The 576,716-nt window shown below is 41.0% G+C and overlaps 6 protein-coding genes and 3 pseudogenes across 20 annotated transcripts; 8 read left to right on the plus strand and 1 right to left on the minus strand.

The window, feature by feature from the left end:
* The first annotated feature begins 11,364 nt into the window (after positions 1-11,364).
* On the plus strand, positions 11,365-14,661 carry LOC143643269 (olfactory receptor 6M1-like). Its single transcript, XM_077112018.1, has one exon. The coding sequence runs from the start codon at positions 11,629-11,631 to the stop codon at positions 12,574-12,576; it is 948 nt and encodes a 315-aa protein (XP_076968133.1). The 5' UTR covers positions 11,365-11,628; the 3' UTR covers positions 12,577-14,661.
* Positions 14,662-44,577: 29,916 nt separating this feature from the next.
* LOC143643270 (olfactory receptor 6M1) lies at positions 44,578-45,519 on the plus strand. The gene has a single exon (XM_077112019.1). It carries the CDS (start codon positions 44,578-44,580, stop codon positions 45,517-45,519), a length of 942 nt encoding a protein of 313 aa, XP_076968134.1.
* An 80,536-nt stretch (positions 45,520-126,055) lies between these two features.
* On the plus strand, positions 126,056-127,029 carry OR6X1 (olfactory receptor family 6 subfamily X member 1). Its single transcript, XM_077114691.1, is given in 1 exon segment — positions 126,056-127,029. A coding segment is annotated over 1 exon segment (933 nt). The 5' UTR covers positions 126,056-126,096.
* An 8,162-nt stretch (positions 127,030-135,191) lies between these two features.
* On the plus strand, positions 135,192-156,201 carry ZNF202 (zinc finger protein 202). 5 transcript variants are annotated; one of them, XM_077112606.1, is made up of 9 exons: positions 135,192-135,306; positions 136,555-136,672; positions 145,371-145,583; positions 146,207-146,701; positions 147,359-147,557; positions 147,923-148,011; positions 148,681-148,810; positions 149,356-149,475; positions 150,019-156,199. In XM_077112606.1, the coding sequence occupies exons 4-9, from the start codon at positions 146,300-146,302 to the stop codon at positions 151,008-151,010; spliced, it is 1,932 nt and encodes a 643-aa protein (XP_076968721.1). In that variant the 5' UTR covers positions 135,192-135,306; positions 136,555-136,672; positions 145,371-145,583; positions 146,207-146,299; the 3' UTR covers positions 151,011-156,199. The 5 variants fall into 5 exon arrangements, with proteins under 5 accessions (XP_076968721.1, XP_076968722.1, XP_076968723.1 ...); XM_077112607.1 differs by lacking the exon at positions 136,555-136,672 and having other exon boundaries at positions 135,195-135,306; XM_077112605.1 differs by lacking the exon at positions 135,192-135,306 and having other exon boundaries at positions 135,794-136,672.
* A 27,406-nt stretch (positions 156,202-183,607) lies between these two features.
* Positions 183,608-184,342, plus strand: LOC143643271 (large ribosomal subunit protein bL9m pseudogene; annotated as a pseudogene).
* Positions 184,343-194,150: 9,808 nt separating this feature from the next.
* Positions 194,151-241,310, plus strand: LOC143645034 (heterogeneous nuclear ribonucleoprotein Q-like; annotated as a pseudogene).
* On the plus strand, positions 240,645-265,469 carry SCN3B (sodium voltage-gated channel beta subunit 3). 5 transcript variants are annotated; one of them, XM_077112612.1, is made up of 7 exons: positions 240,645-240,706; positions 241,119-241,840; positions 252,278-252,441; positions 254,791-255,016; positions 258,719-258,857; positions 260,858-260,943; positions 262,690-265,469. In XM_077112612.1, the coding sequence occupies exons 2-6, from the start codon at positions 241,786-241,788 to the stop codon at positions 260,919-260,921; spliced, it is 648 nt and encodes a 215-aa protein (XP_076968727.1). In that variant the 5' UTR covers positions 240,645-240,706; positions 241,119-241,785; the 3' UTR covers positions 260,922-260,943; positions 262,690-265,469. The 5 variants fall into 5 exon arrangements, with proteins under 5 accessions (XP_076968727.1, XP_076968728.1, XP_076968726.1 ...); XM_077112613.1 differs by lacking the exon at positions 240,645-240,706 and having other exon boundaries at positions 240,903-241,439; positions 241,761-241,840; XM_077112611.1 differs by lacking the exon at positions 240,645-240,706 and having other exon boundaries at positions 240,903-241,840; positions 261,320-265,469.
* Positions 265,470-266,363: 894 nt separating this feature from the next.
* Positions 266,364-452,262, minus strand: GRAMD1B (GRAM domain containing 1B). Of its 7 annotated transcripts, none has more exons than XM_077112619.1 (20): positions 451,875-452,262; positions 393,510-393,587; positions 311,648-311,858; positions 304,954-304,974; positions 296,183-296,267; positions 295,509-295,612; positions 294,630-294,725; positions 293,338-293,418; positions 291,606-291,721; positions 289,437-289,593; positions 288,056-288,245; positions 286,354-286,497; positions 285,188-285,306; positions 284,887-285,029; positions 281,969-282,072; positions 280,576-280,779; positions 279,312-279,402; positions 275,541-275,648; positions 275,142-275,259; positions 266,364-271,342 (listed from the first exon to the last, which is right to left on the minus strand). In XM_077112619.1, exons 2-20 carry the CDS (start codon positions 393,521-393,523, stop codon positions 271,253-271,255), a joined length of 2,196 nt encoding a protein of 731 aa, XP_076968734.1. In that variant the 5' UTR covers positions 393,524-393,587; positions 451,875-452,262; the 3' UTR covers positions 266,364-271,252. The 7 variants fall into 7 exon arrangements, with proteins under 7 accessions (XP_076968734.1, XP_076968731.1, XP_076968733.1 ...); XM_077112616.1 differs by lacking the exon at positions 451,875-452,262 and adding an exon at positions 440,482-441,067; XM_077112618.1 differs by lacking the exons at positions 393,510-393,587; positions 451,875-452,262 and adding an exon at positions 356,290-356,867.
* A 121,619-nt stretch (positions 452,263-573,881) lies between these two features.
* The window catches only part of LOC143645035 (glutamine synthetase pseudogene), a 5,295-nt pseudogene continuing 2,460 nt past the window's right edge, over positions 573,882-576,716 (plus strand).

Below are 576,716 nucleotides of genomic sequence, written 5' to 3' on the forward strand. Positions count from 1 at the left end.
ACAAAATTCTTTGATGCACAAATGTGTTTAATTTTGCAAGTTCCCATTTATACATTTCTTTCTTCAATGCTCATGCTTTGGGTGTAAGATCTAGGAAACTGCCTCCTGTTACAAGTTTTATCAGATATTTCCCTGTATTTTCTTCTAAAAGTTTTACGGTCTCAGCTCTTACGTTTAGTTCTTCGATTCATTTTGAGTGAATTTTTATATAAGGTGTGAGATGTGGGTCCTCTTTCATTCTTTGGCCTATTGATATCCAGTTCTCCAATAACCATTTATTGAAGAGGCTGCTCAGTCACAAGTGGTTTGGTTTGACTATCTTATCGAATATCAACTGTCCATAGATGAGAAGGTCTATATCTGAATACTATATTCTATTCCACTGGTCAGTATATCTATCTTTATGCCAGTACCATGCTGTTTTGATCATGTGCTTTGTAATACGCTTTAAAGTCAGATAGTGTGAGACCTCCCACTTCATTTTTCTTTCTCAAGATATTTTTAATTATTTGGGGCTCCCTGTCCCTGCTTTCTGCAAAGTAAGTTTTGGGATTTTAATAGGTATTGCAAGGAATCTATGAATCAGTTTGGGTAGAAATGACCTTTTAACTTTATTTAGTCTTCAAATGCATGAACACAGTACGCCCTTCCATTTATTTAGGTCTTCCATGATTTTCTTTAGCAATTTCTTGCAGTTTTGTGTGAAAAGGTATTTTGTGTCCATAGTTAAATTTATTCCTAAATATTTTATTCTTTTGGTTGCTATGATAAATGGAATTTTTTTTTCTTGATTTCCTCCTCAGATTGCTCATTACTAGTGTACAGAAACACTACTGATTTTTGGGTGTTGATCTTGGACCCTGCCACTTTGCTGTACTCATTTATTAGCTCTAGGAGTTTTGCTGTAGATTTTTGGGGATTTTTGACATATAGTATCATGTCATCTGCAAACAGTGAGAGTTTTACTCCTTCCTTTCCAATTTGGAACCCTTTATTTGTTTTTATTGTCTAATTGCTCTGGCTTGAACTTCCAGCACAATACTGAATAACAGTGGTGACAGTGGGCATCCTTGTCTTGTTCCTGATTAGAGGGAAAGCTTTCTGGCTTTCCCCATTGAGGATGATGTTACCTTGGATTTTTCATATAGTCCCTTTATCATGTTGAAGAACTTTCCTTCTGTTCCTATCCTTTGAAGTGTTTTCATCAAGGAAGGATGTTAAAGTTCATCAAATGACATTTCTACATCAATCGAGATAATCATGTGTGTTTTCCACTTTCACTTATTAATGTGGTGGGTTAAATTAATTGACTTCCTTGTGTTGAACCAGATTTGCATCCCTGGAATAAATCCCACTTTGTCGTTGTGTATCATTATTTTAATGTGCTGCTCAATTCAATTTGCACGCATTTTGTTGAGGGGTTTTCTGTCTGTATTCCTTAAAGAGATTGGTCTGTAATATTCTTTGATTGTACTATCTTAGTGTGGTTTTGGTATTAGGGTGACGTGGGCTTCATAGAATGAGTTAGGTGGATTTCCCTCCTCTTCTCTTTTGTTGAAAGAGTTTGAACAGGATTGACACTAATTCCTTCTTGAATGCTTGGTGTGAAGCCATCCTGTTCTGGATTTTTCTTTTGGGAAGTTTCTTCATGACTGATTCAATCTTACTTGTGATGGTTTGTCGAGTTGTCTATTTCTTCTAGGGTCAATGTTGGCTGTTCATGCTTTTCTAGGAAGTTGTCCATTTCACCTACGCTGTCTAGTTTATTAGCATATAGCTGCTCATTGCATCCTCTCATTGCCCCTTTTATTTCTATGGGGCCAGTGGTCATGTCCCTTCTTCCGTTCCTCATTTTATTTGCATCCTCTTTCTTTTTTGTCAGCCTAACTAAGGGTCCATCAATTTTACTGCTTTTCTCCAAGGACCAACTTCTGCTTCTGTTGATTTTCTCTGTTGTTTTCATACTCTCAATTTCATATATTTTTGCTCAAATCTTTGTTATTTCTTTCCTTTTGTTTGCTTTGGGGTTCTTTCTCTAGTTCTAGGTGAAGAGTTAGTTCCTCAATTTTTGCTCTTCTTTTCAATATAAGCATTTAGGGCAACAAATTTCCCTCTCAGCACTGCCTTTGCTGCATCCCATCAATTTTGATATGTTGTATTTTCATTTTCATTTGCCTCGAGATATATACTGATTTCTCTTGTAATTTCTTCCTTGACTTGCTTGATGCTTAAGAGTATATTTTTTGGCCTCCATATATTTGTGAATTTTCTGTCCCTCTGCCTGTTATTGATTTCCAACCTCATTCTATTATGATTTGTGAAAGAGTTTTTATAATTTTAATCTTTTAAAATTTATTGAAACTAGCTTTGTGGCCCCTGAGCAATTGAGAAAAATGTGTATCCTGCTGTTTTGACGTGTAATATTTTGTAAATGTCTGCCAAGTCGAGTTCATTTATCATATTCAAAATATTTGTTTCCCTGTAGATCCTCTAGATGTTGTATCCATTGATGGGGATGGGGAATTTATGTACTCCAGTTATTATTGTAAAGGTGTCTACTACTCACTTCAGTGTTGTCAGTGCTTGACTCATATTTTGGAGGACGCTGGCTCAGTGCATGAATATTTATGATTGTTATGTCTTCTTGTTGAATTTTCCCATTCCTTGACTCTTGACCACATATCACCCTGACTTCTGCTTCCATCATCACTTCATCTCATAGGCCTCCCTATTTTAAGGGATTTTGTGGTAACACTCCTTCTACCTGGAAAACTCAGGATCACCTTCCCAACTCAACATCCTTACTTCAATCAGTTCTCCAAAGCCCTTTTGCTGTGAAAGATGACATTTTCACAGGTTCCGGGGATTGGCACATGGATCTTTGGGGGCTCATTATTCTGTCTATCACAAGGGCCTACTGCTGATGCTTTCCTTCTAATCTAAATATACCATTATCTTTATATATTGCTAAATTCAATTTGCTAATATCTTTGTTACACGTCACTACAGCAATTACACAGGGCCAATTAATTGAAAGGTCCCTTGAGGTACATCACATGAGGCTTCAATAAAGGTAAAGGAAGTGGTACAGCAGGGTACAGAAGTTGCATCAGGGATTCAAGACTTCCAGGCATAGTTCCCAGGGCTAATAACAAATTGCTTTTACACTTCTCTCTCCATCCTTTATAACACTTACAGAGCAGAAAAAGCAGAAGGATCAATGTAAAACACTAATCATTTAATCATTCAGAAGCATAGATATTGTGTTAAAGAAATTTCAGCTTACCAACCATTCCAAAACAAATATGTTTGTATTTGTACACAAGCTTGTCAAGTCCTTCACTGCTTTCCACGATTGAAATGTGAAATTATTAAAGATGCCAATAGTTTGTTTCAATGTGACAACTGTTTATTAACTAAATCTAGTCATTTCTCTGGTGCATCAGCTTTCACTGGAAAAAGGTTGGGGAAGGGGCTATTCAATCTCCCAATACTTTTGAATATCAATATCATTATACTCTTGATTTCCCTGAATTCCACAGTGATCTCCCATACTGCACTTTTAAAAATATATTATTTCCACCTGATTAGAGAACTTCTCTGTTGGAACACTGTTCTGACAAAACCCATGGCTTCATAGGTATTTCAGGTCTCAAAATAATTTTAATTCTTTCTATAAAAAGAAGTTCAACAAGAGTCAACAAGAAATTTCAACAAAAAGCCACAGTTGCTTATCAAAGAAAGTATACCTCAGATAATTTTCTAGTGCAAAATTGAAGCCATCATCTCTAGGTGACAGTCATGGGCCTTTGAAAACTTCAGTCAACATACGTGTGCACCGTTGACACTTTTAATATCATTTGAGCATGGAAGGGCAAAAACAAATTTAAAAATACATAAGGCTTAATTCTCCTTGTTGGACATAAGGTAAGAGGCTTCCTACTTCTTCCCATCTTTTAATATTTACTGTGGAGAATCTGAATTACAAGGTCTGACTTTGTCCTTTTGAAATGTAATCAAGGACAAGTTTAAACCTACCCCTAGTCATAAGAGATGAGACAGATCTTGAGAATGTTCATGTAAGGGGTTGTATCTGGTTAGCCACAGAAAAAGGGATAAGCCTTCGTTCTTTCTTTGCAACCTCTTGCAGATTGCCAGTGATGTATCCCATTCTGGTTTACTGCTTGTTCCATGATAAAACTGTTCTTCCTTCTCTTCTACCCTTGAGAAGTTTTCTGGGTTGGGAGAAGATAGAAGAGGAGCCCAAGGAGCTTCAGAGTTAAGTGCTAAAGGCATGAAAGGGCAGGGTTCTTTGAAGTTACAATACAACCTGCTGTGGTTTACAGCCCTATTCAAATTCATCTTCCTTTCTGATTTACTTTGTTAAGAGAGATTAATATAATTTTTGGATGTAGACTAACACAGTTCTCGATGTTTAATTCTCAGATGTGATTTCCCTAGAAACCAAACAACCCATCAATCTATTTTGCCTCTTCTTTCATTTTGGAGTTGGAGAAACAATTACTTAATTTAGTAGTTGTTTGAAGAATACCTCTAGTGGCTCCAACCCAACTATACCTAAGAATTTCATTGTTTTTTGCACAGCTCTGAATTTCAGCTAGTTTAATTAGCCACCCACATTCATATGATTAACCAACACTTGCAATTCAGTGTTAACTTGATATTCAAATCAAGAGATCAACATTGTGTCTTTAATATAATGAAAAAAGAAACAGTCCTTCTCAACTGAATCATATCTAAGAGACTGTTCAGAAAATGAAAAGGCAAACCACAGATTAGGAGAAAACATTTGCAAAGCATATATCTGATAAGTGACTTGAAGATGAAATATATTTTCAAAACCTTTACAATTCAATAAAACAAACAACCTGATATATTTTAATGGTGAAAGATTGAACAGACAATTCACCAGAGAAGATATACATACCTAAAATAAACAAATGAAATGATCCTCAATATATTTTCCATTACAGAAATTCAAACTAAAAACAAGTTTACAGGATTGCACTATACACACATTTTAATGTCTAAAAGTTTAAAAGCTGATAATACCAAGTGTTGACAAGGATGTGGAGTGATGGCAACAGTAATTCTTTGAAGGTAGGAATGCAAAATGGTACAGACACTTTGGAAAACAGTTTCACAGTTCTTATATACTTAAACATATGCTTATCACACAATATAGCCGTCCCATTTCTAGAAATTCACCCAAAGATAAGTGAAAATAAATAGCCATATAAAAATGTGAATTCAAATAGCAACAAAGGTTAAAATAAATTTGAGTCGGTTGAAATAGTAGTGGTCAATGAGAGGGAGGGCTAAGGGGTATTGTATGTATGAATTTTTTCTTTTCTCTTTCTTTTGCTGGAGTGACACAAATGTTAAAAAAAATGATCATGGTGATGAATACACAACTATGTGATGATAATGTGAGCCACTGATTGAACACCAAGTATGGAATATTTGTGTGTGTTTTTAAGTTTTTATGTTTGTTAAGTTTTTACAATAAAAATATTTTTAAAAATAATACATTTAGTTGATAAAAAAAAATGTTCATAGCAGCTTTATTCTTAATAGCCAAATATTGAAAAGAACTTAAGTATCCATCAACTGTTGAATGGATGCACAAACTATGGTATATTCATATAACAGATAATGCTCAACAATGCAGAAGAATCTATTGATCAATTAAACAGTTGGATAAATCTCAAAAGCATCAGATTAAGTGAATGAAGCCAGACACACCAAACTGCATGCTATTAGAAAACATGTAAAATTCTAAAAAGTATAAAATTCTAGTGACGGGAAACATTTCAGCGGTTGTTAGAGGCTGGAACGGGGAGGAGAGGGCATTTACTGTAAAGAAACACAAACATTTTAAATAATGGAAAGATTTTAAACTATTGCTGTTGTGGTAGTGGTGATGGGTATACAACTATAGATATTTGTCACACCTCACTGAATAATATACCTAAAAGTTCCTTGTATGTAATCATATTTCAATTAAATGCATTTTAAAACATCAATATATACATATATGTGAAAATAATCTGTTTGAAGATCAATTTGAAACTTACTTCAATACCTTATGAGCATTTCAAAAATACTTTCTTAAAAGTTTTCCAAGTTACCGGTTCCCTGGAGTTAACGCAGGTCTCAAAGTTTTTCTTTAAATAAACAAACTAGAATACCCAAGAGAGTCTCCCAAGAGTCCTTAACTTTGTAACTGTCATTAGTTACTTCAATTCTAACATTCTTTGGTTGCAATAGTAATAATTAAACTTTTTATGCCTAGTCCCATGAGTCATTTTAACCCAAATCTCTAAAGATGAACAAAAAATATTAAATATAACAGTTCATCCAATTGTAATTCATGTAATGCAGGACAGGTAATAGTTTTTGGAGGAAGGAAATAAGGTAGATGTATATAATTCAAGTCACTATATTCCTGGTGAGTGAATAGGAGTTGCTAAACAATCAGGTCCATAAGGTGGATGAGATGTGCCAAGAAAGAGTAAATTTAACATCACTGCATGACAACTTGGAGACAGTGGAGAATGTTTTTAAGATTGGCTGGCTCATAGGCCCTTTAAATTCTCTACTAACCCAAGATGCTATGATTTTGAATAGTTCTCAGTTTCTGGATGACCCACAGAAGAAATAGGAATTGGCTCCATAGATAGGAAATTACATCCCTATCATTGACAAAAACAGGTAAGAGTTGGAAAAGTTTCAGTCATTTTTGCTAGAGACTTAAAATAAAAGTCAGAGAAAAAATAGAAGTAAGAAGACTTGGGCTTAATTCATTTCTCTCTGACTTCCTGAGTCATCACTAAACGTAACCGTTCTTGGCAAAATCATGGTTCAGAATATATGCATACCTCTCAAAACACAGAGGAAATTTTTGAAGATACAGTGGATGTACAAGATAAAATATTAAAAGATAACATAACACGAGCTTAGTGTAAGTTTAGACTTACACTTTTTCTATGGCATTGGAAAAAAGAACGAGAAATAATCAGACATAAAAAGACAGATGATCATTCGAGGAAAGGACAGAGTGCTTAAGAAAATATTGACTAACCATTTGGCATGGTTTAAAAAAGGGGATTCAGTATCATATGGGGTACAGTCTCAGACTTACACTGAGAGAGATTTATACAAAATTTAAAATTGAAGCAATAAAAGAATAGAACAATGAATGGGATGCAGTAGAAAAAAAATACCTGAAGTTCTATTTTCTTATTTGAATGAGGAAAGCACCCACTGTTCTGCAAATCAGCATGTTGTAAGTATCCTTTATTATGTACATATATATTATGTAATTATCCAAAGATGTTAAACAGGCTGTGAGTCTCACTGAATTTGTTTACATGTATGTTTTATAACTTGAAGTGATATTATTGTTTGGTCAAAATTTTAATGAGAGCAGATGTCATGTGTTATAGCTTTACCATAAGTACGTAATTGAGGGTTTTTATTATACTTCAGTTACAATTAATCTTTTTTACATCCTACTGATTTTGATCCCATTAGATAGCAGCAACAATCTCTAATTATTGTTTCTTTCTCCCTCAAGTCCTCCGTTTCTGTTCATCCTTCTTCAACCCATTGTTCTTAACACACATTTAATGAGCACAAACCTCTGTGACAGGCACTCCTGGAAATGTGAAGCTGCTGTTATGACCATCGCCATTTTAGAGATGAGAAAGCCAAGCCTCAGGGAGCTTAAGAGTCTCATGGAAAATCACAAAGCCAGAGGTGGCCATGCCAGAAATACAACACAGGATTCCTCATATCAATACTCGCTCTACTTATTCCCTCGTGCTACATTTTCCTGACTGAATCTTGCATCTAGAAATGTGCAATTTTATGTAATTTTCTAAGGATCCACAGAAATGATCATGAAGACAAATGCCAGAAAACTGAGAGCCTTAATTTGGCAAGTTTGCAAATAAATTGTTACATAAAGATGGTTATGATCCGGAACTTTTCCTCCTGGACAGTTCCTGAAATCCCTGATAATCTAGAAAAGGCAAATGCAAAGCCAGTTTTCTTTCACTATCATGAAGTTTCATATCATAAGACTCCACAGGGGAGGACAATGCCACACTTTAGTTCTTTCCAGAGGAATATATCTGACCTAAAATGTAGCAGATTAGAAAGCTCTCAATGCCACTTTTTCCCATAGTTCTACAATCCTTATGACAATCATGGCAAACAACCACTTGATTAGTTGTTTGACCATCTCAAATTTTTGTAGTTAAAAAGTGGTATAGGGCAGTGCGACAGTGGCTCAGTAGAAAGAAGAATTCTTGCTTGCCGTGCCAGAGACCTGGGTTCGATTCCTGGTGCTTGCTCATGCTAAAAAAAATGGCATATATCTTCTGAAACTCCCAAGTTTCTAAGTTTTACAGTAACAACGGGGAGTCCAAGTCTTATCAGAGCCATAAAAGTACTATATGGGCAAAAAGGGAAATATTATGGATGTTTTACAATAGTTGACCAGATAAACAGAAGGCAGTGGGATCAAAAGAGGCAGTCGTATGGGAATCTGCATTACTCTGCCTTAAGAGATTTACCAACCCCTGGCGTGATCAGTAAGAAAGGAATGGAGGGGGAAAATAAAAGGGAGCTCCAGAATGTTTCTACATGTCTACATGGTGTACTTTATTCTATTTTTATATTTGACCTCAGTAATCTTTTTTGTGCTTTTTTATTGTATATTATAGCATATATACTAAGCAAAGAAAGAAAAAACCAATAGCTTTCAGAGCACTCTTCAACAAGCAGTTACAGGACAGATCCCAGAGTTTGTCATGGGGTACCATACAGTCCTCTCAGATTTCTCGTTCTAGCTGCTCCAGAATATAGGTAGACTTCAGTAATCTTAATATATGTCCATGTAGATAGGATTATGCCTTTTTCTGCAGTAATGAATAGTGTGGAAGTTTATTATCTTAGAAGAAGCAGAGGGCAGAGAGAACATTAGATTATTTGTGGTGGAAAGAGTTTTGACTTGTGTCAAAATCCTATTTCAATTGCTAAGTCCCCTTGGAGCCCTTTGATAACTGAAAAGAAAATAATCATCCTCCCTTGTCATAACTTTGGAAGATAACTAGAAGAAATGGAATAAAGCACCTTTCTATTGTAAATGTTCTCTTTGACCTACATGTTCCTAGCTTCTAATCCTGTGATCCTCTCAGCTCTAAACTCTGAAAAATCTGATCTATACTAGGCATATTCATCTTTGGATTAATTGCCCAAAATTACTCATATACCAAATAACAACTAGAGAAAAGTTTTGAAACACATCAAGAGAAATTAAGAACAGGTTCTGATAGAAGTCTGTGTTTAATATATAAAATATAGGCTACAAAGCTAACCACTGCTTAATCTTGGGACAACTGCCACCCCATATTTAATGGAGCTCCTCCAATTCTGATTCATTCATTCATTTAATAAAAGAGTACCTATTATGTTCAAACAACAGGGTATTAAGCAGATAGGTTACCTGCATTCATGGCAAAGATTAAGTAGAGTATTTTAGATACCATCTACCTGTATGCACTATTTTCCACTACTATTAAAAAAACCATGCTTGTGAATAAAAAGTATTTGCAAAGTCCATTCAGAGAATGTGAGAAAGGGAGAAAATTCAACTTTTTCAAGTTGAATTCTTGATATTCTCACAAGCAGTGCAGACAACCAAAGCTATTGGCTGAGCCCCCAATCTTGGGGTTACTTATATGAGACTTAACCCCTCAAGGGATAGGTCAAGCCTACTTAAAATTAGGTTGAAGAGTCACCCCCAAGAAAACCTCTTTTGTTGCTCAGGTGTGGCCTTTCTGTCCAGCCAACACAACAAGTAAATGCACCATCCTCCCCTTGTCTATGTGGGACATGACTCCCAGGGGTGTGGACCTTCCTGGCAATGTGGGACAGAAATCCTAGAATGAGCTGAGACTCAGCATCAAGGGATTGAGAAAACCCCCAGAATAGCTGAGACGCAGCATCAGGGGATTGAGAAAACCTTTTCGACCAAAAGGGGAAAGAGTGAAATGAGACAAAATAAAGTGTCAATGGCTAAGAAATTCCAAACAGAGTCAAGAAGTTATGCTGGAGGTTATTCTTATGCATTAAATAGATATCACCTTGTTAGTCAAAATGTCCTGGAGAGGCTGGAGGGAACTGCCTGAAAATGTGGAGCTGTGTTCCAGCAGCCATGTTTCTTGAAGATGATTGTATAATGATATAGCTTTCACAATGTGACCGTGTGATTGTGAAAACCTTGTGTCTGATGCTCCTTTTATCTTCCTTATCACAGACAAGTAAAGCATATGGAATAAAAATAAATAATAGGGGGAACAAATGTTAAAATAAATTTAGATTGAAATGCTAGTGATCAATGAAAGGGAGGGGTAAGGGGTATGGTATGGATGAATCTTTTTCTGTTTTTTTTAATCTCTTTTTCTGAATAGATGCAAACGTTCCAAGAAATGTACATGATGATGAATATGCAACTATGAGATGGTATTGGGAATTACTGATTATATATGTAGAATGGAATGATCAAAAGTTAAGAATGTTTGCGTTTGTTTGGTGTTTTTTGGTATTTTTTTAAAAATTAATTAAAAAAAAAAAACTCTGCTCTCCAAAGAAGTGAAAAGAATATAAAGCGTAAGAGAACATTTGAGAATCAATTGTGGGAAGAAGTAGGGAGAAGGATTGATATTTTCCTGGATGCTGCCATAGATATAACATTGCAAGGAGCAAAGAGGAAACATGCTGACCATTTTCCTAAATACTTTTTTCACAAATATAGAAAATACACTATACAAATTATGAACCATATATCTTGGAATCTACTTGTTCTGTACTAGTGTAGACATCGAACTTCTATCATTATTGAAGATAAAAACAAAAAAAATCGAAGTGGCCTTACAGAGACATCCATTATTATTACTATATCAAAATGGCTTGTGTCCCACTAGACATTGCAAATGATACTCAACACATAGTACCAATGATAGAGGTGACTATACAAGTTGCCTTTCATTTGACAGTGTCCTGGCTAGTTTTCAAAGTGTCTGCTATTTGATTCAAAAAATAACTTAAAAGCTAAAATAACTTTGGTTAATTTTTATTAACGTTTCCTTTTCCCCTTTATTTAGTTAACTAAAATTAGATTTATTAACATTTAATTCCCAGTTAACTCTGTCTCTCAAGCATAGCCTTAGCTGGGGAGAAAGTAGAGCAGAGAAGTAAAAGAGAGAAGAAAAGGGGAGTTGTATAAAAGAGAGTAAAATCACGAAGGAGTACAGATTGAAGGGACCATGGGAACAATTTCATCAGACAATATTTGAAACGCGAGAATACTGACGTTGGAAGAAGAAACGCAATTGTGCGATCTATCCCGTGTTCCACATTTATCAGGGTCAGAGGCAGGACTAGAACAAATCACTCTTGATTCTTCACAAAAAGCTTCTTCTAATTTTACCCTTACGACAGATATTGAGAGGTGGAAGTTTATTTTAGCTGGCTTTCTTCTCTTCAAATTTTATTATTTTTTTCTAGAGTCATGTGGCCCAGTAAGCGCTGTGGGCAATGGATATGCCAAATCAGACCACGGTGACTGAATTCATCCTGACGGCTTTCCCCATTCTCCGGAAGCTTCAGATCTCCCTCTTCGTGGTTCTCTTGTTTACTTACCTGCTTACTCTCCTCGGAAATATTGTTATTATTTCCCTAATATGGACTGACCGTCGCCTCCAAACCCCAATGTACTTCTTCCTCAGTAATTTGTCGTTTTTGGACATTTTATACACTACCTCGGTCACCCCAAAGCTGTTAGCCTGCCTTTTAGAGGAGAGGAAGACCATATCCTTTGCCGGCTGCATCACCCAAACATACTTCTTCTTTTTCCTGGGGACTGTGGAGTTTATCCTCTTGGCCGTAATGTCCTTTGATCGCTATGTAGCCATCTGCAACCCCCTGCGCTACCACATCATCATGAACAGCAGAGCGTGCCTCTTGCAGGTTCTGGGCTGCTGGGTGGGCGCCTTCCTGTCCGTGCTGAGTCCCACATTGGTGGTGTCCAGGCTGCCCTTCTGTTATAAGGAAATCAGTCACTTCTTCTGTGACATCGCCCCCCTGCTGCAGGTGGCCTGCATAGACACGCATTTCATAGAGATGATCAACTTCCTCTTATCCTCCCTTGTCCTCCTGACCTCGCTGGGACTCACCACTGTGTCTTACTCCTACATCATTTCTACCATACTGCGCATCCCATCAGCCCAAGGGCGTCAGAAGGCCTTTTCCACCTGTGCTTCCCACATCACCGTTGTCTCCATCGCCTACGGGAGCAACATCTTCATGTATGTGAGGCCCAGCCAGAGCCGTTCTCTGGATTTTGACAAGGTGACGGCTGTCCTTACCACGATGGTGACCCCCCTGCTGAACCCATTTATTTATAGTCTAAGGAATGAAAAAGTCAAGGAAGTCTTGAGAGAAGCAATCAGTAGCATGGGGTCCTTATTGCACAAAAGAACTTGAAACTTGAACAAAGTTTGTTTGCTCAGAATGATTTTCTTTAACTCTTCAACTCTGTGGAGAAAGACATTCTAAACACCAAGACATGGTGGAAAATTATGACTCGGGCTAGGGCCAAGTCAGAGGGGAAGCATGGTAGTCAAGGTGCAGAGGAGGCAATGCAGCCATGGAGGAAATGACAGCATTTTCTGAACTCTATAGCTCACCGCCTCATACACAGCATCTGAAACATTAATGAAAAAGTCCTGAACCAAAGTCAGAAAACGAACTTTAACCTGGTTCCATCACTTTTTTTTTTTAATCAAGTGACACAGCCTATCTGAACCTCAGTTTTCTCTCTGTAAAATCAGGAAAATAGTTTGTGCGTTCTCTTTCTCACTTAGTTATGGTAGAATTCATCAAGATAGACTAAGAAACCACTTGTAATTAGGAAAAGACACTTAATATTGGGTTTTTTTTGAAATATTAAAAGATGTTTGGCTTCATCCCTGTCAGCTGAATTCCATAGATAATAATAATAATGAAAACAGTGACAAGGAAGTAGAGTAATATAACTCCACTTCTGGACAATACACTTAAATATATACAGATGTATAGCCTTTAGTCCACTTAACAATCTTGAGAATCTGGTACTGCTATCTCCATTCTAAAGAAGAGGAAACCAAGGTTCTCAGAAGTTAAGCAACTTGTCCTAAACTCCACCACTGGATAAATTTAGAGTTTAAGAGCTCCAATCTCCTTTAACACTTCCCTATATCAGCACATATGGAAAAAGAAGAAACTGAAGAGGGGAAGTAGAAGTGTACCAGGATGTTATATACTTTTTCTAAAATAAGAAGTCTTTCTATCTACCCTAAACTGCCTCACAGACCAGCAGATCAGGGATGCCTGGCAATGGGATGCAGTCAGAACAGATTGTGAGAGGTAAATGATTTGAAGGAAACCAGTTATTACTCAGAAGCCATAACCGACCATGAGTCTAAACTCACCACACAGGCAACTGATCAATAGGCCATCCTATACAGGAGAATAAGTGTCTTAGGATGCATTTGGTTAGGAATAAAAACATAAACAGAAAACCAATCATGCTGCCTTAAGATGTACACTTATATTAATAATCAGGCATGCCACATGAAACCACAGAAGAGAGGAAAAAGCCAGATCTGATAAGGGTCTAGAAGCAGAAACTAGAAATACATAAGGAACTAAGGCAGACAGGCACTCTCCTCCCCTCTAAACCAATGATTCCTCTTTCTCTCTCTGGGGCCATGTCCAGATTTACCAACTCCTCTCCCCCCAAATGCCTGTCCCACCAAATAATTTGAAGTTCTCAGGGTGCTTCAGAACCTTCCAAATATTTTATCTCATAAAGTTATGTTTTCTCTGACAAGAATGCTTTCCTCCAGCACGTATGATATTCTTCCCTAACACTCCCCTCGGAACTGTTGATTTTCTCAGCTGCCGACTATGAACTCCATGAAGGCAAACATTTTTCCTAATTCATTTCTGTATCGTAGGTGTGGAATATCAAATTAGTTACATTTAACAAACATTTTCCCAATCATCCTTTCAATAAATGTTTAACACCTAAATGTACCAGGCACTCTTCCTGTCACTGGGGATTCAACAATGAATCTAGTCCATTCTTCACATTTGGGCTTATGTTCTAGTGGATGAGAGGGGCAATGTAAATAAATAAAGCAGAAATTATCAGGTAGTGATTAGTGTTAGGCACAGAGAACTGAGCTAGGGTGAAGTGACAAAGTAAGTTATGGCAACTTTAGAGTCGAGAAAATATCTTTAAAAGAATAATACTTATGTTGAGATTTAGTAACAAGAAAGCTATAGGAAGATCAGGATGAGTAATCAAAGACATACAAAATGAAGCAACAGCTAAAGCAAAACTCCTTCAAAGGAAATGAGTTTGTCATTGTCAAAGAGGGAAAAAGTAATACAATGTGACTAAGGGTCAAGAGTAAGATGGCCTGAAAGTGACACAAAATGAGATCACTGAATTTGCAGAAGCAGTTCATACAGGGATTTGTAGAGTCAGATAAGGAGTTTATATTTTACTCTAAATGCCCTGGAGAGCCATCGGAGGGTTTTATGTTGAAAAGTGGTACAATCCTATTTATATTTGTAAAAAGCATTCTGGCTTCCTTTTGGGGAGTAGAATACAGGGAGAAGAGAATGAAAGCTGGGAGAACTCTTAAGAGGCATAGCAGATGTCCAAGCTAGATTTAACGGTGGGTTGGACCAGAGGAAGGAGATGATATAATTCAGAACATGTTTAGACTATAAAATATTATGACATATGTACCCAGCCACATCCAAATGTCTCCTAGAATCAAAGTAATCCATGGTTATACTGCACTCTAAATGAAGAAGATAGGAAAATCCTGGAAACAAGTTAATTTAACTAACTATATTAACTTGTAGCTGATAGCCAAGAGCAAAGTGTCCTACTGTTAATATAAAGAACCAAGGAAGGGCGGGCCATGTTGGCTCAGTGGCAGAGTTCTCGCCTGCCATGCCGGAGACCTAGATCCAAAGAGGAGACCACTGCCTGCTCATGCAAAATAATAAAATAAAAATAAGCAAGGAAGGGGTTCACTCCATAGACGATAAAATAAGTAATTTGCACTAGCCTTCCCACTGAAGATATCTAAAATAGCTGATTTTAGCACACATATGTGGGCAAATAGAACCAGCAGACAAAAAATTGAAGCATCAAAATTAACCAGGCCGAAATAATATATTTATATAAAATCCATCATCCAATTCAAGAAAATATATCCAATTCAAGTTCATATGGAACATAAAAAATGTTACATATATCACAACAAAATAATGAAATTTCAAAAAAAATAATTAAACCGCCTTCTTAGAATAAAGTGAGTAGGTTAGAAAGCTCCAGTTTAAATCGTTTTCTAAACTCATTTGTGTGGAAATTTATGTGGGCTTTCCCAAAAAATCATGGATTAAAGAGAAATTCATAATGGACATTATAAATATTTAGAACTAAAATCAACAGAGGAGAAATTATGGATTTCAGCTAAAGCTTTATTTCAAAGTAAATTTAGATACACTTACTGAAGAGAAAAGAAATATAAAATTAAGCTAAGAATCCAAAAGAAGATGCTATAAATGTAACAGTTTCATAACGTAAAGGAAATAATTATAAAGAGCAGAAATGACTAAAAGGATTAACAAATTCAAACAATGGTCTTCAAAACATCCAATAAAAAATAAACTATATTTAGAAAACAAAAAGATAATATATTATCATAGAAAAAGAAGTAACAATGAGGCGGAGGTTTTTAAACCATAAGAAAATATAATGAATAACTTCACTTAAAAAAATGAAGAATTTAGATGAACTAGATAGTGACTTAGAAACACATTAAATCTTACTTAAAAATAAAAAGAAAGGATAAATTTATTTAAATGAGTCATTTAAAGAAAGTGAGTTGATAATCAACTTACCCCACACTGAAACCACTAGCTACAGGTAATTTTACATATGAGTTTTCCAAATTTTAAAGAACCAGATAAACATTACAGCAAAGGTTTCTGCAAAGTGAGAAATAGCTATCCAACTTTCATTGTGTTTATAAAAAGACTGAACATTTTATTTCATATTATGAGCCATATTCATTTTCTATGGCTACTGTATGAGATTACCACAAACTTCATGGGTTAAAACAACATCAATTCACTATGTTAACAGTTCTGGAGATCAAACATCTAAAATGGATCAGCAAGGCTGTATTCTTTTTGACTCTAGAGGAAAGTCCAGCGTCCAGAGGTTGTCCATATTCCATGAAACTTTGTAAAAATATTTTATATTGTGATATCTTCATACAAATACAGTCTATCGAATGTATGTAATCAATGGCTCACAATATAATCACACAGTTGTGTATTCATCACCATGATCATTGTTAGAACGTTTGTACCCCTCCAGAAAAAGAAATAAAAGGAAACCTGAAAAAACTCATATGTCCTATACCCCCTTAACACTCCCTCTCATGGACCACTAGTATTTCAATCTACCTATATCTTTTACCCCTTATCCCCCCTCACACATTATTTATTTATTTTTGTCCTAATTGCTTTACTCATTTGTCCATTCCCTGGATAAAGGAGGCATCAGACATAAGATTTTCACAATCACACGCTCACATTGTAAAAGCTGTATAGCTATACAATCACCTTCAAATATCAAGACTACCAGAATACAGTTCAACAGTTTCAAGTACTTCACTCTAGACACTCCAATACGCCATAAACTAAAAAGGGGTATCTATACAAGGCATAAGAATAATCTCTAGGAAGACCCGTCAGCTGTATTTGAAATCTCTGAGCCACTGAAACATTGTTTTGCCTCATTTCCTTCTTCCCTTTTTTGGTCAATCTCATGATGCCTGCTGCAGGCTCATCCCTGGGAGTCATGTCCTATGTAACCACGGAGGTTTTTATACCTGGACGTCACGTCCTATGTAATGTGTAATTGACTTAGAGACAGAGGCCTCATCTGAGCAACAAAAGAGGTTTTATGGGGGTAAGTCTTAGGGATACTTATAAGTCAGCTTAGCTTTTCTTCTGCAGGAATAAATTTAATATGGGGTGAGCTCCAAGATCAAGGGCTCAGACTATTGAATTCATTTTCCCGCTGCTTAGAAGAATATCAGGAATTTCCCAGATGGGGAGTTTTAAATTTTCCTACATTCTCCCCAGTCCTCCAAGGTGACTTTGCAAGTATTTTTTTATTCATTACCCAAATTATTCTCTGATGTATCAGGGAATCACACCACTCTGTACAAACCAACAAGATCTCACACCCTATTCAAGATTCCATGTACTTATGGTGTTCAAATACATTGACCATACAAGATAAATTAGATAATGTGCTACACAAAAACATAAATTTCACACCAAATAAACATCTCTCCCTTTAGTCTCACATAGAAGCTGAACTTTTAAAATATAGAACATTTCATACTTTACCCTGTATTCTGATTTATGTTAGCCCTATCCAGATCAGCTCCATTCATATATCGGGTAACTCTGATCACTTTTTCAACTTTTTAAATACTTCCTTTATGGGTTACTGCTGACTTTCATACCTTCAGTGCTCTAACTCTGAGTCTCAGATGTCACATAAATACCCAAAGTTTCAAGGAATGACCAGGTTATACACAAATAGCTCAGTATCTCAAATTTTAGAAGTAACAGTAACACCTCCAGATAGATGTGACTGCTGTAAGAGCTTAAACTCTAGGAACCTTTACAATAGGCCCCAACCTGATAACCCATGCTCTCAACTTCAATTCTCTGAGTTTGTATATTATAGTTAGTCCATATGAGTGAGGCATGATAATATTTGTCTTTTTGTCCCTCACATTACATTCAACATACTGTCCTCAAGGTTCAGCCACCTAGTGTGGTAGTTAGATTCAGTTGTCAACTTGGCCAGGTGAAGGCACCTAGTTCTGTTGCTGTGGACATGAGCCATGGTAGGTGAATCTCATCTGTTGCTAATTACATCTGCAGTCGGCTAGGAGGCGTGTCTGCTGCAATGAATGATGTTTGACTTAATTGACTGGTGCTTAAATGGGAGAGCACAACATAACACAGCCCAACCAGCTCAGCATACCTCATCTCAGCACTCGAAGCTCAGCCCAGGCCTTTTCACATGCAGAAAGAAATCACCCTGGGGAAAGTTGTTGTAACCCAGAGGCCTGGAGAGATGGCCAGCAGAGACCATCCTGTGCCTTCCCACGTAAGGAAGAACCTCAGTTGAAAGTTAGCTGCCTTTCCTTTGAACAACTAACAAAATAAATCCCCTTTTATTAAAAGCCAGTCTGTTTCTGGTGTGTTGCATTCCAGCAGCTAGCAAACTAGAACACCTAGTAACATGACTCACAACTTCATTCTTTCTTGCAGTCTCTCAGTAGCCCATTGTATATATACACCACAGTTCCCCCTTCCGTTTCTCAGTTGTTGTACCCTTAGGCCACCCCATCCACTGCGAATCATGAACACTGCTTCCATAAACACCAGTGTCCAATTGTCCATTCATGTCCCCACTCTCAGTTCCTCCAAGTATACACCTAGCAATGGGGTTGCAGGATCATATGGCAACCCCACCACTAGCCTCCTGTGGAATAACCATACTGACCTCTAGAGGGGCTGCACCTCTCAGCTTACCTACCAAAAGTGAATTGGTTCATCTCTTTCTCCACATGTTCTTCAGCACTTGTTTCTCTCTGTTCATTTATTAACAGTTCTATTCAGTCATCATAGACTCCAACCTAAGTAAAAAATCAATGGTTCCTGGTATGATCACATAGCTATGCCTTTGCCACCACAAACTATATGAAGACGTTTCCTTTTCTTCTTCAAGAATCTCATACCATTCCCCCATATCCCCAGCTTGTTGACATTTAATTTGGGCATAATGTCTTTCTTGCATTCAGTGGAAGCATATTACAATGTTACTGCTGATGATAGGCAATAGTTTGTATTGACTGTATTTATTCCTGTAAATAGCATACCATTTTCAACATCTTGTGATGTTGACATTCATTTGTCCTCCCTCATGCAAAAACATTCCTATAATTGTACATGTAATCACCATCACTGTCACTCTACGCAGTCCTAAGTTTTATGTCTCAGTCTTTATCCTCTGTCATTCCTTCTAGTGTCATATGTGCCCACAGCCCTTCTACCTCAACTGTACTCATATTCAGCTGTATTCAGTGTACTTATTTTATTGTGCTACCATTAGATACTATTATGCTAATAGTATCTAATGGTAGCACATTTGTTAATTTTTACAATCAGTCCTGTTGCACATTGTGTACTCCTACAGCATTAAATGTGCAACCTCTGTCCTCTTTCTATCTCCTGACAACCTGTGTTCTTAACTTTAATGCTCAAAGCTCACTCATTAATGTTAGTTCATATTAGTGAGACCATACAGTATTTGTCCTTTTGTTTCTGGCTAATTTCACTCAGCATAATGTCTTCATGGTTCATCCATACTGTTACATGCTTCATGAATTCATTTTGTCTTACAGCTGCATAATACTCAATTGTATGTATATACCACAGCTTGTTTAGCCACTCATCCATTGTTGGACATTTGGGCTGTTTCCATCTCCTAGCAATTGGAAATAATGCTGCTATAAACATTGGTGTGCAAATGTCCATTTGTGTCCTTGCCATCAGTTCCTCTTACTATATAACTAGTAATGGTATTGCTGGATCACATGGCAATTGTATACTTAGCTTCCTGAGGAACTGCCAAACTGCCTTCCAGAGTGGTCGTACCATTTTACATCCCCACTAACAGTGGATAAATGTGTCTCTTTCACCCCATCTTCTCCAGGATTTGTCATTTTCTGTCTTTTTTTAATAATGGCCATTCTAGTGGGTGTCATATGATGTCTCATTGCAGTTTTGATTTGCATTTCCCTAATAGTCAGTGAAGTTGAGCATCTTTTCATGTGCCTTTTAGCCATTTGTATTTCCTCTTCTGAGAAGTGAACAGATGTTCATGTCTTTTGCCCATTTTTTTAATTGGGTTGTTTGTCTTTTTGTTGTTGAATTGAGGAATCTCTTTATATGTTCTGGTTACTAGACTCTTATCTGATAAGTGGTTTCCAAATGTTGTCTCTCATTGCATAGGCTGTCTTTTTACTTTCCTGACAAAATTCTTTGATGCACAAAAGTGTTTAATTTTGCAAGTTTCCATTTATAAATTTCTTTCTTCAATGCTCATGCTTTGGGTGTTAGATCTAGGAAACCGCCTCCTATTACAAGTTTTATCAGATATTTTTCTGTATTTTCTTCTAAAAGTTTTATGGTCTCAGCTCTTACGTTTAGGTCTTTGATTCATTTTGAGTGAATTTTTGTATAAGGTGTGAGATGTGGGTCCTCTTTCATTCTTTGGCCTATTGATATCCAGTTCTCCAATAACCATTTATTGAAGAGGCTGCTCACTCCCAAGTGGTTTGGTTTGACTATCTTATTGAATATCAACTGTCCCTAGATGAAAGGTCTATATCTGAACACTATATTCTATTCCACTGGTCAGTATATCTATCTTTATGCCAGTACCATGCTGTTTTGACCATGTGCTTTGTAATACGCTTTAAAGTCAGATAGTGTGAGACCTCCCACTTCATTTTTCTTTCTTGAGATATTTTTAACTATTTGGGGCTCCCTGTCCCTGCTTTCTGCAAAGTAAGATTTGGGATTTTAATAGGTATTGCAAGGAATCTATGAATCAGTTTGGGTAGAAATGACCTTTTAACTTTATTCAGTTTTCAAATCCATGAATACAGTATGCCCTTCCATTTATTTAGTTCTTCCATGATTTTTTTTAGCAATTTCTTGCAGTTTTGTGTGAAAAGGTCTTTTATGTCCATAGTTAAATTTATTCCTAAATATTTTATTCTTTTGGTTGCTATGATAAATAGAATTTTTTTTCTTGATTTCCTCCTCAGATTGCTCATTACTAGTGTACAGAAACACTACTGATTTTGGGGTGCTGATTTTGGACCCTGCAACTTTGTTCTACTCATTTAGTAGCTCTAGTAGTTTTGCTGTAGATTTTTTGGGATTTTTGACATATAGTATCATGTCATCTGCAAACAGTGAGAGTTTTACTCCTTCCTTTCCAATCTGGAAGCCTTTTATTTATTTATTTATTTATTTATTTTATTAATTTAAAAAATTAATAAACAAAACATTTAGAAATCATTCCATCTACATATATAATCAGCAATTCTTAATATCATCACATAGTTGCATATTCATCATTTCTTAGTACATTTGCATCGATTTAGAAAAAGAAATAAAAAGACAACGGAAAAAGAAATAAAATGATAAGAGAAAAAAAAACTATACATACCATACCCCTTACCCCTCGCTTTCATTTACCACTATTTCAAACTGAATTTATTTTAACATTTGTTCCCCCTATTATTTATTTTTATTCCATACGTTCTACTCTTCTGTTGATATAGTAGCTAAAAGGAGCATCAGACATAAGGTTTTCACATTCACAGAGTCTCATTGTGAAAGCTATATCATTGTTCAATCATCATCAAGAAACATGGCTACTGGAACACAGCACTACATTTTCAGGCAATTCCCTCCAGCCTCTCCACTACATCTTGAACAACAAGGTGATATCTACTTAATGCGTAAGAATAACCTCCAGGATAACCTCTCAACTCTGTTTGGAATCTCTCAGCCATTGACACTTTGTCTCATTTTACTCTTTCCCCTTTTGATCAAGAAGCTTCTCTCAGTCTCCACCAGATTTGAAGAGACAGAAGAAAGAATAAGGAATATAGATGACAGGATAACTGACTTTGAAGACTCAAAACAGCAAATGGCAAAAAAAGGTGGAAAAAATTGAATTGAATCTCAGTGAAATGATAGACATAACAAAGAGTACCAATATAGCAAGTATTGGAGTCCCAGAAGGAAAAGTGAGGATTTAAGGGCTAGGAAGAGCAGTTGAGGATATTATGGGGGAAAACTTCCCAACTCTCATAAAGGACATAAATATACAAGTCAAAGAAGCCCAATGAACACCAAAAAGAATAAATCCAATTAAGCCCTCCCCAAGACACATACTAATCAGTCTGTCAAATGTAGAACAGAAGCAGAAAATCCTGAAAGCAGCAAGAGAAAAACAATCTACTACATACAAGGGAAATCAAATCGACTGAGTTCAGACTACTCAACTAGCACTCTGGAGGCAAGAAGGCAGTGGTGTGATATATTCAAGATCCTGAAAGAGAAGGACTTCCAGCCAAGAATTCTGTACCCAGCCAAATTGTCCTTAAAAACTGAGGGAGAGATTAAAGTTTTCACAGAAAAAGAAGTCTGAAAGAATTTGTCACCAAGAGACCAGCCCTACAAGAAATACTAAATGGAATTCTACCGCCGAAAAGAAAAAACAAAACAGGAGAGGGAGATCTGGAGGAGGGCACAGAATTGAAGAGTACCACTAAGGGTAATTTAAATAATACAAAGAGAAAGAGGGAAAAGAATACATAGATATAACAAATAAAATGACAAAGATAAGATGGTGGATTCAAGAAATGCCTTTTCAGTAATAACTTTGAATGTTAATGAACTAAACTTAACAATTAAAAGATACAGATTGGCAGAATGGATTAAGAAACATAATCCAGCTATATGCTGCTTACAAGAGACTCATTTTAGACACAAGGATAGAAATAGATTGAAAGTGAAAGGATGGAAAAAGATTTTCCACACTAGTAACTAAAAGAAAGTAGGAGTAGCTATACTAATTCAGACAAAATAGACTTTAAATGTAAAGACAGCATAAGAGACAAAAAAGGACACTATATACAAATTACAGGGTCAATTCACCAAGAACATATAACAATCATAAATATTTAGGCTTCCAATCAAGGAGCTCCAAAGTACATGAGACAGACATTGGCAAAACTGAAGGGAGCGATAAATGTTTCAACAATAATAGTAGGAGACGTCAATACACCACTCTCCTCTATAGATAGAACAACCAGACAGAAGATCAACAAGGAAATATAGAAGTTACATAACTTGATAAATGAATTAGACCTAACAGACATATATAAGTCATTGCACCCCAAAGCACAAGGATATACATTCTTCTCTAGTGCTCATGGAACATTCTCCAGGAAACATCATATGCTGGAGCACAAAACAATTCTTTATAAATTTTAAAACATTGAAATTATTCAAAGTACTTTCTCTGATCACAATGGGATGAAGCTGGATTTCAATAACCACCAAAGAATGAAAACATTCACAAATATATGGAGATTAAATAGCACACTCTTAAACAACCAGTGGGTCAAAGAAGAAATTGCTAGAGAAATCAGTAGCTATCTGGAGATTAATGAAAATGAGAAGACAACTACAGAATTTATGGGATGTGGCAAAGGCTGTGCTGCAAGGGAAATTTATTGCCATAAAGATATGAATAGGCATTTACAGATGGCTCAAAAGCAACATAAAGAGATGCTCATTTTCATTGGCTATAAGGGAAATGCAGATCAAGACTGCAATGCCACCTCACACTATAAGAATGGCTGCTGTTAAACAAACAGGAAACTATAAATGTTGGAGAGAATGTTGAGAAACTGGGACAATTATGCACTGCTAATGGGAATGTATAATGGTGCAGCCACTCTGGAAGACTGTTTGGTGGTTCCTTAGGAAACTAAATATCAAGCTGTCTTATGACCCAGCAACAGCACTGCTTAGATTTTACCCAGAAGACCTGAAAGCAATGACACAGACATTTCACACCAATGTTTATAGCAGCATTATTCACAATTGCCAAAAGATGGAAACAAACCAAATGCCCATCAACAGATGAGTGGATCAACAAAATGTGGTATATACATACGAAGAAATATTATGCAGCAATTACACAAAATGACATCCTGAAGCACATGACAAGATGAATGAGCCTTAAGGACATAATGCTGAGTGAAATTAGTCAGACCCAAAAGGATGGATACTGTATGATTTAACTTATATGACCAGCAGAAAGGTATAATCAGAAGCTTATAATACAGAATATAGGGGACTTAGAGACACATAGAAGCTAGACATGGGTGAACCGTAAGCTAATGAGGTTGAACTCCAACATAAGAGAATAGACAGGAATGATGGTGGTTCTCTAGTGGGTCTATAAGTAATATTACCATAATGGAGATGAACAAGATTGAAAGGGGTTGTATAGACCTACATGACCCACCGATTAACACTAGAAATATGAATTAGTTCTTGCAAGAATTACTTCAAAGATATGATTCTTGTACATAGAGTGTTTAAGACTGGGGTACAGGGGTAAAACTGCTATTGCATGTTATGAGTTATGTTCAGAAAGAAACCATCAACACTACCACAGCAACAGCAGAGGTAAGTAATGGGGGAGGGATGAGTTAAGAAGAGCTTTAGATTTCCTATTTGGCAAGGGTGTGTTTATTGGTTTACTTTCTCTTAGGAACAATGAAATTATCTAAAATTGAGAATGCTGATAGACTGTAGACTTTGGGTTGTCTACATGATGCCCGATAAATGCAGTGGGCTAAAGGATACACTGACTGAGAAGTAAATTGGCGAGTGATGTTGCATACTTATGAATGAAGGGTGTGCTGTTACTAGAAGGAACAAAGTCGTGAGGCATGCAAAGATGTGAATGAACATGTGGGACATTTTTGTGAGGCAAAATGACCCAGAAACAAAAGAACAACAATGGTATGGTCACCTTTAGAAAATGCTTATAAGCAAACAGGGGCTTAGATTGTAAGCTTTTAGAGCAGACACATTAAGTCCAGAGTGGCAATTATTATTTCTGGATTTTGAGAGGCTGTTTTATATATAACCTGATATTCAGAGATAAGAATGAAGCCAAACAGGTTGGGGTTGAAGTAATTTAGAACATAGGGGTAAGGAACATAGCGTCCATACTTTAGAACCACACATACTCCTTGAGACAGTGGAAGATAGGTTCATTTGATCTGGAACTGAAATTTTCTGTAGTGCATAATCTAATTCAACCTGACTGTAGCTCATTTGAATAACTGAAATACAGGGAGCACAGAATAAGAAAGAGGTCCTGTAATCCTGTAAAGATTACTGTAACACCTGGATTCATCCTAGAGTATATTAAGCAGATAATCAAAAAGTACTGGCAAAGTCCCCTGAGGGATGGGAGAAAGACTATGAAACTATTAAACCTTACCATCAGGGAATCCCTTGGTACTGTGTCAAATTTTAGGGACAACCAAATCAATAGGACATGCCCTCGATTATGAGGCTTACTCTTATGAAGCTTATGTAAGTAGCAGAGAAGCTTAGACTACCTATAGGCATGCCTAAGAGTTATTTCTCGAGGATCTTTTTTGTTGCTCAGATGTGGCCTCAGTCTCTCTAAACCCAACTCTGCAAGTGAAATCATTGCCCTCCCCTCTACATGGGACATGACATTCAGGGGTGAAAGTCTCCCTGGTGATGTGGGAGATGACTCCCAGGGAGGAATCCAGACCCGGCACTGTGGGATCAAAAATTCCATCCTGACCAAAAAGGGAAAAAAAGTGTAATGAATAAAGTATCAATGGCAGAGAGAGTTCAAATAGAGTCAAGAGGCTACTCTGGAGGTTGCTCTTACACAAGCTTCAAGTTAGACTTTGTTACCTATCATAACCTGCCAACCCCCAACCAGGACCATTCCAGCCAATCCTAAAGAACACCTAGGTCAATATAAGAGATTCCACAAGGGTTCCATGCACTGGAGTAACTTTCCAGAAACCTACAACCTGCAGATGGTTCCCTGGTCCAGATAAGTCCTGAATCCTAAATCAGCCTGTCCAGAACATCAGATAATTCCATCTCCCTACCCCATATTAGTGACAGATGCTTCCAATATGAAAAATTTAGTATTGCCATAGCCCAAACACCCCTAAAGAGAGGGATGGAAAGATCAAAGGTGATGGTGGAGTTATACAGAGAAGAAAGAATTTAACAAATGAATATGAATACTGAATCATTAGATTGATATCTCTTTTAGTCTCCAGTATTTTAGAGCAGCTAGAAGTAAAAGCCTACAATTGTGAAACTGTATCCCATGCCAAACTCTGAAATATGTTCTACAACTAATTGTGGTGCTGTGCTTTGAAATTTATGGCTTTTTTTGTATATATGTTATTTTTCAGAAAAAAGTCAATTGTGATGATAAAAAAGTATTTAAGCCCTCTAGCCTCCTATATTCTGGAGCAGCTAGAAGGAAAAATATAAGAGGATTATATGGTAGCCCATGACAAATTCTGGGATCTGCCCTGTGACTGCTTGTTGAAGAGTGCTTTGAAAACTATTGCTTTTTTATTTCTTTGATTTGTATATATGTTATACCACACGATAAAAAAATTTTTTTTAAAAATACATGGCTTTTCTAGGGTACATAAATCCTTTCAAAACAGCACAGTGGGGAAGCAGAATGGTGCAGCCCCTTTGCAGGGCAATGTGATGCCTCTATGGGAGGCTAAGTATAGGGCTGACATATGATCCTGCAACCCCATTATTTGGTCTATACTTGAAGAACTGAAAGCAGGGATATGAATAGACATTTACACATTGGAGTTTATGGTGGCATTATACACAATTTGCAATGGATAGAGGTGGCCTAGGGGTGCATCATCAGATGAATGGAGAGCAAACTGTGCTGTACACATACAATGGAATGTTGAGTGGCTGCAAGAAGGAATGAAGTTGTTAGGCATGCAACTAGGTGAGCGAACCTTGAGGACATTATGTTGAATGAAATAAATCAGAAATGAAAGAAAAATACTAAGTCCTTACTAATATAAACTAACTAGAATGAGAAAACTGGGAATTGAATTCCAGAGCATAGGGTAGCAGGGGATAGAATACGGGCAGAGATTGGGTAATTGATGATTGAGGAGTACAGAATGTTCAATAAGGCTTATTGTAAAGGTTCCTAGATTGTAAGCTCCTACAGCAGTTACATCTATTCCTGAGTTTTATCTGTTATTTCTAAATTTTGAGATACTGAGCTTTGTGTTTAATCCGGTAGTTCCCTGGAACTTTGGGTATCTGTGTGACACCTGAGACTCAGTCAGAGTTCTGCAGGACTGCAAGTCAGCATTACTCCATACAGCAACTGTTAAAGAAGCTGAAAAAAAGATCAGACTTCAATTAGAGATGAATGAAATGGACCTGGTTAGTATTAAGGTAAATCAGAATACAGCATAATGGATGATATTGACTGTAATTTAAAACTCCAACTTCTGTGTGAGACCAAAGGAAGAGATGTTCATCTGATAAAAAATTTACATTTTTCTATGACACACTAATTTAATCTGTAAGGGCAGTTTATTTAAACATAATTACATGAAACCCAGAATAGGGAATGAGATCTTGTTATTTTGTATAGGTGAATGTAATTCCCTGATACAACCCAGAGAATTTTGGACAGAAACTTAAAATGTATTTGAAAAGGCCCCTTGAGGGTCTTGGGAAAAATGTGCAAATTTTAAACCTCCTCCCTTGGGAACTCCTGATACTCTCACATGCACTAGGGACTCCCAATTTAATAAGTCAAGCCCTTGAACTTGGGGTCTGCCCTTATAAAATGTATTCCTGCAAGGGAGAAGTTAAGCCTATTTATAATTATGCTTCAGAGTCCCACCCAAAGAACCTCTTTTGTAGTTCAGATGTGGCTTCTCTCTCAGAGAACTCTGCAAATAAACTCACTATACAAGGGGACATGACTATGTGGGGTGACTCCCAAAGGTAAGTCTCCCTGGTAAAATGGGACATGACTCCCAGTGATGAGCCTGGCTCTGGCATCATGATATTGGTAATGACCAAAAGGGGTAAATAAATGAAAAAAAAAGTAATAAAGTTTCAATGGCTAAGAGATTTCAAATGGAGTCAAGAGATCATTCTGGAGGTTACTTTTATGCAAGATTTAGCCAGATATTTCAAACAACCACAGAATGCCATTCCTCAACCAACATATTCCTGAAAACCAGAGGGCATGCCCTGGGTTCTATCTAAGTTTCTATAAAATTTTTTCTTAGTAAGTTTATTTTCTCAGAAATTTAAAGCCTCCAGATTGAGCCTAGGCTAGATATAGAATGTAACCCAGAGTTTCCAATCTCTCCAAGAACAACAACCACATTCATTCCTCTACCCCAGAAGGTCAGTGCTCCTTTACAGCATGAAAAAGTTAAAATGGTCTAGCCCAGGGATCCCTGAAGAGTGATAGAAAGATCAAATGAGAGGAAGGACAGGTAACTGAGAAATTAGGATTTAACAAATGACCGCGACTACTGACTCATTATGTACATTTGTTTTTGGAGTCTAGCATTTTATAATAGCCATAAGGAAATACCTGAAGTTGTTGAACTTAATCCAGTAGTCTTGATATTTGAAAATGGTTTATATATGTATACACATCAATATACACTGTCTTAATTAACCTACCTCTATTGTAAGTTTTAAAATTGGGTAGATTACAATACTAGTGCTCAATAAGAGTAAGGGGTAATAAGTATGGGATGTATGGGGTTTTTCTTTTTTCTTTAATTTCTTCTTCTGGAGTAATGCAAATGTTCTAAAAATGATCACGATGCTGAATAAACAACTAAGTGATGATAATGTGAACCACTGATTGTATACTTTGGATGTTTGGTATGGAGTGTAAAGATATCTCAATAAAAATACTTTTTGAAAAAGACCTTATGCTGAGTGAAAGAAACCAGACACAAAATACTACATATTGTGCAATTTCACCTAGAGAAAATGTAAATATAATATAATCTATATGGACAGAATTACATTGGTGGTTATGCAGGACTGGAGAAGGATAGAGGGATTGAGAATTGACTACTAAGGGGTATGAGATTTTTCTTTTTCGAATAATGAAAATGTTCAAAAATTGTGGTGATGAGTACACAGCTCTGTGATTATACTAAATTTCATTGATCGTACACTTTGAATGGACTGTATGGTATGTGAATATAGTTTAATAAAACTTCTTTTAAAAAGTTATTGTGAAGAAAGCTGAGCTCAGAGTGTCATCAACATGGCAACATAAAAGCTACTGAAAACCTCTCCCCAGAGATTCAATAACAAAAAGGACAATTCTCACTTGTTCAGAATTCTGGAGGAAGGCAAACACTGAACCAAAGGGAAAGATTTTTTCTCTCTCTTTGGTAGGAAATTTCCATTACAGACCAACCAGTCTTCACCCCTCTCCCTCACTCAATCCCACAAAGCTTGGGAAGAGCCCAGTGGCAGCTGCCAGGATCCATCCCTGGGTGGATCCATCCACCCTCTGCCCATCCAACTGGGGCAGAGACTATGAAATCTTTCATAATGATGAGACAAGTCCCCACATATATCCAGATACAGAAAGAGAAGCCCATACGAACCCACACAGGACAAGCCACCAGGGAGGACAGAATACAAAAGGGTAGCAAAGAAGAGCTTCCAAATGGAAGATAAGGAAGGTGTTTTAGTTTGATAAATGCTGCCAGAATGTACCATACCACAAATGGAATTTCCTTTTAAAAAGGGAATTTATTAAGTTGCAAATTTACAATTCTAAGGCCTTAACAATGTCCAAATTAAGGCACAAACTAAGGCACCAATAAGAGGTTACCTTCACTCAAGAAAAACCAATGTCTGTCACATGGGAAGATACATGGCTGGCATCTACTGGTCATTGTTCCTGGATCCATTGCTTCTAGCTTCTGATGCCGATGATTTTCTAAGCATCTATTGGCCTTCACTTAGCTTGTCCAGGACACAACTCGTAGTTCCAGCTTGCTCAGCATTTCATGGGAAGGCACATCACAATTGAGTGGGTCAATCTCTATGGAAACAATCTATTTGTTTCCATACAATATTGAGTTTTTTCCATACAATATTCCAACAATATTGAATCAGGATTAATGGACAAGGCTTTTCTGGGGTACCCAATAGTTTCAAACTAGCACATGAGGGAACCTCAAAAATTTTCCCCCAAAGCAGCAAATAACCATGCAGAAACTGTTCAAATCAAGTGTTTGGTGATGTGGGGCACAGGGGAGATCATTTCAAGGCCCAGGTCAGTGAGAGATGAAGAGTCTGAGAAAATGCAGAGACTGTGTTTCCAGTTGTGGGTCTGGTGCCCATCCCCCACCCCTTGGGTAAACAGCAGCAAGGGGCCAGATTTTCCCCTGAGGGGTGGTTTCAGACTGGGGTGGCTGTGGGAGGCCTCCAACCCAAACACAGAGGGGCACTCAGCTTCACACTCAGCCACATTTTGGCCAGTGAAGTCGGGGCACAGGTACCCTGCGGTTTCAGCCCTGCCTGGTCAGAAAATGCTGGGCTCTGGGAGGTAGATGGCTTCTAAGGACAATTAAGTCACCAAAAAACATCACATTCTGGCCTGCCAGGGAAAAAAGCAGTACTTTTCAGAGCCTCTCCAAACCCTATCCTGGGCATATCGGAGCTGGTCTACACCCTCTGCACAGGTACCCAGCCCTGTTCTGTCTAAAAACTACTGATAACACAACTGTCAAAGCAGTGGCCTACAAACCCAGGTAACAACTAAATCCTAGACAAGAGAGAGAAATCAACCCTCAGAATAAACTCATCAAGATAATAAGATAACCAGATATCGGCAAAAAATCACAAGGTATACCAAAATTCAAGGAGAAATGGCCCAATTGAAGTAATAGATCAAAGAGCCAGAGATACAGAATCTGGAACAACTAATCAAAGATATACAAATCAATTAAAAGAAATGAAGGAAAATGTGTGTAAAGAAATAAATGATATTAAGAAGACACTAAAAGAGCATAAGCAGAATTTGAAAAGAATACATAGAAAATAACAGACAATGTGAAAATAGAAAAAACAGGTTCAAATCAAATGAACCCCCTCTAGAATTCATTATCTTCCTACTGAAATATTCTTTTATTAATTGTAAGTTTCTAACTTATTATTCTTTCTCCCTAAAATCACTTAAACTGGAAGTTTGATTTCAACTAATCAGTAACTTCTAAAGGAGGTATGGCCTTAATCCTTTTCTTTTTTCTAAAAATGCCCACAATACACCGAATGTCAATCAATCAGCAATTATTTTTGCATGTATCTGTTATACTTAGGAAACTGAGCCAAGTACAGAATATTATAAACAACACATAAACACATGAAAAGTTAAATAATGTCCATAAGCACTAGAAGTATAGTGAGAAATATATGTCAATTAGCAAATAGTACCAAGAAAGATACAACATCAAGTTCAGTGCAGAGAATCAGCTCTGTTACTTGGAGTGGACTGGGAAGTCTTTGTGGAAGATGTGAGTCTCGATTTGAGCCTTAAAAAAAAGGAGAAGTTGGAAAATCAGAGAAACTAATTGAAGACCTTTTGTGAATAAAACTGATGTGAATAAGGGCAACAAACTGAACATTGCCAATGAAGTTTCTTAAAGGAAAGCCTCATTATCTGATACCAGGACCAACCAGTGGTAAAATTAATAAATAGAAAGAGTTTATCTGATGACTAAGGATTGACTTCCTCTCTTTTTGATACTTCCCTGAGGAAGGTTTCTGGTGTCAAGGACTAACTATATAATTTGAAGGATCTCATGTTAAATGAAAATGAAGAATTCCTGGTGAGGAGAGAACTGAATCTCCACTTTACATGGTCCCATGATCTGAGCCCATAGTCTGAACCTGTAGGAAAAGAGTGACCCCCAAGGGATAGCAACCTCCTCACTGGGATATGTTAGGTAACTGGACCAGGTGAGAGGCCCCACCAAATTGTCCCAAATACACATGCCATGGCTCGGCCACTGCCTTGGCCACTGCTTTCCCTGTGAGACACCACAGGGAATGTATTACACCCTGATCCTCCTACACACATGTTCAGACCCCATGGCAGGACTTGTGCTTGCCCAATCCACACCACTGGGTTGCTGCCTGGGCAGAGGGCAGCAGCTGTCATAGGCAGGGTTGTAGAGGGAAAAGCTGGGTGGGACCAGGGGACCCTAGAGGTGAATGAGAAGATACACATGTTCCATTGTCCCACTGAACATTATTTACAAAGCACAAATTCAAAGATAAAATTACTAAGAATTTCAAGATGGCATTACAGAACACTAAACCCCAAGCACAGTAAACTTCTAGGGCAGGGCCCTGTGTGGCTGCACAGGTTACCAGGTTACCTTGCGGATAATCCTCACTGGCCTGCTTTCTCTATACTTCATCCCATTTTACAAAACTTTGTCTAATCCCTACCAAAATCTACATTACGGATCACTTTCTAAACAAGCCCAAAACACTCACCATACTAATCATTTACAAGCATGGGTCACCACATGTGCTTAAGCTGTGTTTACTACTATGATTCAAGCATGTCTGAGCGTGTCTGTAGAACTGGGGAGAGAAATTTGCAAAGTGTCTTAATGCAAGGGAATAAGGAAACTCCAAAGAAAAAAAAATTCCCAAGGAATTCACGTTGGATCCAGCAGTGATGCAACAAGCCCAAGGAAAAGGATTGTAAGATTTCTTGTCAGCAAGTGCATGGCAAAGCACTTGGCTGCAGCTTCTCAGACATCAAAGCCCCTTCCCTCAGTAGAGATGGTTTATTCTTGTGCAAGCAGGAGTCACCCTTGAGGATTCCAACAATTAGTTGGGAGACATGTTGAAATGAGCTGAAATTTCAACAAGTTCACTGATAGTTAGCAAGGCAGAGAAATAATATTTTTGATGGCGATTAATTTCATCCCTTGAGTTAGTGTGTCTAGGAATTGTTCTAGTTAATCTATTTGCAATTTAATAAGAGCCCTTTGCATGTAAAACTTTCCTAACACAAAGGGGTACCCACTGTAGGAACATGAGGGATTACTGTATCTTGGAGAGAATGATCAGTTTTAAAGTAAACCTTTATGTTTCATCAAATTACAGCAAAGAAGTGGCCACCAATTTCAGAAATGACATTCTATGACACAAAAGACACTCATCCTGCAGGGTGCAAATTCTCTATTTTGTAGACACAGAGGAAACTAGATGAGTATCAGACAAGAGTACTAAATGATCAAGTTGAACTATCTATGACACTTTTTCAACAACAGCACAAATTATTTCTGGTTATTTCTTACTCCTCCAGAGAGAGCCGGGACACTGAATCTCTCAGCCTTATTGTTCATATCCTGTAACCCTGTAAGAAAAAAAACTTTTGACCAATTAAGAGACAATATGCAAAATCAAATCCTTTTCATATATCAGCATGTAGTTCAATTTGCAAACCAGAATAATAATCTTAACTATCTCTGTGATAGTTTATGTAACGTTAAGAATTTTCTCATTTTTACCCCTCCCCTTGTATTTAACCTACTAGGACAAAAGGTTAGCATCATATTTGGAACAAAAAGCCCTTAAGAAAATTGAATATTTCCCAAACCTACTGAAAACTCCACTGCTTTTCAGGTACTTCAATCATACCCTTCCATTATTTGTGCATGGCTTAATATCTAGACCATTTTATATTTTCCAAGATAATTTTTTATTCAGCTACACTTGAAAGAATTCTAGAATTTCCCTCGTTTCAGTTGTTCAAAGAAGAGAACTGGAGGCAAAATAAGTTTCTGAGAGTGGGAAAGAGCTTGAACACAGATGTAAGAGTCACGATTCATGAGTCTAGAGATAGGTCAGGGAACCATCTGGCATAATTCTAGGAAATGACATCAGCCTAGCTCATCTAAATAGCCTTCCTGTGCCCAGAGGAGCATCTGGAAACACACTTGAAGTTCACAGAGGCTAGTTTGTGAACAGTTCTAAGGAATGATGGCAAACCCTGGCGCCATTCACCCATGAAACTATATCTCAAGTTTCCTACAGCAGAAATAAGACATTTCTGTGTTATTCTATAACTCTCTATGGAGAAGAAAAGCATTTTTCAAGCAATTACCTAAATAATATAATTACCCCTGGACAGGAGATAGGAGATCTGCGTGCCTTTGCCAGTTCTGCCATTACTTGCCTGGGTGACAACTAAAAGAACTCATTTCTCTTTGATTCCTTATCTAAAATGAGTATAATAAAACTTGTTCTATCAATATCACTGCTAGAGCATAAAATGAAAGGAATTTAAAAGCACTTTGAAATATAAAAAGTGCACCGATGTTGCTTTTTGTTGTCACAAAGTCAGAATTCCTTATTGGCAATAACAAACTACCCATTTGCTGAGAATAATTAGCAAAGGTAGATACAATATTTTTAAAATACATTTGAAGGCATCAGAGAGCTACCACAACAGTGGAGAGTTGAGGGGCCAGAATCTCAGAGAAAACAGAAGTGCAACAATGCTTTGGTCATTTAATATGGCAACAGGAAATTTTTCTAAACACAATTTGAAACCATGAAGTTCGGTGGGGGGGGGGGGGGGGGGTCGGGATTTTTGCTGACATTTTCCAAATTTTTATTTAGAAAAGTGCCAGAGAAGTAAAACGAATATCCAAATACCTTTCATCTAGATTCACAAATAAGCATTTTGTCATATTTGCTTGGTCAAGCAGTTTTACCTTACAGTCAGCTCTCGAGAAGTATGACTCCTGAGACTCCCGTGAAGTATGAAACGTGCCTTGCTCAGATCAAGAAACACAGCACAGATCAGATGCATCCTCAGTCTTTAGGTTCACTGAGAAACCTGTGGGAGTCTCTATGACTGAGGATTGTCAACTTTCTAAAAGGTCTTCTAATAAAGAAACGAGGAAGATTATGAATTATGCTTATGTAAGCTCAGTTAATAAAATGCAAGTAAACTTAGGAAACGTTAACATTTACTTCCATTTACTGGTGTCCAAAATAAAAGAAAAATACTGTTTTCCATATTTGTATATATCATTCATTCGTTCAATGGGGCATTGCTACCAAGCCTACCAAAATAAAAAGGGTATAAGAGAACACTATGAACATAATCATAATCATCCTTTAAATCTTTACTTTTCAGTTACATGATCAAAGAGGATTTATCCCAGGAATGCAAAAGTTGTTCAACATAAGAAAATCAGTCATTGTAATATACCACACTAATAGAATGAAGGAAAATAAAACAATATAATCACCTCAATTGATGCAGAAAATTCACTTGACAAAAACCAACACGTTCACAATAAAAGCACTCAACAAACTAGGAACAGAAGGAAACTTCCTCAACATGATAAAAAGGCATATATGAAAACATAGGTAGAATCATATTCAATGGTGAAAAACTAAACTTCTTCCCCCATTAGGTTAGGAATAAGATAAGGATGCCCACGGTCACCAACCCTATCCAAAAATTTACTGGAAATTCTAGCCAGATAAATCACATAGCAAAAGAAATAAAAGACATCAATATAGGGAAGGAAGAAATGAAAATATCTTTATTCTCAGATGATGTGTTACTGTAAGCGAAAATCCTAAAAAATCCACACACAAAAAACACAAAAACTATTAGAGCTAATAAATTCAGCAAAGCTGTAGGGAACAGGTGCAAAACTTACCTGTATTTCTACACACTAGCAATAAACAACCCAAAAAATGAATAAACAAAACAATTCCATTTTCGATAGCATCAAAAATAATAAGGTACAATAGCAATGATCGTGGTGATGAATACACAACTATGTGATGACATTGTGAGTCACTGATTGTATACCATGTTATAGAATGTTTGTATGTCAAGAAAGTATGTTTGTAAGGTTTATAATAAAAATATATATTTTAAAGTACAATAGCAGCATCAGAAAAAAAATTAAACAAGTCCAACCGGGAGGATCTTTTCTCCCATAAAAAATGCACAGATGTCATAAATTTTTAAAAATTTGTATGCAAGTACAAGTTTACATGTTCATTTAATATAATTGGGAGGTCTGTGAACTTCCGGTTAAGAATCTCATTTCTAGATAGAAATTTATTTTTTTAGGTTGCCTATCACAACTCAATTACAAATCCAACAGCAGTCCATGTGAGAGAAGATTTTCAGGGGAAAAAATTAAAGTATTTTAAGAAATACACTAAATATAGTGATTTCTGTCCTTTTAATCACTAATCCTTAGTGAGTTCATAAGCGTTAGTCACAGTCAAGAGCTGACTTCAAACTCCATACTCTTAATTACTACATGATATTGTTTCCCTTTGTTGTAAGAACTGTAATAAAGCTATTGTGGGGAGTATCTCTCACAGATACAGATATAAAATCAGAGTTGAGAGGAACTTTAGAGAGCATTCTGCTCAAATGTTTCATTTAATAGGTGAGAAAACTGAGGCCTGTATGTAGTAGAATTTTAAAGGTCCGTGTTGAATTTTCAAGATCCAGGTAGAACCAGAACCTGTCATTCTGCTTGCCAATTTAATATTATCCCCACTATGGCATCCAGCCTCCCATTTAGTAAACATTTATTAAACACCCATTAAATAATAGGGGATGGTATCTACAAATATAATATAAACATGTTGGTGAGGATGTGAAGAAATTGGAACACTTGTAGACTGTTGGTAGGATTGTAAAATAGTGCAGCCACTGTGAAAAACATTTGGTGATTTCTTGGAAAGTTAAACATAGAATTATCATTTGACCCAGCAGTATCACTTCTAGGTATATAGTCAAAAAAGGACTGAAAACAGGAACTCAGATATTTGTACACCTATGTTCACAGCAGCATTATTCATAATAGCCAAAAGTGGGAGCAACCCAAGTATTCCTCAGTGGATGAATGGATAAACAAAGGGTGAAATACACATACTATGGAATAAAGTCATTTTTTAATGGCTTTTAAAGCCATTAAAAAGAATGAAGTTCCAATGCTAGTGATCAATGAAAGAGAGTGATAAGGGGTATAGAAAAAATTAGGGGAAACAAAGGCTAAAATATATCAGGTAGATGGAAATACTAGCAATCAATGAGAGGAAGGGTTAAGGGGTATGGTATGTAAGAGTTTTTTTCTTTTTATTTCTTTTTCTGAATTGATGCAAATGTTCTAAGAAATGATCATGGTGATGAATATCCAACTATGTGATCATATTGTGAGTTATTGATTGTATATCAGAAATGGAATGATCATATGGTAAGAATATTCATGTTTGTATGTTGTTATTTTGAAACAAATTTTATTAATTTAAAAAAAAGGAATGAAGTTCTGATGCAAGCTACAACATGGATGAACCTTGAAGACATCATGTCAAGTGAAAGAAGGACAAATATTGTATGATCTCATATATGCAAAATACCTAGAATAAGCAGCTTCATGGAGACAGAAAGTAAATTACAGGTTGCCAGGGGACACAGCAAGGGGCGAATGGGTAATTATTGCTTCATGTGTGCAAAGTCTCTGTTTGAGATGATGAAGAAATTTAGGTAATAGATGTTGGTGATCAACACAATGTTGTAAACATAATTTTACCACGGAATGGTAAAAAAGTGGTCAAAATGGGAAATTTTGATATATATATATAAATATATGTGTGTGTGTGTGTGTGTGTGTGTGTGTGTGTGTGTGTTGCTACAATAAAAAGTTTTAAAAAGAGAGAATCACAGTAATCTTCATGAGACACCAAGAATATTGATGGAGTTAGAAGAGAGAAAATTAAGGGAAAAGCTAATGTTTTTTTTTTTTGCTAAAGTAAACTTATTCATTATAAAATAACACCCTTGGCTTACCAGTAGATGAAAAGATTTGGTCTGAACTCCAGACATTTTATGCACACTATGTACAGTATGGCTCCAAAAAACAAACTGTTTTCTTGTTGTAAATTGCTAAGAATAGGGGATTTATTTTGGGGTTTTGTGGCTGGAGTATTTAAAGTGTTGAGCATGGAGAAGACAAATATTTAATACTACTTAAAGGCAATAATGTGATGCCATTTTATCCAATTTATCATTATTCCAGTTGATCATTTCTTATGCCTTCTCATTCCAAAATTCCCTTTAAATTGTTCCTCCATTTAGACAACTTATGGATATTTCATCTCCCACTCTTCATCCACACACACACACACACACACCACACACACCACACACACACACACACACACACATGAGCTAAAGATAAGTATTGCATTAAACCAAACTAACTGATTGAATAAAGTCTATTTTAAAATGTTGCTCACTTCTTGTTTCTTTGTTAACTTCATTTTTTGAGGTTCTCTTTCCACTGAAAAGACCTTTCATTTTCATTCCCTCCTTCTCTCCTTTCCTCCTTCATATGCCCCCCTCTCCCTCCTCTCTCTCCATTCTTATTCTTATTAGCTGTTTGTATTTTATGATGTGATGGTCTTCTAAGACTATTTTCACTTATTCAAAAACTGAAAGCAAGACCCAAAAGCATCAAACTGTTTCCAAGCAATTTAATTGTGTCCAGAACAAAACTCAAGAATTGTTGTAGGAATACAAAAATACTCTGTATCCAACAAGGCAAATTTCACAATGTCTCACATCCAATCAAAAAATTAGCAGGCATGCAAAGAAGCAGAAAACTACAATCCACAATTCACAGAAAATTCAATCAAAGACATAGAAATGGCAAATATGAATTACTAGACACAGACTTTAGAACAGTTAATTTATCTGTATTCCTTTTGCTCAAGGTGTTAAAGCGAAGATTGGATGTTTTAAGTAGACATGAAAATTACTGTGTGAGATGAAAACGGCACTGGATGGCAGATTAGAGACCGCAGAAGCAAAGCTTATTGAATTTGAAGACATAGCAATAGAAACGATATGAAATAAAACAGAAAAAAAAAGTCTGGAAAAAAAATGAACAGCGCATCAATGAAATATGAGATAATTTCAAGCAGATAAATATACATGCACTTGGAATGGCTGAAATGGGGAGAGGGAACTGAAAAACAATTGAAGAAATAACAACTGAGAACATTCCAAATGTGATGAAAATCATACACCCAAATATCCAGGAAACTCAACAATCCCTGAGCACAAGAAACATGAAAAAATATTACAAAAAATCCATTTGATCAAATTGCTGAAAACCAGTACTAATGAGAAAATTTTAAAAGCAGCCAGAGGAAAAAGATACATTATATTCAGAAAAATGAAGATAAAGCAACAGAACATTGTCTTTCAGAAACAGTGTAAACCAGAAGATGATGAAGCAATATTTCACATATTAAAAGAAATAACTGTCAGCTTAGAATTACCCAGTTGAAAATATATTTTAAATAAAGGCAAAATAAAGAAATTTTCAGATATAGAGAATAAATGTTTTCAGTTCCTAATATATGTATGTTTGATTATAAAGTTTATACAGATTTTATTCATTTATTCGTTCATTTATATCAAGGCAGAAAGACAGATAATAAGAAAATGGAGTTATCCATAGGCTGGAGATCTGGATGAGGCCAAGTGTATAGGAACAAAAAGCTGCAGATTTGAGAGACGGTGGTTCAAAATCGATATTCTGGAGTTTGCTATTTCAGAAGCTGAGCAATTTCATGTGATTTCAAAATCCAGGTTACAATAATGAAGTAGATGATTTACAAGGAATGCAAGCATTAGTCACTGTAATTAAGATTAGGAAATTCAAATTTTAGGGTCTTTTAATAAGCTGCTCACATAGGTATTGAGGTTGCCCAGAATGACAGCAATTCTTAGGGTGATGTAGAAGTCCACACACCAATGAAAAAGTATTTATTAAATGCTATCGCCAAATATTTTCATGTTTTCAACTTCAGTTAAAAAAAAAATTCCCCCATCATTGTCTTACTTGAACACTCCATGGCCATCATTTACTTCTTTCTTGAAACTCTGGTAGACCATAAATGGCAAAACAAATAGAAATTACATGATTGTATAATATAAGCCTCAGAGGAGTCTTACCAGTAAATGGAAAAATAGCAATTTGAAAGCAGAAATTTGGAGGAAAGTAACAATAGTAGCAACAATAATGAGTCACTCCCTCCTACCAGGTACCCCGAGCGACTGAGTACACGGAAAGGAGGCTGCATGTTCTGACCTGAAGAGCTTCACTGGTATCAGGGTTCTCAAATGAAAGATTCTGTTAAGGTAAAAAGATATGGAGATTTTAGTTGAGGAGAATATTTAAAGGTATTTGTATTGAAAAAATATATATTAAAGAATACAGTGGAAATTGATGACAAGTATGCAGCTGTGGGAGAGAAGTCAGGAAAATGGAAGAAGAGAGGATGTACTAGGCTGAGTTCAGTACGTGGGCTTACATTTTTGGACAGGAACAGGACAAGGATGAAAAATGTAATAGAATTTACTATGATATTTTCATCTGGAACTTTTAAAAAAACATATTTCTATGCCTATATATAGACAGAGGCCCTAAGTAGTGTTTGAAACTCAAGAAAATTCATTGCTGGAAAATATTTCCTGTTGTATCAATAACTTAGGGAGGATTAAAAGTTTTCCATGCCCTAACTCACTTGCAAATTTTTCAAAAGTATTATTTTCCTGTTAAATGGATAAAGGAAAATACCTCAGGGAAATTCCCAAACAGCCCCTACCAGGTCTACCTGGCATCTTCTACCATAAAACTTTTAAATTGTGCTTAGATAGTTCAGAACCAACATTCTTTTATAACGATATTAATTAACCTCTCCCAAACATTTCCCCAAGGGCAATTCTTATCTAAACCTCTCAGGCAAATAAGCCCATGAAAAAACATAGCTCATACACTTAGAAAAAAAAATTGATACAGGAAAGGAAGCTTTACTTTACAGAGAAAGGGAAAGAGGTAAACTTTTTTATTTTAATTAAGTCATCTTTAATCTGGTGAAAGATTTAGGGTATTAAGTACCATTTGCATGTGCCTCAGTGGAAGGAAAAATATACTAATAACCACGAACGTGGAATGATATACCTAGCACGGCACTGTTCCTAGCTCCCTTCACCGGACCACCACTTGGTAGGGAAGCTGTCAAGATTCAGCATCAGAGAGGACTGGATGAGCTAGTTGTATGAAGTATGAGATTTCATATTTAAATATATATATAACACGTCCTAACTAATTAAAATGATTAATCGAGAATTTACCAAGGAGGCAAAAAATACCCAGCATGGGGGGTGGGGATGGGGAGAGAGAATTTCTGATGATTGAAAAGCAGAGATTTTCAAGGATAGATTTCTTAAATGAGAGCCAGGGGATTTATATTCTAATCTGTTTGTGACTGATTTATTTGTGCAACTTTTTCCAGCCACTTACCATAACTACCAGGTTCTCTATCTGCAAAAACAGGCTCTAGAATTCACATTGAACTAAATATCACCAGGATGCTGTGGGAGCAAAAAAGATCCCTAGATGTAGAGGTGTTTGAAAGTGTGTCAGGGTAAAAAAAAAAAAAAAAAAAAAAAAGTTGCTAGTATTGGGTCTGTAACTTAATACATTAATAGGTATTTGAAAGTTACAGAGACTGAGTTTTTCTTTCTAGAGAAGAGCTTTCCATTCAGCCAGGTGCAGAAGCAAGATATAGACTTGCTGATCACTGAAGACCTCCAAGCAATGACTAGATGGTTATGTCCTGATTTGAAGCTCCATATTGGAGTTAGATTAGGTTCAATGACCTACTAAGTTTATCTCTGAGAGATATTTCAATGAACTGAAAAAGGAATAGAATTGGCAATAAAATAAATTCAAAGTACAATGTTTGGAATTAATTCATGCATATATAATAAATTTTGAGCCTCTTAATATGCCTGCGCATACAAAAACATGTATGGAGAATTTTATATCACCTTGTACATAAGTGAAATGTAAGTATATGCTTTCATTTATGCTTTATTTATTAATAACATGCCACTTTTTAAAAATTTGTTTCTCTGTGGATAGTCTTTCTTATCTGCCAATATTCTTAGTGGGGTCAGATACCAATCTAGAGGGTTTCTGTTTATGTGTGCATTAAAATTATTCCTCATTTATATGTGGAACTTTTCCTAATTTATTGTAATTTATTCAGATAAGAAACAATTAGATCTAATTGTCCTATTCCTTTAAGTCTTCTCACATCTACTCTAAATGCAGACATATTATTTTAGCAAGAAACTGATAGGTATTGTCATGCATTTAATTAAATTTTTAATCTTCACAGCAATTCATTATAAATGTTATAATTATCACCATTTTTCAGAGATGAAGAACTGTATCCAGTATACAGAGCCAGAAGTGGCAAAAACTGGTATGGGAACCCAAATTTTCTATCTCACATTATTCAAATTAATACCTGAATCTTAAAATGTGAAATATCATTTATCTGTTGAAAGAAATACCTCATGGAAATAATAATACAAAACACACACACACACAAAACAGACAGAAGAATATCTCATACAGGAAGCTCATATGCAATTTCATATGTGATTATATTGGTATATGCATCCATGATTGGCTATTTCAATGCAGTAATTTAGAAAATGATTTAGGAGTTTATTGGAGAATGAAAAATGAATCTTAGAAATGAGAAAGGAAGTTGAAAAGTAACGGATAGTAGGAATATAAGATAATGAATGGACCTTATAAAATGTCCAGCCCAATATTCTCATTTTTCATATGAAACAATTGAATTCAAAAACACAAAAGCTTTAAAAAAAAAAAAAAAAACAAGAGAGAGAGAGAGAGAGCTCGGCAATTTATTTCCATTGAGGTATCAGCTACTGAACACCAGCTATGATCTAGAACTATGGCCTTAAGAAAATAATAATAAAACAATGAAAGAGATCTGTAAGTGATTTTACATTATCAACTTCTCTAGTAAGACAAAGTCTAGTATTTTAAGCCCAAACCTTCCCTGGATTTTTATATTGAGATAGAAATAGTGAGAATAATCATCCCATCGGAAAATAGCAGGATTCTACGGAATTAATATAACAATTGCATTAAGATTTATGTGCAAGAATATTCATTCAATCATTATCTACACAAACAAATGTATACCACTTAACCTTCCAACACTATGCAACACGCTAAATAAATCAGGGTCCATCAACAGAATCAAGCACTATATACCCTCAAAAATGACTGTGTAGATGTCTAGTAATTGACATGGAAAGATAATAATAGATTATGTTTTAAGTTAGTCACACAAAATTATGTTAGCATTGTTTATTTTAGATACATATGTATGTGATTTGAGCTCTCAAAACAGCCTGGAAACACACCAAAATGTTGTCACTATATTTCTAAGAGGTCAGATTACAGATTATTAATTTATTTTTTGCATTTGCATTTTCTAATTCTTTCCACTGAAAATGTATTTCTTATAATAGATAAAAAAAAACATTGAATAAAAATAAAATAGGAGGGCAAACATTTTTATCTTAGAAAGCAGATGAAAGGAGGTGGGAAAGAAAAATGAGGCAGCCATGATCAGTAGCAAAGAGGAAAGAGCTGCTAATTTATTTATTAAGGAGGAGCTAAGCGAAATCTAGACAAAGAAAGGTCAGAGTTGAAGAACAGGTAGTTTTAACCTGAAATGTGAAAATCTTCTCATATACTGGGAAAAAGCTCAAACTGGATGATCTTGAATTAAGGTTTTATGATTTCAAATGATCAAGTAAATTAAATGACTAAGCTGAATTATCTCTACTTTATCTTCTTGTGTGTAATTTGTACCTCCCTGATTTTATCACACTGTATAAAATAGCACGTCCTCTCAAACGATCTGCCAGTTGTATGATGTATATATTGCTTGCTTCAAAGAACTTGTAGGAAGAGGTTTTGGACAAAAGGGAACAATCTAAAGACAAGATTCCCATTACTCCTTTTTGAAATACCATCTAACATTCTTACCAGCAAACACGAGCTGTCTGCCCTTTCAGACATCCTTAGGCTGTTTCCACAGACCTCTAATGGCAGAAAAGGGAAACACTTTAAAAACTGGGAGACACTGGAAATCATAAATTCAGGGGAAAATAAACCAACCTATATCTCATGGCAGGTCACTAATGTCAATCTCCACAGTGAAAGAAATTTGTTGCTATAAAAAGGGCAAGCAAGTTTTTAAAGGGTTCCCATCTCAGTGATTGTAAATTTCGAAGTAATACAAAGAGTTCTAGTTAAGGTGTGAATCAGTACTTCTGTACATTTTTAACTGGGGAAATGAAGCAAGCCAAAGGGATTGAAAAGAAGAAAATGTCATTTAATGAGAAGGAAGAGAGTGCTATGATCAGAAGGAGACTTTAAGTTTTTATCCAGTCCTAGCCTATCATTTTACAGGAAAGGTTGTGTCCAAATGATATTTTGACCCTCCCAAGGTTGCACAGAGATAGTTTTCAGATAGAGAATTGGATCCCATGACTCATCTCCCATGATAAAGTGCTCTCTGAAATATGTTTTCAATGGATCCTTATAAAATTACTAAGTGCGATTTTTCTTTCTCTTGTTTCCTTAGGAAGATTCTGCCCATCACATAGCAATGGCCATGGGAAATTGGAGCACAGTAACTGAGTTCACTTTGATTGCTTTCCCAGCTATGCTGGAGCTTCGGATATTCCTTTTTGTGGTGCTCTTGCTGACTTACACGTTAACAGCAACAGGAAATATTATCATAATTTCCCTAATATGGATCTATAATCATCTCCAAACCCCAATGTACTTTTTCCTCAGTAACTTGTCCTTCCTGGATATTTTATACACCACTGTCATTACCCCAAAGTTGTTGACCTGCCTCCTAGGAGAGGATAAGACCATATCCTTTGCCGGCTGCATCACCCAAACATATTTCTACTTCTTCCTGGGGACAGTAGAGTTTATCCTCTTGGCCGTAATGTCCTTTGACCGCTACGTGGCCATCTGTAACCCCCTGCGCTACAGCGTCATCATGAACAACAGAGCTTGCCTCGTGTTGATTCTGGGCTGCTGGGTGGGCGCCTTCCTGTCCGTGTTGGTGCCAACTATTGTAGTGACAAGGCTGCCTTACTGTAACAAAGAAGTTAATCATTTTTTCTGTGACATTGCCCCTCTTCTACAGGTGGCCTGCATAGACACTCGCCTCATTGAGAAGATAAACTTTCTCCTATCTGCTCTTGTCATTCTGAGCTCCCTGGCATTCACTACTGGGTCCTACATCTTCATCATTTCTACCATCCTCCTCATCCCCTCAGCCCAAGGCCGCCACAAAGCCTTTTCTACCTGTGCTTCTCACATCACTGTCGTCTCCATTGCCTATGGAAGCAACATCTTTGTGTACGTGAGACCCAATCAGAACTATTCATTGGATTTTGACAAGATAGCAGCTGTCCTTATTACAGTGGTGACCCCTCTACTGAACCCTTTTATTTATAGCTTGAGGAATGAAAAGGTAAAAGAAGTGTTGCGAGAGACAATGAACAGAATCATGTCCTTGATACTCAGGAGAACTTGACATTCAGTCTTTAATACATTGTAAAACATTTATCTTCAGCGCATTCATTCTGTGTGAATGTAGAAGCAAGGTGGTGTTCCAGAAACTTTGGACTATGTCAAAGGGGCGAACAATGTCAGTGCTAAACTGAAAAAAAAAAAAATCTACTTATGTCTGGGGGAAAATATCTAATCCATGAACTATCTTGTATATTCATAATTTAAAACCAGGAAAAGGCATACAACTGGGATTCACAAGTCCCCATATCTAATCCTGGCTAAGTCAGTCTATTTGCCACCTGAATTTGACCCTGTCACAACTTATCTGAGCCTCAAGGTCTTCATCTCCTAGTGAAATAATAGATAATAAAATAACACTGCTTGTAGTGAGATATATTAAGTTAGGAAACTTTCAAAGTCCTACAGTACGTCTTATTACGTGCTCTTGGATGTTTCAGGAGATTTGATTTGCATACCTATTAGACAGATCAAGTAAATAACATGTGGAGAATGAAGGAAAAAGAAGTATGACTCAATAATATTAAGCTTCAGGTTACAGTCCTGGGTAGGAAGTGGGGATATTTGATGTGAAAATGAAAATAAGAGGGAAAGTTAGTAGTGGACCTATTGAAACAGAGTTTCTTGTGAGACATCCAATTACAAAGTGGCAGTTGTATAGTTACTTGAAACTTGAGAAAGAGAAAGGAACTGCAGAGATAGTTAAGGGAATCATCAAATGTATTAGGGATAATTAAAGCCAATAAGTGGCTGAGATCACCAGGAAAGAAAATTCTAGCAGATTGAGACAACTATCAAATTAGACTAAGGATGGGTGTTTAAAGATAGAACAACCAGAAGGGTATGATACTATGAAGCAGCATGAAAGAAAAGGGTGAAAATGTTTCAAGTAGCATGGTAAAGGATGGAAGTACTTGTGGTCTTTAGTGGCAACCGATCATGAATAACATTAGTAAAAAATTCATAAAAACGTGGGGGTAAAATCCAAAATACAGTAGTTGGAAGAATATGAAAATGCAAAGATACAGAGGAAATAAATATAGAAAACACTTTGAAGAAGGTTGGCTAAGAATATGAAGCAGTGTTGCGATATAACAATATAGATAAGAGGTTATTTCTAATCGATGTGTCTGCTCTTTTGAAAACAGATTGGAGGAAGACAGTAACATGGATGAGCGGAAACTACAGTAAGGAAGGAAATGATCAATACAATGGGTCCCCGGGATGGTCAAAGGTGATAACATCAAGAGCATTAGTGGAAGGATAGTCCTTGAGAGAAGTTTTTATTACAAGGAGTAAATAGGAATGGATCAATCCAGAAGTGGAAACTTCCAAGGTAATAATAGGTGCAAATTGTCACAGCCCTTCTGATGAATGACGAGAAGTGAATCTTAAGAATATTTGAAGGCTTGGCACCAGACTTAGGGTAGAAAATGACCAAAGAAAAATATAAATCTTAATAATGTATGCATAGTATATTAAAGAATTGAGTCTATCACCGAGTAATAAAGCACATAAGTGTATGCAGGTCAAAGTCATTCATTCATTCATTCACTCACCAAATATTTCTTGAGTGCCAGCTATGTACCAGTGAAGACAATAGACAAAATCTTTGTCTTCAATGAGCTTAAATTCTAGTAGGGGGATAAATAAAATAAGTAAAATAATAGAGAAATTAGATAAAAATGACAAAGTGACAAAAATAATGCAGAAAAAATACATCAGAAAAGGGGGATACAGTGTTTCAGGTTTGGAGGTTAATAAGATAGTCAGGAAGCCTCTGTAAAGGAGCAAAGATTTGAAAAAGATGAGAATGTGAGCCACAAGGACATCCGAGAAAAGAGGATTCCATACAAATACAACAAGCCACCTCCAGCTGCAGCAAGAGGGAGGAAGTGAGCCCTTACACTGCAGCAAGCAGCCACTGAGGGCAGGGGGCACCTGAGAGCCTCTGCTTTCAGAAGCCAAGGATCAGAGATAGTAAATAAGTCCATCAGTGTGCTGCACTAAAACCAAGAGCTAAAAGCAGCTACAAGACTATATTAATCCCATACTGCTAAGGAATTGGCAATTAGACATGGCCACTTAGAAGCAACAAACACCAGCTATATGTAAGAAAATGCATTCTTAAGTAAAACCATGCATGATTTACCAGTAGTATTATTTTGTTTGGTTTGGTTACAATGAATTCCTCTAGCAACAAGTTAAAGACCTTTGTTCATATGTTTTTAAACAAGAAACATCTGAAATAGGAGACAAAAGCACACAGTTTATGATGTTTGCATTGCTTCAGACAGTGACACTTAAAATCTAGTTTCCAGATCAACAGCATTAGCATCACCTGGAAAATGTTAGAAATGAAAATTCCCAGGCACCACCCCAGACCTACTGACTTGAAATAATGGAGGTGAAGCCCAGATATCTGTCCTAACAAGCCATCCAAGTAATTCTGATGCAAGCAAAAATTTGAGACCATGAGCTAGTAAGGCCGCCAGTTACAGAGACACCTGTATCATAGCCGGGTACCAAGTAGTCTTGATTAAATATTTTCATGATACTTAACTTACAATGTACTTGATATCTGATTTAAGATAATCAGATGGCAAACTATCATTGAAACAATCCTTTTTCTATCTACTTATTAACTGATATCAATTGACTGAATTAGTTAGTGAAAAGGAGTTTGTTCCTGTCTATAGAGATGTAGATTGCAGGAATACTAAAGAGAGCTGCTGGCATACCTTGTCTTCTATAAGACTGGGCACCTTGCAATGAAATAAGACTTTGCAAAATAAAACATCATAACAGTCGTACTAAAAGTCAGATTTGTCAGTCCTTTCCCCAGGTACCAAAATCTTTTGTGATCTTCTGTCTGGCTTTTTCTGGCTCTGAAAAAAGTACTTCATTTACCTATATGCTTTAATTTCCACTGTATACCTTCTGATCAGTTTTCCTCAGAAATCATTATTCAGCCAGGTATTTATTCATAAAGGTATGTTGCATAAACTTGAGACAATATAGTGTTAGGAAATTAATCTCTCTGTACCTCAGCATACATAAAGCTTGTTAGCAGTTTTTAAAGGGAGAGGTAAATTCTGCTATTGTTATTTGGAGGTAGAGCACAGGATGAAGTGTTTCAGAATAATCTTTGATAAGATAGCGGATCACTAGACAAACAAAGTGAGGTCTAGGTAAGGCATTTTGGGTAGATGGAAATATACATGAAAAACTAGAGGAATAAATGGATTGAAACACATCAAGTATAAAAAAAAGCCTATGATAGGGGACTTCTGGGAAGATGGCCGAATAGAGTAGCTCAAGACTGGCCTTGCTTCACAGAAAAGTCAGAGAAGGGACAGGATGGTGACTGAGGTGGCAATTCGGGAGTGCAACTGACCTGGGAGAGCCTTCTGCACCACGTGGGGCAGCCCTGGTTGCCGAGGCGGAGGAACGGAGATACAGATTGCTAGAGCCTTGCGCAAAGGCGTGAAGCCCGTGGAAGTGCACGGACAGGAACTGGCGACTAGGAAATAAGCCAGGCTGCATTCCTCAGGTGCACTACCCTCACCAGCGCAGCCCCATAACCGGCAACTCACCCCACACCCCACACATCTGAACTCCATCACCTGCTCCCATTCCCTGCTCTCCAGGCACCCCCACCCCACCAGCCCCCAGTGCGCATACCTGCCCCACATCGCCACCCCAAGTGCAACCCAACCCACCTCTTCTACACCCCTCCTGAGCACTATTTCCCCTCCCTGTTCCCTGTAGGCTGTTGCCAGCACATAAAGGTTGTGGGCACTAACCTACATACCCAGGATACACCTGGCCCCTTGCCCATAGTGTTGCACGACCTCACCCCACCCCCTGCCCGAGCTATGAGCATCAGTTTATGGCACTCCTAGCCCACACATGCACATGGCCCACAATCACATCATTCAGTTCTGAGAACTGAACTTTACAGCATCCTAGAACAGCACATGCTCACAGCCCTTAGTCATACTTTCCCTCTGAGAAAGTGCCGACCTGCACAGCTGGGTCACATCTGTCCCCAATCTATGAAGACATAATGCTGACCTGCTGCCACAGCTCTATGCATGTGCACAAAGGGCCCCATGCCTTAGACCAGTGCACACCAGGGTTATGCTCCTAGACCCATGCACCCTCACAGCTACATCCTCCCAGGCTGCTGGGTACCCATGTTCACAAGCATCAGCATAGCATCCTCAACCTGTGCCTATACCTGCTCTCAAACAAATCATCACACTGAGTGCCCCATCCACACCATGCTCCCTGCTGTACAACCAACTCACAAACACAAGGCCTTAGACTACTGAAAGAAATCAACTCCCAAATCAAATCAATCAAGCTATTTACATGCCATGGAGACAGCAGAAGATCCTTAAGCATATCAAAATGCAGTCAGATATAGCCCTGCCTAATGACCAAATTAAAACACCAGAAGAGACATAGACATTGGAATGACCAATCAAAGATGTTCATACAACTCTACTTAATAAAATAAGTGGGATAACAAATTACATAAAGGAGCTCAAGAAGACAGTAGAGGAGCATAAAGAGGAATTTGAAAGAATAAATAGAATAATAGTGGATATTACAGAGAGTAAAGACTCTGTTAACCAAATAAAAACATAGAGGCACACAACACCAGATTTGAAGAGACAGAAGAAAGAACAAGGGATATAGAGGACATGATAACTGACTTCAAAAACTGAAAACAGCAAATGGCAACAAAGCTGGGGAAAAATGAATTGGAACTCAAGGAAATGAAAGACAAAACAAAGTGCACAAATATAAGAATCATTGGTGTCCCAGAAGGAGAAGAGAGGAGTAAATGGCTAGGAAGAGTAGCTGAGGATATAATGGGGGAAAACTTCCCAATCCTCATAAAGGACATAAACATACAGGTCAAAGAACCTCAACGAACTCCAAACAGAATAAATCCAAATAGGCCTTCCCCAAGGCACATACTAATCAGTCTGTCAAATGTTTAACAGAAGCAGAAAATCCTGAAAGTGGCAAAAGAAAAACAATCTACTACATACAAAGCAAACCACATAAGACTGAGTTCAGACTACTCAACTAGCACCATGGAGATGAGAAGGCAGTGGTATGATATATTGAAGATCCTGAAAGAGAGAATTCCAGCCAAGAATTCTGTACCCAGCAAAACTGTCCTTCAAAACTGAGGGAGAGATTAAAGTTTTCACAGACAAAGAAGTCCTGAAAGAATTTGTTAACAAGACACTGCCCCTACAATAAATACTAAAAGGAGTTCTGCCAGGAGGAGGAGCCAAGATGGCAGCTTACTGAGATGTGGGATTTAGCTCATCCTCCAGAGCAGCTAATAAATAGCCAGAAACAGTACAGAACAACTGTTTGGACCATGTCAGTGACCGGACACACAGTGTACCCCAGTCTGGACCAGTTGGACCAGCTGTGAGCCCACCCAGAAGCGTAAGTTCCCCAAGCTGCAGCAGCTGGCACCCCTTCCCCACAGGCTGCTTCCCAGAGGGGAAAGGAAAGAGACTTTACTAGCAGCAGCGGCTGAGCACAACCAAACACTAATTGTGGAATTAACTAACAATGGAATTAATTAGTCAATAATTCTGACTATGAAAAATAGGCCCCCAGCTCAGCTGAACCTTGAGTAAAAACGGAGGTCACTGGTCTTTGCCTGGTGCAGAGGAGGCAGGGCTGAGAGAAAAAGAAAAAAGAAAAAAAAAAAAAACAGGATTTTTTGGATCTGAAATGGTCTGGGCCCTGCAGGAAAGGAGGGGGCACATAGAACCTGGAGATACACAGAGCAATGTACCAACTTAAGCTCTTGATTAGCAAACCTGAGGAATGGGGTCCTGCTCTGAAAAGGATTTTTCTTTTTCTCTTTTGTGGCTGTGTTTCTATGGATTGATTACTCTTTGGATACAGCTGCAAGGCTTCTCAGGCTCTACTGCCCAAGGTATAGGCAGAAATGGGGTTGTTTGAGAGCTTGTCTGGAGACTGTGCCTTCCCCAGGGGAGGGGTGAGGCCCAGCTCAGGTGAAATCCCTCCCTTAAGGAATTCAGACCACAGGGTCTGAAAAAGGGAAGCGACTAAAGCCAGCCTACAACCTCTCCTCTGTCTTCACCATGCCCCCAGCAGGGAGAGTCTGCTGAAGTTAAAGGTACTGCATCACCTTAAATGGTGGGACCTGCAGGCAGAAAAGCACCACATACTGGGCAGGGTAGGAAAAATGCAGAGTCTAGAGACTACAAAGGAGAACCTTTCAATCTGCTGGGTCTCACCCTCATGGAAAACTGATGCAGGTGACTCTTTCCTCCTGAGAGGAGATGAGCTTGGTCTGGGAAAATCTGACTGGGGTCTATAATACCTAAGTAGACCTCCTAAGTGGCAGGGGAAAGGCACTATACAGACAGGGCAAGAAACAAAAAAAAAGAACTGAAAAATTCTGATTTATTAAACAAAACCTAAGCTAGAGGACTGGAATAATCTGAACTGAATGTCCCAGAGAACAGACAGACAACAAAGTCATCCAGCAAGAAAATCCTAGGGAAAAAAGAAGTGAAAACAATCTCCAGAATAAACTAATTAAGGTAATTAAATGCCCAGATGCCAGCAAAAAATAATGAATCATACTAGGAAAACTTAAGAAAGGGCCCAGTCAAAGGAACATATCAATAATTCAAATGAGATACAGGAGTTGAAACAATTAATTCAGAATGTTGGAACAGACATGGAAAACCTCATCAAAAATCAAATAAACAATTTGAGGGAGGATAGAAAGAGGGCAAGGAATGAACAAAAAGAAGAAATCGAAAATCTGAAAAAACAATCACAGAAATTATGGGAATGAAAGGCACAATAGAGGAGATGAAGAAAACAATGGAATTTACAATATCAGATTTCAAGAGACCAATGATAGGATTAGTGAACTGGAGGATGGGTCATCTGAAATCTGAAAAGAAAAAGAAAATATAGGGAAAAGAATGGGAAAACATGAGCAGGGACTCAGGGAACTGAACGACAAAATGAAACACACGAATATACATGTTGTGGGTGTCCCAGAAGGAGAAAAGAAGGGAAAAGGAGGAGAAGAACTAATGGAGGAAATTATCACTGAAAAGTTCCCAACTCTTATGAAAGACTTAAATTTTCAGATCTAAGAAGAGCAGTGTACCCCAAAGAGAATAGATCCAAATAGATGTACTCCAAGACACTTATTAATCAGAATATCAGATATCAAAGAGAAAGAGAGACTCTTCAAAGCAGCAAGAGAAAAACAATCCATCACATACAAGGGAAGCCCAATAAGACTATGCATAGATTCCTCAGAAGAAACCATGGAGGCAAGAAGACAGTGGAATGATATATTTAAGACAGTAAATGAGAAAAACTGCCAGCCAAGAATTCTATATCCAGCAAAACTGTCCTTCAAAAATGAGGGTGAAATTAAAACATTCACAGACAAAAATTCACTTAGACAATTTGTGACCAAGAGACTGGTTCTGCAAGAAATACTAAGAGGAGCACTAGAGACAGATAAGAAAAGACAGGAGAGAGAGGTATGGAGAAGAGTATAGAAATGAAGACTATCAGTAAAGGTAAAAAGAAGAAAAATGAGATATGACATGTAAAATCCAAAGGCAAAATGGTAGAAAAAAGTAGTGCCCATACAGTAATAACACTAAATGTTAATGGATTAAACTCCCCAATCAAAAGACATAGACTGGCAGAATGGATTAAAGAACAGGACCCAAATATATGCTGTCTACAGGAAACACATCTTAGACCCACGGATAAACATAGGTTGAAAGTGAAAGGTTGGGAAAAGATATTCCACACAAATAACAATCATAAAAGAGCAGGAGTGGCTCTACTAATATCCAACAAATTAGACTTCAAATGTAAAACAGTTAAAAGAGACAAAGAAGGACACTATGTATTAATAAAAGGAACAATTCAACAAGAAGACATGACACTCATAAATATTTATGCACCAAGCCAGAATGCTCCAAAATACATGAGGCAAACACTGCAAACGCTGAAAAGGGAAATAGACATGTCTACCATAATAGTTGGAGACTTCAATTCCCCACTCTCATCAATGGACAGAACATCCAGACAGAGGATCAATAAATAAACAGAGAATTTGAATATTACAATAAATGAGCTAGACTTAACAGACATAAGTAGAACATTACACCCCACAACAGCAGGATACACCTTTTACACAAGTGCTCATGGATCATTCTCAAGAATAGACCATATGTTGGGTCACAAAGCAAGTCTCAATAAATTTAAAAAGATTGAAATCATACAAAACACTTTCTCAGATCATAAGGGAATGAAGTTGGAAATCAATAATAGGCAGAGCGCCAGAAAATTCACAAATTTGTGGAGGCTCAACAACACACTCTTAAACAACGAGTGGGTCAAGGAAGAAATTACAAGAGAAATCAGTAAATATCTTGAGGCAAATGAAAATGAAAACACAACATATCAAAACTTATGGCAGCAAAGGCAGTGCTAAGAGGGAAATTTATTGCCCTAAATGCCTATATCAAAAAATAAGAAAGAGCAAAAATCTAGGAATTAACTGTCCACTTGGAAGAACTACAGAAAGAACAGCAAGTTAACCCCAAAGCAAGCAAAAGGAAAGAAATAATGAAGATTAGAGCAGAAACAAATGAAACTGAGAACATGAAAACAATTGAGAAAATCAACAAAACCAGAAGTTGGTTCTTTGAGAAAATCAATAAGATTGACGGACCCTTAGTGAAGTTAACAAAAAGAAGAAGTGAGAGGATGCAAATAAATAAAATAAGAAATGAAACAAGAGACATAACCACTGACCCCACAGAAATAAAGGAAGTAATGAGCGGATACTATGAACAACCTTATGCTAATAAATATGGCAATGTAGATGAAATGGACAACTTCCTAGAAAGGCATGAACAACCAACACTGACTCAAGAAGAAACAGCCAACCTCAACAAACCAAACAAGTACAGAAATTTAATCAGTCATTAAGAAGCTCCCCAAAAAGAAAAGTCCAGGACCAGATGGCTTCACATGTGAATTCTACCAAACATTCAAGAATTAGTACCAATCCTGCTCAAACTCTTCAAAAAAATTGAAGAGGAGGGAAAGCTACCTAACTCCTTATACAAAGCCAACATCACCCTCATACCAAAGCCAGACAAAGATATTGCAGTAAAAGAAAACTACAGGCCAATCTCTCTAATGAATATAGATGCAAAAATCCTCAACAAAATTCTTGCAAATCGAATCCAGCAGCACATTAAAAAAAATTATACACCATGACCAAGCAGGATTCATCCCAGGTATGCATGGATAGTTCGACATAAGGAAACAATTAATGTAATACACCATATCAGCAAATCAAAGCAGAAAAACCACATGATCATGTCAATTAATGAAGAAAAGGCATTTGACAATATTCAACATCCTTTCTTGTTGAAACACTTCAAAGGATAGGAATAGAAGGGAACTTCCTCAACATAATAATGGGAATATATGAAAAGCTCACAGCTAACATCATCCTCAATGAGGAAAAACTGAAAACTTTCCCTTAATATCAGGAACAAGACAAGGATGTCCACTATCATCATTGTTATTCAACATTGTGTTGGAAGTTCTAGCCAGAGCAATTAGACAAGAGAAAGAAATACAAGGCATCAAAATTGGAAAGGAAGAAGCAAAACTCTCACTGTTTGCAGACAATATGTCAAAAACCCTGAAAAATCTATGGCAAAACTACTAGAGCTAATAAATGAGTACAGCAAAGTGCCAGGTTACAAGATCAACATTCAAAAATCCGTAGTGTTTCTGTACAGTAGTAGTGAACAATCTGAGGGGAAAAGCAAGAAAAAAAATTCCACTTACAATTGCAACCAAAAGAATAAAATATTTGGGAATAAACTTAACTGAAGATACAAGAGACCTATACAAAGAAAACTATAAGAAATTGTCAAAGATATCACAGAAGACCTAAATAAATGGAAAAGCATACTGTGTTCATGGATTGGAAGACTAGCTATAATTAAGATATCAATTCTACCTAAACTGGTTTACAGATTCAATGCAACACCAATTAAAATACCAAAAACTTACTTTTCTGAAATAGAAAAACCAATAACCAAATTGATCTGGAGGGGCAAGGGGCCCCAAATAGCTAAAAATATCCTGAGAAAGAAAAATGAAATTGGAGGCCTCACGCTACTTCACTTTAAGGTGTATTATGAAGCTACAGTGCTCAAAAACAGCATGGTACTGGCATAAAGATAGAAATACGGACCAATGGAATTGAATAGAGTGTTCAGATATAGACCCTCTCATCTATGGACAATTGATCTTTGATAAGGCAGTCATGCCAACTCACCTGGGACAGAACAGTCTCTTCAATAAATGGTGCCTAGAGAACTGGATATCCATATGCAAAAGAATGAAAGAGGATCCATATCTCACACCTTATACAAAAATTAACTCAAAATGGATCAGAGACTTAAGCATTAGATCTAAGATCATAAAACTATTAGAAGAAAATGTAGGGAACTATCTTATAAATCTTATACTAGGAGGTGGTTTCCTAGGCCGTACACCCAAAGCATGACCATTGAAGAAAGAAAGAAAGAAAGAAATGGGAATGCCTCAAAATTAAACACTTCTGCACATTAAAGAACTTCGTCAAGAAAGTAAAAAGACAGCCTACACAATGGAAGACAATATTTGGAAACGATATATTCATAAAGGTGTAGTATCCAGAATATATAAAGAGATTGTTCAACTCAACCACAAAAAGACACACAACCCAATTACAAAATGGGCAAAAGACTTGAACAAACACTTCTCAGAAGAGGAAATACAACTGGCCAAAAAGTACATGAAGAGATGCTCAACTTCCCTGGCCATTAGAGAAATGTAAATGAAAACCACAATAAGTTATCATCTCACACCCACCAGAATGGCCATTATCAATAAAGCAGAAAATGACAAGTGCTGGGGAGGATGTGGAGAAAGAGGCACACTTATCCATTGTTGGTGGGAATGTCGAATGGTACAACCTCTGTAGAAGGCAGTTTGGTGGTTCCTCAAAAAGCTAAATATAGAATTGCCATATGACCTGGCAATATGATTGCTAGGTATCTAATCAGAGGACATGAGGGCAAGGACACAAGCGGACAGTTGCACACCAATATTTAGAGCAGCGTTATTTACAATTGCCAAGAGATGGAAATAGCCAAAATGTCCATCAACAGATGAGTGGCTAAACAAACTGTGGTATATACATACGATGGAATATTATGCAGCTGTAAGACAGAATAAAGTTATGAAGTATGTAACAACATGGAGGGACCTCAAGGACATTATGCTGAGTGACATTAGCCAGAAACAAAAGGACAAATACTGTATGCTATCACTGATATGAACTGACATTAGTGAATAAACTTGGAGAATTTCATTGGTAACAGAGACCATCAGCAGACAGAAATAGGGTAACATAATGGGTAACTGAAGCTGAAGGGATACAGATTGTGCAACAGGACTGATTGTAAAAACTCAGAAATGGATAGCATAATACTACCTAATTGTAATACAATTATGTTAAAACACTGAGTGAAGCTGAACGTGAGAATGATAGAGGGAGGAGGGCTGGGGGCACAGCCTGAATTCAGAAATCAGAAAGAAAGATGGACAATAAAGACTGAGACGGTATAATCTAGGAATGCCCGGAGTGTATAATGATAGTGACTAAATGTACAAATTTAAAAAATTGTTTTTGCATGAGGGAAGGACATAGGAATGTCATTACTGCAGGGTGTTGAAAATTGATAGTAATTAAAGTTTTAAAATTTTAACTTATGAGTGAGATTAAAGGAAAAAAATGTTTATTTGTTACAAAACTTATACTTTGACTAGTGCATTTCCTAATATAACTTATGTAGACAGCTTACTTGAATGCCATAAGTACATGGAACCTTGAGTAGGGCATGAGATTTTGTTGGTTTGTCCAGAGTGATACCCCAATAAATCACAGAGTGATCTGAACAGTGAATAAAAAAGTATTTGCAAAGTCCACTTTGGGGAGTGGTGAGAAAGGGAGAAAATTCAAGTTCCCCAAGTTGAATTTTTGATATTCTCACAAGCAGTGCAGACAACCAAAGCTATAGGCTGAACCCCTAATCTTGGAGTTTATTCATATGAAATTTAATCCCACAAAGGATAGGTCAAGCCTACTTGAAATTAGGCCTAAGAGTCACCCCCAAGAGAACCTCTTTTGTTGCTCAGATGTGGCCTCTCTCTCCAGCCAATACAACAAGCATACTCATCACACTTCCTCATCTATATGGGACATGACTCCCAGGCGTGTGGACCTCCTTGGCAACGTGGGACAGAAATCCTAGAATGAGCTGAGACTCAACATCAAGGGATTGAGAAAACCCTTAGAAGGAGCTGAGACTCAGCATTGAGGAATTGAGAAAACCTTCTCGACCAAAAGGGGGAAGAGTGAAATGAGACAAAATAAAGTGTCGATGGCTGAGAGATTCCATACAGAGTCTAGAGGTTGTCCTGGAGGTTATTCTTATGCATTAAATAGATTTCACGTTGTTAGTCAAGATGTAATGGAGAGGCTGGAGGGAACTGTCTGAAAATGTGGAGCTGTGTTCCAGTAGCCATGTTTATTGAAGATGATTGCATAATGATATAGCTTTCACAATGTGACTGTGTGATTGTGAAAATCTTGTGTCTGATGTTCCTTTTATCTACCTTATCAACAGACGAGTAAAACATATGGAATAAAAATAAATAATAGGGGGAACAAATGTTAAAAAAAAAAACTTAGATTGAAATGCTAGTTATCAATGAAAGGTAAGGTAAGGGGTATGGTGTTTATGAATTTTTTTTCTGTTTTCTTTTTATTTCTTATTCTGAATTGATGCAAATGTTCTAAGAAATGATCATGATGATGAATATACAACTATGTGATGATATTGTGAATTACTGATTATATATGTAGAATGGAATGATCATATGTTAAGAATGTTTGTGTTTCTTTCTCGTCATATTTTTTTTTAAGTTTAAAAATTAATTTAAAAAATTTTAAAAAAGGAATCTGCCAGCTGAAAAACAAAGATAGAAGAGTGAGGTCTGGAGGAGGGCACAGAAGTGAAACATAACAATAGGGGTACTTTAAATAACACAAACAGAAAGAGGGAAAAGAATATATAGATATGACAAATACAATTACAAAGATAAGATGGTAATTCAAGAAACACCTTTTCAGTAATAACTTTGAATGTTAATGGACTAAACTTAACAATTAAAAGATACAGATTGGCAGACTGGATTAAAAAACATAATCCAGCTATATGCTGCTTACAAGACAGTCATCTTAGACACAAGAATACAAATAGATTGAAAGTGAAAAGATGGAAAAAGATTTTCCACACAAGTTGTAACCAAAAGAAAGCAGGAGTAGTATACTAATATCGGATAAGATCAACTTTAAATGTAAAGACATCATAAGAGACATAGAAGGACAATATATACTAATTAAAGGGTCAATTCACCAAGAAAATATAGCAATCATGAATGTTTATGCTCCCAATCAAGGAGATCCAAGGTACATGAGACAAACATTGGCAAAACTGAAGGGCACAGTAGACGTTTCAACAATAATCATAGGAGACTTCAATACACCACTCTCCGCTATAGATGAAACAACCAGACAGAAGATCAACAAGGAAATAGAGAAGTTAAATAACTTGATAACAAGGAAATAGAGAAGTTAAATAACTTGATAACAAGGAAATAGAGAAGTTAAATAACTTGATAAATGAATTAGACCTAACAGACATATATAGGTCATTGCAAACCCAAAGCACAAGGATGTACATTCTTCCCTAGGGTTCATGGAACATTCTCCAGGATATATCATATGCTGGAGCACAAAACAGGTCTTTATGAATTTAAAAACACTGAAATTATTCGAAGCACTTTCTCTGATCACAAATGATGGAGATGGATCTCAATAACCACCAAAGAATGAGAACATTCACAAATATATGGAGATTAAATAACACGCTCTTAACAAATCTCTGGGTCAAAGAAGAAATTGCTACAGAAATCAGTAGCTATCTGGAGATTAATGAAAATGAGAACACAACTTATCAGAACTTAAAGGATGCAGAAAAGGCTGTGCTGAGAGGGAAATTTATCTCCCTAAATGCCTATATTAAAAAGCATGAAAGAGCAAAAAACAAAGACTTAACAGCACACCTGGAAGAACTTGAGAAAGAACAGAAAACTAACCCCAAAGCAAATAGAAGAAGAGAAATAACAAAGATTAAAGCAGAGATAAATGAATGGGAAAACAAAAGAACAATAGAAAGCATCAATAAAGTCAAAATTTGTCCTTTGAGAAAATCAATAAAATTGATGGGACACTAGCAAGACTGACAAAGGGGAAAGGAGAGAGAATGCAAGTAAATAAAATCAGTAATGAGAAGGGATGCATTAACAAACACCCTGAAGAAATTATAAGAGGATACTATGAACAACTATACACCAACAAACTAGGCAACTTAGATGAAATGGACAAATTCCTGGAGAAGCAAAAACAAGCTGCTCTGACTCAGGAAGAAAGAGAAGATCTCAACAAACTAATCACAAGTAAAGAGATACAAGCAGTCATTAAAAATTTTCCTACAAAGAAAAGCCCAGGATCAGAGGGCTTCCCAGGGGAATTTCATCAAATATTCCAAAAAAGAACTAAAACCAATCCTGCTCAAACTTTTCCAAATAATTGAGGAAAAAGGAACTCTACCTAACTCATTTTATGAAGTTAATATCATTTTAATACCAAAAACGGGTAAAGATGCTATAAGAAAGGAAAACCACAGGCAAATCTCTCTAATGAACATAGATACAAAAATTCTTTATAAAATATTACCAAATTGAATCCAACAACACATTAAAAGAATTATGTGATTTCTAAATGTTATGTTAGTTAATTTTTTTAATTAATAAAAAATAAATAAATAAATAAAATTTTAAAAGAATTATACACCATGACCAAGTGGAGTTTATACCAGGAATGTAAGGATGGATCAACACAAGAACATCAATTAATGTACTACAGGACATTAACAAATCAAAAGGGGAAAACCACATGATCATGTCAATTGATGATGAAAAATCATTCGACAAAATTCAGCATCCTTTTCTGAAAAAACATTCCAAAAGATAGGAATGAAAGGTAACTACCTCAATATGATAAAGGGAATATATGAAAAGCCAATAGCCAGCATCATACTCAACAGAAAAAGACTGAAAGCTTTCCCCCTAAGATGAGGAACAAGACAAGGATGCCCACTGTCACAACTATTATTCAACACTGGGTCAGAAATTCTAGCTAGAGCAATCAGGCAGGACAAAGAAATAAAAGGCATCCAAATTGTAAAGGAAGAAGTAACTCTCATTATTTGCAGATGATATGATGCTATACTTGGAAGATCCTGAGAAATCTAAAGCAAAGCTACTTGAACTAATAGACAAATTCAGCAAGGTGGTGGGATATAAAATTAATGTGCAAAAATCAGTAACATTTCTACATGCAAGCAAGGAGCTAGCTGAGGAGTCAGTTAAGAAAAAAATTCCATTCAAAATAGCAACTAAAAGAATCAAGTACTTAGGAATGAATTTAACTAGGGATATAAAGGACTTGTACACAGAAAACTACATAACATTGCTAAAAGCAATCAAAGGAGATCTAAATAAGTGGAAATCATTCCCTGCTCATGGATAAGAAAGCTAAATATAGTTAAGATGTCAATTCTCCCCAAATTGATATACAGATTCAACATAGTACCAATCAAAATTCCAACAACCTTCTTTGAAGATTTGGAAAAGCTAATTACCAAATTCATCTGGAAGGGAAAGAGAGCCCAAATAGCTGAAAGCATCCTAAAAAAGAAGAATGAAGTGGGAGGATTAACACTCCCTGACTTTAAAATCTATTATAAAACCACAGTGGTCAAAGCAGCATGGTACTGCCACAAAGATAAAAGCATTGACCAATGGAATCAGAACAAGAGTGAAGAAATAGACCACTAAATCTATGGTCAACAGATTTTTGATAAGGTTCCCAAATCCTCTAAACTAAGACAAGATAGTCTTTTCAATAGTTGGGCATGGAAGAACTGGATATCAATAACCAAAAGAATGAAAGAGGAACCCTATTTTACACACTATGCAAAAATTAACTCAAAGTGGATCAAACGCCAAAATATAAGAACTAGTATCATAAAGCATCTAGAAGAAAATAAAGGGAAACATCTTCAAGACCTAGTAATAGGAGGTTGATTCTTAAACTTTACACCCAAAGCACAAGCAACAAAAGAAAAAATAGATAAATGGGAACTCCTCAAAATCAAGTGCTTCTGTACTTCAAAATACGTTGTCAAAAGTTGAAGAGGCAGCCAACTCAATGGGAGAAAATATTTGGAAATCACATATCAGACAAAAGTTTGATTTCCTGAACATACAAAGAAATCATACAACTCAACAAAAGAACAAACAACCCAATTATAAAATGGGTTAAAGCTATGAATATGTACTTTCCTGAAGAGCAAACACAGATGGCTCAAAAGCACATGAAGAGATGTTTATTTTCATTGGCTATAAGGGAAATGCAGATCAAGACTACAATGAAATACCACCTCACACCTCTAAGAATGGTTGCTATTAAACAAACAGGAAACTATAAATGCTGGAGAGAATGTGAAGAAACTTGGACATTTATGCAGTGTTGGTGGGAATGTATAATGGTGCAGCCACTATGGAATACTGTTTGGTGTTTCCATAGGAAACTAAATATCAAATTGCCCTATGTCCCAGCAATAGCACTACTTGGTATATACCCAGAAGAGCTGAAAGCAATGACACAAACAGATGTTTTCACACCAATGTTTAAAGCAGCATTATTCACTATTGCCAAAAGATGGAAACAAACCAAATGCCCATCAACTGACGAGTGGATCAACAAAATGTGGTATATACATGTGATGGAATATCATGCAGCAGTAAGACAAAATGAGGTTCTAAAACACACGACAAGATGGATGAGCCTTGAGGGCATAATACTGAGTGAAATTAGCCAGACCCAAAAGTATAGATACCATATGATTCCACTTTTCTGACCAGCATAAAGGTAAAAGCAAAGGCTTATAATAATTAGGGGACTTAGAGATACATAGAAGCTAGAGATGGGTGAAATGTAAGCTAATGAGGTTGAACTCCAACGTAAGGGAATAGATAGGCCTGGAGGTGGTTCTCTATTGGGTTTATAGATAACATTACCATGTTGAAGATCAACAAGATTGAAAGGGGTTGTATAGACCTATGTGTCCCACTGATTAACACTAGAAATATGAATTAGTTCTTGCAAGAATTACTTCAAAGGTATGATTCTTGTACAAAGAGTGTTTAAGTCCAGGGTACAGGAGGAAAACTGTTATTGCATGCTATGAGCTATGTTCAAAAGGAAACCATCAGCACTACCACAGCAACAGCAGAGGTAAATAATGGGGGGAGGGACAAGAGTTAAGAGGAAGTTTCGATTTTCTATTTGGCAAGGATGTGTTTACTGGTTTTCTTTCTCCTGGGATCAATGAAATTATCTAAACTTGAGAATGTTGATGAACTGTGGATTTTGGGTCATCTACACGATGCCCAATAAATGCAACTGGCTGAAGGATGCACTGATGGAGAAGTACATTGGCGAACGATGTTGTATACTTATGAACGAAGGGTGTGCTGCTACAAAAAGGAACAAAATCATGAGGTATGCGATGATGTGAATGAACACATGGGACATTTGGTGAGACAAAAAAAGCTGGAAACAAAAGAACAACAATGGTATGGTGCCCTTTAGAAAATGCTTATAAGAAAACAGGGGCCTAGATTGTAAGCTTTTAGAGCAGACACATTAAGTCCAGAGTGGATTATTTCTGAATTTTGAGAGACTGTTTTATATATATAACCTGATATTTAGAGATAAGAATGAAGCTGAACATGTTGGGGTTAAAGTAACTCAGAACATAGAAGTAACAAAGACAGTGTCTATATTTTAGAACCACACATACTCTTTAAGACCAATGAAAGAAAGTTTTATTTGGTCTGTAACTGAAATTTTCTGTAGTGCATAATCCAATTCAACCTCTGTATAGCTCATTTGAACAACTGAAACATAGGGAGCACAAAATAAGAAAGAGGCCATTTAATCTTGTATAGATTATTGTAATGGCTGGATACATCCTAGAGTATATTAAGCAGATAATCAAAAAGTATTGGCGGGCGGGCCGCGGTGGCTCAGCGGGCAAGAGTGCTTGCCTGCCATGCCGGAGGACCCCGGTTCGATTCCCGGCCCCAGCCCATGTAAAAAAACAAACAAACAAAACAAAATATAATAAAAACAAGAAAATGTTTAAAGATGTTTCCCTTTCTTCCTCCCTTCCTTCCTTCCATCCTTCCTTCCTTCTCTCTGTCTTTCCTTCCCTTCCTCCCTCTCTCTTTAAAAAAAAAAAAAAAAAAAAAAAAAAAAAAAGTATTGGCAAAGTCCAGTATGGAACTACTAAACCTTACCATCAGGGAATCTCCTGGTACTGTGTCAAACTTTAGGGAAACCCAAATCAATAGACCATGCCCTCAATCATGAGGCTTACTTTTGTGAAGCTTATGTAGGAAGTGGAGAAGTTTAGACTACCCATAGGCATGCCTAAGAGTTACTTCTGGAGTACCTCTTTTGTTGCTCAGATGTGGCCTCAGTCTCTCTAAGCCCAACTCTGCAAGTGAAATCATCACGTCCCCACTACATGGGACATGAAATCCAGGGGTGAAAGTTTCCCTGGTGATATGGGAGATGATTCCCCAGGATGAATCCAGACCTGGCACTGTGGGATCAACAATTCCATCCTGACCAAAAGGGGTAAAGAAGTGTAATTAGTAAAATATCAGTGGCAGGGAGAGTTCAAATAGAGTCAAGAGGCTACTCTGGAGGTTGCTCTTACACAAGCTTCAGTTAGACTTTGCTACCTTTCATAACCTTTAAACTCCCAACCACGACCAATCCAGCCACTCTGAAAGAACACCTAGGACAATATATAAGATTCCATGAGGATTCCATGCACTAGAGTAATTTTCTAGAAACCTACAACCTGCAGATGGGTCCCCGGTCCAGATAAGTCCTGAAACCTAGCCTATCCTCTCCAGAACATCAGATAGTTCCATCTCCCTACCCCATATTAGTGACAGACCATTCCAATATGAAAAATTTACTATTGCCATAGCCCAAACACTCCTAAAGAGAGGGATGAAAAAGATCAAAAGTGATGGTGGAGCTATACAGAGAAGATAGGATTTAACAAATGAATATGAATGCTGAATCATTAAATTGGTATCTCTTTTGGTCTCTGGTATTTAGAGCAGCTAGAAGTAAAAACCTAAAATCGTGAAGTTGTAACCCATGTCAACCTCTGAAATATGTTCTACAACTAATTGTGGTGCTGTGCTTTGAAATTTATAGCTTTTTTATACATGTTATTTTTCACAAAAAAAATTAAGGAAGGAAAAAAGTTGATTGTGATGATAAAAAAATATTTAAGCCCTCTAGCCTCCTATATTCTGGAGCAGCTAGAAGGAAAAATCTGAGAGGATCATATGGTAGCCCATGACAAACTCTGGGATCTGTCCTGTAACCACTTCTTGAAGAGTACTTTGAAAACTATTGCTATTTTATTTCTTGGCTTTGTTTATGTTATATTATGCAATTAAAAAGTTAAAAACAAAAAAATAAACTATGATAAAATTTTAAAAATACAAACAACCAAAAACTTCATTGTTGTCTTTGGAAGTTGGTAGCATATCAGCACATCTCTCTACAAACTGATAAGGCAAAAATTAAGCATTTATCCAACTCTTCCTGTTATGGGCAATATTTTAAGTTTAACAAATAAATAATGAGGTATAACTAATTCGTGAGACTTTTTGTATTGTGATTTAAACAAACCAACTATTTAAAAAAAGGCATTTTTGAGAATTGTGGATATTGAACACAATTCTTCATAATAAGGAATTATCAATTTTATTTGGTGTGACAATGGCATTATGTTGGGAAAATGAATTCTTTTAAAGCTGTTCTTATCCAAAAGAGTTACATATTGCAAGCATCTTTCAGTGAAATACATCTGAATTTGCTTTCAATACTCTGGCTAAGAAAAAGAAAATTAAACTGGATATATTGGTAGATGAACAAGAATACCAGAAGATTTATGACTGCTGAAGGTGATTGATGAATACATGAGGTTCTTGGTACAAATTCTATTACTTCTGAGTTTACTTAAAATTTTATATAAGTAGTTTGTTTTTTCAAGTTCAATACAAAATGCCATAGTGTATTAGGGAAATGCAAGAATTGGTTATTTGAATTGGAGGTAAAAGTTAATTTCAGAGGCTGGGTAAAACTAAGATGGAGAATATAAAACAGTATAGCATACTAAGGAATTTGGACTCTAAATTCTACTGAAAGGCATTAAATGGGAAAGTAATGATATAATCTATTGATCATAGTTGCTTTGTCAATAGATTAGTAACTATTAGTTACTATTAGTAACTAAATGTCTTTTTTTTTCTGGATTCTTCCTCTTTTACATATCACCTAAAATTCTACTATCTTTTTAAAGATAGATTTGTTCTATCTATCTTTTTTTGTTTAAATAAAAAAAGGCCCACACAATTTCTCACTGTTAGTATTTGCAGAAAATGAGTGCTGCATTATTGGATTTCCTAACATTGATAAATTCCTTTCAAGTCTCACAGTAGTGTTGTAATGATTAACAGTGATTATTCCTAAATGGAATTTATTATAAAAATACTCTCAGATGGTAGTCATTATCATCATAACCATCCTCTTGGTCCTACACTTCCATGACTTTAGAAATATTTTTTTCTGCGTGTGTGTGTATGTGTGTGTATTATGGGCATTATTTTATTTTTTGCTGATGGGTCATTCCAACAATTATTCTTGGAGAGAGTTGGCCACGATGATACCATATCCTAAATGCATTAGAAAAAGATCTTTCTAGGAAATGTTTTTTGCCTAAAATGCAATATACATGATCTATAAATAAAATTCCCAGGGAATATTCTAAATCTTCTACTCTTTCTCTTATATGTAGGATTATTTGTAGGATGTGTGACTCAATTATTCCTTGATCTCACCAATCTGTAGACACACAGGAGATCATTATAAAATTCCAAATTTCACTGGCTGTTGCCCCTGCCACCCATACACATGCCACAGATTCTTGGTCTAAGTGTAATTATTATGAAGCATTTCTCGGAATACCCAAGGGAGTTCCAAATATACTTATGAATTGTAGTTTAATATTATTTGGCTCTGACTGCCCTTTGCTGATTACACTGTCTTTGAAGCCATTCAAGGGCAGAATTTCCTTGAGTAAAAAAGTGGGTGTCCATGATAAAAGAGGTGTTGATCCCAAAACAGCAGACATATAGATGCTAGATATGGTGTTCTGTTCCCTGTTATTCCTGCTCTAGGGACACTAAGCTGTATCCCAAGCAGAAGCTAGGAGAATCCCCATTGTCCATGCTTTACCACCTGAGCACTAATGTTAAGTTGGTTTATGACCCATGTCTCAGACCCTTGTGGAGGGTCCTTTCAGTTTCTTCACGTAGCCTCTCTTTAAGACTTAAAAATGAATCCACGTGGCTTGGTTAGATAACCAGTATCTTAAAGTGATACCATGTTTTCCTTCCCACCCTGGCCTTGCTATGCCTTTTCCAGACAAAATTCTCATACAAACTGAGGCAAGATTCCCCTCCCACTAGTGGGTCGCAAATGTCTAGCCTCTATCTGTGACCCCCAGTCCACATTAATCAGACAATTCAGCAGTATTACTTGATTAGGTGGAGCATACACAAATATCTGAAATGAAAGGAGCTGTGCTGGTTTGAAAGAATGTATGGACCCTAGAAAAGACATGTTTTAATCAAAATCCCATTTCATAAAGGCAGAATAATCTCTATTCAATACTGTATGTTTAAAACTGTAATTAGATCATCTCTTTGGAGATGTGATTTAATCAAGAGTGGTTGTTAAACTGGATTAGGTGACGACATGTCTCCACCCATTTGGGTGGATCTTGATAAGTTTCTGGAGTCCTGTAAAAGAAAAACATTTTGGAGAATGAAGGAGATTTAGAGAGAGCAAAGCAGAATGACATAGCCATGAGAAGTAGAGTCCGCCAGCCACTGACCTTTGGAGATGAAGAAGGAAAATGTTTCCTGGGGAGCTTCATGAAACAGGAAGCCAGGATAAGAAGCTAGCAGATGATGCCATGTCTGCCATGTGCCCTTCCAGATGAGAGGAACCCTGACCATGTTCACCGTGTGCCTTTCCAGATGACAGAGAAGCTGACTGTGTTTGCCATGTGCCTTCTCACTTGAGAGATAAACCCTGAACTTCATCAGCCTAGTTGAACCAAGGTATCTTTCCTTGGATGCCTTTGATTGGACATTTCTATAGACTTGTTGTAATTGAGACATTTTCTCAGCCTTAGAATTGTAAACCAGCAACCTATTAAATCTCCCTTTTTAAAAGCCATTGTGATTCTGGTATATTGCATTCCAGCAGCTAGCAACTAGAACAGGAGCTTTTAATGCCTTTCAGTTCATGCAACTCTTCTCTGAATAAAATAAAGAAATGTCAAGTGCAGTGTTGCACGCTTGGTGCCATGCTACATAATACAGAGACAAAGAATTATAATACCTAATAAAATTCAATATTTAGAAATGGAGCAATCAAGAATAGCCTTAGAAATATGAAAATGGTTGACATACATTAGAAAATTTTCTAGATACTTTTATATTTAGGAAGGTAATCCTAGTTTTTTAATATGATCAAACACAGAAAAAAGGGGGGATCTATAATAAATCTATTTTAGTAGCCAACTAAAGTCTATCTCTTAATCCAGCATTTCACCAGGATTAGAATTACTGATAGAAATTTTTGGCTCTGCTTTTTACATTCCTAATCACTTTTTGGTTTATTTTCACCATTAAATACTATGAGGAATTTCTTGATCCACTTGACTCCACCTCTTGCAGTTAAGTATGGTATTGTTTCCAAATTAAGTTTTATTAATAACATGCAACACACTCCAACCACCAGGGGTGATGCAAAATGTGGAATAATTTACTTACAGTCCTGTGCTGTGAGCTCAGCCCTTTCACCTGTTCCAGGCTGGTGTACAGCTGGTGCCCCTCACCCACTGGCATGGGAGGCAGTCTTGTAGTCTGCCCCAGTGAGAAGCAGAAGCCCTTTCTACCAGAGCATGGGAAGGAGAGCTCAATCAAGCTCCAATTGCAGATATGATTAACAAATGGCTGAATACAAGCTCCAAGGACATATAAATCTACAAGAAAAAAATGAAAGAAACGGGGAGGTTTCTTCCCAGCTGTAAGGAGGTGGGGCTGACAAAAAAAAAAAAAAAACAGAGGCTTTTGGAGTTGAGTTCAGAACACTGGAAAAGGACTGTGCCCCAAGAAAAGGGACACATAGAGCCAGGTACCAACTGTGGCTCTTGATTGGAGAACTTGGGGAGGGGAGGGGTGATGGGGGACTGGGGATCAGCTCTGAAAAGGATATTTTTTTCTTTTCTTTCCTTTAAAAAAAAAATCTTTTAGCAGCCCATTAAAGAAAGCAGCAGGCATTCTCCATTTTCAGCATTGCCCCAGGCAAGGATGGAATTTAGGAATGACTGAGAACAAAGTAACTAATCAGGTGAAAGAGATTGTTCCCTAAAGGGCATATCCCCAAGTAAAGGGTGGAGGCCCCATGTGGCAGCCCTCACTCAGAAAATTTAGATCCCAGGTGCTGGGATATTAGCAGCAGTTTCAACCTCCAAATAGCAGAGGCCAGCCTATCTCAACACACAACAGTTTCAACCTGCAAAAAGTGGAATCCATCCTGTCACAAGCATGTTCCCAGCAAGAGTGAAGGCTGGGCTGCTGGAGAACTGTGTAACTTTTCCAGCCTGCAGGAAACAGAGGGCTGAAGAGCAGCTAAGGTCCCCAACACCCCCCCCCCCCCCAAAAAAAAGGGAAGGGGAAAAGCCCAGCACAGGTGGTGATTGTTATTTAGAGAATTCAGGCTTGTGGATGGAAAACAGAAACTGTTTAAGCCTGCCTTCAGCCTCAGCCTCTGACTTAACCACATCCCTGGCAGGAGCAGGAAAAAAGGCACAGTACCACTTTATGCCAGTAGGGAGCTGTGGACTGAAAAACGCCATCTGTTGGACAGGATAGGAAAAGCACAGAATTAAGAGGTTTCACAGGAAAGACTGGCACTCGACTTGGTCTCATCTGCAGGGAAACTTGATAGTGATTACATCCTATTCCTGAGTCCTGAGCATATCATGCCTGGGAAAATATGATTGGGGTAAATCCTATCTGGGGAGACCCTCCTACCAGAGCCAGACCAAAGCTTCTAGAGCTAATGAAAGAAATGTTGAAAACATACAGAGGTCAAAACAAAACAAAACAAAAAGCAGATCAGTATTCCCAGAGGAGGAAGAGGAAAGAGAAAGCTTTTTCCTGGGGGGCGAAACAATTACACACACATAAAAAAGGACTATCTCAAAAAAACTTACAAAAAAGGCAGGGCAAGAACTAAAAATACAAGAGCTGAAAAATTCTAATCAGTTTGAAAGAAGCTATGCTACAGGTCTAGAATAAGTTGAGCCAAAGGGTAAAGAACAGATGAAGAACAAAGCTAACTAATAAGAAAAACGTAGGCAAAAGAAAGAATAAACTAATCAAGAAAATCAGATGCCTAGACCAGCAAAAAAAAAAAAAAATCATGAGTTATACTAAGAAACAAAAAATATGACCAAGTCAAAGGAACAAACTAACACCAAAAATTAGATACAGGAAGTGAAACAACTAATTATAGATGTTCAAACAAATCTAAATTAATTCAATAGTTGACAGAAAGCGTGGTAAAAGTTTAGGGATATAAAGAAGACATCAAATGCCCATACAGAAGAACTCAGAAATAAATGGCAGAACTTATCAGAATGAAAGGCAAAATAGAAGAAATGAAAAACAAAATGGAGACATACTACAGCAGATTTGAAGAGGCAAGAGAAAGGATTAGTGAACTAGAAGCCAAGACATCTGGAATCCTATGCAGAAAAGAAGGTTGGGGGAAAGAATGGAAAAATATGGCCAGGGTCTCAGGGAATTGAATGACAACATGAAGCACACAAATATATGTGTTATGCATCATATACAAAAGAAGCTCAATAAGACTAAGTGTGGATTTCTCAGGATAAATGATGGAGGCAAGAAGGCAGTGGTATGATAGATTTAAGATACTGAAAGAGAAAAATTTCCAACCAAGAATTCTATATCTGGCAAAATCATCCTTAGGAGATGAAGGAGAGGGTGATGCAATGGTGGCTCAGTGACAGAATTCTTGCCTGCCCATGTCAGAGAGCCGGGTTCAATTGCCAGAGTCTCCCCATGCCAAAAAAGAAAAAGAGAGAGAGTAAAATATACAGATAGATGGCATTGAGAGAATTTGTGAAAAAGACACCTACTCTACAAAAGATATTAAAGGGACTGCTATAGGCAGATAGGAAAAGACATGAGTGAGAGGTTTGGAGAAGAGTACAGAAATGAAGATTACCAGTTAGGGTAAATAAAAGGGTAAAAAGAGAGAGAAAATATAAGATATGACATATAAAAAGTCCAAAAGACAAAATGGTTGAAGAAAGTACCACCTTTACAGTAAAAATATTAAATATTAATGGATTAAACCCTCCAATCAAAAGACATAGACTGACAGAATGGATTAGAAAACAGTATCCATTTATATGCTGTCTACAGAGACTCCCATTAGACCCAAGGACTAAAATAAGTTGGAAAAAGATACTTCATCAAACAACAACCAGAAAAGAACAGGAGTAGCCTAGAGTAATATCAGACAAATTAGACTTCAAATGTAAAACAATTAAAAGAGAAAATAGTATGTATTAATAAAAGGGACAATTCATCAAGAAGACATAACAATCATAAATATTTATGCACCAAACCAGAGTGCCCCAAAATACAAGAGGCAAACACTGACAGCACTGAAGGAAGAAGTAGACACTTCTACACTTCAATACAACACTCTCACTAATGGATAGAACATCTAGACAGAGGATCAAAAAGGAAATATAGTCTTGAAATATGATATAAAAAAACTAAACTTAGCAGACACTTACAGAACACTGGATCCCCGAACAGAAGAATATACATTTTTCTCAAGTGCCCATGGATCATTCTTCAGAATAGACTACAAATGGGTCACAAAGAAGTTCTCAATAAATTTTTAAAAATTGAAATTATAGAAAACACTTTCTCAGATCATAATGGAAAAACATGGGAAATCAATAAGAGATGGAAGGCTGGAAAATTCACAAACACATGGATTCTAAACAACACACTCTTAAACAACCAGTAAGTCAAGGGAGAAATTACAAGAGAAATCAGTAAATACTTTGAGACAAATGAAAATGAAAGCACAACATATCAAAACTTATGGGATGCAGCAAAGGCACTGAGGAGAGGGAAATTTATATATAGGCCCTAAATTTTAATATAGGCCCTAAATGTTTATATTTTAAAAGAGCAAAAATTGAGGCATTAGCTGTTCACCTGGAGGAACTAAAGAAAGAACAGCAAACAAAGAAAACAGAATGAAAGAAATAATAAAGATGACAGCAGAAATAAATGAAATTGAGGACATGGAAACAATAGAGAGAATCAACAAAACCAAAGTTGGTTCTTCGAGAATATCAATAAAATCAATGGACCCTAGAGAGGATGCAAATAAATAAAATCAGAAACAGGAGAGTGTACATAGCTACTGACCCCACAGAAATAAATGAGATAATAAGAGGATACTATGAGCAACTATATGCTAACAAACTAGACAAAATGGCAACTTCTTAGCAATGGAAAAACAACCACCATTGCCTTGAGAAAAATAGAAGACCTAAACAGACCAGTCACAAGCAAAGAGATCAAATCTGTCTTCAAAAACATCCCAAAAAAGAAAAGTCCAAGACCAGATTTTTACATGTGGATTCCACCAGGGTTCAAGAAAGAACTTGTACCAGTTTTGCTCAAACTCCTCAAAAAAATTGAAGAGAAGAGAGAAAGCTACCTAACTCATTCTTTGAAGCCAACATAACCTTGATACCAAAACCAGACAAAGATAATAAAAGAAAAGAAAATAACAGACCAATCTCTTTAATGAATATGGATGCAAAAATCTTCAACAATAAATGTACAAATCTAGTCCAGCAGCACATGAAAAGAATTATACACCATGAACAAGTGGGTTTTATTCTATGTATGCAAGGGTGGTTCAACACAAGAAAATCAATTAATGTAAATACACTGTACCAATAAACCAAACTGGGAAAAATACATTTATGCAGAAAGGCATTTGACAAAACTCCCACAGCTAACATCATACTCAATGACTGAAAGCTTTTTATCTAAGATCAGGAACAAGACAAGGATGTCCACTGTCACCATTGTTATTCAACATTGTGCTGGAAGTTCTAGCTAGAGCAATTAGGCAAGAAAAAGAAATAAAAGGCATCCTAATTGGAAAGAAAGAAGTAAAACTTTCACTGTGTGCAGATGATATGATCTTATATGTAGAAAATCCAAAAATATATATACAGCAAAGCTACTAGACCTATTAAATGAGTACAGCAAAACGGCTGAATACAAGTTCAACATGCAAAAATCAGTAGTGTTAATATGCATAGTAATGAACAATTTGAGGAGGAACTTAGGGGGGAAATTCCATTTACAATTGCAACCAAAAGAATCAAATATTTAGGAATAAATTTAACCAGGGACACAAAGAAAACTACAATACATTAGTAAAAGAAATCAAAGACCTAAATAAAGGAAAGGACATACTTTATTAATGGAATGGAAGACTAAATATAGTTAAGATGTCAATTCTTCCCCAAAATATTTGCAGAGTCAATGCTATACCAATTAAAATCCCAACAAGTTACTTTGCAGAGACAGAAAACGAAAACTCACTAAGCAAATTTATTTGGAAGGGCAGCGTGTCTGGAATAGCTTAAAATTTCTTGAGAAAGAAAAATGAAGTGGGAGGAACACACTACCTGACTTTAAAGCATATTACAAAGCTACAGTGGTCAAAAAAAAGCATGATCCTGGCATAAAGATAGATATACTGACCAATGGAATAGATTTGAGTGTTCAGAAATAGACCTTCTCATCTGTGGGCAAATGATTTTTGATAAGGCAGTCAAGTTGACTCAACTGAGACAGAGCAGCATCTTCAACAAACGGTCCTTAAAGAACTGGATATCCATATCCAAAAGAATGGAAGGAGGCCCATAGCTCACACTTTATAAAAAAATTAACTCAAAATGGTTCAAAGACCTAAACATTAGAGCTAAGGTCAAAAAAATTTTAGAAGAAAATGTAGTAAAGTATCTTAAAGATCTTGTGGCTAGAGGTGGTTTTCTAGACCTTACATGCAAAACACAAGCAATGAAAGAACTAATATATAAATGGGATCTCCTCAAAATTGAATACTTTGGGACATCAAAGGACCTTGTCAGGAAAGTAAAAAGGCAGCCTATGCAATGGGGACAATATTTGGAAAACACATCTGAGGTAAGGGCTTACTATCTAAAATATAAAGAAATCCGATAATTCATCAACAAAAAGACAAACCACCCAACTTAAAAATGTGCAAATGACATGGTGTTAGTTTTCAAGCTGACAGATTGTGCTATACCAAATATGGAATGGCTTTTATAAATGAAATTTAATAAATTATAAGTTTACAGTTCTAAGCCTATGGAAATGTCCAAACTAAGGCATCCAAACTAAGGCTGATGCATCTGGAATACCTCTGTCAGCTGAAAAGCTGGTCCTTGCTGATCCCCTGCTCTTGGGCTCCACACTTTCAGCCCCTGTTCCTGTGAAGATTCCTCACTTTATTTCTCTAGGGCTGGCTTCCATCTTTTGGCTTCCCTTGGATCTCTCCAAGTCTGGCTTGCTTAACATCTCACGGTGACATCTGCTGGGCTCCAAACATCTCCAAACATCTGTGCCTCTGTTCTCCAAATGTTGGCATCTGTGTCAGCTCCACTCTGAAGTTTCTGTTGGCCCTTTCTCTGTCAGTTCTGATGTTTCTGTCGTTTCTGGGTCTCTGAAAAATGTTTCCTCTATCAAAGCGTTCTGGTAAACTAATCAAGGCCCACCTGGAATGGGTGGAGTCACAGCTCCATCTAATCAAATGGCACACCCACAATTGGATGTGTCACAACTCTGTGCAGATGATCTAATCAAAAGATTACCACACTATGGTATTGAATCAAGATTAAAAGAAACAGCTGCTCCTACAAGATTGGATCTGGATTAAAACATGGCTTTCTAGGGTACATCATATTTTCAAACCAGCACACATGGATAAACATTTTTTCAAAGAAGAGATACAAATAACTCAAAAGTGTATGAAAAGATGCTCAACTTCACTAGGTATTAAGGAAATGCAATCAAAAGGCACAATGAGATCACCTCACACCTAGTAAAATGGCCATTATCAAAAAAGAACAAAAAACTACAAATGCTAAAGAGGATGTGGAGAAATAGGTACACTGATTCACTGTTGGTGGGAATGTAGAATAATGCAGCTGCTCTGGAAGGCAGTTTGGCAGTTGATCAGGAAGCTAAGTATAGAATTAACTCAGCTTAATTTAGACCTAATTTGCTTAATTTAAACTTTGAATTAGCTGTATGATCCAGCAATCCTATTTCTTGGTATATACTCAGTATTGGATGTTTGGGGTTTTCTTTTTTTCTTTATTTCTTTTTTTGAAGTAATAAAATTGTCCTAAAATTGATTATGGTGATGAATGCACAATTATATGATGATACTGTGAACCACTGATTGTATAGATGGAATGAATTATATGGTTTGTAAATATTTCTCAATAAAATTGAATTTTTTAAAAAAGAAACAAATTATATAAAAAAGAGGGACATGAAGTCCTTGTTTTAGGCCTGTGACCCTGGGCCTTAGGGACAAATATTCTCTCTTTCCCTCAAGTACTTCCCTTGGATTCCTTCCATGATTCTTCACGCTGTAAGAGTGGTTAAGTTATCAAGGGCCGATATTAGGATTTTAGTCTAAATCACTCTTGGTCAAGAGGCATTTTGTCATGCCTCACTCTGTCCACCCAGCCCATCAAAAGAAACATCAAGGATGGGATCTAAGGCTAGTAGCAAAAAGCATTCCTTTTCTTTCCTTGTCTTTCTGGGACTCATGGGAGAGGGTGCAGCTGCTGTAGACAGCTGTTCACAAAATTGAGAATTCGTCTCATGAGTCTCAGTCATCTCTCTATTACTTTCCATTTTAGAAAGAAATATTAAAATTCTTTGGAAGTATATAAAGCAAGCATGAGCAATGATACTTTGTATTATTTACAAATTGTCTCCTGGACAGCAGGAATTTAATGCTGAAGACTCTAGAGAAAAGTTTTTTAAATAATTCGCAATTGCAAGCTTGAATAACTGAAATAGCAATTCATTTCCAACTTCCAATCTGGAAGCGTCCTGTTTTAGGAGCAGAATTAGGGTCACAGCATGGACGACTGAAATTTCATTTAACAAAGAATGATTTTTAAGAAATTGAAAATCATAAGCCCCTACAGATGGTGTGACAAGGAGGTCATGCATGACCCAATTCTATAAACTTATAAAAGTCTTCTCATGTCCTGAATATCAATAAGGCATAAGTACCAAAAAAAAAGCATCTGGGGCCTGAGTCACATGGCATATTGATAGTCTTAATTGTGCAGACATTCATGCAGAATGCATGAGAACATTCTGCAACTGCGCTATGCCAGTAAGGGGACTGGAGGGTAGGAACACAGCTGTCTACTACATATGGACCATAACAGGGACTGACAGAAATAAGAAGTGTTGACAGGCACAGCTGAAGCTCATGCCAAACTGATGCAAATAAGAGAAGTGAGAACCTAAATGCCCTGAGATTACCTCTGGGAAACCTGGAAATGACAGGCTACATTGTGGTTTAGAAATAACCCTCAAATGATAATCAGATGTCTTGGGTTCCAACAAATGGTGGAGCCACAGATATATGAACAGCTTCAAGAACTCCTTAATTTCTATTTTTCCTCCATTACTTCAGTTTAAAACTAGGGTGGCTGTGTTATCTACGATGATCAGGTTTCATTCAAACTTAGAACAGCATACCTCAAATTTTAATGTTCATACCAAATACATAGAGATCCTATTAAAAATGCAGACTCATTTTCACTAGTTCATGATTGGTTCAATATTTTGTATTTCCAACAAATTCCTTAAAGATCAGAGCTATTTATTTGTATATGACATTTGCTTAGTAAGGCACTAGAATTTGCTGGTTCAACAGTGCTAGGGAGGATGAATCAATAAGAGTTCAGTTAGTCGTTTGGCTGAAGTCAGCAAGTGATAGAATAGACTTTGGGTCAGGAAATTTGGCAAAGACCCAAGCCAAAGTGATAAAAGAATTTAGCCTGGTTTTACCATGCAAGTAAGTTACCATGCAGATTCAATAGTTGCATCAAATGTCAAAAGATATGAGCATTGGTAAGTTTTGAGTCAATAAGGAGCAGCAGCCACAGAGAAAGTAAATTATGCTGCTAATGATTAAGCTGATTAAGGAATTTGAAAACCCATTTGTCATAGTGAACTGAGAATCCTGGATAGCCCTATAATGTATCATTGAAAGTATTCAGTTTGATCAGGAAGTTCTGGGTCTCTAGTTTTTTCTTTTGTTTTTTCTTCCCTCCATTCTTCTTTCCTTCCTTTCTTCATTTTACTTTTTTTAATTAATCTTTATTTAGGGGGACCTCAAGTGCAGTTAGTTCAGTTCATCACATGCCTCAGGTCAATAAATATGCAAAGCCTTTTCCTGTCTTATTCACTTAATCACCATTTCCCTCTCCCAGTAATTAGTGGTATAAGTTCTTGCATAATGTTGCCTGTTTTAGCTCTCTAAAGACAGAATTGATTAGTTGCAACAGAAGACATTAGGGTCACAAAGCCTGAAATATTTACTGTCTGCCCCTTTACAGAAAAAGATTTTTAACTCCTGATTTAAGTAGAAAAGTTTGACACTCAGGGTACAGTGGGCAAGGTACCATGGAATCCTTTTAATCACTTCATTTGCTGCTGTTCCATCAGACAACTCCTATGATCTGGATTTCACCTTTGAGATAGTATAGGTGGTAACACAAGCCTGAGGGTTTGAGGGGAAATATGAAGATGTGAATCCATGTGTATGGCTGATCAGTTCTTTCGCACCAAGTTTAATCAACTTTTCACCCCCTCCAGGTTTCTGCACTGCTCTGACAGTACATGGTGTGGGCAGTTGCTACGTATTTCTGTCATGATAAGGCAGACAATCTTGTCCAAAGGCATTTCATGGGAAAAACAAAAGGGAATTTATAAACTTTCTTCCAACCCATCCTCTCAGTGCGGCCTCATTCTGACCTAAAGACCAGGTTGCATCTACTCAGTTCCCATCACGCTGCACCTCCTATCAGGCTGCAGTTACCCAACTAATACCAGTAAAAGATAGCTTTCTGCATCCCTTGAGTTTCTCATTGCTCTGGTACTGTTTTATGGTCATCCCTGTTAGAGTCTCAAAACCATGCTTCTGTCTTGCTTCTTTAGTTTCTTCAGTGCTAGTTTTCTATGTGGGAGTCAGTCGCACATGTTATTTCCCCTTTTGGCTCAAAAGTCTCTGATGTTTATATAGATTAAGACCTCTGCAGCAACATCTTTACCCAGGTCCTTTTCCATATATTCCCAGTCTCTCTCAACATACAAAAAAACAATATCCCAGGATTTTTGTCATCAACGTGATGACGTAAGATATTCCCTGGAAAAGTCCTCCCTCAGAATTTACTAACAAAAGGACATATCCCACTTGCTTAGAAGGCTGGAGAATGATAAAGACTAGAGAAGGACTCCACAAATGCTGAATCAAAGAAAAAGAGGAATAATCTCCAAAAGCAGATAGGAGATATTCTACCCAGAGTCACCTGTCTGGAAGCCTCCCACTCATTTGGTCCTGTGCACTTGGGAGTCACCTGGAGGCAGCACAGCCTGGGTCCCTCCTGCTTCAGACACAGATGATAGAGCCTCTCAGAGCAACAGGATAGAATCCCACATGTCCAGGCACAGAGACCCAACTCTGCAGAGACCCAGGGCAGAGCACTAGGCACTTAGGAATGCCACATCAAAAGAGAACCTAGGGAAAGAAAAAAAATGTGGAAGAGAGAGAAACCATAACAGAACTCAATCCAATCACAGTTTGCTGACCACATAAATGCAAAATGGAGCTTTCTGGATTGACCTACCTTTCTAGATTGGCCCCATCTCGGTCCCCTTCCTAATGGGGAAGAAACTGAAGGTAGAAAATCTCACAGTAAAAAATGGGTGGTGAGAAACTGAGCTGCTGTGAGACAGGTTGGGTTCCAGAACTGAAATGTGTAAGGACAAGGGAGCACTAAATGAGGGAGAGAATTTAAACAAATTATGGAAGCTGGAGAGAAGATTCTGCATAAAAACAAACAGAACAGATTGGTTTCCAGAGAAAGAACAGAGGAAGGGAAACTCTCCTGGAGGTGAAATAATTTCAAAAAAAATGAAATCTTAAAAATTGTACTGCATATATAGGGCAAGAAATAGATGAAGAAGAGCTAAGAAAATCTGAACAGTTAAACATGTTTAGAATAAGTTGGACCAAGCATCAACGAAGAGACTTAACACAAACTCAATCAACAATAAAATCCTAGACAAGAGGGAGAAATTGATATTCAGAGTTAACACATCAAAAAAATCAAAGACCCAGACATCAGCAAAAAATTGCCAGCCATGTTAAGAAACAGAAAGATATGACTCAGTTAAGAGAACAAATTAAAACCCCAGAGGAGACACAAAATCTTAAACAGATAATCAAAAAAGTTCAAACAAATATCCTAAATCAAGTCAAAGAGCTAGAGTAAAATATGGATATAAAGCTAAAGCATATTAAGAAAATAAGGTGAGGGAATAAAGAAGAATTTGAAAGTTTAAAAAGAAACATAAGAGAAATGATGGGCTGAAAGGCATAGTAATGGAGATTTTAAATACATTAAACATGCTAATGTAAGGCATCCACTGAAAAGGCTGCCACAGATATGCAGTGGAAAAAAGGACAAATCTCACTTGCTCAGAAGTCTGGAGGAAGATAGAGACTGCAGATGGATTCCAGAAGTGCTGAATCAAAGAAAGAGCAAAATGTCAGATAGTAAACTTTCATCCCATACTGGTCCATCCTCTCCCTCCCCCTCATTCAGTCCCATACAGAGGCAGCAGCCAAGATCCCTCCCGAATCCCACCAGAGACACAGACTATAAATCCCTCACAGTAGTGAGTTAGATCCCCACCCATATCCAGAAACAAGACTCAAGTCCACAGAGTCACAGGGCAGAACTAAGGAGTGCTGAATACAAAAGGGCCCCAAGGAGGAGCTTCCAAAGTAGAGAATTAAGGAGGGAGCAGTAGAACCTATTTTTCTACCAAAAGCAGCACATAACCAGGCATATACTGTCCAAATCAACTGTTCTGGGATCCAGGGGACAGGGAAGGTCAGTACAATACCCAGGGAAGGGCAGGACAGAGACAGAAAGAAACCATGGTCAGAGACTATAATTCTTTCTTCGGTTCCTGGTGCCCATCCCTTACTCCCAGGGGAAGCAGAGGGGGTAGCCCACCCCTTGCTTCGTGGGGGGTGGGGTGGGCAGCTGTGGACTAGGATGGCTGCAGGAGTCCTTTGCTCCAAGTACAGAGGAGAACACAGCACCACACTGATCCATATATTGGCCAGTGAAGTGAGAACACAGGATCCCCCACAGTTTCAGCCCCTCCTGGTCAGAAGCCACAGGCGCTACTCTTTCAACAGCTTCAGACGGGGATTTACAAGAGAATAGGTAGCCAAAAACTGCTATCTGCTAGACAGACTGGAAGGTGGGGGTGGGGGTGAGGGGGCGGGGGAGGGCTTTTTGGAGTCTTTCCAGACCCTATACCAGGGCCCATTGGATCTGGTCTACATCACCAGACACCTGGCCCTGTTTTAGCTGGGAAACACTGATTTTCCAACTATCCAAGAAGAGCCTTAATATAAATTCAAGCAACCACAGAATCCTAGACTAGAGAGAGAAACCAACCTTCAGAATAAACCCATCAAGATCATCAGATGATCAGATAATAGCAAAAAAAAAAAAATCACAAGCTATACTAAAATACAGGAAGATATGGCTCAATCAAAGGAACAAATTAAAAAGCCAGAGGAAGGGGGGCGGGGGTGGAAGGATAGTTCCGGTGGAAGGATAATTCCTACCCCTTATAAAAGAAATAAATATGCAAATCCAAGAAGTCCAACATACTCCAAACAGAATAAATTTGGATAGACGAAGTTCAAGGCACATACTAATCAGACTGTCAAGGTCCAAAGAAAAAGAGAATTCTGAAAGCAGCAAGAGAAGAGTGATTCAACATATACAAGGGAAACCAAATAAGACTGAGCACTGATTTCTTACCAGGAACCACGGAGATAAGAAGGAAGTAGGACAATATATTCAAAACACTGAAAGATAAAAAAAAATGCCAGCCAAGAATGCTTTATTGGGCAAAGCTGTCCAGGGACCCATCAAAGATCCAACTTTTGGCTTTATTGATTCTCTTCACAGAGAAGGCTGGATTCAACATGAGTATGAGTGTTGAATCATTATACTGATATTTCTTTTAGCCTCCAGTACCATAAAGCAGCTAGAAATAAAAACCTAAAATTGTGGAATTGTAATCCATACCCAACTCTGAAATCTGTTCTAGAACTAATATATTGCTTTTATATAATAATGTTATATAAAGTGAAGTTATTAGAAGTTATATTAATAACGTTATAATAAAAAGTTATATAAATAATGTTATTTAAAGAGGAGGAGTATAACTGAGGAGATAGGATTTAATAAATGAATATGACTGCTGAATCATTATATTGATATTTCTGTTGGCCTCCAATGTCTTGGAGCAGCTAGAAGAAAAAACAAATAATCATGAAACTGTAAACTATTTTAAAATTTTAAAATCTGTTGTATAACTACTTGTTAAAATGTACTTGAAAATGTGTTGCTTTTTTTGTATATATAATATATTTCACAATAAAAAATGTTTTAAAACTCCAATGCATATAGACATATATGCATTTTTCATCCATATGGACAAAATGTTTCTACACCTTATTTTTTCCCACTTTATTGTTTATCTGGGAGAGCCTTACTTATCTTTTGTGGAGCACATGCATAGTATCCCATCATAGGGACATGCTGTATTTACCCATTCCCTGTTGGAAAGAAAGTTTGTTTCTAAGATTTTGCTATTAAAAAAACTACTCAGTGATTAATATTTCTTACCCATTATATTGCATATTTATCTACAAAATAAATACTTCTGTGGGGATTGCTCAGTTGAGGTTATGTGCATTTAAAAAATGGATAGATATTGCCAAATGCCATTCAGGAGGAACCAACATATACTGCTTGTAGGTTTCTTTGTTTTTACCTTAATACCCTCTAAAAAAAGTTGGATCTTTGAAAAGATCAACAAAATTGACAAGCACTTAGCTAGACCGACAAAGACAAAAATAGAGAAGATGCAAATAAATAAACTTGGAAATGAGTGGGGGTAACACTCTTGAAGATCCTGAAGAGATAAGAAAGATTATAAGAAGATACTACGAACAACTGTCTGTCAACAAACTAGACAACTTAGATGAAATGGGCAATTTCCTAGAAACACACAAAGAACCTACACTGACTTGGGAAGAAATAGAAGACCTCAACAAGTCAATCACAAGCAAAGGGATTGAATCAGTCATCAGAAGCCTCTTAACAAAGAGGTGTAATGGTGGCTCAGTGGTAGAATTCTCGCCCACTTTGCCGAAGACCTGGGTTCAATTCCTGGAGCCTGCCAATGCAAAAAAAAAAAAAAAAAAAAAAGTCTCCCAATAAAGCAAAGCCTAGGACTAGATGGTTTCATAGATGAATTTTACCAATCATTCCAAGAATCAATACAAATCCTGCTGAAACTCTTTCAAAAAAACAATTGAAGAAGGAGGAACATGTCCTAACTCATTCTCTGAAACAAATATCACCCTAATAACAAAGCCTCATAAAGATACTACAGGAAAAAAACTATAGACCATGACTATAGATGCAAAAATCCTCAACAAAATACATGCAAATCAAATCCAAAAGCACATTAAAAGAATTATAAACCATAACCAAATGGTTTTATTCCAGGTATACAATCGAGGTTCAATACAAGAAAATTGATTAGTGTAATACAACACATTAACAAATCAAAAGAGAAGAGAAAAACCACATGATCATCTTGATTGACATAGAAGAGGCATTAGACAAAATCCAGCATCCTTTCTTGACTTAAACACTTTGAATGATAGGAATAGAAGGAAACTTCTTCAACATGATAAAAGCCATATTTAACATCACACTAAATGGTGAAAGATGGCAACCTTTCCCTCTAAGATCTGGAAGAAAACAAGGATGCTGCCTGTCTCCACTATTACTCAACACTGTGCTGGAAGTTCTAAAGAGGTTAGGCAAGAAAGAGAAATTAAAAGGCTTCCAAATTAGAAAGGAAATAGAACTTTCACTATTTGCATCTGACAAGAATCTATATATATAGAAAACCCTTAAAAAACACACACACACACACACACAAAGCTACTAGAGCTAATAAATGAATTCAGCAAAGTGGTAGGATATAAGATCAACAAGCAAAACTCAGTACTGTTTCTATATACTAGTAATGAGCAATCCCAGGAGAAAATCAAGAAAAATTGTATTTGCAATAGCAACTAAAAGAATCAAATATCCAGGGAAAAAATTTAACCAAAGGATGTAAAGGACTTATACACAGCAAAGTGCAAAACTTTGCTAAAAGAAATCAAAGAAGATCTAAATAAATGGAAGAACAGTTCATGCTGATGTATTGTAAATAGTGTTAAGAATGTTGATTCTACTGAAAATGATTGACAGATTCCACACAAACCCAATCAAAATCGCAACAGCCTACTTTGCAGAAAGGGAAAAACCAATTCTCTGATTTACTTGGACAGTTAAGGAGTCCTGAATAGCCAAAACTTTTTTGAAAAGATGAACAGCCAAAACCTTCTCGAAAAAGTAAAACTGGAGGACTGACACTTCCTGATTTAAAGCTTATTACAAATCTGCAGTGGTCAAAACACCATGGTACTGGAACAATGATATAGATAGACCAATGGAATCAAATTCAGAGTTCAGAAATAGACCCTCACATCTACGGCCATTGAATTTTGACAAGGTGGCAAGGACCACTCAATTGGAAAAGAATAGTCCTTCAACAAATGTGCTGGAAGAACTGGATATCTGTTGCAAAAGAATGAAAGAGGACCCCATCTCACATCATATACAAAAATTAACTCAAAATGGATCAAAGACCTAGCTGTAAGAACAAGGACTATAAATTTGCTAGAAGAAAATATAGGGAAACGTCTTCAAGATCTTCTGGTAGGCAGTGGTTTCTTAGGCCTTACACCCAGAGTTCAAGCTACAAAAGGAAAATATAGATAAATGGGACCTCCTTAAAATTAAAAACTTTTGTACATCAAAAGATTTCATCACAAAAGTGGAGACAGCCTATTCAATGGGATAAAATATTTGGAAACACACATCTGATAAGGGTTTAATATCCAAAATATATAAAGAAATCCTACAACACAACATAAAAAACTAACAACCCAATATTGAAAATGGTCAAAGGCTCTAATAGACATTTCTCAAACAAATTATATACTAAGGCTAATAGATATATGAAAAAAGATGTTCAACATCATTAGCTATTACAGAAATGCAAAGCAAAACCACTGTGGGATACCATTTCACACCTACTGAAATAGCTACTATTAAAAATGGAACATTACAAATATTGAAAACTATGTGGATAAATAGAAAAATTCATTCATTGCTGGTAGGGTACAAAAAAAGGTGCAACCACTCTGGAAGACAGTTTGGCAGTTCCTCAAAAACTTAAACATAAAGTTACTATAAGACCCTCTACTAGATATATGCCCAAAAGTATTTAAAGAAGGGACTAGAACGGATATTTGCCTACCAATGTTCACAACCGAATTATTCACAATTGCAAAAAGATGGAAGCAACCCAGTGTCATCAATCAAATAATAGATAAACAAATGTGGTATATACAAACAATGTAATATTATTCAGCATTAAAATGGAATGAAATTCTGGTTCATGTGACAACATGAATGAACCTTGAAAACACGTTGAGTGAAATAAGCCAGACACAAAAGTATATTGTATAATCTCACTGGTATGAACCAATTAGAATAAGCAAACTCATAGAGTTAGAATCTAGAATATAGGTTACCAGGGACTGAGTTGGGATAGCCAGTGGAAAGCCAATGCTTAATTTGTGCAGAATTTCTATTTGGGTTGATTATAAAGTTCTGAAAATGCATGAGAGTGATGGTAGCACAACATTGTGAGTGTAATTAACAGCACTGCATTATATATGTGAATGTCACTAAAAGGGGAAAATTTTAGGTCAAATATATGTCACTAGAATAAAAATTAAAAGATAAGGCATAGGACTATACAATACAGTGACCCCTATTGTAAACAATGGACTGCAGTTAATAGTGCAATTATAAAAATGTTCTCTCATGAATTATAATAAATGCACCACAATAATGCAAGGTGTTAATAACAGGGTGGTATTCTGGGGGGAAATATACCCAATGTAAACTATGGACTATAATTAATACTACAATTATAAAATTTTTTCATCAATTGTAACAAAGATACCACACTAATGCAAAGTGTTAGTATTAGAGGGAGTGGGGTATAGGGGAGTTCTGTATTTTTTACATGAGTTTTCTGTAAACCTACAATTTCTCTAATTAAATTTAAAAAAACACAATTTCCCAAAGAAAGGAGAGGGGTCCAATGCCAAGAGATGAGGAAGAGTAAAACTTTCATTGACTTTCTTCAAAAGCCTTATCCAGTTATGCTTTTTTCTTTTGGACTCCAGACAACTTATGATATATATAATCTGCCAATTAGCAGTGATGTAAAAAAAAAAGTGCCCTTGGGTTCTAGGAATTCACAACACTCTCATACAAAGGGTGCTGCTTATAAAATATGTCTTCATCAACAATCAGATCATACATACCATGTCAAACTTCATAAAGTCTACATGACGAATAAAGAGAAGGAAAAGGACCCCAGCTATAACTTTCTAGCCATGATTCTAAAAGGTTGCCAAAAAAAATTCTGGGCAAAATAATCAAATTTTCTCCTGTGGTAGAGAAAGTGAGATGCTAAGTGGCTAGCCCAATTTTGCAAAATAAGAAATGTGCTAAATATAGATAAGAAAGGTTATTTAATAAAATAAGAAATGTCCATCATCAAAGTGCAATTTAGGAGTGCCATAAGAAAAACATGACAGACATTTGGGGGGGTATATCCTGTGCTAGTAAGGAAAGTCCAGACATTTGAAAATTTGGGAAGAATAAAGTCATAAAGAATGCAGTGAAGAGAGGTTCACATAGTCCATTTTCATTTGTATATATCCTTTTCAGCTACATAATTTATTTAAAGAGGTAATGTTCCATAAATTATCTTGAATGTTCTCAAATTCTTTGAATGAAGAAGATATTAATTAATATGGCTCCTTAAATGTATAAACTTGCATGCACCATCAGAGAAAGAATTAAAAATTAAGGCAAGCAAAATTTCTTACCTGGAAAATCAAAATCAAAATACAAATTTCCTATTCTGCATTATACCACATCAATTCTGCTTATAGACTTCAGTTTATGTGCCTAGAAATCAGAAATTCTCATCTGATAAAGAAAGTGGGATGTTGAATGGCCATTCCCACCTACAATCATCCCACATTGCAGGAGTTGCTAAATGGAAAGGCAAAACAAATTCAAGGGTAAAGCAGTTCCCTAGCCTAAATGTATTCCCCACCATACCAAAAACAACTCACTACCCATAATTTGTGCTTCATAAATATTTGTAAAATGAAAAAAGTGCATATATCAAACATCAATGTCAGCTTCTGAGAAGATAGCAGAATAGGATAAAATGAGTTCAACTGTACTCCAAGGAACAGCTAGAGAAGTGACAGAAAAATTACTAGGACAGTGGTTTCAGGGTACAGATGACTTAAGAGAGTCTTCTCCACTACATAGGGAGGTCTTGGATGAAAAAGCTGAGGAATTGAGAGACCCTCCAGCTAGTGTGAAGAGCCTAATGCACGCCTTTCCAAATGGAAGCTCAGAACACTCAGCAGTACAAAGACAGGGAGACTGGGACGATGAAGTAAGCCATGCCATGCCCCTTGAATGCACTATGCCTGCATGCCCACATGTGCCACTCCCCTCCCTGTGACCCATGACCTGCCCCTCCCAAGTGCCAGGTGCCTGAGTCTCACCCCTGGTGTCCCAAACCCCTACCTCACCATCCCAACCCCCACTCATGTGTGCAGTGCACATCCATACCACAGTCCGCTGAATACACTCTGCCCCCACCATGACCCATGCATCTGTACCCCACACCCCTAACCCCTGCACCCCAGCCCCTGTGCCCTATACATAAGCGCACCCATACCCTACCCCCTGATACCCTTGCCCCATAACCCCTCGTAACCTGCACACCCACATCCCACCTCTCAAACCCTGTCCCCCACCCTCTGTGCTTGGTGTATGCACCCACACTCTGACCTCTGTGCCCTGAACCCCATGTACTGATCCCCACACCCCAATCCCACGACCCCTACAGACTCATACACACATGCATCTGCACCCCACCACCTCCCTGTCCACCCACCCCATGCATCTGCACCCTGCCCTCCACTCCCCATACCATGGCCCCTGCACAGCTGCACCCCATTCTCCATGCCCCCACACCCACACACCCCTGTGATCCATATCCTGCCAAGCCCTGCCTCTGTGTCCCCCATGCTGAGTCCTGCCCCTGTGCTCCATGACCTGCCTGGACCATGCCCTGCCCCTGTGGCCCGCCCACCACTTCCCACAACCCTGAAACCCACATCCCACACCCTCACACAGCAGTACAGTGTCCTGGCCTTGTACTTAGCCCTATGCCATGTCCCACCCCATGCCCATCCCACAAATACAAAACTTTAGTTATGGGGGAAAATCAACTTCCAAAGTAACCGTATCAAGATAATTTAATGCCTCAAAGTAAAAAGAAAATCAATAAGCATATGAAGATGCAAACAGAAATAGCCCAGCCTAATGACCAAACCAAAATGCCCGAGACACAGACTTTGAAACAACTAATTTAAGACATTCTTAGAACTCTACTAAATAAATTCATTGGATTGGCTAATGACATAAAGGAGATCAAGAAGACACTAGAAGAGTATGAAGAAGAATTTTAAAGAATAAGCAGAAAAACAGCAGATATTATAGAGATAAGCGATACTGTAGACCAAATCAAAAATATCCTAGTGACACACAACAGCAGATTTGAAAAAGCAGAAGAAAGAAGCTCCTAGTGAACTAGAGGACAGGACAATTGATTTCTAGTGAACTAGAGGACAGGACAATTGATTTCAAATACACAAAAGAACAAATGGCAAAAAAGAAGGAAAATTTTTGAATTGGATCTCAAGGAAATGATCATCAACACAAAGTCTACAAATATAAAAATCATTGTGTACCAGAAGGGGAAGAGAAGAGTACAGGCTAGGAAGACTATTTGAGGAGATAATGGAGGAAAACTTCCCAACTCTTATAAAAGACATAAATATGCAAATCAAAGAAGTCCAACAAACCCCAAATAGAACAAATTAGAATAGACATATACTAATCACTTGGTCAAATGTTGAAGAGAAGCAGAAAATCCTGAAAGTGGCAAGAGAAAATTAACTCACCACACACAAGGGAAACCACATAAGACTGAGTTTTGACTACTCAACAGGAAGCATGGAGGCAAGAAGGCAATGGTATGATATACTTAGGATCCTAAGAAAGAAAGACTTCTAGCCAAGAATTCTATACCCAGCTGAGGTAGTTAGATTCAGTTGTCAACTTGGCCAGGTGAAGGTACCTAGATCTATTGCTGTGAAATAAGCCAATGGTACGTGAACCTCATCTGTTGCTGATTACATCTGCAGTAGGCTAGGAGGCATGCCTGCTGCAATGAATGATGTTTGACTTAATTGGCTAGTGCTTAAATGAGAGAGCACAACATAGCACAGCCCAAGCAGCTCAGCATACCTCATCTCAGCACTCGCAACTCAGCCCAGCCCTTTGGAGATGCAGAAAGAAATCACACTGGGGAAAGTTGTTGGAACCCAGAGGCCTGAAGAGGAGGCCAGCAGAGATCACCCTGTGCCTTCCCAAATAAGAAAGAACCTCAGTTGAAAGTTAGCTACCTTTCTTCTGAAGAACTAACAAAATAAATCCCCTTTTATTAAAAGCCAATCCATCTCTGGTGTGTTGCATTCTGGCCGCTAGCAAACTAGAACACCAGCCAAATTGTCCTGCAAAAGTGTGAGAAAGATTAAAATTTTCATAGACAGAGAAAGGCCGAGAGAACTTGTCAACAAGAGACTGGGCCTACAAGAAATATTAAAGGGAGTTCTGTCAGCTGAAAAAAAAAAAAAAAAAAGACAGGAGAGAGAGGTCTGGAGGAGGGCACAGAATTGAATAGTACCAGAAATGGTAACTTAAAGAATAAGAAGAGAAAGAGGGGAAAGAATATATATAGATCTGATTAATAAAAACCAAAGGATAAGATGGTAGATTCAAGCAATGCCTTTACAGTAATAACTCTGAATATTAACAGACTGATTACATGAATTAAAAGATAGACTGGGAGCGGGCCACGGTGGCTCAGCAGGCAGAGTTCTCACCTGCCATGCCACAGACTATGTTCAATTCCTGATGCCTGCCCGTGTAAAAAAAAAAAGTGTAGGGAGCAATAGATATCTCAACAATAATAGTGGGAGACATCAATACACCACTCTCCTCTATACAGAAAATAACCAGACAGAGGATCAAAAAGGAAATAGAGAATTTAAACAATATAATAAATGAATTAGATCAAACAAATGTGTTGTTCTAGTTTGCTAGCTGCCAGAATGCAATATACTAGAAACAGAATGGCTTTTCAAAAGGGGAATTTAATACATTGCTAGTTTACAGTTCTAAGGCTGAGAAAATGTTCCAGTTAAAGCAAGTCTATAAAAATGTCCAATCTAAGGCATCCAGGGAAAGGTACCTTGATTCAATAAGGCCAATGAAGTTCTGGGTTTCTCTCCCAAGTAGAAGGGCACATGGCGAACACAGTCAGAGTTTCTCTCTCATCTGGAAGGGCACATGGCAAACACAGCGTCATCTGCTAGCTTCTTCTCCTGGCTTACTGTTTCATGAAGCTTCCCAGGAAGCATTTTCCTTCTTTATCTCCAAAGGTTGCTGGCTTAGTGGCTTCTCATGGCTCTGTCATTCTCCTCTGCTCTCTCTGAATCACTCTCTGAATCTCTTTTATTCTCCAAATTGTTTCCTCTTTTATAGGACTCCAGAAACTTATCAAGACCCACCCAAATGGGTGGAGACATGTCATCACCTAATCCAATTTAACAACCACTCTTGATTAAATCACATCTCCATGGAGATGATCTGATTACAGTTTCAAACATACAATATTGAGTAGGGATTACTCTGCCTTTATGAAATGAGATTTAGATTAAAATATGGCTTTTCTAGGGGACATACATCCTTTCAAAACAGCACACATGTATAGACTATTATACTCCAAAACACCTGGATATACATTCCTCTCTAGTGCTCATGTAGCATTCTCCAGGATAGATAATATGTTGGGGCACAAACAGGTCTTTATAAATTTTTAAAGATTGGAATTATTTAAAGCACTTTCTTTGATCACAATGGAATGAAACTGGAAATCAATAACCACCAAAGAACCATAACTTTCATAAACATGTGGAGATTAAATACTGCACTCTTAAACAAACAGTAGGTCAAAGAAAAAAATTGCTAGAGATATCAGTAGCTATCTGGAGATGAATGAAAATGAGAATATGACATATACGATGTAAATTTATTCCCCTAAATGCCTACATTAAAAAAGAAGAAAGAGCAAAAATCAAGGGCTTACCTATTCACCTGAAGGAACTACAGAAAGAACAGCAAGCTAACCACAAAGCAAATAGAAGAAGAGAAATAACAAAGATTAAAGCAGAATTAAATGAATTCAAGAACTAAAGAACAATAGAAAGAATCAATAAAGTGAAAAGTTGATTCTTTGAGAAAATCATAAAATCAACAGACCACCAGCACGGCTACCAAAGAAAAAAAAGAATATGCAAATAAACAATTACAAGTAAAGAGATTCAATCAGTCATCAAAAATCTTTCTATTAGGAAAAGTCCAGGGCCAGATAACTTCACAGGGGAATTTTATCAAACATTCAAAAAAGAATTAATACCAATCCTACTCAAACTTTTCCAAAAAAATGAGGTAAAGGAAACACTACCTAACTCATTTCATGAAGCTAACATCATTCTAATCCCAAAACCGTGTAAAGATGCTATAAGAAAGGAAAACTACAGGCCAATTTTCCTAATAAATACAAAGGCAAAATTGTTCAACAAAGTACTAGCAAACTGAATCCAACAACACATTAAAAGAATTACACACTACAACCAAGTGAGGTTTATACCAGGAATGCAAGGGTGGTTCGACACACACGCAATAATCAATCCATGTAATACAGCACATTAGCAAACTGAAAAGGAAAAAATCACATGATCATCTCAATCAAAGCTAAAAAGCCATTCAACAAAATTCAACATCCTTTTCTAATAAAAACACCAAAATGTAGGAATCAAAGGAATGTCCTCAATATGATACAGGGCATATATGAAAAACACATAGTCAACATCACACTTAACAGTGAGAGACTGAAAGCCGTTCCCCCTAACATCAGGACATTGTGCTAGAAGTTCCAGCTAGGGCAGTCAGGCAGGAAAAAGAAACAAAAGGTATCCAAACCAGAAGGGAAGAAGTTAAACTTTCAGTATTTGTAGATGACAGGAGACTACACTTGGAAAATCCTGAGAAATCTACAACAAAGCTTCTTGTGCTAATAAACAAATTCAACAAAGTGGCAGGATATAAGATTAATATGCAAAAAATCAGTAACGTTTCTATACACAAGCAATGACTTAACTGAGGAGTCAATTAAGGAAAAAAATTCATTCAAAATAACAACTAAAAAAAGCAGGTATCTAGGAATAAACTTAACTAGGGATGTAAGTGAGCTGTACACAGAAAAATACATAACAGTGCTAAAAGAAATCAAAGATCTAAATAGATGGAAAGACATTCCCTGCTCATGGATAGGAAGCTTAAATGTAGTTAAGATGTCAATTCTACCCAAATTGATCTGCAGATTCAATGCAATACCAATCAAAATTCCAACCTGCTTTGAAGACATGGAAAAACTAGTTACCAAATACATTTGGAAGGGAAAGAGACCTCAAATAGCCAAAAGCATCCTTAAAAAGAAGAATGAAGTAAGAGAATTAACACTTCCAGATTTTGATATGTTCTAGTTGAAGATAATGTGGAGAAATTGGAACACTTATGCACAGCTGGTGGGGATATATAATGGTACAGCCACTATGGAAGACGTCTTGCAGTTCCTCAGAAAACTAAATATTAAGTTGCCCTTTGACCTAGCAATACCACACTCAGTATATACCCAGGAGAGCTGAAAGCAATGATACAAACAGACACGTGCACACTGATATTCATAGCAGCATAATTCACAATTGCCAAAAGATGGAAACAATCCAAGCATCCATCAATAGAAGAGTGGATAAACAAAATTTGGTATACATGTATGATGGAATATTATGCAGCAGTATGACAGAATGAGGTCCTGAAGCATATAACAACATGGATGAACTCTGAGGACATAATGCTGAGTGAAATAAACCAGATATAAAAGGATAGTTACTGTATTATTTCACTTTTATGACCTTGGTAAAAGTAAACTTAGACTTATAATCCAGAATATAGGGAACCTAGAGATACAGGAAGCTAGAGATGGGTGAATGGTTAGCTAATGATGTCAAACTTAAATGTAAGGGATTGGATAGAAGTGAAGGCAGTTCATAGTGGGTCTATGAGTACTATTGCCATATTGAAGGTGAACATGATTGAAAGTGGCTGTATAAAGTCATGTATACTGCCAATTAACACTACAAATACAAATAAGTTCTTGCATGAACTACTGCAAAGGTATGAATCTTGTTGAAAGAGTAAATAATATCAGGGTATCAGGGGAAAACTACTATTGCATGCTATGGGCTATGTTTAACAGTAAGACATCAAAAGTAACATAGCAATACCAGGGGTAAATAATTGGGGTGGAAGAATAAGAGTTAAGGGGAGTTTGGGGTTTTCTATTTGGTGAGAGTGTGTTTATAAGTTATTTTCTCTTGGGAGGAATGAAAATTGTCTACAATTGAGAGTTTGGATGATTATATAACTAAGTGAAGATAATGTAAGACATGGGCTATTGACTTTGAACATTATACATGATGCTCAGTGGATGGAGGTGGCTGAAAGATACACTGACTGAGAAACAGAATGATGAAGTATGGTGTATATATATGATCAAATATTGTGCTGCTACAGAAAGGAATGAAGGCATGAAGCAAGCAATGATGTGAATGAAACTGAAGGTCATTATGTGATGCAAAAAAGCCAGAAACAAAAGAGCAAATATTGTATAGTCTCATTCAGAAAATACTTACATGAAAATTGGTCCCCAGGTTGTAAGCTTTTATAGCAGTTGCATTTAGTCCAGAGCTACAAGTGTTATTTCTAGATTTTGGGACACTGTGCTATGTATCTCTAAAGTAGTATTTTTCTAGAACTTTGGGTATCTATGTGACACCTAAGACTCAGAGTAGGAGTTCTGCATGTCTGAAAGTCAGCATTACCACATACAAAAACTGCTAAGGAAAATGAAAAAGAGACCAAGCTTCAATTAAGGAGAAGAATGAAGTTGGTCAGGCTGGGACTAAGGTAAATCAGAGTACAGGAGTAAGGAGGACATTGTCTGTATTTTAGAACTTCACCTACTCCATGAGACCAGAGAGAAGTTTATTTTGTCCAAAACCTAAATTTTCTGCAGCACCTAATCTAACTCAACCTGTCTGGATAGCTCATTTAAACAAGCCAAACACATGGAGCCCAGAATGGGAATGAGGGCTTTCATTCTGGATAACTTAATATAATGTCCAGCTGCAGCCTAGAGTATGTTGAGCAGGTAATTAAAAAGTATTGGCAAAGTTCTTTGAGGGATGGAAGAAAAAATATGAAACTATTAAACTACCATTGGGGGAGCCCCTGGTACTCTCTCAAACATTAGAGACTCCCAAGTCAGCAGGTCAAGCCCTTCATCTTGAAGCTTGCTCTTGCGAAGCTTATTTACGTAGTAGAGAAGCTAAGCCTATCTATATTATGCTTAACAGTTACTTCCAGAGGACTTCATTTGTTGCTCAGGTGTGGTCCCTCTCTTTCTAAGCCCAACTTTGCCAGAAAAATCATTGCCCTCCCCGCTAAGTAGAACATAGCATGCAGAGGTGAAAGTTCCTTGGCAATGTGAGACATGACTACAAGGGATGAGCCTACCCTGGCACTATGGGATCAACAATGTCATCCTGACCAAAAGGGGAGAAATAATTGTAACAAAATAAGGTACCAATTGGCTAATAGATTTCAAATAGAGTCGAGAGACTATTCTGGAGGATACTCTTATGCAAATTTCAGCTAGATATTGCTATTTATCATGGTTTGCCAAACTGAACCAAAACCATCCCTGCCAACCCTAAAGACTACCTAGGGCTCTAGCCAAGATTCTATAAAGGTTCCATGCACTATAATTACTTTTCAGAAACCTACAACGTCCAGATGGGTTCCTAGGCCAGATAAGTCCTGAAACCCAAAGGAATCTGGAGACTAGAACATCAATTAGTTCTATCCCCCTATGCCATATTAGTGTCAGCCCTTTCCAACTTGAAAAAGTTAGATGGGCAAAGCCCAAATACCCCTAAAGATTGGGAAAAAGATCAAAGGAAAAGGAGTTATAACAGAGGAGATAGGATTCAACAAATGAGTATGATTGCTGAATCATTATATTGTTATTTCTTTTAGTCTCCAGTGTCTTGGAGCAGTCAGAAGGAAAAACCTAAAATTGTGAAATTATTACCCATACCAAACTCTGAAATCTGTTCTATAACTAATTGTTGTGATGTGCTTTAAAATTTATTGTTATTTTGTATATTTGTTATATTTCACAACAAAACAATTGTAAAAACCTCAATGTCTCTGTAACTCAATAAATGATTCTGTGTATAATTCTCCAGAAGCAGGAAACAACTATTTAATAAAACAACTGAAAACTGTACCCCTTAAAATTTTTACTGGATTAAGAAAACAAAGAACTCTGCATATTCACATCTGCATATTTGTGCATATCTAGAGAAGGTAAAAAAATAGATAAAAACTAATAAAAGTCTACAGAAACAAAAGCACAAACATGAAACTCAGTTCAAATGACCTTAAATTGATCCACCAAAGCTCAAATGATGTCTATAAAAACATTTTTTAACCAGTGTCTTACTTTTCTTGATCTGCTTTGACAGTTACCACACAATGGCTGGTAACAACTGGAAATTTATAGGCCTGCAGTTTCGAGACTGGGAGAAACCCAAAACAGAAGTGTTAGCAAGGCAATGTCTTTCACCAAAGTCTGCAATATTTCTGGCACTGGCAGCAATGATCAACAGGGTTGTTTGGCTGGTATACCTGCCTTGCATTGCATGGCCATATCCTCACCTTTCTCATCAGGGTTCTGGCTTCCAGCTCCTCCCTATGGCTTTCTTTGTGTCTGAGATCTTTTCTGCTAATGAAGAACTCCAGTAACCCAAATCAGGGCCCATCCTCAATCAGTTGGGCCACACTTTGAAATAACATCTTCAAGAGCTCCTACTTATGCACCCACAGGAATACCAATAAAGAACCTGTGTACATACCACAGGTGGGGTATGGTTGTGCCACAACCACCTTGGTGATATTTTTCTTTTTTTTTTTGCTCAGCAGAGTCTGGCAAGATTTGGTTACAAGGGAGTTTCAGCAGAATCCCATGCGAGGAGGGGAGTTTTATATTCTTTGACCTTTAAGGTCTGTCCAGGTCACATAGCACCTACATGCAGTGACTTGCTCTCAGAATGGAGGAGTGGTCCTTACACAAGTAGTTTCCTCTCTGTTCTAGTTTGGTAGCTGCCAGAATGCAATATACCAGAAATGGAATAGCTTTTAAAAAGGGTAATTTAATAAGTTGCAAGTTAACAGTTTTTAGACCATGTCCTAATTCAAACAAGTCTATAGAAATGTCCAATCTAGGACATCCAGGGAAAGATACCTTGATTCAAGAAGGCCAATGAAGTTCAGGGTTTCTCTCCCAAGTGGAAAGGCATGTGGCAAATGCAGTCAGGGTTTCTTCTTGGCTGGAAGGGCACATGGAGAACACAGCGTCATCTGCTAGTGTTTCGCTCCAGCTCCCTGAAAGGTGTTTTCCTTCTTCATCTCCCAAAGTCGCTGGCTAGTGGACACTGTGCTTCGTGGTTCTGTGGTGTCCTCTGTCATGGCTTTCTCATGGTACTGTCATTCTTCTCTGCTCTCTCTGAATCTCCATCTTTCTCCAGAATATTTCCTCCTTTACAGGATTCCAGTAAACTAATCAAGACCCACATAGAATGGGTGGAGATATCTCTATCTAATCCTATTTAATACCCACAATTCACTGAGTCACATCTCCTTGGAGATAACTTAATCAAGTTGCTGCCCTATAGTGCTGAATGGCGATTAGAAGAAACTGTTGCTCCCACAAAATGGGATTAGGATTAAAACATGGCTTTTCTAGGGTACATAAACCTTTTCAAATCGGCACACTCTCAAATCTGTATTTGTCCATATTTGACTCCTTGCACAGCAACCCTGGGTGAAAGGGTCTGTTGAAAATGGCATTTGATAACCAAGGATACTACTAGAGTGTTTGTGCTTTAATGTGTTCTGTGATGAATGGGAAATACAGACTTCCAGAAAGCCAGCTCTCTGAATGTGAGACAGACTTAAGACAAACAGATTCCCCAAGACAAGAAATGGTTTCATGGTAGGGACAGATCTGAGCTCTCTGGAAACCCCACTGTCACCCAGCTGTGGTCACCACCAGGACCACCAGAGGATATTTGGCTACAGTGATCTGACCTGCTGTTCGCCCATTTTCCCACCCATGTTTAGTGGCCATAAAGATGGTAGCAGTGTCCCCAGGACCCTGTTTTGGGCATGTTAGGAAGACTTGGAGTGGAAATTTCCATCCAGAATCTGCAGGGGCAGCTTTCTTCTGTTATTTAAAGGGACATTGTACTTTTACTGTCATGCCTTGCATAGTAAAAAGTGGGGAAAAAAATTTAAAAATAAATACTAAAAAAAGTTTTTTGAAGTGTTTGGATTTTTGTTTGTTTTTTTTTCTTGAGAGGATTTTTGTTGTTGTTGTTCCCTTTTTCTTCTTTTTTTTTTACATGGGCCAGAAATGAACACCAGGTCTTTGGCATGGTGGGTGAGATCTCTGCCTGCTGAGCCACCATGGCCCACCCTGTTGTTCCCTTTTGTTTTTGTTTATTTTGGCCTTTTCTTTCTTTGTCTTTTCATATAACCAGATATTTGAAAGGGCAGACAATGGCTGAAAGTGAAATGTGCAACATGTTAATACATGGTTTTTTGGAAACTTTTACTTTGGATGGGAAACAGAATAATGGATTCTCCAGTCTAGAGGCGGCATACCGACTCTATGACTTTTCCCTCCAATTTAGTACTTATTTTTTCTATGTTGAAATATGAGATTGTATTAGCTCTTTCCCTATGAAAGTATTCTCCCTATTTAAATAAAGAAAGAAAAAAATTCTTACTTGTGCTTTGAGAAATAAAAGTGAACATATTTATTATATTAACTTATGATAGCCCCAAATTAGCAGATCATTGATATCCACTTGAAGAAACACTAAAATATTTACACACAGGTATAAATGCATATATACATATATACATAATGTAAATGGTAAACATATATTTACATACATATAAATTTAAGTATATGCATATACTCAACTTATATACATTTATGCACATATTTGCATCTATTTATACATGTATTATTAGTGTATATAAGTATATATACACATTTCAAATGTATAAGCATATGCTTATGTAGCAGGTGAGTGTTTGTGTGTGTGTGTGTGTGTGAAGAAAAGAAGTAGAAAGATAAAAAAACAGGGCATCCAATTTAAAATGAAATCAAGCTAGTTGCCGCCGACATTAGCTTCTCCTAACTTCCACAAGGAAACATGCCTCCAGGCATTTTTTGTTCTTTTTTTTCCCAAAACTTCTTTAAGTTTGATGCTGTGACATTAATTTTCAGTCCTCATTATCTAAGGGGCATTGTCTAAGCATTTAGAGCTTTAAAATTCCTTTAAAATACTACTGTAGCTATATTGTGTACACTTTGATAGGTGGTATTTTATTAACATTCAGTCCCAAGCATTTCTAATATCCATTATAATTTCTTTGTCACCCAAGAGTCAGTTAAAAGCATAAGTTTTAAATTTCCAAAATACAGAGATTTTTAAAAGCTATCTGTTTATTTCCTTCTAATCTAATTACAATGCGGTCTAAAATGTTGCCAGTATATCCTGATTTTTTAATATTTTTGTAACTTGCTTTCATTCTACATAAGTTTTCTGTTTGAAAAGAATATGTATCCTATAATTTGAGAGCTGAAGAGTTTTATATATGTCTACTAAATCAAGCAAGTTGAGGTATTCTAATACTCTATACTCATAACTTTTGTCTAAGAATTATTGATGGAAGTGTGTTAAAATCTCATGTCATAATGATTAATTTTTCACCTTCTTTGTACTTCTGTCAAGTTTTACTTATATAGTTTTGACTATGTCATTTGTACATGAAAATTGAGAATCCTATTGAATTTATCTTTTGGTGAATTTGATCTTCCATTATCTGGTGACCGCTCTATCTCTAATCATATAGTTTGCTTTAAATTTTATTTTATCTGATGTGAATATGGCTAGACCTACTTTCTTTTGTTTTGCATATGCATTTTATATCACTTTTGATGCTTATGCTTTTTACTAGTCCTTATTCTTATATTTTAGGTGTGTTTCTTGGACACAGCCTATAGCATGTTCCTTTTTTAAAATTGAGTCTGATATTCTGTATTCTTAACAGAAGACTTCAATCCATTTACATTTATTTGGATATATTTCTACTTATCAAGTCTTTTGTTTTCCATTTACACTAATTTTCAGTTTCTTTTTTGTTTCTCCTTCTTTGCTTTGTTCTGAATTAAGATTTTGATGTGTTTTTATTTTTCATTTTTCCCATCTACTAGCTTGAAAGTTGTTACACTTGATTTCTGTTATTTTCATAGGAATCCTGTAAATTTTAACACAAAAATTTTTAAATGTCTAAAGGTCTAAATTAACAAATATCCTTCTCCTCTTCCTCAACAATATAAAGACATTAGACTACTTTACCACCACTATACCTCTCCTGGAAACATATTATCACCATCCAATCAAACTTCAAATGAGATATCTTACTAGAACTTTCTTCGATGAGAGTCTTTTGGTGGTAAATGCTTTCAGTTAGTGTTTATCAGAAAATGTCTTTATATTTTAAAGATTTTTTCTGAGCTTAATTCTATGATGGCAGTAATTTTCTCCCAGATTTTGAACTTATATTTTACTGTACTCAAGCTTCCATTGTTTGGAGTAGTGTGCAGGTTTGAAATTGTCATGTACCCAGAAAAGCCATGTTCTTTAATCTTGATTCAACATTATTTAGGGTGCAAATTTTTATTGGATTGTTTCCATGGAGATGTGACTCACCCACTTGTAGGTGTGACCTTTTGATTAGGTAGAGATGTGAGTCCACCCATTCAAGGTGGGTCTTGGTTAGTTTGCCGGAATCCTTTAAAGGGGGAAACATTTTGGAGGAGGCTCAGATGCTTGGAGAACAGTTGCTTCACAGCTGAGAGATGCTAAGGCATTTGGAGATGCTAGGAGGGCTGACAGAGAGAGCAGATGCCTAGATATGGATATTTGGAGACGCAGAGCCCAGCAGGCATCACCGTGTGCCTTTCCATGAGATGCTAAGGAAGCCAGAACCCAGAGTTGTATCCTGAAGGAGCTAAATGAAGGTTCACAGATGCTTAGAGAGAAAACCACTGGCCTGGGAAACTAGAAGCGTGGAATCAGGATCAAGGACCATTAGGTGCCAGCCACATGCCTTCCCATGTGGCAGACATCAGCCTTTCTTGAGTCAAGGTATCTTTCTCTGGAGGCTTTAGTTTGGACATTTTTGTTGCCTTAGAACTGTAAACTTGTAACTTAATGAGTTCCCTTTTTAAAAGCTTTTCTATTTCTGGTATACTGCATTCTAGCATCATTTAACAAACCAATACAAGTAGTTAGCAGTCAGTGTATTTGTTGTAAATAATATTGTTTTTCTTTGGTTAATTTTATATCATGCTGTCATTGGTATTCTATAATTTTATTCTGATGTGCCTATGTGCTTATTTCTTTTTATTTATCTGATTTGGGTTTCACTGGGGTTTCTGAATCTGAGAAATGGTATCTTTCATGTTTAACGTGGTTATTTTTTAATGTTACCATTTCTCCACTTTCTTGACTCTCTCATTTTACATTTGCAATTAAATGCTTTTTTGATCACTCTGGCCCAGATTTTGGCAATCTATGACCCACTGGCCAGGTACCAGTTTTGTAAATAAAGTTTGACTGAAACACAGCCACACCCATTTACATATTATCTATGACTGCTTTCAGGCTATAATGACTTGAGTTAAGGAGCTGTGCAAGATCCTATGGTCCACAAGCCTAAAATATTTACTAACTTGCCATTTAAGAGAGTATTTGTTGCTCTTTACTTCTAGCCTCTAATGTCTCTTCTCTACTCTTTCATGTTTTCTACTTCTTTGTCTCAACCTGCATTCTGAGTAAAATCTTCCAGTTCACTAATTATCTATTCAACTCTATCTAATCTCTTGCTTAATTCAATCATTAATTTGCTAAATTTAATTATATCTTTTCTATATGTGTCATCTGGGTCTTTTTCGGGTCTACTTGATCATTTTCATTGTTCCTAGGTCTTTACTCATGCTTTTAATTTCTTATTTTAAATATATTAAGCATAATTTTGTTGGATCCAATAGTTTCAATATTTTAATATCTGAAATCCTTGTGGGTCTTATTCTGCTGCTTACTGTTTCTGCCCACTTTTTCACTTATGTTAACGATACTTGATAGTCTGATGAGTTGTGTGCCTTTTTTACTATGAGGTTATATTTTTTTATAACTCTGTGGAGAATTTTTCAGGCCTTGTTTGAGGATGTCTTCCTCTAGAGAGCCCTTGCATTCACTCCTGCCAATTGTCTGAAGAGCACTACCAATCCAGGTCTATTTTAAATTAGAATGCTTGCAGTTTTTCAAAGAAGATAAATGTGTATCCACGTGAAACACATTAATTCAGAGAAAATACTATTTTTCCTCTATCCATAGCCAAGGTCAACATAGAAAAGTGGGTAGAGTTTTTTCAAGTTCATCCTTTTCCTTGGAGTGTAGCTTTTCATTGGCCTCAGTTTTATATGAGGGTCTTAATACTACCTTCATGCCCTGCACTGGTGCAAGGTATTGTCTCCTGTCCCTGGGAGCATATCCATTAAACCAGTGATCTAGGCCACCTCGTGTACAGAGATGCCACAGGTACACCTGGCAGCTTCAAACCTCCCCAATCCCTCAAGACTTCTGTTTTCAATTTGCTCCTGGTCCCTGAGGACTCCCTTCTCTCTCTGGCAAGATAATCTGTGCATTTAAAAGATTGAATTCTTAAAATATATATATATTTTATCTACCTTTTCAGAGTTCATGTAACAGGAGACTTGTGGAATGTCTAGACTGTGATATTGTCAGAAGAAGTCAAAAATGATAAATTTAAACATTTTAAAATTAAATCTTCTTTATGACTAAATACTCTATTAAGTAAGTTATGAGGAAAAACATACACAGGGAGATGATATTTGCAACACAAATAAACAATAATGAATTTGAATATATACTATACAAAGAATATTTGAAACGGGTGAACAATCCCATGCAAATATAGACAAATAAAGGTAAAAAAAAAAAAATCCTGTGAAAATATTCCAAAGTCAGTAGTAACCAGGAAAAAAAAATACCTAAGACAAACCAAGTTCACTTTGAGACATTTACCCATAGATATACTCTGCTTATATGAACAAGGAATAATTTTCATTATATTAGTTATAATACTGAGAATTATAAACAATTTATCTGTTCAGTAAAAATGGAGTGATTTAATTCTAGTTTATACCTACATGGAATGTTTTGCAGTAGCTCATATGAATGAATTAGATTTTTATATTTCAACTTGGGAAAAGTCTAAAAAAAAATGACTGAGTATAAAAAGGGCATGATATAAAATAATAGTTGTACTAATATATAATTAATTTAAATTTTAAACACACAACACAACCTAAAACAACACTGTACATTATGCATGGTTAGATATAAACACTTATCTGTTATTTCCTTCTGAACAAGCAACAGAACTCATCCCCAAAAAAAGAAACAGGGGAAGACCCAGATGGGATGGCCCCAAACTACCATACAACTGGCTGATTGGAATTCTGAAAAAAAAGAAGACCCAAATCCAAGGGTGATCTGTCCAAAATCACCTATTGAGGGAACTTGCAAACAGCTGCAGCCTCCTTGCATTGGACAGTGAGATGGCAAGAAGTTCACCCAAAAATGTCCATGCCTTTTGGCAACCTCTCCACAGACTATAATCTGTGTATAATTGTACAATTTGTTACAATCAATTGTAACAAATGAATTTATGGGCAAAAATTAGAAGTAACATGAACCAGAAAATACCTTGATTGTATTAGAAGATGGAACTAGGGCAGTTTTGTCTTAGATTGCTGTTGTTATTTGAGTACTTTTTAAAATAATATTAAATAAATATTAAAAGTTGAAATTTTCTGAACTTAAGGTGGGAGAATTCCTAATCAATTCAAGAGCCTTGGAGATTTAAAGAAAATATTTGATATATTTAACTTCACAAAAATAAAAATTTCTGCATTGTAAAAAACATCAAAGTCAAGATCTATAAATAATAGCATAGGAAAAGTATTTACAATATCCAGAACAGGAAATGGTTAATATCCTTAATATTTTAAAAGAGCCTATGAATTAATTAAAAATAAAATAACAAACCAACAGAAAAATTACATTAGGTTAAATGAGTAAGCAAGTTACAAAAGGAGAACTGCAAATGGCCAAGAAACAAATGAAAAGATGGGCACCTTCACTATTAATTAGGGTGATGTCAATTAAACAATAACTTTTCTGCATATCTAAGAGGCAAATTTTTCAAAAGAGAGAGAACACCCAGGACTGGCACTATTATAGGAAACTTAACACATAGTTGGTAAATATATAAATAGCTACCAATATTTACAAAGTAATCAGACATTATTAATTAAAATGTAATTTTTTTTACCTGAGTTCTGGTCATAGAATGATGGAGTAGTTTGTATAAGACTACTCCTCCAGAGATTAAAATTTTTAACCACATAAAAAGTATTTTAAAATATATATCTGAATGCACTAAAAAGAGACAGATCAGACAGAAACCAGAGGAGAATAGAACCCTGAAAGAAGGGAACTGCATCTTATTCAAGATGCACATTTATATGGTTTTCCTCACACCCATGTAATAAAGAAGCTATGACTCAAGCAAAAAGAAGGGGGAAGAAATGGTGTAGCACCAAAATTTATATATGAATTTCCCTCAAATCATTGCCTGACCCCTGAAATGTAAATGTACAGAGAGTACTCCAAGAAGCCCAGAAAAATGCAACTTTTGGAAGGCTGACAAACTGAGGAGAGATTTCAACTAATATTTATGATGAAGGAAAGAAAATTTAGAGCTTAAATTCCACTAAGGTGAAGGACTTGGTAAGCACCTTGAACTTTCCATTCAAACCCCAGAAATGCCATACCAGAGGAATAAAAGCTATGTCCCAAGTAGTTACTTTTGAATAAGGGGGTGCAAGGGTAGTTCAGTGGTAGAATTCTTGCCTGCATTGTGGGAAACCTGGGTTTAATTCCTGTGCCATGCACTTACCCACCCCACCACCCTCCACCCTCCCACCCCCAAAATTTCAACAAATGGTGCTGAGATGGCATAATCTAGGAATGCCTTGAGTGTATAATGATGTAGTGACTAAATGTACAAATTTAAAAATGTTTTTGCATGAGGAAGAACAAAGCAATGTCATTACTACAGGGTATTGAAAATAGATGGTAATTAATATTTTTAAATTATAACTTATCTGTGAGACTAAAGCAAAAGATGTTTATTTGTTACAAAATTTATATTTTGACTAGTGCAGTTCCTAATATAACTTATGTAGACAGCTTAATTGAACACTGTAAGTACACAGAACCTTGAGTAGGGCATAAGATTTTGTAGGTTTGTCCGGAGTGATGCCCCAATAAACCCCAGAGTGATTTGAACAGTGAGTAAAAAAAAAGTATTTGCAAAGTCCCCTTCAGGTAATGGTGAGAAAGGAGGGAAATTCAAGTCCCCCAAGTAGAGAATTCTTGATATTCTCACAAGCAGTGGGGACAACCAAAGCAATAGGCTGAGTCTCCAATCTCAGGGTTTGTTCATATGAAACTTAACCCCACAAAGGATAGGTCAAACCTACTTAAAATCACATCTAAGAGTCACCGCCAAGAGAACCTCTTTTATTTATTTATTTTTTTCACGTGGGCAGGCACCGGGAATCGAACCCGGGTCCTTGGGCATGGCAGGCAAGCATTCTACCTGCTGAGCCACCATGGCCCGCCCAAGAGAACCTCTTTTGTTGCTCAGATGTGGCCTCTCTCCAGCCAACATAAAAAGCAAACTCACTGCCCTCCCCCTTTCTACGTGGGACATGACTCCCAGGGGTGTGGTCCTTCCTGGCAATGTGGGACAGAAATCTTAGAATGAACTGGGACTCAGCATCAAGAGATTGAGAAAAACTTCTCAACCAAAAGGGGAAAGAGCAAAATGAAACAAAATAAAGTGTCAATGGCTGAGGAATTCCAAACAGTCGAGAGGTTATCCTGGAGGTTATTCTTACGCATTAAATAGGTATCACCTTGTTGGTCAAGATATAATGGAGAGGTTGGAGAGAACTGCCTGAAAATGTAGACCTGTGTTCCAGTAGCCATGTTTCTTGAAGATGATTGTATAATGGTATAGCTTTTACAATGTGACCGTGTGATTGTGAAAATCTTGTGCCTGATGCTCCTTTTATCTACCTTATCAACAGACAAGTAAAACACATGGAATAAAAAATAAATAATGGGGGAACAAGTGTTAAAATAAATTTAGTAGATTGAAATGCTAGTGATCAATGAAAGGGAGGGGTAAGGGATATGGTACATATGATTTTTTTCTGTTTTCTGTTTATTTCTTTTCCTGAATTGATGCAAATGTTCTAGGAAATAATCATGATGATGCATATGCAACTATGTGATGACCTTGTGAATTACTGATTATATATGTAGAATGGAATAATCATATGTTAAGAATGTTTGTGTTTATTGTTATATTTTTTAAATATTTAAAATCATTATAAATAAATAAAAATTTAAAAATATATATTTATTCTGCCACAGTCTAACATTTCCCTTTCTACATTCTTCTTAGGGCCATCCCTTGCTCAGAAGAACTGTAGTGCCCTCTCTGAATTTGAAAAAAAGTAAGGAGGGACCTCAGGAATCCCCTCACTCTTGGAGCCCACAACTGCAGGGTAAGCTGGAACCAGCTTGGCTAAGCAGGCCTGCAGCTGTTGAAGGCTATTCCTAGTAGTTTCTAGAGAACTTTCCTGCCAAGTTCTCTAGATGTGACTTCTCTCCTCCTGGAACGCAAATCCTCCAAACTGTCCTTTCCCACCAGTTTTCATTCCTCCCTCTTTTGCCAAATCAGCCACTCCTCTTCTCCCTGCAATTTTCAGAATCTTCTCTTTTAATGTCTTTGCCAAATTTCTAAATAAGACTTACTTTTTTCCCTTCAATTTTTTTCTAAGTAGAAAATTAATGCATGGTCATTGCAAAAATACCTGTAAATTGAAAAGTATATACTAAAAACACTTAACCCCTCTTCCCCAGAGACAACTTTTTAAACTTTTTACTGAGTAATTCCTTTTGGGTTTAAATCCATTAAAAAGTGTCAAATCAGCCCATAAAACAGCAAGGGATCTGCAGCTTTTAGTGAGGGGAACAAACTTCTGTAGCCTAAACTATTCATGCAAATGAATTAGATGGCCAATGATAATGGTTCTGCAGTCCATGTGCAGAGTCCTATAGAAAGGCACTGCAACAAGAGGTGTATGGAACATAAATTAGAGAGAGCTCTGGAAAGCTCCAGGAAACCTCAGTTCTATCTAGATTCAGCCACAAAATCCTTGTACAATACTGAATAAATCACCTCATCTCCCTGTGGGGTCAGTTTCCTTATCTCTAAAACAAAGGGGCTAGATTGAATAATTTTATATTTACTTCCACCAAGCATTGGTTTTTTTTGTTGTTGTCTTCCCCTAATTTGCAATAGTCTTTACATTTATGTTTTATTGTGATTATTTGTCTGTATCTCTGCTTCTCTATTAGATTAAATTAGCAAATCAATCTTCTTATTCTTTACATCTGCCCAAATGCAGTATATAGCGCCTTTTAGGTACTCAGTAAAGGAAGGAAGGAGGAAGATTCCTAAGAATATTGAAAACAGGCTTTGCCCTCTCAAAGAAAAGACTTGAAGACAAAAGCTTTTAGAAAAGAAAAACAGGTTTATTGTAAATTTTACTGGAGTCTAGATTTTTGAAGAATGAGGTCACAGAGTAAAACATACAGCAGTCATTCAAAGGAAAAATATTTATGGACGTTACCCAGTTAACAGTTAATTGGTTCATGGTAGAAAATCAGCAATATCCTCAAAGAATTGTTATATCAGGAAGTCACCACATATATATCTTTAGACATCAATATTGTAAAAAAGATCAAAGCAGAACTCGACGGGATGACCTTGTTTGCTTGCTGGTTTGTTTGGGGGTTGGGGATGAAGGGGAAGCTAGTGTGTTTATCTAAGTGTTGTTACTGCTGCTATTTTCATTGCCCAGTGGTCGTGGGAAGCGATGTGGGTGGGGAAGGTGAGCACTTTATTCCTAGAACCCACAAAGAGCATAAAATCAAAAAAGGATCCAAAAAACCAGGACAAGTATTCCAGGTAGGCTTTCCCCATAAAAATAAGCAATGTAGACTTTCAGTAAAGATAGATCTCCCAGGTCATTCTAATTTCCCATTTCTTTTTTGTGGAAACAAACAATTGAAAATGTGCAGCTGATAGGGATTTCTCCTGTCACACAAATCATTTTATTCTTAATTCATTGATTTCCAAATTAAATGTCAAGATAATAATGTTAAGCATTCTGTGGAACAATGTAAAATTTATCCCACTGTGGGGAAGGGCAGGAGGAGAACTTAGGTTGTCTTCATAAGTATAGGAAGAATTATTCCCCATACTCATATATTTTCTTGTAAAGACAATTCTGAACACCTTGCCTGAACCAACTCTGTTTCCTCTGGAAATCAGGCTTATTCTGTCATGTCTTTGAGCCTGGAAGAAATGGCCATGTCAGGGGTTTATTTACCTGAAAACTACCTGGAAGAATGGGGGAGTGGGCTTACCCTTCTTTAGAATGACTGTTTTTTAGTGACCATTATCATAGTCCCATGTTTGTTCATGGATTACAACCACACGGAACACTTGGCTGAGAAAAGCTTTGTAACTATTTACTAAGTTTTGAGAATTAGTGTGCAAATAGTTTAGTTTGGACATTTTTGTGGAGTAAATAGATTTTGAGTAGAGTGTTCCTAGTGAGAAGAATCTTCAAAGTAGAATCTTTATCAAGTGAGATGACTTGATAAAGAAGAAGAAAAGCATTTCAAGCAGGGCATATATCATGTGCTAAAACTAAATGATGAAGTAGAAGTAAGCTTTCTACATACAGGTAAATTAGTATTAATAATGTTTAAACATTGGCTTTGAGGCTAAGAAAAGGAAAGGAGTTTACCGTCATAGGTCTTGATGCAGGTTTCTCAAGGAACTAAGGTAAAAACCCAATTTACTATCTGTTCTAGTTCGCTAGCTGCTGCAGTGCAATGTACCAGAAATGGAACAGCTTTTTAAAGGGGGAATTTAATAAGTTACAAGTTTACAGTTCTAAGGCTGTGAAATTGTCCAAATTAAAACAAGGCTATGGAAATGTCCAATCTAAGGTATCCAAGGAAAGATACCTTGGTTCAAGAAGGCCGAGGATGTTCAGTTTTCTCTCCCAGCTGGAAGGGCACATGGTGAACATGGCAGCGTCTGCTAGCTTTCTCTCCAGGCCTCTTGCTTCATGAATCTCCCTGGGAGGTGTTTTCCTTCTTCATCTCCAAAGGTTGCTGGCTGATGGACTCTGAGGTTCTCTCATCCTTCTGTCGTGGTTCTGTGGCTCTCTCCTCATTCTCAAAATGAAGTCTCTCCAAAATGTCTCTTTTATAGGATTCCAGTAAGCTAATCAAGACCAACACAGAAGACGTCTACCTCTAATCAAGTTTAATACCCACAATTGATTTAGTCGTATCTCTGTGGCAATAACCTAATCAAATTTCCAACCTATAGTACTGAATAGGAATTAGAAGAAACTGCTGTTCTCACAAGATTGATTAGGATTAAAACATGGCTTTTCTAGGGTACATAAATCCTTTCCAAGCAGCACACTGTCTAATAGCAATATACCATCAAAAATAGTGTGGTCGGGACAAATTCCCCAAACAATTCCCCAAATTTCTAAAACTATTTAATATTCATGTTCCACTTTTGGGTCCCTCACCTTGATCTGTCTATGAGTTCCACATGCCTATTTTTCTCATGAAACTAACATTCTCATTGATATGTTTGCTAAGAATATTTCCAAGTTGTTATTCTACCCATTTGAATGCTAGCATTTTATAGAGGAAATAAACCAAAACAATTACTCTGCATGGAATTTCAGGTATGTAACATGGGTAGATGGGATGGTGGTGACCTCCTTGCTCCTGCTAAACCTCTAACACATATTCTGACTACTGTAAGGCAATCCCCGGGTATTTCCATAGTAGAAAACTGCGGTGTCCTTAACTTTTCAAATGTTTGTGGAATCTGACTCCTCACATTTACACTGAGTTTGACCAACACTTCTCTAGCCGTGCCCAACTTATAGCACAAGCAAATTCAAAACCACAAGAAAAAATGATTCTATACCAAAAATGCAAAGAGATAATTTGTGCCTAATGTTTACACATCAAAGAATTGCACTAGATTTCTGTCTTACAGCACATATTCATCGAGGGTCTTGTTTCCTTCACAAAGTAACAAGAATTATGTCAGTTGGAAAATAAGAAAGTAAAAGCACTCATTTGTAAGGATTACTGTGGCTCCAAGCTCTTCACTATATGCATGCTAGGTCATATTTATCTTACCCATTTTCTCTCCCAGCTCTAGGAAATAGAGGTGATTTGTGAGCATTTACAGGAAAAAGAGTGGGCAGGGAAGAATCTGCGGTTGGCAAATAAGCATATCCTTTGAGAGAATTACAGATGGAAAAAAATAAAATTTCAGGGGCCCCATTAGGTGAGAACAGGAGCATAATAAAGAATCTGAGAGAGGTGAAACTCAGGAGCCAGGGAAGGTAAGCAATCACACCCAGGTAGGTAAGCAAAGCAACCAATAGTGAAGATTCCAACTACACAGGGGAATAAGCCTTCACCCCTGGTAGGGCATCTAGGAGAAGTTCAGTTATTACAACTGTAACTTTTGGATCATGCAAGGGCTGGGAAATGAAGGAAAAAAAACTGGACCTCAGGGTCCAGGCAAGAACCCAATTTTCAGAACTGACTGAGAATAAAACTGAACCATTTGATCTTAGGGGCTTAATTATCTCCTGCTGCAGATCAGTTCTAGTCCTAAGAATTAGATACAAAAGGGCTTCTGGAGAGGATGACATAGCTATGGCAAAGAGGAATGTGGGAGCCAGGAAGAGATTTGGGTCTGACATTTCCTTCTGCATCACAGATCTACTTTGTGGTTTCTGTTGTATTTCTTCTTGTTCTAGAAATGCTTCCTTTTCCTCCAGAAAGGGATGGATTTTCTCAAACACAAACTTTAGAACCATGTTTTCTAGGTCCAAATCTGTCATTACTCACTGTCTGATCTTAGTCTAGTTATTCCACCGATAAAATATAATAACAGCAGTAACTACCCCAACCTGGTTGTTGTAAAGATTAAAGAACTTTATATTTGTGAAAGCATTTAGAGTAATACCTGGCACATAGTAAGCGCTAGGTAAATGTTTGCTTCAATTATCACTGTCATTGCTATTATTATTTCTTATTTTGAGGAATTCTGATTTGGGTCAGCGACAAATTTTATGCTTGAATATGTACTCCTGGCTGCAGCATGGCAGAATTGAAAAATGACCCACTGAAGCAATGCTCTGAATCTGTAAACCTGGTGATACCTGACCTGACTTTTCAAAAGAAACTTCCCAATTCTGTTCAGATTCCATATACCATTTATCTTTCCTGTACTAGTTTCCTGTACATTATCTTTCCTGTACACTAAGACTTTTCAAAACCCAGAAGGATCACCAATCAGACTGAGGTCATCTGGGTTCTGAAAAAAGAAATGGCATTTCATGTTTTACGAGTAAGGAAGAACCAAGATGTTTTCTTGTTGATGGTTGCCAACTCAGATGGTTTCCTGGTAGCCTATGCTTTCAACTTTCCTATTTGCATGAGGGATCCATGCTTGTGGTGGCTACAATACACACAATTTTAAGATCCTGTTTAAGCAAAATAATGCTAAATTATAAACTGACTAGGTACAAAAATGGACAACAAATTGTAATTTTATAAAGCAAAACAATACTTTGAATATCACACAATCCAGAAAAATCACACCATACTAGCCAAACCTGTATAAGATTTCCTGTGTTTTAGCTGCATAGTCTTTGATCATATCACAATAATTTAGTAATATCATTTTCTGTAGAAAGTACAGAAAGTTAATTCAGCCTTTCCTATACAGGATTGACTGAAATTTGTCTTTTATTTATTGATGCCTTAGAAAAGTTATTTGTAGTTTCCCAATGTATTTTTTTGTACAGTCAGTCCCATAGAGTAAAAAAAAAATTATTCTAGTAATATATATTTAACTTAACATTCCCCCTTTTTAACCACATTCAAATATATAATTCAGTACTATTAATTACGTTCACAATGTGCCACCATACAATATTACTTTTATTATTTAAATGTATAGGGTTTGGGGCAAGTTTCAGAAAACTTCCAAATACATTTGTAAAAATTACAGAGTATACTCCCAACAGGAGAGAATTTCTGCTTTGAATAGGCATCAATGAAACTATATGCTTATAGTTTCATATAACCAATGAAGGGAAGAATTTTTCACAAACTTATTTCTGACTCTGTACATTTCTGGCTCTGAATATTGTACACCCTACTTCTTCTCCAATAGCTACATGCTCCAGTGCATGCTAGAACCTGTTAATATCGGTACAATCTCTACTCCTGTTTCTTCAGGTCCTGCTGCCGATGTGAGGGAGACTTCTGAGTGATAGACATATTCCTAGAGCTATTTGGTTGCCTAGTGACAAGGTTCTTCCATTTAGCCCTCCATCCTCTCTTTCCCAGAGCACACAAGCACTTCAGGATAGAACAGGAGGGAAGAGAGGAAATGATAGCCTCACAAAAAGTTTGGAACATCATTGTCTCCTCTAAAATTAAGTCCCTGCCAAGCCTGTCTTATCAGAGCTCTCATGTGCGGTGATTTTTCTCTCAGGATTTCCAGAGTACTTTCCTGTAATTCACTTCATTCAGGGACCATGTCAACTTCCAAATATATTTGCAAATGTTCCAAGTACGAATGAATTTTAAATCTTCCCCATTGGAGATACCAGCCCTGAATTAAATCAAGATATATCATCTAGCAATTGAATTTAAATATCCAGAATATTGCACAAGTACTAAATATTCTATAATAAAAGGATGGTCTGACCAAAACATATGGAGGAATTCCATAGGGTGGTACTAACTCAACCCACACACGGATCCAGAGGGTTTTTGTTTAAACAAGATACAAAATTGAATATTTTGGCCATTATGGGGGCTGGCTCTCTTTTCACAAAGAAAAAGAAGTTAGGAGAAACTAAGATTACCCACCTCCCAGAATAAAAAACAAGGAGGAAGTATAGATAGAGAAGATAAATTTGTGTAATGAAAAAAAAATAAAAATAAAAAGGTTGGAGGGAAGAAAGTTTCCAAAAGGAGGTAGCCAATTGTAGTAGTTAGGTTCAGGTGTCAACTTGGCCAGCTGGTCTGTTGCTGTGGCTTTCCATGTAAATTTCACCTATGGCTGATTACATCTGAGATCAGCTAAGGAGAGTGCCATCCACAATGAGTAAGGCTTAAAAGGAGAGGTCAGAAGAGAGAAACAGCCCAGCACAGCTCTGAGGAGTTCAGCAAAGCTCAGTACAGCACTCAAAGTTGGCTCAGACTTAGATGTTTGGAGACGCGGAAAGGAAACACTCCCAGGAAAGCCATTTGAACCCAGAAGCCAGGAGAGATGCCCAGCAGATGGCGCCATGAGCCTTCCCAAATCAGTAAATTTGCAACTAAATAAATCCTCTTTATAAAAGCCAGTCAGTCCATCTCAGATGTATTGCATTCCTGCAGATTTCCATTTTAGTGTGGTAAGGCTGCCAGAACAATATCTTTAAAGCTACTATAGGAGAAATGAACTGCCAACCTAGAATTCTATGTTGAATAAAAATATACTTCATAAATGAAGGCCATATAAATAAAATTTCAAACAAACAAAAATCTGAGAGAAAAATTTGCCATCAGTCCTTCACTGCAAATAATTTTAAAGAAATTTCTTGAGACTGAAGAAAAATTGAAACTCAAAACCACACAAAAAAAGTAAAGACCACTGGAAATGGTAAATGGGAAGACAAATATGAAACCATTTTTTTAACTCTAAATTTCCTTAAAATATGATTCTCAGTTTAAAAGAAAATTAATAGGGTGGGCCACGGTGGCTCAGCAGGCAGAGTTCTTGCCTGCCATGCCATAGACCTGGGATTCCTGGTGCCTGCCCATCCAAAAAAAAAAAAGAAGTTAATAGCAATGTATCACAGAGTTCATAACAAATACAGAAATAAATTTAAGACACCTGCAGCACAAATCATAAGGGGAAAAAATTGCATTTCCACGCAAGATTCTAACATTATACAAAAAATTGTATAATATTATATGCAGGAAGACTAGGATAAACATTAGCACAATCAATAAAATTCAAAGAAATATAAAGAAGATAAAATGGAATACTAAAAATACTCACATGAGAGGATCAAAAAAGCAACAGGGGAGAAAGCCACAAAGAGAAGATAGAAGCCGCATGGTTCCAGCAACCTGGAAGAGAAAAGGAGAGAACATCACCATGTGACTAGAAGCAGAGATACAAAGGGTTTCCTAGGTCTGCAATGACAAAGTACTGCAAACTGGCTGGCTTAAAACAACAGAAGTCAATACTTTCACAGTTCTGGAGGCCACAAGTCTGACATCAAGGTGTGATGCCTTCTTTGCCCATCAGCAGGTCTAGCGTCTTTACAGTCATGTGACAGTGAGGTAGAAGGCGGGAGCTCCACCTGTGGTCTTGGTACAAGATCCATAGTAAGTTCGTCCAGCAGCAGTGAGCCTCGGATCACAGATCATCTCTGGCCCCGGGTGTCAGCCCATCCACAAAAACCTCAATCGACCTTTGCCAACCAGGTCCACAACCTCAGCTGGCGTCGTGTTGACGAAGGTTTTCCCGGGGACGACTGCCCAGAAGAGGCCGCATTCTGACGGTCCCCGCCGTAGAGGTGCGTGCAGATGTTCCACCCGGCTGCAGCGCTGCTACTGACTTGCTCTCGGTGCTGCCGCTGGGGCCTGGGGCTGAACTTCCGCTGCCTGCGGCTGACCCGCGGAGGAGGGGGGCTTGGGGAACGCCCTTGGGGAACGCCCTTCTGTCCCAACGACGGGTCTGCTAGCTGTCCATCGTTTTATCTTTACTCATCCTGAGTCACCTAGTTTTGGATGTGCAGCTTGGAGGCAATATATGGTTTGATTTTTGCTTTTTATATCAAATATGAGAGCTTTTGTCATTTAATAGGTAATTTAATGTATTTACGTATATTGTCACAAGTATTAAGTTTGACTTTCTAGTATATTTGGATCTCTTGGCAATGATGGAAATCTACTTTTAGTGTATGTGTTTAACAATTTTTTTTATTGTGAAAAATAACATATTTACAGAAAGCTTGCTAATATTTAAAAAGGAAAAAAAAATATTAGTCTCTAAAGATTGGACCAGGCCAGTTCTGGCCCAGCCTCATTGATGGAGGTGCCACATATAAATCAGAGATGATTCACATTGACTTGGAACAAGGCTCTGTATTGCTGCTTTCTGTCCAGCTGTAGCTGCTTATGCCCTGGTCTTTTCTGCCTGGTTTCTCATGAAACTTACTCTGTGGCAGACCCTGAAATGACTCCATTCGGACCCTTTCCAGACTGTTTAATGGCCTACCTTTGTCTTCCGCTCTTGCCCCTTAAGTTAGGTGTGTTTCAAGATTTCATCTTCTGTTGTTGTTTTAGAGCTAGGGGAAGATGGAGGGTGATGCTTCTTCAAGAAAGTGAGGTGAAAACCACCCTGAAGTCTTTCTTCAGGCTAGTCCCATCTGAACTTCATCTTGTGTTAAGTGCACTGAAGAGTCTACATGTGGTTGGCACTCCTCTGTGGACACCAGTTAAAGTATAATTTTCAAAAAGGTAAAAGCATGACTTTCATGCAAGTATAAAGTGAACCATGTCAGAATTTTTATTTAACTAACACAAAAATTAATGAGGAAACCAGTAAGATGTAAAAACTGCTTCAAAGAGCATTCAAAAATTGAATATAGATATAAATGTACAATTTATCAAAGATATGTTAGGTTAAGATTCCTGAGTTAGATATAAAACTGGTTAAGGTATAACAGGGCAATAAACTATAGGCTTTGGGGTTATCTGTTCCACTGGGAAGATAAAAGAGCAAAGAAACAGATGAGGGAAAATAGAAAATAGATAGCAAGATGGCAGACTTAAAACCAATCACATAAATAATTGCATTAAATATAAGTTGAATAAATGCATTAATTAAAAGTCAGAGATTGCCAAACTGGTAAAATGCAAGACCCAACTATATGTTGCCTACTAGAAGCAAATTTTAAATGTAAAGACACAAAAGAACATTTAAAAGAAAATGATGAGCTGGTATACAACAAAATGGTGGAGTAAGATGAATTCAGGTCTCCATCCTGCCACAAAAACTTTAAACAACCAACAAAAACTGGCAGAAACATCTTTTTCTCAAAACTCCTCAAAAGTGAATGGAATGCAGTAACGGGATGAATGCCAAATCAAGAAAAAGGCTACTTAAAAGAAGTAAGCCTCCAGTGCCTTGGCTGGCCCCTCCTCACTTCACTGGCTTGGTGCAGAGTTGGCCCACACTCCCAGTATGGCCCCTGGTCCTGGTTCTGAATGGAACAGAGTAACCCTCGTGCACATACTGGGAGTGTGTATGTCTCACCCAATCTGTCTGGTGGTGGCCTAAGGGACTCACCATGCCAGAACTTACCATGCATGTAGAAAGCAGCTTTACAGAACTTTCCTAAAGAATTCTGTGAGAGAACAGTTAGGTCATGGTACCTGGGGCAAGGAATCGTTGGCTATTAGACATACAGTACAGTATTCAGAATCATGAACAAACTGTTTCCTAGGGAAGAGGAGATATGTGGAACCACATAAATGGGAGAATTCGTAGGGGCATACACACATGCCCAAGACAAGACACATAAGAAGAAAGGCCCAAGTGGCCCCTACACTTTGCTCTGGAGGTATTCTCTAAACTGATTATATGGTTAAGCCCTGAAGGAGAGTGCTGGCACAGGTTAATTTACAAAGACTAGTAAGAGGTTTTCTCCTCCTCCTCCTCTTTTTTCGTCTTCTTCTTATGTTACCTCTAGCAATCTAGGAAATTTCTGTCATTATACTATCTAGATACAGGCTTAAGGAACAGATGGCTCAGATCTAAATTCAAGCAATAACACACTGAAATATCAAAATGTCCAGGTTCCAATAAAAAATTACAAAATATACAAAGAAACAGGAAGCTATGGCCCATGCAAAGGAGAAGATTAAAGCATTAGAAACCATCAATGAAGAGGACCACACCTGGGACATACCAGAAAAAGACTTTTAAAAATGGTCCTAAATATGCTTAAATAGCTAAAGGGAAGCATTTGCAAAGAACTAAAGGAAATAAGGGAAATGATAGATGAACATGAAGAGAATATCAGTAGCGAGATGGAAATTATGAAAACAAACCAAACAGAGCTAAAGACAGTAGTAACAGAAATTAAAAATTCCTTAGAGGGGTGCAGCAGCATTTTGGAGCTGGCAAAAGAAAGAACCAGAGAACTTGGAGATAAGACGATTGAAATCATTCAGTCTGAGGAGCAAAAAGAAGAAAGAATGAAGCATGGTGAACAGAGCCTGAAACTTATGGTACATCATCAAGCATACCAATGTCCACATTGTGGAAGTTTCAGAAGAAGAAAAAAGAAGGAGTAGAGGGAATATTCAAAGAAATAATGGCTGAAGACTCCAAATTTAAAGAAAGTCGTATATGTACACATCCAGGATGCTCAATGAACTCCAAACAGGGCAAACCCAAATAGATCTACACCATGGCATATTATAACCAAGCTGTCTAATGCTAAAGATAAATAGATAAGTCTGAAAGCTGCAATAGAGAAGCAATGCACCATGTACAATAGAGCCTCAGTAAGATTAAATGATAATTTCTCATTGGAAACTATGGAGGCAAGAAGGCAGGGAGTTGACATATTTAAAGTGCTGAAAGTAAAAAATTGCCAACCAAGAATTCTATCCAACAAAACTATCTTTTAGAAATGAAGGAGAGATGAAGACATTCCAAAATAAACAAAAGTTGAGTGAGTTTATCACCACTAGACAGGCCATACAAGAGATGCTAAAGAGAATTCCTCAGGTTGAAAGGAAAGGACAATAGGCAACAGATGAAAGCCACATGAAGAAATAAGGATCTCTGGTGAAGGTTACAATATGGGTAAATATAAATGCCAGTACTATGATATTTTTGGTTTGTAATTCCACTTTTACTTCCTATGGGACCTAAAAGACCTATAAGTAAAATGTAAAGATGTCAGTGATTTTGGACTCATAATGTATCAGCAAGTAATTTGTGACAAGAACAACGTAGAGGTGGAAGACAGAGGGACATAGGAATATAGTTTGTGTGCACTATTGAAAGTTAAGTTGGTATCTCAAAGAAAACTGGATTGGTATAAATTTAGGATGTTAACTTTAAGTTCCATGGTAACTGCAAAGAAAATATCAGAAAATATGCAAGCTCATAGAGTCAGAGTTCCCAAGGGTATGGGAAAGGGGGAATGGGAAATTAATGCATAATGGATGTAGGGTTTCTGTTTGGGAGAAAATTCAAGCAATAACACACTGAAATATCAAAATGTCCAGGTTCCAACAAAAATTTGCTGGAATTTTAATTTCCGTTAATAATGGAAGGTGGTGAGGGTCCCATAGCATTATGAATATGATTAATTGCATTCAATGGTATGCTTGGGAGTAGTTGAAAGGGGAAAGTTTACATTGTATATGTGTTTCCACAATTTAAAAAAGAAAGAAAGAGCAACTAAAGAGACAAGACAATTAAATGTAACACATGATCCTGGATGGAATGTAGCAAGTGAGGAGAACAGGCTCAAAGGGACATTATTGGGACATATGAAAAGATTGGAATATAGAGTGTAAGATTTATATCACTGTTAAATTTCTTGAAGTGGATAACTGCACTTACAGTGGTTATATAGTGAATACCCTTGTTCTTAGGAAATGTACATGACAGTGTTAAATGTTCAAGGAGCATGATGTATGCAACCTACCATCAAGCATTCATAAAATTGATTGATAAAAGATAGGCAGATAAATAGATAGAATATCATGGTAAGTGTGGCAAAATGTCAAAAATGCATGGATCTGGGTATCTGGGGTAGGGTAGGACATGTTGGAATTCTCTATATGGGGTTTATATTATTTCTGTAACAGTAACAGTTCTAAACATTTGAAAGTATTTCAAAATTAAAAGTGTAAAAATAATCTTCCTACAAAGGACACTTAAGACCCAGATGAATTCACTGCTTAATTCATTCCAAATATTAAAGGAAGGAATAATACAACTCTCCCACAAACTTCTTCAGGTAAGAAAAGAGAAGGGTCTGGAAAGGAATACTTCCCAATTTATTTTATAAGACCAGCGTAATGTTGGTACAAAAACCAAAGAAAATATAAGAAAAGAAAGCTAATGACTAATATCTCTCATGAACATAGACAAAAAGAAAAAGCCCTAATAGCATAGTAGCACACTATATCTATTTATATAGAAAAGAAATAATATTTCATGGCCATTTGGGTTATACTAAAATTCCAATATCAGTTGACTATTTAAAGATAAATCAGTATAATAATATGGTACATTAACAATTAAAGGAGAAAACTATATATTCATCTCAATAACACAGAGGAATCATTTGACAAAATTCAACAGTTATTTGTGATAAAAAATATCTCAACAATGTAGGAACTGCTCAACCTGTTACGAGTATCTACAAAAAAACTTCTGCTGACATTGTTCTTATTGGGCAAAGGCATCACTGTTCCTTAACATCTGAAACAAGGGAAGAATGTCAGCACTCACTAAGTCTCCTCAACATTGTTCAAAAATCCTAGCCAGGACCACAGAGCAAGAAAAAAAACAACAGACATACAGATTTGAAAGGGAGAAATAAATGGTCTTTATTCACAGACACGATTGTGGATGTAGAAAATTCTATAAGTAAATTTAGCAAAGCAGCAGAATAAAAGGCCTATGACAATACTGTACTTCTAAACCATGAGCATACGCTGATTCCAGGTACTAGCAACAAAACTTGGAAACTTAAATTTTTTTAAATTCCATTTACAAAAGCATCAAAAATCATCAAATGCTGAAGGATAAATTTAACAAAATTCTACACTGAAAACTGCGAAACTAATTTTTTTTTTTTGGATGCTATATGGCGGGGGTCACCTTTCATTCTTTTTCCATATGAGTATCTCCTTATTGTAGCACCATTTGTTGAATTGTTGTTTGTTTGATTGGTTGGTTTTTTGTTTGTTTATTTTGCTTGTTTTTTGTTGGGGAGGGCATGGGCTGGGAATTGAACCTGGGTCTCCTGCATGGCAGGTGAGAATTCTACCACTGAACTACCCTTGCACCCCGAAATATTGTGATAAATTAATAAAGAACTTAATATAGCAACATTGCCTTAATTGACTCAATGCAGCCCCAATCAACATCCTATAAGGTTGCTTTGTATTAGACATTGATAAGCTAATTCTAAAATATTTGTTGAAATGACTAGGAGCCACAATAGACAATATGAGCTTGAAAAAATGTTTTAGGACATAGAATACTTGACTTTAACCTACTGTAAAAATACAGTGACCTTTGTGTGAGACAAAAAGAAAAATATTTATTTTGTCCAAAATTTAAATTTTCTGTAGCACTCTAATTTAATCTGTCTAGTCAGTTAACTTAATTCAGTTTTACATGATATAAAACCAAGAATAAAAAAATAAAATCTTAATATTTGGTACAAATTAATGCTTTACCATGATGCATTTCAGAGTATTTGGGGCAGAAAATGAGCAAGTATTTGCAAAGTCCCTTAAGGGACTGGGAAAAATAGAACTATTAAACTTCCCTACCTGGGAAATTCCTAACATTTTCTTAAGTAAGAGGGGTTCCCAATTTAGTAACTCAAGGCTTCAATCTTGAGGCTTTGCCCTTATGAAACTTATTTCTATAATAGCAAATTGAACCTACTTATGATTGGTGCCTATGAGTCATCTCCAGAAAATCTCTGCTGTTACTCAAATGTGGTCCCACTCTGAGTCAAACTCTGGCCTTCCCCCCTATGTGGGACATAATTTCCAGGGGTGTAAGCCTGGCCCTGGCATCATGGGACATAAATGGCCCTAGCATTGTGTGGCATAAATCCCAAGGATAAACCTGGCCCTGGCATTGTGGATTAAATGACCAAACGGGGAAAAGAAATAGAGTTTTAATGGCTAAGAGAGATTTCAAATCAAGTTGAGAGGGCATTCTGGAGGTTACTCTTATGCGTGTTTCAGCCAGATAAAGCAAACTGCCATAATATGGCAAACCCCAACTGTTTCCTGGAAACCCTGAAAGATATCCTGGCCTCTATAAAGTTTTACTTATTAACTTTGTTTTTCAGAGACTTAAGACTTCCAGATTGTTCAAATGCCAAGAAAGCTCTGAAACCCAAAAATACTGGACTCTCCAAGAACAACTGATTTCATCGCTTCGTCCCTCTGCCCCTTAATGACAGGCCCCTTTTCAGCCTTGAAGCAGTTAGAAAAGTCATGCCACATCTTAATTGGAGTGATGGTTACATGGGTGTTCATTGAAATGAGTACTTGAATTAGAGCATTTATTCTATGTGAGTTATGCCTCAATAAAATTGATTTTCTAAAAATCACAATGCCTATTTTATTATCCTGTTTTGCAGAGAGTTTCTTCCAACAATTGGTTATATTGGCTATATCCATCAACTCTTTATGACCCTCAACACTCTATGCCCCTGACTTTTCACTTATTACCATTAGATAGTTCACAAGAAAAATAAATTCAAATCTACTCTGTTCCCTTTTGCATTCCTGCATGTATGGCCAGTTTTCAAATCATTGATCCAATCTCCAACCTTCCCTCAATCCAGTTCATTAGAAAGCCTCACTTAATTATTAAGGTACAGCTAACTTCTTTCTTGGAGAAATTGATGCAAGAGCCAAAATGCAAAAAAAAATGGATTCTCAGACTTTGACTAATTATCTCAGGAGTTTGGGAATGATTGGTACCAATGAGAATTTAGAAAACTGCAAATTCCTTGGTTTGAATTGTGAATAAACTTTTAGTGAGCCTTGTCTCCTGGGATTCTCTGCCTCACATCCATAGAGATCAACGTCCCAGAGGAAGCTACGGAAATGTCCCACTAACAAATCGTTATTTTGAGAGAAGAAATCGACCTAATGTGAGCTGATGTATTAATCACTCTTGATACAATTCTCCTAAATGCTGTGGAACTCTTGCAGTTTCTTGAAAGTTTACAAATAGAATTTAGTAGTGCAAAATGGAGCTTGCCTTAAATTCTAAATAGAGAGAGAGACTCATTTTCCTGGTACAGAAAGAAAAAAAGATGTTTTTCTGTTTCAATTAAACTGACTTAAATCCAGTCTCTTGCCTTTTCTTTCAGTCTACCTGTGGATAAGGATACACCTCAGGATCAGAAGTGCTTCCCTGGAAATCAGTAGTGCTGTGAGTATTGCTTTACCACAGAGAGGGAAAAAGTACTACTGTGGATAAGGTTTCGGTTTTCTCTAGAATGAATAGATACAGCTAGTCTTGATGCCTTGAAGTAAATTCCAATAAGTTAATTTCATTCTCTTGCAGAAAAGTAATAACGATTATCTGGACTTGGACCTTCTTAAACAAAAGAAGTCTTTATTCATTCCTTGAAACATCAATCCTTGGGATGACTTTCCAAATGGTTCTCTTTATTTGCATTCCAGCTCAGTGCAACCCCCCAAATAGGGATTCCCCATGCACTGTTTCCCTTTATGGAACCTGTAGTGTATGTTACTCCATGACCAAAGTTTTGAAAAATTGAAATTGGAACCCATTAACAATTTTAAATCAAAACAAAACAAACAAATCCTAAGGCTCAGGACATATTGTCCTTAGCCAAATCCAGAACAGAAAACAAAAGTATAAATGCATTAATATTTTCTTCTTTTTTACTTATTCTGATACCTTGAAAAGTTTAAGAAAATTTCAGAATCCTTGATAGCACCAATCATAGCTCAGGGAAAAAAACCTGACTCAACTCAATCCCCAAATCACCAAGCATTAAATGGTCTAAGAAAGCTAGCTATATTCAGGGCATTCTGGAGAAGCTGAAAGAATAAACATAGCACAGCAAGAAACAGCAGATCCCTGATGAGAGAAAAATGAGACAGAAAGATTTGCATGCAGCAAAACGCTCATAAAGAAAAGGTGGAAGCAGCAGCAGCAGGAGAAAAATTATTTAGTAAACAGTCCCCTGTCATGACGTAGCTCCAGCCTTTGAAATATAAGAGATAGTGGCACATATAAACAGATGCCTACATCAGTGTATACAAACTGATAACCAAAAAAAACATCGTATGAGGGCTGTTTTTGTGCCAAGCCCTGTGCTGGGCTTATTTTGTGCCAGACCCTTGCAACTGACTCTATTGCTTTAGAGTCTGTGGATGAGGCCAACCAAATAAACAGGAAATACAAATCTGAAACTGTGCAGATATAGATAGGCACAGATATGAAAGCATGTAAGAGTAGCTCCTTCACCAGACTGGAAAGAGGAGTCAGGGAAAGCATCCCATGGAGGTGGCTCCTGAGCTGAAATCTAAAATCAAATTGAACTTTTCCAAATGATGTAAAGAGCAGAGAAAGGCATGCCAGACAAAGGGAACAGCATGTGTGATGGCTAGGAGGCAAGAGAGAGAGAATGGCACTTTCAGGAACTAAAGCAGGGGTTAGTGAGTTTTTTCTGTAAATAGTCAGATAGTGAATATTTTAGATTTTACAGGATATGTGGCTTCTGTCACAGCTATCTGACTCTGCCATTGTTACCATAGACTGTGTAAGCAAATGAGCATAGCTGTGTTCCACTTAAAGTTTATTTACAAAAACAGGCCAGAGGAAGCCAACCTCTAAGCCACAGTAATTCAGTAAGTATGGTATATAGAATGGGGAGAGAAGGAAAAATGGCATAAGAGGAGACTGGAAAGGTAGGTAAGGCCAGGTCAACAATGGCCTTGAGTGTCATGCCAAGGACTTTGGGTATGACCTCAAGAATCTGAGTGACGTAGTCAGAATTGTGATTTAGAATGATCACCCCTCACAACCACCTGAAATATGGATAGAAAATAGTGTGGCAAGTCAGGAGTCAAGGAATTCAGTTGGGGGGGGGGGCTTTTATCATGATGAAAGACAATGGCATGAGCCCAAATAACTTTAGATAAGAAAGAAGGGAATGGAGTGGAGAGTTAGTAAGGAGATAAAATTAACAGGACTTAGTGACTGATGGATATGAGGAAATGAGGAAGAATACTGAATTACCCCATACATTGTGACTTTTCTTGAGGAATGGAAGAGCCTAGAGTATACAATTAAATTTGATGAGCATAGAGATAGCCACATTTTGTCCAGGATTTTAACTTCTATAACCTCAGTTTCCAAAGGTTACATTCCTGTGTTTCTCTGAATATTGCTTTTAACTGCTGACTCCAGATCTCTAACCTCCTTCAAAATCTGCAGGTGTACTCTCAGCCCAGTCAAATCGTCTATCTATGCAACGAGCACCTGATCCCTGTCTCTTTTCTTGCTGTGCCTCCCTTCTCTTGGGCACAGCTGCTACTTGTGTTGGAAACCACTGATCTCACGCAGCCCCGCTGCTTTTGTTGGCTCTGTTTCTGCTGGCCCAACTGCTGATACTCTTGGGTCCTCGTGATGCCAACATTAAGCCTTACAGACACAGAGAGAACATGTCTGTTCTTTCTAAGATGTGCCCCATTTTGCTGCCTGAAGAGCACAACAGGGCTGTCTGTGACCAGGACCTCAAAGGAGGTCATCGAGGTACCCCGAGAAGCCCTTGCCTCCATAATGCTTACATACCTGTATGTCTGGGAGACTAGACAATACCATGCTGTCCACACTCACACACACTCAGATGCACAGATATACTCACATCGACATACATTTGCCCCATGTTAGCAAATTCCTTGACTCAGGATTTTCCCTTCCAAACCCTGCAAGAATCCATCATGTAAATGGATTCATAGAGGCCTGCCCCACCTCTTAGGTTATCCAACAAGCCAAGACAAGCCTGAGCCCCAGCATCAGTTCAAGCTGGATCCTCTGCTCTAGCTCCATTTCCAGAGACATTGGATCCTTGTCTGGAATGTGTTTACTTTCCCCCACCCCACTCACATTTCCTATTCAGCAACTCTAGGACTCAGCTTGGGAACCTCCTTCTCTGGTAAACTTCCTTTAACCCATGCTCAGGCTTGGTAAAGGATCCCTTCTGTGTTTCCAAATGATTTGTTCACAACTCTACAGTTTCACTCACTGGGCTGTGTGGTAATTATTGGATATGCTCTCTCTTCCTATCTAAATGATAAGACCTTTAAGCACTTAGCAGGATTCAGAACATAGAAAGCTCTCAACAAATGCTTGTGGAATTAATAGGTCTGATTCTCCAAATTGTAGGGTGTTTAGCCCTTGGAAGTTTTTTACCGGAGTAGAGAGACTGCCATCTCCTCTGTGTGGAGAATGAAGTTAATTCCATATCTACCCTGTCTTGAGGGACTAGGCTTACAGCCAGTTATATTAATGCAAATTCAAGCATTTCTCTGTCTCTTATAGTTTCATGGAAAAGTGCTGGAGCTTGTGGCATTAGAGACAAAGATTAACCTTTTCTGGTTTAGCAAGTAGAAGGGAAAGGAAGTACTTGCTCTCTCTTATGAGGGAAGAATTAAACTATATATGAATGAACTGCAAGCTGCCTCTTCTATGCTATTGCCGATGTACTTTGAAAATTGTGCAATTCATTTCACAATAATTCATCCCACTCATATCAAGTGAGAATAATATGGAAGAATAGCCTTGGTAAAAAAGGAAGCAATATTAATGTTTTCTAGCAAATATTAGTAGGACAGAGAATTCTCAGCCTATGAATTTGCATATTCAAATAGGGATGCTTTACTTGGTATAAAAAGATGAGTCACAAAAGGTTTTGGTAGGAATGTACATTCCAGAATTTCCAGCTTATCCTTAGCATTTGCTATCTTCTTCACTTTATTAGGTTAGCATCTAAAGATCTTTATTCAATAAAAGTTTATTAGATATTTACTGTATACCAAGACGATTCTGCTTCACTTGGAATTTTGCATTTAAGTTTAAGATATTTCCCTACTTCCTGACCAGTTTTGTCCTCTTATTTTTGGATATTTTTTACTCTTCTTTAAGAAAATAAGTTTGAATTTGAATTTGGAAGTGAGTACTCATAAAAACATCTGTTCCATTATCTAAGTTGTCTCTCCGCACTAAAATAATTTAAATATGTCTATAATGTGAAAGCCAAGGATTCTCTTTCAGAATATAATATAGGAGTGAGGATTAACATCTTATGAATTCACAAGCTGTATTTATGCACACATAATATTATATACACTGTTCATTTTAAATAATTGTATGGATTAATGACTGACATTTCAAATGATTATTCTCATAGCTGTATAAGGTGAAAAAAAATACTTTTCCATTCTTCCAATGTATTTAATACTTTCAAAGTCCATTGAAAGTGTGTTTAGCTAAGAAGCAAGCGAAATCATCAGTAAAGAAGGATGATGTGTGTGTGTGTATATGTATGTGTGGGTGTTCTGAGGGACTTTAAAAAATTAGTCAGATTCCTTTTTTTATGTCTGAACCATATTTGAGTCTCTTCTTAGAATTCTAAGGAGCTACTTTCTTGCCTGTTTTCTAGAATATCAAGAGACATGGGAAATGGCTCTACAATCACAGAGTTCATTCTCCTCGGCTTTCCTGATATCCAAGGACTACAACTCCCTCTTTTTATAGTGATCTTTCTCATCTACATATTAACGCTTGTAGGCAATGGACTCATTCTTGCCATTGTCTGGGCTGAACCCAGACTACAAATTCCAATGTACTTCTTCCTTTGCAACTTGTCCTTCCTAGAGATCTGGTATACCACCACCGTCATCCCCAAACTGCTCGAGACCTTCGTGGTGGCAAGAACAGTCATCTGCATTCCCTGCTGCCTGCTCCAGGCCTTCTCACACTTCTTCCTGGGCACAACTGAGTTCTTCATCCTCACTGTCATGTCTTTGGATCGCTACCTGGCCATCTGCAAGCCCCTTCACTACCCCACCATCATGACCAACAACCTCTGCCTGCAGCTAGCCCTCAGCTCCTGAGTGGCAAGCTTCACCATTGTCTTTTGTCAGATGCTGCTGCTCATCCAGCTGCCATTCTGTGGCAACAATGTCATCAATCATTTCTACTGTGATGTTGGCCCTATCTTGAAAGCCGCCTGTGCAGACACCAGCTTGCTAGAGCTACTGGGTCTCCTGGCAACCATCCTAGTGATCCCAGGGTCACTCCTCTTTACTGTGATTTCTTATATCTACATCCTGTCCACCATCCTCCGTACTCGCTCAGCCACTGGCCGCCAGAAGGCTTTCTCTACCTGTGCTTCCCACCTGACAGTTGTCTCCCTGCTCTATGGAGCTGTTCTGTTCATGTACATGAGACCCACAGCACACTCCTCCTCTAAGATCAATAAGGTGGTGTCTATGCTAAACACTGTCCTTACCCCACTCCTTAATCCGTTTATTTATACCATTAGAAATAAGGAGGTAAAAGGAGCCCTGTGGAAAGCAATGGCCTGTCCAAAGGATCGTCACTGAGAGTGAAAGGTGCACCACAGCAAAATGAACCTAATGTAGATATGGGTGTGAGATGTAAGACAGGATTGGAGAGAGGAAGTTCTAAGACTTCCCAGAAGTTCTAATTCATTGTTGAGGCAAGGTACAGCTGTGAAAGCAAACCATAGTGGTTGAGGTCCCCTATAAAAACTTGTTACATATAAATGACCTGGGAGTTCTCCTTGAGGAGGAGAAATGGCCTAAGTCTCCCACAAAGAAATCCTGGGATGCCCTTAGTTGCATGAGGCAGAACTCAAGACTTCCTCAACTGTAAACTGTTAAGTGGAAATCACTAAGGTCAGAGACAACCACCAGCTACTTAACAGAAGTGTGAGGAATCCTCTCTCTCTCTTTGCTCTTGACAGCCCTCTGCCCTTCATCTCCCTGGCAAAGGCATGAGGAGTTCCACGTCTCATTTTCTTAATATCAGTTTTCTTCATAGTAAAATGCCCCTGAAGTCTCCCATCAATTCTAACAGTTTTAAAGAAATATTTGAAATGAACCAGATTTTTGTTTGATAATATCTCAGTAAGGGGACTCCCACGTTTATATAATGCAAACTTTTAGATAAGCCTACAGGTGCTCAATCCCTGATAACATCAAAACTTAGAAACAACTGATGAAAAGTCCCAATTTGCAGTTGATAAAGCATCCTGCTTTCTATGTGTCAGTCTGGGTAGTCCATGTGCCTAGGGAAACCAGCAGAAATCTCAGAACCAATATGATGTCTTCCTTGCTGGAAAAAATCATCTCCAAGGTTAATATGAAGTTCAGGGCTTGCATTTAGGGTTAGCATGTAAAGTCCCTCAAGGCAAATGACAAGTCTCCTTCTTTAATCTTGCTTTCAAGCAAGACACCTGGCTGAAAAAGCTTTTTATAAAATGCGGATGGGGTGAGTCACTGTTTGTAATAATAGGTATTATATATGTCTCTCTCTCAGGATAAAGAAAGACTATTACTAAAAGTCCACTAAAACTGAATTTAAAAAAAAAAGGATTACTGCACATTCCTTTCAGGAATTAATTAAAAATCAAAAATGCAAAACAAAGTGTAATGAACTGAAAGTATTATTATCTCAACTGCTGTACATGACTTTATCTTAAGAAGAGTACTTTCTTGGGGCTGTTCATGGGGGAAATAAATCATTTGAAGGAAAGAGAGGGGTGCTAAGACACAAATATCATAAGGAGTCCTGTCATTAAATAATGGTTTAAATTGCTTGCAACAAGAAAATAAGGGTAATATCTAACATTCTTCAGAAGAAAATGGCAGAGAAAGAAGAGAGAAGAAAGGAGCCAAAAAAGATTGAATGAAGCAGAAAAGTTTGTGGGAAGAAGCCGGTGGACATTCCCCAGAGCTGTGCCACCTGAGGGACATGTTAAGAATAAGGATACATAATGGTCAATTTGAGATCACATTTCTACAGTGTTAATCTGTCTCCCCCTCAGACCTTCAGTCAAGTCTCCTACATTACCGAATGCAAGTATGAATGGGCTGTGAATGTCACACGAATATGCGTATATGAAGTGGTTTGGATTAGAGACAGTCCACAGAGACACTCACATAGATGACCCCAGAAACTGCCAAAATTTTAGGAAGAACTTCAGACAGTCACGGGATGTGGGCAGGTGACTCCAGGTGATCTAGATCTAGAGGAGTTGGGACATCTGGATTATATTACTATTTGAAACATTTTTTAAATCTACCTTTGAGTCCCTTAAACATTCATTTTCCTAGGCTCAGCATATTACCTTAAGGACTTCATGTTTGATGATAGACAGAGGTGACATGAAACACAGAGACAGATCTTAAAAAGATGGGACAATTGTAAGAATATCACACAGGACTTCAAGTAGATGGGACAACAATTGTAAGAATATCACACAGGGCTTCAAGTTATGAAACTCAAAATAGATACCATTTATTCAAGCATTGTACATATTTATTGAGACTGTCTTGTACCAAGCAATGTGCTTGGTGCTGACTCTACTGGAAAAAAAAATCTTTTTGCAGTCTTCCAGAGATTTAGCTGTAGGAATTGGAAATGCCAGAGTTGAAGAAATCTATCCAAATGTTACAGTGATGTTTCTAAAACCTGAGCATCAAGAATAATGGGAGTTACAAGACTTCCAGAGAGCCAAGCCTTAGATCTGCCTTCTTTCACCAGCATGGGAGGCCAAAGACACCAAGGAGAGTGTTATCTACTTTCAATGCCTGGAGGTGCTGGAAGACTGATTGAGTAAAAGTATACCTGGACATAGAGACAACATGACAGAGTTTGAGATTTCACCATGTGTCCTACTGTTTACTATCTCTAGAGCCCAAATGTCTATATCCTACCTCTCTCCAAGAGAGTCAGGAATCACACAAGGACGCATCCAAACAATATTGTAAACACGTAATCCCCTGGATATTAATTATTTTTCTACAATTAATAACTATAATGACAAAGTTGAGCTCATAGATATATGTGAGCTAAATGCTGGCTTGACAATGAGCTCTTGAGTTAATTTGTCCTGAAAATGTACAAGTTTATGTAAAGTAATGGTTCCATGATGTGTTCCACAGGATATGTTATTAAAAATATAGTTCAGTATTAAATTGCAAGAATGAGAGTTAGATAAGGTTAAGCAGTTTCTTTCACTACAGAATTTCTCAGAAATTCCAGATCCTAAACTTGTGCATAAGAAAGCGTCTGCCAAATGATCTTGAACTCAACAGCTCATCTATGCAACCCATCTTGGACCTAAGAACTATGCCCATGTTTACTGATGTGGGCCAGAACAAAAGGAGAACATCATTCTAAAAGGAGATTATGATCCTCTCCTTAACCAATCAAATAATGGCCTTCAGAATTCTGCCTTATTTGGACAAAACTCCATCTTCTTATCCTAGATCTAGCCCTCTCCCTTTTTAACTCAGAAAGATACACTGAAGTCATATTTGAAGGATGCATCTCTCCCTTACCTGACAACAAATAAATTCAGCCTTGCTTTATCAGTTCTAACAATCTTCATGAACATTTTAAATCCCCAGGGGGAAGACAGTATATAAAGATGCTCACAAGCTTATCCAACTACAGAACGATTTTTCTCAATGGGCCTCAAACTAAAGATTTCCTTCTGTCTTCCTTAAGGTGTATCTCTAAAGTGATCTCTTTATCAGGATTTTGTCACTCTGTGATATTCACAATTGCCCAACTAACTGACACATACGATTTTTAAATCCAATACATAGTTTGTATGGTATGTGACTGTATCTCAATAAAACCAGGTTTAAAAAATAAAACTAAAAATAATCCAATACAAGACAATCTGAAGTACAATACAGGCAAATTTGGAGATAACTATATATTTGCCAAAGTCTCTAGTGCCTGACATAGTGACTCATCACCAGGTCACTATAAATTACCAATTCTCTGTGCGAGTTTAAAATGACTCCAGTAATAAAAATGCCATTTACCCATAGCTCTTCCAGAACCATCCACCTTCTATATCTGTATTCAGCCAGGCTTGGGCTGAACAAGTAGAAAGGAACTCCCACATACACTTCCAGCACAGCGCACTCCACTAATTACTCCTGCCACCTCTTTGATATTTAGAAAATAACCTCTCTGTCTCCTAAATTCAGAACCAACCATTTTCCTAACAATTAGTTCTCTGCTCTTCATGAAATAACATTTAAAAAGTAACCACCTAATTCCCTCCATCTGCACTAGTTCCCTCCGACTTGATCAGATCATGCCTAATTCAGCCTAGAAGTCCCTTGGGCTATCAGATCTGATTGCTGTCCTCAGTAACAGGTGACCCTCACATCATCTGTGTTGTTCTCTGACCCAAGTCACACTAGTCTACTCTTGGTTTCTCCAATATCCCAAGTTCCTTCCCATCTCAGGGTCCTTGCAGACACTATTTCCCATTACCTGGAGTATAATTTCTTACTCATCCCACCTTCCACCTCCTACTCCAAATCCTAGCCTGTTAATTGCTAGTCATCCTTCAAAACTCAGATCACATGGTACTACTTGTCTTTGTTTCCCAGGCTGTAGATGACAAATGGCATACAATGGGTTGACTTGAACAATGGGAATTTATTGCTTCACAGTTTCACAGGTGAGAAGACTTGCTTTCTCTAGGGTCAGTAGACTTCTGGTGCTGGCTAGTCATAATCTTAGGGGTTTCCTGGCAGTCCCTTCACATGGTGACGCCCTCTCTTTTCAGTTCTGGGTTCTGTGGCTCCCCGCTTCTAGCTTCTACCAGAGGCTTTCTCTTCTGTTTCCAATTTTCCTTTGCTTTACAGGAACTTCAGCTGTATTGGATTAAGATCCACCCTCATTCAGTTTGGACACAGTTTAACTGATAACATCTTCAAAGAGGTCCTGTTTACAAAGATGTTCACACCCACAGGACCAGGATTTAGGATCCAAACATGTCTTTTGGGGGGGGGGGGGGGGCATAATTTCCATCCCAATGTTACTCAAGAAAGTTTTCCCTAATAGCCTCTCTACCACCACCAGGATTAGGACTTGTAGTTGCAGACTCTCATAGAACCCTGTACCCCTGTACTTCTCCCTGTAGAATGTATCACAGTCATAATTAATATATTGTGTAAATTATTTAAACTCTTATTTTATTCCTCTTTCGTGTCATATACACACACATATTCACATGCACCCCATATGAAAGTTAGCTCCATGAAGACAGACAATATGACCTTCTTGTTCTCTAGCACATTACATATAATTAGCACAGTGTCTGGAAATAGTAGACACTATTCAAATAAATTATTGATGAATGAAAGAATAAACAATTGGTGAACAAGATGACTGGACTGACAAAACATATTAAACATGGATTATACCAGCTGTGTTCCATATTCCATGTTTTCAAAGTGGAAATTAATTACATAAATAATATTAAATTAGAATTCCCAACTTATATTATTTACAAAAAAAATTCAAAATCTAAACATAAAAAGCAGAACCAAAAAGTAGAATAAGAAAAACACAGAAGGATGCCTTCAGAATCTTGGTGCAGAAAAGATATTCTTAAATAAGAGAAAAAGTAAAAGAGTGTATACAATATAAAACTTAAATACTATAGGCAAAGTTAAAATATAAGCAATAATTTGAAGAAAATATTTGCAACATATGTGTCAAAGGATTTGTATCTAGAATACATGAAGAATATCCAACAGTCGATAAGGAAAAGACAAACAATCGAATAGAAAAATGGGTAAATTCATAGAAAAACTACAAATCACCAATAAACAAACAAAAGAATGTTCAGTGTCACTATTAAGCAGGGAAAGGCAAATACAACAATGACTCACCACTTTTAATCCATCAGATTGGCCAAATTTAAAATTTTGGTAACATTAAATAATAGGATGGATGTGGGGAAAAATATTCTCATATACTTCTGTTAATTATAAATGGGTGCAGGGATTTTGGAGGACAATTTGCAGTTTCTATTACATACGAACACCCTATAATCCAACAATTCCTTTTCTCGGTACTTGACCCGGAGTACAAAGAAGATAGCATTGTTGTGATAGCAACTGTTATTAACAACTTATAGGTCATCAATAGGAAAATGGTTAAATAAATTTCGGGTTATTCAAACTAGGGAACCGTTATGGATTCACTCATGTTCCTCCAGTGACATGTTCAAGTCCTAAACTCCGGTTTTGTGAATGAACTTATTTGGAAATAGGATCTTCCAAGATCTTATTAGTTACAATGAGGTCAAACTGAGTCAGGTTGGACCTTAATACAATATGACTGGTGTGGAGACCAAGGGTTTAGGCTCCCCAGCCATATTGAGAGTAAGTTACTGCCCATAGCCATCTACATGACAAGGACAGAAGTTAAAGGTCAACAGACCTTCTCAAGGTAAAAATAATGTACAGATGGTATCATAACCACTTATCTTGGAAAGCATTAAAACTCCTCTCCCCTGATCACTTTTTTTGTATTGATGTATATTATATATTCACATACCATATGTGCTAGATTGAATCTGTTGTGTACCCCAGTAAAGCCAAGTTCTTTAATCCTCATTCAATATTGCTGGGTGGGAGCTTTTTAATTGTGTCCATGGAGATGTGACCCACCCAGTTGTGGATATAACTTTTGATTAGATGGTTTCCATGGAGATACGTCTTCACCCATTCAAGGTGGGGTTGTTTACTGGAGCCCTTTAAGCAAGAGCCATTTTGGAAAAAGCTTCAGAGTCATGAGAGCCCACATAGCCAGACACCTTCGGAAATGAAGAAGAAAAATACCCCTGTGGGAGTTTTATGAAACAAGAAGCATGGAAAGAAAGCTAGCACACATCACCATGTTCACCATGTACTTTCCATTTGAGAGAGAAACTTTGAATGGCATTGGCCTCCTTGAATGAAGATATATTTCCTTGGATGCCTAAGACTGGACATTTCTACAACCTAGCTTTAATTTGGACATTTTCAGAGCTTTAGAACATTTAAACTTGCAACTTAATAAATTCCCCTTTTTAAAAGCTGTTCCATTTCTGGCACATCACATTCCAGCAGCTTGCCAACTAGAACATCACATAATCATCCAAAGTGTGCAATCAGTGGTTCACAATATCATCACATAGCTGTGCATTTATCACCCCGATCACTTTTGATAGCAAATCTACAAACCAACGTGTCATGAGACCTGCTAAAACTCTGTTCTCATACCCTATGGAATCTCTTTTGTCCTAAGCTCTTATAAGCTGCCCTTTGCACCCCCTCCCTTTGTGGAGTGCTGCTTTCATATTTTCTGGATGGCTTCCACTAGGAAAGATTTTCTCCTGTTTCTAAGACCTAAGAAAACTCATGTCCAACTCTGTGCCAGACATGTTCTTTGGTCTTGGAACTGCCCTAACCCAAGTCCTTCAAAAGCTGGGTTGGAACAGCCATTAGTCCTTATAATCAGAGGAAATTTGTACACAGTAGGTGATAAGAAGATGGATGGCCATATGACAGAGGCCATCAGACTTCAGAAGCTACAGACTTCATAGAAAGCATGATCCTGCTGAAAACTTGATTTTGGACTTCTAGCCTCCAAAACTTTGAGACAATAAATTCCCATTGTGTAAGCCCATTAGTCTATGGTACTTTATTATAGCAGCCCTGGCAAACCAAGACAAGCATGCTATGCAGAAAAAGAGAAAGAAAAGAAAGCTATGCAGAAAATAAAATGAAGAAGATCTATATGGACGTATTTCCAAGGCCTATTGCTAAAAGAAAACAACAAAGTGAGGAATTCAACATGAAGACACACACATTCACAAATGAAGACACAAAGTAATATTATAGATTTCCTATGGATACATATGTACATGATATATAAAAGTATAGAAAAAAATGTGCAAGATAAACATACCAGACTCATAAGAACAGTTAACTTTTGGCAAGAGAAAGGAGGAAGATTTAAAAAAAAAAAAAAGGTCATTAGCATTATCTGTTAAATTTTTTTTAACATATTTATGTATTATTTAGGCTCTAAACAATTATATTTAAAACTATTAAGTGAGTTACATAGAGAAAGTATCTAGCACACAATTGGCTGCTATATATGAATTGTTATCTCCTTCCCTCCACCACAAGTGGTGAATCCCTTTGATTCAAAACATGGTAAAAACCTACCAGCAATGAACTGGGGGAAAGAGGGGTTGTTATGACTTCAGAGAGAGAGAGAGAGAGAAATTGGCAGGTACCGGCAGGAAAATCTGTGACCTACACCAAAGTGAGCAAATGCCATCAAGGGAGAGGGTCTCAAAGTAAAGAAATAAAATAAGCACAAAGATCAAAGAAAGGAGAAGTGAGGGAAGAAAGGAGGATGAGAGTGGGAGAAAGCAAGAGAAAGAGATAGGAAAAAAGAGAGGAAGGAAGGAGGGAAGTAGGAGAAGGTGACGGAAGGAAGGAAAGGAACGAAGGAAACAAACAAGGAAGGAACGAAGGAGAAAGAGAAAAAGAGCCTTTTAATTCATTCGCTGCAGAGACCCGGCGGGAGTGCGGGAACCCAGTCCTCAAGGCACATAGAGAGGACCGAACCTCCCGTAGTCTAGAAAGGCTCCAGGCGGCGAGGAGGCGGGGCGAGCTATGGTTTCCGGTTCCGGGCGTAAAGGCCCCACGTGTTGCGACCCGCCAGGCCCCGCGCGGCTCGGATCCGGCGGCGCTTCTTGGGCCGGGAGTGGGTGGGGAAGAAGCTGGGGCTGGGGAGGAGCCGTCAGAGCAGTCGGATCCGTGAGTGTTGGGGGGCGCTGGGCCGGGTCGGGCCGGGCCAGACCCGGCAGAGCTGTACAGAGCAGGGCGGGGAGGAGGAGGTGGGGCTGGAGACCCCGCCCCCCGAGTGCCTGGGGAAACAGTGCTGTCCTGGGGAAGGGGCGCTGGCGGTCCAGTCAGGGGGACGAAGCGTCGGGGTCTTTGACTGAGACAGAACCTTCCGGGTTGTGGATGGCGCTCCGACTTCCTTCTCTTTCCAGCCACCGCCCTCCGCCCCCTCCTGAGGCCTGCAGAAGCGCAGTTACCTCCTATTGCTAACGCGCCAACTGCCCCCCGGAATGGAGGAAGGAGTGGTCTAGGCCCTATTAGTTGCCTCAGCCTTTACTCACCCCGTCTCTTATTTTAGCTCTGGAATCCCTCCTGCCCAGGCGACCCCCTTCTCCCACCACCAACCGCTCCTCACACCCCCCCCCCCCACGCAGATACACTTACCAGTGATCTTATCACCCGTGATCATACTAGGCCTTGGAGATCATCTGGCCTGTGGCATTTCAGATGCCAGTGGGACAGACCCCGACCTTCTCCTCAAGCCGGTAATTCCTGTCTCCACTTGCAACTTCTCTGCCTCCACCACCAACCAGCCAGTTTGGGCACACCCTTTCTCAGTACCACCATGACCCTCAGCAGGAGTGTATGGCCCCTTGCTTTTGTCTGATTTGTATGTTGTGGATATACTGTGTTCTCTCAGAAAGTTGTCAGCCCAATTTTAATTTTTCTGGACATTGGGTGTTCTCATCTTCTAGGCACTTTGATAGCCCTATTTACCTCTGTATCTGTGCTGACCTCCCCAGAGAGAAGTCCTTGGGCTCACTTTTTCTTGGTCCTGAGTTGCAGTGCCTCAACCAGACACTCATATAGAAGCTAGGCTTAGAACTGTTGCTTTTTCTGTGTCCACACTTGCAGGTGACACCCCAGGGCAGCCTCACTCAAAAGTTATAAGGCATGCTAGTAGAGGCCCTCATCTCTCCCAGCTTCTCTTCCAAGCTGCCCCTTGGGCCTTGGTCTAGAAAGCCACTTCAGAAAAGTTGGGAGACGCCGTGGGGGACTTGCTGGTGGGACAGTCAGGCTTTGTGGCCATTTGTTGTGGGTAACTTTTCTGCTGCTACTGTCAGAGGATGAAAGGGTGGGCAGGGTTGGATGGAGGAAGGGAGTTTTTGCTTGTGGGGTCAACCGCCTGGAATTCATGATCTTTTCCCCTTTCTCCTCCAGCTGTACCCTTTTTACACTCTGTCTATATACTTTATTGCAATAGTCAATCATTTCAAAGGCACAACAAGGTTTATTGCAATGTGAGGGACTCTTGGGCATTACAGACCATACAGATGAGGTAAGTTACAGGATTACAACATTGTAGGATTTTTCCACTTAATTTGGCTCAGGCAAAAACATGAAACCATCCTAGATCCTTTCTGCTTTTTTTTTTTTTGCATGGGCAGGCACCAGGAATTGAACCCAGGTCTCCGGCATGGCAGGCAAAAATTCTGCCTGCTGAGCCACTGTGGCCCGCCAACTTTTTCTGCTTTTGCTGTCTTCTTGCCAGCAAGCCCTCCTTTAATTTGGCCAAAACAGGAAAATATAGGTCCTTCTTGCATGGACCTCAAATTCTTTTGCCTTAGGAAGTGATTCTTAAACTTAGGGGGCATCTTAAGCAACTGAAGGATTAGTTAAGACACAGATTGCTGGGGCCACCCCCAGAAATTCTAATAATAGTTCTGAAATGGTACTTGAGAATTTATATTCATAACAAGTTCTCAGGTATTGATACTGCTGACCTGGGTTCCTCCATTTGAGAACCGCCGTCTTTGGTCAAACCTCTTGTCATAAGCAGTGCAGTGGTTTGGGAATCAGAAGATCCATGTTTGCTTACTTGTATTCTTAGAAACTTATAATCTCATGTAGGTAATTTAACTTTTTAAGTCTGAATTCTTACATTTGTAAAATTAAAACGATGTGCTAAAAGAACTCTGAAAATGATACTGTCTTATGCCAAATTTAAGATAAAGCATTAATTCCATTTTTCCTTGATTTTCTTAATTCTCTTGATAAGAGCATCCCATTTTGATCATATAGGTGCCATTTGCATTCTAGATTTTTGCTCTGAATTCCTGGTATTGCTAAAGTCCCTACTGTTTCCACCTGTGAAGTTCCACAAGATCAGAGGTTATCTTACTGGTCTGTCTTTGCCCAGCGCCTTAAGCAATATGCGATACACAATTGATACTCAGTAGATACTCATAGAATAAGTGCGCCCCATCTCCTTGTCCCTCTCACCCCTTGAAAGAGCTTCACTTCACTAATTATATGCCATACAGTTAAGCACAATATTGCCATGGCATTGATTTCCCCAAAAGACTAGAATAAATGTTAATACCAAATCCCTTGAGCTATCTCTATGATAATTTATTACCCAGAAGCCATGATAACCACTGATTTCAGGATTTCAGGGTCTCTTTACATCCAAGTTGTAGGTAAGAGAAGTGTGCAGTTTAATTATATTTAGGACACATGTGTTGGGCACTTTTCCACCAAGTACTTGACAAAGTACTAGGTCCTGGGAATAGAAAAATATTTAATTTTTCTATTCCCAGAAAATTAAATTAAATTAAAGAGACCATGCCCTCATGGAGCTCACGGTCTAGTAGAATAAGTCACACACTGGGCCCACAGTAAGAATGAAATCATGGAATTACATCAACTTTTGGCCCTGATTTAATCTTCATTGGGAACCTGACACTCCTTAGACTACTTAGTTCCAGCAGGTGGGATCCATCCTTTATCGTCTTATATGTGTTGTGCAAAGGCAGAAGGAGGATGCACAGCAGGGGATGTCCTGACAGTTCATGTTAATTAGAAAGCTGAAATCATAGAAAATGACTTTTGAGTTGGCTGTTGTTCTGTATTATCCATATCCACATTTCAGGTCAATCTGTATTTATGTTATCCCATTATTTTCCTTTAAATGATGGTTCTTCTCACTATCCTGTGTAATATTGGCATTGATTGTGTTCATTATAGAAGTTGAATACATCCAGTTTAGCTCTGTCTGCCAAAGGATGGCTACTGCTTTCATCAGGGTGGGTGGCAGGTTTGATGTCCCACCCTAGTCCTACTTCAGATTAGTTCATGATGTTCTGTTTTAAACTGAGGCATATAGATTGACTTACTTTATTTGTCCTCATAACCTTTTCTGGGTAATATCCCTTCCTTTCAGGTTAGAAAGCCTAATTTCATGTTGGAGCGTAACCAATATGATCATGATTCTGACCTCTTAAATCTTTGTTCAGCTTCTAGCCCTCTCAGCTCTTGAATCAGTCTCTCTCACCATCCAAGGTTGACATATTAGGGTCCAAATACTCAATGTAGAAGCCGTTTATCCTCCTTGTTCCTCTCAAAGTCCTTCCTTTATCACTATCAAAAAGCGGAATCGTTTCTCAAAAGATCTGATTTCGTTCTCTGACATTAGATAGATTCTTCCCTGCTTTAGACTTGTCCGAGATTATACACTTTAAAGAGTAAGAGCATGTAATCTACCTCCAAAGACAAAAGTCTCCACTCTAACACTGCCTCCTTAGAGAAAAACATTTCATTTAAAATAAAGTACACTGTTAGGATTTTTTAAGTTTTATTTTACATTTTTAGTGTTTTCATTTACTCTCAATGACATTGTATACCCACATTATACCTTGATCCTAACCACAAAATCAAAAAAAATTTCAGATATTTATGTCTCAACCCCCACTAACTTCCCTGTACCATCCACTACTTATTTGACCTCCCTCTCTTTACTTCCTGTCTACCCCTCACTATAATTTATTTTGTTTGCTCCAAAGTCCTCCACCTATTGTAACAAGCATTGAACCACTTCTCTCCTTTGCTCCTGAGGTGTTTTTTTTTTTGTATGCTGTATGACAGGGTCACATTTCATTCTTTTTCTATGTGAGTGTCCCATTATTACAGCACCACTTGCTGAATTTTTTTTTGCTTGTTTGGTTTTTTATTTGTTTGTTTGCTTGTTTGGTTTTTGGGGAAGTGCATTGGTCAGGAATCAAACATGCATCTCCCGCATGGCAGGCAAAAATTCTCCCACCGAACTACCCTCATACCCCCTGAGATACTGTTCTTATGTTGAATTTAATGAAGAAAAATCATAAGTGGCAAAATATTTTGAAAAAATAATTTTTAAACATGGTTTGAAGCATACTGATCATGATATGTTAGAAGGTCAAAAGGCAGTGAATGTATTTCATTTCCTTTGCCTTCTGAGTTAAGTTTTCATAGAATTTCTCAGGTATGTTAACTCGATGTGCCTCACATCATCTCGTCCCAATTATGGGCGGGGGAGAGGACTCTGATATTGGTAAGTAGAACCATCACTAATATAGTCTTTAGAAGGAGAACTTTTCTTTAAGTTCCATCTCATTTGTGTTCCGAGGCCCTTATTTAATCTTAGCTTATAAGTGCCTTCAAAATGGAAGGGCTCTTTTTTTTGGTTTGTATTTACTTTTGGTAGAACAGTAAACACACAAAATGGCATTTTAATTCTTTTTTTGTAATTATGAAATAAGGCACTGTTAACCTGCTTATCATTTAAATTTTGCCTTCATCCCAAAAAGATTTAAAGCAGCTTGAATGAAAGGAAGCTAAATATATTGAGTACCTACCCCATGTGTGCCAAGTGATTTTATGTTCATTCATTTACTCCTTAAAACAACTATGTGGATAGCCATAATTTGAGGATGAGACTGAAACTTAGGGAAACACTATCACACATTTAATAAATTACAAACCTAGGATCCAAAGCCCCTAACCATTATATCAGAAGCATGGATAAACTTTGTATATAGGACAATTAAAATAAAAGATATCATTCCAGTATACTGATCATGTTAGGATAATCTTTAAAAAAAAACCACCTCATTGAAAAAGAGCAGCTAACAATTTGTATTCGTTGATTTCTGTAACAATAAGAAGAGCAGTTGCTGGGTCCTGTTTGCCCCAGAATGTAGTCAGATTCAAATTCTAGGTTATGGGCCTGCATTAGGTAAAAGATACTAATGGAGACTAGAAGGAACATGAGTATCTGCAAAAATAAGATGGCTTGAGCCTCTGTAATCACTATTTTCTTCTGAAGATCATTAACTATGCAGACCTGAACTTTCATCCTCCTTCAGGTAGACAAGGTCTTACTATAAACCCTGTCATTTGGGGTCCAGGAAGATCACTGCAACAAGTAGCAGCTAAAGGTAGAGAGCTAGATACCCTTTCATTGCCTGTGGTTTTCTATTTTTGTCAAGAGACTTGAGTTAGGGCCTTCACTGGCATGTGACACCTTCAGATAAGGGGCAGAGACATCTGGGCTGAAGACTGTTGAAAGGCCTTCCTTCCCCACATCTCCACAATCCTGCCCCACACATCCTAATATACAGTCATTTGGGAGGCCCAAGAGACTTGGCAACAGGACCTACCCAGCCCTGTGCTTATTAAGCATCTCTACAGCCATTGTTTTAGTGCCCTTCTAGAACCACATCTTTTACTCCTCCTGACCTGACTTAACATTCTCTCTCTAGTGCCTATTGTTCAATTTTTATCTGTCACTGTATAACCCTTCCAAGGACAGACACTAAAAAAGGAATAGCAAAGACCTGAAATTGCAAGGCAGACCACTGGCACATCCCATGTATGGTAGAATAAAAAGACATCTGTTTTCTGCCCCTAATATTACCAGACATGTGCATAGCACATTTTAGCTTATAAAGCTCTCACAAGTCTCAGCTAATTTTCTGAGTTAGGAAAGTGGTCATCTGTAGAGTGCTGTACCTGTTAAAAGGGCTCTTGTGTACCTTATCATGAAACCCTTAGAGTACTCCAATGACTTTAAAGTTCTAGAGCCGGAACTTGGGCCTTCTGAAACCTGATCTGGTGCTCTTTCCCCAGCACTCCAGTGTCTCCTCTTCCTTCCCACCAAGAGCACCTCTTCGCCTCTCCCTTCATTTCTGTTGGTTTTGATCTGTTTTCCTTCATCTCGTCTTCCTGGACTGCCAAAGCAAAGGCAGAACAAGCAAGGGAGATCTCAACTCATGGTCTTGGAAGGGCATTTAAAAATGGCAGGTCTTGTATAGCTGTAGCACTGTTAAATTCTTTTTTCTTTGACAAGTAAAACCACTTGAGGTCAAGAACCCTTCTGTTGATATAAACTTTGTAGGATCCTTGGTAGGCTATCTCTTGTACCTGGTACTGCCTTAAAACAATGAAGATTCCTATTCTACTTTGCTGGGCAGTGGTTCTTAGACTTTTGAGATAAATAGAGATCTTTTCTATTAATTTCATCTCTTCCTGCCTTACAGAGGTTGGCACATGAGGGTGGGATCAAGAGGCTTTGGCAGGATATATAAGCATTATTATAGTTGACTATATTTATTCATATCTGGTCTTGTGCTTATTAATGTATAGCTTTGTGATCTTGCATTTAGATTATCCCTGGGACAACCCGAAGATTTGTTATGATGAGTTGTGGTTATATCACTTTGGTAACCAGTAAGAGTATCTTGCTCTGCTCAGAATCCAAACAATGAATGTTTTTTCTTCATTCATCTGTCCAGCATACAGATTGTTGGATGGTTTAAGAAGGATTAATAAGACATTAAAACATGGTCTCTGTAATTCTAAAGGCAGACTGAAAAACAAATTTAATAAATGTTACATTCATTCAACAAATATGTATTGAGGACCTAATTGTGTTGCAGGCGTTGAGCTAGGTGCTGTACATCTCTGCCCTCGAGAACTTTACAGTCCAGGAACTTAAAGGGCAAGACAGTTTTTATCACACATACAAAAAATAGATATATATGCATGCTCTGATAAGGAGAGGTACAAGTTCCTATGGAAACCATCTCAGAAGATCAGGGAAGGCATCCTGGGAAAACTGAAATCTGAAGGATGTATCAAGTTAAACAAGTATTGGGTGTGAAAAAGTTATTGCAGGCCAAGTGAACAGCATCATAAAAGCCCAGTAAGAGCATAGAAGAGAAAGATGCAGAACAGCCCATTAAAGTAGTAACTTTCAACTTTCTGACCCAGCTGCACAGTAAGATGTATGTATTACATTGCAGCCTAGTATATGTAGATGTCAGTGTGTACTCAAAGCAACAGTTTCACTCAATAGTTTGTTGTTATATGCAGTGCACTAATATTTTCTATTCTGTTGGGACTTTTTGGTCTGGTTTTGTTTTTTTTAATTTTTGATGATAGTTGTGACCCGTTAAATTGACTTTATAGACCTTAATGGGCTATGAGCCATGGTTTGAAAAAAAAATGCTGCAAGAGTCATGAAAGAGTCCAGAATGGCTGAAGTATAGTGTACAATGGAGAGCGTCAGGGAGAAGTAGGCTAAAGAAATTGGCAGGGACCAGATCTTGAAGAGCCTTGAGAATCAGTTTTTAGGAGTTTCAGCTTTATCCTGAGGACAATGTGAAAAAAATGGCAGTTTGTTTTTGTAGAAAGTTCAACATTCAGATCTTTCTGAGGTATTACAAGAGGGAGCTAAGGTAGGTAGGCCTCCCACCCATTATTAAATTCTTATGTTTGCCTGCACCTCTCTCTCACTCTAAAAAACTTAAAATAATTATATCTCTATCCAAAGTAGAAGGATATAAAAACTGGAGGAATGAGTACAAGCTAACTCTGCCGTGGCCTAAGGAGTTTTCAAACCCAAATAAGCTTCTAGTGTTGGCGTTCTAATACCTATGGTCCAGCAAGGAGATAAGACTTAGGTTGCTGGCAAAGGGCGGGATGGGAGATATGGAATTGAGCCTCCTGCAGAAACTCTGGACCCTAGAGAGCTGCTCCCTCCATGAAAGTTTGCCTTCTGATCCAAGAATAGGCTTTCCATAGGCAAAGGTAGAAAGAAGATCACTTGCAGACACAGAACTAAATCATACACTCTCAATGTGATTCAAGAACACCCTGATAAATTAACTTAAAAACTGACCCAAAAGCATTGAATCCATTAGTAGTACTTAGATAGAAGCAAATGAAATTCCATTAAAAGGGGTCACTTTACAACCTTTTACTCTTAGATCTCCCAAAGAAAAAAATTAACCCACTGAATATGGACATAAAATTAAAAAATTACAAACCACATGAGAGAACAAATTGCCGTGAGGTAGAGACAGCAGATTGAATGAGGAGAAAACTTAACACACGAAGATATGGAAAATAGGGAACTATCTAAAATTGACTATAGAGGTATGTTATAAATAGTTAAGACGATGCTGACAACAATGAAATAGGTGTGAACAGAAAACTGAAAAAATGATACAAATTAAACAGTATGGTCATTGAAATTAAGTTCATGTGATGGGCAGTAGCAGAGTAGACAAACTGTTAATAGTGAATTGAAAATCTTTGATGGGTCTGAGGCAAAAAGAGAAATAAAAGGTCCATCCAGCTACGTCTGGAGAGTGATATCAAGGAGGCAAGATAAAGAAGACCAGGAGTAAGAATTGAACCATGTCATCCATTCAGCACTAATGCAGGGCCTATTAGGAGGCTGAGGAGATGGTCATGTGTTTTAAAGCTCCTGTTAATACTCCTGGCTCAACCAGGGATATGGCAGTAGAGATAAAGAGACAGATGAATTTGAAAGACTTAGCAAATAGAATTGATAAGTTGGTGAGTAAATGAGAGTAGAAGCAGAGTGGAGGAAAAGATGGAGGTAGGAAGAAACTTCATACAAGACAAATATTCAGGTGCATTTATTATGTACTATATTTATAGGTATTGGAGATTGAGGAAAAGCTCAGTCTGTGCATTCAAGGAGTTTCCCAGGAAAAGTAAACAATGGCTATATAAAATGGCAGGTGCTGTGATAGAGATGTGCCCAGGTTGCTAGGAAAACACTTAGGCAATCTCTGTCTACAGGTAGAGGAAAAGGGATCAAAGAATACATTTCAGAATATATAAAACCTGATCCATGCATTGAAAAATAAAGTTTCAGCTAAAATATGAGTAAAGAGCCCAAAGGAACAGCATGTTCAAAAGCTGAAGAGCATAGGGCTTTTTTGTGTTTAGCATGCACATAAATGCCTCTGTGTGTGTGTTTGTGTGTTTGAAGAGGTTGGAGGAGGAAGCAAAGGGAATAAAGAGATGATGGTCCACCGAGTATTACTTAGATGTTTGTATTTCACTTGCAAGGTAGGAAGGAGTGATTGGGAGATCTTAAATTGGGAAGGGACATGACCAAATTTGCTAAAAGCGCTCACACTTCAAGGTCACAAGTCTGGAGGCAGGTAGGTCATATTTGGAGGCAATTGTAGTTAATTGGATGAGAACGGATGAAGACCTAAACTGTAAATCATGGACTGAGCAAAAAGAGACTTGTTAAGAGATGTTAAGATACAGGAATATACCATGCAGAATTGGGAGGAGGCAAGAGGTATTCCATGCGATAACGAAAAAAGCATCCTTATTGTGGGAAGATCAGCAATCCAGTCATAGTAGCTAAACTGTGTAAAGAAAAGGATTGGATAAGGCTTGAAAACTAGACTGGAGGCTAATTGTGAAGAGCTTCTTGTGTAAGCCAAGGATCTTAGAACTTCCTCTTATTAGTAACAAAAAATTATTTTTTAATTATCAAGTGATTTGGTTGGAACTACAATTTAGAAAAATAGAAGTTAATATTGGTGTGCTGTACACTCTAGATACCAATGCATTGAATCCTCGTAATTACGCTGTAAGGTGGATACTGTGATTCTCCCCATTCTGTAGGTGGGGAAACAGGCACAGGGAGAATAAGAACTTGCCCATCGTCCCATGTCTACTAAACGGCAGGACCAGGCATCAGCCCAGCAGTCTGACTCCAGGACTTTCACTCTTAATCCTTTATGTTATTGGGATGCCATCAGAACCACATGTGGGATTTACAGAGATACAGTTGCCTAAATTGAAGCAGTGTGCCCAGAAGAATGGTGTGTGATACTGTGTTTTACAAATCTCCATGGATAATTCTTTTTGTACCTTGTTCATAGCTATAGCAGTACTTCGGGCCAGAAATGGTGAGGGCTTGAACTAAAGCAGTCTGGGAAGGAGGAAGAGGAAAGCTTGAGAGACTTAGGAGATAAACTTGGCTTAATGAGAGCTGTAAGCAATGGTGAAGAATCAAAGTTGATTCCAAGGATTACACAGATGTGCATTTACTTACAAGTGATGATCTCAGCCAAGATAGGATTCTAGGAGAAGAGGTAGGTTTAGAAGTAAGAATATAGTTTATCTTTAAACATTTGATTGTGAGGATCTGTGGATCATGCAGTTAAGCACGTTGTGCAAGATAAAAGATGCTTTATTGGGTACCTGAGTGCCAACTGCTAATTTCATTGCTATTATTTCATGCCATCTTCCCCTCAGATCACCAGGAGTCCCCACTTTTAAAGATATTATCAAGTGTGATTTAATTCAGAATGCTCCATAAAGCCTTCAGTAGTTATCTCTCTTCTCAGAATATATATGCTAATGTGTATATAAATGTGTGTGTGTGTAAAACAAATCCTGGACAGTACTATACTTTTTAGCAGTTCATTACTGGAGTCCTTTCTCCTAGTCATTTTCCATTTAGTTCATGAAAGGTTTCATGAAATAAAATTCAGTATACTTCTGTGGGTGAGAACCTTGCCCAGGAAAAGGGATGGGGAAGCAAACCTTCAGGAATGGCTCATCCTAGCCCAACCAGTTGTTTAGATAGGGTAATAGGGGATTTAATAGTTGAGGGAGTGTTGTGTGGAGAGAATTATGACTATTCTCAGAACTGTTATCACTGAGTATAATTTCATGCTTACACAGGTTGTTTGCCTTTACTTCTCTATCCCAGATTCCTTACGAGAAATTCCTCAAGGTGCCTGACCTGAAACTGGTAACAGCAGTGCAAGTTCTAGATGGTGTGAGACCACTTCAGAGCCAGAAAATGGCTACAGCCTTAGAAGCAGATGACCAGGATCTTTGGGATGAAGAGGGAATTCTGATGGTGAAATTGGAAGATGATTTCAACTGTAGGCCAGAGTCCATCTTACAGAAGGATGACCCTGTGCTTGAGACCTCACACCAGAACTTCCGACGATTTCGCTACCAAGAAGCAGCAAGCCCTCGGGAAGCTCTCATTCGACTCCGAGAACTTTGTCATCAGTGGCTGAGACCAGAGAGGCGGACCAAGGAACAAATTTTAGAGCTGCTTGTGCTGGAACAATTCCTTACCGTCCTGCCTGGAGAACTGCAGAGCTGGGTGCGCGGACAACGGCCAGAAAGTGGCGAGGAGGCAGTGACGCTGGTGGAGGGTTTGCAGAAACAACCCAGGAGACCAAGGCGGTGGGTGAGGAGGGGGAGTCCTGATCTGTGTGATGTGGAGGGGGACTATTTACCAGAAGTATGGATTGGGGGTAGGGATTACAGGGCCCCCATAAGTTAGTCTTTAAAGTTAATTGGCTCTGTACTTAGGGTATACTTACATCCATGAACCCCAAGGAGCAGTCTTTGTGTGTGATTGTGACTTTCTAGTTTTTGAAAAACCTGCCTAGGAACCTTCTTAAGAATCTCAGCCACCCACGGGTCATGGCTTCAGTTTTTTCTTTGGAGGTTGAACCTTGAGTTCCTGGGGAGAGGATTTGGAGACTTCCTCGTGTTCTCATAGACCTCAGGCACAGATTTCCCCTTCCAGGAAAATATGATATGGAAGCAAACAAGACGAACAGCAGGTGGAATGGATGGAGACCAAAGGGATGGGAGACCCTGGTGACTAGAGGCAAGGGTTGAGGGAAATGAGAATGTAACGCAATATCTGAAGGCCCCCTACCTTGTCCTGGAGAGGACAACCTTCACTTCTTTGCATGCCACAAAGAAACTGGTATTTCCTCTCCTCTTCTGGTTTTCTGGGAGTTTTACTGTAGAAGCTCCTCCAAAAATAATCCCTGATGACAATCAAGAATTCTCACCAGACTCCATGGTGACTGGAAATTGAAATTGTTCCCAGGTGACTGTCCATGTTCATGGCCAGGAAGTCCTGTCAGAGGAGATGGTGCATGTAGGAGCAGAGCCCGAGTCACCAAGTGAGCCACAGGATCCTGTGCAGACCTCAAGTCCTGAGGAGACCACACAGAGCCCAGATCTGGAAGCATCAGAAGAGCAGAGCCCATGCCAGGAAGAGGAATTACAACCCCAGCAGGAGAGCGGTAGGAGGCCTCAGAAGAAAGGGGGAGAGGTTACAGGGGAAAGATCCTGGGGGAGGCAGCATAATTTATACTGAGGAGACTGGCTAGGTTGTATTGGGAATAAATCACAGTATCCAAAATGTTGAGGGGTGACCTGCACCAGCTGGTTATGGAGTCTCCCATAAACAGAACCATCTTAGTGATATTCTTGGTCATTCTTTTGGCATTCCAATAGCATCATAAACAGTGGACTAAGATGACTTGAGTTGCCCTTAGGTGCATTCCTTAAAACCCAATGTAGGTTAGGGCCATCTCCCTACCACTGGTTTTTTGCCAGTTATTGGGGTGTACTGCATATTGTTGACCTCTGAATTCTTTTCTTCTAGAAGTCCCAATGTTCCAGGACTCAGACCTTCTTGAAGAGAGGAACACTGGAGACTCAGAGATGGTTGCCCTTCTTACTGCGCTGTCACAGGTGTGCCCCAGTTCCCCTCTGTACCACAGAGAATTTGTTAAAAGTACAGTTAGGAATTGAACATATGCGAAAGAGGTCAAACAGGTAGTAAATTTGCACTCTACTTTTGTGCATTTAGATTCACAGTTCTAAGGTTGTGAAAGTAGAAGGAATTGCATCCAGAAACATAAAATTATGATAGTCTCAATTGGATCTGCAGCCCCCAAAGTCTCTTTATTTGCCATTGACCAGAGGAATTAATAAAATAGGATTATTTTGTAACACTCAAGTAGAATTTAGAAGTTTTCAAATGAGGTGTGTTTGGTTTGTTTTTGTTTTTGCTTTTTCAGAATAAATTTGATAGTCATTTGTCAGAATGACTGACTGTACTACAGAAGGAATGTCTGAAACCTTTAAACAATATCCTAAAGGAGAAGAAGGACTTAGGTTAGTCTTGGGGTAAAGCAGTGGGATTGGAGACAGCAGGAATAGGGCCAGTACAAAGGTAAGAAGTTGAAAGGCAGTAACCAAGAATGAAACACAGGGTTCCTGAAAGGGAGCAAAGGGTCCCATTTGCTTTCCTTTTGCCTCCTGGGTGGATTCTGCCTATAACTAGGACTTTCGTTCTGGGGACACCATAGGAGGTTACATGAAGCACCAGGTCTTGACTGTAGCTTGATGTTGTTTCAGGGACTGGTAACTTTCAAGGACGTAGCTGTATGCTTCTCCCAGGACCAGTGGAGTGACTTGGACCCAACACAAAGAGAATTCTATGGAGAATATGTCTTGGAAGAAGACTGTGGAATTGTGGTCTCTCTGTGTAAGGAAGTTCAAGTGTTTCTAGAGTGTTCTGTGCATGGAGATTTTTTTTCCTATTGGAAATTTTGGGGGTCTCAGACCTTAGATCATATGCATTGAACTTCTGTACCCTGTCCACCAGTAGTATTAAGTGATTAGTTGAAGGAGAAGATGGTGTCTTCTGAGTTACAGAAAAGAGAATATGCTTGGAAAGTGGTTGAAAACCTCTACTAAGAAAATACAGTTATTTTGTAGATTTGGTATAGAAATGCTGAGGTGTGCTCAGCATTTCTCAAGCAGAACTAAGAGCTAGATACTTTGCAGCATATGGGAAGAGATGGTAACATTTGCAGTGGAATAATTACTGAGTTTCAGGTGAAAATACTTAAATAAAAAAGATAAGGGAGATGCAGTTCTTGGTTAGAGGTGCCCAAGCTAAAGAGAACAAATATTTAGTGGTTGACCTGGCTATATATTTCGTTTAAAACCTAACAGCGAAAAGATCTGCTCTTAATGCAGGAAATTATTGATTCAATTATGATATCCTGTTTTCCCTCTCTTGAGCAGCATTTCCAATCCCCAGACTGGATGATATCTCCCAGGTCACAGAGGAAGAGCCTTGGATCCCAGATATCCAAGAACTTCAAGAACCTCAAGATACAGAAATCCTGAGTTTTACCTATACGGGTGAGGAATGACAAAAGAATCTTACCAACCCTGAGCCGCAAGTTCCTGCAGTCAGAGCTTCTTTCTCTCCTAGGGTACCCTTGTTGGTTCTGCTGACATGTCAGCCATTAATGCCATCTGCCTCTGAAAGCCAAATTATTCTTCTCCTATCCTTCTCTTCTTCTTCACCCCTCCCATCATTTGTTCAAGAGATATATAATACAAAATGCTGGGGGTAGGAAGAAACAAAAGAAACAGTTTTCTTTTTAATTGTAGCTGTGCAGTTCACTTAATCCCTTAGTCTTCAATCTTCTCATTTGTAAAGTGGGAACAATAATATTGGGCCAGGCTAAGGCTTATATGTCATATGAGATAATACATGAAAAAGTGCCTGGTAACACTCAGTTGATTAATTATTTCTTTCTCCTCTAGGCTCTGCAATTATTAAATACAGATTTCACTGTATGATCTTGCCTTCCTAAAACCCTTTTTAAAATCCTTCCATTGCATAGAAGGCATCATACCTCTATAATTGCCCCTTTTCTCCTCTCACCCTCTTTACAGGAGATAGGAGTGAAGATGAGGAAGAGTATCTTGAGCAAGATCTGAGTTTGGAGGATCTACACAGGTCTTTTTTGGGAGATCCAGAAGTTCCCCAGACTCCTGACTGGGAAATAGTCTTTGAGGATAATCCAGGTAGACTTAATGAAAGGAGATTTGGTACCAATATTTCTCAAGTTAATAGTTTAATGAATCTTCGGGAAACCGTGCCTGTCCACCCACTGTTAGGGAGGCATCATGACTGCCCTGTTTGTGGGAAAAGCTTCACTTGTAACTCCCACCTCGTTAGACACCTGAGAACTCACACAGGAGAGAAGCCCTATAAATGTATGGAGTGTGGGAAAAGCTACACACGGAGCTCACATCTTGCCAGGCACCAAAAAGTTCACAAGATAGGCACCTCTTATAAGTTTCCCCTAAACCGGAAGAATTTGGATGAGACCTCCCCACTGATCCAGGCAGAGAGACCCCCACCTGTTGAGAAACCCTATAGATGTGATGACTGTGGCAAGCACTTCCGCTGGACTTCAGACCTCGTCAGGCATCAAAGGACACATACAGGAGAAAAGCCCTTCTTCTGTACGATTTGTGGCAAAAGCTTCAGCCAGAAATCTGTGCTAACAACACACCAAAGAATCCATCTTGGAGGCAAACCCTACTTGTGTGGAGAGTGTGGCAAGGACTTCAACGACCACAGGCGGTATCTGGCTCACCGGAAGACACATGCAGCTGAAGAGCTCTATCATTGCAGTGAGTGTGGTCGGTGCTTCACCCACAGTGCAGCATTCGCCAAGCACCTGAGGGGGCATGCATCGGTTCGGCCCTGCCGCTGCAATGAATGTGGGAAAAGCTTCAGTCGGAGGGACCACCTTGTCAGGCATCAGAGAACACACACTGGCGAGAAGCCATTCACATGCCCAACCTGTGGAAAAAGCTTCAGCCGAGGATATCACTTAATCCGGCATCAGAGGACCCACTCAGAAAAGACCCCCTAGCTAGGCTTCTATATGAGGAGATCTACACTGAGCCCAAACCCATACCCCAGGACAGGCTGGGAGAAGCCCTAATGTCAGCCTGGGCAGACCTCTTCTGACCAACCCAGATCTTAGATAATCTCTTCCACAACTAAGTGAAATCCATGGGCAGAACTGCTTCACTTTCTTCTATACTTTGAAGATATATGTTGCCCAGAGTACATACTAAATTGAGGCTTCTCTTTCAGTGGAGTGTACCTGCCTCTACCTCAAGTGTATGAAGTAGAGATTTAGAAGACTTAAGAGGTTGTGGTTACTATATTGTCCAAAAAAATAGGCTGTTCCATACCCTAAAGACTACTTGACAGTCTCAAGTTTAAAGTGGCCAAGAACAACCCGCTAGGCTTGATAAGGGACCAGCCTTAAGGTTTCTGTCCTTAACTGGGCTTAGATGTTAAAGCACACAGCCCTGAACGCAAGACAGGAGATTTGGGTCCTGAGACTTTGCCACACATTCACAGGAAAACTGTACAAATCCCTCACTGTCTGATTCACTTCTTCATCATGCACTTTCTTTTGATGCTGGGAGAAAATGGGAGAAGTATTTGATGGGTGAAAATCTCAAGGCTGCTTCTTAATGGACTTTTTCAGGTTGCTCCCTTTCCCATTGTTGAAATAATTCCGGGTGCAGACACTTCTAGAAAAGGAGGGCCTAGTCAGTAGCCTCTTGTTTCCTTGTGAGTTTTTGTTTTATTTTATTTCCTATTAGAATACCCTTATGCTTTTATCCTCCCTACTGTTCTGCCAGTCTCTTGGTTTTGTTCCTGGCACTTCCTTTGCAAGTGAGATGTAACATTTGGGTGCTCAGGGAATTGGTAAAGCATAATTAATTCGTGATGCAATGATTTACATTCCCACATTTGCACAATCCCACCCAACTTCCCACTCTTTATATGGGCTTGTGAGGGGATTTTGGAACAGTGTCATCTTCTAACAATACCATCATAATTATAGAATCATGATTGACTGGGTCACCTCCTCTATGTGAAGAAAACTGGAGAAGATATGAGATCAAACACTGAAAAAAAAATTAAGAAAAAGCTGTTACTCCTGGCCAGAGTCATCAGGATTATTCTAACCCCCATCCCTCATCATCCCTGTTTCAGTTCCCTGATATCAGGGAAAATTCTGAACACTAACACCGGGGACACTGGGTAGTTTGCCAGAAGTGTTTGACTTTCATATATTTGTGTTACTTGCTTTTTCTTATGTGATTTCATTTTCATGTAGTTAAGAACTAAGTAGTATCCCATGATGGCCCAAGTATCTCTTACCTGATAAAGGTTCTATGGAGATGAGGCTGAACAATTATCATGAATTTTTCCTGCTCTGATTGTGGGAGTGGCAAGGACTGGGAAGACCATCCTCCATAAACGGAGCATAGGGTGTGGGATTAAAGCATGAGAAGGGAGATTTTTCTGTGCCTGGTTTCTTCTCTATTATACACCCCATTAGGTGTCTGTGTACAATAGAGGAAGATGGGTGGGTTAACAAGGCCCCAACCATAACAGCTCAACAAGGAAATTCTCATTTTGGTCAGTAATATTCTGATGGATTGATTTGGTTTTAATTCCAGCCAACCATTGTCCTTCTGGAAATATAAACATTAAATAAATAAAATTAACGCTGGCAGCCAAGTCGCCCTCGTTTCTGGGACTCCATTTTACCCACTCGCTTTTCAGGGCCTCAGGATACTTATGCTTCTGAAGATGATTCATACTAAGAGATTGAGGAGTATGCAACAGTTTTGAATGAGGATAGAGCAGTTGTGGGATGGTTAACAGAACCATAAGTGAAATATATGCACCTGAGGTAAGATCTGAGTCTGGAGTTTGCAGAAGAGATGTTCCTTACGTGCAGGCATTTCTCAGTCCATATAGATCTAGGGTCTATGAACAATTTGTCCTCGGTGAAATGTCATGGCCTCAAAAGATCATTTCTCCTAGCTCATATTTGCTGTTTATAGGGATTGATAAAATACTGGAAGTGACAGCAAACTGACTTTTTATCCTCTCATTTATCTGTATTGCACTAGTCAAAATCTGTCAAGAAATCTGCATAAGAGGAAGTTTATGGAGAGACTGGTCGAGTTTGTTAGAACAAATAGTTCTGTTGCTCATCCCCCTGCAGAGGTTCATATGCAATGCTAAATCTTTGCCCTCTTCTTTAAATTACTGTATTTCCTGAGTTTCATGGAGGGTCATTCTGTCCCCCAAAGCTAAACATAAACAGGACCACAGGTGGCAGCAGCAGGGGAGGTCAAGGAAATTGGAATGATCAAGGAGCAATACCCCTGAATGAAGGGAGGGGAGGCTGGGGCACAGAACACCGTTCAACTCCTGAGGGCCCCACCCAGAACAGTAGAATCCAGTCTCCTTGAATACCATACTATGAGATTAATAAAGGTTTGTGAGGAGGAAAAAGGATGTCAAATAATTTGGAGGAGGCTATAAAGTAGTCTATTGAATTAATTGTTATCTTAGAGATTTTTAGGTTATTGGAAATAGTGTGCTAAAAAATTTATGGAATTTTGCCGGGTGATTTAGGAATATTAGTCCACCTCTCCTAAGAAAATCTCAACAGAAATATATGCAAAGAGAATAGATGGAGGCAAAAATAGACTTGTTATCCATGACGTAGGCTTCAAACTCCTAAGTAGAAATTGAACTACAATAAACTCCATAAAGAGCTTCTTAAGTTGAATTAACAGCAAAGTCTGAGAACCAAAGCAGACTAAAAATCTTGTTGCCTTCTCCAAAGCTCGATTTATTGGTGGGTATGGTAGATGTCAGTCTATTAAGCAGCAGGAGAGTGAACCAGAAAATGCCCTAGTGAGTCCTGCAAAGTTGGCAGAGACCAGTTCCAGCCTCTCAGGTCAGGGCAGCAGCCTCTAAAACACCTTGCTACATGAAGGAAATGAAATAGCAATAAAAAACACAAGTGATTTGATTCATCAAACTCCTGGGAGGACAGTAACCAAAATGAGAAAGTTAACGACTGAGAAATAGAAAACGATGGCATGCTGGGCAGATGAATAGTGTGGTGCCCTTCCACAGCAGTATTTTTTTTTTCTACTTCTTGCATCTCCCTGACCACAGTAATCGCCCCAAGAGAAATACATCTGCAGTTTTTCTAACTCTTTACATTTCTGGTGATCTTGGCTGACTGACCTATCAATTTAGTTTGTGTAATAGGGAAAGACCAAGAGAAAGAACCCCATATGCTCATTAACCTTTATTTTGGCAAAGTGACCAATGCAGTGTCCTTCAACTTGAGCAACTCCCTGGAAGTGGAAACTTAGTCCTGAGGAGGAGGCAAGGAGAAGTCTTGAGCTCTCTTTATACACTAACCTTTGTCTTTATTAGCAAGATGAACAAAAGAATGGTTGTCAGAACAGCAAAAGTAAGAATATCCCATAATGTGCAATTCCTGCTTTTTGTGGTTGTCTGCTTATGTGCATACAGTATGGAGGTTTTAGGTAGAAGAGGAAGAGGGGATGGGTTTGAGTCCTTTGAAAATGCCATTCAGCACAGACTAGACTGCTTGGAGTGTTTCACAGAAAACTCGGAGCTGAAGAATAGAATAGTAGGTAGCTGAAGCAAGAAAAACCATCTACAAAAGGGTATGAGGGAAATTAACCAAAACCTTCATTTAAATAGAATATAATTCCTAGCTTGATAATGTTCTATGCAGAATATGACAATTGTTCAAAAAAACAATTTTCACAGAAAGATAAACTAGAAATTCTCAGGATTTTCTGTAAGACTTCTGCTCTGGCACTTCTACCTGGTTTCTTCAGTAGTTGTAATACTTACAATCTCTTGAAATTGTCCAAGAGACTACTTGGAGAGGAGATTTCCAGAAGAGGGCTACAGCAATTGCTTGGTGTTCTGCAGTTACAAACCCTCTGCAACAGCTCTACAGAGAAGCATTTCCATGGTCAGAGATCTGTGGGACAGAAAAGAATGCACAAGTGAGGAGGGAACCCTGAGCCAGTAACATCAGTACAAAAGCTTTCAGAACACTGGGTCAGCAAAGGAAAGGGGAAAGATCTCTGCTTCTTCCATTACCTTCAATGATATGTTCTGAAAGGCCCTCTTTAAAATACACTGTGTTTTTAATAACTTATTAAACTAGAACAGAAGTAACAGGTAAGTTGTGATCGGATGATCTGAATTTGTGTTCTAGCATTGGTGAATTGTTCAAGACAAGAGCTATAGGACATTAGCTAACTTTGAAAGTTGTTAAGTATGCATTGTACAATATCAGGGGTACTTATTACAAGGCAAGAAATAGAGTTTATAATTTTCTTAATAAAGGTGGAAAAATTGGAAATAATAATTTAAAAAAAAAGTAGGATGGTAACACAAATGATCCAAAAGTAAAAAGTAAGCATAGAAAAGTGAAATAATTAGAACCATAAAGATGACGGAAAGCCCAAATATATGAATAAAATATGCAGTAAATGATAAAATTTGTCAAAGTGGGCAAGAAAGTAAATTATAGCAATAAGCTATATACAAGAGGTGCACAAAAATATAAGTGTAGTAAAAGATTGAAAATAAAAGAATGGAAAGAATATACTAGGAAAATATTAAAAAGAAAGGTAAGAAAGTTATTTTAATAATGAACAAAAAAGTTAATACAAAAAGCATTATGAAAAGGAGGCTCTATGTTAAAGGTTCAACTCACCAAGAAGATACAACAAATCTAAGTTTCTGTGTGTCTACTGAAGTACCCTGAGAATATGTAACAAAGAATTGGTTCAATTGCTTTGAGGCATTGATGCCTATCATTTTTGTGGGAAATTTTAATGTACCTTTCCCAATTATTATAGATCAAGCAGATGAAAAAGCCAGTGAGGATATATAGTTCTACAACAGAATTTAGTATTTTATGGACAATAAAAGTCCATGCCTGGGCTGGTCATGATGGTTCCACAGGCAGAGTTCTTGCCTGCCATGCTGGAGATCCGGGTTCAATTTCTGGTGCCTTCCCATACAAAAAGAAAAAAGAAAAAGTCCATGACCTACAATTATAGAGTACATACTCTTCTCAAAGAGACATATAACATTTTCAATGACTGCTAATGTAAAATACAGGAAAGTAAGTCTTAACAAATATCAAAGGGTGAGTATTATATAGATGATGTTCTCTGACCACAATATATTACTTAACAAAAAAATTAAATTATCATGTTTGGAAAATTTAGAACATTCTCATAACTTGTATCAAAAAAAGAGATCATTATGGTAATTTACTAATATTTTGAACTTGAAATGCAAATATTTCATATCAAACTTTGTAGGATGCAGTGAAAATGGTACTTGCATTAGAAAAGAAAACTGAAAATTAATGAGCTAACTGATAAACTTAAGAATTTTGAAAACTCAAGAATTTTTAATGCTAACAAAAACTGAAGAATGTAGAAAGGAGTTAACTGCAGAAAGTAATGACAAAGAAAAACAATAAAATTGATCAATCAAGTGAAAAGCTTGTTCTTTGGAAAGACTACCAAAATCTGGCAAAGCTGATTAGGAGCTGGAACTAAAGAAACCCATTAAGTAACAAGCTTCAGAAAGGGAAAATAGGTAGAGGGGAGCCAAGATGGCAGCTTTTGAGGTGTGGGATTTAGTTTGCCAACCAGAGCAGCTACTAAAAAGCAGGAAGAGTAAAGAACAACTGCTGGGGCCACATCTGTGACTGGACAAACAGCATACCCAGGTCTGGACAAGCTGGACTGGCTGCGAGCCCACCCAGAACCATGATACCCGAACCCATGGTGGCCAGTGCCCCTCCCCCACAGGCTGTTTCCCAGAGGGATAGGAAAGAGACTTTACTAGCAGCAGGGGCTGAGTGCAGCCAAGCTCCAATGTGGAATTAATTAATGAATTATAACCACTAAAAATAGTCCCTCAGCTCAGCTGAACCTCTGGTAAAATCTAAGGTTGCTGGGTTTTCCCTGGCACAGAGGGGGCAGGGCCGATGGAAGAAGAAATAAAAAATAAAAAAAAATAAAAAAGACAGTTTCTGGATGGGTCAGCACAAAATACTTGAAAGGGTCTGGGCCCTGAAGGAAAGAAGGGCCACATAGGACCTGGAGATACACAAAGCAAAGTACCAAATTAAGCTCTTGATTGGCAAACTGGAGGAACAGTTGTCCTGCTCTGAAAAGGATTTTTTTTTCTTCTTTTCTTTTTTGTGGCTTTGTTTCTAATCCATCACATACAAGAGAAACCCAGTAAGAATATGATATATTTAAGATACTAAAAGAGAAAACCTGCCAACCAAGAATTCTATATCCAACAAAATTGTCCTTCAAAAATGAGGGTGAAATTAAAACATTCACAGACAAAAAAATCACTGAGAGAATTTGTGACCAAGAGATTGGCTCTTCAAGAAATACTAAAGGGGGCACTAAAGGCAGATATGAAAAGACAGGAGAGAGAGGTGTGGAGAAGAGTGTAGAAAGGAAGACTATCAGTAAAGGTAAAAAGAAGAAAAATTAGATATGACATATAAAATCCAAAAGGCAAAATGGTAGAAGAAAGTACTACCCATACAGTAATAACACTAAAGGTTAATGGATTAAACTCCCCAATCAAAAGACACAGAGTGGCAGAATGGATTAAAAAACAGGACTATCTATATGCTGTCTAGAAGAGACACATCTTACACCCAAGGATACAAATAGGTTGAAAGTGAAAGGTTTGGAAAAGATATTTTATGCAAACAACAATCAGAAAAGAGCAGGAGTAGCTATACTAATACCTAACAAATTAGACTTCAAATGTAAAACAATTAAAAGAAACAAAGAAGGACACTATGTATTAATAAAAGGGACAATTCAACAAGAAGACATAATAATCATAGATATTTGTTCAATGAGCCAGAGTGCTCCAAAATACATGAGGCAAACACTGAAAAGAGAAATAGACACATCTACCATAATAGTTGGAGACTTCAATTCCCCACTCTCATCAATGGACAGAACATTGAGACAGAATCAGAAAAGAAACAGAGAATTTGAAAAATACAATAAACCAGCTAGACTTAACAGACGCTTATAGGACATTACACTCCATAACAGCAGGATACACCTTTTTCTCAAGTGCTCATGGATCATTCTCAAGAATAGACCATATGCTAGGCCACAAAGCAAGTCTCAATAAATTTTAAAAGATTAAAATCATACAAAGCACTTTCTTAGATATTAAAGGAATGAAGTTGGGAATCAATATTAGGCAAAGGACCAGAAAATTCACAAATATATGGAGGCTCAACAACACAACCAGTGGGTCAAGGAAGAAATTACAAGAGAAATTGGTAATTAACTTGAGGAAAATGAAAACACAACATATCAAAACTTATGGGATGCAGCAAAGGCAGTGCTAAGAGGGAAATTTATTGCCCTAAATGCAATAATAATAAAAGAAGAAAAAGCAAAAATTGAGGAATTAACTGTCCACTTGGAAGAACTAGAGAAAGAACAGCAAACTAACTGCAAAGCAAGCAAAAGCAAAGAAATAATGAAGATTAGAGCAGAAATAAGTGAAATTGAGAACATGAAAATAATCGAGAAAATCAACAAAACCAGAAGTTGGTTCTATGAGAAAATCAATAGACTGATGGATCCTTAGTGAGGATGACAAAAAGAAGGGAGGATGCAAATAAAATCAGAAATGGAAGAGGAGACATAACTATTGATCCTGCAGAAATAAACGAGGTAATGAGAGGATACTATGAATAACTTGATGCTAATAAATGAGACAATGTAGATGAAATGGACAACTTCCTAGAAAGGTATGAACAACCAACAATGACTCGAGAAGAAATAGATGACCTCAACAAACCAATCACAAGTAAAGAAATTGAATTAGTCATTTAAAAGCTCCCAAGAAAGAAAAGTCCAGGACCAGATATCTTCACATGTGAATTGTACCAAACTTTCAAGAAAGAATTAGTACCAGTCCTGCTCAAACTCTTCAAAAAAATTGAAGAGGGAATGCTACCTAACTCATTCTATGAAGCCAACATCACCCTCATACCAAAGCCAGACAAAGATATTGCAAGAAAAGAAAATTACAGCCCAATCTCTCTAATGAATACAGATGCAAAAATTCTCAAAAATCTGAGGAAGAACAAAGGAATATCAACAATGCAGGGTGTTGAAAACAGATGGTAATTAATATTTTAAAACAAACTTATGTGTGAGACTAAAGCAAAAAATGTTTATTTGGTACAAAATTTATATTTTGACTAGTGCATTTCCTAATATAATTTATGTGGACAATTTAATTGAATACCATAATACTTGGAACCTTGAGTAGGGCACGAGATTTTGTAGATTTGTCCAGAGTGGTGCCCTTATAAATTCCAGAGTGATTTAAACAATGAATTTAAAAATATTTCCAAAGTCCCCTTGGGGTAATGGTGAGAAAGGGGGGAAATTCAACTCTGCCAAGCAGGGAATTCTTGATATTCAAGCAGTGAGGACAACCAAAGCTATAGGCTGAGCCCCCGTCTTGGGGTTTGTACATAAGAAACTTAACCCTGCAAAGGATAGGCTAAGCCTACTTAAAATTAGGCCTACGAGTCACCCCCAAGAGAAGCTCTTCTGATGCTCAGATGTGGTCTCTCTCTCTCAGAAAACACGGCAAGCAAACTCACTGCCCTCCTCCTCTCTACATGGGACATGACTCCCAGGGGTGTGGACCTTCCTGGCAATGTGGGACAGAAATCCTAGAATGAGCTGAGACTCAGCATCAAGGGATTCAGAAAATCCCTAGAATGAGCTGAGACTCAGCATCAAGGGATTGAGAAAACCTTCTCAACCAAAAGGGGGAAAAGTGAAATGAGACAAAATAAAGTGACAATGGCTGAAAGATTCCAAACAGAGTCAAGAGGTTATCCTGGAGGTTATTCTTACAGATTAAATAGATATCACCTAGTTAGTCAAGATGTAATGGAGAGGCTGGAGGAAACTGCCTGAAAATGTAGAGCTGTGCTCCATTAGCCATGTTTCTTGAAGATGATTATATAACGATATAGCTTTCGCAATATGACTGTGTGATTGTGAAAACCCTGTGTCTGATGCTCCTTTTATCTACCTTATCAACAGACAAGTAAAACATATGGAATAAAAATAAATAATAGGGGGAACAGATGTTAAAATAAATTTAGATTGAAATGCTAGTGATCAATGAAAGGGAGGGGTAAGGGGTGTGGTATGTATGATTTTTTTCTGTTTTCTTTTTGTTTCTTTTTCTGAATAGATGCAAATGTTCCAAGAAATAATCATGATGATGAATATGCAACTATGTGATGATGTTGGGAATTACTGATTATATGTGTAGGATGGAATGATCAAAAGTTAAGAATGTTAAATAAATAAATAAATGGTGCCTGGAGAACTGGATATCCACATGCAAAAGAATGAAAGAGGAACCATATCTCACACCTTATACAAAAATTAACTCAAAATGTGTCAAAGACCTAAGCATTAGATCTAAGACCATAAAACTCTTAGAAAAGAATATAGGGAAATATCTTATAAATCTTGTAATAGAAGGCAGTTTCCTAGATCTTACACCCCAAGTACAAGGATTGAAGAAAGAAAGAAGTAAATGGGAACTCCTCAAAGTTAAACACTTCTGTGCATCAAAGAACTTCATCAAGAAACTAAAAAGACAGCCTACACAATGGGAGACAATATTTGGAAACGTTATATCAGATGAAAGTCTAGTATCCAGAATACATAAAGAGATCGTTCAACTCAACAACAAAAAGACAAACAACCCAATTACAAAATGGGCAAAAGACTTGAACAGACACTTCTCAGAAGAGGAAATACAAATGGCCAAAAGGCATATGAAAAGATGTTCAACTTCCCTGGCTATTAGGGAAATACAAATCAAAACCACAATGAGATATCATCTCACGCCCACCAGAATGGCCATTATCAATAAAACAGAAAACAACAGTGCTGGAGAGGATGTAGAGAAAGGGGCATATTTATCCCCTGTTGATGGGAATGTAAAATGGTACAACTTCTGTGGAAGGCAGTTTGGTGGTTCCTCAGGAAGCTAAATATAGAATTGCCATATGATCTGGCAATACCATTGCTAGGTGTCTGGTCAGATGACATGAGGGCATGGACACCAACGGACATTTGCACACCAATGTTTATAGCAGCATTATTTACAATTGCCAAGAGATGGAAACAACCTAAATTTCCATCAACAGACAAGTGGCTAAACATGTTGTGGTATATACATATGATAGAATATTATGTAGCTGTAAGACAGAATAAAGTTATGAAGTATGTAACAACATGGATGGACCTTGAGGACATTGTGCTGAGTGAGATTAGCCAGAAAGAAAAGGACAAACACTGTATAGTCTCACTGATATGAACTAACATTAGTGAATGAACTTGGAGAATTTCAGTTAAGAACAGAGACCATCAGGAGATAGAAATAGGGTAGACATTGGATAATTGGAGCTGAGGGGATACAGATTGTGCAACAGGACTGATTGTAAAAATTCAGAAATGGGTAACACAGTACTACCTAACTCTAGTACAGTAATGTTAGTACACTGAATGAAGCTAAGTGTGAGAATGACAGAGGAAGGAGGGCTGGGGGCACAAATGAAATCAGAAAGAAAGATAGACAATAAGGACAGAGATGGTATTATCTAGGAATGCCTAGAGTATATGATGTTAGAGACAAAATGTAAAAATTAAAAAATGTTTTTGCATGAAGAAGAACAAAGGAATATCAATAATGCAGGGTGTTGAAAATAGATGGTAATTAATATTTTAAAACTTTAACTTATGTGTGAGACTAAAGCAAAAAATGTCTATTTGGTACAAAATTTATATTTTGACTAATGCATTTCCTAATATAACTTATGTGGACAGTTTACTTAAATGCCATAAGTATATGGAACCTTGAGTAGAGCATGAAATTTTGTAGGTTTGTCCAGAGTGATGCCCTGATAAATCCCAGAGTGATTTGAACAGTGAACAAAAAAAGTGTTTGCGAAGTCCCCTTGGGAGAATGGCAAGAAAGGGGAAAAATTCAACTTCCCAAAGTGGGAAATTCCTGATATTCTCACAAGCAGTGGGGACAACCAAAGCAATAGAATAAGCCCTCAGTATTGGGGGTTGTTCATATGAAACTTATCCCCGTAAACGATAGGCTAAGCCTACTTAAAATTAGGCCTAAGAGTCACCCCCAGAGAACCTCTTTTGTGCTCAGATGTGACCTATCTCTCTTCAGCCAACATGACAAGCAAACTCACTGCCCTCCCCCACTCTACGTGGGACATTTCTCCCAGGGGTATAAACCTTCCTGGCAATATGGGTCAGAAATATTAAGAATGAGCTGGGACTCAGCATCAAGGGATTGAGAAAAACCTTCTCAACCAAAAGGGGGAAGAGCAAAATGAAACAAAATAAAGTGTCAATGGCTAAGAGATTTCAGAGTCCAGAGGTTATCCTGCAGGTTATTCTTATGCATTAAATAGCTATCACCTGTTTAGTTAAGGTGTAATGGAGTGCTAGAGGGAACTGCCTGAAAATGTAGAGCTGTGCTTGATTAGCCATGTTTCTTGAAGATGGTTGTATAATGATATAGCTTTCACAGTGTGACTATGTGATTGTGAAAACCTTGTGTCTGATGCTCCTTTTATCTATGGTATGGACAGATGAGTAAAACATATGGATTAAAGATAAATAAATAATAGGGGTAACAAATGTTAAAATAAATTTGGGGGAGGGCCACGCTGGCTGAGCAGATAGCGTTCTTGCATGCCATGCTGGACACCTGGTTTCATATCTCAGTGCCTGCCCTGCCCCCGAAAAAAATTAAATGAATAAATTTGGTAGATTGAAATACTAGTGATCAATGAAAGGGAGTGGTAAGTGGTATAGAAAAAAATGGGGAAAACAAAGGCTAAAATATATTGGGTAGACGGAAATACCGGTCAGTAAGAGGGAGGGGTATGAGGTATGGTATGTATGAGTTTTTTTCTTTTTTCTTTTTATATATTTTTCTGAATTGATGCAAATGTTTTATGAAATGATCATGGTGATGAATATGCAACTATGTGATGATATTGTGAGTTATTGATTATATACCAAGAATCGAATGATCATATGGTAAGAATGTATGTTGTTATGTTTTAAAAAATAAAAAAAATTTTAAAAATGGAAAATAGGTAGATATATTGATTTTATGTAGCAAAAATAATATCTTATGGAAGTTAAAATACATTTTAACAAATAAGATCTAGAGAGTAGATGTTAAAACTTTCTAAGGTTCTAGTATTGTTGGAAAGATGAAGTCCTACTTTGTTTTGCTGACAACAATAATCAAGGATACCTAGTAAAAGAATGTAAAACTTAGGAGTTAATAGTAGAAGAGAAATGAAGTAATAAAAAATGCAAGTGAAGACAAGAAAAGAGAGAAAAATGAATAAAATAGGTGTTTTGAATAGATAAATGCTAAGGTATTAACTAAAAACCCAAATATATAAATAATTACATTAACTGTAAACAGATTAAATACTCCCAATTAAAAGACCTAGATGGTCAGACTATATGTATATATATTCCATGAGAAACCATAAATAAAAACAAAAGAAGGCTGAGCATAAAAAACACTCTTTCAGATAGATGATAAAGATTAAGAGGGTATAATTAGGAATGCCTAGATTGTATAATGATAGTGACTAAATGTACAAATTTAAAAAATGTTTTTGCATGAGGAAGAACAAAGGAATGTCATTACTGCAAGGTGCTGAAAATAGATGGTAATTAATATTTTAACTTTACCTTATGTGTGAGACTAAAGCAAAAAATGTTTATTTGGTACAAAATTTTTATTTTGACCAGTGCATTTCCTAATATAATTTATGTAGACAGCTTAATTGAACAACATAAGTACATGGAACGTTGAGTAGGACATGAAATTTTGTTGGTTTGTCCAGAGTGATGCCCCGATAAATCCCAGAGTGATTTGAACATTGAATAAAAAAGTATTTGCAAAGTCCCCTTCGGGGTATGATGAGAAAGGGGGAAAATTCAACTTCCCTAACTTGAATTCTTGATATTCTCACAAACAGTGTGGACAATCAAAGCTATAGGCTGAGCCCCCAATCTTGAGGTTTGTTCATATGAAACTTAACCCCACAAAAGATAGGTCAAGCCTACTTAAAATTAGGCCTAAGAGTCACCCCCAAGAGAACTTCTTTTGTTGCTCAGATGTGGCCTCTCTCTCCAGCCAACACAACAAGCAAACTCACCACCTGTTCTAGTTTGCTAGCTGCCGGAATGCAACACACCAGAGACGGATTGGCTTTTAATAAAAGGGTATTTATTTTGTTGGTTCTTCAGAGGAAAGGCAGCTAACTTTCCACTGAGGCTCTTTCTTACGTGGAAGGCACAGGATGGTCTCTGCTGGTCTTCTCTCCAGGCCCCTGGGTTCCAACAACTTTCCCCGGGGTGATTTCTTTCTCCATCTCCAAGGGCCCGGGCTGAGCTGCAAGTGCTGAGATGAGGAATGCCAAGCTTCTAGCAGTGCTACATTGCAATCTCCCATTTAAGCACCAGCCAATTAAGTCAGATGTCACTTATTGCAGCAGACATGCCTCCTAGTTGACTGCAGGTGTAATTAGTAACAGATGAGGTTCACGTACCATTGGCTTATGTCGGAGCAACAAGACTAGGTATGCTCACCTGGCCAAGTTGGCAACTGAATCTAACTAACACACCACCCTCCCCCTGTCTACATGGGACATGACTTCCAGGGGGTGTGGACCTTCCTGGCAACATGGAACAGAAATCCTGGAATGAGCTGAGACTCAGCATCAAGGGATTGAGAAAAACCCCAGAATAGCTGAGACTCAGCATCAGGGGATTGAGAAACCTTTTTGACCAAAAGGGGAAAGAGTGAAATGAAACAAAATAAAGTGTCAATGGCTGAGAGATTCCAAACAGAGTCGAGACGTTATCCTGGAGGTTATTCTTATGCATTAAATAGATATCACCTTGTTAGTCAAAATGTCCTGGAGAGGCTAGAGGGAACTGCCTGAAAATGTGGAGCTGTGTTCCAGTAGCCATGTTTCTTGAAGATGATTGTATAATGATATGGCTTTCACAGTGTGACTGTGTGATTGTGAAAACCTTGTGTCTGATGCTCCTTTTATCTACCTTATCAGCATATGAGTAAAACATATGAAATAAAGATGAATAATGGGGGAGAACAAATGTTAAAATAAATTTAGAGTGAAAGGCTGGTGATCAATGAAAGGGAGGGGTAAGGGGTATGGTATGTATGAATTTTTTTCTGTTCTCTTTTTATTTCTTTTTCTGAATAGATGCAACTGTTCCAAGAAATGAAAAAAAAAATCCTACTGTGGCACCTTATTTAATATATCATTCACTTCTTCCAATGACTAAAGAGAAACCTATAAATATATAAGAATAAATATGAAGGAGACTAAGAAAAAAAAAAGCACTCTTTCAAATGAACTGACCCTGGAGAATGGATATAGCCAAGAAAGAGATAAGAAAAGCTATCACAGTACTGGAAGAAGAAAGAAGGCTCTATGGGAAGGATTATCTTGAACCTGAGACTATCCTGAGAAAATTTGGCAGAAAGGTATGGGGTTTTGTGGAAGAGAATATAGAAAGAATGTGAAACTTCCTGCTGCTTCTTCATTTGTGATCCCTACCAGTCAGCACTCATTTCTTGAGTCAAGCCTGATTGTTTTATGCTGGTTATTTAATTTATCTTATTTAATCATCAAAATATGTTTTAGGTATTTTTATTCTTATTTTACAGATTAAGAAACCAAAGCTCAGGGAGAGAAGTGGCTTATTCAAGCTCACTTAGTCATTATGAGAATGGCTTCAAAATTAAACTGACTCCAAAACCAATTATTTCCACAATAGTATAAAACTGCCTAGAATAGAGCAGAGGAGAAGGGATGCAGAGTTCTAGGAGGAGGAGGAAGAAGAAAAGGAGAAAAATAAGTATGCTAGTATTTGTATCACTCAAATACTACTACAATATTATGTATTATTACACACAATCTTGGTGGTTTACAACAAAAAGGATTTATTTAGCTCATGCATCTGCAGGTTGTCTAGGTTCTTATCTTCAGATGGTTTGGGCTGGGTGTTTTTGCTTCTCGCTGGTGGTCCATGAGTTGACTGGGACAGCTCTCCTCCACATGTCTTTCATTCACTCCTCTTGGTCCAGGCGGGCTACCAAAGGTATGTCTCATGATGATTGCAAAAGCATAAGAAGGCAAACCCACCCACTCAAGCAATAACAAGCCCCATGAATCAAGCCTATGAACATCCATTGGTGAAAGCAAGAGACATGGTTGAACCCAAAGTCAAAAGGTGGGGACTTCCAGTCTTCTTTTGGAGGAGATCATATTCCCTCTACCATTCCCAAGCAAGAAGCACTATTGGCTCTTCCCAGTACTTTAAGTTCTTGTTGATTTGGAAAATGCCTATTTTTATAAGTCATCTAGGATTTAGTCCACATCTACACAAAGAAATATGAAGATTTTTGTTGGTCTTTTTTGTTGGCATGCCAATGAAATCAAACACTTAGTAATGATCAACTGGATTATTAAAACACCCTATGTAACTTCTGGAGAAATCAAGAGCAGTCTTGATTGTTCAGAAATTGTTCTCTGGAAAGGTTTTCATTTATTCATTCATTTCAAAGAATTGTGTTGAGTACCTTCTATGTTCTGGGTACTGTAATGGGCTCTGATGTCTATTCATTAATGCATTCAGCAAAATTTAATGCACTCAGATCTGGGATGGAAAGAAGAATACAAAGATAGTTAAAACACAATGCGCTTAGAGCACTGTGGGGATCTGGGTAACAAGTGGCATTGTTACTCATTAGAAACATAAGCGAAGGAAAATAAGTGGGACAAAGATTTTGAGCTCAACTTTAGGTATACTAAGTGTGGTAGCTAGGTGCAGCTGTCAACTTGGCCAGGTGAAGGTGCCTAGTTCTGTTGCTGTGGACATGAGCCATTGGCATGTGAAGTTCATCTGTTGCTGATTGTATCCGTAGTTGGCTGGGGGGGGGTGGTGCCTGCTGCAATGAATGATGTTTGATTTAATTGACTGGATGCTTAAATGAGAGAGCTCAGTGCACCACAGCTCAAGCAGCTCACCATACCTCATCTCAGCACTAGTAGTTCAGCCCAGGCCTTTGGAGATGCAGAAAGGAAGCACCCCAGGGAAAGGTGTTGGAACCCAGAAGCCTGGAAAGAAGGCCAGCAGAAATCACCCTGTGCCTTCCCATGTAAGAGAGAACCTTAGATGAAAGTTAGCTGCCTTTCTTCTGAAGAACTGTACATTTTTAACTAAATAAATCTCCTTTTATTAAAAAGCTAATTCATCTCTGGTGTGTTGCATTCTGGCAACTTTGGCAAAGTACGTACCACTAAGTATGTGGTAACTCTAGGTTATCTAAGTGAATATATCCAGGAGCTAGAAATGGATCTGTTGTGACAAGAAGGGTCTGGAAAGGAGATAAAAGATTTGGGAGTCATCTGCAATATAGGTATAAGTTTAGGGACGCGAGTGAATGAGATAACTCAAAGGAGGGTGTGTAGATTGAAAAGAGAAACTGACACAGGAAAGAAACCTGAGCTTTACTAATGTTTCCACCAAAGAAAATTAAAGGACAGTTAGAGAGAAAAGAAGAGAATCAGAAGAAAGAAGTGTTGAAAGCATCCAAAAGAGATGTGAATGTTAAAATGAGGTTTTAAAAAATATTAAATGAAAATGTTAAAAGGAGATCAATATTGTCAAATGACGTGTAGAGGTCATGTTGGCTGAGGAATAAAAGCATTTTATTTCATAATTAAACCAAGTATGAAATGTGGGGCAAAATTAGATGAACAAGTACGTGTGGAGAAAGTGTGGGAATGCTTTTGTAAGAAGGTTGGGAGGGAAAGGAAGGAGAGTATACCAGCTTGGAGAGAGACTTAAAGCATTAGGGGAGTCAAACTAACATTTTTTGAGCATCTGCTCTTTTCCTGACACTATGCTAGGTGTGTTTATTAAAACTGTCAGATTATGCAAGAAGGAACAAGGGGAGAGGGAAACATTTAAAATACCACATAAAGGAAGATAATTGAAGAAGCCAATCTTCAAGATAATAGGTTCAATCAAAAGTGCAGATGGAGGTATTAGCATTGAAAACTATCTCATTCTGAGAAAAGAGCAAAAGATATTTAGGTGAATATAAAATATGATCATTATGTAGACTGGGGAAAGGAAGAAAATAGAGGAAACCCATAATTAATGGTTTTTATTTTCTCCTGTGGTAATTGCTATGTTCAACATCTGAAAATGAAAGATGTGGAAATATAGGAAGGAGCTCAAAAAGAGGAGAAAAAGTTGGAGTTTAGGAATTGGGAGAGTAGGTAGGTTAACAATAATTAGAAGAACTTCTGAGAGAATTTGAGAATCCAACTAAAGGTATTAGGAATGATGGAGTAAAATGTAGCTTATATTATGGGGTTAAACTGAGCTGCATACTCAAGAACTACTAGGCATAACCTCTAGCTCAATAGCCTTTCTCATGCCTCCATTTATAGCCCCTACAGCTTCAACCTAAACTCTTAACTTTTGTTAAAATAGATTGTGTTAAGTTGATAGAAATCTATAAATGATATTTACTGAGCTAGAGTAAAGTAGGAAACACCCTCACCTCCCCTAATATATATTTTAAATATTTGTATTGACACATCTTCGCACACATAGAGTCCATACATGGTATACAATCAATGGTCTCCTAATATGTTTTTCTAACTATTGGTGTTTTTTGAAATGTGGATTGGAAGTTTCAACTTTTCAACAAAGCTTTGATCTTTTGGGAGAATATGGTAGAAGAGTAATCACTACCTGAGGTCACAACCAACTACTGCAAAGAACATAGCTATACCCCAGAGTTTTTCTGTTCCATCTAAAGAAAAATACTCCTCAATCAACTATTCTTATTATGGAGAGGTCTGTTTTATGAACAGGGAAATTGCTAGTTATAGAAAGTTTTGTTATTAAACTGGCCAATGAAAATAATTGCTCTATATAAATAATTTTCATGATGAATTTTCTTAATGAAAATCGCCAATAATTTGGTATAGGAGGCATATCAATTATAAGTCATGGAATCATAGAGTGTAGGAACTGGAGAAATATATAAAGCATACAGGCCCTGAACTACATGATGAGTTTCTTTACCTTTCTTTCATACATTCAGATAGTATTTAATAAGTACCTACTATGTAATAAGCACTGCTTGAGGTGTTAGGGAAATAGCAAACAAAATGGACAAAAATCTCTACCTCGAGGATCTTATATTATTGTGCAGAAATAAAACAGTAAACAAATTGCTATTTGTTGTATAGCATACTAAAAGGTAACAAATTCCAAGAAGAAAAAAAATAAAGTAGGGAAGGTAGAAAGAGAGTTCAGAGATGGGAGCAGGTAGAGGGTAATCAAGGAAGGCTCCACTGAGAAGCTGACTTTGAACAAGACTTGAAAGAGTTGAGCGAATGAGTAATGCAGACATATGGGGGAAGAGCCTTCCAGAGATGGACTAGTGAGTGCTAAGTCCTGAGACAGGCATGCACATAGCATATTTAAGAAACAACCAGGAGGCCTGTGAGCTGGGGCTGAAGGAGGAAGGGGAAAGAGTAATAGGAGATGTGGTTAGAGAGGCAATGAGGAGCATCTCATATAGGCTTGTGTAAGCCAGAGAATTGACTTGGGCTTTTATTCATAATAAGAGAGGTGCCACTCAAGGATATTGTTCAAATAATTGATATATGAGCTCACTACAATTACAAAACATGTTGATATCTGAAAATAGATTGTCAGGGAGCAAAGATGGAAGAAGGGAGACTACTTGGCAGACTAATGCAATAATCCAGGTGAAGGATGAGCCTGGTCTGGAGCAGAAGAGTAGCAGAGGAAGTGATAAGAAGTGGCAGGTTCCAATTTTGTGTTTAAATTAACAAGATTTTCTTGTGGGGGTGGGATGTGGGGAGAAAGATGAGTGAAAGAACTCTGTAAGGTTGTGGACCAAGGCAGTAGAAGAATGTGGGATGACTGTATATAGAATACATCTCACCAGGACTACCAGGAGGGTAGCTCAGACATGGTAAGTGTGAGATATCTATTAGCTTAGACACACTAGTGGAGATGCCATGTAAGTATCTAGGTAGAAGATGTTAGAGATTAGGATTATAATTCTACCTATTAATTAAACATTTATAGTGTAATTGCTCTGTGTCAAGCACTGTGTTAGTATAATGATTACCAACAGCTGGGCCTCTAAAGAATTCATGAACTGGTAAGAAAGACTGGCCTCTAAACTAATATATGAAATGTGCTATGGAAATATATTAGATAGGATAAAAAAGGAATGGTCAACTTTTCCTTAAGAGATGATTCAAATAATGATAGAAGTGAAATAGGGTAGTGGCTACGAACACAGGTTCTAGACAATTAGACCTGTTGACATAGATTAGAATTGCACCTCCATCATTTAGTAGCTATTTGACCTAACCTCCCTAAGTTTGCTAAGTGCGAATTGGGAAGATCAATAGGTCCCTTGGAAATCAACATTTTTGTTATTTGTCCCATTAAACCAAGATGCTGAATGACTAGTGATGTGATAAGCCAGGCTGTTGCTGTCTCTATTGTGAGACAACATAGGCCTATTGAGAAAGCTCTGCCTATGCTTTCATTACTACCTGACTCTGATTCTTTCTACTGCTGCTGGAATCAATAAGAAAAGCAACTCAACTCCTCAAGCCCATTATGAGTGCCTCTGTTCTCACAACTAGAAGCCATTGGGTTGGTGGGGAGAATGTTGCTTCAAAACAGTTTTCCCTAAGGCATAAAATAAACTGAGGAAAGCAAAATATTTTCTCTCTCAACTCAAATTTATTAATCATGCCCACCTGAATTTCCCAGACATTGAATTTCCCAACCCAATAATATAGTGTCATCCTTAAAATATCCTGAAATGTGCAGCCAACTTATTAAATTTAACATGAACCCTTTCCATTTTCAAGTAAATTCTCATCACCACAGATAAATTAGTCTCCAAATTATTCTTAATTTTGTCTTTTTCCACAAAGGAAATTAAATACATCAACTATGTGTTGAATCTTTCCATTCTAATCCCACTCTTGGTGGTGTCAGCCAGAGGCCCTCGTGGGCCTGGACATCTTCTCCAACAGAAAGCCAGAGGCTGTCTTCTGTTAATATCCAAAGTGGCTCTATTCTGGTTCGCTAAACCTGCTAGAATGCATTATGCCAGGAATGGGTTGGCTTTTATAATGGGGACTTATTAACTTCCAATTTACTGTTACTAGGCCCTGAAAATGTCCAACTCAAGGCATCAACAGGATGATACCTGCACTCTGAAGACAGGATGCTGACATCTGGGGCTCCTCTGTCACATGGCAAGGCACATGGCAATGTCTGCTGGTCCTTCTCTCCCAGGTCTTGTTGCTTCCAACTTCTAGCTTCAGTGGCTTCCTCTCTCAGCCTTGTGAATGTGTCTATGTTGCTCAGCTTCTCTGGGCTTCTCTGAGCTCTCTGGGTTTTTCTGTGAGCCCTTAACTTCATCTCTTAGCTTCTGTGTGCATTATGTCCCCTTATAAAATACTCCAGGAAGAGGATTAAGATTCACTCTTTTGGTTTGCCAAAGCTCCTGGGATGCAATATACCAAAATAGATTGACTTTTACAAAGGGAATTTATTAGTTTACATATTTATTAAGGCCATGAAAATGTCCAAATTAGGGCACCCAGAGATAGATACCTTGACTCTGAAGAAAGGCCAATGGCATACAGGGTTCCTCTGTCACATGGAAAGGCACATGGTGATGTCTGCTGGCCCTTCTCTCCAAAATGTCTCTGGGCTTCTGTATGTCCTTGGTTGCTCGTCCCACAGCATTACTGTCTCTGAGCTCTCTCCAAAATATCTTTGCCCTTTATTCTCTCAGAAAGGACTTCAGTAAAGACAATTAGGCCCCTCCTTGAACTTGGTGGGTCACATCTTCATGGAAACAACTTAATCAAAAGGTCCCACCCAACCATAGGTCTGCACCAACAAGAATGGATTAGAAGAACATAGCTTTTCTGGGATACATAATAGTTTCAAACCAGCACATTCTACCCTGTCAACCCCAAAAAGACAAGTTCTTTCCATATACAAAATACATTCATTCCATCACAATATTACAAAGTCTTAAACCATTTCAGTAACAATACCAATACTGTATTATACAAATACTGATCTGAGAAATGATCATGGTGATGAATATACAACTATATGATAATATTGTGAGTCACTGATTGCACACCAAGTAAGGAATGTTCATACATTAAGAATGTTCTTGTTGTATGTTGAATGGTTTTATTAATAAAAAATTTTAAAAAAATAGTGGGAGTAGTAGGGAAGTAGGTGTGGCTATAAAAGAACAGTAAGGAGAATGGAGATGCCCTGTATCTTGACTGCATCAATATCAGTATACTGGTTGTGATATTGGACTATAATTTTGCAAGATGTTACATTGGGGGAAACCGGGTAAAGGTACACAGGGTATCTCTGTATTATTTCTTACAACTGCATGTGAATCTACAATGATCCCAAAATAAAAAGCTTAATAATTAAAAAAAAAAACAGTACAAAGTCTCATCAAAATCAGTGAGGCATGGTCTGCCTTAAGGCAAAATTCTCCTCTGGCTGTGGACCTGTAGAAATCAGAACAAGTTATCTGGTGTGAATATACAAAGGAGAAACAGTCATAAGATAAATGTTCCCATTGCCATAGGGAGAAACTGGAAGGAAAACAGTAGTCAAAGGTCCCAAACAATTCCAAAAACCTGTAGGGCAAACTCCATTAGATGTCAAAGTCTAAGAGTCATCTATAGAATGACATTTTATCCTTGGGGCTTGAGAACAGCAGTCCCACCCTCTCCAAAGGCATATGCAGGGGCCCTGTTTTCTCCAAACCTTGTGGGGGGGGAGGGTTACAACATTGGGAAGACTACCCTGTTCTCCATTCCACCCTCTTTAAGCATCAGGGCAATACCCAGACTCTCTGCCATCTCTGAAGGAAAGGCACACCCCTCTTCTAACAGTGGAGTCATGGACAGGCTCTCCCCAATCTCTGGGGAATGTGGTCCACCCTTTACAAACTCTAGGGAAATCACCCTCTCCACATGCATGGATGGGTCTTCTCTCCTAGCTTGAGGTTTCTTTGCTCTAGATCTCAGTTTCCATGGTTCTGCCATTGAAGTTACTTTTCTTTCAATCTGTACCTTTTCTGCCCCTTTTAGTCCAGACTGGCAATGGTTCTGTTTAAACAGATCCCACAAAAAACTTGTTGGTTTTCCATGTAGCAAACAGGGATCCAAAGCATCAGACAATAGGACTTTCCACAAATCCTTCCTGGATAAATGCATTTCCAATTCTGCTTTTTTCTGAAATGGCTGGCTGGTTCCATGTTTGGTTAATTCCTCATGTGGGGCTCTATTCTCTAGGGTCTTATTTTCTGGAAGTCCAGAATTTTCCAAGCCATCAATTTCTGGTTACCTTGTACCCAAGAGTTTAGTTCTCAGCTTATCTCTTTCCTCTCACATTTTCTGCATTTAATTTGGAAATCTTTTCAGCTAAGTTTTCCTAGCTCATTGCTTTCAAATTCTCCCTTCCATCCAACATCAGTGCTCAATTTTGCCAAATTCTCTGACACTTTGAAACAAGGCTCACCTTCCTTCCAGTTTGCAGCCACACACTTATCATTTTAAGACATCATCAGAAGTACCTTTGGAATCCATATTTCTAACAATAGTCTCTTCAAAGGAGTCTAAGCCTTTTCTGTCAAGCATATCACAATTCTTCCAGAATCTTCCCCCTTTTCCATTTTTAAAGCCATTCCAGCATTTTTGGTACTTGCAAATCACAGCACCACACTCCTCTGGTACCAAAATGTGCTTTGGTTTGTTAAAGTTGCCAGAATGTAATGGACTTTCTGAAGTCCATCCAAAAATGGATGGACTTTTACAAAAGGAATTTATTAGGTTAAAAATTTACCATTCTAAGGCCATAAAAATGTCCAAATTAAGGCATCCAGAGAAAGATACCTTGATTCTGAAGAAAGGCCAGTGGCATCCAGGGTTCCTCTGTCACATGAGAAGACATATGGTGATGTCTGCTGGTCCTTCTCTCCAAAATGTCTGGGCTTCTGTGTGTCCTTGGTTGCTCTTCCCACAGCATTACTGTCTCTGAGCTCTCTCCAAAATATCTCTACCCTTTGTTCTCTCAGAAAGGACTCCAGCAAAGATGATTAAGACACCTTGAATTTAGTGGGTCACATCTCCATGGAAATAACCTAATCAAAAGGTTCTACCTGACAATAGGTCTACACCACATGAATGGATTAGAAGAAGATGGCTTTCCTGAGGTACATGGCAGTTTCAAACCAGCATGCCCAACTTGAATGAGGGGGGTCACATCTCAATTGAAATAGCCTAATCAAAAGGTCCCACCTACAATAGGTCTGCACCCACAGGAATAGATTAAAAGAACATGGCCTTTTCTGGGGTACATGACAGCTTCAAACTACCACAGGCTCAAACTTATGTCTCTCAGATTTTCCTACTCTTCTAAGAATCCAAAGAGTTAGCAGTGCATGTAGGATTATCCCCACAGCCCCATACCCACAAATTTAAGAAAACATAAGGATGTCTCAGATATATTGTGACTTTTGCAGCATTACCAATTCCAATATACAATAATGTTCTCCAACAAAAGTTAGTCTTAGGTCTGTATTGTTTTCTCAATCCACATTGCTACATGCAGATGTAAATAATAGCATAGTAACTAAAGGGAAGAAATGGTAAGTAAAAAAATATTTGATAAAAGGAGAGAAAGTACGTTTCAATTTCTCTGGAATACAGCTTAATACCTGACTATTGTCCATAATTTATACTTGTAGAAATATCCCACATGATGGGAAAATTCTTCATCCACACAGATTGTCTCCTGTCTTGAAGAATGGCTTTTGAAACCCCTATCTGGCAGGATTTGAAAGTTCCTGACCTGTTAATGGGTTTTCCCTGAGTAATTCTTTCTTTTAGAATATACACTATGTATTTTAAGTCTTTTAATTTCCCTTTCCAATTCCCATTTAATCCTCAAACATCTGGCTTCCCATTGCTGAGTTCCTTGGATGTGGGTGGGAGTGAGGGCCTCTGCCTTTGTTTTCAACTTCCACTCTCTTCTGCTACAAAATCAAACAAGCAGAATTCATATACTTGCACCCTACCCCATAATCCCAGTCTCCTGAACTCATCTGTATACTTCTTCAATTTCAGTAAAATCCTAAATCTTTCTTAGCCTTATGATGTCATGAAGCTCATAATTTCAGAGATCCAAAGAAAAGCAGTATGACATAGTAGAAACTTGCTTATCCAGCATGATTGAGATCAAGTAACTAAATAGTCAGCTAATCCAAAAGCCATCAAATCATTAAGAAGGACATATTCATGCTATAATCATTTCATTTGAATTTAAAATATGTATATCTGTGTTTATTCCCTATTATGCAAAGGCAGCATTGCGAATGGTTAGTCCATCTGCATTTAAATCTGGTCCTAATTCCCACTTGTGTGACTCTGGGGATTAATAACAGCAGTCACTTATATGTACCAATTTCCTAAGTGCTTTACTATATTAACTAATTTACTCTTTGCTAGAACTCGTGAAGAATTATTGATTTTCTCATTTTACAGATAACGAAATTTAGGTACAAAGAGGTTAGATAACTTGCCCAAACACACACAGCTAGAGAGTAGTTGAACTAGGATTTAAATCCAAACAGATGTGGCTCCCAATTCTTGCTCTTAACCATGCAATATTGCCTTGAAACAGGGAAAAAAAAAAAACCTACTGGTAGCAAGAATTATGCCTGACACCACCAGCCCAAGCCAGAACTCTGAGCTGGCCTGGTCCTAACAAGTGGATGGCATTCAGGAAGATCAGGTTTTGTTCACTTGCAGACCTGCAGAGCACTTGATGTTTTCTTCAGTTGACTCCCAATACTGGAGGCTCATTCCCTCCATAGGGACCCTAGATCTGCAAAACTATACCAGGTGTTAATTGGAAAGAAATAGGGAAATGTTTGGGATTCCAAGTTCTCGAAAGCTGCCCACCCCTTCTTCACATTTTTTTTTTTTTTTTCTGAGCATAGGAAAGTTTATTAAAAGAATTACAATTAAGACAGTGAGCAGTGGTCTGGAGACAGTCCAGCCTGGGCCAGGAATAAAGACGTCTTCCTTACTTCCTTCTTCTAAGAGCAAGAGACTTTGTTGACCCTGGTGGAGAGCATTCTCCACCCAGGCCACTAGAGGATCAGTGATTAAAGGTTTAAGGTTGGGGAAAGGGGTTTGGTCTGAAGCTTGAGTTGGTAGAAGCTTCACCTTTTTCTCTCCTGTTCAGAATGCAGAGGCTTGGGGGGTGCATTAAGATTTCAATTATGGACTTGGGAGTGTTATTGGGTAGAGACTGGTGTCCCCCAGACTTGAGAAACCTTTCTTCCATTGGCCTCAAAGAGTATGTGTGGTTCTAAAATAAAGCCACTGTCTTCCTTACCCCTATGTTCTGAGTAACTTTAAACCCAACCTGTTTGGCTTTGTTCTTTTTTTTTTTTTTTTAAATTTTTTTATTAATCAAAAAAAAAGAAAAGAAATTAACACAACATTTAGAAATCATTCCATTCTACAAATGCACTCAGTAATTCTTAGTATCATCACATAGATGTATGATCATCATTTCTTAGTACATTTGCATCGATTTAGGAAAAGAACTAGCAAAACAGCAGAAAAAGATATAGAATGTTAATATAGAGAAGAGAACTAAAATAATAATACTAATAATATATATATATAAAAAGGAAAAAAAACAAAAACAAAAGATACAAACACACAAACAAACAAACAAAAAACCATATTTCAGGTGCAGCTTCATTCAGTGTTCCAACATAGTTACATTACACTTAGGTATTATTGTGCTGTCCATTTTTGAGTTTTGTATCTAGTCCTGTTGCACAGTCTGTATCCCTTCAGCTCCAATTACCCATTATCTTACCCTGTTTCTAACTCCTGCTGGTCTCTGTTACCAATGATATATTCCAAGCTGATTCTCGAATGTCGGTTCACATCAGTGGGACCTTACAGTATTTGTCCTTTAGTTTTGGGCTAGACTCACTCAGCATAATGTTCTCTAGGTCCATCCATGTTACTACATGCTTCATAAGTTTAGTCTGTCTTAAAGCTGCATAATATTCCATCGTAGGTATACGCCACAGTTTGTTTAGCCACTCGTCTGTTGATGAACATTTTGGCTGTTTCCATCTCTTTGCAATTGTAGATAATGCTGCTATAAACACTGGTGTGCAAATGTCCATCTGTGTCTTTGCCCTTAAGTCCCTTGAGTAGGTACCTAGCAGTGGTATTGCTGGGTCGTAATCCATTCTGCCATTCTATGTCTTTTGATTGGGAAATTCAGTCCATTAACTTTTAGTATTATTACTGTTTGGATAATATTTTCCTCTACTATTTTGGCTTTTGTATTATATATATCATATCTGATTTTCCTTCTTTCTACACTTTACTCCATACCTCTCTCTTCTGTCTTTTCATATCTGACTCTAGTGCTCCCTTTAGTATTTCTTGCAGAGCTGGTCTCTTGGTCACAAATTCTCTCAGTGACTTTTTGTCTATAAATGTTTTAATTTCTCCTTCATTTTTGAAGGACAATTTTGCTGGATATAGGAGTCTTGGTTGGCAGTTTTTCTCTTTTAGTAATTTAAATATATCATCCCACTGTCTTCTAGCTGCCATGGTTTCTGCTGAGAAATCTACACATAGTCTTATTGGGTTTCCCTTGTATGTGACAGATTGTTTTTCTCTTGCTGCTTTCAAGATCCTCTCTTTCTCTTTGACCTCTGACATTCTAACTAGTAAGTGTCTTGGAGAATGCCTATTTGGGTCTATTCTCTTTGGGGTGCGCTGCACTTCTTGGATCTGCAAATTTAGGTCTTTCATAAGAGTTGGGAAATTTTCAGTGATAATTTCTTCCATTAGTTTTTCTCCTCCTTTTCCCTTCTCTTCTCCTTCTGGGACACCCACAACACGTATATTTGTGCGCTTCATATTGTCGTTCAGTTCCCTGATCCCCTGCTCAAGTTTTTCCATTCTTTTCCCTATAGTTTCTGTTTCTTTTTGGAATTCAGATGTTCCATCCTCCAGTTCACTAATTGTAGCTTCTGTCTCTTTAGATCTACCATTGTAGGTATCCATTGTTTTTTCCATTTTTTCTTCTTTGTCCTTCACTCCCATAAGTTCTGTGATTTGTTTTTTCAGTTTTTCTGTTTCTTCTTTTTGTTCAGCCCATGTCTTCTTCATGTCCTCCCTCAATTTATTGATTTGGTTTTTGAAGAGTTTTTCCATTTCTGTTCGTATATTCAGCATTAGTTGTCTCAGCTCCTGTATCTCATTTGAACTATTGGTTTGTTCCTTTGACTGGGCCATATCTTCAATTTTCCGAGCGTCATGCATTATTTTCTGCTGGTGTCTGGGCATTTGATCAGATTTCCCTGGGTGTGGGACCCAGCTGGTTGAAAGGTTTTTCTGTGAAATCTCTGGGCTCTGTTTTTCTTTTCCTGCCCAGTAGGTGGCGCTCATGGCGCTTGTCTGTCTGCACGGCAGTCAGCCCGGGAAACCGCGCGTGGAGGCAGGGGTCGCTGGCTGCCGCGGCTTGGGAGAGTGCCGGTCCTAATTGCCCAGCTGGCCCGAAACGCCAAGCGTGACGGGAGGGCCCCGCTATCCAATGTTCCCAGTCAGACCGGGGAGCTATGTGCGTGGAGGGGACCCCAGTCGCCAGCCGCCCCGGCCGGGAAAACGCGCGCCCCTCGGGTATCTCACCGCAGCAGATTCTCCCTGCCCGTTCAGCTGTTCCAGAATGGGGTACGCTGTCTTTTTGGTCTCTGTCGTGACTCCAGGAGCTGTTTCGTATTGTTTCTGTTTCTTTAGTTGCTTTTCTGGAGGAGGAACTAAGACCCGTGCTTCTTACTAAGCCGCCATCTTCTCCGGAAGTCCCTTCTTCACATTTTCAAGAGATGTATGAACAAATGTCTGCTAGGTCTTTGGACCCCAAACTCTCATGTGTGGCATATTTCTCAGGGACTGGAGCCTAGCCATGCTTAAAATTTTTTAATCCTTCTCTCCCTCTCTACATTCACTCTCTGCCCTCCGTACCTGTAACCCCCCTCTCTGTTCCCCCCTTCCCCCTCTTGTTGTAGACCGCCCATTTCCGTAGCTCACCACAAACCCACAACCCTTCCTGTTTTTCTCCTCCCTTCTCTACCCCTAATTCTAGCTCTACACCTGCCTGAAGCTTAGCAACTGCCTCCTAGCTTGTGTGATTGGCTGTCACCTCCTGACGTGTGAGCCCAAAACTCCACCCCTTCCCCGAATGTACTTAAGCCCTGCGCTTTCCGAACTCTGGGTTGTCCGAGCCCCGGGGTCTTCGGACCCCAGACGTCTCACTCCTTGGGTTCCCGGGTGGCCCATCCCGGTGTGTATCAATAAAAGCGTTAACCCGAATCTGGCCTCAGTGAAGACTTTTCTCGTGACCGCCGGCTGGGGAAAGCGCCGGCTCCAGATTACCCAGGTTAATTCCCTGCGAGCTCGCCCCAAACCCACCCAGTGTACCGGTCGTGAGGCCCGGCTGAAGCTATCAGCGGCAAGTGGCGCCCGAACAGGGACCTTCCGTCCCCGACTGGACACTGGAGACACTAGGACCTCTCTTCTGAACCAAGGTAAGCCTACTAGACTCTCCTGCTTAAATAAACGCAGTCCTAGTCTTTACAAGCAGTGAGTAGTCCCCTCCAAATTTTATCATGGGTCACACCCTCTCTAAGAGTCAAGTCCCTCAGGTTCGCGCCCTAGCCGCCCTGTTGGATACTCATAAATGTAATGTTTCTGCCCGGCAGCTTCAAGTATATTGGGACCTTCTGCTGCCCTTTAACCCCTGGCTGCTGACGAGTCCCTTATGGACTCCCGCCACTTATGACCAACTTATTGCCAGAGTAACAAACAAAATGGAGCATGAGGGCAAGCGTTTCCCTCCGGGGCTTCTCCCCACCCTCATCACCATCCGTTCCTGCCTTCAAGGCTCATTGCCTCCCACAGACGGCTGATCCAAGCCTGTAAATGCAGCCGCTGCGGAAGCCTCTCCCTTAAGTTAACAGCAGCCCCATCTAAGAGCGACTCGAGAGGCACCCGCCCTTACAGGATTATGGCGGAGAGGCTAATGGCGGAAAGACCAACTCCACCCTTCCGCCTTCTTCCCCACTACCCAGACCGGAAAAGAGTCACAACCTTTACCCCGCCCTCCCTAAGGGCGTGGAGGCAAAATATCCTAAACCCTCCCCCATTCCTTCCGCCCTCCTCCCGCCGCCTGTCCTCCTCCCTTTAATAATGGCTCTGACCTTTACATGAAAGATTCCTCCAATTACGGTACCTCAAGCAATACTAACCGCCCGGGCATCTTTCTAAGATCCGCCTGGTGGCCCGTCCCTCCTAACGCTACCTCCCCTAATGTCACACCTTCCTCTCCCCCCGGATCCCCGTGTAGTTCCCCTCACCTAGCTAAAGTCAGAAAACCCAAGTCGCTTCCTCTAAAACTTCACTGGCATAAATGCCATCGTCCTAAGCCGCTCCGAGTTACACCTTATTATGCGCTTATTTCCCGTCTGACGCCTCTCATTCTTCTCCTCGCCCCACAGCTGACGTTTATTTCGGAACCCCTCTATTCTCCTCCTACCTCGCTTGCAGCAAACATGCATGTCTAAATCTCCGCCCTCTAGTCTGTCTTCAAGACTGCAGTCTCTGTAATGAAACTTCCAAGTACTCTTTCAGCCATCGACCAGAGCCCAAAATTGAGCAATGCATCAATATAACTACCTACCTTTTTCTCAAACCCCCATATTTCTTCCCTATGCATTTATTGTGCTTCAGCCTAGGTTACTGTGGATTCCAGTCAACGCCACCACCTGGGTGGCCCCCCAACTTCCTTACACCCCTTATACGCTAGGGACAGAAACCCACCACCGATCCAGACGCGACTTCGGCATTTCTGCTGCTATTGCCGCCACCATCGTCGCTGCAGTCGCCGCCAGTACAGTAGCAGCCATCGCTCTCACTCAAACCTCCACCACAGCTCAAGTCCTTCTCAACGTATCCCAAACGACAGCCAAAGTAGCCGGCGCCCAAGAAAACATCATTCATCTTCTGCATGCAGCTGTCTTCAATCTGCAGCAGCAAATAGACGTAACTCCTGTTCCTGTCAATCACTCCCAACCCCGCCTTAACCTGCGTGAGTGGATTTTCACTGCCTTTAATGACTCCTATTGAAATCATACACACCAGCTTCAAGCTCACATTCTAAATCTCCAAAGCACGGTGGTCCCTAAACTCTCTGCCTCTCTTTTAAACGACCTTCTATCCAAGTTTACTTCTTTCTTCAAACCTTCCAATCTCATTTCCTACGATATAGTGCTTCTAGCTATCATCCTCCTTTTCATCATACTCAAATGTCTATGTCAGCATCTCTCTAAACAACATCAACAAACTCAACTTCTCGCCTTGGCTGCTCTAAAACTCCAAAATCCCTTTGCCGATGCAGACAACCGTAGGCAGGCGCAGGTTTGGCTGGCCAGTGTGGCTCACCCCCAGGACTGACCACCCTGGGGTCTTGGTGCTGCTCCCGGGACTGGTCCTCTTGTGGAGCCTGCATCATGCTGTTGTAGCTCTGGCCATGCTTACCGTGTGTCTCCGCCACTTCTGTGTCCTCTCCATTCCCCCACGGGGGCTGCACGTTACCAGAGTACGTGCATCTGGGGCCGCCGTACGGCTACCAGATGGGCACCGCTGGGTGCGACACAAAGTAGTCGCAGAAGAGGGCCAATCTATCAGGCCTCCTCTGGCTCTTCTGGGGCACATGAGATTTGCATAAGGGTCGGCTCAGCACACACCCTTCCCCTGAAATTCTGAGCCTCAAGTGCAAGGGGAATCTCATCCCTACCCCTCCCAGCAAAGGTTCACGCCCGCCACTTGTCACACAAGTGTGCTCTTTTAAAAGAAAAAGGAGAGGAATTGTGGCATATTTCTCAGGGACTGGAGCCTAGCCATGCTTAAAATTTTTTAATCCTTCTCTCCCTCTCTACATTCACTCTCTGCCCTCCGTACCTGTAACCCCCCTCTCTGTTCCCCCCTTCCCCCTCTTGTTGTAGACCGCCCATTTCCGTAGCTCACCACAAACCCACAACCCTTCCTGTTTTTCTCCTCCCTTCTCTACCCCTAATTCTAGCTCTACACCTGCCTGAAGCTTAGCAACTGCCTCCTAGCTTGTGTGATTGGCTGTCACCTCCTGACGTGTGAGCCCAAAACTCCACCCCTTCCCCGAATGTACTTAAGCCCTGCGCTTTCCGAACTCTGGGTCGTCCGAGCCCCGGGGTCTTCGGACCCCAGACGTCTCACTCCTTGGGTTCCCGGGTGGCCCATCCCGGTGTGTATCAATAAAAGCGTTAACCCGAATCTGGCCTCAGTGAAGACTTTTCTCGCGACCGTCGGCTGGGGAAAGCGCCGGCTCCAGCTTACCCAGGTTAATTCCCTGCGAGCTCGCCCCAAACCCACCCAGTGTACTGGTCGCGAGGCCCGGCTGAAGCTATCAGCAGCACTCATGTATAGCTAGGCTGGCAGGCAATGGATCCTAAAGACCTCTTCTGGTACTCTGACCTGAGCAATCTAAAGAGGTAAGTCAAAGTGGTTAGGGTGCCTATGAAATTCAGTACACATATACAGTACCATGCCCAAGTTTGGGGCCCTTTTTCTTGTTACACCAAATATATATTTATTCTTAAAACTCAACTCACATTTCACTTCCTCCAAGAAGTGTACTGTAATGTTCCCTAAATATACTTCTATTATGGCCCTTTGCACATCATATTGCAACCACCAGTTACCTTTCTGTCTTCTTTTGGAGGGCAGTACTCCCTTCCATTTTTGTTTGCCCAACACCTAGCACAATTCCTGATACATAGTAGGAAGTCAACAAATGTTTTTTTAATGGTAATTTACTGTCTGAAAAAGTCTAGGAAAATATGTAAAAGTTTACTGAAACAGTCATGGGTACTACTTGGGAATTGATGCAATGATAGATAGAAGAGGGCATTGTGCCTGTCTTACCAACTTACCAATTCATCAACTGGAGGTAAGTATGGCCCTCCACCCCCAAATTCAGGTTCACTCTGAACCTCAGAACATTATCTTATTTGGAAATAGGGTCTTTGCTCTTATAATTAGTTAAATTTGGGGTTGGTCCTGAAACCAGCAAATGATGTCCTTATAAGAAGGCCATGTGGATGACAGCTGCTCACCTGGTTAGAACTCTGCAGCGGGTGGGCCCTGAGCTGCTGATGAGAGGAGGAGTTGGGGAACTACTCCTGCCACCACGTGGAGGCGGCACCCCTGGTCCGGAGTACAACTTCAGCCTCTCTCACAATCTGGGCATGGTCATCACAGAGCCCTGGAGGAAGGTGCCTCTGGCCAGGAGAGTCTGGAAGCCATGCCTACACCAGAGACATCACATTTACAAGCAGATGGAGGACATGAAACGTTGGCCCAAAGACAACCTGGAGCTCTTTCCCACGCAGTCTGTGGATGAACTTGGAGTCCCCACTGACTTGGTCTCGATGAAGAAATTGGTGGGCCGTAATCAACTCCTTCCTCAAGGACTGGCTGCAGATGCATCCCCAGAAAATAAGAAGCTGTTTGAAGAGGAGAAATTGCTGAGACAAGAAGGAAAATTAGAGAAGATCCAGAAGAGGGCAGGTGAGGCAAGAGTGAAATTTTTGAGAAACTATCACCTGGAGGTGGGAAGGAAGAACAACGTCAAATGGGAACTAAATCCTGAAATAGTTGTCTACTACTTCCTGAAGAATCTTGGTGTTGTGGTAGCCTCACATGCATCAAAGTTCCCAGAAGAGTCCATCACACAGTGGGGCAAGTACTGGTGTGAGGTGACAGTAGATGGACCTGACACTGTGCGGATGCCTATGTCTGTAATGAATTTTGAGAGGCCCAAGACCAAAAGATAGAAGTATTGATTAACTCAGCAAGCTACCAAGAGAATGGCTCCAACCAGCTCTCAGAAGCTTTGACCCTTCCCTCCCTCCAAGGCAACCAGATGCAAAGCAGAATCAGAGAAGCAGTGGAGCAAAGATGGGCCAGCACCTGATCTAACTCCCAACTCTGACTGGGCATTCCATAAGAGAACATACAGGGACATCAGACTGCACTTTACATACATTTTCACTTCTCCATGATGGCCAACTCAGTCTTGAACTGTCATCACATCCCCCCTTACTGGGGCAGTCCTGCTGAAGAAGTATCAGGCTGTAAATTTGAAAAGCTAAATATTAATGGACTGAAACAGTTCAGATCCCGTCTAACCTCTTCCTCCTCCCTCCGAACTAACTGAAACAATCAGAAAGAACTAGCTATTGTTTTTAGTACTTAGTACCTCACTCATTCTCATCACCCAAAAGAACAATTGTATCACTAACAAATAAAAAGGTGTGTCCTTTGAATTGAAAAAAAAAAAGGCATGTGAAGACACAAAGAGATTCAGAGAGGACAGTGCCATGTGAAGATTGAGACAGTGACCAGCATAGTGCATCTACAAGCCAAGGACTGCCGGCAACCACCAGAAGCTGGGAGAGAGGCATGGAGCTGATTCTCCTTCAGTGCCTCCAGAAGGAACCAACCATTGTTGGCACCTTGCTTTTGGACTTCTAGCCTCCAGGACTGTGAGAGAATAAATTTCTGTTGTTTTAAGCCACACAGTGTGCAGCAATTTGTTACACCATCCCTAGGAAATTAACATACCAATTTAACGAAGGTATTATTTTGTGCACTGGACCAGGAAACACTTCCTTTGATCAGATACCACATACCACAAGCCCCCCAAGAGAGATATCAAAAGGAAGAAAGTAAGACAATTAGTCAAGAATTCAGCCCCAACGTCATTGAAGATACTGAGTGGATGCCACCTTTACCCCAAAGCACAGAACTGAGTCTCAGGTCTTATCCCTCCAGTGTAAAGAAATTCCAAAATACACCTTCCCACAAGAAGAAAGTTTATAGTTTATAATTTAACTATATTGGGCAGAATATGTACCAAACTCAGAAGAGAGTAGGCTAAAGTCACCTGCCAATGGTCTTTCTCAACTGGATTTGCTGTGTATTAGGGTTCTCTAAGGAAACAGAACCAACAGTAGATATCTGTAAACATGAGATTTTATAAAAAATGTCTTATGCAACTGTGGGGATGCATGAGTCCAAATTTCTTAGGGCAGGTCACAGACTGACGAGAAGGATGGTGTACAACAAATTCCGCAGGAGTGGCTGGCTGGCTGAAGTAGAGATAAAAGTTCTCTTTTCTGGCTGCCGAAATCATCACCTCTCCCTTAAAAGTCTTCAACTGATTGAATTAAATCCAGCTGATTGGATTCTCTCACTGCAGAAGACAGTCCCCGTAGTTGATCATAGATGTGATCAGCCATAGATGCAATCAGCTGACTGATGATTTGTTTTATTAACCAGCCACAAAATGTCCTTGCAGTAACGGTTAGGCCAGTACTTGCTTGACCAGACAACTGGGCACCAAAATCTGGCCAAGCTGACACTTGAACCTAACCATCAGAGGGTCATCTAACAGTGATGGAGAAGACCACACCCATGTGAGCTATTAACCTGGACAGAGAATTTATCCACTAGCAAGGGGTACCATAACCTAAACCTGACAAACCCACTGCATCCTTTCTCCTTGGCCATGGATTGAAGGAATGAGTAGAAGGGAGGAAGAGTTGAGAAGAGCAGTGAAATTTGCCACCTCCCCTATCCCTAGTCACCAAACTTCGACGATACATGGATGGAGAATAGAGGACAAGCCCACTCACCACTCCATTATGCCTCATGTCAAAGTACTTTACCAGGACCATCTCATTCAATGTGTATCTGTAAAAAAGCAGGGGTGTCACATGGCCTACTGGCATTAACATTCAAAGGGAAAAGATATCTAAATCCAGAGCCCTTGAAAAAAAAATACGTATTTTTATTAAAGGTTCTCATGGAGTAATTGGGTTTTACAGCACACACCTTTGCGTGTGTGTTTGTGTGCCTTTAACAGTTCCTGGCATTGCAAGTGCTCAATAAATATGTGTTGAATGAATGAATGAACATAAACTACCTATTTTAAGGTATTGATCACAATCCTTCATTCTATGTTTTTGTGTTTCTCCCTTATCATCCTCTAAGCAACTCATGTCTCTTGAATACCTTTAGCATTTACCACAAGGCTGGACTATAGTAAGCACTGATGAACTGTTTTACCTATAAATTCCACATTCAGCTTTTGAAAACATAAACATGTACTGAAGAAGTTAAAGAAGTCCCACAAGTCTAAACTCTAAATAGACTTATAGAACGGAAAGAACATATGACATGTTTTAAAAGAAAAAAATATGTATGCAAATGCAACTTGCCAAAAGAAAATTCATACATAAGAGAAAGCTGAAATAGAAAGGCTCATGAATTATCTTGTCATTTGGCTTTTCATTCTCCGCTTCTCTTCCACTCTATCAACACCGGGTGGCAGTATTTTATCATGAGTTGTGCATTTGTTAATTTATTCAGCAAAGTATACTGGAAGGTATTATGCTAGGCACTAAAAATTCATAAATGAATGACACATATACCATGACATTAAAGAAATTATAATCTGTTGGAATATAGTAGATAGTTATACATGTAACTAAGAAGTGCAATGATAATACAAAATAATAGCCAACATTTTTTAAGGGACAAAAGACTGAAAAAACGCTTCACAAGAGAGAATATCCAAATGTACCAATTGCACACAAAAAAGATCAGTATTATTAATCATTAGGGAAATAAAAATTAAAAGCTCAGCAAGATACCACTATATCTCCACTAAATGACTGAAATGAAAAGAACTCAGAAAACCAAGTGATATTGAGGTTTTTAAGAGCTGAATGTCATATGCTGAATTCATGGAGGAGTAAAAACTGGTCCGATCACTTGGAGCATGCTTGTTAATTCCAGTTCTTGGTATAAACCAACAGAAATGAATGCTTATATGTACCAAACACATGTCCAAATATGTTCATAAGAGCTTTGTTCTGAAAAATGGAAATAACTCAAATGTCATCAAGAGTACAAAAATAAACTGCAGTGTATGCATAATATATGCAATAAATGATATATGACATAGCAATGAAGGACAAAATACTGCTACTTACAGCAGCATGGATGAATCTCACCAAATATAGTATCGAATGCTAGAAATCAGACCATAAAGAGCACATATCATTTGATACCCTTTATGTAAATTTCAAAAATATGTAAAACTAATTCGTGGTACTATAGGTCAGAATACTGTTTGCTTTGGGGTAAAAGGTAGAGATATTGATAGGAAGTGGGAAAAGTGACCTTCCCGTTGTGCCAGAGGTGTTCCTCATCTTGATCTGGGGGTTGCTACACAGGTATATTCATATATAAAAATGTCTTTGAGCTGTATATAATGTGTGCAGTTTGCAGTGTGCAGTCTTCCTCAGTAAGCAAGTAAATAAAATAATAGCTAACTGCTGAATGCTTATTAGGCACAAGGCATTTAGTCGATATGGTCATCACAATAATTCGCTGAGGCATGTGCAGTGGCTAACCCTAGATTACGGATCAGGTTGCTGATTGGGTAAATTAGGAGACTGGAGGGGTCATGGTCAACCAGGGGTGGGAGGGTGGTGGAAGGATGCATACAACACCGAGTGCAGTTACAACAGCCCGAGACTAGCAGAGAGAGAGGAACCGATGCCCAAGAAAAGCAAACTCAAAAGGAGGGGATTTTTCCCGGTGCTTGCCCACACACAAAAAAAGGGGAGGATTTTTTAAGCAACTATCAGAGCCATCCCCTGGTCAAGCTAGAGGGGCTCTTTGCCTACAGGAACAGCTCTGGAGGAACGGAGGGACCTCTCATTTGGAACTCATTCCAAAGTGGACTTCAAGGAGTACCCTGACCTCAGAGAGCTTTGCAAAGTTTTTGTAACGGTTAAAAAAAATAATCTGTGAAAAATACGTAGTTCTAGCTCCCCATTAGATACTGTATTTTGGTGTCCGTTTCTTTAAGAAACAGAGACCACAATGACATTACAGGAAGTTCAGCACAATGGTTACTTTAAAATCAAAGAACGCTTCCCTGTTTGAATAGGATAAATGGATCGGAAAAGCAATAATGAAAATCATAGAAAGACAGCCTTCACAATGGGAGACAATATTTGGAAATGATATATCAGATAAAGGTCTAGTATCCAGAATTTATAAAGAGATTGTTCATCTCAACAATAAAAAGACAGCCAACCCAATTACAAAATGGGAAAAAGACTTGAACAGACACCTCTCAGAAGAGGAAATACGGATGGCCAAGAGGCACATGAAGAGATGCTCAACGTCCCTGGCCATTAGAGAAATGCAAATCAAAACCACAATGAGATATCATCTCACACCCACCAGAATGGCCATTATCAACAAAACAGAAAATGACAAGTGCTGGAGAGGATGCGGAGAAAGAGGCACACTTATCCACTGTTGGTGGGAATGTCAAAGGGTGCAACCACTGTGGAAGGCAGTTTGGCGGTTCCTCAAAAAGCTGAATATAGAATTGCCATACGACCCAGCAATACCATTGCTAGGTATCTACTCAAAGGACTTAAGGGCAAAGACACAAACGGACATTTGCACACCAATGTTTATAGCAGCATTATTTACAATTGCAAAGAGATGGAAACAGCCAAAATCTCCATCAACAGAAGAGTGGCTAAACAAACTGTGGTATATACATACGATGGAATATTATGCAGCTTTAAGACAAGATAAACTTATGAACCATGTAATAACATGGATGGACCTAGAGAATATTATGCTGAGTGAATCCAGCCAAAAACTAAAGGACAAATACTGTATGGTCCCACTGATGTGAACGGACATTCGAGAATAAACTTGAAATATGTCATTGGTAACAGAGTTCAGCAGGAGTTAGAAACAGGGTAAGACAATGGGTAATTGAAGCTGAAGGGATACAGACTGTGCAACAGGACTAGATACAAAAACTCAAAAATGGACAGCACAATAATACCTAATTGTAAAGTAATCATGTTAAAACACTGAATGAAGCTGCATCTGAGCTATAGGTTTTTGTTTTGTTTTGTGTTGTTTTGTTTTGATTTTACTATTATTACTTTTATTTTTTTCTCTATATTAACATTCTATATCTTTTTCGGTTATGTTGCTAGTTCTTCTAAACCAATGCAAATGTACTAAGAAATGATGATCATGCAGCTATGTGATGATGTTAAGAATTAATGATTGCATGTGTAGAATGGTATGATCTCTAAATGTTGGGTTAATTTCTTTTTTTCTGTTAATTAAAAAAAAAAAAAAGAGAAGGGATAATTGGAGATGAAGGGATACAGACTGTACAACGGGACTGGATATAAAAACTCAGAAATGGACAGCACAATACTACCCAATTGTAATGCAATTATGTTAAAACACTGAATGAAGCTGCATGTGAGGTATAGGTTTTTTGTTTTTGTTTTTTTTGTTTTTTTTTCTTTCTATTATTGTTTTAATTCTTATTCTGTTGTCTTTTTATTTCTTTTTCTAAATCGATGCAAATGTACTAAGAAATGATGAATATGCAACTATGTGATGTTATTAAGAATTACTGATTGTACATGTACATTGAAATGATTTCTAATTGTTTTGTTAATTCTTTTTTTAATTAATAAAAAAAAAAAAAATAATGAAAATCACCATTGTACCCTCAAACACATAATGAGGCCTTAAACCCTGAGTGCAGGAACTCTGAGAAGGGCTTGGGGTGAGCTGGTGGGCAGGTGGGGATGCAGACAGAGAGACAGGAAGACATGCCATGTTGCATCAGGCCAAGTCCAAATGCAAACAAATTAGACAGACAATTGGGAATTGCCAGCCAATCAAAGACAATTTTGAGCAGAGAGAAAGCAGCAATAGAAAACCACTGGATTTAAACCAAGAGATCATTTCAAGGCTTGAATTTAGACCCAAAGGAAGAAAAGCATGGTTTCAGCAAAGTTCAATTAAAGCATAAAAGATCCAATTTAAATCGAATTGGTAGGCCTGCCGCAGCACTGGCCTAAGGTTCTTATCTCGTCAAGGCGCCACAGCCCAGATTTGAGAGCTTAGCCCAGCTCTCTCATTCTCTACTCTTCTGTCTGCCCCTCTCTCTTCCTCCGCCACCATTTCTCCCTCGTTCTTCCTGTGACTTTTGCACTCTTGACACACTTCTCAATGTTGCATTTCATTTGTCAGTGGCCTAGTACACCTGTGACCTTTGTTTTGGTACCGTTGTCGCTGCTGAGACTTTTCCTGCATTGATTTCCATATTAGTTTCCTGTGGCTGCTCTAACAAATTACCCCAAACTTCGTGGCTTAAAACAACAAAATTTATTCCATCACGGGCCTGGAGGCTGGAAGACAAAAATCAAGATGTCAGCAGAGCCCTGCTCCCTCCAGAGGCTCTAGGGGAGAATCTCTTCTGGCTTCTGGTGGATGCAGCCATTCCTGGACTTGTGGCTGCTTCACTCCAATCCCTGCCTCGCTCTTCACACCGCCTTCTCTTCTGTGTGTCTGTTTCATCTCCCTTTGTTGCCACCTTATAAGGACACTTTTGATAGCATTTAGGGCCCACCCAGATAATTCTGGAAAACCTTATTACAAGATCCTTAACTTAATCATATTTGACCATATCAGGTGATATTAGCTCCTTTTCCAAATAAGGTAACATTTACAAATTCCAGGGATTAGACTCAACATCTTTGGGTGGCAATTATTCTACCTACTATGCCAAGCCCTAGAATTACAGAAAAGTAAGTTTAAGAAGTAAAAAGCTCCATAATGACCCACTCAGATATAGTCATCATCAGGAAGTTGCCTGATCCATTTTCAATCAGGCTTTTGTCCCTACCAACCCAGAAAAACACCTTTATCCCAAGCTGCCAAATTTCTCAGTTGATTATTTCTCAGTTATTGTCCTACTTAAAGCCTCCTCAGCATTTGACACAGTTGAGCATTTCCTCCTTGAAGCATGCACTTCCTCCTTAAAGCTACACTCCCCTGCTAGCTCCTCCTACCCTGCTAGCTACTCCTTTTCAGTGACCTTCAATTCACCTTCTAAACACCAGAGTGCCTGGGGTTCAGCCCTTGGCCTTCCTTCCTTCTTCTACTCTCTCACTCCCAGTCCCTCAGCTTTAAAATCACCTCTACATCCACAATTCCCAAGCTTACTGGTAATTATTGCTAGTAATCCCAAGCTTACATCTCCATCCTCAGCTTGCCTCTAAACCTCCAACTCTCATATATAACAGCTGACTTGACATCTCCACTCAAATGCAAATCCTGACATGTCAACAACCCAACTCTTTATTCCATCCCCAACCCGAACCTCTTTCCCCAGCATTCCCTATCTCAGTAGAAGACCCAGTCGCTTAAGCAAAAAACTGGCAGCCATCCTTGACTCTCTTTCTCAAAAATCCTACATCAATCTATCAGCAAATGTTGTCCATTCTATCTTTAAAGAAATCCTGACTCCTCTGACTTCTGTCCATCTGGGCCACTGTCACATAGCCTAAATCGCCATCCCATCTTACCAGGAACATTAAAACTCCTCCTAACTGGCCTCCCTACTTTTCCTCACATCCCTATAATCTCTATAGCCACAGAGATCATTTTAAACATCAACTCCATTATGTCATTTTCCTGCTCAAAATGTTCCACTAGCTTGCCACGGTATCTAGAATAAAATCCAAAATCCTCGCCACGGTCCATGATGCCCCTCTAACCTCCTTCCTTCTTCCTCTCCTTGTTCCTACTGTCCAGACACAGTGTCTTCCTGCTGCTCCTCAAATTTGCCATTCATGCTCCTGCCTCAGGGCCTCACACTTTCTGTTCCCTGCTCTTCCCCAGATATTTTCCCTGCTTGCTCCCTCACTACAGCCAAATCTCAACTGTCATTTCCCCAGGGAGGCCTTTCCTGAACATCCTTCTAAAAACAGCCTTCCTGTCACTCTCCAGCTCCACACCATAGTTTATTTTTCTTAAGACACTGGTGACTCCCTAATATTATATGACGTGTTTGTCTAAACTGCTTCATTTCTGCCTCCCTCACTAAAACATTCCTTTTCTGAGAGCAGAGAATATGTCTCTTCTGTTTACCACTGGATCTCAAGTGCCTAGCACAGTGTCAGACACAGCATAGGAACAATTTGAATGAATGATAGGGTGATCGAGAGATTTCATGAGGTGGGTGGCTGGGACAGAAGAGGAAAGCTCTTGGAAGGGACCTCGTCCCACTCTGGACCACAAAGTCACATAACTGTGGCTGTGCTTCCCACCAGCTTAATGCCCCTGTCTGCTGCAGTTGAATGCCACCTCTGCAGAGGCAGCAACGGCAGCCACCTCCGTCTCAGCTTTCTGACCAGCCACCAGAAAGGGTGGGCAGGGAAGCCAGGAGGCAGGAAGAAAACACCTAAGAGAACAGAGTTAATAATGGGTTGCAGCAATCACTGTTTATGCAAATACTTGTTAAACTAAAAAAAAATTAGGTGTTACCAGTTGGGGTTCTCATTAAGTTCTTAGCGGAATAAGTCTCATTTGAGGCCCCATTTGGACCCAATGAGTGCCGTCTGCATTCCTTTCTTGGGGCCTCCATGAAAGCATGCCAGGAAGGCCCGATGTCTGAGCACCCACCAGCCCTGCCACCCCCCACAGGAAATCAGTATGTGCCCAGGGGCCGGTAGAGATCCATTTAAAGTAGAGAGGCAGTATAACATGAGATTTTACAGACAAATCTTGATTTGGATTCCCAATATATATTACTAGTTATGTATTCTTGGGCAAATCTCTTATTGAGCTTTGGCTTCTTTATCCATAAAACCAAGATAATGTCTACCTCTTGTTCTGTGACATGGCTGGCATTGGGGTGTGGCCAGCCTGCTCTATGCAAGCCATTATTTGCATTTTACAAGTAAGAAAACAAGCTGAAAAGTCTAAGAGATTTGCCCAGAATCACACAGCTAGTTCATGCTCAGGCCGGGGCTGGAAGGCAGACCTCAGGCTCCTAGGTCCATGCTCTCACTGTTACAACAACGGTGTTTGCAGCAGCCTGGGGGAGGGGGGTTGTCAGCCCTCCTGCTTCCACCACTGCCCAGGCCTCAAACCGCAAGGTTCGGGCTCGGCTATTACACCAGATGAACTCAGACTCAGCCACAGCCCGTGAGGCCTCCAGTGACTCCCTGCCCGGCCCACATCCTGCCCCAGCTCTCCAAATTTCTTTCCTCCATCCATTAAGGCGCGTGACCTCCCAAACAGCCTTCTCCTCGGTCAGGTGGCCGATGGGCCTGCTGCAGAGTAGAAAAATCTCTTGGAGGTGGAAACTGCAAGGTTTCCTGATCACTGAGCCCATGTGGCCTTTGTGGGACCTCAGATTCCTCCTTTCCTATCCTTTAAAGTTCCTCACTTAAGCTTGATGCCGATGTCATGTTGACAAAACTTTTGAATTAAAAGTTTTAAATAAATTAAAAATGATGGCAAAGCGCACAGATCTCTTGGATCACAGGCCACTACTCCCTTCCCTTTTCAGCGATCCTTGCTTCTGATGGGTCCTTAGAACAGAGGAATCATTCTGTCTGATTCAACTCCCTGGTTGTCCCTCAATGTCAACGTGACCCCTCTGTGCCTCAGTTTCCTCGTCTGTAAAATGGGGAAATAATATTCTCTGCCAATATCACGATGGGGATATTGTGAGTATAAATGAATTGATTTGTTAAAGCACTTATAAAAATATCTGGAGCAAAGTAAACCCATAATAAATATTGTCTTCCTATTGCTATTATTAGGAATACTAGCTTCTCTCTCTTTAAATGGAAAGCTACCATGGATCTCCATCTGCCCCATAATAGGTGTTTTCCCCTCTTTCCCCTGATAACTAAATATGTGTTCATGTGTGTGCTAACAAGGTAGTCTTTCATTGTTACCTGGCATCCAGTGTCTGATCTAGGGAGAAGCTCCCAGCTGGGCAGGCCCAGACTTGTCTAACTCTCTGAGCCTCACTGTCCCTCTCTGCCGAATTGATCTAATCATGGGTGTCCTGGTACAGCTAAAAGAATTACCTGAAATAGCATCAGAGAACACATGGTAGAGAATCTCCCTTCTGCCTGATTATCTGCCTAGGTAACTTGACTGATTTTAGGTGTATCACAAGAAATGTTCAATTTCTGTAGGTCAAAAACATTCAGATCTCAGCAATTTCATATGGTTCCAATGTAATAGCAATAATTGTAATTTAGAAAACACAATCATAGCCAGCATTTATGTAATGCTTCCACGTGCCAGGCACTGTCAGTTTTGGTTGACATGGATGATGCCATTTTATTTTTGTTGTTGTTGTTTTATGCCATTTTATTTTTAGAGTCCTATTAAATATGGATTATCATCCCCATGCATCAAAAGAAGCAATCAAGGCATGTAGAAATGTAGTAAATGTGTAGAAGTAATAAAACACGGCTAGTAAATGGTAAAGCTGGGATCCAAACCAGGGAGTATAATTTCAGAGCTCACATGCCCCATTTCCAAGATCTGGGACCTGGTCCCTGACCCCCGAGCAGTGGCTAAGCTCCTCCTGCCTGATGTGGGGATGCCCTGATTGCTCCCTTGGTCTGTTCGAGTCCCCGACTCTGGCCTACTCCTAGTTTCTCCATCTCAATGTCCTGTCTGTCCAAGGGACTCCCATTCTACCGTTCATGGTGGACCTCCCTGATGAAAAGTGCTTCTCCAAATAGCAACCCATGGCCTGCGCTGACCTACAGTCATGTCATGTTCTGCCTACAGTGCTGCTCCTTGCTCCTTCAGCTAAGTCTGTCCCCTCAGACCCTTCCCCAATCCCGAGAGGGTTGCAGGACCAGGCCCCGGCCCTGCCCTGTCTATCCTTTCCTGCTGTCTTAAATAGATCATACCTAGCCCTGCTCATGCATATGACACTGTGGGGAGAGGCCTGAGGGACGCACAGAGTATTAGACCTGGTCCCTGCCTGCAAAGGTGCTGGCAAGCTCATTGGTAGACAGAATACAGGGAAAGAAAGGCAAGGTCATGCACACTGAGATGATCAAGTGGCACGAGCATGTGTTATGCAGTAAAGGCCTAGCATCAGTGCCTAGCATCAGGGAGACAATGAAGTATCACCATCAAGTGACAGCCCAAACAGTCCCTGTTATCATCTGCCAAAAGCCCAGATTGCCAGAATTGAAGGGAGCCTAAGAGAGGTACAAATTGAATTTACCAAAGAGGATCAAGGCGGCAAAGCAGCTTTGTGGAGAATCATTTCACCGTCTAGCTCACTCCACGTAAAAGCAGAATCCTATTCCTGCCCCAACTGTGTATGACCCCAAGCCTTTCATACCGGAGTCCAGGGAATCTAATTAAGCTGTCCTCAGTGCCTAGCCTGTCTGGGGCATGGTAAACTACAGTCTAAAAGGCCACATTCTTTTGTATTGACCCCACTCAAAACATGCATTCTCAGGAGATTTTTTCCCAGCCTCTCTGCTGCTAGATGAGCCTCATTTATCTGTAGCCATTAAGTCTATCCACAGGCAGGTAGCAGGCATGACCAGGAATTCAATCTGAGCCAGTGAAACAAGATATTTCCTCCATCCTTTGCTCATCTAAATAGGGAAAGCATCCAATGGTGCAGAGAGCAGTCAGTAGCCCAAAACCCTTTCTCTTCCCATGTGTGGGAAACACAGAAATTATTTGCTGCCGATAATATGGGCCAAGGTTAAATTCAAAGTCTTTAATATGCTGATGAAGCCAGTCTAACTTTATGTCTCCTTCACATCTTGAAGGCTATTAAGGAATCTGTTCTGGAAGATGGGGGTGGAGGGAGGAGACCAGAGACTTACTGGGTAGAGATATACCAAACGATCAGGGTCTCTATTTCCATACAAGGCTACACTGCAGACATACATCTTTCACTTCCAGAAGTCCTCAGAAACTTCTATTTCCAAACCCCATTCCAAAGACACTCTATCTGTGTACATCAGAATTTCTTCACTATGTCCAACTTCTATTCATCTAAGATAATTTATTACTGATGATCGCCTTTGAGACTGAGCTTCTGTTGTTCAGTAAGATTTTGGAAATCAGCTTTGGAACTCAACAGCCAGCCCTGTTCACCGCCACTGGTAGAAGTAGCCAGTGGATCAGGTTTGAGGAGAAAAGCAATAGTCAAGGCACTATACTACAGATACTATACATTACCATAGATGGGTTACATTTACACCTATGGAACTTGATCTTGACCAGAGATCAAAAAGCCCACTAGTTTCAGAGTCACTAATTTCTGTGATGGCTTCTCACATGTCTTCTGTAGGTAGCTGTTGTTGGCATGATATCGTGTAGTGTCTGTGTTGTGGTATAATCTTCACTGGGCTCGCAGTCAGAAGACAAAGGTTTCAAACCTAATCTCAAACAGTTGCTAGCAATGAGCAACTCATCTGCCCATTTAAACTTTTGAAGCTTCAGTACCTTCATGTGTAAAATAGGAGGGAATAAGGTTCTCTTAGAGTTATAGTGAAATATAAATAAGATAAACATGTGGGAGGGTTGTGAACAATTCTGTGCAAAGCAGAATTAGTGTACTAGTTATCATTGTTGCTGGAAATGGCTATTAAATGCATGGGTTACTTAAAAGACTTCTAATTCTGGCCTCTACAAGGACACGTAAAGAATGCGGGTGCAAGAATTGTCTGCCAAAGTCACTTTTGGAGGATGGTGTGAATTTTAAGTGAAATTTCAAGACTGAAAATATATCTTCAAGGCAGTAGAAAACAGAACAAGTTACATGGGTCTAAAAGGACTTGACTGGGATTTGTAAATAATAACTGGACTGATTTATGATTTTGAGGATAAAGAAGATTGGTTCTTTGTGATTTATTCCCCAGATGCTATTCAGGAAAGGGCTAATCAGTAAAATCCATCTGTGGGTTGTGAAATACTTAGTGCTCATTTGCACAGGTGCTTTACCATGAAAAAAAAAAGTCCATTTATAAAAGGGACAGCAGGCAGCAAGAAGCACCAACCTGCTCATCCATCTTCAGAAAGCAATAAGCAATGAAAGGACTAACCCCACAGGGTAGGTAATATTTTTTTAAAAGTTGAATTTGACTTTTCAAGTTTGCTCGTTCTTTAGAAAGTTTATTTGGTGGAGGTAACTCAAGAAGTTTGGGGTGGGGGTGGGGAACTTTTTTCTCTTTCTTTTGAACTATACATCTTAGCGTCTCAGGGGCCCAACCAAAAGCAGTTTTGCTGTTTCTGTAAGAAAGTCCTAAATCTTCATTTCAGTGGATATTCTGGTAGCCTATCTTGTTATTATGTCAAGGGTCCTGAGGTACCAGCTAAAGATGGTTACAGAAATACACAAACCACACACCTAGGCCTAATTAGAATGTAAGTTCATCAAGGGGAGGGATTTTTTTTTTTTTTTACATTTTTTTAAGTGTGGAAAATAACATATATAGAAAAAAAGGGATACATTTCCAAGTACATTTTAACAAGTACTTATACAACAGATTTTAAAGTTTGGTATGGGTTACAGTTCCATGATTTTTCATTTCTTCTTCTAGCTGCTCCAAGACACTGGAAACCAAAAGGAATATCAATATATTGATTCAGCAGTTATACTCATTTATTAAATCCTATCTTCTCTATTATACTCTTCCTTCTCTTTTTTTTCCATTTTTTGTTAAAAATAGCATATATACAAGAAAGCAATAAATTTCAAAGAACATCACAACAATTTGTTGCAGAACAGATTTCAGAGTTTGGTATGGGTTACAAGTCCACAATTTTAGGTTTTTATTTCTAGCTGCTCTAAGGGACTGGGAACTAAAAGAAGGGGGAGGGATTTTTATTTGTTTTGTTCATGACTTTATTCTCATCACCAAAAAGAGTTCTAGCATACAATAGGTGCTCAATAACTATTTTTCAAATGAATGAATACTTGCCCAAGATGAATTCACAACAAACTTACACAACTGGTGATGGAAGAGCAGCCAGTTTCTCATGCTAGGGAAACATATACATAGAACATACATTCTTTAGACCTGGAGATGACTAATTTTCTAGATGTTATGTTTAACACATATACCGTTGGAGAGAAAACATTTAATGGCTCTTGTGCCTTAGGTCTAAATATCATGTCCAGAATGCTATGAATATATTTGGTTTAGGGAAACCTTAAAATTTGAGAAAACAAGCATGTAAGTAATGGAAATTATCAGAACTGATGTGACATTTATTTTTTTGTTTATTTTATTTTATTTTTGATGTGACAGACTGAGCAGTCAAAGAGTTTCAAAATCTTAAAAAAAATAATAATTGTATTATATTCATGGAATTTCACCACCAGGTTCCAGGCCCTAGTTAAATTACTGTTTTCTTACTTTATTTCTTAAGTTAAACTTAAAAAAATATTTTACCTGACTTGCTGACTTGATGTTTAATTTGGCACCTTTTTGTGAGCCCTTGTAAAATTGCACGCTTTAGGTTTTAGAAATATAGCTATTGGCACATGACACTTTCCAAAGACTCTCCATGTGCATCACCTTATTTAAAACACCTATGTGAAGACTGAGATTACCAAACCATCCAGTGTGATGGTTGGATTCAGGTGTCAACTTGACTGGGTGATGATGCCTAGTTGCTTGGTCTGGCAAGCACTGGACTAACCATTCCTGCAAAGATATTTTGTGACTGGTTGATAAACCAGAACGTTGGCTTATTAAATTATCAATCAGTCGATTGCTGCTGTGGCTGATTACATCTATAATCAACTAAGGTGTGTCTCCCACTGGATAATCTGATCCACTGAAGACTTTTAAGGAAAAAGAGAGACTTTTTCACTGTTTTTTTCAGTCAGTGAGCTTCTCCTGTGGAGTTTGTCAAGACCCTTCATGGGAGCTGCCAGCTTCACAGCCTGCCCTATGGATTGTGGACTCTTCCATTCCCATGGTTGCATGAGACACTTGAAAATCTCATATTTACAGATATCTCCTGTTGGTTCTGCTTCTCTAGAAAACCCTGACTAATACATTCAGTTTTAATTTTTCCTTTTCCTCCAAAGCTTGCTGTGAGTTTCTAATATCTGTTCCCTGGGGTCTCCTTTAGCATAGACTAATATAAATAGAGGAGAAGAGCTGGAATTAAGATATCCCATAAGTCACTGAAATTTGGGTTCTGTGTATGTTCACCTCTAATATCCCTGAATTGAACAAAAAAGTAAATTTGGGGCAGGTAGCAACAGTTCTAAAGTCTTCATTCCCCAATCCTAGGCATTGACAACCTTGCAAAGAAGCTAATGAGAAAGTCTGTTTCTGTGTGTGTGTGTGTGTGTGTATGAGTGTGTGTGTAAGAAAGATCAGACCACAGAAATTTGACCTGGGGTAGAGTCTAGGCATCAGCATTTTTCAGAGCTGCATAGATTATTCTTTTATACAGCCATAGTTGAGAACCACCAGGCCGTGTATTACATCAGGCTGGACTGAAGACAGAATTTATCATTTATGAAGTTGTTTGATCTTGAACTGGGGCAATTTATACATATCATTTTCTAGCCTTTAGAAAAGAAAAAAGTCTTTGAGTTTTAGATGGTGATTGAAATTTGAGTTTATCTTCTCTCCCTCTTGAGTCCCTGACTAAAATGAGAGTAAAAGCTGTAAACCCATAAGAAGAGGTAGAACAGAGGGGAAGAAAGAACAGGCAAGAGACACCAACACATTTCTGGAAAATGGAATGCAAACAGGAATAGAAACTTACCTCACAGAGCTAGGAAATCTAAAGCCTAAGTGTTTACAAAGTGTAAACACTTTACAAAGGGGAATGTTAATGAGAATCAAGCTGATTTGTACTCAGGAATCCTTGAAAAGGCTCAGTGTGCTGGTTTGAAATGATGTATGTACCCTAGAAAAACCATGTTTTAATCCTAATCTCATTTTGTAAAGGCAGTCATTTCTTCTAATCCCATATTCAGTATTGTACGTTTGAAACTGTAATTAGATAATCTCCCTGGAGATGTGACTCATCAAGAGTGGTTGTTAAACTGGATTAGGTGTGTCTCCACCCGTTTGGGTGGATCTTGATTGGTTTCTGAAGTCCTATAAAAGAGGAAACATTTTGGAGAATGAGAGATTTGGAAAGAGCAGAGAATGCTGTAGCACCATGAAGCAGAGTCCACCAGCCAGCGACCTTTGGAGATGAAGAAGGAAAATGCCTCCTGAGGAACTTCATGAAACAGGAAGCCAGGAGAGAAAGCTAGCAGATGATGCCATGTTCGCCATGTGCCCTTCCAGCCGAGAGAGAAGTCCTGACTGTGTTCAGCATGTGCCTTCTCACTTGAGAGAGAGAGACGCTGAACTTCATCAGCCTTCTTGAACCAAGGTATCTTTCCCTGGATGCCTTTGATGGGACATTTCTATAGACTTGCTTTAATTAGGACATTTTCTTGGCCTGAGAACTGTAAATTAGCAACTTATAAAATTCCCCTTTTTAAAAGCCATTCTGTTTCTGGTATATTGCATTCCAGCAGCTAACAAACTAGAAAAAACTCAGCAATTGGAGACCTCAGATACTGACAAAGACAAAGAGCTAGAGGATTAGGTTGGAAGTTTACATAGTGGACAGTTCGTTCCCCAAGTCCTGTCCCCCCACCTGAAACCTAGGGGACCTCCCTCTCCTCCATCATGGAAGTAGCTGGTTTATTCTCTAGAGAAATCAAGAATATTCAGACAGGATACAAGCACAGTGGAGGACAGGAAAGAGGCACTGTATTTGACAGACAGGGATTTGGTGGAAGTCTGGATAATCAACTTGGGGCACCCACCCTTCTTCAACTGCTCAGCCTCAAGAATACAGACTGCCAAATAAATTCTTCCCAGGCAAAAGACTGGAAGACCTTTCTCTGGAGACATGAAAAGGCCTCAGGATAAATACTTGCTGAAGAGGGCATTTGAAACACACACAAACAACTGGTACCTGCCTCCTGACCTCACAATGAAGTCACAGTCTGACAAGCCAAGTCGTGGACCATTCCGAAGAGGCTGATCTGCTTTTTAGAGGCTTATTCTGAATGAATAGTTAAAAATCTCCTGAGAGTTGAAGAGAGTTTCTATGCAGTTACCACAAACCCACATGGAAGACATGGAAGCCAAAGAAATAGCAACAAAAAAGATGTAAAATTTATAATTAGTTCACTCAAAAACAGCAGAACAGTCTCTTCAATAAATGGTGCTGGGAAAACTGGATATCCATAACCAAAACAAAGAAGAAGGATCCCTATCTCATACCCTACACAAAAAATGAACTCAAAATGGATCAAAGACCTAAATATAAGAACCAGTACTATAAAACTCCTAGAAGAAAATGCAGGGAGATATCCTCAAGATCTAGTGATAGGTGGTAGTTTCTTAGACTTTACATCCAAAGCACAGCAGTGAAAGAAAAAATAGATAAGTGGGAACTACTCAAAATTTAACATTTCTGAGCTTCAAAGAACTTTGTCAAAAGGGTGAAAAGATAACTGACTCAATGGGAAAAAATATTTTGAAACCACATATCTGATAAGGGTTTGATATCCAGAATATATAAAGAAACGCTACAACTCAACTGTAAAAAGAAAAACTACCCAGTTAAAATATGGACAAAAGACATGAATAGACATTTTTGCAAAAGAGGAAATACAGATGGCTAAAAAGCATATGAAAAGATGCTCAGCTTCACTAGCAATAGGGAAATGCAAATCAAAACCACAGTGAGATATCATCTCAGACTCATTAGAATGGCCGCTATTAAACAAACAGGAAACTATCAAATGTTGGAGAGGATGTGGAAAAATAGGAATACTTATTCGCTGCCAATGGGAATGTAAAATGGTACAACTGCTATAGGGGACAGTTAAGCAGTTCCTTAGGAAACTATTATAGAGTTGCCTTAACCTGGCAATCCCATTACTCAGTGTATACCCAGAAGATCTGAAAGCAGGGACACAAATAGACATCTGCACACCAATGTTCACAGCAGCATTACACACAACTGCCAAAAGGCAGAAACAACCCAAGCATCAATCAACAGATTAAGAGATAAACAAAATATACTGTATACATACAGTGGAATATTATTCATCAGTAAGAAGGAATGAAATCCTGAAACACACAACAACATGGATGAACCCTGAAGGCATTATGTTATGTGAAATAAATCAGACACAAAAGGATAAATATTGTTTGCCTTCACTGATATGAACTCATTGTAATACATAAACTCATAGATATAAAATATAGAATATAGGGTACCAGGACATAGAATGAGGCTAAAGAATGGAGATCAGTTGCTTCACATGTACAGAATGTTTAACTAGGTCGAAACTAAATGTTTGGAAATGAAGAGAGGTGAAGGTAAAGCATGTGATTATGAGAATATTCAACAGTATTGAACTGTGTGTGAATGTAGGAGAAAGAGGAAGTTTTGAGTCATGTATGTCACCAGAAGGAAAGTTGGAAGTTAAAACATGGGAATGTGTAACACAGTGAATCTTGTGGTGGACAATGCCTAGGATAGTATTTTTAAAGTTCTTTCATGAACCAGAACAATCTAGCACAGCCGTCATAGTTCAGCACTGTTGCAAGGAGTTAATAATAAAGGGTATATGGGGGAAAATGTATCTATCACAAACAATGAATTATAGTTAATAGTAATATTTTAATATTCTTTCACAACAGTAACAAATTGTGCTGGTTTGAAAGGAAGCATGCCCCCTAAGAAAAGCCATGTTTTAATATAAATCCCATTTCTTAAAGGTAGAATAATCCCTATTCAATATTGTATATTTGAAACTGTAATGAGATCATTTCCCTGGTTGATGTGATTTAGCTAAGAATGGTTGTTAAACTGGATTAGGGGATGACATGTCTCCACCCATTTGAGTGGGTCTTGATTAGTTTCTGAAGTCCTATAAAAGAGGAAACATTTTGGAGAATGAGAGATTCAGAGAGAGCAGAATGATGTAGCCATGAGATGCTGAGAGTCCACGAGCCAGCAACCTTTGGAGATGAAGAAGGAAAACGCCTCCCAGGGAGCTTCATGAAACAGGAAGCCAGGAGATAAAGCTAGCAGATGATGCTGTGTATGCCATGTGCCCTTCCAGATGTGAGAGAGAAGCCCTGACTGTGTTCACCATGTGCCATCTCACTTGAGAGAGAAACCCTGAGCTTCATCAGCCTTCTTGAACCAAGGTACCTTTCCCTGGATGCCTTTGATTGGACATTTCTATAGACTTGTTGTAATTGGGACATTTTCTCGGCCTTAGAACTGTAAACTAGTAACTCATTACGTTACCCCTTTTAAAAGCCATTCCGTTTCTGGTATATTGCATTCCGGCAGCTAGCAAACTAGAGCACAAATGTACCACACCAATACTCTAGGTCAATAAGAGGAGGGATAAAGTATATGGGAAGTTTTGGGTTTCCTTTTTAATTTTATTCCTCTTCTGGAGTAATGAAAATGTTCATGGGTGTCTTATGGACAACTATGTGATGATGCTACGAGCCAGTGATTATATACTTTGGATGGTTTGTGTGTTGTCTGAATATAGCTCAAGAAAATGGCATTTTTTTTAAAAAAGGAAGCACAGAGGAAAATTAAATAAATTGCCATGTAGGTTACCATTACACAGTTTTGTTTTGTTTTAATTAAGACTAATAAATAAACCATTGGAAAACAAGAAAGAGTTCTTGGGAAGCAAAAGTATGATGCTTTGGTAGCTAGTCTCCAAAGCTGGACTCCAGCGGCCTGTGACTGCCAGCATCTATGCCCTCCTGACCCTCCTGCCCTGTGATTCTCTCTAGACCTAGAATGGGGAGGAGTGATGCTGCATCTATTTCAGGTCTAGGCCTCGGCAGCTTCTGCTCCTGTGCTTTGGGAAGCCCGAGCTGCCACATAGTCTTGCCCTTCTGCTGAAAACATCATGTGGAGAGACCATACTGAGTGGTCATGAGGGCAATGAGAGGCTCTAGACTTCATCAAGAGAGAGGCCCCGTCCTCCCACATCCCAACTAAGCCGTCTTCATCTACGCGGCCAACATGTCAGATAAACGAGTGAGGCCACGTGGACTATTCCAGCCCCATCTGCCCCAAGACCACACGAGAGACCCCCAAATGATACAGCTCTGCCCCAGTCAACACGCGGAATGATGAAACATTAGTAAGTGTTTGACATTTTAAGCCATGTGGTTATGGATGGTGTATATGGTGGTTTGGAGCTGCATGTACTCCGAGAAAAAATATATATTTTCTTAAACTCAATCCAGTCCTGTGGGTGTGAACCCATTTTTGATGAGGTTACTTCAGTTAAGGTATGGCCCAGGTCAGTTGGGATGGGCCCTCTTATTGGAGTCCTTTATAGGCAGAATGAAATGGACACACTGAGAGTAAGCCAGAAGCTGAAGGGAGAAGCCAGAAGCTGAACATCAATGGACCCAGAAGAGAAATGAGAGATCAGGAGATGCCACCATGTGCCTTGCCATGTGACAACTGAAGGACCAAGGATTGCCAGCAGCTAGCCCCAGAAGACCACAGACTTTAGGGAGAAAGCATCACTTTTAATGTTGCCTTGATTTGGACTTTCTTTTAGCCTCAAAACCATGAGCAAATAAATTCCAATTGTATAAGTAGAACCATTGCTTGAGTTGGTATTAGCTTAAGCAGCATAGGAAAGTAAAATAGCATGTTACACAACAGTTGATAACCAAAATGGTTGCCAAAAAAGAAAAAAAGACTTTGAATGGCATCAGACTTCTTATAACACTGAAGTCTAGAAGACAGTGGAGCAATAGCTTTAAAAGCTGGAGAGTGGGGAGGATTATTTCAATCTAGAATTTTGCACTAAGCAAAATTAGCGATCAGTAGAGACTAGAATAAAGAAGATTTCAGAAAATTACCTCCTATGCCATCTGCCTCAGGGAGCTATTGGCATGTGAGTCACTGAAATGAAGGATTAAACTGAAAATTCTCAGGGTGGGGGGGGGGGTGTGATTTTGCTCCCCAAGGGATATTGGGCACTGTCTGAAGACATTTTTGGTTATTGCAACTTGAGGGGAGGAGGGATGCAGCTGGTATCTAGTAGGTAGAGTCCAGGGATGCTGCTGAGCATCCCACAAGCACAGCACAGCCCTCCACAAGGAATTAACTCACCCAAAATGTTCAAAGACTGAGAAACCCTGGACTAAACCAAGAAAGATCTTGTTAGGCAATAAGATCTCCAACACAGTAGAGTTGCAAAGGGACGCCCCAGCGTGGTAGGGTCTAGAGGGCAACCAGACCAGATTGGAAAAGGAGGACAAAGTTTCCAAGAGCAATATATCCAGGAGAAACAAAACATGGAACTGTACTAATACTAATTATTTAGCTATATGGAAAATAGCACTGATACAGGGAGTCACAGTTCTTTTGAAGAGTGGAAAGATTTGGTGCAAAGGTCATAAAAAAAATAGACAAATTTTAAAATGAAGCAACTATTAACTTCAGAAAAAATGAAAAACTGTACAAGAGAGGAAATATAGTTATACTTTCTTGAATCAATAAGAGAGTATTCCATAGTAATAATAACATAATCATAAAGTAATGAGAATAGAAAACACACATACATATACATAGGTCATTATTAGCAGTATTCTAAGTGTTTTTCCTCCGTTAATTCATAAAAAAAATTGGTGAGGTAGTTTTTATTATCCCCAGGAAAGGCACAGAGATATCAAGTAATTTGCCTGAGGTTGCACAGCTACAAGTGGCAGGATCAGGATTTGAACCCAAGAAGTCTGACTACAGAATCTAAGCTTTTACCTAGTATGCTGTGCTGCTTACTGATTTAAATTTAAAATGTGGATATTTATCCAAAATGCATTGGTAAGGCAGGCCAGCCAGCCATGACTCTGCATGTTCCCCCGCAGCTACTAAATATTTGAAATATCACCCCTGGAACCAGAGTGGGAGGATGGAGAAGTGGGAATCAGTGTAAAAGTGCTAAATCCTCTTCTGCTGTAATAGGAAATTAATACATCTAAAATTGAGAAATAGAGATATAACAGCATAAGCATATTGTTTTGAAATATGGAGGAAAATATCAGAAGAAACAGCTAATAGAGATTAAACTGGCTGCCCTGAGGGGATGGGATTTAGGAGTGGAGAGTGATAAAGCAGGGGAGAGCTTTCATTCCTGTAAATCTTGTACTATTTAGCTTTAAAAGTATGTACTTGTATTACACTGATAAAAATTATAAAAATTTTAAAATTTAATAGAAGCTGATTAGCTTAGAATTATTTAGGCTTGTCTTGCCTGGAAACGGGCATAATCCAATGATTCTTAAAGTGGCCTTCCAGGCTAAGAACCATAGAAATAAGAATATTTAGTCTCCGGGAAGGCCTAAGTTGACTTTCCCAGGTAAAACAGAAGAGGAGAGGCACTTGTCTTGAGCCACTTAAGATTCTGAAGGATCCATCGAAGCTGGAAGCATCTGACTGGCCTACACTTCCTACGCGTGTGGCACTTCCATAAAAGGCCAACGTGCAGTCCAGAGGAGCTCCTTTATGGAGAGAGCAGTATCTTAGTGGGAAGGGATCCTTTCTGAGGGAAGAAGACTGATTAGCACCCTCCATACATAGGTGAAGTTAAATCATACCAAGGGAAGGAAGTTTCAGTGAGAAAATCAGGTCTCATTCCACTTACATTGCAAATGAAGATGAAGTACAACCATCGGGAAACTGTTTTAGATTTTTTTTAAACTTACCCATTTATTGGCTTTTCATTAAACCTTTCTTCCTTGCTTTTCAATGGTTCAGATACCACTTCTGCACCACTTACTATCTTCTCAGCCCACTAGCTCTGGGACCTTAGACTGGGAGTTCCAGTTCTACTTACTGTTAACAAATCACTCTACTAGACTCTGACAAGCTTCATGCGGGCACAACTATGTATGCTTTGCCTCATGCCTGAGCTGGAAACACTTAGCTCTTGTCCAGGAGATTCCTTGTTGACACTGGGGTGAGAAACCACTGGACCAAGTGGGCAGTTACCTAAGAGCCATTCACAAGTGTGGGAGCAATGACTTCTATGTGACAGACTTTGGGCCAGTGGAAAATGGATGCTCTGCCAGTTTGAATCACTTATGTAGCTCAGAAAAGCCAAGTTTTAATCCTGAAACAATCTTGTGGGGGGGCGGGGATTTCTCTTAATGCTGATTCAATATCGTAGGGCAGAAATTTTGATTAGATTATCTCCACAGGGATGTGACACACCCAATTGTGTGTGACTTTGATTAGATAGAGATGTGACTTCACTCATTTCAGGTGGTTCTTGACTAGTTTACTGGAATCCTTGAAAGGAGGAAACATTCTGTAGAGAGCCAAAAATGACAGAAACTTCAGAGCTCACAGAGAAAGCAGATGTAGGTGCTTGGAGAACATTTGCTTCAGAAAACAGAGACATAGATATTCGAGATGCTTGGAGCCCAGCCGACATCACCATGAGATGTCAAGCAAGCCAGAACCTGGAGAAAGCCAAGGGAAACCAGCCCCAGAGAAGCAAAGTGAGGAACCCCCACAGGGACAGTGGGTGAAAGCCCAGGAGCAAGGGACCAGCAGATGCCAGCCCCATGACATCCCAGCTGACAGGAGTTCCTGACTCATTGGCCTTCCTTGAATTAAGGTGTCTTTCCACGAATGTCTTATTTTGGACATATAGGCTTAGAACTGTTAACTTGAAACTTATTCAATCCCTTTTTACAGGCCTTTCCATTTTTGGCATATTGTATCCCCATAGCTTAACAAACCAAAGCAGATGCTGATGGATAAATTCTTCCCTCTTCCTCCCCCAAAGAAACTGTCATGAGAAATGAGTCATTTTTAGCTTGGGAGATCCTGTGTAATGATCAAGCATCCACTCCTTCTTGACATTGAGTGGCATCAACTCAGGAACACACACTGTGTTGGCTCTCCATCCTCCCCCATCTTACTTTCTTTTCCCCTCACTTCTACAACCTGGGATCATACACCTTAACCAAGCTAGAGCCCATAAACCTGAGCCTCGAGCTCTGCTCTGGGCAACCCAGACCTAAAATTTCAAAAGTGTTAAAGGTGTCACACAATATAAAACAAATAATCTTAATAGTCCTATAACTATTAAAGAAATTGAACTGATAATTTAAATGCTTTCAGAAAAGAAATCTTCAGGCCCAAGTGGTTTCACTGGAGAATTCTACAAAACATTTCTAAAGGAATTAGCAAAATATTCTACACAAGCTCTTCTGGAAGAATAGAAGAGGAGAAAGCACATCACAACTCATTTTATAGAGCCAGTACTATCCTAATACCAAACCTAGACCAGTACCAAAAACAAAAAACAAAAAAAAACCCTGAAGATTAATATTTCTTATGGAACTGGATGCAAAAAAATATGTTTTAATGCTAGCATATCAAATCCAGAAATATATAAAAAGAATTATACAACCAATGGGGCAAAGCCTGGAATAAACCAGCAAGGCTGATTGATATTTGAAACTCAATCAATGTAATCCAGCATATCAATTGACACAGAAAAGGATTTTAACAAACTCAACACCCATTCAGGATAAAAACTCTTCAAAAATTAGGAATAGAGGGGAAATTCCTGAACTTCATAAAACAATCTATAAAAGTTTACAGCCATCACACTCTCTAAGCCCAACTCTGCAAGTGAAATCATTGCCCTCCCCACTACGTGAAGCATGACATCCAGGGGTGAAAGTCTCCCTGATGACATGGGAGAGGACTTCCAGGGATGAGCCCGGCCCTGGCACCGTGGGATCAACAATTTCATCCTGATCAAAAGGGGGAAAAGAAGTGTAACTAATAAAATATCAGCGGCTGGGAGAGTTCAAATAGAGTCGAGAGGCTAGTATGGTGGTCACTCATACACAAGCTTCAGTTAGTCACTGCTACCTATCATAGCTAGCCAAACCCCAACCAAAACCATTTCAGCCAATCCTAAAGAACACCTAGGGCAATATATAAGATTCTACAAAGGTTCCATGCATTAGGGTAACTTTCCAGAAACCTATAACCTCCAGATCAGTCCCTGGACCAGATAGTTCCTGAAACCTAGAGGGCCCATCCTCTCCAGAACATCAGCTAGTTCCATCTTCCTACACCATATTAGTTACAGCCCCTTCCAACATGAAAAGTTAGAAAGGCCATAGCCCAAATACTTCTAAAGAGTAGGATAGAAAGATCAAAGGTGATGGTGAAGTTATACACAGAAGGTAGGGTTTAGCAAATGAATATGATTGCTGAATCATTACATTGATATTTCTTTTAGTCTCCAATATCTTAGAGCAGCTAGAAGTAAAAACCTAAAATTGTGGAATTGTAACCCATACCAAACTCTGAAATCTGTTTTACAACTAATTGTGGTGTTGTGCTTTGAAATTTATTGCTTTTTTATATATATGTTATTTTTCACAAAAAAGAAAACAAAGTTGATTGTGATGAAAAAAAACACTATTCCTTCTAGCTTCCTGTATTTTGGAGCAGCTAGAAGGAAAAATCCTAGAGGATCATGTGGTAGCCCATGACAAACTCTGGGATCTGTCCTGTACCCACTTGTTGAAGAGTGCTTTGAAAACTATTGCTTTTTTCTTTCTTTGTTTTGTATATATGTTATATTATACAATTTAAAAAGTTTAGAAAAATTGACAGCCAACATCATACTTAACAGTAAAAGATTTTCCTCCTAAATTTGGGAACAATGCAAAGATGTGCACTCTTACTGCTTTTATTCCACATATTAGTGGAAGTCTTAGTGTGATTAGGCAAGAAAATAAATTAAAAGCCATACCTATTATAAAGGAAGAAATAAAACTGTCTCCATTTGCAGGTGACATGATCTATCTAGGTAGAAAATCCCAAGAAGTCAACAAAAACATTAGTAGAATTGAGTAAATTCAGCAAGGTTGCAGGGTACATGATCAACCCTCAGAAACCCATTGTATTTCTATGTAATAGCAACATACGTGTTTGTTGGAAGCCAAAAACAAAAAACACTACCAATTGCAACCATTTATCAAAAAATGAAATATAAATATAACAAAGTATAAATCTGACAAAACAGGTTCAGAAAATTACAAAATGCTAAGAAAATAAGTCGAAGAAGAAATAAATAAAATGAAGAGATATACTGGATTCAAATATTGGAAGACTCAATATAATAAAGATGTTAAACTGCCCAAAATTGATCTGTAGATTTAATGCGATTTCTATCAAAATTGCGAAAAGACTTTTTTGTAGACATAGACGAGCTTATTATAAAATTTATATGGAAAGACAAAAGAATAGAATAGCTATAGCAATTTTAAAAAGGAAAAATAAAATGGGAGTAATCACTCTACCTGATGCTAACACTTGGAAGATAATTACAGTAATCAAGATAGTATGGTATTGGTGGAGGAAAAGATACATAGATCAATGGAATAGAATAGAAAGAACCAGAAATAGACCAAAACAAATAAATTCAATTGCATTTTTTAATTAGAAAAGTTGTGGGGTTACAGAATAGTTATACATAAAGTACAGAGTTCCCATACCATCCTATTATAATCACCTTGCATTAATATATGTTTGTTACAATTATGAAAGCATTTAACTATAGTCCACAGTTAACTTAGAGTTCACTGTTTGTGTTGTTCAGTCCCATAGATTTTTCTTTTTAAAGTTATTCTAGTAACAGATACACAACCTAAAATTTCCCCTTTTAACCTCATTCAAATATATAATCTGGTGCTGTTAATTGCATTCATAATGTTGTGGTACCATCAGCAACATCCATTACCAAAACTTTTCCATCATCCCAACTAGAAACTCTATATATTTTAGCACTTATTCTTTATTCTGTACCCCAACCCTATCCCCTGGTAAGCTACTCTAAGTTTTGACTCCATGAATTTGCTTCTTCTAATTATTTCATATCAGTGAGATCATACAATATTTGTCCTTTTGTGTCCAACTTATTGCACTCAACATGATGTCTTCAAAGATCATACAGGTTACTCCATGTGTCAAAACTTCATTCCTTTTTATGACTGAATAGTAATATTGTGTATATATACCACATTTTATTTATCCATTAATCAGTTGATGGATACTTAGGTTGCTTCCAGTTTTTGGTAATTATGCATAATCCTATTAAGAACATCAGTGTGAAAATATCTGTTTGTGTCCCTACTTTCAATTCTTTGGGGTATATACCTAGAAGTGACATTGTTGGGTCATGTGGTAATTCTATACTTAACTTTCTGAGGAACTGCCAAACTGCCTTCCACAGTGACAGCACCATTTCACACTCCTACCAGGAATGAATGAGTTTTCCTATTTCTCCATATCCTCTCCAACACTTGTAATTTTCTGATTTTTAGATAGTAAACGTTCTAGTGGGTGTAAAATGCTTTGTCAGACTGGTTTTGATCTGCATTTCCATAATAGCTAATATATTAAGCAAACTTTCATGTGCTTTCTGGCCATTGGTATGTCTTCTTGAGAGAATTGTCTATTCAAGTCTTTTGCCCATTTTTTAAATTGGGTTGTTTGCCTTTTTTGTTGTTGAGTTAAAGCATTACTTTATATATGTAGGATATTAGACCCTTATCGGATATGTGGTTTCCTAATATTTTCTCTCCTGTATAGGCTGTTCTTTTATTTTCACAATAAACCCCTTAGAAGAACAAAAAATTTTAATTTTGATGAAGTCCCATTTACTTATTTTTTCTTTTGTTGCTTATACTTTGGGTGTAAAGTCTGAGAAAACATTGCCTAATACAATGGTTCTGAAGATTCTTCCCTATTTTTGATAGTTCTAGCTCTTATATTTAGTTTTTTGAACCATTCAAGGTTGTTTTTTTTTTTGTATACGTTGTGAGGTAGGGACCCACTTTCATTCCTTCACTTATGGCGATCCAGGGCTATTTGTTAAAGAGACTATTCTTTCCCAAGTTAGTGGTCTTTGCCCTTTTTCAAAAATCAGTTGGCCATAGCAGGTACATGTGTAGTTCAGTGGTAGAATTCTCATCTGGAGATTGGAATTTGATTCCATACCTATGCACTCCAAAAAAAAAAAAAAAATGAAGAAGAAGAAATGATGCTGCAATAATGGGATGTTCACATTGAAAAGAATGAAATGGGACCCCCACCACACAGCATACAAAAAAAAAAGTTGGCCATAAATGTGATGATTGATTTCTGAACAATCAATTTTATTCCGTTGTTCTATGTGTCTGCTCTTGTGCCAGGACCATGATGTTTTGATTACTGTGGTTTGTAGTAAGTTTTAAGATCAGGAAGTGTGAGTCCTCCAATTTCATTTTCCTTTTTCAAGATGGCTTTGGCTATTTGGGGCCCTTTACCCTTCTATATAAATTTAATTATTGGCTTTTCCTTTTTCACAAAGAAGGACATTTTTTATTTGGATTGCATTGAATTTGTAAACTGCTTTAGGTAGAAGTGACATCTTAACAATATTTAGTTTTCCAATCCATGGACATGGAATGTCCTTCCATTTATTTGGGTCTTCTTGGATTTCTTTTAGCAATGTTTAGTAGTTTTCTAGGTACAAGCCCTTTACATCCCTGGTTGGATTTACTCCTGATATTTGATTCTTTTAGTTGCTGTTGTAAATGGAATTTTTTTTCTTTGATTTCTTTTTCTCATTTTTTATTACTATATATAGAAACACTACTGATTTTAGGGTATTTATTTTGTACCCGAACACTTTGCTGAATTCATTTATTAGCTCTGGGAATTTTGCTGTAGATTTGGCAGGATTTTCTGTATTTAAAACCATGATATCTACAAATGGGGAAAGCTTTACTTCTTCCTTTCCAATTTAGATGCCTTTTATTTCTTTTTCTTGCCTAATTGCTCTGACTAGAAAGTCCAGGACAATGTTGAATAAGAGTGGTGACATTGGGCAAGAATGTCTTGTTCCTGATCTTGAAGGGGACGCATTCAGTCTTTTACCCTTAAGTATGATGTTTGCTGTGGGTTCTTCATACGTGCCCTTTATCGTGTTGAGGAAGTTTCCTTCTATTCCTAGTTTTCTAACAGTTTTTATCAAGAAAGTTACTGGTTATTATAATGGTTCCTAGACTGTAATCTCTTAAAGCAGTTACATCTATTCCTGACTTGTGGTTATTTCTAAATTCTGAATGTTGAGCACATCGTGCATAACCTGGTCGGTACCTGGAACTTTAGGTATCTGTGTGACAATTGAGACTCAGAGCTAGAGTTCTGCAGCTCTGAAAGTCAGCATTATCTTATATAACAACCATTTTTAAAAAGCTGAAAAGGAGACGGACTTCAATTAGAAATATGAATGAAGTAGATCTGGGTAGAACTAAGGTAAATCAGACTAAAAGGTAGAAGATGATATTGTTTGTGTTTTAAAACTTCAACTTTTGAGTGATACCAAAGGAAAAGATGTCTATTTGGTACAAAATTTATATTTTCTGCAGAACACCATCTAATTTATCTTGTATGGTCAGTTTATTCGAACAACATCATTGCATGGAACCTTGAATAGGGAGTGAGATCTTGTTGGTTTGTAGAGGCTAGTGTGATGCCCTGATACATCCCAGAGTAATTTAGGCAGAGAATAAAAAATGTTTGCAAAGCCCCCTCGAGGGACTAGGGAAAAATATGAAATACTAAACTTCCCAACTTGGAGAATTCCTAATATTCTCGCAAACAGTGGGGACCACCAATTTAATAGGCCGAGCTCTCAATCTTGGGGATTAACCTTATGAAACTTATTCCTGCAAAGGAGAAGCTAAGGTTACTTATAATTATGCCTAAGAGTCACCCCCTTTTTGTTGCTCAAATTTGACCTCTCTCTCGAAACTAACTTGGCAGATAAACTCACTGCCCACACCCTCTATGTGGGACACGACTCCCAGGTGTGAAAATCTCTCTGGCAATGTGAGACATGATTCCTGGGGATGAGCCTGGACTCAGCACTGTGGGATTGAGAAAGCCTATTGACCAAAAGGGAGAAGAGAAATGAAACAAAATGAAGTTTCAGTGGCTGCGAGATTTCAAATAGAGTCGAGAGGTCAATCTGGAGGTTATTCTTTTGAATTATATAGATATCCCTTTCTGTTTATAGTGTATTAGAATAGCTACAAGGAAATACCTGAAACTGTTGAACTGTGTTCCAGCAGCCTTGATTCTTAAAGATAATTGTATAACTATAAAGCTTTAACAATGCGACCATGCGATTGTCAAAACCTTGTGGCTGATACTCCCTTTATCCAGTGTATGGACGGATAAGTAAAAAAAAAAAAAGGGACAGTAATAAATAAATAATGTGAGGGACTAGGGGTATGGAATGTTTTGGGTGTTCTTTTACATTTTTATTTTTATTTTTATTCTTATATATTTTTTGGAGTAATGAAAATGTTCAAACATTGATTGTGGTGATGAATGCACAACTATATGATGATACTGTGAACCATTGAGTGTAAACTTTGGCTGATTATATGGTATGTGAATATATCTCAATAAAATTCCATTAAAAAACACATTATTTTGAGCTAAAGATGCAGGTGCCAAGGAAGAAAAAAAAAAAAAGAAAGGTGCTAGATTTTGTCAAATACCTTTTCTGCATCAATTAAGATAATCATGTAGTTTTTTCCCTTCATTCTGCTACTGTGGTATGATACATTTCTGATTTTCTTGTGTTGAACCATCCTCATATACCTGGGACAAAACCCACTTGATCATGGTACATCATTCTTTTTGTCTTTGATTTCACTGATTATTTCTTCTGCCAGCTCCAATCTACTGTTGAAACCCTCCTGGGAATTTTTCATTTCACTTATTATGGTCTTCAATTCCAGTAGTTCTTTTGTTTCCTTTCCAAAAATTTCTCTCTTAATTGAGATTCTCATATCATTCATTCATTGTTTTCTTGATATCCTTTTAGTTCTTTCTCTGTATTTTCCTTCATATCTTTGAGCATTTTTAAGATCATTATTTTAAGACTTTGACTAGTATGTCCACAGTCTGGTGGACTGTCCATTGATTTTTTTTTTGGACTTTTGCCCTCTTCCTTTGGATGGGCCATCACGTTCTGTTTCTTTGTTTGTCTTGTAATCTTTTGTTGCTCACTGTAAACTTTAACATTTTTAAATGTTAACTTGGGGATTGTGCTGGTTTGAATCTATTATATACTCTAGAAAAGCTCTGTTTTCATCTTGATCCTATTTTGTGGTGGCAACTGTTTCTTTTCATCCTATTCAGTACTATAGGTTGGGATCTTTTGATTCAGTCTTCTCCAAGCAGATGTGACACACCCAACTGTGGGTATTAACTTTGATTAGGTGGAGATGTGACTCTACCCATTCCAGGTAGGTCTTGATTAGCTTGCTGGAGTCCTTCAAAAGAAGAGAACATTTTGGAGAGAGCTTAGAGCAGACAGAGCCAACAGAAAGGGCAGAGCCTGGAGAACTGACAGAAGAGCCTCAAAGCCCACAGAGACTTCAGAGCAGAGCTGACACACACGGGCACATGGAGAGCAGAGACACGATGTTTGGAGATGCTTGGAGCCCAGTAAATGTGACAAGAGATGTTAAGCAACCCAGATCCTGGAGTAAACCAAGAGAAGCCAAGAGAAAAACCAAGGGGCAGATTCATGAAGAATTGAGCAAAATAACAGAGGGTCTTACAGATGTTATTTTATACCACCAGCCAGGTGGCAAGGAAAAAATAGGGACTTTTGTTTCCTTGAGTATGAAGATCACAAAACAGCTGCACAGGCAAGGTGTACATTAATGAGTTGTCAAGTCAAAGTTTGGGGAAATGTTGGAACTGTTGAATGGGCTGACCCTATAGAAGATCCTAATCCTGAAGTTATGGCAAAGGCGAAAGTACTGTTTGTACACAACATTGCTCATACTGTAACAGAAGAGATTTTAGAAAAAGCATTTAGTCAGTTTGGGAAACTTAAGCACGTGAAGAAACTAAAAGATTATGCTTCATTTATTTCAGTGAGCAAGATGGTGCTGTCAAGGGTAGGGAAGAAATGAATGGTAAAGACTGGGAGGGAGAAGGTATTGAAATTGTTTTTGCAAAGCCACCAGATCAGAAGAGGAAAGAGAAAAGCTCAGAGGCAAACAGCAAAGAATCAAATGTATGATGATTGCTACTATTATGGTCCCCTTCATATGCCCCCTCCAACAAAAAGTCATAGGTGTGGAGGAAGGGTCATGGGTATCCTCCATATTATGATGGCTATGAAGATTATTATGATCATTATGGCTATAATTACCATAACTATCATGGCGACTATGAAGATCCATACTATGGTTATGAAGATTTTCAAGTTCGAGCTAGAGGAAGGGGTGGTGGAGGGGCAAAGGGTTCTTTTCCCCATGACAGAGCTGTAGAGGGGGTCCTGCATTCATGGTGCAAGAGGATGTGCCCAACAACACAGAGGCCTCAGGGTACGCAGTGCCAGGGGTGGCCACAGTGGGAAATTAGGAAGAAAGCGCAAAGCTGATGGGTACAAAACAGCCAGATTCCAAGCGCGCCAGGCCAATAATCAGAGGCTCCCAACCCACTGCTCAGCAACCGCTCCGTTCTGGTGATCATTCTGGTAACTATGTTTACATATCTGAAAAGCAGGAGTTTTATCAGGATACTTTGGGGGCAACAATGGTAGTAGAGAACAGTAGGGCATCGGTAAAATTGGAGACTGATAGGTTAATCAGAAACTGATTGGCTCTAAATCTGAATGGGGGCCACTATAATTTGTGACAACTGACAAGATTTCCCTTTAATGTATATATTTTAACAATCTGCTTGGACACGAACAAAGCCACACTTCTAACAGCTTCTGGTGAATTGATTTAATTTTTAATTTTTTTTCAATACAGGTATTCCGAGATATTGAAAGAAACAGTTAATGGGTTTGCATTCCTGCTTGAGAAAATTTGGCTCAAGTCCACTTAGCTGTAGTGTATGTACAATGTTTCCAGGAGTGTTTAGATTTGGTGTCTTGAAAGGTAGCTGATTAAAACTGAGTATGTCTTTAATATCTTGTATCAGAAAACCTGTTTGTATGTTACCAACTTAAATTACTAGAACAAGGTAGATTGATACACAGCTGTGATTTTTAATTTGGAACTTTGACCTAGTTTTTCAAAACTATTTTGGCTATTTGTATTCTTTATGCTGCTGTTTATTTCAATAAAAAAATTACACTAAAATGTCTAAAAAAAAAAGTGGTGTCAAGTGGGGTGCAGTGTTCATACAAAGAAGTAGCATAAGGGAGTTCTTTGTGGTGATGGGACAGTTCTGCATCCTAATTGTGTGAATCTACACGTGGGATGATATTGCATAGAACTATACATGCACACACATAAGTGACTGCAGAGTAAAAAAACTGGTGGAACCTGAATTAGGTCTGTGGTCTAGTTAACACTAATGTACCAAGGTCAACTTCTAACATACTAATGTCAAAGATATTACACTACTACCCTATATGAGGTCGCCACTGGGGAAAGCTGGGTGAAGAGGACCTGGGACTCTTCAAATATTTTTGCAACTTCCTATGAGTCTATAATTGTTTAAAAATAAAAAACAACAGGGAAATTTAAAATTAACTACACAAATAAATAAACACACACACACAAACATTCACACCTCAATTACCCACCTCTCTAAAATCTTAAGGTCCTTGTCTTTTTCTGGGGGGCGGGGGGGGAGCAGACAGGGTGCATGGACTGGGAATCGAACCTGGATCTCCTGCATGGAAGGCAATCATTCTACCACTAAACCACCCCTGTGTCTTTTTTAATGACTGCGAGGGAGCTTTTCCCCTATACCAAAGATAGGTGTGGACATGAAAAAAAGGCCAAAAGGAAGGCAACAGAGGGACATAAAATTTCCTATACTAAAGAGGGAAGTAGGCCAAAGTCCCGGGACCTACAGGAGAAAAATAATATTATGCCCTGAACAAAGAAATGTGCTATGGAGTTGAAATAGAGGGAGGCTGTGTTCACTAACACCCGATCGTGGAGAAAATAACAGGGACAGACAGGCTGGAGCAAATCTGGGGTTAGGGAGTTGCAGTGAGAGGAGGAGAGCATCTCTGCGAGACTGGGTAGAATGACAGCAGAAGGAAATCATTTCAGAGGGATAACACAGAGAGAGGCAGAGTCTTCACTTCAGGTACAACAAAGATGGATGTCCAGCCTTATGAGCATTGACTGAGAATGAATCAACCCTTGCTAAATGAGTTCTATGGTCACCGCTGCCTCGAGTACCAGGAGCTCAGCCTGCTCTCTCATTCTGCCTCCATCTGAGCCCGAAGCATACTAATAATAGTCATTAACCTAGAGGGGAATAGAAATGTTATGTTTTTTCCAAAAATGTTTCATATTGATGACCTCATTGTCAGCCTCACTGCACACTTTCAGGGAAGGTGTATTTTTTTTTAAGTTAGAAAATTAAGGAAGGCAGAGATTTCACTAACCCATGTGGATACAGTGCTACATTTCAGATCTCTTGGCTGTGACAATCAATTCTGAAATATGAATTGAGTATCTACTATGTTTAAAAACAGTTTTCCATCAGACCATGTCATTTCCTGGTCCATGGCCTCTCTTGCAATATGATGTGCAGAAAATGAGAAATTTGGAGAGAAAAGCTACCAGGAAAAGCCAGCCTCATAGAAAGAGCTCTGCTTTTCAAGGAGCCACAGTGATAAAGGAAAAGCATCCTTTCATTTGTTTGTGGGTTTTATTTTTCTCAAGAAAGGAAGGGAAAATATGCAAATTGTACCCTGGCTGGATTTATGTTTTCAGGTAATTCCTGAATCTTAGTTATACATGGGTCCTGGATTATTCAGAATTTATTTTTATCTCTCAACCTCCAGCAGGAGCTTAGAGGGTTGTTCTTTGCCTGCTGGGTGAGGTTGCCATAGAAACTCTTTCAGGGGAGGCGGTGTCTTTCTTTATAATGCTGTGACTAAAACAGGGACTGAAACAGACCAGCCACTCCCAGACAAGAATAATGTTGCTCTGGACTCAGAAAATTCTCCATCTCTTCTACTCCAATATTTCCCATACCCTGAGATGTGTAGTGTGGCTGCACAAGATCAGTGCCCAAGCATGGAAAAAAAAATATCATCTGTCCCCTGAAGCCTGACCTTTACTACCCCTCCTTGGTTAGGGGTGCTGAAGCTGGCTTGAATGGGTTCATAAGATCTAATGTGTGCATCTTTTCCCAATTTCCTGCTCAGGGATATCACATTGGTTACTTGGAATTGGCCGCAGTGGGAGAATTTACACCATAGAAATTGGCAAGTGCTACAAATTAAGGTGTTTTATTATTATTTTTTACTGACTCACTTCTGAGATAACTGATCCTTCCCCAAAAACTCTGTGAAGATACAGTCTGATTCTGAATCCTTTGTTTTCCAAAGATTGCTGTATTATAGATATGTCTGGGCCCAAGAGAAATGAGTGAATCAGATTTATATCTGGTTCTAGAACCCAATTCTCTTCCTAATTTGAACTATCTGTGCCAATATGAAAGGATTTATGTGCCCTAGAAAAGGCATGTATTGATCCTAATCAATCTTGTGGGAGCAATGGTTTTTCTAATCCTTATTCGGTACTATAGGTTGGAAACTTGACTAGGTTATCTCAATCAATTGGGGGTAATAAACTTGATTAGATGCAGATGTGTCTCTACCCATTCTGGGTGGGTCATGATTAGTTTACTGGAATACTGTAAAAGAGAAGACAGTTTGGAGAGAGTTCCTTTTGAGAACAAGGAGAGAGCTGCAAAGCCATAACAGAAGGATGAGAGAACCAGAGAGTCCAGCCAGCAACCTTTGGAAATGAAGAAGGAAAATGCCTCCCAGGTTGCTTCATGAAGCAAGAGGCCTGGAGAGGAAGCTAGCAGATGCCGTGTTCACTATGTGCCTTTCCACTTGAGAGAGAAACCCGAACTTCATCGGCCTTCCTGAATCAAGGTACCTTTCCCTGGATGCCTTGAATTTGACATTTCTATAGACTTGCTTTAATTGGGACATTCTCATGGCCTTATAACTGTAAGTTTGTAATATAATAAATTCCCCTTTTAAAAAGCCATTCCATTTCTTGTTATTGCACTCTGGCAGCGAGCAAACCAGAACACTACCTTCATAAATTCTATGGACCTCTATTATCATACTGTGCAGTGTTTTTAAAACATATGTCACTTTAATCATTTATGATCTCCTTGAAAGCAAAGATTCTTTCTTGCATGTCATTGTATCCTTAGTGCCAAACAGCACCTTGTATGTGGCCATTGAACTTACTGAAGGAATGAATGTTAGAACAGGAAGGATCAAGAAATAACCTAACAGTCATTCTTCTAGAAATTACTCCCAGGAAAGTAATTGTAACTTACCCAAGGATACAACTATATTAATAATAGAGACAAGATGAGAACTTGGCTGATATCTTTTAAAAGTATGCTACATTGTTTCAAATATCCAGTACTTGTGACGAATACTACATCTGAGTTGAGGCCTCAAACTTTATGGTTATTGTTCTAGTTTGCTAGCTGCCGGAATGCAATATACCAGAAACAGAATGGCTTTCAAAAAAGGGAATTTAATAAGTTGCTAGTTTACAGTTCCAAGGCTGAGATAATGTCCCAATTAAAGCAAGTCTATAGAAATGTCCAATCTAAGGCATCCAGAGAAAGATACCTTGGTTCAAGAAGGCTGATGAAGTTCAGGGTTTCTTTCCTAAGTGAGAAGGCACATGGCAGACACAACCAGGGTTCCTCTCTCTTCTGGAACGGCACATGGCAAACACAGCAACATCTGCTAGCTTTCTCTCCTGGCTTCCTGCTTCATGAAGCTCCCTGAGAGGCATTTTCCTTCTTCATCTCCAAAGGTCGCTGTTTGGTGGACTCTGCTTCTTGTGGCTATATTATTCTGCTCTGCTCTCTCTGAATTGCTCTCATTCTCCAAAATGTTTCCTCTTTTATAGGACTTCAGAAACCAATCAAGACCCACCAGAATAGGTGGAGACATGTCATCACCTAATCCAGTTTAACAACCACTCTTGATCACATCTCCAGGGAGATGATCTGATTACAGTTTCAAACATACAGTATTGAGTAAGGATTAGATGAAATGGCCGTCTTTACAAAATGGGATTAGGATTAAAACATGACTTTTCTAGGGTACATAAGTCATTTCAAACCAGCACAGTTATCTCTGAACATTACACCCTACAACCTTGTCATATGAGGAGATGCCTGCATTGGACTTTATTCATCCTTGTCTGGGTATTTCTAACATCCTTCATACTCCCTATTCCTACCCAAAAAAAGACTTAACTCAAGGGTAGGATCCAGGCCACTTATATCTGATCACAGTTTCCTGCTGTTTCTTCTTTCTCTCCATGTGTGTCTCTTTCTGTCACTGTATTTCCCTGTGTCTCTGTCTCTTTCTCTCCCACCACTTCCTGGAAAAGGTTCCCTGATGAGTAGAAACCTCTCAGAAATTGAGTTCTTTCTTTACAAATCCTTAATGGAAAACTCTAACTCTCATCAAGGCTACAGATACTCTCAATGTATAGGAGGTTATGTCACATAAAAGGAAGTGTGGAAAAGAAAATCACATTAATAGATTTTAAATTATTGCCTATACATGTTAATGTTCTCAACACAGTGCCTCACTTTCTTTTCTCCCCTACTTCCTTCCCCATAACCTTGGTTCAAAGCTCTTTTTTTTTTCTTCTTTCTCTCTCCCCTTCCTCCTCCTCCTTCTTCATCATCAAATAGAATCCAAGTGTTCAAAATATGGGATAATGTGCTGAGTGCTTAATAAAATCTTGGTTTGTAAATTGCTAGTATGCTTCTGATGTTTTTTACTGGTAAGCCTAAAGAGAAAAATGCATTTGCTAGATTAATACCTGCATTCCAGATGCTGGAAGATATGTAGATTTACTCCAGTAAAGAGATCACATCTGAAACAGAAGCTTCAATTGAAGTTCTTACCTGATTAAGTTTACAATAATCCATAATCATTCTTCAAGATCCATCATTCTTCTGCACAGGTCAAAGAGTCAACCATCAAAGCAAATAGTGTCACTGTGAGACACTCAAGATAAAACATTGAAGATGGAATCTCCAGCCAATGCACCCATATCAGTAAATTCACCTTGAACCAACCATTTTAGGATTCATTCCCATGTTATTCCTCAGATTTTTTTCGATAAATAATGTCAAAATCTTGCAATTCTTTCTGTTTGTGTGGTAAACTTCTCAGGGGCCACACTTATACCTGACCCCTGAAGCTTGCCAGAACTTGAGTCTGTTTAGAAGTTAGAAGCAATAAGAGATGGTTATGCTGAGTCCTGAAGAGGATCAGTGCTCCCAAGCAAAACAATTACCTCAAAAGAGGTCAGTACAGGTCATTAAGGCAGACAGGGGAGGAAAGGCTATTTCTTACTGGCAAAAGAATCTCCACAGAATTTTTGGATTCAATGTTCTTAGCTTCATCAGAATCTGCCCACATGTCTCCATTCTAATTTTCAGAGTCCCTGGTCTTCCATACTAATGCCCTAACTTTGTTACGAAAGACCCTGTGATGTTGCAGAAATGGACCTTGGGTTTTATCTTAAGAAATCTCAACCCTGCAGCTGCAAGAGGCAAGAGATAAGGTTTTATATCAGGGAAGTTACAAAAACTCTGGGTTGTTTTTATTTATTTATTATTTATTTATTTATAACTTAGACCTTGAGTTGGGAATTTCAGCCTTGCACCCACTATTTTCTTTCTTTGAGTCCTCCGGTAAACTTGGAAGAAACCAATCAACCCCACAGTCCTTTATTCTACTTAAATATTCTATAGCAACATCTACATAATAACTCAGAGTCATGCCTTCTGTAACACCTGACTCCAGGAAACTCCAGTAAGTAACTGTTGTTTGGCATTACTTGTTCTAGACTAGTATCCTACTTAGTCATTAAAGTCTTAAATCTAACCAGATCAGAAAAGCAATTTCTGATTCCAATCCTTAAAGTTCTACAGGTAGGGAATTCTGTGAAATGTAGATTCCAGCTTGATCAAGTTGTTGCAGCACAACTAAGAGTATGTAATTGGAAGCAAGTGACATTAAGGAACTATACACGTATGATAACAATTTTTAATCGTGGATTTGGGGGTGGGGCGGTGCAGAGGGGACAGGGAAATCAAACCCAGGTCTCCTGCATGGCAGGTAAGGGTTCTATCACTGAATCACCTATGCACCCATCTGGGAGATTTTTAAATCTGTGACTTAAGAAGAGAATTGTCACTGCTCCCTTTTCACCTTAACAGGCTGTTGGATTCATTTTCCTGAGCCATATTTTAAATACTTATGACTCAAAGGGCAAGGAGAATGGAAATTTAGAGTTCAGCTAGTCCCCCCAAAGAATCTACTCTTGGGGATATACTCACTAAACATTATTATTCTAACTCTGTTATCTATAAAGTTCAGTGGGTCTTTCTACTATAAAGAACATTCAGTATTAAGAAATTTTTGTCACATAATTTATTAAAGCATTTTTCTCAAGCTTCCTTTCTGATTTGATTTCAGCAGCCCTTTATGGGATCAGGTGGCTGAACTAAGTTATTTCTCAGAGTACTTTTTACACTTTATTCTGTCATTTTATTTAAGCATGAAGCATCTTCACTGCTATTTTTTAATATGTGCCTGCAGGGTGTTTTTAGATGGTATCTGACAAGATAGAACATAGACAAAACAATTTTCATCCATAGGAATTTCGAATTTGCACAGCACTCTCAAATGTTTTCACATTTGGGTCTCAAAAGAATTCAATGAAGTGAGCAAGGCAAGTGCAATAACCACCATGTTAAGATATGGAAATTTAAGTCTCTGCACTTTTAAACAACATGATGTTCACAGAGCTCTTTTACTTCATCACACGTGATGCAACAGAAATTATGCAACTGAGTATGGTTGCTGGATCAGATGCCTTTTTTTTTTTCAATTTTGCAGCAGTGATGATGGTTTGCTGTACTTCATCCCTCCTTCATCAACTGGCAGTCTATGTGACCAAAGCATGCATTATGAGATAGTACTAGAAAGAGAATATGCTCCAGTAAAAGACCTAGATTTGAAGAATACCTTGATTGTTTATTCATTTTGTGGTTATGGGCAAGTTACTGAATCTCTATTCTCTTCAGTTCCTCCATCTTAAAAAGTGGAACAATAACACACCTACCTTGCAAGGTTGTGAAGATGACATGATAGAATGCATATTGAGTGCCTAGTACAATGCCTCGCATACAGAAGGCGCCCCACAAATGCCATTTTTCATCTTTAAATCCTACTACTTCTTCAAGGCTGAATGCAGCACCAAAATCTCCCTAAACCATCTCATTTTTCCACTCTCACATCTACCCAGTACCACTAAGAACTCTATTTACTTATTCTTGAACTGTTTTATATTCTGTTCATTTGCATTTATTCAACAAATATATAGTGAGCACAAACTATTTTTTGCAGACACTGCACTGGACTCTGGATATAAAATAGTGAAGAAAACATATTTGTTCACTGATGAATGGTGATAAATACTGTGAAGTCAAAGATCAGATTGTTATTCGGAAGACTGAGTTTAGCTTGGGAGGTGAAGGATGTTCTCCTTGGAGTGACATTTAAGCAAGGACATGAAGGAACAGAAAAACTCAAGCATATGAAGATGGGAAACAGCATCCTACAGAGAGGGAGCAGTAGGTATGTAAACCCTGGCCAGTGGATACAAGCATTAGAAAAGATCAGTGTGACTGGAGTACAATGAATGAAAGGGGTGTGGGCTGAGAGAGGTTGGACAGGCAGGGATGGACTAGACCACGCAGGTCCTTTAACTTAGGTTGGATTTTCCCAGAAACAAATTCTAAAACAAAATTTTAAACATCCACATTTTATTTAGGAAGTAACCCAAGGCGGAGGTGTAGAGATGTGAGAGAGGGAAGAAAATGAAGCCAATAAAGCCTGCCTTATTGAACAGGTCACCATTGTGGCATAGCTGGATGTCAATCCCACTGGGAAACTCCAGGAGACAGTATATATAGAACATGCACCAGGAGTCAAAGAAGCTGGGTTCTTTACCAGATATATTCCTATGCTATGCACGGTATTAATTCTCTGGCATTTCTGGCTTGTTCTGTGCAGGTCTAGCACATTTCATGGCTAGAAAAACAAGCCAGGGCAGAAAGTAATAGATACATGCAGAATGCAGCCTTCAACATGGAAAGACAAATGCTGAGGACATTGGGGGAGAGAATCAAGGAAGCCTTACTGGACACATTTGAGTCTGACTTTTATTCTAATTACAATGGGAAAACATTGAAGGATTTTTAAGTGGTATGGTGAAATGATATAGTTTAATTTTATTAGTTTTGTTTGCCCTTTTATAATGTAAGATCATTGAGAACAAAGGAGATATTTTACATTCTTTTAGCACTAGCCACAATAATTACACAGTGCTGTTTACATATTAGGCACTCAATAAATATGTCCAAGAATAAAGGCATATGGTAGATCCAAGTTAATTGAGCAACAAAAGATCAAATTAAAGCTTTTATCTATAAAGATGTCTTGTATTACTTTCCATGAACTCCTTTAAAGTGGCCAAATGACATCAAGGCCACCTTGGTATCCAGTGAATTAACTATAATCTGGGCTCTTTGTAGGAAATATTTTAGAGAATTCAGCCATCTGATGGGGGCATCTGGTTTCAGAATTGAGAGAACAGGAGGATACAGTGGTTGGGTATGACTGTGGAGTCCCACCCAGATCAAACAGCTAAGCTTTAACCCTTAATCAATTATGGGATCTAAGCCAATTACTCAATCTCCTTCACCCTCATCTACCTCATCTGTAAAATGGATATCATAATAATGAGGTTTCCCTCCCACGGTTGGTACAAAGGTTAAATAAACAATATTATCTGCCCAGTATATAATTAGCATTCAATAAATGTTATCACAGCAGAATTTATTTAGGGTTACTCGGATAGGTCTTCTGGAGTACAGGTAAAAATTTACTCTCCAGGTAAGGCCAGAGACACAGGCAGAAGAACCCTCTCCTATGGCTTGCTGTGTTTCTTCAAGCCTGTATTTCAAAAGAAAATTTTTTTCCAATGGACAATTCATCTCAAAAATAGACTTTCCCCTTGGGAATGGGTTCTTACCCCACATATTTGTAGAGTGGAGAGAGGGTGCTGGATGCCGCCGGTTGGTGCCTACATCTCCCTCCCCTCTCCCAGCTCTCCCGGCTGCCTTCCTCTGGCCAGCTCAAATCCACTTACTCCCCAAAGGGTTCGAGCCTCACACACAGTGAAACAGGCCTGACACTGACATCTGGGCCTGCATTAGGCTACACTTTAGAACTTATTTTCTTTATAACTTGAATTTTTTTCTGATTTCAAAGAAATAAATTCTTCTTGTTCAAATTTTGGGAAATGTATACAAGACTGTAGGAAAATAAAAGCTGTTTACATGCTGCCCTAGGATATGGTTGCATTCACCCAACACAGGTTTAGCTGAACTTTTAAAAATGCTTTTACAGTGTATCTGACCTAAATATCCTTTACAAAGTAGCCTCCCTTTCTTCTGGCTTTAGCCTATACAAAAACCAAAAATATTGGGCCACTATTTTGGCCTTCTGTGTGTAGGTGTTTGTCCACTTTTGTACCTCCTTCCACCTCCTGGACACTTGAACGGATGCCTGCATGTGGCTGGTAAGAAAAAAGGCAATGCTGAGATGACTAAAGAGTAGCACAGCTGTAGAGTGTCAGCTCTTATAGCAGCTGTATTTAGTTCAGAGCTGTGACTGTTATTTCTAGATTTTTTAGAGGCTATAATATATATGTATAACCTGGTATTTCCTTGGAAATTTGGGTAACTGTGTGACACCTAAGACTCAAAGTAGGAGTTCTGCAGTTCTAAGGGTCAGCAATGCTGCACAACAACTGTTAAAGAAACTGAAAAGAGATCAGGCTTCAATTAGAGATAACAGTGAAGCCCATCCGATCAGGACTAAGGTGGATCAGAATACAGGGTAAGGAGAACTCTGCATTTTAGAACTTCACCTACTCTATGAGACCAAAGGAAGAGAGGTTTATTTAGTCCAAAACCTAAATTTCTTTAACACATAATCCAGCTCAACCAGTCTGGATCGATCTTTTAAACAACCCAAACACAGGGAGCCCAGAATGGGAATGAGGGCTTGGATACTGTATGGCTTAATGTAATACTTGAATACATCCCAGGGTACGTTGAGCATATAATTAAAAAGTATCAAAAGTCTCTTAAGGGATGGGAGAAAAAAATATGGACGTATAAAACTTTAATACTGGGGAAAACCCTGATACTGTCTCAAACATTAGAGACTCCCAAGTCAATAGGCCAACCCTTGATCTTGAGGCCTGCTCTTGTGAAGCTTATTTATGCAGTGGAGAAACTAAGCCTACCTAAGGGTATGCCTAAGAGTTACTTCCAGAGGATCTCTTTTGGTGCTCAGCTGTGGTCTCTCTCTCTCTCAAGCCCAACTCAGCAAGAAAACTTACTGTCGCCTCTATGTGGGACATGACATTCAGGGGTGAAAATGTCCCTGGCACATAGGAGATGAAGCCTAGGGATGAGCCTGGCCCTAGCACGGTGGGACTGACAATGCCTTCTTGACCAAAATAGGGGGGGGAAATATGACAAATAAGGTGTCAGCATCTGAGAGAGTTCAAATAGAGTAGAGAGGCTACTCTGGAAGTCATTCTCATGTAAGTTTCAGTTAAATATTGCAATTTATCCTGGTTTGCCAAACCCCAGTCAAAACCATTCCTGCCAACCCTAAAGAACACTTAGGACTTTAACTGAAATTCTTTAAAGGTTCCATGCACTGTGATTACTTTCCAGAAACCTACAACCTCCAGATGGTTCCCACAAGAAAAGTCCTGAAATGCAGAGAGGCCAGTCTCTCCAGAACATCAGCTAGTTCCATCCCCCATCCCATATTATCAATAGCCCCTTCCAGCATGAAAAAGTTAAAACGGGCATAGCTCAAATATCCGTAAAGAGAGGTAGAAAGATCAAAGAAGAAGACAGAGTCATGACAGAAGAGATAGAATTTAACAAATGAGTATGACTGCTAAATCATTATTTGATGTTTTTTTTAGTCACCAATGTCTTGGAGCAGCTATAAGGAAAAACCTAAAATTGTGGAACTATAACCCATACCAAACTCTAAATCATGTTCTATAATTAATTGTTGCAGTGTGCTTTGAAATTTATTGCTTTTTTGTATATATGCTATTTTTCACAATTTAAAAAAAAAAGGAGTAGCACAGCTAAGATGACACTACCATCTGGAGGGTATAAACCCAGAGCTGAGCAAAGACCAACAGCTAAGTAGGCACTAGATCAGGTGAGGGGTTGCCAAGCCGTCTCCTAAGAAATCTTCTCATGGGAGGTTTTGGTGCTGTTGCCAAGATCTTCTCACTGAATTCTCACTTATGAATTCAGCCTGCAAAGATTTGCTCTAAATGGTGCCAGGTCCAGAGTTCAAGAGGTGTCTTCCAGCCACAGCCTTGTTTAGTTGGAAACAGGTATTCATGTCAGACTGTCATCAGGAGATGCCTTTTTTAAAGACTCTAAATAAAGCTCTCAAACTTGGCAGCTGTTCCAAACACTCAGCTTACCTCACTTGGTTACACTGAATGTCAGGCTGCTGGGACAGGAAGCTTCTAGGAAAGCTACGATGTGTTGGGGTACATTCCACTGAAGGCATTCAGAGCAGAGAGTCTAGGAGCAGAAAAATGGAAATCGGGGTTCCCAACTCCACATCATGAAACAAAACAAACACATTGCATCACCTGGAACAAGTTCTGACTACTGTTCAGCCTCTTTCCTGCTGAAGAGAGAGAAAGAGAGACAGAGAGAGAAACACCTAAAACCACTCTAGGAAGATGTATATATCCCTGATTTCCAGTGTCTTTCGGGCCCTCAGAAAGTTCTTCCTTAGCTCCAACCCAAGTTTCTCCAATTGCCATTTAGCTTCCTCTTTCAATTCACTACTTCAGGAGATAAAATTTCTTGACACAAAGGAAAGTGATGTAGGAATGTATGTAAACACTCTGCTTCAGACAATCCTGAGTTTGAATCCCAGATTCTACACTTATTAATCACATGATTTTGTGGACTAGAACTTTCCTCTCGGTGTTTCTGTTCCCCCATAAGAAAAATGAACTTATTAATAACACATTCCTGTTAGGATTGCTGTAAGGTTTAAATAAGATACTATATATATAATGGTCCACAATTTGGTACTATGAATATAACATTATACCATTTGCTATTTACCTGGCACTACTTTTAATCCCTGAGTGTGAATTAGACGCTACTCCTAACCCCCACTTTTAAAAAAATAATTCACCTTTTGCTATCTCTATAGATTGGCATTTTTCAAAGCCACATCATGATTATTGAAAGTATAATTTAAGGAATCTAAACTCTTTTGTCAACTTACTTAAAACTCAAAAATATCCTCTACTTGGTTAGTCTCCAAAAAGTCCTGGAATCCTTTTAACTCTTTTCACTATGGTACTAAAGACAAGGCCAAAGCAATAGAGCATTGGTGGTGAAATTTAAAGAAGATGCAGACTCCTTACTCTTAGTTTCCACTTCTGCTACACACACACACACACACACACACAAAGAGAGAGCTAAGGAAATGTATCTTTTTACTGCATAAAAACAAGAAATGCCTTCTCCTCTGAGATTTAACTCCATCCTCAGGGCCTTTAAGACCGTTGACAGTGCACAGTTGCTTATTTATTTGGTTTATATTTATGCATCACTAATGCCAGGAGAGACGTATGGTATTAGAATTCAGCTTTGTCCTTTCATGAATAACCCCGTCCATAATTTTGACTTTATGTACTGTTCTTCTATTAAGAGAGCCTCTTCGTACACACACACACTCCCAACAATAGCAAATCCTTCATAATCCTTTGCAGAGACTGCATCATGCACAAGCTACCTCTGCTCGCCAGGATGAGAAGCATTCATTATCCTTGCTCCCACTGCCACATTCAGGCCAAAGTCATAGCCGTGCAACTCAGCTTCTCTTCCTTACAGAGCTCATACAATTTGCTTTGTCAATCTCTTTGCATCCTCCTCAAAAGTTCTGTCCCAATTGCACAATGATTTGTCCTGTCTAATTCAGTGACTTTGTTTGAAGCATGGTTGCTCTCTCTACTCATCCCCCATCATCACCACTTGGGATGTCAGCATTCCATGCTGATATGGCTCCTTGTGTTCTGACCCCGCATGATCTTTTCTTTCTTTTTGATTCCAGAAACCTGCCAAACATCCACCAAACTTTAGTTAAGTCCAGCTCACCATCAGACAAATTCAGAAAATATTGCTGACACTGATCTGGATGTAAACTTGAAAAATTTCCCTCTGTTTTGTTTCTTTAAATGCATTAACTTTATGTTTTTCTTCCAGTGCTTTTTAAAAAAAATTCTGGCTGAACATTTGCTCATTGAAAAATAATTTTAATTCATACAGAAGGGTATAAATAAAAAACTAATGGATTCTTGATTTCCTTAAGTCCAATGCCCTCCATCTGCAAAGTACCTCGGTTACTTAGCAGGATGTTTTAGTCTATTAAAGCTACTGGAATGCAACATATCAGAAACGGAATGGCTTTCAAAAAGGGAATTTATTAAGTTGCAAGTTTACAATCTAAAGCTGTGAAAATGTCCATATTAAAGCACCAACAAGAGGTTACCTTCATTCAAGAAAGGCTGATGCTGGAACCCCTCTGTCAGCTGACTTGGTGACATCTGCTAACTTTCTCTCCCGGCTTCTTCAATGGCTTCCTCAGGGGCATTTTTTTTCATCTCCAAAGGTCTCTGGCTGTGTGGGCTCTCATGGCCCTGAAGTTTTTCCAAAATGGTTTCCTCTTAAAGGGCTCCTGTAAGTGACTCCACCTTGAATGGGTGGAGATGAATCTCCATGGAAACCACCTAATCAAAAGATACGACCCATAATTAGGTGGGTCACATCTCCGTGGAAACAATAAAAAAGATCCCAACCAGCAACATTGAATGAGGATTAAAGAACAAGTTTTCTAGGGACACAACAGTTTCAAACCAGTACACAAGACCTCCACAATCGGACTTGCTTGTCCCTCAACATGGTTCCATATTCAAAATGCCAATCCTTGAAATGTCTTCTCTGACCACCAGCTACTGCTCCTCTTCCTATCTCAACTGCTTGAAGCCTCTGAAATTTCTTCTTATTCTTATTGTCAGTGTCAATCACTCTATGATCTTCTACTCTCCTTTTCTGTCTCCACTGGATTTCACTCAGATTTGACATGATTAACCATTTTACAAGCATATTCTCTACCACCCCAGGATGCCTTAGCACCTTGAACTTCTCCTGCCTTACCTTTCTATTGCCCAGCCTTTGGGAACAGTTGCCAAGCATAATTGGAGAAAATCTTGAAGCCATTTGGACTGTAGCCACCACAAATTCATTCTTGGTTGAGTCTACAAACATTCACATCTGTTTTCATTCATCTTTTATTCATTCCCCATCGAATTACACAGATAGTTTTCCATATCTCTTTTATTCTCCTCAATGCCCCACTTCTGTCCAGTTCCCCACTCACAGCGGCTGACCTCATGCCTGTCCTCTGAGCAACTTCAAATTCTTTTCTTTTCTTTCTACCTCAATATTTCTGTGTATCTCTCCCCTTTCTCCTCTTCCTCTCCTAATTCTGAGGTTAACCCCTCAGTCAGTGCTTCTGATCCAAGCCCCTCCTCCCTTCTGCGTGCCAAGTTCCTCCATCAGTCAACTCCTTTCTCTTTCATCTTCATGATTTCTCTCTGAGATGATATCTCAACTTCTGCCCATCTCACCTTCCCTAAGAAAACGCTTCCTTATCCTGAAGTCTTCTCTCATCATCTTCCTATCCTTCTCTCATTCTCACTATCAAATATTTTGAAAGTAGAGTCATACAATCCCCACCACCAGTTTTGTGCCAATAATTTTTGCTTAGCTTCTTTCATTGTGGCTTGACTGCTCTCTCCCCTCTATGAAACTTCTCTTAGAGGAAACCAGTGATTTCCTAATTGCCGAGTCTACCAGTCAGTGTTTATTCCAACCAACTCTCTGCTGCAGCACTCACTATTGACATGAAACATTCCCTCTCTTTATTCCCTGGTACAGTGCTATTTTGGTCTCCTGCTATCACTTTGACCATTCTTTTTCCATCTCTATTACTGGCTCCACTGCTTCCTCTACCCTCCTAAATTTAGATATCTTCAGATCTCCTTTTCATACTCTTTCATTTAAATATCATCCATTTCCATTACTTCAATTATCACTATATGAGGATGACTCTCAAATCTTGATTGCCAACCCATTACCTCCTCTAAGGACCAGAATTAAATTTCAAGACAGACTATCAGCCTCTGAAACACAAACAAGGTACAAGGTCCATCATATCATCTCTATAACTTCTAATGGTATAAAATATCATCCCCACATACCACGGCTAGAATGACCCTTCCTCCCTTGCCCCATGATTTATCATTTGCCAACAAAACATTAGAGAGCTTCACACTATCAGAGAGCTTCAGACTTGGTCATCTCACACTAGCACTGCCTGATGTCAGACTCTTCTTCTCTCTCATTACAATTATTGTAATCGTTACTCCTATTTTTTCCCATTCTATGCTTCTCATTCTGTGGGTTACTTTTCCTAAACCCATTTTCAGATCACCTTAATCACATGACTGAAAGTTTCCAACAACTCCAGGTTATCTATCAAACTAAGTCCAGACTCCCTAATAAACATTCAAGACTATTAAGTTACCTTTCCAGCATTACTCACCTTATTTCTCTAAAGGTGTCCTGTGTTCAAATAAACTCATTCACTTCCCCCACCTCAGGCCTGCAATGTTCCTACCCCTATGTATTTGTTCATGTTCATTTTCCTGTCAAGAATACCATGCTTGTCAATCATTTCCTGTTGAAATCTTATCTTTGCTTCCTGGTCTGTTTCAAATGCACTTTCTCCCTGTTTCTTTTCCTTTTTGGGATGTAATCACCTTTTCTCTGATCCCCTCTAGCTTACTCTTAATCTACTTTGTATCATAACCAGTTCTGAAGGTGCTAACTTCTCACCACTGATGTCTTATTCTCACTATAGATTGTGAATGTCCTTAATGCTATTTTCCAAGTACTATGTTAGTTTCTGTAGTTTCAAAGATGAATAAAAATTCACCCTAATTTCCCTGAGAAATTTAAAAGCTCCTGATGCACAGGAAACCTGCATTTATATTTCTTACTCCCATACCACTAGGCAGGTGTTTCATTCTCCCAGAAAGAGAGTGAGTTCCTGTTACCACTCCTTAAGGGGTGAGGAATATAAAGTGGGGCCATCTTCCCCATGATGGCAAGGGAAAGTGTTTTCATGAATCCCCAGGTTGGAATTCTAAATGACAATCTTTGTCCTTGAGCATCAGACCACAGACTAGCGGTGGACACAGACCCCAAAGCACCAGTTATAATGCTGTTCATGAAGAGTCCGTAAAGAAATGTGTGCTATGGGAGCTGTGTGAGCAAGCAAAAGCAGGAAGGAAGGGTATGGAACATGGAAACGACCGAGCTCAATTGGGTTTTCTCAGTGTGACTGTGCTGATCATTCTGAAACACGCGCCTTTCCCAAACCCTAGGCACAGTTACATTCTCTTATAAATACTTAGAGAAATGCGATATAGCTTAACTTTTTCAAATTACATTATTGCTTCAGATAGTCTGGTTTTTGAAGCCTTTCCCTATTCTCCTTTAATCTCCTCCAATGGGCCAGAGGCTGCTGGGGGAATCTGTGTCCCTGAAAATGGTGAGTGAGAGAAATCAAAGAACAGAAAGCAAAGACTCGATGGTCCTCATTCTACTACACCTGTTAAGTAGTCAAGTCACTGATCTTCTCATGTATTTAGTTGCTTTTTTAAAAAAAATGAGGATAATAATAGTGACTACTCTTTTAAATTGTTGGGAGGATTAAATTATTTAATCCATATAAAATGCATAGTATTATACTGGGGCCTAAGCAAATATGATGATGATGATGAAAATAATAATGGGGATGCTGATAAGTCATGAAAAGCTGGTTATTCTTCATCATGTTGAAGTTAACAGTTGAGCATATCTCTGTAAGGATTAAAGAAATAATCCAAATAGGAGCCTAATACTAATATCTCCTGGCTTTATAGGATTTGACAAGACCCAAAATACATCTATATGCATTATTGAGCCTCACAGCAACCCTGGGAGGCAGACAATTAGAGATGAAGAATTGGTTCAAAGAGGTTAACTGAAAAGGTTTACCCGTGGAGCAGAACTAGGCCTGGGGCACACCTGGGGCTAATTGGGTGATTTCTTTTCCTCCATCTTCAATAATGTTTCAAATGCGCATTGAGTCAGTCAGCGCTCAACTGTTGCGCCTCTCCAAATATGAGAACAACAACAGTATTTAGGTACAGCAGCAAAGGTACTAATGACACTTCACCAAGCACCTTTCCTTGGAAGAATCCTCTAGAAGACTGCACTTCAGGCACCAGTAGTGAGTTTGGAGGCCCAGGCCACCCACTTTTGGCCAACTGGCTACAAATTTGGAGATTCCCACCACTGCCGCGGGTTCAATAATTCGCTTGAATGACTCACAGAATTCCCAGAAAGCTCTATACTTACAACGCAGAGGTTGAGTTCTAGGAGGATCTCAAAGGCAAGCTTCTTCCTGTATCTTCTCCATGTGGAGTCAAAATGCTTCATCCTCCTGGAACAGAGATGTGTTTTCTCAGTCACGGAAGCTCCTCTGAGTGCCCTGAATTTATACGGAATTGCATTACCTTTTCATCAGGCATGACTGATAGAATCACTGTCCACGTGGTTGAGCTCCACCTGGAGTCTCCCTCCCTCCCAGAGGTCAGGAAATGGGGCTGATCCGACATATGAAGGGGCTCAAAGCCCCACATCCCCTCCCCACCCTAAAACTGCAGACAGGGCTGCTACTTGTACTCTCATTAGCATATGAATTATCAGGTGTGGTTGTGAGCCCACCCTGAAGAACAGAAAGAACTCATTAGGGGAAATTCCAAAGGTTCAGAGGTTCCCTCCCCAGGAACTGGGGATAAAGACCAGCCAACATTTTTGTTATACCATACATGCTAATAGAAATTCTGGAAATACAACTTTTCTTCTCAGGAGCTTGAAGCACCATATCAGTTATATTTTCTTTACTCCCATTCAAATGTTGGGATTCTCATAGTTACCTATTGACAGCCTCCTCTTTGAGGGAAAATCTATGGGCTCCCTGGGGGTTGGTCAGAGGCAGTGTGACATGAGCTTCTTTGTAGACTGGGTGCGGTTTGGGTGGAGGTGGGGCACTCAGTGTCAGGGAAGCCTTAGCTTCCCTAATCATTCAGATGGAACTCAGTTCAATGCAACAAACATTTCTGGCCCCGTTTTACCTGCCAGTTTCTCTGCAATGAGCAGGTCCAGGAAGGGACTCTACAGTCTGATCATTGTGTTAGTGCTTCCTGTTCTAATCCCAAACTTCCCTTGGCCGGTGACAGCAGCCACCCAGCTGATAGGCAGTATAAGGAAATAATTGGGGGAAGCCTGATACCTTTCGATCTTTATGCTCTTTGGCCACAATTTTAAATAAACATGTTTCCCCTCTCTCCTCATCCCATGGCTTGTGCACTGTTTTTCAAAACCCACTTAGAGGAGCAAAAGCAGGTTACTTGAGTTGGCTGGGTTTGGCTCTGATTTCTGTACCTTGACTTGAGGTATACGATGATCTTGAAATGCTTTACTTCACATTTTCTTGGCGTTCTTCTAGGCATCAGAATAGCCCATGATGATTCCAGGCCTTGTGCTTTGTCACTAATTTCCCTGTTTCTCACCAAGCACTACTCTGTGGATAATTTTAGGCCACCTGCTTTATTAAAACCGATAGGTATGTCTCAAAGTTCCGATACTCTATCGTTATTCACAATATCACTGCCAGTGACACAGTCTTATTTCCCCATGGTCTTAGTGAAATGAGTCTCTTTCCCTCAAGAAAACTTAATCTCTCCCTTCATTTCTCAGATGCCATTTCTTCTTCCTTCCTCACTAGAGTCATTCCTTCCCCTCCACCTCAAAGTCTCAGGTCCCATATTCCCTCATCCTCAATTCTGAGCACGGTTAGCTGGAATCCCCTCTAAGGAGGCACGTCCCACAAGTCTTGAGACTTTCTCTTCCCTTGCTTATTGTAGCATTGCAATATTCTGGATCTTGTTTTATTTTTTGACTTTTCTTTTTCTGTTCCTGCTAGTGATTCCAGCATCAGCTATTTGCTCTTCCCACTGTATTCTCACTCCTTCATTCATTTACTTATTTGTTCATTCTGGATTCATAGAGGGCCTAATACCTGGCACTAATCTAGACACAGGGATAGATACAGTGCTGAACAGGTCAAGCAAGGTTCCTGCTTTCATAGTCTCTGCATTCTGGGACAGAAAATAAGCAAGTACATAAATGAAAAATTAGTTAATTTTGAATAGTGATAAAAGATATGATGAAAAAGAAACAGGGTGGTGAGATAGAAAGTAACTTCAGGTAGAGGTGGCAGGAAATCAGTTTAAAAATGGTGCCAGGGAATGCCCCTCTAAGGAGAAGTAGCAAGACCTGAATGATTAGAAGCCAGACATGGGATGAAGAGCATTCCAACCAGAAGGGCCATCTAGTGCCAAGTCTCTATAATGGGGAAAAGCTTAATAATTTTGAGAGGCATTAAAAAAAAATGTACAACTGGAACATTGTGGACAAGGCAAGGAGTAGTGGACATGAGCATGTAGTGATAGTCAGGGATCACAGGAGACCTTGGTTGGCCATCATGAGAAGTATGGATTTTATTTTAAGTGTAGTGGGATGCCATTGAAGAGCTTTAAGCAAGAGTGATACATGGTCTTATAGAATAGACCAACAGATTGCTCTGCCTGCTGTAAGAATAAAATTAAATTTAGCTTTCACACAAGATGGTGCAGGAAAGGGCTGCAGGATAGCTTAAATGGGTCTTGCAAGCAGGGAAAGAGAGAGCCTCTGACGTAAGCCTAGAATTGGTGCCAAATAGGTAGAAACAAGTTTAAGTAAGTAATGGCCAGGGCCATTGAAATGTAAAGCATAATCAAAAGTGGGAACCTACAGTGGGAAATTTTAATTAGACTATCCGGATAGGCTGTAACTTGCGGCATATCCAATCAGCAGAGAAACAGGGGAGGGGCCTGCGTGCGAGGTTTAAGTGTATGATCTGTAGTGTTCTATCGTTTGGCATGCCAACCACCATTTTTCAGCTGGGCACATGTTCTTGCAAGATCATGAATAAATTCTTTTCTTCTCCACAATTAGGTGAGCGTATTCTCTTTCAGGTATGGCTTTCTTCCTAACAGCAACTATTTGGAGAATGGAATAGATAATTTCATCCATCAGCAGTAAGGGGAGGTGATCATTAAATTGGAAAGGGTCAAGTAGACATTAGCAAAAGAAATTGATGGAAGAAAAGAGGAAGGGATAACAATTTAAACGTCTCAGAAAGACTCTCAGAAGAAAGCTAAATGTACTTCAGGGAACTTAAGGAAGTTGCAAAAATGACTGGGAACCACTGCAAAAACTCAAGGGAAGCATCAGCAGACTGAGAGCAAATGTTCCCATTTTCAGTAGTGGACAAGAGTGGGGAGGAACTTAGGGACACTAGAGGCAAGTACATTTTTCCTAAAACCTCATGTAAAATCCTCAAATTGAGTATTTAAAATGGGACTGGTAAACATTTAGAAAAGGGAAATATGGTTGTTAGCAATCAGTATAGATAGACATAAGAAAAACTATGCAGAACTAAGCCAAGTTCCTTCTATGGTATTTGTGATGATGGTGGGGGTTGTTAGAATCATTGGCCTAAAAATATCTCGACCACTCTATGTATCTCAAGTTCGGCAAGACTTTTGACAAAATCATAAAATCTCAAAGATGACTGGAATTTTAGCAATAATTTTCTGCAAATTCTAAGCCATAGAAATTTTCTTTCCTACAAATCCCATTAATTGGTTGGATAACAGCTGCTTGAACTTAATGAAAGATAATTCATTCTACCTTGGAATGGTTTGAAATGTATTACTGTAAATCTGTTTCCATATAAATGTCAGCCACTGTTCCTACTTCTTTTCTTGGGATCATTGTAGGTCTAATTCTTCTCACATAATGGCTTTTGTTTTTCAGAATATGCCATGCTATACATGTGGAAAATAGGGAGAGTGTTTGGGTATTTATTTATGATTGTGCAATCACACTAAAGAAGTCTAATTAGTAGCTCATTGTCCAGGAGCTAGAGTGAGGTATGTAGAAGCACGCCAAAGAACTCTCTCTTTTGTTTTTTCCTGTTCATTTAAAAAAAATCTATGTTTGGGTCAAGTGTTTGTCAAGCCTAGAGTTGAAGCAAGCCTAAAGAAGAGAGTGATGTTGGGTGTTGAATCTGGGATTCAATAAAAGTATTATTAACAGGATGTGATAATTGTTTGAAATGAGTAAATTTTAGCAGCAATAAGCACAAAATTTTACAGATTTCTGAAACTTGCTATATTGAGTACAAAATGAATCTGCAACAGCTCAAATGAAAAGTGCTTAGATTTTAATTGACCATAAGCTCATTATGAGTGGGATGAGGCTGTAACTGCGTGTAAATAAACATACCCTCTAAAGTAAGTGTGGCCATTATTTCACTGGATTTATGCTGCCAGCATGACAGAGAGAACATCAGTTCCTATTCCGGATGTCACTTTGAGAAGCCATGCTGACAAATTAAAAATCCTCCTAAGAAAGAGACTAAGATGGCTAAGGGTTAGTAACCACTAAGAAATACTGGAAGAAACTTATGAAGCTTATGTCTAAACAAAAATCTTGGCATGGGGAGTGAAGAAGCACAGACTTTTTAGGAGCTAAGAGTTGTATTTTACGTCACAAAACAGTGTGAGGACCACTTAATGGAGTTTTGGGAGGAAGGGTGTACAGAATTCAGTTGAATAAAAATAGCTTCCTTAAATTTGGAACTTGGGAAGTGATAATCTCTCATCACTGGACTAGAGTCAAACCCACTCCTCAGGAATTTTGTTGGTGGATCCAGTAACTGGAAAGGTGTTTGTCAATTTTAATTTCCCACCCAAGGCTAATACAGCATGCTTCAAAGGGTTGGTCTTCAGAAGCACACAGAAGTTATGTCCTGGTAGCTAATTGCCAGGGGAAGAAGATCCAAGCTTGGGGACAGTCTGTTGCCCTGTGTTACATTAGAAGGGAGAATTTCCTGCCCCTGGTTCACTTACAGCCAGCTGTTACTCTGCGGTTCCCTTTGGAATATCGACGTTAAGCTACCGCTTTTGGAAAGGGAGCCGGGAACAAGAAGAGGGGAGGAGAGACTTTTGTATTAATCACTTCAGTTCCAGGCATTCCTCAACTGTTTCGTCAATTTCAGTTTATAAGTGAATTTAAAGGTTCAAGCTTCCCTGCCAGAGATGGAGCGAGGCGGAGCGGGGGCGGGGGTGTCATCGAAACAGCTGCTTGGATTGAGGAGTGGCTGATAGTTGGAAGAAGCCAAACCACAATCCACCTGCATTTAAATTAAAAAAAAAAAAATTAGAGCAAGAGGGGAGACTGCAAAGAATCAGAGGAAGGGACGAGGATCCCTTTTTTGCCCCCACCCCCACGCCGTTCTTAGACAGGCATTTGGATCCCCTCACTGAGTGATGAAGTGAGCATAGGAACAGGTGCGCCCCACTCCTATCCTCATTTCCCCTAAATAGGGATCATCTTGCTGCGTACGGTGTGCCCGGAACCAATTATTCAAGGCTAGACAAAAGACAGACCAGGAGGACAGGAGGGAGACCTGGTGGGGGAGAGAAGCGTGGGGCCCTGCACTATGTACATCGCAGATGACATCATTGCCTGAAAGCGATTTGGCCCTCCCCTTCCCGGAGCCGAGGATCAGAAGAGTGTGCAGCAGCCGTGTGGGGTTGTTGGAGGGTGTGAATTTGTGCAAGGAGGTGCGCGAGCGCTGGGGAGAAGCGTGGAGACGTGAGAGAAAGACCTGGAGAGAGCGAGGGAGCTAGCGGGGAAACGGCTAGGACGCCAGGCGTTTGCGCCGCCCTGGGCTCCGCCCCGGCTCGGCGCTGCGCTCGGCCCTGGGAGGGGCACGCCCGCTGGCGGGTGGGGAGAGTGTGCACGAGGGGGTGGGCCCAGGGTGGCCGTGCGGGCTCACAGCCCCCTGCGCAGGTCAAGGCTGACCGAGTGCACAGGACCTGGGGGCTGGAGGGGCAGCTGGATACCCGCCACCGAGAGTTGGGCCCCGCATGATCCGAGGGCGCGCTCGGGGGAAAGGGCTTGCCTTTCCCACCCATCACCACCCCTAAGATCGTAGGCCGGACGGGAGCTTCCGCCTCTTTCTCCACCCTTCAGGATCTCCCCGGGAAGCAGAGGACTGGCGTGGACGTGACCGACGTGGAAGGAATTCTCCAGCTCGGACGCGCGGCCCGGGTGGCTTCGGGTGTGGGGGACACGCCCAACTGGAGAAGCCGGTCGGAGCGGAGAGAACCGGAGCTCCCGGGGTCTTGGTGGATCCCGGGCGCAGCGTGGTGGTGCCTAGGGTAGACGAGGTGGATAAACATGGACCCCTTCGACCGCCCAGCCCCCAGAGCCTAAGAGGCTACTCATTTCAGAGCTGAGCTTCCCGCGAGGCGCAGACAGAAGAGAAGCAAAGGAGTTAACTGGAATGTGACGGTCGGGGGCTGGCGGGGTAGATACTGTCCGTGGTGCTGAGCCGGATCCCAGCAACTGGCTTGCGGGAAAGAGAGGCATAGAAGGTGGGGGAGCGCGAGGAGCTGCTGATCCGATCCCTCGAATTGGGGCGGTCTGCTAAGGTTGCTTCTAGCTGAAACTACCCCCCGCCTGACTCAAAAAGCCTTCAGAGACTCCCCAGTCACGGGTGTTTGACCCTTCTTTCAATCAGAGAGTCGCCCCCTTGGGGCAGTTCTTCCCAAAGGGTTTCCTCGAAAGTATCTGAAAGGGCGCAGTCTTGACCGAGGGAATCTCTCTGTTTAGCCCCGGAAGCCACCAGCCAAAAAAGATGCCTGCCTTCAACAGATTGTTTCTTCTGGCTTCCCTGGTGCTTATCTACTGGGGTAAGTACCAGCACCCTGCCGTGCCAGATGCAGATAACAGTAATAATGTTCAAAATAATAAGGCTTATTGATGTCATTGATGATAAAAAGGAGCTGTGGTTGGCTTTCTCTCTGTGCATCTCTGCCAGACATGGAGACCATAGAGATTCCTTGAGAGCTGGGATTTTGAAATTGGAAAGATACCCCCTCCCCCACACACACACACTCACCGTTTTATTTCACAACCTCCTTTAGTGGTTCTTCCTCCTCTCCTTCAGTTTCCTGACTATTCCAGAGGATTTTTTCCCTTTCCCTTTGCTGAAAAGGAATGCAGTCACATTCATTGTCAAAAATCTCTGCTGCAGTCACACAGCTCACTCTTAATGTGTCAATACTCCTGAAAACCTTGCTGAGTCTTCAAAATAGTTTCCATATATATATATATTTGCTAGATGCATGCATTCTGAGAGTGAAAATACTTTAGGTGTTGATCTATCTGCTTAATTTTAATAGTGAATGGGAGGAAAGTAGGTTTCAGCTATTTGCTTATTACTATTATGTATTTGATAAACAGGGAACTATGAATTCTATCTTGACCTTTTTTTTCATGGACATATGGAGCTAAGGTGATTTGATGTTTGTGGAACTGGGTTATTTGTCTTCGAAGATGAATAGACTTTTGCTTGTCCGAGGTGACCTTCTCCCTCCAAATAAGGGTGTCCTGCACTTGCAACAGTAAACGAGGGTGGCGTCAGAGATGGGCTTGGAGTGGGGTGCCTGAATGTGTGTAAGAGGGAGTTAATCAGTCTATGTGATGGTGGTGTCTGAACATGTGACAGAGCAAATGATTTACTGTGCCAGTGTGTCTCTCAGTGTCTGATATATGCAAACATGTCTGGCATGTTAGTGTGGAATGCTATGGGGAGGGTAGGATAATGTGACTGTGCGTGGGGGGGGGTGCAGGTCTGGACATCTCTGCTTTGGTTTCTCTGGTTTGATTATCAGATCAAATATAAATGCTTTCCAGTTGATATATTGCTTTATGTGATGTTAGCGACTTACTCCATGCTAAAATCAATAACCAGTGTTGTTGAAACCGGGCATGTGGGGTTATGCTCCCATGACTGGCATGAAATCCATTCTGCCTGTGTAGTGGCAGACATGTTGATGGGAAACACCTCTTCGCCTTAGTATTACTTTGTCAAACCTCCAGGTCTGACTCTGGCTGCCAGCATTATCTGGATTTTGCATGTGACTGGAGGTACAGCCAAGCTTCCTGTTGAACAAAATGCCTGATGAGACAGGCTAGGAAGGACAAGGAAGAAAAATAATTCCAATTCCAAGGGCAGACTCATCGTCCTCCATCCCAGTAGAGTAGATAAAACCTGGAGATGGAGCAAACATAATAGGTTGCCAATGATCTCACCTACCTTGAGGATTTAAGGTTGAGATTTTCCCAGGGGAAGCCAAGACTAGGGACATAAGGTTTAGGAGACCTTAGTCTGGCTGGAAAGGTGAGTGTACAGGGAAAGCAACTGGAGAGGAAGTTGTGCAGATGGGTTGGGTGAGATTTTTTCAGAGACTTGAATGCCCTCTCCAAGCCCCAATATTTCCTCATTTAAGTGTTTAGGGCTCTGCCTGAATTCTTGGGAGGGGAGAAGCATGGTATAGTCCAAGAACCTTTCTTCTGGGACTTGAGAAGGCTGGGTTGAAGTCCTACCTCTGCCACTATCTTACTATGTAACAACCTTAGTTCCATATTCTTCGTAGGTAAATTGAAGACGCTAGGGTACATGATCTCTAATATCCCTTTTAGCTCCACCACTGAATGGTGCAGAAATATTTACAGAATATTGTTAGAATTGGCAGAGTGCCCAATCTCTCCTTCCCCTGTCCCCTCCTCGGGGGCCTTGTACTACCCCCCACCCCCCCAAAAAAAAGACCTGTGGAAGAAGTGTGCATATTACACACATCCTTACTCAATCTCGGCTGCTCTGTAACCTGAATATCAGTTTACCACACTGAAAAACTGTAGAGAAAAATAGAGGTAATTCAGAAAAACTTGGTTGTTAAATATAAGCGAGAACTTCACTTCACAGATGCCTTTTCATTTTATTTACATGTAATTTCAGTATTGGAAAGCACTTAACTTGGATATATTTCCCTTTCCCAAGTTGGTGTTTCACATGAAATGTCCAATAGGAATGCAAAGAAGCTTCTCCATGCTTTATTTTCTGCGTGTATTGAAAAAAGTTCTCAATTTCCTTTAATAAAGCGTATAGCAACAACAACTTACACCTGCCTGGTGCTTTACAGTTTACAGAATAATTTCCAATCTGTTTCTTCTTTTGATCTCCATAACAAACCTATGAGGTGGTCAGGGAGAAGTAGTATTGTTTCCAGTTTAAAGAGACTCTTGTCTCCTGATATCAGTTTTCCAGAGCTCATTCTAGCAGATCTCGTAACATAGGTGCTGCTCATGACACACATGCACGATGGCCCAGTGGACATCTGTCCTCTCATCTTTCTTCAGAGCCACTGCTCCCATCCCAGCTGGCCCCCACCCCACCACTTTTCCTAGACCCTCATCCATCCTTCAGACTTCTAGTGCCTTCTCTGCTCTTCCTCTCCAGGTGTCTTCAGGTTTTCCCTCTCAGCTGTCCCTTGTGTTCGGAAATGTTTTCCTCTCTTCCCTGAGTAGCCCTTGCTACATCCCATTCTTTCAATGCCCTGATAAGTTGCTGGTTAATCTAATAGACCAAGTTATTTCAGAGTGTTAATATCTAAAAATAACTTCATTTATTAACTCTTTTTGCAAAGTATTTACATTCTAACCAAAGCCTTCTTTATCTTAGCGCAAAGGAAAGCATTGTACAGCAAACTTGGGAGATGGGGGGTGCTATTTGACGGTGTCCAAAGAAAGGAAAAATTTAGGGCTACTGGAGTAGTTGGTTCAATATGTTACTAATCATCTCATCATAGTTTGATGCTACTCCTTATTAAGTATAACCATCATTAATACTTCATATTCTTCCTTCTTCCTCATAAGTTTCTCTATTTTTACTATAGAAATCAAAGAGGAGACCAAAAGTCAAATGACTAGGTCACAATTATTCCAGGAATTTATCATTTACCATCAGCATTGTTGGTTGAGCACTTGTCATAAATACAACCTTTTCTTGTATACTTAGAGAATTACATAGAAATAGAGGTGGAGGGTGTGCTGGAGCTGCCTTGCACTGACTGACATGGAAGATGTAAGTGTGCATCTTTTCCCAACTCTACTGCTAGTTAAGTTGGTAGCTTGAAGTCAACTTTTGTGGGAGTACATACACCACTGAGACTGGCAAATGTTACAAATCAGGGCTTCCACCTTCCCCAGAGAGTTGATCATAAAACACGTATCAGGAAGCCACTGAATAGAGGGAACAGTGTTGCCTTCATTACAAAAAACAAGGTAAGAATTTAAAATATGCTTATGAGAGGCTCATAAGAACATAAGCCAAGAAGGACAGAAACAAGTCCAAGCGATCCAGCATGGTGGAGCAGATAGAATACAACTCTTGGAGTTGGGCTGCCCTAAGATAACATAGTCACCTGTTTCATCTTGACACAGTCACTTAATCACATTGACATTCAGTTTCCTTATCTAAAGTGGGATAATAGTATCTACCTTGCCAGTTTATTGTAGTAAATAGTAAATGGAATAGTGTATGCTAAGGGGTCTTTTTATAGGAAAATCGCAATAGATAATAGCTATTATTCATAGTAATAAGATCATATAAATTACAACCGTCATCAGGGCTAAGTGTGAGAGTGGAGGGAAGATGGAGAGAGTGAAGGTAATAATTTTGAGACATTTCTGGACTTGCATCTCTTACTCTTACAAGTGTGGCTCTGGGAGAAGGATGAGGGGAAGGGAATGAAACAGATGTATCTGTTTTCTATAGCAGCACAACAAACTACCTCAAAACTCCTTATTTCTCATGAGTCTGTGGGTCAGCAGGGAGGGTTTTCCAGTCTGGGCTGGCTCAGCTGGAACTAGGCTCCCATGCCTGGATCTTTAGCTGGGATGGCTGGGGCAGCTAGGACTCCAGTGCACACGGCCTTTCATCCTCCAGCAGACTGGTCCAGGCTTCTTCACATGGTGATGGCCAGGGTCCCAGCAGCAAGAGAGAGTACCCTCAATATGCAAGCTCTTTGCAAACCTCAGCTGGCATCACGTCTGCTCATGTCCTTTTCATCAAAGCAAGTAGCATGACCAACCCTAAGATTCAAAGGACCAGAAAGTCATACTGCAAAGGGCATGCACACAGTGATGGGTGGATTTGTGGCCTTTTTGCAAGGTACTATCCAAGACCTCATAAGGAGAGTTCTCCCTGGACACCAGATTGTGGCCAGGAGATGGGAAGGAGTGGAGCTTACTCTCTGGCGATGCCTTGAATTATTGTCACCTCAGGAGCAACTGAGGGAAAAGAAGGTTCATCTACCGGCTGCCATACCCCATTCACCATCCTGACTGCACATATTCCACCTTCCCTCCTTTCACTATGAATGGAGAAATGGTGCTACTATGTAAGGCCAACCCATACACTTGGCACCAGAGCACATCTTCTCTCACCTATTTAAAGACTTTAATCCAGAAAATTATTCCTCTTAGAATCCCACTCTTCATGTCCATTAACAGTGTCATCCGAGCAAAATCATCTCAATCTGATCAACATGCCAGCCTCTTAACTGTTCTCCTCACTCTGCCCTGGTCCCCCTCCACCCCTTCACTTTATTCTCAATATAGCAATCAGATCATGTAATTTTATATAAATCACATCATACCATTTTTCTGTTCAAAACCCTCCAGTGCACCCCATTTCAATCTAAGCAAAAGCCAAAGTCCTAACCATGGCTTACAAGACCTTCCATGACCTAGCCCTGGCCCAGTTCTCCTCTCTCACCTCTTTCTATTCTCACTCTCTCTCCATACTTTCCACAATGGTCTCCTTGCTGTCTCTTGAACATGACAGACACGCTCCCACCCTAGGGTCCTTGAGTTGTGGTCTCCTCTGCTTGGCCTATTATGCTAGTTTAAAACTGCTCTATGTACCAGAAAGCCATGTTGTTCTAATGTAATCTTGTGGGGAAAGACCTTTTGGGTGGGACCTTTTAATTAGGTTGTTTCCATGGACATGTGACCCACCCAGTTGTGAGTGGAGTCTTTTGATTAGATTACTTCCATGGAAATGCAGCCCTGCCCATTCAAGGTGGGTCTTAATAGTTTACTGGAGTCTTTAAAGAACTCACAGAGAGAAAGTTCAGAGTCGACAGAGAGCAAGAAGTCACAGATGCTTGGAGGAACACAGAAATCAGAAGCTGAGAACATGGGAACCCAGGAGCAAAGGACCAGCAGACATCAGCCAGGTGCTGTCCCATGTAACAGAAGTGTCCCAAATGCAGGCTGCCTTTCTTCTGAGAAGGTATCTTCTTCTGGTGACTTAATTTGGACATTTTCATGGCCTTAGAATTGTAATTTGTAAATCCCCTTCATAAAAACCAACCCCCCAAACTTGGGTAGATTGGAATACTAGTGGTCAACGAGAGGGAGAGGTAAGGGATATGGGATGTATGAGTTTTTTCTTTTTTTCCTTTCATTTCTTTTTCTGGAGTGATGCAAATGTTCTAAAATGATCATGGTGATGTATACACAACTGTGTGATAATATTGTAAGCTATTGATTTAATAATATGATTGGACAGTATGTGTGTGATTTCTCAAAAATATTTTTTTTTACGGAGTCAACCCATTTCTGGTATATTGCATTCCAGTAGCTTTAGCAAACTGAAACAGATTTTGGTACTGTAAGTGGGGCGCTGCTTAGTTTGCAAATACCAAACATGTTGGAATGTCTTTTTAAATGGACAAGGGGAAGATTCTGGGAGAATTTTTGAGGATCATAAAAGAAAAGGCCTAGAATGCTTTGAAGAGATTGCTGATAGAAATATGGATGCTAAAGCTTCTTCCAATAATACCTCAGACAGAAATGATACATGTGTTATTGCAAACCGAAAGGAAGGCAAGCCTTGTTCTAAAGTGGCAGAGAATTTGGTAAAATTGGTCCTGATGCTAGATGGAAGGTAGTATTCAAAAGTGACCAATTAAGATATCTAGCTGAGGACATTTCCAAACTAAATGTGGAAAGTGTAGTCTGGCTACTTCTTTCAGCTTATAGTAAAATTTGACAGGTAAGGGATAGCTGAGAACTGAACTCTTGGGTACAAAGACACCAGAAGCTGATAGACTGGAAAATTCTGAGCTTTTGGAAAATGAGACCCCAGAGAATATTGCCTTACATGAGAATTTAACCAAATATGGAACCAGTAGCCATTTCAGAAAAAGCCAGGATTGGAGATGGAGTTATCTAGAAAGGATTTGTGGAAAGTCCTATTATCTGATGGTTTTGACCCCAGTGTGCTGCATGCCAGGTCAACAAATTTTTGTGAGATCTTTATGGATGGAACCACTGCTAGTCTGGACTAAAGGGGACAGAAAAGAGACAGATTGAAGGAAAAATGACTTCAAAGGCAGAATCATGGAAGCCAAGCTAGGAAATCTCAGGCCAGGAGAGTGGATCCACTCATGCATATGGAGAGGGTCAGTTTGCCCCAGAAGTAGAAGGGGAGCCTTCCACTTCATTACTCAGGAAGAGTGTTGCCCCTCAGGCCTCAGAAAGGGTGGAGCACATGACTGGTATTGGAGAGAGCCTGGCCACCATTCTACTGTTCTAAAGGGGTTGAGCCTGAAGATGGCAGAGAGTCCCGGTGCCACCCAGATGGTTGAAAAGGGTAGGACCGAGAACAAGGTGTCTCCCCAGTGCTTGGATATCTTAAAACCCTCATCCCAATGTTTGGAGAGAGAAGGACCATTGTGTTAACCCTTGGAAAGGGTGAGACTCCCGCTTTTTCAAGCCCCAGGAGGAAACATCATTTTATAAATGACTCTCAGACTTTGAAATCTAATACAGTATGCCCTACAGGTTTTGGAATTGTTTGGGTCTGGCGACCCCTGTTTTCCTTTGAAGTTTTTTTCCTATGGCAGTGGGAATGTTTATCCTATGACTGTCCCTCCTTTCTATATTAGGGGCAGATAACTTGTTCTGAATTTCACAGGTCCACAGCCAGAGCAGAATTTTGCTGTAAGACAGACCATGCCTGTACCTGATTTTGATGAGATTTTATATTGTTTTCAACTTGGTATTGTATTTGTATGTTACTGAAATGGTTTAAGGTTTTTGATATTGTGATAGAATGAATGTATTTCCTATATGGAAAGAACATGTCTTTTTGCAGTCCAGAGAGTGGAATGTGCTGGTTTGAAAAGCTGTGTTCTTTTAATACATTCTTGTGAGGGCAGACCTATTGGGTGGGACCTTTTGATTAGGTTGTTTCCATGGAGATGTGACTCTGCCCATTCAGGGTGGGTCTTAAAAGAGCTCACAGAGAGAGAGAGAGTTCAGAGCCGACAAGAAAGCAGAGGGAGGAAACCAAATGATAGATGTTTGGAGACAGACAGACGCTCAGAGAGGAGACCACTGGAACCAGGAGCTGAAAGTTACGAAACCCAGGAGCAAAGGGCCAGCAGACATCGCCATGTACCTTCCCATGTGATAGAGAAACCCTGGATGTGATAGGCCTTTCTTGAGTGAAGGTATCCTCTTGTTGATGCCTGAATTTGGGCATTTTCATGGCCTTAGAACTGTACATTTGTAACCTAATAAATCCCCTTTGTAAAAGCCAATCCATTTCTGGTATATTGCATTCCAGCAGCATTAGCAAACCAAAACACTTATCTTGACCCAGATATCCATATAGCTCGCTCCCTTCTTTCTTTCCTTCAGTGTCTGTTCAATGTCACCTTCTCAGTGAGGCCTTCTCCAATAAGCCTATGCATTCTCTCTCTCCTCTACTCCTCATAGCACTTATTACCACTTAACAGTATTTATTTTCTCTCTCCCTGCACTGGGACGTCATCTCCATGAAAACAGGAGTAGCTTCTGGTTTGTTCCCTGTTGTGTTCCCAGGGCCTAGAACAGTGTCTGGCACACAGTAGGCACTTTGTGTATTTGTTGAATGAAATGACAAATAAATGAACAAATAAATAAAATGCAAAATAATGTTGACATTATTTTGTAACATTTGCATAAAGCATGCTCCCAGAAATTATTCCATAGATTTCTTACAATATTAGATAATATTTTCAACATTTTGTCCATGAATAAATGGAGAGCTTATATCGTAGTTCAAACCTAGGCCTTCAGTTGCCAAATACCACCTTCATCCCACCTCTATAACTGTAAATATACATTCCTTGAAACATTTTCCTGTTCTGTGTTCAACGTCATGATTGTTGAACTAACTTATTTCTACCACCTCTCATTAAATATGAGTGTGCTCCAAGGTTCTGTGTTACACCGTGTTCTCTTTGTACACCCTCTACCCCTTCTGTTCTCTTCCAAACTTTAGGCTAGGCCAAGAGATTTTTGTTTTTTTGTTGTCTTTGTTTTTTGAGATCTATGATCAAGATTTCAAACTCATCACATGATGAAGATGTTTCCAATGAGTTCTCTCTAGATGTGGCCCCTGTCTCTCTTGAGTAAAGGTCCCTGTGCAGGAGTAAGAGGCCCTCTTGCAGACTGCAGATAAGACCAGCCCCACCTTGTCTCAGAGTTTTAAAAGCAAATAAATTTATTTTACCTTGATACTTACAATGCTAAGTTAATTATAGTGACACGAGCTTTTAAACTCAGTGCTTTAAAATGAAATTTCTTGCCTTTGAAGTTAATCAAATACAACATTAAATGTTTTTGTTCAAAACAACTTTATGTCAGTCTCACTCATCTCTAAATCAAGTTTTCCTCTGCTTTGAGCGAGAACTTGACTGTCATAGATGAACAGGCCAACCATTTACAGTGGATGAGAATTTAAATGACAAATGTGTAGTGCTTTATTTTTAAGGGGTTCTATTTTAATTATTAGTTCACGAGAAATTAATATCAGAACGATGTTAGAGGTCCTGAAAAAACAATCCCTGGTGGTCTTTGTACGTTTTAGTTTTTCAAACATTGAGGTATCAACAGCTCTAGCAGCAGAAAGCATTTTTTTTATTACTGAGTATTACACATTCTTGGAACTTTTGGAGTTAGAATTTAATTTTTCTTCCGCAGACTCCCCTTCAAATATTTGAAGACAGATATGTTCCATCTCGCAGCTAAATCTGCCAGTCCCCCCAGCAGTTCCTTCCTAGACGTTGTCCTGAGACACCTCCTACCCCATCTTGCTTTCTACGGAGCAGGCACTCATTCAGCAACTTCCTTTTGGAACATAGGACGCCTTGAGCTGATCATGATAGTCCAGATTTGTTCTGAACAGGCAGAAGAACCGTTCCTCCTTCGTTCTGTGCACTACATCTGTTAATGCAGCCCACATATGTACTTGGTTGGTTGCAGCCTTGCCCCCCTTTTGAGGAGCCTCTAGCTTTGGGAGGGCAGGAAGTAGAAGTCCAAACTTGCATGTGGCATGCCAGGTGTCCCACAATCTCACCTCCTTCCGGATTTGTAACTCTGTCTCACGCTCCTCCTCCGAGTCCAGCATTGCCCGAGCCTCATGATCAATCACTGCTTTCCTCATTGCTGCTCCGTCTTCCACCCTGTGTCAGAATCACCTACATTTTTCATATCAGACACATATAATTACCTGTGTCTCTCTGGCTTTAAAACTTCTGGTACGTCCTTTTGTGAAGGGCATAAAGAGGTCTTTATAATGAGTCCTTTCAGCCTTGTAGCCTCAGGTTTCACCGTCCTTCTCTTCTCTCTCCCCAGCCCAACAAGAAGTCAGTATTCCTTCTCTAGGAACCAAACTCATCACTAGGATGCCATTTGTGGTGGCCTGGGTTTAATCATAAAAAGGAGAGCGTGTGCTCCTGCTAGACTCTAAATGCTTTTAGGGCCTGATTAGTGCTTTGTTCATCTTTGTATCTCTAGCCTAGGATAAAGCCTTGCATAGGGTAGATTTTCAACGAATGTTTGCTGAATGAAAGGACGGAAGGATGGGTGATTGTTGGAAGGTTGGTTGATGGATGTCTTTTCTTACCACCTAGATTCTAAGCCTTTGAGTGCAGGGCTTAATTATATACCGCCGTGTCTACCCTCCTTCTAGGGGAGGGAGGCTTTCAGTGAATGTCAGAGGCTCATCCATGACTCCTGTCTCTCATTCTGTGCCTATTCTGAGAGGACTCTGCCCACAGCATATACTTGGGGAGCACGAGTGAAGGTGTAAAGCTGTGTACCAGGTTATTTTCAAAATTGTCTCATTATTCTTTCTTCTCTGTCTTTCCTCGCTCCCCTCGTTGTTCCCCAATGCCTCTCTCCCCAACCCCTCCTGTCCTGCCTTGTCGTCGTCCTCTCTCCAGTCAGTGTCTGCTCCCCTGTCTGTGTGGAGGTGCCGTCAGAGACAGAAGCCGTTCAGGGAAACCCCATGAAGCTCCGCTGCATCTCGTGCATGAAGAGGGAGGAGGTGGAGGCCTCCACGGTGGTGGAGTGGTTCTACAGGCCTGAGGGCGGTAAAGATTTCCTCGTACGTGTGACTGCTGTTTCTGCTTTTCTTTTGCTGACTTCTGCTGTGATGCGTCTGGCTCCTGAGAGTCTGGGATGATGCCGATCTGACAAACACGGCCTCTTTCTCTTGGAAGCACTGACAGCTCCTCAGCTGGTAGCTGACAGCTTCAGTCTAGCGCAGCCTCAGTGAAAGGAGGGGCCCTGGGCCAGCTGCAAGCACCATTGGTTACAAGGAGGGGGAAGGAGGGGAAAGAGACAAGCAGCATTTAGAGCCTACTATGTGCGAGCACAGTTGCAGGTATTTTCATATAATCTTCTGGACCACCGATTAGATGGGTTAAATTGGTAGAGATTGAGATAGTATCATTAAATGGGACAGCGTGGCTTGTCTTCCTTAACGTTCACAATCCCAGTGAAATAAGAATGGTAGGGATGACCAAGGCTGACACCCAACGCGATACACCAGTGGGGAAGATGTTGAGATAGTTCCGTAGTAGTTGGTGGATGCTTCCTGTGCCAAGGCGCCCAAGTGGCTCCACTGTCGTTCTTCCCACCTAGACCTCCCCTTATTTTAGAAGCTAAGGAATTAGCCCTGGTAGAGCAGGGAGCCTCAAAGACGCTGCTCCTGAACCACAGCTGATGTCGGTTCTGATTAGTTGGTGCCAGTGCCTAAGTGGTTCTTAAATATTTTGAATGCCATCTTGGAGATTACCATTATTCACATTTTCACTGACTCTGGAGCCAGGTTGCCCAGCTTTGATTTTTGACTCTACAACTTAATTAACTCTCTGTCCTTGAACAATTTAGCTGTCCTCTTTGTGCCTCCATTTCTTCATCTCTAAACTGGTATATAAACCATAACTATGAAGCCTCATTGGGTTTTCATGAGAATTCATGAAATTCTTAATGCATTGAGAATATTTTTGGACTGTAGTAGGCATTATATAGGTGTTTGCTGGAGAAAAATATTATATATACATAAATGAGGAAACTGAGGCTCAAAAAAGTTGGGTTCAAAGCTAACTGGTTAGTAAGAGAGCTTAGATTTGAAGCAGGCCATCTGCCAACAGATATAAAGCACTTATTGCTGTGCCACCTTGCCTTCCTGAAAGCATGTTCCTATTCCATGATGACTTTAAATGGAGATAACAGCAAGGCAAAGCATGCTATTTTCTTTGCGCTTTTTTGTAGCTTTCCTAAAACTGAACTCATCTTTAACTCTGGCTGTATATCCCATTCTGATGTAGGTTCACTCCAGTCAGGCACTGAGACTGCGACCAGTAGAGACTTTTCACAGCCTGGCTCAGGGGGCTTGATGGCGACACATAAGTGAAACTGGGACTGAAGCAAGACTTCAGGCCAGGGAGTACTCGATGTCTGGGCCAGCTGTGAAAGCCTCTGTGGGCCTCATGCCTGATGATTCACCATCTGTCTACACTGCCTCCAGGTCTTACCAAAGTGAGGAGAAGGTGGCTCAGAAGAAGGAAATGAAACTTTAAATATTGTGGTGGAGCTACAGACCAGAGCTGTTTGTGCCTTGCTGCTAAAATGGAAATGTTCTATATCTAAGCTACCCAAGACAGCAGCCAACAGCCACATTTGGCTATGGGGCATTTGAAATGTGGTTGGTGCAACTGAGGAACTGAATTTTTAGTTTTACTGAATTCCTAGTAATTTAAATGCTAATTTAAGTAGCCACATGCAGCTAGTCTGCAACCAGAGTGGACAGCAAAACAACAGAATAAAAGAAGGCATATCAGAGGGTGGAAGTATCCAAGAAAAGAAATTTAGAGATGAGATTTCATTTATAATTGGCCCAAAGCAAAACACCTGATCCAGCAGCTCTCTGCTCCTCTGCAGCACTTAATCATGGGTCTCCCTCCTCTGGCCTGGCCCCAAATCCCCCAAATCCCTCCCCTTCAATGAGTCCCAGCTTGGAGAGTCAAGCTTTGAGGCCAGGGCATGTAAGTGTCTTCATTCCTAATGAAATCACCTCTCTTGGTCTGTTTCTTGTTTGCTCACTACTGCCCCCATGACAGATCGTATTTTACCCTTTCTATTTTTCTCTTCCTTCGTCTCTTTCTACTCCGTTCTTTGCTCAATTTTCCCCTCCTGGTCTCCTGTGTGTTTCTTCTACTTTTCTTTGTTCTCTCTCTTTCCACCTTCTTTCCTTCACCATGTCCTTATGCCCTGACCCTTATTTGCCTCTGCCCTTCTCTCTCTGTCTTTCCTCTCTTCCCTGCCCTCTTCTGTTTCTCCTCATCCCACCCCCACATTCTGGGTTCCCTTGTAACCATCCTTCCTCTCTTCCCTGTATATGTGCAATCCTGTACCCTGGCCCCACCCTCCTCGGCTTCTCTACCTGCAGATCTATGAGTATCGAAATGGCCACCAGGAGGTGGAGAGCCCCTTCCAGGGACGCCTGCAGTGGAACGGGAGCAAGGACCTGCAGGATGTGTCCATCACTGTGCTCAACGTGACTCTGAATGACTCTGGCCTCTACACCTGCAACGTTTCCCGGGAGTTTGAGTTTGAGGCACATCGCCCCTTTGTAAAGACTACGCGACTCATCCCTCTCCGAGTCACTGAGGAGGGTGAGACTGGTTCCCTAGGGTCCCCTGCTCTTAAGGAAGGAGGGACAGTGGGTTTTCACACAAGTGGAACCCTTGGAGAATGCAAAAAATCCAGTATTGGGGGGGAAATATCTAAAATAGTCGCCACTGACTCATCTTGCTTTAGTGGCCAGCTTCCTGAAAACTGCCCAAACACCTTGGCTTTCTACTCCTTTCCTCAAAGCAAAAAGGCTTGGAGATGATAGCCAAATGACTTCTTCCTGGTCCCTTGACTCTCATCCATAAAGAAAGAGGATCATCTCCACAAGCCTTAAAACTACCAACTCTATGTTGAATCTCTGACTTAGTGGGCTCAGAGAATTCTCAGGAGGTTATCTAGAGGTCATCTATCATCTGTCCTCCTGTGAGTTCCAAAATTTAGTGAGCCTCAAAATCTCCCCCGGGTTTTTTTTAAAACCCAGACTTTCTGATTCCGACTAGGGTGGAGACAGGAAATTTGCACATCTTGCAAATTCGTGCATGATGATGATGATGATGATGATGATGGTCTGGGGCCATACTTGGAGAATCACTGCTTGACACTAAAGTCTGACAGGCTTTTGTCTTCCTCCACAATGATCATATCTGCAACCCCTTCCCATCTGTGGCCTCTCGTTACCTAACTTCATTCTCCTCTGGGAGAGGGGAACACATTGGCAGCTCTATAGTCTTTAGTTTAAAACCTTTAGACACCACAGTTAGTGTCTTTGTAGGGTGGGAAGTCCTCTTAGCAATCAAATGCAAATGTTTCTGCTGCCATCTACCTCAGAGTCTGAGGGTGGGTGTAGAGGGAACTTGTACACTACTAACTCTTGCCCTACTTTCGGTGGACTCAGAGAACTGCTGTACCTGCCAGCTCAAAAGTGGTCCTCCTTCAAATGTCAGAAGCATGATCTATTCGTCTCCCTTTGTGGTTTCTCATGCAGGCTAAATGATACTTCCATTAAGATTGTCACTACCCCCAGGTGCAGGAGGGTTTATCACAAGTTATTGTGATAAAACATGAAACAAGCACCAGACAGGACAACAGAGAAACCGAAAGAGATGTAAGATGCTCAGACAGCATGACTAAAATGGGAGGTAGATCGGTTCTGAAAGTGCAAAATGACTCCTGGGCCACCTGAATCTAGACCTGATGAGTCATTTCCCTGTCTGAGCCTGACTCCAATCAAGGGGTTGGGCTGCAAGCTCCCTAAGGTACCTTTCTATTCAGAAGTTCCATTATCCTCTTTGTTTATGCACCTCTTCTCCCTGGGGGAAGGCAGTCTGGTGCCCTCTCCTGGCCACCGTGAGGAACTGTCAGCTGGGGACTACCCCGAGGTAGGAAGCTGCCTCTGTCTCCACCTCCTGCTCTCTCAGGCTTTTGCCTCCAGAGACCCTGATGAGCAGCCAGTGGAAATTGTGGCAAAGCTGGGCACCATTGCAAGACTTTGGTAATAACAGAAGAAAAACAAGTTTGTTATCAGAGCCATGTAGACTCTGGGATGTAAGTGCAGGAAGGAAGCTTGGATATCATTAAATCCAGTGGTTCTGAAAAAAAAAGTGTGCATCAGAAACTTTTAGAGGGTCTCTGCATCCTCTGTGCAGATATGAATCCAGTAAGTTGAGGTTGAGGTCTGGCAACATGTATGTAAATGACTCCCTAAGTGATTGGAGGGTGCATCTCACTTTGTTGATGGGAGAGCAGAACTATGGAAGAGCAAGGGGCTTGCTTATTAGAATCATGAAGCAAATTAACAACAGAAGTGGGCTGAGAATCCAATTCTTTCGCCTACTGGGCCAGCACTATTTCCACTGCATCATGTCCTTCCACCATTCCCACCCACACCACTCCTGTGGGTTTGCTTCTTGACCCCTTGGTACTCACTATTCTCTTATTGCTCAGAGATACACCCTCCACTATGACACACTCTCCTCCTCCATTCATAGGGTCCCAGAGCTTCTCCCCTGTTTCTCTCTCTTTTCAAGCTGGACCTGTCCCAGCCTAGATTCTCACCTGCTGGCTCTGGGTCAGGGATTTGAAATCGTTTCACCTACAGATGCCTAAAAATAGAGGACAGCTGCTTGTATCACTACTTATGGGCTATTGCATTTTAAAAGAGATAGCCTGCTATAAAGCAACACATCACAAATGAAGGATCAAATGTGGTTAACCCATGAGAAAACACATGAGGCGTGTGGCATTTCTCCTGGGTCCCAAACTGCATCTATGACCTCCAGTCCAGGTAGGAAACCTGGGTGATCCTGGAGCCCTTGGACCACTTCTCTGAGCTGAAGGTCATGGCTGGTTGTGCTGTGCTGTTAATGAGCAAGCCCCGGGGGATGAGTTGGGTCCTATGAATAACGGAGGACCCTGAAGCTGATTTGCTAGTGGGAGCTGATGAGGGGAGGGGAGGCTGCAATCTATACCCCCACCCAGCCCCACTGCCAGAAAGGAGTACAGTCAGGACATTTCACGTACTATGTTTTAATTGCCATTTTTTTTTTTTGGTCATAAAACAAAGAAGTCCAATATTTATGTTTATTCATTCAACAAAAATTCATATTCCAGGATTTGATTACAGGCTGATAATTTAGAAATAAATAAGATGTTCTCAATAAGCACACAGAGAAGAGACAAACACAGGAAGGTTTCACAGAGGAGGGGACTTCTGCAGAGTCTAGAAGAATGACAGGGAGATGGAAGAGCAGGAGAAGACGTTGGGACAAAAGGAGCAGTGGGGCATAAGGTACAATCTAGGAAGAGGAAATTGGAAGAAAAAACTTCTACAGCTTCCAGAAGAGAATAGTATATATGTTGGAGAAGCTTTGCTGGAAACGAGGTGGGAAAGGTTCGATTGTGAGGGGCTTTAGATGTCATATACATAGAGTTTGGGCTTTATCCTGAGGGTAGCATGGAACTCTGATGGGTGTAAAGCAGGGAAGTGGTAGGATCAGTTCTGTGTTTCAGAAGTAAAACTCTGAGGACAGCCTGGGTTGTGCACCAGCTCCTCCAACACTCATTTCTGTTAGGGTTTGGGATGAATGCGATCCGTGTCCTCTGACCTGGAAGGAGGATGAACTGGGAAGGTCCTTGCTCATGAGTTTTGATGTTTTAATCCATCCATAGATAACATGCCCCAGTCACTGGGTGGGCAGACAGTTTTGGCTTTGCATACATTTTCCAGTGCCCTTTCCATAAAGCCACCCTTCATAGGCTCAGAGGACATAGACAGTTTAACTAAGACATGTTCTTTACATCTGTGTAGGCTTTTACATCTCACAAGATATTCTTAATTACATTAGGTAATGTAAAATCCACAATATCCACAACTCTGACTGGTGGGAATAATTATTTGCTTTATACAGATTAAGCAACTGAGCTTCAAATAATGGAAATGACTGTTCACACACCAGTAAATAGCAAAATTGGGACCCAACCATATTTATGTGGCTCTGATTCCTGAGTTATTTCCATGGCTCTACTTCTTCCACCCGTCCCTCTCTCTCCTTGCTCTCTTGCATCTGATGAAAGTCAGTGGGAAAGCCGACAGGCAGGAGAGTCAAAGGATATGAAATTCCTTTGACACATTTTTGATTTCCTTTAAGACCCTGTACTTTTTCAATCCATACCTAAAAGCAAGCCCTACTTGCCTGCTGACCCAAATGGTGTACCCACGCTGAGGCTCATTCTTCCCCCTGCAGCTGGAGAGGATTTCACTTCCGTGGTCTCGGAAATCATGATGTACATCCTGCTGGTCTTCCTCACCTTGTGGCTGCTCATCGAGATGATATATTGCTACAGGAAGGTCTCAAAGGCCGAAGAGGTGGCCCAAGAAAATGCGTAAGTCAAAGTCAAAGACGCCTGGTAATAACGATAGCTAAGATCTTCTGAGTGCTTCCTCTCGTGGCTGAGGTGCTAAGCAATTTACATCGTTACGTTCCTCCTCAAACCAACCTATACCCATCTGACAGATGAGAAAACCGTCTGGGAGGGTTTGCCCAATGCGGTTATAATGTTGGAGTGTAGGCCTGCTAACTGGGATCTGCCTTCTTACCCACCAAGACAGAGCCCACCAGCTGCCACCCCATTGCTGTGAATTTAGCGTCATCATTGCCGTTTTATAGCTGCTGAGGCAGGCTCGTGGAGGTTGTGCTGCTTGCCCAAGGTGACACTGAAGGTGAGAGGAGAGGCTGGAATTTAAACTCAGGTCCTTCTCTTCACAAAGCCCATGGTTCTTCTGTCACACTCAGCTGTTTACTGTACACTATGGAGCTCCCCGGGTCACCTGGATACTTCCCTTTAGGAGGTGAAGAATTCCAAGGGACATGCTTTCCACACACCCCAGCCTGACAGTGTCTGGGTATCCACAGTAGGAGTTTTCCTCCTCCAGCGTCTGCCTATAGCTTAGCCATTGTCGCCGAGACCCTGGGCACCTCAGGAGTGAGCACATGTGAGAAACAGTGGGGCCTGAGGGTCCAAGAGCCCCACTGGGCCTGTAATGTGTCAAGATGAAAAACAGAAAGCACCTCACAGATTTACAATGTCAGCAATATTGTTGAAGAGATAACATAAAAAGCCCTAGGCTATTACCACCTAGAAATGTTTGAGAAAATAAAAAACATCATTTTCCATGATTTCTATGATCCTAGTGGGTCATGGGAAACACAGCTGCCCAGATATGAGGATAGAAGGAAGTGCTCAGCTGGAGGAGGCTGCATCCTGGTGACCTACATGCTTGGGCTTTAAGTCTCCAGTTTGCAGAGCAAGTGCATGTGCTTGAGCCTGTACAAGGGACAGAGTTGGAACCGAGACTCCAAGACCCCCAGGATCCTTAGAGGGCTACAATTTAGGCAAAGGGTAGACCAGAAAAACATCAGCCTACCAGCTCCAGAAGTAGCTAAGGAAGCTGTCTACCTTGGCCTGACTCCAAGTAGAATAACAAGTTTCTTGAGAATTCTTAGCCACCAGCCTGACACAATATCTGGGATTTAAATTTATACTGTCTCGATGATCCAAAATCGCTAAACTGAGAATTTCACTAAAAAATGTGTCCCTGGTCAGTGATGATCACAACAGTCTTTATATGCAAATGAAAAACCATTCCGAAGGGACCCACCCTCGATAGAGGCTTCACAGGATTCTCCAAGGTGAAGCATTGCTAAAACTGATCTAAAACAGTCTAAAACTAACAGACACAGTAGAAGACAATCCATCGGTAGTAAGAGATAAAACAAATGGCAGGATTAAATCCCAGGAGCTTCAGACATAAGAAGAACATAAAAGATTATAGAAAATACATTTGTTTAAAACAGTTAAAGCAATAAAAGAAGAAATAGAGCACTAGAATAGAGTAAGCTGCTAAGAAAAAATAACAGATAGATTGAATAGGAAACAAAAAAAAATCTAGAAATGAAAAGTATAGGCAATTAAATTTAAAACTCAGTGGACTGGTTCAACAGAATGTTAGATACTAAAAGTAGAAGTAGATGTGAGGAATTTACAAAGAATAAAGCACAAAGATAGCAAAATATGGAATATAACAAAGAAACATGAAGAAAAAATGAGAAGTTCATTACCATAGTATCTAATGATACTAAGTCCTGAGGACTATGTGAATAAATGAGAAGACTCAGAAACTACTGGTAGTATTGTTCATATTCAAATACAAAAATAAGCCCATTGTTCTAATCCTCTGAAATAACCATTCTAGTTTTCCCTTGGGAAACAGAGCCAGAAGGCAATGCCAAACTTTTCTGTAGACATCCTTGATGCGGGGCTTTTCCTTGTGTTCCCACCACTGGATGCTAAAGCACTGATTCTCTTCTCCCTTCTGTCTGCAGGTCTGACTACCTTGCTATCCCATCAGAGAACAAAGAGAATTCTGTGGTGCCAGTTGAGGAATAGAAGAGAGAGGGTGTGATCTGAGGTGATGTACAGGGACCTGGGAAGGGGAAGTAATATGGGTGGTAGGCTTTACAGAGTTGCTGTTATCCACAAGCAAAGTGGCTTTAAGTTTGGACCCTTAGATCAATTTTTACTCTACCCAGGGATCCTATCCTCAGGGTACTTCTTTAAGTTGATGCGCAAGTCATAAAACTCTGTGTTGTCAAGCCCTTTTGAAGGTGGATTGCTTTGGCCTGAGTTTTAGGTAACTTGAACTCTACTTAATGGTGACAAAGACATAGCAATTGCCTACTCCCTCTTTTGTAAGAACCATGGTTTTGGTCAAAGGGTCTTTGACTTGAGCTGAATTGGGCTGGGCTGGGCTGGGAATTTTCAGTGAGTTGTTTTATCATTGGTAGGTGGCCTGAACACTGAGATACAGGATATGTCAGGTTCAGTGATGTCAACAGCATCAGGAGGGTGCCCCAGGGGCCACATGGCTTCCCTTCATGCATCCATTCTTCTATCCATTCATCCATCCTTCCACCCACTGAGCTTTCACCTCTGACTTCCTAACTCCATCAGAATTCTGCACATCATAAGGCTTTGCCAGACGTCTGGAGCCAACATTGCCACATGGGCTCAACTTCATTCTGCCCTAACTTTCAAGCAAGCAGCTCCTATGCCAATTGGACTTCTCCCCTGTGCTCCAAATGACTTTGTATAAGTGCTGGAAGTAGCACCTCCCACTACCCTCACCTGGTTGGAACTGGCTCATTCTCCATTGCTACCAGAGAGTGGATTAGTTCAAGTCAAGACAAAAGAGTGTCATGAATCGTGACTCCTTGAAGTCACCTTTTCCAAGTTCCTTGCACATTTGGCTGCAGTATCAGAGCAAAGCCTGCCCCTCCAGGTCCTCCAGCAAGAGAAAGGTCAATAAGCATGGACTGAATTGTCCTCTGGCACCTGGTCCCTCTTAGGAACCCAATAAATAATTAATGTCTGGGTTGGACACAGTCCTTATAGAAGCCATGTGGGAGACTTAGGAAGGACTAATAGAATTTTAAGTGGCTCAGAAAAGTCAAACAACATGGCTCCAACCCTGTTGGGATAATATTTGTATGTGCTCTTCTGAGAGCACGCCACCATGAGGATAGAGGGGAGGCATTTTTTTCCTATAGGCATTGTAACTGAACTTCCTAAATTCTTCCTCTCATACTTCCAGTGGATCAGCATTATTTCTCATTTTATGGGGGGGAACTGAGACTCAGACAGGGCTCAACTGAATGGGGACTTAAGAGGATGAGCTGAGCTGAGGTAAATCTTAGGTGCTGCTCAGTTTACACTTCCACTTCCCCAAATGGGATAGTTTGGATTTTGCAAAGACTGAAATTGAGCTTGGTCATGGCCATGCACTTTAATGAACACAGACTAGGGTAGATAGGTTCAGGTAACTAGAAATGGGTCAAAAAGGCAGAAACTGGTCAAAAAGGATATGAGGGAAACCTAAGAATTTCCTTGAAGATTTGTGGATCTAGACCATCCTCCAGGAGAGTTCATCTGAGAATGATATTTAAACTATGAAAAATGCTTTTCAGTCTGAAAAGGATGATGAGCGAATGAGTGAAATGAGAGAGGAGGAATGAGCTAGGTGACTTCTGAATAATTAACCTGAGAATCTGTGATGTCCAGTTTTTTTTTTTTCTTGATTTTAGGAGAGCAAGGGAACAATGGAAAAAATAGAGTTAATATCTCATGTATTTTAATTGATTGTTCTGTGTCCTTCTAGTGATGAGAAGGGAAGGACTCTTTATGGGATATGAGAAGACAGAAGTGACTTCACCCTGGGGTTTGTTCAGAGCTGCCCCTTGGACTTGGGGAGATTTTTGGGGAAAGGCCATACTCCACTTGCTTTGGGACTGACATGAGTAGTTCATTTTTTCATCTCTTTTATCCCTGGGGACGTATTTGAAACAAGTCCTTGAACACATATTTAAAAGTCAGATTTTATTGAAGAAAATACTTTCAATAAATTCAAGGCTCCTCTCATTGGCAATTTCCCACACCATCCCTCTAAAATCGAATATAGATCATGTTTCTTATTTTTATAGTTAGAAAAATAGGCCTGGATTAGTGAGAGGTTTTCTGCAGTCACATGGCTGACCATTGGCAGAGCTTGCATTAGAAGCAAGCTACTTATGACAACTCAACATTGCTCTTGGTTCCAGAAGACCATGCATCGATGTGTAATCAAATAGTATGTATGATTGCCTTTAAAATTTTCCTTTTTAAACAAGCCCAACTCATTTGATACTTCTTGAGTGATCTGTAATGAAGCTGAATGATACCCATCATTTCTTTTTTATCCTGTTCAAGTTATTTTCTTCTCTATTCTTTCCCTTTTTTCTGACTTCTCTACTCTCCTCCTCCTTAATACTTTCATTAGGGCTGTACAGTTTACAACACATTTTCATTTCCATGGTCTGATTTCCTCTCCACAACTAGCTCCATGAGGTGGGCAATATTAATATCCATGTTGTAAATGAAGAAACTGAGGTTCCCTGAGATTAAGTGGGTTTACCAAATCATGTCACATGACTGGTGAGTGGAGGATGAATCCAGGGTCTTCTGATTCCTAGTCCAGTTCTTCCACTTAGACCACAACTTCTTTCTTTCCTCTCTTATTTTTCTAACTTCCTTCTAATCTTTGCCTCTCTTGCTTGTCCTGAGATGTTCAATAGCTGCTCTCACTCCTAATCCCACTCTACTGTTCTACAATTTTGATTCTTGATGGATGCCTGAAATGTAGTTTGAGGGTCAGTCTCATGGGATATGAGAGCTGGTCTCCCTTTCTGATTGGTTTGTGCATAATTTCTTCTGAATTGTAACTAAACGTCCTGGTAGACTTGATCATGACTATAGATCTATAAGGTACTGTGATCACCAGCCAACTTTAACTCTTCACCCACTTCCCTGTTTCCCTCATGTTCCTACAAAAGATTGAGACCAAATCTCCATTGATCTGTGAGCTTTATCTGGCATGCTGTTACTTATTAAAGGGCTCAGAAGAGTTCCTAAGGGCTATTACCACTTTAGAAACCCCATCTGTTGTCTTGGTGCTGGATATTTCTCATGACTACATCCTCAATGACTCGATTCACTTACAGGCCAAGCCAGGCTAGGTCTTATCATCCCTTCCTACCACTTAATAGCCATGAACTTGATTGCTCAACCCACTTGACCCTCTAAGCACTTTACCCTGCTAAACTTGCCTATCAGTTCACTCTCACATCACAGCCCCAAGTCCCTGCATGGAAATATATTGTCACTGCCTGTCCCTTTCATCTGTTTAAAAGCACTACCCTTTAGTTTCTCTCTCCACAAACACCCACATATCCAGACTAAATCTTCTCTGAGTTTCTAATTTCTCCTTAGATGTGACACTAGAAATATTAGTAGGAAAGGAATTTTTCAAAGCAGGAAAATGCTGGGAAATGTGTAGAGAAGTGAATGGTTAAGATACAGTAGCTTCCTCCACTCCACATCAAACCCCAATAACTAATAGATCAAAAAGGAGAACACACCCACCTCAGAACCTGTGAAGCTACCTGACATTAACTCAGAGGGAAAAAGCTGTGTAATTGCACCCTTCCAGGAAGAAAATGCAAGAGCTAGACTCAATCCAGAGTATATCTTGGGTCCCCTTTCCCAATTTAACATGGAAATGAAAGGGGTGTGTTAAAAAAAAAACAGCCTTCCTCTCACCTTCTTCTGTAAATGGAAAGTCCTGAATCCAGTGAGTTCATCTAGTCACTGCAAATATACTTGGTGTGTTCATTAATCTGATCATCCATTCACTCTACAAACATTTTCAGCATGCATCCACTCTGTGTGTGTCAAGCACTTGTTAGATCTTTAATGTATCCTAGGGTTTTAGTTCTGAAAAATGTCATCAGCCAAACCTTTCCTAATCTCTATGAGTCTGTAGACATCTCATGTTTAGTTTTCCTCCTTATGTTTTTGAGTTTAGTTCTAGAGTTTCTTGAGTTTATAGATTGGGTAGATATGCACTCCTAAGCAAGGCTGTTATAGATCAGACACAACCTCTATCCCAGGTCAGCTAAACCTCAAAGTTGTAATATTCTATCCTTTTTCCCCACACTTGGCAAGAGCTGCATCTGATGGGCAGTTTGTGTGATATGGGGAGGGAGACTGCTGAAGGCCAAGTGCTTGTAGGGGTGTGAAACATCACACACAATCAGCAGACTCTTACAGTCTTGCAACTGATGGAAACCTTTTCTGCATGAAGTCCCTTTCATGTTGCCTTTTCTTGATTTTTCCACAGCCAATCTTTTTCTGAACTCTAGCAATGTTGTTCCTGACCACCCAAGCCCTCAACAACCCAATGTCTGTATGTAGTATTTTTAAATAAACACCCTGTTCATGCCAATAAAGTGTCTCTAAAAACTATGTCCTCTGGTTTTACTCTATTTAGTATGTGCATCTGCCATGTATGCTATGTTCAAATACCACAAATGGCTTTTCCATGGCTTTTTTTTTTTCGCATGGGCAGGCACCAGGAAATGAACCCAGGTCTCCAGCATGGCAGGTGAGTACTCTGCCTGCTAAACCACTGTGGCCCACCCTTTTCCATGGCTTTTTAAGTCTGACTGGCTCCCACCTGCCACACCAACCTGCACAAATTCTTGAACCCACAAAAGGTAGATGTATACCCACAGAATGAATGGTACATTTAATAGCCTATAATTAAACATACACTAAAGGTGTGATACACCCTCTTCCCTCCCAAAATCAAAGGATTATAAGACAAAAAGTGATATGTGTATTCTTCTCACCCACCTGACATCTATAATTTTCCTAACCAGGTGGTGAGGAACCAAATGCAAGGAAAGCCAAATGAGGGGAGTGGCCAAACTGGCTCCCAGCTCTATCATTTCAGGCAACAAAAGGCAATAAGGCAAGGATGCCTCCCAAGGCCCCAAAAGGGAGAAATTCCACAAGAAATTAGTCATCTGTATAGTCATCCTATAATAACCATAGCACTTGATTGATATTGAATTAAATTTTTAAAAATTATCTTAGTACAGTACTAGCCACTATACTAACAAATATGTATTTATTTAGTATTATTAGCTCTAAAACACTCAGGCTTAAGTAACAGATGGAGCCCAAGGTCACCCAGCCAGTAAAAGAGTGATGCTGTCAGTTGTGCTCAGGTTTGATTCCAGCACTTCTTATCCAGTCCATTTGATCAGGCTGCCTTCTTCCCCTGGGAAGGCAGATGAACAGTGGATGTCTGTGTGTATATATATGTGTGAGTGTGTGTAAACGCACATGATCTTAGAACTTGCTGTGATCACATCTGGAAAGATGAGAAAATTTTGAAACAGTGGATAGTAAAGAACCAAGCAATAAAGACGCATGTCACTTATTATTTGTAGTTCAATACTTTTTTTTTTCTTTTAATTCATACTGTACTTTCATGGCTCTAGCTACTTTACATTAAGGTTTGGCTGGATAGCCTTGTATGTTTCTAGGTACTAGCAGTAAGTTTTCAGACCTTGCGCACAGCGCCAGGCAAAGTACAGTTATAGATCCAAATACAGATGGCCAGACAACTCGACTGCATTCAACCTGGGTTCCTTCCCATATGTAGCCCAGTGCCAGTGTTGGAACTGTTCCCTCTGTCTCACCCCACCCCACCCCATGTCAGTATCCAGGGGCCACTCTAACCTCTGACCTTTCCCTTCCCACCTTGGAGTCTAGGTTGAGTAGGGGAAAAAAAAGCACCATGGGTTTGGGAAGATGGTCTGGTCCATGCAGAGAGTGGTCTGGCCCCCAAGTTCAGGATAGGGAAATGTGGGGAACCACATACTACTCTTGGCAAAAATGTTTTGTTTTTACTATGTAATCTCAGCCCGTGCCTCCCAAGCCCAGAGCCAACTCCCCAGACAGAGCCAGCTGTCTTGCCTGGAGCAGAGGCTGCCATTTTGCTTCTGCAAAGTGTTTCATTGTGTTGAGAAGCAGGGAGAGTCAAAGAGCAGAGATGGCAATGTTCTTTAAGTCTTCAATGTCCTGGAGATCGTCTGGCATCAGCTCCTCTTGGCAGGTGAGGTGCTTCTCACTAGCAGCCAAGGCTCGGATCCGGGCTCCCGGCCTGCTGTGGACGTTGAGTCATGACAGAAAACAATGCCCAAGACCCCTGAGCTGTCACAGGCAAGACCAAAACAGGGAGCTGGCTTGGCCATCATAGCCACAGCCAGAGCGGGAGTGAGGTAACAAGGCTGGGGAGAGAAGCGGGAAGGGGAGCTCTCTACACTGTGCAAATTCCTGCCTCCACCTCGGGAAAGCAGGGGCTTACAGCAAAACTTTTGCTCCTCAGATCCAAAATGCAACTTCTGGAAGAAAACAGAGAGGTGGAGGGGGAGTGGGGCCAGCTGGCTGGGGGTTGGGGATGAGGGTCCAGGACGTCAAGGGGAGAATGGGATGATTGTCCCACAGCCTAGCGACAAGGAAGGAAGCTTCTCAAGTTTCCTACTGGAGTGGGCAGTGGGGTAGGAATGTAGGGAGGGAGACCACTGCCCTGCCACTTGGGGGAAGAGGGCTATTTCTTCTGGTGGGGCCATAGGGAGTTAGAGCTGGCTTGGCTGCCCTCAGGGCAATAGTGGCAGGGTATGGCACAGAAAGGACCCTTCGGGGACTATACACAGTCCAGAAAGATTATTTTCCTGGTTCTTTCTCCATAATCTCAGCCTACAGATGCTGCCTCTGGAATGTACCAGACACAGTCTAAGCTCAGGGAGCTGGGGAGGCGGCATGGAGAGTTAACAAAGCCTTCCTCTTGAGGTCTCTGTATCTTCCCTAGCCCTTCCCGCTCCTCGTGACCCCAGGTTCTTGGCATCAGTGATTTAAAGAAACCAGAGGATTCTAGCCAAAGCTTCATACTTGAATCCAACCCCCTACAGGATTTTGTCTGAGCCAACAGAGAAGTGCTAGAAGCAGAAAAGGCTTCTTTCCACTGTTTCCCCTAGCAAGGAAGAATTGATAGAGGAAAGATTTCATGGCCTGCCACAGAAGAAGGGCTGAACCTAAGATAGTGCCCTTTTTGCCATTTTCCTTCTTCTCCTTAGCTTGGAGAAAGTCCAAAGAAAGGTCCCTACCCAAAGACTTGGCCAAAGAAGGAAGAAATACCCTCTTAGGTTAATACTGAGCAAGACAGCAAAAGCCTTATCTCAGTCTTTTGCCTCTCTGTCACTATTCTGTAAAAAAGTTTAACTACCCTGGATTTCCTGGAACCCAGACTCTGCCCTGCCACTAATCTAATTACCAAAGAGATTCTAGCCTGGAACGCATGTTCCCTCCTGGTAGGGTACCTTCTAAGTCTGAGAAAGCCCAGTCTTGCCAGCCTCTGGCCTCCTCAAGACAATGCCAAAGCTAGAAATTACCTTAGAGATAATCTAACCCAATACCCTGCTGATACAGATGAGGATCCTGAAGCCCGGAGATGGTGGGGGTGGGCAGGTGTGTGTGTGTGACTTGTCTAGAGCCGCAGAACCAGTCATTGGCACAGCCAGGACTCAGTCCAGTGCTTTTACAGAGAGCTTCAAGTTGCTAATCTTACCAGCCTAGGGTGTGGCCCCATTGTCCCAAGGAGGGAACAGGGAAGCAGGGAGATTGGTTGGCTTCTTTGAGGCCAGCTTACCAGTAAGCTGGAGCCAAGTTTAGACCCTATAGCTGTTCTTCAACCAATAAGAAATTTTGCAAATTCTTTGAAAGCTAGTGAAAGTTGTCTAATGTATTACGACATGAATCTTCACAAAAAGACCCCCATGTGACCCCAGAGTTCTTACTTGAACCCCCGCCCCCCCCCCCCCAAAAAAATACATAAAATGAAAGAAAGAAAAAACAAAAGCTCTGGCTGGAGGAAATAGCATACGAGCTAGTGGTTTTGATGGTGCCTTGCAGACAGCTATTAACCTGGGCTACTGGCCATGAATTAAAATTTATAATGCTATTTATTTGTTTCACTTCCAGACTTATCTGCAAGGGTGAGTCTCCTTCTTATTCTTCTTCTTATTATTATTCAAGGTTATTGAATAAGGGGTAAAGCTTTTGCTTTGGAGTGAATATAGTTGTTGGTTTTCTCCTGGCTTGAGAGTCACAAAATTATTGGAGCAGAGAAAGCTCACGAGTGATCCCTGATTCTTAGAAATGAGATTGACTGCAGGACATTCCCTATACATTGTCTCCTGGGTTCAAATCACGAGAAAACATACCAAGTGCCTCCATTCACCCCACTTACCACAACCACCCACACCCGAGAGATAAAAGCTAAACCAGAGAAACCCTCCGTAGGCAGGTCTCCTGTGATCACTTCACTCCCAGCAGAGAACCTTTTCGAAGCCACCCTGAAAGTCTCACCCACGGGACTTAAATGCAATAATTTAAAATTATTTATAACTTTAATAATTATAAATAATTTAAAATGTAATAATTTAAATAAATGGTTATGTCTGGAATAAACTAGAGAATTTATCATTTTTGCTTTCAAAGCTTTCTAGGAATCTCTGGATTCTGACTACTCCGAGCGGGGTATTTCTAACCAGTCTACACTGCTCCTCCTCTGAGCCCATGGCTCAGGAGCCTCCACCCTCACCAGTATCTCCAGCTCCAAGAAGAGAACACAAGTTGCTATCCATTGGGGTAGAACAGTGACAAAACCTTCCTTTCTTCATGCTGATGGTCTGGACATTCCTCCTGCCCCTTGCATTGAGAGGGCCCAGGAGAAGAGCAAGCAACCTTGAAGAACTCTCCTTGCCAAACTGGCTACAATCCTTTTTGATCAAGAATCTCCCATGAATTCTGCCTGGGGCTGGCAAGACTCCTTTGATCATCATATGGAGAAAAAGTAGTTAGTCTATAAGGATGAGGAACATTCACAGGTCCTAGGGGACCAATCTAGGAAGGCCCTAGATGACGTATTCTTCTAAATCAACTTCTTTCTACTCCTTTCATGATCTCATCTCTCTCTGGGTCCAGGGACCAAAGAAAGTTTTCCTCCCCCTGGTAGAACCCCCACCCCCAAGGCTGAGAAATGGAGAATTGGCCTCTATAGGGCAGAGACTCCTGCTCAATCCATTCCTTCCAACGGCTGAGATCTTCTATGTGCAAAGCTTCTCAGAGACTGTCTCCCTTGACTAATGTTGGTTCTCTACCGAGAGTAAATGATGTAGGCACCCAGCAGAATGATGCAGCTATCGGTGCTCATGCAGTGTTCTCTGCTCAGAGGTACAGTCCATTATGTCACTAGGGCATTCACCCTCTCAAATCCTGGAGGGCCTGGGACTCCCTGATTCATCTTGGCATTTACACACCAATAGCTCAAAGTGAAGGAATCAGAGCCATAGACCTGACTTGCTTAGTAACCACTAAAAGAGGTTTAACAAGATCAAAGATGCTCCACCCTGGCTAATAACCAATGTGCTCTTAGGGCACAGAAACAATAAGACTTTAGGCACTAAAAAGTGACACTTCACCCAGATCCAGCCTGGGCAAAGACCAGAGAGAAAGAGGGTGGGAAAGTAAGAACTCCCAGCCCTTACTGGGTCCAAACCCTGTACAAGATAGAGGAAGATGCAGGGGGTGATTGAGGAGAATATCTTACAGGATCCAAGTCCTCAGGAGCCTGCAGTTACAAAGCCCAATCCTACAAATGCAGCCTTTCTAGTCTTTCCAACAGTCCTCTCCACCTGACTCTTAGTGGATGGTCCATATAAAGTGGGTGGCTTTATATGGCAGAGTTTAGGCTGGGCTCCTTCTGCCCTTGAGACTTCCTGTTCCTAGAGAACATTTGAGGAAGCAAAGGGTGGGGCAGAAAAGGTTAGCCTTTATTTTGGAAACAAATCAAAAGGGGATTAAGGAATGAAGCACCTTAGCAATGCCCCCCTTGAGACTTCTTTTCAAGACCCCAGGGTCTTCACAGGCATAACTTTGGCTCGACAACATTTCCCTTCCAAGAGCCAAGAATGGCCAGCAAGGGAAAGGGTAGGAAACAGGGGATGGGAGGAGGAGACTCAGGGGTGGTCGGAGCTGAGAGGTGGTCCCTGCCCTCCTCGGCCCCTCCACCAAAGGAAAACTTTTCTCCGACCAGCACAGGAGACGGTCCCGCTCCTTCTCCCTGGTACATAGGCATTATCTCTTTTTAAAATCTGTATATAATATATATATATTTATATTCTGTATATATATATTTATATATATATATATATATTTATATGGTTTATGTACATGTATTGCACAGGCCTTTTGCAGCCACCCCTGTTCCTGCCTTGTCAATGATAGCGGTTCCTCTTCTCTTCGCTTTCTGATGTGTAGTCTCGAGACCTGATGCCGTTCTGAAGGTTGATTAGTGAGTCCTTCATCTGTAAGACAGGGAACCCCACCTGACACTGAGTATATGCCTTCAGTGGGCTTCTCCATCCAGCGGCACCTGGCAGACCAGTCTAGTGCAGGCCTCCTACCATGAAAGAGGGCTAACGCCACTAAACCAGGCTGCCTGAGATGTTTCTCAAGGGGAAACATCTCAGGCAGCAAGGGGATGTCCAAGCTATTGCGGGAAACCCCTAGAATAGGACTTGCTGTGTTGCAATGATTTGTGGCTCTGGTTTCACTGAATTAAGGACTCTTTCAAAGCATTCACTTGCTCCACTTATTTAATCCTATTTCAAAAAAAAAAAAAAAAAAAAAAAAACACTACTTCCATGAATTTGGTTTTCCCCTTGATCCTGAATAAACTGTGTTCCTATCTTTGTACATTTTGCCACATTGTCCGCCCAGCCTGAGATTTTTTTCTCTCTTGCCTAGTCCAATCTCATCCATGTATTAAGACCCAGAACAAACCCAAACTTTTTTTGGCTCACAATCATCTCTCTTATAGCACACATTGTGGCTCTTTTCTGCAAGCATCTTTAATTGCTTTGTTTCATCTTTGTTGGGACTGGAAATGTGTCTTATCCTTCCCTTATACAACCAGAGGTACCAAGCAGAGAACCAAGTACCCCCATCACTGAATTAACTGAACCTCCTTTAAGATATAACTTTTTAGGTCATCTGGAAATCTGAATGGGGCAGTTCCAGTGGCAGAATGTTTAAGTGGCCCATCATACCATCAAACATTTAAATACTGTCTCAGTGTAAGCTCGTCTAACTCAAGACACTTAATAATGTACTTTGATAAAATTTAGGCCTAAGAGTTAACCCCAAGAGAGCCTCTTTTGTTGCTCAGATGTGGCCCCTCTCTCCAGCCAACACAACGAGCAGTCTCACCACTCTACCGCTCTCTACGTGGGACATGACTCCCAGGGGTGTGGACCTTCCTGGCAAGGTGGGACAGAGATCTTGGAATGAACGGAGACTCAGCATCAAGGGATTAAGAAAAACCCTAGAATGAACTGAGACTTAGCATCAAGGGATTGAGAAAACCTTCGCGACCAAAAGGGGGAAGAGGGAAATGACACCAAGTGTCAATGGCTGAGAGATTCCAAACAGAGTTGAGAGGTTATCCTGGAGATTATTCTTATGCATCAAGTAGATATCATCTTGTTATTCAAGATGTAATGGAGAGGCTGGAGGGAACTGCCTGAAAATATAGAGCTGTGTTCCAGTAGCCATGTTTCCTGAAGAGGACTGAATAATGATACAGCTGTCACAATGTGACTGTGTGATTGTGAAAACCTTGTGTCTGATGCTCCTTTTCTCTACCTTGTCAACAAAGGAGTAGAACATATGGAATAAAAATAAATAATAGGGGTAACAAATGCTAAAATAAATTTAGTTTAAATGCTAGTGATCAATGAAAGCAAGGGATAAGGGGTATGGTAGGTATAATCTTTTTTTTTTCCCTGTGTTAGTTTTATTTCTTTTTCTATTGTCTTTTATTTCTTTTTCTGAATTAATGCAAATGTTCTAAGAAATGATGAATATGCAACTAAGTGATGATATTGTGAATTACTGATGTCATTTTGTTTCTTTATTTTTTTAATTAATAAATAAATTAAAAATAATAATAATAATGTACTTTGAGAAGATTTGTTCTCTCTCCCTAATCTACCACTTTCTTCTCTTTGGTTCTTCCATATCCTCTACTCAGAAGGGATCAGGGGCCCACTACTATTGATCTTAAAAGCTACTTTTAAAGGGAATAATAAAATATATGTCTCATAATGCTTGTTGGGTTGTCTACTGTGATGTAAATCTGATAGCTCCAAGCTCTGATGAACAGGTCCACCATGAATTAGAATTCTAGAGTTTGAAGAGACCTCTGATTTAATCCATAAATTCCTATATCTAGGCATCCCATGAACATTTACAGTGATGGAATCTCAGTCCTCCAGAGCAGCCCATTCTACTGGTGGATAGCTCTAACCATAAGTTGTCTGTGTTTTTATTTGATGACTCAAAAATCTAATTCCCTATAACTTCTAGCCCTGCATTCCAGGTCTGCCCTCTGGGATTTTACAATAAGTCAAACTCTTCTCCCACATGATGGACCTCAATGACTAAAGCCTATCTTGCAACCACCCCTCACTTTAGTCTTCTCTTCTAGAGTTTATTTTTAATTCTTTCAACATTTCCTAATAGGACAGGGTTTCCAAACCCCTCTCATACTGTTTACCCCCTTCTGGTTAAAAAAAAATTCCCTTCTTACTGCAAAGGAAAAGCTAAGCCTACTGATAATTATGCCTAAGAGTCATCCCCAGAGAACCTTTTTTGTTGTCCAAATGTGGCCTCTTCCTCTAAGCCAAGTGGGCAGGTAAACTCACTGCCCTCCCTCCTCTGTGGGACATGCATCTCAGGCGTGTAAACTTCCCTGACCACGTGTGACAAAAATCCGGGGATGAGCCAGGACCCGGGATCATGGGATTGAGAAAGCCTTCTTGATCAAAAGGGGGAAGAGAATAAAGTTTCAGTGGCTGAGAGATTTCAAACAGAGCTGAGAGGTTATCCTGGAGGTTATTCTTATGCATTATATAGACATCCCTTTTTAGTTTGTGGTGTATTGGAGTGGCTGGAGGGTAGTACCTGAAACTGCTGAACTATGTTCCAGTAGCTGCGAATCTTAAAGATGATTATATAACAACATAGCTTTTAGAATGTGACTGTGTGATTGTGAAAAAAAAAATTCCTTCCTTAAATAGGGCTCCAAAGCTGAACATGATACTCTAAACATACTAAACTAGATCCTGATAGCTGTGTTAGGATTCCCTCTCCTTAATTTACTGCTAAGACCGAAGGGGAAATCAAACCTAGTATTAATGAGAGCCATGACATTCCGACAGCAATCCTATGGGGCAGCACTGATAATTCCTATTTTACAAACGAAGAAACTGAAGTTCATTAATATTAAGTCCCTTCTCAAGATCACGAAACTAGCTCAGGATTCCATCTTAGGCCTGGCTGACTGCAATACATCAGAAAGACAACTGCTTTAGGAGGAGAATTTTAATGTAATGAGAAAAATCTTCTTAATCCTCCTGCAAAGGTAGGTTCCTGCTGTCTTGGCAACCATGTGGGGACACTTTTCATAAGATGTTAGCTATTGTTGGGGAAGTTGGAAGCCTCCCTCTCTCCCCCATAAACCAAAGTTAACTACTGAATTTGCCCCAGGTTCATTTTCTGAAGTAGCAGGATCTGGTTCGGGGGAATAAAGGCAACTCTACTGCAAAGCTGTTACGAAATGAAGAGACAGTACTGTCACCTTCCCAGGTAAGCAGTGTGGTGCCTTCAAGAAGAGCAGTGCACTGGAGGTGTGAGTGTACATGCGAGTGTTTGGAGAGCTGGAGAGGGAACAGTAACATCAAAAGGAATTAGAAAACATACCCTCTGGGAAGACAAAGCCCCGTAAAAAGGGGGCGCTCTCTGTAAATGCCTGTCAGATGGCTATGTGTTATTAAAACAAAACAAATTCTTCCTTCCATCTAACCTACAGCTTTCTAGCTGCAAATCCACAGTGACGTTTAATTATTCTGAGTTCTGTGAAAAGGAATACACCTGTGTTTCCAGCAGCCCATTCAAAGAGGGCTTTAAAATTACAACAGTGGACACCCTGGGAGAAGGACGAGTGGGAAGATAATGGGGATGGTAATCAATCCTTCTCAGAGCACAGGAAAGGAGTTCCCTCTCCGGAAGACTGGGGCAAGGAGAGAAGGGGGGACATCTCACCTGGTCAAGAAGCATCACCGAGGACTTGATGATCTCCCTCCATTTCTGGAGCTCAGTATCATGATACTTTTGTTGGGACTCTAAGAGCTGGGCCCATTCTGTCTGAGATTGGGGTAACCTGTAGGGTAGAAGAAGGGGCACCCCAGCAGGTGGAGTTATGCTCAGCAGACTGTCCTATGGTCCCAGACCCCTAAAGGACAGAGCGCTGCATCACAGTGCTTTGTCCTCTGCTCATCAGTTCCCCTGTCCCCCAGATCTGAAGTGGACTGAAACTCGAGGAGAGTTGCATACTCCCTAGGCCATGGCAGCAGGGCAGGCCTGAGGAGATCAGGAGGCAGGAACCAGGGCTCAGGCTGGGGTGGGCTGGAGTTGGGAGCAAGGAGAAGAAGCCAGGATTACCTTTCTTGGAGCCTCAGACCCTGCCAGGCAGTGAGGGTCTGGGTGGTGTACTCCAACATCCAGAGTTTGTAGAAGAGCATCATGTTAAGGATGACAAGCAGCACCAGACTAGGAAGGAGACAGGGGGAAACATAGAGCAATGAGATGGGAGCTAAGTAAGCATCCTCCCACTAAGAGCCAGGCAAACCCACCCGCCCAGACACTGCTGTCCCTGACTGCTGCATCATGAGAAGCAGTGCAGTGAGTAAATAATATGGAAGGATACAGCAAGGGGAGGCGAAGGGGGAGAGAGAAAAAGACAGAGAAGGAGAAGCAGTCTAACTAGAGGTGCCAGGACACAGCAGAGAAGCCATGGAGAGGTTTGTGGGGTGAAGGAATTGGAAAGGAGAGGCACCCAAATGTCACCCAGTATCAGGGTGCCTGGGGGAAGAGAGGAAAGATGGAGAGGAAAAGAGACGAGGAGGTAAAAGAAGTAATCGTAGAACCAGTACCTGAAACAGATCCTAATGGGAGCAAGGAGGAAAAATGGGAGGAGGCAGAGGTTAGAAAGAGACAAGTGCAGGCAAGAGGGAAACTGCAGGTAAATCAAGCCAGGAAGATAGTGAGGACTATGAGGGGATATACCAGAAGCATAGACACATGAGATGAGGCAACCCAGCCAAGGAAACAGCAAGAAGAAGCAACTATAAACAGGCTCAGTATTTCACGGGTGCTAAATCTAGATAAAGTCCCTTCTCCCAACCCAACTTCAGGATATAGCTGAGGATATTTTAGGAAGAAATTCCAGTGGGATCCCAGCTCAGCCCCTGGTTTATGCCTCACAGATGCTAGCAGAACTTCCCTAAAACTTCAAAGTTTCATTCTCCCTGCACCTCCCGCTAACCTGCAGGGGCCATCAGGACCTGCTGAGGTCTCTGAGAGTCTGGGCCAGAGCTGGTCAGACACACGGAGGCAGCAAGGATAATCCAGGGGCTGGGGGACCCAGTGAGGACTGGAGATGCACTGAGTCCGGGATATTCTCTTCTGCTCTCCACCTCAATGTCTGCCAAAGATCATTTTATGAAAGAAATTCATGGGATAGAGAAAGAAAGATATGGGTGGAGGTTTCAGAGACAGAATTTGGTACAAATCCTGGTTTACCACTTAAACACCTCTTTACTCTTGATAAAGTTTCCTTAACTTCTCCGAAACGCAGTTTCCTCAACAGGGACAGAAATACCTACCAACTAGGGTTGTTTTAGGGATTAAAAAAGAATCTACACACAGTAGGTCCTCCACCAGGGGTGGTTATTATCATTAAAGGAGGAGGTATAGGCACACAGAGTTAAAAAGAAGTCGACAAAAACGGGAAGATTAAACAGATGGAAGAAGGAATGGCAAAGAAAGAGGAGCTCATATGATGCCTTAGACCTTTCAAAGTATGTGCCTGCTCACACACACGTGTGGGTATGCATACTGTTTGCCTCACTTGTACATCTGGTACTATGCTAAGTTAATATTCCTTCAACTGGAAGCTGCAAATCCTTGGGGTGACTCAGCAGTGTTCTCCGGGGTCTATGGGTTCTCTGCGGGAAGTTTTAAGTTCTGGGTTGAACTCCAACAGTGCCGTCTTTAACTGCACACACACACACACTGAATGGCTGCACAAGGTCTTGGCGCCTACCCTGGGGTGTGAGTTTACACTCCTGTCCGTGCCAAGTGAAGGCCAAACATGTCCATGTGCTATATCAGCAAAGGAACCGCATTGGTCTAAATGGGGAAAAGTGGTGGGCGGGCTGAGTCACCATGGCAGTCTTATGGCCCCATGGGACAGCCAGACCCGGGCTGCCTGGGGCAAAAGTCCATCCCACAGGCATGCTGCCAGCACATCCCCTGCCTGCCTGTATCCTGTAGGGTTTAATTCCAAAACTACACTATCCTACACTAGCAAAGCCCTAAGGTTAGTTAATGCCATTCTTACACAAGTGACTTCAGTGACCAGGCTCACTTTACTTAATTAAAGTCAAAATGTAGAAAGAGCTTACACATAGGACTAACCTGAGGTTACAGCTTTCTACTTTCGAAACCCAGAGATTTAATTTTAACAGAACAGCATGCATCACGTTGTTGACGTGTTAAATGTGGAGTTTATTGGTTTTATGGTTGTCTTTGTACTTAATTTGTAAAAATATCATGGTTTCTTAGGCTGTAATTAGAAAAGAATGGTAAATCTCCTTTTAGGGTACATATTCAAGTAAGGTTTTAATCAAAAGGAGCTGACATCAACACTGGATGGGGACAGGAGCACCTGGGAAAAGAGTTTTCTCTTTGACAGGAGTCTGTATATAAATTTGTGATACACTGTATAAAGAAAGAAGATGAGAAAACAGAGCCTCTTCCACATTTCTCTTGGGCAGGCCTCAGAGGCTGTCCTCAGTCCTGCCTTCTTTCTCACACTCCATCCTCTCCCTTGGGTGACCTCACTCGCATCCAGGGCTTCCATGCAACTCCAACTCGCCTGCACGTTTCACCTGCGCTCCAGGGCCACATCTCCATTTGTCTGCTTGCCACCTCCACCCAGATAACCCCTGGCAGGCAATACAGACACAACAATCTGGAAACCAGAGCAACTTCACCGACCACACCTTGCTAAGTTCCAGACTTTTATTCCTGATCCAGCTATCTATGGTGACTTGAATCAGTAATTCATCTTCCTCAGCTTCGTAACCATCTCTCAGCCCCATTTCCTCATCTCAGGTCTGACAGCGACTCTCACTTAGCTGTGGCTCACCCCCCACTGAGCTCTCTGCCTTTCTTCTCTCTTCTCCTTGCCCGATTGACACAGATGTGATTTTTTTTAATGCAGTTCTGTCCATGTTATCCTTGAGTTTCCTTTGGTGTTTCCTGGGTGATGCTGTGCTCCCCTTGTCTCTGTCTTGCTGAAAACACTTCAGTGCAGGCTTGGCCTTGAACCCAGGACTGAACTAGAAAGCTAGTACCTGGTGCTGCCTGCCCCCAGTACCTCCCCTCCCTTCCCCAGTCTGCGGAAAGGGTGAGATGCCAGACAGTAGGCTGAACCAAGGAAAAGAGCTGTCCATGCTGAGCTGTCCTAGCTGCTTCCTGCTTAATGCAGTTTAAGAACGTCCTTGGCTGGCTATGGCATGGGCCCACGCTTCAGGGACAGGTATCCTTCTGGCTTCCACCTCCACCTCTTTCGACTCCCTTTTTCCTAGCTCAGCATCTTCCACTGCCAGCTATTTGGCCTAATGTTGAATGATGTTATGGCAATTATTCTAAGTTTCTTACATTAAAGTAAGAACATACTTGGCCTTGGTCACTGACTTTGTCTGGTTCCTCTGCCAAAGTGTGGGCCTGTGAGTGTGGGATGCCTGCCACCCATGCCTGCCACAGAGCAGACGCCAAGCGCATCTGGTAAATGGATGAGCAAACTCCTAAAATGCACTGCAACATCTCTATTTTAGCATTTGTTCCACTGTGTAGTAATTTTGAGTTTCCTGTCTGTCTCATCCACTTGAAACTGAGTTCCTGATGTGCTTGGATGTTGTGGTATTTTCTTTTGCATCCCAAAGGCCTACAATAGAGTAAATGCTGAGTAAAATGGAGAAGAAGATGCAAGAAGGTAAGAAACGACAGACAAAACAACTCATCTAGAGACAGAAGAGTAGAGGGGAGAGAAGAAAAACCAGGGGTAACAGTAAGGATGTCCCACTGGCCTCAAAAGGTGGGAGAAGGAAGGCGGCAGGGCGGGGAGGAGAGCCTGCAATCCCTTACACACAGCTGATAACCAGCAGCAGCTTGGACACACTCTGCAGGTGGAAACCGTTGGGGGCATCCTCGGGGACATGCCGCGTCTGCGTGGAGCCTGTGGGGAGAACAGAGAGGCCGTCACCATCGCAGGCCAGAAGGCCGCCAATGGCTGAGATGACACAGGCTGTGCAGAGAGCTCCAGGGAATGACCAAGCTGTTGTGCCTCACACCACTGCCCCAATGTCCTCCAAAAGGGAGCTCTTCAAGGGCAAGGTCATGGGCTGGGCCAGGTAAGATGGACATTAACCAGTCACTGGACAAATGAGTATATCAACAGACTTATGTAGCTGGAACATACAGACCCAGGACGAAGTGATCTGCAGCTATGGAAGGGGAAAAGGTGCTGAGCTAGGACTAGAGACAGCAGCTTCTGGCTCTGGCTCTATCCATGACAGCTATACAGTGCTGGGAAAATCATTTAACCTCTCTGAGAGAAAATTCTCTCTTCCTTAGAATCAAATGGGTCAGACTGAACCCTTTGTTCAAGTGCAACATCACCCAGAAATCCTTTATATAAAACACAAAACATGGGAGCACTCCAGTTAAAGCGGGGGCGAGGGACTCAGAAGTTTGCAATCTCCTCCTCTTCTCCTGTCTCCTTCCCTGCCCCTCTCTGAGACAAACAAACTGTAGCGATATACAGAGCACAGTTTGAAAAACACCGTCATAGTCTTTGATGCTCTTAGAGCCCCAGGTTTCCATGACTGGGCAAAGCCATGAACAAACCATGAGCTGTTTACGCCCCACACTGATCAGGAGCTGTGCATGGCTGGACGAGGAGAAGCAGCAGCAAGGAATCCACCGGGGGGAGTGCAGGCCCTTGGTGGGCCATGTGAGGTGGGACTACCTTGGACTCCCTGACCTTTGTGTTACAGTGTCACCTCCAGAGTCCGGGCTTCTCCCTGGTGCATTTCCTAAGGACCCAGAAGCTGCAAACTCAAGCCTTATGCAGGTAGCCACAGAGCATGGGAAATGTGGAGCCTTAAACCCAAAGGCAGTTTCTGTTAAGCAGAGCACACACATGGGGTTCGCAGGGGCTGAGGAACTTCAAGGGCAGAGAGAACCAGGAAGAACACTGGAAGCTTCAGACAGAATGAATCATGTACAAAGTATACACAAACTTACTGAAGGTACAATACAACTGTGAATGTGCGTGTGCCCAGATGCAGACGTGAAGCTCCAGCCCAAAGCCTTCCCCCAGACCAGCCAGGCCCCACCTGGCCCCCACCTGCCACGTGCTTGATCCTACGGCCCACGTCTTCGTCAGTGGGCGTGGTGACAGGGCTCATCACCTCTTCCAGGTGAGGGACCCGCAGGTGGGCGTGGGGACGCTTCCTCCTCCGCACTGTTGAGGGCTTGCTGGCCTTCTCTTTGGGAGACTGTCTGTGTATCTCTGCCAGGTAGGTGCTCTCCGTTTTGGTCAGCTCGCTCTCTGTCAGAGCCAAAAAGGCCACATCAGAGGACGTCTTCCCACACCTCGAACCCAGCGGGCTGGCCTCAGGGGCCCCCTTTTCCCATACAGGGGTCTGCGATGCTGACTGGGAGGGCAGAGGTCCCGTGAGCCTCAGGAAGTACTTCTGGGACCCACCCTGCCCAACTCTCTTCTAGGCTGTTCAGTATCACATGTGTTTCTAACATCTGCCCCCTCATATATACAATTTGGGACACAGCACATGCTTCTGAATAAATGCATTCACAGGCTATTTCCAGGTCCTTCCCAAAACAGCTTTACAGATATTTACCATAGAAGATGTATCACTAGATCTATGGTACTTAATAGTTTGCTGGGCTATTTTTTTTTTTTTTGGTAGGGTGGGGGGGTCACAGATCTCTTCATGATGCACATAAAAGTTACAGACATATTCTTTAGAAAAATATTCTAGGAATAAATTTAAACAAGGACTTGAAGGAATTGTACACTGAAAACTATAAAAACATTGCTGAAGGAAACTAAAGTAGATGTAAATAAATGGCAAGACCTCCTGTGTTCCTGGACTGGAAGACTTATTAAGATGTCAATACTACATTAGGCTGTCAATACTACTAAAAGTGATCATGGAATCATGCTCATCCAATACAATCATACAGTCTCTACCAAAATTGCAGCAGCAATGTTTGCTGATCTTCAAATTCAAATGGAATGGCAAAGGGCCTTGAATAGTCAAAACAATCTTGAAAAAGCAAGAACAAAGTTGAAAGTCTCACACTGCCTGATTTCAAAACTTGCTTCAAAGTTACAGTAACCAAAACAGTGTGGTACTGGTGTAAGGACAGACATAGACAAATGAAATAGAACTGATGGTCCAAAAATAATCCCATTCACGTATGGCCCAATGGGGAAAATCAGTCTCTTCAACAAATGTTGCCGGGAGAACTGGATGCATACACACACATATATATGCACAAAAGCTGGATTCTTAGCTCACACCATACACAAAAACTATGTCTAGAAAATGCACACATTTACATACAGCCCACCTTCTGTACTCATTTCTTGGGCAGGCTCAGGGACTCCATGAAAGTAACTCATTGTCTAAGACTCCCTCCACATTCTCCCCGTTCCCCATGTACAATTTACTATTTTCTCCAGTTCCACTAGTAGTCATGATTGCAGTGCCCACCTAAATGGCGGAAGTAGTCCTCTAACCCACTCCAGAAGTTCTTCTCGATGAAGGTTTTCACTAATCCCCAGGGCTGTTTTCGATAGCGCAGCTCTGTAGAGACCCTGAGGAACAAGCCAGAAACAAGATCAGTCATTTCCTGGTACACCCTCCTTTGCTGGAAAAGCAGAAATTCAGGTTTAAGGCCAGGACAGCTTCACATCAGCACTGCATTATACAGGTTGAAATGTCCTTTCATATTATGTGATCTTCCTGATCACCCGGGAGAACAGTGGAACAGGTAGATTGATGCCCATTTTACAGATGAGAAAACTGAGATTTAGAATATTCAAGTAGATCAAAGGCGAATGACAAGGCTTCTGACTCTGAGCCCAGAGTCCTTCTCGTGACAACACATTGCTTCCTCCCCAGAGGGCTCCAGATGGAACCGAGCAGCTTGCCAGCCGGCCAAGAAACAACCCTGGCCTGAAGTCAAATACCTTTTGAGCAGCTGATACTCAAAAAAAGCTGATGCTGAAAGGAAAGCACCATGGCCTATCCACTTGGCAGTTTCTCTCCTTCTCCAGAGACTTTCAAGTCCAAAGCAGGTTCCAGGGTTTCACTGCTTTCACCTCTTCACTATCCCCTAAACTCCACCAGTTCTTGCTCTTGCTAAGGGTTCTCTCTCCCAATCACTGGTCTCTCCGTTGCCCATACCTCTTGCAGTCTCAGCAACTCCTCTCCTACACAGCAGTCCTCCTTTCTACCTGCCCCTTAAGTTCATTTGCATCTGTCAGTATATCCTGCCTTCTTCTTTCCATGTCTAGAGCTGCCTGCCCTGCCCTCACTCCCCTTCTCGGGAACACTTGGTCAGAAGATTCCCTTAGGAATCCAGAACTGAGAAACCTAGACAATTGGGGAGAAAGTATAGGGGGAGTAGAATGGAGAAGAGATTTAGTGTGGGGTATTTGAGAAGGAAAGAAGGAACAAAGGATAGAGAGAAGGGAGAAATGAAGAGGAGCAGATATTCAAAGAACAACACAGAATCTGAAATATATTAAAAGGAGGAAACAGAGGCAGGCCCTCTTTGAGGTGTGGTTATGCAACTCTTCCTGATTCCAGAGAGATCTCTCTGTTGCTTTTACTAACCCCTATTTTGTTTGCACTACTTGGGCGAATCTCTGTTCCTCACAACCCAAAGAATGAACTTGATCTAAGATATAAGTACATTATCTTCAAGTGAGTGCATGTCCTGATTTTTCAGTTAGACAACAAGCTTTCTGAAGTCAGGTTCTAAATTTCCTTCCTCTGCATGCACATCTTAGAGCTCAGGACAGGACCCTCCCCACACATAGCACTATAATTATTCACTCAGTCAACATTTCTGGATTCCACAACGCAGGCACTGTGCCGGGTACTGGGAACAAAGTAGTGAATGACATGGGATTCCTTTCTCTCTAAGAGCTTCCCTCATGCAACAGCAGAGATGAACCATAAATCATAATACCAGATGGCATGGCGACAAGGGCACAGGTTTGCATTCTTAAGACCTAGGTCTTAGAACTTGGTGGGATGTGATTCTCTCCAGAGATCCCAGCTAATGTAGGTAAAGCACCCATATAATACTTTGTAAACCACAGACAATAAATAGCAGTTATACAAGTTTTTCTAGAACGATGTTCTGTAGAGAGGAAATGGGAACACTTGGTAGAGAGAATCATCGAGTCCATCAGGACAGGGAGGTGAAGGTATCTCAGAGGCTTCAAAAAGGAGATGGAATAAAGAATGAACCAGTGGTACCCCAAAAGAGCGGGAGAAAGATCAAAGGTAATGGGGGAGTTATACAGAAAAGTTAGGGTTTAACAAATGAATATGGTTGCTGAATCACTATATTGATATTTTAGTCTCAAATATCTTAGAGTAGCTAGAAGTAAAAACCTAAAATTGTAGAATTGTAGCCCATTATCAAACTCTGAAATTTGTTCTGCAACTAATTGTTGCAATGTGCTGTGAAATTTATTGCTTTTTGTGTATGCTATTTTCCAAAAACAATTAAAAAAAAAAATGCCACCTACCACTCAAAAATATATAAAAATACACATTGCTTAAATATTTGGCTATTTTTTTTAAAGGTATGAAAAACAAAACATTAACATTGTATGAAAACACAAAATGAAAAGATGCACTTTTTGGACTTTGTCAAAGTGTTTAAGTCATGAACATGTGAAATCCAATCTGAATTGAACCAACTAACAGAATAATATGGCTTATTTTAATTGTATATATATTGACCAATGCCTTTCAAAAGCACATTTTAGTGAAATAGAAGGAAAGAAAACACATCCTCAAACATATTTCATTAAATCTCTGACCACAACAGATACTTTGTTAGTTTTCTGTGTTGTAGGATTTGGGTTTTTTTGGTACTTTGTGTAGTAAATGAACTTTTTTTAATGTGACACTTAAATGCATCTTTAAAAGCATATTCACAAAGAAAGAAAACATCCAGTAAAAAGAAAAGAAGAAGAAGGGGACAGAAATAAATAGAATTGGACTTTGACAAGAACATCAAAAAAGATGTTGGGCCGTGCAACAGCGGCTCAGGGGAAGAGTTCTCGCCTGTCATGTAGGAGATCCGGGTTCGATTCCCGGAGTCTGGCCATGCAAAAAAAAAAGAGAGAGCTGTTACCACGAGGGAAAATCTAGTGTGGGGTATTTGAGAACTCACTGTACTATCTTTGCCACTCTTATGTAAATCTAAAAATATTCCAAAAAATGAAACTCCTAAAGAGAAAAAACTAAAGAAAGAACGAGCCACCGTGCAGCATAGATCCAGCGTCCTCCTCCCTCCCCGGAGACACACGGCTGCTCTCCACGGGAGCCCCCGACCTGCAATGGGAACCTCTCTGGAACCCCTCGGGGCCCCCCCGCCTCCGCACCTGAGTCGGCTCTTGTTCCGCGCCACGCGGGTGAGGGTGTAGCGATTGATGGTGTAGAAGTAGTCGTGGTACGGCACGTCGTGGGTGAGCACCTCAGCGTCGATCACGTAGCACTCGCTCTCCTGGCTCGCCTTGTACATGGTCTGGGGGGGGGGGGGGGGTCCGGCAGATGGGACCAGAAAGAGGTCCGACGGGAAGAGCACGTCCTCCCCCCACCTCCCCACCTCGCCACACGACACTCGCCTCCAGAAACTTCTAGCATGTTCCAGCCCCCACTTAACTGCCTCTGCCTCGCACTGACCTGTGTCTCCCTGACGGTGGCGGTTTTGGGAGCCAGTGGGTTCGTAAGGGTGATGGTATACAGAATCACTCGGCTCTGGTTTCCGTTCTCTTCCTTTTTCCATGGATGGAAGATGATATCTGAGGGTAGAGAGGAGCCTTGGAACCAGGAGGGGAAAAAGCACCCCCTCCCCACTTCTGAACGTCCCCCCACAAGTGAACTTCTTTTGACCGTGCTGACCGCCCCAAAAGGAAGCCAGGGAACGCCTGAGGTCCAGGGGAGAGGCAGCGTGGTGGAGGAAGGCAGGGGCGTGGGGTGGGAAGACGGGGAGTCAAAGCAGAAAGAGGCTCATTGTAGCATTGCCAAAATTATAAACAGAGCTCCAGAACGCTGATTGTTTCTGGGGCTGGGGCAGGAGGTCCCAGGGCCACCTACGGGGCTTCTGGCAACACTGGAGCTACTGTGACGAGGGCCTGGATCCCCTGGGAACAAGTCCTCTCCTCTAAGGCATGACCTCCCGGTGCTCTCAGCATGTTCTCTCCTCCTGTAGAGGGACTGCTGATGCCCAAATGCATTTTCACAGAGTAGTGTGCTTAGCAGCTCGGCTAGGCCAGAGCTGTAGCTGACTGGAGAGGAGACGGGGGGATGGAGGGAGGCTGGAAGCACGAGCTCCTGGATTCAAACCCAGCTTCAGGGACTTCTTAGCCATATGATCTCAGGCAAGTGGCTGGAGTCTCTCTGAGTGTCAGCTTCCATATGGATGCCTGGGAATCACAGTCCCCACCACGTGTGAGGATGAAATGAGATGATGTAAGGTACATGCCATATAGCAGGTACCTCCCAGTAAAGCAGGAGTTGCTATTCTTTAAGAAGTGGTGACCTCCATGAGGGCAGCAATTGGGCAAGTCTGGCTCACTGGTGAGTTGTTGAGGCCCAGTACTGAGTGCCTGGTGCACAAAAGGCAAGTAAGCAGAGCTGTTGTATTTTTGGGAGGTGCAGGCAAGGCAGGGCTCTGGGGGAGCTTAGCACAAGGTGAGGCAGCAAACTAGGGCCCTGTGCTATAAGATGGCCTGGGAAAGGAGGATACTGGAGAAGAGGGGGGACAAGAGAAGAAGGAAGGAGGAAAAGTAGAGGGGAAGAGGGTAGAGTGGGACAGCGGGGAGGGGCTCGTCCCAGGCAGCACGGACCGGAGAAGCGCCGCTGCTCCATGAAGTCCCTCTGGAAAGGCGAGTCGGTGAACAGGAGGTCGTACAACTTGTCCACACTGAAGTTGAAAACTTCATTTACATACTGGCGGCCACTCAGGTCATCATAGAAGGCCTGGACCTCCCCTACACAGAAGGGAGGATGAGGAATCAGAGTGGCGTGGGGGGGGGGGGGGGGGAAGGTGACCCCAGGGCCATTCCCTAGAGCAGTGTCTCTAGATTATGCGGGAACAGCAGCGGAGAGCAGAAGAAGGCCATGGAAGTGGCCAGCTGGGCTCGTGGTCCTAGCTCTTGATAACCACGCTTCTGTCCCTTTCCTTCCCTGGGATGTACACAAATCCTTCTAGCTCGCATTCTATTCATTCATCGTCTACAGAGAGTTTGGGAATGGACTGTTTGCTTTTATACTTTCAAACATTCTTAAATTGATTTTGGACTAAAATTCAAGTAAATGATGACTTCCTGAGCCTACCCAAACTCAAAAGATTGGTTATCAATCGTCTGGATGTCAACCACCATCGACAACGAGTGGCACTCTGGCCCCTGGCACATCTGCTGACCTGGTGGGCAGGGAGCCCTAAGTTCATAGGCCTGTTCTCCTCCCAGAAGGTAGCCTATTTCCCCCATAATTTAACAACCTTTAATTCTCTGGGTTTTCTTTCTGCTACCTGAGCATGTGTCTGAGCTTGGAGGTAAGTAACTAAAGGCCCAGCACTCCTTCACCTGTCAGCAGCTCTGCCCCCAGTTACTGCCTGTGCATGTGTATATGTGATGGGTAGAGGTACCTGGACATTTCTGGCAGCCCCACAACCCTGTGAGTTTCCCACACGGCCAGCACCTATGATTATACAGGTGGGGGAAAACAGTCACATTTTTATGTGAAAGGTGCCTCTGGTACTATACAGTCTGGGAAGCCATTCATACTGGTCCTGGGAAACCAACCAAAGCCTAGCAAACCACTCCAGGTGTAGCAACTGTCCAGAGATGAGTAAAGGAGCATTGTCAGCATAGACTCACTCACGGGAACTACCGCCAACTCAATGGAGGTAAGCCATCAACCAATTTAACAAGTACTCTGAGAACTTGTCTTCCTTCCATGGTGGGTAAGAAGCAGCTTCTGCATGAGGTCCTAGATGCTGATCCCAGGCAGGGGTCAAGTAAGAAGCTGTCTACTTAGAAAATTTGAGACAACTGATGGATGTCTCCAAAGTCTGTCTAACCCAGAAACACCTTTTCTTCCAACACAGCCTAAAAACTCTCATGCTGGAGTCACTACCTAATTTTGCAGCTATCTTCAGTAAGTTTCCATTAAAATCTAATTATTTCCAGGGAGCAGATGATTGGCACTTTCCTTGTGGCATAAGAAGAATGCCTTTCCTTGCATCTCTGTGCGGGACAGAGATGCAAGCCAAGGTGATGCCAACAAGGGATATGCTCACTAACCAGACTGGATAGCAGGATGTCATTATCTGTTGAGCAAGGAAAGACAAATATAGAATGATGAGGATCCTGTAGTGAGTACCTGGAAAAAGAGATGTTTGCTAACAACAAAATGTACCTTTCTCTTTTTGTAAAGCTCTCTTTCTCACTCTCCCACCAGGAACATAGAGAGGAATTCCGGCCTTCAGAAAAGGATACAACACAGAGAGAAAAGGCCACTGTGCACCCATTTTCAAATGCCTACCTTCATCGTGGGTGTCAGAGGAGTCACTGAGCTCAGTGGGGATGTCTTCATTGTCGTTGAAGTCCAATGAAGGAGAATTCACCGGCGCAATGATTTCAATCTTCTCCCCTATGATGTTGTCAATGGCAAGCTCCTTCTCCAGGGACCCATCGCCATCCAGCACCTCCTCCTCCAGGGGCAGGCCATCAAACTGGAGAGAAGACAGAGGAGTCACCCAACAGTGGCAGGCTGATCTGGATCTGCTCTCCCAAGGGAGATGAGGGTGAGCCTGGCCTTGGGAGCGCTCACATTCAAAACAGCTGTGAAGGACCTGGGCTGATAGCCTGCTCTTTTCTTGCTGGCCATGGCATCAGCACACCAAGCCTTACAAGTCAAGAGTTAGCTCCTTCAATCACAGTCCTTTCCTGGAGTCACATCTATACCATGCTGCAACAATGTCAGCCTGCCTCTGGGCAGTACCTTTCATTTCTAAGAGCTCAAAAGCCTTCATAAATATTTCTGGATTAATTTGTCCATTGTTTTGGAAGGGAACAAATACAAATCGTCTCATTTAAAGATAACCTCAGAGAGAGAAAATGGAGATGAAGAATCAAATTCAGATGTTTTCATTCTAAGGCCAGGTGGTCTGACCCGCGGAATACAAGGAATGCAAGGCTCTGGAATGCAAGGCTCCCTTCTCTCGGAATGCTTTCCTGAGGAATGCTACCCACCCTTCTTACCAGCACAGATGCTGACCATCTCCCTTCAGCAAGGTCCTAACTCCTCTATAATGAAGCCCCAAAGTACAGAGATCCTTCTAACACAGTGGGAAAATAAGTTCGAGTGCATGTACTAGGAACTCAATGATTATTTACTGAATGAGCAAATAAACAAATAATAGATGATTACAGCTCTATAATCATGTACAGTATTGACTTTAAATGAAGACAGTGAAAAAAAACACACCGGGAACAGTTCTCCATCAGAGAAGCTAACTTGATTTGGAGCAGCCCACCAAGAACACAGCTGACACAACGGTCTTGGGTCAGGGATTCTGGTTATAATGGCCAAGCTCTAGACCTCTCCCTCTACATTAGGCAAGGAAAACGTGAACTAGTCTGAGCTGGGCCCACAAACTCAAAAGCTATATAGAGCAAGGTGAAGGGAGAAGCCTTCTAGAATGCTCAGAAGTCCAACAAAATCTTGTGTCCCGGGTATCTAGAATCCAGCTCTGGACCCTAGGAAACTATTTGATCCAGGATGCTTCCTTGAAGGAATTGATTGTGAAGTAACCAACCTCCCCTCCACCCACACCTCGTGTTGGGTTCTAGTGGGGTTAAATAAGGTAGGAAACACCGGCCCCCGTGTTGGGGGATAGAGGCACAGGACTCACGGCTCGTACCGAGACAGGGGCTTCACTGCTCCCCGTGGACGTCAGTGTGCTGTTGGTGATGGATTTCTTTGGCAGCTGTGGACTGGCATCCGGCTTGGTCTCTATGCTGCTTTTGGATGAGCTGTCATTCACTTCATTCTCTTCTACAGGGATCTCCTCACAGTAGCTGAGAGGTAGGCAGGGGGTGGGAGCGAGGACACCAGTGAGCCTATGGGAGCCTCCGTGGTCAAGACCACCAGCTATTCGAAGAATCTCAGACCTGTCTCCCCATCCAAAACTAAGGTTTTCCCGCTTCTTTGTTTTGTGTCTGATTTTCCTCTTATCAAAAAATTTCCCCTTTTTGCTCTCCTGAATCCTCCTTCGGCATCCTCCTTAGACTTTATTTCTTCCTGATCTGTTACTCCTCTTTACCTGTTTTTCTCACTTGGTGCCCAGCCCATCAAATCTCTGGGCTCTGAGCACGTATTCTATTTCCCACATAGTGAGGAGGACAGGACTCAACACACTGCACTCCATCGGGGGTACTGCCCAGGCTCTGGGTCATGATTCGTCAGCTTTGGGGGGTTCCCTCCTCACGATGACGGGGGTGCAGCATCTCATTATCCTTATCATGGCTGTCATCGTCCTTGACTTCTGACTCATACTTTACAAAACTCTGCCCTTACACATGACCTTACTCAGACACGCAACAAGTCTGAGTAAATCATTATGTACATTTTAGGGACAATCAAACCGATACAGAACAGTAAGTGATACCACCATCAAGTATCAGAATTAGTCCTTGAGCCCAGGTTTCCACATTGCACATTCAATGTTTTTATTCCTCTTTTGTTCCTTTCATTCCCCTCTGCCGCTCACACTCTCACCCAGCCTCTGCCTACCTTTCCAATCTCAGGCAAGCTTTGAGGCCCTGTCTTTCGTATCTATCAACAGAATATGATATGGTTGAGCTTCCTTCTCCTTAGGACTTAAAACAGCAGCTCCTTCTCCTTAAAACAATAGCATATAATAGAATGATACTCCCTTCTCCTTACAACTTCCTTCCCTTAACATCCAGGATACAGAATTCTTCTAGTGTTCCTCCTACATAACTAGATGTTTTTTGATCTCCTCTGCTATTTCTTCCTTCCTCTCACTGGAGTTCTCAGGCCCAATTCTTGGACTTCTTTCTTCTTTTTTTTTAATGCAATTTTACTGAGATATATTCACACACCATACAATCCATCCAAAGTAGACAATCAGCAGCTCAAAGCATCATCACATAATTGCGCATTTATCATCATCATCAAGTTTAGAATATCTTCATAGCTTAGACTTCTTTTTATATTTGCTCAATCACTTCATGACTTTAGTGAATCCTGGCTATCCATTAATAATTCCCAAATTTATGTCTCTAGACCAGAATTCTCCACACTCATACACCGACTGCCCACTTAGCATCTGCACTTGACTGTGTAACAATCACCCCAATCTTAGTTTGCCTAAAACCCAAACCTGCCCTGCCACAGCATGGCCCATCTCCATTTGTATAATTCCATCCTTCAGGGTGGTGAAAATAATAAAAAACTTCAAGTCATACTTGATTCCTTTCTTTCTCTCACATCCCACACGTCTATCTACCAGCAAATCCTTCCAAATATGTCTGGTTCTATCTTAAAAAGATAAACACTGACTACTTTAATCATTTCTACTATGACCTTCCTGGTCCAAACTATCAGCACTACTCATCTAAATTATCTAAATTATTCAGTAGCCTCTTAGCCAGTCTCCCTGCAGTCTCTTTTCAACAGAGAAGTCAAAATGATCCTGTTAAAATGCTAGGTTAGATCTTTTAAGTTATCTGCTCCAAACTGTCTCAAGATTCCCTGTCTTGCTCTGAGGAAAAGTCCACCACAATGGCCCAATGACCCTTAGAATCTCAGCTGTTTACTTCCCTCACCTCATCTCCTACTACTTCTCCTTCATATCCTACATGGCCACAGAGCCAACCTGCTATTCCTTCTGTCTGGAATGTTCTTCCCCAGGAACTCCCATGGTCCTTTCCCTCACTTCCTTCATGCCCTTACTTAGATGTCACTCCCCAGGAAGGCCCCCAGTGCCATCCACCCCCTCCTCGGGGAGACCCTCCTTAGAGGGGGCTTCCTGAACCCTGGGCTGCCGGCCCCAGCCCCTACTCACCCCATCGTGTTGAAATCATCATCAGGAGGGACATAGTCCTCGTCATCGCTGGTCAGGCCCAACTCGTTCCCATAGCACTGGTGAACAAAGTGCCAAAGCTCTTTGGGACACAGAGGCTGCAGGGGAGAAGAGAGATGATTGAGCCTTCCCCCTTCAGATCTCCCATCTGCATGTGGAGGCTCTGAGCCAGGCTCGCCTCTCCTGGTAATATTCAAACTAAAGTCTCCTTTGCAGAACCACGAGGAGAGTAGCCACCTCCTTGAGGACCCCATCTCCTGCCTCTCCTTCCCTCTCCTTGGGGATTGCACCAAGACATCAGTCTTCTATTCAGAATATGGATTCTAACAAAGCCAGGAACTTAGCCCTTCCTTGCCTGTTCTCTCAAATGAAGTTTTTAGAACGACCAATCGGACCTTTTAGGATGGTAAATGCCCCAGTTTTGGCTCCTATTCATGAGGTGACATTAAGGGGTAAAAACCTGGGACCAAGGGGAAATTGGGGGGGGGGGGGCTGGTAGCAAAGGTGATCAGGGAACTTCTGATGTGGACTCTGCCCACCATTCACCACCCCCCACCACCCCCACAGGAATCTCCTTCTGTACTCACAGGCCACACAGATCCCTGCTGGATCGTTTTCAGGAATGAGGTTCCACCTCGAAGGTGGCCCATTCCATGGCCACTGGAAAGAGTCCTACAGTCTCATAGTTTAAGGGGCCTTAAAGATCGTCTCATCCAACCCTGTGTCAAAAACCCGCATATTTTCTTCTTCATTCTGAAGTAGCATCAGTTTATCTGTGGTTCTACTCATTTTTTTCCCCTGATCACACTGAGTGTCTATACAACCTAGGGGAAAGCAAAGCACTGCCCTGCCAGTCCCAATGTGATCTAGTTCATGCGCAATTCAGAGTTTCCATCAAAGAACTGAGATCAGCAGGAGGCCATGAATGAGTCTTAGATTGAAAAGGAAGAAGGTGGTAGGGAGAACCATATGCAAAAGAAGGCACAAATATTAATTTAAAAAGGAGCAGCCTATAGCTTTTGTAAAAACATCAAACTTGAAGAACGTTCATCAGGCAGAATTTTGACAGTTCTTTTGTGACAGCATTTGAGAACCACTTGGATGATTCTATGTCTTACTCAGAAGTGACAATAGTTGTGAACTGAAAATTCAATACTAAATAGTAAACCTACTCAATTTCCTTTAGACAGCAATGGGTTTGGGCTAGAGTCAAGGCAGATATATATATACTTACATATACTCATGCCATGTCATATAGGCACACATATAGACACACGAGTATATGTATCTGTAATCATACATGTATATGTACACACACACACACACATCTTTCTCTGCCTCTTTTTCTGGCTTGGAGACTGCTGCCCAGCTCCCCCACCACATCTGAGTGCCGCCTTCATCCTTGTCTCGTCACAGTGTCTTCAAACACTCGAGCAGTCAATTGTGGCCCTGAAGTACCTGGCAGACGAGTGCCTTACTCTTGGCAGCTCGGGGGCCCTTCACATAAGAGGAGATGCTACACAGGGCCTGGGTCATTACTACCAGTGTGAGGATGAGACTCGCCGCAAAGCCTTGGGATTTCTGGAACCACAAGGAGACATGACTTTCTTTGGCACTGGCCAATGCCACGCCACGGGGCCCACCTCCAAAGGGAAGGGTCACTGGGGGTGGATGTGCATCCTGAGACAGAAACAAGTAGCTGGGCAGTACTTACCTTTTCGAGGAGAGCATTCTGCCAGAGCCGGAACATCATCATATATGTCCTATCTCGGGCCCCAAATGAAGTGAAAAAGTGCTAGATTGGGAAAGAAAGGGTAAGAAACGCCTGTTGAGACATACAATGTAATGACAGAGACATGGTGCTCCTTTCTTTAAGAAAGTCGACTGATTTCATCCTCAAGTACCACTGACTCTCAGTTACCCGTGGTCAGGGCACAGGCATGTGAGCAGCAGGGGTGGTGCACTGAGGCCTGGGTGACTGGAATTCTAGGTCCTCGCAGGCCTCACCCACGCTATCCTCTGTGATCCTCAATCTGGTTTGAAATGCTCATCTCCATAAAACAATCCTGTTCTGCTACCTACTAGAACTGAGTAAGCAGTGAGCTATAATCTAGCCAAAAGGACCCTTTCTTTTATTAATTCAACAAATATTTGAATATTAGCCCTGTTCTACATGGTTGGGATACATCAGTGTGAAAAGCAGAAAGAGGTCATGCGTGGCAGCCTTTTATAGTTTGCAGGAAGAAGGCGACGGAAACCAAGCCCTGGCTGAGCCAGAGCAGGTACTGGGTGCTTCACAAATGCTATTTCATTGCAACCACACAGAAAGTCAACAAAACTGCCAACATGTGATGAAGGGAAACAGAAGCTGGTGAGTTTGGCAACTTGTATTATCACAAAGCTTGTTAGTACAAGAGCTAGAATTCACCCCAAAGACTACCTGACCCCAGAGGCCCGAGGTTCTTGCCAGAGGACTGCTCAAGTCCAGGGAACTGGAGACTGTGCCATCAGCAGAGAGGCCCACCCCTAATCCTGAATCTAAGGTCTTCATGTCTGGATAGCAGTCGAAAAACATAGCGATTTTTCTACCCTACATTTTATCTACCATATTCTCCCCATATGATCTGGGCAATTCATTTCCTATCAGACTCCTCATCCCTCTTTGAGCTGTAACCAGCTAGGCTGATATCTAATGAAAAGCAATTCATCTCTGTAGAGTTTACAATCCGATGTTTTCAAACAGATGGCAGCATTTCAGGACCCTGTTGAATACGGATTGCGGACTTCATTTTATGCACGAGAAAACCAAGGCTTAGAGAGGTTACATAGCGTGCCTACAGCCACAGGCCTCATTTCCAGTATTCTGCCCCTCTAGCCCGACGCCTGCTCAGCCTCTGACCACCCTGCCCACTGCGGAGTGAGCTCCTGCATTGTTCTTTATCCCAATCCCATGAGCCTCCATACTAATGCAATGTAAGAGAGCAGGGTGTGGGGGACTCCACTTACCTTTTCTGAATCAGTGCAAACTTGGATGGCATTGGGAATGAGGCGAGCTGTTTTCTCTTTAGTCATGGAGCAGATGTCTTTCAAACGGACTGTCAGCTGGCAAACCCACAGGGACAGAGAATGGATAACAAGCAAGAGGGGGCATTGATAGAGTCAGGCCAAGGCTATTCTCATGACCTCATTTCTTCTCATGACAGAAGAAATCAGATCACCGTTCAGATATTTCGCTACCTAGAAGGGACCTCCTTAGAGCTCATTGGGTTTAACCCCTTATTTCCCAGAGGCCACAAGCTAGGCAGTGACTGAGCCTCATGTAGAGCCCAAAGATGTCTTGATTCTTGGTCCAGGGATATTTTTCATTTCTACGTGCAGAGGTCCCATCATTATTTGCCACATATAGAAATGAAAAACACCGGAGCTGGAGGGAACCCTAAAAGTCAATTATTTTACCTCTCCCCATATTTTATAAGATGAGGAAATGTCAGCAAAGAAAAAAAAACAAGACTACCCTAAAATCATACAGCTAATTAGTCGCAGAAATCCAGAAAGTGTACAAGCCAGTCCTTTTGAATCCCAAGGCTATTTCCTTTCTATTCGGCTATGCTGCCTTCTGTTGGAGCCCTTGCCAAATATTCCCTAGCATTTGCCAAAAGCAACTGCTCTCAATGCTTCCTTCTACCCCCAAGAGGGAGAGAGGGGGAGACAATGGCAGAGGAGATTCTGTTATTGGGGCTCAGAACTGGGTACCCTGCAAGACTCGGATGTGTTTTTGTTCACTTAAGGTAGAGTATGAAGTCAGCCAAAGGGAGAAAGTAGAGGCAGCTTGCTCAGCCTCAGCCTAGGGGACAGTCCAAGGGAGCATGCACCCCAGCTCTTTACCAGAGTTTCCCAGCGGAAGATGTTGCTGTAGAAGCAGATCCAATTTTCAGAGAGGTAGAGTCGGCCCTGAAGAAGAATGTCTCTTTGGAGTGCACATGAGTAATCTGTGGTAGGATGAGGGACAGGGGTGCTCAGAAGCAAGAAGCATTTTCAGCAAACCACAGCATATTAAGCATGCTACCCCTCCCGCCAGCCCCAGGGAGCCTGATCGTCCATGGCTGACACAGGTAGGAGGCACTCGAAAGGAGGTCCAGAGCAACTCAAGAGCAGGATGTGAAGGATGCAAAATATGCTACTGCACAGAGGCAATCGAGTAGATGAGCTGGGGGGAGGGAGCAAGCGAGCTAGAGGTGGAAAAGGTCAATAAAATTGAGCTAGCTGCCCCTCCCTCCCATGCAAAATTATTTCCAATGCCTTCCACTGTTCAGCCATCTTCAGAGTTAAGAATGACAGGGTCTCCTTCCAGATCTAGAGGCTGCTGTTCACCTGGTGCTCAGCGTGAGCCCCAACTGCTGGGGCCACGCTCTGGACAGCCTTGCTCCCGGTTCCCAGACAGATGGTCTTACTTGGGTTAGCTCAGAGCCATTTCTTTCTCTAGACAGAAGCAGCCTGCGCACCACCCCTGGGACTCCCAGCCTTCCTCCCTGCTCCCCCTCTGAGGTCAATCAGCTCACCAACAATGAGGCGCTCCGTGTCTGGAAGTTGCTTAAAGAGCTTTCTGAAGTCTTCATTTCTCTGCTTGTAAGTGGGACTTAATACCTGCATGACAACGGCCAAGTTTAACAGGATGCACCCACGTTCTGAGAGTTTAAGGAGGAAGGTGTGTATGGGAGGGGCACTTGCTTGAGTGTTAAAAAGACTCTGTTAACCCATAGGTGCTAGGAGGCCTGGATGGACAAAGGAGGCTTGGGTTCTCCCTTGGGAACCAAGGGAGATCAGGATACTATAAAGGACTGTGGATCCAGCGGCCATCAATGAAAAGTCAAACCTACTAAGCAGGGACCCAAATTACACCCTAAGAAGAGAGAGGAAGGAGGAAAACCTCCAGGAGCTTCCTGGCACCCGTCATGTCAGCTATCTCTCTCCTGACCTCTGCCAGCAGGCAGTCCCACGTGGACAGTAAAGCAGTTGCTCTAGGGGGCTTCTCAGTCCCTCAGCTAGACCCAGGTAAGGACGGTACCAGTCATACATCAGAAAAAGTCACTGCCATGACTACAGGAGGAACACTTGGCTGCACATGAAAGACACCACTTAAAAAGAGAAAAATAACTAGTACATAAAACTAGTACTCAGACACATAGGTGGAAGATTTAAAAGCACACCTGGTACCCAGGAAAGTGCTACCCTTTATTCTCTCCCCATCCTTACAAGATCATTTAATCCCAACTCTTGCACTACTGATGAGAAACTAAGGCTGGACAGAAGCCACCTAACCCAGGGTCATCTGGCTGGTTGGTGGCAGAGCTGGAACCTGAATTCGGATTTGAGATCCAGTGCTGTGCTCAGCTGCCCTGGCTGCTATGCTGCCAGATATAGTCCCTCTCTGCCCACCTTGCTTTTTATGGGTGCCTCAGTCCAGATTCTTATACCCAGAGACTGCCTTCACAAATCCTCCTTGGAAACTTCATTAACCAGTTGAACGGAAAGGAATTCTGACCTCTCTGATCCTATAATTATATAAAAAGAGCACTTGCCTTGCACGCGAGAGACCCAAGTTGGATTCCCAGACCATGTATCCCCTACCCCACAAAATAGAGGATGCCTGCCCTATGGATACAGGGCACACAAGGATGATACCTAAAATGAGTACACAGTTCAGGAGCAGCTACACATGGTGACAGAGAGGCACCTGCTCTGCCCCTGGGCCTCTGCTGCACACAGACACCATGGTGAACGTCCACAGGAGCGAGTGCCGGCAGAAGGGCCGTCCTGGGGAAGGTCCCACAAGGGTCACGGCCATTTACACTTTCTTGCCCACTTCGCTGGGTAGTCACTGGCACACAACTGTGGGACAGTCGAATGAGCTTCCTGCAAAGCTCAATAGACCACAGGGAAGCCTTGGCCGGCCTCAGCCACATTAGTAGCACACACTGAGCTCCTGAGCCAAGTGGCCCAATGGTTTTGGTGCGACAGGGAATAGGGGTATTTCAGGAGGCTAGAATATGAGAAAAAGGCAGGCCTTTTATTTAGGGGAGGTTTTCCAGATAGTGCTTTCAGGCACTTTGTCCACAGTTAATTTGAATTTTAAACTCTTGTTCTTGGCTTCTTTATAAAAATGAGTGTCACTCTCAATGGTAGGGGCCCTGTTGCCTCCCCAGAAGGCATCTATGGTGTCCACTCCCAGACCTCAAAATCTGCTGGCCATTTTTTCAAACCAAGTGTGAGGGCCACTGGGAGTGGAGATCTGTAGCCAGCCTGTCCCATGACACCCATGGCTAGAAAAGACTTAGAATACAACATTCCTCTGGCCCACGGAAAAGTCTCAAGCTGGTACTGAGATATCCAAACAGACAGCCCTCTGGCCTCTTACACAGAGTCCACAAGCAATGGCTGTCAGTTAAGTTCTTGTGTCTGACCTCCTAGAGCTGCAATTAAGCAGGTGGGTGATGAGCTGTGACTATGTACGAGGCACTGGCCTGAATCATTCACATAATCATTTCATTCATTCATGGGGTTGCTCCATTTTACACATGAAGAAACTGAGATTCAGAGAGGTTAAGCAACTTGCTCCAGGTATGTGATGACTGCGTGGCAGAACAGAATGTGAACCCAGGCAGACTGAACGGAGCTCCTGGCCTCGACTGGGACACGAGGTTGCCTCCAGAAAGTAACAGATCACAGTCCTTGTGCCAAGATGGAAACAACATGGATGACCTAGAAGCACACACGCTCTTTGGGATAAGACTCTTCCCTGCCCCCACCAGCCATGTACGCCCTGACAATGTCTTTATAAAGTTCCATTATCAGCCTGAGGTTCAGCCTACCTCATGGGCTCAAAGCCCCCCTCTCTTTCTAACGTTCTTTCCATATCGGCCCCTCACCTTTGTTTCTCTCATATCCAATGAGCAACGAACTTAGATAACTATAGACATGGAGATGCAGGGAGCTTGGCCATGTTCACACAACTGCAACAAATCAAGGGAGCAGCCCCTCTCCTCTCCTTTGAGGGAAGCTACAACCATGGGGAGAGGGGAAGCCAAATCTGACCAGAAGGATGCCTTTTGGGCGTAGAGACGCCTTCACTCAGGCTTGTCAATAAAACTCCCATTCTACCGGACTGCCTGTGTGGACTGCAGGTCTACCTTTCCTCACCAGAGAGCGCAAGGTACAGAGATACACCCACCATCAGGCGCCCCTCTTGATGCCAGAGACCCCATGAGTCCTCAGCATCCCACGCCCACACTCTGAAAGCAATTTCCTCCAGAGGGGGAGGTGTGGCCCACCTGCTTTCATTTAAAATTGTCAAAGAATTTTGGTTCAAGGGCTTGGCCCCTTTCGGATAGCAGAGCAAAATGAGGAACAACAAGCGCCAGCAGAACTGTCACACTGACACAGAGAAATCGGGTCGCACACTCACAGCTGGGATTTCTTCAGATCCGTGGAAGCAGCAGCGTTCGGTACAAGCAGGTAGGTCATAAAACTTCTTCAGGTACCACAGCGAAGACTGGCTTTCCTGCTCCAGCAGGAGACTCCAGAGAACCCCAGACTCCGTCAAAGATTCCATCGCTCCCTGTGGCTTCCCCACCCAACGGAGCCCAACTCCGGGGAAGCTGAGCCCCACCGTCCCCAAAGAAGGAAACACGTTGGTCTCGCCTGCGCTCAACGCGGAAGGGTGACCTCTGGCTTCTAGGCAGACGGTCCAGCAGCGATTTTCCTGATCTTTTCCTCTTCCAGAGTTTGGGTCCCAACAGGACACCTCACGAGCTCAGCATGGTATTTGGGGCGAGCCGGCCAGCTGGTCTCCCGTAACCCGGCTCTGCTTCATCCCGCTCAGCGCCAACAGTGTGGGCACCCCAGGGGGAATGCTGAGCACCTCTCGAGCAGGGCAGACAGTCACTCCAAGGCAGGACAGGCAAAGTTTATACAGGAGAGGGTGACCCCGCAGCAGGGTCCAGAGGTCTAGCACTCCCCCACTACCACCACCACCAACAGTTACTCACGCACAGCAGGGTGACTCAGTCTGACACTCCAGAGAGGAAACCAAATGCCCAGCTACCCAGCTCCGACCTGCCCCACTGAATGGCATGTTCAATCACCCAGCAATCTCCTACTCTGGGCGTATACTAGCAGTTGTGACTCACAGCCCTTGCCCTGGTAGAAGCCACCACTGGCTGCGGTAACAGGGCCTGTACCTCTTTCACCCCCCTGCACACTCCCCTTTCCTCCCAGCCCAGTGCTCCTCTCCACTGACCAGCAAACAACTTCTTTGTTAGAGTCACCCAGGGCAGGAGGGAGGGGGGCAGGGCGGGCAGTTGGGTGGGCAGGGCCCAAGCCCTAGACATGCTTCAAGTTACAGGATCTGGGTGATGGTCCTGGCCAATGTCCTCCAGTAACCCCCAGCCGAGCCTGGCCTACCCCAGCAGATGTTTCCTGCAATGGAAAGTTGCTGGCCAGAGCTCGGCATGGGGGAGGGGAGGAGGAGGTGCCAGGGGCACTGCTGTTATGATGAAATCTGAAATCTGAGACCCAAACGGCCAGGAACTTCAACTTTGGAGGCGCATTCTTCCCTCCACTGACCCATCCATCCACCAGCGTCCTAGCAGCAGCACAGGAGACCTGGGAATTTATAAAAACTAGCTTCAGACAGGCCAGTGAGGAGAAGCTGGGGCGATCCTTGGGAGGAATTGAGGTCCGCCACTACAGGGGCAGTCTGAGGTACCTCCTTTCCTTTGGAGGGACCCTGCCACACCTATAGCACTGGCCGAGGGGTGGGGGTGGGTGATGGATAGGGGCAGATCAAAGCCAAAAGGATTCCCAGGCAGCTGCTCAGACCTTGAGGGCAAAAAATAGCAATGCTGAGAGCAGAGAATCTGCTCTCTACCTTTCAGAGTCAAAAGAAAACAGTCAAATCCAGGGAAGCCCGAGGTATCTGGGAGAGGAATCGGGTAAGATAAGCTCCAGACATAGAAGTTCGGTGCAAGGATTAGACAGGACAGAGAATGGTGAGAAAAGGATTGTTAGGCAGCAGTGTACTCAAAAGTGATCAAGTGTGTATTCCAGTGCGTACGTTAAAAAAAGAAAATGTAGAGTCCTAGATCCCAAACCCAAACATACTGGTTCAGAGGAACCTGGGGTCTCCCAGGTGAACAGTGTTGGAGGAAACAAAGAAAGAATAGTCTGAATCTCCCTAAAACCTCTCCCAGAAAACTCACTACCCTCCTTTCTGGATGTGCACACCCTGAGCCCAAGGCCCCCTCCACTCATTCTGCAGAATAACTTACTCCATTGGACTGCCATCTCCTTCAGGAAAGATCAGTGACCTAAGCAGCTTCTACAGCACTAAGCATGACGCATTTCCAATACCAGGGAAGGGCTCAAAAATTATTTGTCAGATGAATACATTCCTTACACACCTGTGAAATGGTTCCTATCTGCACTGCCCCTTCTATGTACACACAAACACAAAGATCCCTAATTTCTGTATATATATAGTCCCTGGCAACACCCGCCAGCACACCTCCCAGTCCCTCTCCAGCCTGCATGGGGCAGTCCTAGCAGAGCAGCAACTGCACGTTCCAGGGTGACCCAAATGACTCTCCCCTGGCCACGCCAGACCCCAAGATCTAGATGGTGGAGGTTAACAGATCCAAGAGGCACTGGATCCCCGAGATCTAGGTTGTGGAAGTCTAGAGACCCTAGAGAGGGACTGGATCCTCAGTCATTCCCCAGAAAAAACTGACTATTGCTAACAGTCTAAACAAGCTGATGACTGTTGGGTTGTGCTGGGGTGAGACAGGGGCAGGGTACACCCAAAGAGATAACCCCGGAGATGAGACTGGGCATACACCAACACCTTTGTCTTCTACACCCACTTCGTAAGGGGTGGGGTGCGCAGGGCAGCCTGGAGCGAGAGCCTGAGGTAAGGGAATTGGCCCTGGGCTAAACATTAACTCTATAGCAAATATAGGGAGCTGGGACCAAGTGGTACTCCCACAAGGATAGAGCAGGAAGAAGGGAGGGGCGGAGGAGCCCAGGAGAAAAACATATGGATTTTGGCAAAGCACTGACCTTACTTATGAAGAAACCAATAAGACCCTCAGAGGAAATCCTGGCCTCTTACCAAATCTGAGTAGGGAGAAGACAGTTGTGGGATAAGGAGACAGCGGAGAGATGGGGAGGTGACTGAGCAAAGGAAGGGGGCGATGAGTGGTGGGCTGTAATACAGAAAGGTAGAGAAAGGAGGAGACCAGGGAGTCGGGACAACTCGAGAAAGTGAAGGATGGGCAGGGGATGGGGTAACCGTGGACCAGTAAGAATGCTCAAGTTCATGGGTAAAGAACAGAAGTGTGATGGATAGGGGCAAAGAGTGCAGAGTCAGTTTCCAGGAAATCTAAAAAAAGGTTCTCAGCAGCAGCTTCCCTTTCAGAAACCCCACTTTGCGCACTGTCCTCCCCACCCCTAACCCAATACTCTGCAAGCCATCACTACAGACTAATGCCAGCCAGACCTGCTTGCGCATTCCATGGGGGTGGCACCAGCCCTCCCTACTCTCTGTAAAGCTGCATCCCTACCCAGGAAGTCCGAGGAACGTGGGTGCTAAGTCTCTGGAAGCCGCCAGGGTTTGGGCTTCTACCCTCTAATCTCAGTGTCTTCCCAAGGTCCACCGGCCGTTTCCGCCTCCCTCCTCTCTATCCATTCTATTCCGCCTCCCTCCTCTCTATCCATTCTATTCTGTTCCAGACCCCAGTCCTGAGTCAGGACGTCCATCCTGGGAGTTTAGTCGGACAAAGAGAGGGCAGTCCATGGGGGTGGGGGTCAGACCCAGGAAGCCCCGTCAGCAGGCAGAGGAAGGGGCTGCCTGGCTACTCTGAACGGTGCAGGAGAGGAAAAGGGAACAGCTGGGTTCCATGAAATGTCACCCCTAAGTTTCTGGGAGAACCCTGTGTAAGCATCGGAGTCCAGGAGAGAGGAGGTCAGGAGAGAATCACTAAGCACTGCTCGAGACAAGAGCCCCTTGTGCCCTGGCCCTCTGTGAATTAATGGGTGGAGAGTCATTAATGCTTTTGCAATTCATTGGGGATGAGGGTGGAGGGCAAGAAGAGACAACCTACATACAAGCTGAGGGTGAGAGGTAGGAAAGACCTGGGAAAGGAATGTAAGGCAATTTGCAGTGTCAGTGAGGACTGACTGCTAAAGCCGAGAGTGGACGCAGCTGGGGAAGCAGCAGCCAGGGCTTGCCCCTCTGCAGTCTCTCCCACATCTGTGCATTAGAGCCCCCGACTCCTGGCCCCACATGGCAGCTGGCCCATTGCCATCCTCCAACCAAGAAGCTGCATCTCTTGCTAACCCTATGCCATGTGCACAGAAGCCAGTTCTGCCCATGTATGCTTGGGACTGAGTAATTAGGGCTGAAATGGATGGGGGAAAAAAAAGGAGAGATAGAGTAAAAACCTGTTAGAATCAGAGAGAAAAGAGGAAGCCACACAAGAGAGTAGAAATCAGAGAAATGGGGAGGAAAGGTGGAGGAGGTAGAAAAGAACAAAAGAAGGAATCAGAGAACAAAGGGTAGGGAATACAAGGAGAGGAAAAGTGAGAAGCAGCAGGAAAACCTGCTCTAAAGGGAGGGAAAGAGAGACAAAAGGAAAGAGGCAGGAACCTAGAAATAAGGAAGAGGATACATGTATCCAAATTTGGTACTTTAATAATAAGCCTGTGGCCTGGTGTTTTCTGTTCCCCTTTGGAAGCACCAAATTTTTACAATATTCATCAAAAGGTGGGGCACAGAGGGGAGGGGACTGTTAGGTGAAGGACGCTGGTTTCCCCAAAAAATCCTGGCCCAGGGCAGCTCCCAAGAAGACAGATCACCTTCCACCCACTTCCTCACTTCTTTCTCCACCCATAAGGAGCTTCTCTCTTCACCAGGGGTGAGGTCTCTGAGCAGGCGGGAAGACCACAAGGCCAGGTGAAGGTGGGGAAAAAGGGTTTCGTGACTTTTCTCCCACCCCAGGCCACCCCAACCCTCCATTCCCCTCCTATCAGCACAGCCCAGAAACCTCTGTTTGGTGCTGGGTGGGGCTGAGGTTGGTAGATCAATCAACAGCACCCAGGATAGGCACGGCGCCGAGCTGCAGGGGGTCCAAAGCCGCAGGACTGACCAGCATGTGCCCCATCTGGGGGGACTGCTGATCCGTGTGGGAACACCCACCCACCCACCCCACATACACACAAGTGATTCGGACCCAAGGCCCCCCTCCCTCACACACACAGTCAACTCCAGCCTCTCTTCCCCGCCCCCGCTGCCCTCCCCTTAACCAGTGTCTTCCTCAACAACTGACCATTCACAGCCACCAGCAGCCACCCCTCTGCACGGTTCATCCCACCTACTGAAGTGGAGCTCAGTGTTAGGGGGAAAGGGGAGCGATGGCATTCTCCTGCTCACTCTGGAGCAAGCAGGGAGAACCGCAGGCTCAGAGAAAGAAAGAAGACAGCTGAGGTGGTGGCTGTAAAACCCCAGTCCCTCCTCTGGGCAGCCCCAGGGGATGGAGCACAATGTGGCAGGGGGCCAGCTGAGACACTTCAGCCAGCTGTTCTCGAGGGGAAATGGTCAAAATCCCACAGCACGGTCTGTATGCCAAGAGGCCATGGTGTTGATAGGGATCGCTTACTCCACCATGTGGGTGCTGGGTATGGAGCGGCGGGCTGAAACAGGCCCCGGGGATGACCCACGAAAGGGTCCCGCAGACCTAAGGGCAGCGGCTGTCTTCTAGAAGCATCGAGAGATGCTTCTGGGGCTATGGAGGGGGTATTGTGGTCAGAAGTCAAATTCCATTAAAGGGGACGGCCTCTCTACTAGGGGGAAGCTTTTCAGCTGTGTTTCCCCCTAAAAAAGTCTAGACCGAGGGCAGGAAGATTTGGTCCCGAGTTCAGGCCGTGCAGGGCTGACCCAGTCCTAGAATTCTGCCTGGGCTTGGAAGATTCATTCTTCCTCTAAGTGCCATCTGGAAGAGCCTGTAGGAGTGCAGGCCGGGTGCGGGAAAAGAAAGGCTAGTTGTCCTCACTCTCCTGCATCCTATCAATCCTCAGCAGGACCGAGTGGGGCTGCTACAAGAGATAACCATTTATCTGGTCTTTCGGGGAGAGGGCAGGTAAGGACAAATCCCGCCTCCCTTATCCTGTTGATGGGCTCAAGTGCGCAGGAGGACCAAACTACCCTCCATCCCTCTCCATTCCCCTGCCCACCTCCACTCCCCCACCCATCAGCAAGAAGAGAAACAAGAATACTTACATTATACCAACTCTGGCTTTTCTGAAAGGACAAAATAAAAGAGAAGGTAAAATTAGTCAGGGAAGAGGTGGTGGGAATGGCCAGAGTATCCCAGGCTCCAGAGGGCGGGTCACACAGACAGCAGGGGACCGGCAGGGAGGAGCCCAAATGCAGCTGGATGCTTCCCTCGGTGCTGCTCAGGAGGGGTCCTCCTTTCTCAAGACAGTTCCAGAAAGGAGGCCCAGGGAGCAACCCATGCTGGAAGCCCCACTGCGGTGGGGGCGGCAGGCAGCGGCAGCACCAGCTACAGCCCAGCCAGAGGGGAGTGGGGGCCCCATCACCAGGTTCATCTGATGGGGGGAAGGGATGCGCCGCAGGCATCCAAGACCCTGTCCCCAGATAGGCCCTGACCAGATGCAAAATACAGACAGAGACCACCCCAGCCTTCTGCTCCAAGTCAACCCCTCGGCAGAAGGCAGGACGGGGCGTGGGACATTTGGAGGTCAGGGAAGCAAAGGGACTGCCGAAAAGCGTCCTCCAGCCTTGCTCTCAGTGGGCAGGGGAGGAGATTCCTCTTTCTGCCCCAGCAACTGCCTGATGGCTGATGCGATAATGGCTGGGTTGGGGAGCTGGGCGCTCTGCACTGGGAGGGGGGGAGGCACATCTTCTCTAAGGGCCCCTTCCGACTCTGCCGTTCCCCAATTCAATCCAGAGAATCCAGACTCCACACCTGCTCCAGAATCGGGTGTTCTCCATTCCCATCCCTGGGCAAAGGTGACCTGCCTTCACCGTAACGAAAGCTTCTTAAGGAAAGAAGAGGGATGGCTAAGATTATGCCTTATCTGTTACTGATCTCTATGGTCAGGAGTCCTTTAAGCGCAGCCCACTTGGAAGGTAGAAAGACAGATAGACAGATAGTAGATAGAGGAGAGTTTTACACACACACACACACACCACACACACACACTTGCCTAAGCTCCACCCCTCGAAGCCTGCTCCAGTGGGTTTGGATTGGGAGTAGGTTATTTTCATTTTTACATTTAAAAAGCTTCCCAAGTATATAATCAAGGTAGAGAATTTCTGGGTAGTAGAAATTTGCCTGTGGGGCAACACCTTAGCTCCACCCAGAGGTGTGGATCCTAGAACAAATTAGCAACCTTTACCCCTCCATCTGGTCTTACAGGCCCCAACGGCAAGGGGAGAATCAGGTAGCTGCCGTCTCAGGAGGTCTATGGGGCGTGGGCCTGAGTGCATGTGACCTCTCACCTCAAGTCCACCAGAACTCTTCCACCCTCACCCTCAAGGAGCTGGAAGTGGGGAGCTGCAGGGAGCGGGGAAATAGGGGTGGTCTTATGCTGAGAGGGCTTGTTTCACCCTCACTCCCGACCTCGACAGTCACAATATGGCTAGTGGGGCCTAGGGCATGGCAGGCTCCCCACCTCCCTCGGTAAGGCGGGCTCCATGGTCACTTTTCAACAAAGCATGGCTCCAGCTGGAAGTCACTTCCTCTCCTCCAATCTGGAGGCTCTTAGCAGGTGAAGGAGCCAAATCCAAATATTCAAAACCAACTTTTGTCATCATTATTGGAGCTTCAGCCGCCTCGGAATCCTGGACTGGAAGCTGATAATTCGCCTCAGCAGCATTTTGGCCCAAGCCTGCTCACACCAGGAGACAGGTGGGTAGAACAAAGAGCCTGCATCTGTCTCCTTCTGCACTTAGGGACATCTTACTTCCTGGGCCCTCAACAGACGTCCCAATCCTGTGCGCACCCGAAACAGCAGGCAGGGGGCTAGCTAGGTGGGCAGGGTATGCGTGTCTCCCCATGGGGGGAAGGCGGCACTCTGGAAGCTGCCAGGTATCAAACCACAGGGAGCTCATCAAACACCTGCTTCGAGCTGATAAAATCCCCTGCCTCCCCACAATCCCCACTGTGCTGGCTTTCACGTGAGACCCCAGGAGGGAACGGGGCCCAAGTGGGGCCCAAGATCCTTTATGACAACTCATGCAGAATGCTCTTTCTCCTCCTGCCTCAGCTCCACAGAAGAGGTGGACCCTCCCTTTCCATGTATGGCACAGAGATGTCTGTTCCTTCTGACTGCTGGGAACAAAGAGCTTCAGGGTGACAGAGAAAGAGCCTCAGCCAGGGAAGCTCTGTCCTGTTACTAACCAGTTGTGTGATACTTTTGTATATAATATGTGCTCCTTTTTAAGGGGAATGAGAATATGTGTTCTAAAGTCCTGGAAGGAAATGGGAAATATGCTATTCAAGAGCAAGGACTTTTGCCTTGTCCCTCAGCTTGAGACTCTATCCCCAACCAGCTATCTTTGGGCCACTTCTCAGCTGTTCCTGTCAAGGGTGCCAAAGGGAAATATGAGTCCCCACCCTTCTAGGCAAATCCATTTGTACCCCCTGAGAATACCTCCTATGGGCAGGAGTCCCTGAACTTTGATCTGCTTCTTGGACATTAATTTGATCTTCTTGGCACCCCTTTCCTAGTACTAAGTCCTAAAAGGAGCTGTCAACAGCCCAGTCTCGTGGTGGGTGAGGACAGCAGAGGGGCACTGCCTCTGAGGGTGGGAGGACAGGCCAAATGAGGCTGCCCAACCAGGTAAGAAGCCAGAGTTCTCCCGCCTCTGGAGGGGACCAGAGGGAAGGAGGAACAGAACTAGGGAGGGGGTGATGGGTACTCTGGCCAACTATAAATGGATTTGGCTAAAACTGGGAGGGGAGGAGGGAGTCAGGAAAAGTACAGAGACAGAGCTGTTGGGAGGGGGAATTGAGCAGGGGGCCTTCCTAGAAGAGGTGGAGAGGCACCAGCCCTGAAGGAAGGCAAGGGCCCTGGAAACAGACCCAAGTTACCTTGAGGTGGTTTCCTGCACACACACACCTGCCCCCTGGCCACGTCTAAAAAAATCTCCCCAGTGCAAAGGCTGGAGGAGTCTAGAAGATGGGCGGGGGAGGGCAGGGAGGGAGGAGGAGGTGGACCAGAGGGCCAGAGGAGCTAGGAGTCTAACGGGAGTTAAAAAAGAAACAACTTCTTACTTTGATCAGGTTGAGTCTGTCATACTGGAAAGAAAGCCGCAAGCATTAGAACTGGAGGAAAAAGGGGAACAACCCTAAACAAAGGGGATAAGGAGCGTCAGTGGCACAGAACTGGGCTCACAGCTGGGCGGTGGGCCAAGTTTGCCACAGCCTCTGGGCTCCACGCTGGAGAGCTGGGTCTTACTTTAGATGACGGGAGCAGGAAAACATCACCCTCTAGTGGCCAGAAGCCATCAACACAGGGCAGGCACCGGGAGGTGGCAAGAACGCCATGTGTCCTGGGTAGTGGAAATAAACCTGACCTTCCTCTAGGCCACTCCTGTGGGCAGGGCAGCAGCTAGCAGTACAGCTACAGGGTCACGGGTGTGGGAGTTCATTGATTACTTGGCCCAATTCCTACATCAGAACAAACGAGGACACGGAGGCCTAGAGATGAGGATTGAGACTTGCCTTAGACCTGACTCTAGGGCTGTGTCAGCAAAAAGGAGACATTCTCCAGCTTTCTTGAAAAACAGAAGGGCATGCCTCCTTGAGGAGGGGGGCAGGAGCCAGGGGGTGAGATAGCCTAGCTAGGAAAATAGCTCTGGCTGGTAGAGGTCTTCCCAAGGATACAACTGGTTGACCTGAGACAATGCTCCATGGGGGAGGCGCGGGTGGTATTCCCACAACACTAGCTTACTCTGCTCTCTTCACCTCACTTCTGCAGCTTCCCCTCACTCTCTGCTTCAGGCCCTGCCCTGTACAGAGCTTAATTCCTACATTGGTTCTTGTGCTTCTCTTCTGAGGTCCATGTATCCTGCTCATGCATGTCCCAGACCCACAACAGCTGCTTCTGGTTCTACCTGGGATGGCACAGTGCTCTGCACAGTGGGTCCCATTTTCACTGTGTTTGGAGCATAGCGGTGGTGGTGCGGATGGAAATGACTGATGGGAGAACGGGAGTAGGTTTCAAAAGTAAGGAAATTCAGAGATGGGTGTAATGGGGATGGACATTGCCACAACCCAACCTCTTCAAATGGGAAGAAGATCTCAACTCCTTCAATCACCTCCCTTTGTAGCTCCTTGTCAAAGGGGGCTAAGATCAACTCTCTATTCACACTCAGCTCTTGGTCCATCCATCATCTCTCGTGTTTGTCTCTCCAATATCCCACTCAGGCTTCCAGCCCGGCTCAGAGCCACCTGCTCCCAACATATTTCCTATCTACCCCACTCATTCATACGTGGTTTCTCTTATCTCTGAATCCATATAACATCCAGAGCAATTCATGCAGTTCTAAAGACAGATTTGGTCTGTAGACAATGTTGGTATTTTTCTTATCTCCTGTTTAGATGGAACACTGACCAGGGGACAGGGACCTGGTCTCTGAACTCCTGTCTGCCCAAGAAGACCTACCATTTATGAGGTGAAAAAAGTCTTCATTTCTGGGTACTCACCTTCACCCATCATCTGATCAAAGCCAGCTCTATCTACAAATGGTGGCTAATGGCCATAAATAAGAACCATTCCAGCTCACTGGAAACTGACTTAGTACTTGCTGGGCATAGGGATAAGAGAGTAAGGAAGCTGAGCATTTCACCTTAAGAAGGAAAAGTGCCCTTCTCTCTAGACAGGCACAGAGAAGGGACAACCTGAATCCCTTGTCAGGCAATCTCTGTTCCCTCCAGAGTTGGGGCCGCTAGCACCTCCCAGTCCCCAAGTCAAGCGAAGCCAGAGGCGTGAGAGGCTCAGGAGGGACTGACAGAGGCCACCTCAAAAGCTTTGTCTCCAGATAAGCCTGAACCTGGGCCAGGTAAACCCAGGGAGAACTCCTGCTGACTCATCACTGCGAGCATCTTCCCCTGTCCACAGCCAGTAATAGCCACTGAAAATCCTCACAATGAAGATGTGCTTTTAGCCTGAAGGTCAGATTGTAGGATTAGCCCTGTCTCTCGTTATTCCTTCAGGAGAGAGAACAGCTGTTCACCCACCTCCTCCCCAAAATGCTTTCAGAGGCTTGAGACTATTATTAAACCATCCCTCCGTCTTCTCTTCTTCGGGCTACACCCACCCCCTTTCCCCGTGGGTGTTATTTCCTGAACCCTCCAATTCTAAAATACCCACTGCTCACCCTCAACCCCTTCTGAGCACTCCTCAGCCTGCTGCAATCCTGGGGTCTCTAGCAGCTCTGACAATGCCTCTCCGACCTGGCCGCATCTCCCTTGGGCCTGGTGGAAGCTAGGGTACCTGTTTACCAACTTCCACCCCTGGCACCAGGCCCTCTGGTGGACATGTTCCACTCTCTGATCACAATCCAGGACCCCAAGAACAGCATGACCCCCTGGGGCTGGACACTGGGTTGGTGGAAGCAGTAATGGGGTCTCCAGCTGAGTGGTTCTAAGAGGGCTGATGGAAGGAGTGGGCCAGGTGGAGCCTTTGAGGCTACTGGTATGAAGGAACTCACCTATTAGAATTCACAACCCTCCATCAACTCATCCTTCCTACCGACCCCCAATCACTACTGTTAGAGAATCAAAGTTCACCCCTCAAAGGGGAACTCGAGGCATCGCTCCCCCACACAATGAAACTAACCCCTGGCAGGACTCTGCTTCTAGATGGCGCCATGTAAGGAGGGAATAAAAAATAAAATCACAATTTCTAGCTTGAGGCAGTGTTTGGGGAGCAGGCAGAGACACGAGGAGGAGGAGGCAGGTCTGCTCTCCAACTTGGGGTGCAGTAGGAACGGTCCTTCAGTGACTTCAAGCCAACCTGCCAGGGGGGCAGTGGGGTCGGCCCATCTGCCAAAGGGACCAAGCAAGACATCTGGGCCAGAACTGGGAGGGGGCAGAGGGAAGGAAGGGGGATGCTGAGCACTACAGACAATTCCATACTAGAGGGGAGATAAAAAGACAGACGAAAGATGGCTTACTTTTGAGAGGCGCTTGTGAGACTAAGACCAAGCATGCAAAGATGGTATTTGGGGAAACGGTGGGGAAGAAGAGGAAGAACAAGAAGTCAAAAGACACATTCAACTGGGACGCCAGCAACCCCGCGCCCAGGTCCCCACCCCTTCCCCAGGGCCTGTGAGTGCAGGGATGAAAAGAGGTTTCTTAAAGGAACATGGAAGCTAAGGTATCTCCTGCTCCCCAAAGGACTGATATGGCCAAAGAAAACCTCTGGAAACCATAACTGGCACAGGGCCCTTTCATACCCCCTTAGGGGCTTGTTTTAGCCCTACCCTTAGGCTGGGGCTGAGTTCTGACACAGGTGGGAGGGATGGAGGGACCTGTTCCTGCCCTCCACGCCAGATAAGCACCAGGCAGACTGATACCAAAGATAAGGCCAGGTGATGGACAGGAGGAGGTTAGAGTAGGGTTCGATGAAGTTCATAAGGACTCTCTGTGGGACAGTTATCGCAAGGAAAGTTCCCTTCTCAATACAGCTCTAGGGACCAAATTAGAAAAGGCAGCAGGGATATAATCCCGCTGAACCCTAGCATATCCCTCCTCCAAATTTCAAGGCAGGGGACGCTCCCCAGCTCCTAAACAGAGATAACCATCCTGAGTGGCAGAAGCATTTCACTGGCTGATGGAGCCTCTCTCAGGGAGCTCAGCTGGGAAGATACTTAAGGAGGGTAAAGGTCCCTGCAGCCCGCTCCCGGGGAAGACTGGAGCTTCCAGAGGGCTCCGGCTCACCTTGGAATTTTTGCCACCGCTGCGGGCAGATTGTGAGGAGCAGCTGCGCTGCACCCCCTGCTCCGGTGTGGACGGCGACTTGTCGGAGGAATGATCGGAGCCCTTCTCCACCATGGTGTCGCCGTCGGCGTTCTGTGGGGTTGGCGAGCGAGAGCGCTTCCGGAGGATAGGCGAGCAGGCCGGCGTGCTGCGGTTTGAGTTACTGGCAGTGCTGCAGGGGCAGATGGACAGAGGATGGGGTGGGAAGGGGACGAGGGGGAGAGACAGGCAGTCAGTGACTGGAGGCCAAAGACGGAGCCAAAGAAGCAAGCTCAGGGAGCCAGAGTAAAGGGGCTGGGGAGAAACAGGGAGAAACGGGCCTAGCTATGGACTTATCTGCACCGCAATACCGCTGCTGGCCAGGAGAGGGCGGTGGTGTCAATGTGAAACAGAAACAGGAATAAAGGGAAGGAGGGCAATTAGACATTTAGATATCCATCCATCCACCCACCCAGCCATCCATCTGTCCAAATATTGTTTGAGCTCCTGTTAGATTCCAGAAATTGTCTTGGGCACACAGAACACAAGAACTGAAAGATTCATTAGAGATCATCCAATACTGTTGGCTCATTTAATAAATGCTACAAAGTCAAAGTTTCTAAATTCTGTTTTGGACATTTTTGTCCATAGAAATAACGGTAATAATGCATCTTTTCAAAACATTCGCATGCATATTATTTCACTGGGCTCTTAAAACATTCAACTGGCTAGTAATGATAAGGGTCATAAACCCTATTTTAAAAATGAAGACCAATGCACAGCAGAGAGAAGCTAAGTGTCTGTGATCATAGAAGTATTAGAAACTTGGTCTTCTGACTGGTAACTCTCCCACACCATGCTGCTTCCTTGTAGGCCTACTGCTTCCTGCTTCCCCTGCCTGGGGTAGGAATAACCCCAGCAGAGGCCTTCTCATTCCATATCCCCCTTCCCCAAAATCCATTTCCAACAGGCCCCTGATGCTTTGCACTAAACCAGATCCACCTACATGAAGGTTCATAAGCGGTATAAATATTTATGCATTGATTTTTAGCTTGTGTGGTTAAAGGACTACAAGGAGAAGAAAAGAAAAAAAGGAGGCAAGAAAAAAACTGCATGCAGATAAATTCTAATAGGTGTTTGCTGTTCTTTGAGAAAACGGAGAAAGGAAAGAGACGGAAAAAGGGGAAGGTTAAGAAGGAAAGAGTCAGGGAAAATGAGAAGGAAAGGACGTGTGAGACTGGAAAGGAAAAGGAGCCCAAGGGTGAGAGGGTGAGAAGCCAAGGGCCCTACCTATGGGGCAGACAGAGCGCAGCACCAGGCCTAGGAAACCTCCCAGCAGAGCTGCCTAAGGGCCCCAGGAGCACTCTCAGGAAGCCTCATCACAGCCTTTCCTCAGGGAGTGGGGTGGGAACCCTGGCATTTGCCTGAAGACCCCATTGCAACCTTAGATGCCCCACTGGACCCAGGTGCAATGAAAACCAAGCCCCTTTCAGTAAAACCACCCACCTGGGGGGCTCCTCAGCAGAGGACAGGAACAAAACTCAAACCAGCAAGTTGGGGGATGATGAAGCGGCAGAGGGTTGAGGAGGGAGAAAGTGCTATAAAGTTTTGAAGGGCAACCAGGAGAGAAGACAAAAAGAAAGCCAGAGAAAGGGAAGAAAAATATGCCCAGAGGACCAATGGAGAAAAGTAAGCCTCAATGCTGCTTCTCTCCATCCCAAAATAGAATTCACAGTTAAGACTCTCATAACACTAACATAAACTGCTTTTTAGGGAAGCCTCAGATGCCTCTTTCAAAATAGGTTCTCAATTTCTCATAACATCCCCTGACATCCTTTAGCTACTGGTGCTCTAAACTCATTTGGTCTGAATAGGAAATTGTGTCCCTGTTGCTCAGCTGGAAAAGCTGAACCTGAGGGGGGTGGCTGGGATCACCACCTCGGTGAAGCCTCAGGAAGCTCTTAAACATTGGACTCAGGTGCTTTCTTCATCTTTCTGGGTTGAACCTCCTTTCAGGCTAGTTCCAGCTCAAGGTCAAGTATTACAAGATTTAAACTGTCTGCTAGGATTGATTACTTTCCTGCAAAGCAGCCAGAACCCTACCCCTAACCCCAACTGGTTTGCTCAAAAAGAGTACAAGAGTATGAATGATAACCCAGCAGATGCCGATCTAAGATACAATGAGCCTGCAACATGCCCCTTGTCTCTTCTCCGCACAAGGCAATTCCAGGCCATGGAATGGAAAAGGGCCCCCATTATCCTTCCCTGTGTCCTGAATCCCGAGTGATAACTGGCTGCTATCGAGGCACAGGCAGAGGGGGCGAAAGAATTCTAACCTGAAGGAAACTCCAGGTATCCCCAACTACGGGAATCTCAGACATAATAACTGAAGTGGTCATGAGAACTCTTCATCTCCTAGGGACTCCACTCAAGCCCACCCTACATACCCCACCTCAGGATCTAGTTAACTGAAATTCTGCCTTCAAGACATCGGTCAATAGAAAAACTTACACTGTTAGCTGCCACTTCAATCTCTCTGTGCTGTTAAGGTTGATCGCCTTCTTCCTTCTAGAAAATCTCTCCTCCTCTTGCTGTGATACTCACCTCTTCCAGTGGGCCACTGGCCCCTTTCTCACTACCTTGAATGAAATGTGGTCCTCACCCAGCTATCTCCTGCTTTTCCATGAGGTCAACAGCATCTCTAAGCAGAAGATACCTGTTTCCAGCTCCAATCACACTTGCCCACTTCAGCCCAACAGCCTGCTGCCAACTGGACATGCCCTCCAGATGGATGCCTTACCGGCACCTCATATCCAAAACAGAGCTTGCCATCTTTCCTCCAAAACTCTCCTCCCACTACTGCCCTCATTTTCAAATGCATCATCATATCTTCATCTCTCAGGCTGCAAACGCATCTTGTCCATCTCACCCCACAAAAACTAAATCATTGATTTCTGTCAATTCCATTTCCAAAAAGGTCTTTAATCCATTCTTCCTTTCCATTCCCAGGGCCCCAATTCAGGTTCTCATGCCTTCCACCTAGACTTTTCTGAGAGCCTCTAAGTGGTCTCCTCCGTCTCCTTTTCCTCTCCTATCCTCACGATCACACCCTGTCTTTATATCTTTAAGCAAACCTGATGGTATCTTCCTGCTCCCCACCAGTCCCCATATCAAAGCCCCAAATCCTCATACTGGAATTCAAAGTTCTCCACTGAATATGATGTGACACCTGTCTATATTTCAATACCTCATCTCCCTTATTCTCTAAAAGTTTCAATATTCTATTCCTACCTATCTCTCCCAGTTTTTTAATATTCATCTCCTTCTCCTGACCCCAGACTTCTGTACAACTTGTGCCTGAAGCACCCTGTTTCTCCATATCTGCCTAGTGGATTTCTGTTCACTCTTTAAGACCCATCTCAAATCCCACCTTCTCCTAGAAGCTTTGCTAGACATCCACCGCTCAGTACATTAAAGTACTGAACACATTCGGTTGCATTAAAGTTCAGACTTTCCTCCTGGGCTGCAAACTCATGAAGGCACACAGCTTTACACCTTCCTCACTGCCCAGCTCAGCACTCTGACTATAATACACACTCAGTGTCTGTCTGCTGAACAGAATCCTGCCCTAGTGAAGGTCCTCACACCCAATGGCTTTAGATCCCAGTATCATGACAGCTTCTAAATCTGTACCTCCAACTTGTTAATATTCATAAAAATGGCTGAAAGTTATTGAATATGTAGGAGCTCCTGGCACCATGCCAAACATTTATTAAGCATTATCACATTTATTTCTCCCAACCAATCTATGAACTTCTAATATTGTTCATCCTATTTTCAGGTGATAAGACTTAATTCTTGACAGATTAATTTCCCCAGTCACACAGATTGGATAAGTGGCAAGACAGGATTTCAAATGTAGGCCTATCTACTGATAGAGCCTGTTCTCAGAACCAGGCATTCAATAATATTTATTTGTTACATGGATGGAAGCAGCACAGATGGATGGATGGATGGATGGATGGATAGATGGACAGATGGATGGATGGATGGTTGGGTGGGTGGGTAGATGGGTGGGTGGACAGGTGGGTGGGTGGAAAGAAGGAAGGCATCACTTTCCTACCTCTAGCCTCCAATCCATTCTCTACTTTGCTATCAAAATGAACTTTCTAAAAAGTAAATCTGACATTTTTTTTAACCATTCCTTTCCCCTGGTTAAAGTCCTCTTATGGTTTCCTACCCCTTTAGAATAAAATCTGAACTCCAAACTATGGCATGTAAGTTTCTCACTTATCTATGTCTAATCTCATAGCAACCCTCTGCCTCGGCCATCAAGGCTTGTTTACAGGGCTTGCGCCACACTCTCACTCATCCACATCTTACACTTCTCTTTATGGAGTGTCATTTCAACTAACAGCCAGACTAATGTTCACACATCCCCCTTACTCTCCCATTTTCCACCTCTGATCCTTCACTACACAAGAAGAAATGTTTAGAGCTCTAGTTCCACCTCAGCAAAATCACTCCTAGATTTGCACAGTTCCTAAAACACTTTTAGAAGGCACCGCCAGATCCCATAGATTCCAGTGTCCTGTCGAGTAAATAAACCCAATTCCTAAGTATCATTTAACTTATATAATACTCTATGGTGTGCCATTAACCTGCCCCTGTTATTATTAAAAGTTTAGCATTCTATTTCAAAACCTTAAGATTTAAAGCTAAAGAGGCTTTAGATTTGTGGAAGAAGTCATGGGAGCTTGATATTAGGTGAGCTTTTAGACTAAGGCTCCCTTCCATTTTCCAGGGTCAGTACACCTAACTCAACCTCACGTATGAGAAACCTGAGGAACAAGAAGGCTAGGTGCCAGGTCAAGGTGCTGAGACTTCATATCTAGCCTTTCAGTGCCACAAGTACTTACTGAGCACCTGGCATAATGCTGGGCATTTGAGATCACATTGGTGAATAAGACAGTATCCTTGTGCTTGGGACACTTACAGTCCCAAAGGAAGAACAGACAGGCCACCACTTTACACCCACTAGAATGGCTATCATTATAAAACAAAATAAAAAGTGTTGGTGACAATGTGGAGAAATAAGAACTCTCATACACTGTTAGTGGGAATGTATACTGGTACAGCTGCTATGGAGAACAGTTTGGTGGGTCCTCAGAAAGGTAAGTATCCAGTTACGATATGGCCAAGCAATCCCACTTCTAGGTATATGCATAAAAGAGCTGAAAGCAGAGACTCAAACAGATATTTGTACACTAATGTTCATAGTAGTATTAGTCACAATTGCTAAAAAAAAATGGAAGCAACTCAAGTGTCCATCACCAGAGCAATGGATAAACAAAAGACAATATATACACACAATGGAATATTATTCAGCTCTGAAAAGGAATGAAGCCTGGATACATGTGACAACATGAATGAACCCAGAAGATTCACGTTGAGTATTGAGCCAGACAAAAGAAGGACAGATACTGTATTAGTCTACTTATATGAAATACTTAGAATATATAAATTCATAGGGTCAGAAATTAGAATTCAGGTTATCAAGGGCTGGGTAGATTAGGGGGACGTAAGGCTTCCTTGATACAGAGTTTCTGTCTGGAGTCACAGAAAAGTTTTGGTGATGGTGATGGTAGTACAACCTTGTAAATATCATTAATGTCACTGAACTGTATACTTGAAAGTGATTAAATAGGAATATTTTATGTTGCAAATATGTTACCAAAAAAAAAAAAAACCACCAACAACACAGAACTGATGCAGCACCAAGAGTGAACTCTAACGTAAACTGTGGACTATAGTAAATAATATAATACTACTACTTCACCAATTGTAATGAAGGTACCACACTAATGCAAATGTTAATAATAGGGAAAACTGTGGGTGTGGTATATGGGAACTCTGTACTTTCTGCATGATATTTCTGTAAACCTACAACTGCTCTAATTTTTAAAAAGAAATGAAAAAAGAAAGAACAGATTGGAAGGAAACTCAAATACCTTAGTGATAGTCAAAAGAGGACCCTGAAATCTGATATCTGGTCTATCCTTTACTACTAACCTGCCGTGTGGCATCTGTCATGTGACATAAGGTCGATAAAGTTGGTTTACACACACACACACACACACACACACACACACACACACACACGGATCTGGACATGCATGCTTCTCATTTCAATATGAGTGATGGGAGGGAGGTGTGAGAGGAGAATAGAAAGAGTAAGGTCACCTAAGCCTGACTCAAAGCCTTCTTCCTTGAAGATAATGCACTTGAGCTAGGTTCTGAAAAATGAGTCAGGCAGGTGAAGAGTATGGGAATGAGGGATGGGCACATTAGTAGGAGGGAAGAGAATATTCTCTTAGAACCAAAAAAGAAAACACCATGAACAGAAGAAGATGTGAAGGCATAAAATTGCATGGGGTTTACAGAACATTACAAGCGACTATGTTATTGAAGCACAGCACACTTAAGCAGATACTTAAGAGATTTTTGTAATTATCAACTCTCTCCCATAATCGGCGCCCCTGAAATGCCCACCAATCACCAGTAATCCTCTGCAGAGGCTCCCAGAGATCAATCACTCATTTCTCCATCTCTCCTATTTTTGTGACTACCTGTGAAGACTATTTCATTCATTTCCTGGTTAATTTGCTAATAAATAGTGCTTCCTAAGTCTGACCCCAACATCTCATGCTTCAGTTTGCTCCTGCTTCCTATAGTTAGGTCTGCCCGAAGGCCCTGAGAAATAGAGAAATATGGAAAGAGGAGAGAAACTCTTTTGGTTTTCTGCAGAGCATTTGCAGCATTTCCCCCCCCCCCCCTCGAGACACGGTGTTCACTGAGCCACTTTGCCTGGCTTTCTTTTCGCCTCCTTACCCCTGGTGTGCCCTGTCAACAAAGGCAGAATTGTCAGCAAGCTAGTGTCCTGATCAGCCACCCGTACATTTCTCAGAACCCAGAACAGAGCAGAACAGCCCACTGGTGTTTCAGTGTTCCTCTTTCAAGTTAACTTGTTGACCTTCAGAGAAATCAATCATTTCAGCCCAGAGATTGCAAAAGATGTACCTGTCACCCTAGAGACCTGTCTCCATCTGGCTCACCCCCCATCAGGTTCCCACCCCTCCTTTCCAACACCTGGCCATGTCTACCTCTGTTTATCCTAGCCCCAGCCAAGCAGGTACCTGGAGGGCCAAATGTATGGCTATAATAGGTTCGGTGCAGGGTCACTACTAATTTTATTTTTTAATGGTGAAAAACATTTACATTTCGAATTAGTCAGTCGGTCTCAGTTTAGATAATCCCCAACTGGCCAGTATTAAAACAGGAAAACTCTGATACATTCTAAGATACACCCACCTCAGAAAAAGAGCATCAGAAATTTGGTAAGCCCATTTCAAAAGCAACATCTGCTTCCTGAGGGCTTGCTTGGGCAGTACCCAGTCAGGATTCACTGCCCATCATTGCTGTCTGCAGGCCCAGCTGAATCCCAGTCTCACCTCTTATCTGCGATGTGGCCCTGGCATGTTGCACTCAATGAAATATCCTAAGTAAAATATTCAGCAACATGCCTAGCACACAATGAGTGCTCAATGAATCGCTGCTCAAGTTTTTACTAAGAGGGCTCCTGCTCCTCTCTGCCGCATGTGGAATAAATATCCTTGCCTTTTTTTCCTCCCCCGATGGCCCCCCATCGTGGACCCTGGGGGTGCTTTCTTCCAGGGCAGAATCCCAAACCCCTCCATCCGATGAACTGAGATTTCCAGGGGATGGTCTGAAGACTCTGCATGCTAAACAAACACTACAGGTGGTTCAGATGTACTCTAACGTTTGAGGACCATTATTTCAAAGGAACATCCTGTAAGAATCAAGGGATAAGTGATGTCTCTGCCTATGGTAAAAGGGGCCTGCTTAGGACCCCTTCAGTACCGGCTGTTTAGTCTGATGCTGTAGCTGCCCCACCAGCAGGGTGGACTTACTGGAATGGTAAAATCATTTAGGTTTCTCATAGGACCAGTCTGAAGTTGAGCAGATGGGAAGTGAGTGTGAGGGTATGGTTGAGGGGGACAGGTGAGACAACAACTCAGTATGTGAAGGGACCGCATCCCCTTCCTTTAGCTGTAGCACCCTGGCGAGGATCACTGGAGCACAAACCCACAGCTGTATGACCAGCACCACATTCCTCCTTGGTTTTCTTAGCGTCTGCTATTTCTGATATCTGGTGGTCCCTAACTCTTAACAGCCGCATGTCATCCCATGCTGATTCCGAAGTTTCATCAATAAGCCTCTATAGTGCTTTATAGCTACAAACATCCATGCAAACTAGCCAGCTCCACTTTGAATTTTTCCGTAGTACAAGATCAAGTGTCTGAGATAGGAAGACCACGGGTGTATCTGCATAATATCTGCATGAAACTTACATGCTTCCTGCAAATGCCTCCTTTGGTAAGTCTGTCCATACCAACCAGCTCCAAATTCAAAGTTTATTAGGACTCCCCAAAGATGTTTCAATTCATCTCTATATTCTTGCCCATCTCTTAGCAATGTCTTAGTTCCTCTGTACCCTCATGAAACCTCAACATGGGAGGTGGGAAAGGGGGACCCAGCTAGAACCCTGCAGAGAACAGAGAAGTCACAAATCCAAGCAGGGTCCCACATTCTCCTTAGAGAGCAGGATGCTGAGTCACTTAAAATCTTTCCAGGCCTTGCTTCACTCCTTATCATAATCCTCCTGGAGTTCCTGGTCTCAGCCCTCTTTACCCATGAAAATAAACCACAGTCCCACATCCCTGAGATCACTGGTTCACAGAAAGAAAGTCAAATCCTCGCACTGTTACAGAAAGGAAAACAGGCCCAGAGAGATGATATGATTTTTCCACGAAGGGTTTAACAGGCAGCCAGGCAACTCAGCTCCTCTGCCACTCAGACCCAGGGTGCTAAACACTGCAAGTCTCAGTGGGTTTTTTTTCTTTCCGCAAAAGGATGAGAAATACACTGTTGCTCTAAGAGGAGCTCCCCATGACCGTGAATAGAACCCCTCTTTTTGTGTGCCTATCACTTGATATGTAAACTTAGGGACAACTTACTGCCACCCAGTCTAATTTCTGCTCTAAAAGAGAAGGTCAGCTGTGCCTTTTGCCTTTTGTGTCAAAAACAGTGCTACTACCTGGTTAAAGGGGTGAGGCAGCTTCTAGAAGAGGTTCTTTTATTTACTTATTTGTTACATGTAGAGGTTTTCATCCTGATCATACAATAAAGTTGGGCCTCGGCCTGGTCCCAGCATGTCACACTTTGGCCTGGATTTAGCAGCACGTTGCATTTCAGCAAGGGGTAGGAAGGAAGACGGCTGCCCTTCTTTCCTCCCGCAGGTCACACTATTGCCACCTGCAGATCCTGACTGTGGGTCTCCCTCAATTGCTGCAAGAGTGAGATTTGACAGAGATGAACATCTTGTTCCCTCTCCTCTGAATTCGTGTTGTTTTCCCAAACCTGCTGTGATTCCCCAGGGGCTTTCCATCCTTGGAGTGAAGGATGCAAGGTATTCAGGACAGGTTCATTCCGAAATCTGGAACCAAGAAGGTGGAACTGGTCTGCTGCTAAATCCAGACCACTGGCCCAGATACTTCCAATGGAGTCCTGACAACTCTCCAGATTCATGACCTAGCCACGGGTCATCCACACATTTGCTCACACTGTCCACACATCCAAGTACCTCTCTTTTCTGCACCCTGCCCCTCATTGCTCCCCATCTCTGTGAGTGACTCAGGACACTTCCTATACCAACAAGCTCCAATTCTTCACTCTTCCTTCCCTATCTAGCTCAAATATCTCTTGGATGTCAAAAAAATTTTTAATCTTACAAAGGGCTTGAAAGAAAGCAGAGCCCATCCAAAATACATCTGAGCCAGCTGCCTGATTTAATACCTAGACATATTCTCATTAGGGATCTACTTAAGCCTGCAATGAATTATTTGCTAAGGGGGAAAGTCCTAACAATGACTTTGGGTGCTGTTAAATTTATTAACATGAGGGCAGGGGTCCATGGAAAGTTTCTGGTCAACCAAAGAAAAGCAGAATTCCAGTTACCCTTCTTACAGGAGTTCTTGGTCCAGGGAGGGGATGTGTAGAGAGAGGGCTGGAAATGGGGCAAAGGTCGTTTGCCTTTTCTACTCAAACCAAAGAGAAGAGACTCCTCACCACAATGGCCAGAGTCTCCATCCATTCCGCTGGCCCCCTCCCTAGCTTTCCTGCAGCTTCTGTTCAGCCCCAGAGTTTGGAATTCAATCCAGGAACAGGCATGACAAACACTATTTTTCATTTCCATGGAGACCGGGCCCTGCAACAGAACCAGGACTCCATGCCTGAAATGCCCAAACAGCCTGACCCACTTTTCCCCCCTTTCCTTCAAAAACAAAATAAGTTTGTTTGGGTCCTGCCAGAATTGGGGAAGAAGCCAGAGCTCCTGGTATATCTCTGTGGATATTTTGGAGAGGAACAAATTATGATATCCTTTGAAAATGCTGATGTTGTCACAGCACCAATTTTAGATGTCAGGCGTGAGCTGTTTTACCAGAAAGGCTTATAGGCTGTACAAAATTTATCACACTTCATTTTCCTAACCTCCGGGAGGGAAAGGTTCATATCCTGTAAGAGAAGCACTTACTGACCAGGCATCCAACTTCTTCTGGAATGGAAACTTAGGAGACAGTTTCCCCCACTTCCCCTTGTACCTCTCTTTCCCTCACTCTAGCCTAGCCTCGCAGGCCTTTCTGTTTCTTAAACGTAGCAAGTTCATCCCTACCCCAGGACATTTGCCCTTGTTCCCTCTTCCTGGAACTCTTCAGGAGTTCTGAACAGCCTTCAGCCTTCAGATGGATGCTCAAATGCCACCTCTTCTGAGCGGCCTGTCTTGAGTGACAGAGACTGCATCTAATATGGACACCCTACCCTACCATATCATCCCTTTTATCTCTTAATTGCACTTATCAGGAGTTGATATGATCATTTTTGTGGTTATTTAGTTGTTTATCACTAGACTGAAAGCCCCATGGGATAGGGGCCTTGTTTATTGCATTTCTCATGGTTTCCCAGTTTCTCCAGCACAAAGACTGGCAGACACGGGCTTCCAGACATGTACAGCATGAACAAAGGAATGAGCTCTTCTTAAGGTCTTCCATCCCGTTGTTCGGCCACTCTGTTGGTTCTTTCTTAAGTTGTCCCAAACGTTCCTTCTCAGAACACCCATTGTTCCTTATTCTGACTTCTGGAGCCATGAGAAATAAAACATAACATCACTTCCAGACTCTTTCCTGGGCCTGGTCACTTGATCTAGACATCAGGGCATATGTTTAAAATCATCAGTTGTCTTGAGCCCTTGAGAAAAATCACTGTCTTCCTCGGCACCTGTATTCAAATGATGAAAATCTACCTTATTAGGATAAGGGGCAAAATCTTTAAAAGAATACGCCTAATTAGACAGTGCATTTCAAAAGCAAAAGCTTTCCTATAATTGCTCATGGAGTTAAAAAGTGTTAGAAGTAGGAGGTGATTTCCCAGTTAGGAAACTGAAACCTGTCTCTAAATTCTGTCCTATCTGCTTGGCAAAGACGCAGGGTGAGAATGTAAATTGTTGCTATTCACATCTTCTGCCAGTCCCTACTTCCACAGGGCTAGGAGAATAAGACTTAAAGTAGGAGATACTGACAATGAAATAGGAACTTACTGGTGTTGGACCAATTTTTCTGTTTTGCTGAGATTGTCTCCAATAAGACAAATGCTTAACAACTGGGGGCCCGTCCTGCTGGGTTGGCAGACACGGTGTTGGCTGAGCTGATCTACAATGACAATCTGCAGTTTGGAAAGGATATTAGTGGTCATGTCCTCCAGCTTCCCACTACAGGCAGGAATTCCCTCTGCACCGGCCCGGACAACAGCTGTCCAGCCCCTGCAGCATACCTCTAATGACAGGGAACTCTTGTTCTCTTGCATGTTTGGACAGTTCTAAAGGGATTTCTAAGTTAAAGGCCCAGTGCTTATTTATCCACAACTCTTATTAGTCATTACCTGATCATCTCTCTCTCAGCTTAACAGTCTACACAAATTAAGCCAACCTTGCTGAATCAATGTAGTTTGACAAGTATTTATGGAGCACCTACTATATGCCTCCAACTTTGTAATACAAATCCCAACCTGAGGGCCCCACATGTCATGTCACAATCATTTGTATCCACACAATATTAAATATGACACTGAGCACACAGTAGGGACTTAGTGAGTACTTTTAAAATTGGCTCACTACCAATCTCAGGCAAATATGAAGTACAACTCCACCCAAAGCATTTTCAAAGCCTCGGTGCTAATAGGAACGGAACCCTGCAAAAGGAGAAAGGTGCTAAGCTATCCTGGGAAGCCCCTTCCTTTACTGAGATTTCCAATCCATTTTGAGGCCACAAACCACTGCAGCAAGACTGAAAGGAGTTCAACTGAATAGAACTTCTAGTGTCTTCTAAGTTTCTTCATCATGGTCCCTCCCCCATCTTTAGAGCAAGAGAAAGGTTGCTACTTCAACTGAAAGGAATTTGTAGAGGATCCATTCATCATCCTTCCATCCATCCCACAAACATTTGATGAGGACTACTCTCTATGTCAGGGACTGTTCCATGCATTAGGGATACAGTGTCTACTTTTGAGGAATTTACAGTTGGAGGGAGAGACAGACATACAATGAACCAACTAACACCACGTGGTAACAGCTCCTTGGATTCAACCAAAATATTCCCCCTCATCACCTGTCAAGGGATGGAGGCAGAGGTACAAGGAAGGAGCCAACCAAGAGCTAAGAGGTTCTGAACAAGCTGGCTTTCCTGACAGGAGAAGAATGAGCGTGAACACTACCTGTCCCCTCAAAGTCCTAAGAGGAAGATGACACTGAGCACGAATGCATAAAGGACCCTGGGTGAACTATCGAGGGACCTGGCAGGTCTGACATGGAAGGACTCAGATTTAAATTAGGCAGAGGATCCAGAAGTAAGAGCCAGGCAGTCTGTTAATTGCAGCTTCTCTGGCTTTCCCTCTGGCCAGGGCCCTAACACCCAGGCCCCAGGAGATTGCCGCAGCACTTTGAGAGGGGAGTTCCCACCCAGGAAGTCAGCATGCAGAGGGAGGTGAGAAGAAATCAACAGCTTTCAGTGCGTCCTTTCCCTAACTAACTGGTAGAGTCTTCCCGGGTGGCTAATTCCTGCCCCACCCCTAGAGAGCCGAACTCCGTCCTTTTTTTCTCCTGTTAGAGACCAAACTAAAACAAGCCAAACAAAGCTAAAATCACAAAAAGTCTAGAATAAAAAGGACCCCAAAAGGTAAGCCACTCTGCCTTGCTTCAGACAGATGTCCATGTCACCCCAAATGGGCATTAACCTAACCTAAAATAGCTTCAGGGAAGGAAATTCCTGGGCCTCCCTCTGGGGCCCTTCTCATTGTCTCCTGCTACCATCAGGAAGTCCTTGTTTTTTTATTAAAAAAAAAAAAAAAAGCTGATATGTTACGCTGGATGCTGTTTTCTTTTAGTTCATCTTTCTCAGACATGAGGCCAGCTCATTGCTCAGCCCATCTCCGTTCTTAGCCTCCTCTCTGCAGGTGAAATCATTCTAATTCCTCAAACCTATTTTCAGAAGTTAAAAATCACTTCACCTACAACATCCTCACCAATCCTCTGTCTACATGGAGCTCTTCTACCTCAAGTGACAGAGAACTCATTACCTGACAATGGAGCCCAATCCACCTTTGATTGTTTCTGAGCTCAGACCGCTTCCTCCGGCTTTCTAACAAAGGTCCTGTTTCTGGGCCCGTGGGGACCACAGAACAAATTTAATTTCTCTTCCACATGCTGTCTGGACATGGGCCTCAGGCCTCTCTGTCTTTTCATCTCCAGACTAGCTGGTCCCTATTGTCACTCTTCATATAACATGGCTAGGGATGGCCTCAGCCAGTGTTGACTCTCTCTCCTCTGAATGGATTAGTTTGTGCCAATCCCCCCTAAACCGTGGAGCTCAGAAATGGTCCTAACACCGCAAAGAAGTGGTCTGATCAGCTCAGAATAGAGCAGAATCATTATCCCATGTACTTCAGAAATCAGACTTAAAACCTGTGTTTTTGGAGTCATCCTCTGAATTAGGGGAATCTGGAATTAGTCACAGTTCTCTTCGAGCCCACAGGCTAAGGAGAGCATAAGGTATGGATGCACATATCCCTGCGACCGCCACACCCACCTATAGCTGCCCCTGACCAGCCAAACCAGACCTGCGGTGGGATGGAGAAACCACCCAGCCTTTACCCTAGCTGGGGTTATACTGCAATTCTGAACCTTGACGTGAATATCTCTAGGGCAGATGCGAAACCACAACCCTTAGAAATCCTTATCTGGAGACAGTGAATCTTGAGCAAATGCATTCCCTCCTAGTTCAACCATTTGTGCCTGGGACCCTTTCTTACTGCCTGACTTAAAGATAGCCATGTATTGCCTGACTGGCCAGGAGCAATAGGAGGTACACAGGTCTTTCTGAAAACCGAGTCCAGCCCTGCATTGTTGGTATCTGGGCTATCCAAGGGTGTACGTGTGCAAACACATGTACATGGTGAAGGCTCCCTGCACCCTCCAGTTCTTCTTAGGTGAGCCCAAGGGACCATCACAACTTTACTCCCTAACTCAAGGGTCAGCAAACCACAGCACCCAAGACCAGATCCAGTTAGCACCAAGTTAATGCAATCCATAAGCTTAAGAATGGTTTTTACAGTTTTTAGTGGTTGATAAAAAAAAAAAAAGTCAAAAGAATAAGATTTTGAGACATGTGAAAATTACATGAAATCCACCTTTCGAAGTCTATAAATAAAGTTTTATTGGAACACAGCCAAGCACGTTTGTTTATAGATTGTCTGTGCAAGCTTCCACGCTACAACAGCAGAGTGCGTGGGTGGGACCTGAGACCCGGTGGCCAGCAAAGCCTAAGATATTTACTACCTGGACCTTTACAGAAGTCTGCCCACCACTGCTCTAACAATGTCTGACTCCAAAGAAGTCCCTTCTGTGAGCCCGTTTCTCCGCTGTGGAGTGGAGGGTGTTTGCATTTCACACACAACAAAACTGTGCTTGCTTCTTCTGCCCACATAATACGATTGAGAGAAGGGGCTATGGGCTTGCTCCCACCAGCAGGGGTGAGGAAAGAGAGGAAGAAGAGGTTGGTTTTTTCCCAGGTAGGGTGATGAAAGCTCCCATTCTTGCATTCCCTCTCCAGTGTGTGATTCCGCAGTCGTTTAAATGCCTAAAAAGATAACCAAACTAGCTGACCCTCCACTGGCCATCCATTTTCTCTGTCCTTGACCTCGACACTCTACTGCCAGGGACAGCTCTGCCCAAATCCCCTCCCCCTTCCATGCACATGGTCCCTTCTTCCAAGGCTAGCTTTTTCATCCCCACTTCTCTAACCTGTGGAGTGCTGGCAAAGGCTAGAAATATGCCCCCCATTCAAAGCTAGCTGGAGAGAAAAGAGAGGAGGGAGGCAACAGAGGGAGGGAGTGTCCACAGAAGCAGAGCTTGCTGGCAAGGGTCAGAGAAGGTCAGGAGGCAAAGATCCCTTTTCTCAGCCCTGCTGAGCTCTTGGCCGAGTCCCCAGGGAGGCAGAAAGAGCTCTAAGTCCACCCTCTCCCTTTCACTTCCCTAAACAGAGCAAATAACCAACAATGCAAGGAGGTGTGGGGGTGTAAGGCTCAGCCACTGGGTATCCATTTTCTCAGAGCACATGGCAAATCTCAGAGCCAAATGCAAGCTAAGCCAAAGAATAAACAAATCCCTTTATGTCTGTAAGACAGGGGAGCTATCAACTTCTCCTCTCATTCTCTTTTTCTTCCACTAGCCAGATCCATCATCTGTCCATGGCCCTCTCCCTGTTGGGAGAAGCATGTGTGTCCATCCAGATCTAAGAGGGAGGCCTCGAAACTCGGCCTCCCCTCCGTTTCCAGCCAGGCTCTGGCCTCCTCTTACCCACCGAGGCACACCAGGGCAGAGTGGGTGGGTGGGTAACAGGAGCACATGGCCTGTCCACACCTCCCCCAGAAGCTTCCGGCTGGCTCTTCATGACGCACCGCTAATTCAATCCTCTGCCCTCCTTTCTCCAAGTTAGAGGGCTGAGTAAATCTTGCCGGCCAAGGGGACCCCATCTGTCCCAACCCAACCCCTTCCTCCATCTCACCCCAGGCTCAACCCTGGGTGCTCAAAAGCTCTGTTCAAGCAGTGCTACTGTAGGAAGGAGCGGAGGAAGGGAGGAAAACAGAAGAGGCTAGGGAGGGAGAATGTAGCGTCTCTGCAGCATGATGTCACACAGGCTGCTTTCGGATCCCCCAAGCAGAGAACAGAAGCAAACAACATGGACTCCGGATTTACTCTGCCTTGAAGGGCTGGTGTTCTCTGCAGTTCTGAACAGCCTGTGCCAGCTGGCACATAGCCAGGCAGAAGGGTCCTTGCTAGAGCCTCCCAGGGCCCCAACCTCACCCCCAGACAGAGCCACCGCTTCCAAAAAAAAAAAAAAAACTCCCCGAGGAAACAAAGATAGACTGACACATACACACACACAAGCGTCAGCACGAGATTCAGCACTAACCTGGAAGCCATTAGGAGCAGTAGCAGAGTGCAGTGCAAGGAGGAACTCATTCATTCATGCAGGGGGCAGAGGGGGGCGGGGGCAGGGTTCGGGGGCCCTGAGGAGCTTGGAGGGCACTCACCTCCATGACCATCTCAAAGCCCTGTGTCTAACGGGGGAAGGGAGTGGGGGCAGGGTTCTCATGAGCTGGGGGAGCTTCCTTTCTCTGCTGTTCCGCACAGCTCTGGAATTTTAAGCATGACTCCCCTTTATTTTCTTTGCTCCCACCTCCCTCTGCGGCTATTTGGTGTGGTCGTGCGGCCGCACAGACGTCCCTCTCTCTCTCTCTCTCTCTCTTGCCCTTGCTCCCTTTCTCTCTCTCTCCCCCTCTCCCTCGCACACAGCTGTTCAGGCAGCTCATGCACGCAGGCGCACAGGCGCTCAGATACACTCGGACACACACCCCTCTTGCGCTCAGACACACACACGCACACACGCGCACACGCGCACGCACACCCTGCCGCCTGCCGGTTTACATAATGCAATTCTTCGGTGCAGTTGGCTTGCCAGCTCTCAATTATTCATGGCAGCTTGGAGGACTGAGCCGTGGGGGATGCAGGCGCTAGTTCCTCTGCATCCCCGAATCTGACAAAACACAAGATGACACTCCCGGGAGATTTTGTTCCCTTTGCTGCCGCCAATTATTTCCCAGGTGTTGCCTATTAGGTTGGTCAGCATCAAGGAGGTGATCCCAAACAAAAACACAGGCATGGGGCTCAACATAGAGGCATGCATCTTTCAGAGGATGACAGCTGCTCTTGCTCCCTGAGCCACGGGAATAGAGAAGAGGAAGGCGGCACTGGAGACCCAAATCTGTAAAAGAAAATGGCTGAGGGGACCTTTGGGGTAGCAGTAACCAGGCTTCTTATGCAGTAGATGTGATACTCGCTGCTTGGGCTGGTCAGACTCTCGAGGATGAGAAAAATCACATGCAGGAGACACATTCATGACAAAGCAGGATCCCAGGAGTTTTCAAACTCCAAGTTAGGCCTCTGAAAATCACTTTTTTTCTCCTGTCTGTTCACTGAAGCAGTACTGGAAATGAAACGGACAGCCCCAGATGAGTGTGTTCTATCAGGTGAGAGGTATTCTATTCAGCAACAGTATTAATGAATTCTTGGAAAACCGTTTAGGCTTTAGGAAGCATTTCGCTCATTAATTAATTTGATCCCCACAACCATCAACTACGGAGGCTTTATTACTGACACCATCTGACAGGTAAGAATGCTGAGCCCTGGAAAAGCAGAAGGTCTTCCAGCTACAAAGTGGCTGGACTGGGACTCCCAGAACATCCCATGATAATTAACTGCCTAACGGCCTGAGTTATGCTGGTATTTGCAGAACCACTGTCATCTTTTGAAGGGAGCAGACAACCCCCTCCACCACCACCACAACATACACAAAAACAAAAAACAAGAATGACAACAGCTAGCTGAGTGCTTCTCAAACTTTAATCCCCTGGGGAGCTGGTTAAAATAGAGATGTGGATCTAGCAAATCTACAGTGAGGCCCAGGAATCTGCCTTTCTAAGAAACTCCCAGGCAATGAATGACTGTGTTGCTGCTCCAGGGGCCATGCTTAGAGCAGCGAAAGGTTAGCTTATTATGCATCGTTTCTCGGGATGTTCCTGAAAGACAGTTTATCTGTCTGTTGCAGGCACTTGTCACCTTGCAGGGTGACAAGGTGAAGGTGAGTAATAATTGTAATCCAATGATGCCACCTGTACCTGCTCCTCAGACTCTTCTGAGAGCTAACACTCCTTGGGCATCTGTGGACAAAAAGCCCCATTCTGGGAGCAACAAACCCAGCAGGCTCATCTTGAAGGGTCTCTCCAAGACTGTTCCTGTCCGCAGCCTGCAGGTAGACCAGCAGTCTCAGAGCACCCGGAAACAGATGGCCTGGGAACTCTGGCCCCATCTCATTAACCCAGGGGAATCCCACTCCTGAGAAAGGTGTACGGGCACAGTCCTGGAAAAACACTGCCCAAATCCTACCTACCCTTGCTTGACGGGCTCAAGTCCCACTGCTTCTGAAAGCCTTCCTCCTTCGCTCTAGTCTATCTGCTTCTTCTCTGTCATTCCATGGAAAGATCTTGGACTTGGATGTCAGCCCTAGATTCAAAGCTAATAAGCATTGCTGCCTTGTGACTCTCTGACCCTGAGTAAGTCACCTACCCACCCCCATCTCACACCCCATTTCTCCAACTGAAAAAAAGGCAATAATATGCCCTTTTTCCCTTTCACTGAAGGACTGGTTTTTATCACCTTACATTGAAAAGATGATGAAACAAAATCAGGCATGTGAAAGCACCCAAAGAAAGCTGGCACCCCTCCCCTTCCCTTTACAAATGATAACACAAAATTTAGAACTTAATTGCAGATTATTGTTGTTCTCTCTGTTGATTTAATCCTTAAGAAGGCAGTAGGCTATTTTTTTCATGTTCCTTGAGCACGTAGGAGCTGTGAGTACAACACAGGTATTCAGTAAACATCTTCGTACTGATTGTCCTGTCCTCCATGAAGAGAGAAAACAGGGATTGGTGGAGTGAGATGGCACTGTCCTGGCTTCCCAACGCACTTACTGTATGACTTCTGACAAATCATGTTAACTTTTCAGGGACTTTGACGCCTCCACTATAAAAGGCACAGACTCATTTTTCTTCTAAAACAGTTCTACATAGCCCTATATTGTTAGCATTTTCATGGTTAAGACTGATAACAGTATTTTCATGGTTTAGACTGATAATTGATAACTTAGAGATTGGAGAGCCTTGAATGCAAATACTAATTTCATAACCATTGAAAAATAAACCTTCAGCTTTCTTCATCTTTAAACAGAGTTACAAAAATAGCATGGCATCTTACTGGATTGTGTGAGTATTAAATAAGATAAATATATAAAGCACGTTTATTACTGTACCTGATACCAAGCATGTATCTGCCCAATAAATGAAAGTTAGTATTATTACTGATATTAGTGAAAAACAACAGCTCTTGCTGAAAAACACAATGTAAGGTATATTCTAGTAGTAATGGAGGCCTTTCAGTTTGGATCTAAGAAAGTTTTAGTTACCTTAAGTCATATGATATAGTACCTGGGTATTACCTCAGTTATAAGATGTTTACCTGTTCTACCCAAATTGGACCTTATTAACTAACAGAAAGTTACAGCACAAGCAAATCAAAGTCTGGAGTGTTGCTATGTTATAAAACGTCATCCTTTCTTTCAGGATTAGACACTCCTTACTTTAGCACCAAAAAATAAATTAACCTGTTAACAGCAAAAGAGTACTTAGGACGGTGCGATGTAATTTGGGAAGCCCCTGATACAACTTAATCTTGCTAATAATGTTAAGCAACAGGTACTTATTATCTGCACTTTTCAAACAAGGAGACTAAGTGGTTGAGAGCTGAACAGCTTTTCCATAGAATGTCGTTATTAAACATGTATCTAAAACCCAGTCTGCCTTACCTGCGTCCTTCTCTTAACCATTACTGCATATGGAAAAAGAAGGTATTAACCTGCCATCAGTGAGGCTTGGGCCTTTTCTTTCCTAGGTATTTAAAGATGTAAACTGAGGCACCCACGCTTGCTCCCCTGCCCCTCCTTGAGAGTAATGGCACAAACTCTAAGGTGGCCGGTTGAGTCTAGGAGAGCACTCTGTAATCATAACCAGGCAAACTTGATTTCTACAAATAGAATTATGTCACTGGACTCAAACTCCATATTCTTACTTTTTTTCTTTTTACATGGGCAGGCACCAGGAATCGAACACGGGGTCTCTGGCATAGCAGGTGAGAACCCTGCCTGCTGAGCCACCATGGCCCACCCCAAACTCCATATTCTTAACAGGTGAACTAACTATTTGGTGCCTCAATTCCCAAACTGCTTTTCTGTGTAAACGAATTTGGGAAATTGAGGTAAGAACAAGTACACTTTTCTAAGTTAAACCTTTCCCTCAGAGATATGGAAAACTGCTTCTATTTTTAAAGGGAAAGAGGATTCTGAGATTCCTGTGCAGTATCAAAAGCAGTTTACAAAGAGTGCCTTAGAGGAATCAGGAGGAAGAGAGAGAGAAGTTAAGGAATACCTGTAAATCCAATCAAATGAAACAGTCTCATTCAGCCCAGCCCAGTTCAAGCACATCTTATAAAAGGAGGGTCACTATCTACACAGTATCCTGTATACATCAAGTGCTTTATAATTATTGTTGACAAGGATGGAAGCGGGTGATGGTAAAGGATAAGGTCTTATTTTATCTTCTGCACCTTCTCCCATCTCAGTAAAAAGAAAAGACTATTTTATACAGTAAGTACTTCAAATGTTTTAAGTTGAATCGAATTTGTTGAAGGATGGGGAATGACAGGCAAAAGTGAGCCTGATTATATTGAAACTGTTGATGCTTTTATAAAATACACAAATCTAGGAGACTCCTGGATTGTGTGGGGAATGGCACAGAAGGAAGAGCAACAGGGACCAAACATTAACCGAGGTTCTACCATGTTCCAGGCACAGTAATAGGTGCATTTGCCTATATTATTGTATTTTCTTATAAAACATTTATCCCATCAAACAATGAGGAAACTGAGGATCAGAAGCCTATCCTGGCCCAAAGTCACGCAGTTATTTCTGAATACATGTTTTCACTATGCCAAGCTACTTCCAGAGATAAACAATTACCTAGCCGTAGGCACTTTTAACAGGGTATTGCATTTAATCATAACTTGTTATAATCACATTAAAAGGAGGATTGCCTGCAAGGTAAATTCCATGGTTTTATTTGAGACAGTTATCAAGGACTGTCCTTGGGCTCCAAATCCACCCTTCTTAGTCTGGCCCTGTGATGCTGGAGCTGTACCCTATAAGCATTACTCCTTGGCCAGCTGGTACAAAGCTAAGCCTGATCAGGGCACTGGCAGGACACCGCAAGTAAAAGTTGCCCTGCCTGGTTCTGGTGTTTTCTAGTAGTAGCTAGCCTCCCGACGAGTTCTGCTGGCACCCTAACAGGCGGCTTCCTGCCTGCTGCCCCAATTTGCTCTACCTCAAGAGCCTTCTGTGCCATGCAATGGGCCAGAGCCACGTCCTCTTCGATGAACTCTGAATCTCAGCCTTAGGCGAGGAGCCCTTTTGTTCCTTCACTGGGCACTTGGCCTCAGTCCCAGAGGCAATACATGGGTCTTCCATCTGCTAGTCCTGTGTCCTTAAGACATCTCTGTACTCTTTCCTTGTTAATAGTTCTTCATATTCAATTTCCCCTGTTCAACTTACTGATAAGGTTTCTGTCTTCTGACTGGATCTTCACATACACTACTACATGGATGAGGAAAAAGAAGCTCAGATAAGCAACGCATCATCCCCCCAAAGCTATTCTATAATAATAAAGTGGCCCAAACCATTCAGACTATACTATAAGCCAGGCACATACATTTACTATGTACTCACTCACATCAAACCTACTTTACAGATGAGGAAACTGAGTTATCGCAAAGATTAAATAATTCGCCCCAGATCATAGAGATAGGAAACAGAGAAACCAAGGCAGTCTGACTCCAAAGTCCATTTATAGTCATTCTATAATGCTGTCTCCAACAACTGCCTATAGCCAGTTAAAGACTACAAGAGGGATGAGGTGAAGAAGCAGAGGTGCATCATAGAAACACAACAGTCTTTTGAGAAATCTGGAAGGGGGGGAAGATAAATTGTTAGCCAGACAGGCACACCTATGTCCACAAAATTCAGAAGTCGAGAAGTGGCCACTAAAGGTCTTCTAATTCAGCCCTTGCAGTGTTAGAGTTGGTACACCCAGGCAATCAGGGACTCTGGAGACATTATTAAATATAACTTTTCCAGAATTAATGATCAGGCTCACACCTATGTTTTATGAACCATTAATGCAAGAGAACTAATGTCCCACACATTTCCGCTCTGCCCTCTCTGAGTTCTCCATCCCAGACTCTAATCCATGGGAGCTGGGTGGAGGAGGCCCAAATGGATATACCGATTGCCTCTGACCCAGCTGTAACCCAAGACCTCTCATTAATACTGCATCTCTCACATGAGGATCCAAGACGTCTATATAATTAAAACCCGAAGCAATAAGGATGGGGGGAGAAGCAGGTGAGGACTCAGACTCTCCCTCTCTGGCATACCAACATTAGAGCTTAACCAGGGCCCTTTAGGTCCAACTTTAGCATGTACCCCTGGATAGGCAGGTACAAAAGCCTTGCCTGGGGTCAAACCCAGCTGGGCAGAATGAAAAGATCTAACCTCAAACTCACGGGAACATGGCTTAGTGGGGTCAGGGTTCCTTCTACATTAGCTAAAACCTATTTTACGATGCAGGCCAACTCTCTTTCCCCATTTTCCTGTAACTGAATCAAAATAGAACAATTATGTTCGTTTGGCTTAACTATCTCTTGGTAAGTGTATATTGGTTCCTAAATGTTCTCAACCATCAAGTCTAGATTTTCAACCACGATCAACCACTGGTCTGTACCAGTGGTTCCCAACCTTTGCTGCGCCTTAAAACACCCAGGGGTTTTTTTACACAACCCAATGCCCAAGCTGCACCCATATCAACTAAATCAGAATTCTGAGGGTGGGTGCCAGCCATCAGTACTTTTTAAAGATTCCCCAGGTGACTGCAATGTACAGCAAAGTTTAGGAACCACTAATCTACATAATTTTAATCTTAATTCTCCAGTAATATAATATGGAAATTACTCCTGAAAGTAGTGACTGTCTAGTGATCTGTATTTTCTAGAAGGCGAAAAGTTGTTTTTTTTTTTTTATTCCTAGGCATTTTCCTCCTCTTTTTATGATTTCCTATATAATAAAAGCTAACACCCATTGAGAACTGTACATCAAGCTTTGTTTGGTCCAGGCACTTCATGAAGGATACACTGGGCTATATCTCATTTAATCTTATTTCAATTTCACAGAAGAGAAAATTGAGTCAAAGAAATTGTGGACATCTGCAATTATGTACACTGAGATGTAATTCATCAATTACAAGAGACTTAAGTACCTTGAAAATGGTTAAATGCCTGCATGTCATCTTTTCCCCAATGTTTGGGTTTTAATCTGACCCAATTACATTTGCTCCATCCTTGCGGTTTTGAAAACTTTGAAACAAAGACAATGTTACAGGTAAGTTTGGGGAGATTCTGAAATGCAGTAAAAAGAGAAAGAAACTTCCTTCCTTTACTACATCTTCAGGATAAGAATGGGTGCTCCACAGCCAGAGGCAGGAGTCTACACAAGATGACAGGAATGAAGGATGCTGTGCCCCAGAGAGGAAGGACTGTGCCCATAAGTGATCAGAACATTATGTCCTTGTCAGGGGAAGGACTGGGCAAGGGACTGGAGTTGATTCCTGGGAATGAAAAAGTAGGATTGAGGAAAATAAGGATAAGTCAAATAATATGGTCATGATTCTCTGGGAAGCATGTGGCAGCAGGAACAAATGTGTAGAGGGGCAGAGAGAAATAAAAGTAGAAAAGGAAAGCATGCAGAGGATGGCAAATGGAGCTGGGGGACTCAGGAAAGGACTGAGAGTCCCACTTCAAAGGGAATATCCAAGGACAAGTTGTCCTCTATTGAGACAATCATAACTGCCCAAGCAGAATGACCCTGAACCAGAACCTGCCGGGAAGGTGGCTAAAAATGGGGCTGGAGACCTTTAAGACTTGGTCTAATCTAAACCTCAATTATGCAAATGAGAGTATTTAACCTGCCCACAATCCCAGGACTAATACGGAAAGGGATTAAAGAACTGCATAAACAATTTAGTGCAGTGTTCTTTCCACCACCCAGTCCAGAGTATGGTCTGCCACTAACTAAAACTACTCTCTGACTTTCTATACATGACTCCACCTCAGGGGAAGCTACTGCTGTCAAACAGAGATACCACCTGCTCTAGGAGGGTGACAGTGAGGATCAAAAGATGTTAGGCATATAGAAAGGTTGCAACAAGTATGATGTTCTAGGGTCCTAGACAAATGTAGGAATATTATGGTATAACTGTCACCACGGAGAGCTGCTCCATTCAGGATGGGGTGCTGGTTTCCCCCAGTTGTCAGGAAAAAATATCTGCTTATGGGACACAACTGAGCCCCTCTTTGGGAACAGCCCTTGACCAGAGGGAGCAGCCTCACTCAAGAGTATGTCCCTGCCCTGGGGACAGAGTACATCTACAACGAGTCCATGAGAAGACAACAAAAAATGTCTCCACTTTGGGACCTAACCCTGCAGGGATGTCTCAGCTCCAGAATTTTCTGTGCAATTGGTTGAGGACTACTGCAGTTGGATCCAAGTTCAACATCTCCCTCGGCCCACTCCTGACTCCCTCACTCCCTTAGCAGTGTTACTCCCAAGAGCATTCCCCAATACACCTCCTGCTTGTAAATCTGTCACAGGGTTTTTCCCAGAGTCTCTTTCCAACCTAAGACATGTATGCATTGCCATCAAGGAATGTGGGTGAATAAGGGAGGAGGCAGGGCATAAGACCACATGTCAGGCTCAGAAATTCAGTGCTGCTGAGGAATTTCTGCCCCCCTGAGAGATGCGGAGGCTCACACTATGGCTCCTATTCCCATCACCCACTTCAGGATATGGGAGAGACTAAGCCCCCTCTTCGCAGAGGTAGTTGACCTCTCCTTAATCCTGGATTAAGGGCTTAAAGAGGGAAGCCTGCTTGCTGGGTGCCCCAGTTAAGATGTTGACACATTGTACTTAAGGATACATTTTGAGCCCCTCCTGCCACCATACCCAGGCTTGGGCCACCTGACCCTCCCCTCCACCTAACTCTACCCCTGCCCACCTCTTTTAAATTTTTACTGAGGTCACCTCTATACAAAACAAAATCTCCCATTTTAATCACTTTCAAGTATACAATTCAGTGGCATTTGTAACATTCACAATGTTGTGTTACCATCACCACCATCCATTACTAAAACTTTCCCAACACTCCAGAGACCCAGGACCATCAATCAACAACTCCTCATTCTCCCCTCCCCCCCCACTGGCTCCTAGTAACATGTAATCTACTCATTGTTCCTATGAATTTGCATATTCGAAGTTTTTCCTACGTGTGGAAATATACGATATTTGTTCCTTTGAGTCTTCCCATGTCCACTCTTCTTTTAATCTACTGCCAGCTTTGGGGGTCAATAGGACTCACATCATGAAAACACTGTGGTAGGCCCCTGCACTGGGAGTTGGTGAGGAAGGAAGGAGAATAGCAGGGGGCAGGGGGGTGAGGAGGTGGGAGAGTAGAGTATGCAGTGATCATGGGGAGTTACAAAGCAATCTTAGCCAAAGAAATGACCTTATCCCCAGTTGGGGGCCCTTGGTGTGTGCCAGGGAGACTGCTGTGGCCTCCTGGCCCCGATCCACATGCCCACGTGTCTCATGTCTCAGGAGGCTGGTCAGTGGGGCCAGGACAGAAAACCAAGGCAGAGAACAAAGTGCCAGAGCTAATTTCCAAGTCTTCTGACCCAGCATGAAATTCCAACAGCCTTGGTTTACCACAGCCTATGTGAGTGCTCCTCTCTAATTCAGATGGACTCTCCAGAGGCTAACTGGGAGGGCTCATGCAGTAACAGAGAAAACTTCCACTTCCCATAGATGGGAGGAGGGGGTGCACAGAGGCCTGGACTTGAAGGCACAGCCTAGTGTGTGCCTTTCTGCAGATGTGCCCAGCTGCACTGGGAGGTCCTATGACCCTGATTAGGTTTCTACAATATTATCATATCTACTGACATCTTTATCCAGTGTCCAATTTCCCCATGCAGGTCCAACCACGGCAGCTGGTCTGCTCAATCACCCTTCCCAGGGACTGGGCTGCCTGTGTTAGCTTTCCCAAACAGTTCCACCTAGTTAGGGACACAGTGTGTACTCATCTCTTGATGAGGAGGTTTCACCCAATGGAGGCGTTACTCACATGTAACTATCCAATACTTACTTTATAAGATAGCATCCACCTTCTTGGGGTATAGGCACCTAGATGACATGGGTGCAGGACCTTAACCATACCCCACCCTCTCTCTGGGCCTCAGTTTCCCCCTCTGTTATAAGAAGGAGTTGGGCTAGATGACCCCTGAGATCCATGATTCCTGTTTTAAAAGTCCATGATTATTCTTCACCTCCTACCCTTCACAAATGCTAGTAAGGAACAAGAAAGATGAGCTCTGTGGCCACAGAAAGGGAGGCAGAAAAAGCAGCAAAGTGACCACAGCAGGCAGGACCAGTGACCTCAGCCTTAAGTAGCTGAGTCTTGGCCTCTTTGTTCTTTCTTTCCTCCAACCAAATCCTTGCCTCCTGTTAACTGCCTCTTCTCTTCCCCACCTCTGCATCTCCTGCATCTCCATAGAAAAGCAGAGCAGCTATACTGAACTCTCTTTTCCCAAATTCTAAGCCAATGCCATTAGAGGGTTTTGGCAAGGCCTGATGGGGGCTGGAAGGGAACAAGGAAGGACAGAAGAATCTGACCAAGGAGCAGGGGATGCTGACTCATCCACGTGCATATGCCTTGACATCCTCACAACCCCACACCCTCTACTCCAATCTGTCTTCACATCATGGCTTACATGGCTCGAGTCAAAGTTGAATTTCCTTCCCACAGTCCAAACACTACTGATCATTCAGCCATGCCTCCGGCATCCCAGATTTTGAAAACCACTTGATGCTGAAGGGTGCTGCAGAAAAAGTCCCAGGCCCTTGGCATGGACCTTTTTCTCTGCAAAGTCTGAAGGAATTTGACCACAAACCTCAGCATGGACCTGAACTGTACTGTGGCTGTTGAAAAGCGCTAAAGTACATTTGGGTCTCATCAACAGAAGTGAGTGAAAGGAGCCGATAATCCCATCATGAATCATGCTGGTTAGGAGCGAATCTAGAATTTAGTGTCCAGCTATAAGTACCACATTTTATGAGATAAGACTGTGTGGGTTTGGAAAACAAGTCTTCATGAATTCTTTAAGTAATCAGGGATGTTCAGACTAAAGGAGAGATGCCTTAAAATAAAGAATATGTCAACTGTTTGAGGAGAGGAAGAAGAGAGATGAAGCTTATTTTTGTGTTTCTCCAAAGGGAAGCTAACAGATGGCAAAACTGAGTTTGAAATAATAGGGAATTTTCTAAAAATTTAGACAGCCAAACATCACCAAAAAGCTAGCTCGTAGGTGGGGAGCTCCTAGCCAAGACGCTGGTTTTACATCTCCAAATCCAGGTTGGTCCAGACGACTCTACAAAGTCTTCCAATTCTGAAACAGCATCTGTGGCTGAACCATGTCCAACAGCAGATGACGCATAGTGAGTTTCCTACATAGGAATGAGCACAGGCATTTGGATTTCTGCACTGAAAGCTACTAGGATCTCCACCTGCTTCTACTCCTAGAACCTTCTCCTCCACATTGAGCTACAAGGTCCTCCTTCTCTTCCTGGGAGCCAGAAATATATCTCGCAACTCCAGGAATCTCTGAAGTGGAAAGGCCTTTTGATCTTACCCAGCCCAATTTCCACCCAAAGTGGTGATATTTTTTGCAGCGTCCCCTGAAGAGAAAGTAAAAACAGGAGAGGAGAAGAATCCAAGGGATCTTTTTTCCTCAGCCTCCAAAACAAGAATCGATATTCATAACTAATAGGACATTTAGCCAATCATTCTCTTGGTTCTCAATCCACTGCAGCCCAGGCTCTGCCCATCATTGTGGGATCAGAACAGCCAAAGGTATACTCCCCATTCCCCACCTCCTCACCAATACTACCAAGAACAGAAATGCTCCTGTGAAGCTTCCTGGAAATCTTATAAAATATGTTCAAGTGGGAGTGAGTGGATGCTAGGGAAACTCTGCCCACTGCTGGATTCACTGTATGCTGACATTTGTAATCAAGATGGAAAAATATCCATGTGATGTGCCTGGGAGAACTGGCTTGTTTTCTTCTAAATAATCTAGCACTTGACTCACTAAAATCCTGATATCAGGATCTACACAATACCATTGCCTGGTACGTGACACTAGAGTTTATTCGACCAATGCCCTTTTGTCCAGGCTTAATTATTTCTCAGACTGCCCTGGGGAGGCAAGGAGAAACCAAACAGCTCAATCTTCCCAGGTTCCAAAAGATTGGCTGGAGCCATCTCTGGATGTCTCTCTCTGAATCTTCCCCAACCTAATGCCATGTCCATTTGCAGCTGGATAAAGTGACTCCTGAGTAATGAATGCAAGGAGAAATGAGAACGCCCAGGAAGAAAAAGAAGGCTTCTGCTGGATACCAAACATGGAAAAATTTAGTCCAACAGAATAGTTGGACTGAATTTCAGAAAAGTAAGGGTTAGGCAAAACCAAGAAGTTATAATAAAAACTTGGATGTGTACTAAACTGTAGCACCCATTCTGGCTCAACAGTGCCTCTGAGGGTAACCCCCATACCGTACTCCCTACCCAACTCCACACAGACACTTCTGTGTGTGTCCTCCTTCCCTGAAGTCAGGAAGGCTGCACAGAGGGTTAGGTTTAGCTCAGGGGATTGAGTTGGGTGTGGATCGTAATTATAATACCTTGTACTTAAGCCTAGCTATTTCTGGCCTGCAGCTTGTTTTCTCTCCCTTCAATTCCCTCTGAAGCGGTCACTTGGCCTTAGAGATATGGCTTCTGGTCCTTGCTGTGACAGCTGTTCCAGTGTTCATCAACACCACATCACCTGGAGGTGGAAATCAGGCAGGGACTTTTCTCCTCACTCTATAGACCAAGAGACAGGGAGGACAAATGGTGGAGCCACCCACTCAGAGCAAGTCATGGAGACTCACCTACCTGAGGACCAGACTTGGACTCTACCCAAAGAACTGTAGGTCCTTTGCTAAAGCATGTACAGCTTCCCTTTCCAAGGCCAACAGAACCAGGGGATTATTCCAGAAGTCATTTCCAATGTGAATGATGAGTTAACCAAAAAAAAAGGAAAAACCCACAAAGTCTTTAAGAAAGCATATATCGTACTATCACATATGCCAGCTCCACTCAAAGAACTTTATATCAACTTTTTAATCCTCATAACAACCCTGTGTACTATCATTATCTCTACAAGTGAGAAAACAGAGGGACAGAAAGCTTGTGAAAACTTACCCAAGATCCCACAGATATTAGCTCGTGGGGCCAGGATTCAAACCCAGCACGCTAACTCCAGGGTCCTGGCTCTACATCATTAAAGACAAGCTTCTTCACTCAAAATCATGAGCTTTGCTCAGAGATTCAGACACAGCAGGTCCCCACATAAGCCTAGACCGGCCAGATTTGGGACTTATTCATTAAGTCAATCGTTCTCAAACTCTGGTTTCCTTGTCCAGATTCCTGGGTCCCAGAGGTCAAGCATTGAAGCCGGCACCTAAGGTGATTCTAATGCAGGTGGAGGAAACCCCACTCACCTGGGACAAATAAACAACTCAGTGGAGCCTGCAGAGGCCATTCTTCTCCTGCTGGAGCAGCCACCCGGGGGAGGGGAGCTGTGAGCTGTGGGAGGGCTACTCTGTTCTTTAGCCATGGTGACAAGGCTGCCTTGAGACAAGAAAGGGAGAAGGAGGGGGCCTGACCAGAGAAAACTCACCATCCCTCCGCACTTGACATGCTGCGCATAAGAGGGGGACATGGGGTTAGTAACGGGAAAAGAAAAAAAGACTGGGCAGTCTGGGCCCTGATCTCCCCTTGCCAGAACAATGGCCTCTTCAAATCCCTGGCATCTGAACTGGCAGTTGGCCACCAGGAAAAAAAAAGAGTTCCCTCTGCCTTTAAGGACGCCCTCACTCCACAAAGGTCAGAAATGCCAGCACAGCCTGCCCAGAGGCTGCCTTTTTGCCACTGTGGTGCCCCAGGGCCCTGGGCCGAGGCTCCACCTGCCAGCTGGTTCTCTGGGCACTTGCTGTCTTCTAAAGAAGGCAGCACACCTGGGTGGCACTTGCCCCTATGGGGCAGGCTCAGGAATCACCGAGGTGGCCGTACTCATTTGCTTCTCAAAAACACCCTCCCCCAGGGAGTAGGTTAGCAAAGAGGCAGGTCTGCGGGAGCAGGGACAGGAAGAGTGTCTGCAGGAGGGCAGGGGTCAAAAAGAAAACTGGCCAAGGAATGGATGCTCCAAGACAAACATGACTCTTCAACCAAAAGAGCCGAGGCTGACTGATGACAGATGCAGACATCACAAAGGGGAGGAAGAGCGGGTAGAAAGGAGGTTGGGAGGAAAGAGTGGGTAGGAGGCACAGCAGGAAATACAGGGCAGTGGTTGGGGTAAGGGCTTTGCCCTACAGGCTGGGTTCAAATCCTACCATTTTAGGTAAACTTGAGCCCCTTTCCTAACTTCCCTGTACCTCAGTTTCTCCATAAATTGGCATACAATGGACAGCAGATAATATTTGAAATGAATAATGTCTATGATTAGGGTATTGGCAACCCTAAGTGGGTCTCGCTGGCAGCTCACACAGTGTCCTCCAGAGGCTTGAATCCCAGCTGTACCCTTAGTTCCAGGAAGTCACCATGCAAATATGTGCCATGAGGGATAGGGGCACTCATTAAGAAAAATCCATGGGCCAGCATAAACCTGATTCTCATGGAAAAAAAAAAAAAAAACCTGAACGTTAGCTGTCTGTTGGTAATCTAAAGCAGGACTTGGCAAATTTTTTTCTGGGAAGGGCCAGATGGTAAATACTTTGGGCTTTGCAGACTACACAGTCTCTGTTCTAGCGCAAAGGTAGCCATACATAATATGTGAACGCATGAATGTGACTGTGTTCCAATAAAACTTGATTTACAAAAAGAGGTGGCAGGCTGAATTTGGCCCACAGGTCATAATTTGCTGGCCCCTGAAATAAGGGGGGGAAATTGTGAATCCTAGGAGATGAAATAAAAGATATGGAGGCAGAAGCCTATTTCTTGCTCTTGTATCTTGGGGCTGTGAGGATTTCACCCAATTACTTGACTTCCAAAGCAAGTCCTTTGGCTAACACAAGTCAACTTCAATGACTCCTTAATGCTGCTTTCTTTAGCTTCTATGTCCAAAGTTTGCTCTCTGTCTTCCACATATCAAAGATTTCTTTTCCTTGTTCTGCACTTCCTTTGATCCTTTAGATTGGGAGCTCCCAGGGAGCAGTCTCCTCCTTTACCAAGTAGTGAGGTGTTGACTGACGGACAGGTGTGTCCACCTCAGCATTCTTCATCGCAAGCAAAAACTCCCACCATCCTCCATCCAGCTTCCCAGACCACAGCAGGTTGCAATACTTTGGTGGGTTTTTTCCATTTTTTGGGTTTTTTTGGGGGGTGCATGGTCCGAGAATTGAACCTGGGTCTCCCACATGTAAGGCGAGCATTCTACCACTGAACCACTGTGCACCCTAGGTTGCTATACTTTGGGTCCGTACTTTACCAGCTCTAAACAGCTACATATATCAGGTAATTCATGCGTATCTTGGCTCCTTTGTGGACTCATTTAAATAGAGGCCTAACTATTGTGTGCCAGGAAAATCCTGCCAAAGAAAACTGCACCTCAGCCTCAGGTGGAGTTGGAAGATTGGGAGAGGCAACCATGATGTGGGTACTCTTATAAGGGTATTTATTGCCTGCTCCCACCTGTCTGTCTACCCAAGAGCTCAAGCACTGCAAAAATAACTTTCTCAACTGTACTAACAACTTTTATAAGGACAATAGCCAAATGTACTAAAAGCAGGAAGGACAAGAAAAGCTGAGAATGAGGGAATGTAAGATCCCAAGCAAAAGAGGTGGGAAGAGAAGCTAAAAAAAATAAAAATAAAAATTACTATTTCCAATAAGAAAAAATAATTGTTTGCTTACTAAGGGCAGAGGCACAAAACTGTTGTCTGCATATTGGTTTCAAAACCTTGATCGACAGAGACCTCTGCACTCTAGTGGCTTGTATATCTCACTGGTCTGTTGCAGGGACATTCAATCCTGTCCCGGAGCTCTGATGGGCATCCTTCTCTCTGAATGACCACTTCTTCAAATTCATCCTACTTGGTCCCAGCCCCCCTTCACAGCTCTGCTTTCAACTTATCTTCCACACAGGGGGTCCCTGATAAAGTCCCAGAGGTTACTCCAACTCTCCAGCATCCTCTAGAATTCTTCAGTACAGCTCACACATGCTTATGCATCTTAACTTAATGTGTCTTTATCATGGTTTGTGAGATCCTCTGGGCTCTATCCGAACTCTTATGACTATCACCTTCTCAAAATCCACATCATATCTTTTCCTTCCTTCCACATTTCCCCATGGGGACTGTCATTGGTAAGGGCTCGCCCTACTCCATTGCCTGCTTCAACAGAGGAGCTGCTGCTATCTTACAACAGCTTCAGTTACCTGTTCTCACTGTGTACGCCACCATCCATTCATACATCCGACGAAATATGTGGCGTGTTCATGTGCCAAACAGCATGCTATAGATCATCATATATGTCACTCACAAACTCATTTAATCCTCAAACCGATTTACGGAGATTGGTATTATTAACACGTAGCTAGTACACAACACCGGAGGTGATTTCAGAAGGGCTTACTGAAGATGGGGGCGGCGATGGGGAGAGGCCATTATACTCTGGAAAAGAGGTTATCCTTTGCCTGGTGCTCTGAATACAGGAAAAATGGACCTGGCCTGTCACAATGCCTTCTAGTCCCATCATGAAAATTTAGTCACTCCAATTATGTAAAAGTAGTTAAATTTTATATCAAAATGGACCAATGTATAAATGCAAATAAAAGAAAAAACAAAGTCACAGAAGACTCAGAGAAAACATAGGTGAAAAGGTGTACCTTAGGGACAGGGAGGAACTTTCTGTGACTAATACCAAAAGCAGAAACCATAAAGGGAAAGCACCATTGACCTGGTCACACGAAAAGCAAACAGAATTCTGCCCTCCAAAATTCAGCCTGAAGTTAAAAGACCGAAAGGAACTCTGGGGAAAAATACCTACAAAACATATGAATAAGGTTAGTATTCTGATTATAATAGAGTTCTGATCAAGGAAAAAAACAAATACCTCAACAGGAAAGCAGGCAAAGGACTAAAAAGCAATTCGTGGAAGAAATATAAATGGTTAACAAGGAAATTAAAAGCATGTCGCCAATGATCAAAGAAATGCAAATTAATGCAACTCTGATACACTACTTTTGGAATATCAGATCGGCACAGAATAAAAAGAATGATAATCTCAAGGTAACCAAAGACAAAGGGAGGAACTCGGCACCCTCATAATTTGCTGGTGGGTGTATAAATTGGAACAACCTTTCCAGAGGGAAAATTTGGCAATATGTATCAAAAGTCTCTGATCGATTAAAAAAAAAATGTCAGCATCAACTATGTGTAAAGCCCTATAGAAGGTACAATGAGAAAGCAAAAATTAGGATGACTTCCCTACCTTCAAAGAAGATCGAATGTGTTATAAAAGATAGAGAGACCTTTAATATAAGACAACAAAATTATGGGAATCCAAGCAAAGTGTTTAGGGAATGAAAAAGACCTGATTACCTCCTCCTCAAGGATGAGACAGATCTGAGAAGATTTCTTCAAAGAGATGATATGGAAGCCGAATTCTGAAGGGTAAATGGGATTTCCTTAGGCAGAGAAAAAACAGAAGCAAAAGCAAAGACTTGAATGATATTAAAAGGTCTATGACACGCTCTGAGAACGACGGCATCACAGAGGCTGAGATAATGGGGTTTCCGGAAGGATGCAGTAGATGATGAGGGTCGACAGCCAGGATGGAGCCAGATTGTAGAATGCCTTGAATGACATTTTGTGGGTAAATTTCAGTGTTTTGAAGATGTGATTTGACCTGTATGACAGCTTGGAAAAATGGCCCTGAAAATTGAAAGAAACCATCAGTTGGCTACTGCAATGGGCTAAGCAAAGCTTAGATGTCTGTGAATTAAGGCAGTAGCAGGACTCAGGAAAGGGAAGAGAGCAAATCAAAGAGCCACTGCAGAGACAGAACTCACTGTGTGGTGGATGAGGAAGAACAAATTAAAAATGGCACACAAAATTTCCTATGTGAATGTCTGGGAAAGAGCAGGAGGTGCAGAGAAAGTTGGATGGGAGACTACTATAAACTTGTTTTCCATGTTTAAAAACAGAGCGAGAGGCACAGATCTGGACTCTTGTAATGGTGGCTGAGAGTATTTAATGCCCAGTGGTAACAATCATTAATTACACTTAGCATTAATGACCAGCTCAGAGGTGGTTCTAACTTAAGCCTAAAAATAGATCTAGGACAATTGAGTAGGGGAAGAAGACATAAACAAGCAAGAAAAACCAATTCTGTAGCTGCATACACCAGACCCTCTGCATTTAACAGAGTTGAATACTTACTCCCCTCCCCAAGTACATATTTTAATGAAAAGGAGTACTACCATTACTGCTATAAACATATAAACAAAACAGTTTACACAAAGATGACTTGATAGTTGAATGGTAGTTGAACAGTAATGGTTAGCTCCTGTTACCAGAGGGCCTTAGAGACATATGAATTCATTTTGATTGTTGACGTCAAAGAAAGCAAGATCATAAAATATAATCACTGGATTACTTATATGCATGGCTAAAAATGAAGGAAAAAAAAGTCATTTGAACATGCCAGAGTTTATAGGTTGTATAGATACCAAACAATCAATCAAACAAACAAACAAAAGGGGACACTGGAGACCAAAAAAGATAATTGAAAAAAAAAAATGGGACTAGCAAAGCAGATTACCTTCAAAAGCCCAGTGGTCACAGTTCCCCAAATTTGCATCCTGAGTTTTGTCAAGTTAAGCCTCCAAAAAACAAAGAGGTTTTGCATATCACTTCATAATGCCCCCAGATTATAAATTGTGACCATTCAGTAGGGGTAAAAAGTTGAGGTCGCTGCAGGGAGGTTATTATGAAATAAGGCTGCCAGTCCCAGGAGAAAAAGATCTTAAGTGGAAGATAAATCTATTTACACTATAGCAGGAGAGGCATCTGAGTCCCTCCAGTGGAATTTTCCTATAATTTGCAGCACTGGGGAGAGCCTCTCCGAAAGGGGCAGCCCAGTTCTGGCTGCCCACTCAACCCCACACTACAGCAACCAAGAACGAGGCCTGGTCTTACTCACCTCTGTATTCCCGCCACCTAGTCCAGTGGGTGCACAGGAAATGCTTGTTGAGTGACCCAATGAATGTGTGAATAGTAAGAATCCAGCAGTAACTTGGGAAGAATGTTAGAGGTCATCTACTCCATAGAGTCTTAGCCTGTAAGTCCGCAGAGGTTCAAGAGCTCAAATCTGCTGCCTTGCCCAAGGTCACAGACCCAGTGATTGATAGAACCAAGTCTCCAGGTCTCAAATGACCTACCATACCTGGGTCAGGTAGGAGAGGGAAGAAATCCCCTCGAAGAGCTCAGAACACCTGACAAGGGAGGCTGTTAATCTGAAAGGAAGGGCCAAATGCCGGAGAAGTGGTCTGACGGGAAAAAGCTACTACAGGAAAGAGAATGACCTCAGTTCCGTGTGTCCATGCTGGACAAGAGGAACAATAGTGGCTTTTAAGTGCCTGGAGGGCAAGGACTATGACCAAATTCTCTCCGTCTGATGTCAAACCTAAAACAGTAAAGATTTTAATAAGAACCATCATTTACTAGATGACAGCAATGGGCCGGGCCTTCTTCTCAGTGCATTCATGTATATGATCTCATTTAATTCTCCCTAGCCTGACCACTTAGACCCAATTTATACATGAGAAAACCAAGGCTTAAGGAAAATAAGTAACTTGCCCATACTCGTACAATTGCCTCTGTCCATCAGGGCGGACTGTAAAGGGAAGAAGCTGCAAGTTATGAAATGGCCATCCGTGCCAGTTTTAGAATAAAGAAGCGCCAGCTGGAGGGAAGGTACCTACCTCTTCCAGGTGGGAGAACCCCAAGCACACTCTCAAGAGTGTCTTCCCAACCTTGAATGTTTTCATAAATCTTAACCTGAACAGCTTCAAAGTTATAGGTACTGTTCTAACGCTTAACTGGAGAGTGAACAGGCAATGTCTGATTATTCCTCTTTAAACCGTACAGGTCCAGTATATACATTTTTTATGCATATGCTGAAGAAAGTCCCAGCACCCAGAAAGATTACTCCAGCTCCTCTGCAAACCTCTTCTAAACTGTTGATTTAAAGATCCAAAAAAAAGCACTCTTTTCAGACTTGCCCACAGAAGCATTCTTGCTGTCATTTCTAGAGGAACTCTTCACAAATATTCCCAAACTCTATACTGACTCCAGCTCTCCTACCCAAAGCAGTTGGACGAATGGGGATGTGCATCACCAAGCTCTTGGGTCATCCTGAGCCTGAGGGCTTATCACTGCTGAGTCCTACAAGCCCAGGGGCCCTCATCTTGAGTCCAGTTTGACTACTAAATTTCTACCCCAGCATCCTACACACCTCTCTATTCTGATCAGCCTTCTCAGCTCTCTCCCTTTCACTTGGGTTTCTGACCCAGTTCCTGCTCCATCTCCACCTGGGACACCTGTTAACAGCTAACTTCCCCTGGCCCTTCTTAAAATTTCAGGTGTCCATTTTTCAACCATCAACTAGCATCCCACCTCTTCTACCTAGCCCTTCTCAATTTATTTTGCTGAGTACTGCTTTCTCCCTCACTGTTTTTGTACATCTTTGGCATTTATCATTTGTATTTTTTTTCAGTAGATCTTCACTGAGCACTTACTGTACACCAAGTAATCGACAAAACAAAGATGAGTAAGAGAAATAAATCCCTTAAAGGGGTTTAAGGTTTAGTGAAATAAACAATATGATGCTGCTGTTAGAAAAAAGTGAGGCAGGGTGCAAATGTAGTTCAGTGGTAGAATTCTCATATGCCATGCAGGAGACCCAAGTTCAACTCCCAGCCCATGGACTTCCCCCCACAAAAAAAATTCAACAAATGGTGCTGTAATAATGGGACAGTCACATGGAAAAAGAATGAAATGTGACCCCCACCATACAGCATACCAAAAAAAAAAGGAAGGCAAAAACTGTTAGACAAGGAGAGATGAGGCTAATACAGGCTAAGGCAGACTCTTTCAGTAAGAGGCCAAATAACAAATATTTTGGGTTTGCAGGTCATACAATCTCTGTCACAACTCTCAACTCTGCCACTGTAGCATAAAAGTAAGCTACAGACAACATAAAAACGAAGAAGCATAGCTGTGTTCCAATAAAAGTCTATGAACACTGAAGCATGAATGTCACAAAATTTTCACATATTACAAAATACTGTTCTTCCTTGGATTTTTTTCCCACCATTTAAAAGAACATAAAAGTATCAACAACAAAAACCATTCTTACATACAAGTATGCGATGATATTGTGAGCCATTGTATACTTTGGATGGACTGTATGGTGTGTGAAGATAACTCAATTAAAATATCTGAAAATAAATAAATGAATTAATTAATTAATTAAAAAAGAAAACACACACAAAAAATTCTTAGCTTGCAAACCATACAAACACAGGGGGTAGGCCAGATTTGGTCCATTGGCTCTAGCATGCCCACCCCTGGCCAAAGGTCACATAAGGTCCTCCATGATATCACAAATTAAGGCCTTTATTCTACAGACAGGAAGGCACTGACACATGTCCACACGTCCAACAAAAGTAGCAGGGTGGACATTACCAGTTCTCAACGATATTGCCAGTTCCCTTCAAGCCTTGCCATTCAGAAGCCTACAGTTTCCAGCTTTCCCCAAGTTAGGTAGCCAAGTGACCAGTTCTGGCTAATGCATGGAAAGTATCATGATGCTGAATCACTCCCAAGGAGAAGCCTTAGAATCAGGCTCTCCCGCCCCTGGGAGGAGCATGGAGATGGTCCTACAAGATGGTACAACCTGGATCACTGAGTTACCACATGGAGGATGACTTCCCTGGAGAATTTCCTAGAGTCTCAGAGGATTTCAAGTGCTCTAGGACCTATGACAAACTTAAACAACTGAGTTTGGGCATGCAGGCAGGGTGGTGAGTGTTTTCGTGGCATAACCTAGCCTATCCAGTTTAATTCAACATCTTTTTGCAAACATAAACCAGAGACAGCACTAAGGATGAATAAATATAAAAATATCTAGGAATATCTAGTTTATCCTGTCTCTTTTAGGGAACAAAACACAACTAATCTACAGCCTTCTGGACAATTCAGCAAGACATAAGAAGTGTTCTTCTCTTCTTCAAGCTCTCTCACTGGAAACTCTAAACATTTCTTCAAGCAATAAAATCCTGTGACAGTAAGTCTCATAATAGTCAGGAGGAAGGGCTCCTAATCAGCAGCATCAAAGAACCTCAAATATTCATAAATTGGTTTGTCTGACCCAATCTCTGCCATCCAGTGGCTTATATTCTAATATATTAAAACTGTTTCTTTCTAAAGAAATGAAGATCGTGACAAGAATAACAAAACAAAGCAATTAATGTTTATTGTTGCTTATTTCAAGCCAGGTACAATTTCCCAAAGTAGAAAATGGATGAGAAGGGAGAAAGGTCTCTGCTTTTAAGAAATCTGTCGAGTCACAAGTTTTGATCCTTGCCCTGAGCTGCTTCGGCTCACGCAAGGGATTTAAATGCTTAGTTGACCAGAACTCAATGCCCTGGATTTACTGGACCATGGGAAAACCCAGATTCCCATCCCACCAAATAATAAAGTAAATCTCCCACTGTTAGCAGGAGGGCTGCCTGCCGGGGGATGTTTATTAATGAATATTTAATATTTTCAAATGAAGGCTTATTTTTAGTGTCTCCTACTGGTTAAAGAAGGACAGTCCACGTCGCAAGTGACCTGCTCTGTCAGGACTGTGGCTTTTTTTTCTATCCATTAGTGAAAAGGAAACTGAGAGACCCAGTAATCCGTCCGGCACTATTATTTAATCCAACTCTCAAAAGCAGCACCACCCAAGGCAAAAGAAATCATCTGCCAAGGGCACAGAGCAGGTCCAAAAGTGGGTGCAAGGTTCTGATTCAGGAGTCTTCTCCCCAGAATCTCAAACCACTGAGTAACTCTAACCCTTTCTGAAGCCCACCTTCTGCTAAACATTTCAACAACTTGGAAGCCTGGCTTTCAAGGAGGTGAGCAGACGCCACATCCAGGGCTTCCTCCTCTTTCTGGGTAAAACTTTCACAGCAAAGAACCTCCAAAGACAGACAAATGTCCAGATCTTAACACTCTTGCTGACTGATTTAAATCCCTCCTGCTACAACCTAAGCCATTTCTTTTTCCTTTGGTCTATACCACGGCTGAAGAAAGAGTATAGCTTCATGGCTTAATAGATTGGAAGGGAAAATTGCACTAGACAATGGGCCTTTCGTCGCACATAAAATAAGGCTAACCACTAATACGGAGGAGCACTAAAAACGAACACTAACCAGTTACCTGGGCAGAACACAAACAAGCAGCCTCTCTCAGTAGCATTCAGCTTCCTAAATAAACAACACAAAAGCACCACGATTGCTCGCTCACCCACCCAAGCACAAAGAGAAACTCAAAACTCCCCTCACAGAATCAAATTCTTCCAGTATAGACATCCCTGAAAGTCTCCTATAGCCCCCTGGCTCTGTGGAGATGGTACCACCAATTCCAATATATATAGGGGCCAGGAGCCCTGGGAGAGAGAATTAAGACAGATGCCACTCTCGCCTGCCAAGTCCTGTCGGGTCCGCAACCATCTGCAAAGGGTATAGTCCCACAAAATAGGAGGCCTTCTGAGAACTGGAAGTTCTGGAGCTCTACTGGAATTAGAAACATCTTTACATCATCAAAAGAAAAAAAAAAAAAAGATGACAGCGTAGAAACTAAAGAGGACTGGTGAACTGTTCTTTTTTTAAAAAATGTACTTGGCTGCCAAAGTGCGACATAACCACAGCTCTGCTGCCTGGGTGTGCCTCCTCCTGTCTCAACCACCTCCACCGCAGCCTTACCTGGCTCACCAAGTTATCAGAAGATGGAACAATCTTCTGAGACAACCTAAAGCCCCTGCCCAAGTGAGGGGGACACTGAACTTGGAGGATTCCAATCTCACAATCAGGACCCTGTGAAGCACAGACATATACCACAGTCATCTTCATCTAAAAGTATCTGTTGTACTTGCTAAGCACATGCATCCACGAGGTGCAGCCTCAATGCACTACAAAGCACAGCCTCTACCTTCCTGAACCTGTCCAGTCTTCCAGTCCCCCACTCAAGGGCCAATTGCTCCAAGAAGCCTCTCCACTACCAGAGCTGAAACGGATATCCTACCTTCTCTGAATTTCTAGAGTTCTTGCTGTTAATTGCACTTGTCTGTCCCTTCGCATTTACAGACTTTTCTTGTAGGTATTTTGTGTGTGCATGTGTGTATGTGTGTGCACATGTGCATGCATGTGGTGGTGGGGTGTCTTATTCCATCTGCAAGGCTACTAGTCTCTAGAAAGTCAAGGCAATGTCTTTTACATTTTTTTTTAATTCCTACAATGCTGAGGCACAGGTTGAGAAACTAACAAATAACTGATCAGCATTTGCACAATGGCAGGATATATAAACAAATGGATAAGAGATGGTGGTCCTGCTCTCTGGGAAAGTGTGTCTCCCACAGACACATCTTGCTGTTGCTGTGGCAGTCCTGGTGTGGAAATTATGCTCAAATTACAGGAGATTGGAACCTTGCCTCTTTCACTAATTAAGTGTATGAACTTAGTAAAAGCATTTCCCTGCTCTGTTCCTCAGTTTCCCTCTCTCTAAGATGGCAAGGCCAGCTGCTTCACAGGGTTATATTAAGGATCAGATGAGATAATGCATTTCCACACACTTTAAAAAGTTGAATTCACTAACCAAATGAACAGAAGGTAAAGGGACAGTAGAGCAGGAAAAAGTCAATATATATTATGGTTTCACCTATAGAGGAAAATACATTATAGAAAAGCGACACAGGACAGGTGAACTGCTGGGGAGAATTACCTAGCATCATATCCAAAGCCTGATTCCTATCTGCATGCCATCATGCAGGTCACTTAACCTCTCTGTGCCTCAGTTTCCCTACCTGCAAAATGGGTATTTTTATCATCATACTGTATGCAGTATGTAAGTTAATGCATGTAAAGTGTTTAATATGGTTCCTGGCACCTAGTAAATGCTCAATAAATGTCGACTGCCATTATTCTAATTTTTATCAGCATTATCATGATTTATCATCTCATGATACATATAGCAGGTATTCAAGAAATGTTTCCAGAGATGATTCAAACATTAAAAAGTTAATCAAACATAGAAGATAGGACTTAACAAATGAAAATGAATGGCGAATCATTAAACTGATATCTCTTTTACTCTCCAGTATCTTACAGCAGCTAGAAGTAAAAGCCTAAAACTGTGAAATCGTTTTTCACGTCAAAATGTGAAATATGTTCTACAACTAATTGTGGAGCTGTGCTTGGAAATTTATAACTTTTTTTTTGTATATATGTTACTGTTCATAAAAAAAAAGTCGATTGTGATGATAAAAAAGTATTTAAACCCTCTCTAGCCTCCTATATTCCGGAGCAGCTAGAAGGAAAAAATCTGAGAGGATTGTATGGTAGGCCATGACAAACTCTGGGCTCAGTCCTGTAATCACTTTTTGAAGACTGCTTTGAAAACTATTGCTTTTTTATTTCTTTGCTTTGTATATATGTTATACTATACAATAAAAAAAGTTAAAAAAAAAAAAAGTTAACCAAGTCCCTCCTCTTCAATACACAGACAGGGCTATCACCACAAGGCAGCCAATATATTCAGCTGTCTTACTTCTAACCAAGTCTCTCTGTTGGGAAAGTGGGGACTATCGTAGCATGTAATGCCACCAAAGCTTGCTGCACGTCAAACCAAAACATCCACAACACAACTACATAGATTGGCCCCTGGACCAAAATGGGCCAATATGTCTGTATATAATGAGACGGTGAATCACAGGAATTAACAAGCAGATATTAAAAATGCAGTTTTACCATTTTGTAAAATTTTATTTGGCTGAAGAGGCCAAATACATTTTATTTGGCTTAATGCCACTTTCCTTGTTGAAATGCATCAGGAGATACTCGAGGCAGATTTTTAAAGGCAAACACCCCGGCATGTCCACGAGAGACCAAGCCAGGCTGAGCCCAGAAGCGTTCTGTTTTAAAGTGATGTCTCATCCTGAATGACAGCCAAGCTACCCCTCCGTCCTAGGCTGGGTGTGCTGACAGCAGTGAGCAGATGGATGCTGAGGATTTCTGATGAGAAGCGAGTATCCCTGCTCTCCCCACAGCACCTGGGCTTTCCTTGGAGGCCTCACCCAAGTCACAGACCCAGTTCGGCTCTACTGCGAGAAAGGACAGCTTTGGCTTTGACTTGGCCCAGAATGCCCTGTGATAACAGGCTCTGCTAATAGTCCTCAAGCCAGAAGGAACAGGGCACTTGGCCCTGAGAAAGCAAGGGCAGGGACAGCGTGGTATTCCTCCAGCTCCCTCTCCCAAACCCAGAGGACTGCCTCCAGCAGAAAGGCTAAATGCAAGAGGGAGTGCGGGCCAAATCTCGGGGTAAAGCTACAGGCGAAGGGGTCACTGATCTTATTTCTGGGGACCTCAGTTCCTAAAAGTTAAGCTTGCAGGAATTAAAATCCTCCCTTTCCCTTCCACTAAAGGACCTTCCCGCCTAGAGGAAGAGAGATGGATGGATTAATTCTGTCCACCTTTAGTCTACGTAGGGGGTTTTCTGGAAAATGGTCAAAAGCCAGGCTAGGACTCCATGGGTTAAACTGCTCAATATCCATCTCTGACTCTGAAAACCACCCTCAATCCAGAGGGGTGAGTGAGGCAGGTCACATGCCTGCAGGGAACCTCTCCCAAACTTATACCCCCACTCCACCCCAACCCCCACATCCCCTTCAAGGAAGAAAGCTCCATCCTGGCTCAACAAGCCTTTCTCCTCCTACAGATACAGACACACAGATACAGACACACAGATACACACACACACACACACACACACACACACACACACACACACACGGCCCTGACACACACACACACACAGCCCTGCAGGGAGTACCAGCCCCTCTACTGCATGGTAAAGTTTTCCAAGTAAAATCCATGACTTCTCACCCAGATAAAAAGCCATTTTTCCCACTCATCTGATCATCACTGGGTCAAGAGAGAAGAGAGAGAGAGGTGAGGGTTTATTTTTAAAATGTAAAATAAAAATATTCTGACAACTTCCGTTGCTAGACTATAGCTACCCCCATTCCCAAGCAAGTGATGCTTTTAACATCTCAATAAAGGAAGAGGCGTTTGCAAAGTCCCAAGGTGTGTGTCTGCGGTGGGGATGGGGGTGGGGTGGGGTGGTTCCATGGGCCTTTGGAACGAGTGATCCTAGAAGACGGAGCCTGACCCTCATTATTTTTAAATCGGAGAGAAGCTTCTAAAAGGTCAGAAACTGCCCACCTAGGAGCACAAGTGCGAAGGGCCCCCCTCAGGATGTGAGTCCGGCTAAAGAGGTACAGTTGCGCCGTCAGCCTGATGCAGATGCAAGTTAACCTTGTGAAAGGGATCTTTCTTTACAAAGTTCCCTTGCTGTGCACCTCCCCATACCCTCCACCTCCCTCAAAGTTGGGTAATCTTTTCAGCTCCAGTTTGATTCTCTCCCCAACCCCCAACTTCTACAAAGCTCCTGTGCCCGAGGAGGGTGCTGGCAGAATCACTGCAGCGGTGCAGAAACTGGGTTGAGCTGGGCAGTATAACCCAACTTTGTAGTGTGTGCGGACCCCACCTTAAACTCTGTGCTATCCCCTGAGTGAGATGGGCCTGTCCGAAGGTGAGACCTCTGGAGGATGCTGGGGAGGTGGGGGGCACACGGGTTTAGGAAAAACAACAGAATAGGGTGCATCATCCCTTCTCTACTTACCAGGATAGCTTGAATCCTTTCATTAGTACAGTCACGATAATCCACTGACCGTGTCATTAGCATCCCTGTAACAGCTCCGGAGGTCCCAGGACATATTTGAAAAGATGACGAAGTCCCCAAAGAACAGAATCCCATGTAATGTGACTTGACACAGAAAGGGAAAGAAAAAAGGGAGAGAGAGAGAGAGAGGGAGAGAGAGAAAGCACAAGCCAGAAATGCTGCTGCTGCTGCTCCTGCTTCCTTTTCTTCCCCCTTCACCAGCTGAGCGCTGGGCTCAGAGACTAAAGGCAGCTCCTGCAAACCCAGCCCAGGGCCAGAGCTCCCAGCTCGAGCTATTGCTGCCACAGCCAGTTTCTGAGGAGGATAGCTAATGCTGGCAGGACCGCAAAATAAGCCCTGGAGTTGCTGTCAACAGACCGGCTGGCCGGCTAGCCACCCACCCTCCTCACCTCGCACAACCGGCTCAGAGCAGCCTTGGGGCAAGAACCCAAGGAGAGTCCAGGAGGAGAGCAAAAACCTAGCAGAACCTGCACCTCTCTTCCCCCAGGCGGCAGCTCCCGCAGCTCCATATAATCTCCTAATCAATGCAGTACCCAAGCAAAGCACTGCCCGCCACTTCCGCCCATTTAAAGACACAGCACATATTTTGTCCCAGGATGGGACAGAGCCTCAGAGAAAGGGTGGGTGAGGAATGCAGTGCTGGAGAAGGGGAGAGAAGGTGAGAGAAGCGGACATATCTAAAGATGAGCACTGCATGGGCAACCACTAAAGGGTTAAAATCTGTCCTCCACCCCCAAGGGTGGGGGGAGGGGAGACGACCCCAGGTTCTCTGCCAACCTCAGGAATCCTAAACAGAGCTGCCCTGAAAGACCCCTTGCAGGGCGGCGCCCTAGGTATCTGAAAGAGGCTGCCTGAGACCACCTTAAATAGAATCCTCAACCTCTTGCTCGAGGCGGGGCGAGCTCGGCTGCGAGATCCCCAGCAGTTCGCAGTTTACAGAACGCTCAGTTCTCTTTCCCTGCTGGAAACTGCCACGACTTGTGGACTTGTGAGGCGTGTGGTGAAGCACCTGGGGCCGGGAGCTTTTAAAGGTGGCCACAGAGGTCTGGTTTAGGATTTCAGCAGCACCTCCTCACCAGGAAGACAAGGGCTCCCAGAAGATTCAGGACCAAGATTTCCACCTTCACCGGGGAGGAAGGGTTCCTCATAGAAAACCCTCCAAGCTGGGGTCCAGGAGTTCTGGCCCTGACGATGTCCGGCTGTGCCATTCATCTCTGTCCTCCCCTGCATTACTGGTTATCTGGGTCACTAATGCGGATGGGTGAGAATCAACAAAGAGGAGATTAATTATGAAATAGCGACCTTCAGCTGAACCACAATAAGCCTTTCCCCTGAAACTTGCCCCCAAACAATCTACAGACATCAGTGTGTGCTGTACGCACGCGCATCGTTAATCAGCCAGGGCCTTTCAGAAAAACTGGAGTGCAGGGCCCCCGGTAACATGCAGGTGCCTGGAATTACTTGCTTATCTGCTTCCTCTCTAGATAGCTCCCTGGAGGCAGGGACTGTGTAGTCGGTTCAGCTCTACACCCCACTGACAAGGAGTGCTTGCATATAATAGGGGTTTAATTAGCAATGACCTCATGCAACCCTAACTAAAATGCTGCAATCTCACAGGGTCCCCACCCGCCAGCAGAAACACTCCTTAAGGTAGCCTATTATAAAAGGTCCTAAATTGTTAACTCTTACAGCAGTCCCATCTCTTCCTGAGTTGTAACTGTTATTTCTAAATTCTGAGATGATGAGCTATTTGTGTATAACCTGGTATTTCCCTGGAACTTCGGATATTTGTGTGCTGCCTGAGACTCAGAGCTAGAGCCCTGAAGCTCTGAAAGTCAGCATTACTCCATACAGGAACTGTTTTCAAAAAGCTGACAAGGAGATCAGACTTCAATTAGAGGTATGAATGAAGCTGATTCAGATAGGACTAAGGGAAATCAGACTAAAGGGTAAAGGATGACATGGTCTGTATTTAAAAACTTCAACTTCTGTGTGAGACCAAAGGAAGAGATGTTTATTTGGTGCAAAAATTGTATTTTTGATAGTGCACTATCTAATTTAACTTGTTTGGTCAGTTTATTCGAACACCATGATTTTGTAGAATCTTGAATAGGGAGTGAGATCTAGTTGGTTTGTATAGGTTAGTGTGATGCTCCAATAATTTGGGCAGTGAATAAAAAAGTATCTGCAAAGTACCCTTGGGTGACTAGAGAAAAGAGGAAATACTAAATTTCCCCATCTGGGCAATTCCTGATAGTCTCACAAATTGTGGGGATTTAATAGGCCAAGCTCTCAATCTTGGGGCTTGCCCCTATGAAACTTATTCCTGCAATGGAAAGTTAAGCCTACTTATCATTATACCTAAGAATCACCCCCTAGAGAACCTCTTTCGTTGCTCAGATGTGGCCTCTCTATTAAGCCAGCTTGGCAGGTGAACTCTGCCCTCCCTGCTACATGGAACTTGACTCCCAGGGGTGTAAAGCTCCCTAGCAATGTAGGAGGTGATTCCCAGGTATGAGCCAGGACCCAGAATCATGGGATTGAGAACGCTTTCTTGACCGAAAGGGGGAAGAGAGAAATGAGACAAATAAAGTTTCAGTGGCTGAGAGATTTCAAACAGAGATTTCAAAAATAATCGAGAGATTATTCTAGAGGTTATTCATATGCATTATATACATATCCCTTTTTAGTTTTTAGTGTATTTAAATAGCAAGAAGGAAATACCTGAAACTGTTGAACTGCATTTCAGTAGCCTTGATTCTTGAAGATGATTGTGTAACTATATAGCTTTTACAGTGTGATCATGTGATTGTGAAAACCTTATGGCTGATGCTCCCTTTTATCCAGGGTATGAATAGATGACTAAAAAATAAGGACAAATAAATGCATAAATAACGGGGGGGGGGGATAAGGAGTTAAAAAAATTGGGTAGATTGAAACACTAGTGGTCAATGAGAGAGAGGAGTAACCGGTAGGGGATGTATAGGATTTTTCTTTTATCTTTTTATTTCTTTTTCTGGAGCGATGTAAATGTTCTAAAAATGATCATGGTGAGGAATACACAACTCACAACTATATGATGATATTGTGACACACGGATTGTTTTACTTTGGAAGGACTGTATTGTACATGAAGATAAATATGTATATATATGTATGTGTGTATGTATGTATGTATGTATGTATGTATGTATGTATGTATGTATATAAAGAACTACGCCTTAAGGCATGGCTGAGCTTTTAGAGATCCTCTGCTAAAGCAGCCCTGGCCAGACAATACTCAGATGCTTTCAAGGCTTCTGAATGCACTGGTAGGCATATTTTTAAGGTTCCCTGAACCTGTACTCTGGCCATATTGGATATACTTTTGACACAGGTATGACAGAGATGCAATGGATTCCAGGAGGGTGCAGCTCTAGATAATTCACTCAAATGGCATCCCAGATCATGTGATCCAGTCCCTACACAAATGTCACTTTGTATGCCAGGTAGAGGTGAATATTTTCATTATGCACCTCTATTGCTTTCCACACCCACTATTCCTATACAGGTAACACATAAAACCAAATATTACATTATAACCACATTATTTTCAATGTTAACATTCTTTGGCTTTTACTCTTTACCTATTTAAAAACAAAACAACTCTCCTTCATGACCATTAATAATTTATGGAGGGCTTATGTCAGGCATCATACTAAGCATTTTACATGCATTACCTCATTTAATTCTCACATTCGTTTTATGAGGTAATCACTGTCATTATTTTACAGATAATGCAGTTGGAGATTAAAGAGTATAGTGTCTTGATTTGCCTAGTGCTGACCAATAAGCTGCGTGTTAGGGATTTGAACGCAGGTATGTCCCAATCCAAAGCCTGTTCTCTTCATCACTCCGTATGATTATAAGCTATCTCCTTCTCTACCGGACAAACCGATTTAGAAGGGTGCACAAGCTCTGAGGGTAAAAAGAAACCAGCAATAAGTAAGAAAGAAACTAAACCAAGTTGGACTCTTCTTTCTATTAACAGTGAGTTGGCTGGTTTGAGCGTCAGGGTGTGTGTGTACGTGTGAGGGAGAGAGAGCGAGAGAGAGAGACAGAGAGACAAAGAGAGAGATGAGCATGGAAAGAGAAGGAAGGAAAGGAGAGCCCAGTATGTTGGGAGACAATCATCTGCCTCAAATGCTTCTTATCTCTCACTTATTTCTGAAACCAGGGCCTCTCACAGACCATTTTTGTGGTTCATACAGAAAATCTCAATGTACAAGGCAAACATGGCTTTGAAGGGCCATGGAACCACTGCTCTTTCCCCAGGCCCAGTGAAAGATTAAGATGAAGCCAAATGGAGGAATAAGGCTCACTTAAGTTATTCCCCACCCTCTTTCATCTTCTCATGGAGGGCAGTTTGCTTCGGATTGTTTGAGAAGTTCCTTGACTGTAGGAGGGCGTGAGGGGATGTACAGATTAAAGATCATATAGGTGCATTCCTTTCTCCCACATCTGCCTGACTCTCTGCAATCTGGCAGCTTCTTAATATTCATACTTCAAGAAAGGCAAGCACTGTTTGGGGAAAACTAAATCCTAAGACTTCCATTTCTGGCAATATGGCAGACCAAACATTTTGATGGGCATTCCTGCTAAAACAACTACAAATGCTAGTTTAGCACATAGAAAGGAAAAAGAAATTCTTCTAAAACACATGACAAGCCATCCACAGAGTAAGGAATATTAAGAGGCCAAAAATTTACTGAGGGGGTAGGTCACAGTCGCTCAGCAGGAAGAGTTCTCACCTGCCATGCCAGAGACCTGGTTCATTTCCCGATGCCTGCTCATGCGAAAAATAATAATAATTTGCTGAGGACAGAAACCCAGAAAATTAAGGACAGCCTTGGGGATGAGTTTCCCAGAGAAAGCAGTTCCAGGACCCGTGAAACTGAGCTTCGGTATTTATGGCCTCACTGAGCATCAGGGACAAGAGGATGCCAAAGCTCACTGAAGGTGAGAGGTTAATAGGAAGCCTCCTCATAAATCAAGTCCCACAGGCTACAGTCTCACAAGAAGGATGAACTTGAAATAAACTCGCAAATGCTGCCCAAGAACTAAAAGGAAAATTGCCAGGCTTAACCCTGGGCATTGAACAAAAGGGGAAAAAAATCTCTCTGGCAAATCATAATTACAAGCTAATTCGCATCCGGATTATAGACTGAGAACGTCATAAGCAACTAACAAAAAACCAATGTCCGTAAAGATAAAGACTGACAAATTCAATCATGGTAAAGTTAAGAACTTCTGATCATCAAAAGAGATCATAAAGGGATTTAAAAAAAAAGAGAGATGCTTTTCTGGGAAAAGATATTTGTAACATCTATAACTGAAAAAGGAATTGTTCAAAGAATGTATTAAAAAATTCCTACTGATCAACGAGAAAAAGAGAGACAATTAGAGATTTGAGTAAGTACTTTTGGGAGAAGAAACATGAATGATCAATAACCAACATGCAAGGGTGCTGAACCTCACTAGGACTCAGGAAAATGGTAACTGAAACCCCAGTATAATGTCATTTCACACAGTTGGGTTTGGCAAAAATTTCAAAAAGGAGCTAGTGGAAGTGTATATTGGTTCAACCACCAAGGAAAACAATTTGGTGATATGTCGTAAAGTTGAAGAAATTCAGCCTGATAGTTCTACTCCCCTGCTTGGAGAACTCCCACCAGGAGTCATGCACAGGAAGCCTCACAGTGATACAAATGTTCTAAAAATGACCATGGTGATGAATATACAACTATGTGATGATATTGTGAGCCACGGATTGTATACCATGTATGGACTGTATATGTGTAAATATTTTCAATAAAATTATTTAAAAGAAAAAAGAAGCTTCATAACAGGTTAAGAGCAGAAACAAAACAAAGCAGAAGGCTGGGAAAGAAAAATGTCTATCAACAACAGAAAGGATAAATACCTTGCAGTATTTTAAGAATGCAATAAGCATACAACATTGAAAATTCATAAATTACTGCCACATGCGACAAAGTAGGTGAACCATAAATCAAGAGAGAATACATAGATTCCACATGTATAGAGAGGAAGGAACAAATATTTATATATCACAAATATATAAACTAAAGCATCTATTTGTGAAAGGAACTCTAACTTGACCTTCAGGCCTGGGTTACAAAATGGCTACCAACAAAGGAGGCGCATGAAGTGGACAACCCACGCTGATGCCTTCAGACTCCAGGAGAGAGGGCAAGAAAGACGCCCAATCTCTGACCATCAGTTTCACACAGGTTTCCTCTTACTTCAAGGTTCCACTAAGCTGCTAGAACAGAAACCACCTGGACAACTGCCATTCCCTCCTTCCCTTTATTTTTTTAAAGACTGTAAATTCCCAATGCCCCCTCCACTCCCTTCCCCAAACGCTTCCAAACACCTGCTTTCACTTGGTGTTGCCCAATTCTCAAGTTGTTACACTGTTAATAAAGTTCTCTTCTTTCTATTTCTAGGAGCAGTTCTCTTGACCATATTATTTGGGCTACACACACCCGCCAGCACATATAGATAATACACTTACTTTTTAAAAGTAATTCAGTAACTAATTATTAAAAGCAAGGAAAGAATAAACTCAACTTTCAGGAGGCTGGGCATGGGGAGTAGGGAAAAGGCTGGGATTAGCAGGAGGCTTCCTAGGTGATGTCAGCCACATCTCCGCACACTTGGGTGGGAGGTACGCCATGCGTAATGTTTCTTTTCTTTATACTTTACACATCTTCTATAAATATTATTTTGTGTCCACTTAATACTTAACCAAAACAATTTAAAAATAAGCAAAGCCATTAAGAAAGCAACCCAACCCCAATTCTCCTCTGAGTGCTCTGGTGAGCAGACTTTTAGGTAAAGGGCAGAATGGTGGTGGAAGACTTGGCCACGATAATGCCTTGTGCTACCTGCATCTTCAAAAATCTAAGTTCAGAAAAAGTGGCCAACCTTCCCAGGCCCATGGAGATTCATAAGTTTCTTGTGTTTATAAGGCTTGATTAACATAAGGTTGGCTTTGCATTACTCTAAGCCTCTTGCTACAATGGTTTCTTCCAAAACTTTGCTGGATTTGGAATGAAAGGTGGAAAAAGTTCCTTTATGATTTTGGCTGCTTTGATTTTCTCCGGGCTTCCTACAAGCCTGAAGGTCTCACCCACCCTGCCATTGTTCTTTTTCTATCCCAACAATAACAAAAAGACTTATGTTTCTTGCCTGTTCCATCAGAAGACTGGAAGGATGAGGAAGGTCATTCAACCACAACACACTGCTGGTGGCCCAAGGCCCCCAGACCTAGGAAAATCAGGAAAGTGGTGAAACCCCAATTAAGCTAATTAAGCAGCAGAGCATGGAGGAGAATCCGGCCCTCCTAACTCCCACCCCCCTCCCCCAATTCCCCTCAGTGGCTCTTTCCGCTTCGGGGGAAGCTCACGACCTTGGATAAGTCACTCCCAGCCTCTGGCTCCGTATCTGGAGCAGAAAACAGATGATGGAAGGCAGGATCCCTGAGGTTCTCCTATCTCAAGTTCCGGATTCTGTGCGGTCCTCCCTCTGCCCCCAGCCCCCATTCTCTTGAGGAAAAGAGGGCTGCAGGATTAGGGCGGAGCTGCATGCCTCTAGGAGCTGGCAAAACTGGGGCAGAGCAGTGCTGCAGTCACACGTTGGGGAATCAAAGCTCCAAGCTCAGGCAGGGGAGTCGTCAGGCGCTGAAGAGTGTTATATTTAAGGCGCATTTTGGAGGTCAGGAAGCTAGCAAGGGGAGCAGCGGGGGAGGGAGCAGCCTCCGAAAAACACTCCATTTCAACAACAAGCCTCGGCTTCCTCTTCTAGCCAGAATCCTCTTCCAAACTCCCAACTGCAGTCAATGGCGCCTGTATGAGGGGACCGGCAGATGGCCAGAGCAAGTCTGGTCAGGTGCAACCCAGCGCTTCCCCGTCCCCTCCCTCTCTCCCTCTCTCCGGCACTCACCTCTCCCTACCCTCTGCCACCATTAGTCACTGGCTGGGGGCGATAGTGTGGGCTGTGGGCATTGGCCTGGCCTTCTGGTCTGTTCATCTGTGTCAGCTCCCAGCGTGGCACCTCCCCTCCTGTCATTCCTTCAGCATGCACACCCTGTCCTCCATCCCCACAGCAGGAAAGAAGAGAGGCAGGCACAGGCTACAGCGTAGCTGAGGTTCAGAGACACATGGAAAGCAATCTTGTTTGTTTCAAGGATGCTTCCTTCTGCCCCTGTGGCCCCAGAGATTCACTAAGGGTGCTGGAGGAAGCAAACAAAAAGATAAGCTCATCTCCCCACCCCATTCCCACCCTCCTCCTACCCTCCTTCCCTATCTGCGAATCCAGAATGTTCCTTCAGGCAACCAACAGTCTGGGCAAGGTCAAAGTCAAGCTCCAGTTAGCTCCAACCTGCGCACGATTGCTGCGCCAACAGGGTCAGCCCAGAGAGGGAGGAAGAGATGGAATGGAGGCGGCCGGGACTTCCACAGATGGTGTCTTTGTCCACTGGAGAGTCTAAAGTGGTCTCACAAAAAGTGTCCTGTGATTCTCACGACAACCCAATGAGGTGTTATTAAACCACATTTTATGGATGACATTTGACAGATAAGCTCAGGGACATCTAGTTCTCTCCCCAATTGCATCACAACTACGGGCTGCTAGAAAAGGCAGGAGATGAGAGAACAAGCTAAACGGTGAAAGAAGCATCTGCCAGGGTGCCACGCCCCCGATGCCATAAAGTCTAGGAACTACCTTCTCAGCCAGTCCATAAATTGGAATTACTTGCCTTACTTGCCTCAGCACAGACCCCAATGAAGCTCGTTTTCTACCCCTGCTCAAGCAGACTTTCTGGCTTGAGGAGAGGAGACAAGGGTTTGTTTTCTCAGACATGCTCTGTCTGGCAATGGAGCTCCCAAAGAGGACCCCCTCTTTCTATCCTCCTTGGATGCCCCTGCACTTTCCCTTCACCTCCCAAATCACTGCCCCCCTTACAGAATACTCTACTGCCTGACTCAGTGTGGGCTCATCTGCTTCTCTTGTTCATCTGTGTGTCCTGGCTGGCAAGTCCCCTTCTGCTCACAGTAAAAGACCTACTGATCCAAAAGACACACACGCCCCAGACACAGCCCACCAACCAGGAGAGGTGGACGCTGATGTCACTCATCACACACACAGCAAAAGAAAACAGCTCTCCTGCCAGATAGAAGAAACACAGCCAATTTCTAATTATCCCCGTGCGCCTCCTGGTTTATTCTCCAGAGACATTCAGGGTGACTGAGGGACCCAGGGAGTGCCCATACATCCGTCACCAGCTGCTTCATGCTCTCCTCCCACCCAACGGGGACTTCTCCTCTTTCAGCTAAATCACATGTAAGTATTACCATTAAATAAGTGGATGAATTAAGAGTGAACTCATTTTAACAGTGAAAGTCTCCCAGCCAAGGACAAGACAATCTACTGTTGGCAAAGAAACTGTTTGCTGTAATGACAGGCCAAGAAAAGCTGCATTTTTAACCAACACAGGCCTGACCCCAGTCCCAGAGGTGTACATTGTGGGTTAGCATGGGGATTCTGGAATTACATCTGCGTTCAAATCCATACTGAACAGTCCTGTGACCTTGAACAAGTTACTTAATTTCCATAAGCCTAGGTTCCTTCAACTATAGAAAGGTGATGATACAACAACCCATGTGGTTCTTAGAAGGAGTCAATGACACAATACATGACATGATATTGAATAAGTGTGCAATATATTTTAACCATTATTATTATTTCCAATCAGAGTACAGCCACTGCCTATAATGAGAACGTGAGGCTATGTTTCTATGCCTCTCTATCTACTTTTTATCCTTTAACTAAACAAAGTTTTAAATTTTTCCTATGTGGGTTTGTATGTGTGATATTTCAGTTAAGTTAGTCATCTATTTATTCATTCATCGATAACAATATTAACAGAGGACCTAATAAGTTCACAGCACAAGCAAATCACTGTGATATTTCAAAGATAAATCCAATGCTCTTCTTAATCTCTAAAATCCTATATTTAAGGAAAGACGTCGGCATTAAATAACTATATTAAGTACCTCTAACAAAGTATAAAGTAATAAGTTTCATAAGAGAGGAACAGATAATCAAAAGGACACACCACATCTGTTTTCCCAAATGGGACAGACTTGCAAATATTATGCCAGACTTCTTATCAATGGACAAGTAATGGTGAATATTCTCAGCTAACCTATATTCATTCTATTTGTGATCATTATTTTTTGGTTGTCTGGTCTTAACACAAAAAATTTAGCCAGAGAAAGGATGAACTATTTTTCATATCCTTACAGAGACAAGCTCTCTTATTTGCATTGCAGATGACCACAAAGAGTGCATTTGGAACCTATCACTACTACCACTGCTGATAAATACGGGTTTATGTGAATGAAGCAGACTGCACCTACTAGGATGGATTTTGAAAAGTTTCAAAATCATCAAGACATTTTCTCAGTAGTGCCTTAAGTTTGAAAACAATGTTTAAGTGCATCTGTCTTGTTCTACACCAAGCCATCATCTATCCTGGATGGTTCAGTGATACCCAAATGCTGGTAGGATACCACAAAAGAGTTTCACATGGACCCATGAAGAATTGAGAAAAATAAGGGCAATGTTATGATCTTTGGAAAGCTTAAATATATTCAATTTTTAATTCGGATAACATGCCTGTGCTGGTTTGAAAGGATGTATGGACCCTAGAAAAGCCATGTTTTAATCTAAATCCTATTTCATAAAGATAGAATAATCCCTATTCAATACTGTACGTTTGAATCAGTAATTAGATCATCTCCTTGGAGATGTAACCCAATCAAGAGTGGTTGTTAAGCTGGATTGGGTGATGACATTTCTTCACCCATCTGGGTGGGTCTTGATTAGTTTCTGAAGTGCTATAAAAGAGGGAACATTTTGGAGAATGAAGGAGATTCAGAGAGAGCAGAGAATGCTGCAGCACCACAAAGCAGAGAGTCCATGAGCCAGCGATCTTTGGAGATGAAGAAGGAAAATGCCTCCCGGGGAGCTTCATGAAACAGGAAGCCAGGAGAGAAAGTAGCAGATGACGCCGTGTTCGCCATGTGCCCTTTCAGCTGAGAGAGAAGCCCTGACTGTTCGCCATGTGCCTTCTCACTTGAGAGAGAAACCCTGAACTTCATCGGCCTTCTTGAATCAAGGTATCTTTCCCTGACTGCCTGTGATTGGACATTTCTATAGACTTGTTTAATTGGGACATTTTCTCAGCCTTAGAACTGTAAACTAGCAATGTATTAAATTTCCCTTTTAAAAGCCATTCTTTTTCTGGTATATTGCATTCGGCAGCTAGCAAACTAGAACAATGCCCTTTCTAATTTTATGTTAAAATAGTCTAAATACAATCGTGGTGGTTATTATATATTTTAAATGTGCTGCCTTGTTATCTTTTATGGGTAACATAAACATCAAGGAATTCTGTGTTAGTCCCCAATTTTTTTCAATTTCTACACAAATCCAGAAGTCCAGGCTGCCCTATGAAGAAGGCTTCTCAGGTCTCAGGGTCCACCCTAAGGGGAGCCTAGACCTCATAAGAGCTGTGATGGGAGGATGTGAAGGGCTCTTCCAGACAACTCGCTCATCTTTCAGAGGTCTTGTGGGTCATAGACATTTCCAATTTATTCTTGAGTGTTTTAATAGTGCCACAGAGATAGATGCTGGTGCCATATATGCAGTTACCAACGTGGATGAACAATTATTATCAATTTCTGGAACTCAGAAACAAATTCCCAATCGCTCCTGGACAATTTCACCTTGATGCTTATGGGTACCTCAAAACCAGCATGAATAAATGATGTTCCTCATTGCCCGCCCATATATCCCAAACAACTACCAAATCACCCAACCAGAGAGCTGGAATCCATCCTAGACTTTTCCTTTCATATCCCATTTAATTAGGTTCCAAGTCATGCCAATTTTAACACCCTAAATATAAAAAGAGTTTGTGCGCTGCTATCACTTTTACTGTTGCCGCCTTCTGATTGTTACCTTTAGGTTTGCAGGGAGACTTACCGTCTCTTATCTGTTTGCTCAACCACTGAATATTTATTGAGTATCCGTGATGATATGCCACATACAATGCTAGGATGCTAGATACTAGGGATTTTGGGGATTAAAAAAAAAATAAAAAACACATAGCCCCTGCCCTCAAGAAGCTTATAGTCTAGTGGGGAAAGACAGACACATAAAAAACAAATTAAAGTGTCAGAGATGCCTCAACAAAGGAAATTATCCATTAGTCTACCTTACAGCCAGAGAACATTTGTTCAAAAGCAAATCTGACAGCATCTTTAAAATCCTTCAACTGTTCCCAGTAGCTACACAATCTAAGAACTCTACAAGTCTTCCAGGGCATGCCAATTCCCCTAGTCCCAACCATCTGTCGCCAGACTTCCACATGCATCCCTCGGCTCCCATAGGCCGAGCTGCTTGTAGTTCCCTGACTTTGCCACGGGGGTCGCTCTCCTGTGCATGAGCTGTCCCCATGTCTGCCTAGCAGTCCTCAGCACTGACAGCTACCATCCAGTGACCATGTAAGGAGGGCCAGGCAGTTTTACACACATCATCTCATTCAAGCCTCACAACAACCTGCTGGGTCAGTAGAATTACCCTCATTTTGCAAACAAGGAAAATGAAACTAGGCGAGGCAAAGACAATTCGTAGAGCCAGACAGTGGCAGTGCCAGCGTTTGAACCTAGACAGGGGTTTGAACCCCTTCTCTCTAGTCCACCTGATAACTCCCCACCACACACGCTTGAGATCGCAGATCAAACGTCACTTCCTTCAGAAAGTCTTCATGGCCTGCCCAGACAACATTAAGTCACTCCTCGACACTTCCCTTGAGACGTGCGCTCCAATTACAACCCTGATTACACTGCGCTGTCATAATATGTTTGCTCCTGTCTTCCCCAAGAAGCCGTGAGCATATGCTGGGGTGGACATCGCGTGCCATCCATCTCTGAACTCTCCCTACTGGACTCTCTGCTGGCATATAACAGGCATTTGATAAATATTTCTTGAGTGGATGGATTAATGAAGCCTTCCTGACCTTCCTCAAGGTTGAAATAAAAATCCTCAGGACATAATTTATCACTGATATATCTTGGAACATCAGATGGCCCTCCCAGTTTGTAACTGCAATTTGAAAAACAAAAATTAAAAAAATGAGTAGCACCATGGTAATACAAAAATAGAGCCTCACAATCCAGACTCTGGGGTGTGGGGTCATGTCCCCTGACACCCTCCTCTAGAAACTGAGCCCATCACCGGCAGTGATGTCATCAAGAATGACCACACCTGCAACCAAAAGCTATTTCATGCTAAGGTGATTTAGCTCAAAACATTGAGGCCTAACAGAAATTCTGGGATCAGTATCTGAAAAAGAGAGGAAAGGTTAAGGTAAGGGGGAGTATATTTACAGGTAATTAGACATTAGATAAATAATAGCCAAATCAGATGAAATTGACTTATCAGTGAGTCACAATAAGAATTTCTACTCAACGGTTCAGCTGCTTTTACAAATTATCAGGGATTCAGTACATCAGCCACAACGTGGAGGTTCTTTCTGAAACTGGGCCACAAAATGCAAACAGGCTCTTACTGGGAGCAACTTGATCAATTAAAGGTTATTAACCTTTTTTAAGTTAAAAGTCTTCTGGATAGCTGGTGGAACCATGAACACCCTCCCCAGAAAAATTCACAAAGATACCAAATGATCGAGGCCCATGGGCCCTCTCCTAAAGCTTCTACAGGGACCTTTACAGTTCCTGGGCCTAGATTAAACACTCCTCAGCTTAACTCTCCCTGAAATATTTGGATTCAAGAAATTACAAGAAAAAGAATCACAGTTCTGATGTTAGTAACTGGAACCTGTTTCTGCGACCAAACATATTTCCTTTTGTGATCAAGGTCCTGAAAGCAAATGCTACTCCGAGGAATGGTCCAATTCAAAGGTCAGACTCTACACCTGATTAGATCATTTGCAACCTGGACTAAGAGATGACAAGGGCCTAACAAAAAGAAGCTGCGCTGTTTCTACCTCCATATGCAAATGCAGGTATAAACACTCATCCCTAAACCACCTGGAGGATACCTTCCCAATCCCCCCAAAGCCCTGCTTTTCCTAGTGCACTCACCAACGCTGTCCCCTCCCAGAGCCAGGTAGGTGGTAGATACCAAACCACTTAAATTTCAAAACCTAGCAAGCTAGCAGGTCAGCAAAAGGTAGGCCCTGGCAACGGACAACACTCAGCAACACAGACAGAAGTGTTACAGCCAGGCAGCAAGCAAACTGCTTGCAGCAAACCATTTTGGATCCAAACACAGTTGCAGATGCCTGCTCCCACGGCTGCCGCAGCACACTGCCAAAGGGTACAGTGCTGTGCCCCAGCCCTTGTTCAGAGTGGGTTCTCAAATGTTAGTGGAGGGAGAGAAAAGGGAGAGGAGAAAGTCCAGGGAAGCCCTTTCTCATTTGGTTTTGCTCTTCCTAGATTCAAAGAAAACTAAGTATTTTAAAAGATCTGAACTGGCTAAAGTAACAGAGGTGTGTAATTTTCACCATTTTGCAGAGTAGCAGGAATTCGGTGAATTGGACGAGATCACAGAGCATGGTGGGAGTGGGAGAAGGGGGCAGGAAGCCAGGTGGGTGATCCCAGAGACAAAGCCAATCCACTTATACCACATTACTGCCTGCTGGACTCTTGCTGCTTGGGCCTCCCGCCTCATTTTCTCTTTCATACACACACAGGGTACCCAACCAGCTCCAGAAGTGTGAGCTACGTCCAGTCCAGTCTTGCACTTCTGGGATAAAGGAGACCCTGCCAGTTGTCCAGAAAGGAAAGCCCCCAAACCCAAGGGAAGGTCTACAGGCCTCTTCCCTGCTCTCAGGGCTGGGCCAGGGGCTACACACTCAACCCCATCCACTCCCAACGGTTCAAGCCCCTTGTTTGGAAAATGCACAGAAAAAAAAACAAATTTCAATTTGCCAGCAGGAGTCAGAAGAGATCGGAAACCTGTCTCAGGAATGCCCTCTAGTGGGCCTACAGTTCCAAGCAAGGAAGCACCCAGGAACCACTCCCCAGGGGGGCCCAGACCCACGCTTCCATTGGGGCTCGAGACAAGCAGGGGGAGGGGACAATGGCAGCACCTGCCACTCAGAGACCAACTCCCCACCAATCCCAAGGCCGACATCTGCGGCAGAATGAGAGGCAGTCTGCTTTTAAGACTGCCCAGCCCGCCCTGACCCCACCCACTCCTTATACAGCAGGAAGAGGGTAAAAGAGAAGCAAGCAGAAGGTGAAAAGAGAGTATGGAGAGGGCAAAGGTGGGTTAAGAATTGGAGTGCAGAAGGCACCGGCAGAAGAGAGAGAGAGGAGAAAGGAAAGGGTGACTAAAAGGAGGCAAGAGAAAGATAAGTGGAAAAAAAGGCAAAGTTAAAAAGACAGACCCAGAAATCGGCCCAAACAAAAGCTACAGATAACAAGCCCTCCCCGTAGCCCCTTGTTCACCCACGCAGACCACAAGGCATGGAAAGGTGAAGCGAGTGTCTGGGGTCACGGCACTGCTTTCCCTCTCCTGAGGTCTTTATGCTGACAGCCTCTCCCTCCACTCTGACACAGCCCCCTGATGCTCAGGGGAGGGATGGGCAGCAGGAGGGGAGGGGAGAGAAAAGTGAACCGAAGGCAGAACTTGCCGAGCAAAGCCACTTACGCACAGTGCGGCCGGCAGCATTTCCATCCTACCTTTGCTGTCGCCATATCAGCCGGCTCCATGATCCCTGCTTGGCCTACGGAGCCATGGCCCCATCCAGAGAGAAAAGGCAGAGTCATACACGGCCACCGAGAAAGGACAGACCACCCCTCTAGAAGGCAAGGGAAATGACAGACCTGACCCCCTGAGCCCTCCTCTGTTGGGAGGGGAGGAAAGAGCCTGGAGATCCCTGGGGCCAACTGTGTTGACACAGAGGGCCCAGATTAGGCTGAATCGGGGAGGTAGCATCTCCCTTGCCTGGTACTTCTTCTTGGGAAGCCAGTGTGGGTCTCGCCAGGGCGGGTCTCCCCAGGGCTCCCCCTGCTGGGGGGAGAGGGCACAGAGATAGAGACCCTGCCCTCCCATCACCCGGCCAACTGGTACCCACAGGTCGGGAAGAAGGGCGCGTGTGGGAAGAGCCAGCTGGGGGGTGCTCAGCAAGTGCTGGGGGTAGCAGGGAGGAGGAAGGCTAAGGGTTGACGGGGGGTGGGCGTGAGAACCTCAAGAAGAAGGTGCAGGCACTCAGATGGAAGCAGGAAGCTGCTGTGCAAGGAGATGCCAGAGCCCGGCACGGCGAGGTAGAGAATGCAGAGGGAGAGGAATTCGCCCGGTGAAGCCACTCACCTTGCAATAACATTCAGACTGACTGAGGCCTACACAGGAGCCAAGAGCGGGCGGTTCACACCCCCCCACACACTCCACTCCCAGAGACTCACAGCCTCTGTCTAAAGGTACATGAGAGCAGCCGGCAGCCCGGCTGGATCTGCAGAGGCCCCTGGCTCTCTCAGAGCAGCCTGATTGGAGGAGCAGGATGACTTCATCCAGCCCCATTCATCACTCTAGGTTTCCTGCCCAGCAGGGACAGGCCGCTCTGTTGCAGTGGCTCCAGCTTCCTCTCTGGCCTACTTTACCCCGGCAACCTGGAATAGGCTGGGTCCATGAGGGGCAGCCAAGGGACGGAATCAGAGCACCCCAGGCCCTACAGGGAACAGGGGAATGAGCTGTTCACATTTCTAGGAAAGTGCAAGGAGTATATAGTAAAAACACAGTATACAGATTCTCTGTGTGCCTTTACTGATGCCAGCCAGCATAAATACTAAATAACAATACCTCCCCTCGAAACCAGCAAGGAAACAATGTTTTATGCTATTGTGAACCCCTGATATTCCTGCCAGTGAATTAAAACAAACACCATTCAACTCTTCACACATGCTTCTCTCAATCGGGAAGTATAACCAATGGAAGAACAGATCAGCATCCTCAGGTATCCCTAAACATCTTTCCTCCTATCGTTCTCACCTCCCTCATCTCCAATGCCACCAGCTCCTCTAACATGCTGATCTGGGCTTGCTGCTAAAGACATGTATTCCTTCAGGTCTACGGTTTCAGCTCCACAAAAGATTAGGGGTGGATGGGACCTTAAACTTCAGCTCCATGCTACAGGTGAGGTAACTAAGGGTCAAAAACAAAGGGTCAAAGCATGGACTCCATCTCTCAGGGCTCGTTCTCTGATTCTAATATTGGACAAAGGTGGTGAATTTTCTACCTGATCGCTCAAATGACCAATTCCTGAGACACCCAGGTTTCAAAAACGGTTTATTGCTAGGTGTGCAAAGGAGAGCAGAAGATGGCCTAGGGGCCCCAAAAATCTGCCTTCTGAGTCTAGGGGGGGGTTCAAGGTTTTTACGGATTCAAACAAGGGCAGATGTATTACCATTGTATTACCATTACAATAGTAAGTACACGGGAGAACAATTTACAAATGCAGAGGAGGGAAACTGGGACCGGATCCAGTGAATGGCTGATGCAAGATCTTAAGACCCCAGTAAAGGGAGTATCAGCTCTTACAATTACAAAGGAACATGACAAGGGCTTTTATATTCATTATCAGATATCAGGGCAGCAGAATGATAGCTCAGAGATTTCAGGTATTTTCTCTTTCTAATACACCAAAAAGAAAAAAAGTAATATTTATATGATTCAGTCGCCATAATCATCCCTTAAATCCTAACTTCTCAGTTACAATTCCACATGGCATTTTTCCTCACAAATGGAGAGATCCAGAGAGAAATGATTCTTCCTCATTTTCCCCTACTTTCCTTTCCCCAACTCTCTCCCGAAACAGGCCTTGGAGCAAAAAAACCTCAGCAGAGTAAGGTTAAATAGAGAGATTAAAATATAAGAGAATAAAAAGGCAATGACAGAGTGATCTAGTGTCCCTTTCCACCTATGTTTCCCCTTGTTCTTTGCTGCTTCTGTTTAAGCTTGACTTTACAATAAAAACTTGCATTCAGGTAGACCGACACAGACTAGGAAAGAATTTTCCTAATGAATTATAACATCAACAATTCTACCAGTTTATGCGGCATTCATGGATTCAGCTTGTTGTTCAGAAACAACACCTCACATTTGTATAGTGCTCCGAAATGTACAAAGCATTTTAAAATCCATTACTTCATTTCATATGAATAGGAACTCTGTGAAGTGAGTACTGTTTTCCCCATTTTGAAGATAATAGAACTGAGATTCAGAGAATTTAAATGACTAGCCCAAGGTCACACATTCAGTACAGCACAGTAGGACTGCAAATTTCTTCCACTAAACACCATACAACCATGTTTCTCATCACTTCATTCTTCCCTCCTCAATCTGACCCCCAACTCCTGCTCCCCATTACTCTACACTCAGAATAACAAACCTCAATTAATTTGATATTTCCCTGTGGACCCCTTTTTTTTTCTTTTAAGAAGAAGAAGGCAAATTAGAAGAAAATGCATTATCAAACATTAGAAAAAAAAATCTTGGGACTATCCAGAAGTTAATGTGTACATTTAGACTAATTTCCAGTGTGCATAGTGAAAGCCGCTTTTTAAAAAATCGCCAAAGAATTACATATGTTCATCTTATTTACTAAGGTAAGCCACCCTATCAAATTGGCCAACAACCAAGAATAAAATTAAGAGTGGAAAAGAGAGGCTATTCTGGTTCCTGCAGGAATTTTTTTTCAGCCATCATAAGCAAACAGTTTATCATTTCTCCCTTTCCTATTCCATTTTACTCCATTAGCAAAGTGTTTTCAGTTTGCTAAACCTGATGAAATGAATGCAATACACCAGAAATGGATTGGGTTTTACAATAGGAATCATTAACCTACAATCCTACAGTTCGTAGACCATGAAAACATCCAAATCAAGGCATCAATAGGCAATGCTTTCTCCCCAAAAATTGGTTAAGTGATCCACAGCCCCTCTGTCCCAGGGCCAGGCATATGGCGGCATGTGCTGGTTTCTCCCTTCCCTCCCAGTTTCGCTGCTTCCACCTTCTGGCTTCAGTGGCCATCCCAAATGAGGTGGGTCACATCACAACTTTAAGATCCTACTCACTAAAAGATCCTAATTATAACGGGTCCACAGCCACAACAGGTCTACACTCTCTGGAATGGATTAACTGATCTTCTCCGAACATAATTTTTTCTGGGGTCCACACAACTTCAACTCAAACACAAAGGGACACTGAGTTCCATTAAGCCTTATAAAACAGGACAAGGATGAGAGCAGCAGAATATCATTTAGACCAATTTGACCTATTGTCTGGTCTCTAGAAGCTCAAGAGTAAGGTTACAGATGGGATCAACTTATAGAGGACATGAGGCCTTGCTAGTACTATGCTAGAGGAAGCCCATCAATAAAACAAAGGCATGGAGGCAGAGCCAGTTTTCCACGTCAGCTTTTCTGCTCAAAGGCCTAGAATTTTCCTTCTGGCTAATTGCCATGGTCTGCTATCCTCTCTGTTCCTGGGCTGACAATCAAATGATGGAGAACAGACAACTAGTACCCAGGAGAAGGATACGGTGATTTAATCTAAGCCACACAGAAACTGACCTGTGTTCATGGGAGGCCACCCAGTCCCATACCAGCCTCCCAAATGTCCAAAAACATGTAAGCACCCTGTTCTTCAAAGTTTCAAGCTGTGACCCAGCCCTAGTTGGCAAACACAAGCTGTCAGTGGGTAGGACAGCTGCTCAGCTAGAAATGCCTGCATAAATTTTACAAAACAATTTGTATGTCTTGAACTCAAAGCAGTAGGGAAAGTGCTACCACCTATAAAATAGAAGATGGGTAGGGGACAAAAGGAGGACAATATTAGCTTTAATGGGGGGTGGGGGGTGGATATGTCCCAGAGTCAAAAGAAAATTCCAGGAAGAGAGGAAAAGAAATGACTTGAAAGGAAAAAAGGAAAAACTGATGCAAAGTATCTAATTAAGAGGTCATGTAGTCCACATTTCTACTGCTTTATCAGAAAGGACTTTAAATAATTCCTGATAAGATAAATACCTCTTCTGTTTATTCCACGCATTTGTTGTTTGAACTAGAGAGAAGTTCCCTCTCCTGCAACATCAGTTCATTCCATTTTGCCTAATATTTACTAAAAAGAGAGAAAGGGAAAGAGAGAGAGAAATGCCTCCTTATAATATTATTGTCTTCTCCAGGGCAATTATTTGTACTAGCTTACTTTACCCTAGGTATTACTTGGTAACTCTTTAATCACTGTACTTATGTACCAAGTTAAAAAAAACAGCAAAAACAAAACCCAGGTGGTTTTAAAAGATGCTAGAATGAGTTTACACAGGGGAGGGGAAGAAGGGGAGAAGGAAGTACAGGTGCCAGTTGTCAGAAGGCAGTTCAGAGGCTAAGCACTGACGTAACAACTGCTTCTTTAGGAAGAAGAGCTTCCTTGGCAGCTGCCTCACTGTCCGAAGACCTGCAAGGAAACCAAGTCAGGCTGTTTCAAACCCTGGTCCTATAAACTTTCCCTGCTGCACCATGAAATGCGTAGCTCTCTGAGCAAAGGGCAATTGTGTGGCCATATTTGCATTGCAACACAGGGTGCAGTTTGGGTCTCCATGGCCACAGTCCACGCACATACATCAGATTCCTCTCTGTCAAAAGGATAAAATCCCTCTCTAGAGTCCAGGTGCTGACTGTAAACTGAAAAGATGATGGTGAACCAGGGAGAGATTCACTGAACTGCAGGAGACTAGAAATAAGAAAGACCTTGAGAGCCACTTGCTGTACATACTGAAGGTAGCAGCTTCTCTTGAGGGGGGATGAGTGAGAGAGAAAGGAGAAAGAGAGGGAGGGTGGAGATGCATGAGTGTGCTCACATGAGTGTGCAGGTTGCCTGATCCAGTGACTGGAAGGCAACTTCACACCTCCTTTGCTTCAAGGGGATGTGGAACAGAATGATGAAGAGCATGCTTCTCAAGCCTGACTGCTCAGGCCTGAATTCTCACTCAAACACTGTGTGATTGTGGTGGGACAAGCTACTTAGCCTCTCTGTGCCCCCCATCCCGTTTCCTGATCTAAGATAGAATCATAATATCACTCACTCACAGGCTATTACGAAGATCAACTGAGATAACAAATATGTAAGGGGCTTAGAACTGTGTCCGGTGCACAGCGAATATTACACTAGTGTTAGAGCTTATTTTTAGTTATTTGGTGATTCACTTCCAGTCTTACCCTAATCCAGGTGACCCCAGAGCAGGATATTTCAAATCTCCCGGAAAGTCGATGATGGTAGAGGTATAACAGCAGAAGACAAACGCACTTACAATAAGAGGTGAAGAATGACACTGAAAAGGTGGAGCAAGAAAAGGCCAAGGATCTGGGCAAGTAATTACAACATGAGACAATTTGGGGTAATACTAAATGGTGGTGGAGATTCAGATGGATGGGTGGGGGAGCTTGGAGAAAAAAGGCAACAAAGAACTGTGAGAATGAGACCAAAGTAGGAAAGAGAGGTCACAAAGAAAATTAGGGAAATTAATAGGGTTGGAAATGGGAGGAGAAAGAAGATAGCACCTAAAAACCAAAAGTGGGCATGTCAGCGAGAGGCTTTGAATGAAGAATCTGAGAACGACCCATACATGAAGCTATCTGCACTGGTTTGAAAAGGTTTATGCATCCTAGAAAAGCCATGTTTTAATCCTAATCAACCTTGAGGGACCAATGGTTTCTTCTAATCCCTATTCAGTACTGTATGTTGGAAACTTTAATTAGCTTATCTCCATGGAGATGTGACTCAATCAAGTGTGGGTATTAAACATTCCAGGCGGGTCTTGATTGGTTTTACTGGAATCTTTTAAAATAAGAAGCACTTTGGAAAAAGCAAGAGAATAAGAGAGAAAGCCAAAAGATTCTGAGAGAGCAGAGAACACCACAGAACGATGAAGCAGAGCATCCACCAGCCGAAAACTTTTGGAGATGAAGAAGGCAAACGCCTCCCAGAGAGCTTCATGAAACAAGAAACCAGAAGAGAAAGCTAGCAGACTTCGCCATTGCCCTTCCAGCCAAGAGAGAAACCCTGAGCATCACCGGCCTTCTTGGACCTACATATCTGTCCCTGGATGCCTTAGGTTGGACATTTCTATAGATTTGTTTTAATTGGGACATTTTCTCAGCCTTAGAACTGTAAACCAGCAACTTATTAAATTCCCCTTTTTAAAAGCCATTCTATTTCTGATATATTGCATTCTGGCAGCTAGCAAACTAGAACATCATCTTACCAGCAAACAGTCTCCTGTGAACTGGGGAGGCGGGTGCTGGTAGCAGATTCAGGATGGAAGATGTGGCTACTGCCCAGATGTCACTGGGACATCACTGGGTGTAGCCACTGGGGAGAACCCCTAGGGACTATTGCTCAAGCTGAAAAAAAGTAAGATAAGGTAGGGATCGACCATGGTCAATGATCCCTGGACCGTCCAATAAAAGCAGAGGCCTCAGGACTACACTTGGGGGAGAGTCGTTTCCTTTCCCCATCCTTTTCCATAGCCGCCAGCACGGTCCATGGGAAAGGTAAGTCGGAAACAGGGAAAGCCTCCAAGTAGAGAGTTCTGTCTTTTAGTTCTCAGGTTTCTTCTAGACAACTGGGAACAAAGTTGAAGATGCAGCTACAGGCCTCTGCCAAGCTCTGGACCTGGAGCTGGGGCTGGGGAGGTAAAGCAGAGCCAGCAACACACACAGGAAAACATAGGGGGAAATACTTTCAAAGCCTACCATCTGAAGACTGGCTTCAGGTTTTCTTCCTAGGAAACTGGCTCTGGCTTGGAGGTCTGCTGCTGCAGCACTTAGATGCCCTTAGCCCTTGGATAGGAAGGTAAATAAGGGCCAAGAAAAATGCTGTTTAAATGTCCAAGGAAGAGCTCATTGGCCCCAGAAGAATCCAAGTAGAGGGGATAAAATAACTCACAAAGCCATATGCACAGCTCCTCCAACCAAGAATCCTTCTGTTTCTCTGGCAGGTCCCTTCTGCTAGCCTCCTGTCTTCCCACAGGCGAGGTGGGATCTATCCTACCAGGCAGACACCCCTGTCCCCATTGGGTCACTGCCCTTGCCTTCGGCCTGCTGACTTAGATGGCCCCCTCCTCTTCTGGCTCACTGGGGCTGCTGGGAAGCCCAGGGAGAAAGAAAAAGACAGATGGAGTACTTTCGCTACTCATGAAAATGCTTAGGGGAGGGGCTTCCCCTGGTACCTGCAGAGAAGTAAGAGTAACAGCAGATTAGTTCTGGGGCTCAGGCATAACCATGAAACCAAAAGAAAGCATCAGAAAGAGATGTTGTCAAAGAGATATACTGGAACTTTCTTGTACACAGCTTGTTAAAATCCTAAGGCACTTCTCAAAATCAACAAGGTTGATGAAAAGATTAAAAAAAAAGAAAACTACTTGGCCTTAAGATATATTTAACTGGATTTGAAGTTAAGAATCAATGAAGTCCTACTCTCTTCTTGTCAATTCCTATCCTATTCTCCCTGAGCTTGAAACTTTACAAGGTGTAATCTTCATTATAGATTCTCTCACACACCTCCACATCTGGAGTATCAGGTCTAGGAATCTGGCAAAGAAAGTGCCATCAGATTCAGGAAAAAAGCAAAAGGTTCTACACTGAATCCCAAGTGCTCCTTAAAACGTTTTCCTTGCTCAAGGGGAAGTCATCGAGCATTGTAACTAAGAGCTTGGGCTCTGGAGTTGAATGCCAGCTTGTCACTCACAAGCTCTAGGACAGTGGACAATCCAAGCCTCCAATTCCTTATCCAGAAAATGTTTTTATGCGTGTGATTAAATAAGATTGTACATGCAAAGCACAGTGTCTAAAACTAAATAAGCCCTCAAAATAATACCTTAGAACTCAGGTTGTTCCCACAAACTAAGCACAAAGACACATCACAATGCCTTGGGTTTACACTTCACATTTGTATATGGCTCACAGGTTCCTTTGCTGAAAGGAACCTCAATTGATTTTCTTAGCAAATTTCCCACAGAGAAGCAAATGACCATTTGGTGGAGGAACTGAAGAAAAATTCATGAGTTAGGAAGGAATATAGAACAGATGACTCCTCAAGTTCCATTTTAACTCCCCATCTGCAGGCCTACGTCCTATACCCTCAGCCAGATGGGATGCCACCCCATTTTCTAAACATCTTAAGATACCCAAAAAAGGAAACACGGGTAACAGATGTTTCACTTCTAGCAAACAGGGAACCAAGCAGCTAAAATTGTTCACTTTGTGGATCCCACAGGAAGTCTGTGATAGGGTCATATCAATAGACTAAGTGTTTCAAAGGTCCTCTTAAATTCTACTTACTAACTCACCCATCTTGCTCCTATAAAGAACGGCATGAGAGAGGGTTTGTTGTTTTGGTTTTGGTTTTGGTTTTGGTTGGAGGGAATAGGCGATGTGTTTTCACAGACATTGTCTACTACCTCAACCCTCACTTCATTCTCCTGGACCATTTTTATCCAGGGTTACCATGGTAGATCCTTTGCATCTCAGTGGAAGTGTTTCACCTTCAGACTAAGGAGGAATGGGGAAGACAGAGGGACGGAGCCTGGCAGTTATTTGCTTGTGGCTCACACGCCTGAGGATGAGAAAACAAGCACTGAGCAGCCTGGACAGTTGGTGGCAAATAAGATAGAATGGTTAATTTAATTACATACCCACCCCCCTTTCTCCTTGCTGGAGAATGGTGTCTCAGGCTATAGGGAAGAAGAGAAGTTGTGCACCCAAATGAGTATCCTCAGGCAAGACATAAAAAGGCACCAGAAGCCCCCTAACACCAATGTCATGGGCCAGGAATGGGACACCCAGACCCTTCCCTGTCCCAGCCTTAAGTAAATGGTATGTTTGATGCCAGCTGGAGCAGGAGTCATAGGAGGCTTCGGGTGCACATAGCCTGTTCTCAAAGTGCGGTCCAAGACCACCCGCATCTGAATCACCTGGGACAGGGCTGATCCCAGTCCATGTGACTCAAAATTTGAGAGTGGAGCCCAGGAATCTGCACATTGGACATGCTCTGCAGATGATTCTGAAAAGATTAAAAGCTTGAGGACCACTGCCTTAGAACCATGGTCTCCCAAGATGGCTGCTCATTTCCTGGGGGACATGTACACTTCTCCATGTCAGTGCAGGAAAAACATATCAGAACTTGTATTTATATTTATTATCTTATCCTTTAAACACCTGATTAAGCATATCATACAATATGCAAAATATTTTGTTACAGTAGTTATTTATAGAAATAAATTTGTACACCTATGTTGGCGAACATGCTCAAAACATTTTTACTGACGGGTTCGCAACCAAGCTGGAGTATCAATTCTCGGCACAAGGACTTCTTCAATGCCTAAATGAGAAAGCAAGGAATGGGCCCTGTAAATAGTCACCCTAAGATTACCCTATAAATCAGTGAGGTATTGTGAAAAGAACTTAGGGGTTCTGCACTCCGACAGCATCTCAACCCTAGAAGAAAAGGGAGACAAAGGCTTCAGTGCAGAGTTGAGGTGGCTGAGGTTGGATTCTCTGTCTTGAGCCCCCGAGTTTTTACCCACTCCCATGCCCTCTTCCCCCTGGTTTATAAGAGCACGCTGTTTCTCCTAGGAGGAAGTAGGGGATCAGCAGCAGAACAAACTGCACCATCCGTCCTGCCAGTTGTCCAAAATATAAATCCCAACTCTGGCATCAGCAGAGAAGGAGTAGTTTCTGAGTTATAATAATAACTTCCCTTTCTCAGGCAGAGAAAAAGAAATGCTAGAGTAGGAGAAACACAGAGCAGGTGATGGTTACACCTGCAGACAGTTCTGCTGACAGCAACAGAAGCAGCCAGGATCGCCAGAAAGGAGATATAAATGGAGAACTCCAGGAGGGAGGAAACAGACGGGAGCACATACGTGCTTCTCTGCCCTGCGCCCCAAAGTTAGCGCTTAGCCCAGACCTGGAAACGTCCAATTCCTCTACTGTCTGCAGGCATTATGCACTCACTGCCTTCCCCAAGACCATATGATCCCCTAAGTAGATGCATGTTTAGATCAGGAAAAGGGGAAAACATAAGGGGCAGTCACAGATCAAACCATGTCCATTACCAAGGAGAGTCACAAAGATGAATAGATGTATAAGGGCCACTCAAATGGAGGGCCACCCAAATGGAGGGCCACCGTCCCAGAATCCCACGATCATAGAACGTAAAGGTTAAGAAAAAAAATAACCAAATCTTAGTTATTCACTTGTTCATTTCTCATTGAGCAAATATTTATCAAGCCCCTGCCATGTGTCAGGCATGTGCTATGTGTTGGCCCTGCTCTTATGAACCTCAGGGATAAATACGGGGAGACAGACAACATCCGAGTCGGCAAACATAATTATAAAACGTGATAAATAGCAAGACAGAAAGTAATCCAGTGTGGTGATGCAAGTGAATGGAGGAAAACCTCCTGGAACAGGCTGGTATACAGAAGGCTTCTGAGACGATGGCAGCTTACAGGTGGGGAAACTGAGGCCCACAGAAGCGTGAATGGCAAGTCACTATCAGAGAGGGAGGCAGAGCTTAGATCCCGCTGTGGGATTTCCTCTCTAGCCATGCTGCCTCCTGCACCTTGGTGCCCTTTAAAGCAGAGAGAACACCCGGGACCCCTTTTGGGGTCATTTACAATGAAATGTGTCCACTGCAGCATTTGACTGAAGTGAGCCTCTTTCAAAACTGGGGCTCTTCCCAAGCAGTGGGGGTGAGCTGAGCACCTCTTGGTCCACACTCCCTATGGAGCCCCGGCAGGGTGGCCTGTGCATGGAGAAGCACTTCCACACGCCCACAAATTGCTGGGCTCTTCACCCCACCTGGAGGCAGCTGCCATTCACTGGGGAAGTGAGGACAGTTTACGTGATTGGCTTCCCTGGCAACTAAGATGTCATCAAATGCAGCCTCTCGTGGACTGATCTGCAGTTTATCCAAACCAAGTTCTCAAACCCTCGGTTCCCTAGGAGCTCAAAATTCACCCTCCACTTACCTGGCAGGTTTAGCCTCAGCCTAGGGTTTGGTGATAATAATAATAACAAAGCTACCATTCACTGAGTGTTTTCTGTGTGCCGGACATAGCACCAAGTGCTTTTCCTTCATTTTGATCCCCACAGTCACTCCACAAAATATCTCCACTTATCTTCATTTTTCAAAAAGGACAAATGGTTCGCAGAGAATGAAATGATTTTCCAAAAACACTATAGCTACTGGGTTTAATTTAAACTGAGGTCACGAGGTCTTCAAAGCGTTCCTGAGTTCCACACAATTACTGCTGGCAGAACCTGATTCTGCCATCATGTGTTGAGTCCCCACTGTGTGCAAGACGCGGCACTAGGTACCCAAGAAACCTTAATCTACTCAGACTGAGGACTCTCACCCTCGAAATGAGAACACCCCTGGGAAGAGAACTCATGTTCGCTAAATAATCTAAGCATTAGGGGGGAGAGCAGGGGGTGGTGGCGGAATGAATATCAAAATCACATCACCCTACCTCCAACCTCTCAGTACTTTTTTTTCTCCTTCCTTTACTCTCTTCACCCACTCGTCCCATCATTCCTTTTCTCACTGCTTTCTCTCTCTTCATGCACAAAAAAGCTGCCCCTAAGCTTACCTGTCTCACTCTCGAGTGCCTGCCAGCCTACAAATTTAACTCCGATCCTAGGGGCTGCAGCACTTTCCTCCTCCAGGAAATCTCCCGCTGCTTCCCACAGAAGCAGAGGCAGAGGATACCCTGAACTACCCCACAATCCCACCACGCCTGGGGGCCCACCCCTCACATTAGGTCAAAGCTCTCCCAGCTGGTTTATGTTCCACCATCTCTGGTGTCAGAGCAATGTGGCCAAACAAGTAGATATGAGAAGTGAAGAGATAAAGTCAACGCCTCCCAAAACCTCCCCCTTAGGTCCCCTATCACCAGCGGCACCCCCAAACACACCAACAGCCCTACTCAAAGGACCCTAAACCAGGTAGAAGGCACCTTTCTCTACAGCACTTTTCCCTGCTGACCTACAAGTTCTTTGCTAACTGAAGTAATTCACCATGGGAGAGGAAAAGAATTATCCCCAGGCAGTTAAGAAGGACTCAGGGAGCCAAGTCTCCTTCCTGGGAGGGGCACGGTTAAGGCACAATCCAGCATTCCCTCCACACCACAGGGCCACAAGCCTTCACTCACCTCGACCCCCTTCAGCCTTTACCTTTACCATCTCCCTTTTGGCAGAAACTACAAACCCTCCAAATATAGAAGCCAACCCCCAAAGCACTCCTGCCTCTGGGGAAGAGCTCCAGGTGATCCCACACCAGCCACTGGCAAAGTCCTTGTGCCATAATCTCCAAGGGCCCCCTGTCACCTACTTGGCACATAGAAAGGATAGCTTCTTCCTCAGGGAGGAGACGTGGTAGTGACAGGCCTGCTTGACAGCCGTGTTGCAAGAGATGGTCTTGGCACGCAGATTCTGGACCATGCTGAGCTCAGGGCAAGGCCGGGCTCATGGCACCTGGGACCTCAAGGGCTGGGGACGCTTCCTGGAGCCGTGTGCAGGTGCTGCCACTGCAGTTTCCCCAGCTGTCGACCTTGGGCTCCTGCACATAAGCTCTCTTGGCCTGCCATTCAATACCGAGCGCGGCATTACCTGAAGTTCCATATTACCAGCATCCCCTCTGCCCTCTGCCCAGATCACAGCTCCAAACACAGCCCTCCTCCATCTTTCCAAGTCTGGCAGCGCTCTGGGCAGTGGGTGAGTTTCCTTTCCTCCTCTGTCCTCAGACAGGAGGCTGGAGCTGTACCTGCATGTGATGTCAGCTGCCGGAGCTGGAAGGAGAGGGAAGACTGGCAGGCAGTGCTCCCAGAGGGTTTGTTCCCTGGCTCCTTCCTCATGGGGAAGCTGCCTGGAGAGATCACCTGAGTGTCCACGGGACCATGGGGAATTCAGTGGCCAGGCAGGTAGATGGAGCTTTATGGAGTGCTCCGGAAATAGGCTATTCTGGGACAAGTGCTAGGATAGAGTAGGCAGAATTGAAAACACCTTTCTTTCTCATAGGAAGCTATCTGTTCCAGTGGCTAGACATAGCTCTGGAAATACTGGGCCTGAATTCTAGTCCTGCCTCAATTCCTGAGACTTGTGATCTCACTGCAAATGGCAATAGCCTGTCTTCTATTCATTCATCCATCAATTCCAATGAACATTTCTTGAGCACTTTGTGCCAGGTACAAGAGATACAGTTCCCGTCTTCCAGGGTCTCATCAGCTGGTGGGGGGGGGGGGGGGGCGGGGAGGGACCCGCAAGCAAACAAAGGACTGCATACAACATGTAAACAACAGCCTAGGCCTATGCCTGAAAAACAGGTGTTACACGGTGCCTGGGTGGCTCAGTAGTTGAATGCTCGCCTTTCATGCCGGAGACCCAGGTTCGATTCCCAGACTATGCACCCGCCCCAAAAAAAACCAAACCAACAAACAAAAAAATGGGTGTCAGGACACCTACCCTCCCCACCACAACTGGAAGAAAGGTCAGTAATTTCCAGAAAGGCATGAACATCTTTTAAGCTGGTCAGAGACAAGATAATGCAGAAATTCCCCAAATTAACTTTAGTCCCATTCCACCTTCCTCGATTTTAGGAGATAATCCCATTACACAGAGAAAATAGATCCTGCTGCTTCCTCATCTCTTCCCTTTCTTCCTGCATCACCTATGAACCTACTGGGTCCACACCAATTGTTATCTCCTATTCACAGCTAATTCGTTCACCTTCCTCTTGAGAAGTTAAGGCTAAGAATTGCAGAGAGGATACAATCCATTTGTTCATTCAACAAACATTTACTGAGTTTGCTCTTGAGTCCTAGGACTCAACTGTGGAGACCTCTCTTATCATATCCAAACTATTACCAAGTCTTGGCTATTTTGTCTCTAAAATCTAACCTAAATTCATGTGCTTAATTTTTATTTTCACTACTACCACCCTAAGTTCAAATGGTCACTATTCCTTTGCCTGAACTATTGGAATGGCCTCTCAACTGTCTCAGCTGGTCTCCCTACACCCACCAGGGCTGCGTCCATCCTTTCTCTACATTGCAACTGGAGCAATCTTTTCAGAATGCAAATCTGATCTGGTCACCTCCCTTCTTAAAGGCCTGTGATGGTGTCATGATGGTCTTAGAATAAACATTCAAATCCCTGTCATGGCCAACAAGCTCCGGTCTCATCTCATCTCCTCTGTCTCGTCTCACTGATCTTGGCTTGAGCAGGACAGCCTTCTTTACTGCCCTTCAGCCAGGACCAATTTCTCTGAGACACTCCCTCATAGAATCATGTTTCCTTACTTTAGTGCACATATCTAAGTTTGTATTTTCTCTGTCATACCCTCAGCTGTGTTAATATTGTTGTCTCAATTGCGTTGGAAACTCCATGAATGTACAGTATACAACTGATAAATGTTTGTTGAATGAACAGATGGATTGTATCCTCTCTGCAATTCTTAGCCTTAACTTCTCTATCCGTTTCTAACTTCAGAGATTATAAAATGCTTGTGTCTCTCCATATTAAAATAAAATGTCTCCCCAATCACCTTTGCCTTCTCCTCTAGATATTCTCCTTGTACCTTTTCTTTCCAAACTTCTACAATGAACTCTTGATATTCAGTCTCTTCTCCCTCACCTTACACAAACTCCCCCCAAATCCTTTACAGTCACCAGTGACCTCCTAATTGCTACTTCAGAGGACACTTTTCAGTGTCCTCTTATCTTATCTTACCTTTCTCTACCCCTTTGACTCTCCTCTCTTGCTTCTATATTACTCTCTCCTAGTTCTCCAGGCTTCGACGGGCAAGCTTTTGTGAATTCCTCCTTCTTTTACTTTCTGCTAAACTTGCAAATCCCAAGATTCTTGCCTCAATTGCATTCTTACTGATGTGTTCTTCCACAGTAATGATTTCTAAACAGGTAGCTTTAGCCTTGACTTCTGAGCTTCAAACAGGTAGAAGCCAGCTGCCTAGGGTGTCTCTCCCCCTGCCTGCTCCAGGAGTACTTTAGACTCAATATGTTCAAATCAAACTTACCACCACCTGGGCTTTTCAAATCTGTCCTATTTCTTCCTTTACCCATTATTTTAATAATAATAATAGGAAGCATATATATGATACTAGCCATGTGGCAGGCACTTGGCTTATTCTAATCATTACACACACACACTCAAATTTCTCAACAACCCTATGAACTGTGTACCATTATTATATCCATTTTATAGATGAAGAGAGTGAGGCACTGAGGAGAAAGTGACTTGCCCAAGACTACACAGCACATGGCAAAAACAATCACCATCCAGGCAGGCACTTAACTGCTAGACAATGATACCTTTTACTAGCTACCCAAGCTAGAAACCTGAGGTTCACACTAAGATAACCTCCTTCAATCCTGATGTAAGTCCTGTCAAATCGACCTATTGAATACCTTTGACTGGTTTCTTATTTTCTGCCTTTTCTGCAACTACCATAATTCAGAGATTCCTCATTCTGGTCTTGGATTTACCACATCAGTAAACCCAAACTGGAGTAGCCCCAAGCCATGGTCTTCTCACATCCTCCTGTTAAGTTTTCTTGCCGCACCTACTACTACTTGATGTTTCTTACTTGTTTATTTAAAAGTAAGCATGAAAGGAGGCACCCCCTGGGCCTGAAGAATGCCAGCAAGTCACACAGATGGCCCAACAAGTACTTGTTAAATGAGGAAATGAATAGGAAAATTAGCCGTTTCCTTCTTTGTTGAATGGCTTCCAGTCTTTATCCCTTAAATCCACCTCCCACATTGAGACCAAAGCAAGTTTGCTCACAAGAAAACCTGGGTGTGGCCTGGGCCCCCCTTTCTGCAAATCCCTTGGTGATTCCCCAACCTGTCTGCATAAAGCCCACTCTTTACCAGGACATAAAATGGGGAGGCTCCTACTCACGTGTCAAATATGACTTCCGGTCACTCACCAACCCCTGCCCACCTTTCTGGGACATTATGCTCCAGTAACACTGAAGTAGCTGCAGTTTCTGAGCATACCTTGCTTTTGCACGCCTCCATGCTTATGAACAACTTGTTCCCTCTCCTGGGAATGCCATCCATGTGACAGCCTCCTACTCATCCTGCAGCTTCCAGCTGAAGCACACCAGCCCCCACCCCAGCCCCAAGCAGAGTAGGTATGGTTTCCCAGGACAAGTTTATGAACTCCACTGAGCTTCAGCTTCCTAAATGCTAACACAGGAATAATAATAGCATCTACTAGGTAGACAGCTTTGTTGAGAGGATTAGACTAAAAAGTGTACGCAAGATTCACTGCACAGTGTACCACACTAAGGCAAGGTGTTAATAATGGGGTGTGGTATATGGGAACCCCACATTTTCTGTATAATTTTTCTGTAAACCTATAACTCCTCTAATTAAAAAGATATATAGATTCACTGCACAAGGATTTGGGTACACAGTAAGCACTTAGTAAACAACATTTTTACTTTATAAACGATGCAGGTATGTCTCACCATAAGACAACAGGCTCTTGAGGGGGAATCCCATGCCTTGATCCATTTATCCTTAGTGTCTATACCTGACATTTTGAGGGTGCTCAATATTCTGCACATTCTTACTGTCTTTGCTTCTTCAGGACAAAAGAGTGTGGATCTGCTGAGAAACTGAGAGTAAAATCTTACAACAGCTATAATCATCAGACTATCAGCAGCTACCATGTATTAAGCACCTACTATGTACCAGGTACTTTCCATATATGACATCCGTTTTTCCTTACAATAATACGATGACCATAGCATCTTACAAATGAGGAAACCAAGGTTGAGGAAAGCTAAATAAATTGCTTTTTAAAATGCACCATTAATAAGGAACAACGAAGGTATTCAAAACTAAGGTTGTCCACCTCTAGAGTTGTTTTGCTCTTTCTGATACACTCCAGTGCTTACCGGCAGACAGTGAAGGCCCATTCATTTTTGTGGCCTGAACTTTAGCAGGCTCTCCGGTACTTTGCAGACATTTAATGAAAAGTTGTGGCCCACATGTCTGCCTGCAGAAATGGATATCTGACTGCAAGCTCTGGTCCAAGAGCCAGGATGGCTCTGCTGCCCAACCTTTGGAGTCTTCATTTTCCTGCCACCAAGAGGCTTCCTAGTCAACTTAGACCACACTTCTGTGCAAACAACACTGTTGTGCATAAAAGGTACTTAGTCAAACAGCTCCTTTTCTGCAGCCCTTGCTTTGAAAGCACCTGCCTTCAAGTGAATATACTAAATAAAGATCTGGGAGCTTGAGAGACCCTAACAATTGGTTCATTTTGGGCTGAACCTGGGAGCTCGTGTTTTATAAATGTACCCCTAAGCTCCATCTAGAGCATGGAAATGGATGAATGCTCCCCCCATTTCAGTACACACAGACACACACACACACACATACACCACTTTGGGGAAGTTACCTAGTTCACTTCCTACTGGTAAGCTGGGGGAGATTATTCCTTTCTCTGAGACAACTGGCGTTTTCCAGTAAACTGAGTCTTCATGTAAAATCAATACTTCTCCCAGATTCCACGCCTGCTCAGGCAACAATCATTTTTCTGAATCCACCCACCCTTGTCCCCTGCTAGCATACCAAAAGCTTTCCTTTAGGACAGAACATTAATGTGAGTAAGAAAAAAAATTTTTTAGAAGGCCATAGGTTTGGATACCACATTGGGCCATTTCACCACTGCTGTAGCGTGGACATTATAAGGTAACTATTTTGTTTCTAAACACTATATCCATTCTGAACCTTGTGAAGGGACAAGAAAAAGAAAAATCAAGATTTTGGTCAACTGGTTGAAAGTGCATCTTATGGTCAAGGAGTATAATTTTTATTTTTAAAACAAAAGAAATCCATGTTGACTTTTGGCCTGCTCTATACAACTATCTCAATCATACAACCGATGGTGTGGTTTGAGAGCTATGAGCAGCCACAGAAAAGGGCCCACGCTACCCACCGAGAGCTGACCATTTCTGTGCAAGACAATAATAATGCCTGCTCTCCTAGCCTTCCAGCAAGTGGCCAAGGGTAAATGAGCTGACTGCATGGAGGCCACACCTGTGGAGGAAATGCTGGCCTCACTGCTGGGGTACACTGCCTGCTAAACGTGCTCCCAGGCTGAGAAGCAGGAGACTGAATTGCCATCCCACTGCAAATCTCCCCAGGATTTGGATCTCACCATTTGCCGTAGGCCAGGACATCACAGACTAACATCTGAAACACCCCAGAGAGACTCTTAATTGGGTGGAAACATATTAGAGGAAGGATTAGGTGCAGTGTGTAAGGGTTTGTTCTGAGCAGAGGCTGGGTGATTAATTAGTGTGCTGGGGACAATTTGTTCTCTCCAGGAGAAGGAACCCACTGGCTGAGAAGGGAAGAAAGACTCATTTCAGAAAGGCCATGGTGAACATACAGCAATCACGACTTTCTGAGAGGAGGGTCTACCGGGACCACCACAAGAAGCCTCCTTCCGATCACAGCCCTCTCTGTAACTCTTACTGCCCAAAGCAAGCTGACCCAAAACGGCATCCACATCTACCATGGAGACTTCAGGGACTGGAGAGTTGGGGGTGGGGGTGGGGAGAAGCCAAAAGGACCAGGCAAGAAATCTAGAGGACAAAGGTTTGGATAGGGGATCCTTTATAACATTTCATTTGGTTGGGGAGTGGGCAGAGAAGACTAGAAAACAATTTATAACAACGGACAATCCCAAATAGCAAACAAAAGGCAGGGCTATTTCTAGTTAAGCAAGCAGACACTTCCTAGAGTTAACAGTTGAAGTTGCATTGGGAAATGCATATTAAAGTGTGTGCAATTCAGTACTTGTTCCTCTTGCTCAGGAATGCCCTCAAAAAGCTGAGATAATATAGAATGAGCGGAGAGGCTGACAATCAAAGAACGGACAGGAGAGGAGCAAAAATAGGTGTGATGACCAGAAATGGATGGAACACTTACCAGAGATGTCTGGCCAACAAGAACTGGGAGAAGAGTTGTACTACAGGAATTCTATGGCCCTCTCACTTTACGATATGGTTGCTAAAATCCAGAAAGCATTGCAAAGACAGCGTCACCACTCTAGGAACTAAGGGGACTGAGTTCAGATCAGCGCATAACCCATTAAACATCTCCACAAGAATGATTAGTCTTTGCCTCTTGGGGGCTCTTGTCTCTCTCTAAACTGACAGCTGAACTGTTAATTTTGGTTAACATGGGCACAAAATGAGAACTATGGAAGAGCTCTCAAGACTTTATACTCTAAAGAGATAAGGATTAGAAAGGTCCCATGCTTTCACCTAAGGCAAAATTCCCTTGTATGACACACCATCTAGCTCAAACATTTCTATGGAGGGGATAACCTTGTATATTACTTGGAAGGTCTCTAATCACAGAGAAATTCTTCCTTATCCTGAACTGAAATCCTTGTCATTTAACTTCTATCCCTCTAATTCTGTCTCTTAGTTCTTCAGATATTTAAAGAGTGCTGTTATAGTCATTCTTAATCTTCTCTTTTCAGGCCAAACCCCTTTTCTTCTACCAACTTTTTTAATAATACAGTTACACTAATCACTCTTTTCTGGGCTCCAACAATATCCATTTCCAAAGAACCGGGCATAATTCACCAGGTATGATTGCACTATTAAAGGCTACCAGGAAATCAGTTTTTTGTTTGCTTGTAAGTTTGCTTGTTTTTTATACTATTTTTTCTGTTTACTTTTTTTTAAACATGGGCAGGCACCAGGAATCGAACCCAGGTCCTCTGGCATGGCAGGTGAGCATTCTCGCCTGCTGAGCCACCGTGGCCCACCCAGTTTGCTTGTTTTTTAATCTATGTACTGCACTCCCAGTAATTAATTCAACACTTTCATAGAGTGTTGAGAACTTGTGCATATTAGTGGTGTATATTTGGCTGGTAAATAAACCCTCCAAGTTCTTCTTCACATGAAATCCTGCCAGATTAAGCTCCTCATGGCAATCCTACACTTAAGAAATGAATCCTTTCTACTCTAAATATATGATAACCACATTCCCTTTTTAAAGGTACAACTCCTTGTTGGTTTCTACCCATTGTTATATTTGAAAAATACCAAAACTTGATTCTCTCATCCAAGGTTGTCTACATTCCCTCTCCACTGGGTTACCACCATAAATACAATAAATGTGGGAAAGGTCTCTTCTACTTTTTCATCCAACTTGTTGATAAAAATGGTAAACAGGGCTGGGGCCAAAAGCTGAGCTCTACGATATACCAACTGAGACTCCTTTTCAGTTAAAAAGCTTTAGAATATTCGACTTTCTTTGGGCCCAGAAGTTGAACTTGCTACAACAGATCCCCCTCACTCTACTGTACCCTGACACTTCCCAGCATCCCACAGGCAGTCTAGGAAGCAGAGGCTGGCTGGTCTGTGTATCCTGAGTGCTTCAACTCCTCAAGCTAGCATTCAGAGCCTCCACAGTCTCATTGCACTCCACACTTCCAACCTCATCCTCTACTCATCTCTAACATCCAGTTCAAGCACTCTGGTGTTCTAGTGCCTCCTGATGCCGCATATGCCATCCAGCCCTCACAACTTTCCTCAGGCACAAAACACCCTTTTCCCTCCTGATCCAGACCACACACAAACCTTATGGAGTAGCTCAAGTCCTGAGCCCACCATGAAGTCTTCCCAACATATTTGGTTTCCCATATACCGACTTCTCCCCTTGATGAACTCCAAGCACCTTTAGAATTGGACCCTCTGTGTTATTCCCTCTTGTTTCCTGAGTGGACGTCCTGTCTTGCCAGTTAGTCTGTCAACACAGAGGTCTGACGGTTTCCTATTTCCCTTCAGTTGCCCACAGCTCAGGCACCCAATAGGAATGTACTCTTAACCACACGTTCCACCCAATCCCTGCCATCTTTGCATCCAGGCTGTCCCTCCTCATTTGACTCCTACCTTTCTTCCCGCATTTGAGGACTCAGGAACCTGCTCGAGTCATCGTCGTGGCTGCTTTGCTGGCTGCTCTGCTGGCTGCTGAGGAAAGACACAGGATATGAACCGTTAAAGTTCAGCTTCTTTCTCAACCCTCGGGGAGCCGTTTAGACTTCAACGAGACAAAGAAATCGGGTTACAACACTTTAAAGATACATGTTCCCCCAAGCAAGTGTAGCATAAAGAGTGCATTGACAGACAATGGACATGGGCAATGACACAAACTTGGTGAAAATCCCACTCATCACACCTGCTACTATCTGTTACTAACCAGAGAGAAGAGCTGGATACTGACCTGCCGCCGTGGTTCACCCTGCTTAGATCTCAACAAGTAAGTGTCTCCGGCCTTCTCTGAACCTGGGCCTCTTAATCTCCACGACAGGACAACTGCCCTGTTCTTCCTCAACCTCACCCATTACGCCCAGTGACTCACACAGAGGGTGCAATTCGGGGAGAGGGGAGGAAATCCCAGTAAGACAAAAGACTTGATGGGGTCGGGTTGACTGGTCTGTTTCTCTGCCTCCACAGAAGGCTGACGGGGGTGAGAGGCTAAAGAGGGAATAAAGGGAGGAACTCCTCTGCTCCTTAAGGTCCTGGAGGAAGAAGATTCTGTAGCATAGGTTCACAACCACAGATCTTTAATTTGCCTTACATTTTGGTAACGTGAAATTTAACTGTCTTCCATCTTCACTCTAGGCTCACTGGAGAGAAAGAAAAGCTGCTTGGATACCTCCTTACACTAACTGATCATATAGTTGATGAACATATACTTTTAATAGATGCTAACTATTAACTCCTCCAAGCACCTGATAGTTTAGATCAGGAGTCAATAAACTACAGCCCGAGAATCAGATCTGGAGCCACCTGTGTACAGCCCCTGGTGCTAAGAATGGTTTTTACATTTCTAAATGGTTGAAAAAGTATTTTAAAGGAATAATATTTTGTGACACATGGAAATGATATGGCATTCAAATTCTGCCAACCCTTGCTTTACACAGATTCTATTAATGATAAATTCCCATTACCATAAATGTCTCTATAATCAAGGCTCCAGCACAGCCAGAATTGTTTCCTCTTCCTGGTAGACTGTTCACCACAGTAAGATGTATTGATCTCTGTAGACTGCATTCTTTAGATTAGATCCTCAGTAGACCTCAAACTCTTTGAACAATCTTCCAGGGTAAGTGATTGCTCCACTGCCTGTTTGCGCTCAACCAAAAAAGCTTACGACTTTTTTGTGGTCACAGCCATAATCATGCTCTTATGTCCTTCCAGCAAGAAGTAAATGATCTTAAAGCAAGATATATCAAAATTTTCAACACACACACACACATACACTAGACATCAGAGTAGTGCCATACACAAAGTCTCCAGTTGCTTGGACTTGTATGCTATCTTCTTCTTGTTCCTTTAAGAGGGATGCTTTCCACAAAGAACTTCTCTGCCTCTTGCTCATTATGGAGGAATGCCCATCACTCCCACTTGGCTTGTTCTGAGAGATTTACCAATTTATAATACCTTATTACAAAATTTCACTACAATTTCGTTGACCTATTGTGTTTCTTACATTAGAACTGACATCTTATACACATCAAGCAAACCTCTTATAAACACAACCTGGGATAAATAGTATATCCAGCAGGCAGACCAAAGAACACTGGTTGAGAGAGGAAAACCAGTCTATACCACTGGCAGCACAGAGGGAGGAAAAGGAGGAGGGTGTTTGGGAGCCCCAGGTTTGACACCATCTACAGCCAACGGGGCTCAGCCGACCCAGTGACCATGATCAGCGTCACAGTCACAGTCTCTTCTCCAAGGCAGAGGTGGAACCTGACTCTGAGCCAGGATGGGCTGGTCCTCCCTACTACCTACCCTCCCCTTAGCAATTAAACTTTAAAGCTGAGCTGATAAAGGGTGCTCCCAGAAGAAAACAATGTACCAAGATTTCGGAAAAGTAATTCTGAGCGGATATAAGGAAGTGAACCCACCAGGTGGCACTGTGGGCTTGCATACCAGAACCGCTTACAACAAGGCAAACCAATCCAGAGCTTCAGAAACCAGAACAAGGACCCACCTTTTTGCAACCCCTTCTGGCTTTCCCATTGCTTAGAAAACAACAGTTCAGATGGTGGATCTGAATGCCACAACGAATCACCTTCAAGCTGTTTACTGGTATTAAATAATGAAGAAATAGCAATGTGCATACACCCCCCTAGTATTTATATAATGCCACTGTGTGGTCGCATCGAGGCAGTGGTTAAGAGCCTAGATGCTACAACATGCTGCCTGGGTCTGAAGCCAACCTTCTCCATTGACTAGCGAGTGAGTTAACATCACTTTCCCTACCTACAAAATGATACCTATTTCCTTTCATTACAGTTCTTACCATGTTAGGTTATCGGGAAGGTTAAAGAAGTAATATAGGTGAAGTTTGGAGAATAGTGCCTGGCACATATCAACCACTGCATAACACTAGTTATCATTATTATGCATAAGGTGGGTTATGAAAATAAAGACATGAATCAGACAACGTTCTCTCAAGGTGTTTAAATCCAGAAAGGAAGACTCAGTATAAATAACCACCTTTAAAAGGAGAACATGGTAACTCTAAGAAGTACATATTAAGTGCCACAGGAAAAGTCCTCACTTCCACACATTTTTTTTTAGCAAAAAGACATTTTTTTTCTCTCCAGAGTTGTCTGCAGATCTTAAACACAACTTTTTTTTTAAGCTCTTCTTTGTCATTGGTTCACCAGCAATGTCTCTTTCCCTACGATTTTACTATGAAATAAAGCTGGCAAAACAGAAAACATTAACCTCTTCAAGGGTTGTATTTTCAGGATGATGTTATGCATTTTACTTAATGCATGTACATACATGTATGCATAGACCATGAAAAAATCACATCCCTCATAATTAGAATTTCAAATGATTTTCACATGCTACGGTATAATAGAATTTCTGTCGCTGTTACACGGTCTAGATTTTTTTTTTAAGGTACAAGGAAGTACAGCAAGGAGTGACTGGAAGCACATGGCCTTTGATTTGAGGAGTTCTAGATTCAAACTCAGGTCCTATGGCTTCAGTTTGCTGGCTGACTTCAAGGAATTTACTAAAGATCCTTAAGTCCTGGTTCCTAAATTTGTATTGTGGTAATATTGATTAAACTAACTAAAACAAGCAAAAGAACTGTGACAGGAGTAAGTAGCAAGCTGACTCAACGCCCTTCCAAATCCTCTTATAACTACTTTTCAGCTTTAGAGGACATGGGACACAATTCTGATCAATGATTGTACATGGAAGTCTCCAGGGAAGGATTTCCCTTCTCAACTACAAAGACCAAGTTTTGGGTCCTACCTCTTTCTTCCAGTTGAAAAGAATATTGATGGATGGAGGTACAGCAGTCATCTTGCAGCCAAAAATAGAAAATCATCTGCTAAGAATGGCACAGAGGAAGTCAGCAGGAACCTAGATCCCAGATGACATTCTTGAGCAGCTGGACTTGGACTAGGCTATCTCAAGGCTTCTTACCATGCAAAATCAATAGCCTCCTATCTAAAAAAAGCCACTGTTTTTCAAGTTAAAAAAAACTGCTACAGAGAATAGAGAAAGATCATTTCCTTCTGGGCTAGTGAGAGAAGAGAGTCTCAACAACGAGGTTTTCACACTGACACTTGAAATTAGATAGACTCAGGACAAGTAGAAATGAAGGAAAAAGGTGGTCTAGTTCAGCTTCATATAACAAGCATTTATCATGGACCAGTGGGGATGGAAAGGTGAGGAAGATATGGTCCCTCCCAGCAAGGAGTTCACTGTCAAGAAGGCACAAGTGTTGTGATGCTTCAACTTGTGCAGGATGGACAAGGTGCAGGTGACGGGCACCTTTGCTTGGAGCTTTCAGAAAACATGTCAGAGATGTGAATGCTGAGCAGGAGGGACTGCAGATAAATCCACGGTAGCAGGAGGCTGAGGGGTGGAGAGGACCCTTATTCCTCCAGACCCTCTCTCCTCCCATTTTTTAGACTTGTTCTTCAGCAGTCTTAAATAAGCTATAGGGATGTCAACTACTCCTCCACTCCCCATGAAATAATATTGTTGAGCCAAGTTTGCCCTTTCAGCTCTCCCCTTGGATGAGCCTTTTTGGATGATCCAGGTTGCCCAGCCACCAAGGCAGCTCACCTTGTTCCACAGCTGATCTTCCGGTATCCAGAGGGCCTAATAAAAGCAAGCCCCATCCTAGGTGCTTACAGAGGAGTGTGGAATGCCCGGATGCCACAGGCAACATCCTCATTCCCTCCAGAGCAATCAGGGCCCTGGTGGGACAGGGTGTCCAGCCTGGGTTCTCCAGCTTGAGGAAGTTGAGAACTTGGAGGAAGTCCAGAAGAGGACATTAACACGAGACTGTCTGAGAGCCTGATTTTTTTTAAAAAAAGTTCTAAATAAGGATTTGGAGTGACTTCACATGAGCACCAGATGACCTAAAGGTGACTTAACACTGCAATGAAGGGAACTTGTGCTTATAAGCAACTGTTACCTGTTCCACCAAGACAGCTAGAGAAAGAAAAAGGATGACTTAAATTCCTCCCGCTGAATATTCAAGCATCAGATAGAAACCACTGAATAAAGTAAACTTTGAAATTCTAGACTAGGTTATTAAATAAGGTAGGGAAGCTGTTTAAATCCAGGGCTGTTCCTGAATTTCACTGAAACAAATCCAATCTGAAAGCCTGGCTTAGTTCTCCACCAGCATGCCAGCGCTGGGAGCTTATTCCAAAAGGTCGTATTAACACCAACAGCATTGGGAAGGGCTGGGGAGGAACATGTTTGTAACCTGAGCCAAAGCACACCCCAGAATGCTGACATGTCCGGTAATCTCAGCCATGCAGGCTGGGTAAATCCCCACGGTTCCGCAGCTCTCTATTCCTCCCTCCCCCTACCTGGAAGGACACGTGAAGAAAGTACAGGCTAAACCCACAAGCTGCCGGGAAGGTGTCCTTTTGCCCTCCGGAAGGTACAGCTTTATTGCTAAGGAGACAGGATTGGGCAAGTGCTTTCTGAGTAAGTGTTTCATAACTAGAAACAGCTCTTGCTCTACCAGCCAAGCCAAAAAAAATCACAGCCTTTTAAACCTAGACAGGGTGTTGAGAGAGCCAGTTGGCTCCAAGCAGTGATTCAGTATTTCCAGAACTTAATGGAAATTGTACTTTTATCCACAGAAGGCCGTGTAGGTTAATTTATTACCTGCTTTTGCTTTTGGCTGCAATCAGAGCCCTCTAAGATGTTAGGAGCAACTATGTCATGCAAATTGGAAGGTTCAAAAGGCTCAGAGTGGTTATACAGAGAAGATCGGGTTTAACAAATGAGTGCTGAATCATTATATTGATATTTCTTTTAGTTTCCAGCACCTTAGAGCAGCTAGAAGTAAAAGCCTAAAACTGTGGAACTGTAACCCATACCAAACTCTGAAATCTGTTCTACAATTAATTGTTGTGATGTAGTTTGAAATTGATTGCTTTTTTGTATATATGTTATTTTTCACAAAAAGGCAAAAAAAAAGGAGAAAGAGGAGTATAAGAGAGAAGATAGTATTTAACCAATGAGTATGACTGCTGAATCATTATATTGATATTTCTTTTGGTCTCCAGTGTCTTGGAGCAGCTAGAAGAAAAATGAAAAATTGTGGAACTGTAAACCATACCAAACTTTAAAAGCTGTTCTATAACTATTTGTTAAAATGTACTCGGAAATTTATTACTCTTTTGTATATATGTTATATTTCACAATAAAAAAACGATAAAAAAACAAAGGCTCAGGATCTGTCCTGAAACTACTTGTTGAAGAGTTCTTCGAAAATGATACCTTTTTTCTTTCTCTGCTTTGTATATATGTTATATTATACAATAAAAAAAGTTAGAAAAAAAAGGCTCAGAGTGACAGTTATATATGTCTTCAAGTAATAAAAATGGGGAAGTAAAGTATTTTGGGCACTGGGACATAGTAGAAATAGCACGAAGACAGACCGGGCTGGGGTGAATCCGGCTCTGCTTCTTAGTAGTCCTATAACCAAGTCACTTGTCCTCTCTTACTCTGTTTCCTTATCTGAAAAATGGGAGAATGAAATAGCATTAATAGAATCGTGTTGAGGATTAAGTTGTGAATAATCCAATTCCAGGTCCTGAGCTCAGGATTTGGAGTCAGGGAAATACAAATTCTAGTCCTCATTCTGCCATTTAGCAGGCTGATGTTGGGCAAATTACGCAACTTCTCTAAGCATCACATGTGGGTAACATGTGATGTCTTAAACGATTCCAGTGAGGATCAGAAATGGTGAAATGATCGACAGAAAGTATCTAGGGCAGTGCCTGGCCCTCAGTAAGTGCAGCACAGACTACGAGATATCAATAGCACTTATTATTTACACATATAACATTAGCAGATGCACAGGAGAAAGATGATAAAAAAAGATCCATAGTTGCAAAAACACTGGGAACCAATGAACTGGTCTAACCTCTGCCTGAAAGCATGGCCACAAAATCACCGAGTTGGCTGTTTTCATGCTGAATTATCTCTGCACTTCAGTTGACTCTGGACTTGACAATTTCAGTTTAAGTAGGAAAGGTGTCTGGGGGCAGGGTGCCAAAGGCAGGTAGCGAAGTTGGGAATAAAGGTGAATAGCTTCCGTTTGTCACCTGGCAAGCAACTATGGGAAAATCTAATAATAGCAAACTATTAGATCTGTAAACAGACAGATGTGATTTGAGGGCACTGCCAATGACTCTCTGCATCTTACACCACCTGTCTGGAATATTCTCAAATACTACTTAGAAAACAACAGCTCAGAGGTGAAAACTGATCATTTGTCTTCAAAGTTAGTAGGACTGCTTCTGCATAATGGCTCCCTTGGGATTCTGCAAAGGGATGAGTAGCTGACCAAAGATGCAGGGATTCAGAATCCTATTAATATCTCTCTAACTCATTACAACTTACTAATACTTTTCTATGCAATAATTTTGTTCTTTTCTTTTTTTGCCTCTCAACAGGTCCTATGAATCTCTTGTCTTAAAAAAAAAAAAAAAACACGCTCTCAACTCCTTTGTTTTTTCTTCCCTGCGGCTACTTTACTGAAAGAATACACAGCTTGGTGATTGTCAAACATTAGTCAAAAATCATATCAGAAGAAGTTCATGAGTAGATTCCTTGGCCCTTCTCCACCCTTACTAAATCAGAATCTGAACCTTTTCAGTAATGCGTATTTTTAAAAAGCTTCCCGGTGATTCTAGGAATGAGTCCCATTGGACTTTACACTCAATGTGTCTACACCCTTCACCCACTGTGTCACTAATTCACCCACTGCAATCTAAGCCCCAACGCCATCACTCCTGGGTTTTATCACCGAGAACCTCCTTTCCAGCTGAAGCCAAAGACAACCATTAAATCCTAATCTTCTTTAACCATTATAGGCTTTAAGGTCCCCAGAAAAGTATGTTCTTAAACTTAATCTATTCCTGCGGGTGTAGACCTATTGTCAGCAGGAGCTTTTGGTGAGTAGGATCTTAAGATGTGAACCACTTCATTCAGGGTGGGTCTTAACTCTTTGACTTGTACTGGAGACTGATATGAGAGAATGGCATTCGGGCAAACAGGGAGAAAGCCCTGGAAGCTGAGAAAGAAAGCCACAGAAATAGAGGGAAGGCCAGACGCTGAAGGTGGTGAAACCCAGCTGTGAAAGGAGAGAGCAGCAGATGCAGCCATGCTATCGAGGAGCCCAGGACCACCTGCAGCAGGTCTTCAGGGAGAAAGCATCACCTGCCGATGCCTGATTTAGTCATCTTCACAGACTCAGAACTGCAAGCTTGTAAGCTAACCAATTCCCACTGCAAGAGTCAACCATTTCTGGTATATTGCATTTCTTATAGCATTAAATGCTTATTTTACATGAAAACAAAGATTGAAAATTAGTGAGCAAAGTATTCATTTCCTGGTGACTGCCCATGCCAAAAAAAAAAAAACGTTGACGGAAACATAATGATGAGAGCAGAATTTAATGAACATGAAAATAAGAAAAGTCAAGTGGGTCCACAGTGTCAAAGGTTAGTCCTTGGAAAAGATCAATGAATTTGACAAATATCTGACATGATATATGACAGAAAAAAGAGAAAGTGCAAGTGGATGGCATTAGAAATGAAAATGGGACATAACTGTAGACAGCGATTTTTAAAAAAAGAAAAGAAAAGAATATGATGGACAATTTTATGGCATTAGATTTGAAAACCTAGAAATGCAAGCATTAGTTAAAAATCTTCCAACAGAGAAAATAACAAGCCCAAATGGTTTTACTAATAGGTGCCATGAAACTTTGTTTTTGCACTTGTAATTCGTTTAAAATTTTTTTCCAGCGGTTTGGTAACTGTACATTCAGGAAACATTAGAGATAGAGTAGCTGTATTAGCTAAATGATAAATGGCTTTGTTGATACAGTAGCTGGTAAGTGGAAGAGCCATCAGACTCCTTTTTTGCTTCTTTTTTTTAAAATTTAGATATAATCACTTAAAGTGTATAATCAGCGGTTCACACTATCATCATAAAGCTGTGCATTCATCATTACAATTGATTTTCTAATATTTTCATTACTCCAAAAACCATAAAAATAAGAATAAAAACAAAAGCAAAAAAGAATACACAAAACATCTGATACCACCCTACCCCCTATTATTTATGTATTTAGTCTTTTTGTATTCTTACTCATCTGCCCATTTACTGGATAAAGGGAGTGTCAATCACAAGGCTTTTTTACACTCACATGGAGACATCTTAAAAGCTCTATACTTATTCAATCATCTTCAAGAATCAAGACTACTGGATTACAGTTCAACAGTTTCAGGTATTTCCCTCTAGCTACTTCAATACACCAAAAACTGAAAAGGTATATCTATATACTGCATAAGAATAACCTCCAGAATGACCTATCAACTCTATTTGAAATCTCTCAGCCATCAAAATTTTATTTTGTTTCATTTCTCTTCCCCCTTTTGGTCAAGAAGGCTTTCTCACTCCCATGATGCCAGGTCCAGACTCATCCCCGGGAGTTCTGTCCCACATTGCCAGGGAGATTTATACCCACGGTAGTCAGGTCCCATGTAGTGGGGAGAGCAGTGAGCTCACCTGCAGAGCTGGCTTAGAGAGAGAGGCCACATCTGAGCAATGAAAGAGGTTCTCTAGGGGGGACTCTGAAACATTATCATAAGTAGGCTTAACCTATCCTTGAAGGAATAAGTTTCATAATGGCAAGTCCCAATATCAAGGGTCCTTTGGTCTCACACAAAAGTTGAAATTTTAAAATACAGTCAATATCATCCTTTACCCTTTAGTCTGATTTACCTTAGTCCTAGCCAGATCAACTTCATTCATTTCTCTAATTCAAATCTGATCACTTTTTCAGTGTTTTTAACAGTTGCTGTATAAGGTAATACTGACTTTAATAGCTACAGAACTCTAGCTCTGTGTCTTAGGTGTCACACAAAGGTATAATGCATTTTGGCAGCCTAGCAAGCAAAAACAGCCATCTAGGCAGATTTGTCATGGATGATTATTTCTACTTTTGAAACTTCACTCTTCTTAACTTCTATGACACCACCCTTTTCTGGTTCTTGGTTTTGTCCTGTATCTCTATTTTTCTCTCATTTTTTGAAGAGCTTTATGAACTCTTCTTTTTTTTTTTTAATATGAACTCTTCTTCTTGACACTTAAATGTTTCCCAGGGGTAGGTCAGTCACTCATTGTTTAAACTACCTACTAGGCATTGTTCTAGAGTCTAAATGCAGGGTATAGAGAAGTAAACATGAAGGCAAGGTCTCAGCTCTCATAGACTACACATTCTGTCGTGTTCCATCCAGCGTTATTGCAGGACTCCCTAACCTAAGGTCCCTGGACTTCTGAAATTGTTATTAAATATTATACAATAGTGTACATTGTGTTGCTTTGAAGCCGTTAAGTACTCCAGAAAAGGCTACCCTCCTTTAACCCATTCCTGTGGGAACAGACCTATTATAGGTAGAGCCTTTGGTTAGGTTATTTCAATTGAGATGTGACCCAGCCAATTCCAGGTGGGTCTTAATCCTTTTACTAGAGTCCGTTATGAGAGAATAAGAGCTCAGGGATGCCCCAGAGAAGCAAAGAGCTGAATTTAAGAGAAGCTCACAGAGAAAAGCCCCAGAGAAGCTAAGAGAGGACCCACAGAAGCTCAGAGAGAAGGCAATGGTACCAGAAGCTGAAAACAAGAAACCAGGGAGCAAAGGACCAGCAAATGCCAGCTATGTGCCTTCCCATGCGACAGAGGTGCCCTGGATGCCTGCAGCCTCTCTTCCAAGTCCAGGTATCATACTGCTGATGCCTTGACTTGGATTGTAAATTATCAGTTAATAAATCCCCATTGTAAAAGCCAACCCATTTCTGGTATATTGCATTCTAGTAGCTTTGGCAAACTGAAACACATGTTAATAAGAGGTGGAAGGGGAGAGTTCTCATCCAATTCTCAAATAGGACCATAAAAGCTTCAAATTCACTGCAATACACACTCTTTGAGGCAATACAAAGCCCACATACAAGGCTTTGACTATGATGGCCATGCTGATGACTTCTAAAGACAACTGAGTCCTGAGCTGTCCAATACAGCCACCAGATACAGATGTCTATTTAAATTTAAATTGATAAGAAATTCAGTTCCTTAGTTGCATGAGTCACATTTCAAGTACTAAGTAGCCACATGTGACTAGTGGCTTCCATATTGAACAGTGCAGATACAGAATATTTCTATCATAACAGAAAGTTTTATTGGATGGTATTGACATTAGCAGTTTCAAGATCAAACCCAGGATTTGAGTTTCAGCTCTGTTGTCTGAGTAGTTCAGAGCAGATTATTCAACCTCTCCCTACATCCCTGTTCCCTCATGTGTTATGAGAATTAAATGAGATAATTAATACAAAACCTCTAGCAATGTTTATTAGCAAGTCATAAGTGCCTGCCCCAATGTTAGTACTTTTATATTATTATTACTATAAATTTGCAGTGTTGTTGAACTCTTTTGACTGTCCCAAGAGAATCTCACACCCAACATGTCCAATACTTAATTCATCATCTTTTTCTACTCTCTTTGTACTCCACAAGTAAAGACTCATTGAAAGAGAAATGTACCCCACATCCAATTTCCCTTCAAGTTGTACAGATTCTACTTCCTTACTATCTCCAAATCCATCCATGCTCCCTTAATCACCCGTACTGCCTCGGCCAAGCTCTCATCACTTCTAGCCAGGGTTACTTTAATAAGTTCCAAAGTGCTTTTCAAACTGTTGCCAATCTGGCCCCACTCCCGTCTATCCTCTACAACTGAGACATCAATGAAAGGCAGATTTGAGCATGCCTCTCCTTCCAGCTTAAGATCATTCAGGCTTCTAATAATTGCAAAACAAAGTTCAACCCCCTTAGCTGAGCAATAAAAGCCTTCCTGATCTGACTGCTGTATGCCTTTCCAGGTCCCTCATCTCTTATCTCCACTCCAAGACTTCACTTCAACCCTACAACCTTTCTTTGTCTTTGAATATGCCATTCTCCATGCCTGGCATGTCCTCTTCTCTACATCCTTTTTGGTTTCACTAATTCCTGTGAGAAAAAAGTGTAGCATTGGGGTTAAGCATGAGGGCTCCAGTCTTAAACTATCTGAATTCAAATCTTGGTTCTCCCACCAACCCTACCCAATTTCCATCATTATGATGAAGCCCATATAATCTCTATTATTGGGCTATTTTGACAAGTAATAAATTAAAATCCATAAAATACATAGATAGGTACCTAACATTGAGGAGATTTTCAATGCTTTAATCTTCTTCAAAATTATTACCTTCTCAGGGAAGTGTTCCTTGACTGCTACTATCTACCCAGCAGTCCCCTCTCTTCCTGTATTTTTATCAAGCCAGGTCTCCTCTTCCACTGAGTACTCCCCGAGCCAGGCCAGAAAGACACCTTCCTGAGTACTCTCAAATCAACACAGATCACACTTTCCCTTTCTATTCATCAAAAAATACTTCCTGAACACTTGTACTGAAGGCACTCTGCTAGGCCATGCTAGGTGAGTAAGGCATGGTTCATGACCTAAGAAGCCCAACATTCTGAATGAATGACATGTTGTATGAATTCCTGACATGTCATTCATTCATCAATGTTTCCACCAGCTACCTTTCAGGCATTGTGTTAGGCTCTGCAGATACTAACTCGAATTAGATGAATGTGGACCTTCCTAATAAACTAGCCACTAGAAGAAAAGCCACCAGTATCCACCTAACACTAGACCTCCTCTTCTACACCCCATGGCCAAAATCCTGGTCAGATAACAAAAAGGCAAACAACCCAATTTAAAAATGGGCAAAGGACTCGAATAAACATTTCTCCAAGGAAGAAATACATTTGACCAGTAATGCTCATGAAAAAATGCTCAATATCACTAGCCATTAGGGTAAGGCAAGTCAGAACCACAATGAGATACCTCCTCATACCCACTAGAATGTCTATTATTAAAAATATAGAAAACAATAAAGGCTATCAAGGATGCAGAGAAATACAAATTGGAATGTAAAATGTACTGCCACTGTAAAAAGAGTTTGGTGGTTCCTTAAAAAGTTAAGCATAAAACTGCCATGTGACCCAGAGTTTTGGTTTGCTAATGCCGCCAGAATGCAGTATACCAGAAATGGGTTGGTTTTTATAAAGGGAATTTATTAAGTTACAAGTTTATAGTTCTAAGACTATAAAAATGTTCAAACTAAGGCATCCAGATAAAGATACCTTGACTCAAGAAAGGTGCATCTGGGAAGACGTGTGCTGACATCTGCTGGTCCTTGTTTCTCATTGCTTCCAGCTTCTGAGTCCTGTGGTTTCCTCTCTCTCAGCATCTGTGGGACTTTATTTAGCTCCTCCAGGACACAACTCTGGGTTCTGGCTTGCTTAGCATCTCATGGGAGCCCACATGGCAACATCTGCAGGCTAAATCTCCAAACACCGGCGTCTAGGCATCTGCTCTCCCTGTCAGCACTCTAAGCATCTCCAAATGTCCACATCTCTGTGGGCTCTGGTTCCTATCTAGATTCTGTCAGCCTTCTCAGCTCCTGGCATCTCCTGGGGCTTCTGCATTTCCAAACGTCTATGTCTATGTCCACATCTGAGGTTTCTCCAAAATGTTTTCCCTTTTAAAGGACTCTGGTGAACTAATCAAGACCTACCTTGACTGGATGAAGTCACATCTCCATCTAATCAAAAGACCACACCCACAATTGGATATGTTACATCTCCATGGAAACAATCTAATCAAAGATTTCCACCCTAGACAACAGGTCTGGCCCCACAAGATTAGATCAGAATGAAAACAGCTTTTCTGGGGTACATAATAGTTTCAAACCAGCATACCACATCCAGGTATATATCTAAAAGAACTGAAAGCAGGGACTCGGACAGATATTTGCAGACCAATGCTCAGAGCAGCATTTTCACAATAACCAAAAGGTGGAAACAACTCAAATATCCATCTCAGCTGATGAATGGATAAACAAAATACAATATATACATACAATGGAATGTTACTCAGCCTTAAAAGAGGAATGAAGTTTTGTTACATGCCATTACATGATGGATGAACCTTGAAGACATCATATTATGGGAAATAAGTCAGACAAAGGGAAAGTTATTGCATAACTCCACTTATATTTAACAGCTAGAACATGTTAAATCAAAGAGACAGAAAGTAAAGATTATCAGTGGCAGGGATGGGAGGGTAGGTGAAGATGACAGGAGGAGGACTGAGGAGATAATGCATAATGGGGGTAAGATTTCTGTTTGGGATGATAGGAAAGTTCTGCTAAGGGATGGTAGTGAGGATAGGACAGCACTTGTGAAAGTAATTAATTGCACTCACGGTATGCTTGGGAATGGCTGAGATGGGAAAGGCTATGCTGTGAAAGGTTAAGCTTCCACAATTGAAAAAAAAAGCAACTAAAGAGATAACAGTTAAACGCAATGCATGATCCTGGACCAGATCTAATAATGGAGGAGCAAAGGCCCAAAAGGACATTATTGGACATATGAAAAAGCTTTATACCAATGTTAAAGTTCTTGAACTTGATAAATGTGATAGGCTTTTCAAAAGAGGAATTTAATAAGTCACAAGTTTACAGTTCTAAGGAAGTGAAAGTGTCCAAATTAAGGTACAAACAAAAGGTTACCTTCACTCAAGAAAGGCCAATGGCTGAAAATGTAGAGTTGTGTTCCAGTAGCCATGTTTCTTGAAGATGATTGTATAAGGATATAGCTTTCACAATGTGACTGTGTGATTGTGAAAACCTTGTGTCTGATGCTCCTTTTATTTACCTTTCGACAGACGAGTAAAACATACGGATTAAAATAAATAATAGCGGGAACAAATGTTAAAATAAATTTAGTAGAAATGCTAGTGATCAATGAAAAGGAGGGGTAAGGGGGATGGTATGTATGAATTTTTTTCTTTTTATTTCTTTTTCTGAATTGATACAAATGTTCTAAGAAATGATCATGATGATGAATATAGAACTACGTGATGATATTGCGAATTACTGATTATATATGTAGAATGGAATGATCATATAGTAGGCATGTTTGTGTTTGTTTGTTGTTATATTTTTTAAAAATTAATAAAAAATAAATAAAAAAAAAGAAAGGTTGATGGGTCAGGAACACCTCTGTCAACTGGGAAGTCACGTCGCTGGCATCTGCTGGTCCCTTGCTCCTGGGCTCCATTTCTTTTAGCCTCTGTTCCTGTCAGCGTTTTTCACTTTGCTTCTCTGGGGCTGGCTTTCATCTCTTAGCTTCCCTTATTCTCTCCAGTTTCCGGCTAGCTTAACATCTCATGGTGATGTCTGCTGGGATCCAAGCATCTCCAAACATCCATATCTCTGTTCTCTGAAGCAATTGTTCTCCAAGTGTCTATATCTCCTCTCTCTGTTGGTTCTGAGGCTTCTGTCATTTCCCACTCTCTCCAAAATGTTTCCTCTTTTAAAACATTCCAGTAAATTAATCAAGACCCACCTGGAATGGGTGGAGTCACATCTCCATCTAATCAAAGGTCACGCCCATAATTGGGTGTATCACATATCTGTGGAGATAGTCTAATCAGAAGTTTCCAATCTACAGCATTGAATTAGGATTAAGAGAAACAGCTGTGTCCACAAGATTGCGTCAGAATTAAAACACAGTTTTTCTGGGATACATAATATTTTCAACCCAGCACACCAGTGTTTAGAAAAGATTAATAGAGAGATAGAGGGATGGATAGATAGACAAATAGACTGATAGATAAAAAGATGGCTAGAGAAAGAATGATACAGCAAATGTGACAAAGGGTTAAAATTGGTAGATCTGTGTATCTGGTGAGGGATTTGTTGGAATTCTCTGAATGGCTTTTGTATTATTTTTGCAACTTTTCTGTAAGCATGAAATTATCTCCAAATTAAAAGTCTAAGAAAAAAAGTTCTGGTCCAACTGTGTGTTATCCAGTGGGAGAAAGCTGCAGGTCATGCTTGGCAGTATCTCCATCTGACCATGGGCAGGAAAGGACACAGCTCTCCAATTAGACATTATAGGTAAAATGGCTAGTAGGAAGAGATTTTTAAAGGCCAAGGGTACAATTTTTTTTCTCTGAATTATCTATGAGTTCAAAATTTTGTGCCAAGCCTTGAGCTCTAATGAACACAGAAAAAAATATCTTCTCTCCAATGACCTGTTCTAAGATGTTTTTTTTTTACAAAGGGTTAAGAATCCCTTGCCCACAAAATAGTAAGCTTCTTATCACACGCAATTAAAAGAATTATACTTACCCCATTTTATTCCTCAAATGGGTTCTGAAGAAACTGAGCAAGGAGAATTATTGCAGTTTAGACTTTCTTCAATTGCTTGCTCTTAGTTAAAGGAGCACTTTGCTTTTTTTCTGGTTTCCAACATCCTAGTAGCTTCTTGGCCCCAACCACTATTTGCTTTCATAGTGAAATCTTTGGCACTCTAAAGAGAGTGAATTCAATTAACGAGGTCATTTAATTTACTCAGGAGATAAATATGATAGCCAAGTGGCTCCTCAGAACTTGACTGGTCAAGATCTTGAGCAATGAGTTTCAAAGGCCAGCTCCTCTGTTCCTCCCTCCCCTATAAACTGTGCTGTTCCTTGCCTTTGGAAAATCCTTTGTCCCCCAATCCTGAGCTTCCCCATCAGAGAAGAAAGTGCTAAGGAACTATGAACTATACAGAATTTTCAAACCCAATGCAAGCCAGAAGCCATTTTATCCACAGAAAACCCAAAACATTATTTTGGAGATTCAACTGGATCCTGGCCCCTTTATCAAAACTGCTAAAATGATGAGTTAAAGTTCCTTCTCCATAATTCCCTCTTACAGGGACAAGTCAGAAAACATTTCCTAGGACAAGCCTAGAGGTCCATGCTTTTGTGCCCTACAATTTCCCAACTTTCTTCCCACCAAGGACACTTAAGTTATAGGCCCCAACCACCACATTTTGAAAGATACAAATGATGAAGCACTATTTGTCTCCTTATTAATGTGTGTGTCTGGGGCTGTGTTTTAAATCAAAGACACAACTACCACTCAGAACTTCAGCTGAGCATCCAATGGCATATCTCATCATACTGTGTTGACATAAGTCAAGCCAAAAGGAGTTTAATGTTTTAGGTTCTCTTATTACAGAAAAATGCATGTGTAGTTTCTGTTAGACTTTTGGAAATGTTAAAGACACCCAAAGAGACCTCTCCCTCCAAGGATTCATTGACTTAGATAATCAAATTACAAACAACTGTTTTCTTGATCTCATCTTGGCTTCTCTTCCTCTGCCAACCTCTGAAATGTTCCTAGAGTTTTGTCCACAGCCCCCTTCTCTTCTCACTATTAATAGATTCCCTTGTGTTCTAGTTTGCTAGCTGCCAGAATGCAATATACCGGAAATGGAATGTCTTTCAAAAAGGGGAATTTAATGAGTTGCTAGTTTACAGTTCTAAGGCCAAGAAATGTCCCAATTACAACAAGTCTATAGAAATGTTCAATCAGAGTCATCCAAGGAAAGATACCTTGGTTCAACAAGGCCGATGAAGTTCCGGGTTTCTCTATCAAGTGAGAAGGCACATGGTGAACACAGTCACAGTTTCTCTCTCATCTGGAAAGGCACATGGTGAACATGGTCAGGGTTCCTCTCTCATCTGGAAGGGCACACGGCAGACACAGCATCATCTGCTAGCTTCTTCTCCTGGCTTCCTGTTTCATGAAGTTCCCCAGGAGGCATTTTCCTTCTTCATCTCTAAAGGTCGCTGGTTCATGTACTCTCTGCTTCATGGTGCTGCAGCATTCTCTGCTCTCTCTGAATCTCTTTTTTCCAAAATGCTTCCTCTTTTATAAGCCTCAAGAAACTTATCAAGACCCACCCAAATGGGTGGAGACATGTCGTCACCTAATCCAGCTTAACAACCACTCTTGATTTAATCACATCTCCAGGGAAATGATCTGATTACAGTTTCAAACATACAGTATTGAATAGGGATTATTCTGCCCTTATGAAATGGGATTTAGATTAAAACATGACTTTTCTAGGGGACATACATCCTTTCAAACCAGCACACCTTGACAATGTCATCCAAATCCATGGCTTCAACTACAACCCATATGTTGACTCCTAAACCTGTATTTCCAGCTCCAACTACATTGCCAAGTTACAGTTCCCATATTCAACGTTTACAGAACGTCATCAAAACCTTGCCTCCTTTGCTCTGAAAACATGTCCAAAACTATTTTCTTCCCTTCTACACCTTCACCTTTTCTCCCAAACCGCTCATATCTGAGCCCGCCTTTGCTCAGTCACCTGCATTACCACCCATCCACTTAGTTGTCCAAGGAAACTCAGAAATAGTCTTGGCAGTTCCCTCTCCTCCACTCTATACTACCAATCTGTCACTGAGTTCTGCTGCTCCTATTTCCGAAATGTCTTTTATATCCATCTTCTCCTCTCTATCCTTTGTCCCTGCAGTGATCCAAAGACAAGTACCAGATTGCGAACTAAGTATCTCCTGGGGAACTGTGTTCTACAAAACAGGTTCTTACCCCTTGCTCACAGTGAATTATAATTCAAGGGTTTGGACTGGGACCTGAAGGATTTTTTATCAGGCGTCCCAGCTTTGCAAACTACTAAACTCCTACCCTAGTTGACATGGCCCTTTAACTGTGCTTATAAATGTTTAACAACCAGTTGGCCAGTGGAAGGTAGATAGATTAGTACCATTTGCCATTTCTGTGGTGCAAATTACTTCCACGATGGTTGATTTCAAGCTACCAATGTGTTGTTACTAAAATCAGAGTTAGGAAGTGATGTGTGCAATCAGCTCTTACAAGCTGCTGCAAGTCAGTTTAGCACAATGATGCACCTAGACTGCCACCTATTACCTTCAAAAGCAGCCCTTACCCTGCCTCTTTTCCAGCTTAAAACTCTTTGATAGCTTCCAATAAAATCACAGAATACAGCACAAAGTTCTCTACTAGGCACACAAGGCCTTACGAAAAGAAACCAACTTTCTCTCTCAACTTTTCGATTTCCCCTGCAAAAAGTTCCACCTATGCCCTGTTTTAGTTTCCTAAGCTGTTTAAGATAATGCCATGAAATAAATTGGTTTAAACAATGGGGATATACTAATTTATGGTTTGAGGCTGGGAATAGTGTCCAAATTAAGGCATCATCAAGGTGATGTTTTCTTCCCAAAGACCAGCATTCTGGGGCTGGATGCCAGCAATCCTTCTCTCCAATTTCACATGGCAAAACACGTATTGGCATCTGTGGGGGTCTTCCTTCTCTTTTGGGTTTTGTTTCAGTTTCTTGCTTCTTGTGGCTTTCTCCCTGTATGTCTGAATTCCATTCTTTTATAAAGAACTCCAGTATTAGGACTAAGACTGTGCTTATTGAGATGGGCCATGCTTTAACTGAAGTAAACTCATCAAAAAGTCCTTATAGGAATGTTTTTCTGAGGTACATAGAGCTTCAAACCACTGTAGACCTTGTACTCTGTTTACACTGAATGACCTGTATTCCCCAAATACATCATGCACATTAATTACTCCAAACTTTGTGTATGTTGCCTGTGGTAGTTAGATTCAGTTGTCAACTTGGCCAGGTGAAGGCACCTAGTTCTGTTGCTGTGTACATGAGTCAATGGTACGTGAACCTCATCTATTGCTGATTACATCTGCAGTCGGCTAGGAGGCGTGCCTGCTGCAATGAACAATGTTTGACTTAATTAGCTGGTGCTTAAATGAGAGAGCACAATGTAGCACCACCCAAGCAGCTCAGCATACCTCATCTCAGCACTCACAGCTCAGCCCAGGTCTTTGGAGATGCAGAAAGAAATCACCCCAGGGAAAGGTGGTGGAACCCAGAGGCCTGGAGAGAAGGCCAGCAGAGGTTACCCTGAGCCTTCCCATGTAAGAAAGTACCTCAGATGAAAGTTAGCTGCCTTTCCTATGAAGAGCTAACAAAATAAATCCCCATTTATCAAAGGTCAATCTGTCTCTGGTGTGTTGCATTCTGGCAGCTAGCAACCTGGAACATTGCCCTTTCTGCTTCAAATGTCTCTTCTACATGGCTCCACCCCAATAACCGATCTTCCACCTGTCCAACTGAGCCCCACGTCACATAGAAACTTAGCCATCTCTTCCCTCTGGTGTATTTAGGGATTAATTAATTGACCTTTTTCCTGTCTGGTCCTAGATCTCTGTTCCCTTTGAGACACAGAACAATGACAAATCCAAAAATGAGTAGTTATCACCAGTGATTCTGTAACTCTGTGTTACGTCTTGGAAAGAGAAGCTATTGGCTGCATGAGAGCAAACCTCCTTTAATGCAAATGCTTGTTGCTTTTTCAGTGTATTCAAAATACACTGAATGTGGGTAATAATATGTTGTATTAAATACTACTAATAAGCCTCCACATTTAAACAGTGCTTTCCAGTCTATAAAGTGTTTCTACATACATTCTCCTGTTTGATCTTTCCAATTTCATAAAGTAGATAAGAAATATTTATTCTCTGCCTTTTTAAAGATGAAAAAATAAGGCTTAATAGTTTATGTGCCATGTCTAAGATCAAACTGTTGGTAAGCTGAGGAATGAAAATATCAATCCAGGGTTTGTGACCCTGAATTATTTTATCTCAATTTCACCTTGAGCACACACTACAGTGCTGGACATCATCGACTTGAAGCTGGGAAGGGGCGGGTGGCCAGAATGACCCAGTGGTAGATTTGGGTAGGGCAAGCTGGGAAGAGCTTGAATGATTACTCTGCTGAAAACACCAGTGGTCTCTGCTCTGCAGGAGGTACCTCCCATCCCGAACGCCAGAACACCCAGAAAGCCCACTGCAGCAGAAACCTCGAAACAAGAAGTGGCAAAAGTCGGCCCTGATCAGTCAAAGGGCACTGATAGAAGATGGGAGAGTTTGCCAGATGATGGTGCCTTCCACTGAGGTCACAGAAATAAACAAGTTTTTGTTGACCATAGCTAAAAAATATTAAAACAAACAAACAAAAACCTTATGCCTAAGAGTAGAACTGTCTCAGGTACCAGCTAGTGAAAAAGCTATAGACAAGTCAAATAAGACAGAGAAACATGACAGGGAAGAGGACAGAACTTTGAAGAGCTGGAGCCAAGGTTAGAGAGAGTCCTAGGAGGCCAGTGAGGGATTGGCCTGAAGCCCAAGGGGAAGTCTTTGGAGATCAGAAAGGTGAACATCCCCCATCTAGGCTTTAAGGCAGGATTCATGGGGGTCCTCAGGCAGCTACAGAATGACCCCAGGGCCTCTTCACAGCAATAAGTTTGGGAAACAGTCCTAGCAGCACTGCCAACTTGATTCTGTTGTCAGCTGAATTCAGAGCAGCTTGGTTAAGGAGCCAACCTGGAGTAGACTGGGGTAGCTGATTCCCAGAAACAACTAGTGAACTCCTATAAGAACATTTTAGAAGAACCCTAAGAAAAAGTGGCATTTAGGTCTGATTGAAGACCCAACTCAATTAAGAACAAATATTTTTTCAAGATTTTTTTGTGACTATAACTTCCCAACTGGTGGTTAATTTTGTCATCACCTGTCTGTTTCTCTCTCGCTAAAAGAAGTCAAAACCTAAAAAACTGCAACTATGTGAGCCCTGAAAAGAACAAGAGAGGGAAGACAGAAAAAAACCTTATTTTCTGCCCCCAGAAGACTAGAGAGAAAGGCGTGCAAGGAGAGGAAGGGCTGATGCACCTGGAAAGAGAAGTCGTTCTTGGGTCCCAAAAGACGAATGAAACATAGGGTGAGGGCCCTGCATGGTATTAAGCAGAAGCCCTTAATCATAAACAAATGTCTTCAGGGACCATGGAGCTCAAGGACAAACAGACCGTAGGCTGTGCTGTTTTCTGGAGAGTTCTTTCAGCTTCTCTGCTTCCCTCTTCCTTGCCCCACTCCCACCTCCTCACCCCCAGCCCCTGTCCAAATTCATCTGCCAGGACAAACTAGTTTATGGTAAAACTGTTATCTTACTTTTTTTTCCTTTCCCAGTTAGAAGAAATAAAAACAGTCCTAGTTCATAAACTTAACTCCACAAAGGATAGGCTATGCCTACTTAAAATTAGGCCTAAGAGTCACCCCCAAGAGAACCTCTTTTGCTGCTCAGATGTGGCCTCTCTCTCCAGCCAACACAGCAAGCAGACTCATCACCCTTTCCTTCTCTACGTGGGACATGACTCCCAACGGTGTGAACCTTCCTGGCAACAGGAGATAGAAATCCTAGAATGAGATGGGACTCAGCACCAAGGGATTGAGAAAACCTTCTCAACCAAAAGTGGGAAGAGAGAAATGAGACAAAATAAAGTGTCAATGGCTAAGAGGGTCCAAATAGAGTCGAGAGGTTATCCTGGAGGTTATTCTTACACATTAAATAGATATCACCTTTTCAGTTAAGGTGTAACAGAGAGGCTGGAGGGAACTGCCTGAAAATGTAGAGCTATGGTGCCAGTAGCAATGTTTCTTGAAGATGATTGTATAATGATATAGTTTTCACAAGGTGACTGTGTGATTGTGAAAACCTTGTGTCTGATGCTTCTTTTATCTACCTGATAGACAGACGAGTTAAACATATAGACTAAAAATAAGTAAATAATAGGGGGAACACATGTTAAAATAAATTTAGTAGATTGAAATGCAAGTGATCAATGAAAGGGAGGGGTAAGGGGTATGGTATGTATGAATTTTTTTTCTGTTTTCTTTTTATTTCTTTTTCTGAATTGATGCAAATGTTCTAAGAAATGATCATAATGATGAATATACAACTATGTAATAAAAAAAAGAAAAAGAATGTTCATATTGTATGTTGACTGGTTTTATTAATAAAAATTAAAAAAAAAAAAAACAGTCCTAACCATGAATTCTGGTCATTTACCAAGGGAAGAAACCACAGCAAGGCCTGGATTTAGAATCAGGATGTCTGGGTGTAATAACCTGGTTTCATTCCACAATTCCACTTTCCACACAGAACTAAACTACATGTCTTCTCTGACAAGCCCTTTGACAACTTTGTGATAAGACACACATTTACGGTCAACTTTGCATTAGCATGAAGGCATCACTCCATATATCACTTATTTGGGGTTTGAATATGTTAATGAAATGTATATTGTACATACAGATATATATATACATTCATACTCCTACCCTGTATCCAATTAATCCTCTTCAAGTTCAGTTCTAATATCAATAGTTTGGGACCACCCCAGATGGACAATAGATTAAAAAAGATTTTGATGATCCACAAAGGACATAACTGATTCACTCATAATCCATTCAAACAGCAACTATTGAATTGCAGTCTGCAACAGAGGGAAAAATGAGGCCGCAAGCGTTGGGGCCTGGTGCTGTGCTAGAAGCTGGGAGACACACAGTAGCCTAAGACTTTGACCTGCCCTTGAGAATCTCAATGTCTTTTAGGGGTAGAACTTAAAGTCTAGAAATAATTAATCAAAGTTCCTATGACAGAGGAAAGGGAAACTAACATGTACTGAGTATCTACTACATTCTTCTCAACTGTTCTAGTTTGCTAGCTGTCGAAATGCAATATACCAGAAATGGAGCAACTTTTAAAAAGGGGAATTTAATAAGTTGCTAGTTTACAGTTGTAAGGTAGAGAAAATGTCCCAATTACAACAAGTCTATAGAAATGTCCAAGCAAAGGCATCCAGGGAAAGATACCTTGGTTCAAGAAGGCCAGTGAAGTTCAGGGTTTCTCTCTCAAGTGGAAGGGCATATGGCGAACACAGTCAGAGTTTCTCCTCATCTAGAAAGGCACATGGCGAACACAGCATCATCTGGTAGCTTCTTCTCCTGGCTTCCTGTTTCATGAAGCTCCCGGAAAGGCATTTTCCTTCTTCATCTTGCTGGCTGGTGGACTCTGCTTCTTGTGGCTGTGTTATTCTGCTCTGCTCTCTCTGAATTGCTTCATTCTCCAAAATGTTTCCTCTTTTATAGGACTCCAGAAACTAATCGAGACCCACCCAAATGGGGGGAGACATATCATCACCTAATGCAGCTTAACAACCACTCTTGATTGGGTTACATCTCCAAGGAGATGATCTAATTACAGATTCAAATATACAATATTGAATACAGATTATTCTGTCTTTACAAAATGGGATTTTGATTAAAACATGGCTTTTCTAGGTACATACATCTTTTCAAACTAGCAAAGCAACTGTAAGTCAGTATTCAAGGAAAAAAATATTCTTCTCTTTTTTAAATTCAAATTTCATTCTGCTCTTCTCAATTTCCTTATATTCAGAATACAAGTGTCCCATTTTCTATAATCAAATATCCCCCACTTAACTCCAAGGGCAGATCACTGTAACTAGCAATCTACGAAGCAGTGTTCTTGCTAACCTAAACAGTCTCTCCTAAAATGACTACAGGCAAGGCCTTTTCCAAGCTCACGGCCAAGCAGGCAAATGTAATGGTGTGTTGCCTGAATGCTCTGTCAACCCTGCTGGGCTAAGAACATTAATGCGATTATCCCCATGCAACACTGGCTAAGGGCTCTGACTCAGAGTTGGGGGTGGAATTACAGGAGCACAATGAACAAGGCAGAGGAACCTCCAATTCAATCACCAATCCCGAAGTGTAACTGCCCACTTGCAAAGTCGAAACTTAAAATTATCCCACCCTAATGTTCTTATCACTCAGAATGTTCCTAATCTCTTCTGATTTTTCTGTTCATCACTTATATTTCAGCATAACTGAGGGTATGATGAGGAGGAAGAAAGCCTGGCCTACTCCTGTTTCCTTATCTAGGATACAAGGCATCCTGTAGATTAAGAGTGATTTATTTCCTTCAAACTCTTCTTTATATAGATTTCCTTCCCAAGGGCAATTTTAGTGAGGAGGTAGTGTATGCTTCTGGGATGGCCAGACTCCACTCCTGAACTCAGTTAAGAAGAGACTCTTGTTTAGATCATATAAGTTGGTATTTGTGATGGCCAGTTCCCCAAGAAGGCAGCTATTGACACCAAATGGGCTAAGGCTATTTCTGGTTTCATCATACTTCCAGTCCTAAGTTACCCGCCTTTTTCTCCTTCCTTTCACTACCCCCACTTCTCAAACTGGTGATCTACACCAGCTGCATCTATTTTCTCTCTATTCACTTCTTCATTCCTACAATCAAACTTCCATCTCTACTGCTTGACACAAACGGATTTCTTATCAAAGGTCACCAATGACGGCCTAATGACCTTTTTTCCAGTCCCAATTCTTTCTAAGATTTCTACAGCATGTGAAATGATTCCTCCTCCTTGGTGGGGGAGGGGGCGGGGTAGGGAAGAAGTAGTATTCCTCTTTTAGCTTAATTTAAAAATAGTACTTAATGAGATCATGTCTCTCACGCAACAATCATTTGTGGAGCACTTGCTCTGTGCAGGTTCCATTTGAGGGGACATCAATTTGAAAAGGGAAAGAAAAAGATAAATTGCATCCTTAAGGAGCTTACTCTCTAATGAAGAAAGAGCCACTTTATTGAATAATGAGATTACATACAATAAAATAATTCCTTCCAGAAGGTTGGAAGGGGGAGTATACACAAAGTACAGTACCCAGAACAGAGAAAGAACACCTGGACTGTGTGGGAAACTAGATAGGGCTTCACAGAGGAAGAAGCATTTGAACTGAGCTTTAAACAGTGAGTAAAATTTTACCAGGCAGATAACATTCCAAATGCCAAGACACAGGAGCATGAAAAGAAGTGCATGTTAGTCAAGGATGATGAGTTCCAAACTGCTAGAGATGAAGGCTGAGGTGGCAATGACAAGAGATGGTTGTGGACAAGTAAGCAAAGTCCACTTCATAAAGGGCCTCAGGTGCCCCAGAAGTAGGATTGGATTTTATCCTGTAGCTGACAAGGAGGTATTAAAGAATTTTGAACAGGGAAGTGACATGTTACTAAAAGAAATTACATGGGAGTTTTGGTTTGCTAAATCTGTCAGAATGCAATATACCAGAAATGGTTGGCTCTTTCAATGGGGCTTTATTAGGTTACACATTTACAGTTTCAAGGCCATGAAAATGTCCAAATTAAGGTAGCAAGAGGACAATCCCTTTTTGCAGGAAGGGCTGCTGGCATCCAGGCTTCCTCGGTCACATGGGAAGGCACATGGTGATATCTGCTGGCCCTTCTCTCCTGGTTTGGTTTCAATAGCTCTCTCTCTCCTCCGGAGGCTTTCTCTGGATTTCATCTCTTAGCCTCTCTGAGCTCTCTGTTTCATCTGTCTTCTGTTCTCTCATAAAGGACTCCAGCAAAGGAATTCAGGCCCACCTTGAATTGGTGGGTCGCATCTCCATAGAAACAAACTAATCAGAAGGTCCCACCCACGATGGGTCTATACCCACAGGGATGGATTAAAAGAACATAGGCTAAAAAAATAAAAATAAAAATAATAAAAGAACATAGGCTGAATGTTGTCAGAGAGGAGGAGCCAAAACAGTGGCTTAGTGAAGTGTGGGATTTAGTTCGTCCTCCAGAGCAGCTCGTAAATAAATAGCCAGGAACAGTACAGAGCAACTGCTGGGGCCACATCAGTGTCCGGACACACAGCGTACCCCAGCCTGGACAAGCTGGACCAGCTGTGATCCCACCCAGAACCCTGAGTCCTCCAAGTCGCGGCGGCCAGCGCCCCTCCCCCACAGGCTGCTTCCCAGAGGGGAAAGGAAAGGGACTTTACTAGCAGCAGGGGCTGAGCAACCAAGTTCAAATTTGTGGAATTAATCAAAAAAATTCTGACTACTACAAATAGGCCCCCAGCTCAGCTAAACCTCAAGTAAAAGCTGAGGTTGCTGGTTTTTGCCCTGGCATAGAGAGGGCAGGGCTGAAAGAAAAAGAAGAAAAAAAAACAAAAGTGATTTTGGATCATACAGCACAAAATACTTGAAAGGGTCTGGGCCCTGAAGGAAAGAAGGGGGGCACACAGGACTTGGAGATACACAGAGCAACGTACCAACTTAAGCTTTTGATTGGCAAACCTGAGGAACCGGGTGTTTTTTCCCCCCTTTTCTTTTTTGTGGCTGTGTTTCTACAGCTTGACTGCTCTTTGGATACAACTGCAAGGCTTCTCAGGCTCCAACAGCCCCAGGCATGGGCAGAATTAAACTTGTTTGAGAGTTTGTCTGGAGGCTGTGCCTTCCCCAAGAGAGGGCTGGGGCCCACTCAAATGGAATCCTTTCCTCAAGGAATTCAGACCCCAGGGTCTGGAAAACTGAAGTGACTAAAGCCAGTCTACAACCTCTCCTCTGTCTCAACCATGCCCCCAGCAGGGAAAGTCTGCTGCAGTTAAAGGTACTGCATCACCTTATGGTGGTGGGACCCGGAAGCAGTCAAGTGCCACATAACTGGGCAGGATAAGAAAAACACAGAGTCCAGAGGCTTCATAGGAAAGTCTTTCAACCTGATAGGTCTCCCCCTCAGGGAAAACTGATGCAGGTGACTCTCCTCCTGAGAGGAGGCCCATTTGGTCTGGGAAACTCTGACTGGGGTCTTTAATACCTAAGTAAACCCTCCCAATGGGGCAAAAAAAAGGCACCATATAGACAGGGCAAGAAACAAGAAAACAAGAACTGAAAACTTCTGAACTGTTAAACAAGGTCTAGAATAAGCTGAACTGAACATCAAAGAACAGAGAGACAACAAAATCATCCAGCGGGAAAATCCTAGGTAAAAAAAGTGAAAACAATCTTCAGAATAAACTTATTAAGGAAATTAAATGCCTAGACACCAGCAAAAAATAACGAATCATACTACAAAAACTGAAGATACAGCCCAGTCAAAGGAATAAACCAACAATTCATGTGAGATATGGGAGTTGAAACAATTAATTCTGAATGTTCAAACAGACATGGAAAACCTCATTAAAAATCAAATCAATGAATTGAGGGAGGATATAAAGAAGGTAAGGGACAAACAAAAAGAAGAAATCAAAAGTCTGTAAACACAAATTCCAGAACTTATGGGAATGAAAGGCACAGGAGAAGAGATGAAAAAAGCAATGGAAACCTACAGTGTTAGACTGCAAGAGGCAGAAGACAGGATTAGTGAACCAGAGGACAGGACATCTGAGATCCAACAAACAAAAGAAAATACAGGGAAAAGAATGAAAAATATGAGCAAGGACTCAGGGAATTGAATGACAACATGAAGCACACGAACATATATGTTGTAGAAGAGAAGGGAAAAGGAAGAGAAAAACTAATGGAGGAAATTATCACTGAAAATTTCCCCACTCTTATGAAAGACTTAAAATTATAGATCCAAGAAATGCAATGTACCCAAACAGAATAGAACCAAACAGACGTACTCTAGGACACTTACTAATCAGAATGTCAGATGTCAAAGAGAAAAGCAACCCATCACATAAAAGGGAAGCCCAATAACGCTATGTGTAGATTTCTCAGTGGAAGTCATAAGGCAAGAAGACAGTGGTATGATATATTTAAGATACTAAAAGAGAAAAACTGCCAACCAAGAACTCTATATCCAGCAAAATTGTCCTTCAAAAATGAGGGGGAAATTAAAACATTTTCAGAAAAAAAAAATCACTGAGAGAATTTGTGTCCAAGAGACCAGCTCTGTAAGAAATACTAAAGGGAGTACTAGAGACAGATAGGAAAAGACAGGAGAGAAAGGGGTAGAGAATAGTGTAGAAATGAAGACTATCAGTAAAGACAAAAAGAAGAAAAATTAGTACTGCCCTTATAGTAATAACATTAAAGTTAATGGGTTAAACTCCCCAATCAAAAGTCATAGACCAGCAGAATGGATTAAAAAACAGGACCCATCTATATGCTGTCTACAGCAGATGCATCTTACACCCAAGGATAAACATAGGTTGAAAGTGAAAGATTGGGAAAAGATATTTCATGTAAACAACAATCAGAAAACAGCAAGAGTAGCTATACTAATATTCAACAAATTAGACTTCAAATGTAAAACAACGAAAAGAGACAAAGAAAGACACTGTTTCATTTGTTAGCTGTGGGAATGCAATATACCAGAAACAGAATGGCTTTTAAAAAGGGGAATTTGATAAGTTGCTAGTTTACAGTTCTAAGACCCAGAAAATGTCCCAATTAAAACAAGTCTATAGAAATATCCAATCAAAGGCATCCATCCAGGTAAAGATACCTTGGTTCAAGAAAGCCAATGAAGTTCATGGTTTCTCTCTCAAGTGAGAAGGCACATGGCGAACACAGTCACAGTTTCTCTCTCAGCTGTAAGGGCACATGGCAAACACGGCGTCATCTGCTAGCTTTCTTTCCTGCTTCCGGTTTCATGAAGCTCCCCGGGAGACGTTTTCCTTCTTCATCTCCAAAGGTTGCTGGCTCATGGACTCTCCGCTTCGTGGTGCTGCAGCATTCTCTGCTCTCTCCGAATCTCCCATTCTCCAAAACGTTCGTTCTTTTAGAGGACTTCAGAAACTTCTCAAGACCCACCCACATGGGTGGAGATATGTCGTCTCCTAATCCAGCTTAACAACCACTCTTGATTAAATCACATATCCAGGGAGATGATCTGATTACAGTTCCAAACATAGTATTGAATAGGGATTATTCTACCATTATGAAATGGGATTTTGATTAAAACATGGCTTTTCTAGGGTACATACATCCTTTCAAGCTAGCACAGACACTATGAATTAATAAAAGGAACAATTCAACAAGAAGACATAAGAATCATAAATATTTATGCACCAAGCCAGAGTGCTCCAAAATATATGAGGCAAACACTGAAAACATGGAAAAAAGAAATAGACGCATCTGCCATAATAGGTAGAGACTTCAATTCTCTGCTCTCATCAATGGACAGAACATATAGACAGAGGATCAATAAAGAAACAGAGAATTTGAATAATACAATAAACAAACAAGACTTAAGAGGCATTTACAGAACATTACACCCCACAACAGCAGGATATACCTTTTGCTCAAGTGCTCATGGATCATTCTCAAACATAGACCATATGCTGGGTCATAAACCAAGTCTCAATAAAATTAAAAAGATTGAAATCATACAAAACATTTTCTCAGATCATAAAGGAATGAAGTTGGAAATCAATAATAGGCAGAGGGCCAGAAAATTCACAAATATATGGAGGCTCAACAACACACTCTTAAACAACCATTGGGTCAAGGAAGAAGTTACAAGGGAAATCAGTAAATATCTCGAGGCACATGAAAATGAAAACACAACATATCAAAATTTCTAGGATGCAGCAAAGGCAGTGCTAAGAGGGAAATTTATTGTCCTAAATGCCTATACCAAAAAAGAAGAAAGAGCAAAGATCAAGGAATTAACTGGTCATCTGGAGGAACTAGAGAAAGAACAGCAAACCAACCCCAAAGCAAGAAAAGGGAAAGAAATAATGAAGATCAGAGCAGAAATAAATGAAATGGAGAACACGAAAACAATTAAGAAAATCACAAAAAAGAGAAGTTAGTTCCTTGAGAAGATCAATAAGATCGATGGACCCTTAGTGAGGTTGACAAAAAGAAGAGAGAGGATGCAAATAAATAAAATCAGAAACGGAAGAGGAAACATAACCACTGACCCCACAGAAATAAATGAGGTAATAAAAGGATACTATGAACAACTTTATGCTAATAAAGTAGGAAATGCAGATGAAATGGAGAACTTCCTAGAAAGGCATGAACAACCAATTGACTTGAGAAGAAATACATGACCTCACAAACCAATCAAGTAAAGAAATTGAATTAGTCAGTTAAGAAGCTCCCCAAAAAAGAAAAGTCCAGGACCAGATGGCTTCACCTGTGAATTCAACCAAACATTCAAGAAATAATTAGTATCAATCCTGCTCAAACTGTTCAAAAAAATTGAAAGGACCCATGCCAAAAAAAAAAAATTGAAAGGAGGGAAGGTTACCTAACTCATACTATGAAGTCAACATTTCTCTCATACCAAAGCCAGACAAAGATATTACAAGAAAAGAAAATTACAGACAATGAATATAGATGAAAAATCCTCAACAAATTTTTTTTTTTAACATGGGCAGGCACTGGGAATCGAACCCAGGTCCTCTGGCATGGCAGGCAAGCATTCTTGCCTGCTGAGCCACTGTGGCCTGCCCAAAATCCTCAACAAAATTTTTGCAAATAGAATCCAGCAGCACACAAAAGAATTATACACCATGACCAAGTAGGATTCATCCCAAGTATGCAAGGATGGTTTAGCATAAGAAAATCAATTAATGTAATATACCATATCAACAAATCAAAGCAGAAAACCCACATGATCATCTCGATTGATGCAGAAAAGGCATTTGACAAAATTTAATATCCTTTCTTGTTAAAAACACTTCAAAGACTAGGACTAGAAGGGAACTTACTCAACATGATAAAGGAATATATGAAAAACCCACGGCTAACATCATCCTCAATGGGGAAAAACTGAAAACTTTCCCCATAAGATAAGGAACAGACAAGGATGTTCACTATCATCATTGCTATTCAACATTGTTGTTGGAAGTTCTAGCCAGAACAATTAGACAAGAAAAAGAAATACAAGGCATCAAAATTGTAAAGGAAGAAGTAAAACTCTCATTGTTTGCAGACAATATGATACTATATGTTGAAAACACCCAAAAATCCTCCAACTTTTTTTGTGATTGGGTTGTCTGTCTTTTTGATAAACACTAAAAAATCTGTAGTGTTTCTATAAACTAGTAATGAACAATCTCAGGGATATCAAGAAAAAAATTCTATTTGCAATTGCAACCCAAAGAATAAAATACTTAGGAATAAATCTAAGTAAGGATACAAAAAACCTATACAAAGAAAACTACAAGAAATTGCTAAAAGTCACAGCAGACGTAAATAAATGGAAGGGCATACCATGTTCATGGATCGGAAGACTAAATATAATTAAGATGTCAATTCTACCTAAATTGATTTATAGATTCAATGCAGTATCAATTAAAATGCCAAAAACTTACTTTTCAGAAATAGAAAAAACAATAACCAAATTTATTTGGAAGGACAGGGTTGCCCCAAATAGCTAAAAATATCCTGAGAAAGAAAAAAGAAGTTGTAGGTCTCATGCTACCTAACTTTAAGGCATTGTTACAAAGCTACAGTGGTCAAAACAGCATGGTACTGGCGTAAAGATAGATATACTGACTAATGGAATTGAACAGAGTGTTCAGATATAGACCCTCTCAACTATGGACAATGGATCTTTGATAAGGCATACAAGCCAACTCACCTGGGACAGAACAGTCTCTTCAATAAATGGTGCCTAGAGAACTGGATATCCACATGCAAAAGAATGAAAGAGGATTCAAATCTCATACCCTATACAAAAATTAACTCCAGTAGATCAAAGACCTAAACATTAGATCTAAGACCATAAAACTTTTAGAAGAAAATGTAAGGAACTATCTTATAAATCTTATTGTAGGAGGTGGTTTCCTAGACCTTACACCCAAGCATGAGCACTGAAAAAAGAAATAGATAAATGGGAACTACTCAAAATTAAACACTTTCATGCATCAAACAAAGAACTCTGTCAAGAAAGCAAAAAGATAGCCTACACAGTGGGAGACAACATTTGGAAATGATATATCAGATAAGGGTCTAGTATCCAGAATATATAAAGAGATTGTTCAATTCAACAGCAAAAAGACAGACAACCCAATTACAAAATGGGCAAAAGACTTGAACAGACACTTCTCAGAGGAGGAAATACAAATGGCCAAAAGGCATATGAAAAGATGTTTAACTGAAACAGCACACTTATCCACTGTCAGTGGGAATGTTAAATGGTACAACCATTGTGGAAGGCAGTTCAGCAGTTCCTCAGGAAGCTAAGTATAGAATTGCCATATGACCTGGTAATAGCATTGCTAGGTATCTACTCTGAGGACATGAGGGCAAGGACACAAATGGACATTTGCACACCAATGATTATAGCAGCATCATTTACAATCACCAAGAGATGGAAACAGGCAAAATGTCCATCTGCAGATGAGTGGCTAAACAAGCTGTGGTAAATACATATGACGGAATATTATGCAGCTGTAAGACAGAATAAAGTTATGAAGTATGTAACAACATGGACAGATGTTAAGGACTTTATGCTGAGTGAGGTGGCATTAGCTGGACAGGGGTGGGGTAGGGTGGGGTGAGGGGAGCATGACAACCTGAGAACAAGTATGGTTTAGATTCCAGGAAAAGCAATTAATAGGCAGAAAGATACTCAAATGTTGCTTACTGGTTTAGCTCCTTGCATAGCCCTTTTGACCCCAGCTGCCTTTTATTGTTACTCTGGTTCCAGATTCCATCATTTTATGAGCCTATAATTCTAAAACATGGATCAACCAACCCTTAGAGCAAGAAGTGGCCTAAAAGATCATATAGTCTAATTCTTGCCCTTTCAGAACAGGAAACCAAAGACCACAGAAGTTGAGACTTAATAGCATAGCAAAGAATAATGTGATGTGACTTCATGAATCTTTAGTTTCAGCTCAATTCAGCTTGAGTCTGCTGACTCTCAGCCTAGCTTGTTCCACAACACTGGGCTGCCGTCGTGGGATAAGAATGTGGACTCCCAGAGGACTGAGAAAGCATGTTAAATTTTTTCTTAGCCCTTTGGCGCTACTGCTCTTGATAACGATAACTGGTAACAGCTATCCATTCCACAAGAGGTATGTCCTGGGTTCTGTTTTCCAAGGCTTTCTATGAGCCTTGTTTTCAAGGACCTTAAATCCTTGTGGCTTAGTAGGAGGGATGCAGAGATAGGAAACAAATCATAAACAAAGAGACCAAAGAATAAAATCATTTCAAAAGTGAAAAGAGCTATGATGACAGTAATTCTGAGGCTAAGGAGAAGAGGCACAAAAAAGCTAAATAATATGTTAGGGTCACAACAATTGTAAGCAGAGGTGTCGTGACCTGAACCCATGTAGTTCACTCCAGAGTCCATGACCTTACCAACGATGCCACATTGAGCGATTGCATTATAAATACTTATGAAAAGAATGTGTGAGTGGATGTAAATACATATTATCAGAAGGATCCCTGGAATATTTTTTCCTTTGGAAGATAATTCAGAAGATGCTAGTGAAACCTTTGAAATTAATCTCTAACTTGTTATAAGGAAAACTCATATAATAGTTTAATCAAATATCTTTTCATTTCATTCTATATCTACATATATTGAGAGAGGAATGAACTTAAATGTTTCCTTTTCTAGCTTCCTAGACATCGTACTCTCAGTACAAATTCAAAAATATCTAGTGTTGATGGTGCTAGGGATAAAAACAGGTCATAATGCTCAAAAGAATATAAGACTAACTGCCCATAAAATATTTCAATATAGAAAGTTACAGCATTTCTCAAGACATAAGAATTATATGTACCTACAAATATAGTTCCACAAAAGATGGAATAAGCACTGAAAAAGGCACAAATAAAAAACAATCCAAATCCCACAAATGCCTCACATCTATCTCTTAAAAGACTATCTTCAAACCTTACCTTGGCTCTGTTTTACAATTTCTTCTTTCCAGAAGTTCTCACTCGGTACCTTCTCCCGAGTACCACAAGCATCTTCACTCCTAATCACATCGCATGCCAAGGAATGTCACTCATCTCAGAATCAGAAAATGATTCTGCCCTCCTTTCATTTAGAGTCCTCCTACAGAGCATTAAGGAAGTAGGGATTGAGCTGAAACTAAAGATCCACAAAGTCACATCACAGGAAATTCAGCACCTGAATATGTATGCAAGACATATGTAGCACGCACCCCCTTGGCTGGTTACATGTCATCCTCCCATATATCCATGGGCGAGGCAGGATCAGACTCCGGAAGTGCCCCAGAGCCTATACAAGCTGCCTCAGCTGAGCACATGCAGCCTAAACACGCCCTGGACCACTGCTTTTTTTTTTTCTAGGACCACCAACCCCAATGACCCAGCAAAAGTGCCAGCAATGATAGCCAACTGCAAGTCCTAGGACCAGTCCTGCAGAGCTGATAAGCTTGGCCCTCAAATGACACCAATTCAGAAAACATATCTCCCCGTACATTTAAAGGGGAGGAGAAAAAAAAAGAAATAACAGAAACAATGTGCACCTACTGTGCACCAGTCCCTATAAGAGAGCCAGTATTACTTCATTTCATTTTTAAGCCAACCTACAAGGTAGCTATTGTCATGATCCCCTACTTATATAGGAGGAAACTGATAATGCAAAGCAGCCCGAGGGAAGAAAACATGTTCCAGGCTAGAACTTGACTCCATGGAAGCAGGCTGGAAATCACAGCTGGAATAAAATTCACAAGCAGTGGCTGAGAAGTCATCTACACTGATCTTGTTAGAGGCAGGGTTAAGTGACAATGTGTTTTGCAAAGATAACAGCCTTGGGAGTAAGATGGAGAATCACATTCTGTTTCTCAACTGTTCCCCAGCGCTCTCAAATTCATCAGTAGCCACATGTGACTCTAGATGTCCCATAACTCAGCCCCAGTTGGGTTTACCTCAGCCTCACCTATAGTAGAGCAGGCAAAGTCTCTTAAGCATTCTTGAGGTAAGGGAGACAGATTTAACATCAAGGCAAGTTGTTGACCTCAAGACAAGTATCTATATCCGGTAGGCAAATAAAAAGTTCTTGCTAAAAGAGTTCAAGTCACCATCCCTTGACCAAACAGAACATAGATTTCCCCTGCCCCTAGGAGATACACAAGTTTAAAAAGAATTTGTATAATATATATATGTATGTATATGTGTATATATATATACATATATGTATTTCTAGGCATGTGTGTGTGGAATTATTTGGTCCCAACTATTTCATATTAATCCTTCCAGGCTACTACTAAACTGATTAAGACAGGAAAAGTAAATTGTTTCCAAAAGGCACCTGCCACCTAAGAGACCTTAAACTAGTAGTCAATTGGAGGAAGATGCTTTAGGGCTTAACCTCCTCCAAGACTGTAAGAGACAAGTTCAGAAAAATGCACAATTTTCTAAAAATGCCTAAATTTTGAATCCTTTACATCAACAGTGCTTGTGAAAAACAAAACAGAACATTTGTTTCCTTTGTCTGTCCTCTGCTAGGGAACCTAAAGGGAACTTCAGTGGTCTTATTTCTAGCAGAAAGAAGAGAAACAAAAGACCTGGTTACCCCGTGGTTTTACCATTCTGTGAAATGAAGCAGCCAGACCCTGTTTTGAGAATAAACCGTTTCTGCTTTCCAAGATGAAGTGTCCACCCAACTGCACTTACTAAGGAAGGTCTTCTACTAGAGAGGACATCCTTCACAATTACATCAGGCCAATTACCAGGATCACCAAATACAAGTTATCGCTGTCCTCTCTTTAAATGCACTTGTCACATATTAAAATTTTACATTTATTTGTAGGATGTGTTGACTACATAATAGATGCTCAATAAAAAATGTGTTACTGAACAAACGAATGGGTGAACAATAAAGGAACTAGCCTAAGGCCTTCAAGGGCAGAGGCCAGCCAAAGCTCAGGACACAGTAGACAAGTAATAAGTGTTTTGTTCTCTCCTCTCTCTGATGCTTGAATGTTTAATTTGTTCCTCCAAAGAATGGGAAGGGTAAACTGAGGGAAGTAAAATCCAGTCAAAGCTTTTCACAGGAGCTATTGCTGTAAAAGAGGGAAGGCATGTTGAAACAGCTATAGTGTTTGTTCTTTTATTTTCTTATCCTGTGGGGTTTAATTACCCAAATTGTCAGTACCTACATGCATATAAATTTTGACATAGTGTCAGATATATCATGTACTGTACATTATAGAAAGAGTCCCGAATTTAAAGTGGCATGACATGACCCTTTTCGAATCCAGTTTCTATCATTCCTTGGTTTTATATCAGTGTGGTATGTTTCAGAGTTTCAATTTCCTTAACATGTCACAGGGACATACTCATTCCATCTCCCCCAAAGTGTGAATGAACAAATGCGGTAATGAATTATCATGCCATAAGCATGTTATTGGAAGGCCTGGTATGCAACAAGCACTGTGGTAAGTGCTGGGAAAAACATAAAGAATAATTATACTCCATCCCTGCCTCCAGGAGCCCACTGCTTGTTAAAAAGCACTTTTAAAAGGATCAAGTGCTGCCCAGATTAAGAGATTATGATATATTGCTATTGTAAGCATTGTTTTCACTTGTGTCCACTGGGCACAATTCTCTGTCACTCGGAATGCAAGCTCTCAAAGGCAGGTGTTAGCGGCACCTCTTTCCCCTGGACCCCACTTCCCCCCACCCCCACGTAGGTCAAGGCTCCACAGTCTATGATGGTGCAATAAACGGTATTTGTTGCCTGACTTCAATTGCCCTCATTACAATGGATAATAAAGGGCCATTTCTGTTGGCCGCCTACTCCCTGGGCTTCTCCTGGGGCCAAGACTGGGAAGAAGCAGAACAACTGCTCCAGCATCGGACAGCTGCAGACAGAGACAGGGCTTAATACCACAGTCTCCCAAGGTCCTGAAAGATGGCAGAGCAAGAAAAGCATCTGCATTCTGAAATGCCCACGCCAAATTAAACCAAGTTCCACTACCCATGGCAGGCAGGGAAGGGGAAACAGGCGGTTTTTCACACTCAACCACTAAACCCTCTCCCATCCCACGTCTCTCTCCAAAGCACAGGAGGAGACACTACTTTTACAACTCTGATTTCTGAATTTTAGAAAAACTAATTCCATTTCAGGGATATGTCCAAGTAACCTCAGCTTTTAAATAAATGGGAACCCACATTACAATGCTAATTTGTTTCTTATCTGTCTGCTCCCAGTAGGATGTAAGTTCTAATAGAGGAGAACTATTGATTTTGTTCATACTTGTTTCAAAGTGAAGAATGAAAGGGGTTGTGATATAGCCAGGGAGCGATTAGGAGGATGCTTGTGTAATAAGATGGGAGAGGTGGGGATGGCCTAGAGAGGGTGGTGATGGAGATGAGAAGACAGACTTGAGGAATATTCTCTCCTGGAGGAAGGAAGTCTTGCGAAAGGGAGGGTTCCCAATACCCAATGTAAGGAAGGCAATAGGAGTAGCTGGTTTGGAGGAAAAGATTATGAATTCAATTACAGATGGACAAGCTAAATTTTGAAAACCATCCCACTAGAAATACCCATTAGCCAGCTGGTGGTAGCTGCCTAAGGCTTAGGAAAGAGATGAGATTTGAGATATAAATGTGAGAGTCATCACATCATACAGGAATAATTAAAGCTTTGAGAGTGGATGAAACAGCAAGGATAATAAGTTACCTGGGCGAGGAGGAAAAGGATAAAGAAGAAACCTGGACTTAGAACTTGAGCAAACCAACACCGAAGGGTCAAAGACAGAGAAGAGAAAAGTCATAAATTATAAAAACTAGATTTATGTGGCTTTTTTCAGCACCCATCAATAAACAGAAAGGTGACATCTCATAAATAATCAGAGAAGCAAAAATCCCAGTGTTCCAGCTTTCACTCACTAGAGAAGACTTGGAGGCCTCAGAGATCTCTAAAACTCTCTTTACTTCTATTTAATAATAACATTAGCATAACACTTCATGTAAAGCTACTTAATTTCATCTAATGAGATGAAGAAGTAATTTAAACTCTCCACTTTATAAATAGGAAAAACACCAAGGTCCAGAGAGATCGAGTGACCTGCCCAGGACCACACAGCGAGAAAGTGAGTAGAACCAGAGCCTCCATCCATGGCGCCTCAGACCATGTCTGGGACCTCCCTGAGCTACACGAGCTCCCTGACTATAGATCTGCCTCTCTCCTGGGCAAAGACGGGCTCCCCAGGACACACAGGGGACTGGACACTTACTTGGGTTGCAGGAGACTTGTATTCTAGATCCATTTCTACCCTGACAGGCCTCGTGGCCTTGGAATCCTCCACTTCCTCATACGTCAAAGGATCTCACAAATCCCATCCACCCTGAAGACTGGAGTCTCTGAGATAGACTTAAACCAGAATTGGAGACACTAACGGTTGGCAGCTGAGTGGGCTTGAAGGCAATACATACACCGGTGATACCTAAGGGAACTCTTCCTCCCAGTATATCGTTTCCTGCAATCTATTTATTTTTATGTTTTAGTGTGAATACTACATTCTACTCAAATATCTTTTACATGTTTCTCTCCCACACTAGGCTAGGAGCTTCTTAAAGGAAGGGCCTTTTGCATCCAAGCATAACGTTGGACTCCTTAGAGTGCCCAAATATATTTGTTGAACTATGAGAATGACCTCCTCTGAGTTATCCATATTTCAGCCTTGTCTCTCTGGCTGTGAAGCAAAGGTATGCTGACTGGTAGATGTGCTTTAGGAAGCAATCCAAGTATGGAGGAGGACTTCAAAAGGAGAGGAATCTTTCAGTGCTTCTAAGAACTGTGAACCAGCAAGATGCTTTCCACTGTGCTTACCTCTAAGGCTCCCTCTGTCCTCTCATGTACTTGCTGATACCTTCAGTAAGTCTGCAGGGTTCCACAGACCCCATTAAAGGGCCAGTGAGTCCAAGTATTCACTAGTACAAACTCAGGACTCTCCCCAGAATTGGAAGTAACAGCACAAATTACCAAAAATAACTCTCCATAGGAGTATTCTCAAAAGACCATAACCAGCTATTCTTCCACCTTCACAGAGGACAAAACAAGAGAAAATGAGTTTGAATTGTTCATGGGGGGTTACAGTTAGATCACAGGTAGAACTTTCCCAATGGCATGGGGTTGAAAACACAGAAAGAAGTGGCCAGGGGGCTGGGGCAAGCCTCTTTCCTGGGGGGGTCTCTTTAAAGAAACAAGATTTCCACACGTCAGGAAGCCATGGCTCGGGGACACAGGCAGAGAAAGCACATGTTGAACCCAAGCTAAGGGCAAAGTGTCCCCTGGAGAAGCTCCACCTCATTCAGAGAAACCTTTGCTGTTGCTATTCCAGCCAACCCTGAGAATCAGCAAAAAAGGTCAGAAAGAGCTTCAGAGTTTAGTGACCCAGACAGAAAACAAATGCTCAAGGCAGATTACTCCGAGGGGTCAGCCTGGCACTAACTCACATACTTGAGGGTTGGAGAAGATGAGGATGAGGCTAAATGGCTTAAACACCTGAGAGGGTCTTACACCCATATTTTATAAAAGTCTCTCACCCTGATGGCTCATCCAGAAATAGTGCTTCTGAAACTCATTTTTCCCCTTTATTTCATAGACTTTTCCTGTCCTCATTCTATGGACTTCTGTTCTCCCTTATTTTCTACAAGGCACAGAAGAGCAAATGAGAGAAGTTCTTCAATTAAAAAGGAAATCTGAATGAGAAAAAATACAGGGAGGTAATACCCCAAATATGATACTATTGATTGGGTTGACATTTATAAAACCGTGAACTTTTTTTCCTCTTCCCTGCTATCCAAGATGCTTAAATTAACTAGTGATTTTGTTACACACACAATATGCACTGACTTTCAGAACGTAAAATCTTATTTTGAAGACAACAAGCTGGAGGATCCTTGAGAGTCTCAAAAATGTGTCACTAAACTAAAAGTTTATGATCTTTCCGTATTTTCCTAGTTGTTGGGACAAATATTGCAAGGGTTTCTCCCACTCACCTATCCCCAAACTGGGCCCCTGGGTGAATTCTTTTTCCAAAGTTGCTGCAAAAGAAAAAGGAAATTGTAAACCATGTCAAAGTCTGAAATATGTTCTACAATTATTTGTGGTGCTATGTTTTGAAATTTATGGCTTTTCTGTATATATGTTATTTCTCACAAAAAAAAGAAGAAAAAAAGTCTATTGTGATGATAAAAAAAATAAGCTATCTAGCCTCCTATATTCTGGAGCAGCTAAAGGGAAAAAGAGGATCATATGGTAGCCCATGACAAATTCTGGGATCTGCCCTGTAACCACTTGTTGAACAGTGCTTTGAAAACTATTGTTTTTTTATTTCTTTGCTTTGTATATACATTATACTATACAATAAAAACAGTTAAAAAAAAAAAAAAAGAAAGAAAGAAAAGAAAAAGGAAAAGGAAAAGACAAGTGAGTTGTAAACTGTTCTCCCAGACCCCTCATTTGCTGGCTAAACTTGCCCACGAGAACAACAAAACTGAAGAGGTCCATGGCAGAGGCACCAGACTGGGGACAGGCATTTCTAAAGCAATGGGCTGACACAGATGCCCTGAGACACGAGAGGTGACTTAGAAGGTAGCCTAGACCTCAGGTGAGAAGCCCAAGTTCCAACTGGTAACCTAGCTCTGCAGCTGTGACTTGCCAAATCACCTTATTTCTTTATATAAGATTTATCAGATGGCATAACCCATGTGTCCACCCAGTCAGGTATGTGCAAAGGATGCGGGAAAAAGGGCTTCACACTACAGATAAAAAAAAAAGCATTGGGGCCTCAGATGAAAAACCTTGGTTTTCCCCATCCACTCTCTTCTTCCACTACTGGAGTCTTATCGACGGCCCACAATTTCTTGGTGATGATTTTGGACCATATGATCTGAAACGAAAGCCCAGGCACATGACTGAAACACAGAGAAGAATATCTGAAATTAGGACTATCTCCAGGAGGTGGCATGTGACTGTCCCTGGCAGAGTAGGGGATGGGGGTGGCAGGCTGCTCCCTGACATCTCTTTTCACCAGCTCGAAGCATCTCCATCTGGCCTCCCTTTTCCCATTTGAAAGCCCACCTTTGATTTTCTGTTTATGGATTCCTGATGGAAGCTCTACCAGAAAGAAGGAAGATTCCTCCAACCTCCAACTTCACCTGGGGAAGAGCTCATGGGACCCCAAGATGTTAACATCCGTGTCTTCCTTCACATCAGGTACAACAGCCCCCTTGGCGAGTCACCCCACTGATCTGGGCTATGGAGAAAAGAACAGCCCAAATCAGTGATTTCCACTGGAGGGAAGAGGCTCCAGGAAAAGCCCTCAGACTCCACAAAGAGTACATACAGCAACCCATCAACCTCCTCCAGGATCCCCAGGCCAGCCTGGCTCTGCATCTAAACACTTGCAACAATTGCTTCAGGGCCTAGCAGCTTGTCAGCTGGGTCAGGAAAGAAATTCCCCACCGGCAACTTAGCCATCCAGAGGCCTTAATGAAAACTTCTGAGTTACCCTAGAAGCAATTATCAGTGACCAGCATAGCAACTGGTGGATAAGAGCACCGGAGAGAAACCAACCAGGCAGGATAGAATTATCACCTGTTAATGTGTCCCGCATTCATCTCGGTCTCTTGCCCCACACGTAATTTTCACCCGCTGAGTGCTCAACTACCTTGGAAACTCTCAAAATACCAACTCCCACAGAGGAGCCTGGCCAGGGTAAATCAGCCCACCAGGCTCCACCTCACCACCTTCTCAGTTTCCACAAGTTGTTCTACTCTGGAAACCACATCTCTAGCCACAGGCGGGCTGCCTCTCAAGGGGCATTCCACCCAGACCAAGTCAGCGCAGCGCTCAGCGCTTTGATTTCTGCAACCCACCACATTTCTCCTCAGGGGCCTCCCACCCTCCTTCCCAGCTTCCCACATGCCTGCAGAACCCCCTACCCTTCACACCCGCACATGCACAAACACACAAGGGCTGAGACTCCAAGCTCTGTGCAGATAATACAGCGTACCCGTAAGGAATCAGAAGGCTTTTTATCAGAAGAACATGATTCAAATCCCAGCCTTGCTTCTTACTAGCTGTTTGACCTGGAGCAGGTTAATCTCTAAACATCAGGTGCCTTGACTGTAAAATATACCTCAAGATCTCGAGGCGAATGAAAATGAAAACACAACAACAACAAAAATATATATATATATATACCTCAAGGGTTTATTGTGAGGATTAAAGGTGATAATATATTGAAGGTGCCTGGCAAAAAACTTGGCAAAAAAACACAGTCCCCGCCCTCCAGGAACAATTGGTCTGGGAGAGGTTTTGGCTAATTAACCCTATTCAGCGTGGATTACTTAACATGCAGACAAATCCCATCTCTCTTTTGCATGTTTGCTGCAAAAAGAAATGGGTTTTCTCTCTCCCACACTCCCCATGCTTCTCCTACGTGGCAGGGTCTGCCCAGGGTTGGGAGCCACCAGTAGCCACCGGCCAATGGACATAATTACCCTGAGGCCCTGGAAATAGCTCAGACCAGAAGCCAGTCTCCCTGCAACGGTCAGAGGAAGAGGATGAAGAAGGAAGATTACATCTACTGATGATGTATATTCATTACTTGGAAACCCACACACCAGCTAGCCTGGCACCAGAGAGATGACCTTACCTACTAGGCTGGGCAGAACCAGGCAGGGCGCGGGGCTACATAGGGACCCAAGCAGAAGCCTGAGGCTCCGGGCTGAAAATACCCTTGTGCTGCCAGCCTGCTGGACTGCAAGCAATCAGGACAGGGGAGGGATGTTATACACAATGGGGGCCTGAGCAGCCAGGGGGAAAGGCAGGGCAAAGGGTGACAAGGAGGTCTTTTGCAGAGAGAGAAGCAGAGAGGTACTTCTGCAACCCCTGGAAAGACAGCCTGGAGTGAGCCATTCGCACCAACTCACTGGCCCCTGGTCTGCTTTCCCTGCCCTGCCCAGGGAGCAATGGCAGGATGCCAACTGGGAAAATGCGGCTCAGTCCAATTTTTGACTTCTTGTCATACGTAATCCAGCTGGTTGGTGAGAGGCTATGGGCCACAGTTTGGGTTTTGAACAATCACTGGAAGCAGGTCCAGCCAAGGATTTGGGGAAACCTTCAGGTACTAATTCTAGGAACTTGCCCATCAACTTCATCGTACGTTATCCACTGAGCTGGGAAGATCATACGGTCAGCAAGAAATTGTGCCATCTTACAGTAAATGATGGCTAAGACAACAATTTTCAGTTAGACCACTGGAGGGACAGCGTAAGCCTTCTGGTCTTCACTTCACCATACATCTGTCCAGCTCACACAAAATAGCAAGAATTATCTTCCTCAAATACCATCCTGAGCATGTCTCTCCCAAGTTCCAGAACCTACAATGGCTTCTCATTGAGTTGAATCCTCCTTGTATATAAAGCACTCTGTATATAGGGCCTCAATACTGATTAGTTGAAATTCAAACTCTTTGGCATAAATCACAATCAGTCTGTCAGCTCAAAAGTTCATGGCCCTCAGTGTCCCATGGTCACCCATGCCCATCTTCAAACCCATGCACCTAGAATGCCATCACCAATAGGCATTTGGTCCTCCTTCAAAACTCAGCTCTGGATTCCTCTCTTCCATGAAATTTTTCCTGACTTGTGAATAAGAAGAATTCCATTCCAGATAGAAGAGAAAAGAAATCATTCATTCACACATTATTGACTTATTCATCAACAAACACAGGTGGATCACCCTGAGAAGCCAGGAACAGTGAGTGCTCGACACTGAAGATACAAAGAAGAGCAAGACAAGATTGGACTTGCAGTATTTCAGTGCTGTCCTCCTGGGTCCTTAGACCTCCAAATCCACTTAGGATGAACTTGCCATTTTCTCCTCTCCTTCCTTGGGTTAAGGAGAAGAAAGGGGTTTCCTGATCTCCTTTACATTTTCAACTTTGTGCAGGTGAAAATCTGACCCTCTCAGCCCCTTGACTTCTACCATATCAGACTGAATGCCAGGGCAACCCTGAAAAGTGTTTTTCTCTTCTGTGGGGAGGTAGACTTGGGGGATCATGAAAAGTAACGAGGCCCTGCAGGGCCTGGAATGCTAATCCCCATTCCACCCCCAATCCATGTTGAAGCAGAGCCATTTTCCAATCCTTATTTCCAAATAGTGTAATGTGTGAGGAGTCCCAGGGGTTGCTCCCAGACACATGAGGATGCAAACCTCATCCTCAAGCACACATCCACTCCAAGTGAGACACCCAGACGGAATGACAGAAATAATCCTTCACGCTGACACAGCAAGGGGAGGTGTACCAAACATTTTCACATGCGTTACTCATTAGATCTCTCATTAACACTCAGAAATCCTCTTCCACAGATGAGGAAAGTGAAACTCACAGAGGTAAAATGAGGTATACCCAGGTCTATAGCTAATAAATGACAGAGCTTAAATTTAAGCCTACATCTCCTGACCTTGGCTCCAACAGTCTTTTTACTCTATTGCCTCTAAATGGTAATTCTTTCTGGTGCAATCTTGTCTGGCATCTATAAGAACCTGATCCCCTAACTGTTTCTTTTGTTTCAAAAAGAAGCCTTCCATTTCCTAGGCCTGAGAATGATGGGTTTTTGTTTTAGCCACAATCCAGAACGATTCCAATAGGAGGCAGTATGACACAGTGTTACGTAAAGAAGAGAGAGTTGAGTCACACAAATTCAGGTTTGAATCAAGTCTGCCTTTTCCTGCATCTATACATACATTCTTCTAATTCAACCAGGCCCATTATAAGAAATGCCTTAAACTATACCTAGGGCTAAAACTCCTTCCTGATTTTAAGGGAATGTCCTCTGCTCCAACAACAACAAAAAAGATTCCACCACACTCTTAGACCTGTCTCAAAACCTGGAAAGCCCTCCTTAAATCTAACCAAAGCCACTCCCATCTCCACCCTGGCTGGCAAGGCAAGACTCATGTCCCATATTTTGCCCTCAGTATACAAGGCAGAATCTCACAGCCAGAAGATTCTCTTATAGGGCCTCTGATATTTGAGGGGGAAGGCTGACAAATCATTACAAACTATTTTAGCCTAGCTTGCCCTGCTTCCTTCTACTCTGTGGAAAAAGCAGCAGCTTGAACTACCTAATCAGAAAGAACTGCTATCCTGAAGGTCCATGAAAAAACACCAGAACAAGCTCTAGATCTGCTCCTGCAGCGACAGACAGATCCAGGCACCATAACCAGAAAAGCAAAAACCTTGAAGACTTTTTGTTTTATTTTATTTTATTTTATTAAATAAATGAAGGACATTTTTGCAGAATGTCCTGCATTCCTGACCCAATTCTTTGGCATCCCCCCAACCCTTAAAGATGCACGGCTCACCCTGATTCTTTTGCCTTTGCCTATATTGACTCCCTTAAAACTGATCTCACCTCCTTGGCCCCATACTCTCCCTGCTGTTCTCTACTACCTAAGTACACTTCATGGCTCCAGCCTCTTCCTCTTAGAAGTCTTCACTTCCTCAGAGTCCTTTTTTCTTGTACAATGAGTACCATCTGGCATGGTATTTTTCTTTCCATAGTCCCATCACGTTCATGAGTGAAACTCACATGTCTTAATTTCTTATACATCTATCCTTCTTCTCAACTTCCACATCCCCTCCCTCTACGCAGACACATCCCCCCCCCCCAACAACCATCACTCAGGTTAAGCTCACAAGCACATTCAATAAATACTTGTTGAATTGAAATGAATGAAACTGAATGGAATGAGAAGAGCTCTGAGGAAGATGGTCTACTGCACAGCTGCCCCACACAAGAGCACAAACCACTGTTGTTAAGAGACTAGGACCCTGGCATCTAAAAATAAATAGACAGGACACACAGTCAATGAGCCAGCAAAGACCCTCCCCACCCCTCAACTCCCTAGCCAGGCCATGGGCTTGGCAATTAAACCAACTCCCTGAAGCCCCACTGGGACCAAGGCTGTGTGAGGCAACCCTATGATCTTCTATACTAATCCTCGGGGTGGGGAAAACCAACTTCCTCAGCTGTTCAGATGTCCCATTTATCCCGGAAAAAAAAAAAAAGGAGCTGGCACAAATTACTGTGACCACAGGGCCTAGATGCCTAAAGACTGTCACATGGTAGGAACCCACTCACTCAATGTGAACAGTCCAACCACTTCCTCTATGCACACATGCCAGGTAAAGCAACCTGGGATGGCCAAAGGTAAAAAAAAAAAAAATTTTTTTGCAAGAAGCTATTTAACCTCTCTCCTGTGCCAGCTGTAAAATGGGAATAACAATAGCACATACCTCAGAGAGTTTTTGTGAGGACTCCATATAGTGGCCAGCACATGGTAAGAGGGCAATAAATACTAGCCGCTATTACTTTTCTTACTCATTTTTGCTGTGAGAATCAAATGAGACCGAATGCAGTGCGGAAACCTTACGAGAGATTGTCTAAATCGCTGGCCCCTGGCCTTGAGTTGGGGAGACGCGGTGGGGGGCGGGTGTCAAGTGTGGAAGTTTTGGTACCCCTGGTCCTGGCACCAGCACGGCGCCGGGAGGTGACTCTGGGGAAGCCTCTGGCATTCCTCCCGGAGGTTTCCCGCCGCGATGCCCTGGGGGCCTGGACGGCTCTGCGGGAGCAGGGAGGAAGGAAGGGAAAGAAGGCAGGGGGCAGACCAGGGACTTACCTGCTTTCACTGCACTCCTTCCGCTCCCTCACCCTCAGCCACTTGCGGAGGAGAAAGCGTTTTCGGCGCGGGGAAGCGCTGGGCGTGGAGCAGTTGGACCACGGGGTGTCCTCGTCGCTGGAAGGCGTAATCTCGATGGACGGCAGCTGCAGAAACTCCTTGCCAGGGGTCAAGACGCTCGGCAAATCTCGGGTCAGGCCAGCCTCCAGGCTCTGCTCCTGCACGTTCTTCATGCGGCGCATCTTGAAGCGCCGGCGGCGAAGCGTGGGGGTCGACGAGCTGGACCAGGCCGGGCTGCCGTCCGGGGCGCCCTGCGGCTCGGGCACCTGCAGGGCTGGCGGCTGGAGGTTCTCCATCATGTTGGCCGCCGGCATGGGTTCCGCGCACCTCCGCGTTTCCCTCTGCTCGCTCGGCTAGCAGTGTCGTTCCCGTCTCCGCCTTCCTGCTCCCCACCCCTCGCCTGCCGCACACGCTTCCTTCCCCTCTCACGTTAGGAAACACGCTCCCGAGGCAAGAAGAGCAAGTTTCTTTTCCTGGAGCGCCGCGAGGAGGGGAAGAGAGGGGGCACGGGGCGGCGGCGCGGGGCGTCTAACTTTCCTGAGCAGTTGTCCTCGGCTGTCAGCGCCGGCTCGCCCTGCCCGCCGCCGGCGAGGCCACGCGGGTTGGGCGCAAGCCGCCTGCCAGCCACCCGCTGCCCTCTTGGGGCTCCCCTTGGGCGCCCGCTTGTTTTTCTTCCGCTGCGCTCCCTCGCTGGCTTGCGTCTCTGCCTTAACTGGACTTGGCAGCCCGAAGCCCCAGGGGGCAGCTCGGCAAACTCTCAGCGGTTTGCGTTCGGAAGACCAGGTTGGGGAGCCGGCTTGGCGCTGCAGGGAGGTAGAGAGCAAGAGGAAGAGGCAAAGGGAAGAGGGAGAGGGAAAGAGAGAGAAAGGAAGCGAGACACTGGCTATAAACAAAAAAAAGGAGGAGGAGCAGGGGGCTAGCAAGGGGGTAAGGGGAGGTCATTTCTGTCCAGAAAGGGCTTGCAAAGGCAGTCACAGCGAGTGTAACTGTACACGGAATCCCCGGGGGGAGGGCTCTACCTCTGAGTAAAGGCTGCTCCAATCAGCCAAATGAAACAGGATCACAAACCAAACTTTCTCAAAGCCATGATTGGCCAGGCCGCTCTCATTAGTCTAACGCCCAGCTTCCTCCTTGGAGGGGAGGGTGTAAGGAGGGGGGGAGGTCGGTGAGTTCAGTTTTCACTCTCCCCCAAACTAGGGGGGCATTTCTGCTGAATCTCTTCTCCTAGGAGAGGGGTTTTCTTTGAACTATTTGGGAGTGCAGGTGGAGGGGATGCAGGGGGTATAATCAGAAATAGAAAGCAAGGTTCCCAGAGACTGCTTCCAAAATGGCAAGCTGACAAGAGAGGACAGTTCTCTTGTGGAATAGGCTGAGGACACCAGACATGACATATCAAGGACAAACAGACAAAAGGGTCTACGGACAGAGCACAAACAGGACCAGTGAGGGAAAAGGACTGTAGCATGTACATCTAGAGTGATGCTTTCTAAATTCCATAGTTAGAAGAGGGTATGCACCCATAAGGAACTGCATCCAACAAAGCCCCAGGTTGTCAAGAGTACCCCTTCATATTCCTGGGGACTGATTCAGTTGTGCTTCAGCCTACAAGGGGCAGGGACTGGGTCACAAAAATTCTAGTGTGTCCCCAGATCATGAAACCTAGAAAGACTGTGTCAATCCCAGGAGTGGCCTAAGATGTGTTGACCCGCTCGCTCTCTAGACCAAGGACCTGTCCTAAGAGGTTGGCCCTAGCACAGATCCACCTTTCTGAGACACTGTCATCCAGCTTCTAGAACAGAATCTGTCACTCATTCTTCTCTGTCCCCAGCCCAGGGCATTCGCCTCCCCAGTAAGTTCAGCAAAAGAGAACAAAAGTAGAACAGGCAGTCTTCAAGTAGACCAGAAGGAACACAAATTTTCAGTGAAAAAGAAAAAAGGCAAAAGAGAACACCATGAAGCCCGTAATCCCACTATTCTCTGCCTCTCTTTGTGAGTCTAGTTCCTAGATGGGTGTCTGTGCCCAGCTCCCGTACCAGGATGGAAGTCAGGGGATCATTTCCCAAGTGTCCAAAGGCTAAGGAAAAATCACATTTCTAAAGACCACGAGGATTCACTGTAGGAAAATGTGTCTCCAGAGTTCAGCAAGACATCAAGCATGACAGCTGGCCCCTGTAGACCAGGGCTGCTAGACTCAGCTCTGCCTCTGACACATGGGGTGGGGGTGGGGGTACAGAGAACTCACAACATCCTGATATTACACAACCTCCAAGAGGCCCTGAAGCTGACGGAAGAGGAGTCTTGCTCAAGGAAAGAGATATCATGATCAAGAAACCAAGGCCAGGCCCACTCAGAACGTTGTTCTTCGTGCCTCTAACTCTTCTCCAGATCCAGCCACTGCCTTTCTCAGGGCTGGTTTGGTATCACCCCATTTTTACTTCCGGACGTGAAGGAGAAACCCCTTCGTCTCAGGTGCCAGGCCTGGTGGCTGAGGAACAGGACACCTCTTCCGGCCCTGGGAATAGCTGAGGAGGCTGGGCAGCAGCTCCAAACTCCAGGATCTGACTCCACAGACGTGCTCACCGCCTTGGATTTTCTCCAAGGACGAGGGCTTTGCATAGGAGCTGATAATTTCCCAGTTCAAGGAGATGCCGCCTGGGCGGGCTGCTGAAGTAAGAAACCAGGGTCTCTGGTGTTTAAGGGGAAAGGGAGCTGGGACACAACAGTCACTTGGAGGCCCCAAAAAATTAAATAAAAGGAGGATCCTCAAGGCAGGAGCCAGAATATTAGATGGGTATTTTGAGAAAGGGGAGGTTTAATGAGGGGAGCAGCCCTTTTTCAGTTCACCCTGGGATCCTGAATTTAAATGTATGTCTCTTAAAAGGAAGAAAAGCCACGGGGCTCCCTCTTCCCACACACTTTCCTCCAGCCACTTTTCCCACCCACAATAGATTCTGAACCTGAAATCCTATGAGATTTAATTTAAGCTTCGGGCACAGCAGTGTGTTAAGAATGATCGTTTACATTTCACCTGGCCTGAGGGAAAACTTCCTCCAAACTAAATCAGAAATGGTCTTACTTGATTGGGAAGCAGAAACCCAGGGCACCTCAAGTCCTAAAGCTGTCCCAGCTCACTTCACCTCCAGTGCCCTTCTTTCCATCCAGCCTTATCCTTTTCATCCATTAACCCCTATTTGAAACACATCTCCCAGTCTCCCCTGGCTGGTCCCGTATACTTATTTACTGTGGCACCATCAAGTAAAATGATAGATAAGACAGTGCTTTGAAAAGTGAAATGCCTCAAAACTGCGAGCTCTCATGACTATTGATTACTGATTCCAGTTTCTCCTTCTTTGATTCTCCCCAGTATCCTGTGCTTTTTATTTGTAGAGTGATTTTTACATTTTTTTAAAGGACTTTCATAGGTAATATTTTCTCTTTCCCGTGATCCTAGGAGTGAGTTAGAACAGATATTATTAACCTCATTTTATAATTGATTAAAGTAAGGCACAGAGAGATTCAATCATATACCCAAGGTCACAGAGCTAATCGATGACAAAGCAGAACCGAAAGTCAGATCTGCTGAAGCCAGTGAGAGGCCATCAAATTCTAATCAAATGCAACAGCTCTGGAAAGCCGATCCTTGTACCACCAGAATTCTACCAGCCTTGACTTCAGTTGCCTATAACATGAAATACATACAGCTACTCAATTTCCATCAGTTACTTTACAGGAGGGAGAAATGGAAGCACAGTTTTGAAAGACAATTTCCCAAAGCAGCTGGTGTCTGGGGGTCAGGACCAAAGCTGACCTCCTTCAGAATGGCAGCTATTGTATTCTTTCCCCAAATCCCCCTTTTCCATATCTCTCCCATATTTGGTTCTTAGGGAGACTCTACTGTTCTCTGGGAAACTGACTTCACCTCTGGCCCTGCAGGCAGAAGTAGACAGAACTGCCGCCATCCCTTCCCCCACCCCCCCAGCCAGGCCTCAGACTTTAAATGAAAAGAGCTCATATTACTACTGAGCAACTGTTGTTTATTCTCTGCTGTTCGGCTCCGTTTTCCTAGCGACACAAGACACCCAACACCTGTCTATTACTTCTGGAGACCCACAAATTGCATAGTCCATTATTCAACCAAAACTTCCTTGAGGGAACTTAAGTGAAAAATAGCAGCTATAAGGCTAGATTTCTCCTGGGTTCACATCCAAGTAACCCCCCAAGTGGAATGTCCCGGCACCTACTGACTGCACCATTCCCACCAGCCCCAGGGATGTCAGGAGCAGGCCACCCCCCAGCGCACAGGCCAGATGTTTCAACAAGACAGACAGTCCCCACTTTCAAAGGTGGGGCACAAAATCTCTCCCACATAGCATTCAGAACGGCCAAACACAAAGACTGACTCATATATAAAGCAAAAAAAAAAGCAGTGGGCATCCATGGAATTACTGTAGAAAAGTGGAGGATGCTGGGAGAGCAAGGTTATTAACTGTCTTCAAACACAAAACGAAGGATGGCCAGATATCACTCTCTGGCTTTCTTTCTGGTGCTGAAGTGCTGAACAAGAGGAAATGAGTTTGTGCAGAGCACAGTGGGGGTGGCAGTGGGGGGTGGCAGAGGTGGGACTCAGGTTAGATGATAAACATTTACCAAGGCTAAGGCTGGTTAAAGACTGGAATGCATGACCAAGGATGGTTAGAACAGCTTTCTCTGGAGATCTTTAAAGGTAGCTGGAGCCTAGTTAGAGGCAGTAGCAGAAAAGAGATCTTAAAGGCCCAATCCCCCACTCTACTACTGTAAGTCTAGAAGCCCAGGCTCTCCCTCTTTAAAATAAAAGAAATTCACTTATGCCTATCACGAAGGCTATATATGGGCCAAAGCATTTCTAGCCACAGGCGTTTTGATTACCAGGTTTGAAACAACTCCCTGAGACCCACAAACTGAGGTCTATCTTACATGGTGAAAGAGAAGTACAGGGATCTATCTCTAAAGTGAAGACGGGAGAAAGAACTGGAGGGGAGGATGAGGCATGAAAGAATTGGAAAGAAGGAGAGTATCCCCGGCCCTTTGGATCTCCTTTTCCTTTCACTGACCCCTACCTCATTTCCCCACGCAGGCATGAGTCCTTAAGAAGTGTCAGAGGAAATGGCACTGAGATGTGTGGTTACAGAAGGAGGGTAGAGGAGGAGGCTGAGGCTGCCTAAACACAATCTAAATAAAAAATACAGCCGACCAGCCACCACGTCCAGCCTCTCCTATGGAGACAATAGGGTGAAAATGCCATTGAGACTCTGCTGGCGTCTCAGATCCCGAGAAAAGACTGCTCAGCTGTGGTGAAGGCACAAGGTCAGAGGGGCCTTCAGGTTCACCTCGCCTTGGCAGGGGCCAGGGTGAGCACTGACGTCACATCAGGAGAAGGACTGTCACCAGATAAGCCTCCCCGGTTTGACTGCTCATCAAGAGGCTTAGGAGGCAAAGAAGAATGTTTTGCACAACACTTGGCTGCCCCTGTTCTTAAAACCAGGATATTGAGACACAGAGAGATCATCATCTCCTGTCCTCTAAATCTCACAAGGACAACCATTGTGCAAACCAGAACTGGAAAAGACTTCTCGAGGTCACCCCCGTCCCCATCCCCTCACTTCTGATATCCCAGGGAGGGCAGGTAGCATGCGCCACATATATTGCTGCTTTCCTCAGATGCTTTGCAAATATTAATGCACAGGCCAAAGCCACTCAATCTCAGTTTAAGAACTTTTTCCGTCACTTACTAGTTGCTTGCTTTGAGGTAAGTTATTTAACTCTCTGTCACTCATCAAGATCTTCAGTAGTATCTCCCTTGTGGGACTGTGGTCAGCATTATGTGAGTTAATACATGCAGGGCATTCAGAAGAGTGCTCTATAAATGTTAGCCATTGTTATACCTAATTAAGTATCCCTTATGATACCCTTGACAAAAAAGTAAGATTTTCAATTCAGTTTAATTCTACAAGTAGTTGTGGAAGCTAGAGCACTATTTGTAAGACACCTTACTGGGCAAGTTGCTGGGCCTATGCCAAGATAAATAAGACCCAGCTGGTGCCTTGGAACACACAATCTCACAAGGCAGAATTAAATAAGTGCAAAATATAAGTGTATACAGCCTGTGGGTAGAAAGATCAATAGATTTTTTTTTTAACTGGAGGTAAGGAGGTGATCTGGGCATTCTTTATGAAGTTACTTTGTGGTATTTAAGCCAAGGCTTAAAGTATGAATTTTTTTTTTCTTTCTTTTTGCATGGGCAGGCACTGAGAATCGAACCCGGGTCTCTGGCTTGGCAGGTGAGAACTCTGCCTGTTGAGCCACGTGGCCCACCCCTAAAGTATGAATTTCAATAGAAAAAGAATAGGGCATTCTGGAATAAAAGGACAGCCTGAGTCAAGGCAGTGAGGAGTGAAAACTGGAGACTCTGGCAAGAGAGAAAGATGTCAGGACACATAATAGGAGATGAGGCTGGACAAATAAGAGAGCCAGACTGTGGAGAGTGTTGAATATCTTAGATTTTTCTTTGGCTGAAGGGACGCTATTCAAGATTGGTTTTTTGGTTGTGTTTTGTTTGGGAGAGAAGAGGTGGCATTATGGACCTGATTTTTTTAAGTAACATCAACTCTGTTGACAGTGTAAAATATATAGTGGAAAAGTAGAAGATGGGCAGTACAGAAGTAAGTTTCAGTACTATCATTGTCAGTCAATTTTCTATTAATATCAGCTATTAATATCAATTTTCTATTAATATGCATGGCAAATAGTTCAGGTGAGAGATTGAAAGTCTGAAATGGGGCGAGGCAAAAATGGGAGGAACCCAGCAAGGGAAAAAAGGGAGTAAAGAGTCCTACAAAGTTTTATTCAGTGAGATGGGTGGGAAGAAAACCAAGAGAGAGCAATGATTCAGAAATCAAGAGGGGAAAGGAGCCAAAATTTATTGAATGGCCACTGTAAGCCAGGCAATGTGCTAAGTGCTTCACGCAGATAATCCCATTCCATCCTCCCAACAGCCTGGAGAAATAGATATCAAAAGTCCCATTTTAGGAGGGAGAGATTCTAAAAGAGACTTCCAATTTCACACAGCTAGCTAGTGGAAGATGAGCACAGATTTAAACTCTTTCTACTCTTCTCTACAACTCCTACTTTTCCAATTATACCACTTTTCAAAAAGATAAATGATGACAAAACCCATAATGAAGTCAGGCAGGATGAAGACTGAGATAAATCCATTAGATTTTGTAATTAGGTCATTGATGACCTTTAAGAGAACAATTTCAGCGGAGGGGCAAGAGAATGAATAAGATTGCTATGGGTTAAAGGTTAAGTAGGAATTGAATAAATGGAGGCCAAAAAATTAGACGGCTCTTTCCAGAAATTAGGCAGTGAAAGGAGTGAGAGAAATTCATTCATTCTTAAATAGTTATTGAACATCTATTATGTGCTAATCACTGTTCTAGGCCCAGGGATTATAGTGGTATACAACATTTGGATGACGGGGATAAGGGTTTTGTGGTATTTTTTTTTAATGTGTGTGCTGTGTTTTATTGTTGGTAGATGTCATGTGTCTGAGGAACAAAATGAGACTGTGATTACATCATTTAAAATAGAGCTTTACTAAGAAACTTGAAGCTTGGTTGATTACCTGGTAATCTAGCAAATCAATTGAAAAGTATTTAATATGCCCACACTCTAAACACAGTATGAAATTGTAAGCTTTCTATAAAGTTTCTGGTAAAACTATTCATTTATTTCTGAAAACATTTTTTGAATACTTATCAAAGATGACCTTGGCTTCAGTTGCTTCAAATCTCTGCCTGGTTGGGGGCAGGGGGAGGGGGTGGTAGGCATGGCCGGAGTAAACCAATCAAAGAAGTACAATTTGTTAAGAAAAGCCACGTCAATGGAAACAGGCCCAAAATTTAGTGTGGGCTCAGAAGAGAACATTCTAGATCCAGAGAGAACTTCACAGAAGAGATACTACTTAGCCAAAGTTTGAAGGTGAGCAGAGTTTTCCAGGTAAACCAAAGTGGGCATGTTTCTAGACAGAGGGAACCACGAGCAAAGGCACTGAGGTGTAAGAAGGTGTAAGAGTGAGCGTGGTATGCTCTTGGAATTACTAAAAGAACAGTTTGACTATAGCACAGCGTTCAGTTGGGTGAGGGGTGAGTGGCAGAGAGATTGTATCTACTACAAAACTTCTTTCATTCACCTAGTCAGCATATATTTATGGAGTACACACTGTTCTAGGTACTGGAAAATAGTGGTGCACAAAAGGAACACTGTGCCCTTGAGAAGCTTGCATTCTCATGATCACAAAATTCCAGAATTTCCAAAGATCTGGTCCAACCATCACTTTATCTTCCCTCTTCCCTCAGTTTTACAGATTAGAAAATTGAGGCACAGGGAAGCTACATGGTTTTACTAAGCTACATGCTTTTTACTTTTTCATACATCGAAAAGGTAAAGCTTCACAGATGATAAAGGGCTTTGTATGCACAGACCAAAGCTAAAAGAATTGGAAGCTTAGGTCCCTCAGAGAGAAGGTCGCTAGGAAACTAATTCCTTTTTCTTTCTTTCTTTCTTTTTTTTTTCACATGGGCAGGCACCGGGAATTGAACCCGGTCTCCAGCATGGCAGGCAAGAACTCTGCCACTGAGCCACCATTGCCTGGAAATTAATTTCTTTTAAGTGCAAAAGTAAATACCTTCAGTTTTTATTTCTGACAGAAACTCCGTCCACTTCTCTAAACTAGAAAACAGTAGCCACCTTTTACAAACAAGCAAACCAAGATCCAAAAAGTTAGAGATGTTTGAGTAGTGTGCTCCAGTGACATCTAAGATTGAGCAGAGACATGATCACTTATTACCCTGAGATGTAATGCTGCAACTGTCAAAGTTAGACCAGAAGTGCTTGGCTGGTTTGTTCTGATAGGATATGACTGTGTTTGCCAAGCCCCAGCAGGATATCAAGCCTTTACGTTGCTAAAGCCTTTATATTTCAAGCAAAAATTGTAATTGTTTTGTAATAACACAGGAAGGGCCATGGACGATTTCCACTGGCTGCCCCTGGAATCCAGCTCAGGGCAGGCAAAGAAACACACTGCACCATGAGTCGTTTCTCTTTCTGCAAGGAATGCATCTGAAGGTAGTAACTGTCAATAATTCACCCCGAAACAATTCTGCATTTGACATGAGCTCTTGCCTCAATAAAAGTCACGCTATCCAATGTTCCCACTTTTCAGGAACAGTTTGTTTTGCCTCTCCCAGGGCTGCGCTCTGCCCTGGAACTGTCCCAAGTGGCGAGCACCCATGCTTGATCCCCTTCCCCTCTCTTCTAGGTGCTGTGAGATTCTGGCCCACTGCTCTCATCATTTGCCACAATTCAGTGCATGGCATTTTAAATACTCTGAAAATTGGGATTTGGGGATTGATTATGCTAGGTGATATCCAAAGTCTCTACTGCAGCTTCCAGAGTCTGAACGAGAATGGTCTGCTTTGCTTTTAAGCAAACCTGGTGCACAAAAATATAGACATAAAAAAATACATGAGTTTGGAATGATTATTCATGTAATACAAATAATTTGTTCTTAAAAAGGGATTCATTAAAATAGATCATTTCTTTACATGTCCAGACACTTTTAATCAATTTATAAACTTGAATAAGGGGCCAGGCCATGGTGGCTCACTGGCAGAGTTCTCATCTGCCATGCCAGAGACCTGGGTTCTGTTCTTGGTGCCTGTCCATGTTAAAAAAAAAAAAAAAAACAAAACTTGAACTTGAATAAGGGACACTCTATAAAGAAGTCTTCTACTGACTAAATCAAACACACATGAAACAGGTTGCAGAATACAGAGTGACCTTGTTCTCCACATTTCCAGGAAAAGAGTGAGCCTCATTCCCTATACCTTTATCAACTCCCCAGATGTTAAGTTGGTAACTTTGGAAAACATATTAATTTCCTCTGACAAACAGAAATTTTTATAAGCAATAGCCCTTCCTTAGGTGGCAGAATTATAGGCCTGGAAGGAACATTAGACATTTATTCCAATGGCCATCTTCCTTCCACGTCTGTATCCCAGGGTCACAGATGAGAAAACTGAGGTGCAGGCAAGATAAATCTTTGACCAAGATCACAAAGGCAGAAACTGAAATTATTTTATGTAAGTCAAAGTCAACCTCAATGCTTTCCATTATTATTTTGGAGGTGGTATCTTGACCTCAAAGTATAATTAGAAAGCAAATCGCACTTAGAAGTTCTAACTGTCATTGGGCTTTTGTCCATGTACATTCTGTGTGCACCTAATTCCTGCCTAAGCCCAAGAAGTTAATCAAACACAAACACCTCCCTAGAACTGATCCCAACACGTGGACATTTAGATTTGCATAAGAGACATAACAGAATGGCTATTTACTTCCCAGAAAGGCCTTTTTGCTTTACATAAATAGAGCTCCTTTATGTGGGAAATTCCCATTGTGCATTTTAAATATTACTTGATTTACACACAGTTTTCAAGAACACCACTACCTAATAAAAGTATATCTGTAAATAATCAACCTACATGCTCTTACCCTTTCAGTTCAAAGCAAATATGTGAAAACTAGGACATGAGCCAAGTGAAATACTGCTTCAGTTAGGCATAGATTAAAAATGTTTCAATGTTCTAAAAATTCTCAGATTCACCTAAGATTCATGGAGCCAGGGACCATATTTTCTCATGTAAGCCTCATAATAATCTGCTGATATGTGTCATTTTTTCAAATTTTATAGTTGAGGAAACTGAGCCTTAGAGAGATTAGGAACTTTAGGCATCAGAGATATGGTTTAAATCCAGGTATTATGAACCCCAAACCAGTATTTTCTTCACTATTACCCAAGTTCTACTTTCCGCAAAATATATTTTTTTCAGCCACCATTCAAACTGGTTCCATTAATTTTTGTAAAAACTGTGATTTGTAATTTCTAGTAAATTTCTAGTAAATTACAAATTGGAGAATTGGAGGTTGCAATTCTACAAACTGATACACTTTCTTTCTCTATTTAATCCAGTCAATCTCTATTTGTTCCCTTAAGAAATTATAGCACAGAGCTAATCTCAGTTTCCTCGGGAGTTCCTACTGGATTTTAAATATTTTAAAAAGAAATGCTATTTCAAATATTTAGCAGAATTCCCTTGCTAGAAATTATAGCAGGAAATGCTTTTTTTTCCTTTCTGACATGTTCAGGTCACATAAGCAAGTTCTTATTTGCAACTAAGGATATAAGTGTAGCCCTGATTCCTAATTTTTACCCAAGTAAGGCTAATACCTCTTACCTGTTAAGAAGTCTCCTTATAGATCTAAGGCAAAGTCTCTGGGCTCTATAATTCTGATGCGTCAAGTCTTCTATTCCTGAGGATTGTCCATGCAAAACTCCAAGCAGGGGCTTCAAACACACAAAGGAGAAACTGCTGGCCTTTTACAAATGGGTTGGCACAAGACTCCACCAGGTTGATTTGCTTAAAATGAGGCTTGCCAACTCCTGCTGAAATTGTAGCTTAGTAAACAGTAAAAGACCTTTAAATGTAGCCTCTTTGTGGTCTTAAGGTTTTAATTTAGCTTCTGATGGTAGATCTAACTTGTTTCCTGGACTTCGTAATGCAATGTCTTAAATCTTAATTGCGAGAGCAAAGTCTACCTTCTGGAAGGCTTGCTCGTGTGATCTCATTCTGCACAATTTTGCCTCCTGTATTCTTGAACCTTGGAACCAGGACATTAGGCTCCATCCCCACCATAATAAAATCTGCCCAGCTTAATTCAAAGAACAACCAGTCAGCATGCATTGGTCCCTATGTCCTTCAGGGAAATAAATCCCCCACTAGATCACCACAAATCTAGGCCTGTCCTGCCCCGCCCCCCTTTTCTTTCTCTCTCCACTCTCTCTCCCCATATTTCTCCCTCTCCCACCCCTCTCTCTCTCTCTCTCTCTCTCTCTCACACACACACACACATTTTTAGAGATCCACTCCCTTCAGGGACCAGACACCTAATGCTGTATTGCTTCAAAGCAGATAACACTGTTAATCCAAAAACAAATGATGAGTTCCCCATCAATGGAGGTGTTCAAGGAGAGACTGAGCCTATTGAAGACATCTCACAGTGAGGTTGAGTGACCTAGGAAGGCACTTTCAGGTCTAAGGTTTAATGAGTTTTCCTCCACATGCTCTTACTCTTCTAATTGCCTTTTATGACTTCTTCTCTCCTTTGAGAATGTCCTCGATATTCATTTAAATCAATCTTTACTAGTGTACAAAAAAAAAGAAAAAGACCTTGGAGTAGTTTACCCATCCCTCTTTTCAAAGCATCATTTTTCAACTTCTACCATAATTATCGATACGTGCTTTCCACCTCCCCTCAGATGGTAATTGCCATCAAGGCACGATTCGTGTTCCGTTCATTTCTGTCATCCTATTCCTGAGCTCACTGTCCACACCACACGTTATGTTCAGTAGATGTCTGTGAATGGAGAAATGAAGGTGGGGAGCCAGGAAGAACAGAGATCAGGGTCAGCAGGTTGGAAGAGGGACCCGTTCTGATTAGCTTCCCAGCCTTGAACTCTAGGCTCCTCGGCCGCAAAGCCTTTCTAGAGCGCCAAAGACAAGGATATCGCCTGCCGCAGCCCTGCAGTTTCCCTACGGACCCTGACACTGGGCATAATTTCCCTTGGATTATCACATCACACTCAGTCCGCATCACATAGGAGGTCTCAAGAGAAGTAACCTGGGACTGTAATGCTCTTTGCCCAGAACACTCATTTCTGATTAACTATAAGCTCGGGTTTCTTAGGTAAGAGGGTTTGGACTACGGATCTTCAGGGAGCAATTAAAGGAAGGAACAAAAACTGCACTTGGAAACAGCTGTTTATCTATTAGCTCTTAAAAAATACTCTGAACTGCATTTTAGTCACTCCTCTTTCACCAACAGGGAAGGGTCACAGCTTAACCATTCCTGAGAGGTGGGATTCTAGCTTACTTCCTTTCAGAGATCTCCAGACAGGCAAATCACCCCACTTTTCCTTGGGAAACCCAGGCAGACTTGAGCGCTGGTGCTGAACAGTCTTCCAGAAAATAACATCCTCTTCTATATTTGCCTACGGAATGTCTGCCAATCCTGGTTATAAAGCAGATATTAAGACAATATTTAATTCCCTCTCAATGTCTGGTCATTCAATTCAAGTTTCAAATCTGAAAAATACCTTAGAGGAATTTAGAAATACATTCTACCGATGAGGAACTAGACCCAAGAAGTTTGACTCTAAACCCATCTTTACTACCCTGCTTATTACTCTGGTACCAATGATGATCAATCAGCTGAAGTTAATTCAGAAATACATTACCATGTCCTTAAAAATAAATGACATCCCCTGTCTTGGGGTTTGTTTATATGAAACTTAACCCCACAAAGGATAGATCAAGCCTACTTAAAATTAGGCCTAAGAGTCACCCCCAAGAGAGCCTCTTTTGTTGCTCAGATGTGGCCTCTCTCTCCAACCAACACAACAAGCAAACTCACCACCCTCCCCCTGTCCATGTAGGACATGACTCCCAGGGATGTGGAATTTCCTGGCAACGTGGGACAGAAATCCTAGAATGAGCTGAGACTCAGCATCAGGAGATTGAGAAAAACCCTAGAATGAGCTGAGACTCAGCATCAAGGGACTGAGAAAAACTTCTCGACCAAAAAGGAGAAGAGTGAAATGAGACAAAATAAAGTGTCAATGGCTGAGAGATTCCAAACAGAGTTGAGAGGTTATCCTGGAGGTTATTCTTACGCATTAAATAGATATCACCTTGTTAGTCAAGATGTAATGGAGAGGCTGGAGGGAACTGCCTGAAAATGTAGAGCTGAGTTCCAATAGCCATGTTTCTTGAAGATGATTGTATAATGATATAGCTTTCACAATGTGACTGTGTGATTATGAAAACCTTGTGTCTGATGCTCCTTTTATCTACCTTGTCAACAGACAAGAAGAACATAGGATTAAAAATAAATAAATAATAGGGGGAACAAATGTTAAAATGAATTTAGTTTGAAATGCTAGTGATCAATGAAAGGGAGGGGTAAGGGATATGGTATGTATGAATTTCTTTCTGTTTTCTTTTTCTTTTTCTGAATTGATGCAAATGTTCTAAGAAATGATCATGATGATGAATATACAACTATGTGATGATATTGTGAATTTCTGATTATGTATGTAGAATGGAATGATCAAAATAAATAAATAAATAAATGATATATAAACACACACAGTTTTAGATTTACATTAAGGTACTTCATCCTTCCTGTGTAACTGTTACTGACAACGTCCTCTAAGGCCCTGCCTGGGGACTACAGCACATTGTCAAGACGATGTTTTCCATTTTACAGGCACGGAGGGCCTTAAATGAGGAAGTGTTTGGCCCAGATTCCAGGACCAGTTTGCTTGTTTTCTGAGGGGGGATGTTACAAGGAACAACTTACATACGCGGATTCTGCACTGAAGATAAGGAGAGGATTTTATTTAAATTAGACCAACATTCAAACACAACAATAATAAGACTAGCTAACATTTACTGCACACTCACTATGAACCAGGCATTATCTCAATTAATCTTCAAATCAACCTGATGAGTTAGCTGTTAGCCCCATATTCAAATGAAAAAAAAAAAAACTGAAGTTTAAAAAGGTCAGTGTTTTAAAAATATTTTTAGTGAGAATATGCACACACATGCAGTCCAACCATATTATACAATCACAATATCATCACATAGTTGTGTATTCTTCACCATGATCACTTTTAGGACATTTGCATCACTCCAGAAAAAGAAATAAAGAGAAAAAAACAGAAGTCATCCATCCCATATCCCTTGCCCCTTTCTCTCATTGATTCACAGTATTTTACTCTACCCAATTTTTACCCTTTATCTTCCCCTATTATTTATTTATTTTCTATCCTTATTTTATTTTTATTTATTTATTTATTTTTTACTTACTGTCCATACCCTGGATAAAAGGCGCATCAGACACAGGATAGAAAGGTCATTTAAAGACACACACTAATGAGCAGCTGGGTTGGGTTTAAAACTGGACGATCTGATCACAGATCTTATGCTATCATATAGATAGCTTAGCCCCTCTGAAGTTGGGTTTATCTCAGTCTTTGATGTCAACATCTTAGTCCTAAGTTGGTACATGCTATGATAACCCATTCGTGCACCCCTTCAAACAACCATTACATGTGACTTGCACACACACACAAAATACAGATTCTTAATATCATCACTTGGCCTATTTGAAATAAAGATAAATATGGCATATGCAGACATATATCCTGGACATATGAATACCCCAGGCAGGTAGATATGTTTGCATGTCCTTAAACTTTTCAATTATATTAAACTTGTCATACTCATTTGTTTCCTCACTTATGGGGTAGGCTGTGTGCCCTACAAGTTAAAAGCAAGGGGTTTAAAATGAGGATGCTGGGCTCAAATAGCAGATACACCATTTGCTAGCCCATGTGAAGAATCAATTAATATCAATAGCACTTATCGGCAGACCACGGTGGCTCAGGCAGAGTTCTCACCTGCCATGCTGGAGACCCGGGTCGATTCCCAGTGCCTGCTCATGCAAAAACAAAAAACAAAAAAACAAAAGCACTTATCTCATGATCTTGTGAGAGATAAAATAATCCACATACAGCATTTAGCGCAGTCCCTGCACACAGCAAATGCCAAGAAAAGTCTATTGTATTCTTTTTAGGCCTGCAATCAAGTGTTTAAGAATCACACACTCATCACTAATGTAATAATATACATTTAGGCAGTAAGGCATGCCTAGCTGCATGGACATGTCATGCAGACAACATGGAGACCCACCATATCTCCATGCTGCCACATGGGTTGTATATCTGAAATCCATTTATTATTTTAGGCACTCCCCACTCACACAAAAAGGTGGATACAGACTGAAGTTGAGTGAATAGCTTAAAATTCAGGTTTATTCATTTTGAAGTCTGTGGAGAAGGGGGGAGATGGAAACAAGTGGGATAAAGATGATCATTATTGTTACCATTATTACTAGTATGAATAGAACTCATGGGCTTGTCAGCATCTCAGATTTCTGTACTTGCCTTTTCTAAAGAAACTAGAGAATGCTTCATGGCTTCCTTACAATGGGAGTGGTTTTGCCATTCAGTTATCATCAGAAGTTAAAACAGAAGTTAAAAGATGGCATTTGGGTCTTCTATTCAGGTGGTGATCTTTCTATTCCTTCTATTGCATTGCTAATGCAATGTACTGTAACTAATGCCTTGGAAATGCTCAAAGCACAACAACCGTAATCCACTTTGAAGACTAATTGTATTCAGAATGGAAGTTTTTATATTAAGCTGTATATTACAGTAAAATCAGCTGCAAGGGAAAATCCTCTTTGAACCAAACCACACTATTTTTATTTATCTTAAAACTTCTAAGAAACTGATGCAATAGAAAAATTTTTTAAAAACTCAGTAATAAGAGAGCAATTTAAGCCTTGGCTGAGCTACAGTAATAGCAGATAATGAGTTTTTGCACAGAGGCTATGTATCTATACATGCTATCTAGAACCTTCGTTTGGTGTGGAGCCAAAATAGGAAATATTAAAAACAAGCCTCAAAGTCACTGTCTCACCGATGAAGGCTTACAGCAAATGCCAGTTAATTAAACAGTGTCTAACAGGGGAAGTCAGTATGAAATTTTCAACACAAAGAAGAGTAGAAGGAAGAGCTGGGTGGTTTTTTTAAAAAGTATCTGAGAACCTAATGCCATTTATTTACCCAAAAAGAATCTTGGCAGAAGAATTAATGGACAGATAAGTATATACCACCCAGATCAAAGACCCAAAAGATAAAAAAAAACTTCACTCGACCAAGACCTAACTGGCCCTGCAGTACACTGATAATATAGAGCTTCAGTCCAAGATCAAACAGACCCTGGCTCTCCAGGACACTGATTGAGATGATAATGAATTCATCCATGGGATCTAAGCAAATTTATAGAACTTTGAATAAATGGAACTCTAAGAATGGGACCCCTTGGAGCTTTTCATCTAAACCTGCTTCTCCAGGTCCACAGCAAGCAGCTCTGAATGGATTTTAGTAAATATCAAACCACTTTTTACAGGGAATGCATGTATGCATTCGAGAAAATCTTTTTGAAAGAAAGCCAGTTAAACCCAAGGCTCTGGAGTTAGGCAGAGTCCCAGTCCTGCTTTGCTATTCTCTGGCTGAGAGTCTTTAAGGAATTTGCTTATCACTGCAAGCTCAGTTTGCTCATCCTTTCATTTATTCTTACAACATATTTATTGAGTAATTTTCATGAGCCAGACAACATTCTAAACAAAACAGACCAAAGTCTTTGTCTTTGAGGACCTAACACTCTAAGAGGGAGAAAGATTTAGACACTTGACACCATGATTAAATAGATGAGAAAGTAGGTCAAGGGTGATAAGAGCTATGGAAAGGCAAAGGGACTAGAAGTGAGGCAGGAAGCCAGTTGCAACTTTATATTGGATAGTCAGGGTAGGATTCATTAAGAAAATCCTATTTGAAAAAAGACTTGCAAAAAGTGAAGAAGTTAAGCCTCCAGCTCCACCTACCTCAAAAAGTTGCTGGAAGAATAAAAGGAGATAATGTGTAGAGAGTGCTCATCACAGTGCCTGGCACACAGTAAGTGCTCAGTAAGTGCAAGAAATAATAATAGTAATGATAATAGATATGTCAGACCACTGGCACTTTCTTCTAAGTCTTCCTTTCTAAGGCTATCCATTGTACAAATAATATCCATTTATTTTCATTATACAGTCTTGGAGAGGAGCAATAGTGGTTGAGCTCTATCGTCACAGAACAATCATTTTTTCCTTACTCTTGGTTTTACAGGAATAGTCCTTTATAACATACTAGCCACCCATGGGGCAACAGGAGGCTCAGTTGAAAAGTGTGAGTTAAAAAAGGTCAGAGAACTGCCTTCCACCTGGAGGTCCCCCCTCTGTGATGGAGCAGCAGTCCCCCCTTCTTGGAAGTTGAGGAATGGGGGTGTGGCTGGGGTCAGTGATGACCCCTGGAGGTCTACCCCTCGGTTAAGGCCTCCGTGTTGAAGAATTCGAAGGAACCTCCCTCATCACATGTGTTCTACAGCTCTTCAGAAAGGAGACAAATAGAGGTGAGCCTCATGTTTCCTGTCTGATCCTTTCCCATGTGTTTAATGGAAGATTAAATGCATTCCTTAATTTCAAAAGAAAAAAACTGGGATGTGCAAATGCTCCCTGAGTTCTTGTGAAAGCCTGCCTATCGTTCCCCTGGCCCCTAATCACATTTCCTCCCGTTGATCAATCATTCAAGAAACATTGCCTAGACACTGCCGTTAATGCAATCAGGGAAACATGGGGAAGATAAAAGAAATTACATGCCCCCAATCGCTAATTTAGAAAGAATATGCTTTGCTACCTTTCTCAAAGTGCTGAAAGGAACGGGAAAAAGTTGGGGGTGGGGGATAGGGGCTAAGGTAGGAAGTGTCATTTCTCTCCGTTACTGGTTGGAAGGGTAGGAAAAGAAACCACTTGTGATCCATCTTCAAGTGAGTGGTGAGTCCCCAAGCCTACGCAAGCTCAGGGCACACTGTGTTATAATTGATGCTCCTTCCAGGCAGGGTAGAGCTCAAGCTCAAGATGCATTCAATTTTAAAAACAGCACAGATAAGGGAATGAAGAAAAGGGATTTGGGGGCTTCTCAGTTGAAAAAAATATAGTCAACAAAGTTATGAGGAAAATAGTATCATTGGCTTTATACAACAGCAAAAAGCTTTAGGGAAACAACATTAAAGAACAGTGTCCTAAAGCTAGTTATTCCTTTTGACTTCACAATCCTGCTTCCAAGAATTTCTTGGTTGGAAGGAGCAGAGGCTTTGGAAATAGGCCAAGTGAGTAAAATCCTGGCTCTAGAATCCACTGACTGTGTGACCTTAGCCAAGCTCCTAATTTCTCTAGGCTTCAGCTTCTTTGTGTACAAAGAGGAAAAATAACTGCCACCTCATGGGTTAGGAAAACTAACTGAAATACCATAGGTAAAGTGCCTGATAGAGTGTTGGTACACATAAGCACTCAACGAAGTACTTGAGCTTTGTTTTTTTAAACAGCAATAACTATTTCTTATTCAAGAGAGAATGTCTGTTTGCCAGTGAAAAGTTAGCTACAACCAAAATGTAGAACAAGAGAATGACTAAGGAAATCATGCCATATCCACTCAAAGGAGAAATGCAACTATTCAAAAATATAAACATATATTTCCTGCAGATTTAAGTAGTATATGTTTGTTTTTGTATACTTTATTGGAAGTGGAATGAAATTGTACTTATACTAAAGTTGTAATATTATATATATGATTTTGTGTTTGGATATATGTATATATATGGAATAAATAATTTTCTATGGTGATTTACTGTTATTATAGATTTCATTTACTCATAATAATTGACTATCTCTTAAAATAATGAAATAGTTCTTAGCCTAAAAATAGTCCAAATTAAATTCCTTCCTTAATTTTAAATGAAAAATTGCGGGATGTACAAATGGTCCCTGGGTGTTTCTGGATCTTTGGGGAATATAACTTAAGCCAATGTAACACCAAGCTCACACTTGCCACATCTAGCATAAATAGTAGCCAGATTGATTCCAGAGCTGACATTAGGACTTCTAGAGATCTACCTACCGGGATTGCTAAAAGAAAACCATCACCTTCCGAATCTATTTATTTATTAGATAGTTATTGCAGATACTTATCATAACTGCTATGTACCCAGCATGGTGCCAGATGATAAATCTGGAAGTATCCTGCCTGCAATGAGCACATAACTGACTAAAGGAGATTAAGCTCTTCAAATATTTCAACCTAAGGCAGCAGGCAGTGCTCTAAGAGGAACAAGAGACACTGTAGGGGCTCGTTCCATCCATTATCTCAATAAGCCATCACAAAAAGCCATGAAGGTGGAAATCTGTTTTACAGATGAGAAAACAGCCTTGCTTTGAAGCCACTCAGCAACTAAATGACTGAGTGAGGAGCTGAACTCATGTCCTCTAATGACACCTTCTCTGCTTCCTTTGCTCTATCACAGCCCCTCCTTGATGAAGGGATCTGGCTGTTCTCTTTGCCAGCATCTTCTTCATGGGACTTCTTTGCCTCCCTCAAACCCTAAGTAAGCAGATGATGTCCCAGCTCTCAAGAAGAGGACGAGTGGACTGCACTGCTTTTAGGGGATGCAGGCCATAGCTGCCACTGACATTTAGAAAATTGATGGTAGCAGGGAGCTGGCTCACTGGGCCCGATGTAGGTTGAAAACTGGTGACTCTGGAGGGCTTGAGTCCCTGGCAGTACCAAAGCCACAGTAGGAGCATCTAAGGGACATCTGGGCAGAGGTAATTTTGCTCTGAAATGTTTGTTTCTGCTCTCAGGAGGTGCTGGGGGTAAAGTCTTGTCCCTGGACCCTTACCTTCTTCCCTTCCACCCTATCCTGGTTCTTTCACTCCTCTTTTCCTCCTTCATTTCTTTCTTTTCTTCTTTTCTCAGTAAGATTTCTTTCCTTTTCTTTCCTTTTTTTCCCTACTATCTCTTCTTTTGCTTCTATAAACTCCTTTTTACCTGTCCTCAAAACTTAGTTGCTTGAGGCCTGAAAGTCTGGACTGAACCTGTTTCTAAAATCTCATGGTCTGACTCAACAAAGTAACTGCACCACAATTTGAAACTAATTGGAGTGCAGCGAGAGTAAGTCATGGCTCTATTATTTACCAAAAAGCAAAGGAAGAGAGCACCACCTTTGGAGAAGAAATACTGTAAATGTTCTAAAGCCTTTTATTTTTGCTGTTTGTTTGTTGTTGACAGCTATATTTTTAGACACTTAAGTCACCAACTTTGAAAGCTAGACTCATAAACAATTCCCAGAGGTAGGTGTTAATAGGACCACACATTAGATAGCTGCAGGCAAAGGTCCTTGTGTTTCAAGCTAGCATGTGTCAAATATCTGCCAATAGGTAATTAGGCTGTGTTATGGCAACTCAGCACCAAGAGGCCTGGACAATGAGTCCATTTTTTTAAAACCAAAGGCAAAAAACAATTGATGATTGGATCTCATTCTCAGAAACTTCTGTCTGAACGTCAGGGCAGGAAAGGGCAGGGAAGGGCAGGCAAAGCAGATGAAACCAGAAGTGTCCCAGCTGACAAATGCCAAGTGCTCAAGAGGGTTAAGGTAAGGAGAATAGAGAATTTTAGAGATCAGGTGAGACAGATTTCATCTGATCTTCTCCTCAGATGAGGCAAAACTACCATAATGAAAACCTACATCTATATAACACTTTATAATCTAAACAACCCTTCTACACATATTAACAATGTGAATTTTAAAACACCTCAATAAGGGAAGTTGGATAGGTATAAAGATACTTTATACATGAGAAAACATGATCGAGGAAATTATGTGACTTGCGTAAGTTGCACAGTAAGGGGCAAAGGATTTCCAACCAGGTGTGCTCATTTAAAATTATCATAATTGTCAAAAATGCTTGCCTAGTTGTTACTAGTAAAGCAATGATAGTTTGGGGAATCCAGCCCTTCTTTTTTTTTTTTTTTTTTTTTCTTTTCCTGGTCTTCTTATTTCCAGTTCAAAGGTCTCTTTTTTTCCTCATCCTGGGTGGTCAAATTATATAATCAAAAATTTTTTTTTCTTTGGCTCTTGGTAAAGATTACTCTAATCAGCACTGCCACTAGGCAAATACCAGATAGAATTTAAAAGATGGCAGATTGTAGACCAACTCAGTCTCTATCCTATTACATCTAGTCTTCTGAAGCAATAAATATCGCACTTTATCTGGAGGTCAGAAGGAGCATTCCAAGTTAGCTGTAGCAGAGAGTACTTCTGTTCTTCACAGATCTAGTCTAGGAAAGCACAAGAATCTAAAAATTGCCAGGTTGGGTCAGCGTCCGTTATTGGGAGGCCGAATTTTCCCACATGAATTAATGCTCAGCAGTTTAGAAATAACCCAAATCATCCTAGCAGATACCCATAGATCCCAGGGGATATATGTTTATAAATGCTCATTACCCATCAATGCCTTACAGCATAAACAGCCTTGCCAACTTTTTCAGTCTGTCCTATAAACAACATTTGCCGGGCTGGGGAGAAGGAGTCATCCCAGAATTCTTCCCTCATTTCATTCTGCTACTTTTTTTTTCTTTTCAGAATGCAACAAGCTGTGACATAGCATCCATTTACACACTCAACTCCTCCAAGATATTCTGAAAAGTGAAATAAAATTATGATCCTTTGGTTGGACAATTATTCACTCTGGGTTCCAAAATTAGTTTTGACATATGCTAGACCCTGTGCCTACACAAAATAAGAGAACTGGTAGAGGAACTAAATGAAGCAACTGCTTATAAAGACATTAAAAGGGAACAACAACAAAAATCCCAGTTGGGTCTCTGCACTGGTGAAATGCTCCCATAACACAATTTCCTTCCATTTCACTTAGTTTCATATTGGTAACAGTTTTAGTACCCTGGCTGCTCAGAGCCACCGAGGAAACTTGAGTTCAGAAAGGCTGAACAATTCCTCCAAGTTTACAAAGCAAAACAGTGACTCCTACGTTGGGATTTTCCATGATGTTATGTGGTTGCTTCCACACTCCTGTTCCAAAGTTGAGCTATAATCCCAAAGGTATCAAAAGACCACTTTCCTAAATCCCATACACTGAGATTTATATTCTTTCATCTGAAATTGTCAATACTATGTTATTAATCCCGAGAACTTTCTCCTCACTGCAAGAAAACAACCTCACGACCCTAGATTTGGGACTATGTGGGACCACTACAGAGTACAACTAGCCATGTGCCTACAGTCTAAGAAAACAACCGAGGCAGCAACTGAGCTTCTGAAGAGCTGAGGCCTCACACTGTTGGAGGCTGTATTCCCAGAGTTCAGTGCTTGATGTATAAACGGCACTAATAAATGTCTGTTGAATCAATGAATGGATCCGCATGTTTTATTTTGGGAGATGAACCCAAGTCTGTCAATTTGTTTATTGTTTATTATCCACCTTGCTTTTTTTTAATGTGATTTTATTGAGATATAGCCACACACCATACACAGTCCATCCAAAGTGGCTCCCAGGATCATCACATAGTACATAGTAATGCATTCGTCACCAGGATCATTTTTAGAACATTTATTTGCATTATTCCAGAAAAAGAAATGAGAAAAAAGAAAACCTCAAACATCCCATACCCCTTTCCCCACCCTCTTATTCACCACTAGTATTGGGCTCTACCCAATTTTAAGACTTACAAGAGAGGTAGGTCAACTAACACAGTGCAGTATTGTTAGAAATACATATATATATATACATCAGTGGAGCAGGGAACATCCACATAAACATGGGCAACCGACTTTTTTTTGCTATATAGTTTTACAGTCGTTGTCAAAGACCAGTGCTACTAGATTACAGTTCAACAACTTCAGGTATTTACCTACCTCACTCTGAAGAGATCCTTAAATCAACCCTGAACGAAACTGTCAACACTAACCCAGACAGAAAATGGCAACCACCAGGTGGTGTTGGAATATCAGGTTCCGAGTGCCCTCTAGTGGCCAGGATAGTCCCTGAGCCCAAAGTCCACACAGCTCTCCTAATGCTTTTCCCTGAGAACAGAGTGCGCTAAATGTAAGCACTCTGTTACCCAAGACAGTTTGCAGGTTCCATTTTGTCCATCCCCTCTTCCAAACAAGAGTGTCCTTGGTCTATTTCGCCAGAAAGATGCCACTCTATTCCCGAAGTCCTCAAAGGAGGCATCGCGGCCTTTTACAGAGAACAGATAAATATGTCAAGAACCATATATTCAACCTTTTAAAGTGAATTGCCTTTCAGTGAATGCACTGTGGTTTCAGTAGCTCCCAGAAGAAAAAGACCATTGAAGGAAAATAATAATCTCCAGTCTATAATATTCATATTCCCATTTATTTGTGGTTATCCGTCAGGTCACTCTTCTGAGTAAAAATTAAAAAAAAAAAAACAACAACCTTCAGAAGCCCTTTCAAACCTTGCATTGCTAGCATTCCAGGATTACATTCCCACTTCATGAAAAGAAAAACTGAGGATCCAAATCAATTATTGAACAAATGATAACTATTCTCTCAAGCCTATAGAAGGTTCTTTGCTTTTGCTTTGTTCTGCTTTTAATGTATGGTAAATTAGAAAACAAAACAAAACTAAACCATTGCAGGGATTTCTACAGTAAGCTCCACACATGCAGTGATTTGTGTGTTTTATTCTACTGTTGAATTCCCAGCACCTAGAAAAGTGTTTGGTATAGAGATACATATTTGGTGAATGAATGAATGAATGAACAAACTGAACCTAGGGAGAAAGAAAAATTTCTTGATAGAATTATTGCATATTGGTGCAAGTCAGTCTTTATTTAGAGATGATAGCATCTCCTCCTCTGAGAATTCCTAAAAACAGATGGAATTCTCATTGATCTTAAAAATTACAAAATTTGACAGCTGGATGGAACCTTACATATCAGCAGCTTGATCTCATTTGGTTTCATCCATTTACTTGACAGATGAGAAAACTGAGGTTCAGAGTGGTTAAACAACTCACTATAGGTCACACAGCTCCTTAATGGCAGAGCCTACAGAGAATCCAAGTCTCCACTTCTGACATTTTCTATAAGATCAACGACATTCATGATCCAATACACACAAACATACACACAACTGAAAAGAGTTCATGAAACAATACCTTCTCCAGGTATTGTCTGTTCTATTCTATTGTCTATTGTCTGTTCTATTCTATTCTATCTCACTTAAAAAAATATTCTGGACACTATATTAATATCACAGCCTGACATTTGAAAAACATTCCACCATGGCATCTTGCCTAGACTAAAGTCCTTCAGGATCTTTTGACAAGGGAGAGAACTAGAGTGATCAGTTTTGGGGGATCCCTTATAGCCTAAAAATTCTTATGTTATCACTCAGTACAAGCCAAGTTTTATCTTCGGCTTCTAAGCGTCCAGTTCAAGCAGCCCTCTTTACAGCCAAGGTTGCCACAACAGTGTGTTTCAGAACACAGACCAGAGTCATTGGCAGCAGCCTTGGCCTTGATCAGCAACTAACCCATAAGTTTGTAGGGATTTTCAAGTTAACATGAAACAGCATGTCCTTATCTCTCACTGGCCTCTCTGCTGCCATCACTTTCCCCCACCATAAAAGCCTGGGGGTGGGGGGGTAAAGGGTGGTGACATCAGGAAGAAGAGGAGCAGAGAAGGGGTTAGAGCAGGACAAGGAGGTGGGTCTGAGAGACTCAGCAGCTACATAAGGAGGTACGAACAGATGGACTGCTTATCAGTCTCAAGGAGGTAGGCATTCTCTGTCTCTCTCATACAAAGACTTACCATATACTCCCCCTTTTTCTCCTAATTGCATTTGATAATTTTCTCCCCTGTCTCTTCCTCTGAACTCCTGTGCCAAATACCCTCCCTCTCCATCTCTCTTATAGCTGACAGCTAACATTGTGGAGAGACAGTTTTTCCATTACTTCCCTTCTAATTAACAGGTGGGAATCTTCTACTCAGGTTTCCCATTTTCTTGCTAACAACCAGCAAGACAGGGTTTGGTAGGAGGTTGCTTTGTGGCGCCAGGGCTAAAAAAATGTCCCCACAGGAACCTGGGCACATACCCAAGGCTCCCTGAGACCAGGCAGAATTTCCAGGGTTGGCAACTCAACTACTCTCAGGAGCAGCTCTCAAAAGCTGCAAGCTGCCCTCATCCCTTACCAATGAGTCTCAACCTGGCTGCAGGGCCAGAACAGAGAAGGCAATTCTAACCATGCTAGGCAATGCTAAAAATATTTATTGGCCATTTCAGATCTTCTCAGAGACAGTTTGAGACTGTCCAGGGCTCTAAGTCTGGGCCTCTGCTCCCAAAATTAAAGAATGGACTGACAGGCCAGAGAGTACCATCTTAACCCTAGCTCTACCACCAATATGCTGTATGGTCTTGAGTCAGTTACTTATCCCTTCTGGGTCTCAGTTACTAATTTTTAAAATAAAAGATTAGTTTTAAAAAGTAACAACAAATTGGAAACTTCCAATGAATACTAAATAATTAATTCATTATGTTGAAAATTGGCAAATAAAGGAAAAGAATCAAGTACTGATCCCGTTTTCCTACATGAACTGCAAAACTGGGTAATCAAATAGTTGTTGAAGGGAAGCATCTCTATTAAAGTATTCCAACAAACAAATAAATGAAGAAATAATGGAATATCACCATTTTGTAACATCTCATGCATTGATGAACCTAGATATTGAGCTTCAATAATTACTAATACCATTAAAAGACAGACAATCAGACGTGACATGCTTCCTGACAAAAGAGTACACCACCACCCATAATTGTGCCAAAAGACCGAACTTCAGTCAGATTAAGCTTCTGGATCCAGCTGCCAATTTGCCAGAAACAAAGGGGATAGAGGAACATGCTAAACTAAACCACAAGCAAGCAATGAGCCAAATCCAGACTGTAGGAAATGCTACAGGTCAAATGCCCTGGGCCCTTCAACAAATTAAGTTTAAGAAGTAGAAAGGGATGAAAAGTGAATCCGTAGTGTAGCAGAGACTGATAAGACCTGTCAAATTTTGTAAATGGGAGAGACAAGCTTGAGTAGAGAGAGTCACAGTCTAAGAGTCAGGAGAATGATTACTTTGGGGTAGGGGAGAGTCTATGATTGAGTTAGGGCAATAAAGGTTCTCTTGAGGTGAGTGGTAGAGTTCTATTGCTTGTGTGTGGCTTCCTGTATCTGTGCTTTATTTTAAATTGGTTTTAAAACATGAGTGTGCCAGTTTGAAGGATTATGTGCCATAGAAAAGCCATGTTTTAATCCTGATCCACCTCGTGGAAGAAGCTGTTTCTTTTCATCCCTATTCAATACTGAAGATTAGAAACTTGATTAGATTCTCTCCAAGAAGATGTGACATACCCAATTGTGGGTGTTAACCTTTGATTAGAGAGAGATGTGACTCCACCCATTCCAGGTAGATCTTGATTAGTTTATGGAATATTTTAAAAGAGGAGACATTTTGGAGAAAGCTTCAGAGCCATGAGAACCACAAGAGCCTATGCAGCCAGAGACCTTTGGAGAGCAAGAAGGAAAATGCTCCCAGGGGAGCTTCATGAAGCAAGAAACCTGGAGAGAAAGCTAGCAGATGTTGCTGTGTTCTCTATGTGCTCTTCCAGTTGAGAGAGGAACCCTGAACTTCATCAGCCTTCTTGAACCAAGATATCTTTCCCTGGATGCCTTAGATTGGACATTTCTATATCCTTGCTTTAATTTGGACATTTTTTGCAGCTTTAGAACTGTAAACTTGCAACTTAATAAATTTCCCTTTTTAAAAGCCATTCTGTTTCTGGCATATCACATTCCTGCAGCTAGCTAACTAGAACAGTGAGTGAGTAGAAAAATCACCTTTAATTCCTCATGGAGCTAAACTGTGGAACTCTAAGATTTAAATGGTGAGATCTACCTCAGATACCCAGGAGACGGGAGAATACAATGGCTAAGACATCTCTGGCCACAGAGCCCAAAAGACCTGGTCCTAAGCCCGTCCTCTGCCATCTCCTTGTCATGACGCTGGGAAATTCAGCTGACCTCTCTAATCCCACTTTCCTTATCTACTAAGTGAAGATAATAATAGTTTCTACCTCATGGTGTGAGAATTAAACCAAGAACTTAGTATAGTTTCTGGCATGCAGTTAAGTACTCAATACAGGTTAATTAATCATCATAATGATACAGGAATACCTCATTTTATTTTGCTTCACTTTACTGTGCTTCACAAATAATTGCATTTTTTACAAATTGAAGCTTTGTGGCTACCCCATGTCAAGCAGATCTATGGGTACCATTTTACCAACAGCATGTGCTCATGTGTCACATTTTAATTAAGATATGTGCCTTGCTTTTTATACATAATGCTGTTGCATACTTGATACACTACAGTATAGTGCAAACAACTTTTACATGCACTGGGAAACCAAAAAATGTGTGTGACTCGCTCTATTGCGATATTCATTTTATTGCAGTGATCTAGAACCAAACCCCCCAATATCTCTGAGGTCTACCTGTAATAATAAAAATAATAAACAATTATTACTACTACTGTTATTATTATCTATCTTGTTATTAGAACACCCAGCAGTCAGAAGTAAATTTAAGGACAGATTTTGCTTTCAAAAAGAATACAAGAGGAAGTGAGAGGGTAGTTCAGCGATAGAATTCCCACCTGCCGTGCAAGAGACCCAGGTTCCATTCCCAGCCCATGCACTTCCCCCAAAAAACAAACAAACAAAAAGCCATCCAAAAATAAAAATCCAACAAGCGGCATTGCAATAAGGGGATACTCACATGGAAAAAGAATGAAACGTGACCCCTGCCACTCAGCATACAAAGAAAAAAAAAAGAATACAAAAGGGTGCATGGCTGGTTGGGAGGTAGAATTTCCACCTTCCATGATTTGGGTTCTCCCATGCACCCCCTCCCCCTGTCCCCCAAGAAAAAAAAGAATACGAGGGCATGACCCCCCTGGGAAAATAGTGGCTGGGGTGGTTGTAGTGCTTGTAGTTTCACAAGTCTTCTGTTGTGTGCGCTCTCTCCTGTGTGGCTCCCAATGTTTGCGCTGTTTTCTCAATTCACTCTTCTCCCCGCCATTAAGTACTAAACCAGGCTTCAACCCTAGGTCCTTCTCATCACAGACCATTCTCATCAAATTTGTCAGGTAGGCTGCCCGTCCTTGGTTCTCCTGGTCTCCAGGAGGAGGGAACCCCAAGGTACCACTCACTGTTTCCACTGGTCTCTGGAGCCTCTTTCTGTGAGGAAGGCAAGGGGTTGAGCAGATGGTGGAAGAATCCAGCACATGAGCTCTGCTTGGCATTCACAACCCACACCTGCTCCTGGGATGACTTAGGGACCAGAGTTGGCACTGACTTGCTTTGGAGCCTAGGAAGCACCCCTATGAGCTAGGAGTCACTGTGATACCTGCAGCAGAATGGTCAAATGGCTCTTGCTTTCCTTAATTTAGCTTCTTGGGAGGGATGAGGGAAGTAGGAGAATTCTGTGTCATTTGGGGTTACTGCTAAGTCAACCTCTAGAAAGTTCTGTTTAAATGTCTTCCTTCAAGTTTTTATTCCATTTCATATTATCAATGTGACCATGGAAAAATTATTTAAACTCACTGTGCCTTTATTTTATTTTATTTTTTTGCATGGGCAGGCACTGGGAAACGAACCCGGGTCTATGGCATGGCAGGTGAGAACTCTACCTGCTGAGCCACTGTGGCCCACCCATTATGCCTTTATTTTGTCATCTGTAAAATGGGGATAATAGAACCTACTTCATGTGGTTGTTAGGAGATTAAATGAGTTAAATATAAATTGTTTTGCACTATGTCTGGCACATTGTTTAAAAGAAAAACAACAAAGCTCTGTTTACAGACTTTGTGGGTTCAAGGAACAGCTCCTTTCCTTGCTAGTTGCTTCATCTCTCTATGTCTCTGCTTTCTGCTTTTACATCTATAAAATGGGGGTGATAGTACCAGCTTGCTAGATTGGTGTGGATATGAATTAGGATTATGTGGGTAAACAGCCCAGCTCATACAAAATATTCAATAAATGTTAACAATTGTATTCCTCGTATTGCTGGATAATAAGCAAAATTCCTGCATTTTTTCCCCCTTCCTGCCAAAGCAGAGTAAAATGCAGACAATATCCCAACAGGATGCTGGATAGATGTGCTCCAAAAGAAAATTCTTGTCTCTGAGCACTGAGATATTCTTGTTGACCACGAAGTAGCACTGCTGGGTCAAGGACAGGCAGGTGATCTGAGTTCATCACATCTTGAAGGGCAGCAGCACAGCAGCACACATAAGGCAGCACTTCTAATCCATAGAAAATGGGATAAATAAAGGGGAAGAAGTGAGTAGACTTTTCCATGGAATGGTGGTGAGGGAAGGAGGGGCAAGGGGGGAGAGAGAAGCTTTTCCCTCCACCCTACCTAAATACACTCATCATTTTCCTGAAGCACAGCCAAGTCATTTCTACAGAGAAATGGCAACTAGAGCCTACTGGGGTAAGAGGGTTCTCAGAGCCTTTATTTCTACTTGCCTTTTTTCTCAGATACTTCATTTTATTGTCCCAACAACTCAGCAGGATAGGAAAAAGTTTTGAATGGGAAACCTTATTTCACAGAGTCACCATACCTGGAAGAGATAAAGAAACTGACCCAAGTTCACTGAGCAACTCGGGTTTCTTCACCATCCAAACAGTGCTTTCTGGTTGAGCACAGGAATCCTCAGCCTGGACTGGTCATTGGAATTATCCAAAGAGCTTTGAAAATACTGATGTCTGAGTCATCCCCCAAATGGTTCTATTTGATTTGGTCTGAGGTGCAGCCTGAACACTGAGATTTTAAAACACTTCTCAGTTGATTCTATGAGCAGTGAAGGTTGAAAACCACTGCTTGAGTATATATGACTTTTTGGATGATAAGTAAAATCCACATTTCATTTGAGGATGCTCTATTTCCTTTGTCCTTTTGGGTAAAGAAGGTAAATGGGAGAAGGAAAAAAATGTAAAAATTAATTGCTACCTTGAGAAGGGAGTCAGGCACCATTTGGCTGAATAGCCAGGGAGAATGCAGTTGAAGATCTCAAAAGAAAGAATGAGCCACCGTTTCACTTTACGCATTTCCAAAATTTTACTCTTTGCTTTTGCTTGTGTTTCAGCTAAGAAAGAAAACCACCCTTAACAGAGAAGCCTTTCCTTAGCATGAAAATCAAGACTACCTTTTCAGAAACTTACTTTGATTTAATTAAAACACAATTTATTAAGGACCTACAGTGTTCAATGGAACAATGGTTCATTTTGGCCAAATGAATATGACATTGTCCAATAGCAAGTAATTATAAACTTGTAGGGGGCACAAGACAAACAGACAAAAACTACAAGAAAAAAGTTTATACTAAATGGCAAGAAAGTACTTAGAACAGTGCTTAACACAGAGAAGATGCTCAATAATTATTTGAGAAAAGGATGAAGAGGGGAAAAGAAGGGAGGTAGGGAGAAAATGAGGAAGGATGGAAGAGGTAAAAAATATTTGGGAGTTTCAAGTGAAACGGTCACTGTTGGTAGGAGACTGCAATTGTGGTCTTGAAGTAGAGGTTGGAGTTCATGAGATATGGAAATGACAAAAATAATACATTTGGAAGAAACAGAATAAGCAAAGAAAGGAAGGTGCTGAAGTCTGGTTATGTTTGGGAAACAAAATGATATTCAATACAGCAGAAGGAAATCAAGGCTGATAATAACAGAGAAAAAGATGAAAGAAAGCAGTGGCCAGTAAAAAATAATGACAGAATAATGTTCTTATTCTTAATTGGTAGGCAATAGGATGATTCTAAGTCCTACTTTTCTCAAGATGATATTAATTTGCATCTCTAGTCCATAAAATTACTAATAACACCCTGTTTAATTCTCAAAGGTGTTCTAGATTTGATGACAAATTATATGATCATCTTAGCAATAAGAAACTTTTAAATTCTTTAAAAATCAGAGGGCAAGGGGTTATAATAAGGATGATATTATCAGAGCTGTATTTTACCAAGATTCATTAAGCAGTTCTATGTGATTTGCACTGGAAAAGGGAAACTGATGGAAATCAACAATGGGAAGATTGTTGAGAGGTTATATAGCTTTACTCAAGGCAAAGGGAAAAGGAACCTCAACTGAAGTGTTGGCCAAATGCAGTAGACAGCCCCCCAAATGGCCCACTGACCCCCACCTTCTGCTATTCATGCCCTCTGTATAGTCCCCTCCCACACTGAACAGAGGGACCTGTGTAGCCAATGGGAGATTACAGAAATGTTGTTCTATGACTTCTGAGTCCAGCTCATAGAAGACACTGTTGCTTTCTTCTCGCTTGCATCACTCATTCTGGGAGAAGCTAGCCGCCACATTGGAAAGCCATCAAACAGCCCCATGGAAAGGTGCATTTTGTCAGAGCCAATCATTTGAGTGAGTCATCTTGTAATTGAGTCCTCCAGCCCCAATCAAAGTTTCAGATGACTGCAGCCCCAGATGACATCTGAGTACAATGTCCTGAGAGATGCCGCACCCAAACCATCCTGCCAAGCGTCTCCTGTATCCCCAACCCACAGAAACTGTGTGAGATTAAAAAAAAAATGTCTATTATTTGGGGTAACTTGAAATGCATATAGGTCTTCTCCCCAGTTCCTCTCCTAATCAGCTGTGTGATGTTGGGGCATAATCTACAGGAGTGTTGGTTTCCACATCTGCAAAATAAGCATGTCTGACTATTCTTCTATGTCCCTTCTAGCATCCAAATTAAATGATGCCATTAATGTAAAAGCACAGTTATTAGTCACAGAGCAGGGTTTTGATTATTGTGTTATCTGGATTGCTCTCCACATCTCTGGTGTTATCCTGTACAACAATCTTATCAATGACTAAGTTAAGATACAAAAGGCATTCTTGTCAAAATCGAAGATGACACAAAACTCTAAGGGAATGTGAACATAATGTTTGAAAGAAAAGGTCAAAAAAATCTTGAAAGCCACAAATACAACAAGATGAAATGTATCACAGACAGCCTATGCAGATCCAAAAAGGTGTTTCTAAGAGCATAAGAGTAATAGTCATTCTTAGTCAATAGTGTAAACTGACTGCCAAAGAATGAATTCTGCCTTTCTTTAATCGAATTCATTAATTCATTCAACAACCACTAGACTTTAGGCAACAGTGGTGGCTAAGACACAATCTTAGGCTACCTTTATAGAACTGCAGAACCTAAAAATAAGAGGAGAGAATCCCATTTTTATTCTTGCTTGGCCAGATCATATAAGAATATTGGACCACATATCCATAGATCTATAGATAAACCAGGACTTGATCTGAGGAGAGTCACCAGAATGAATCTGGAACTCAAAACAGTCATAATCAACTAACTCTTATCAAGTGGCATTTCTGTTCCATTTCCAGGGACAGTATGTCCATATAGGAAAGAAGATGGCTAGGATAGAATTTTGTGGAACATCAATACATAGAGGTCAGGCAGAAGAGGATCTGCAAAAGAGACTGAGCAAGAGTGGCATGAGAAGTAAAGACAAATCTGGAAGCCAAAAGAGAATGTATTTCAAGGGTGAACAGTATGTGATCTGGCCCTAGCCTCTCCTTCCAGTCTCATCTATTCCTTCTAATTTTCTCCACTCTGACCCAACTGCGTGAGTCCTTTTGCCATTCCTTGAATACGCCATGCTCATACCTAACTCTGGTTTATTATCTTTGCTGTTCCCTCTGACTGTCATGCACTTCCTCCAGATCTAAGAATGGGCCAGCCCCTCACTTCATCCAGATCTCAGATCAGGTTCCTCCTCATTGAAAAAGACTTCTCTGATTACCCAGATGAAACAATAACCCTCCACTTTCCCCTCTCAGCTTTTATCACTCAACACCTATCATTTTATACATTTACTTGTTCCGTTATTATCTATTCTCCCCAACTGCCCCCTGCACACATACCATGACTTGATGAGAGCAGTGGTTCTACCTCCCTTTCTCATTGTTGCATCCCCACTGTGTAGTACAATGTCTAGTATATTGTAGGTACTTAGTAAATATTTGATAAAATTAAGTAAAATCAAGATGCCAAGGAGGATTTTGGTAATCCTGAGAATACCAATTTCAGTGAGGGAACAAAGAGTCAAACATATAGGGGGCAATGGATTAGACGTGATCTCAGAAGGCAGGAAGGGATGAGATCTAAAACACTAATGGCGAAATTTACCTAGAATAGGAGAAGGGGAACCTTAAAAGAGAAGAAGAAATGGATATGGAAAGCTGCAAGTAAGCTCCTAGGCACTCATGATTTCTAATTCATTTTTAAAGTAGTATTCAGGATTTATCAGCTGGATGGAGTGGGGAGAAAGTTATGGGATTGTGGGTTTAAGGAAAATGGAGTAAAGAAGATTTGAAATAACAACAAATAGCAACAACAGTGAGAAAAGAATAAAGCTGTGTAGGGAAATAAAAGTTTGATATGCAGCATGAAGGGCCAAGTTCAGTTTAGAAAACACAAATTTAGAGGGGCACACCTGAAAGTCCCCTGACCTGGGCACCACAGACCATACTCCCCGGGGTGATCCTTTCATTTGCCACTCAGAGAGGGCTAGCTCATTGACAGCAGGGAATTTTTCCTTTTCTTTCCTTCAAAGTAGTCTGTGATGACAAACACTGGCCCTGGTGTACATGTGTGTAGGCCTTTGTGTCAGCAAACACACTGCACTTCTGGAGTGCCTTAACTCCGCAAGAAGATTGTGCCAAATTAGAAGATTTCTGAAAATCTTCCCAAGGATACTTCAAATCCAGAGCCATTACTCATGAAGCCAGATGATGTTTCTTAAAATGCCAGTATCTTGGTTTTCAAGATTTAGTGAGATTTGTCATTTGAGGGAGGCTCAGAGTCCACCTCCGGCCACTTGGACCTTTTTCATCCCAACTGCTGCCTGAAAGGAACTCCACACACAAAACACATCTTCCAAAATGTCCTCCAAGCGCTTAAAAAATGGTTACAACCATGGTCCAGCCAGTAGTCAACAAATGTCTTGTGAACTCCTTCAGTGTACACAAAATAGACGAGGCATTCTTCCCCGTTTCCCTCACAACAAACTCAATTCAGAGGCTGACATTACCACCCTCCGTATAGAGACAGGCCTAGAAGGGTTGAAGGATCTGCTAAATATCTCACAACAAATGAAAGCTGTTCATCTGGTGAATGTGTTCTGACTAGCTGCTGCTACTTCCCCTTCACTGTGGCCAGTAGAGACTGGGCAGCTTTCTATTTTCCAAGACAGAAATACATTATGAGCTGCACTCAAATGAAATTCCAAGTATCTGGGGATGGCGGAGATCAGCGTAACTTCAAAGAACAAAGGGAGGGATTTCCCTTGGGAGAGGAGGCCCCTGGATTCCACCCAGAGGCCTGTTGTAATAGAATGCTGTAAGCCACCACTACAAACCAGTCCAAGATTTTTTAGAAATAGCGGAGGAAATAATTCAGGGGAAGACAGATAAAGGAGGAATGATATGTACAGAAAACTTAATAAACCCTCATGACAACCCTAAAAGGTTGATATTAGGATCCCACTTAACAGATGGGAAAACTGAGATGTAGAGAGAGTTAGGAACCTGCTCAAGACCAGCAGCTACAGAGTGGAAATTGCATGATGTTGAGGACTGAGAAGGGTACAAAGAAGGCAAAAACAGGAAGATGTGAAATTGCATGTACACACACTCATATGTGCACACACATGTGGTAAGGATCTACAATCTCTACCAACCAAATCAGGCTTCTTCCATGACCCCCATGTAACAAGTTGAACTGTGTCCCCAAAAAGACATGTCCAAGTTCCAACTCCCAGTCTCAGGAATGTGACCTTATTTGGAAATAGAGTTTTTGAAGATGTGAATACTTAAGAAGCGGCTGTTCCAGTTTGAAAATATTATGTACTACATAAAAGCCATGTTTTAAACCAGATTCAATCTTGTGGAGGCAGCCATTTCTTTTAATCTTGATTCAGGATTGTAGGGCAGAAACTTGTGATTAAGTTATCTCTACAGACACAAGATGTGCCCAGTTGTGGGTGTGACCTTTGATTAGATGGAGAGGTGATTCCACTCATTTTAGGTGTGCATGACTACAAATTCAATTTAAACGTAAGGAGAACTGTACACAGTCCCTGCCCTCGAGGAGGTTACAATGGTATGGTGGGGAAGAGAGGAGCCAACAATCAAACCATCACGTAGAATGAGGGTGCGGCCAGTACATGATTCGCCTCCAGGGAAGCATTTACTCTGGATCCTAATGCATAAAGATCGCCATGGACAGTGTAGATGGGAGATGCATTTCAGGAAAAAGAGAAAGCAAGAACAAGGCATTAAGAACGAGTGGGAGCCAAGAAGAAAGAAAATTGGCTGGAAGAGAAGTTAAAGATTTTAAACTGCATTCAGTTGGTGACAGGAGACCAAGAAGTTTGAGAGGAGTAAGTGGAATGGTATATCTTTTAGAACTGCTGAAAGGTAACTGCAGCAGCGGCAAATTATATGGATTAGTAATTGGGAGGCCAGGGCAGTGGTCAAATAGAGGTAATGAGTGCTGAAGATGGAGCAATGATGAGTGAGGCAACTGAACGAGTATCAGAGAAATTGCAGAAATAAATGGTCATAATTGGGTCACCGGATTTGAGAAATGAAAGGATAAGGATGAATCTAACTCAGGTTTCTATCTTAGATGACTAGGAGGATAGAGATAATATAGACTGAGCTAAGAATCACAGCAAGAAGACCTTTGGAGAATGGAGAAAGAGAAGATAATTATTTCAGGTCAGGCTATTGAATTTGAGGTATCATTAGGACAATTGTGTGGCTATATCCACTGAGCTACTGGAAGCATGCGCTACAGTAAGGATCTGAAAATTAGACTGCGGGCAGCCCATTTTTGTAATTAAAGTTTTACTGAAGCACAGCTATGTCCATTTGTTTATTGTCTATGGTTGCTTCCACTCCACAACAAAAGAGTTGGGTTGCTGCAAGAGAGGCTGTATGGTCCACAGCCTAAAATATTTACTATCAGGCACTTCATATGAAAACTCTGCCAACCCCTAAGCAAGCATCCAGGGAAGAGGTCAGACTGTCTATTTAGGAACCATATAGTTAAAAAGAGGACCAAGAAAGGAAACTTGGGGGGAAGGAAATACTTTAATCCATTCTCCGTTCAGATAGTATTTGTTGAACATTCACTCTCTGTCAAGCATGGAGACACTGGGTTAAATGGTGGGATAAGACAATGAACAACATAGATAGATCTTACAGTAGAAGCAAATGGAGAAAGCTCAAATAAATAACCCGTTACCAGCAACATTTACATCTTGTGGGTGAAAAAGAAAAGAGAAGTGAATGGGGAAAAACAAGCAAACAAATAAACCTGGGTAGGAAAACACTCTGTATCCTAATGCATAAAGACAGGCCAGCAGAAGATCAGAGAACAATAGTCAAGATGGGAGTTTAGGGGGTTAAAATTAAGGCCAGGAAGATGCATTTATTTATGGTTATAAATAAAGAAGAAAGAACCACAAGAGAGCAAGAGATCGATGATCTAGAAAAGAGAAAATAATTTATGAGATGAGGTATCAGAGGAAAATGATAGTTGTGTGACCCAAAGAACAGGTGGATCATTTAAGAGAAAAATAGCCAGTATTTATTGGACACTTAGCATGAGCCAATCATTGTATGGGGAGAACAGGTCAGATATACAGATGGAGATAGATGAAAGAAAAATAGATCCTGTAGAGATAGAGATAGAGCCTTTAATTCTCACATCAATCCTGAAAGTTTTAAATAGTATCTACATTTTCAGATGAAGAAACTGGAACTTGGAACTTCAGTAACTCGCCTGAGGGCCATATTTAATAAGTAGCAGAACTGGGATTTCAAGCTGACTATTTAGCTCCAGAGTCCATGCACTTTCCACTTCACCAAGATGCCACACTTTGGAAAAGAGGCTCCTCCCTGAGATAGAAGGAAAGAAACAGAATGGGTGAAAAAAGAGACTCTAAAGTAGAAGATGCTCTTGTGTGTAAGTCCACGTGAGTCTGTGTCCTGTGCTAATAAATAACTATTCTTAGAGCACAGTCTCACCCTACCTACAATTACACATTCGACTCTGTCCATGTTCTGGATATGTTCCATTTGCCCCTCCACATCTATTCTCTGTGTTTCTCCTCCTGGCTCTGTGACCTGGAAGGCTGATCCAAATGAGCAAAATAACTGGTTCCCTTTTTCTCTGGATTCTGGTTGGGTCCTGCCAAGGAAGGCAATGGTTGGCGATGGAAGGGTAGGAGGAGAAGGGGGACAGGAATTTGTTCCCCAACTTCTTTCTTGTCTTGTGCCCATGGATTGCCCACATCCTTGTACCAAAGGTCTCAGCTCAGGTCAAGCACCCCTCTCCTACAGATCCTGCTTCCCTGTCAGTTAACAACCTCGGGAGTGCTTCTTTACCCCACGCTAATTTCCTTGAATTCCACCTGCTCTTTGCAAAGTGTCCCTTTATTAAATGTTCCATTACTCTGTCTGAGTATGCCATCTGCATTCTGCTAGGACCCTCAGAAACCATATGATTACCTATTTTCCCAGGTGCTTTTTCATAATGCATAACATAGTCACCTCCAGAACACCCACATTTACCCATTTCCCCCCACACTTAAGTATCATACTCACATATGTACAGCAACCAACCACAAGGCCTTCAGAATGGAAAAAATGAGGCCTTTTTCACAATATAAAAGAGCTCTGAGCTGAACTTTGGAGTTCAATACCAGTTTAAACCTCACATCCAAAAAAATTTAAGAACCAATGATGCCTAGTCATGAACTTTAGTATCCTCAACTCCTTTCAAATCTCCTAAAGAAACAAATCCTGGATTGGACTGACCCAAGTTCAGAAGCAGAGAGAAATGTACCAGATCTAAAGCTAAAATTAGGTTCAAGTTCAAAAATCTTTCCAGTTTTGGTCTTGAAAGGGAGCCCAGTCAATCTTTCTGTTATGATCCACATTCTATGATAAGAACTTAATTTAAAATATTAATTTGCTTTTCAAAAGTTTAATGAAAGAAATTGATGCCCTCAGAACTGTGGCTTTCTTGTCCTCCGTCCTCTGTCCCTCTCCCCACCCCCACAAAAAAACCCTCGATTATTTTTTTCATTGATGTCATTCACCTATTCTGGGAAGGTCAAACCACCTGGGAAGTTTTACTTTTGATGTGAAGTTTCTTTCTCAGGCTCTGGATGAGCGCTGCTAGGCACTGGTGAGAGAAGACCCTCTTGTCTTGGGAACTGCCCCTTCCAATAATGTGGGCCAGCAGGGCAGGGGGTGCTGATGTGAAATTCACCCCACCAAAGCTTCCAGTCCTGGTTCTATGGCCTAGGGCCAGTCATCACCTCACTCTCTATCCAAGTCCATTTACTTCATTGGTAAAATAATGGATTTGCAATAAACCTATAATTTCCCCATGTTTCCAGTATGAGAGCCACTTTTTAAATAGAGAAAAAAAAAGCACTGTCCCAATAGATGGTGTCAATATTTTATGCATTTGATGCACAGTCAGCAATCAGCACACACCTGGCTTCTTAGAATCTTTGCATTAAGTCTACAGCCCCTAGGAAACATCAATCCACAGGTTAGAACTTTCAGACTCCAAAATCCCTTCAGTTTCCAGCATTTTGAGAATCTCAACATCTTCCTACCCTTGGGTTCACCCAGAATACTGGAGGGAATGGCCTGAAGTCCCAGGATTAAGAATAAGGCTTAATCTACTCAAAGGTTAGAGGTCAAGTTTTCCAACTCTGGACCTCAGATTGAAGCAGTGCTTCGATCCGAATTTCTGAGACATCAGAGATTTGGAGGGAGACATTGTAGACATGCTCTAAAAGAGAGGTACCTAATATCAAGGAGGAATGCCCACCATCCACACGGGCCGCAGTTCACATATCCATTCCCAGATTTGCTCAAGATCTCCAGAACCTCAGTGAATACATTTCTTAAATGTCTTCCATCCAAACTATCCCATTTGCCTGCCCTCCCCCCCACCAAAAAAAAATCCCTTTGTAAGGGATTAGGTTCTCAGTCAGTATTCGATGTATGATAAATACGTGCTACACCCAAGCCCAAAATTTCCCTTAGGATTTTGGAAATCCAAGGTTGGGATACCTAATATCCCAACATAGGAAAACGGCATCTGGTTCAGTTAAAGTGTCAGAGTAAATGGAGTACCATCAAGAGGCAGAGGAATGGCAGTGATGGCCTTCAGAAGGTCCTTCTGTCCGATAAGATGAGCACTGTGATGGTGATTTGGGACCTAATTCTCCTCTTCAGACATGCCTCATCACAGAACAGGGAGAGTTGGATGCCACTAAGAAACTGCCCTTTTCTCTGAAACACACCAGATCCCAAAGGTTTCCTGAAGCTGCCAGACAACGAACTGAACAGCAACCTCTTTCCAGAGTTGCAACTTTCAGGGTCATAGCCACCACCATCTGTTCAATCTTAGGACAAATGGCTCTGGGGCTGCTGGAGCACCTTGCAAGAACAGATACAAGAGCTGCCAGGAAAGGATTGGAGAGGGGGTGGAGGCAGGAATAAGGGAGATACCTCCAGAGCCCCACAAAAAAGAGCAACACTTGCTCAGCTCAGCCCTGCTCAGAAGTCCCCTACCTTTGGCCAGAGGTTTCCATGGAAACCTCATAAGTTCTATCTATAAGATGAGAAAAAAATTAAAAATAAGCAACCTAAGGTATGTATGAATTATTTCCAAGAAAGCTAGGCCAAGGCCTGGGGACTCAAATGGGAAGAAACAGAGTCGATCATTATCCTGGTAATAAAAAGGACTTGCAGAAATAAAGCTGGTTTTGTCACAGCATCAAGAGAGAGGTGAAATGGACAGCCAGGGTGTGAGGCGGTGCGGGGGGCACACTAGCATGTGTAAGTGGCTGCAAGAACAAGAGGAGACCAAACGTCACCTCCTGAAGGGACCTCAAGCCAAGAGGTCTGTCCAGAGGGGGCAGGGCAGGACAGTAGGTGGAGAGCAGCACCTGTGGTAATGTTCAAATGGAGACACTTATCACCTTAGGCAAACGAGTCAATCAGTCTATCACCTGTATTTTCAGGTTTGTAATCTGCAAAATCAAGTTTTAAAATAACAATAAATCTTCTGGAGATGTCTAGTATGTTTTTATCTTGTAAAACTGCAAACCTCTTTATCACCTGGCTGGGGCATAGACAGCTCTGAAGGCACATGCTTGTCTCTGGTTCCTAGGTCCATAGACTCAGCCAAATTCTTTTTCTCTTAATATTGGTTTCAAGTGAAGTTTGAGTGAAGAGGAGAATCTGAGCCCTAAATGTAATGTAAATTACTTTCTAAAAATAGATCAAGCAGATCAAAGCTTACATGTAAGAACTAAAACTATAAAACTCTGAGATGAAAGCAAAGGCATAAATTTTTATGACCTTCGATTAGGCAATGACTTATTAGATATGACACCAAAAGCACAAGCAATAAAAGGCAAATAGATAAATTGGATATTGTGGTGGTTTTGAACTATGTACCCCAGAAAAACATGTTTTTAAACTTATCCATTCCTGTGGGGGTGAGTTCATTGAAACTAGGATTTTTTTTATTCATTTTTTTAAAACATAACAACATACAAACACAAACATTCTTACCATATGATCATTCCATTCTTGATATATAATCAAAAACTGATAATATCATATCATGATCATTTCTTAGAACATGTACACCAATTTAGAAAAAGAAATAAAAAGAAAAACACTCATACATACCATACCCCATACCCCTCTCTTTCATTGACTGCTATATTTCCATCTACCCAATATATTTTAGCCTTTGTTTCCCCTATTTTTCTCCTATACCCCTTATCCCTCCCTTCATTAATCACTAGCATTTCAATCTACTAAATTTATTTTAACATTTTTCCCCCTATTATTTATTTTCAATCCATATATTTTACTCATCTGTTGAAAAGGTAGATAAAAGGAGCATCAGACACAAGGTTTTCACAATCACACAGTCACACTGTGAAAGCTGTATCATTACACAATCATCTTCAAGAAACATGGCTACTGGAACACAGCTCTACATTTGCAGGCCCTTCCCTCCAGCCTCTACATTATACCTTAACTAAAAAGGTGATATCTATATAATGTGTAAGAATAACCTCCAGGATAACCTCTCGACTCTGTTTGAAATCTCTCAGTCATTGACACTTTATTTGTCTCATTTCTTTCTTCCCCCTTTCAGTCAAGAAGGTTTTCTCAATCCCTTAATGATGAGTCCCAGCTCATTCTAGGATTTCTGTCTCACATTGCCAGGAAGGTCTTCAACCCTGGGAGTCATGTCCCACGAGAGAGGGGGAGGGCGGTGAGTTTGCTTGCCATGTTGACTGAGAGAGAGAGACCACATATGAGCAACAAAAGAGGTTCTCTGGGGGTGACTCTTAGGCCTAATTTTAAGTAGGCTTAACCTGTCCTTTGTGGGGATAAGTTTCATATGAACAAACCCCAAGATTGAGGGCTTGTCCTATTGCTTTGGCTGTCCCCACTGTTTCCGATAACATCAGGAATTCACCATATGGGAAGTTGAATTTTCCCCCTTTCTTGCCATTCTCCCAAGGGAACTTTGCAAATACTTTTTTACTGACTGTTCAAATCACTCTGGGATTTCTTGGGGCATCACTCTGGACAAACCTACAAAATCTCGTACCCTATTCAAGGTTCCATGTACCTCTGATGTTCAATTAAGCTGTCCACAAATAAACATTTTTTTGCTTTAGTTTCACACATAAGTTAAAGTTTTAAAATATGACTTACCATCTATTTTCAATATCCTGCACTACTGACATTCTTTTGTTCTTCCTCACACAAAAACATTTTTTTAATTTGTACATTTGGTCACTATCATTGTACACTCTAGGCATTTCTAGATTATACCAACTCAGTCTTTATTGTCTTTCTTTCTGATTTCATTTGGGCCCCCAGGCCTCCTCCCTCTTTCATTCTCACATTCAGCTGCATTCAGTGTACTAACATTATTGTATTACAGTTAGGTAATATTGTGCTGTCCATTTCTGAATTTTTACAATCAGTCCTGTTGCATAATCTGTATCCCTTCAGCTCCAATTACCCAATATCTACCTTATTTCTATGACCTGATGGTCTCTGTTCTTAATTGAAATTCTCCAAGTTCATTCACTAATGTTAGTTCATATCAGTGAGACCATACAGTATTTGTCTTTTTGTTTCTGGCTAATCTCACTCAGCATAATGTCCTCAAGGTCCATCCATGTTGTTACATACTTCATAACTTTATTCTGTCTTACAGCTGCATAATATTCCATCGTATGTATATACCACAGCTTGTTTAGCCACTCATCTGTTGATGGACATTTTGCCTGTTTCCATCTCTCGGCAACTGTAAATAATGCTGCTATAAACATTGGTGTGCAAATGTCCGTTTGTGTCCTCGCCCTCATGTCCTCTGAGGAGATACCTAGCAATGGTATTGCCGGGTCATATGGCAATTCTATATTCAGCTTTTTGAGGAACAGCCAAACTGCCTTCCACAGCGGTTGCACCATTTGACATTCCCACCACCAGCAGATGTGTGCTTCTTTCTCCATATCCTCTCCAGCACTTGTCGTTTTCTGTTTTATTGATAATGGCCATTCTGGTGGGTGTGAGATGATAGCTCATTGTGGTTTTGATTTGCATATCCTTAACAGCCAGGGAAGTTGAGCATCTTTTCTTTTGGCCATTTGTATTTGTAACTAGGATCTTTTGATGAGGTTACTTCAATTAAGGTGGGGGCTAATTCAGTTAGGATTGGTCTTAATCTAATTACTGGAGTCCTTTATAAATGGAATGAAATTCATTCAGACACAGAGAGAGAAAACCACAGGAAGCCAGAAGCTGAAGGTCAATGGAATCCAGAAGAGAATGGAGAAGCCAGGACAGGGTGCCATGTGCATTGCTATGTGATGGAGGAATACAGAACCAAGCGACACTGGCAGCCAGCCCCTGAACACCATTCTTTGGGAAGAAAGCATTGCCTTGATGACACCTTGATTTGGACTTTTTCGTAGCCTCAAAATCATGAGCTAATAAATTCTCATTGTTTTGGCCAAACTATTGCCAGATATTTATTTGACCAACCAAGGAAACTAAAATAATTCATCAAAATTAAAGACTTTTGTGCTTCAAAAGACACCATTAAGAAAGTGAGAAAACAACCAAAGAATGGGAGACAAGCTTTGCAAATCATGTATCTGTTAAAGGCCTTATTTCTAAAATATATAAAGAACTCCTACAACTCAATAACAAAAAGACAAGCAAATTTTAAATGTGCGAAGCAATAAGTACAAGAGAAGATGCTCAAAATCACTCGTCATTACAGAAATGCAAATCAAAAAACCTGCCATTTCACACTCAATAGGATGACTATAATCATAAAGACCAACGATAAGTGTTGGTGAGGATATAGAGAAATTGGAACTTTCATACAGTGCAGGTGGGAATGAAAAATGTTGCAATCACTTTGGAAAACAGTCTGGTAGTTCCTCAAAAGGTTTAACACAGTTACCATATGATCCAGCAATCTAGTCCTAGGTATAAGTCCAAGAAAAATGAAAACACAATGTCCACACAAAAACTTACTTCATGGCAGCATTACTCCTTATAATAGTCACAAAGTAGAAGCAACCCAAATGTCTATCAATTGATGAATGGATAAATAAACTGTAGTATATCCATACAATAGAGTATAATCAAAAGAAATGAAGTACTGATACATGTTTCAACATGGATGAACCTTGAAATCATCATGCTATGTGAAAAAAGCCAGTCATAAAATTCCAAATATTGTATGATTCCATTTATATGACACGACCAGAATAGGCAAATCTATAAAGACAGAATACAGATTAGTGCTTGCCAGGGGCTACGAGGAGAATTGGAAGGAAGCAGAAAATTACTGTTAATGGGTTCAGAGCTTCTTTTGGGGGTGAATAAAAATGTTAGAAAAATGATTGTGGTGCTCACTGCACAACAACTATACATATCCTTGAAACCATTGATTGTACCTTTTAAATGAGTGACCTGTTTAGTCTGTGCATTAAAGTGCAATAAAACTTTATTAAGAGACTTAGGCCATAAAAAACCGTAATGTACTTGTCCCACTTTTATTTTAAATTTTGGTATTGTGTCAGTTTGAAGTGATTATGTACCCCAGAAAAGCCTTGCTCTTTAATCCTCATTCAATATTGCTAGATAGGATCTTCTTTATTGTTTCCATGGAGATGTGACCCACCCAATTGTGCATGGTAACTTTGGATTAGATGGTTTCCACAAAGATGTGTCTCCATCCATTCAAAGTGGGGTTGCTGCCTGGAGCCCTTTTAAGAAGGAACCATTTTGGAAAAAGCTCAGAACCAATGAAACCCACACAGACAGAGATCTCTGGAGATGCATAAGGAAAACGTCCCTGGGAAGCTTTATGAAACGAGAAGAGAAAGCTAGCAGATGTCGCCAAGTGCCTTTCCAGCTGACAGAGGTGTTCTGGACCCACTGGCTTTTCTTGAATTAAGCCATTCCATTTCAGGTACATCACATTCCGGCAGCTTACAAATTAGAACAGGTATTTTGTTCACTATGGCTTTTTGGGGGGGCACCATTTTGATTTTTTAAAATATGTTGCATTACAATATTATTTACTTTGATTACTGAATATTTTGACACGCTCTTAAGTTTTGTGCCCAATGTAAGAGCCTTATTTGTCTGATCCCAGCCCTGGCCATGAATTGAGTGTGGTAACAGAGATGAACTTTAATGAGCCTTTCCTGATTCCCAGAGGAATCTGTTGGAGACTTCCTCCCACTTTCCCCAGTTTTTTTGTCCTTTCTCCCCAACCTGTCAACTGCATGCTTTACCATTTATTCTCCATCACAACTTTGCTGCTCTTTCAACACTTTTCCCACTGGCCCTGTGCACGTGTGTGTGTGCACACAAGTATGTGAATGTAATGATGACAAACAGAAAAGATTGTGTAAAATTGAAGTGGGAAAACATCCAAATCTTCAAAAAACAAGAACAAAAGAAAGTAGATTCTACAAATTACAGACCAGTGAGCATGAAATGAGTCTCTAGCAGAATTCTATAACTGTATTATTTCACAAGATGCTTTTATGAAACATTCAGAAAGCAAAGTGGTTACCAGGAGCAGCTGGTAAAATTTCACTAAAACCAAAGAATGCCAGATGGGCCTCATTACCTCTTGTTTGCAGTTTTATTGAGATATACTCACACACTGTCACAGTCAGGTTCATGTGTTAACTTGGCCCGTTTGTCTGGTCAGGCAAGTACTGGCCTGTCTGTTGCTATGAAGTCATTTCATGGACTTAAAGCATAATTAAGTCAGCTGACTCCACAACTGATTGCATTTGTAATCACCTAAGGGGAGTGTCTTCTGCAATGAGAGATGCTTAATCTAATCAGTGGAAAGCTTTTAAGGAGGATTCAGAAGAGACAGCCTCTCTTTCTGCTTCAGCCAGTGAGCCGCTCCTGTTGAATTCATCCAGACTCCTCATCAGAGTTGTCAGCTTCACAGCCTGCCCTATGGACTTTGGACTCTTCCATTCCTGCAGTTGTCCAGCCAGGCTCTCCTGATAGTTCACTGCAGACCTTCATTGGCGTTACCAGCTTGCAGCCAGCCCTACAGATCTTGGGCTCTGCATTCCCATGGTTATGTGAGACATTTTTATAAATTTTATATCTAGAGATATTTTCTGCCGATTTTGATTCTTTAGAGAACCTTAGCTAATACACACACTATACAAACCATCTGAAGTATACAATCACTAGCTCACAGTATCATCACATAGTTGTGCATACAACCCCATGATCAATATAGGAACATTTTCGTTATTTCAGAGAAGAAATAAAAATAAAAAACAATACCCAAGTCTTCCCATACTCATTATCCCCCATTAACTTTGATCCATGGTATTGATGTATTTGTGACTGTTGATGAAAGAATATTAAACTATTATTAACTATAGTCCATCATTTCATTATCTGTTTTTGATTCAGTAACAAGACTAAACTAATATATTAAGGAATTGCTAATGACAGAGTATATCTAGATTTTAGCAAAGCATCGAACAGTGTTTTTATGATTTCATTGTAAACTGAATAAGGAAATATGGGGGAAATTTCTATGGGGGAAATAGGAATATTCAGAATACTTCCTAAAGTATTCTTATTAGGAAGAGTTGTAATTATTTGATTGATGGTTCCCAAATATATAGCTTACTCAAGCTCAGTGAATGACAACAGGGTAAAGTAGCGGCAAAAAAAATCTAAATTAATTTTGACCTACATTCAAGCTGGAATGTCTAAAGGAGCCCTGCTCTACTCTCCAACTGACTTTTCAGGAGTACTCTGTTCATTTTTGGGGAGTCCCACTTTCAGGGAGATGTTAACTAACTGATGTGTTTCCAAAGGAGTACAGTTAGTCTGGAGTAGAGAATCAAAAGCATAACCAAACACTAGTCATGAACAAAATGGTGGGGAAGGAGGGTATTAATTCAACAGTAGTGAAGCCATAGGGAACAAAGGATGGCTACTTTTATTTAAAGTATTCTTTTAAAAGATCAATTTACATAACACTGGAGGGCAGAATTAAAGCCAGTTGATAGAAGTTATTAGAAAAAAAAACCCAACTAAAAGAAGTATTCCTCCCTCACAGCCTGAGTTGACCCATAATTCAATGGCCTGCCTTGTAAGGGAGGCAGTTACCCATCAATGAAGTTATTCATGTTGAAAGCCTTATTGGGATATTGTACTTAGTACTTAAAGAATTGGAGGAGGTTGGACTACATGTCTTATTGGATTCCTCCCAACTCAGAGATACTCTGAACCTGTGTCTCTTTTTCTTCTCTCCCTTCTAGCCTTTCCTCTACTTTCTGCTATAGTAATGAGTATTTGGAAGATGTTCTTAAGCCAAAATCCAATTATTTTTACACTTCCTCCATCCCTCTAACTTCCGCTCTCCAGCCCTCCCTTCCTTCCTGGCCTCTCTTCCCCTATTCCCTCTTCCTTGTCACTATCTTCCCTCTTTAGGCTGACAAAGCACACTGCTTCATGCCCTTCTCACAAACCCCACTGAAACGTGGGTACATGTGATGCCTCAACTAAAAAAAAGAAAGAAAGAAAGGAAATGAAGGAAGTAAAGGAGAGAGGGAGGGAAGGAGGGAGGGAGGAAAGGAGAGGAGAGGAAAGGAAGGAATAAAGAAAAGAGAACACAGATGGCATATTATGTTGGGTTTCAATGTTCAGTCCCTAACTATTGCTTGTTCTGGGACACATACAGATGTTCATTAAACAGAGTGAACTGGGTTCACATGAACTACTTTCAGAAGTGTCTAAATCTGCTGTTAACTTTCTGCATTGCAAACACTCAGTGTTCTTAACACTTTCAGTGTGTTTTCCCTGTTTCACTGCTAAGTTCCAAAGGCGAGACCATGACAGATTTGGTTTCTGTTGTATCCCCAGGAAACATTACTGTCCATAGAAAGTAATTAAATGAATACATAACTTTTCTTACCCCTTGCCCATATATACCAGACTTATTAAGAGTATATCAATTCGTTGATAAATCCCAGAATGATTTGAACAGTGAATTAAAAAGTATTTTCAAAGTCCCCTTGGGGGAATGGTGAGAAAGGGGGAAAATTCAACTTCCCCAAGTGGAGAATTCTTGATATGCTCACAAGCAGTGGGGACAACCAAAGCAATAGGCTGAGCCCCCAATCTTGGGATCTGTTGATATGAAACTTGACCCTGCAAAGGATAGGCTAAGCCTACTTAAAATTAGGCCTAAGAGTCACCCCCAAGAGAATTTCTTTTGTTGCTCAGATGTGGCCTCTCTCCCTCAGTCAACACAGCAAGCAAACTCACTGCCCTCCCCCTCTGTACTTGGGACATGACTCCCAGGGGTGTGGACCTTCCTGGCAACATGAGACAGAAATCTGAGAATAAGCTGGGACTCAGCAAGCACCAAGGGATTGAGAAAACCTTCTTGACCGAAAGGGGGAAGAGAAAAATGAGACAAAATAAAGTGTCAATGGCTGAGAGATTCCAAACAGAGTCAAGAAGTTATCCTGGAGGTTATTCTTATGCATTAAATAGATATCACCTTTTTCAATTAAGGCATAGCAGAGAGGCTGGAGGGAACTTCCTGAAAATGTAGACTTGTGTTCCCGTAGCCACATTTCTTGAAGATGATTGTATAATGATATAGCTTTCATAATGTGACTGTGTGATCGTGAAAACCTTGTATCTGATGCTTCTTTTATCTACCTTGTGGACAGATGAGTAAAACATATGGATTAAAAAGAAATAAATATTAAGGGGAACAAGTGTTAAAATAAATGTAGTAGATTGAAATGCTAGTGATCAATGAAAGGGAGGAGTAAGGAGTACGGTACATATGAATTTTTTTTCTGTTTTCTTTTTATTTCTGTTTCTGAATTGATGCAAATGTTCTAAGAAATGATCACGATAATGAATATACTACTATGTGATAAAAAAGAATGTTCAGGGCGGGCCACGGTGGCTCAGCAGGCAAGAACGCTTGCCTGCCGTGCCAGAGGACCCGGGTTTAATTCCCGGTGCCTGCCCATGTATTAAAAAAAAAAAAAAAAAAAAAAAAGAATGTTCATATTATGTTGATTTGTTTTATTAATAAAAATTAAAAAAAAAAGCAATGGGAAACACTTAAAAAAAAAAAAAAAGGACAATGAAAGTCCTGCTTAAGACTAAGCATTAGACAGTGCATACAACTTGAGAGAAAGGACCTCAGAAAACACCTAACACTACCCCTCCATTTGACAGATGAATAAACTGAAGGCCAGAGTTATGAAGTATTTGTCCATGGTCATTCAATTTTTTTTTTTTGCATGAGCAGGCACTGGGAATTGAACCCAGGAATCCAGCATGGAGGTAAGAACTCTGCCTGCTGAGCCATCGTGGCCCACCCATGGTGGGTTGGATTTTATACCCCCCCAAAAAACACATTCTTTATCTGCACTTCTGTGAGTGTGAACCCATTGTAAATGAAATGAACTCATTGTAATCTCTTGAAGGTGTTATTTTTAGTTAAGGTGTGGCCCACCTGAATGAGGGAGGGTCTTAACTGGATTGCTGGAGACCTTTATAACATCAGAAGAAATTCAGACATAGTAGGAGAAAGTCAGGGGAGGAGCTGGAAGCCAAAAGACAGTGGGAACCAGAAGAGAAAAGAGAATACATCACCATGACAGGGGAAAGCCAAGGGACCTCAAGGATTGCCAGCCCAGCAGAATGCTCCGGCCCTGGGAGGAAGCAAATCTTCTAGCCTCAGAAACCAAGAACCAATAAAGTCCTGTTATTTAAGCCAACCCATCGTTTGGTATTTGTCATAACAGGCTGGGAAACTAAGGCAACTAGGAAGTAGCAGAGTTGTGAATCCCAGGATACTATTCTGGTTCCCAAAAGGCAGAACTTCACAGGAGTAGATACTAAGTTTGGTGATCTAATGAAACTGGGTTTCAATGACAAATATTCTGCTTACTAACGCCATGATCCTGGGCAAGTTAATCAGTATCCCCAAGCCTCAGCATCTTCAGAAGTAAATGGGAGTGAAAGCATCTTCAACTACCTCACTGTATAGAGTAAAAGCTCAGCAAATGGTTGCTTTTATAGCTATCAACACATACAGTGCTCTTTCCACTAGAACACATGGGCCCTTGACTCTGTGCCCCTAGGAAAAGAAATGTATTCATAAAAAAGGAAAACAAGGGGAGGGAACAAATGCTGAGTGCCTGCTATGTGTTAAGTTCTTTTTCCACATTCAGTCTAAAACCCAGAGAAGCCACATCCAAGTAGAGAGACAACTACCGTCCACACAGATGTTCTCTTTCAGCTGTGAGCATGTGGCTATGAAAGGCAATCCATTTCACCTTCAAATGCAATACCCTTTCTCGGTCTTTTCTTTGAATATCTAACCTTTCTCCTCAAGTTCCTACTCTTATATTATTGTAGGGAATAATAAACAGAGAGCCACTGAAAATTCTAAGTGTATTATTTTCCAGCTATACTGGATAGTACATGAAGGAAGAGGGCAGGGAGCACGTCCTGTTCAGATCTTTGTCTCTGGGCATGCTTAATAAAAGCTAGGAACAGATAAACAGCGTGATGTTGATTCCCCCTTTCCTTACAACTTGCTTCCTCCCCTGCTGCTTTAAAAAAAATTTTTTCTTTATTAGAGAAGTTACGGATTTATAGAATAATCATGCATAAAATACAGGATTCCCATATACCACCCTATCGTTAATATCTTGCATTGTGTGAGACAATTGATGATAGCACATTTTTTATAATTATACTATTAACTATATTGTCCATACTAAAACCATTACATTAGGTTAGATTGTGTGTATGGTAACAGAATTAAGAAGTTTTTTTAAATCTATGGAACTATATTTCACAAACAGTGAACCCTAAATTACATCTGCTGATTTTGAGGTTCACCAGACACCAGACCAACTTCCTTTGCCACATGGGTCCCACTTTTCCTCTTCCTTGATGGTGTTACTGCTCAGATGTCAGGCTCTGGAGACTCCTTGACTCAGTTCCTCCAAGGAAACTTCCCTTTTCCTGAACAAGCACACACTCTGCCTTCCTAGCTATAACTCTGTGTCCACACAGAACATCTGATCACACTTGAAGCTGACATGAATGAAATAAATTCTGTAATTAATTTGGCTGCCAAGCTTTAGGGGCATTTCTTTGGATTTCTATAACAGCTATCATCCTAGGGCAATGTGTACAAATAAGACAGAGGAGGTACTTCTTAGGATAAATGAGCCTAAAGGAAGTGCAATAATCTTGTTTCATTACACCTATTTATTGGACGCTTAGAGGAATTTAAGAAGGGCTGAGGCTGAGGTTGAATGATTGAAGGGAGATGTCTCTAAGTGTGTTTTTCAGAGTAGTTACATATTCTTTTAGAGTTGTTCTTGGAATCATTCAAGAAAGTAGGAATCCAATAGGCCATGCCCTTGATCATGAGGCTTGTTCTTGTGAAGCTTACGTAAGTAGTGGAGAAGCTCAGACTACCTATAGGCATACCTAAGAGTTACTTCTGGAGGACCTCTGTTATTGCTCAGATGTGGCCTCAGTCTCTCTAAGTCCAACTCTGCAAGTGAAATCATTGCCCTCCCCACTACGTGGGATGTGACATCCAGGGTGAAAGTTTCCCTGGAGACATGAGAGAGGACTCCCAGGGATGAATCCAGACCTGGCACCAAGGGATCAACAATTCCATCCTCCACCAAAAGGGGGAAAAGGAGTGTAATTAATAAAGTATCAGTGGCAGAGACAGTTCAAATAAAGTCGAGAGGCTACTCTGGAGGTTGCTCTTACACAAACTTCAGGTAGACCTTGCTACCTATCATAACCCCTTAAAGAACACCTAGGGCAATATATAAGATTCCACAAGGGTTCCATGCAATAGAGTAACTTTCCAGAAATCTACAACCTCCAGATGGGTCCCTGGTCCAGGTAAATACTGAAACCTAGCCCAGTCTCTCCAGAACATCAGATGGTTCTCCCTACTCCATATTAGTGACAGACCCTTCCAATATCAAAAATTTAGAATTGCCATAACCCAAACAACCTCAATGAGAGGTATGGAAAGATCAAAGGTGATGGTGGACTTATACATAGAAGATAGGACTTAACAAATGAATATGAATGCTGAATCATTAAATTGATATATCTTTTAACCTCCAGTATTTTAGAGCAGCTAAACGTAAAAACCTAAAATTGTGAAACTATAACCCACGTCAAAGTCTGAAATATGTTCTACAACTAATTGTGGTTCTGTGCTTTGAAATTTGTAGCTTTTTTGTATATATGTTATTGTTCACAAAAAAAGAAGAAGAAAAAGTCAATCATGATGATAAAAAAGTATTTAAGCCCTCTAGCCTCCTATATTCTGGAGCAGCTAGAAGGAAAAATATGAAAAGATCATATGGTAGCCCATGACAAACTCTGGGTTCTGTTCTGTAACTACTTTTTGAAGAGTGCTTTGAAAATGATTGCTTTTTTATTTATTTGCTTTGTATTTATGTTACACTATACCATAAAAAAAGTTAAAAAGAAAAGAAGTTAGAATGGGCATATCCCAAATACCCCTACAGAGTGTGAGAAAGATCAGAGGAGATGGTGGAGTTATTCAGAGAAAGTTGGGTTTAACAAATGAGGGCTGAATCATTTTAGTGATATTTCTTTTAGCCTTCAGTACCTTTGAGCAGCTAGAAATAAAAACCTAATATTGAGGAATTGTAACTCATACCAAACTGTGAAATCTGTTCTACAACTATTTGTGGTGATGTACTTTGAAATGTATTGCTTTTAGGTATATATGTTATTTAAAGAGAAGGAGTATAAGAGAGAAGATAGAATTTAACAAATAGTATGACTGCTGAATCAATATATTAACATTTCTGTCGGTCTCCAGTGTCTTGGAGGTGCTGGAAGGAAAAACCTGAAACTATGGAAATGTGACCCATACCAAACTGAAATCTGTTCCATAACTACTTGTTAAAATGTACGTTGAAATTTATTGCTTTTTTGTATATGTTTCACAATTTAAAAAGTTAAAAGTACATAAATAAATAAATAACCCCGCTTTTAAAATAATTAAAAACAAAACGAAAAAGTAGGAATGGATGGGAGGGGGAAAGATATTGCTAATTAATGAAGTTGAAACTTCATGTAATCTTCATGCAAGGTTTGAGACTTGCAGAACTAATCTGCAAGATTAAGTTCACATAGATTACCTTAGCTAAACAGCATTTGCTGGGTTTCCAAAATCCCATGGCAATTCTAAAATGTACCAACTACTTGGATCACAAAGTAAGCAGGAATCGTAGCTGTGCCAGTTTGAAACTGTTGTGTACAGCTGTGATGGGTAGGTTCTGGGGTCAACTTGGCCAAATAATTATGCCCAGTTGTCTGTTCAGGCAAAAACTGGACTGACTGTTGCTACAAGGGTATTTCACGATTGGTTGATAAACCAGAAGTCTGGTGCATTAAATCATCAGTCAATTGATTGCATCTGTGACTGATTACATCTGCATTCAACTAAGGCAGATAATCCAATCAATTGAAGGCATTTTAAGGAAAAAAGAGAGATTCTTTCCCTGCTTCTTTAGCCAGCAAGCATCTCCTGTGGCGTTTGCCCAGACCCTTCATCAGAGCCACCAGCTTCACAGCCTGCCCTGTGGGTCTCGGGCTCTTTCATACCCATGGTTGCGAGACACCTTTATTAGTCTCTTATTTACAGATATCTCCTATTGGTTCTGTTTCTCCAGAGAAGCTGACCAACACGCCCAGAAAAGCCATGTTCTTTAATCCTGATTCAATATTGTAGGTGGTTTCCAAGAAGATATATCTCCACCCATTCAAGGCGAGTCAATCTGCTTAATGGAGTCCTTTAAAAAGGAACCATTTTGGGAAAAGCTTCAGAGCTGACACAGAAAGAGGTGTGTGAAGATGCAGAAAGAAAATGCCCCTGGGGAAGCTGTTTGAAACCAGGAGCCAAAGGATCAGCAGACACCAGGCATGTGCCTTCCCGGTTCAGCCTTTCTTGATCTTGATGCCTTAATTTGGACATTTTTGTAGCCTTAAACTGTAAACTATAGCTTAATAAATTTTCTTTATAAAAGCCAAGCCATTTCTGGTATATTGAATTTCCAGCAGCATTAACAAACTAAAACAGCAGCCCAGACACAGCCCTTGTGGGAGGAGAGAATTCAAATTCCAAGGACCTGATCCAAGTCCTCCAACTTCTCTTATCCAAGAAAGTTCCTGCTCCTTGAACAGCAGCCAGACAAATGGTCAAGACTAGGGCAAACAGAAATGAAAAGAGATTCATACCTATGGTCACAAACGAGAGATACTGTCTTTGCACTTTAGATGGTTCTCCTTGGGGATGGATACAAACCAGAGGGATCTTTTTCTAGCTACCGATTTCAGGTTTCCAGTTCTTCTAAAGATTCCTGCTTCCTTGCTAAGATGTTCTTAGTATCAGCATCAGAACTCAGAAGACACAGTTTAAAAGTAGTATGCCTTAAAGCATTTATGTGGTATTATTTAAGTAGTGAACACTGGAAATAATTTATATGATATTATATGAGAAGAGGTGGTACATAGTGTTCTTATAATATTGTGTACTGATATGTATTTACTCAACACATTTTTATGAGCTCCATCTCTATGAATAAAGCAGGATGCAAAATTGTCCACACTCTCTGATTACAATTCCATTAAAGATAGGATTATATCCATGCAAAAAAAAACTAGAAGAGATTATATCCTAGTTAAATTAGGGTGATGGGATTATGGATGATTGTTGTCCATTTCTTCGAAGCATTTTTGTAGTGCTACCATATTGCATTAAAAGTATATCAGTAAGATTGGCATACCAGAGCTGTAATCTGTTTCCTTATGAGATGCTGGACAGGTAAAAGGGATTGGAGTCAATGGCGACCCCAACAAACGTGTGTACCTGTGAATATAGATGGAAAGGCTGCTGGACAAACATTGAATCCTGACATGCTTGCATGAGACAGGCCAGTGTTGCAAATCAGTGTTCAGAGGGAGATAGTGGTGACATCTGACCTTGACTCATTAAAACACATTTCCTAGGTAACTTGTGGCCCTGGGCTGGGCTGCTGATACTCAGTCTGTTCACTGCAGTAGCACTTGCTCCCATTCTCTCTTACACTATTTTTAAATTGTCCCATGTAGAACATAAACTACTTGAAGATTGATGCTGTTCTTATTCTCCTACTGTCACCTCCTTAACTCTACCCTGCAAATCTTGCAGTGTCTAGCATTGGAAAAATAATTTTCAAAGCATAGTGATGCAAGGAGGTAAAGGAGGCCAAGTCAGCCTCATGGCAGGCAGCTGAATTTTGTCAATTTTCGACAACCACCCTACGGGTGAACAAGATGCTTACTGGCCTCATTCAGCAGAGAGAAGGCTCCCATAGTACCCAGACTCACCCTATGTCAATGGCGTCCAAGCCCCAGAGCCCTTCTTCCTCTGGCTTTGTCTCTTCTAATAGCTAAGGGACATATTGACTCCTTTTAGTCAGGTCTTTGCCACGTCTTCTGCCTGGAATGGATGCTATTTACTGAAAAGCAGCACAATCTCCATGTCCTTGATATGGATGGATCTCTGTGGCATACACTGTTGGCTGGTTAAATCAAAACTCATTTCAGATACCCTTTTTCTTTACTTTCCTTTATTATGGGAGCTGGAAGGAATACATTTTTTTTTGTTCCAGTCTCTTTTGCAGCTAATGATGGCTTTTTCCATGTCTGGCCAATGAAATAGGAAGGAAAGTAGACTGGGAAGCTTCTGAGAAAGGCTGTGCTTCCTTGAAGAGGCAGATGACAGTGGTACTGCCATTGTCCCCTTCTTACCACTTTGAACGTGAAATGATACCTGAACAATAGCTTTCTTATAACCACAAAGTAACTGCAAGAGAAAAATAAAAAATGGTGAAGATGATATAGTAGAAAACAAAATGAGCCTACATTCTCGATCCAAATCCAAGAACCTTGGACTTAGTATATAGGCTTCTAGGTAATCTTACCAAATGCACCTACCCAGGCATAGCCCCTTCAATTTCTGTCTCTAATCTTAAACTTTAGTAATTCCAAAATACTGTTTTTTTTGTAAAATCTACAGTCTCTTTGGCCCCTGTGACTTGCTTATGTTGTTTACTCTAAGCAACATGATCTTCCCACCTTTCCTGCTTATCCTTCAAACTATAAATGCTTAAGCATCACCTCCTCTGGAAAGGTTTTTCCTATACTCCCATGGAGTTCTGAGTATCCATTTTCTATGTTACTATAGTCCCTGGACATATTTCTATCTTTGTACTAATCATTTTGGGGAGAAAGTGTTGTGAATCTGACTTCTTCCCTAAAGAGTGAATTTCACTGGCAGCAGTACCTGTATCTTCATTCTTCCTTGCAATGGTAACACTTAACCCAGATGCTAGAACTTGGTAGCTGCTCAATAGGTAATTGTTGAAATGAGTTGTGTTTCAGAAAATGAGATGTGAGTGTGCATGCTTATGCAAAGTTGTTCGTATGTACGTATGAATACACAAATACACATATGTGCCTGGGTGGATGAATCTTGTTGTCAAATACTTATTAACTTAATTTTTTACCAAAAAGAAAAACTGAAGAAAAACAGGCTAATGGAAAGTCCCTGAAAATATTGTAAGCACGCTAAATGTGAAACTCACCTGACTGGAAAAGAAATGACTCCAACTTCCAATAGATTGACAGTCATTGCCATACAGACATCATCCATTGGTAGATGGGTTTAAGGGTGATTTGGGATTACAGTTTCAGCACGAGGAATTTAGTAGGAGTATAGGAGGGAGGGAATAATTATGCCAATGGAGCCATCTAGTTTTTGAAAGTTCTATTAATCTAGTTATCATTGGAATAGAAAGTCATAAAATCTTAGTGGCCTGGAAGAGCTTCCTCTGTCAATCTTTTGCTTCCAATTTCTTGTTTTATTTTTTAAATGACTTCTTGTCCAGCAACATGGGAAGCCAATTGAGGATGGGTGGTGTTTAATGTTTCTTTGTACCTTCCTGCTCAGAAACCTAATATAGTACCTTAAATATAAGAGATGTCTGAAAAATAGTTTCCAATGCTTTATTGCATATAGCATAGTTGTGTTGGAAGCTCAAACTCTGAAGTCAGACCAAGATTTGAATCCCAGCTCTGCACGCTAGTAAGATAACCTTGAGGAAGTCACTTCATCTCCTGAGTCTTGGTTTCCACATATATTAAGTTAGAAGATTAATGCACCAACTCATGGTGGTATTGAGAGTTAAACGAGATCATGAATGTACTGGGCTTAGCGAAGTGTCTGGTACATGGAAAATGTTTCAATAAAAGATTGTAGGATATAGATTGGACCTGGATCAATGCTAAAGTCAAATGAAAAGCTTTTATTAAAACTCTGTGACTCCTGGCAATTTCACTTCTAGGTATACACCTCCAAAGAACTGAAAGCAGAGACTCAAAAAGATGTTTGCACTCTGATGTTAATAGAGGCATTATACATAATTACTAAATGATGGAAGCAACCCAAGTGTCCATCAACCAATGAATGGATAATCAAAATGTTGTCTCTACATATACGTGATAAATAAAATCAGATAATAAATTATACAATTAGAATGAAGTTCTGATACATGTGATAATATGGACAAACCTTTAAGACATCATGTTGAGTAAAGCTAGACACAAAAGGGCTAACATTGTATGATCTCACTGATATGAGATAATCAGAATAAACAAATTCATAGAGTCGGAAAAGAGGACAGAGGTTACCAGGGGCCAGGGTGGGAATAGAGAAAAGGGGTGTCCTGATTTGAAAGGATTATTTACTCTAGAAAAGCAATGTTTTAATCCTGATCCGTCTTGTGGAGGCAGCATTTCTTTTAATCCCTATTCAGCACTATAGGTTGGAAAATGGATTAGATAATCAACACGCCCAATTGTGGGTATTAACCTTTGATTAGAAGGAGATGTGACTGGACCCATTCCAGGTGGGTCTTGATTAGTTTACTAGAGTCCTTTAAAAGAGGAAACATTTTGGAGAAAGCGTGAGAGTCACGAGAACCAAAAGAGCCCACACAGCCAGAAACCTTTGGAGCTGAAGAAAGAAAGCATCCCCAGGGGAGCTTCATGAAATAAGAAGCCTAGAGAGAAAGCAAGTAGATGCTGTCATGTTTGCCATGTGCCTTTTCAGTTGAGAGAAAAACCCTGAACTTCATTGGCCTTTCTTGAGCAAAGGCAACCTGTTGCTGGTGCTTGAATTTGGACATTTTTACAGACTTGCTTTAAAACTGGGACATTTTCACTGCCTTAGAACTGTAAACTTGCAACTTAATAAATTTCTCCTTTTAAAAGCCATTCTGTTTCTGCTTTATCACATTCTGGCAGCTAGCAAACTAGAACAGGGGAGTTAATACTTAATTGATAAAAATTTCTGTTTGGGTGATGAAAAGGTTTTGGCAATGGATGGCGGTGACGATAGCACAACATTGTGAATGTAATCAACACCACTTAATTATATATTTGAAATGTAATCAAATATATAATTTGAATATATTTTAGATTGTATATATGTTATTAGAATAATTTTTTTGGAAAAAACCCATAGGGCTATACAACAGAAACGATGACACCTAATGTAAACTGTGCACTATAGTTAGTAGTACAATTATAATAGTGTTAATTCATCAAATGTAACAAAGTTACCACATGAATGCAAAGCGCTAATAATAGAGAAAACTGCCTGTTTGAGGGGAGTGTATATGGCAGCTCTGTATTTTCTGCATGATTTTTCTGTAAACCCACAGCTTCTCTAATTAAAAAAAAAAACCCTGTATGACTATCTTGAAGGAAATTCACTCCCGGAAGAAGACTATCATGCTTCTTGTGACACTGTGGATGATGAATGCCATCATGTTTTACCTGAGCTGTGCAAATAACTCAACAACAGAGCCTTAAGTTATGGTTTTATATAGCTCATTCTCAGGATTACTTCACCCATGGCTGTCTTCTTATGACCCCAGTATTCAGCAAAGAGGGAGAATCCATTAGCCTTGCAGGGTGACCTAGAAATATAAGCAAGCGGGCACTGTCTGTTGCTTTGCGATGATTTAACCAAATGGCAGACAAGTACACCAGCAGGCTGCTGTCAAACTAAAACTTGAAGGCTGTAAATGCCTGTCGGGTCAGCAATTCCGAGTTTGCCAAGACTGTTTTTAACTTGCCCTTCCTGCATTCGATGGGAGCTGCCCTGCTCTCGGGCTTTTATTCTAAAGATAGTAAATCTGTGGTTAGAATTCCCTGGACCTTAATGATACCCACGTTTGAGAGGTGGCTCCTTGGAACTCTGGACTGTGGTTTCAGTTAAAAGTTCAACCGAGACAGTGGTTTATTATGAGAGAAAGGGGGCTAGAAGCTGTTGAGTAATGTTTCTTTTTCCTTACCATTTTCTATCTCCGAGACCCATCAGCAAAGTGGCCTACCTTGGAAAACTAGATTTAGTTTGACTGGGAGAGGGAAGAATTGGACAGACAAAACACAAAATTATTTAATGAGTTATTTAAGAAGAGACAGGAACAATAACACAGTTAACAGAGAGACAATCCAGACTACAAACACATCATTTATAACATTTTGGAAGCAGTTAGCATCAGAACAGAACGGGAACATAGTCAAAGTATAAGTACCACAGATATATGGACACACTGCCCATATCTCGCATTTCTCTTTGCTACTAGCATGTCCAAGTACTTACTTAGTAAAGCTATTAACATGGATGACTAAATGGCTGTTAACTGATATTTTATCCATTAGGATTCTCCCTGGGGAAAGCAAAATTGGAGAGCAAAATAATCAACAAATCAGGAAATAATTCTCCAAAGTGACCATGAGTTCATACAGCTAAACTCTTGGGGACCTCAAGCTCTGGCAAAAGGAGTCTCTACAATTTCTTTGATGGTTCCACAATATAATTTATCAACTCATGTTCCCCAAGGGGAAAGGTGAGAGACCAGGAAACTTTCTCAGAGGACTTCCATGATTCTCTAATGGACACTTTAGTTGTTCCCAGACATTTCCCTGTCCATAGTAAAATAATCTTCTCTCACCTCTGCATGTAAGAGATACACCTGGGAGATTTCTTTCTTTCTAGCCAGAACCACCTCTAAGCATGATTATCCTTTTTCAGGATGCCTTTCTTGTGAGGTGACAAAAACCCCAGAGTCAGGGACATTTGCTTAGGACCAGCTTCTTCAGCAACTGGCATCTAATCTGCTAAACACACTGACAAAGGCCCAGAGCAAGGATTTAAGAGAATTTCCATTTCTTTTGAAAGGGGAAGCTGGGGTTTTAATAGCACTGACTCAGACTCCCCAGCTAGGGCAGGTCACACAGACTGTGCCGTATCTTAGAAGTCCAGAGGTCAGGTAAATAGGTAGATGGCAACCACGGAAATCCATACTCATGCTATCTAAATTTCATCTACACCCCTAAACCTTCCAGCTGTAAGGCCAGCTAAACTCTACTCATGCTTTATGTAGTTCTAGCCTCTGTGACGTATAATAGACCAGGAATGTTTTAGAAAGGTTGATCTCTCAATTATCAGCATGCATCTCTCCCTGTGAATGGAGGGTGATGTTATAAACAAGGAAAACATCAATTTCCTTTGGTACTAGATTCAGTGGATTCAAGACAAGTGAATTCAAGATGAAAAACTTAATAAGACATTTTGCATGTAGGGCGACTTGAATACAGTTCAGAACACTGTATATGCTGCCCCACAAGCTGTCCACTAAATGGGAACACCAGTCTAAAGTACCTTAAAACACCCTTTTCCAGTAACTGGAAGGTGAGAATCCTCCCCAAAGGGCTGTGAAGGATTAAACTTTGTGTCAGGAGTTGGGGGTACTGATCCCAGCTCTGTCACCAGCCAACTTTATGAGCTTGGGTAAATTATTTCCTTTCTCTGCATCTCATTTTCTTCATCTGTAAAAGGTTAAATGAGATGGTTCTAGGAAAACACAAAGATAAAACCATAGAGGACAATATAAATGCTAATTTTTAATATTTCTTACCCAGAATTCACCATAAAAACTAAATATATGACTGGATCTGTAGAAGGACATACCAGATTGTTTCCTTGGTAATTGTGTTTGATATCTAAATTGAATTCCTGGGTAATTAGTTAATTTCCTACTGAAATAACAGAGGAAGAAACCAGAACCACCTGTAAGGAAGGATAACAGGCTGACATAGATAGGACATTTTAAAACTTCACTTCAGCCATCTGTAATAGAAGTGAATAAATTAATAGGCAGATAAAACATAACTAAGATATTTTATTCCTGGTTTCTAAAGCTCTTTTTTGGATGATGCTCATTATTCACAGATATGGAAAGACCTGTGTTCTTTGGGTGTTCATATGTGGAATAAAGACTGCAGTTGCACCAAGTTACAGACTTTCCAATGGTCTGGCAAACACCTAGATACACGGGGAGCTAAAGCTGGGATGGGGGACAGAGAGTAAAGGTAGACAAACCACAGAGACTTTTAATAGAACAAGTCAAAAAGGGCCAGCAGGAAGGGCTCACACCTGCTGCTGCTATTCCCTAAATGATGGAAAAACTTTTAGTCTGCCTCAGCAGACCCACCATGTCTGGCTTCTGGTGACAACACTCATAGTAGGAAGCATGTGGCTGAGTGGAGAAACAACCCCACAGAATATGCCAGATTGGATGGAAATAAAACCATTATACTACCTGGTTAGAGTGGAAGTACAGGGAATGGCCTAGAAAATTCACTTCATGAATCTGACATTTCATAAAATGAGAGATAGGAACTGTTCTTTGGAAGGATAAATTATTTTAAAGCACTATGACACAAAATAAAATAAAACAAGAAAGCCTGTTTTTTAAATAATGCTGGGCCTGGACCTTCAAAAGTTCCAGGGGAAAAGTTCCTGCAAGAATATGTTTTAGAAACTCTTCAGAATGCCTATTAATCAGGCTCTAAATTTGAACACGTGTATAATAATAATATCTGGTGGCAAACAGACCATAAGAATACATCTAGATCTGTACCCTGATTTGGCAGAGAATAACCAACAAAGTGCAAAAGGAAACATTCAGTTAAAACTAAGTAAAGGGCAGGCCACGGTGACTCAGCAGGTAAGAGTGCTTGCCTGCCATGCCCGAGGACCCGGGTTCGATTTCCAGTGCTTGCCCGTGTAAAAAAAAAAAACTAAGTAAATACAAAACTTTAGAAGAGTGATGGGAATCAACTTGCAAAATAACCATATCAAGATAATTATATGCCATGAACACAACAGAAAATCACAAAGCAAACGAAGATCCAAGCAGAAATGGTCCGGCCAAATGACCAAATCAAAATTCCAGAGAGGACACAGACTATGGAACAATTACTCAAGGATATTTATAAAGAAATAAAGGATATCAGGGAGACACTAGAAAAGCATAAAGAAGAATTCAGGAGGTTAAACAGAAAAAATGGCAAATCTCAAAGAAAAATAAAGATACAGTAGATCAAATAAAAAATAATACTGAGAGCAGATTAGGAGAAGGAAAAATAAGTGAGTCAGATGATAGAACAATAGAACTAGAGCACACAAAAGAACAAATGGCAAGAAAGATGGAAAAAATGCAACTGGATCTTAGGGAAATGATGGGTACAAGAGGTGCACAAACATAACAATTATTCGTGTCCCAGAAGGAGAAGAGAAGGGTAAAGGGTTGGGAAAGTTAGTTGAAGATATAATCAGAGAAAACTTCCCAAGCCTTATAAAAGATATGAGTATGCAAACCAAAGAGGACCAGCAAAATTCAAATAGAATAAATCTGAACAGGCCTACCCCAAGACACATAAATAATCAAACTGTCAGGTGTTGAAGAGAAACAGCAAGTCCTGAAAGCAGCACGAGAAAAGCAATCTACTACAAACAACGGAAAACACGTAAGACTGACTTCAGACTATTCAACAGGTACCATGGAAGCAATAAGGCAGTGTTACGATATTTTAAGGATTCTGAATGAGAAAAGCTTTCAACCAAGAATTCTTTCTCCCATCAAGATATCCTTCAAAATTGAAGGAGAGATTAAAATCTTCAAAGACAAAGAAAAATTGTGAGAACTAGGCAACAAGAGATCAGCCTTACAAGAAATACTAAAGGGAGCCCTATCAGCTGATAAAAAAGGGCAGGAAAGGGAGGTCTGGAGGAGGGCACAGAATTGAAGAGTATGAGTAAAGATAATTTAAAGGAAAAGAGAGAGAGAGAAGGAAAATAATAAGCAGATCTGACAAAAACTAAAGGACAAGATGGTAGAGTCAATAACTGCTTTTACAGTAGTTACTTTGGTAATGGATTAAACTCACCAATTAAAAGATACAGACCAACAGAATTGGTGAAAAAAAAATAATCCATCTATATGCTGTTTACAAGAGACACATCTTAGACTCAAGGACACAGCTAGATTGAAAGTAAAGGGATGGAAAAAGATCTTCTATGCAAGCTGTAAACAAAAGAAAGCAGGAGTAGCTATATTAATAGCAGACAAAATAGACTTTAAATGTAAGGTTGTGATAAGACAAAGAAGGACACTACATCTTAATAAAAGGGGCACTACACCAGGAAGAAACATCAATCATAAATGCGTATGCTCCCAGTCAAGGAGCTCCAAAGTACACGAGGCACATATTGGAAAAACTGAAGGGAGCTATAGACATATCAACAATAATAGTAGGAGACTTCAATACAACACTCTCCACTATAACTAGAACAACCACACAGAGGATCAACAAGGAAATAGAGAACCTAAACAGTAAGATAAATGAATTAGATCTAATAGATATATATTAGGAAACATATTCCATAGCACACATGGAACATTTTCCAGGATAGTTCATACACTGGGACATAAACTGAGCCTCTATAAATTTAATAAGATTGAAATTATCCAAAGCACTTTCTCTGATCACAATTAAATAAAACTTCAAATTAATAATCACCAAAGAACCAGAGCTTTCATAAACATATGGAGATTAAACAACACACTCTAAAATAATCAGTGAATCAAGGAAGAAATTTCTAGAGAAATCAATAAATATCTAGAGATGAAAGCTAATGAGAACACAACATATCAAAACTTATAGGATGTGGAAAAGGCAGTGCTGAGAGGGAAATTTATTGCTCTAAATGCCTATATTGAAAAATAAGAATGAGCCAAACTTGAGGATTTAACTGCTCATCTGGAGAATTTAGAGAAAGAATGGCAAACTAACCCCAAAGCAAATAAAAGAAGAGAAATAATAATGACTAAAACAGAAACAAACCAATTGGTGAACAATAAAACAATAGAAAGAATCAACAAAACTAAAAGTTGGTTCTTTCAGAAAATTAATAAAATTGATGGTTCCCTAACTAGACTAACAAAGAAGAAAAGAGAGAAGACACAAACAAAATCAGAAATGAGAGGAGGGTTGTTACCACAGATCATGAAGAAATTTTAAGAAATCATAAGAGAATATTATGCACAAGTACATGCTAACAAACTAGACAACGTAGATGAAATGGACAAAGTCCTAGAAACACATGAATTACCTATACTGACTCGAGAAGAAATAGAAGATCTCAACAAACCAATTACAAGTAAAGAGATCCAATCAGTCATCAAAAATCCTCCCACAAAAAAGAGCCCAGGACCAGATGGTTTCACAGGAGAATGTTATCAAACATTTCCAAAAGAATTAACACCAATCTTTCTCAAACTCTTACAAAATGTTGAAGAAAAAGGAATGCTACCTAACTCATCTTATGAAGCTAATATCACTCTAATACCAAAATCAGATAAAGATGATACAGGAAAAGAAAACTACAGACCAATGTCCCTAATGAACATAGACATGAAAATTCTTAACAAAATACTAGTAAATCATATCCAATGCCACATTAAAAGAATTGTACATCATGATCAAGTGGGATTCATACCAGGAATGCAAGGGTGGTTCAACATAAGAAAAACAATCAACATAATAAGCACATTAACAAATCAAAAGGGAAAAATCACATAATAATATCGATTGATGCTGAATAAGCATTTGACAAAACCCAGCATCCTTTCCTGATAAAAGATGTCAAAAGTTAGATATCAAAGGAAACTTTCTCAATATCATAAAGCGCATATGTGAAAAACCTATAGCCAGCATCATACTTCATGGTGAGAAAATGAAAGCATTCCCCTTGAGATTGGGGATGAGACAAGGATGCTCATTGTCACCATTATTATTCAACATTGTATTAGAAGGACTAGCTGGAGCAAGATATAAAATGCATCCAAATAGGAAAGGAAGAAGTAAAACTTTCATTATTTGCAGATGACATGATTTTATACTTAGAAAACCCTGAGAAATCTATAGCAAAACTAGTTGAGCTAATAAACAAATTCAGCAAAATAGCAGGATACAAAATTAATGTACAAAAGCCAGTAATGTTTCTATACACAAGCAATGACCTATCTGAGGTGACAATTAAGGGAAAAATTCCATTCAGAATAGCAGCCAGAAGAATTAGGTTTCTAGGAACAAGCCTAACTAAGGATGCCAAGGCCTTATACACAGAAAATTACAAAAAATTGCTAAAAGAAATAAAAAATGACCCAAATAGATGGAAAGATATTCCATGCTCGTGGATAAGAAGGTTGAATATCAAGATGTCAATTATACCCAAATTGATCGACAGATTCAATGCAATACCAATAAAAATCCCAACAATCTACTTTGAAGACCTGGAAAAACTGGATATTAAATTTATATGGAAGGGAAAGAAAACCTAAATATCTCTAAGACATCCTAAAAGAAAAGAGCAAACTGGGAGGTCTGTCACTTCCTGACCTTAAAACTTACTATAAAGCCACAGTGGTCAAAACAACATGGTACTGGCACAAAGACAGAAGGACTGACCAGTAGAACAGAATTGAGAGTGCAGATTGACCACCAAATTTAAGGACATTTGATCTTCAATAAGGCCCCCAAATCCACCGAATTGGGACAGAACAGTCTTTTCAATAAATGGGCATGGGAGAACTGCATTTCGATAGCCAAAAGAATGAAAGAGGACCCCTACCTTACACCCTATACAAAAATTAATTCAAAATGGATCACAGACCTAAATATAAGAGCCAGTACCATGAAACTTCTAGTAAAAAATGTAGGGAAACATCTTCAATATTTAGTAATAGAAGGTAGCTTCTTAAACTTTACACCTAAAGCAGAAGCTGTGAAAGAAAAAATAGACAAATGGGAACTCCTTAAGATCAAGAGCTTCTGTGCCTCAAAGGACTTTGTTAAAAAGGTGAAGAGACCCATTCCTCCCATTTTCAGTTGGAGAAAACATTTGGAAATCATATATCAGATAAAGGCTTGATATCCTGTGTACATAAAGAAATTATTCAGCTCAACAACAAAAGAACAAACAACCCAATATGGGCAGAAGAAGTTAATAGGCACTTTTCTGAAGAGCAAATACAAATGGCTAAAAAGCACATGAAGAGCAGCTCATCTTCACTGGCTATAAGGGAAATGCAAATTAAGACAACAATGAGATACCACCTCACACCTATAAGAATGGCTACAATTATAAAAAGAGGAAACTATAAATGTTGGAGAGGATGTGGAGAAATTGGAACATTTATTCACTGTTGGTGGGAATGCAAAATAGTTCAGCCACTATGGAAGTCAGTTTGATGAGTCCTCAGAAAACTAAATATTGAGTTGCCCTCTGACCCCACAATACAAATATTCAGTGTATACCCAGAAGAGTTGAGGGCAGTGACATGAACAGACATTTGCACACCAATGTTCACAGTGGCACTATTCACAATTGCCAAGAGATGGAAACAATCCAGATACCCATCAACAGACAAGTGGATAAATAAAATTTGGTATATACGTACAATGGAATTTTATGCAGCATTTCAATAAAATGATGTCCCAAAACATGGCAACATGGATGAACCTTGAGGACATAATGCTGAATGAAATAAGTCAGACACAAAAGGACAGAGACTATATGATTCCACTATTATGGCTCTGTTAAAGCTGCCAGTGTTTTGGAGCAGCTAGAAGGAAAAATCATACATGAGGGCATGGTAGCTCATGACACACTCTGGGAACTGTTCTGTAGCTGCTTGTTGAAGTGTGCTTTGAAATTTTTTCCTTTCTTTTCTTTGTATATATATGTTATATTTTACAATAAAAGATGGTTTTAAAAAAACTATAGGCAGTCATAGTAATATTAGATAAAATAAATTCCTGAAATTGAAAATTTGAAAATATTTAGTAACATAGCTCACTACTAATAGCAAAGTTATTTATAATAACTTTGTACTTGATGTTTTGAGAATGCACACAGTTTTGATAGTTAATCAAATGGTATTTAAGACAGCGTTTAATATTTAGAATTTAAGAAACTCTGATATCTGCATCTATAGATTTTTTCCTTCCTTGGTTTAATTTTAAATCTGGTTCATGAAACATTTTGTGCAAACAGGCCTTATGTTGATTACTTAGATATTTGTTAAAAATATGCCTATGGATAAGCTAAGTAAGATATCCATTTTAGGTGGCTAAGATTTTTGTATGTTGATTATAAAAATATTTGTATTTTCATATCTTCCTGAAATCAGGAAAATATTTAGTAACATAGGTCATTACTATAGCAATTCAGATATTTGTAAGAACTTTCTACTTAATATTTTGAGAACATTCACAGTTTTGACAGCTGATTAAATGGTATCTAAGTCAGTGTTTAATACTTAGAATTTAAGAACTTTGCTATCAGAATTTTTAGATTTTTTTCCTTGTTGCCTTAATTTTAAATTACTCTATGAAACTTACTGTGCAAACACCGGCTTTACAATGATTATATGGATACTTTATTTAAATATGCCTATATTTAAATAAATATAGCCAACAAGCTAACTAAGATATCCATTTTTGGTGGTTCTAAGTGTATGGTTTATTTTCTTAAATAAAAAATAAAGTGCAAATCCATGAGCTTTTTAACCCTGAGCAACTGCTACCAAATAACTTTTAAGTTATTGCTTTTGGTCAAAATGTACTCCAGAGATGACACTGTCTTCCAGCTGGCTGTCTTCCTGCCTCCCTTGTGTCACAAAATGGGGGTCCCCTACTGCATCATCAAGGGGAAAGCCAGGCATGCACAGGAAGACCTGTACCACTGTTGCCTTCACACAGGTCAATTTGGAAGACAACAGAAGACTAGCTAAGCTGGTGGAAGCTATTAGGACCAATTACAACAACAGATATGAAGAGATCTGCCATCACTGGGGAGGCAATGTCTTGGGTCCAAAATCTGTGGCTCACACATTGCCAAGCAGGAGAAGGCAAAAGCTTAAGAATTTTTCATTAAACTGGGTTAAACGTTGACTATTCTGTACATAAAAATAAAAATTCTCCTTCAAAAAAAGTCATTATAGGTTAAAAAAAAATTTTTAAGAAGGCATGTAGAATAACATCCTGTTCCAAGAGAGGTCCACACCTAACCAAATTCAGAATGACGGGAATTACCCAATGTTGAAAGATTTTACAGCCTTTCTTTTCACCCATTCAACATTGTTGAGTTCCATCTTTTGATAATATCAACAAGACAATGCCAACTTTAGCTTGATGGTCACTGATACATGCATCCTACAGAAGCAACCCATTTTCCAGGTGGCAACTCTAGAATCTCAAAGTTCCTCTGAGATCTGTTATGATCTCAACCTCCAATCCTTTGAAATTTCTCACTCTTTTCCTCCCTTAAATCTATTTTTCTATCTCATCATTCTCCTAGCTTATCAGTCTCCTTCTGGTTATTTTTCTTCTGGATTCAGTTGATCAATAGTCTCATCAACATTCTCAATGCCTTGCGGGTTTATCAAACCTTCATAAACCATCTGCAACCCAAGAGAAGCCCAATTAAGCTGCTCTCTCTGCCTTGCTCATGGGCTAGGGGAAAGATTGTTGTCATGAAAGAGAATGCTTTCCAACTTCAATAGGTATCAGCACTGCATGACAATCTTTTTGTTTGCCCACACTCATCAATTTGACTCTTTCACAATTTACCATTCTTTTTGAGCCCGCTATGGCTCTCCTTATTTTACTCTCAGAAGATGACTTCACTTTTTCTTCATGGAGGAAACAGGAGTAATCTCATGAAGTGACTCCTAGTGGTCCTCCACCTCCACACTTCCGAACATAGCACACAACCTTTGCTACTTTCTTACTTTCTCCAAGAAAGAAGAGTTCCTTCTCTTCTCTTCTAGGGTCTGAATGACAATTAAATAAATCAGTGAAAATAAAATACCTGGCACAATGCTTGACAGACCATAAATACCGGGTTCCTTTCATCCTTTCCTCTACAAATTTAAGCCATCCAGTTTTGTTTTCTTTTCTGTTTGTTTGTTTTGATTTTTGCTAGATTCTAATCCCTCCTGACTTTTCAGGGACTCCTCTTTCTTAATGGTCTTTTCTCTTTCCCATATCTTCAGTCTTTTCCAGTCTAGCTAGCTCTTTCTCTTTTACTAAGAAATATATTCAAGTGATTTCCCTCTCCCGAAAAGAAATACATTTTCATTCTTTCTTCCCTTGTTGTCATTCTGCCACCCTCTTTTTTATCAAATATTAAGAGTAGTGCCCTCAACTCTCTGCTGCCTCAGCTCCTAAACTCTACAATCATTACTATCTTCCCCAACAACTTTACTGAAACTGTTTTTGCTAAATTTACCAATGACCCCTTAAATCCCTAATCTAGGGCAGGCCACAGTGGCTCAGCGGGCAGAGTTCTCGCCATGCCAGAGACCCATGTTCAAGTCCCAATTCCTGCCCTTGCCAAAAAAAACACCACAAAAAAAAAACCCTAATCTAACAGCCTCTTTTTCAATCCTTATGTCAAATTTTTATCTCATTACCTTCCCTTTCAACCCTGCTCCTTCTCTTGTACTTGATATTTCAATTTATGGCCACTGACCTACTTCAGATAACATCAAGCTAAAATGTTACAGCAATCTATGGTTCCCTCTCTTCCATCCATCTGCGTCTACCATCCACCTGCCACCAAATGTTGGTGACTCTTTAAACTAACCTTTAAATCGGATTATCCTTTTCAACCTTACTGCCAGTGTCCAGACCCCATGAATTTTATCTGGTTGCCCACTCTTTAGGATCAGGCCTTCAGACTCTCCCTCTTTCTGTCCAACCTCCCCACTGCTACCAGAGTCACCTTCCTAATAAACTATTCTTGCTACCTTCCTGCCAAAAAATGCCTTGGACTTCCAGTTGTCCCTATTGTTAAGTACAAGCTTTATAACTGGGCCTTCACAATCTGACTCCAACTCACTGCTCTGGCCTCATTACTTCTCCTATAGTTCACCTTATGGTCTGACTAATTATTCTTCACAAACATCAAGAATCTCACAGCTCCATGTTTTTGCATACGCTATCCTCTCTGTCTGAGATACAATTTCACCTTTCTCCACCTGGAACATACCTACTCACCTTTTAAAATCCAGCTCAAATATAATCTCTTCTGCAAAAGCTTTCTCAGATTTACTTGGGCTGTTCTGTTCACTGCTCTGGATTCTCTTTTCTTAAGTCACTTTGTTCTTACCATTTTATAGCCATAAACAGATTGTCTTTGACTCTTCCTCGTTATGTTTACACTCCTCACGAAACAACAAGCTCTCTGAAGAAAAAACTGTCTTATAGCCACCTCATTTCTCATTTAATAAATGTTTGCTGCAAGAATATAAGAGGGAGAGACTACAAGGAAATACCAGGGACCAAGATGGCAGCTTAGCGAGGTGTGGGATTTAGTTCGTCCTCAAGAGCAGCTAATAAACAGCCAGGAACAGCACAGAACAACTGCTGGGGCCACAGCAGTGACTGGACACACAGGGTATCCCAGTCTGGACCAGCTGGACTGGCTGCAAGCTCCCCCAGAACTGTGAGCTCCCCCAAGCCACGGCAGCCAGCGCCCATCCCCCACAGGCTGCTTCCCAGAGGCAAAAAGAAAGAGCATTTACCAGCGGCAGGGGATGAGCACAACTAAGCTCCAATTGTGGAATTAATTCACAAATTCTGACTACTAAAAATAGGCCCCAGCTCAGGTGAACCTCTAGTAAAAGTGGAGGTCACTGTCTTTTACCCCAGCACAGAGGGGGCAGGGCTGACAGAAAAAGAAAAAAAAAACATTTTTTTTTTTTTTATCTGAAAAGGTCTGGGCCCTGAAGGAAAGGAGGGGGCACACAGGACTGGGAGATACACAGAGCAACATACCAACTTAAGCTATTGATTGGCAAACCCAAGGAGTGGGGTTCTGCTCTGAAAAGGATTTTTCTCTTTTGTTTTAGCGGCTGTGTTTCTATGGCTTGGCTGTTCTTTGGATACAGCTTCAAGGCTTCTCGGGCTCCAGTGCTCCAGGCATAGGCAGAATTAAGTTTGTTTGAGTGTTTCTCTGGAGCCTGTGCCTTCCCCAGAAGAGGGGTGGGGCCCAGCTCAGGTGGAATCCCTCCTTCAAGGAGTCCAGACCCCAGGGTCTGGAAAAGTGGAGCAATTAAAATGAGACTACAACCTCTCCTCTGTCTCCACCATGCCTCCAGCAGGAAAAGTCTGCTGAAGTTAAAGGTACTGCTCACCTTATGCTGGTGGGACCTGCAGACAGACAAGCACCCATGTACTGGGCACAACAGGAAAAAAGGAGAGCCCAGAGGCTTCACAGGAAAGCCTTTCAATCTGCTGGGTCTCACCCTCAGGGAAAACTGATGCAAGTGACCCTTTCCTCCTAAGAGGAGGTCAGTTTGGTCTGGGAAAATCTGACTGGGGTCTATAATACCTAAGTAGACATTCCTAAGGGGGAAAAAAGGCACCATACAGGCAGGGCAAGAAAGAAGAAAACAAGAACTGAAAAATTCTGATCTGTTAAACAAAACCTAAGCTAAATGTCCAGAATAAATTGAACTGAATGTCAAAGAACAGATAGACAACAAAGTCATCCAGCAAGAAAATCCTAGGTAAAAAAAGTAAAAACAATCTCCAGAATAAACTAATTAAGGCAATTAAATGCCTAGATGCCAGCAAAAAATAACGAATAATACTAGGAAAATTGAAGATATGGCCCAGTCAAAGGAACAAACCAACAATTCAAATGAGATACAGGAGTTGAAACAATTAATTCAGAATGTTCAAACAGACATGGAAAACCTCACCAAAAATCAAATCAGTGAATTGAGGGAGGATATGAAGAAGGCAAGGAATGAACAAAAAGAAGAAATCAAAAGTCTGAAAAAACAAATCACAGAAATCATGGGAATGAAAGGCACAGTAAAAGAGATGAAAAAAATAATGTAAACCTACGATGTCAGATTTCAAGAAGCAGAAGATAGGATTAGTGAATTGGAGGACGGGACATCTGAAATCTGACAAGCAAAAGAAAATATAGGGAAAAGAATGGAAAAATATGAGCAGGGACTCAGGGAATTGAATGACAACATGAAGCACATGAATATACATGTTGTGGGTGTCCCAGAAGGAGAAGAGAAGGGGAAAGGAGGAGAAAAATTAATGGAGGAAATTACCACTGAAAATTTCCCAACTCTTATGAAAGACTTAAAATTACAGATCCAAGAAGTACAGCATACCCAAACAGAATAGATCCAAATAGACATACTCCAAGACATTTACTAATCAGAATGTCACATGTCAAAGAGAAAGAGAGAATCTTGAAAGCAGGAAGAGAAAAGCAATCCATCACATACAAGGGAAGCCCAATAAGACTATGCATAGATTTCTCAGCAATAACCATGGAGGTGAGAAAACAGTGGGATGATATATTTAAATTACCAAAAGAAAAAAACTGCCAAACAAGAATTCTATATCCAGCAAAATTGTCCTTCAAAAATGAGGGAGAAATTAAAACATTTTCAGGCAAAAAAAATCACTGAGAGAATTTGTGGCCAAGAGGCTGGCTCTACAAGAAATACTAAAGGGAGCACTAGAGACAGATATGAAAAGACAGCAAAGACAGGTGTGGAGAAACGTGTAGAAATGAAGATTATCAGCAAAGGTAAAAAGAAGGAAAATTAGATATGACATATAAAATCCAAAAGGCAAAATGGTAGAAGAAAGTACTGCCCATACAGTAATAACACTAAATGTTAATAGATTAAACTACCCAATCAAAAGACATAGACTGGCAGAATGGATTAAAAAACAGGACCCATCTATATGCTGTCTATAGGAAATGCATCTTAGACCCAAGAATACACATAGGTTGAAAGTGAAAGGTTGGGAAAAGATATTTCATGCAAATCACAATCAGAACAGAGCAGGAGTAGCTATACTAATACCAACAAATTAGACTTCAAATGTAAAACAGTTAAAAGAGACAAAGAAGGACACTATGTATTAATAAAAGGAACAATTCAACAAGAAGACATAACAATCATAAATATTTATGTACCAAGCCAGAATACTCCAAAATACATGAGGCAAACCCTGCAAACACTGAAAAGGGAAATAGACATATCTACCATAATAGTTGGAGACTTCAATTCCCCACTCTCATCAATGGACAGAACATCTAGACAGAGGATCAATAAAGAAACAGAGAATTTGAATAATACAATGAATGAGCTTGACTTAACAGACATTTATAGAACATTACACCACAAGATATACCTTTTTCTCGTGTGCTTATGGATCATTCTCAAGGATAGACTGTATACTGGGTCAAAAAGCAAGTCTCAATAAATTTAAAAAGATTGAAATCATACAAAACAATTTCTCAGATCATAAAGGAATGAAGTTGGAAATCAATAATAGGCAGAGTGCCAGAAAATTCACAAATACGTGGAGGTTCAACAACACACTCTTAAACAACCCGTGGGTCAAGGAAGAAATTACAACAGAAATTAGTAAATATCTCGAGGGAAATGAAAATGAACACACAACATATCAAAACCTATGGGACACAGCAAAGGCAGTGCTAAGAGGGAAAATTATTGCCCTAAATGCCTATATCAAAAAAGAAGAAAGAGCAAAAACTGAGGAATTGACTGTCCACTTAGAAGAATTAGAGAAAGAACAGCAAACTAACCCCAAAGCAGGCAAAAGGAAAGAAATAATGAAGATTAGAGCAGAAATAAATGAAATTGAGAACATGAAGACAATCAAGAAAATCAGCAAAACCAGAAGTTGGTTCTATGAGAAAATCAATAAGATTGATGGACCCTTAGTGAGGCTGACAAAAAGAAGAAGAGAGAGGATGCAAATAAATAAAATCAGAAATGGAAGAGAATATATAACCACTGACCCCACAGAAATAAAGGAAGTAATGAGCGGATATTATGAACAACTTTATGCTAATAAATTCGACAATGTAGATGAAATGAACAATTTCCTAGAAAGGCATGAGTAACCAACATTGACTTGAGAAGAAAAAGACAACCTCAACAAACCAATCACAAGTAAAGAAATTGTATCAGTCATTAAGAATCTCCCCAAAAAGAAAAGTCCAGGACCAGATGGCTTCACATGTGAATTCTACCAAACATTCAAGAAAGAATTAGTACCAATCCTGCTCAAACTCTTCAAAAAAATTGAAAAAGAGGGAAAGCTACCTAACTCATTCTACAAAGCCAACATCACCCTCATACCAAAGGCAGACAAAAATATTACAAAAAAAGAAAACGACAGACCAATCTTTCTTATGAATATAGATGCAAAAATCCTCAACAAAATTCTTGCAAATCAAATCCAGCAGCACATTAAAAGAATTATACACCATGACCAAATAGGACTCAACCCAGATATGTGAGGATGGTTCAACATAAGAAAATCAATTAATGTAATACACCATATCAACAAATCAAAGCAGAAAAAACACATGATCATCTCGATTGATGCAGAAAAGGCATTTGACAAAATTCAAAATCCTTTTCTGTTGAAAACACTTCAAAGGATAGGAAAAGAAGGGAACTTCCTCAAGATGATAAAGGGAATATATGAAAAACCAACAGCTAACATCATCCTCAATGGGGAAAAACTGAAAACTTTCCACCAAGATCAGGAACAAGACAAGGATGTCCACTATCACCACTGTTATTTAACATTGTGTTGGAAGTTCTAGTCAGAGAAATTAGAGAAGAAAAAGAAATACAAGGCATCAAAATTGGAAAGGAAGAAGTAAAACTCTGTTTGCAGATGGTATGACACTACGTGTCAAAAACCCTGAAAAATCCACAGCAAAACTACTAGAGCTAATAAATGAGTACAGCAAAATGGCAGGTTACAAGATCAATACTCAAAAATCTGTAACGTTTCTATACACTAGTAATGAACAATCTGAGGAGGAATCAAGAAAAAAATTCCATCTACAATTACAACTAAAAGAATAAAATATTCAGGACTAAATTTAACTAAAGAGACAAAAGACCAATACAAAGAAAACTACAACAAATTGTTAAAAGAAATCACAAGAGACTTAAACAGATGGAAGGACATACTGTGTTCATGGATTGGAAGACTAAAGTTAAGATGTCAATTCTACCTAATTGATTTACAGATTCAATGCAATACCAATTAAAATCCCAAAACTTACTTTTCAGAAATAGAAAAACCAATAACCAAATTTATCTGGAAGGGCAGGGTGCCCCAAATAGCTAAAAATATCCTGAGGGAAAAAAATGAAGTCAGCGGTCTCACGCTACCTGACTTTAAGGCGTATTATGAAATTACAGTGGTCAAAACTGCATGTAACTGGCATAAAGATAGATATACTGACCAATGGAATAGAATTGAGTGTTCAGATATAGACCCTCTTGTCTATGGACAATTGATCTTCGATAAGGCAGTCAAGCCAACTCACCTGGGACTGAACAATCTCTTCAATAAATGGTGCCTAGAGAACTGGATATTCATAAACAAAAGAATGAAAGAGGATCCATATCTCACACCCATACAAAAATTAACTCAAAATGGATCAAAGACCTAAACATTAGACCTAGGACCATAAAACTGTTAGAAGAAAATGTAGGGAGATATCTTATAAATCTTATAATAGGAGGTGGTTTCCTAGATCTTACACCCAAAGCACAAGAATTGAAGAAATAAAGAAATAAATGGGAACTCCTCAAAATTAAACACTTTTGTGCATCAAAGAACTTCGTCAAGAAAGTAAAAAAATAGCCTACACAATGGGAGACAATATTTGGAAATGATATATCAGATAAAGGTCTAGTATCCAGAATATATAAATAGATTGTTCAACTCAACAGCAAAAAGACAGAAAACCCAATTACAAAATGGGCAAAAGGCTTGAACAGACACTTCTCAGAAGAGGAAATACACATGGCCAAAAGGCACATGAAAAGATGCTCAACTTCCCTGGCTATTAGGGAAATGCAAATCAAAACCACAATGAGATATCATCTCACACCTACCAGAATGGTCATTATCAATAAAACAGAAAACGACAAGTGCTAGAGAGGATGTGGAGAAAGAGGCACACTTATCTGCTGTTGGTGGGAATGTCAAATGGTATAACCACTGTGGAAGGCAGTTTGGTGGTTCCTCAGGAAGCTAAGTACAGAATTGCCATATGACCCAGCAATACCATTGCTAGGTATTTACTCAGAGGATGTGAGGGCAAAAACACAAATGGACATTTGCACACCAATGCTTATAGCAGCATTATTTACAATTGCCAAGAGATGGAAACAGCCTAAATGCCTATCAACAGACAAGTGGCTAAACAAGCTATGGTGTATATATATTATACATATACATATATATATGATGGAATATTATGCAGCTGTAAGACAGAATAAAGTCATGAATTATGTAACAACATGGATGAACCTTGAGGACATCATGCTGAGTGAGATTAGCCAGAAACAGAAGGACAAATACTGTATGGTCTCACTGATACGCACTAACATTAATGAATGAACTTGGAGAATTTCAGTTAAGAATAGAGGTCATCAAGAGATAGAAATAGGGTAGATATTGGGTAATTGGAACTGAAGGAATACAGATTGTGCAATGAGACTGACTGTAAAAATTCAGAAATGGATAGCACAATACTACTTAACTGTAATACAATAATGTTAGAACACTGAATGAAACTGAATGTGAGAATGATAGAGGGTAGAGGTCTGGGGGCACAAATGAAATCAGAAGGAAAGATATATTTAAAGACTGAGATGGTATAATCTAGGAATGCCTAGAGTACATAATGATAGTGACTAAATGTACAAATTTAAAAACATTTTGCATGAAGAAGAACAAAGGAATGTCAATAATGCATGTGTTAAAAATTGATGGTAACTAATATTTTAAAACTGTAACTTATCTGTGAGGCAAAAGCAAAAAATGTTTATTTGGTTCAAAATTTATATTTTTACTAGTGCATTTTCTAATATAACTTATGTGGACAGCTTAACTGAACATCAGAAGTACATGGAACCTTGAGTAGGGCATGAGATTTTTATAGGTTTGTTCAGAGTGATGCCTCAATAAATCCCAGAAGGATTTGAACAGTGAATAAAAAAGTATTCCTTAGGGGAATGGTGAAAAAGAGGGAAAATTTAACTTCCCCAAGTGGAGAATTCTTGATATTCTCACAAGCAGTGGAGACAACCAAAGCAATAGGCTGAGCCCTCAATCTTGGGGGTTGTTCATATGAAACTTAACCCTGCAAAGGATAAACTAAGCCTCGTTAAAATTAGGCTTAAGAGTCACCCCCAAGAGAACCTCTTTTGTTGTTCAGATGCGGCCTTTCTCTCTCAGTCAACATGACAAGCAAATTCACTGCCCTCCCCCTCTCTACGTGGGACATGACTCCCAGGGTTGTGGACCTTCCTGGCAACATGGGACAGAAATCCTAGAATGAGAAAACCTTGTTGATGGAAAGGGGGAAGAGAGAAATGAGACAAAATAAAGTGTCAATGGCTGAGAGATTCCAAACAGAGTCGAGAGGTTATCTCATGCATTAAATAGATAACACCTTTTTAGTTAAGGCGTAACAGAGAGGTTGGAGGGAACTGTCTGAAAATGTGGAGCTGTGTTCCAGTGGCCATGTTTCTTGAAGATGATTGTATAATGATAAAGCTTTTGCAATGTGACTGTGTGATTGTGAAAACCTTGTGTCTAATGCTTCTTTTATCTACCTTATGGACAGATGAGTAGAACAATGGATTAAAAATAAATAAATAATAGGGGGAACAAATGTTAAAATAAATTTAGCAGATTGAAACGCTAGTGATCAATGAAAGGAAGGCATAAGGGGTATGGTATGTATGTTCTTTTTCTATTTTCTTTTTATTTCTTTTTCTGAATTGATGCAAATGTTCTAAGAAATGATCCTGATGATGAATATACAACTATGTGATGAAAAAAGCGAAAAAAGAAATGCCAATTAAAAAAATATAAAGGGAAGTTGTGGTAAAAATATAGCAGAAATAAGAACAGAATAAAATTGGCATAAGAACATATTATATTATAACAACTGGTAGAGATATAATATCTTCAAAGAAAAGAATAAGAGAGAAGGGTTGTTCATCAGTGCTCTGGAAACCCAGATTCCAATCCTTCAATTCATTTCTCTTCGCTGCCCACACTGGAATAAAGTCCATAAGAAGTGCAGATATCTGTACTCTTCTTTCTCCTATTTCAGGCTTATTTGGGTCACTTTGTATCCTCTCCCAAGATCAGCTGCCCAAACTTGACTATAGTACCATCATCTCAAGGCAAGTATACAAGGATGCCCAAAAGCTCAATGTCTAAATTAATTTTGGCTGATGCTATGAAACATCAAGCTTCAGAGAAAAAAGCCAAAAGCTAGCACCAGCCTTATGCACTGAGGTTCATGAAGTACCCAAATGTGTTAGGGATTATCATACTTCAGAAGAAAGAAAAGAAATAGGTAAAAATATTTTTTAGAACCAATTTTATAAATCCTCTAGTCTCATTCACAGTTGGCAAATGCTCTAGGAAAATAGTCCTGCTGTTTCTGCTAACTTGTTCTTGCGTCTTGACAAGCCAAACTATATCATAGAGCTGGGAATGGTGCAACTGCTAAATAAAGCCATCAGCCCAGTCTTATTTACCTGGTTTTGTGCTTTCCCAGGCAAATAGCAGGAAGCTCATGCATGCAAAATGCCAGCAGGACCAAGTAATCAGCAGTCTCTATTAATAACTGCCAACTGAGTTCAAATGGAGGGAATCAAAGACCTCAAAAATCTGATTTATTCATTTGAGGCCATCTTACGAACTTACTAATGGTAAATAGAGGTTCGTATCTTAAGGGACTTGCCTCAGCTATCTCCTTGGAAGGAGTCTCCCTTAAATCCTACTATATATATATATATATATATATTTTTTTTTTTTTTTTGCCTTACACAAAAATAATTAGAGGGGACAGGTTCTAGTATTTCAGTAAGCAAGCACAGCTAAGTAGCTATTGGAAAACAGTGTAGAGTTGTGTGACTGCTTATAAAGAGACTCAGAGGCCAACTGTGCAACTAAAGGGAAACGATAGAGCAAAAAAGAAATGGGAGTAGAGATGGGGATGGCTGAGGCAGAGCTGAATATTAAAAGAATTAAGTACATTTTTAAAAAGGTGCTTCAATGGTTTTGGTTTCTGGCCATATGGAAGAATTAAAGATATGAAAACCCTCTTGCTTAGACAATCTAAAATTCTTGACTTCTTTATAAAGATCATTTCGAATGACTAAGTCTGGTACAGAATAGAGACTGAGCAACCATACCCTGCAGAAATCGAGGATACCTAACTGTCTCTATTCTCAGAAAAAGAATGAACTAGGAAAAAGTAAGAACCACTTTACAAAAGAAGCAGAAAAAAAAACTGCATTGTTTTTGGGTGAGTTTAAAAATGAAAATCTCCCTTGGGAGTCAATGGCCACTAGATCTTAATCACCTGATTTGGGGTTTATACCTGTAGTCTATGGATGTTCCTAAATACTAGATCTACAGTTCCCTTCAGGATCCCCACAAATCAAACACAAATTCCCCCTGGAAGAACTTATCTATGACCCAGGCCTCAAATATTTTCCCACAGATAAAGTCCCAAAAATTATGAGATCACAATAAAAAATCAACAAACAAACCACTATCAGTGAAAGTCAGCAAAAGCAGCAAAACTACAAAAAAATCAGACCCACAGAAAGCAAAAACAACAAAAAACCTATATCAGTCCTGCAAACACATTAAATGTTACTGGATAGAGTACAAATAAATATATTTAAAGAATAGTAAAGAAATTAAAGAGGGAATTGAAACGCTAATGAAGGAAAAAGAGATTCTACAAAATTATCAGCCAGATTTTTTGAAGGACCAAATGACAATTTTAGAAATGAAAAATATGATAAATATGACAACTTGATGAAAGGGTTAAACAGATAATTAGTCATAATTGCATAGAAAAATTTTAATTAGAGGACAAAGCTGATAAATTATACAGAAAACAGCATGAAAAGGCAAAGAGATGTGAAATGTAAAAGAGGAGTTAAGATATAAGAAGGATGGAATGAGAAAACCAACATGGCTAAAAAGTTCACAGTGGCAGAAGAAGAAAAGAGAAAATGGGAGAGAAGACATATTTCCAGTCCTCAAATTCATGAACCCCAACAAATTTCAAGCAAGATAAATTAAAAGAAAATCTTACTCCTAGACACATCATGATAAAACAGCAGAAAACCACAGACAAGAGAAAAGGTCTTAGGCGCAGCTAAAAAAAAGCAATTCACCCACAAACAGAATAAAAATTCTACTGAAGGCAGAGTTCTAAATAGCAAAAATGGAAACCAAAAGAGAATGAAATAATGTTTTTCAAATCAGCAACTCAGAATCATACATTCATGAAACTACCTGTTACCTGCTAAAGTAGAGAAACGCCCAACAAATAGAATCAGGGATCACCATATGTCAATGAAGAGAAGAAACTAAGGGAATTCAGCTGGAACAAGCTATGGAGCAGGACTCTCAAAATAATCTACAAGAAAAGGAGGGATACAAGAGTTATAAGTGTGCAAAGTGCCCACTTTCATTCAGCATTTTCTTTGACTTCAATGCCAGGACAACTTGGCAGTGATGAACATGCCAAAACCAAAAGAAAGGCAGGAGGTCTCAAGAAAATTAATATAGTCTACTTCTCTGTTCTAAATTCCTTTAATTAGGTTTTCATAGGTATCTGTATTTTAAGGAATCCCTTCGTGTGTCAACTGCAAGGAGGTACTGGTATACCTAGGGGAAAAGCTATGAGGTAGATGGGCACTGAAAAACTTGGGCAGAATCCAAATGGGACAGTATGGTGTGGAAGATCATAGTCTTTAAAAATAGAACATTGGTGTATGTCCTGCACTAGCTGCCTATGCGATTTGGGGCAACCACATCAGGTCTCAGTACTTCTGTATCTGCAACTACAAAATGTGGATAATAATAATTTATCCTGCATAATGTTTTCATGACAATCAAATAAAATAACAGAAGAGCTCTGTGAGCAATAAAGCATGGCACATATGATATTTCAGTCACAATAAAATAACAATAACAAAAAGTTCAGAAGGACTTTTGTTTACTGCCCATACACATGAGATGGCTAATCATGTCATCCTCATCAGGAGAATAGAAAATTTTGAATAAAGACTTTGCACAAGCCCCCTGTTTCCAAACAAATTGAGGAATTGACTTAAATAAAGACTTGAGCGTGAAGAAGCTCAGAGCCCAAATGTAGAAGCCTGGGGGAAACATATGACAAAGCAGTAATGGAGACAATTGGGTTAGGTTCCAATGGCTTATGGGATCCGACTCTGGAACTGTGCAACTGTGGGACAGTAGAACTGTGATCAACTCTGAGCATGACTGACCTGACAAACAGAAGCTTTAAATTTAGGAAAACATACTTTGACCCTGAAGGAAGGAAGAAAAGGAAGTCCTGACTTGGGTTTATTTTTTCCCCTTCTTCCTTAATATACATAAAAAAAAGGCTCTCTGACTTCAAAGCCAGGGCAGATGAACTACCTGAAGGAGACAGCAAAGAAGAAAGAACTGCACAAGAGAAATCAGACACTGATGCCTGGTGAGAAGAGAGAGAAAAGGAAACTGGCTTCTGCTTTCCCCTTAATGGACTGTCAATTCTTCATTTCCTTGGGTCTTTGAACAAACACCCATAGGGCTCATGTCAATACCCTCTGTGTTAGAGACGAAGATACCTTTTTATAGTCTCTGCAGGGAATATTCTCTGGCTAGTAAGCCTGTTTAGTTCTGGAGGGAAAGGTCAGCCTCTAAAAGGCTAGCCAGCAGGAAGAAGTCTACCTTTCTGAGTTCCACTGTCCATTCTATCACTTCTTTTGAAGTCAGAACTGACTCAAAAGCCATCTTTATTGCTGTCTAATCTAAATATCAAGACTTGTAAAATCAGCATTTTAGAGGTTAATAGATGAAGAATCAAAAACTTTGAAAGTATATGGAAAAAGAGCACACAATCACTCTATTAAACACAAACATGTGCAAGGAAGCAACAAATCTTTAGGTGTCTTACATTTTTGCATCTACCCAACCAACCTTGTCTAATTAATTGGTCCTCTTCACACATGTTTTTTTTGGATGTTGTTGTTGTTATCTTTCTCCGAAAGAATGGTTATGTACAAAAGGACATGCACTTCATTGCTACTAAATCACCTGAGAATTAAGGAAGCGAGTCCACATCTAAACCAACAAAACACTGTCTGCTCTATGTTCTAACCAACACGATACGTACCACATTGTTCTGCTGGCTACCTAAAAGCACAGTCACACCAGGAAAGTACATACAAGCTCCCCTGACCAGGCCAACAAATAAGGCAAAAGCCCAAATTCTAAGCAGGGCTTCCATAGGAGGGCAAGTTCAGCCAAAGCAAGCCCTTTTTGCCATCACAGAAATCTCCAAGGAGAGCTGGATCAAGAAGACTCACAAAAGCTGGAATCAAACCCAGTGCCAAAAAAAAAAAAATTCTAAGCTCCTTCAGTTAGCTTGAGTTCTTCCTGCTAATGAGCCAGCTAAGCCAGGGAACAAGGCTCCTTTCTGGCCCTGCCCATGCTCATCAAAGCAGATCTTTAGAGGCTGTTATCAAAGCCCAGGCTTCGTGCCTTCACCCTATCAAGGATGCCTTCTCATCTGATTAAATGGAATATTATGCTAAATATTCAGCCACCCAGGCACTAGCTGTGTGGGTGTGCTAGATAAAATCTTCATGAAAATGCCATCACAGGGTCATTTGTTTCATTTCAAATCTGCCAAATATAAAAATAGAACAAGCCGCCATGAGGGGTTGAGGTTTGACAGCTTCAACGAGAGGACTCCAACAGCACAAAACCACGCTGTTCTGCTGGCTCACTTATTCTCTCCCTCTTCCAGAGGAAGAAGGGGAAGGGGGGAAACCTGAAAGCAAGGTACTGCTTTCACTTATTTTCTGTTCTTTCCCCCCTCTTTTGCCTTTTCTTGCACTTATTCTCTGCCTCTTCCTCTTACCCCATCTGTTTCCTCCCAGTCCTCCCGCTTGGCTTGCTTCCTCTCTCTGCCGCCCTCCTTCCCCGTTTCATTATTTCTACATGTCATTTCCCTTGTCCTCCTTCCCAGGGACAGGTCCTCTTCCCATGCCTCTGGGCTGCCCTTGCCTTCTGGGGCAGCCTGTCTCCAGGCTCAGTGTGTCTCACAAACTTTTCTGGGAACTGCTCTCCCCCTCATCTCCTTCCTCAGCCCCTTCCCCAGATCCCAGTCACTAACGATGTCTAGAAAGATGGAGTCTCCAAGATCAATGAGATGAGATGGCAGAGGAGGAGGAGGAGCTGCCTTTTATCATCCTTCCTCATCTAATCAAATGTGTTAAGTATTCACTGAACTCAGCAACTCATGGAGGGGTAGGGAAGGCATGCCGATACGACCTCACCAGTCTTGTGTTTGGGACAAATCCATTTTTAATTGTATGCGGTTTTAAAAATAAATGTACAAATTGCACTCTCCAATTCTGATCCTTGAAGCCCACAGCGCCCCCAAATCAACCATATCACCATTCTAGCTCAGAAAGGGAAACTTCTTCTTTTACCAGAGGCTCCAACACCTCAAAAACCCATGTGGGAGAAGAGAGAGACTTCCAGTTTCCTGCCTGTTGGAGATCTCAGAAAGTTTTCACTATTTGACCAAATTTCATACCAAAGGATTGGGTTGTTTCAAGACTGTTAATAGGGCTGATGAAACCAACTCAGTTTAGTTTGTTCACTATGCCCAGAATAAGTTTCTCATCCACGGTGTTCACAAACACCTAGTAGAATCCTTTTCCTCTACCAGAATCACCAGAAACTTTCTTAGAAGACACAGCTTCACAGTCACTTTAAGAAAAGCCTTAGAAAAAAGGTGGTTGGCAGACCGCTAACTCACAGCCTCATCAACCTCAATCCATTATAGAAAAGTAGAACTTAAACTATTTTTATTGCTATCTTACAAACTATACTTGAGTCTACTGCTAAGTGCCCCCTCCCTACCTAGACAAAGAACTCTATTTTCACACACAGCAAATGAGCCTTCAATAAATTAAGATGACCCTTATAAGAGCATATGACTCCTCAGGAGCTCATTTTCTAAAGCAATCCCTCCCTCCCTCAATGCTACCTCTTGGCAACATTCCTTCATTATGCAGATGTGTAAAGCAGAATGGATACTGGGGCATCCCTTAGAAGCCAGAGCCTCATCTCCACCAAAATAGAGGATATATGGAACCCTGGAATCTAAAAGCCACCTGCCATGATTCTGCTCTGCACATATTAGGGCTCTGGATCAAATCAAGGAAATTATGATTTTATTCTGATATGGAAGAATGATCATGGCTATGCAGAAAAATAAATATGGTTTACAATGTACCAACTCAAAGGTACAAAGAGGGGAAAGGAAAGGTAGAAAGAAAAGTCCCTGATCAAGCTGAAAGAGTCATGAAGTTCAGACACCCCAGGAGAAAGCAACCCCTCCAGCAGGGCAAGTGGAATTAGTGATAATTTGTAGCAGAATTGTAAATACCAGCCCAAAGTCACAAACAACCAAAAACGACATGCCACCTGTGTAATAAGAGCAGCCAGTGGGAGCAGAGCAGTGGAAAACACACCACTGGAGCGCAGCTGCAGCCCCAGGGCTGGTGATTTCAGTTACAAGTATACGTACCAGCAGATGGATGCGACCAGAGAGCCCCAGCAAGGAAGTTGAACAGCAAGCTAATCCACAAAGACCTCAGATAACTGCCACTGTCCCAAAGCAAACGCTGGACAGTGTGGGTAAAGACCAGTGCCACCTCCGTAATAAAGGTGCAATTTTACTTAAGGTCTATGATCATTGATTTCAGCTGAGAAAGAAACCAAATTTGTGGCAATGTCAAACTGGGCCGCTACACCAGTTCCCCAGTTATCTAAGTATTGATCGACATCTCATAATGGTTTCTCTCCAACACGAACACCAAAGCCCAGTCCCTAATCTCCAAAATCAAACAGCTTTTGAGCATGGGAGGGGAGAAACCAGAACTTCCACTTATTCATCATGCCTAATGAGTTCACCCATCGTGTCCACAAACACTTCTAGAATCCTTTTCCCCTACTAGAATCACCAGAATGGATACTGAGATACCCCAGCATTCATTCTGCTTTGCACATCTGCATAATGAAGGAATGTTGCCTATGGTTAGCATTGAGAGAGGGAGGAGTTGTTCTAGAAAATGGGGTCCTGAGGTGTCATATAGCTCTTATGAGGGTCATCTTAATTTATTGAAGCCCCATTTGATGCATATGAAAATAGAGTTCTTTATCTAGGTAGGGAGGGGGCAGGTGGCAGTGGAGTTGAGTATATATAGTTTGTAAGAGAGCAATAAAAATAGGAGTTTAAGTTCTACTTTTATATAATGGATTGATGTTGATGAGGCTGTGAGTTAGTTGTTGGCCAACCACCTTCTCGCTAGGGCTTTTCTCAACACCACTGCGAATCCTGAGTGTTTTTGAGATCCTGGATCTCTTGAATACCCCAGGTGCCCAGAACCACTCTCTTCCCAAGTTACAAAGTAAATGAGCCCAGGGGTGGAGGCCACAGGCAGACACGGGTGACTCACTGGCACTCCGTCAAAGGCAGATAGTTCAAGTTCGGAGAGGGGGTGAAGGTGACACAGACAGGGACATCCAGTCTGAGCAAGAAACATGGCCTTCAAGTAAGAAACAAAGGCGGAGGCACAGCTGAATAAAGGGAATCAACTTCAAGTTCACCCAGTGCCCAGGACTGATTTTCTCACACAGGAGACATTTCTACACATTGTCCTTCAACCTCCTAAATGAAAAAAGAGGAGAGAAAGAGAGGCAGGCAACTAGAGCAGGGTGGGGTTGCTCTTTGAGAGTGTCTATCCCTGAGCCTGGTGATCAGATTAGGGACAAAGGGGGTCTTGGGATAGAGAGTAGAAATGCAGCTTCTCCGACTTGTTTCCAACATTCGGTTTTCCAAATTTAAAGAGAGGACAGCTGAGACACACTCCTGAAAAGCTCCCAGGCAGAGGACTCCTAATCCACGAAGTGCTGCTTATCTCTCCGAAAGGTGACGCGCCCATGTAGGCGTTGGCAGAGGAGACAGCTCAGCCCCCTGCACAAATTTCTTTGTCCTCGCTCAGTGTGGTGGGAGTTTACATCTGCTACTGTCGTGAAAATATTTTATTATTTTTTTTACAAGTCATCTTTTTTTTTTTTTCATTTCCGTGGAAAAATCTAGGGATCTTCCTAGTACGTTATGTGTGTTAAGTACAATCCTCACACCCTTTTCCTCTTCAATACTGGAACTGGGATGGAGTTGTCCCTCACAATTGCCCTGAATCCACCAGAAAACAGAGCCTTGGGGACATGCAATCACCTGCTTGTCCTTATGTTACCTTGGAGCTTTAGTTTTCTCCAAGAGCACTCTCACTTTTGATGAGTAAAGTTTCTCCAGGGATGAAGTTGGCTGATGAGTGTAAAGAGGTTGGGCTCCACATTCATTCTACAAACAAGGTGGGCTCCAACTTCCATCATAGCTTGATCCCTTCATCTGCTGTTACAGGAGTAACTCTCTTCTAGAACAGGACCCCATGCATTCCTAGGTCCAAACCTGCAGGCCCATCAATTGCCAAATGTTGAGTTTCTACTCAACAAGGGGTTGACATAAGGTTGATGGGGGGCAAGGGGGTGGGGGGGAAGCTGAGGAAAGCACTGCTCAGAACAAGGAATGCCAGTGTCCCCAGTTCAAACTTTTGTCAGAAAGCTGGAGAGAAGCTAACACAATCCCTATGCCCCGAAGCCCACCTCTGACCACCTGGCCAGAGCACATCTTCAGGACTGAACGGACAAAGAAGTCAGCTTAGCCGTCTCTGCAAATTCACGAAGGTGGGCTATCCCAGTGGTTTCTTGGGGACACCAAGTCCCATGTGTCAGACACTACAGCCAGGCCACAATCCATGTTAATAGCTTTACCTTGCCCTTTGATAACTTCTTTGTTGCACCAAGAAAATTCGTTTGAGAACGAACAGCATACCCCACCCCCCATCTCTATGTTTCCACAGCCTCCAGGTTCACCAGACTCCCTTTCATCACCCCGGGCAACCAGGTGTGTTTCTCCTAGGACTCAGAAAGCTCAAGAAGTTCTTACCTACATCTGCTGAGAAAGGCACTCATTTGGACAGACGATCGGAGCGCGCCCGGGTCAGCGGCGTCCAGGGCACCCCGGCTGCTGGTTACTGCTCAGCACATCTCCCCGCGAGCCCGGCGCCAAGAGCTGAGCCAGTCCCATCTGAAGGAGGGGAGGAGGAGGATGGAGCCTAAAGACGGCCGAACCCGAGTGAGAGGGAGTTCACCGGGTTGACAGCCCGGGTTGGGGCCCGGAACCCAGCTCTCTCGCGCTGCGCCGCGCCGGGGCGCAGTGCACCCTCCTGCCGGGACGGTCTCCTGCGCCCAGGCGGGGCGGGAGGAAGCGGAACTCCCCCCTCGCTCCGTGGGCTCAGAGGCTCCCACCGTCTCTGTGTCTTGTCCTTAGCGCATCTAGTTCCTTCTTTCTCTCTCTCTCTCTCTCTCTCTCTATATATATATACTCCCCCCCTCCTTGTTCTGCATTTCTCGGTGGCGTCCCTATCTCTGCGGCTTCCGCTCCTGTCTCCCCCTCTCCCGTCTCAGTCCCTCTTTCTCCTCTCCTATTCCCCCTCTCTCTCTTCTCTCCGTCTCACTCTCCTCCCCGCACCCTCCCGCTCCCTCTCTCGGTGGAGTGGGTGAAGCCTGCTGCCTGGATTCTCCCGGTATTGCCTCGCTCCAACATTTAGCACTGCAGTGTAACTCGGGGACACAGCCAGACAGCTCCTTTCAAATCAGACTAGGTTTCATGGGGAAACCAACACCAGAAGCATCGCTGCCTTGTGGCTAGGAGGAAACCAGACTGCAGTGCCTCACACAAAGCTAGGAAATGGGAATGGGGTGTGGGGAAAGAGAAAGAAATAGATTAGGCTAGTCCACAGGTAACCTGCAAGATCTCACGATGGAGTGAGATCTGGGCTGGGGACTCTGGAAATCACAGCCCTGCAAAACTGGACAGAAGTGTTCGTTCTGCTGATGAGAAAACTGAAGCTCAGAGAGGTTCACTGACTCGCCCGCATCACACAGCAGGCTAGGGAAGTGGAGACTTGAGTTGCCCGATAGTCAGGGCATCCAAGTTCTCACACCTGTAGACGAACACATTTATCTGAGACTGTAAATGGAGGAGCCCAGGAGGTAGAGCGGTCAGTCTCCTTCACACACTTTCTTGCCCAGGGCACCCATGTTTCTGGAAGGTCACCTAGTCCTGAAGAAAACACAATCAGTCAATTTATAATTTAACACCCTCAAGGCTGTGAAGAATGAAAAACACCACCGATCTGAGGCCATGAAAGGATGAAATGACTAATCTTTTTTCATTGCTGTCTTTCAGAAACCCAGATAACAAGATCTGCTTTATAAAACCTCCATTTCCCCCTTACTATTTTCCACCCTCCTCTCTATCCTTCACCGACATTCTGACCACCCTCTGACACAGATATTTTCTTCTTACCCACAAAAGAGAACACATTTCCCCCCATGTGCTTCTCACACCTACACTACCATACTACCTGGCGGCACTGACCTATAAATCAAAGGGACTTTCTCATTGGAAGACTGCTAGTAGGGCCTTAGCATTAACTCTCCCTTCCCAGATGTTATTATCTCTGGCAGAATCTTCCCACTCACAAATATCCTTCCCTTGGGCATCTCCCAGTCCCAACAATTGGGCACCTTTGGCACTGCTTCTGAGGGTAATGTCAACAGCTCCTTTTTGTTCGGTACTTTCTAATATGTTGCTTGCACTCTTTAAGAAATGTTGTCTTTCTGAAAGTTAATGTCTATTCCACAATTATGAGTACAGTGGTAACTCAGGGATTAACAAAACACTCCCTGGAGTCACACTATTAATCAAGAAGTACTCCTTTGTTCAAGTGTGGGCTATGAGAAGCAGGGAGCAGAGTAAGAGTTTGAACTTAGGGGGATAATACCCCCCATTTCATTCTTTACCACATAGAACACTTCTCTACCTACACTTACTAGCTGGGTAATCCTGATCCAGTTGCTTAACCACCTCTCCCCTCCCTAACTTCTCTCTTAATGCAAGCTATCTTAATCTCAAAAATGGGCATAATAACAAAATACCCTTCATGGGACTTCTGATAGGATTAAATAAGTAACGCATGTAAAATGCCTAATATGGTGCAGGGTACCTAATAAACCTCCAAGATACATTAGTTCCCATTGCTTCACCTCTGTTTATCTGATGTGTGTGCCTGTGCAAATTGTTTAACTTTTCTAAGCCTCAGAGGGTTGCAAAGATTAATGTAATACCTATAAATATCTGGCACATAGTAAGCTGTGAATCTATATTATCCTCCTTCTCTTTGTAAACTGCTCAAAATTTCTCTTTTCCTAGAAGCTTTTCCATACAAACACTCATGACCTCACTAAGAAGATCCTGCTATGCCAGTTTGTTTCATTTAAATAAATGTATTCATATCTTTTTCACTTACCCTCATTCATTTAACGAAAGTTTATTAAACACTTGTGTGCTGCCAGGCACTGTGCTCTATTCAGATACATGTATTTCTTTTATCTGATTTTAAATTCCCATAAAACTTAGAATGTCTTTTTCCCTGTCCTTTCATCCTTTACCACTTGCTATAGATGTAACAGTCTCAGATTCATTGAGCTGGAATACCTGGAGATCATATAGGTCAGCTTTCCATTTTACAGCCCAGAGAAGATAATTGATTTACACACATTAATAAAGGTGAAATGGTGGTGCCCTCGTGCCTCCTTGTCCAGTGTTCTTTGTACTACACAAACATTTCTTAACATCTGTTACACTACACACCAGTTCTTTGGATTATTCATAGACAGCTCTCCAACTAAGCGTCTATGGCCAAATGTATTTAAGAAATATCGGTGAAGCAAAGTAAACCACGCTGATGTTTTGTTTTGTTGGTTGGTTCATTTGCTTTTTTACTGCAAGACTTTTCAGAGCTTTTATGGTGTTAATGAGCATTGTGAAATTTTAAGAGAAGGACACAGCGTACCTCACTTCTTAAACACAATCAATCAGGAAACCTTTAAGGGGACTAGTGATCCAGACCTAAGGAACACCATGTGCACTGGTTTGAAAGTGTTGAATACTCCAGAAAAGCCATGTCCTTTAATCCTAGTTCAATACTGTAGGGTGAAAACCCTTGATTAGATTGTTTCCATGAAGATTGACCCACTCAATTGTGGGTGTGGCCTTTTGATTAGATGGAGATGTGACTCCATCCATTCAAGGTAGACTTTCATTCGTTTACTGGAGTCCTTTAAAAGGAAACATTTTGAAGAAAACACATTTGCGTCAGAGCCGATAGAGACACAGACATTTGGAGATGCTTAAAGTGCAGACAGAGAGAGCAGATGCCTACACATGGACATTTGGAGACGCAGAGACCAGCAGACGTTGTCATGTACCTTCCCATAGAGATACTAAGCAAGCCAGAACCCAGAGTTTTGCCCTGCAGCAGCTAAGTGAAGACCCAAAGGCACTTTAGAGAAGAAATCACTGGCATCAGAAGCTGGAAGCAACAAAACCAGGAACAAGGACCAGCAGATACCTGCCATGTGCCTTCCCATGTGACAGACAGCCTTTCTTGAGTCAAAGCATCCTTCTATGGATGCCTTAGTTTGGACATTTTTATGGCCTTAGAACTGTAAGCTTGTAACTTAAACTCCCTTTTAAAAAGCTGTTCCATTTCTAGTATATTACATTCAGGCAGCATTTAGCAAACCAGAACACTATGTTTCCCCTGGGAACACAAATGACCAAAGTAGCTGCTCAGTTTGCGTGACCTTCAGTGAAGAGAATCCATCCTAGGGATTCATGCAATCCTATTTCTATGTAGATGCAATCCTCAGATCAAAGGGGAACATATCACCTTATGTGCCCTGTTCTCTGAGCTCTTGCTTGGCATAGACAACAGGAAAGTGGCTGCTTCAGTCCAACCCCAGCCCCTACCCCCACTGCTTGATAGATTCATTACAGTTATGGGGATACAGTTTCCTTCCCAGCCAGGGCAAATTTCCACTTGGGTACAGTGGTTAAGAACATTGGTTTTGGAGCTAGACAGTCCTTGGCACTAATCTCATCTCTATTTCTCACTATCTGTAGAACATTGGGCAAGTTGCTTAATATCTCAATCTTCGGTTCTCTCATTTATAAAATCAGCACAATAACTCAGGATAAAAATATTACTGTATTCAAGTCCCTGGCACAGAATAAGCATCCAAAAACTCAAATAGTAAAGTACTAATAGTAGTAATAGTGGTAGAAGTAGCGTAGTCATAGCATTTAGCTGTTTTGGTGATATAGTAAAGTTTTGCTGAATTCAATAGTTCACTGGACGCAGAAGTGCAGAAAATAAGTCCATTTCCTCTTTCGCCATCCAGTATTAAACCCATGAAATCCATCCCAACAACTGCTCTGTTCCCTCAGAATACAGAGGAAATTAGTAATAGATATTTTTTGAATAAGCTCAGGAAAGAGCAAAAAGGATATTAATCTTTAAAATAACAAAAACTTCCTTTTATTGCACAGCTATTAAACATTAGGTTCTGTGCCAGGTGATTTGTATTCATCATCCATACTTCTTACAACTATTTCAAGAAGTAGGCATGTGTATCCCAGTTTTGAAAAGCGAAAAACTAAGGTTCGGAAAGCTTATGGAACAAGAGGACAAATGAATCCAATAACAAAATGAAGGCCTTATCAGCTGCCCTGCAGCAGTCTCAATCTTAGGGGAATATGGACATTTTGTATATTAGATACCCTTTATAGGACTTGGCAGGGGCTGGGAAAATTTCTTCCTTTCAAGGGGTGGGAGAGGGCAATTATAGAACACCTGTCACTTGATGCCCAATTAAGGAAGAATTGGAAGCAAGAAAATTACTTTCTCAAGGTTCTACCACTCACTGGACACTATCACTGCCAGCCTAAAATATGTGACAGATGTCACACTCTCATTGGCCCACTAAAGGAAATATGGTATCAGGTGACCAGAGAGGACATTTTTTCTTTTTTTTTTTTTGTATGCTGTATGGCAGGGTCAAATTTCATTCTTTTTCCATGTGAGTATCTGGTTATTGTAGCACCCTTTGTTAATTTTTGTTTGGTTGGGTTTTTTGTTTGTTTGCTTGCTTGTTTGTTTGTTTTGAGGGGAAATACATGGACCAGGAATTGAACCCGGGTCTCCCGCATGGGGGATGAGAATTCTACCACTGAACCACCCTAGCATCCCCCAGAGAGAGGACATTTTGTATAAACAGAAAGAAAGACATGTTTTTCATCCCACCGCTCTTAAGAACCCAAGTATGTAGAACCAGGACAGTGAATTAATCCCCCCTCTTTCCCTCTCATATCCTTGTAGACGCCTCCACCCCTACTCCACTCTTCATCTCAGCAAGAAAAGCCATGCCAGGGGTAAAGATGTGATTGCTTCCAGACTTAATCTCCTTAACAGTTTGTTCTTCCTGATGATTCCCGTCTACCTAAAGTTAAAGCAGTAGGCACCCCCTGGATGAGCCTCAGGACAAAGAAAAGGGCCGGCTTTATCCTCTTCAGGGGACCAAACACTAAATGCAACTGTGGGAGAGTCCAGCTCCTGACCCAAATCATGAGCAGGCGATTTTGTTTTTTTCATGGAGATTTGGAGAGAAATCAAGCTAATAAGAGAAAAAGCAAGAGGAAAGAAGAGAGCAGAGCTTGTTATTTCCCCAGGCAAAATAAAATGGGAAGCTTCTGCAATAAAAATGACACCTGAACAGCTAAGATGGGAAAGAACAAAACCACCCAACTGGTTCCATTTTCTCATCAGGGGATTCAGCTGAGTTTGTCTTACTCAGAAATCGCTGCTGTGTCAGTGTGGGAGAAGGGGTTCTATATACCTATGAGGCTGGGGGTGGTGGGTACAGATATCAACATTTAAAAATAACTGTGACAGCATATCAGATACTCTACTGAATGCTATAAATACAAAATTTCCTGCAATTTTCACAATAAGCCTGCAAAACTAGTTTTATTGCCCTTATTTTATAGATGAGAAAGCTGAGTCTCAGCAAAGGTTAAGTACCTTGTCCAAAGCCCCACAAACGTGGGAATCTAATCCTTTACTTATTGCAAATAATAATACCAATGATCTTGGATTTGTGTACAGACAGCACTTCAAATTCATTCTTATTGAGTAGCAGACAATCTTGTGAGGTAGACCAGATATTTGTCCCAATCTGCATTGGAGGAAATTGAGGCTCATGGAGATGAAGTAAACCTGTCACAGTCACACAGGTAGAAAATGGAAAAGGTAGGTCTTGAATCTAGTGCTTCTTTACCAATTATACTCAACCAAGCAAAATAAGTGGTATCTACATTTTGGAATCCTGCTGATTCTAAGAATCAGAAAACATGTCACACCTTACAGAATGGTCCTGATAAATTTCCACGGTCAAGCTAGCCACCCAACAAAGGATAAATTCTGAGAACAAAAGAAAGTCATGTAGGCCAGACAATGGTGGCGCAGTGGCAGAGTTCCCACCTGCCATGCCAGAGACCCGGGTTCGAATCCTGGTGCCTGTCCATGCAAAACAACAACAAAATGAAAGCCACATATATAATTAATACCACTGAATGGTACACTTTAAAGTGGTTAAAATGAGAAATTCTGAGTGAATATATGTTACTACATTTAAAGGTTTTTACTACATTTAAAAGTTTTAACGAAAAAAAACCACAGAGAGGTGAGTGAAATCCCTGGGATTTCCAGTCACTGGGCAGGATTTCTGGGAGTTAGAAACCCTTGGCCTCTGAATCTTGTAGCCAAATGCTCGGTTTTTCCAGTTTCCAATACTAAAATATAGTAATAATGTAAGTATACACTTAATTTGCTCTTGAAAATTCCAGACATAATTAGAGGGGCTTTGCATTTGTACTCATTTAATCCTGAGTTAATATTATCTCCATTTTGTAGATACAGAAAGTGAGGCACAAAGAGGTGAAATAATTTGCCCAAGCTAGTAAGGGCAGTGCTAGGATTTAAGGCCGAGGAACATGGCTCCAGAGTCAAAGTGCAAAAGGGATGCAGGTTACCCAGGATTGTGGGCTGTTCTGCTGAAGTCCTCTGAGCAGCAGTTTACCAGAGTAGATAAGAGAGATTCTAGGGTAAGCATCTCCATCTGACAGCCCTTCCCCAAAGCTGGCCTCCGCCCCTGGGCAGTTGGCTAATTCTTCAATACCCATCTCGCTGCCAGCCTCATCAGCTGCCCCATGTCGGCCCAGGACAAAGGGAACCCAGATTGGCTGGGTGAAGGGCAGCAGTGCTTGCTCTGTCCCTCTTGCCAAGCAAGGGGCTTCTCTTCTCCTTCCCCTTCTCCTGGGAGCACCCAGCTGGCTGGTGTCACCAGCTTATTTATGCTTCGAAAAGCCTACTTACAAGTGAGGGCTGAAGCTCCTACATCAAATGGGATTCAGTCCCATGACCCACATCTGTTCCAATCAGGAACATTTCCCTCAAAAATGGGCATCATCCAACTCCGCAGGTCTCCCGTGGGCTTTGAAATGAGGCTCTGCCAGGAGCCCAAGCACAGAGAGGGATAAGTGGATCCAGGCCTTTCTTTGGAGGGCATGTCAGAATTCAGGGAGTTTGAAATGGCTTCTTTCATCCTCTCTTTCCCATTGGGTGTTGTGGCACATTGCTGAAAAAATAGAGGTAAATGGACATGGATGGGAAAAGTCTCTAAGAGCATCAAGGTGTTGCATCCCCCTACCCCATAACTTTGACACCCCTTTTCTTTTTTTTTTTTTTGTTCTTTATTAATCAAGGTGACATAAAAGCTTGAAAGTAAATACAGGAATTAATATGATTTTAAAAAGACATAAATTTTTTAAAAATCAACACCCCTTTTCAACATGAAGAAGTTAGAATGGTCCTTGCCCGAATATCCCTAAAGATAGGAAGAAGGATTAAAGAAGGAAGAAATGTAACAGAGAAGATAGGATTTAACAAATGAATATGACTACTGAATCACTATATTGGTTTTTCATTTTGGTCTCCAGTGTCTTAGAGCTGCTAGAAGGAGACACCTGAAATTGTGGAACTGTAACTTTGAAATTTGTTCTAAAACTAATTGTTAAAATGTACTTTGAAATTTATCACTTTTTTGTATATATGTTATATTTCACAATTTAAAAAACTAAGCAAAAAAAGGAGGGGGGGGAACAGGAGTGGGGTATGGAAAAGAGTGGCCGCTTGAGGTGATGGATAAACTTGGGCAACCCAAACTGTAGTCCAAACTTTGCTGAAAACAAGCTCATGAACTTGGGAAAGTTACTTCCCTTCTTTAGGCCTCACTTTTTCTCATCTGTAAAACAAGTGGGTTGGATTAGGTGGACTCTATGAAATTCCTCCCATATTGCACGAAATTAAAAGATTCCTACAAGGGGCACGTTTCCAAGGAGGAAATGGGAAAGAGCCAAGGTTACTGTCCATCCCCTGTGCTCTTCTCTTGGAACATCTCCCAATGTCTTGAATACCCAGAACTTCCATTCTCTAGGATTCCGCCCATTGGCCTGACATTGTGAGCACTTCTGCAGGCTGCCAGGTCAAAGTCTCTGTCCCTGAAGAACTGACTCCCAGCTTCCCTTTCACTTCAAAGCAGCAAGGGCTCAAACTCTGGGTTCTCTGGAGTATCATGTCTGAGATCACAGATTCTCTCAGTTGGGCCTCATTTGCTGCAAATTGTAGGGTTAGCTTCTTAAGTACCTTATGACTTTGCCTTCCTCTTTTGAGCAATACAAAGAAATACACCCTTCTAGGGTGCCAAGCCATTAGCTGATCAGAAATATTGTCAATAAGCTTTGCAATGTGAAGTGTGTCACTGAGAAAAATCTATAAGACCCCTCAACCTTGTCAAGCTCCATCCTTGACAGGCAGATTTAAAAAGGACTATACCTGGCTTTAATTTCTCCTTGCCTGAAAGAAATAAGACAAGGCCTGGAGCACATGAGGAAAAAGTAGAATCAGAATCACTAGGGTGTCTTGGATTGTGCTGTACATCTTAAGGGTGGGTGCTAAGGCTTGAATCAGTGGCTTCCTACAGAACTAATTATAGTACCATAAGCCAACCGGCAATCAATAAACCTTTTTAGCAGTTATGACTTATGATGAATTGTGCTGTTCTTTGTCAAAGTTCTATTGCTCAATCCCTGTCAACAGATGCTTCACCTAACATAAGGCACTGTCAGAAATGGAGTCTGGTTGCAGTACATCCCCAAGAAAAAGTCTAGGACCCATAGACAGGACCCATGCTTAGGGACAGCCACGGCAGCAGATGATGAGAAAGGGCCTCTCCAGGCAGATGGCACAAAGAATCTGGAAAGGATGGTGACAGGCTCTGGGCAGTGGTTTAAACAGGGAGGACAGAGGCAGGGAGGTCTTCAGACAGGAAATGTCCCAAAAGGTGAGCACAGTGGTACAGGTAATGTGGGGCTGTGTAGTGAGCAAAGAGGGCGCTGGTAGGGGTGCCCAGCTTCTGGATTCCACTCCCTGGAAAAGGCTAGTGAGAACAAATACGGGTCCTGTCCCAGAGGGGTTGGGTACTGGTTTTAAAATCAGGATCATTTGCAGATGATATAACTGAGGCCCGAAACATCACCGGTAAGTAGCAGAGCTGGGATGCAAACCCAGGCAGCCAGAATCTAGTTCCTCAATACCTAACCACTATACATGGAAGCTTAGGAGACTGAAGGGAACCCAGAAGGTGATTAAAGAATCAATCCTGAAAGTGTTTACAGACCTACTATTAACCATCACATGAAGAGCCTCTCCTATGGGTCCTAAAAATGATACTATAGGCCCGATAAGCAACAGGAAGTGAAATCCGAATTCCACGAATAAACACTAAAGACAGCATGGAGTCCCCTAAATCAATTCAAGCAGACTCAGACATTTGCATCCCGAAGTAAGGAAATAACATACAAAATGCAATCTCAGAACACAGTTGGTAATTTTGAGAAATCATGGGGAAGTTAAGGACCAAAGTTCTGAGCTCAACTGTAGGTTCCAGAAAAGCAGCGATTAAAAAATCTCTAGCAAATTACTAGGAGAGATGATACAGTGCATAATTAAACTCTGCCAAAGAGACACCGGCATAGAGTCACTGAGAACCATAAATTAGTTTACTGTTCGGAAAGCTTACTGTGAAAGTCAAAATACGCTTATTAAATCCTTGTGTACATCATTCATTCATTCAACAAATATTAACTGAGAATCTGATATGAGCCCGGAATTGCTCTAGGTGTTGGGGATATATCCATTAGCAAGACACATAAAAGTCCTGTCTTTCACTGAGTCTAGTGGGAAGAGAGAACAAGCTGCAAATAAAGTTCAGATAAGGATAAGTGCTATGAAGAAAATAAAGCATAGCAGCAGACTGGAAAATGATGATGAGTGAGGGGCTCCTTTAGCCAGGATGATAAGGAAGTTTCTCTAAAAATATTTGAGCCAAGACCAGGTAATGAGGAGGCACCATGTGAAGATCTAGGGGGAAATTGTTCCAGGAAGAGAAAATAGTTTGCGCCAAGTTCCAAGTATTTGAGCAAGCTTGGCATGTTTCAGACATCAAAAGAAGGTCCCAGTGTCTGACCTATAGTGAGGAGAGGGAAAGCTGGGGGAGACGAGCTGGGGAAGAGGGCAAAGCTCTGTGGACTGGTCAGGAGTTCAGATTTTGTCCTCAGTGAAAGGGGAAGCAACTCAGGAATTTAAGAAGGGGAATCATGTGATTCAATTTAGTTTTTAAGAGGATGGTGGCTCTGGTTGCTTTGAAGAGAGCAAACTGAAAATAGAGCAAGAGCGGAAACGGGGAAGGCAGTTAAAAATGCAGGGCTTTTGTTTTAGGTGAGAGAAACTGGTGGCTTGAACAGGAGTGGTCATGGGTGGAGAGGCATAGTGAGTCAGATTCAGGGTATCTTTTGGAGAGAAACATGATGCATTCCCTTTTTGAGCAAACATACTTTAACAACTTTTTTAATGGGCCCGGAGCTTCCTGGGTGAGATTTCTAAAGAAGTCTTAGAGCTTTGTCCTTAGCTTTCTTTTTTTGGGTAATACCATCCATGTACCTCACTTCAGGGGCAATGATCTGCCCAATCCTTCTAGCATAGTGTCTTCCTGATGGCCATCCCAGGAACAGGTCTAATTTGGTTCCCAAGTTTGTGGACTGCCTTGGAAGGCAGTCCTGACTGGATATAACATGCATGCGTTGCAGTTAGCCTCCAACCAGCTCTGGCCATGGAAGCGAGGGCTGGCAGAAAGGGGATCAGGTCAACCATCCCCTAATGTATAACGGCTTGTTGCAGTAAAGATTCCAGCACTATGTGAGGATTTATAAGTCTCTAACCTATTTCACCAGGCTTCCCAGCTATTGAATTTATTCCTCATTCCTGTGGCTTCTAAGCCACAGATTCGGGGAGGCAACTCCTTCCTAGCCTGTGTAGGGTTTGTTCATAGTTTTTTGTTTGTTTGTTTGTCTTTTTCCTATACTGTCCACAAAATCAGCATGGATGTTTGTAGCTCTTTTATTAACTGGACACAGAAAGTCTGGCTATCGCTAGGGCCATAGATAGTCAAGTCAGTCGCTGAAGTGAGAAAAGGCAGTTCCCAGATCATGGGTGTTTCTTCTTAATATGCCTGGGAAAGAGAGAAAAGAGCCTTCTAAAAGGGGGGAACAAAAAAAACTTTCACGAAATCCAAAGATTATAGACATGGTCAAGCTAAGGCCTGGAGACTAACTTCTAATCTCAATGGAGTGCCAAGTACTGAGTCTACATTGGAAACCTAGTTCTCTTGTTGAGATCTGGCATATTTTATACCCCAAAGGAGCAGTTTACTCCAGAGACACAGAGTTATGTAGGATAATAATTCCAGCAGACAAATGGGAGGAGACAGCAATAATAAATATCCCTACTGAAAGAGCACAAAGGAAGTAAAAGCTGGGGGCATCTCTAGAGCACCAGCTGCTGCTTAATAATAAAGGCACTGATAACACAATTCTTTGGCTGGGCTGCAAAAACATCTTTTAGTTACAGGTGTCAAAGCCTAAGTGTCTGCTTCTTGCTTTATTACTTTATTTAGTATGCTGTTGGTGTCTGCTCCCAGCACAGCCCGTTTCTCTCTGACACCAGAAGCACAAGGCTTTCTCTCTCTAAATTCCCAAAGTCTCCAAATCCCGAGGTCTATTTCCTTCTCAATTTTCTGCTAACCTAGGATTATCTGGTTCCCCTGCTACCATGAAGGAACTTGCTTTCTAAGAAGGCTTAGAAATTGTATTTGTGTTCATTGGACTATGAAGCCCTGTCTGGTCTGAGGACTGGGGGGTGGGGTGTACAGTTATAAAAATGATAATGGTAGTAAAAATACTGTTTTCTTTTCATTCAATTCCATTTATTGATCATAAGCCATAAGACGAGGAAAATTCAGGTAGCTTGCTCAGGGTCTTTGCAATTTAATAAGAAAGTCAAGATAAGCACAGGTTTATAGCACAAGTATGAGATACATGTAATGAAAACAAGGGGTGCTGTTTACGAGATGCATAAGAAGGGGACAAAGCTAGGAGGGAAGAATAGAAAGATGAGAGAAGACTTCACGAAGGAGGTGGCATTTGAGGTGAGACTTGTGAGCTGTGGCTGAGGTACAGAGAAGTAACAGAAGGCTGGAGATACTGAACCAGGCCTGGGTAAGACTGGAGAAACCGAATTCCCTCAGAGGTTGAGTCATTAAAGACACTTGAGAAGTCTTGGCCATTTTGTCTATAGATGAAACAAACTTAGATGTAATTCAGATAACTATTGATACAGGAATTCCTATTGGGATGGGTGCAGAAAGGCACATTTTAGGCTGCCAGGTAAGAATATTGAGAAAAATAAGATACATTACGATTCTGAGAGATTTGTTCATTCCCAGAGAATAACTAGACATTATAGAAATAATAATCCCATTCGCCCGGGGAGGGGATGATCAGGATTTTGGCCCAACATCCTAATCCTGGAGAGACTATGGGGGCATTATGCAACAAAATCGGCATTCTGCAAAAGTATGAGTAAGGTCCAAGGCAAGAATCCTATTCTGATGCTGGAAACAATGTGAGGGAGTTCAAAGGGCTATGCCTCGCGGGTGTCACAGTATCCAAACTCAGCCCAATCACATCAGATACCCATTTCTGTGTTGGAATACATCTTAATGAGCTCTACCAGATGGTAATATTGAGCTGCTGACAATCTTTTTTTTTTTTTTTTTTTGCCCTGAGCAGGCACTAGGCTGTCTATTCTTTCGGGTAATGCCCGAGGAAAAGCAGAGGAAAGGGGAAGAAGGCAAGCGTCTTCCTCTTCCTGCAAAGCCTGACTGTGTGCTCTAAGGCTTCCAGCTACAGATCAGCAAAACCTGGAAGGGCACATTATTTAAGATACCACCTGTATCACAAAAGGAAAGAGATAAGAAGCAAGAAAAAAAGAGAGAAAGATCGAGTCTGATCCACCTGAGGTGAATGGTGGCAGCAACAGTGCTGCCAGGATACTGATGCTCCAAGAGTCAGCTTCAAGGTAGGGAAGGGAAGGCTACTCTCCACCACGAGCAGAGGTCCTCAGGGCAGTTCAAGGAGGGTGCAAAGGTGGTGATGAGGCCCCTGACTCAGATTAGCAGCACCCATTCGTTACTAGCAAAAGCAGAGGCAAATCTTCTCTGTAGGAAAAATTCTCCAATTCCTAGTTTCAGTCCTCAGATGTTTCACTTATTATGATAAACAAATAAATTCAAATTAAAAGATCACTAAAGGCAGAATGAAAGCCACTATGAATTAGAGCTGGCAAAAAGAAACATACAATGAATTTAGAACCACATGGATTAAGACATGAGATCTCTCAGATACAGACTATAGAACAGCTATGCAACAAGGATTATCTAATCCCACAAGAGGCTTTTGGAATAAAGAGATGGATTTGTGAAAAACACAAATGGAAGAACAGGTAATAAAAATTATCATTGTTGATATAAAAATATTGAGTTAGCACATTAGACACAACTAAAGACAGAATTAATCTCCCAAAATTCAGCACCAAGACACAAGGAAATGGAAAATATAAAACAGGTTTTAAAAGATTTGAAAAGTCTAATATATATCTGGTCAGAGTACCAGAAAGAAAGAGCAGAGGGAATGGAAAAGAAGCAATACTTAAAGTGATAAAGGCTGTAAATTTATGAAAACTTGTATAAAATAAGGATTTACAGATCCAGGAAGAACAACAAAGTCTTAGTAGGTCAATACTTTTTAAAAATCATGGAGAACATCAAAGACAAAGAGAGCATCTTTAAAACTTCGGAGAGTGAGTGGGGCTGCGGAATTCACATGAAAGTCAGAGTGGAGGACAGTACGAATGGGCAAAGAAATAAGGTCCAACAAAAGGAAACACAGCTGCCAAAGTGCTTGAGTTCATTGGGAAGTTCAGCAGGGCTTTAGAATTTGGTGAAAATGGTAAACTTTGCTTATATAATGTGAACACTGGCCATAGAACTGTTATCTTTCTCTGTGAAGTCCAGGACATTGGAGTACGCATTTTCTTATTTTCTTGGGTACATAAACCAGTATCTTTTTAAAAAATACTTTTATTGTAAACCTTATCAAACATACAAACATTCTCAACATATAAACATTCTATACATGATATACAATTAATGGCTCACAATATCATCACATAGTTCTGTATTCATTACCATGATCATTTTTTTAACATTTGCATCTCTCCAGCAAAAGAAATAGAGAAAAGAAAAAACTCAAACACTGTACCCCTTACCCTCCCTCTCAGTGACCATTAGTATTTCAATCTACTCAATTTATTTTAACGTTTGTTCCCTCTATTATTGGTTAACTTTTTATCTATAATTTTTACTCATCTTTTAGTAAAAACGAGCATCAGACATAAGGTTTTCACAATCACACTGTCACACTGCAAAAGCTATATCATTATATGATCATCTTCAAGAAACATGGCTACTGGAAAACAGCTCTACAGTTTCAGATACTTCCATCTAGTCACTCTACTACACCATAAACTAAAAAGAGGATATCTATATAATGCATGAGAATAACCTCCAGGATAACCTCTCAAGTCCATTTGAAATCTCTCAGCCACTGAGATTTTATTTTATCTCATTTTTCTCTTCCCCCTTTTGGTTGAGAAGGTTTTCTCAATCCCTTGATGCTAAATCCCAGAACATCCCAGGATTTCTGTCCCACATTGCCAGGGAGGCTTTACACCTCTAAAAACCAGTATCTTTAATGGCCACTCTAGACCACATAATGTGCCAGTAATCACTGGAAATAAAGATTTCCAAATTAATATCTTACTTCACATCAGTTTCCTAATGCTGCCAGAATGCAAAATCCTAGAAATGGATTGGCTTTTACAAAGGGGATTTATTAGGTTACCAATTTACAGTTGTAAGGTCATGAAAATGTCCAAATTAAAGCATCAACAAGAGGACACCTTCACTGAAGAAAGGCCTACCATATCTGGAGTTTCTCTGTCACATGGTGACCAATCTGCTGGTCCTTTGCTCCTGGGTTTCCTTGCTTTCAGCTCCTGGTTCCAGTGGCCGCCTCTCTAAGCTTCTGTCTGTCTCCATACATCTGAACTCTCTCAGCATTCTGTCTAACCTCTCTTAAAGGACTTCAGCAAGCTGATTAAGACCCACCTTAAAAAGGCAGGGATGCATCTCCATCTAATCAAAAGGGCCCACCCACAATTGAGTGGGTCACATCTCCAAGGAAACAACCTAATCAAAAGCTCCCACCCACAATAGGTCTGCATCCACAAGATTGGAACAGAATAATATGGTTTTCTGAGGTACATAACAGTTTCAAACCAGCACACTTTACTAGCCAGCTGCCAGCCAATTTCATCAGGTCTTCACCAGCATCAGAGAATGCCATGACAAGTGTGGGCAGCCATCCATTGCCAAGGAGATCTTCACATGAAAGATGTTTCATTTTGTGGTTAAAAAAAAATACCATTCAGAGAGCTGGTCTCCAGAGAGATGTTCAGTATGTCCTTGACACAGCTAACCTTTGGGAGGGTCTCCACGGAACCAGGAGAAACCAAACAGGTGGCTCAGTAGGAATCAGAGAAGGTCAGATTTGTGAAGGAAAAGGCTGAGTAACAGAATAAGGTAGCTATCATTTCTTTCAAAGGTGAATTGAGCAACAGACCGATTGAACTGCAAAAGCTGGAGGCTCAGAGAACATCATATACCAGTTTTCTTGTTCTTCTCAGCAGCAACATTGGAAGCCAAAAGACAACAGAATAATAGCTTCAAAGTGTTGAGAGAGAAAAACTTTCAACCTGGAATTGTATACCCAGCTAAACTAACTTTCAAAAAGAAAAGAAAAATAGGTGTTTACAGATAAGCAAAAATTAAGAAAATTTATATAAAGAAAGCTGTCATAATAGAACTTCTAAATGACATACTTCTGGAAAATGGAATGATTCCAAAAGGACAATCTGAAATATAAGAAGGAATGATGATAAAGTAGGAAAAAAATTGGCAACTGAATATAAAAACAGAAAAAGTGCAGTGAGCACAGAAAGAATTCTTGCAGACAGAGAAGGAAAATAATGTATGCAGAGTGATTGGCAAAAGCAAATGCAAAGACACAAGAAAATATGGAGTATATTTATATGTCAGATGGATCTTTGTGAGTGAGTGGCCAAGTTGCAAGAAACTACTGCTCTCTTTTTTCATTACTATAACTGTTATTCTCAAGGAAAAGCCTTCATGGATCTCTCTCTGCTACAGCCTTCCCCCACATCCACATCCATGCAGTGACATCTCATTGTGGTTTTTATTTGCATTTCCCTAATGACTAATGATGTTTTTCATTCATTCAAGTGCTTGTTTGCTGGATATGTATCTCTTTGGGGGAAGTGTCTGTTCAAACTTTTGGCCCACTTTTTAATTGGGTTGCTTGTTTTCTTATTATTGATTTATAAGAGTTTTTAAAATATACATTCTGAATATAAGTCCTTCATCAGATATATGCTTTGCAAACATTTTCCCTCAGTCTGGGGTTTGTCTTTCCATTCTCTTAACAATGTCTTTAGAACAGGAGAAGCTTTTAATTGATGAAGTCCAATCTATACATTTTTTTTTCTTTCATGGGTCATGCTTTTGGTGTCAAATCTAAGAAACCCTTGCCTAACCCAAAGTGAGAATGATTTTTCTTCTACATTTTTTTAAGTTGTATAGCTTTATGTTTTACATGTAGGTCTATGATTCATTTTGAGTTTATTTTTCTACATGGTGCAAGGTATGGATCAGTTCTTTTTTTTTCCAAAAGTATATGCATTAATACACTTCCTTAATTATTGTAACTTTATTATAAGTCATGAAATCAGTTATTTGTCTTCTAACTTTGTCCTGTTTTCATAGTTGTTTTGTCTATTCTAGGTCCTCTACATTTCCAAATGAATTTTAGAATCACCTTGTCAATTTCTAGAAAAAGAAAAAAAAAGTATAGTGGGATTTTGATTCAAATTGCATTGAATCTTTACATTAATTATGGAGAATTAATATCGTAACAAAACACTGTGCCTCTGACCCTTTCTGTATGTTCTCTCACCAACGTTCTGTAATTTTCAGTGTACAGATCATGTACTTATTTTGTCAGAGTCACTGTTAAATATTTCATTTATGTAGTTGTAAATGGTATTTTCAATTTCAATGCTCAGCTGTTCGTTGCTAGTAAAAAGAAAATCAACTGATTTTTAATATTAATTTTGTATACTGCAATCTTGTTTAATTTACTTGCTTGTCCTAATTGCTTTTTTCCCACAGATTTTCTATATAGACAATCACATAATCTGTGATTAAAGACAGTTTTATTTCTTCCTTTCCAATCTGAATGCCTCTTTTTTGTGTGCCTCAAATAACTTTTGATAATATTTAATGTTACCCATAATTTTACATATATAACTGAAGCCCAGAGAGATTATATTTCAAGTCTCTTTTGCTCAGAGTCTAAAGATTAAAAGTAAGGTTCTAGCAAAGCTTGAAGAAACTGCCAGATGTAGTATTAATAGACATATATTAGTTATTTACTGTCACAATAATGCCAGATAATTAATAATCTCAAAACCTCCGCAGCACATAACAATAATCAGTTATGTATTTCACAAGTCTGTGGGGCTTCCCTGGTCTGAGCCTGGGCTTACTCGTCTACATTCAGCTACAGGTTGGCTAGGTGACTCTACTTACTTTGGCTGGGCTCACTCACATGCAAGGTGGTGGGTGACTGATGGCTGACCTAGGGCTCAGATGGGACAAATTGGGTGAAAAAAACTGTATTCTACATCTCTTTACTCTCTGGCAGGCTAGTCAGGTTATGAATTTTTTATGGTAATGGCAGAAGGAAAGTAATAAGCAGAAAGAAAAAGTCTTTGAGCCATATGTGTTAACATTCCATTAGTCAAAGCCATATCTAAGCCCAGAATCAAAATGGGAGATACAGGGAAGATGAACAATTGAAGCCATTATTTCAGTCAGTAATGATTAGCACCAGAACATTAGTATAGATGGTGGCATGGAAATACCATAAGTACTGCCCTGAACCCATTACATTTGCATTTTACCTCATCTGGTATAGTGAGAAGAAAAGTTGATTGCTGTGGCAAGATCTGAGGAGGTCACAAGAGTAGAGAGAAAATAGTGGGTACAATGTGGACATGTGGGTTCATGTGTAGACATTAGATATGTCTAATTTTTAAGAGATCTTCAAAGGCAGGGGAAACCAGGCAATACTGAGAGTTCCATTAGATAAACAGATTCCAGTGTCCAGAATATCATATATCAATTGGAACGTTTTTGTTGCAAGTAAATCAAAATGAAACTGCTTTAATCAGACACAGGAGGATTCAAGGTCTCAAACAATGATATCATAACTCAGTCTCTCTCCATCTCTTGACCCTGAATTCTGGTCTCTGTCTTCCCAGTCAAATCCTTTCCACATGGTGGCTGCCAGCAGCTCTGCACTTACATCTCAATTTTAACAATTCAATGGGAAGAGAGTCGCACATCCTGTCGTGGTTTGATGCTGTATGCACACCCCCAAAAACATGTTTTAAACCTAATCAGTTCTTGTAATTGTGAACCCCTTGTAAGTAGGACCTTTAGACTACTTTACTTCTTGTTAAGGCATGGCCTACTTCAATGAGGATGGTTCTTAATCCTATTCCCGGAGTCCTTACTAAGCAGAATGAAATACAGACATAGGGAGAGAATATAACACGAAGCAAGAAGCTAAACATCAGTAGAACCTGGAAGAGAAGGGAGAAACCAGAAGATATTGCAACGTGCCTTGCCATATGACAAGCTAAGGACCAAGGATTGCCAGCAGCCAGCCCCAGAATTCCATAGTCTTCAGGAAGAAAGAATCAACTTGATGACACCTCGATTTGGACTTCTTCCCAGACTCAAAGAGTGAGTGAATAAATTCTCAAAGTTTAACCTGACCCATTTCAGAGCAGTCTAAGAAACTAAAACTCTTTCCCTACAATTCTAATAATATTTGAAAATTGATCTCATTGTTTTAACTTGCATCACCTATCCAACTCTGAATCTATTACTTAACCCAAGAGAACGGAAGATGCTTATTGGCCAATTTTGGACTTGCACTTTAGAGGACTATGCAGGACATATTTACTTAAAACATGTGAGAATGGATTGTGGGAAGACGGCAGAGTAGGAAGCTCTAGGAATCAGTTCCTCCACCAAAACAACTATTAAAAAGACAGGAACTGTCTGAGTCAACTATTTCAGAATTCCAGAGTTTGGTAGAACGCTGTGCAACATCCAGGGAAGAGTAGAAGGAAGAGGTTGGCAAACTGTAGTAAATACCAGTGAACTGTACTCTCTGATGGTGGCTACCATCACCCATATCTCAGTCTTGTGGCTGGCAGCAGTGAGGAACTCAAACCCAGTCTGTGGTGCAGTGTGCTAGTGCCAGGGTGGGACATAAAGACCTCTTTCCTCAAGATCCAGAGGTGTATGGTCCCATCACTGATAACTGCTTTTGATTAGCTACTGTAGATTACTGGGTGCCTAGCTCTGAGGGTGGCTATTGTTCCAAACCACCCCACACAAAGGAGGCAGAGGAGACGTAAAGACAGTATGTTTCCTGTTCTGGTTTGCTAGCTGCCAGAATGTACCACACCAGCAACGGATTGGCTTTTAATAAAAGGGGATTTATTTTGTTAATTCTTCAGAGGAAAGGCAGCTAACTTTCCACTGAGGTTCTTTCTTACGTGGAAGGCATAGGATGGTCTCTGCTGGTCTTCTCTCCAGGCCCCTGGGTTCCAACAACTTTCCCCGGGGTGACTTCTTTCTGCATCTCCAAAGGCCTGGGCTGAGCTGCAAGTGCTGAGATGAGGAATGCCGAGCTGCTTAGGCTGTGCTACGCTGCACTCTCTCATTTAAGAACCAGCCAATTAAGTCAAACATCACTCATTGCAGCAGACACGCCTCCTAGCCGACTGCAGATGTAATTAGCAACAGATGAGGTTCACGTACCATTGGCTTATGTCTGCAGCAACAAAACTAGGTATGACCACCTGGCCAAGTTGACAACTGAATCTAACTAACACATGTCCACCCCTTGTCAACTTGGCAACTTCAAGCATCACCTTAAACAGGTGCAAAAAATTCTCTTCTTGCTGTGGACCTGTGAATCTCAAAACAAGTTATCTGATGCCAATATGCAAAGGAGGATAAATACAGGATCCATAGGGAGAAACTGGAAGGAAAACCTGCACGCAAACATCATTGGATTTCAAAGCCTGAAAGTCATTTATCCTTTGGCTTTAGAAAGTGGCAGTCCCACCCCTTCCAAGGGCCTATGCAGTGGCCGGCCTCTTTCCAAATCAACCTTGGGGAACATCGAGGAGACCACCTCTCGGCTCCACTCTCTCCAGGCATCAGGGCCACCCCTGGGCTCTCTGCCATTTCTGGGGCACACGCTCAACCCCTCCATGTGGTGGCAGCCAGGCTCTCCCAGTCCCCCAAGGAGCGAGCTACACCTTTTCCAAGGCTGAGGCTGCACAACTCTTCCACTGCAATGAGAGGGGAGACTCATCCTCGCCCTTCAGGGTAAACTCACCCTCTCCATGTATATGGGTGGGTCCACTCTCCTGGCCAAGGTTTCTTGGCTTCAGACCTGAGCTTCCATGGTTCTCACTCTGCAAACTCCAATCTCTCCCTTTTGTGTCCTCCTTTGTCAAGATTGGCAGTGGTTCCATTTACACCAACAGTCTCTTCAAACACTCCTGGACTTCTTCATCAATCTCTTCACAGTTCCTCCAAAGTCTTCCCCTTAGCCATCCAAAACAACGTTCCAACAAATCTGGTATTTGCAAGCCACAGCAGCACCCCCTCTCCAGTAGCAAATCTGTTCTAGTTTGCTAGCTGCTGGAATGCAACACACCAGAGATGGATTGGCTTTTAATAAGAGGGGATTTATTTTGTAAGTTCTTCAGAGGAAGTTTAGCTAACTTTCCACTGAGGTTCTTTCTTACATGGAAGGCACAGGATGGTCTCTGCTGGTCTTCTCTCCAGGCCCCTAGGTTCCAACAACTTTCCCCCGGGTGACTTCTTTCTGCATCTCCAAAGGCCTGGGCTGAACTGCAAGTGCTGAGATGAGGAATGCTGAGCTGCTTAGGCTGTGCTACGTTGCGCTCTCTCATTTAAGCACCAGCCAATTAAGTCAAACATCACTCATTGCAGCAAACACACCACCTAGCCGACTGCAGATGTAATTAGCAACAGATGAGGTTCACATAACATTGGTTTATGTCTGCAGCAACAAAATTAGGTATGCTCACCTGGCCAAGTTGACAACTGAATCTAACTAACACACTTCCTCAGAGCTGCAGAAGACAGTTTAGGGACTGCATTGACTGGGTAGGTATCAAGTCAAGAAAGTGCAGTTTTAAGGAGTCCTGAAAAACCTCCTTGAGCCCTTCCTGTATCCTCTCTCATCCCCTTCCCAGGGCAATTTGGAGCTTGTCATCACTCCATGTGTGCAACCCTGGCCTTGTTCTAGCTGGGAAAGAGTGACTTGAGAAAATCCTCCCAGTATGTTCCCTCTCCTAGAATTTGCCCTCTGAGTAGAAGCAGTTTAACCAACAAAAGCAGTGTAATAAACAATTAAGTCAAGCAGTCTGGGAAAAAAAACAGGGAGAGGAAGAAGGTCTATTTCCTGGGGAGCAAGGGGGCATTCAAATTCCTGTAAACAGGGGAACTCCTAAGGCCACCAGCAAGCACAAACCCAGGTCAAGACTCAGTCCCAGAAAAAACAGGGAGGACCCTGCACTTTGCATTAGCCTTAGGCTGACTTTACTGATGAGAGGGCTGAACTCTGAAGGAAAGCACCAGCCAATGCAAAACCAATTTCCAAAGATTGTGAAAAGTGTTTGTTGCTTGGTTTTTGATAGTACCTGACATTGAAGAAAATCTCTGTTAATCATTAACTGGATGCAAACTTAAGAAACAGAAATCTCGGAATAAATCCCAGAGCTAACATTTTTAAATATTAAGACGTGTGTGTATTAGTCAGGGTTTTCTGGAGAAAGAGAACCAATAGGAGATATCTGTAAATATGAGATTTATAAAAGTGTCTCAAGCAACCATGGGGCACAAGAACCCAAAATCCATAGGGCAAGCTGCAAGGCTGGCAACTCCAATGAAGGGTCTTGACAAATGCCATAGAAAAGGCTTGCTGGCTGAAGAAAGAGTGAAAATTCTCTCTTCTCCTTTTAAAGTTTGGATCAAATCCCACTGATTGGATTCTCTTATTTGTGGAAGACACACCCTTAGTTGATCACAGATATAATTGGTCACAGATGCAATCTACTGTTGATTTAATAAACCAGCTTCTGGTTTATTAAGCAGCCACAAAATATCCTTGCAGTAATAGTTAGGCCAGTGCTTGCCTGACCAGACAATTGGGCACCAACACCTGGTCAAGGTGACACCTGAACCCAACCATCACAGTGTGCAAAAAAAAATTGCAAGACAAACAAAGAAACAGGAAATGATGGCCCATCCAAAGGAAGAGGATAGGAATCCAGAAAACATCACTAAAGAATACTAGACTGCAGACATAATGACCAAAGACTTCAAAAAAGTGATCTTCGACATGCTTAAGGATATGAAGGAAAGCATAGAGAAAAATCTGAAAGATAACAGGAAAATAAACAAGATGTTCAAGATAATAAGAAAAATACAGAGAAAGAAAGGATATCAGGAAAACAATGAATGAACAATATAAAAATCTCAATAGACATACATTTTAAGTAGGAACCAAACAGAACTACTGGAGTTGAAGACCAAAACAACCAAAATGAAAATAGGTTTCCATCACAGACAGGAGCTAGTAGAGGGAAAGTGAACTTGAGGATAAGACAACTGAGATGAGTCAAGCTGAAGAGTAGAAAGAAAGAGATTAGAAAGAAAAAAAGAGTTATTAAAAAGTGAAAAGAGCCTAAGAGACCTGTGGGACACAATAAATACACCAATATACACATTATTGGAGTTCCAGAATAAGAGGAAAGAGAAAACGGGACAGAAGGAATATTCAAAGAAATAATGATTGGAAATTTCCCAAATTTAGCAAAAGATGTGACTATGCACATCCAAGAATCCCACTGAACACCAAACAGTATAAACTTGAAGAGAAATATGTCCCAACACATAATGGTCAAGCTGTCAAATGCAAAGGACAAGGAGAGAGTTCTGAAAACTGCAAGAGAAAAGACATGTTATTTACAAAGGAGTAGTAATCAGATTAAGTGCTGATTTCTCATCAGAAACCGGGGAGGCAAGAAAATAATGAGTAAGTATTAAAAGCCTGAGAGAAGCAATTGCCAACCAAGAATTTTATGTCAAATGAGACATTCTTTCAAAAATGATGGAGAGATGAAGACATTCCCAAGTAAGTAAAAGCTAAGGGAGCAGATTATCATTGGGCCTTCTTTACAAGCAATGTTAAAGGGCGTTCTTTAACCTGAAAGGAAAGGACACTAGACAGGAGTCCAAAGAAGCATGAAGAAATAAAGTTCTCCAGTAAGGGTAACCATTTGGTATTTGGGTAATTATAAGTACCACTACTATTCTATTGTATTTTGTGGTACGTAACTCCACTTATTACTCTTTACAGGTATTAAAATGCAAATTAAAAAGTAAAGATAAATCTATGGTTCTAGAAATACAATATACAAAGATAGAACTTATAATAAGTACAAAGAAAGGTGGGGGAGCAGAGGGATATAGGAACAGTGCATGTGTATGCTATTGAAATCAAATCGGTATCAGGTCAAATATGATTGTTAGACCTTTAGGATGTTAAATTTTGACCCCACGGTAACCACAAAGAAAGTACATGAAAAACATATCCAGAAAGAAATGAGAATGGATTCAATATGGTACTATATAAAAATTAAATAAATGTGAAAGTAAGCATTAATGGAACGAGGAACAAAAAGGGTATAAGACTTACAAAGACTAAGAAGCAAAATGGCAGAAGATAGTATTACATTATTAGTAGTGACTTTACATGTATATGGATTACCGTCCTAGTCAAAAAGCAGAGACTGGTAGAATGGATGAAAAAGTATTACCCAACTATATGCTGTTTACAAGAGACTTACCTTAAATTTAAAGTAATAATTAGGTTGAAAATGAAAGGATGGGGGCGGAAAGACATAGAAATACACAATACTAGAAAAGGAACTAGATAAAGAAAAGCAAATTGGACCAAAGCAAGCAGAAGAAAGGAAATAAAGATTAGAGTGGAGATAAATGAAATAGAGAATAAAAAAAAAAGAGAGAAAATCAGCAAAACAAAACCAAAAGTTGGATTTTTGAAAAGACCAATAACATTGAAAAACTTTTAGCTAGACTGATGAAGGAAAAAAAGAGAGAGGGGGACATTATACCAATCACACAGAAATAAAAATGACTAAAAGTGTAAACAGCTTTATGCCAAAAAATTAGATAACTAGATGAAATGAATAAATTCATATAAACACACAAACTACCTACACTGACTTAAGAAGAAAGAGAAGACCTTGACAAACCAAAATTAGTAAAGAGATTGAATCAATAATGAAATCTCCCAACAAAGAAAAGCCCAGGACCATATGGCTACAGAGCGGGATTACAATGAATATTCTAAGAAGAATTAACACTGATCCTGCTCAAACTTTTCTAAAAAATTGAAGAGGAGGGAACACTTCCTAATTCATCCTATGAGGCCAGACTTGCTCTCATATTCAATCCAAATAAACACACCACAAGAAAGTAAATCACAGATCAATATTTTTTATGAATATAGATGAGACATTCCTCAACAATACTACTGAACAAAATTCAACAGTACATTAAAAAATTACACACCATGATCAAGTGGGACTTATCCCACATATGCAAAGGTGGTTCAATATAAGAAAATCAATGTGATACACCACTTTAACAGAATGAAGGGAAGGAAAAAAAATACATGATCATCTCAACTGATGCCAAAAAGGCATTCAACAAAATCCTTCACTTCTTAATGAAAAACACTCAGGAATTGGAATAGGAGGAAATTTTCTCAATATGATAAAGGGCATGTATGAAAAACCCACATCTAACATCATACTTAAAGACTGAAAACTTTTCCTCTCAGATCAGGAACAAGACAAGGATGCCCACTATCATCACTGTCATTCAACATTGTACAGGAAGTTCTAGCCAGAGCAATTAGACAAGAAAAAGAAATAAAGGACATCCAAATTGGAAAGAAAGAAGTAAAACTTTCTGTTCTAATTTGCTAGCTGCTGGAATGCAATATACCAGAAACAGGATGGCTTTTAACAAGGGGAACTTAATAAGTTGCTAGTTTACAGTTTTAAGGCAGAGAAAATGTCCCAATTAAAACAAGTGTATAGAAATGTCCAATTTAAGGCATCCAGGGAAAGATACCTTGGTTCAAGAAGGCCGACGACGTTCAACGTTTCTCTCTCAGCTGGAAGGGCACATGGCAACCATGGTGTCATCTGCTAGCTTCTCCTGGCTTCCTGTTTCATGAAGCTCCCGGGAGGCATTTCCCTTCTTCATTTCCAAAGGCCGCTGGCTGGTGGACTTCGGCTTCTCGTGGCTATGTTGTTCTGCTCTGCTCTCTCTGGATCTCTCATTCTCCAAAATATTTCCTCTTTTATAGGACTCCAATAAACCAATCAAGACCCACCCAAATGGGTGGAGACATGTCGTCCCCTAATCCAGTTTAACAACCGCTCTTGACTAAACCACATCATCCAGGGAGATGATCTGATAACAGTTTCAAACATATAGTATTGAATAGAGATTATTCTACCTTTACAAAATGATATTTTGATTAAAACAGGGCTTTTCTAGGGGGCAAACCAGCACACTTTCCCTCTTTGCAGATGACATGATCCTATATATAGAATATACTGAAAAAAACCCATAGCAATGCTACTAGAGCTAATAAATAACTTCATCAAAGTAGCAGGGATAAGATCAACCCCTTAAATCAGCAGTGTTTCTAAACACTAGTAATGAACAACAGGAAGAAGAAATCAAGAAAAAAAATCCATTTACACTAGCAACTAAAACAACCAAATATCTAGGAATAAATCTAATCAAAGATGAAATGGATTTGTACACAGAAAATGACAAAATATTGCTAAAAGAAATCAAAGAAGACCTATATAATGGCAAGGCATTTTGTGTTCATGAACTGGAAGACTAAATATTGTTAAGATGTCAATTCTATCCAAAGTTATTTACAGATTCAATGAAATCCCAATCAAAATTTTAATAGCTTTCTTTGCAGAAATGGGAAAGCCAATTATCAAATATAAGTGGAAAGATAAGGGCACCCGAACAGCCAAAGCCATCTTGAAAAAGAATGCAGTTGGAGGACCCACACTTACCAATCTTAAAACTTATTATAAATCCACAATAATCAAAACAACACAGCACTGTCACAAAGACAGTCATACAGATCAATGGAATCGAATTGAGATTTCAAAAATCAACCTCATATTTATGGCCAATTAATTTTTGACAAGGAATTAATTTGATGAATTCATTTATTAGCTCAATGGGGAAAGAACAATTTCCTCAGTTAGTGGTGTTGGAAAATCTGTTTCTCCATATGCAAAAGAATGAAGGTGGACCCCTATCTTACACCATATATAAAATTCAACTCAAGATGGATCAAAGACCTAAATATAAGAACCAGAACTATCAAACTCCTAGAAAAAAATATCAGGAAGTATCTTCAGGATCATGTATTAACTAATGGTTTCTTAGATTTTATACCCAAAGCACAAGCAACAACCACAAAAACAGATAATAGCCCTCATCAAAATTAAAAATGTTTATGCAACAAAGGACTTTATCAACAACAACTTAAAAAACAGAATAAAATATTTGGAAACCACAAATCCTATAAGTGTTTAATATCCAGAATATATAAAGAAATCCTACAACTCAACAACAAAAATAAACCCAATTTTAAAATAGGAAAAGAACCTCTAAAACTCAACAGTAAAAGGACAAACAATACAATTAAAAATGGCTTAAAGACTTGAATAGACATTTCTCATAAGAAGATATACAAATGGCCATTAAGGACATAAAAAGATGTTCAATATCATTAGCCATTAAGGAAATGTAGTGGCATCCCTATAAGATACTACTTCACACCCACTGGAATGGCTATTATTTTTTAATGGAAGATAAGAGGTGTTGGCAAAGATACAGAGAAATAGGAACTCTCATGCATTGTTGGTGCAAATGTAAAATGGTAAGAAACAGTTTGGCAGTCCTCAGGAAGTTAAGTATAGAGTTACATATGTTTCAGTTTGTTAATGCTGCCAGAATGCAATATACCATAAATGGGCTGGATTTTATAAAGGGGATGTGATAGTTAGATTCAGGTGTCCACTTGGCTAGGTGAAGGTGCCTAGTTCTAGTGCTGTGGACATTAGCCTATGGCATGTAAACCTCATCTGCTGCTGATTACATCTGCAGTCGACTAGGAGGCGTGCCTGCTGCAATGAATGATGTTTGATTTAATTGGCTGGTGCTTAAATGAGAGAGCTCAACATAGCAACAGCCAGAGCAGCTTGGCATACCTCATGTCAGCACTTGCAGCTCAGCCCAGGTCTTTAGAGATGCAGAAAGGAATCATCCTGGAGAAAGTCGTTGGAACCCAGGGGCCTAGAGAGAAGGCCAGGAGAGATTGCTGTGTGCCTTCCCACGTAAGAAAGAACCTCAGTTGAAAGTTAGCTGCCTTTCCTTTGAAGAACTCTATATTAACTAAATAAATTCCCTTTTATTGAAAGCCAGTCAATCTGTCTCTGGTGTGTTGCATTCTGGCAGCTAGCAAACTGAACAGGGGATTTATTAAGTTACAAGTTTACAGTTCTAAGGTCACAAAAATGTCCAAATGAAGGGATCCAGAGAAAGATCCCTTGACTCAAGAAAGGCCGATGGCATTCGGAATGCCTCTGTCTGCTGGGAAGGCATATGGCTGGTGTCTGCTCGTCCTTTGGCTTCTGGTTTCAACTCTAGCTTGAAAACTTTCAGCTTTTTCAAAATTGGTTCCCTCCTATGGGATTCCAGTAAGCTGATTAAGACCCAGCTTGAATGGGTGGAGATACAACTCCATGGAAACTACCTAATCAAAAGGTGTCACCTAAAATGGAAGGATCACTTCTCCATTGAAGCATTTCCTAATTTAACTTATATGGTAGTTTACTTGAACACCATAATTACATGTAATCTTGAATAGGGTGTGAGATCTTATTGGTTTGTCCAGGTTAGTGTGATGCCCCAATATACCCCAGAGTAATTGGGTAGTAAATAAAGAAGTATTCGCAAAGTCCTCTTGGGGGACTGGGGAGAAGGGAGGAAATACTCAACTTCCCCATTTGGAGAATTTCCGATTGTGCTGGTTTGAAAGAATGTATGTCCCCTAGAAAAGCCATGTTTTAACCTAAATCCTATTTCATAAAGGCAGAATAATCTCTATTCAATACTGTATGTTTGAAACTTTAATCAGATCATCTCCCTTGATTAGATGTGATTTAATCAAGAGTGGTTGTTAAACTGGATTAGGTGACGAAAGGTCTCCACCCATTTGGGTGGGTCTTGATAAATTCCTGGTGTCCTATAAAAGAGGAAACAGTTCGGAGAAAAGAGATTCAGAGAGAGCAGAGAATGCTGCAGCACCATGAAGCAGAGAGTCCCTCAGACAGCGCTTTGGAGATGAAGAAGGAAAATGCCTCCCGGGAGCTTCGTGAAACAGGAAGCCAGGAGAGAAAGCTAGCAGATGACTCCGTGCTCACCATGTGACCTTCCAGCTGACAGAGAAACCATGACTGTGTTCACCATATACATTCTCACTTGAGAGAGAAACCCTGAACTTCAATGGCCTTCTTGAACCAAGGTATCTTTTCCTGAATGCCTTTGATTGGACATATCTATAGACTTGTTTTAATTGGGACATTTTCTCAGCCTTAGAACTGTAAATTAGAAACTTATTAATTTCCCCGTTTTTAAAAGCCATTCTGTTTCTGGTATATTGTATTCCGACAGCTAGCAAACTATAACAGATTTTACTACCAGAGAGTGGGGTGCTGCTGCAGTTTGCAAATACCAAACATGTTGGAATGGCTTTTTAAATGGGTAAGGGGGAGATTTTGGAGGAGTTGTGAGGAGCTTGATAGAGAAGGCCTAGAATGTTTTGAAGAGAATCTTCGTAGAAATGTGGACTCTAAAGATGCCTCTGACCAGGCTCTAGATAGAAATGAGACGTGTGTCATCACAGACTAGAAGGAAGACGATCCTTGTTTTAAAATGGCAGATAATCTGGCAAAATTGACTAGTGGCTTTGGTTAGAAGGCAGATTTTAAAAGCCTTGAACATGGGCATTTAGCAGAAGAAATTTCCAAATTAAATGTCGAAATTGCAGCCTGTTTTCTCCTCACAGTTTATAGTAAAATGCAACAGGTGAGAGATAAGCTGAGAACTGAACTCTAGTGTACAAAGAAACCAGAAATTGATGTCCTAGAAAATTCTAAGCCTCCAAGAAGGGAGACTGCAGAGAATAGTGCCCTGTGTGAGGATTTAACCAAATGTGGAAGCAGTCAGCCATTTCAGAGAAAGCCAGGATTGAACATGGAGTTATCCAGGAAGGATTTGTGGAAACTCCTTATGTCTGATAGGCATGATCCAAGGCTACTGCATAGAAAACCAACAAGAGTGCTGTGGGACCTGTATAAACAGAGCCGCTGCCGGTCTGGACTGGGGGGTTCAGAGAAGGGACACAATGGAGGAAAAATAACTTCAGAGGCAAAACAATAGAGGCTGAGGTCTGAAGTCAAGAAGCCTCGGGCCAGGAGAGTGGACCCATCCAAGCCTGTGGAGAGGGTGAGTTTGCCTCAAAGGCAGAGGATGGGCCTTCCACCTCGTTGCAGTGGAAAAGTCATGCCACCTCAGGCCTTGGAGATGGTGAAGCACATTCCTTGGGGTTTGGGGAGATCTTGGTTGCCATCATATGGAGAGGTTGAGTATGTGCCCCAGAGAAGGCAGAGAGCCCAGTGCGGCCCCAATGCTTAGAAAAGGTGTGTAGCCGAGAAAAAGGTAGTCTCCCCAGTGTTCTCCAAGGTTGCGTTCAGAGAGAGGCAGGCCTCAGCGTAGGCCCTTGGAAAGGGTGGGACTGCTGCCTTCAGAAGCCCTGAAGATAAATGACTCTCAGACTTTGAAATCTAATGGACTTTGCCTTGTGGGTTTTTGAAACTGTATGGGTCCTATGTTCCTTTCTCCCTGTGATATGTATCCTATGAATGTTCCTCCTTTGTATGTTGGTAGCAAATGACTTGTCGTGGGTATTTACAGGTCCAAAGCCAGAGGATAATTTTGCCATGATTGTAACTAACTTTGAGATTTTGTACTGGTTTTTAACCTTGCGTTGTATTTGTAATGTTACTGAAATGGTTTAAGCTTCTCTGATATTGTTATGGAATACATAAAAAAACGTATTTTGTATATGGGGAAAATGTGTCTTTTTTTAGGGTCCAGAGGGTGGAATATCCTGGTTTGAAAGAATGTATGTCCCCTAGAAAAGCCATGTTTTTCTAAATCCCATTTCGTTAAGGCAGAATAATCTCTATTCAATACTGTATGTTTGAAACTTTAATCGGATCATCTCCCTGGAGACGTGATTTAATCAAAAGTGGTTGTTAAGCTGGATTAGGTGATGACAGGTCTCCACCCATTTGGGTGGGTCTTGATAAATTTTTAGAGTCCTATAAAAAAGGAAACATTTTGGAGAAAAGAGATTCAGAGAGAGCAGAGAATGCTGCAGCACCATGAAGCAGAGAGTCCGTTAGCCAGTGCTTTGGAGATGAAGAAGGAAAACTCCTCCCAGGGAGCTTCAGGAAACAGGAAGCCAGGAGATAAAACTAGCAGATGACACCGTGTTCGCCATGTGCCCTTCCAGATGAGAGAGAAACTGTGACTGTGTTTGCCATGTGCCTTCTCACTTGAGAGAGAAAGCCTGAACTTCATTGGCCTTCTTGAACCAAGGTATCTTTTCCTGGATGCCTTTGATTGGCCATATCTATAGGCTTGTTTTAATTGGGACATTTTCTCGGCCCTAGAACTGTAAATTAGAAACTTATTTAATTCCCCTTTTTAAAAGCCATTCTGTTTCTGGTATATTGCATTCCGGCAGCTAGCAAATTAGAACACTGATATTCTTGCAAAAAGCAGTGGGGGGCGGGTCACGGTGGCTCAGCAGGCAGAGAGTTCTGTCCTGCCATGCCGGAGACCCGGGTTCAATTTCTGGTGCCTGCCCATGCAAAAAAAAAAAAAGCAGTGGGGACAACCAAATCAACAGTCTGAGCCCTGGATCCTGGGCTTTGCCTCTATGAAATGTATTCCTGCAAAAGACAGGCTAAGCCTACCTAAAATTATGCCTAAGAGTCACCCTCATAGAATCTCTTTTGTTCCTCAGATGTGGCCTCTCTCTCTAAGCCAATTTGGCAGGTGAACTCACTGCCCTCCCCCACTATGTGGGACATGACTCACAGGGGTGTAATTCTCCCTGGCAAGGTGGTTCAGAAACCCCAGGATGAGCCAGGACCCAGCATCAAGGGACTGATAAAGCCTTCTTGACCAAAAGGGGGAAGAGAGAAATAAGACAAAATCAAGTTCAGTGGCTGAGAAATTTCAGAGTCAAGAGGTTATCCTGGAGGTTATTCTTATGTATTATATAGATAGCTCTTTTTAGTTTATGGTGTATTGGAGTGGCTGGAGAGAAGTATCTGAAACTGTTGAGCTGTGTTCCAGTAGCCTTGATTCTTGAAGACAGTTGTATAATGATATGATAACTATTACAGTGTAACTGTGAGATTGTGAAAACCTTGTGTCTGATGCTCCTTCTATCCAGCATATGGATATATGAGTTAAAAATATGTATAAATTATTAATAAATAATAGGGGGACAAAGGGTAAAATAAATTAGGTTGATGGAAATACTAGTAGTCAATGAGAGGGAGGGGTAAGGTGTATGGTATGTATGAGTTTTTTCTTTTATTTCTTTTTCTGGTGTGATGCAAATATTCTAAAAATGATCGTGGTGATGAATACACACTATGTGATGATACTGTGAGCCACTGATTGTACACCATGTATATAATTATGTGTGTGAAGATTTATCAATAAAAATATTAACAAAAAAAAAAACCAGAGAAGAGAGGAGAAGAGTAAAAAATAAAAAAAAAAGATGGCACCAAAACAATAGGTCTGCTCCCGCAAGATTGAACTAGGAAAAAGAAAACATGGCTTTTCTGGGGTACATAACAATTTCAAACCAGCACAGAACCCTAAGGTAAACTATGGACTTCAATTAATAACATAACAATATTAGTTCAGCAATTTTAACAAATGCACCATACTGATGCAAAGTGTTAATAACAGGAAAACCGTGGGGGTGGAGTGGAAGCATATGGGAACTCTGTCCTTTCTGTGTAATTTTTCTGTAAACCTACAATTACCCTGAAAAATAAAGTCTATTATAATAGTCCAAGAAAAACACATGCTTTAAATTTTGGCATTCTGGAAGTTTATTTGCCAAGGTAGAAGCATAGAGCATATTTTGTGTGACAATTCATTTGCTCAATTTATAACTGTTAAATATTTAGACATATGGGGGCCTCCATCTTAACTCCTGTCCTGGGTACTGCAAGTCAGAAACAGGACTGTAGTGGGCGCTGGGTCCCCCCAAGAAGAATCAAGATGTTGTTTCCACTAGAAGTGGAGAGGAAGCCAGGGAAGGTTAAAAACAACAGATGCCAATCAAAGGCTCACAGTTTGCCAACAAGAGCAATTCTATCAAATGCTACAGCTCTGTGATTTCAGAACTAGGGTTCACAGGGGCAGGGAGGAAAATATTAGATCTGTAGAAGAATAAGCAAGCTACCTCATAACATTCCTTGTCAGTGAAATATTGGATCAGAAGCTGAATGGCCATGCCAGAGGTTCTGCAGAAAAGAGCACTGCAATAAGAAGGTGACTGGACTAGGTTAGTTTAGTCAACAAATATTTATTTGAACCCATTATATTACAGGTTCTGAGACAGGTTCCATGGTTTGGACAGTTTTATGATTTGAATGAAATGCTGTGAATGAACAAACCATCTCCCACTGTTCCTATTGAAAGAACAAGCCATTTCCCACATGTATACAGTTTAGCGACACCCTAGCAGCCAGCCTAGCTCTGCTATTAAGAAAGCCCTGGGTCTATTTATATATCAGAGACACACAATTTCAGAAACTGCCATTGTAGGAGGTATGCTGGGAAGTTACCAGAGGACAGCCTATGGCCTGGATATTCATCTTCAAAAAGAAAGATCAAGAAATCTTTGCAACATAGATCCCCCAGATATAATTTTATTTAATCTAATCAGCCCACCAAAGGCAAAAGGTAACGTTCCAAAAAATTAAGTTAAAATGCAATAATAGGCCACTGTGAAAAGCATATTTCAAAATCTATTCTTCTCAGATTTCCTCTTTGAAGTTAAGAGGGCTGTAGAGGGAAAGATGCATCCCCTTTGATCAATGTTGCTTGATCGATTTATTCTGTTTCTAGAAGAATTAATGGAAAGAGACGAGACACTAACATTTTATCTCAAAATCAAGGGAACAGGGTTTAGTTTTCATTCCTTTCAAAACCTCTGAAGCCAGGCTTAGGAAAATGACAATGAACATTATTGTGTACAGGATTAGAAAAATTTGCCTGCTTCCTTTCCTGCTATTTCTTCCTTCCTATAAAACCACAGCTTTTGACTTCTATCAGACTCAGCCTAGAGCTACAGAATGTTATTGCTAAGAGAAATCATTAAATTACATTTAGTTCCTGTAAGACAATCAAAGCACAGCTACTCTGGTGGTATGAAGCTGTATGTACCCTCAGAAAGACATGTTCTTAAATTTAACCCATTCCTGTGGGTGTGAACCCATTGTAAGGAAGACCTTTTGATGAGGTTACTTCAGTTAAGATGTGGCTCACCTCAATGAAGATGGCTCTTAACCCTATTACTGGAGTACTTTATAAGAGAATGAAATTCAGACACAGAGAGAGAGAAAGCCACAGAAGCAAAAAGCTGAAATCAACAAAACCCAGAAGAGAAGGCAGAGACCAGCTGCCTCCACCATGTACCTTGCCATGTGGCAGAGTAGCCAAGGCTAGTTGGCAGCGGGACTTCAGAAAGGAAACATTGCCTTGATGATGCCTTGATCTGTACATTTTCATGGCCTCCAAACTGTAAGCAAATAAATTCCCATTGTTTAACCCCACCCATTTCATGGTATTTGCTGGAGCACCCTAGGAAACTAAATCAGCTACCCTCTAAGGATTTTTAAAGCTGGAAGGGGCCTTCAAGATCATCTTGAAATCTTCTTCAGGGCCCAGAAACACTAAATAAATTATACAAATTAGTTTTTCATAACAGATAGAAGTCTATAATCCAGCACTCCAAGAAGCTAAGGACAAAGGAAATCGTAATGTACCAGAAGAAAAAAACCAGCAGAAGGCAAAAAAAGAACATTAAAGAAGTTAGCAGAAGAAAAAATATGATTTTCAAAGCAGCAATCTATACACTGAGGAATGTCTTCACAATTAAAAACAGTAGTAGATGGTAGAGAAAGTGCTGGTAGAAAGAGAGCAAAAGCTAAAGAACTGAAGAACCTGTGCGTTCAGTCCTCACAATGCACTAGAGAAGAGTCACCAAAGAAGTAACAGGAAAATCAGATGCCAAATGCACACAAAAATGTTGGTAATATACACAGGCAGCCAAACAACTGAGGGCAAAAGGAAAAAGTCAGTGGATTTAGTGACTAGAAAGTAAGTGATGATCTTTGAGAATGAAATTTCAGTCCAGCTACAGAGGGCTAAGAAACCAGTGGATGGTGAACAAGTGGGGACTACTGGAAATGCACTGACCACTCAAAAAGGCTTCCTGCCTACCTTTTGTTTTTTAAAATCTCAGTGAGTTCCTCTGCTATTTTATTCTAATGAATCTATTTGTGTTATGGTTATTCACCCTTGTGAATGGCAGGGTGGTGACACTGCACATTTGGTAAATTAGGTACCCAAGAGTTTAATGTCCTTGAAAATGAGAATTGCTTTGCAAGCCATCGTCATATTACAGTTACGGTCTCAGTAATAGTGTGAATTTTCCCCTAATAGAAGTACTTATCACACCACTTAAAGCAAAGAGGATACTTTCCAGCTCAGATATACTTTCCAGTCATTAGTTAAACAGGTCTCTTTTCTGTATGGACACCTTCTTAATGCTCTGATTTTTCCCTGGAGAGCCAATCAAAAATGTGGTAAAACCACTTACGGTCACATAAATTTCCTTTCTTCTCCTTGGCTATTAAAATTTGAAAAGTATTCAACACCAAAAAAAAACCACAAAAACCCACAAACTGAACAAAATAACACACCTCACCAAGAAGAGCAAGGGTTCTATTTTCATTATGAAACCGTAACCCCTACACCCAGAACGCCCACCATGTGCAGCAAGCCCATTACCCTTTTTTGGTGGCACATGGCAGGAAGGAAGCAGAGTCTGCCTTCCAGATGTTCACAGCCAGCTGGCGGTAGTGGAGGCCCCAGAACAAGGGCTTATTTTCATGTAATAGCAATGACCTTCACATAGTTCTTTCCGTGTCAGATGTTTGAGAAACTGAACTTGAATGGAGAAGCACAGACTCTCATGTTTGAAGGACTACAAATGTAGTCCAACTATCTAACTGTGCAATATTTATAGCCCTTCCACAACATTTCCACTAAGTGGAAATTACCTTTAGAAAGTTCTTTTTTATAAGGAGTCAAAATATGTCTCCTTCTATTCTTATGGGTCTTAGTACTCCCAATTTGGGTCATTCCGAGCAAATCTAGTTCCTGCAAAATCTTCAAATATTTGAAAGTAGTTTTGCTCCCCAAACCCTGAATCCTCTTTTCCCTTAACTTCTACTTATTGGTCTGCCTTTAAACTACCTACTGCCTTAGCTGCTGTCTCTGACTGCACTCCAATATATTTCCTGTCATCTTGAAATACCACCCCAAAACAATATGCTATTCCTATTCTTAGGCTACACTGAGAAGGGCGAGGAAGAGGAGCAAAACTATCTTCAACACTCGGAAAACAACAATTCTGTGCCCTTCCAGAGGACATCTACCAGGTCACACATTAGCACTGATGCTCTCCGTTTCATCCCTGCTCACAAACCTTTGAAATCTTCCCTTTTTTTTACTGAACCACATCTAAATTTCCCTGCTTAATTTTAAAGGGCTTTTCTTTTCTTGCTCTACTCAATGCAACCAACCTTTTTTTTTGGCATGGGCAGGCTCCAGGAATCGAAGCCAGGTCTCCAGCATGGCAGATGAGACCTCTGCCACTGAGCCACCATTGCCTGCCCCCAACCCTGACTTATACTCCACTCTAACATACACCCATCATGGAAGTTGTATGGTTTTATCAATGTGTCTCAAACATGCTATGCCCGCTCATCTCTAACTCTGCACATGCCGTCATGCTGTTTCCTGCTTGAAATGGACTTTCCCTTGCTCATCTAAATTCCCCCAATCTTTTAAGACCCAAAAAGCAAATACCACTTTCCCTATGCATCCCTCATTTCTAATTTGTAATTATCTCCTACTTTTCTGAATGTTTTTAGCCCACAGAAGCTGACAGAGTAGGACCCACCCTTATATCCCAGGAGTACAAAACATCTTGGTCATTTGCCTTGTATTATTCACTATAATTTATATGTACAGACAATACACTGCAAGGAAAACATGAACCACAAATTATAATTCCCTTTGTTTTGTTCATGGCTATATAGTCAGTGCCTGGAGCAGTGCCTTTGCACAGAGTAGGCACTCAATAAATATTTGTTAAATGAAAGAGTAGATAAAAAGTGCTTAAGAAATGTTTGTTGACTGGCTAATAGATTAATGATTGACTGACTGGCCTGGATTGGACAGATAGTTAACCAAAGGAGAGATTAATTAGCAGAGAAGGACAGGATATCATTCTTAAAAATCAAACAGTACTCCACATCATTGGAGCTGTTCCAGATTTGAGGAAGGAGTGGGAAGAGGTAGAGGAAAAGGTGGGCTGTCAGCAAAGTCTCCCAGTTCTCCCAGGAATGAGATTATGTAGGGAACTCTGACTCATCCCTGGAATTCATCAGCAACACTTCAACAGTCCCTAAAAACAGCAGCCCCCGGATGAAGCTCTGAAGCAGTTTTGGATCCTCTCTTTTTTTCCCCTTTGATATGAGGGAGCTCATTTTGCAGAATGACTTTGTTCAGCTCCCAGGTGCTATGATTACTGAGTATTCAGGATATGTCAGGACACGTCCTGCTGTACCAGTCACTTTCATAGTCATGTTTCTTCTGAGCCCAGGAAACTACTGGAGGCAGGAAAAATGGAGGCAGAAAGAATGTATTCATGGAGTAACATAAACTCTGCATGTCCTAACTAAACTCCTTCTCTTTGTCATCCCTCAATAACCTACTTCTCCTATTTTATCTGCTTAGTTTATAGTATCACCACCCTCTCAGCCCCCAATGCTATCTCTCATTCCATTCCTTCCCCATTCTCATTTTTCACACTCTATTGGCCACCAAGTCCTGTCAGTTCTACTCCAAAATGTCTCTCAAAACTGACTTTCCTTTTGCAATCCCCTTTCTCCTTCCCTTTATCAAACTCTCCAGATTATTATTAATGCTTACTGTTGTTCTCAAATCTCACCCCTTCTCCAGTGCATTCTTCACTTTGCCATTAGTAGAATCATAAAAGACAGATCTGAACATCTCATGCCTCTTTTTTAAATATTCAGTGGTTCCTTACTGCCTACAGAATAAAATCTAAAACGTTGGATCCAGCATTCAAAGTCTTTCACATAGAACCACTAACTCACCTTCTTTCTGCCCAGCCAAGTCAGGATATCTATCCTGTCCTGCTGCTGAACTTTCACCAGGTAAATTCACCTTATCAGCCAAGCTCTTACTTATTTTCTGGAAACTAATTCTGACTTTGCCATCCTTGGAAGTTCTCCACTTCCGTGAGTGAAAAACTGGGAGCATTTAATATCCTTAAGGAGCAGCAAATGAAACTCAAATCTTAGAGGCACAAGATGGAGTTAAGGCGTGAAACACTGAGTGATCATGAAGTACAGAGAAAGACCAAAGGATAAACCAAATTCACTTTCTAGAAGGGGCCTAGCATCTGTTGAGGCTAATGATAGGTACGTCTACCTTAAGCAAACACAGGTACACATATAATCTCGATTAGTCCTCCAACAATCCTGTGAGGTTAAATTTTATCACCATTTTATTAGATGAGGAAATTCAGGCCAGAGAGTTCCTATGGGTTCAATGTCATATAACAAGCAGTTAGACATATAAACCAATGTCTGTATATTCTAAAATAGAGCTCTTCCCACATACCACAGTACCTACAGTAAAGTGGAACAAATCTCAGCATACCAAACAGATGCAGGATCAGGAACCAGCAAAGGAAAAAAGGAGAGCAGAAAAAAGGGCTACAACACTTAGAGCAGGAGTAGGAACTGATTTCCAGCAAACAGAGTTACTTTAAAATATATATTTGTATTGACAAATCTTCATACTCATACAATCCATACATGTTGTACAATCAATGGCTCAGAATACCATCGCATAGTTGTGTATTTATCACTATGATAATTTTTTAGAAAATTTGCATCACTCCAGGAAAATAAATAAAAAGAAAAAACTCATACATCTCATACCCCTTACTCCTTCCTCTCATTGACCACTAGTATTTCCATCTACCCAATGTATTTTAACCTTTGTTCCTCTACTATTTATTTATTTTTCATCCATATTTTAAAAATATTTTTATTATAAACAACAAACAGAAATACCAACATTCTTGACAAGCAAATATTCTTAACATGCAAACATTCTTGACATGGTTACAATCAATGGCTCACAATATCACCACATAGTTGTGTATTCATCACCATGATCATTTTTTTAACATTTGCATCACTCCAGCAAAATAAATAAAAATGAAAAAACGCATACATGCCATATCCCTTACATCTCCCTCTTATTGACCACTAGTATTTCAATCTACTCAATTTATTTTAGCCTTTGCTCCCCCTACTATTTGTTTATTTTTTATTCATATTTTTTACTCATCTGTCCATATTGTAGATAAAAGGAGCATCAGGCAGAAGGTTTTCACAATTCCACAGTCACAATGTAAAAGTTATATCTTTATACAATCGTCTTCAAGAATCAAGGCTCCTAGAACATAGCTTGACAGTTTCAGGTACTTCCCTCTAGCCACTCCAATACACCACAAACTAAAAAGGGATATTCACAAAATGTACATGAACAACCTCAAGGGTTTCGACACTGTCTGAAATCCTTCAGCCACTGAAACTTTATTTTGTCTTATTTCTCTCTTCCCCCTTTTGTTAAGAAGGCTTTCTCATGCCAAGTCATCGGACTTCTGTCCTACATCACCAGGGAGGTTTACACCCCTGGGAGTCATGTCCCACACAGCGGGGAGGGCAATGAGTTTAACTGGCAAGTGGCTTAAAGAGAGAGGCCACATCTGAGCAACAAAAGACGTTCTCTGAGGGTGACTCTTAGGCCTAATTTTAAATAGGCTTAGCCTATCCTTTGCAAGAATAAGGTTCATAGGGGTGAACTCCAAGATTGAGGGCCTTACCTATTGATTTGGCTGTCTCCACTGCTTGCAAGAATATCAGAAATTCTCCAAATGGGGAAGTCGAATATTTCTTCCTTTCTCCCCAGTTCCCTCAAGAGCACTTTGCAAATACTCCTTAATTCACTGCCCAAATTACTCCAGGATTTATCAGGGTATTACACTAACCTGGACAAACCAACAAAATCTCATGCTTTATTCAAAATTACATGTACTCATGGTATTTAACTAAATTGACCATACAAGTCAAATTAGGTAATGTGCTACCCAAAATATAAACTTTGCACCAAATAAACACCACTCCCCCGGTCTCACACAGAAGCTGAAGTTTTAAAATATGGATGATAGCATCCTTTACCCTGTATTCTGACCTACCTTAGTCCCATCCAGATCAGCTTCCCCCATATCTCTAGCCAAATTCCGATCCCTTTTTCAACCCTACAAACAGTTTCTGTAAGGGGTACTGCTGACCTTCATAGCTTCAGAGCTCTAACTCTGGGTCTTCGGTATCACACAAATACCCAAAGTTTCTGGGAACAACCAGTTTATATACAAACAGCACAGTATCTTAGAATTTAGAAATAAGTTACAACTCCTGAATATATGTGACTGCTCTAAGAGCTTATGATCTAGGACCCTTTACAATAGGCCCCAACTTGATAACCCATGCTTTCAACTTCAGTTCACCACATATATATATTATAGCTGGTCCACATGAGTGAGGCATGATAATATTTGTCTTCTGTTAAGACATTTCATTCTACATACAGTCCTTAAGGTTCATTCACCTAGTTACATGCCTCACAACTTCATTTCTCCTTGCAACCGCTCAGTGGTCCCTCCTATATATCCACCATAGTTTCCCCTTCCATCCCTCAGTTGTTGTACCCTTAGGCCACTTCCACTCATTGTGAATCACAAAAACTGCCACCATAAACACCACTGTGCAAAAGTCCTTTCATGTCCCTGCACTAAGCTCCTCCAGGTATATACTGAGCACTGGGTTTCAGGATCATATGGCAACCCTATCACTAGCCTCCTGTGGAAACACCACACTGCCCTCCAAGGGGCTTCACCTCTCAGTTTCCTTAAGAGAGTGAATGGGTTTATCTCTTTCTCTGCATTTTCTCTAGCACTTGTTTCACTCTGCTTATTTTTAAAGTTTTATTCACACATCATAAATCCAACTTAAGTGTATAGACATGCCTGCACCACCATACTCTATCTGAAGACATTTTCTTTTCTTCCACAAAGAATCCATACCCCTCCCCCATGCCCGCCCCTACCTATTGACATTTAGTTTTGGCACAATGCATTTATTACATTCAGTGAAAGCATATTACAATGTTACTATTGACTATAGACACTAGCTAGCATCGATTGTATTTTTCCCATATACTATCCATTTTCAACACCTTGTAATATTGACATTCATTTGTTCTCCCTCATGCAAAAAAGTTTTTACATCTGTACATTTAATCACCATCACCACTAATCACCAATCTAGGCATTTCTAAGTTCTTCTCTCTCAATCTTTATCATATATCATTCTTTATGGCTTCATATTTGCCCCCAGTCCTTCTCCCTCAATCATACTCACATTCAGCTTCATTCAGGGCACTTATATTATTGTGCTACAATCAGGTAGTATTGTGCCATCCATTTCTGAATTTTTACAATCTGTCCTGTTTCACAATCTATATTCCTTCAGCACCAAATGCTCAAACTCTACCTTCTCTCTATCTCCTGTGTTCTTAACTTCAACTCTCAAAGTTCATGCATTATTATTAGTTCATATTAGTGAGACCATACAGTATTTATCCTTTTTCTTCTGGCTAATTTCACTCACCATAATGTACTCAAGGTTCATTCACATTGTTACATGCTTCATGACTTTATTCTGTTTTACAGCTGTATAATATTCCATCGTGTGCACATACCACAGCTTGGTTAGCCACTCATCCATTGGTGGACATTTGGGCTGTTTCCATCTCTTGGCAACCGTAAATAATGCTGCTATAAACATTGGTGTGCACTGAGAAATCACATGCCATGTAAACATTGGTGTGCAAATGTCCATTTTGTGTCCTTGCCTTCAGTACCTATGAATATATACCTAGTAATTGGATTGCTGGATCATATGCAAGTCTATATTTAGCTTCCTGAGGAACCGCCAAACTGCCTTCCAGAGTGGTTGTACTATTTTACATTTCCACGAACAGTAGTTAAGTGTGCCTCTTTCTCCACATCTTCGCCAACATTTCTCTTTTTTTCTTTCTTTGATAATGGCCATTCTAGTGGGTGTCAGATGATATTTAATTGTGGTTTTGATTTGCACTTCCCTAAAAGCCAGTGAAGTTGAGCATATTTTCACGTGCCTTTTAACCATTTGTACTTTCTTTTCTGAAAAATGTCTGTTCATGTCTTTTGCACATTTTTTAACAGGACTGTTCATCCTTTTGTTCTTGATTTAAAGAATCTCTTTATATACTCTGGATACTAAACCCTTATCTGATATGTGGTTTCCAAATATTGTCTCCCATTGTGTAGGCTGCCTTTTCATTTTCCTGACAAAGTTCTTTGATGCACAAAGTGTTTAATTTTAAGGAGCTCCCATTTATTTATTTCTTTTTTCAATGCTCATGCTTTGGGTGTAAGGTCTAGGAAACTGCTTCCTATTACAAGATTTATAAGATATTTCCCTACATTTTCTTCTAAAAGTTTTATGGTCTTTGTTCTAATGTTCAGGTCTTTGATCCATTTTGAGTTAATTTTTTATATAGAGTATGAGGTATGGATCCTCTTTCATTCTTTTGGAGAACTGGATATATGAATATCCAGTTCTCCAAGAACCATTTATGAGACAGTTACTTTTCTTTTTCTTAAGGCTATTTATTTTTTTAATGAAAGATTATGGCCTTCGGTCACAGTCCTTTGGCATAATGGACACATTTATGGTGATTCATTTATATAAAGTACACTTTTTTTTTTACATTTTCTCATTTAAAGCAATTTTATCAGTATTTAAATATTTCTCCCAAATAGAAAAGATGAATTAATTACCTAAGAGACAGAGTTAGTTTTAAAAGGCTGACCTAACAGTGTTCTTTGACATCTTCCCTGATCCTCACATGTGCCCCTCCCATCACTCTTCTCCCAAATTAGAATCATCCTCTCCTCTGAGCTCCCAGATTCCTGCTTTTTGACACACACTATCTCTGATACATAATAATAATAGATAATAAACATATGCTATATATCATAGATAATAAAAATAATAAATAATGACAAAAATAATAACACCCCAAAATTCAGTGGTTTAAAACTATAACAACCATGTTTTAGCTCACACTTCTGCAATTTGGACAGGGCTCAGCAGGGACAGCTTGTCTCTGCTACCCATGGTGTTGGCTGGTGCAGCTTAACTGGGACTAGAAGACCTAAAATGGTTTCACTCATGTGTCTCTCATCCCAGCCGGGACAGCTGGAGTGGCTTGCAACTGGCTGGCCTCTCTCTCCAGCAGGGCAGAGGGACTTCTTTACACAGAAGCTGACTTCTAAGAGAAGGACAACAGAAGCTTCAAGATGACTTAAGACCTTAGAAGTCACACTGTCACTTCTGCCCCAATCTATTGGTCATAACAAGTCACAGAACCAGCCTATAGTCCTGGGGAGGAGAACAAACTGCATCCCTTGACGGAAGGCACGTCAGAGTCACAATGCAAAGGGCATGTAGGATAGGAAGGATTGAGGCAGTTATGTTTGGAAACAATCTACCATTATAAGTCTTATATCCGTCTGTTTTCTCCAAGAGACAGATCAACCAATCCCTAGCTGAAATCATTTTAAGTCCTTCGCAGTGCCCAGCACAGGAGCCAAGGCACAGAAATGTACCATTAGATTGAAAACCTACTAATACATGGATGAGCTGACATCTGTCTCCTATGTTCACACTCACACTGTTTCCTCCACTTGATGGTAAAGGCATGGGATCTGGGATCATGCATACCTATATGGGCAAACGTTGGGCATTTGGTTCTTCCATGTATACGCTGCATGAATTTGAGGAAGAAAATTAATTTTTCTATAAATGTTCCTACATTGTAAATTCCTTCTCCATTTTAGAATGGGGATTAAAATTTATATCTCAGGATTGTGAGGATTAAATAAAATAACATGCATAAAGAGATTATAGAGCACAGTACCTCAGTAATGTAGGTCTTACCAGATTTGTCTTTTAAAGCTTTCTATCACATGAAAAAAAAACAGCATCAAGAATATAGCAAATGTTCAAAATATGATAATTATATTTTAAAAATATCTCTTCGATTTCCAACTCCCAAAAACTCTCCACGAGTGAATCTCTTCCTTGGAGCACCCCCTTATCATCCAGATGGAAATGATTTTTCTAACTCCTGAATATGAATTTATTTTGGTTTCGTCCCTTACTTTCTTAAAATTATAGATCATAGAATGCCTCCACTAGTAAGAAATTAAGGCATCATCTAGTCCCATGACCTAACTTACAGAGGTGGACAAATGCAGACTAGATGAGTTAAGCAATTTAGCCAAGAACCTATGGATGAAGTTGTACCCAACTCCATCACCTTGTAATCATACAGTATTTTGTCCTCTACCCAATATAACACAAAAGTGCTAAGCTCAAGTTCCAGTGTGAAGACAAGATGATGGAGCGAGAGAGTAAAGCAGAAAGGCTATCGTGTCAAATATTCAGAAGGAACTAATTAGTAGAGGGTGGACAAGTTTTAGCTCACAGGCAGAAGATGGCCAACATACGTGTTTTGCTTGCTTCACATAGTGTTTGCTAAAAAAAAAAAAAAAAGAAGAACTTGCCTACATAAGGAAAAGTTTTGTACATAACCCAGATCACCAGCTTCTCTTGAAAATAATTGGACCATCTAGCCACGCTGGACTTACCTGCTCTCTGACAGCCACCTGCTGGATCTGTGTGGTCCTGTCCCTTATTGAACGAGACTTGCGGCCTCCGGAGTTCGTGTTTGGGGAAAGCTCAGCCTACGTTTTTTGTGAGGAAATGTAAGCACCTGAATTTCAACTCCTGCCTTAGACGAAGGCATTGTAAAACTACACACACATATTATTTTGTATTGCAATTATTTGCTTTCCTCTTTCATCTCCCTACAAATTTACAAGCTTCCTAAGGAGTTACCCTGTCTTAAAGAACCTTGATAGAAACATTCCTTGAGCACTTTTTCACCTTCCAGGGAGCGTTTATGTAAGCGTTATGCATGCGTTTATGATCACATATAGTGCACGGCACCTTAGTGATGCAGGTCTTACCAACTTTGTTCACCCATCTTTTAAAGTTTTCTATCACATAAAAACAAAAACAAAACAACAACAACAAAAAAACAGAATCAGAGAGGTTGTGATTTACCCATGGCCAGCTAGCCAGTGAGTGTGGCGCTACGTGTGGATGATATCTGCTATTTTGGACTGTCTCGGTGTCCATTTCCCTTCTGGGTAAAGCAATCTCATTTTCTTTTGCGAAACTTTCCCCTTCCTCTGGCAGTCCAGTGCTTTGGGTGAAGCTGACACGAACCCCAAAGCGACTCAGGCCTATCCAATGATTGGTTAAGGGATAGACATGTGATACAGCTGGGCCAATCAGAGCTAATCAGTCCCAGTTCCGGTGTTTTAAGACGGGTCCTTTTCTCCTGGGTTATTAAATTGATACAGCCCTACAGATCCTGGATAAGACATCAGTGGGCGGGTGGCATGAGAGTACTAAGAGCTTCCGTAGAGAAAGGATCCTCTCTGCTCCCCACCTGCCAGCACTCACTGACTCACCACCACTGTCTGCCTGGAGACCAAAACTTAACTCATGATACCTATGATTCTGTTTACGTCTGTCTCCAAAAGAAGTTCAGGCCTCCCAGTAACGCCCGCACGCATGCGCGCGCGCACCGCCCTTGTACTCCACCTTTCCTGCTGTTTTTAGTCTCCATAGAACTTGTGTTCGGAACATAGACAGTTTACTTCCTTTACGCCTGTTTCTCACCGCTAGAATGTAAGCTTGATGAGCAAAGGGTTTTTTTCTGTTTGATTTATTGCTGTTTATCCCCAGTACTTAGAACAGTGTCTAGGACAAATGAGAAATTCCGTAATTATTGTTTGTATAAATTAATGCTACCCAGCTTGTCTTGATAGGGGTAAGCACATCTGAAACAAAAAGCAACACAGAAGAAAGAGGATCCATGAGGAGGAGAGAGAAGTATTGCTGGTAACATTTTTTTGAAAACCCTGACACCAGATGTGTCTTCAACTTTTCAATTACGTGAAGCAATAAACTCTTCTGTTTATTTTTTCCCTTAAATCAGTTTGAGATTAGTTTCTGAAATTGCAATTCAAAGAAACCTAACCAATAAACAAGATTTCAAACCCACTGTTTAGATTCCAAATCTGTTTTTAAACCTACCTCATTTGCCTCCTGCCAAAACGTATGCTGACTTAGATGTCCTGCACTCCATTTATGCTCAGTAAGAAAAAAAAAAGGATAAATGATAAAAATCCAAAGCACTGACACCACCAAATGCTGGGGAAGATGTATAGCAACAGGAACTCTCATTCATTTATGGTTGGAATGCAAAAGCCATTTTATAAGACAGTTTGGGAGTATCTTAAAGTTAAACATAGTTTTCCTATAAGATCCAGCAGCCTTTTAGTTATTTACTCAAATAAGTTAAAAGCTTGGGTTCACACAAAAACCTGCCCATATAACGTTTATAGGAGCTTTATTCATAATTGCCCAAAACTGGAGGCAACCAAGATGCCCTTCAATAGATGAATGAATAAACGCATTGCGATCCATCCATATAATGGAATATTATTCAGTGATAAATGAGAAATAAAGCTATAAAAAGACATGAAGGAACCCTAAATGCATATTGCTTAGTGAATGAAGCCAATCTGGAAAGTCCACTTATTATATAATTCCAAGTATATGACATTCTAGAAAAGACAAAACTATAGAGAGTAAAAAGATCAGTGATTGCCACAGGTTCAGAGGATGGCAGTAGTGAGGGTATGAAAAGGTGGAGCATGGGGCATTTTTAGGGTAATGAAAATATTCTATACGATGCTGTAATGTAATAACAGTATACATTTGTCAAAACCATCGAACTGTACAATACAAAGGTTAAAACCTAATGTAAACTATGGACTTTAGTTAATAATAATGCATTAATACTAATTCATCAATTGTAGCAAATGTACTACACTAATGAGAGATATTAATGATAGAGAAAACTGGTGAGGGGAGCACAAAAAGGAGAATGTGTGGAAACTGTATTTTCTGCATGATTTTTCTGTGAACCTAAAACTGCTCTAAAAAATGAAGTCTAAAAGAATTTTTAAACAGATGAACGAATGAATGAATACATAAGTGAATGAATGCATTGATATTTATTTTCAATTAACATAAAGGCTTCTCTAATCCAGGCAAAATAAACATTTTATTTGGTTGTCCTTAACTCTCTGTA

This window comes from Tamandua tetradactyla, chromosome 8 (genome assembly GCF_023851605.1).
Source record: "Tamandua tetradactyla isolate mTamTet1 chromosome 8, mTamTet1.pri, whole genome shotgun sequence".
NCBI lineage: Eukaryota > Metazoa > Chordata > Mammalia > Pilosa > Myrmecophagidae > Tamandua > Tamandua tetradactyla.

What these genes read in the sequence shown, in the direction of transcription:
- LOC143643269 (XM_077112018.1), top strand. Translation starts at nt 11,629, where the DNA reads ATGGATATGCCAAATCAGACCACGGTGACTGAATTCATCCTGACGGCT.
- LOC143643270 (XM_077112019.1), top strand. Translation starts at nt 44,578, where the DNA reads ATGGGAAATTGGAGCACAGTAACTGAGTTCACTTTGATTGCTTTCCCA.
- ZNF202 (XM_077112606.1), top strand. Translation starts at nt 146,300, where the DNA reads ATGGCTACAGCCTTAGAAGCAGATGACCAGGATCTTTGGGATGAAGAG. An exon ending in CCAGGAGACCAAGGCGGTGG is followed by an intron (nt 146,702 to 147,358) that starts GTGAGGAGGGGG and finishes AATTGTTCCCAG; the next exon opens with GTGACTGTCCATGTTCATGG. An exon ending in ACAACCCCAGCAGGAGAGCG is followed by an intron (nt 147,558 to 147,922) that starts GTAGGAGGCCTC and finishes CTTTTCTTCTAG; the next exon opens with AAGTCCCAATGTTCCAGGAC.
- SCN3B (XM_077112612.1), top strand. Translation starts at nt 241,786, where the DNA reads ATGCCTGCCTTCAACAGATTGTTTCTTCTGGCTTCCCTGGTGCTTATC. An exon ending in TCTCCGAGTCACTGAGGAGG is followed by an intron (nt 255,017 to 258,718) that starts GTGAGACTGGTT and finishes TTCCCCCTGCAG; the next exon opens with CTGGAGAGGATTTCACTTCC. An exon ending in GAGGTGGCCCAAGAAAATGC is followed by an intron (nt 258,858 to 260,857) that starts GTAAGTCAAAGT and finishes TTCTGTCTGCAG; the next exon opens with GTCTGACTACCTTGCTATCC.
- GRAMD1B (XM_077112616.1), bottom strand. Translation starts at nt 440,855, where the DNA reads ATGCCGGCGGCCAACATGATGGAGAACCTCCAGCCGCCAGCCCTGCAG. An exon ending in AAGGAGTGCAGTGAAAGCAG is followed by an intron (nt 393,588 to 440,481) that starts GTAAGTCCCTGG and finishes GTCTTTCCTCAG; the next exon opens with CAGCCAGCAGAGCAGCCAGC. An exon ending in TAGGATCAAGCACGTGGCAG is followed by an intron (nt 279,403 to 280,575) that starts GTGGGGGCCAGG and finishes TTCTCCCCACAG; the next exon opens with GCTCCACGCAGACGCGGCAT.